Source organism: Candoia aspera, chromosome 1, assembly GCF_035149785.1.
Source record: "Candoia aspera isolate rCanAsp1 chromosome 1, rCanAsp1.hap2, whole genome shotgun sequence".
Lineage (NCBI taxonomy): Eukaryota > Metazoa > Chordata > Lepidosauria > Squamata > Boidae > Candoia > Candoia aspera.
The window spans coordinates 222480263-223056978 of record NC_086153.1 but is presented as its reverse complement, the minus strand read 5'-3'; the positions used below and the strand labels follow the sequence as shown (position 1 = coordinate 223056978).

At 39.8% G+C, this 576716-nt stretch overlaps 1 protein-coding gene across 1 annotated transcript; it reads right to left on the bottom strand.

Annotated features, from left to right (window-relative positions):
• Positions 1-225634: 225634 nt before the first annotated feature.
• CNTNAP5 (contactin associated protein family member 5) lies at positions 225635-542793 on the bottom strand. Its single transcript, XM_063309182.1, has 24 exons — positions 542754-542793; positions 541974-542084; positions 519031-519224; positions 480103-480250; positions 462074-462277; positions 444969-445153; positions 439521-439664; positions 419904-420168; positions 417308-417457; positions 410376-410547; positions 392105-392211; positions 375184-375303; positions 354868-355068; positions 302265-302421; positions 292556-292683; positions 288507-288677; positions 285264-285482; positions 278804-279043; positions 275663-275887; positions 258694-258824; positions 255546-255633; positions 234400-234618; positions 227264-227335; positions 225635-225892 (listed from the first exon to the last, which is right to left on the bottom strand). The coding sequence occupies exons 1-24, from the start codon at positions 542791-542793 to the stop codon at positions 225696-225698; spliced, it is 3888 nt and encodes a 1295-aa protein (XP_063165252.1). The 3' UTR covers positions 225635-225695.
• Positions 542794-576716: the final 33923 nt, after the last annotated feature.

Genomic DNA, 576716 nt, shown 5'->3' with positions numbered 1-576716 from the left:
TGTAGGTTTTTACAAAAAATCTTAACTCACTTATTTACTTAAGAAGTCTGAAAATAGCAGTGACTGACCAAAAAGGAGGATTTCTTATATGATACATATACAGTAGATTACATCCTGCACCAATTATTAAATAATTTATTTTATTTAGGTTCTCTACTTCATATCTGCTATTTCTCTGCTATGCAATTATTTTTGGTCTAACCAGAACAATAATTTGAAGATCATCCTGATCCATGATTTGTTCTGAAACAGGATTTTAAAGGTTTTACTGCTTCAGGGATGCGGTGGCGCTGCGGGTTAAACCGCTGAGCTGTCGATCGGAAGGTCGGCGGTTCGAAACCGCGCGGCGGGGTGAGCTCCCGTTGCTCGTCCCAGCTCCTGCACACCAAGCAGTTCGAAAACATGCAAATGTGAGTAGATTAATTGGTACCGCTTCGGCGGGAAGGTAACGGCGTTCCGTGAGTCATGCTGGCCACATGACCCGGAAGTGTCCTATGGACAACGCCGGCTCCAAGGCTTTGAAACGGAGATGAGCACCGCCCCCTAGAGTCGGACACGATTGGACTTTACGTCAAGGGAAACCTTTACCTTTACCTTTACTGCTTCAGTGGTACATCAAAATGATTTTGTACATCTAAGGCAAGAAGTGATCAACATGTTATATATGTTGTAGTAGTAATCCAGTGGATGTAGTTCCATATGAGGAGGTAAAGCTCTAACTCATTTGATCACCAACAAGAAAGTGCTGGTCTCTGAATCACAGTTCACACATTCACCTATTTGCTAAAGCTGAGACATTGTCTTTTAAAGGAGCAAAACCCTGGATAATTTTTCAACTTTACAGTATGTATAGAAGTGTTCTAGTATTCTATGGATAACTTTTCCTCCTGATCATATGTATGCATCTCTCTCTCTCTCTCTCTCTCTTTCTCTAAAGAAATTTATATTTTCTGAAATAACTCTGAATTCATCAGGCAAATGTTTATCAAACTTCACAGCATCCCCTAGGGAGAGATTGATACAAAAACAAATCCTACATGACAGATGTCTTTCAGCATCATATAATGTTCTTATAAAAATCCAGACATAGTTATGATGAGTAAGAAACAGTAGTATAAAAGTGTTGGGGTCATTAATCAGTTCTGAGTGCAATTAATTCATTAAAAAAAAAGATGAAGAAAATAGTATTCACTGTCAGAACTAAGAAGAATCTTATTTTAAAAGGTGTTGCACCACTTGCATTCATTCCAAAGTTGTCTATTTAAACACCAAATAATTAATAGAATAAAATGTCAGAGAGAAACACTAACAAAATGATTAAATTGTTTGAAAAAGCAGGCATCCTGAAAAACAAAGGCCATGAAAGCTAATGGGAATTATTCTTTTTAAATAAGACCATTAGAACTGCAGTCTTGCTAATATATTCTGTATTTGTTCCATATATTGTAGATCAATTACCTAACTGAATAAAAAAAAGATGGTATATTTTCATGACACATTGACAAGTATGCTGTAAAACAAGGTTTTAGAATAAAGAAGAGACACCGCTTATTTATAACTTTTCGGAACTATTGTAACTACACTAAAATGTATTGCCAACATTCGATTTTTATGTAAAAGACTTATTTTATATTCATGAATATAATTTAAACATTGAGCATAGTTCGACATTAATCAATGGTACTTTAATAACAGACATTCATAATGGCAACTCTTCTATTATATTGGTTCTTTTCTTGGCTTCATAATTCTCTCCCTACTTTGATAGGATCCAACCATAGATTTAAGAAAAATGTCAAGCTGGAGTGGGAAAGTAAATGCAACAAAGAAATTAAGACTGGAGGGGAGATAAATAAAAAGTCAGGCTGAATTTATTTTATAATTTATACAATATTAATTTTATGTTGGTCCTAGTGCAGAATGTCCCGCATAAAGGCAAGGAGTTTTGCTTTTCATTACACCTACAGTAAACTTATATATTCCTCTTTAGAAGCATAGTCTACTCTAAACAAGACAGACAACTGCAATTCTTCTTTGAAGGGCTCTAATGTTGCAATCAGGGCCAGCTCTAGTTTAAGGCCTAGTAGCACGGGCCTAGGGACACCATGACTTGATTGATTATGAGCCATCAAGTTGCTTTTGACTCCTAGTGACCACACAGACAGATTTTCTCAATGATGATCTGTCCCTAACCTATTCTTTCAAGTCTCCCAATGGTGTACTCATTGCCACCATAACTGAGTCCATCCACCTTGCTTCTGGTCATCCTCTTCTTCTCCTTCCCTCCACCTTTCCCATCATTAGAGCCTTTTCCTAAGAGCTGGGTCTTGGCATAATGTGTCCAAAGTAGCCTGCTCATTTGTGCCTCAAGTGAGAACTCTGGATTGACTTGTTCGATGATTCATTGGTTTGTTTTCTTGGCTGTCCATGGTATTCTCAGGAGTCTTCACTAACACCAAAGTTTAAAGGCATCAATACTCCTCCCATCCTGCTTGAGGGGTGCCAAAACTCAAAAGATTTCTGAAAAACACAATAAAAAAGTAAAAAGCAGTAACAGTGCATTCTGTGAACCATCGTGCCTGCTCAAGGGTTAAATATATTTAAGAAACAGGTGGGTACCTTTTTGAAATTCCTGACAAAATCAGAAGATGAGCCAAACCATAGGAAGTGTCAGAATATGACTGTGCCTCGGGTGCCAAAATGTCTAGAACCAGCCCTGATTGCAGTTGCCAAGGAATCCAATGTCCAGCTGATTATAGAAGGTATAGTGTAGGCTGGAAAGTTGTAGTGCACACACTCTGCATACAGAAAGTCTCAGGCAGGCTTAGAGCTACCAGATCTGAGCTACAAAATTCCAAATGACTACTCAGCTGCAACAAAGAGATACAGAATAATCTAGCCCTTTGCTCCCACATATTGATTCTCCAGATTTTTCAGTCCAGATCTGGCATCTGTAGTTCTAGGTTCAATTGCTGGCATCTGCAGGAATAGCTGGAAAAGCTCTTTCCTGTTTTCCTGCACAGCCACTGCCAGTCATTATCACTAGGTCTGTACTAGATGGACTGTTGGCCAGTCTTTTGATAAGGTAGCTTTGATTATCTCATTTTTTAAATTAACATAGTCATTACATTCATTTCATTGTAATCAAGTCACATTCTTCCAAACGTTTAGCTCTTGTTTTTGGAGCTTTTACAGCTTTTTATTAAAAACAACAACAACAAACGATTCCAATAGTTTCATCCCATCTGCAAATTTACATAGTTTTGCATCTGTAACAGATGTATACATGATGAGCATATTACATAAGCTACAGGTATTTCAGAAAACAAGTTTCTGTAGTGCTGGCATATATATAATTTTTGAAAAACTAGTAACCAAGTTACAGCACAGATAAATCTGTTCCATAAAAGCAATATTGTCCATAGAAAATTAAACGAATAAACAAGAGAGGGCTAGAGATTACAGTGTCAATAAACAGAATAACAGGAAGAAAATAAACACCTTTGCTTTTATTGCTGTTCTCCCAGTGTCCTAATGTGTTAAATTTCACATCAATATACAGCTGAAGGAAAGTTTTCTTAAGTTGGAGAATGTGTCAGCTTCCCAGAAAACCCCTCTGCTCACATCAGATTCAGACCTCTGCGGTAGTGGCTGGATCCACCATTTTTATTGCCCATAGTAAACCTGATATGGCTTTGCTACGGAGCCACATGGAATCATAGCATGGAGATGGAGGGTATCCTGCATTTTTATGGGAGAGAATCATCAGTGATGGAGAGGAACCACTAGACACCACTTTTGTGGAAGGTTATAAATAGGCTGACCATACGTCCCATTTTGAATGGGACAGTCCCGTTTCTTTAACGTTTCCAGACCGTCCCGTCATTTTAATATAAATGTCCATTTTGTCCCGTTTTCTTAAAAACCTTACTTAAAAATTTGAAAGTTCCCACAAACCTGTCAGAATGCAGTCCGACTTTGAGTGGAAGGAGGGGGAGCTCAGCAGAAATGGCAGGGAAAATGCTGCAGAGCTCAACCTGGCGGGAAACCTAAAAAGAAAAAAAACAGGATCAGCTGATAGGCGGTGATCAAAGGGTGAGCTGATTGGCTCCTGCCTTGAAAGGGCAGGAAGAAAAGAACGTAAAAGCACAGCCAGAGGAGGAACAGCTTGTTGACAACCATTCACTAGACTCTCCAGCTCAGCCTTGACTCTTGCAAACGAAGGAATCCGAAGATTCCCAGCCTGAGAAACTCTGAGAAGTTCCTGCCTGCCGATCCAGCCCATCACCCAGCCTTGCCCTGTTTTGCCATCCCAACATCCTGTTTTTAACCCCGTTCCATTTTGCCATCCCAATGTCCCATTTTTGTCTCAAAGAAATATGGTCAGCCTAGTTATAAAATTTGGAGCAAGCATCACCTTGAGCATTTGTTTATTAAAGGTATGAAAAGAACTGAAAAGTCTAAGATGTTTCTCTAGTAGTTGAAGTAGTTTTACTAGATGAAAAAGAACTTGATTATTGACTCTTAATATACCTGGTTTATCTTAACCTCCTTACTTTCATCTAGTTCTCAGGCCTGGAGTTAATATGTTAGAGGGCCCCCTGTTTTGCTTGTGTGTATGTGTGTGTGTTTAATTGTTATAGCTGTTATGTTATGTGGTTATGTTTTTAGGTGTTTTAAATTGTATACTGGATGTTGCACATCACCCAGAGTTTTTTGGAGTGGGATGGATATAACAAATCTGATAAATAAATAGTAACAACAACAACAACAACAACAGTTCATTCTTTGTTGCAGCACCTGCCCTCTGGAATAGCATCCCCCCGAGATCTGTATGGCTCCCACCCTGATGAGGTTAAAAAAACAACAACACTGAAAATGTGGCTGTTCTCCCAGGCCCTGAGGTAGGATGGTGCTGAACACCTGTAGGATTATATCTAAGTATCTTCTTACTTCTGGACACACATGATCTTTGATCCCATTATGCTACTGCTTAGCTCTTCTAGAGTTGGGCAGCCTCTAAATTGAATAGATGGGTGGATGAATGGATGGGTAATGAGTAAATCAATCAATAAATTTTGTCTCCTAAGATTGTTAAATCCACTAGTCTAGAAAATATCCATGGATTGAGTCTCCAGAAATGACTGTATTAGAAAGAAAATTAACAAAAGAACATAAGCAGTGCCCTGCTGGATCAGACCTCTGGCCCATCTAGTCCAGTGGTCTGTTCTCATAGTGGCCAACCAGCTGCACAGGTCTCCCAGCAGATGGCTTTCAGAGGCAGTCACATTGCCATTGAGGCTAATAGCGTTGATCTCCATTACTTCCATGAATTAGTCTAATGCTGGGGTTCCTAAACTTTTTGCCATCACACCTCCCTTTAGTGTAATCTTAATGTACACACCTCCTCTAAAAATCCAAACACCAAAATGAACACAAATGAACAATGAAAACAATGTAATGAAACTCTGGGGAAGGTGGATAACTATTATTATATTATATTATATTATATTATATTATATTATATTATATTATATTATATTATATTATATTATATTATATTATATTATATTATATTATATTATAGGGTTATTATAATAGGTACAGCTTACAGTATGCATTTTTTTTGAGCCAAGAAACACTTGCAGGCACACACCACTGCCTCCAATGTACCTGTTGTTATATATTTCTGCAGTGGCTTCTGATTAGTGGCATTATTCCATTGCATTTGGAATTTTTTTTCCATTCATGGATTTTACTATACAACTAATTTCAGTTAATTAAAAATCATAATATATGTGAATGTAACAATGATTCTCAACCCATTTCCAAATTATGATGTTCTCTCATATGGATTGTGATATGAGAGATATTTGTTTCAGCATTTGTTTTTCGTTTGTACATAAAAATGTGTGCATGTGTGTCATTTTTTAAAATGTAAGTCACAAAACAAATCAAAGACCACTGAAGTCCTCAGCTTTGGTAGGAATATTGATCAGAAACTGCATGTTCCTCCCTGCTACCTGATAGCCATGGTGATGGCAATAGTAATACTAATAAGAATACTGTACAAAAATATCATGCCACAGACAAATGGAAACAATTTTATACCTAATGGTACGTAAGTAACAAAGGCTGAAAGGGTGCCTTTCGGAGATTAGGTATGATACACTTTCCTAGATGTAATAAAATACGGTATGTCAAATAAAGCTGAATAACATCTCTTTGTCTATGCCTGTGGTTTTTCTTCCCCCAGCCTCTTCTCTCTCCACAGATCACAGAAATCACAGTTTCATTTGAATGGTTACACACATGACAGTTCAATTAGAGTCAAGTTAGTGAAAGTTATTGTAGGAGATTTTCCTCCTCCTGTTCCGTGGAAGCCAAGGCTTGCATTAGCATTGGGAAGGGATGGGGCAGATAAAAAGGAACTATCAAGCCAGACTGTCTTTAGAGGCTCTAATGGTTTTTAAATAAAGGGGTCTATCCTCAGGGAATATAGATTTGCATTGTCTCATTAAATCTGTGTGGTGAAGGGCTCCAGACAGAGATGCCTAAAACATTTCTGAGACTTTTAGAATATAAAGATTTGTTTCCTCAGTGCAGAATAAGAGATCCAAAAGATACTATTGAGGAGCCAGAGTGCTCGGACAGGACATATTATAGGACCGGTTAGACTTTCTCGTCTGTGGCATCAGGCTGGTTTTTCCTCAACGTGTGGGTTCTGAAGTACTAGAAAAGCTTCCTGTTATTCTGTTTGTTGGGTGTTGAGATTCAGTTGTTTTTCAGATTGACTATTGTTAATAGATATTGGTAGCTGAAACAAGCAGAAATGGTGTCAGTGTAATATGAGTAAAATTCCACTCTCATTACAATAGGGAAAACTGTATAAACCAGTTTGGATGAGAGACAGATAATCTGTCCATATTTTCATATGACTATATTTACTTTTCATCTCCCAAACTTACAAATAAACCAAAATGTGTCTGCATGGTGAAACCTGCACTTTTTAAAGCTGTGGCTCCAAAGGTGTGTACAAAAATGCATGTATGGTATGAAGAAAGGTCAACAGAGTCTTGTGATACCTTAACAAATGTACTGTTGCACACAGTTTCATAGAATTATAGTGTACTTCATCAAATTCATGGAGTATAGGTCTCAGAATTATACTTTATGCAACTGGTGAAATGGAGTGCGATCCATGGAAACCTATGCAATAATACACTTGTTACTCTTTAAGATGCAATATACTTGTTGACTTGTGAGATGCCACAAAAGACTAACATGGCTAGCCTTCTGGAAACTATTTTTAAAATATGTGTAGGTTAAGGGAAAGAACATACCTACAGCTCTGTATTAAGGAAAAATGCTTGCAGAAAGCAGGCAACTTAAAAGTTGTTAATTTATTCAGTCACTTCTGACTCTTTGTGACTTCATGGGCCAGCCCACGCCAGAGCTTCCTGTCAGTCATCGCCACCCCCAACTCTGCCAAAGTCAAGTCCATCACCTCTAGAATATCCATCCATCTTGCCCTTGGTGGGCCCCTCTTCCTTTTGCCTTCCACTCTCCCTAGCATCAACATCTTCTCCAGGGTGTCCTGTCTTCTCATTATGTGGCCAAAGTATTTCAGTTTTGCCTTTAATATCATCCCCTCAAGTGAGCACTCTGGCTTTATTTCCTGGAGGATGGACTGGTCTGATCTTCTTGCAGTCCAAGGCACTCTCAGAATTTTCCTCCAACACCACAGCTCCAAAGCATCTATCTTCCTTCTCTCAGCCTTCCTTATGGTCCAGCTCTCGCAGCCATATGTTACTACGGGGAACACCATTGCTTTAACTATGTGGACCTTTGTTGTCAGTGTGATGTCTCTGCTCTTAACTATTTTATCGAGATTTGTCATTGCTCTTCTCCCAAGGATTAAGCGTCTTCTGATTTCCTGGCTTCAGTCAGCATCTGCAGTAATCTCTGCACCTAGAAATACAAAGTCTGTCACTGCCTCTACATTTTCTCCCTCTATTTGCCAGTTATCAATCAAGCTGGTTGACATAATCTTGGTTTTTCTTTTCCTTTTGAGGTTTAAGTGCAACCCAGCTTTTGCACTTTCTCCTTTCACCTTCATCATAAGGCTCCTCAGTTCCTCTTCACTTTCAGCCATCAAAGTGGTATCATCTGCATATCTGAGATTGTTAATGTTTCTTCCAGCGATTTTAACCCCAGCCTTGGATTCCTCAAGACCAGCACGTCTCATGATGTGTTCTGCATACAAGTTGAATAGGTAGAGTGAGAGTATACAGTCCTGCCGTACTCCTTTCCCAATCTTGAATGAGTCCATTGTTCCATGGTCTGTTCTTACCGTTGCTACTTGGTCGTTATACAGATTCCTCAGGAGGCAGACAAGATGACTTGGTATCCCCATATCACTAAGAACTTGCCACAATTTGTTATGGTCCACACAGTCAAAGGCTTTAGAATAGTCAATAAAACAGAAATAGATGTTTTTCTGAAACTCCCTGGCTTTTTCCATTATCCAGTGGATATTGGCAATTTGGTCCCTAGTTCCTCTGCCTTTTCTAAACCCAGCTTGTACATCTGGCAATTCTTACTCCATGAATTGCTGGAGTCTACCTTGCAGGATCTTGAGCATTACCTTACTGACATGTGAAGTAAGTGCCAATGTTCGATAGTTTGAACATTCTTTAGTGTTTCTCTTTTTTGGTATGGGGATATAAGTTGATTTTTTCCAGTCTTATGGCCATTCTTGTGTTTTCCAAATTTGCTGGCATATAGCATGCATCACCTTGACAGCATCATCTTCCAAGATTTTAAACAGTTCAGCTGGGATACCATCATCTCCTGCTGCCTTTTTATTAGCAATGCTTCTTAAGGCCCAATCAACCTCACTCTTCAGGATGTCTGGCTCTAGCTCACTGACCACACCGTCAAAGCTATCCCCGATATTATTATCCTCCCTATACAGGTCTTCCATATATTCTTGCCACCTTTTCTGGATCTCTTCTTCTTCTGTTAGGTCCTTGCCATCTTTGTTTTTGATCATACCCATTTGACTCCAATGTTTCTAATTTTCTGGAAGAGGTCTCTTGTCCTTCCTATTCTATTGTCTTCTTCCACTTCCATGCATTGCTTGTTTAAAAATAATTCCTTATCTCTTCTGGCTAACCTCTGGAATTTTGCATTTAATTGGGCATATCTCCCCCTATCACTGTTACCTTTTGCTTTCCTTCTTTCTTGGGCTATTTCTAGTGTCTCAGCAGACAGCCATTTTGCCTTCTTGGTCTTCTTTTTCTTTGGGATGTATTTTGTTGCCGCCTCCTGAACAATGTTGTGAACTTCTATCCATAGTTCTTCTGGGACCCTATCTACTAAATCTAGTCCCTTAAATCTATTCTTCACCTCCACTGCATATTCATTAAGAATATTAGTAATCTATTCTTCACCTCCACTGCATATTCATTAAGAATATCTAACTGATCTGTCGGTCTTCCCTAATCTCTTTAGTCTGATCCTTCATTGTGCAATAAGAAGTTCATGATCTGAACTACAGTCCACTCAAGGTCTTGTTTTTGTCGACTGTATAGATGTCCACCACCTTTGGCTGCAAAGGATGTAGTCAATCTGATTTTGGTATTGTCCATCTGGTGAAGTCCATGTATAAAGCCATCTCTTAGGTTGTTGGAAGAGACTCTTTGTTATTCATAGTGAGTTGTCTTGGCAAAATTCTATCAGCCTATGTCCCGCTTCACTTTGTTCTCCCAGGCCATGCTTACCTGTAATTCCAGGTGTCATTTGACTGCCCTCCTTAACATTCCAGTCTCCTGTGATGAAAATAACATCTCTTTTAGGTGTATTGTCCAGTAGATGCTGCAGATCCTCATAGAACTGCTCTACTTCAGCTTCTTCAGCATCTGTGGTTGGGGCATATATTTGGATCACTGTGATGTTAAATGGCTTACCCTGAATTCAAATTGAGATCATTCTATTGTTTTTTGGATTGTATCCAAGCACTGCTTTAGCCACTTTACTATTAATTATGAAGGCTTCTCCATTTCTTCTGTGGTCCTCTTGTCCACAGTAGTAGATCTGGTGGTCATCTGATGTGAAGTGGCCCATTCCAGTCCATTTCAGTTCACTGACACGCAACATGTCTATCTTTAATCTGGACATCTCACCAATAACCTCATCCAGTTTGCCCTGGCTCATAGATCTTACATCCCAGGTTCCAAGGGTTTGTTGATCCTTAGGACATTGGATTCGCCGTTCACCACCAGCACCATCAGCTGCTACCCATCCTTTTGGCTTTGAGCTAGCTGTGTCATCACATCTGGGGCTAGCTGGATGTATCCTCTGTTCCTCCCCAGAAGCATTTTGACCACCTTCCAACCTGGGAGTCTCATCTTCCGATGGTATACCGACATATCTCTGGTTGTACTGATCCATTTAGTTTTAAAAGTAAGCATACAAAAGCATGTCTGTTGGGAAAAATATCCTTTTTTCTTGCTGAATACATAAACAAATGAAGAAATGATGCTAAAATTAATTAATGCTCAAAAATTAGAAACTAAACAAATATAAAATTGATTCAAGCTTGTACTTCACTCTTATTATGTGCTTCACAAATGCACCATCTCCTTTTTTCATAACAATTTTATTAAAAATTATAATTACAATGATAAAAAAACTAATACAAACTAAAAAATAAAAGGATGAAAAGAAAAATAGAAGATGCAGAAAAGAAAAAGAAAATAGAAAAGAAAGAAAAGAAAGAAAAAAGAATATAGTAAAGAAAAAGAAAAGAAATATATAAAGAAATGGCTTCCCCCTTCATCACAACAAGTATAAACAGTTTTAGTAACTTGTCACTTTCTCTTAAAATACAGGTGATCTCTTCTTCCCATATCCCATCTCTATTTATAAACAAATCCTTAAAACTTTGTCATTTCAAGGTTCAGCAAAAATCTATTAAGCGTTACCAGAGATAACAACATATCTATTTTAACCTTGATCAAATAAATCAATTTTATATTCCTTCCTTTTATGTTTAACAATCTTGATCGTAGTCCCTTCAGATAATGTCCTAGAACTTGATCTCTTTTCATTTTTCCTTCTCACAAAATTCTTCAAAACTTTAACAACCCTCTTTTGTAAATCCAGTATAGGAAAATTATCCAGGTCACTCTCTTGGTTTGTTATTTGTATATCCCTTTTAATTATTAAGACATCAGCTGGTTTCTTTTATATGTCCAGTATAGCATCTTTTTCCATATCATTCTTGTAGCCTGCCATTTCTAAATCCACTGTCAGATCAGTTTCAATCTTGTGCAGTAAAACTAGTTCCTCTTCCATATACCTTTTAAACATAGTCTATCTATAAAGGCAGATACCCTTAAAATTAACTTCTGAGTCCATTGTTTAAAAATATGCAACTGGTGAAATTGAGTGCGATCATTAAGTCCAATATTAAAACATTTTGCTCCATTCTGTACTAGTAAGTCAAATTTAAGTGTTCTTCTACTTTAATTGTAATCTTTAGTTCTTTCTAGTTCCCTGTAGTATCCAACTTTCAAAGTCCCATCCTATCTGTTTTTCCTAAAAGAATTCAAAACAAAAGCCTCTTCCAATGGGAAGGATTCTTATAATTATTCCAAAATCTTATTTCAAATCCATCTGAACCCTTAGTCCATTTGTAACTTTCCAAAATCAAAGTTCTAATCACCCTTTTCGCTCTTTATTTAAAAAAATGTATTTTTAAAGTCCTTAAACTTGTATTTAAAACTTCTTTCACTAAGGTTTGAAGTAAAACCTATTGATCCAAGGTTCCTAATAGCTGAAAAGCAGTTAACAAGCAATTTCTGAAAGTGATAAGAAAAGGAAGTATGTGAACCCAGTGTCCTTTTGAAGGTGCCAACTGTGGTTTGAGCAAAATGGCTATTCACTTATCTCCCAGAGCAATAAAAACCCACCAGAGACTCCTGTTATGTGGTCTTCTCATGAGCAGCAACTGTCTGGAGCATCTGTGAGTGATCTCAAGTCCTTTCCTTGTCCAGAGAGGAATTATGAAGAGCTGGTCTACTCACCAGCTTTTCATTCTGCCACAGTCATCAGCTCTGCTTTTGCAGAGTCGTCTTCACCATTTCTTCCCCAACAAATGCCCCATCTCCTGAAGATAGCCACAGTATCCATTCTATAGATTACCTTTCCACATAGGCCAGAGATTTCCAGTCCAGAATGGAGCTCATTCTGTAGCAGGACATGGGTCAGACTCTGTTTTCCATAGTCTTCCATTTAATGCTCAAAACAAACCTGGAAATAGACTAGTCAGAGATAAGAACTTTCCAGATGTCAGCCAGGCTTAATAGAAATTTGATTCTGACTTTTCCTTGCCATACTTCAAAGACCCTTATCCTTCACTCTTCTGAATCTGAGGTTCTTCTGAGGATGGTGCTAGAATGCTTTATGCTGTCATGTTCATCGTTCCAATGGTCTGGATACATCGTAACGTTTTGCATGTCAATTTCCTGATCCGTGTCTGTCATTTGCTGGGAGGAGAATTTCAGCCGTGCCGGGCTGTAATCTCCTTACTGTTACTGGGGAATGTATGTTTGGGTTATTGCATGTGTTCAAGGTTACTTTCCCAGGCTGATGTGTAACGGTTACCAACACCTGGGAGGGGGTGGTTGCTATGGTGGGGTGAGGGGCGGGATCGGATTTGAAGCGAGGGTTTTTAGTTTGTATTTGGCGCGCTTTTGGTCATTCTCAGCTTTTGTTGTATTTGCACACTATTCTTTCAATAAATCAGTTTTCATTAAGAACCTGCTTGTGAGGCTGAGTATGTCAGAATAAGGCAATCATTACATAAAGCTGAGAATCTTAAAACTCTTACCACTAACCTCCTTCCAGTGTTACTGTGAGGAAATAAAGTTAGTGATGACTGAACCTACTTCCCGCTCAGGAGAGAGTGAGGATTCCAGAGTGGGGGAAACGGATTCCATGAAGGCAAAGATAAATGCTGTAGTCACTCAACTGGAGGGGAGGGCAGCTGATTGGTTTGTCCAATTAACCGAGATGGACGCCATGGAGTTGGATGATTTCAGAGACTTTCTGTGGGCGCTAAAAATGCATTTTGCTGACCCGTTAGCAAAGGAGAAAGCTAAGGTGGCTCTGAGAGAACTGTTCCAAGGATCAAAGTCCGTGGCCGATTATGCCCTAGAATTCCAAGCCCTAGCGGCAAAGGTCAACGACTGGTCGCCAACTACTCTGATAGAAATGTTCAAAGATGGACTGAGACCCGACTTACTGAGATGGGCGTTAGGAAGGGCAGATCCGATCACCCTATATGACTGGATTCTACTAGCGGGGAATGTCAAGCAAGCCCAGGCTAAGTTCGCACAAACCAGGAGGGGCCCCAAGCAAATGGCCATGTTGAGGACGGGCAAGCCAACGGGCACCACTGGCAGAGCGGGACGCACGGTCTGGCAGGAGGAAAAGGAGAGCTGGTTTGCGAAAGGGCAATGCCTCCATTGTGGGAAGGAGGGGCACAGAGCAGTGGCATGCCCACAGAGGAAGACCGAGGAGCATCTGGCAAAGCCGTCAGGGAAATCCCCCTCCGTGCCCAGGAAGATGAAGGCAGTGATGGCTGAAACCGAGGCTGAGAATGCCCCTTTCTATGGGGATGAAGGGGAGCTCGAGCTGGCTCAGCCGGCGGGAAATGCCAGCCACCTGCCCTAAGAGGTGCCACTGGGCAGGTGGTAGAGGAGGGGCGCGATCATGCTTCAGTGAGTGGGAACTTCCCTACCCTGACTGTGAAGGTGAAATTGGGGTCCCGGACACAAACTGTGGAAGTGTGGGCAATGGTGGATTCGGGGTGCTTGTGGTGTTTAATGCACCCTGACATGGTGGCTGCGTTAGAGCTACCCACGTTCCCTTTGAAATGGCCCATGATTTTTACCCAATTGGATGGATCTACAGCGGGGGGGAAACCGGTGACTCACTCCACAGGGATGGTGGCATTGCAAATGGGCAGCCACTGGGAGAAACTGCCTTTTGTGGTGGCGCCTGTGGGGGGTCCATTTGTCATTTTGGGGATGCCTTGGTTCATCCAACAGAACCCACAGATAAACTGGGTGCACAGGACTGTGACTTTTGCAGATGGGTTCTACAAAGCCCTGGAGGGGGATGACTTGGACAACGGTGCTGTGGGGAGGGTGGCGGCAGCAACTCCACATTTCCTCACTGGTCTGCTAGACAGGCTGCTGGAACAATACCAGGACTTTGCAGATGTGTTTGGCAAAAAGGAGGCAGATCAGCTGCCGCCGCACCGCAAAACTGACTGTGCCATAGAGTTTATCCCTAATGCACAATTGCCTAAGCCAAAAATTTATGCTATGACCCAGAAGGAGCTGGCAACGCTATGAGAGTTTGTCAACAAAAATCTGGCTAGGGGTTTTATTGAACCTGCCAATTCCCCGGTAGGTGCGCCTGTTCTCTTCAGACCAAAGAAAGATGGAACTTTGAGACTTTGTACAGATTTCTGGGGATTAAATGCAGTCTCAATATTAAATAAATATCCCGTACTGTTAATCAAAGACATGTTAACACATCTGGTGAAGGGGAAAATATTCTCCAAGTTAGATCTGCGGGAGGCATATTTCCGCACTCGCGTACGGGAGGGGGATGAATGGAAAACTGCTTTCAATTGCCCTCTGGGCCCTTTCCAGTATAAAGTGTTACCTTTTGGGTTGGTGGGAGCGCCTGGGGTCTTTATGCAATTGATCAATGAGGTCTTGCATGACCATTTATTCAAAGGGATCTTGGTGTATTTGGATGATGTGTTGATTTATACTGAAACAATGGAGGAACATGAAAAACTGGTGAGGCAAGTGCTCAGCAAACTGAGAAAGGCTGAACTGTATGCTAAACTGTCTAAATGTGCGTTTCATAAATCTCAAATTGACTATCTGGGCTACAGAATTTCAGACAAGGGTATTGAGATGGATCCAGCTAAGATTCAAGCCATCCTGAAGTGGGAGTGGCCACGTACATGTAGGCAGCTCCAGAGTTTCCTGGGGTTCACTAACTATTATCGCCAGTTCATCCAGGGGTTCGCTGAGATAGCATTGCCCCTCACTGAGTTACTCAAAACAAAAGGGTTGGGGGATATCTGAAGGGTAAAGAACCCTGGGGCATTACTTAAATGGACGCCTGCATGCCCGGTGGCTTTTGACAAACTTAAACAGCTATTCACTGCTGAACCCATTCTGCAACATCCCGATCCAACCAAACGTTTTGTGGTTCAAGTGGATGCCTCTGACCTTTCTATTGGAGCACTCCTGCTGCAGGCAGATGAGTCGGGGTGTCTAAAGCCCTGCGCTTACCTATCCCGTAAATTTTCTGAGATGGAAAGGCGGTGGCACATTTGGGAAAAAGAGGCTTTTGCAGTTAAGGCTGCTTTAGACACTTGGTGGCACTTACTGGAGGGGGCTACCTACCCCTTCGAGGTTTGGACTGATCACAAGAACCTTGAAGTGCTCAGTGTGCCTCGGAAGCTCAGCCCAAAGCAAATCAGATGGGCTCAATTCTTCAGCTGTTTTGATTTCAAGTTAAAGTTTATTCCGGGAAAGAACAACTTTCTAGCAGATGCCCTTTCCCGTTTGCCCCAGGATTCAAGCTCTGTTCCTGACCTGGTGGGTACGTTGTGGACTGAACCCCAATTGGGCATGGCAGCTGTGACTCGCAGCCAGATTCGTGCACAGCAGCCCGACGTTTCACTTTCACCCCATGCAGGCAGGTTGCCAATTCCCTCTGACTTGCAACAACAGTTTCTCTCCAAATTGAAATCTGACACTTGGTTGCAAGCGAATATGAACAATGTTACTTGGGACTGGGGCTTTGCTTGGAAGCACAACCATCTCTATGTCCCTGACGATTTGCGCAAAGACATTTTGCTCTGTTCCCATGATGATAAAGTGGCTGGTCACTTTGGCTTTGTAAAAACTCTCCACTTGGTTCGGCGCCAGTTCTGGTGGCCCACGCTGAGGCGTGATGTCAAAAGCTACGTTGCCTCCTGCCCAGTGTGCGCAGGGTCCAAAAGGAAGGTTGGCAAGCCCCAAGGGTTGTTGCAACCAGTGGCCAGTCCCTCTCAACCCTGGGAGGAAATTTCCATGGATTTTATCATGGATTTACCTCCGAGCCAGAGGAAAACTGTGATTTGGGTTGTAAAAGACTATTTCTCGAAACAAGCCCATTTCATTCCGTGCAGTTCTATTCCCTCTGCTCAACAGCTCGCCCGCCTCTTCCTTGTACACGTGTACAGGCTCCATGGGAGCCCTGCCCATTTGGTGACTGACAGAGGCACACAATTTACTTCCCAGTTTTGGTGGGCTTTTATGAAATTGGTGGGCACTAAACAGGCACTATCCACTGTGTCGCATCCTGAGACTGACGGATCTACAGAGGCACTTAATTCCACACTGGAGCAGTATCTGCGTGCTTTTGTGAATTATCAGCAGGACAATTGGGTCGATCTCCTTTCCTTTGCTGAGGTCACCTACAACAACGCAGTGCATCAAAGCACCGGGCAAGTCCCTTTCCATACCGTCTTTGGCCGGGATTTTGTTCCCATTCCTGAGCTACCTCAACCAACATCTCCCCCCTCGTCCCCTACGGATTGGGCAACACATCTGGGGGACTCCTGGCCCAAAATCCAACAGGCTCTTGCAGATGCCCAGGCTGCTTACAAACGCCACGCTGACACCAAGTGAGCACCACAGCCAGCTTTCAAAGTCGGAGATAAAGTCTATCTCTCCACCAAGTTTATCAAATCCCCTCAACCCTCAAAGAAGTTGGCACCCAAGTTGTTACATTTAAGTTGGATTTACCTCATAATCTTAAACGTTTGCACCCTGTTTTTCATTGCAGCCTGCTCAAGCCGTTCCACCAATCGGATCGCTGGCACCCACAGCCTTCACCCCCTGTGCCCATTATGATTGATGGCCAGCAGCACTTTGAAGTGAAGGAGATTCTTGATTCTTGACGACTTCATTCTACCCTACAATACCTTGTCCGTTGGAAACATTTCCCTCATCCTGAGTGGGTTGCTGCCCACGATGTTAACTCCCCTGTTTTAATTACCGGTTTTCATACTGCCTATCCTGATAAGCCTGCTTCTTAGTTTAGTTTCTTTAAGGGGGGTGGTATGTCATGTTCATCGTTCCAATGGTCTGGATACATCGTAATGTTTCGCATGTCAATTTCCTGATCCGTGTCTGTCATTTGCTGGGAGGAGAATTTCAGCCGTGCCAGGCTGTAATCTCCTTACTGTTACTGAGGAATGTATGTTTGGGTTATTGCATGTGTTCAAGGTTACTTTCCCAGGCCGATGTGTAACGGTTACCAACACCTGGGAGGGGGTGGTTGCTATGGTGGGGCGAGGGGCGGGATCAGGTTTGAAGCGAGGGTTTTTAGTTTGTATTTGGCGCACTTTTGGTCATTCTCAGCTTTTGTTGTATTTGCACACTATTCTTTCAATAAATCAGTTTTCATTAAGAACCTGCTTGTGAGGCTGAGTATGTCAGAATAAGGCAACCATTACATATGCCAGCACAGAGCAATTCAAGCACATTTATTCTCTTTTGCTCAGGATTCAGAGTTACAATTCTTTATGTTCATTGTTATCATCATCATCACCACCACCACCACCACCATTACCATCGATAACTCACACTTGAACTGCCCTTCACTCATAGGCATACATTCAAAGGCTGAAATAAATCTATCTTCTTACTACTTTTTCAATATTCTAATCACAAATATGACAAAAGATTGCAAATCCATATTAAGAGAAATGATTGGAACAAAATTATCTTCGGTGTGTTCCTCCATAATGATCTTTCCAATGTTGTATCAACTGTAATGACCTACCATTGATGAGCTTATTCAGAGACTCAAAATCAGTTTCAGTGGTGATTCAAAACCATGTTTTTTTTCTGGCCCACTGGTAGTCAACTTGTGGGTGAGATTAATCTGCAGATGGTAGGTTGCTATAGTAGCATTGTTATACTATACTATGGTTTAAACACTATCAGCAAAAACAAACAAACAATTCTTCAGTAGGTTCTTAAAATGTCTGAGTAAAAACTGAATCCTGAGTACAGAAAAGTTTATCTAGTCCACCTCAAAGCATAGCTGCAATTCTAAAAACTGCTTAATATAAGAAATATTATATTAAATAACTAATAATAACATCTGGAAACATGACTTAGTGTTGTAACCTAAACCCAAACAGCAGTGATCCTTCACATTTAGAGCTCATCATAGCTCTGAGATGCCAACCTCACTCTCATCTGTCACACTCAAGTACATAAGAGGCAGGGTTGTGTTGTGATGTCACAACATGGATATCTTTATTTTGGAATCACTGGGGCTAGCTATGGATGCTTCTATCCTGACCATAAAGTTCTTGTGCAAACTCAGATTGAAGGCAAATGTTTAAGAGGTTGCTGTGGTCATGGGAATCCAAAACTCAACAAACTCATCACTGATACCTATCCTGATAGTGAAAAAAACTTCCAACCAGTCACCACAGCACATCTGGGAGCCAGCATATAACATTCCAAGAAGTACTTCCCAATATAGCATTGCTGTACAACATCCTGGGAAGTTTAAATATCAAGGTGACCAAGGTTCATCTGAAAGTACGCAGCAGACCTGAAGTTAGCCAAGCATTGTTAAGCAGCAAAAGATAATGAAAGAGACACAATAACACAAACTGGTATCCAAGAGAAAGCACACCAATTACTTTAGTCCTCAAGAAATTCCTCACTTGTTTCCCAGCAATCTGGGAAGTTTATATTAGCATAAAAAAGGTGCATAGGCAGAAACCAAGGTCTGAGGACAGGAAATGTTCAAGCTGGTACCAGGTACCAACTTCTATAACTTCAGGCCTGAAGATAAATGTTTCTCCCTTTCTTCAAGTGACGCTCCTGTTCTATAAGGCAGTTCCTTGGCATATGCATTTGGATGTATTTGCTGGCATGGATTACTCATTTATCTGAGATCCAGACATTGTATTAAATATTGAGTAAGAAGAGCAGCCACTGCCACATGTTTCTATCAGCACTTTCTTGCCTTCAGCACATACAGTTTGTAAAAGGAGGCTATTTTTTTCTAAAGAGCAAAATGACTAAATTTAAGCATTAACGCTGAGGGGCTGCTCCAAGGTAGCATGCTGTTGAAAGACACAGACATCAGCCATAAATCAGTGCTTATCGACTGATGCAAATGAGAGCATTACCTGTAGGTAAAAGAGGTTTGCATATTTATTACTTTGGTGCTTTTTCAAAAGGTCCCCATTTGAAGGTTCTTGGAGAAGTATGTATGGTTTTAATAAAACTCAGACACCCTAGATCAATGTTTTCACATCATGAAATGGAATGAATGTAAAACTAGCAAGTATATTGGGATGAGGGTTGAGAAAGTCTTCCTCCAAAATGCAAGAAGAAAGGGACAGACTGTGCTTGGTTTCCTATGAGGTATTAGCAAGGTTGTTGTTGTTTATTCATTTAGTCGCTTCCGACTCTTCGTGACTTCATGGACCAGCCCACGCCAGAGCTTCCTGTCGGTCGTCAACACCCCCAGCTCCCCCAGGGATGAGTCTGTCACCTCTAGAATATCATCCATCCACCTTGCCCTTGGTCGGCCCCTCTTCCTTTTGCCTTCCACTCTCCCCAGCATCAGCATCTTCTCCAGGGTGTCCTGTCTTCTCATTGTGTGGCCAAAGTATTTCAGTTTTGCCTTGAATATCATTCCCTCAAGTGAGCAGTCTGGCTTTATTTCCTGGAGGATGGACTGGTTGGATCTTCTGGCAGTCCAAGGCACTCTCAGAATTTTCCTCCAACACCACAGCTCCAAAGCATCGATCTTCCTTCTCTCAGCCTTCCTTATGGTCCAGCTCTCGCAGCCATATGTTACTACGGGGAACACCATTGCTTTAACTATGCGGACCTTTGTTCTCAGTGTGATGTCTCTGCTCTTAACTATTTTGTCAAGGTTTGTCATTGCTCTCCTCCCAAGAATTAAACGTCTTCTGATTTCCTGACTTCAGTCAGCGTCTGCAGTAATCTCTGCACCTAGAAATACAAAGTCTGTCACTGCCTCTACATTTTCTCCCTCTATTTGCCAGTTATCAATCAAGCTGGTTGACATAATCTTGGTTTTTCTTTTCCTTTTGAGGTTTAAGTGCAACCCAGCTTTTGCGCTTTCTCCTTTCACCTTCATCATAAGGCTCCTCAGTTCCTCTTTGCTTTCAGCCATCAAAGTGGTATCATCTGCGTATCTGAGATCGTTAATGTTTCTTCCAGCAATTTTAACTCCAGCCTTGGATTCCTCAAGACCAGCACGTCTCATGATGTGTTCTGCATACAAGTTGAATAGGTAGAGTGAGAGTATACAGCCCTGCCGTACTCCTTCCCCAATCTTAAACCAGTCCGTTGTTCCATGGTCTGTTCTTACCGTTGCTACTTGGTCGTTATACAGATTCCTCAGGAGGCAGACAAGATGACTTGGTATCCCCATACCACTAAGAACTTGCCACAATTTGTTACGGTCCACACAGTCAAAGGCTTTAGAATAGTCGATAAAACAGAAATAGATGTTTTTCTGAAACTCCCTGGCTTTTTCCATTATCCAGCAGGTATTGGCAATTTGGTCCCTAGTTCCTCTGCCTTTTCTAAACCCAGCTTGTACATCTGGCAATTCTCGCTCCATGAATTGCTGAAGTCTACCTTGCAGGATCTTGAGCATTACCTTACTGGCATGTGAAATGAGTGCCACTGTTCGATAGTTTGAACATTCTTTAGTGTTCCCCTTTTTTGTGGGCAAATCTAATTCAAATCAGTGCACAACATACGACTTGTCCCCCTGTGAGGCCAATGCAATGTTTCCAGGGCTGGTTGTACGGGATTGTAGTTGCCATTATTTTCAATCAAAATAATCCATGACTATGTTAGTGAAAAATATGACTGACATACTGTAATTCAACAAATCAAAATGGCACCACATTGGAGAAGGCTGGGTTAATTTATTAACATCCCTTGTTGTTGTTTTGCAAAAGAATCACCAATACTTTTGAAAGTATTTCTTGATGGCTTGGCAAAAGGATCTCTAAGAATGTTTAAGCTATATTCATAGTGAAAGTTTGTAACAGGGCTACACAATTACAAAGACTGATTCATCTAACACTCTCCAATTTTATTCAGTAGGAATAACTATTCTTAAGCTGTATCACAAGTGTTAATATTTAACCAATCATTTCTGAAGCAAATATTTGTCATTTTGGGGAGTCGGTCTGCTTATCAGGAATTATGAGAAATTTTCAACAATTTCTGGACATATTAACTTGTATGTGTGCTCTTTGTTATTACCATGGCTTCAGACTTTAGAAGTGAAGCCAATCACTTATTTTTAATTTAATTCATACCATTGTTTCGGTTAATTTGATTGCAACCTTTGTTGAAAATTGAAGAGGGTTAAATGTCTTTGTATGTAATGTGCATTTCATCAGAAACGGGCATTCCTAGCCAGTAGATTGGTGGTGGATTTATGAGGAGGAGGATGATTTAATAATCTGTAATTTGTACCTTCATGGATGTTTAGAGGTAAGCCTGGAAGCTGGACTCGAGTCACATTTGTGGGAGGACAGAAGAATAAATAGGAGATCCATAGGCTCAATGAGATTTTTTCCTTCACAAATGGAAAAAAGATTTTTTCAGGAACTATCATTATCTAACTTGGCAGGATTTGCAATGTGGAAGCCCTGCCTTTTAATTTTCCTTTCTTTTTTTCCTCAACAAAACTTCTAAAAAATCTATATATGACAGAGCTTTATGACTCCTCTGCCATCTTTTAAAATGACCTCCATCCATCCTAGAAATATATTAGATTTTAATAAGAAATGAGCAATGAGAGTTTATTGTGGCTTGATGAAAAATGGAACTGAATAGTCTTGATGACCTTGGAAGAATTACTTGGATCCATGGTAGGTCTGTTATATTTACCATGGAAGACTCTTCACTGAAGTATTAAACCTCATCCAGATCATATGGCAATGGCATCATAGTTCTGTCTTCATTACCACCCGCTGTCCCCCCCCCCCCTAAAAAAATCTGAAAGTCCCAGGAAGAACAAAATAAATAATAGTCTGACAAAGAGATAAAATGACAACTGGAAAATACTCAGTATAGGTATCCCATGATTTCTGGGATAAACTACATTTAATCCTTTTTTAAAAAAAGGTAAAGATAAAGTGGTAGGACAAATGACATTTCAGAAGACTGTGTCACAGAGGAGTCACGTTTTCAGTCACGCTTTATTACAGTCATAGACCAATACAATGGTATTATTGCGTAAGATAAACATAGTCATGCTTAAAGTATTAAAAACATACAATAAAAGATATATATTAAATTCAGGTAAAATACACTAATTATCTATCTAACTCTATATGTAAAATCTAATGTGTGATCTATTTTAACTGTTTAAGTGTATAAAATTTTAAGAATATATTAGATATAAAATATAAAACATGCAAACTACATAGCGACTATGTTATATATATAGATAAGATTATAAAAAATTTACAAAGGTATACAAGACTTTACAACAGTTGGCCCTCTTAGTGTGCCGAATCTTCATTGCTGCGGCAGGCAGAGGAGTCAGTTCTGTAATATACACTTCACTGATCCCATTTTCATCTTCCACGTATTCTGTGCAACATTTACAGATGGTAACCTTTGTAAATACAGCAATCTGTCAATGGGTCTGGGGACCCCAAGCTGCTTCGGAGCCAATCAAGTGGCTGGTATGAATGTGTTTGCTGATGTCAGGCCCAGCCCAAGAACAATGAAGGATCAGTCCATTCAAACTCCAGTGCTTTATTTGCTCACACCGTATAGACAGAATCTTGCCAGACTAAAGCTACCCTACCTAACCTAAGGGGAAATAACCTGGGAAGCTCTAGGGCGAGGCCATTCTGAATCTCTTTGTTTTCCCACCAATGCCTACCAGACTGTGCCTCCTGTTATCTCCCCCACCTCCTCAGAACGTGCTCCCTCCTTCCTCAGAACCAGTGGCACTGCTGAAATCCACCACAGCTGCCACCGGGAGGTGTCCATTGAGTTTTTATGGTTTTTAATTCTGTAAGCCACCTGAAGTCACTGTGTGTGAGTTGGGTGGCCTTATGAATCAGTGTAATAAATAATAAATCAATAAATATACGTAGATTGTCCTCTTCAGGCATTATGCTAAATGCAAATGAGTTGAGTAGAGTACTGTACCCTACACTGTGGTCTCTGTACTGAGGTTCTGATTATATAGAGCACCTCTAAACTTGCCACAGTGCCAACCAGGGTCAACCTGCCCAAAGAGGACCTCCTGGCACAACCTGCCACTAGTGCCCCATTTTTGTGAAGTGAGAGGGCTCAGATGAGAACACATTGTTTTTCAGTTATGGCACCTATTCTTTCACACAGGCCTTCCAGAAGCTAGCGAAACCTGAAGTCCTCCAAAGGACTTTCACGTGTGATTCTTTGCCATCATTATTATGCTTTTCATTTTTTATTGTTATTATTTCTGTTGGTTTCAAAGTTTCAGCTGCCTTTAGACCTGGTGTTATGAGGACTATGGAGTTAGTTGTTTATTTACTTATTTATCCTCCCTCTTACCAAGGATGTTTTATTATATCCTTTTTTATTCTGTTGTAAACCACCAGGTTTGAAACGATTCAGCGGCATGCAAATTTAATAAATTATTGTCATCTAGAATTCCCTTTCCAGGCACTCAGAACACAAGTACAGATGGGAGGAGAACATGCAGCAAGTTTAGAGTTCATTTGTAGACAACTTTTTTGAAGAAAAAAAAAGCTAGCGAATAAAAGCAATCCATCATCTAAAGGAAGAGCCTTGAGCACATTAGAAGACATAAGATTAGTGGTGTCATTATGAAGATTTAGTTGTGAGCTGTCAAAGCAAGTCTGTGACTTTCCAGCATTCCCTACCCATTAACCTTTCAGGAGCACTGTTTTCCCATTGTAGCCCTACCAGCTGTAGCTGGTCCCAAGTTGGAGGAGCCGGCTTCCTCAGAGATCTCTCCAAGCAGAGATCCTTCCAACAATTTTGGAATTTATTTCAGACAAGGCTGCTGCCAAATTTTCCACCAGCAGGAGGCCCTAAGATGACAATTCTCACCCCCCTCCCAAAATCTGTGAAGAAAAATATTCTCGTTGTGAACTTTTTATATTGTAACTCTCTATCATTAAGAAACAGCATAGTTTTACAAAGATATGTAAGAAAAACCTGTGAACAGGCTTCTTTAAAGTAAAATATACAAACTAATTTCTTTGCACCCCAAAACACCCCAGCACACATCTTACAGCCAATAGCAAGACACTAATACCTCATGGCATTTGCTTTACTCCAGATTTAAATGCTGGACAGAATGGAAAAGTCAGCCTACAAGTCCTCCTGCTCCCTCTTCCATTCCCAGAGTTCATGGCTTCCCCTTATTCTCTCTAGGATGCTCTCTCATCTACTCTCAGATCCCCTTAGATCTAGGCTGACCGTACATCCTGTTTTGAATGGGACAGTCCCATTTTTTAACATTTCCAGACTGTCCTGTCATTTCAATATAAATGTCCATTTTGTCCCGTTTTCTTAAAAACCTTACTTTAAAATTTGAACATTCCGGCGAACCTGTCAGAATGCAGTCTGACTTTGAGTGGAAGGAGGGGGAGCTTAGCAGAAATGGCAGGAAAAAAGCCACAGAGCTCAACCCTGAGGGAAACCTAAAAAGAAAAAAAACAGGATCAGCTGATAGGCGGTGATCAAAGGGTGAGCTGATTGGCTCCTGCCTTGAAACAGCAGGAAGAAAAGAACATAAAAGCATGGCCAGAGGAGGAACGGCTTGTCTGGGACAACCATTCACTAGGCTCTCCAGCCCAGCCTTGACTCTTGCAAACGAAGGAATCTTCAGATTCCAAGCCTGAGAAAACCAGAGAAGTTCCTGCCTGCCAATCCAGCCCATTGCCCAGCCCTGCCCTGTTTTGCCATCCCAATGTCCTATGTTTAACCCTGTCCCATTTTGCCATCCCAATGTCCCATTTTTGTCTCAAGGGAATATGGTCAGCCTACTTAGATCCAGCTTCTTCACCAATTTTAATTCATTTCCTGCTGGTCCCTCAATTCTTGCCACTCCTCTCCAGCTTTTCCTGCCTGCTATCTTCTCTTCTCCCATAGGACCAGAGATCTGGGACCCTTGCTTCTCCCTCCTGCCCTCTTGTTGCCACAGGATGGAAAATCTCTGCTAGGCTGCCCCTCTGCAAATTGGGTGAAGGTGGGGGAGCTCCCTGCTCCCCTTGGTTCCTTGATGCTCTTTGTTGTTGTTATTTTTCTGTTTTTTTCTCCTGCCTTGCCACAACCTAACCTGTTTTTTTTTTAATGTTCTTGGTTACTCTCTGCCCATTCCCCAAACTAGCTTTTTCCCTTTGTTACTTTCATCCTGAATTATATCCTCCTTTCTAGAAGGTGACCTTTAGAGGGTTACATAAACATTTAGGAGGATAGGATGTCTACCAGCAAGGACAATCCAGTCTCGTGCATTATGTCTGTGAAAAGTCAAAATGATGGCCATGACCATAGGACTGAAGCCGCCAAGTTGATTTTTTTGACCCCATCCATGGACACTCAAAATCTAGCTGTAGTTCATACTTCAGTTATTAATTATGCGTGCTTACTTGCCAACCCACTACATTAATCCTCAATCTTTTTAACTATTGAATTATAAATGCTAAGAATTCCAACTGAGATCCTACTCATAGAACATTTGGGTTTTTCACACTGAGAATTTGTGGTTTAAAAAATACTAGGAGGGACATAGTGTAGTCACATGAAAAGAAGCAGAAGCAGTCTTTGTGGTAATACTATGACTATGTAGAACACATCTGTTGTTAAAAGAAAGGAAAACCTTAGGAGAAGAAATCTCTTTTGCAAAGTGGGCAGTAGAATGCGTCATATTTACAGCCATCTGCACATACTGAATGGACTCATTTGGCATTTGGAATGTATGTTATGGATTCTCTCCCAAAATAACTGTCCTGGTTGGGTGCCTATTCACAAAATCTCTGCCATGGTGGTCATAGCTAGTCTGAAAGTGTCCAGTTCCATCAAAATAAAGAAGCAAAGCAAATATAAAAAATAAACTGAGTGTGCAGATTGGCTCTGATCACATTTAAATCATTATTTCTAACCACACCATTGATTTGGTCTGATACGATCATTTGGATCAGTTTGAAAAACTGATTTGATGTTTTGATTTGAAGAATCAAATTGGGTTGATTTTATCTTCTGAACTGATTTGAAAAAATATCATTCTGAATCGTTGAATAAGCTTGGAGGCATCCTGAAAGAGCTGATGATTTGATTTGACTCTATATTATGTTTGGAATGTCAATTTGATTTGAAGATTTAAGTGAATTGGCTTCGAATCAAATATCCAGATCAAACATTTGCATGACCTAGCAATAAGAAATTAACTGCACATACTCAGCAGAGATAGGTTCTGAGTCCACAAAATCCAAACCAATTTTTTAAACTCATAATTGTCTGCTCCAGCACATATTTCACAGAATTCAAAATGTTGACACTCAGAGACAACTTGACCAGGAAAAAAGAATGCAATGCATTGGCCCACAAATATCAAATGACATAATTTCCCCTTTCCACACAAATATATGCACCAACATGTAAAAATGACCAAATCAATATTTCAAAGAGCAAACTGGTGATGTCCAAAGATAATACCCATATACACTATATATATTCTCATAAGCAAAAGTTACAAAGCATCCGTGTGCCCCATTTATCTCTCTAGACCAAACATATCTTGCACACTCAATATATGCAACCAGGAGAAAATAACATATAATTAAACTAGCAACATTGGCACACATGCACTCACAGAGTACAGACGAAGGTGCTTCTTGTATTCCATAAAGATTCAGGCTGGTCAGGATACCATGCTGCACCTTCAGCTTGCTTTTTTTGTTTGCTTGTTTTTTCAAAGAGGCAGGACATTCTTCAAAGCAAATCATGGGGCTGCAGCCATGTATCAGAACTATGCATTTTCTAATTTTCTCTTTCGGACCCTAAAACACTGTTGGAATAAAGGTTGCACTGGGGACTGCTGCTTAAATTTGCAATGTTGAAATCCTCCATTTTAAAATTAATTCAAAAAGTGATTTTTTTAAAAGAGGGTCAGGGAATCTATCAAGCACTGAAGGAAGTAATTATAGGCACGCAGGTATCCATAGTGGAACTTTATTTGCAAACTAGCAATGTTTAGTCAAAAATGTGCTCTATGACATAGCAAGCAACAAATGAAAGCTTCCATGTGATTTCAAACAAAATACATATGTTACATCACAGTAAGCTGCTATACTGGATTTATAATCAACTAAATGGAGATGGAGAATGGTAACACAGCAGAGGATAGGGAAGGGACATGGTGGCATTGAACACTTAGTGAGGTCTGGCAGAGAGAAGTTCACACAGCCTTATGGATGATGGCCCAATTAGCACAGGGTGACACCATATCATTTCCACTTCTTCATCATGGTGGTCAACATGTAGCCATTGTTACCTGTAACAAGACAATATGCTACAACTGTTGCAGCCACACCACCAAATATTCTTTTTCCAGTGGTAAATGGTCTCTTTCTAGTTTAAATTATTTAGATGCACTTAACCACAGAGCTCAATCATTCTGTAATGAATCTTCACATTTCTTTCAGGGGCTGTTAGAAAGAATCTAGGTAGAAACCATCTGCTGTTTTCACTGGCATCCCAGAACAATTTGTTGCTGAGAATATTGAACATATTCTAGGCTTGTTGTGAAAGATCTTTTCCATAAGTTAGGGTTGCACCAATCCAGGATCACTGGCATGGCCCTGTCTCATCATAGGTTGAACTGATTAACTTTGGCCTAGCTGCTACTACAGAAGAAATATTTTGAAGGATGTTTTGTAAAGTTTCCTAGGAGTTTTGGAGCAAGTGGGAAGTCCCACCTCATACTACCTTCCTAGTTCCTTCTCCTTTCCTGCAGTCAAGGCACCATAATGCCTTGTCACCATGGATTGAAATCAAGGGGGGCTTAAATCCATCTCTTTCACATTTAAAAAAAAATATGCTCCAAACTTAGGATCTCAGAGACAAAGACTGCCCTAAGTCAAGTAGGCAGAATTAGGTTTCATTTCCCCAGTGTCATCTGTCCCTTTTCCCTAGGCGCTCTAGCCTTGCTGCTACTGCTGTACATCACTTCTATAAGATGTCAAACATTTGACTAAATCACTGAGATACTGACAAAAAAGTCAGGGCATATGTGAAAAGCAAAGACAAACAAACTTATTGGAAGAGGGGAATAGGAGCTTCCTGACTGATGCTAAATTAAGATGTCCAAATCCCTGAATAACTAGAAAATTAATTTAGATCCTTTAGGCTTTGAGTTTGAAATGTGTGTTGAGAATAATTAATAGACATCATCAAGGTTGGAAAAAAGTCTTTGAAAGGAGTTTTGAAAGCAGCTACATCATTTTCTAGTTAACTTTCATTTTTCAGTATAATGGCTAATAATTCTCTTCATGATTTTAAGTGCTTTTTATAAATAAATTCTGTACAGGATGAACCCCAAGCAACTGATCCACTCAGAGCATTTTCTGCTGCAGCTCTGGGGCATTTCTTTTTATAACTATCCCTTCTTTCTTATTTAAATCTTTGAACTTCAGACACCTGAAGAGAGCTAAAGGAGGTTCCTAGCAGAAAGGTATCTAGGGAAGAAGGTCCCTTATTGCTTGCAACATACAGCAGAAGGATGAAGACTGAATGGATGGAGGTTAATTCAACTTTGGAGGTTCAGAACCAATCTGTCAGCTCTAATTGGCAGTTCTTTCCAGTCTCTTCTCTGCCTATTGCTAGTTGGTAATACCCAGGAACTAAAGCTGGAAGCATCTCCATGCATGTGCTAGATCCCTAAGTGATTGCCCAACCCCTTTTACTTCATAAATTGCCAATTAACTGAGGCCAGAACTGAACAGTAGCATTATGCTTTAACTCACAGCTACTCAATATTTGTGGATCCACAACTGTCATGACCTCGTTGCAAGGCACAAAGAGCCTCACAACATAGATCATGATCATCAAGGAATAGAGGAAGAAGATAATTAAAACAGGGATTAAAACAAGCACCCAAAGCACCCACACCCATGGGCCCATGTACAGCTGAAAAGAAGGACATCGGATGAGCAGAGATAAGCCGCACCTGGTGCCCTGGAGGACACACCAGAATCGAGAAGACAAGAGAAGACACCGGGAAAACGCCCAGGCAGCAATCAAGGGTCCCATCAAGAGGGATTGGGACAATAGAGGGTGGAGGAGCCCGGGGTCATACAAGAGGGTATAAAATGGGCACCTTCACACCACACCCCCCGTTCCCATTTTTCGTTCTGTCAGCCATCATTCCAATAAACCAGAAATCCTTAATACCCATTAAGTGAGTCTGTGTCTTATTGTGAAGCGAGACTGACCCTGACATAAAAACGGGAACCCCCCAATTTTTTTTTATCTAGCACCTATCCAACAAGCATGTGAGGGACCCAGCTAGGTATGGAAACTCATGGAGCGAGGCAGAGCAACCCCTCGGCACCTGGCAACGAAGCCCCGCTCCCCTTGGGTGGGATGTGGCTGAGGTCCAGGCGGTGTAACGCCCCGGTAAGTATGGGATCCAGCTCGGGGGAAGCAGAGGGGGAGGGAACCACCCTGGCGCCCCGGAGCCTGCGGGCCACCGGGGGTGAGATGAGGGGACCCTCTCCAGGCTCGCAGGCGACCCCGGAGGAAGTGCAAGATGAACTGCCACCCAGGGCGCACGGAGCCGAGGAAGCGCCTGGAACCCCGGAGGGACCAAGGGAAGGTCCGTCCTCCACGACGGCCAACGGCGAGGGCAAGCAGAATGGCGAGCGCACCAGCGGGAGTCCGCAGACGGTGGTGAGGCTCGACGCACTGGAGGAGGGGGTGCAGGCGATACGGCTGATGCTACAACAGCTGACGGCAGCGCAGGGACCCCGCGGCAGCAGCAGCACGGAGGCACACCCGAATGAGAGACAGCGGGGCGAGCGCGGCGGCGGCGACGGGGGAGCCTGGCCCAAGGAGCCCACCCGACGACTGGAGGCGCACCTGGACGAGAGATGGAGCAGATACCCAGCAGACGGTGGCGACTATGGTGGAGCCCGACCCCAGGAGCCCACCCGCCGATCGGAGGTGCATCTGGACGAGAGATGGCAGGACGACCTCGGCAGCAGCGGTGGCGGAACCCGATCCCAGGAGCCCACCCGACGACTGGAGGCGCACCCGGACGAGAGGCGGAGGGACGGCCAGGCGTATGGCGGCAACAACAGCGAGCCTGGCTCCAGGACCCCACCCGATGGAGAACGTCCCGCCCCCCCACCCGGGCGACGGGTCGAATAACTTGCGAGGAGACCCAGAGAGAGACACGGATACCGCAAGAGGACTGGAGATAATCCGACCCGCATCAGCCCCCGTGGAGCACCCTGCACAGCTCAGAGGGGACCAGGAACCAAACCAGAATGGCTGCCAAGGACTTTGGCATAAAGTTTGACGGGGACCCCTCCAAACTCTCATTTTTCCTGACGAACGTGAGGTATTACCTTGAGGAATGGGGTCCCTGCTTCAGAACTGAAAGGGGCAAAGTGAATGCCCTGGCCATAATGCTAAAAGGTCGGGCCGCCGATTGGTACGTCCAACTGTGCCAATCAGGCACCCGGGCACTGCAGGACAGCACAGAATTCCTGCAGGCACTGGAGCTGCACTTCAGGGACCCCCTGGAGCAAGAAAGAGCTAAAAGGGTGCTGAAAACACTCAGACAAAGCCAGCGCTCCATGGCAGAGTATGCCATGGAGTTCCAAGCCCTAGCCGGAAAAGTGGACACCTGGTCTCAATCAACTCTGAGAAATTTAAACAAGGACTTAACTTAAACGTTCTCCGGTGGGCACTCTGCCGCAACAATCCCAACTCCCTGACTGAATGGATCCGGCTGGCGGGGGAAGCAGAGGACGCCCATGACACGTTCCTCCATGCCAAGAAGGAAGCGCAGCAGACGGAGGCAGCGAGACCCCCACACACAGCTGCAAGGCAGGGGAAGTCGAGACCCCAACCATGGAAGGAGGAACGGGACCGGCGCTTCGCCAAAGGGCAGTGCTTCACATGCTGCAAGGAAGACCATAAGGCAGCAGCATGCCCCAAAGCAACACCCAGAGAGAGCACGAGGAGGGCACCAACCACACCAACCCCAGTGCCCAGAAAGCAACCAGCAGCGAAGGGGGAGTACCGAGCCAGACACTTCCCCTACAGCTCAGAGGAGGAGGGAAGCAATCCCGACGAGCCGATGGGAAACGACAACCACCTGGCCTAAGGGGCGCCGAAGGACAGGTGGAGAACAGTGACAGGCGCAACGACAAAGGGGTGAGTGAGGAATGCCCCACCCTCTATGTCCATGCCACCCTCACACATGGGGATAAGACTGAAAAGGTCTGGGCACTAATTGACTCTGGCTGCTCCAAAAACCTAATGCACCCAGACCTGGCAGCCACGCTTAACCTCTGCTGCTATCCACTTCAGCACCATTTGGTATTCATGCAGCTCGACGGATCTGCAGCGGGAGGGGGCCCGGTCACCCAATACACCAGAGAAACCGTGCTAAGGTTCGGCAGCCATGAGGAAAAATTGGCTTTCATCATGGCACTGGTGGGGCAACCCCTACTCATACTAGGGATCCCATGGCTCATGCAGCAAAACCCAGTCATCAACTGGAAAATCAGAGAGATTAAGTTTGCTGACGGGCGTTATCAAGCACCTTTAGGGAACAAGGTCCCTCGAGCGGCCATGGGGAGGGCGACAACGACTGCAGAGCACAGAGAGGTGGCACTACCAGAGGGACTGCCAACCAAATACGTGGACTTCGCCGACGTCTTCGGCGAGAAAGAGGTGGACAAACTCCCCCCCCCACAGGAAAACAGACTGTACCATTGAACTGGTCCCGGGGGTACCCCTACCCAAACCCAAAATATATGCCATGACCCAGCGGGAGCTGGCAGCATTAAGGGACTTTGTGGACAAAAACTTGGCAAGAGGTTTTATCGAGCCTGCAAACTCTCCAGTGGGAGCGCCAGTCCTCTTTCGTGAGAAAAAGGACGGGTCACTGTGACTCTGTACAGATTACCGCGGATTAAACACAGCAAGCATTTCAAATAAATACCCCCTACCCTTAATAAAGGACATCTTGTCCCACCTGGGAAAGGGTAAGGTATTCTCTAAACTGGACATAAGGGAAGCCTATTACCATATACGGATACGGGAGGGGGATGAGTGGAAAACTGCTTTCAACTGCCCATTGGGGGCATTTCAATATAAGGTGCTCCCATTCGGACTGGCAGGAGCACCGGGGGTATTCATGCAGTTAATTAACGAAGTCCTGCATGACCACCTTTTTAAGGGGGTTTTGGTTTACCTCGATGATGTATTAATCTACACAGAAACAGAACGTGAGCACGAACGCTTGGTAAAAGAAGTTCTCAGGAAACTCCGCAAGGCAGAGCTGTTTGCCAAGCTCTCCAAGTGCGAGTTTCACAAGAAACAAATTGACTATCTAGGGTATAGGATTTCAGCTAAAGGAATAGAAATGGACCCAAACAAGGTCCAAGCCATACTGGCGTGGGAGCGCCCACGCATGAGGAGACAACTCCAAAGCCTCCTCGGATTCACCAATTTTTACAGGGGGTTCACCCCAAGGCTGGCAGAGATTATTTTACTGCTAACTAACCTACTTAAGACTAAGGGCTTGGGGGACATGCGCCAATCAAGAAACGCGGGGGCGCTACTAAACTGGACAGCTGATTGTCAAATGGCATTCGAGAGACTAAAAAACCTCTTTACAGCTGAGCCAGTGCTACAACACCCCGACCCCACCAAGCCTTTTGTGGTGCAGGCAGATGCCTCCGACTTTTCCATCGGAGCCATCCTGCTTCAAAAGGACTCCGACAACCACCTAAAACCCTGCGCCTACCTTTCCCGCAAATTCTCCGAAACAGAGCAGAGATGGCACGTATGGGAAAAGGAGGCATTCGCAGTAAAGACAGCTCTGGAAACGTGGAGGCACCTGCTGGAAGGGGCCACCTGCCCCTTCGAGGTCTGGACGGACCACAAGAACCTGGAGGCACTCAGCATGCCAAAACGGCTCAGCCCGAAGCAGGTGCGTTGGGCTCAGTTCTTCAGCCAGTTCAATTTCACCCTGAAATTCATACCGGGCAAGAAGAACTTCCTAGCGGATGCCCTCTCCCGACGGCCACAGGACGACACGCAAGCCTCCAACATCGTGGGAACAGTATGGACCGAGAAACAGCTGGGCTGCCCAGTGATCACGCGCAGCCAGACAAGGAACCAGCGCAAGGCAGCACGAACGACAGGGAACGATCGGAGCCGGCGTTCAATTTCACCGAACTGGCAACAAAGACTCACACAAGGACTACAAACAGATACATGGTTGCAAAACAACCGACACCATGTATCTGTCAAAGACAGCATTGCCTGGAAAGAGAAAGCCCTGTACGTGCCAGAATCACTGCGGGGGGAAATCTTACACAGATCGCACGATGACAAGACTGCGGGACATTTTGGGTTCGTAAAAACCCTTCACCTAATGAGGAGGCAATTTTGGTGGCCAAACCTGAGAAAAGACATGAAAGACTACGTGGCCAACTGCCCCACATGTGCCACCACCAAACGGAAAGGGGGGAAACCCCAAGGGCTGTGACAGCCAGTAGCCAGCCCCTCTCGCCCATGGGAAGAAATTTCCATGGATTTTATTGTGGACCTCCCACCCAGCCAAAGGAAAACAGTGATATGGGTGGTAAAAGACTATTTCTCAAAGCAGGCACACTTCATCCCGTGTGCAACAATCCCCTCCGCACAACAACTGGCACGCTTGTTCCTAACACATATATACAGGATCCACGGCGCCCCCTGCAGGTTGGTGACCGACAGAGGCACACAGTTCACGTCAAAGTTTTGGCGGGAATTTTTAAAACTAATCGGGACTAAGCAAGCACTGTCCACTGCGTGGCATCCACACACGGACGGATCTACAGAGATCCTAAACTCAACACTTGAACAGTTCCTGAGGGCATTCATAAACTACCAACAGGACAACTGGGTAGACCTACTACCTTTTGCAGAGGTAGCCTGTAATAATGCAGTACATCAGAGCACTGGCCACACCCCATTTAAGGTGGTCTACGGAAGGGACTTTGTACCGATACCAGAACTGCCGCAACCAGAGACCCCGCCCTGCTCACCAGACGACTGGGCGGCACAGCTGGCAACAACCTGGCCAATCATCCAAACGGCCCTAGCAGATGCACAAACCACGTACAAAAAATATGCGGACAACCACAGGGCAGAGGCACCGAACTACAAAGTGGGAGATAGGGTCTACCTCTCCACTAAGTTCATAAAAACCTCACAACCCTCGAAGAAACTGGCACCGAAATTCATCGGACCCTTCAAAATCACACAGGTAATCAACCCAGTTACTTTTAAACTGGAACTGTCCCACAACTTGAGACGGGTCCACCCAGTATTTCACTGTGCCCTACTGAAACCAACAAGCACATCCAAATGGCATACGGAAGAACCTCCGCCCCCACCCATAATGATAGACAACCAACAACATTTTGAAGTACAAGAGATACTGGACTCAAGAAAGCAAAGAGGTAAGCTGCAATACCTCGTTAAATGGAAACATTTCCCACACCCAGAGTGGGTCCAGGCACAACATGTCATGGCAAGACAACTAACTAGACAATTCCACGAGGCATACCCAGAGAAACCAGCACCATAAAGACATCTTTGGGGGGCAGCATGTCATGACCTCGTTGCAAGGCACAAAGAGCCTCACAACGTAGATCATGATCATCAAGGAATAGAGGAAGAAGATAATTAAAACAGGGATTAAAACAAGCACTCAAAGCACCCACACCCATGGACCCATGTGCAGCTGAAAAGAAGGACATCGGATGAGCAGAGATAAGCTGCACCTGGTGCCCTGGAGGACACACCAGAATCGAGAAGACAAGAGAAGACACCGGGAAAATGCCCAGGCAGCAATCAAGGGTCCCATCAAGAGGGATTGGGACAATAGAGGGTGGAGGAGCCCGGGGTCATACAAGAGGGTATAAAATGGGCACCTCCACACCACACCCCCCATTCCCGTTTTTCGTTCTGTCAGCCATCATTCCAATAAACCAGAAATCCTTAATACCCATTAAGTGAGTCTGTGTCTTATTGCGAAGCGAGACTGACCCTGACAACAACCCCCTAAAATAATAAATGAATTTGGGTGATCTTCCATGAATAAAACTCTCAGGCCACAGGCTTATACACCCAAAGCTGGATCACTGTCAGAACTTGCTTATGAGCTGGGGCTCTCCTTTGATGGCCTTTGTGCCTACAATAATGGCTTGCAACAGCCCAGCCAATGCTTAAATCTCTCTTTGCCTAGTGTCACCTTCCCCATCTTCCAAGAGTGATTCTTCCTGGGGGAGGCCATATAGGATCCAGGCAGCATGAATTCACTGGCCTCCTCTTGTAAAGCATCATCATCTTGCAGGTAGGAAAAGAACAGTGCTCAGACTACCTGGAGTGGATGCATTGGACTAAGGTAGTAACAAGACTGCTCCAGCCCTTTCCCCCATCTATAGATGGCTTGTGGTATTGTGAGTCTTGACATCAGGGTTCAGAACACATACCTTTGGAAAGGACTTGAGGATTGTAGAATGGCTCATATGGTGCCCTGTTCCATGCCATCCAATTGACTTCTGATGACTTCACAGACAATCCAGGTAGCTTTCTTGGCAAACAATACAGAAGCAGTTTGACACTGCTTTTCAAGTAGTATTTATTTATTTAATTAATTTTTATCTCGCCTTTATTATTCTTATAAATAACTCAAGGTGGTGAACATACCAAATACTCCTTCCTCCTCCTATTTACTGGCTGGCTTTCATGCCTAAGGTAGGACTAGAACTCACAGCCTCCTGGTTTCTAGCCCAGCACCTTAACCTCTAGACCAGACTGGCTCTCTATAGCAGTTAAGCTATTGGACTACAACCAGGAAAGAAGGAAGTCCATCCTCAACCACAGAAACTTTAATACCTTTGGGTCATTCACTCTCTCTTAACCAATTTGTTGAGGGGATAAAATTGGCAGAGGAAATGCTGTGTATATTGCCCTCAGCTCCTGAAGGAAAGGCAATAGATGACAGACAGACAGAGAGATATTCTCAAGAAGGAATTGTTAGTCAGACTATACAAGACTTAAGTCTTTAAGTGAACATATGGAAGGGCAATCTGATAGTTCTGTGCTGGCCTGCTTTGCCTGCAGACTCCTACAGTCATCAATGTTTCTTCAGGCATTCAGTGAACTTGTCAAAATCAGTGAAGCTTACACCTACTATGTGCTAACTGAACAGACAAAAAAGCCACAACAATAATGTCTGAAAATAACTCTTTCTTGGAATTACCTAAATGGCAGATGATCATGGTTAGAAAACAGATGGCTGAGTAAAACAACAGTTAAGATGATGTGGGAGATCCATTATAGGATCAGTTTTTCCTTTTTATCCCAGTAAAAACAGATGTAGTAACAAAATTGTTTAACTCTTCTTATCTGTATATTATTTCAATCTAAAGTAATTTTATTCAGCCATTATAAAGCCTCCACCATGAGGCTTTATAATGGCTCCACATCTCCAGAGATGCTTTTCAGGGGGGTGGGTGGGGTGGAATCCAGAGGTTCGATTGCTGACTTCCCACACTTGAGTCTGTTTCATTGAACATATGAAAAATCACATTTATTTATTTATTTTATTTTATATCCCGCCTTTATTATTTTTATAAGTAACTCAAGGGGGTGAACATGCCTAATACTCCTTCCTCCTCCTGTTTTCCCCACAACAACAACCCTGTGAGGTGAGTTGGGCTGAGAGAGAGTGACTGGCCCAAGGTCACCCAGCCAGCTTTCAGGCCTGAGGCAGGACTAGAACTAGTCCCTCTGGTGGGAGAAGATGGGCAGTGACAAATTTGATAAATAAATAAATAAATTAAATAAATAATAAACTCACAAACTCCTGGTTTCTAGTCTGTTGTCTTAACTACTAGACCAAACTGGCTTTCAGTTTTGTTTTCAGATGAAAACAACCGACATTTGCTGGTCTAACTTGTTGGAAGTTCCTTCCTAGTCTCAAACATTGTCACTAATCAAACTTTGAATTCAGGCCAAAATTAACCCATTTCTCATATCATAGAAATATTATTGAGGGCAACCAATCCTAAGCAAAGCAAGAACATATCAATTAATTATAATGTGAAATAAGTAGACACCTACTGTAGATCCTCCTTCCCCAAACTGGTGCACTCCAGATGTGTTGAAGTGATTTCTCAGTCATAGGCTGTGTGGCTGGAAATTCTCAGGATATATAGTGCCAACACATAAGGGTGGTGGTGAAAGGCAGCCATTGGTAGATGTCTTTAAGAACAAGTAATGCTCTTGCCAAGAACAGTAGTACTCCCTGTTAGTTTGTGTGCATTTCGTTACTGAGACATGTTCCATCTGATTGGAATGATACGTTTTCATGGGCACATCCCTACTTAAAGCCTTTGACTCCAAGATGACTTAAGGATAAGATCAATTTCTAGTTACAAACCTTTTCCAGTTACAAAACTTGAGGGTCATTATCCATGGTGCCTCAGAATGAATTCACTGCAGAACATCTCAAAGGCACAGGTGTACCTGTTCCTCAACCTCCATTCCTTCACTTCATAGGCTCACTTTGTTTCTCTTCTTTGTGGGACTCTTAATGGTTCTACCAAGAGCAACCCCACATTGCCTCCTCACCCAGAACTATCTATTGTCACCCAAGGCAAGAGATAATGCCTTAAAAATATGCTTTGTTCATTGCCATCATGCTGTCTGCAGCACAGTATCTCTTCCAGCACAGAGCAGTACTTGCCATCCGCTCAAGTGTCCTTAGGTACCTGTGGTTTTGAATATTTCTGTTCTTTCTTAATGCTCTGACATGAGCATAACCTCTGACAAGGCTCTTGAATTGTTCCGTGGGCATGGGGAAATCAACCAGAGGATTTCATAATTGAAGATGAAATTTAACATATAAAAAGCTAAAAAGGACCGAGTGAAATTATTCAGGCCAAAGTGAAAAATGGGTATGTGCGGTAGGAGCGATGCGAGAGGACGTTTTAGATAAAGCCCCTGTCAGGAGAGAAATAATTGTGAATGTTCAAGAGTAATATTTTCAAAGGGAACAAAACTTATTTAAAAACCTTCATGTCAATCAAAATGAGAAATTTAAGGCAACGGTGCTTCTGTAACACCAGTTGACACAGCTAAAACAAACTGCACGTTATTACAGATGGGAGTGTTCCCTTTTCTTATCAGGTTTGCTTACTTCTTCTTCCTTCTTGTCCTGATTTTGTCTTGATGAAGGGACCGCCATGCAGAGAGAAAAGAAATAACTGAATGACTATTGCTATACGGGGCATAGGTGCTTAGTAGGGGTATCACAATAAATGCCAATCCCTTTGCTCCAGCAAAAACAGTTCTGGTTTAATACATACACAGCTTGGTTCCAGTAGAGTTGAGGAATAAAGAAAGGATTTAAAATATGGTGCAAACTGGCAAGAGGCTACATGAAAAAGTAAGGAAGTTGGGTGTTAGGGTTCTGGTTGCAAAGGTCTGTAACTGGAAGAAGTCAGAAAGAGAGGGAATAAGATCCTCTGAGGTACTAAGGTAACTGGAGGTAGCTATTAAAGGAAGCACTAACAAGTTGCCTGAAATCAGCTTGAAATTAATATTAGAGTATTAGGTTTACCAGAGGAGGCCAGTGAGGGAGAAGGGTTGTTCCAAAGACTAAATGGACAATAAATGAAAATCAGAATTCGGAAAGTTATAAAAGTGTTATGCTCTGGGTGCGCACATGCATAGGGGTAGAAAGAAGAAGAGGAGGAGAGGAAGTTTAGCCTGGAGGCACAGGAAGGAAAGAGTTAGCCTAGACAGGAGCAGTCTAAGCAGATCAAGGGTATAAGAGACAAAGACAAAAAGTATTCATGAGTAAACAAGAGGTAAAGAGGAGAAAGCAGGAAGCTTTTCTCCCTGTGGAACCTGACCCAGATGGGATTCTACTCCCTATAGCTAACACGGGAGGCAAAGGATTCAGGGATATAGTTTGACAGATTGGCCAAGAGGGAGAGGGAAAGACTAGCAGTTTCACCAAAGAGGAAGTCACCCAGAGATTCAACTGGAGAGGGGAGGTTGGAGGCTTGATGAGCCAAGAGAAGCAGCAGTCTGGAAGAAGGAAGTGAGCAAAGCTGCTACATGTTTACTAAAGAGGTTGCCTTTTCTTCTTTTACCCACTCTGCTATCCATGACAAGCAACTTGCTTTACTTATAAAACAATTTAAAATTTGGAAATGCAAGACCATCTCTGTCTTGAATCTTGCAAAATAACAACAACAGCTCTGGGTCTTTCCCCACTCCATATAAATTTGCTGACAATTTCTTGCTATCCTTGTAAAGTTCTAGAAATCTAATGCTTTGATTCTTGCAAGACGGGCACACTGTTACTTCGTTTCATCCTGTAATAAGGATACAGGATAAATTTCTTTGGCTTAAATTTGTATACAAATGTATCCACGTAGTATCTACCAAACCAAAGGATAGAGCACATGCTTAAATCTCTTGTAAGAATGGAGTAAAGTTCTTTACAATTTTTAAAAAGGTTATCAAAAGATTAACATATTTAAAAAATGTACTGTGATTAGGAAAAAATGTTTCTAAATAATGTGTAAGCCAGGAAAAACTACATTCAAAACTGTATATTTTAGAAGAAACATGTGGAGCCCTTTTGCCATTGGACATTTACAAGTTAATGCAGAAATGGAGATGAAATGAACTGAGGTCAACTTTACCTGGACCTTTTGTAGCAATTTAGAAGCATGGCCAATCTTGCGATGTCGGCTGGTTTTCAGAGCTGAATCAATTTATTTTGCCTCATTCGGTTTTGGTTTTTGCAAACCACCAAGCCAATTTATCCCGCAGGTACTGAAAACCTAGAGGGGAGGCCCTAAGCATTTATTTTATTTTGCTTTTGTGTGGATTTGATAATGAAGAGATTTTTGCTGCTTTAGGACTGATGGCAGCTCATGGTCAAGCACTAATTGAATACAATTCTTTGCTTTCCCCCATTGGTCAGCTGTAGGGAGCATTGATTTGGATCATGTCATTCTCAACATCTCAAGGTCTGTGGTAGTTAAATTGATGGGAGGCTGGCTTCAAACTACTTTGTGAAGATTGGGATTCACTGGTATGGTGTGGAAAATACTGTGTGTGAAACAGAAATTACAATTACCAATCCATAGGGTCCTTCCTTTGGTTTTATATTCCTTCTTGTCTTTGATTTTATATACACACACCTATTACTGGTTTTCTCCCTTTTTTATTGCTGCCTTGGAACTCAACATCTTAATCTATTTTGGATCAGAAATATACTTTTGGATTACTTAGACCCTCCGAGATCTCAACATCTGAGCCATGGCAAAATCAGAGAATACTCAAAATGTAGAATTCAGTATTTAGATATCTTTCTGTGGCCACATGTGATAGAGCATAGTTGAAAACAATTAAACAGCTTAAAAATTGAAAAGAAAATATCTAAATATTCTGTTATTAAAGAAGATAAAAAATATTTACGGATTTCTTTTATATGAAATATGTTGTGTGATATGCAAGACTTTTAAATGACAATTGATAACAGATGGTCTTTAATTTATTGAAGAGCTGGTTCAAGATATGTCATGGATCTACAGAATGCTAAATGCCAGTTTTCTTTCTTTTCTTTTCTTTTCCCTTCCCTTCCCTTCCTTTTCTTCTAAATCAATGTTTCTCAACCTTGGCAACTTGAAGATGTGTGGATTTCGGTTCCCAGAATTCCCCAACACATCTTCAAGCTGCCAAGGTTGAGAAACACTGTTTTAAACCTTTTAGCTATGAGCCAGATACTTTTACATCATATATACCTTCAGAACCCAGTAGGCAATGGGAGTACACCCCAGTTTCCCTACTCAAGAAGCAGGTTTTAAGCAAAGCAAAGCAAAACAAAACAGAGCACATAGCAATGTATTCTGCTTCAAAGAGAAAGCACCATTGTTCCCTTACTTTTTTTAATTTGCTTTTTTCCCCTTTAAAAAAAAGGAAACAAAACACAAGGATACATACATTATCAAAAAAAATTACATAACAAATGCTTTAAAAATAACTGAAAAAAATGCAACAGAAAAAAATTAAAAATTAAATATAAAGTATAATGTGTCATAACAACAGTAAATAATTACAATTCTATATATAATTATCTAATGCAAACATTATGCAAATATGTGTGTATGTGTGTATTTCTAATACACTTATATAACTACCATGCTTTTTTTTTAACCTACTCTATTTTGTATGAATGAGTCCTATATTTCATTATACATGTCCATACAAAGTTTACATCTATAGGCAATCCACTCCTCTGGGGGGAAATGGGTGGTGGCAAAATTTAAATAAATAAATAAATAAATAAGTGTAATCAGGTCTTCAATCCATTGAAAAAATGAGGCCATATATTTATATTTTCAATGCTGCAATATCAGTCTTTTAGCCATAGTAAGGGCACGGAGAATCCATCTACGTTGTCCTGTTGTCAAATTCCATGTACTAGGTATATAATTCAAGAGAATATTATCCTCTGAATATTTTAGCTTTTGTTGCAGTCATATTTATACAGTCCACTACTTTCTCCCCAAACTTAGTTAGTATAGCACATTATAAAAACATGTGTTTTAAAGATCCTTCCTTCCTTCCTTCCTTCCTTCCTTCCTTCCTTCCTTCCTTCCTTCCTTCCTTCCTTCCTTTCTTTTTTTCTTTCTTTCTTTCTTTCTTTCTTTCTTTCTTTCTTTCTTTCTTTCTTTCTTTCTTTCTTTCTTAATTTTCTATCCTGCCTTTATTATTTTTATAAATAACTCAAGGCAGGGAACATATAGTTAGCCCATTTAACCTTTTGAGCATTATATCATTTATTTATTTATTTATTTATTATTTTCTATCCCACCTTTATTATCTTTATAAATAACTCAAGGTGACGAACATACCTAATAGTCCTTCCTCCTCTTATTTTCCCCACAACAACCACCCTGTGAGGTGGGTTGGGCTGAGAAAGAGTGACTGGCCCAAGGTCACCCAGCTGGCTTTCATGCTTAAGGTGGGACTAGAACTCTCAGTCTCCTGATTTCTAGCCCAGCACCTTAACCACTAGATCAAACTGGCTCTCTCCTTATTACATCTCCAGCAAAATGCTGTCTTAGACAGTCCTTTTCTATGCAAATGTAATGGAGTCCAATAAATTCTAAATATTATTTTTTGTTGTATAAGTTGTAGTTTAAGGTCCATTGACACTTGCTATACAAGTTAAGACACCCTCCCATTGTCTAGGCAATATAGGAACCTCTAATTCTTTATTCCACTTATTCTTAGCATCTGCATATCAAACTGATTTATTGATAACAAACATCTTTAAAAACTAATAACAGGTTTTTTTTTTTAAGTTTTAAAGGATTTAACAAGTTGTTCTAGTATCTCAGGTATCTCAGAAGCTGAAAATGCTGCTGGTCCAAAAAATATTGTTAACAAATGTTGTAGTTGTAAATATTGCCATTGGATTACATCTGATAGATGATATTTATCTCTTAATACAGCATACATTAAAATTTTTCATCATCTATCATCATCTATCAATTGCTCCAAAGTCAAAATGTCCACTTCCATCCAATTTTTCCATATCACCATCTTTTTCTCAATTTTTAATGCTTGGTTTCTCCATAAAGTCAATTTTGCATGGGAAAAAAGGATTGAATCTTTTTTTATTAGACATTACATTCCATACCTTTCTAACTGACATAATTGTTTCCAGAGATACTAGAGTTCTACTGAATGTAGATCCTAATACTTTCCATCCAGCCAAAGGTGCGTATGTATATTCCAAAGTTGCCCAAATTGGAAAATTAACACCAGTTGTTGGCTTCCAGTATTTAATACTTGACAATAGATAAGCTTGATGATATAGCTCCAGATTCAGAAAACCAAATCCTCCTTCCTTAACTGGTAATTGCATTATCTGTAGAGATATTCTCAGAATTGAAGAACCCCATAAATTTTTTCTAAACAAAGAGTTTTTTTTCTGGAAAATATTTTCCAGATATTTGAACAAGGAATTCCTCTCAGAATATAAATTAATCTGGTAATATTCATTTTGAGAGAATTCACCTTTCCCCAAAGGATGAGGTTTAAAGACTCCCATCTATCCAAAACTGAAGAAACCTCTTTATATATTTTATTAATATTACATGTTACTAACAGTTACTAATCTTTTGGTATGCACATACCTGACAACCTTGTGTGGTGCAGAGTGGTAGGAGGCAGTACTGCAACTGAAACTCTCCCCATGACCCGAGTTTGATCCCAGTAGAAGCTAGATTCTCAGGCAGCCAGCTCAGGTCGACTCAGCCTTCCATCCTTCCGAGCTCGGTAAAATGAGGACCCAGCTTGCTGGGGAAGGCAATGGCAAACCACACTGCTATAGTCTGCCAAGAAAACATCGTGAAAGTGGTGTCCCCCCAAAGGCTCAGACATGACACAGTGGTTGCACAGAGGACCTTTCACCTTTTTTTTTTTTAATGCACATACCTAAATATTTAATGGATTCGGTACAAATACGGAATTTATACTCCTTAAATGGATGGGTAACCAAATATTTACCTAATATTCATCAGCTCTGATTTGGACCGGTTAATAGAATATCCTGCTATTTTGCTAAAGGCATCTATCATTTGCATCAACACTGAAATAGTAGTGTGAGGTTTAGAAATAAACATAACATTGTCATCTGCAAATAAAGCTTACATTCAACTGAATTATTTACTACTCCGTAAATTTCCCTATGTTGTCTAATAGCACAAGCCAAGGGTTCCACTTGTTGTTCCCTTCCTTAATACATCTGATTGTAACCAATTGTTATTTTTTTCCAGCAGGCAGAGTCTCACCTAATTAAGAAATAAATCCTAGAGAGTAGTTTAAATCCTAAAGAGCAGTTTCTGTGGAACACAGTGGGATTTGCTTCAGAATAAAAATGTAGCAAGTCTGTACCCTTGATTACACCATATTCAATTTTGATTGTTACAAATGGTAGATATTTTCATCTGGCCCAATTATGTCTGGTACCAATACAATTCTTCTGCCAGTTTTTGTTTGGCGTCTCCTTAATGTCCATCAGGTAGAAAAGTTCAGTGAACACAAAAGCTTGCTCATGTTTGATCCTGAGTAAGAAACTGCTGCATTGCCTTTTGATGGTGGCATTGCTTAACCAAGATTGCTTTTTGGGGTGAGTAAACCTTTCAATTGTACAATTCCAGTTTGTGCTTTAAAAATGAAAAGACAAGTGTGGGAAAACACATTTGTTGCTGATATTTTTCATTCTCTCATGCCAAACACTTCACATAATGCCATGGCAAATTGAGTTGGGGTTTTCTGCTAGCCTTCAATCTGCTGTAGTGATATCCCATTTCCTGCAAACTGAGGGAGTTTGTTCTCTGCTCTGTGCTCAAAACTCTTGATCTTGCTTTCTGAAGCTAAAAAAAGAGCAGAAAGGTAACCTAAATGCAAGGGAAGCTTTTGTCTTGAAACGACGAGGCAAGGGCAGGGTTTCTGATTTGGGAGCAGAACATTACTCAACAATTGGACAGATGCCAGTGTTAAATGTGCATTACATGTTGCTCCACTGCCAGGTTCTGAAAAACATGGAGTTGTAAGACAAGACAAGCCTTGCTGGATTAGTCCATAGGCCCATCTAGTACTATATTCTGTGTCACACATTGGCCAACAGGATGCATTTGTGAAACTCACAAACCAGGAATAGGGGGCATTAGCCCCATCTATCACCCTTCTCAGAAACCAGTATTTAAGACATGCTTAAATACCTGTGATTCAGGAAGAAGTTAACAGTCATCAAAATTATGTCTGTGTGCCTTTGAGTCAGCTTTTGACTCCTGGATACTGCCTGGACTAGCCCCTGCAGTTTCCTTGGCAAGGTTTTTGGGAAATGGTTTACCATTGCCTCCTTCCTAGGGTTGAGAGAGAGTGACTGGCCCAAGGTCATCCAGTTGGCTTTGTGCATAAAGTGGGACTCGAACACACAGTTTCCTGGTTTCTAGACTGATGCCTTAATCACTACACCAAACTGACTCCCATCAAACTTAGTAGCCACTAATAGATTGATCCTCTATGACTCTGCCCAGGCTCCTTTTAAAACCATCCAAGAAAGCTGCCATTACTGCAATTGCTGGCAGAGCATTCAATAGTTTAATTAAACATTATATGAAAAAAGTATTTCTTTTGTCACTCATGAATCACTCTGCACTGAGTTTCCATAGATGACCACAAGTTCTAACTCGGTGTAAAAAGGAAAACCTTCTATCCATGTTATCTGTGTTGTACAAGATTTTATATACTCCTATCATGCTTTCCTTCTTTCATTCCAAGCTAAAGAACCACACACTATTACCATTCATTATATCCCCACCAACCCATGTAAAAGAGCAAAGGCATTCTGTTCACATCATCCAGTTTCATGCAGTGTTTAAATGTCAGAATAACATCTGTTAGTACATCTTTCAATTGCCTGCTTAGCCATGCAAACTTTGGGGATTTCTCAGGAAAAAAAATGTAGTCAGCTAGTCTTGAAAAGATCCCCTTTTCACAATTCTTACCTGCTATCATCAGGAAAGTAAAGATATATGGATTTGGGCAAAAGAAATCAAAGTATTTCATGGACATCTGAGTTTTGTCTTTTTTTAAAAAATACGTTTTAAAAATCCATGTATTAAAATGGATATTGATTGTTATTTTGTTAACTGTTCTTTGACGCTATTGCTTTAAGGAGGGTTTCATCCTGCTCTTTAAATTAATTCTGTACCTCAGAATTAGTGTGGGGTCTCCTGTTGGTCTGTTGCAAGGACCCCGCTGGGATTTCAGCAGTCTTCTTGGTTTCATTAAATTAAGATGACATTGTGCATGGAGTAGGACAGTGCGGAGTAGGGGATCGATCTTTTCTAACCAGGCCCTGAGAAAGTGAACAAACAAATAAAGAGAGCCATCTCCGTGCTGTGAACAAAACTGATTTATTACTAATAACATCCTAGCTGTTTTACAAACATCAAACAGATGAAAGAGAAATCCTGGGACAGTTCCCAATAAGCTTGTTTGCAGTTGGACTAACAGCTACATGAAACACCTCTGTAGGCTTCTAAATGCTACCAATAGTTTCACCCATTTTGGGAATCTTCCTTCTCTTCCTGTAATTAAAGACACTTGTGCCCAACCCCATCTCTGTCACCTTTTATAGGCTGGTCATTCAGGGCAGACACTCAAATTCTCTTTAGCCAGCAATCCGAAGTGCTCAGGTTCCAGTAGTGTTGAATTCTCTCCTGAGATCCTAACCCCTGGTTTTCCCTTTGTCCTTTCTCTGACAACTCCTATTTTTCTCCCTCTCTCTTCTCATTTCACCTGACATTCTCATGTATATTCTCTCTCATCCTCTGTCATCTCTTTTGCTATTTCTCTGTTTGTCATCATGTATATGTTTTCTTCTCCTACTGACTGTCCCACACTCTCATCTAATCCTCAGCTGGCTCAGAACTTCCTTTTTTTCATTTCTGCTTCTTGAGAAGGCTCCTCTCTTCCTAAGAACTCCCTTTCCTTCAAGTGGTTTGCAATTGTAAACTGGATGGATGGATAGATAGACAGACTTCATTACAAATAAAAAATATTTTGATGTCAAACTAAATTGTTAGCTCCCTTCCTGGAGTATGGATGATTGGAAGACAAAAGTCAATAGGGAATAACAAGAATAATAAGATAAACTACAATCAACATAGAAAATGAAAACAGGCAAATTGAGGTTGAATCATATTGGCACACAGCAGAATTTTTTAGTTCTGAGATTAAAATGCATGAAACGCAAAACTTTTAAGATTATATACTGTAAGGGTACAGAACCTGTCACCCTTTGTATGTTTTGAATTATAGTTCTGACAATTCCTGTTGTTGTTTATTCATTTAGTTGCTTCCGACTCTTCGTGACTTCATGGACCAGCCCACACCAGAGCTTCCTGTCAGTCGTCAAGATTTGTCATTGCTCTTCTCCCAAGGATTAAGCGTCTTCTGATTTCCTGACTGCAGTCAGCATCTGCAGTAATCTTCGCACCTAGAAATACAAAGTCTTTCACTGCTTCTACATTTTCTCCCTCTATTTGCCAGTTATCAATCAAGCTGGTTGCCATAATCTTGGTTTTTTTGAGGTTTAGCTGCAAGCCAGCTTTTGCACTTTCTTCTTTCACCTTCATCATAAGGCTCCTCAGTTCCTCTTCACTTTCAGCCATCAAAGTGGGATCATCTGCATATCTGAGATTGTTAATGTTTCTTCCAGCAATTTTAACTCCAGCCTTGGATTCCTCAAGCCCAGCTTGTCACATGATGTGTTCTGCATTCAAGTTGAATAGGTAGAGTGAGAGTATACAGCCCTGCCATACTCCTTTCCCAATCTTAAACCAGTCTGTTGTTCCGTGGTCTGTTCTTACTGTTGCTACTTGGTCGTTATACAGATTCTTCAGGAGGCAGACAAGATGACTTGGTATCCCCATACCACTAAGAGCTTGCCACAATTTGTTATGGTCCACACAGTCAAAGGCTTTAGAATAGTCAATAAAACAGAAATAGATGTTTTTCTGAAACTCCCTGGCTTTTTCCATTATCCATGGGATATTGGCAATTTGGTCCCTAGTTCCTCTGCCTTTTCTAAACCCAGCTTGTACATCTGGCAATTCTTACTCCATGAATTGCTGGAGTCTACCTTGCAGGATCTTGAGCATTACCTTACTGACATGTGAAATGAGTGCCACTGTTCGATAGTTTGAACATTCTTTAGTGTTTCCCTTTTTTGGTATGGGGATATAAGTTGATTTTTTCCAGTCTGATGGCCATTCTTGTGTTTTCCAAATTTGCTGGCATATAGCATGCATTACCTTGACAGGATCATCTTGCAAGATTTTGAACAGTTCAGCTGGGATGCCGTTGTCTCCTGCTGCCTTGTTATTAGCAATGCTTCTTAAGGCCCATTCAACCTCACTCTTCAGGATGTCTGGCTCTAGCTCCCTCACCACACCTTCAAAGCTATCCCCGATATTGTTATCCTTTCTATACAGGTCTTCCGTATATTCTTGCCACCTTTTCTTGATCTCTTCTTCTTCTGTTAGGTCCTTGCCATCTTTGTTTTTGATCATACCCATTTTTGCCTGGAATTCACCTCAGATGTTTCTAATTTTCTGGAAGAGGTCTCTTGTCCTTCCTATTCTATTGTCTTCTTCCACTTCCATGCATTGCTTGTTTAAAAATAATTCCTTATCTCTTCTGGCTAACCTCTGGAAGTTTGCATTTAATTGGGCATATCTCCCCCTATCACTGTTGCCTTTGGCTTTCCTTCTTTCTTGGGCTACTTCTAGTATCTCAGCAGGCAGCCATTTTGCCTTCTTGGTTTTCTCTTTCTTTGAGATGTATTTTGTTGCTGCCTCCTGAACAATGTTGCGAACCTCTGTCCATAGTTCTTCCGGGACCCTATCTACTAAGTCCAGTCCCTTAAATCTATTCTTCACCTCCACTGCATATTCCTTAGGAATATTCGTGAGCTCATATCTAGCTGATCTGTGGGTCTTCCCTAATCTCTTTAGTCTGATCCTAAATTGTGCAAGAAGAAGTTCGTGATCGGAACTACAGTCAGCTCCAGGTCTTGTTTTTACCGACTGTATAGATGTCCACCACCTTTGGCTGCAAAGGATGTAGTCAATCTGATTTCGGTGTTGTCCATCTGGTGAAGTCCATGTATAAAGCCGTATCTTAGATTGTTGGAAGAGAGTGTTTGTTATGCAGAGTGAGTTGTCTTGGCAAAATTCTATCGGCCTATGTCCTGCTTCGTTTTGTTCTCCCAGGCCATGCTTACCTGTAATTCCAGGTGTCATTTGACTGCCCACCTTAGCATTCCAGTCTCCCGTGATGAAAATAACATCTCTTTAGGCGTGTTGTCCAGTAGGTGCTGCAGATCCTCATAGAACTGCTCTACTTCAGCTTCCTCAGCATCTGTGGTTGGGGCATATATTTGAATCACTGTGATGTTAGATGGCTTGCCCTGAATTCGAATTGAGATCATTCTATCATTTTTTGGATTGTATCCAAGCACTGCTTTAGCCACTTTACTATTAATTATGAAGGCTACTCCATTTCTTCTGTGGTCCTCTTGTCCACAGTAGTAGATCTGGTGGTCATTTGATGTGAAGTGGCTCATTCCAGTCCATTTCAATTCACTGACGCCCAAAATGTCTATCTTTAATCTTGACATCTCACCAATAACCACATCCAATTTGCCCTGGCTCATGGATCTTACATTCCAGGTTCCAACGGTGTGTTGATCCTTAGAACATTGGATTCGCCATTCACCACCAGCACCGTCGGCTGCTCGCCGTCCTTTTGGCTTTGAGCTAGCTGCGTCATCACGTCTGGGGCTAGTTGAACTCATCCTCTGTTCCTCCCCAGTAGCATTTTGACCATCTTCTGGCCTGGGGGTCTCATCTTCCAATGGTATATCGACATATCTCTGGTTGTACTGATCCATTTAGTTTTTACGGCAAGAATACTGGGGTGGGTTGCCATTACCTTCCCCAGGGATCGCATTTAGTCTGACCTCTCTGTCATGACCTTCCCATCTTGGGTGGCCCTTCACGGTTTAGCTCATGGCATCATTGAGGTACTCAAGCTCCAGCACCACGACAAGGTAATGATCCTTTGCTGAAGGACAATTCCTGAGCATTGGCCAAATTGGTCCTTAACTCTTCTGATGTAACAATATATCCACATCTGAGCCATTAGCATCCAGTGCAGTTGCTGTTTTTAACTAGCATTGTTTGGTTCACCCAGGGTTGGCAGCCTTTTATTAGTCAACTTTCCAGGAAACTTGTGTGAGAGTGTTTCTTCAGAACAGAGGTAGATACGAAGTTTGGAGAAAAAATACATTCTTTTTTGACTGATGTCAATATGTGTGGATATGACATTTGGGAGTAGCCTAATTCTCTTTGGGCCACCTCATGAAGCAATAGCTTGCCTCAAATGAATCCTAAATCATTCCAAAGTAGCTTAGTTTGGTTCCAGATTCACAACTTTTTTGAAGTTATTTTACACCCCTAGTATCAACATGCTTGGGAGAACCAAAGTACAGAAAATATATTTAAAGTATAAAATCCCCAAATAACCCCATGAAGTCAGATCCAGCTCAATAGCTAGAGTATGAAAGTCATAGAAAAGGAACAATAAGATAAATGAAATTAAGCACCCTGGAGGACATGAGTGACAAATTGGCTGTCTGAAAGCGAGCCAGAAGGATATATTGCAACATTTGGTTGAAAATTTTATTTATCACTGCTGCTTAGTTAAAGCAACAGAAACTCATTTTGCTTTCACTAGCAAAGGACTCACTCTGACCCCAAATTCTGTAACCACTTGCTATAAAAAGGGTCACTTTCTAATCTGCCAAAAAAGGAGATACATGAATTCATTCTTTCTAGTTGTTTGAACTTCCAGCTCTCTTGGTGTTAAAGGACTAACAATAAATCTGTTATTTGAGTGGCTGCTTTAATGCCAGCATTTGAATACTAATGTTAGAATCAAATGCCAAACTTAAGGATCAGATGCCAGCTGTGTACCTGGTATTTGAAAACAAAACATATAAATAATATAACAAGCCTCTGAATCCATCCTTCCTTTCCCTAAGACCAATTCTGAAGAAGGTTACTTTTCTGATCTAGCACTTCTTCTAGCAAATTGTATTCATTCCTCATCTGCACTGGAGGAAAGCAGATCACCAATTAAGTTTTGCTAGAAATTTTCATGTTTGTATTTTACATTAAGTTGTACTCAGTTGGACCCTGGGAAAAAAATAAATAAAAAGAATGCTGCTTTAATTATTGATTTATTAATATAATGGGCATTTATTAATTGCTTTGGGAAAAAAATCTAAGAGTCATGAAAGGTTATTTCTTGGTAGGAAACTGGCTTTCAGAATGTATCAGTCTTTGAAATTTTCCACCAAACTGAAAATAGAGAGAAATTGAATTTGCCTTGGTATTAAATCCTCCTTCAGACAAGCTCAACTATCTCTGCCTCTTCCCTTCCCTTCCCTTCCCTTCCCTTCCCTTCCCTTCCCTTCCCTTCCCTTCCCTTCCCTTCCCTTCCCTTCCCTTCTTTCTCTTGTGTTTCAGTGGCCATCTGAATGATAACAACTATGTTAATCCACAAACACAATATGTAATTTACCTGTGACATTTTATCAACCTGCATAAGATTGTTCATATAAATAAACACCTTTTTGTTTCACACTTTTATGAGGAAAAAAAAGGAAAAGAACTCTAATTTGCAGATGCACTTTTGAACTTTACCTGATACTGTTTGAACCATTGCACAGGGACGTGGTGGCGCTGTGGATTAAACCACTGAGCTGCTGAGCTTGCCAATCGGAAGGTCGGCAGTTCGAACCCGTGTGACGGGGTGAGCTCCTGTTGCTAGTCCCAGCTCCTGCCAACCTAGCAGTTCGAAAACATGCAAATGTGAGTAGATTAATAGGTACCGCTTTGGCGGGCAGGTAACAGCATTCTGTTTAGTCATGCTGGCCACATGACCACGGAAGTGTCTATGGACAAACGCCGGCTCTTCGGCTTTGAAACAGAGATGAGCACCACCCCCTAGAGTTGGACACAACTGGACTTTATGTCAAGGGAAACCTTTACCTACCTATTTGAACCATTAGAATAGCATTTTCTAGTCTGCAGTTCTTTAGTTGACTGGCTATTTTTCAATGCTGGTCTGAGGATTTACTCCTGCCAACCTAGCAGTTCGAAAACATGCAAATGTGAGTAGATTAATAGGCACTGCTTCGGCGGGCAGGTAACAGCGTTCTGTAGTCATGCCGGCCACATGACCATGGAACTGTCTATGGACAAATACCGGCTCTTCGGCTTTGAAACGGAGATGAGCACCACCCCCTAGAGTCGGACATGACTGGACTTAATGTCAAGGGAAACCTTTACTGAGGATTTATAAGAGAATAACATTGATCCAGACATGTGTGTGTTTCCAATTAAAGAAGGGATTTTTAAAGAGGAAACCACAAAAACAGAGGTCAATGTAAGGCCAAGGGAAGGCTTACAGCTTTGTGTCCTCTTGGCTTTGCATCCTACAATCTTTTCTGATCTAAGTTTTTGGTGGTGTGTATCAGATCTGCTTCAGCCATTTGCAGGTGCACAAAAGTGGCAAGATATGCTGGCCATGCTTCTCATATCTACCTTGAGAATGTATCTTCCCTCCCATCAGATCTCCAGCTGGATCACATTCAGTGAGGAGGATCTGTCCTTCTGGTCAGAGCTCTCTTAACCAATCCAACTGAATACAGTTATCTAGTTTGCTAGACCTCTTTATCATAACAACTAAGGTATGAAGATGTCCTTGTGAATGTTTGGTGTGAACAACCTTGCCTTTAGGATTGTTTGTTTGCTCATTTATTTATTTACTAGGCTCATATAATGCTGAATCTGGAAGACTAATGGCAATTTACAGAGTAATAGTCAAAAACCTAAATGCAATTCCAAAACCAATAAAATCAAACAGTCAGTGGCACCAATCTGATCTGACTCAGGGAACTAACTTCCAATTTATTTATTTATCAAACTTTGTTCTGCCAAAATGTAGCCACTGCCACAGCTTTGTCATTAGCTTGTTGGAAGTCATTGAGAGTATAAGCCTCCAGCAATAACTGACACACCATCAGATGTGCCAGATCTTGGATTTTTCCACATTCACATAATATATTGCTGTCAGCCAGCAACCCCCACTTAAATAGATTCGTCTTACACTTTGGTACCCTCATCCTATTCATTGTCCTCCAAACTGTATACAGGAGAGTGCTTCCTGCGGGCATTTCTTCCTTCCGTAGAATTCTTAAATCGGTGAGCTCATTCCTCCATTTACTTATTTGATTCTGTTCTTTGGTCCCCTCTAAGGTTTTAGTTCTTGCCATAAAGCTCTTTCTAGATTTAATTTGACAAATTGGAGGAGCATATCCATTTAAAGGGTGATGAGAGTCAGTCTCTTGCTTGGTTCTTTTGGCGTCTGCTTCTACTTCCCTTCTAATCTTAGGTGAAGCAATGTATACAAGGGGATATAATTTATTAACGGGCGTACATTTGAAGCATTCCGTCACTATGCACATTGCCTCATTCACAGCGATATCTACTTGCTTCGCATGTGCCGATGTGTTCCATACTGGTGCCGCATATTCGGCAGTAGAGACACTCAAGGCCAGAGCTGATACTCATAGTGTAGATGGCTGGGCTCCCCATGCATAGTTTGTCAATTGTCAGATGATGTTATTCCTAGCACATACTTTAGCCTTGGTATTTAAGCAGTGTTGCTTAAAAGAAAGCATTCTGTCCAATGTGACACCCAAATATTTAGGTGTTAGGCAGCGCTGTAGTCTGTTCCTCTGCACGTTATATCCAATTCAACCCCTGCATCTTGATTACTAAGATAAAACTAACTTCCAATGTCCATACAAAAGAGTTCTGTCTTGGTACAATCTTGTGAAAGAATTCCATGATGGGTGCAGGTTGGAGCACTAGCACTGATGGTGGGATGTCAAAAAGGCAAGAAGGTGGTCATGGCAGAGTGATCAAAGCCCCTAGCCTTTGTATGTGTGTGCAATGCCAACTTACGTATAAAATGGGCAGGCTTTGATTGCTCTGCTACTACCACCACCTTGCCTTTTGAGACATCCCCTGCCCCCATCCACCCATGGATGTTAATGGGGTGGAGGCTGCCAAGAAAAAGTCTGCCTCCAGTCCCTGACATCTGTCACGTCTTGTCTATGAGGGACAGAAAGCATCCTCAGACATGGGAGGCTGATTCAACTTGGAATAGGTGGTCCTAGAGGGACCTAGGAGCAGAAGACATGTCATGTAGGGTTTTATTGGTCAAAACCAGTGTTTTAAATTATAGCCAGAAACCTACTAGCCACTGGATTTGACCATTCATTTTTGTTTAATTACAAATGTTTGGCCCACAGTTTTCTTAGTTGGATGCATCTGGCTAGGACAGTTTGAGGAAGCACTGGATTTAGGCAAATCTGCCCATGACAAAGTGTGTTTCAATTAGGCCAGATCTGCCCCTGATGTACAGTTAATAAAAGCTTCAATCTTCTGATTTTGAGCAAAACCTCAATCCTTAATAGGAGGAGAGATGAGCAAAATGCTTTACTTATTTGTGATACTTTGGATAGTATTTCTCAACATGCTTATTTAGCTTAAATTTTCATCTGTATCTATGGTCAAGCAATTGCTTGCTTATACATGAAATAAAACAAGAGGGATTTGCAACATTTAAGTCTGTTCTCAGTGTTCATCACAAGATAATATGTGTTCAGCAGCAGGATGTTGTCAGAAACAATGGCTTAAATAGGAATTTGTGTATATATATGTCATAGATCTCCACTGCCTGATTTTCTCTTAGTTTCTTTAATCAACAGTTTGGGGGCAAGGGACTTAATTAGAGATGAGAGGATTAAGGACATACATACGCTGCCAGATTGCCCTGAGTACAGGCCATCAACATTTTCCAAAGGGCGGGAACTAAATATACTGTCTTCTGCTCACCTCTAGCCCACCATAAACATGACCTCTGCCTGTGCTTCCCAGCACCGAGTTGAAAGCTGGTGCTGGCAAGCGTCACTGTCTGATTTTCATGCTGTGCTTTATTTTGTTCTAGACAAACCCCTGCAGTTTGGCTACTATACATAGGCAGGAATGTCCTCTCATCTCATTTTCCCACCTTTACATATGGCATGTTCCCAGTTCATCATGCAGCAGAAATATTGTGTGAAATTACTATTTTGTTTTCTCTGAATTGCTTACTTTTCCACTGGGCATTTTTTTTAATAAGTCCAGTGTGGCACTGTTTCATCATTTTTCCATTTGCTTGAGGTAGAAAATTTCACCCCAGCACCCAAATAGCTCAAATGAAAGTGACTGTAAAAAGAGTGAAATGCTGCACTGGTGGGATGATGATGATGATGATGATGATGATGATGATGATGATAAACCCCAGAAGTTAAATAGATAGCCTAGGGAAAGAAAAATAGTAGTTAGAAAAAAAAATTCTGCTGGGTTTCAAACTAGGGACATTCTATAGGTGAAGCAGAGAAACTGCAGCAGACCTTCTTCAGGAAATACTAGGAAAACACAAGAAAGGAATTTTTATTTTAAAACTGTTGTTTTGCCTGCATATATGCATATTTATTTATTTATTTATCAAATTTCATCACCACCCATCTCCCTCAGGAGAGGGACTCTAGATGGTTTACAGTAAAGCTAAGAAGGGATTAAAATAAATAAAAACAAGATATCTTAAATATAAATATAAATACAAAATACCATCCAAGATGGCAATATTAAAAGTTCTGATTTAAATTCATAAGTATACGGGAACCACTTTAAGGTGCTAGCCACCCCCAGGATTGACTACCCCCTTCCCACCCCAAGCAAGATGGCAGAGCCAGGTCTTTAAGCCTTTCTGGAAGGCCAGGAGAGAGGGGGCCTGCCTCACCTCTGGGGGAAGAGTGTTCAACAGGCGGGGGCCACGGCAGAGAAGGCCCACTTCCTGGACCCCACCAGATGGAATTCTCATGCAGACGGGGTCCATAGCATGTCCTCTCTGCATGACCGGGTGGGATGGGTTGATGTGATGGGGATGAGACAGTCCCTTAGGTAACCAGGCTCCATGCCATGTAGGGCTTTAAAGGTGATAACCAGCACCGTGAATTGGACCTGGAAGCAAACAGGTGCAAACACATTTAGATACTTCAGCTTTGTATATATTAATTTAATTTTATATACATATACTTATATATGAATGTGTGTGTATGTGCGTGTATCTGTGTTCAGATATATCCAGTAAGACAGAAACAAAAGCAACTGGCAACGGCTTTCCCAGAACAAAAATTGTCCCCTAGTAGCCTGAAGTCTGGACGGAGTCAGTTGCAAGCTGCTGCCAAAGCTTCTCAGTCTAGACAAAATTGCCTTAAGCCAGTTTAGAGTTAAGCTGCCCTCAGCAAAGCACAGAAGTAGCTTAAGTATGCAGTGCAAATATGCTCAAAGTCTCCTGAAAGAAAGAAATCTTTTTTCATTATAAATTGCCGAAACAATTCAGTTCAGTTCAGAATGAAGCTGCAGTGAGGATGAAGCGAAATGGTTAAAGAGGTCACAAGTCTGAAAAGCAGCTCTTCAGTCCAAAAGATAATCATGCTCAGTTATCAAAGTAAAGGGAATTATTAGGGAAAAGCAGGCTTTTTTATCCTCCAAATGAGGAAGATAAAAAAGAACATCTGCTTGCACAAAGGATATTTAAGAAGACAATAACAACTGCAGAAAGGATGTACTTTTTCTCTTATTAGGAGTCTCTCTCTCTCTCTCTTTGAACACAGGAGTAGATTAATTCACATGACTATATCAGGATTTTTAGGAAGGGAATACTGTATGAGGAACTAAGGCAAATAGCTGTCCAGTCCAAATCTAGCTTAAGGATAAAAATGGCAAGTACAGAAACCAAAAGAACTAATTTTGAAATATGAAACTATGAGGTTAATTTAACTCATGCAAACTGTGTGCAAAAAAGCATTTTTTGTTTTTCCTTTCTTTCTGGGCAATTAATGGCTGCTCTAATGTTTGTACTGACTTACAGCCTTTCCCCACTGCTGAGCTGAACTGCCCCCCACCGTTCCTTGAATCAGAATAAAACTAGAGTGGCATGAAATTTGATGGTCCTGCTATCCTGCTTTTATTGCTTCTGTTTCAAGTCACTGCAGTCACCTGACTTCCCTTCAAGGTAATGGGTGACAAAGCCTAACAGATTTTCCACACCTTGACGCTGCCCTTGGACAGTGTCAGAATCAAGGGAAATGCTACTACTTTTAACACTAGAGCATTCAAGGATGCCACAAAAACATTTCCTTCATGAGCTGCAACAAGATGAAGACAACATCAAGGGGACACAACTGAAAAAAATTGTGTTGCCAGGGCATATTTGTGCAATGGTTAAGCATAAGAGAGAATACAGCCCTAGGAAATACAAAAGCCATTTTAAAATTTTACTTGCAAGCACTGTCAGTCTCAAATAACTTCAGACTTTTGCTCTAAATTGTAAAGAATTATAACTAGCTCAGATAGTGTAAAATATATTCTTTGCTCAGTAGGCTATAAAATGGATTGAACTTTGTTTGTATATTTTGTTTCTTTATTCACCTGAGAGTTAAGATAGGCAGACAAATGCAAGAGATTTCTCGATGTTGTAACTAACAGTAGATGTACCTACTGAATGGAATTTTACAATGGGAAACTTACTTGTAATTTCCGTAGGGGACCTCTAGAGTTTAAACTGATCTTCAGATTTAATCAAGGTATATTTCAATTTAAATGAGTTGTGAAATGAGATCTTGGGGGCTGAAAAGTGGCTAAGCAATTTCATATTCTTATTTCTAGCACTTAAAAGGGCATCTAATATAGTTATAGTCATATCCTCATTTTGAAACATGACCTGAAGGATAGCCACATCAGACACACAATTGGATCGCTGGATGGGCTTAGGTGTGGAAAATATTATTGAATAATCCTTTTTTTAAAAAATGCATACAACATTTACTAGCACTTCTCATTGCCCATACTTGTCCCCTTTGTAATTGTTTATTCATGTAGCATATATTTATCCTTCATTAACCTTTCCTTGCAGATCAATCCTAATTTAATTGGATCCATGTCTTGTGTGTAAGAAGAAATTAAGCTGTGTACAATACAGCAAATCTCTTTAAGTCACCCAAATCTCCCTTAAAAGAGGTAGTAAACACATGCATTAAAAATGAATGGAGTAATGATATTCACAGAGGCCTACAATTAATTGGATTTCATTTTCTGTGGTGATGGATTCCTCAACTTTGCAGCACTGACCAAAGATACATTTGCTTTCCTCATGCAGGGTAATTGGATTACTAGGTAGATTGAGTCTTTAATCTATCTGATAGAGTAAGACAAATGTCTGCTAATACACTAGGTAGATGCAGTATCTTTAGAAAAGATGCTATCCCAAAAATGGATACCATTGAAAATGATATATCCCATGTCCTTTCCACTGGTATAGCAAGATGTTTTCCTTCATCTAGGCTTAGATGCTAACTCAATAGATGGAAATGGAGCCCTGAAAATGTTATGAGTTTTGGAAAGCTTTGTGAAGTGAGGGATGAGACCATGAACTGAGCAGATTTTCTTTAGGAGGAAGTATGTTAATACCTGATTGGAGAAGAGCATTATCGCATTCAGAGAAGTACTAATATCAAAGTGTAACTGGCCTTTTGCTCACGTATTGGTTTGATTTAGACTGATGGGCAACCTGATTGGCTTCAGTCCTTACAGCATTCTCCAGCTGCATTTCCATAAGAGATACTAAGAAATAAATAGAAAAGAATACATCAGCTTTGACATCCAAAACCGGATCTTGTGCTGAGAATTCCTATCCTATTAGAATAGAATTCTACCTTTGCAAAGAAGCTCTGTACACAGGCATTTGCAGAGGAAACACAAGCCACAATCATCAAGTTTGCAATTTTCTTGAAAAATCTCAGGCTGTTACAGAACTTGACATAGTTAAAAAAAATGTACACCTACTGTTGTACCATTAGTTTTGTGAGGAAAAAACAATATGGGATGTTTGGTTTAATAGTGTGGGTGGTTTTGTTTTGTTTTAACGTTTGTTCTTGTATGTTGTTTATTCATTTAGTCGCTTCCAACTCTTCGTGACTTCATGGACCAGACCACACCAGAGCTTCCTGTTGGTCGTCAACACCCCCAGCTCCCCCAGGGACGAGTCCGTCACCTCTAGAATATCATTGTTCTTGTATGATTTGGAATTATTCTGTGTATTGTCTCATGCTGAATGCCACCCAAAGTATGATGGAGTCAGAGGTCTTATAAATGTAATGAATAAATAAATACTGTCACCTTCGTTTTCAGTCTTTTCTCTGTGGGGCAGACCCTTGCCCTCAAAAACAATGTTTATAATCCTGCCCAAGCAGCATCCCCTTTGATGCTGTTAAAAAGTGCTGCCTTTCCCCCAAAAAGGGCTGTTGCAAAACCAAGGGTTAATATTTTTTATGTTTTAAAACATAGACCATTTTAAGAGAGAGATCAGCTTTTAGCTTTTACCAGTTCCAGGAAGATACAGCAAGGACTGTTCTTTACCTCTTAGTGAAGGCCCTAGAGGTGAAGCAATCTGTCCTGGAGCTTTTCAGAAATTAACGTTTTGACTTTCACAGCTGTTGGACTTTCAGACCCTATTATTCCTAGTCAGTGTGACCAAACAGAAAGTTCTACATTGAAGGAGTAATATATGTATATGTGTGATATATGCTGGGATTCAACTTTGCATACACCATCTTTCTGCACCTATAAACTTATTGACCACTAGGGCCAATGGTTGTAGAGATCATTAATAGAAGGACTCTGTACTTTTACTTCCTATCCGTGTCTAAATGGCTTCTTTTTCATCTTTCTAAGTAACATGCCTCCCATTGGTTAGAGTGAAATTTTCAGGGCTTTTTTTCCCCCCCATTTCCCTCATCTCTTGGTTCAGTTTTCTGATTTTCTGCTCTTGGCTGTTGAAATACTTCCCTGACTTGCTCGTTTTCCATAATGGAGGATAACTCACTACAGGTTTTAAGCTGTAGAGAGACTCTGGTAACTCTAGTTCTCCTATCACCTCAACAATCCTTTATTATAAAAACAACACTCCCAACTTTAGTTTTTCTCTCTCCACATAGTCTTTCCAGTGCATAAAGCTATCTGCTATTCAACACCTATATGCACATTTCTCGTAAGGTTACAGCTGAAAATTGGTGGTGAGCTTCAGTCCTTATTCGCTCACCAATATTTCAGCTGGACCTGGAAATCCAGTAAATGACATTATTTGGTTCCTAACTGTTTCCATTTCAAATGTCTTGTAAAAGCATTGATCAGTTCTGTCACTTCAGGAAGTCCCAAATGATGTTGTGCTTGTCAGCTGCGAGTTACAGGAGTGTCCTAAAATAATAATTTTAAATGCACCAGTACGAGAGCAAAGGATCTTCTCTTTAGCTATTTATCTATATCATCATCATCATCATCATCATCATCATCATCATCATCATCATCATCATCTTGCCTTTGTATATTAGAACTTTTTGTTATAAGCCTGATTTCATGGTGCTTAAAAAGAACCTGAACACATTTAATTTCTTGGAGCAGACTGTTAATTCCATACCTAACCACTTTTATGTTTGATTGAGTGCACTTCCAAATTTAAAGAGATTAAAAAGAGTTTAGATTCTTCAAGTGTATCCCTATCTTCAAGGGAAAAAAAATCCCTAAAAGATATCTTTTTAACCATGCACACATTTGAGACGAAGTAAATCCAACTGAATTCATTAAAACTGTAGTCCTCTGGAGTGTTGGATACATCATCCCCATCCACCACAGTTTCTCTCATGGTGCAGAATAGATAATGGATCACCTGATGTCCTACTTTCCATCTCTATTTTGCTGCTGTTATGTACAATGCTTTTATGTATATAAAAGAAGGCTACCTCGGTTTTTGTCTTAGGTTGGGCAGATTTTAGGGTGGAATCTTCCTTCCTTCCTTCCTTCCTTCCTTCCTTCCTTCCTTCCTTCCTTCCTTCCTTCCTTCCTTCCCTCCTTCCCTCCTTCCCTCCTTCCCTCCTTCCCTCCTTCCCTCCTTCCTAAGCCCCAAATCCAGCACCTGGAGTTGTGTGCAAAATACTTCTCAGAAAGTGAGAGAAGATGTGGCTACAACTGAAGGACCAGCAAGTGGAACCTCTCCAGATAAGAACCCTTCTGGATCTTCTAGAGGATAGCAGTTTCCCACAGGTCTGGGTGTCAGGAGATGAACAGAAGCCAACACACTCTCAACCATCCTGGTGCCTTTTAAAGGAATCTCTCTGGATCTTCTGGAGGATAGCAGTTTCCCAAGCATTTGAGCACCAGGAGACAAAGAGGTTCTTATCTGGAGAGGTTCCAAGGACCGGTCTACACACTGGTCCTTCGGTCATAGACACAACATCATCTCTGCTCATTCAGAAACATGCTCACTCTCTATTCTTCCCCCGGGTGGACTTCTGGGTGAGGAATGTCGTACTTTCTGAGCAGTATTTTGCACACAGCTCTAGTTGCTGGATTTGGGGCTTCAGGAGAAAGAAAGAAAGAGAGAGAGAGAGAGAGAGAGAGAGAGAGAGAGAGAAGGCAGGCAGGCAGGCAGGCAGGCAGGCAGGCAGGCAGGCAGGCAGGAAGGAAAATTCCCTTTGTGGGAATTAAATTGTTTAGTCTACCTTAAGTCATAACAGAAATTTGAGACTTTATGATTTCAGCAATTGGACACTAGAAGGGAATAAAGTTTCCAGGTATAAAAGGGAAAAGAAAAAAGAGAGAGAGGGGCTTGTTTTTTTGTCAACATTAAGACAGAATGACAGAAAATGATATGACATTTGAAATACTTCAGGAGATATTTGAAGAATGGGGCAGAAACTCATAGCTACAATGTCAGCAGTGATGTCTGCTTCTATGGATAGACTATGTCCAGAAGATATTAAAGAGGAAATGACATATGTGAAAGAAAATACTTTGGAAGACCTTCAGGTTAAAAGGTAGAAACAAACCTCATCTCATGAAGAAATTATATTTATTTATTTATTTATTTGACAAATGTATATAGCTGCCCAACTTACAAACAGTGACTCTGGGTGGCTTACAAGATTAAAATCCATAAAACAACCCCCCACCCCCATGGCGGCAACAGACACACTCCAATTAACCACTTGATTGGCTCCGTAGCAATCTGGGGTCCTGAGGCCTACTGACAAAACCATGTCTTCAGGGCCTTCCAGAAAAGGAGCAAGGAGGGGGCCAATCATATCTCTGGGAAATGATGTTCCATAGGGAGGGAGCCACCAGAAAGAAGGTCATTTTCTCAGTCACACTAGAGGTACTTCCCTGATTGATGGGACCCACAGCATACCCTGCCTTCCCGCTTATATTATATTATTAAAATATAAAGAAATTGTTGAAATACTGGAAAAAAAAATTAAAAATGTGGATTATAAAACAGAGATGACAGTTAAAGTGGAAATACAAATGACAAGCCAAGAGAATGACTTGCATAATGACTACATTTTCAAAAGAGGTTTGCTAAAACCTCAAAACAGCCCTTGAAAAGGGAAAAAGAAAAACTGAAGAGAGATCAAATCCTATGAAAACATATAAATGAATTAAAGGAGTACAAAGCTGGTTTGTTTGACCAAGGTTAAACTAAGACATGTTTCTATAAAATTCTGGGAACCCTTGTGGACTTTTTGCTGACACCAGGACTGAAACGTTAATAGTTTATGGATTTATATATAGATAAGAGATGGGCTATGGCAAGAAGAGATACTTGTATGTAACCTTATAGGGGGGTGAAGAATTACTAAGTTTGTTTGTACTTGTTGTGATGAAGATCGGAAGTCACTTCTTTAAATATTACTTTTCTCTTTTTCTTATTTTTCCTCTTTCTGCTTTTTTTTCTTTTCTCTTGCACTTCTTTGTTTCATTTTTCTTTTCCTCTCTAAGTTTAGTTTGTATTGTCTTTTATTATTGTTTTTTTAAAAATCTATAAAAATTATAGAAAGAAAGAAAGGAAAGAAGGAAGGAAGGAAGGAAGGAAGGAAGGAAGGAAGGAAGGAAGGAAGGAGGGAAGGAAGGAAGGAGGAATAGAATTAAGGAAGAAGCCATTCTGAGCCTCTTCAGCCCCAGAAATTTCTTTTCACTTCTAGGGCTTACCCACATCTTTTCTCATACAAATCTGCTCCTGCTTTCCTCTGAGTTTATTTTGGGAGTGGGGAACGGTGTCTGCATTATTCTCAAATTTCTTGAAAGTCCTTGCTGGCATCTCTAGTTCCCGACTGATCTTCCACCCCGATCCTGATGTAAAAGAGGAATTTTTGAAAGGTTCATCTCAATACCCTGACCTTTAAAAAACTTAGTGGAAGTCCTTCAGCTTCATAATTAAAACACAGCTGCTGCTATTGTTTGTTCTCCTTCATTTATATAGCTTCCCATCTTGCAACAGCAACTCTGGGCAGCTAACATGGTTTAAAAAACAACAAATACAAGTGACAAATAACAGCAATAACAGAAAACCACAATGATCATAAAATGGCAACTGTGGAAAACCAATCAACAGTAAATTTGCAAGACTTCACAGGTTCAACCAAACTCCCAACTCCCATGCCCAGGAAAGCAGCTTCTTAAGAGCTTTCAGACAGACCAGCAGGATCAGGGCCAATTTAACCTTACTCAAGTATTCTAAAGGGTAGGTGCTGTGACTGCAAAGTTTTGCTTCCTGGGTCCCACTAGATGACATTCCTTAGTCAATGGGATCTGGAGTATGGCTCTTCTGTTGAACCTGATGGGGCAGGTAGAAACAGTTGAAGATTAGATTCTAGGAACTGAGGATTGTTCTGAGGAACATAAAATGATACATGAGGACTCTCCAAATCTGTTGGGATAATAATTTCAAGTTGCAGTTCCTACAGATCTGGAGGACCCCAGGTCAGCTATTAAATCAGGTTATGTAATGGTATGTTACCTAGGGAGACAGCTGGAAGAGCTGCAGGCTAGACAACAGTCAGCCATATGGCAGCTGAGTACACAGAAGGAATGAAGGCATGGCAAGTGATTCAAAAGGGACCCTCCCTAGTTTCTTGGGCTGTAAAGGGGATGGTGGGGGGGATATATTTTCAGACTTGCAAGATTCTGTTAATGTAACCCTGCAATAAAGTAGAGCTAGTTCTTCTGGGTGTGCTTCTTGTCTGGAATACCTCACAAGGCTGAAAGATTATTAGAACATCAAGCTTCACTAGTGTATATTCAAGCTGGCAGTGATACTCCAAAGTCTCAGGAAGAGGCTTTTTATTTTACTCTGCTTCCATTTCATACTGCTTTGTTTCTTTGAAAAAGCTAGGAACTGACCTTAGGCCCTCTGTATGCAAAGAACCTTTGCATACCACGACTATGCTACAATCCCTTCCCTCTCTAAGTAGCAGATGGTCCATGACAATACTAACATCTCCAAACAGGCTTTTGTTATTGCATTCTTAATCAGCGTTCTTCATTCTGAACTTTCCATTTTTTCACTTGCAGAATCTCTTAGGACTGATTTCTTTATGGTTTTAAAATGAGTTGCTATCAAAATATTCAAGAAAGGCATTCACTGCAATCACATGTATGGTTTTGGGGCAATGGGATAAAGGTTATTAATGTGAATAGAACTGACTTCTCATCAGACTGGAATAGGCTCATGCTGTTAATTGTCAAAGAACCTTTAATGCAGAGACAAAATGGTACCTGCAGCACCTTATTTATTCTGGAAACATGGACAGTTCAAGTTTCTGCACAAGAAGGGCTTCTTCTTAATCTCCTTGTTATAAGTGGTTAATGAACCATGCGCACACACAGACACAGACACAGACACACACACAAACCACTTCAAACTCTGATTTTGTGAGATGGGTAACATTTCTTTGGATGGTTTGTTGCAGTATTAATCTTTCTGCTTTGTCAAATTCATGGGCATATTTTTCTTCCTATTGGTTGTTTTAGTGTATTAAGTTAAAGTGTTTCTATGGGGCACTCACTGGATTAATGACTAATTTCTGTCATATGTGCACTCAAGAGCAACTTGCTGTCCTAATGTTTGCATGGAGATGAATCTTATTAAATGTTGGAATCTGCCTTATGGCATTTATTGCAACCCCCCTCCCCTGCTATGGATTTAAAGGCATAAACAGATGAGAATGTATGCAAAAAAATAAAAAAAAAATATTCTTTGATTGGAGGAGTTTGAAAGCCTGGCCAGGTATTAGATGGTTAGACCAGGCTATAGGTACCGTAGTCCTCGGTTAACCATGGCACCAAATTTATTCTGCAGCAGGACAACGACCCCAAACATACAGCCAATGTCATGAAGAACTATTTTCAGCGTAAAGAAGAACAAGGAGTCCTGCAAGTGATGGTTTGGCCCCCACAGAGCCCTGATCTCAAAATCATCAAGTCTGTCTGGGATTACATGAAGAGACAGAAGGATGTGAGACAGCCAAGATCCACAGGAGATCTGTGGTTAGTTCTCCAAGATGTTTGGAACAACCTACCTGCCGAGTTCCTTCAAAAACTGTGTGTGAGCGTACCTAGAAGAACTGATGCTGTTTTGAAGGCAAAGGGTGGTGACACCAAATATCGATTTGGTTTGGATTTCTCTCCTATTCGCTCACTTTGCATTTTGTAAATTGATAAACATAAACGATTACAATATATATTTTTGAAAGCATTCTTACTTTACAGCTTTTTTTCACACCTTCCTAAAACTTTTGCACAGTACTTTCTTTGTGTGTTTGTGTTTGTGTGTGCGTATGTATGTATTCATCAGTTTAAATGATGGTAGCGTATACTTGTAAGGAATAGTATATAGTTGGTATCTCAGTAGAGTTAATACTGAATTCTCCTGGGAGAAACAGTGGAAAAATCTGCTAGTAACTTTTGTTTGGAACATCTTTCTATATTGGTGAGGATAGGACTAAAGATATTGCACTTGAGAAACAGTTGACCCCAACTGCAGAACTACTCATACAACTTTGGAAGGGCTTTATCTGTTCACAGATGACATCTTATTCATGGATGGATTATGCTGGCAGAAGAGGGGTGGTGGTGATTTCTATTGATTCTACTCTCCTTGTGGAAATATGCTGTATAATCTTGGGGGTCATATGGAATATTGTGGGAAGTGGTGCAGAGAGCTGGGACATGGAATTCTTTCCATGTTTGCCAGCAAAAACATAATAGAATTCTGCTTAGGAAACATTTCTGGTGGTGAAGACCAATTCAGGATCCAGAAAGCAGGTAGTAAAGAATTTGTGTAGCTAAACAGCCATCTTTTCAGCAATTTACCTAGTTGATGGTTTGTACCAAATCTTAGAGGGAAAAAGGACCTTCATTTTCTGAACTATGGTGAAGAAATTGTGATCCTCCATATATGCTGCTGAGCTGCAAATCCAGCATCTTTAACACCATGCTGGCTGGAACAGGTGGGAATTCTGTCCCTCCAGCTGTTGCAGAATTGCAAGTTCTCTGCTCCTAGTCTAGAAAATTTGAGAAAGGATTACATACTTGCAGGGACTCTGATCTGTGTTTGCTAAACCAGAGTCAGTTGTTTATGAGGGAGAGAGAAATGAGGGACCATAGTAATTAGAATCTACCAGATTTAAAATTACATTAAATAAATAAGTATTTGTATACTATTTCCTGAGCATCCAAAGTGTTTCATGTTTAATAATCTTAACACTAAAAAAACTACTTGGCTTTTTAGCACTGATGCTTTGATAACCTGCCTCTAGGGGCCAGTATGGCACAGTAGATAGAAACAAAACATTTGGTTGATAGATCTTTGTTTAAACCAAGGAAAACCTTTAGTTTACCTAAGCATCTTTGCAACGTGTATACACGGGTTTCTTGCAGATGGTGCAGAAGAGACATGTTCACAAATGTTTAAGAAATCGTATGTCTGTGAGTGTGTGTGTGGGGGGAGAAAATATAATATCAAAATTCATTTCATGCAGGCAAAATTGCTTGATTTGTCCAAGAGTAAAGGAAGTAGGGGAAAAAACAGGTTTGATGGATTTTTCTTATGATCAAATAATCATTATCTATTAAACAATAATTTTCCTTTTCTTCCCCTGTAGTTGCCAACATTTTATTTTTAGACCAAACACCTGCGCCATTAATAGATGCATGTGGAACAAAGGTTTAGACATTTTTTTTTCTTTTTTCTTTTCTTTTTTCACCACAAATAGTGTGTGCTTCTGCGTGCTGGGAAAAGCTTTGCCAAGGTCCATCCATAAAACTCATCATGCATTTAAAAATAGTAACACCTTTCATCATGATAAGCAGCTTATTGCAGTTTTCCCCATTTTAACTAATATTCCACCTGCCTTTCGTACAATGTTGCTACTTTTGTCTCAGCTGGTGGCATGGCACATTTTACATATAATCCTTTATTTTGGTTGGTTCTCCAGCCCATCAGCCTTTCCAGGGAAAAGTTGGCCAACTGAAACACAGTGGACTTGGGCGCAGAAATCTAGAGCTCTACTTGCTGGAATAAATAGGAGGGAGCCAAATATAGCAAAGGTATCATACCATGCTTTAAAATAAATGAAGAAATGTGTATTACCATTGAAAGAGGAATTTCCCTGTAATACCATTAAGTCCAAAGTAGTGCCAGGCAGAGAAATTCTCCTGCATTGTTTCCTATCAATTCTCATTCATTTTGACAGACGAGAACTCACTTTAGGTTTTTTTCCCCCAAAGAATGAAATTTTCAGATAAAGTCTCAAGGCTGGAATGTGATGTTATCGTCCCAATTCATTTAGGCGGCCAAGGAGTGTGTGGGAATGTCTGTCTTTCGATAAGCCAACGTCTCTTGCAGCTTCTCTGACTTCCTATATTTCCATTAAATTCCAAGAGAAGATGCTCTGAGAGGACTCTTTGTGTATTGGTGGTAGTGATTGTTGTTGTTTTTAAGTAGTGGTGCCACAATCACAATGAAGGGGGAATTTTCCTGTTGAGAGTTTGCTGGATCCTTTTTCTTTCCCTTGGAAACATCCAGAGACGTCATCCAATTTTTCTGCTCTCAAATTTTTAAGGAAAAATCTGTGCCCAGCTTTAGTGATTAATGAGTTAAAACTATAAAACACAATAGTGTTTGCTTTTTTATAATTAATAGTAAGCCCTTCAGCTTTGCAATAAATGGCAGTGGTTTGAAGGGTTCCTCTCATTCTGATGAGACCCTCAGCTGAAATAATTGTGCCATCTACTCTAAACTTGTATCCTTTCCTCTCCCATTTCCTCTCACGTCAGTGTTAATTGTGTTACACAAAGATGAAAGTATAAGCTTGGCAAACAAAATTAGAATGTACAAAAAAACAAATCCCATATTTTGACCTTATGAAAGCCACTTGGGATTTTCCTGATCATAAAGAACCTTTGGGATTGAATTTCAAAGTTTATCTGAATTACAAACACAATTATAAATATATATGATGAGTTTTAAACACCCAGGGATTTGAGAATGAGTGCACAGCAGCACCCCACCTCTACCTGCAATCCCCAGGCTGGTGACCTGAATGTAGAAGTAGGATATTGAATAATTTAGACAAGAAAATGAACTTGTTCTGCAAAATGTGAACATCAAAAGAGATCATTTAAAATCAAAATCCTTTTTATAAAAGACACTATTATACTGAGCAGAAAAAAGAAAAGAAAAGAAAGGCTTTATTGAAATAGATAAAGTTGACTTTTGTCTGTTTGAAGATACCAGATTTCAATTACACACACACGTGCACAGACACACACACAGAGAGAGAAAGAGAGAGAGAGAGAGAGAGAGAAAATCATAGTTGTTATTTTTCTTAAAAGTTGCTATGCTGTGAAACATATAATGTGAGAGTAGCCCTGTCTGATCAAATCCCAATAGTCTGCCATCCAAAATTTAACAGGTTTCATTCCAGGTAGGACATTAAAAAGTTCAGAAAAGGGCAACAGGGATGATCAAGGGACTGAAAACAAAGTTCTGGAGGAGAGATTGAGGGAATGTGATATGCTTAGCTTTGCACAGAGAAGCCTGATAGCGCTCTTCAAATTCCTGGAGAAAGCTCACAAAGAAGAATTTTAAGGTCAAGACATGTTCTTTCCAAGTGGAAGACATGGGATCATGGGCTTAAGCTTCAGGAAAGCAGATTTTGGTTGAATGTTATGGAAAAAAATCTAACGTAAGAATATTTTGACATGGAACCAATTAGAAAGGCGATGAGCTACTCTTTGTTGGATTGATTCAAAGACAGACTGAGCATGGATGCTTTGATTTGGTTCCTTGGTTCTGTGTGGTTCACTGAAAGCTGATTTAAACCAGAAAGAGAGCTTGGTTCTGCCAGCCTTGTGTTACTGGTTCTGTCACTATTTAGTGCATTACTGGTTTTCTGCTGGTTCTGCCAACAAGGGGCTTTTCTTGGCTTCATATTTCATGGTTTTATGACTATGGAGAAGGGCATGTTGCCTACTTCGATGTTTCATGGGCTGCTTCCAGGTGCTGCTGGCCATGACTGCTCACTGCTAGCCCCGTCATTCTCTTCTCCCACTTGCTATCAGTTGCTCATTCCCGCTTCCCCTGATGCTCTTTCTCCATGCTTATGGGCCCAACTGACAGGTCACAGAGCCCTAATCTTGTGACCAAAGGAGCACTAGAGTCATGGTAAAAAACAACCCATACAACACATCACAGAGCATCTCTGTCCTTGCAGTCTGTTAGGCAACTTGATAGGTGGCACCCACTTATACTCACCCAGCCCTGCCCAGCTGCACATTAAGGAAAGAGATTCACATTAAGGAAGGGGACATTTGGAAGGAGGAGAAATAAGCCAAACTAACAATTTTCCTTAACTTGCCCCACGTAAAACTGTAAGGACACTGCCAGTGACTAGCCTCATTACTGAGACAAATTAGGGTACGCCCATCAGGTAACATAGTTTTATTTTAACTCAGAGATTGATAGATAGCACATTAACATGGATGTGCCCTGAGAAATACTCATAGGTGATTTGTTTATTTAGTTGTGTGTTTTATTTGATTTCTAATACTGGCCAATTGTAAAGCAACTCAAGAAGGCATGGAAAGAGGGTTCATTCAAACACATAACAATAACAAAAGAATAGCTAAATGATAAAGCAATCACTTGGAGCAGAAGACAAAAACTGATGCACCTTCTGGATCTCGTCATTCTTGTTCTGTTATCTTCAAAGCACACAATGCTGTGGATCTCTCTGGTTCTTGGTTAACCGGTTTATAAACATTTTGTTTGTCACCCAGGGATTACTCACTCACAAGGCAGAGTGAATTCTCTGACTCAAGTGGCAGGCTGGGAAAAGTGTTGAATTGATTCCAGGTCCCAACCAGCCATCTCAGATGGCCAGTTGCTCTACAGTAATGCTTGTTATAACAATGAGGTGTGGTTCTTCTACATAGGAGCCATTGATTGCTAGTTGTTCATGGACAAATTCCCCCAAACAGTAAGAGCTGTAGCTTTCTAGTCATCTAAAACTGAAAATTCCATGTCACTGATGCTACCCATTTGATTCTGCTGTTGCCCCATGGAGAAACAGTTCTTTTGCACGTGAAATGAAGACCAAACGACCTAGATCATTGGAAGGTTCAGAATATTTGTCTGACTAAATCAGGTGTATGTAACTGGTGTGCTAGGCATTGCACTACAAAAAAACAGTGGACAGGCCAAGATAAATGTTAAGTATTATTTCATTTCAAAATTAGTTTTCATTTGATTTACTTTTTTACAATTAATTAAGGATATATATAGGTAATATTACTTTCTGTCCATGTACTGTATTTAAAAATGTCCCTTTCTATAACATTAAACCTGACAAGTTGGTTGCAATAGGTAGTTTGAAGTTGGTAAGAACTTTTAGAGGTCTGAGGGTTTCAAAAAGCAGATGAAATCCTGGGGATTAAGTTGTATATCTCTGATCTCCATCCGTCCTATTTACTCTGAACAGCAGTGGTTCTCCAGTGCCTTAAGAAAAAATCCCAACTTTGAGCAGAAATGTTGCAAGATCAAGTTTATGTTCTGTTATTGAGCTATGGTCCCTTCTGTAAGTATGGATGTGAAGCTATCTTAAAATCATTCACTGGGTTTGCAAGTCACACTAAGTCATACTATTATTTGGCTTTTGTTTAGCCTGGTGTGTAAGTCCAGCCACTATGGTTTGTAAATTAATGTTCATGTGTGAATCTAGCCTCCATGACTAGTCCACCAAATGAGAAGAAACCCTGTTGACCTCAGTCAGTGAATCCATTTTCTCTTTCTTCTGCCTGTGCATGCAACTTGAGTTTTCTCTTGGCACTTACATTACCTCTCCACCCAATTTAGAATTAAGCTAAGGGCAGAATGTGCCTAGAAATCATAAAATACCATAGAACTGACAAATCATCCAAACATAAATCTAGATTGCCTATAAAAAAGCATTGATTGGAAACCTTTTACACCTTTGCGTTCTTCCGTTGCCTTTCAGGAAATATACATCACATGCAGCACATACCATTTTATCAGATGGTCATTCCAATAAAATATTCCACCACTTCCAAAATGGGATGAATAGCAACAGCCTTAAATAAATACAACCAACATAAAAGGCAGAGGCAGTGAAAAGCCTGTGAAGATAATCAGCATAAATGTCATCCTGGAACAGAATAAATTTTCTTTATAAATAAACACAGCAAGAATCACATTAATATGTTCAATAGGGAAGGAGAGAGTGGGAGAAGAAGATGCAAGAATGCAGGGAGTGGAAATCACTTTGTGCATTCCTGTTCTTGAAACAGGCATAAAGTGGCAGGGAAAAAAAACAAAACTATGTGGAAATATTTCAGCAAATACTGTTGCTTGATTTGGCTGGAGTTGAGCTGCATCAAAATTGAATCAAATTAATCAATCAATCAACAGATTCAGCTCTTGAAGGGAACTTGTATAGATCCCAAGCAGAGAAAAAGTGATGGATCTTTGTGCAATCTGCCAAGTTCCTCTAGATAAGTCTTCTGGTGAACTACAGCTCCCAGAATTCCAAGCCAATATAATGATTGAGAATTCTGGGTCTTGAAGTCACAATGCAGTTAGTCACCAAGCTGGGAAAGGCTCCTTTGATCTTTCTTTTCCCCATGATACTTAAAGCAATGGAAGTCAAGTCAAGAGAAATGCATGATTTTCAATTTGGAAGACCTCTGCAAAAGACCTCCAAAGTAGTTCAACATAGGAAGCTCTATTGGAGGGAATCTGAGCAGCAGCTTCTCCCTTTTTCATCAATAATTGCTTACTTTCAGTATAATTTTGTTCTTTCAGGATAAAATTGGAATTGACAATGTGCCTTCCACAACTGCCATACCACCCACAATATCTCTCAGTGTTGCCTAACAAAACCCTAGAGTTAAATAAAAAATGAAAACTTAAAAAAAAAGAATCAATTTCTGACTAGACTGTTAACTTTGTCAAGAATTCAGTCTTTTTTTAAAGATTTTTTTATCCCGCCTTTATTATTTTTATAAATAACTCAAGGCAGGGAGCATATGTAATATTGCTTCCTCCTCCTATTTCCCCCAGAACAACCACTCTGTGAGGTGAGTTGGGCTGAGAGAGAAGGACTAGCCTGAAGCTACCCAGCTGGCTTTCAGGCCTAAGGCAGGACTAGAACTCTCAGTCTCCTGGTTTCTAGCCTGGAGCCTTAACCACTACACCAAACTGACTCTTTCAAGTCTTTGCACTTGAATTGTTATATATAAGAATAAATTGGGCCAATTTTATTTCTTAGCTCCTATATCATCACTGGAGGTCACAAGTCACTTAAAAAGAGTTCCAGACCCCATGGTAAAGTAAACTTTAGGAACATGGGACATTTTCTTAATTAACGTCACTGCTTTTTTTAGTTTGAAGATATGGTCAGCAATCTCTTGGAGGAAGACTTCAGATAAAATTGACAGTCCCTTCCTCAAATTACAGTTCAGGTAAAATTCAAAGGAGGGTACTCTAGTTGTTTAATTTGAATTTTCATTGAGCATGGGCTTTTTTTCCTCCTTGCAAAACAATATGGAATGCAAAACTAAAGAATGTAGCATATGTAAGAAGCATTATTATTTATATTCATATAATATTTATTATACACATCTTTATTTTACTCTTCAATCATATCTCTAGGTTAGTTTTGCCAAGAAAAATAGCAGTATTAAAATTTAAATAGAAATAAATTTTATAAAAGACAAGCCAGGATTTTTTTTTTAAAAAAGCAACACAAAATTTCTCAGCAGGACTTAAAGTAATATGTAAGAGGCTTGGAAGTGAGATCAATGTGCTAAACAGACTTCTCCAGGGAAAGTATTTAGCAACTGAGCTACCTTCTCTTTGATCTCCTTCTGGTGTCACAGGAGGCATATATGTATAGATAGCCAGTGGACATCTAAATAAATGTGTAAGCCGGCCTTCTCCAACCAGAGCACCCTCCAGACATGTGGAATTCGGTTCCCAGAATTTTCAGCTAACGTGGTCATTGCTGAGAATTTTGGGAGTTGAAATCCATGCATTTGGAAGGCACCGAGATTAAAGAAAGCTGATGAAGGCCTATGTGGTGGCAGACCATCTGAAAAGGCCGGACACATGCTTTTTAATAAAATAAAACCCATGGGCTTCTCTTCTGATCCTGAAATAAAACAAAGAAGAGGAAATTTTCAAAATCTTAACTACAGTTACAAAAGAGGGGAAATCATTTTTCTGATGGATTTATGTTCCAACCTTCAATTGTTTTGTTTTTTTTAATCCAAGAACAGGAATAAAAAGATAGCGAAATCACTGTTTCTTGAATATTATAGTAGGATGTGATATAGTTCTGAATATATGCTACTGTGGTTTGAAAAAATGATCTAACATACACCTCATTTTCTATTTATATTCTGGACATCAGTTTATGCAAATAATCGAAATCATATATTTGTTTGGATAATAATAAAATTTACTTTTCCTCTCAGTTTCATATATAATGGGTTTCTATTCCCATTCAAACATAAGCTGTTGGGAAAAGAATAATATCCTGTTACTACTGTTCAAGAACCCTATGAAGTGATATGTAGTTACTAATTTATTGAGTGAATAATACTCCTTGAGGAGTTTAAGATCTAAATGGCCAGGATAGAACGAGCAGGGATATTCAGACTATGATGTCTGCTAGAAGAACCTTGCACGTAAGCCTGGGTTTCATCAAAGAACCTTCAGGAATCAAGCAATACTGAATCCCGGCATCTCTGTCAACTAGCCCTCTATGTTCTTGAATGGTGTTGGTCCATGTTTCTAAACAGACTGACTTAATTTGGGCTTCCTGAATTGCTAAGAAGCTTGGAATGAAATGATCCTTCAGATTCCAGATTACAGCCCATTTTGAAATGCAATGTTCACCTCCAAAAATTCTTGTAATATGCATCCATTTGGAAAAATAACCTTTAAAAATGCAGGTATTGTAAAAATGCATTATGCATTCCTGTATTCAAGAAAGCTGCGTATGAATGTAAGTACATTTTCTCCGTATACTTTGCTGCAGTTCTGGGGCAAGTATTGTGAAAAGATTTAATGGAAATCACAGTTGGAGCCCCCTTTCTCTGGAATAGCATTATCTACCAAGATCAAACAAGTTCCCATCCTGTCAAGTCTTAGGAAAGCCATTAAAACAGGTCTTTAAAGAGAGGTCCAGGAGTAGAATTGCCATGAGTAGCAAGTCCCATTACAGGATTTTGTTCAGCATCTGTTCTTCAGATGCCAAAGTTTTCTTATAACAATTTCAGTTGCAATGTTTACGTCTTATATTATACTTTTTAAAAAATCTTCTTACTCTTAGAGTGACATGTAAACTGCTCTGAATCTTTATGGATTGGAGCAGCATATACACCCAACTAAGACTGGTCATATGTCAAAATTAATTCCTGGTTGTAGATTCACCCATTCATTTTCTATTGCAACCAGCACTTTGAACATTCCACTGTGTCAAAATAGAACAGTAGAATTCGATTGTATACCTCAGTGTCTTTCAAACTTGGCACCTTTAAGATGTGTGGACTTCAGCTCCCAGAATTCTGGAAGCATGCTGACTGGGGAATTCTGGGAGTTGAGGTCCATATATCTCAAAGTTGCAAGGTTTGAAAAACAGTGGTATAGCTCCGTTCAAACTATAAGAAACCAATATAATACCCATCCCAACAGTAACTAATTTGGGATATATATTTACAGACATCTTTCTTTCATCACAGGCTGAGTATACCACCACAGCTCATTGTATGGATGAGGTTTAGGTTTGGTTTTTAAACATAATTATTCTATGTTTGTGACTTGGGTTTATGCTGAAGTTCTATAAACCTGGTTGTGGTCTGTATCTGTGATTAAAAGAGCAACAGAAGTCATGTGGGTGACAGCATACCTATTGCTTAGGTTTAATGGTGTTTGGCTCTCCCCAGAATGAGCATTTCACTTGCTCTGTGGTCTTGCAATCCTTACCACCTCAGGAGGATTAGAAATAGCAAACCTGAAATGTCAGATCAAAATATGCATATTGTTAGATCTGCTCTCCCCAGAGTTGTTCTCTCCCTCTTCCCACCTGCCTCCTCCCCCATCTGAATCCGTATTTAAAATCATAATCCTTTCTTTGTGACAAATGAGTCTTTCGCATGCACCAGCACTGCTGTGACAGTAGAAGCAAAACGATTACACTGAGATGCCAGCAACATGGGAGACAGCAGAGGAACAAACTCTCTCAAGAATTTGCTGAATTTCTGTTTCTTGTGCAGACATTTAACAATAATGAATTAGAGAAGGGTCAGACGCACACACATACACACACATACATCTCCTGAAACAAATATGAGGATTAAACTGCAGGGCATGGACTGTTTGCAAATAGAGGCTTCTGGTTTCACACAGAGCTGACATGAATTCTGCAATAAGAGTGCTGTGAAAGTTCACAACAGGAATCTATGGCTGGGCACATAGCTCTTTACAGTAGCCACATTTGGTTTTGCCTATTGCCTTGAAACTCAGCCACAGAATGTTAGCAAGGAGATGAGGAAAAGGGGAGAGAAAAATAAATCTTGTCTTTAAACAACACAGTTTAGGATGGATCCAGAGTGGCCATTTCATGAAGTCAAGGGGACCTTCTGTTTTTGGAAGGCACCAGGATATGGTAGAAGCTCCACACTGGGGAACGGGACATGAACTCACCATTATTCATTTTCCTTATAGCATATGATTCTTATGATTCTCAGGATAGTCTCATTATCTAGTTTTTCAGTAGGCAGCTATGAGGAAAACAAAAAATAGTAAATATTGCTTCCAGATCTTCTTTCCCAGGGCAAGCAAAACTTCTTCAGATACTAAGCTGATTCTAATTCAGTGAGTTGAATCCTGATTTGATCCTAGAATTTTGCTGTTGTTCTGTTTGTGGGAAAAGGGAACAATATGGCATTTTGTTTTCCATTTTCCCCCTCTCCAATCAATCTCATACAGCATGGGTGAAGGGAGAATTGGAATCTGCAAATCAAAGCAATTCTTTCATTCATTCAACATATTTGAATCCAACCCAATGATTCGTGCATAGAATTATCCAAAGAGGAAGGATAGATCATATAACTATGAGGGACCCAAGTAGTTACGAGGGAAGCACGAAGTTGGAAACTTCATATTTCCTTCATAATGGTTTTTTTTAAATTATTCATTCAATCGTGTCCAGTTCTCAGAGACTGCCTGACAAGTCCCTGAAGTTTTCATGACAAGGTTTTTCAGAAGTGGTTTGCCATTGCCTGCTTCCTCACCCAGCTGGCTTTGTGCCTAAGGCAGGACTAGAACTCACAGTCTCCTGGTTTCTAGCCTTAACCACTACACCAAACTGGCGCTCTCATAATGTTTAGTTCTACCCTTTGATAAATAACCAAATTTTATTAAGAATAAACCATCTCGTCATATGCATTTCCTCAAGTGCTAGTTGCTCATTTAATATCTATTCCACTGGCTCTTCATCTTCACTAACACTATTTTGTAAAAGAGGAACTTTTGTATTAAAACACAAATTAGCTAATTCATTATAAATTCAAGTTTGATTTATAAAGCAATATTGCCTCTTAAATAATGCCAGATGGTGCCCATGAGGAATTAATTTCCAACAATTTAATCTCAAATGATTTTTTTAAAAAGTATAATGCAAAAATGGTTAGAGATTTCTTAAGGTGTTGCAATCAGGTTGCACATTTGCACTCCTGCAGATTCCAAAGCATTTTCCGGAGACTGAATCCAAAATGCTGCACAGCCCTAATCTATAGCATTACTTTAGAGATATCATAAATACAGGTAGTTCTTGTTTAGCAACCACAACTGAGACCACAACGCAGTCGTTAAGCGAAGTGGTTATTAAGTGAAACTGCAAGCTTTCCTTTGCTTTACAGACCTGCAAAGGTCATAAATGTGAGGATTGGTCACATAGTTATTTTTTCATCACTGCTGTAACTGTGAACAGTCACTAAACAAGGCAGTTGCTAAATGAGGACTACCTGTATGATCTTTAAAAAAATGAAAGGGGAGATTTAGGAGGTTTATCTTATACCCCCTCCTCTCCTGGTAATTAAATGTTTCCCCTAGGGAAGTTTGGTTGGGTGCCTCACAAATTGCACTAAAAGGGATCCAAAGGTCTTTTGTATTTTTTTTAGAAGTTCCATATCTTAAAATTAAATTGTTGACAAACATGTATATTTAATTTAAAGCATTGGGGGCAGAATTTATAATGCATACTTCTTAGAAATGTAATAGATTTTTAATCAATAAATATGGTCCTAATTCTGAATCCCTCCCTAGGAATTTTCCTCGGCCTATGGAAAACAACCCTCAAAGAATTTTACCTTTGCTAGAATTCATGTCCCATTAGACTGCAGTCACTAGACTCTGTAAGGAGAATGTGTCCAACCTGCATTTCTCTCTTTAAGACCTGTTTTAGTTGCTCACAACTAAAAGAAAACCAAACAACAGGCTAGATCAGAGGCTTCCTGCTCCTCATTTGGTTGGTCACATGGAAAGATGTGTGAGCACTGCATATATTGTCCTTGCCACCACTTCTTTGCACATTTTTGAGAAGATACAACTTGTTTTTAGTTATATTTCTTCACTTTCTCAGCAGATGACAGTACTTGGATAATCTTGTCTGGAATCTAAGCCCTGGTAGCAGTTTAATGGGCAACTACCAGAGAATGCAAGGGCTGAAGGCTAGACTGGCAGTTGAAAATACATCCTGGATGAAGGCAATGACAAATCACTTGTATACTATTGTCAAGAAAACTGCATGGATTATGACCATGTAGCACCAGGAGTTGAGCTCAACTCAAGGAAGACTTTATCTTTATATGCGTGCCACCTCTAACTCCTTTTCCTGCCCCATGTCTTCCTGCATATACTGTCCTCGCCACCACGTCTTTGCACATTTTTGAGAAGGTACAACTTTTTTTTAGTTACACTTACATTTTTTATTTGTAAGCTGCCCAGAGTCACTTTTATAGTGAGATGGACAGTGTATAAATGTAATAAATAAATAAATAAATGTCAGCATTGGCTGTTGGTGAACCCTTCAGTGAATGGAGATGAGGTTGAGAACATTTTGTCTGGGTCTGTGTAATTTGAGCTTGCAATTCAATCAGTGACAGTGCATTGAAAAAAAATAAATGTGTGAATTCTGAGAACAGTAAAATGCTCATGATTTTTTAACCTTTATGGTATCATTTTCCAAACAAAGATTGAAGGTTCTCTATTACAACATATGCATCAAAGATCTCAAAGTATTATCATCTCAGTGTATGTGCATTTACATGCAAATGTAATCTTTTCCCATTGTTATTTGCTTCTTTTTCATGCAACTTTTTAAATTTTAATGTAGGAGATTTTTTTAAACAAACAATGAAGAAAAAAACCCACCACCCTTGACATTCAACTCTCCTGAATTCTTCTCAGCTGCATCTTTTTGGTGGAAAAATCATAAAAACAAAATAGAAGGTGAGGAGGGTGTCTGAATCCATCAAGCTATTTTTGTGAAACAGAGGGTAGCACTGTAAAACTCAGTGCAGTTCAAGTCATTGTAGGAACCAAAGTTGTTTTTTGCAGCCTCACAGCTTTGGAATGAGGTATTTTCATACCTCATACGCTGAGCAGACCCTTGCTTTAGAATGAGATTAATTCAATGAAGGAGAAGGAGGTCTATGGTGATAGGCAGAGCATGTAAGCGGTTTTGAACACATGACAGGCTTCCTATATTTATTTAGTAGGCAGTAGTATATGGCAACCTTAGCAGATATCAAAAAAGGTTAAACAGGGCTGGACTGGATTAGTATTTGGAGGGGGGAATGACCAGTAAAGTCCAGGATGGTTGGGTAGACTGATATGTCCCCTCTGCCACACGCTACCCCACAAAAATCTTACAAGGCAATGGATTGTTCATATTATTGACAAGAAATCACCAGGAGTTGAAATCAATTAGAATTCTATCCCTCAACTATCATTCAGTTACTAATAAATCTTGCACTGGTAGAATTAAATCAAAGATCTACTGACATAGTGGGTTTATGATACTGCTATTCCATTCATATTCATAGTATATAACTTGTAATGTAACATGCAGCCTGATGAGAGATGCTGCCTTAAGAGTGGTGAGTTAGAGCATGAGAGAGAAGTGGGCCCCCTTGGAATTCTACACTGATTTAGCCCCACACCAACAGCATGTTTTTATCACTGGATCACTGCTCTAGTTCTCTTTGTATAAAGGTAGAGTGATATATCCTACTCTGTTGCCTTACTGAAATATTTTCTATACCTATGTTAAAGGAGTCAAGGGGGAAATGAGATCATATTATGGACCCCACCAATTTGACATCTGCAGGGCATCTGCAGTATAGGTGCCTAATGAATCTGCTAACAATTGCTGCCAGTGTCCAAATAGGGCTATTGAGGATCCTGTGGTGCAGCTCTTTGTGCACATATCAACAAAACTAAAACATAGATGCTGGAACTCAGCTCTGATAAAAGGGCAAAGGGATAATTCACAAAAGAAATAAAAACCAAAGGCTGACAACTACTATAGGAAGGACTATATTTACACCGTTTGGCTGCATTTCCCAGCCAAATCAACATTTGTGGTTACCAGATTCATCCTCTTCTCCAGAAGCTGAGATTTGGGCTCTGGCCTCACCCAGGAATCCCCAAACCCAAGATAATTCTCAAAGACAAGCTGGCACTTCCTTTGACTTGTTTTGACAATGTGCTTCTGAGTCCTCTGGTTTTATAAAGTAGAGGGTGGGTACAGGAGTAATGAAGTCTGCTGGAACTATTGGTGCTGTGGCCAGACAGAACCATTGTATATACACTGAGCAGGTACGTTCCTATCTCAAGGCTGGGAAAAGAAAGGCCAGATGTCCTCTGACTTGAAAAGGCAGGAGGAAAACCCCCAAGATTTAAACCCCGCCCCTTTCTCTCTCTCCTATATTCTGCAGTAGGCAGATCTTCTGCAAATATCTAACTTCTTTTTTGTCTGCAATAAAACAAGTTCTCTAAACCATGTTGAGCCTGTAAAGCAGCTACTGTTTAGATAGCTATCATATGCAAGGCTGAATTCCTGGGAGAGTAGAAATGTATTGCCAGGTCATAAGATTGACATTAAGTATGAGTAGGGAACTTGTGGCTAGATGGCATGAAAGCACATGATTTAAATTAGGAAGAGGCCCTGTTTCAGGGCTGGTGAAAGGGTGCACTACAATACTCATAAAATGGTTGCTGTAAAAGAATGGCCTATTTAAAATGGCTGCCAGGGGAGGCACATCCAATCACAAAAATCCATTTACCAGAAAGTGAACCAGTCCCCCAGCATATTTTCTACTATACCATTGGGAACTTTGAGGAGTCCAAAAGCATTGGTGCAAATTATTATGATGTTGCAAGCATCTTGCTTTGCAGCATGCCATTTTTAAATTAAAATAATCTTTTTAACAAGTTAGGCAATAAAGGAAGCCTGGTGGTTACCAAGGGAGATGGTCAGGAACACATCAGTGCCTGAGAGTTCCATATTTTCTATATTTAGCCTAAATGAAAGGCATCTCTGGAAACTGATGGTGGAGGAGCTGCTGCAGAGTTTTTCCTATGTGCTTTGTGGCTGGCTATTTCATAGAATGGATTAAGTGATGTCATGATATTGTGGTGTTGCTTTGTGGTGGGTAGGTTCTTTGAGAATGAATGTTGCAATTGCTGTGATAACTGTGCTTCCTATTGTAATTAATGAGGTTATCTTGTTGTTGTTGGGTGAAAAGAGGATCTTAGTTATTTATAGCTGGGTGAGCTGTGACATTTTGCCAGCCTTCTTCATAAGATTGTCTTGCCCAAAATTTATACCACCCTATTATCAATGGAATGATTGCTGCAATCTCAATTGCAAGGAAGGATTTGTGATAAACCATACATTTGCCGATGCAAAGATCAATATGCAGGTTGGATGAAATGGTGTCATTTGAATGCCCACTCTTACTGCTTCATTAGAAGATGCAATGGGAAGAAGGAATAACTTTGAGAACCAGGAGGAAGAGCTGCAACCAGGAGAACAGTCAGATAAAAGAAATCTAAGTCTAGGCCAGAACTGTAGCCTGAAAAAGCATCTCAGGGAAGACCCTCCTTAGTTCTCATGGAGATCAAGGGGTGGAGTGGGGGAAGCACATTCAGATTTGCAAGATTCTATTACTGTAATAAAAGTATTATTAGCACACATGACTTTGGTTTCCTGGTCTGGTCTACCTTGAAGGGCTCACAGAAAATCCCAAAAATTGCCCATTAAAAAGTGACTATGACACATTTACGCAAGGCTTTTAAGTTCCTGAAATTCTGTTACAATAAAACCATGAATACAGTACAAAAAAGTAAAATTAATAAACCTAATTGTGATCACAGTAAAATGCCATAGGTAACTGCAAAAAATTATTTCATAAAAAATGTAGCTATCAGCTTTTGTTCCCCTATTCATATACGGAGGTACATATGTATGTGACAAAATTCCGTATGATGAATTTAACTTATAAAACAAGGAACAAGTTCAGGAAAAATATGCTTCCTATTATTGTGCTGGAACCCAAGTGAAATTAATTTAAACAATGTTCTTTTGGTCAGGCTCCCTCTCTCACCATAACAAGTTCTGATCTGGATTAATCTTTGCATGGTAATTGGACCCTTGCATGGAGTTACCTAAATAAGCAATTGTGAAAGAGAATTAATCATTGTAGATATCCATTTATCCTTCATAATGCTTAAATAGAAGCCCTGTTTCTGGGAGTCTATGACAAGTACCTGGCATCCATGGTACCAGTACTGTCTTTGTTTTGCCCTTTGTTACTTTTTCTCCCTGCTCTGAGCAGCACCATCTAGCTGCCATTTTAATTTCCCACAAAGCCAGTTGTGTCATGTTGCTCTGGAATTAAAAAATGGAGCATTTGTGGCCCTTCAGAAGGTGCTGTACTACAACTCCCAGCACCTTTTGTTATTAGCAGTTGTCACTCAGAAACATCTGGCGGGACACAGGTTTCTCTTTCTACTCTCAAGCACTATGGGATATTAAGGTGGTGGTACTCAACCATCTGGTGCTACTGCTTTCTTCTACTGCTTGCAAAGCTCACTAGGGGCCCTCTCATAGTACTTTTCCTCAGACCATGAGCTAGTTCTGGTTATCCCTTCCTGGACAGGAAACAGCTGGTGTGAAGGAGGATCTTTGTGTTTGATTCTCATGACACCTGACTATTGCTTGTTGGTTTGACCTGGAAATCATTTAGCACACAATGTAAGAGTGCAATAGAGAACAAGAAGGGTTCAGAATTCCTGAAATCAGCTACATTACAGTGAAGCCCTTCCAAATGTTAGCTGCCAATCTTTTCCTTTTTCTTTTCTTTATTTGTAATTTTTGTATGGGACTTTTGGGAAATTGAGTTATGCATTAACGTTAATAATTATGTAAATATACAGAAATTAATGTATTTTCTTTCTTTTTTTGCTCTTGGAAATCTGGTCAGCAGTATGGCAGGAACCTGTAGAATAATGAATGAGGAAGCATATTCTAAGAGGCAGCATGTGAAAACTAGCTGCCAATTTTGTGCTTTATTGCATTCATTGATTGACAAGTGGGTTGCAGCCAGAGATGGCGCACAAGTCTGTGCGCTCACATATCATGCAGCAATTCTGGAAGGCCAGTTTTCAAGTTGTTAAATGAAAGAGGAAAATGCGAGGACAATCAAGTGTCACTGGTTTGTTGTTTTTGTTTTAATGTGTAATAGCTCCTTAGTTCAGCAAGGGGAATAGAGTATATTTTTCACTGTCATCCATAAAAACGGCAATACATCTTTTGCAGACCTGGGATTTTGGTCAGCGCACTAAAGAAATAGAGGCTTATTGCCTTCTACCTGACTTGCCATTACTACGGGTTTCCATCACATCCCCTTCTTTCTTCCTATAGCACTGCCTCCACAATTTTCCAATTTTCTGATTTTTTGCCATAGTGATCGTTGACCTTTCCTAAAGAGCTTAATGCTGATAAAACACAGTAGATTCATGTCCAAAAAGTAAAACTGAGACCATGAGTGTTTCTCCCACAATGCCAAGGACACTAAGAACAGAAACAGGTTACTGTATCCCCAACAGCTGTGACACAATGCTGATACACACTGTCTGTCAGGTACTGAGCTGCAGCTGATTGTGAAAGAATTTCTTAATAACCACAGTAAAGATTCATCAAACTATGTTGGAGGCCTGCTTCTCTAACTTAGTCTGTTAGGAAACAAGACACCTCCATGCTATATGGGATAAGGATTTCAGTCAATCAATCAATCAAATCTTTATTACAGTCATAGAAGAAAGACCAGAAATGTGACCCAAATGTAATGGTATCGATTCTGGTCACTTATTCTTGAATAGATAAAAACTGGAGGTTTAATGCAGTGGAATCAATATAAGGGCTGGTCTCTCACCATTTGCTCAGCTTTGATTTACAGAATAAGGCATAAAAAGGCCCGGTTCACAGATAGAAACAATAGGTTGTAAACCACAGTGACTAAGTTCAGACAAGACACACCAAAACTAAGCTGCATGTGGTTCAGTCTGAAATACATTTTGCCTTGACCATTTTAAATAAGAATTTACTTGAACTTCTTATACTTGATGGAGCATCCTGAAACATTTCTTGCTATTCTCATGTTATTTGCCTGCTGTTTTGTCCACAAATCATTTGAGATAGATAGAACAGCAGAAGCTCAAGTATCTGGACATGTATTGATGACAAGAGGCAGTACGGACATAGTGGCCCTTCTCTGGGAACTCCATTGTCTCTATATAGATGTTTCTTCGTACCCTACTACACCAAGGAGTCCCAGCCATCTCAAAAGATCTTATAACTATTATAATTACTGTTACTACTGCTAATAATAATTGTAGTAGTAGTACTAAGAGATGGAAACTAGATCGTACCTCAGATAGCCATCCTTGTGAAAAATCAGGTGCTTTTAATATTAACTTTCTCTGACTTGTTTCCTTTTCTTTTGAAAGGAGACCAAAAATAACCCATGTGTGAAATCTGTTGAATTTTAGTTCAGCACTCCTATCAAGGTAGAGTCATTGGCTCTACTGAGGATTATGGACTATCAAAAATCAACATCCAGAGTCAGAACTGAAACTGACATTTTTATGGAACTAAACAGTTCTCTCTAATATTAACCATTCATTTACACTCCATAAATTTGTTAAAGAAGTAAAGTTGATCAAAATCTTGTTAAAATAAGTCCCATGTCCTATTGACTCTAAGGGAAGCATTATGAAAGACAATTTTGGTTATTACTTTCTCTGCATTCCTAAGCTGAACAATCAACTTAGTTTTTTTATGCTGCTAATTAAAATTCAGTGGCGAACCCCTTTAATCACTGACTGCACTGAATATTCTTACTTTGCTTTTGCACATTTATTCTGGTAATAAAATGCTGAAGAGCTCATCAGTTTTAAAAGGAAGACAGCAATTTTTCTCATGTATATCATCATTAAACTGATAAATAGCCAAGGCAGCACATAGTTATCTGCATTAACACTGTAGCCTCTGCCACTATTAAGAACTCTTAGTAGATTAAGCTGTGAAACTCGCATAGGTAAAAGAAAGGAAAGATGTCAGCAACTAGTGGCTTAAGTCAAGCTGTTTTTTCCTCACTCTCTTTTTTGCTTACTTGGCTGTCACTTTAAATCACTTCTCTTCAAATGGCTCTTTCTGTCTCACTTTCCTTTAAAAAAAAAGAGAGATAATTGAGTGTGTTCATTTCTGTAGACAATTAGCTACCTTATTTGCTTTCCTTTTGTTAGATTGTCATGCTAGTTTGAAGCTGCTTTAATTACAAAAAGCAGATGTTCCTTTATCTCTCATGATCATAAGATTTTCAAGTAGGAAGATGAGAAATAAAGTTCTGTACTGCAAGGGATTTGGAGGTACATCAGGAGTCCATTGTTAAATAATCAGTGTGGGAGATGAGACACTGGACTGCTCTTCAAGGATATTATATCCTATCAGTGTGTCAATTTCCTCAGTCATGGAGCATCTGATGTATGGTCCAGCCCATCCTTCTGGTCTATAAGTTTATTACAATGGGCCAGCCTGAGGTATTCCACTCTCTGAGGCAGAAAATGGTATGTCTTGTGAGATGATAAAAATCCATGTAATAATAAATCAAGCTTACAGTTCTAAGACCTTTATTAGGAAATAAAAAGGTTGAGGCAGGTGAGGGAACAAGGAGTTCCCAGGGCAGAACTGATTATTATGTAAACATACAACAGCTACTCATCTTCAAAGCTATGAATAGTCATGCAAGTATCTGTTACTTCAGAAGAATGGGAGGAAGAAGCCACAAGTTTAACCCTCTGTGTGTATGAGTCTTTTTCCATCTTGGCACCAGCTGCAAACACTCAGCTGGTGTGCATGGCTTCCTTCTTGTCTGCAACAATGATTTTAATTTAGCCAAGCCACACCTAGGAGTTTCAGCCAAGTTAAGCTGAGGAACTGGCTGTAGTTGGGAAGTGTCAGAGCTGTGAGATCTCGCAACCCCTGGCACCCAGACATGACTAGTTGCTGACATTTTTTATTTCTTTTACCTATTTGAGCTTAATCTTCACAGCTTAATCTTCTACTAAGGGTTCTTAATAGTGGCAGAGGCTACAGTGTTAATGCAGATAGCTATGATCTAGGTGTGTGGGAAATAACATCAGTTTCTTGTTATGGTCAACTCCTTCTTTGATGCTTGGAGGCCTGAACAGCTTCTCTCTGCCACAGGGAGTTAGACCTGTTTGATCAGTCTGCCCTGAGTGCCTGATGAACCCTGTTGATCTTCAAAGGGAGCTTGTGGGTCTTCCTGAGGCTCAAGTAAGGTCTTAGTCATTGCTTGGAATGAGCCTTGGATCAGATTAAGCCTGTGTGTGGCCTCTGCCTGCTCATGAATTTCATTTTCAAAGAAAGTCCAGGAGATGAAATGACAGAAGAGAAACCTACAGCACTGCTGTAGAATATGAAGAGTGAATCTGATTGAACACAGATAAGAGCCTTTATTAAGGAATAACTTGTGGTGATGAGAGAGGCAAAGCATAATTATTTTTCTTACCATATCCACGTACTGCTGGCTAGCAGAGCTGCTCAAGGTGACCTGGTTTCTTCTGGGGAGGAGGGAGGGAGGGAGGGAGGGAGGGAGGGGGCAGGGGAACACCTGATGGGCCATTGTGATGACTAGTCAAGACATCTGATGAATAAAGTCACTTGGATCTGGTCTAAGATGGACTTCAGCTCAGCAGGTTCTGTAGAGTTGACTGAGGCATGATCTGGCCTGGAAAATGGCTTAAACCTGTTGGTCCCAGGGAAGTAGACAGGGTCCCTGGGGCTGTTAGTGCAGCCATTTATCTGTTAGATTCATACCCTTCATGGTCAGTGAAGGCTTCCCAGGAGAGTCATCCCAGGAGAGCCATCATTGAACCCAATGGTATTAGACAACTTTTGTCTTGTCTCCAATATTCCCTTTTGGGGAAAGGTTGGTAAGGCTACAGCTTCAGAGGGCCCTGAAGAAGCAGATTACCTGAATTCCTTTCTGCCCGGTTTCAGACCTGGGTATAGTATAGAGGAGGCATGATCACACTTGGATTGGTAGCCCTTGCTTATGGTCATTCATATCCTGGCCATCTCTTCTCTGGATTACTGTAATGCACCTTACATGGGGCTACTCTTAAAGACTATTTGGAAGCTGCAGCCAGTCCACCATGTAACACCACTATTTCACAAGCTGTACTTGTTCCCAGTAGACTTCTGGGTGAAATTCAAGGTGCCAGTAATCATCTACAAATTGTTTAATGGCAGAAGGCTGGAATATTTGGTACTGCCTATCTATAAATAGCTGTACCTGTCAAACAAGGTCTGAAAATGTGGGCATGCTCTGGGTCCCATCTATACACAATGTCATTTGACAGGACCCAGGAAGCAGGATTTCTCTGTTGCTGCACATGGCATGTGGGACAGCAAACCCCCTTGAGATCAAGATGGCCCCGATCCTGCTGGTCTTTCAAAAAGATCTGAAGACCTGGTCTGAGCCAGGAGGTCAGGTGAGCCCATTTTCAGCAGGCTTACTTGTGTAGATATGTCAGTGGTTCAGGAGTGATGCGTTTTCAACATTGGGTGTGTATGTGTGTGTTTAACTAGATGTTAAGTGCCCAAAGTCACATAGTGATTGGGAGGCCATACAAATTGAATGCATGCATGCATATATATATAAATAAATTTGCACATTTCTTGAGATTAAAGAAAAAAAGTCTACAGAAGGAAACAAAAGTGACAGTTCATTATTCGGCTGGGGACTTTGATTGCATAATGCTTAAAAATCTCCCTCTGTGGTACTGAATTAAGGTTTCCCTCTTTTTTTGACAAACAAAAAAGACTCCTTATATTTAACAGCCATGACAGACAATTATTGATGACATGCTCCTCTGCACACTGGGAAACACGCTCTGCACTGTTTTTGACATGCACTTACTAAAACTCCTTCATAAACAAGAGTTTGAAATACATTTAAAAAAAAATGAAGAAAGAGAAACTGACAGATTCATTCATCTTGCCTAGGTTATTTCAGCAACAGGGAGGAGGAGTATCTTTATTCCAGTCATCGATCAGCATAAAATAACATTCAATGATAAAATTCGAACCATCCTATTCTGATAGTACTCTGGTCTACATACTTAGAGAAATGACCAAGATTTAAGTTTCTCGAACAAACTGTAACATTGTGATACCAACATTGTTAAGATTGTAAGATTACAATTATGAAGACAAGAACGAATGCAGCACAGTGTAGGTTTATAGATTTATATCATTTGGATGTTACCATATAAAACTATGGAATAATAACTGAACAATATCAAAAACAGCTAACATAAAATATAAAAGCACCATCTCACCAACATCTACAAGGAAAGCTATATTTACTATTGATATTCTAACCATGAGAACTATAATCCTATGGTCTAAAATGAAGTAGCATATGCAAAGAAATGGTGATAACACTGAAAGGATAAAGAACTAAGAATAACCAATAAAACACAAATGTATAGGCATACTGTAACCTTTGCTGGTATGATGGCTATGGGTGGGTGTAAGATTGGCAATAAAGAAGGACACTAGCCTCAGTTTTTACAGCACCGATGCCATGGGAGCAGTGCTGTTTTTCAGAAGGACTTCTTCTGTATTTTCCCTCCAAAACTGCTGTGGGGATCTCACTAAACTGGGCCAGAGGAAGAGTTCTTTATATTTGGGGACTAAAATTGCAAATAAATAAGAAGCAAGGTTAAAATCTAAAACTAAATGTGAATCTATCCCATAGATAAAACATAGAGAGAGATACATGAAGAACTAGGAAATTCTAATTTCTCCAGAGGAAGGGTACAGGGTGGGGTGGGGTGGGGTGGGGTGGGGTGGGGGAAATCCAACAATTTCTCAAGGGCTGGCCTTTCCCCAGCAGTAATAGTAACACCATTGTCAGAAGAGTCCTACAGGAGAGTTCCCTCTGGGATGCTGACATTGAATGGAAGAGTGGGAGGCTGGGAGGCTGCAGATCGCTGGAGAGATGAAGGTATAATAAAAGGCATATACAAAGGCATATTCATATGCATATACACACAACTTGTTCAGCTTCTAATTAAGTAAGTAAGTAAGTTCAAGGACATTACACTTCACATACCTTTGAAAGAAGTTGTAAGGAACATCTTTTCCATCATATTAAAAGAGAACTGGGAGGAAAAATTACACCCTCTTGGATTTTACATTTATTTATTGCATTTTATAATAATTATAATCGGTTTGGTTTTATGAGATTTTAAACATTTCTGATTGGAGTTTGATTTTATTGTAAACCGCCCAGAATCCCTCTTTTGGGGAGATGGGCGGTGATTAAATTTGAATAATAAATACTAATAAAATAAATAAATAAATAAAAATAATGCAGGAAAATTTCTCTGGCTGGCATTCACTGCATGAGAAAGGATGCCTGTGCACCGTAGCAGTCACAAGGTTGGGCTCCCCCTGGGGAGATGCAACTAGAAGTCCCCACTTAACTATGGACTTCAGTGGCTGACTTTGAGCTACTCACTTTCAACCCAGCCTAGGTTGTGCTTGAACAAATAAAATTAGGACAGACACTCACCACCGTAATGAACTCTCAGATGAAAAGCAGGATCTAAATGCAACAAATAAATAAATGACCCACAAAGCTAAATCCTTGTGTCATTCATAAAGAACATGCTCAGATTATTATTATTATTATTATTATTATTATTAATAATAATATTAATATTAATATTATTATGGTTGGTCACACAGTCAGCCAAATGTTTAGACTGGATTTGGCATTTTTTATCCACCTATCAAGACCTTCCCAAGGACCTGGGATAGGCAGATGTTGTTGTTGGATGGTGTTAAAGGTATTGTTGCAGGATTTAAGCTGTTCCAAGTAAACTGCCTTTTGCAATTGACTGATGGTGATTTTGTTAGTGCTGATGGTGTTCCAGTGGTGCTCCAGAGGTTTTGGAATTGCATCCAAGGCGCCTACTGCTATTGGTACTATCTTGGCTTTCTTTTGCCACAGTCGTTCTACTTCTATTTGCGGGTCTTTATATTTTGTGATTTTCTCCAGTTCTTTCTCTTCTCTTCTGCTATCTCCAGGTATTGCAATGTCCACTATCCAGACTTCTTTGTCTTTCTTATCAAGAATTGTTAAGTCTGGTGTGTTATGTGACAGGTGCTTGTCTATTTGAGTTCTGAAGTCCCAGAACACTTTAGCTTCTTCATTTTCTATTACTTTGTCTATTTCATGGTCCCACCAGTTCTTGCTTGCAGTCAAAAGGTATTTCTTGCAGATATTCCAATGAGCATGTTGAGCTCGTGATCCACTAGTGCACCCAAGTCTTTCTCACATATGCTGCTCTTGAGCCAGATTTCCTGCATTCTGATAGAATCTTAGATTTTTTAAAATAAAATTTTATTAAGTTTCAGAACAAAGATAAAACCTATGAAAAAACAAAAAAACTACAAAAAATCCCTAAAAAGGTGAGAAAACACAAGGGAATATTTTTGTCAAAATTACAAAAAGATGTGGCTTCTGACTTTTAACAGCAAGGATATACAAGAATTTCCATAATCAATTTCTTACTCTATATTAAACCAAAATCACATTATTTCTATAAGTCATTCCACTTTAGCACATAACAAAAATCACTAAGTACAGTTAATTCTCTCCCTTATATTAAAAAAAAAATCATACTGAACTCTTAAACAACTTCCCCCCCCCCAAATAGCACATATTTAATTATTCCCTTCCTACTACTATTCTATACATTTCTGTCTACTATAATAAAAATCAAATTGAAAAGCACATACATTGTCTGCCATTATACTTAATAGCTAACATCAGTCAAACCTTTAAAGCAAACCAGACAAACATTATTTAACCCTTATCCCACTTCAAAATAAACCAGAGTATTTACATATCCCCACAATGTGCACAGAGCTTTTCTCTTGGAAGAATCAAAGCCCAACTGCCCCCTCAAAAATTCCAACTTCTCCTCAAAAAACCTCCCATACATAATGACCCCTTCTTTTTCATGGCATTCCACTGGGAAGTCAATTTCACTTATTGCTTTCAGATCTCTCTCTCCCTTAAATTTCTCCAACTCCACTATCCAATCTTCATCCAGCATCTCAATAGAAATCCCAATGTTTGGGGATCCCTATAGAAACATTTCTATAGCTGTTGAATTTCTCAGTTTCATCCACCACATCCCCAACTTGATGGCACATTTTAGACCTCATATTTTCCACACTGTCCTGATATCTTGCATAAAAGCTTGATAGAAGTCAGAAGAAATATGTTTACTTACCTGGCAGGGGAGATACCTTGATCACAAAGAACCATAGATTTTTGATAGTCCATCCTGGAGAAGTGACACCTCACTTTCTATAAGACATGTGGAAATGGAGTATAGCATCAGAATAGGAAACATACTTTGTAACAACTCTTTAGCTTAAATATAGATTGGTTTTGATTCTTCCAAATATTTCTTTAAACACACTCTAACGTTTGTGAGCCAGTGATGTCTATAGCATTCCCAATATAATTTATAAGCAGGGAATTAAAAAGCATTGTTAATCATAGTAATGAACTGTTCTTTCTATTCTCCCAAATGAAATAAAAGTACATAATGAAGACAATGATGCAGCTTTTCAAACTCTTTGTCATTAAAACAAACATCTAATTATAGTGAACCACTATATTTATTTTGTGATTTTGTTGGTGGGCAGGTGTATTCTGCTATCTAGAGTGTTTGTTCACTTTTTTCTTTTTCATTTCCCACATGTTTTAAATGTTTCTCAGGTTTCCTTCTATTCATTCATTTCTGTTCCTTCCATGTCCATCTCCATCTCCAAATCATATACAGGATGATGGCTAGTATGATGGCAAATGGGGAGAACTGTGTATAAAAGCTCTATATACATATGCCTCTGCTTGAACATAAAGGTCCAATGTTCTTTTGAAATCAGATTATGTCTATGGCATTTAGGCAGCTGTTGAGATATGTAGACAGAGAACACATTTAACAATACTGATGGGGAAAGGCACTTATAGAAAGATGGAAGGACCAATTCTTTTGAAATTGAATTTGGTATACTGGTTAAATATACAAAGGGACAAGAAGCATCCTTATTTTGGGTCAAGCTAAAAGCAACAGCTTTTTTGGATTCTGGCTTATTCTATGTAAATGCAGAGTTATTTGATCCAGATTGGAAGGTCAATGTGAAAGAGGGGGAAATCTAATCCTTCTGCAAAGCAAAGTAACAGAATTCTTAACCATGTCTACTTTTAGGTGCATATATACAATACATGTACACACACACACGACTTCATTTTTGCTTCAGTATATTCCTAATAATTAATATTAATATTACTTTAATTCAGGTATGGACATGTCCTTAGAGCGGAACATTCCACTGTCGCCAAAATAGTTTACCATCTTAAAATCGATGGCTGGTGGCCACGTGGGCGACCAAAACAGAGATGGCAAGACACCATCGATAAGGACATGCAAATTGAGGGCCTGCGCCCCAAAGATGTGGGCAATCGGGCAAAGTGGCGTTTCAGGATCCGAAAAGCAGACCCTGCGATAGTGGGAAAATGCTAGGAAGAAGATTACTTTAATTCAGAGCAAGTAATTATTTATAATTAGGGTTGATTCATTTAAATGGTCAGATCTAAAGATCTTGGGCAGCATGGCAAGGCTGTGAGAGTCTTTTGCCTCAAGGTAACATAGCTGTGGGAGGAGCCGCTCATTATCTTGCCAACAAACAACTTTTCTGGTTCTGACACTTTTCTTTCTCTTTCTGACATCCTCATCTGTCTCTTTTCCTCCCTCTGCCACGGGCTGTCAGAAAATGGACAAATTACTCTTGTCAGAGATCCAAATTGATAACCTGCACTGGACTTTTGAAATTAGGCAGAGGGCCGCATATGGTTTTAGAGTTGCAGGTTGCTTGCCCCTGTGCTAGAGAGAAATTGCCTATCAGAGTAGATAATACTGAACTAGATGAACCAATGAATTAATTCAGGGTAACCTGAAAGCCAAAAATACATGCAGCCCCTCCTCCTCCTCCTCTTCTCTCTCTCTCTCTTTTTTTTCAGCCATCAGGGCCTGCTCTGACCCCACTTGCTGAAAAAAGTGGCATAGTTTCCCACCATTTTGAGAGGAGATATAAAAGCTGTAGTGGACAAGCTAAGACAGGGTTAATATAGTTTTTAATAACCAAAAAAAGAAAAAAAAAGACATCCTTCTCCTCCTTATGTACATGACAAAGCTCCATCCATGTTGCATTATCACTCTATATTCTAATCTTTGAACTCTCTGAAAAATGTGAAGTGTGGTCTCTGGCCACCAAAAATCTGTCCGTCCATAATATAAGGTAATTATTCCTTTTCTCGTTCTCCCTTTGCACAAATCTGTGCTGTAGTTTCTCTGCAAGGGAGAACATTTACTTTACTGGCAACAGAGCATCAATGCAGCAGCAGCAACAGCAATGAGGTCCCCATGTGATTATGGACAAATGACATTGATTCATTCAATCTGTCCACACAATAAATAGCCAAGGTTTGACACCCACACTCAATGTATCTCTGTCCCTTGGGATTTCACTTTGTAAGAATAATAACATGTGAGTAGGTGGCATATAAACAAACTATTACTAGGGACTCAACTTCTGAAAGCTGAACAATCCATAGCATGGCAGCATTCTCTTCTATGCAGCCAATGGTGATTTATTGATATGACGCTGGAAATCTGTTCTACCCTTTCACTGAAAAGCCTAAGAAAGCTTTCTCTTTTTTGAAATAGAATACATAAATATTGTGATTACCTTCTTTATTGCATGTTATCAATAGTTATTATTTTATTCACTTTTGCCCCATGAGTTTCTCCTGCACTTCTTAGCAGGAATGAGAAGGAGAAGGGGGAGTGTGGGGGGGAAAGGAACCTGCTCCATTGCACTTTTCTCTCCGTGAACTATTTCTGCTGGTCATTCAAAAGAACACTATTTAACTTGAACAATCAGTGCCTGGGTTTCCTATTTTTACTTCTTCCTTCCTTGCACCTTTTTTTCCCCTTTCAACTGCTTAGATTTCTAAACCTGCAAGCAGGGAGTGCCTTGTTGAATAAGTTGGTATGCATTCTGCTAAGCAGGATTTCTCTATTGAGAATTTGGATAAAAACACTTTAAATAAATCAGTTTGGAAATGACTCTTGGCACTGCTAGCTGACATTTAAAATTTCAGTATGAGAAATGATCACACTGCTGGGAAGCCAGGAGTGTTAAATGGAGATTGGATATGCTGTCCATCAGTGTTTATATGCAACTGGGCACTGAAGTCAGGGCTTTGTGTGCACTGTGAACTGATCCCAATGCTGGCTGCTTGGTGATAGAAGGACCGTCAACACAGACCCATGGCTACTAAAGTCTTACTCTTAACTTTTCTTACAAATGTGCCCAAAATAACTAAGGCTTCTTTTCTACTGTAATTTTGATATGATCCAAAACATCTCTTTCAAAAATAAAACAATTCTACTAGTTTTTTTTTCTCCCACCCATTCTCTACTATTCATTTTCTTTGGGATTTAGGAATGAGCACCATCACATTCAGTGGGTTTATGCAGCAAGAATTTTGTTTATGAAGGATAATGTTTATATTGCACAATTCCAGAGTTTAGTAACTCTTAGATTTTTTAAAACATAAAATAAGGATTGTATTCCTCCATTTAAAGTATAGAGAAAATTATGAACATATTAAAAGCTTTGTGGGCAGTAGACGGGAAATTGGAATTTCAGTAGCTCTGAAAATTATTTTTTTTCCCTTTCTGTTGCAATTTTTAAGTAGTATGTGTGGTAAAAGCAGAAGAGATAGGATCAAGATTGAATGGATGTTGGATGAGTATTGATTGAATAGAAAAGTGGGTGATTGGTACAAAAGAAATATGTTGAGGTGTTTGGTCATATAAAATAAAATAATGAAGAACAATCTGCAAAACAAATATATGAAGGAAGATTGAATAGGTCAAGAGGAAGGGGAAGGATTCATTCTATGAATTCTACATGATACTGGAAAAAGTTATGGCTGCTTTAAGATATTGCAGATAGATATTGTATCTGTACTCTTGCACACTCAAGCCCTTTTTGGAGACAGAGTCCAAGGTGCTACCCAGCCCTGACAGAATAATAAACAGCAAAAAAGAGAAACAAAAACACCACCACTCCCATTTTTCCAGTCTGTAGATTTGTCCCCTTCAATTTTGCCTTCACTGAGATAGTCTGCTATGAAGGTGAATGCAGAGAACTGTAAGAAATGCTTTGTCTGGAGTGGCAGAGAGGGCTGTGCAAAGATCCAGATTTGAAGGGCAAAACAAGATTTAGAACCACACGTTAGAACTTATGGGGAACACCTTAAACGAAAAGTGTCCTTTCCTAAGATTGTACAGCTGAATCCCTGCAGAAGGAATGAAGGCTTTAAGGTGCATACCTGGGTACACTCCAAATCACATTTTGCCCTTCAAATCTGGATCTTCGCATAGCCATAGGGGCCTATCAAAATTGCGGGAAAAGGGTAACTTTCTAGCATGTGTGGAAGGGTTCCACATATCTGCAAGCTGGGTTGAGAGAATGAGGAACTGGGAGATGGGGAAACAGACATCCACTGACACAAGAAAGACCCTTGTTTACTCACAGAGGAAGCAGAAGAGGCACGAAGCTCCTCCCTCATTTTAAAGGGCTCAGGCGAAGCATAGCATGACAGTACATTCCCAGGGCTTTCCATCCAGAGGTGTATAATCAATGGGTGGGCAATTGTTAATGATAGAAGCAGGGAATTTCCCTCATGTGCTAGACTTCACATGCTTCATGGCTTCCTCTAGTGGAAAATGGTATACTTTCAGAGAAAAGAAGAAGGAGAGTTATACTTCTCATCTGTATAGGTAGTCCTTGCTTAATGACCACAACTGGGACCAGAATTTCAGTTGCTAAGAGAAGTGGTCATTATGCGAATCTGACCCGATTTTACGACCTTTTTTGTGGTGGCCATTAAACGAATCACCATGGGCATTAAGCAAACCATGTGGTCATTAAGTGAATCATGTGGTTCCCCATTGACTTTGCTTGCCAGAAGCTGGCTGGCAGGTCCAAAATGGTGATCATGTGACCACAGGATGCTGCAATAGTCATAAATGCGAATTGATTGCCAGCACCCAAATCGTGATCACATGACCACAGGGATGCGGGGATGGTTGTAAGTGTGAGGACCGGTTGCAAGTCGTTTTTTTCAGCACCATTGTAACTCCAAACCATTACTAAACAAATGGTTGTTAAGAGAGGACCACCGGTATAGAATACTCAGGTTTTCGGCCTGCAGTCTTCATTAAGCTTGTCTGAATCACTCTGCCTTTTTGTCCAAGCAGCAGAGTTCCATGTGAATCAGTCTATGTGTGATTAGAAATTGCATTAGGGAATGGCAACATGATTGTCTCTTTTTCACTCATGCTCACTCAGGAATTGAGGCCTCTAATTCTTTGATTTGATCTCTGTGCTTAGTTCTGCGTTTCACATACATCACAGCAGGGTAAATGGAATTTTTTTGCGTTGTTTCCTGTCTTTATTCTTCTGTTGATTAGCAAAAGTGTGCTGATTGCCAGAGCAAAGAAAATCTCCTGTCTGCCATGATTCCCAAATACCAATGTCAGTACCCATTTATCTTGAAATGTTTTAATGTGGAAATAGTTTACAGAATTCTGGGTCTTTGATCTTTTTTGCATGGATTTGTTTTTGCTTGCGTGTGGCAGCATGGTATTAAAAATATTCTTAAGTGAGTTTGAAAATTTATCTTTTATTGATGAATGAGCTTTTACAATTCTATTGTTAACTTTCCCCTTTGGAAAGATTTACCTTCATGTCAAGTGATACAAATATTTAACATTGATTCACTATTTTTTTCCTCTTTACTGTTCATGGCCCTCCCTTTCCCCCATCACCTATAACAGCAATTGGCCTATTTCACTTTCCCCAAACTGATGCAAACGTTTGGGCTTACTGTCATAATTCCTAGCCAATGTAGTACTGCCTAGGGATTATGGGAGTTGAAGCCCAGAATAACAGGACAACACAAGGCTGGAGAAAATGGGGATATTTTGGGATAGCATTAGTTTTATTAGTTCCAAGTAAATACTGGCAATGCATTTCACTCCCACCCATGTCTTCTCAAGGATCTTGAGAGATGGGTTTGTCTGAAAGGTGTTCACTTTCCCAAGTTTTGTGGATCATGGGCATTTCTGCCCCTCAGGTTCCCAATCGTTATGCATTTGGGCTGGGCTCCAGCTTTAATTTGGAAGGGGAGGTCAAGGGGGTGGGCTGATCCCTTTATCTTTAGTGGCAGACTGTGGCCACTAAACCCATGTTTAAGAGGGGATCTGTGATTTGATTAAAAAAAGGATTTGGAGGTGAATCACTTTCTCCCTCCCTTCCTCCCCCAGTTCAAACTGTGATAGCATCCTTTTTGTTGTTGTTGTTTATTCGTTTAGTTGCTTCTGACTCCTCATGACTTCATGGACCAGCCCACGCCAGAGCTTCCTGTCGGTCATCAACACCCCCAGCTCCCCCAGGGACGAGTCCGTCACCTCTAGAATATCATCCATCCACCTTGCCCTTGGTCGGCCCCTCTTCCTTTTGCCCTCCACTCTCCGTAGCATCAGCACCTTCTCCAGGGTGTCTTGTCTTCTCATTATGTGGCCAAAGTATTTCAGTTTTGCCTTTAATATCATTCCCTCAAGTGAGCAGTCTGGCTTTATTTCTTGGAGAATTGACTGGTTTGATCTTCTTGCAGTCCAAGGCACTCTCAGAATTTTCCTCCAACACCACAGTTCAAAAGCATCGATCTTCCTTCTCTCAGCCTTCCTTATGGTCCAGCTCTCGCAGCCATATGTTACTACGGGGAACACCATTGCTTTAACTATGCAGACCTTTGTTGTCAGTGTGATGTCTCTGCTCTTAACTATTTTATCGAGATTTGTCATTGCTCTTCTCCCAAGGATTAAGCGTCTTCTGATTTCCTGACTGCAGTCAGCATCTGCAGTAATCTTCGCACCTAGAAATACAAAGCCTTTCACTGCTTCTACATTTTCTCCCTCTATTTGCCAGTTATCAATCAAGCTGGTTGCCATCATCTTGGTTTTTTTGAGGTTTAGCTGCAAGCCAGCTTTTGCACTTTGTTCTTTCACCTTCATCATAAGGCCTCTTCGCTTTCAGCCATCAAAGTGGTATCATCTGCATATCTGAGATTGTTAATGTTTCCTCCAGCAATTTTAATTCCAGCCTTGGATTCCTCAAGCCCAGCATGTCACATGATGTGTTCTGTGTACAAGTTGAATAGGTAGGGTGAGAGTATACAGCCCTGCCATACGCCTTTCCCAATCTTAAACCAGTCCGTTGTTCTGTGGTCTGTTTTTACTGTTGCTAGTTGATCGTTATACAGATTCTTCAGGAGGCATAGAAGATGACTTGGTATCCCCATACCACTAAGAACTTGCCACAGTTTGTTATGGTCCACACAGTCAAAGGCTTTAGAATAGTCAATAAAACAGAAATAGATGTTTTTCTGAACTCCCTGGCTTTTTCCATTATCCAGCGGATATTGGCAATTTGGTCGCTAGTTCCTCGGCCTTTTCTAAACCCAGCTTGTACATCTGGCAATTCTCGCTCCATGAATTGCTGAAGTCTACCTTGCAGGATCTTGAGCATTACCTTACTGGCATGTGAAATGAGTGCCACTGTTCAATAGTTTGAACATTCTTTAGTGTTTCCCTTTTTTGGTAAGGGGATATAAGTTGATGTTTTCCAGTCTGACGGCCATACTTGTGTTTTCCAAATTTGCTGGCATATAGCGTGCATTACCTTGACAGCATCATCTTGCAAGATTTTGAACAGTTCAGCTGGGATGCCATCATCTCCTGCTGCCTTGTTATCAGCAATGCTTCTTAAGGCCCATTCAACCTCACTCTTCAGGATGTCTGGCTCTAACTCACTGACCACACCGTCAAAGCTATCCCCGATATTCTTATCCTTCCTATACAGGTCTTCTGTATATTCTTGCCACCTTTTCTTGATCTCTTCTTCTTCTGTTAGGTCCTTGCCATCTTTGTTTTTGATCATACACATTTTTGCCTGGAATTCATCTCCAACGTTTCTAATTTTCTGGAAGAGGTCTCTTGTCCTTCCTATTCTATTGTCTTCTTCCACTTCTGTGCATTATTTGTTTAAAAATAATTCCTTATCTCTTCTGGCTAACCTCTGGAATTTTGCATTTAATTGGGCATATCTCCCCCTATCACTGTTGCCTTTTCTTTCCTTCTTTCTTGGGCTACTTCTAGTGTCTCAGCACACAGCCATTTTGCCTTCTTGGTTTTCTCTTTCTTTGGGATGTATTTTGTTGCTGCCTCCTGAACAATGTTGCGAACTTCTGTCCAGAGTTCTTCCGGGACCCTGTCTACTAAGTCCAGTCCCTTAAATCTATTCTTCACCTCCACTGCATATTCCTTAGGAATATTAGTGAGCTCATATCTAGCTGATCTGTGGGTCTTCCCTAATCTCTTTAGTCTGATCCTAAATTGTGCAAGAAGAAGTTTGTGATCGGAACTACAGTCAGCTCCAGGTCTTGTTTTTACCGACTGTATAGATGTTCACCACCTTTGGCTGCAAAGGATGTAGTCAATCTGATTTCGGTGTTGTCCATCTGGTGAAGTCCATGTATAAAGCCGTCTCTTAGGTTGTTGGAAGAGAGTGTTTGTTATGCAGAGTGAATTGTCTTGGCAATATTCTATCGGCCTATGTCCTGCTTCATTTTGTTCTCCCAGGCCATGCTTACCTGTAATTCCAGGTGTCATTTGACTGCCCACCTTAGCATTCCAGTCTCCTGTGATGAAAATAACATCTCTTTTAGGCGTGTCATCCAGTAGGTGCTGCAGATCCTCATAGAACTGCTCTACTTCAGCTTCTTCAGCATCTGTGGTTGGGGCGTATATTTGGATCACTGTGATGTTAGATGGCTTGCCCTGGATTCGAATTGACATTCTATTGTTTTTTGGATTGTATCCAAGCACTGCTTTAGCCACTTTACTATTAATTATGAAGGCTACTCCATTTCTTCTGTGGTCCTCTTGTCCACAGTAGTAGATCTGGTGGTCATTTGATGTGAAGTGGCCCATTCCAGTCCATTGCAGTTCACTGACGCCCAAAATGTCTATCTTTAATCTTGACATCTCACCAATAACCACATCCAATTTGCCCTGGCTCATAGATCTTACATTCCAGGTTCCAATGGTGTGTTGATCCTTAGAACATCGGATTCGCCGTTCACCACCAGCACCGTCGGCCGCTAGCCGTCCTTTCGGCTTTGAGCTAGCTGCGTCATCACGTCTGGGGCTAGTTGAACTCATCTTCTGTTCCTCCCCAGTAGCATTTTGACCATCTTCCGACCTGGGGGTCTCATCTTCCGATGGTATACCGACATATCTCTGGTTGTACTGATCCATTTAGTTTTCACGGCAAGAATACTGGGGTGGGTTGCCATTACCTTCCCCAGGGATCGCATTTAGTCTGACCTCTCTGTCATGACCTTCCCATCTTGGGTGGCCCTTCATGGTTTAGCTCATGGCATCATTAAGGTGCTCAAGCTCTAGCACCACAACAAGGTAACAATCCTTTGCTGAAGTATAGCATCCTTGCTACTGCTACTGCGTATTTCAAATTTTATTGAAATGTTTTGCTCTAAGTGGGAAGGGCTGGAAAAAGTTGGCAGGCTTTATTATGGGACCCCCTTTCTTCTCCCCCTGCCCAAGAGAAGTATTGGCTACAATCTGCGTTTGTCACTTCACTCTGACAATGTAAATGCCTATTCATTGTCATCATCCTCCCAAGCTGTTGGGAAGGCGATGACAACATCATATTCCAACATCATCTGTTGGAAAGCCAATTTTATTTTCTTAATAAGGGTCCAAATATTGATATTTTCTAATGCTGGTAGCAAATATGTCTGTAGATGGCAGCTCAAGAGTGTGTAGGTTTTGTTTATGGCCTTTAAGGAGAGCCCGTGAATGAATCTTTCACGTTCTTTGGCAGAGGAAAAAGAGTTTGCTTTGTGTAACTTTCCACGAAGACCTTTACACCATTCCTGGATATGGCTTTTTATGTACCCAAACAGTATAGACAAAATAGCTATGCCTCTTCTCTTCTCTCTGGACCTCTTTTAACATTATGAAACAAATCTGAAGACTGCTACTGACCAATCACATGAAGGCGCTGTAAGTGGATGGAAGGGGTAAGTTGCCAGCACTGAATACTTAAGGAGCAGAGACTGGAAATATTCAAGTAAGGCTGAGAAATCACTTGCACCATGAATATAGATGAAGTCATATTAAATTGCGCCGAAAACCTATGTCTCCTTGGGGGCAAGGGAAAGAGGAGACACCAGAGGAGAATGTTCCCATCTGGGTGACGAGCACGTCCTCTCTCGCTGCAGAAATGTGTATAGGCATTTGTCTAGGGCACTCCCAAATGTGCCAATACTCAAGAGTAGCCTTGGGGCAAGCAAACCAAATCATTTTTGTCTGTCTGTTTGTTTCCAGAGCCATGAGCTCTACGTTCTCAATCTTTTAAAAAAAATCACATAAGGAACTTTAATAAGTGACGTTTCTATAGGTGTAGTAGCCTCCTGATAAAGGATTTGAGGAATAAATAAAAGGGGGGAAATGCATGTAAGCAGAGTGAATGACAGGGTGGAGGAGGCAGAGTGGGCAGCAGCAGCAGCAGCAGCAGCAGCAACTGCGATATAAAACATCTCTTCCCTTCTGTCCCCGACCTGGCAAGCACATTTACTCTGTCAGGTTTTTCTTTGTGAGATCAAACAATAATTCCCTAAGGCCAGAGAGACAAAAGAGATTCATGCCAACATGAAACAAAAGGCGTTTATTTTATCCCCGTTTCTGTTTTGTGAGACAGAGGCAAAGCCCTCAGCCTTACCTCTGAGAAGAATACAAAGTTCTCCTTACTCGAGGTGTGACTGAGAGACAGTGAAGGCAGGGAAGGAGTGGTGGGCAAGGCATTCTCACAAACAATTCCGCTTCCAAGTTCTTTGGCAAGATCAAGAGGAAAAGGGATTCGCTAGATGGTTGAGTCTCCTCTTCTTTTTGCTCCTCTGACACCTTTTCCCATCTCCTCCCAGGCACCTTCTCTCTATTTGCCCTTAGGTCAGACCAGTGAGAGATGGGTCTGTTCTTTGTGCGAGACAGCCAAATGACAAGCTATTATCCCAGCTGCGTGCTGCATTTCGGCTTTGAAGTGGAGTGGTGTCACCGAGTGTGTTTAAGGGACCTCACTGAAGGAGGCAGGTGGCACAGATTTCCAGCCCCCTCCCCCTTTTTTATTCACTCAAAAGAGAGAAAAGCAATTTTAGCCAAGCTTTATCAGAACTGCCAAGCAGTTTCACTTTCCCACACTAAGTGGGGGAAAACTAAAAGGTTTTGCTTTGTCTTGCAAGCCCTGCCCACTCCTGACTGATAGTCTGATACAGGCTAATGCAACAGTATAAGATGAGCATATTCCGATGTCTTTTAACTTCAGAACAACTATATGTAAGATATACAGTACTGTGCAAAAGTCTTAGGCCACCATTAGATTTGTTGTTTTAGCAATGGTATAATGACCATATATAATTATTTCTCAGAGCCCAATCCTATGCATGTCTACTCAGAAGTAAGTCCCATTATACTCAATGGGTAGAGGTGTTTGTTTCCAGTGAGTAGGATAGTATTACACCTACTTCCTGCTGAATACAATGGGCTTACTTCTGAGTAAGGTAAATAACACCATTTTCAAACACCTCTATCAATGGGGCTTACTCCCAGGTAAGTGTGGACAGGATTGCAGCCTCAGTCTCTTTAGGCTAAGATGTTCTGAAAATTGTGTTTGTTTAAATTTTCACCGAAGGCCGCAAACACTCATTCGTCCATCTCTCTCCAACTCTTCTTCTGACATATTGTCAACAATCGGACCCCAAAATTTCAAACTTGGATTCATCACTCCATAATACTCTTTTCCACTGATCCTCATTCCAATCTTTGTGAGCTTTAGCATATCTTAGCCTTTTCACCTCGTTCCCCTTCCACAAAAGTATATATATATTTCTGCTTTTTTTTCTGTTTTTGAATACTGCATACAAATTTCCTGTATTTTCTGGTTGTATTCTAATAAAGAGACTGAGGCTGCAATCCAATCCAATGATCCTGGGAGGAGAGGATCATTAGAGCAACCTGCAGAAAGAGGAATTGCACCAGAACTGTTTAAGAAAAAGTTTGAGGAATTAGGCAAAAAGTTGACTGAATTAGTTAATATTAAGTTGACAGCTTTTGAAGAGAGAATGGATGAAAGACTTGTAAAGATGAAAGAGGAGATGAAAGAAGTTAAGAAGATGGAAAACTCTGTAAAACAAGTGACTGGAGATGTAAAACAAATTAATGTCAAAGTAGAAATTTTGGAAAGTAAGATATAAATTATAAATAGAGATATGGAAAGAGATTTAGAAAATCTGGCATTATTGAAGAGAAGGAATTTTGCTTGAGATTCAGAGTGATTCCAGTGGATTCTGGTGAAGACTTTAGAGAAGAGGTAATCAAAACTTTATCAATTTTTTTGGAATGGGATGAAAAGGATACAGGGGCAGAAATTGACAAAGTTTGTAGAATAAATACAAGATTTGTGAAATTAAGAAATGTTCCGAAGGATGTGCTAGTGCACTTTGTCAGGGAGAAGACAAGAGACAAGCTCTGCAGCGGCATTTTAATACAAAATTGAAGATTGATAATACAGCTGTAATTGCGCTTAAAGAAATTCTGATTAGAATACTGGGTAAGGGAAGAGTCTGACTGATAGACTTAAATAGAAAAAGATTCCATTTTGATGGGATAAACTGGAAGGAGTGATTTTTTACTTTCAAACAGCAGAGGTTTCAACTGAACTCTATGCAGAAAATGAGAGAAATTCTGGAAAAATTAAAAGAACTGGAGACAATACAAATGGATTTAACGGATGAGACCACACAAAAACCTGCAGGGGTGCAACAGGAAAGTGAAAGGGACGATACTGAATTAGGTGCTACAGGTATTGACTTTTCTAAATTTTTGGCCTGATTAGGGATTACAAATGTTTAACATGGAATATAAATGGAACAAATGTTCCTCAAAAGAGAATGAATGAGTGAATGAATATATATATATATATATATATATATATGAAAAAATTAAAACAAGATATAATTTGCTTACAAGAAAAACATATTAGAAAAAAAGATATAAAATATTTGATTTATAAAAATTTGGGTGAAAAATCTATCTCAGCAGGACCAAAGAATAGAAAAGAAATGGACTTGTTTTTTTATATAAAGATAGGAATGGAGTGATTTCCCCACAAGAAGACAGAACTTCTGAGAAAAATATTACAATTACACAAGGTAAACTACCAAAAGTTTTTCTGATTTGATGGACAATTTAGAGCTTCTTGATTCATGGAGATACAAAAAAGGCAATTCAAGAGAGTATACCTATTTTTCTGAAATCATAGATCTTTTTCGAGAATAGACATGGTTTGGATTTCAAAGAATTCAGCTACTAAAGTTCACAAAGTAGAGATATTACTAAAGACCTTTTCAGATCATAATCCAGTGGGTTTGGCTTTTAAATGGAAACCAAGTTCTTTCAGATGGAGGTTAAAGGAAATGCTGTTACAGAAAAAAGCTATAGCGGAGGATTATAAAAAAGGAATTAAAAGAGTTTCTTGAAAATAATCTTAATAAAGATACAGATGTAAGAATGGTTTGATTTTGTTACCGCCCATCTCTTTTGGGCGGTAACAAAATTTGTATAATAAATAAATAGTAATAAAAAAAGGTCATGGAACTTTGTTTTTATATATGGTAACTGCAGCAAGATTAGCATTCATCCTTTCTTCAGAAATAAATATCCATGGACAAGTGGGTTGCTGTACTTCTGTCTTTTAAATATAAAAAGTGGCCAAGGTATATCTTCTAGCATTATGTAACAAGACAAAAGCCCACCACATTCACTTCTCCCCTTCTTCAGCACCTCCTGAAATGAACATGTGAATCACTCTTTAGGGTTTTCAATAAATTTCTTAGGAAAAAAAGTATCCAACCTGAAGCTTGCCATGCCAAAGTCGACAGTAGAGCAATGGATGTTGGAGGATCCACATACCCACTGCTGACTGACACAGCCAACTAATTCATCATTTCTATTTTTCAGTGAAATTAAATATGCTTTTGTCAGTTGTACCTCAGACTGGGAAGGAGGAAAACCATCCTTCCAGAAGGCAGCAGTTGGAAACCACTTCTGTACCATTACCAGGAAAAACTGCATGGTTGTATCCATATAATCACCAGGTGTCAAGCTGAACTGGAGGGGGACTTGACTTATCAATTGATGCCTGACGCTGAGTCAAACTTACTGTGCTCTAGCTCATGCTACTGTCTGAAATTCATTGAATACGAAATGAAACATGACTTTGAATAGGCGGCTTTATAGGAGCCACTGACTAGCCCCAGTTGGGGAACAATTTCATTTATAACATAGTCAAATATGTCTCCTTCTGTTTTGTTCTTATTCCAGTCTGTATAAACTTCAGTGACTGGAAGCAGAGTATAGGCTCTGAAGGGAGAAATATGGGAATATTTTAACCTGTAATTGAAACCATTACTATAAAAATTCTAGTACTCGGTGGGGTCATCAGAATCCCAATCCACATAAATTTATTGCAAGGTGCTTCTGAGGCATTTCCCCCCAACATCAATTCTTTACTTTTGTTTTGTTTAATTGCTTCCTATGTACTGCTGCACAGCGGGAAAGCCTATAAATGATTCCCAAATAGGCATTAAAGATCCTAATTACTCTCCAACTATTCTCATTCACAATGCATTTTATTTACCATACTTCTTCTTAAATGATGAAATGTTTATTGTTTAACTGTTCGCTAAATATCTGAGGAGCAAAGTTCTGATAAGAGTTCTTTACAGAAGAATATGCGGAGAATGGAAAAATGGCATGATACAGTATTTGTGATGGGGAGGGGCATCCCAGTGCAAATTGAATTAATTCCTTTAGTTCCTGAATTGGGGTGAGGGGAAATAAAATGGTGTCTCACCTGATGGAGATCTCATGCATCATAATCAGTCAAGCTGTTTAAAAAGGGATAGGAACATGAAAAGATACTACAGTGAAGGATTTACATTAAAGCTCTGTGAAAAAATGGGGATGAACCAATTTCCTAGAAAGCAAAAGTACTATTATTATAAGTGATGGACATGAAAAATGAGCAGAGCTTTGATCGTACTTTGTGAACTGTGAGAACTAGTCAATTGTAACTCTGTTGTGGAGAGTGCAGGGGTTCTCATGTAGTATCTGTTGACATCTTTTTAAAGCAGCTACAGGTAGTCCTCGCTTAACAACTACTCTTTCAGTGGCTGTTCAAAGTTATGACAGTGCTGAACAAGGAAACTTATGACCAGTCCTCATAGTTGTGGCCATTGCAGCATCCCCACAGTCAGATTGCCATTTGTGACCTTCATTGGCAGCTTACAACAAGCAAAGTCAATGGGAAAGTTGGCAGGAGCTTGCAAATGGTGATCATGTGATGTCGCACTTAATGATGGCAACAAGAACCGCCACAACTCCTGTCATAAGTTGGCATGGTCGCATGACATCACACTTTACGACTGTTACACTTAGCGATGGAGTTGCCGGTCCCACTTACTGTTGTTAAGCAAGGACTACCTATACATCTTTTCCTAGGCTATAGTTGCAGTGCAGTTTCTGGAAAAGATGTGCTTAATTGAAGGAGTTGCTGACAGATGGTATTTTAAAAAATAATAATAATTATTGCTTTTCTGGAACTACAGATGCAGTTTAAAAAACCAAAATGTGTGAATACAAATTGAACAAAATTTACCAAACAAATATAATTATTACATCTATATAAAATTTACTACCACCCAATTTTTAAATAAGTTAAACTTCAACCAGATATAACCATACTGTCCTCTTTCCTTTTGGCTGATACAGAGCTAATTGAAAGAATGACAAATTTTGTGGAGCTAACTTTTAGTATCTGGTATGCAGCAGTCTTTCTAGGAACATATAATACACATTTTTTTGGCAGCCACCAGGCATGATAGAGCCAACATTCTTCATAAATGGACAAATTCCATTTTTGGAATATAAGTGGTATATGTATGCCCATGAATACTCCAAAGGATCTTTTCCCCTTCAAATCCAAAGCACTACATAGCTCTATTAACCTTTTTCTTAAGTATGTTTTTCTTTCTAAATTGGAACATCTAAATAAGTATATATATATATGTGCAATATTCATGTCTGATGCAGGTGCCATATTCTTCTGAATTTCATCATTGAATTTCATTAGCAGTGGGCAGAAGTAATCTCAATTTCACTGTAAAGAATAATCATGTTTTTTCTATATGCCATAGGGCATTTCTCACACAGAATTGGAGGGATAAGATAAGACTTCAGTATGGCTTGTAAATATTTAAAACCTCTAGAACAGTGTTTCTCAACCTTGGCAACTTTAAGCTGCGTTGACTGCAACTTCCAGAATTCCCCAGCCAGCACATTTTCTCTACCCCAAAACAACTGGAATTGAATTCATTGGTTATGATATGATGTTATACAGTAAACCATTCAGTGGTTTGGTGGTATAGGAAGAAGGAGGAGGAGGAGGAGGAGAAGGAGGAGAAGAAGGAGAGGAAGAGGAGGTGAAGAAGAGGAGGAGGAGGAAGCAAAATTCTGAATGCAAATTCCATTTATCTTTAACATAAATGCAACAAGAATTGAGACCTCAGTATCACCTTATTTATCCAGGTGGTGTAGGAGGAGACAGGATACCATTGGCACAGATACATGGCAGGTAAAGCATGGCGATTAATCATTAAGGGCTGCATAGAAATGCCAAAGTCCATTTGGAGGCAGCTATTTGGAGTAAGAGCTTTGCCTGGATTCCCTTTTTTTCACAGAGGATCCTGGCAGTCCACTGCTAGAAACCAAATACCATGCCTGATCAATAGCAGGCACCCCATTGCCCTTTTGTCTAGCTTCCAGAGTTTAATGAGATTCCGCTGCTGAAATGTAGCTACAAGGTATTTTGCATATTAAAAGAAATTCAAAACAAAACAGTAGCAGAACACATGTGTGAAGTCTTTGATAGGTTTAACGATTCAGTTTTGGTGGAAAAGAGCACAGCCCTCTCCCAAATGCCAAAATAAGCAGCTCAGAAATTCAATCTCTGCTCCTTCTGGTGAGATCCCCTACACCAGTGTGATACCAAGCTATACAATAGTTGTTTGTCCTTGCACCAGATGGACCATTAATCTCATTCTGTAGCAGTCTTATGTCTTGGAGAAAATGCATGAAAGATGCAGACACAGTTTAAACATGGGTGTATTACCCATGTTTACCTCGCAGCAGTGTGTATTCTTGGTATCATGGGAAATGCTGCAATGGGAGCTAACAAACAAAAACAAAACCTAGCAACATTTGTGCTGGGATTGCTTCCAATTTGGTTAATGGTAGCGTGCATTTATAGAATTCCTCCTGAAGTCAAGTACTTGTCCCCTATTTTCTCTACTGTGGAAGTGAGAATGCAGCCTTTGAAGGATGAGTACATTTTTCTGGCCTCTAACACTGTTTATTATGCAATAACTTGACAACTCCTACATCTAGTTCCTGTTAAGCACCTTCAGCACAACTGCAATTGCCGATTCCTTAATTAATCCTTAAATGATAATTATTTCCTTGGCAAAATACCAGGGTAGAATCACAGCAACTGGGAGTGTTTTGCATTAAACTTCTCTCCTGCAGATGTGCTCCTGTTTTCTTATCTGTAGTTTCTCAGGAAACCTGAAAGCGGCACTTCTGATACAAAATACATAATTCTATAAGCAGTTCAGGAATAGGGAAGGAGGCATCAAAAGGATCACAACGTTAAATATATTTTCAAGGAAGCAAAAGGAACATCCAGCATCCTTTAGGAGAGTAGGTACTACAGGCATCTTATTATACCAAGTTCTTCAAAACAAGTCACACCATACATTTAAGAAGGATGAGTGGCAACATTCCCTGGGCAGGCAAGCTGGTATATATAAGCCAACTGATTAATGGAAAAGGAATAAAGGCCTATCCTTTCTGTCTGTCTGATCAGATGCTGGCAGAAGACAGCTCCATGATCTGGTGTTGGACCAATATTTGTTAAGGTTAAAAATCAAAGCTGCACAGGTTGGTCATTTTTAATCATCTTTGTATTCAAGAATAGATGTTTAACCTCACTTAACACAAATATGAGATCCTGGAGGTTAAGCCCTGGTTTAAACATTTAAAACGCCTTGGTGGAACACTTGATTCTAAGGGATAGTGAGAAAGTACCCTTGGCTTTTCTTTGTTTAGGATGGTTACAGGTTACTCTTCATCAAATGCTCTGGCAAGCTTTATGCTGGTGGATGCCTTAGTTGCTGGAATGATGGGGGAAAAAAAGACCCCTCTGAATGTTGTTATTGCCATGTGTGGGAAGGGAGACCACTCCAAATCCTACTTACTTCACAGAGAGCTAATTACTGTGATTGAAAAAGAAGAATTGTGCCTTAGAACTTAAGAACAAGGCAAAGTTGGAGTCTAAATTTTAACATACAGAAACTCATTTCTTCAAATTCACAGTTCTCTTCTTCAAGAGAAGGCCAGGTGAATTGGAACAGCCAGTTATTTGAATAATTTGATTGCAATTCATGTTCCTATGTGCTCAGCCTCATTATGCAATCAGAGCTGCTTAGTTTTCCCATGCATCAGAATGGCCACCTCTGGTTTAGAGCCTCTTCCCATCTAGGTCTTCTCTTTGGAATGTGCCTGCCCTCTGGAATGAAGTTCTCCCTGAGATCTGGGTGTCCCCCACTCTGCTGTTGTTCAGAAGAGCAGTGAAGACCTGGATCTTCATCCAGGCCTTTGGCGAGGAAAAGGGAGATCCCTCGCTTCATTCCACCCGGTCTGTCATGCTTGCCATCTTTCATCGTATTGTTTCATTGGTTTGATTATATTTTCTTTGTCTGATTGTTGTGAGCTGCCCAGAGTCACTGAGAGTTGGGCAGCATATAATTTTAATAAATTATTATTATTAATCAACTCCCTCTTAAATTACTTCAGAATTTGATCTCATGGCATTTAAAAAGGCCTTTACCATTTGTTTGTTTGTTTACTTGTTTCAAGTCCTTCAGGATGCTGGAAGAACGTTTCTTTTTTGTTGCAGAACCCAGTACTGGGTAGTACTGGGATTAGATAATAATTGTTGAATGCACAGATAGACACACAGTGTTACACTTAAATATTAGAGCATACCAAATAAAACTACTACTATTACTATTACTAGAACACTCATTCATCAGAAGGCAAGCCAGTTAATTTGATCTGAAACGAATGCAGTGCCATCAAGCACTTCAGATCAGTTCCTGTTACATTAAGTCTAAATCCATTCTTTTTTCTTTACTGGCCAACTTTCTCCTTAGTGTCATTTCTGTACCCAACCATCATTTAACATCATTTAAGGTTTTGCATGTGTGTGGTATATATAGACTCATCTTTCTCTCCATTCTCTCTTAGTCCCATACTTTTCCTCTAATTTCTTTCTCTTTTTCCCTCATGTCTAAATCACACTTTAGGAGGAGTGTGGATTGCTTGCATTTACTATTGCAATGAGAAGCCCAAAATATATATGAGTATATTCTGCCTTGATCTCTTTAAGAGCATACAGCCTCCCTATTTTCCCAGGATTTACTTGAATTCCAAGGAAAGAATCATAAAGGAGGAAAGGACAGGCAGGCAAGCAAAGATATGTGTGAATGTGGTAGTTGTGGGAATCTTGCTCAAAAATACCAAGAAAGGAATTCCAAAGACATTCTAAAGATCAGAAAAACTTTTTCAAAGTGTTTTCAAGGTTGGGGTGGGGGCACAATATTGATTAGTCCTGTGTGGGCCATACTGCCTTCTTTTCAACCTTGTATCCAGAGGAACTATTCCAAATTCTTGTTCACCAATCATACTAGCAAGCGAGGTGCCTCCTCTCCTCTCCTCTCCTCCCCTCTCCCTGTTCGTTTCATCTTTGTTTTTTAGTGGAGAACTTCACATTTGTCTTGCACAGTGATATTTTTAGCCCATTTTGCTAAATCTATCAAGATAATTTTGAATATTATTTTTGTTATCTGGAGTGTTAGCCATCTCACCCAATTGTGTGTCACCTTCAATTTTGATAAGCATTTCCTTCCTTCATCCACCTTCCTAATACAAATGTTTTATGGTACCCTGCTTGATACCTCTCTCCAGTTTGAAGAGGAATCAGCACTCCTCCAGTACAATTTTTGAGCTAACTCTGTATTTGATAGGTGTCATATCCTCCAAGCCACACTTTGAATATCTTGGGGTACTTTGTGAAATGTCTCTAGTTCTGGAGCAACTATATGTCGACTTCCTTAGTGATCTGTCCCTCTTTTCATCTTCTCTATATATCCTTTTTTTATTATCATCTGTTCTTAGCTAACCTTTTGTGTAGAAACATTGTCTCATATGAACTATAAATCAATTGAGTACTCAGCTCTACCAAAGTATATGCGTATTCATCTTCCCAACAAAAGACCTCTATCATCAGTGGAAGTATTCCTTATAAATCTATCCATGAAGCAACCAAGGTCATTTCATGTGCATTCTTGTCTTACTCCCTGCTCAATGTTTGCTTATTACTAAAAAAACATACAAGAACTCCCACCCCAAGGAAATGGTTGAAAAGGATATTTTGGTCAATAGTATCAACTCTCACCAAGGGCTCAAGCAGATCAAGTTGAATCATTTGTTCTGGGTGAACTCCAGTACAAATTGACCTGATCTCTAATGGTAACTCTGCATGGGCTTTTGTGCTGCTTTGGAACCAGCTCTGGAACCTGTGCAATTGCATGAGGTCTGCTAATTTTGAGAAGCAAGACTTTTTCTTTTCTTTTCTTTTCTTTTCTAGGCTTTGCTGTAGTTTATTTTAAAATGGAAGAAAACTGGTCTTCTTTCTGCAGTGCTGGAGTGCCTGACCCACCACCTCCCGTACAGAGCCACTGGTCTACATGATTTAATTTTCCCCACCCAAGTTGCTGTAGCACAGGGTAGAAAACTGACAATATTCTATCATTTCATTATTGCAGCTCACAGGAGATTTTAAATGTAATAAGAAATGGTAGCCAGGCAGTTTGGATGTTTCTTCTTCTTCAGGACTGAATGATGCTCTTGTACCTTTTGATTGGTCACCTAGAGGGAGTGCTGTCAGATCTTGGTGATCAGTCCACATTCGCTACAAAAGTGAAGACAATTTGGATTGGTTTCAAATGGGAAGTAGGAACAATGGTGATACTGGTTGTGTTATGATTTGATATGGTCATTTGACTAATCAATAAACAAATAAACACTGGTAATACTGAGGTGTACCTAGCCTACCATTTGAATCAGAACTCTAGATCTTTTAGGAGTTTGTGCCCTACAGAACATTTTCCTTATACACCCATTTTTATACAACTTTTCCTGAAAGAAGCCTGCCTGCATGCAACAAATCCTATTATGCCCTATATACGTGCTTTAAGAACCCTGCCTGTTAAATGCAAATATGCATTTAATGTTACTTGAAATTTAGTCAGCTCAGTTCTGTGCAAATTTGCATAGATTTAAATCCAAATTTATTCACTTGAGTTTGCTTCGAAAAAGACCAGCTTTGCAACATGATTATTGCTCTTTTTCCATAAATATCACTATAGTAAAAGAAATAAAAGGTCAACAATCTTATGCATCATGGAGAAACAGAAATGCAGCTAACATTGCCATTTCCTGGAATATTAAGTAGATAAACCTCTTTCAGTATCACAGAAGAAAATCCTATATACTTTAGTTAGGCTGAATTCTATGCTGTTGCTTAGAAAGATAGGGTTATATTAAAACAGGGAGCTCAGAGATAGACATATTAATGGCTGCATCCACATTAAGGAAAATTAATCAAGTGAAACCATGCAGCCTCAGATGTAGGTGCATTTCATCAATACAATAGGTTTGCATCTAGAATGAACAGAACCAGGATGACATACAAACACTTATGATTTGCCATTGTTAGATGAAAAGCCATTAGGAAAAGCATATGCAAAAGTGTATATATTAAGAAAAATGTTATTATTCAAACATCTTTTCAAAATTTCTTGTGGATTTTTTTTTAATTTAAATTTGCAAAGCAATGCAGAAATGGGCTTAAGTGAACTTGTGCAGAAAATGAAAAACTGAATGAAACCATACATGAGTTTTACCTTCCCTTAAAGTATGAGGTTGCTTCTGTTCAGGAGCCCAGCACAGAAAAGGCATATCGCCAGATATGGTTCAATTGATTCCTTGTATCACTTGACTCCTAATGAGTATGTTAGCAAATTATTTCCTTTCAGTTATCTTTTTTTAATGCCTTTGAGTGAGGTTTTGACTCCTGAAGACTACCTGGACAAGTCCCTGTTTTCTTGGCAAGATTTTTTGGGAGTGGTTTGCCCTTGCTTCCTTTCTAGGAGTGAGAGAGAGAGAGGGATTAGCTGAAGGTCACCCAACTGGCTTTGTGCCTAAGGCAGGACTAGAACTCATTGTCTCCTGGTTTCTAGCCTGGTGCCTTCACCACTACACCAAACTGGATCTTTTCATCCAATTACCCCCAGGTTAAAGACAGTAAAGTAACTGAGTCCCATCACCCCATTACCCCAGTTCTAAACCCTGGAAATTTATCCTTTCCTGCAGAGAGATCTGTAGGTTTAAGACTCATACTTTATTCACACACTGAATCAAGGATACAAATCTGAATTGCAAATACCAGCATTCCTCAACAGTAGCTATGCTGACTATAGGTACTATAGGTTCAGCAGCTTCTAGAAGGCCATAGCTCAGTAATGCATGAGTAAATCCTATTCTGGATTTACAAACTAGTAAAAGTAACTATTAAAATAGGTGGCTCAAATAAGTAAGCCATACCATGAATGTATAGACAATGGCAAAATCTCCTAATCAATCCCCTGCCTTCTCTGAGAGGCAGAGATGCAGTTTGCTTTCAGATAAGGTAAGACATATTTTCAGATATTACTCTCTATTGTTTTCCTCCCCTTGCAAGTTTTCTAGCACTTAATCCCCAGTGCAGACTATGACACAGGCTAAAATAAGACTACAATTCAAAAATATCATTAAAAGGTAATCAAACAATAATAAAGCCATTAAAAGCCAAGTGGCACAGTAAAATTAGCTGCAAACAAATCAGAGATTTGGAGGAAGAAAGAGGAGAAGGAGAAGGCAGCAAAATCTGACAAAGTAACAGCATTTTGGCTGCTCCTGTAATCTGTGTCTGATACATTTAATACTCGATTATATCTAAGTATTAAAGGAAGACCAGTTTGGTGAAATCCCACAAAATAATTTCTTTCCTCTTTGCAAATCTGTTTCCAGACTCAGGTTGCAACATTCAAAAGAAGGAGAAAATAACCTGCAAGAAATAACATTATTTTCTGGGAAGCACTGAGTTTACAAAGGGCAACCAAAGACTAACCAACAAAGAATAAAATTGTTCTGGCTTGGCTCAGACCAACTCATAAACAAACAATTTCTTAAGCAAGGGACATGGATGACCAATACAAAAGAGTAGAATGTTATTTAGATGACCATTGCTATAATCTCTTCACAGGAATCCATGTTCTAGTAACCTGATTAGACTACTCAAACACATTCAACATAGAGCTGCCCTTGAAGGCTGCACTTCACAATTGGATTAAGGTATCAACATGAGAGTACAGTCAGTGGTACGAGATCACATAATTCAAGAGCTGCATTGAGTCTAATTCAAGATGTGAGTATAGATGTGTGAAGGCTTAAATAGCTTAGGTTTTGCTGAGGATGTGTGCCTCACTGTTTATTACCCTGTCCCTGACTTGAGATTTTCTGTAAAAACACTTTTACTTATTCCACAAACATGGTCCTGACCTGCAGAATTTGTGACAGGGCATTCACAGAAGCAGCATCTTGCTGCAGAATGCCCTTCTCAGAAGGTTAGACTGTGCTAATAATATCTGGGTTTTAAAGCCCGGAGAAGCTTTTTTCCTTTTCTGCCTGGCCCCATGAGAACTGTGATTAATAGTTGAACCTACATTAGAGAAAAAGATGGCTAAAATGTGGCTTCTTTGATGTTGAATAATCACTATACATTAGACTGAATGTTACATATCAAACCAAACCAAACCATTGTTACAGCCATACAGCCGGCAGTCATATAAAGGAGGTAAAAAAGGGGAAAAATGAAGCAGAAAAAGAAATTATTATTATTATTATTATTATTATTATTATTATTTCAGATGCAAGGACAGGTAGTTGGTGTATAAGAAAGCGCAGAACTGGACAACCCAGCAAAATAGATCTGATCACTGGTCAGACAAGAGATGGGACAAACAGACAAATGCTCTCCACCAAGGAATTTCTTCATTTTGGGGCGGATGAGTCATGCGGGATTCCCTGTACAGACAGCAGAGGAAGAACATATGGCTCAGAGACTCTACTGAACTCTCATATATATGTTGGGAGTCCTTTTGTAATGTCACAACAGAAAGGCAGAAGGCCATGCATCCTGCCCAGCCAAAGGGAAGGCTCAGCAAAATTTCAGAACTGAAATAGGGTAAGAGTCTGCCACATGCCCATTTGAAAAGACCCTGTGTGCCGTAAGGTTGAGAACCAGACCTAGATTGATTTGAAGAGTCCCAATTACGTTGCTTAAGAAATTAAAGTCAAAGTCTAATGAGCAAAGGCTTTCCAACAAAAATCCTAGGGAATAAAGTTTGCTAATAATTTTTTTTTAGCTAGATTGCCATAACCAGTGGGGCCAGACCAACTGGGGAAAAAGTTAAAGTTATTCTGCCGGAATAGAAGGACTTAATGAGAAAAAGCATCCTGTTATCTATTGAGGAGAGAGCCAGCTTGGTTTAGTGGTTAAGCCATCAAGCTAGAAACTGGGAGCCTTGGGCCAGTCACTTTCTCTCAGTCCTAGGAAGGAGGCAGTGGCAAACTACTTCTGAAAAACCTTGCCAAGAAAAGTGCAGGGACTTATCCAAGCAGTCTCTGAGAATCAGACATGATTGAATGGATTAAAAAAAAATTATTGAGGATCCTTTAGTTTTTCCCACAGCCACTCCTTTGGAATGAAATCAAAGGCTGATTTAGAATCAACAAATGTTATAAAAAGGGAGCCTCTCAGCTGAGAATCTGGATATTGTGACCATTCTGGCCTTTTCTGAACAAGAGGAAATAATATGGCTTTATAAATACATCCAAACATAAATGAAATAACATTATGTAACCAATTGTTTTATTTAAGTTCTGTTATGGATTCATGTTGTGTTAAAACAACATGAACAAGATCAAAGGAACTCTAAATTTGGCAAAAGTATTTTAGATATGCAGCATGTAAAGTGGTGAGAAAGAGATGAGTAGATCTTACCCACTTTAATCAGCAACCACATCATTGATAATGGATGCTAAATCATTTCCATAGGCAAAATGTGTTGAGAGAAGAAAACTGTGTTTAAAAATGTGGACAGACAAAACAACTTTAAGCTGCTTCAGCTATGGGCTAGAGATGAGACATAGGCAACATCATGAAAGCATAACATGGAAAAGATAAGCAGGGCATCTTTCTGTTGGAGAACCTGGGGCTGGGTTCTTTGGGGGCATCTAAAGGTAGAAATACCCTTCCTTACTGGGGAAGGTGGAATACTAGAAGAGAACAAGAATTTGCAATTCCCTCTTGCTGTTTCTCAAATCCCCGCCCCCCCTTAATTGGAAGAACCTGCCAGTTTTTGCCCTTTGTACAGTATGAGCCTTCAGACATTTTTCTGCTGATGCCTTTTCTACAGAACTGAAAATACCACAAGCTGCCTCATGGCCATTACCCTGAACAATTTCTTTCTTCCACAACATTATTGTTTTAAATATCTTTCCAAACAGTCGGTGATTCTCAGTGGTGTTGGCCTTCCTTAACCATGCAAGTAAAACACTATCTGACTCTGCACAGAAAAGTCACTCAGTAGCAATTCTCTTAAAGAAAAGTTGAGAATGTGCTCACGTGCACTAACTAATTCTATAGAACTTGAAATATGTCTTATTCCCTTCTCCAGGTAAAATCCAAGTAACATGTTTCACTGTTTAGCCCATACATGTTGTTGTTTATTCGTTTAGTCGCTTCCGACTCTTCGTGACTTCATGGACCAGCCCACGCCAGAGCTTCCTGTCGGTCGTCAACACCCCCAGCTCCCCCAGGGACGAGTCCGTCACCTCTAGAATATCATCCATCCATCTTGCCCTTGGTCGGCCCCTCTTCCTTTTGCCTTCCACTCTCCCTAGCATCAGCATCTTCTCCAGGGTGTCCTGTCTTCTCATTATGTGGCCAAAGTATTTCAGTTTTGCCTTTAATATCATTCCCTCAAGTGAGCAGTCTGGCTTTATTTCCTGGAGGATGGACTGGTTGGATCTTCTTGCAGTCCAAGGCACTCTCAGAATTTTCCTCCAACACCACAGTTCAAAAGCATCGATCTTCCTTCGCTCAGCCTTCCTTATGGTCCAGCTCTCGCAGCCATATGTTACTACAGGGAACACCATTGCTTTAACTATGCGGGCCTTTGTTGTCAGTGTGATGTCTCTGCTCTTAACTATTTTATCGAGATTTGTCATTGCTCTTCTTCCAAGGATTAAGCGTCTTCTGATTTCCTGACTGCAGTCAGCATCTGCAGTAATCTTTGCACCTAGGAATACAAAGTCTTTCACTGCTTCTACATTTTCTCCCTCTATTTGCCAGTTATCAATCAAAGCCCATACATAGTGACAGTTTAAATCATCATTCAGAACCATGATGTCTTGCAGGAGGAGGAAAAGAGAAAAAGAGGAGAAACACCAGATATTTTTTTTATTCTGCACTCTAAAGTTAGATTTGAAGTTATATGCTCAGGTATTTCTTTACCAGGGATGAAATGAACAATGTCTGAATAGAGAATCTGTGCCTTTAGGTGGTGAGATTTGATGTTTTGAAAATGAAACATTGGTGTCGCTGAGGGGAAAAAAAAGCCAATGGTGAGTCATTATTTCATAGCCTTTCAAAATTATGGAAAAGACAAGTGACGGCACTGGCAGCACAACTCCAAAAGGCACATTCAAGTGTGCAAATGACCACCATATTCTCTTTGAGGTTTGCTGTTATTCCTGCAGCATCCTGACCTTCCCAGCTCCTACCAGACAGTCCCTAGTGTGCATTCGAAATGGCAGACTCTAGAAGTGTGCAAATTGGCAAAGAGCTTTGCCCTTCAAATCAAGATTCAAGCCTGTTTCCAAGCACTGTGTTGAAGTATTGAGGTGCCCTGATTGTAACTGATGAAATGGGCATGGTCCTTTCTTTGCTAGGCAAAAGTGGCTTGGTGCTTTACAGTGTCATAGTGCCTTGCTGAGGTGGATCCACCACAAACCACAGACAGCCAATGAACACGCCATGTTGTGTCTATGAGAACATGACTCAGCATAGTCCTATTTCTCCATGTGATTAATCAGAAAGATGGAGAGGATGCCTGAATGACTTGCCAGCTCTGCCCTGCCATTAGCTGGAAGGTGATGATCTGCCGTATGTCTTTAACCCTTGATTAAGACAACTTTGTTGCTTTTCTTCCTGCATCTGAAGAACAAAAATCCCAGTGAAGTCTTCCTTCAAAGGTGCAGATGCTTGTAAACACGTCTTTCCTGGAGGGAGATCCTTCTGTTGTGTAAAGTCCAATTCATATTTAATTCACTCTTTCCCCACTCCTCCAAGTTTCTTGGCAGCTTTGTAGGCTCTCTACTTCATTCCCATCCTAAAGTTAATTCACCCTGCTGTCTGGCAAAGCATATTTTCGCTGTGGCTATCTTACTTCTCTCTGCCCATTCTGCTCTATTGAAAGATCAGCTGTCAAACATCAGACTAGGTTTCGGAGATAAGCTGCTCACTTCTCTTCTCCCACCCAGCCAGGTTGGTTTGACCACAAAGGTTTTATGCTATCCTTACAATAGAGAAACAGAAGGATTTAGGGAAAGGGGGAGGCATTCTTTTTTCCTGTGAAGGCATATGGCTTTGCAGGGGTAAATGGTCTTCTTGCTTGCATCACAACCATCGTCAAAAGGTTTCACACCTTGTAGAAAGCAAGCAGGAATTCTGTTAATTTGCTGTAGCCTAAATTATTTAAATCTAATCCTTGCTCAGAGCAGGAATCCAGATTAAAGCTCCTCTGACAGATGGCTCCCTGATATCTACTTGACTATTACTCTTCCATCTAATAAGACTCTTCCTTCCTATGCCTTATATCCACTATTCCCAGAGTGTAGTCCTCTGGGATGTAGTCCTCTGGGATGATAGACAACAAGTCTTATAAATAAGTATTCCCTGACTGGCCCCTAGCTTTAATCCATCCTTAGCATCCTCTTCTTAACTGCTTGATGGTGCACATGCCATTTTTCAGAGGAGACTGAACACCAATAAGGTCCAGGTAGCTCTGACTTTTCTTTATTGCCATCTTTACTGAGTTGGGTATGCTGTCTCTTTTCTTTTGAAAATATTTGAAGAATTCATTTCATTTGTTCCCTGGATCCTTCTTCAGCTTCAGCTGATGCACAGTTGTAGCCTTTGAGATATAGTCTCTATTGTTCTGGGCTTTTTATGTGTATTATTTCTTGGTGACAGATCTCTCTGCCTCCTTCATGAGCCCTTTTTGTTTTCAGATCTTCATTAAGGGTTTTGTGAAAAAGAAACCCTGGGTTTTTTCAATTACTTCCCTTTTTTTCCCTTCATTAGAATTATCTTTATTGGCACTGTTTGAAATTACATTTCTAGGAACTTTATTAAAATCTGCTTCCTTGAAGTCCCAGATATGCATTTGACTGCACTCAGTTTTACCTTCCCTCACAGTCAAAAACTCCAGTGTTGCATTGTCCTGTTCCCCCAATATTTCTCTACTTCAACTTCCTCAAATAAGAATTTCTTATTGATTAGTATCAATTCCAGGACATCTTATCCTCTTGTGGCTTTTACTAACATCTGAAGGGAAAAAAAAAAACAGCTGTCAGTTTTGATCCAATTAAGATCAAAGAATAGGATCACTGATTGGCTCATAATTTTCCCTACAAGTTATTTGCAGTTTGAGATTAATAGATATGAAGACACTTCCTGGACTGGTTAGTAAGGATGGAAGGGAAAAAAAACTGGTGATCTGGAAGTGTCCCAGTTCTGAAAAAGTCTTGCTGGAACTTCCAGTGCTCTCATTTATCACATCTTCTTTTCTTCTTAATTCTCTGGGAAAATATCACGCATATATTTGCAAGGTAATTTATTCTGCAAGCTTCATTTATTTACATTCCAACAAATTCTGTCTAATCAGTCTGGTTGTTGCATTAGTTCCCATTCCCTGAAAGAGGGCTACATTAACTCATAACAAATGGCATTTCAGCCTCTGACATTCATCACTTCAATTAGGCTTAAGTGGATCTGAGTAAATATGTGATTAAATTAGAGCAAATCCTGGGTAAAAGCTTGTTTTCCGTTCTATATTTTACACTGTAATTAGGTAAGATAGCAAGGCATTCATCATGATGTCTATGAAAATCATTCTTAAGAGCTGCCAGAAACTGCTACAGGATAAGAACAAGGCTCTAGTTAGAAATTATGCTTTCATTTGAAGAAGACTCAAACAACTTACAGATTGAAATGTTAAGGTATGTATATTGCTTGAGAAAAGTAAAATCCATTGAAACTATGTGGACATTTGACACTCTTAAAATGTTCATTCTGCAGCTAATTGATGGAATGGAAATGGAAAACTCACTGTGAAGACTTATGCTAGCTATGTGTGTAAATGTATATGATTTAATGCACAGGGAGAACACTTCCAGTGCAATTTTAGAACATGTATAACTTTCTCAGGAAGAGATGCAAAGGAAATGTGGGTTTTTTATTTTGTTTTGTTTTGTTTCATTCCAAGCAGAAATGAACTGAGCTGGTTGGGAGGACCTTATGTCAGTTGTTTTGCCCACCTCTATGGAGTTGGTTTTATTTTTTTTTTAACATGTAAAAATGTTTAGATTTTTTTAAAGGAAGGTAAAATAAACTTTCAGAAGAAAATGATAAATGATGCTATGAAATGCAGTCAGAATTCACCTTAGAGCAAGGGCAGAGAAACCATAATCCTCTCCACAGCAGAAACATTTCCTTCTGTTTCTATGTCTATAGGAACACTTTAAGGTGCAACATTTTTTTAAAAATAAGTTTTTTTTAACTTAACACTACAGTGTATAAACTGCACTCTGTTTCTGTATCCCACAACTTCCTTAACTGGATCAGTAGAAGGTGTTTATTAGTCTTTTAAGGGTCAATTGACACAGTCAACCCTCAGGGATTAAATGTGGCCCAAAACAGACCCAATTAACTCCATGCAGCATTCCTGTCATGAAAATACCTCAACACTGTCAATTAATTAGGATGTAAAGAACATAGTCTCCCCAAGTTGGAACATGCTGAATTGCTTGAGAGCCTTACCATCCTTTTCTGGACCATTCTGATCTTGCTGTGGTGAGGGTAGTTCAGCCATTTTCAGGTCATTAATTTGCTGAGCTGCAAGCAGTTTGTGACACTCTGGGCATGGTCCAGGCCTCAGACAGCTCTGTTTTATCCAGAATACAATGTGTAAAATACCATAAACCACTTCTGGTTTAGTAGATTAACTGCCAAGGCATTCCCATCACAGTGAAAGTCTGAAGGAGCAGCCTCATGACCTGCTCACTCTCTCTGAATGTGGTGATATTCCTTTTTGTCTTTTTAGATTCTTGGCTATGACTCAGTTATATCATTATGCTGATATAATATAATGAATATGGGCAACCCAAAGGCTGCAGCAATTGCCATTGTATATGTTTAGGGGAGAAACATACTAGATACTTAACCACTAGACCAACCTGGCTAGAAACCAGGAGACTGAGAGTTCTAGTCCTGCCTTAGGCATGAAAGCTGGCTAGGTGACCTTGGGCCAGTCCCTCTCTCTCAGCCCAACTCACCTCACAGGGTGGTTGTTGTGGGGAAAACAGGAGGAGGAAGGAGTATTTGGTATGTTTGCCACCTTGAGTTATTTATAAAAATAATAAAGGTGGGATAAAAAAAAAATCTCCCCCCCCCCAAATCTTTATTACAGAAAAGACCAACATAAGGATAGTGGGGAACAGTCAGTTATGCTAGATATTTAGATACTTACATGCACTAAGTTGAGCATCCATATAAAACAAGAATGTATGTGTGTGCATACATCCTACATGAACATACTGTCCACATGTCCAGCTGGGAAGAAATATATAATTAGCTAGTATATTGCTGTTAGACAGAATCCAAATCTTAATGCATCTGTGCAACCAGTTGCGTATGCTCCTTCATTTTGATATTGATCCAAGAGGCAGGCTGAAGGTCCTACTTATCTTAGAGGAAGACCTTTATATGCCCCTCCTGTGCCACTACTGTTTTGGATGATGTGATGAAAGCTTTTGATCGTTGTTGTATTCTCTTGATTCCTGGGGCAGTGACATGGGAATTTTCCGTCAACACACAGGTTGTTGTAATCATAGCAAAAAATGATGCTGATTCCACAGAGACCTGAATTTTGCTAGATGGCTTTGACATTAGATGTAAAATAAATACTACTAGTTCTACTTCTGAAAATAAGCCTTGTCAGAATCATACCCTGGGGCCAAAGTGTAATACTCCCTTCTGAAAAGCAAGGCCTGCGTTATCAGTGACCACATACAAAAGATGCCATCACAGGGGTGCTACACCAACCAAGCAAAATTATTGAAAGCCTTATAAATTATATTAAGCAATTTCACTAGGGTGAGAAAAAAAAATGTAAATGTTGAGGATAGCCTGCCAGACCAATTCCTGGCCATTTTTCTCATTTTAAGGTCCTTGTTTTCAGGTTCTTCCACTGTCTTGGATTTGATTTCAGATTCCCTAAATAGTAATAGGAGCACATCAACATACTCCTACTTCCAGTTGCACTTTCCTTAAATCATGAGAAATTAGACAAGTTTCAGGATATATATCTATTTCTATGTCTGTCTGTCTGTCTGTCTGTCTGTCTATCTATCTATCTATCTATCTATCTATCTTTGAGACCATTTGACCTAAGCCAATTTAGATGTTCAGAATAGGTATGGTACAGCACCATCAATTTAGTGCCTGCCTGCCTGCCTGCCTGCCTGCCTGCCTGCCTGCCTGCCTGCCTGCCTGCCTGCCTTCCTTCCTTCCTTCCTGCCTTCCTTCCTTCCTTCCAAGTGTCCAGGAATATATTTATATGCACATTTGCAAAAAATACCTTGCAGAATAATCCAAAATAGGTAGAGACCTTCTCTTTTAGCTGCAAAGGAAAAAACATATATTTTGCATGAGATTATTCTCTCTCTCCCCCTCTCTCCTTTAAAAAAAATTCCCAACTATTCCAGCTCCAAGTCTGCTATATTTTTGTAATGGTATGTGGGAATGACCTTGGGAGACAGGTGGAAGAGCTACAGACTAGACAACAGTCAGACACAGGGCAACTGAGCCTGCAGAAGGAATGTGAGTGTGGCTAACATCTCAGAAGGGACCCTCCCTAGTTTCTTGGATTGTAAAGGGAGAGGGGAGAGATTTACTTTCAAACTTGCAAGTTTCTGCTAATGTAACCTTACAATAAAATAGAGCTAGTTCTTCTGGATATGTTTCTCATTTGGACTACTGTACAAGGCTGACAATTTTGTCCCCCATTTCAAAGACTTTCCTCATATGCTCCTTCTCTTCCACTGTCAGAGAAGCTACATTGATGGGCCTTCCCGCCACCACATAGAGGGGAGCTCTGAAGTCAAATCTCCCTCTTTACCTACAAACTCCCTTTCCATATATTGAGTGTTCTGTATTTTCAGACCTTCAGGACATCCTCCAGAGGACTACAGGATTACTGCTTAAAAAAAGATCTACCCAAAACAAGAACAACAAAATACTCTGGAAATAAACAATGCTGTCACAGTGGCATAAACTGGGATTTATTAGAGTTTCCACAAAGTTAGAGGGGCCTGTTCTATAAGTATTATACCACTCTTTAGATACTTCAATCTCTTAGTAATCCCATATTCAAGGAATATTTTTTCTGTTGTTATTTCAGTGAATGAAAACCATGTGTGAGATATTTCTCTGATCTGATAAACATGAAGATGATTCTCTTTTAAGGTGAAAACAATAAAATGCAGCATGCGTTATACTTTAGAAGCCCAGTGTTTTTTCTTTATTAGCTTGCTTGCTTCAAACTAAAAGATGTTGCCCTTGATAAACAGTAGAAACTCAGTAATTCATGTTGTATAAAAAATGCCACCATTCAGGTTCTTATGTCTGCCTTTCTCCAGGACTGCAGAATATAAATATACATAGGAAATTTAGGTGGAAGATGGGAATAAAAAAGTCAGATTGTAACTTCTGTATTTACTACATTAAAAAAGAAAAAAATATATCTAATATGTATGGAAATTTTTATATTAAACTGGAAAGTTTTATGTATTGATTTACTGATAGGATCCATATGATTAGTGCAAGAGCAGGCAAAGAAAAATATAATACTAAGCATAAAACACTCTTTTTGCAGACTTTCAAGGATCCAGTATATAAAACTTCTTCTAGTAGGCCATGAGCTCTCTAATACCTCTAATAAATTCATTCAATTTGTGTCCCATTTTTCCTCCAAAACCTTAAGCCAGAATACATTGCTAGTCCTTCATTTTTTTCTCCATGATATAATACTGGGGCTTAGGCTGGGCTGAGAGAGTGTAACCAGCCCAAAGTTACCACAGGAGCTTCCATGGCTAAGAGTAGATTAGAACTTCAATCATCTCATTCCTAGTCCAATACATTCAGTCACTACACCGCATTGATTTTATACCATACTACAAAGGTACACAACTTGAGGGCAGGGTTGCCTACACCCCTTGCCCAAAGCCTTTGGTGTGGCTTTCAAGGCTCAGCCAGAAGCTGTCAAACAAATGTTATGTTTAATGTGATGGCAGGGGAAATGATTAAACACACAAGAAGTCATCACAATACCTAAATTATTCTAATCTACTTTTTATTATGCCTATGGTTAATGAAGCTGGACCCAATCCATTTTTGTTTTGATCCTGCCCACTTTCGAAGGGAAGCCCCCAGCACTCCATGGAAAAGCTACATGCAATCCTTGCCCCCTACAAAGAGATTCCCCTCCCCATAATGCATCAGAGCCACTGTTAATGGCAGATGTTAACTTAGCCTTTTGAGACTGCTTTTGGAACATCTCCACTGTCTGTTTTCATCCTCCCCAGGGGAACAGGGTTATTACCCACAGGACTAGGGAGGCTCACAGCCAACTGTTGTCCTGTGGAAGCCCCTCCCATTTGCCCTGATTCCCCTCCACCTCTGAAAATAACATAAAATAAAATTCCCATAAATATTTTTTCCATTGTTCCTGTGCCAAGAGCATCCCATCTGCCACTTTGAATTTGCCCACAAAAGATCTAACAGTTGAGGCATTTCAGAATTTAACATTTCAGGGAACAGAATTTTATTTATTTTTTTACATTTTTTAGTGAGGACCATTATATCCACAAATAACCTGATAGGTTTTATGGCAGAGTGTCATGCGCTGCCTGCCTCTGAATAATACTCAGACACTGGTTCGTGGATCAGGCTCTGATTTATTCACAGCGCAGTTACAGCGTCGGAAGAAAAAAGCTGAGAGTGACAGGAGCGCGCCGGTGCGGGGTTTAAATACCCCGCGCCGGTCAGCGCCCCCTCACTCGCGGTCACGTCACCCCCCTTTGTCCAATACGTTGCCCTGCCGGTGGGTGAGGGGTTGTGAGGCCCCGCTGGCGTTCCGGGATCGCCCATCATCGGGTTTTCTATTCATCCGGTGATTGCTGTCAGCTGGGCGATCTCCGTTGTATTGGCGCTGATGGCTTGGGTGTGCTCCGTGATCCGTTTAGTTATTGTTTGTTGGCCGTTAGTCGTTGTGGGTTGATGGCTACTTATCTTGAGCCCCTTCACCTATTTCCTTGCTATTGTCATGTGTGCCATTGCGCTGATGACTTCAGCTCAACGGCACTCATGACACAGAGGGACCTTCATGATGCAAGAGGATGAGAACTGGACTTTGGGATTATCCACCTGTACAGTCTGAGACCTGCTAAATAATGATGCAGCCATTAGCTCTGGCCTAGAAAATGGACCACACTTATTCTGAAGACCTACACTGGTAGCAGAAAGAAATACATTCGGGTATATGATTGGGTGCCATATACAGTTGAACAAGGTGTCATAGAATTGGAGGAAGTACTTTAATCTTATTCCACTGTGTTTAATGAAAAAAAAAAAAGAATTAAAACATCCCCAGGGTACCGTTGTCCAGTCTCTACTTCAACATGAAGAGTTCACCACCTTCCTTAATAATTGGTTCCACTTTCAAACTACTCTTACTCTTAAGATTTTTTTTTTAACCATCTAACTGGAATTTGCCTTTCTGGAACTTAATATCATTATTTTGAGTCTGGCAGTCTGGGATGACAGAGAGCCTGGGATGACAGAGAACTTCACATATTTGTGGATGTTATCAGTTGACTTTCATCAGTGCAAGTAGGGCCTGACCAATGAAGAATATACTGGAATTATTTTCTATTATTTAAAAGCTATATTTCCATGAATGCAATATAAAATTGAAAAGCACTGTCCTTTTCAAGTAGCAAAGTCATACTACTGATTCATATTCAGTTTGTGATCAACTTGTACAAATCCACAAGTATGCTGCATTTCAACTATTGAGCTTATTCTGAAATTTGTTTCTGCCTTCTAGATAGTATTAGTTGTGTAACATCTGTAAATCTGAGAAGCATTCTCTTCACTTTTTTCATCTGAGTTATTAAAGAAGCTGTTGTAGCACCTCATCTGAGACCTCAATACAGTTTAATAGGGACTTATTTATGTTTCAAGCAAGCTGTAGATCCATCTAATAAACAGGTTGTGGAATACTTTGTCAAATGCTCTGCTGAAGTCAAGATATATTATGTCTACAGATTCTCGCTGTCTATCAAGGAAGTTACATGCACAAATGAGATAACATTTGTACTATTCTGTATAAATCTGTACTAATTATTTATTGCAATTATTTCTATCCCACCTTTTTGATCAACAGTCCTCTCAAATTGTAAATCAAACATTTGTACATTAAAATATGATAATGTTTTTTCTGAAAACAAATCAATTTCTAAGGTTTTTCTCATGTGACAACTAGAATTCAGCTACAACAGACTTTTGCCTTAGATCTTCAGTGGATTCCTAGAATAATTAGTTTTATGAATCATAGCACTGTTTTCAAGGTGCTTAGAGATTTATCACTTTGCTCCCAATATCAGTAACACATGGGCTCCATTGGTCCTCTTTTTAACCCAGGAGGACAATTTGCCCTCTTGCAATCATCCGGAACTTCACAAAGATAATGGATTGAGACAGACCATCAGCAAGTTTCTTCAGTATCCCTAGAATGCAATTCATCTGGCTAGGAGATATGAACTCATTCAAGGTCAGTAGATATTCCCTGTGTTTCAGTTTTGGGAAGTTACAGGACATGATGCCTGGTGCAATAAAACAATTCCATGGCTCTAGAAGCCATGTTGGAATCAGGGGTGATTTTGCAAAGGAGAAATATAATGCTTAAACCTATGAAGAATATTTCATTATTCTGCAGTCCTTCTGCAAAAGAGGGGAAGAAGGCCCGGTTTTCAACAATTGACATATTGTTGCTGACAAATGGAAAGATGCCTACCATTCCCTATATCACTTATGAAATATAATTCATCAACCCAATTTCTAATGTGATATTACCATAGCTGGTTATTTCAATGCCAGTTAAAAACAAAATGAATCCTTTGTTTAAAGCTAGGAAGAGGAAAACATTCATATTGAAATTGGAATGTTTCCACAACCAGGAGGAATTATTATTATTATTATTATTATTATTATTATTATTATTATTAACCACTTCCTTCATTGAATTCAGCATTTCCCAAGCAGAAGTGATAACTCAAAAAAGTCAGAATGCCTTTCAAAATGAATTATTTATTTCACACAGTTTGCCAGGAAGAATAATCCTACTCCTTGCTTGGCTTTTCTACCTTCCTCAACACACCTGTCCCCTTGTGTTTCACTGGCAATTATAGTAACTCCTGCAGAAATAGTTTTCTATTGGTTTTCATCTCTCAGTTTTGAAACACACAAATGATTTGAAAGAAAAATGAAGGCATTTTTGGCTTCTTCATGCAAATATCTCTCTTATTGCACAGATTCTCCCTCCACATTTCTTAGAATAAAAGCACACTCAGTATAATGATTTCAAGAAAGCTGAAATAAATTATTCAGTTTCCTTCCTCTTTTTTTTTTCCTTTCTGGCAGTATCCAAAGGAATGACCAGCAGAGATTTAAGAAAACTTCAAGTGCCTCAGGCCAAGAGAGACAAATGAGTCCTGCATTTTGCGTATCTTAATATGTCTGCTAGGAGTCTATGGCAAAATGTCTTTTCAGATGGATTGTTCCATTCAGGAACTTTTATGCTGCAATCTGCAGCTGTATCAAAAGCAGGTGGTAAAGTCCACTGATGGGAGGCAGAATAGAATGGACTGTACCATTATAGTTTCAGGTGAAACTATATGTACATACAAACACACATAGAGAAATACACTTATGTACAAAAGCCACTCCTATTTAAAAAATAATAACATGCTAAATACATTCCCTATTATCCTCATATGAAAAGAGGCTTTTAATAAAAAAAACCAAGATATCAGATTTCCCCCACCCACACTCATAAATCTGTTTCATTCTCCCTCCTGTGAATTTTACCATTCCACTCTACTGCAACTGCACCCTGAACCTTCCAATAGCAGGTTGCATTTCAGTAAATCTGTATTAATACTACTTTGAAAGTAGTACTCCTTCTTTAAAGAAGAAAATGAGGATTAACATTTCTAAGTCAAAAAGTGAGGGGAGAAAAATTGGACTGTGGAGAGCTAACTTTGATTCTGAAGAAGGAAGAGTTTCAGGCACAAAGGGAGAGATACAATTGGCTGTGTTCCTGGAAAACCGAGACCAAGAATCAAGGCTGGCTGCTGATTTTGAGACTTGTAAGGGGAAAGCTTTGTGTGTAATACTGAGATACATAAATGCCTTAGTCTATTTTGAAGTTGGATAATTGTTTAAATGTCTTTATCAGGATGGTCTCTTAAAGGTTTAGACTGATGTTTTTGTTTTGGTGATAATGATTTTACCTTGGGTAAAAGGACATTAACCAAATGTAGATAATTTATCATTTGTTATTTTAATGGGCAGAGAGGAGCAAAATTTTAGTGAAGTAGGATAATATTTGAGTATTTGCTTATTAGGCAAATAATTATCCTAGAAAAGTTTTTTTTAAATTTTTTTAAGAGGGAGAGATTGTTTTAGAGGAGAATGTCATATAGAGATGGAAATGCTTTATAGAAATAATGTTTATCTTAGTTTAAATTAGAATAAGAGATTGATATTGGGTTATATACAGTATGTATCTTTGTTGTAGAAAGTCGGAAGCCACCAAGTAATAATCTTTTCTGTATTTTCACACTTTTTTAGTTTTCTTTTTTTCTTGTAGCATTCTTTGTTTCATTTTTTAGTTTTTATATAGTTTATGTATATGTTGAAAAAAATTAATAAAGCTTTATTTAAAAAAAGATCAGTCCAGAACTGAAGCACAATTCAGAAAGGTTCTTCAACTGGCTAAGAAACATCCTGAAAGTGAAACAATGTATCAGTAGAAAGGTAATATAATTAGGATATAACATTTTGATAAATTTGCAGGAGCAGGGAAACTAAATATATTGCTTTGTCTTCAAATACTGGAGGTATTTCAGGTTGTACTGTATCCTGCCATACAAAGGTCACTCCCTTTGAAGGTATCTTAAGTTTGAAAGACTGTCTGACCTGAATTGAGCTGAAGATAATAGGAATGGCTGGGGGGTAGGGGCAGCTAAAAGTGTTATTTCAGGATTTAGCACTAAACAGATCCTACTGTGAGATACACATTATTTCTTTTAAAATTATATTAATGGTTTTCAAATGTAGATGGATACATCTAAATTTGTATACAGCAACGTTTTTAAAACCTGTGCCTTCTTTTCTCTTTTTTGATGAGTGGCCACCCTAATTCAGTATTTATTACAGAGAGACTGCCATATATCACACTTAACTTGAGATTCTACTCATTAATTTGTTTTAAAACTGCATGCAGTGAATCTTGTTCCTACTAATTAATGGAACATCTTGCATATTATAGCTTCTTTGCTGCTAAAAGGTAACGTATAGATTGCTGAAACTCTTTTGATTACTGTGGAGAAAAATGATCTGGTTTTCAGCTGTTTAGTGCATCTCCTCTATTGTGGATCTATAAATTGTATTTCAAAGTTTGAGTTTCTTTTTAAATTCCTAGAGGGATTCCTATTCAATTTCATGCATGTTATCATTTCAAACTGCAAAACATTATATAAACTCAGATTCATGTATGGAAATAACAGCAAAAGAAAATGGGAAGATATCTTTTGTTTTTAAAGCTATTATCCCCAAATCTAATATCTCGGAAGCTAATAAACTTTTAGAGTTTGCCTGTTAATGTGGGCGCATCTTTAAAGTATAGGTATTATTTTCACTTACCAGAAATGAGTTCCACTTTACTTTTTGTCTGCCTCCCAGTAACATTGATGTTGAGAGTGTATTTGAAATATAGCTTTAATGTAACTTTCTTACAGCTGTAGTCCTCTGCGCCATTACCTGAGAGTAAGTTCTATCGAACTCTATGGAGCTGAATACTTAATAGACAGTAGTAGCAGGGCCGTACTATTAATATGTACACTGTTCTGCAGTCCAAACTAGCACACATAACATAGCTGAAAGTATGACTTCTCCAACTTCAATATATTTCTGTCAGCCTGTAAAGGTAGTCCAGACAAGAAGCTCTAACCATGAGTACTAACATGATCTTTATTGTAAGGTTACATTAACAGAATCTTGCAAGTCTGAAAGTACATCTCTTCCCCCCTCGCCTTTACAGTCCAAGAAACTAGGGAGGGTTCCTTCTGAGACTTTTGCCATGCTCCCATTCCTTCTGTGGGCTCAGCTGCCTCTTACCTGACCGTTGCCTAGTCTGCTGCTGCCGCTCCTCCTCCTGACTCTTAAGGACATTCTCACAGACCATTATAATTTCATATAGCCTGGAACTGCTGAAATCTCAGACAACCATGACTATGCTGATTCATAATAAAGGAAAGAGGATCCACAATAGATTACCACCTTAAAAGCAGATTACTGGAGGCTGTTACAGGCATTAGACCTGATTATGAAATTTAGAAGACTGCTTAGATCAAAACTAAGTCTATGGCTTTGTATCCCCAGTTGGAATAAAGGGATAATGCCCTCTACAGTATTTGAGTAAGCCATGGCCGCAATTTTTATTTTAGCATAACAGTCAGAGGACTTTAGGGATATATATATATATATATATATATATATATATATATATATATATATATATATATATATAAGTAAATAAATAACCAACCAACCAACCAACCAACCAGATCGATCTGCAAAGGACATATCATGTCTAAGCAGATTTTATGCTAGCGTTGATACAAGTTGCAGCCCATCGTGGGCTTCCCCCAGGGCACCCCTACTAACAATGGAGGTAGGACTACCTTCCATCACTATTAGAATACACCTTGCATTCTTGGGCCACTAATAAAAAAACATATATTGGAAAGCCTCCAAGAATCCCATCTTGCCAAACTCTGTTGTCTCCATTAGGTAAAGGTAAAGGTTTCCCTTGACGTAAAGTCCAGTCGTGTCCGACTCTAGGGGGCGGTGCTCATCTCCGTTTCTAAGCCTTGGAGCCAGCGTTGTCATAGACACTTCCGGGTCATGTGGCCAGCATGACGAGTCAGAACGCCGTTACCTTCCCGCTGAAGCGGTACCTATTGATCTACTCACATTTGCATGTTTTCAAACTTCTAGGTGAGCAGGAGCTGGGACGAGCAACGGGAGCTCACCCCGCCGCGCGGTTTTGAACCGCCGACCTTCCGATCAGCAGCTCAGCGGTTTAACCCACAGCGCCACCGTTGTCTCCATTACACAGCTGGAAATCAGTGGACTAAACTTTTGTCACCCATTTTACAAATGTATTCCCTACCATCTTTGGGAGAACTCAGATTTTGGAATAGAGAAAATACTAGAGATTGGCTTTTTGAAAGGGATGCTAATAAAGACTCAATTTCAGTACAATCATCCAAATTTTCATCCCGGGACCATCATTATAAAAAACATAGAAGCCTCTCCCAGTACCTGGTTAACATAACCAGTGTGTCACTGAGAAGGGTTTTAACATCCCTTCACCTGCAGCCCATGCCCTCTGCTATCTCGAAGGGAGGTTTTGTAAGCTCCCTGTCAAACAACGGCTCTGTCCTTGTGGTGTTGGTCAGGTAGAGGATGTTATCCATTATGTCCTCCACTGCCCCATTTACAACAAGATCAGGGCCAAATTATTAACAGCAGATGAACTCAAGGGCTCTGACCTTGAAAAACTGATTTATCTTCTTGTAGACGTGTTTCCAACTGTTAGCAACCAAGTTGCTACTTTTGCTCTGCTCTCACTTAATCTTAGGAAGAAATATTTAAGTTCTTAGTTGTAGCTCTGGATCTTTTTTGTTGTAACCTTTATTTTTATATTTAAGGCTTCTTTTATTATTTTTTTCTTATAATTTCATCATTGTATTGTTTTAATGTTATTATATTTTATTACATTCTTATGTTATGACCTGTGGTTACAACAATAAACTTCACTACAAGTTGCAGCCCATTGAGTTCCTTGCTGGAAAAGATTGTTAGAAAGCATTTATTTATAGCTTTGTTTATTATACAAAAGAATATACAGTATATCTGTGATATTTGGCACATAAAATCAGTCTATATTTGGGAAAGCTTCTTGAAAGCAGTTATTAAGAAAAGTTGGATTCAAAAGTGTAATTTTAGAAAGTTATGGACGTTGTGAGTAAAATAGTGCACCAAGCTTTGTATGAGACATACTATATTTCCAAACTATTATTGACTGTAGTTGCGATTGATTGATTGATTGATTGAAAAAAATGAATGGAACAGACTAAACACGTGACTGTATATGATGCTTGAAGTCATTAGTGGCCTGCTAGGACCACAGAATGGAGCAGAGCTTAACACAGCGGAGAAGCTGTGCACAGAAAAAGAATATTATCTTAAATAGCTTTAATGAGCATGTCAGAGAAACACAGGTTACTGATCTTACACACTTAGCCCTCCCAAGCATAAAGAATTACACACTTAGACAAAGTAGGTTTAAGATAAGTAAAACGATTCTTACTGACTTTATTATTGGTTCAGTTACATCCATCTTCGGTGGAAAAATGATGTTCATTGTCTGGAGTTTACTGATCACAGTCAAAATATTTCAAATTACATAGAAATTTGGCAAGGGCAATTAAAGCCTGCTTCAAGGTAATGTGACTTTGCTGGCTTGTTGTTCAGTTGGCATTGTCTTTTGTCCGTGGTTTTATGACTGTATTATTTTGTTGTGCCATGTGCTTTTATCTGTGAACTGCGCAGAACCACTGGGAGTCGGGTGGTGTCAAATATTAATTAATTAGTTAAGGGCCTAGACATCCATCATTATGACTCTTCCCAAATTATTTCATGTGCTCACCCATCAATCTGCTCAATAAACAAACAAACAAACAAATGCTCCCAGGAGGGCATTCCCCTTTATTTTATTCCTGGGTTAAATATTTGTTCCTGTGCATGGCATCTTCTATACTTTAGATATAGAAGCACAGTGTTGCTACAGTTGAGAAGTTATTCATGAATATTCATAGTTTTCAATCAAATTAAATTTTCTATGTATCTGTGGCATCCCTTGATTGCCTTTTACTTGCCTCTTCCTCTTGCTGAGGTGTTCAGTTTGGTTGGTTGGTTTCCACTTGATTCATGATAAATGCTGAGAAACAACTGGCAATCAGCCTCCCCAACTGTCTTGTCACTCTGGAATAATGCACATCCCAGGGGTCCTAGATTCCCACAGCTTTGGGCTTTCTCTCAGAGTGCCCCCAAAGTATAACTTTTAGAATGACAGAGGGAACACTATTAAATGCATGGAGTAATGACAGTAACAAGCTGGTTTGGTTTGATTTAAATAGAATTATTGCCTTGCCCTGCTCACTGTTGAGAATGTGTACTTCAGCACTGTGGGACGAGCGTTGTTACATTTTGCATCCTTCGCCACTGAAATCTCACCAAGTCTCACAAGGGTTAAAACCTTTTATGACCTGCTGATAAAACCATTTAACATTCAGAATCTACTGCAAAACCCTGGTTCTAATACTGGCTTGGATCCAGGAGTGGTTTGGGGGCCCTTCCCTTTTGCTGTACATGGAAGCTCCTTTGAGCTTTGCGCAGGACATCTTCCTGTCCATTTGGGGAACTGCTGTCCAGCAAACATTGACAAATTCTGTGAGTTGCAACCTTCATCACGTCTTGAGGATACCAGGTAGAAAATGATCTTAATTCCATTGAAAAATACCTTCCATTCACACAAGATAGTATACCCCTGATCAAACTCATGGGTGTAGGAGGTCTTTGTTGTCACATGGAACTTGTACAAAGCTCTGTTGTTATTGTGGGGAAAGGATAAATGGTTGATACTATAATCTGTTGCAGGTTGTCATCATCTTCCCTTTCTGGGAAGTATTAAGTAGTAATATCTTTGGGAAGAAAATATTGATCTCTTTTACTATTCAACTCATTATTTAGATTTTAAAGAAAGATAAATCATATCTAGAAAAATATAATACAAAGCCACAATTTATGTTTAATTGCTTTAGAACAGAACAGTGTGTTCTTGCCAGAAAAAAATTAAGCACATCACATTTACAAAGCTGTTTATGACATGTGTGAATTATTTAGGATATTAATATGCATGGCACAAGCTCACAATGTGAAATTGATTAAGTTTGGGATTGGGTCTCTGTCTTTTTATTGCATAACATATATACCCCCAAATTAAATCTCACTGCATTTTTATGGACTATATTTATGCCTCCCAAAAGCCATCATACCTGTGACCATATAATTTGTATGCACACTGCCCTATACATTCCACTTGATGTGACATTCCTCTGTTTTTGTTATACAGATAATTGGAGCTATTGTGTTCTTTGGGTTCAATATACTGTATGTCTGATAGAAAGAAAAGAGAGGCATGTGTAAAATTGCAGAAGAAAGACACAGAAGCTGAAATGGGTTATATAAATAAAGTTGAATGGTGATGGAATATGAAGAAAGGACATCAGTAGTATGGCCTTCTGGCTGGCTAGAACGTGCCTCTGGGATTCTATTTTTTATCCAGTGGAAAGAGTCTTGGACCAAGGGTGACACTGAATTTTCATTAAGAAAATGTGTTGGCATGAAAGGCAGAGGAGTTTGAGTGGATGTGAATATTTTCATATAGTATTCACTGTTGCCTGTCCCCAGCAGCAACTTCAGGGCAAAAGGATGTCAACATTTTTTCTCTCCTTTATTTTCAGTATTTTCAGTCTTCAAAAAAGCATCAACCCTGAACTACTGTAAGAATGACTCAGCTCTGCTGCTAAATGAAAACAAGGCTTTAGTTACAATTGATGTTTCCAATAAAACCCCACATTGATTAGAATATATATTTGATACAAAATATTATCTTTCCCATTTTGAATGACAGGCAATTAGGGACATGTAGTTTGACTCCAAAAACCTTTAGCAAGATCAGGAATAACTCAGCTGTGGTTCCATTAAAGTTCCAGATTGGCTTTCATAACACAGAATGAATTCTGCAGTGTATTATTTTATCTGAAATAAAAGTGTTATCTAAATACCTTTGGTTGGCATACTGGGACTATCACTGTGTTCTTACTATCATCCACTGATGCACATTTGGAATTATGGGACAAGCCTTCCAGGCAAGCTTTAGTTTTGTTATCAATGTTTAAATTGTTGAACTTAAATAATAAAAAAAAATATGCATATGTATTGTGCACTTAAACACTTGCTACATGTACCTGATAATGCTCTTTGGAAATGGTAAAATAATAATAAATTATCAAGGTTTCCATCTGCAAAAGTAAAACTCAAGCACACACACTGAATGAACTGTCTTGCATTTCTGATTTACTGAAGGTGTCATCTATCAAAGTTTATAAATGACAATGACTCTGAATGAATTAAGTGCTAATAAACATTTGGCAATAATCAAATGGCTGTATGCATGGATCTGTTTGATGTATGATGAGAAGATCACATGAAGCAGTCCTGAGGCTTATCCTTCCTTGAGTGCCTTCATAACAACTGAGCTCAGGAATAAGTTGATGCCTCTAAAATGCGAGTTTCAGCTCAGTCTGTATGTTGGTTGTGAGGTAACTGGAAGACAACTATATTTCATCACAAAGAGTTTACAGTCATATAAAATCCAGTGGCTGTCAAAGTGATAAATGGATTGACTTGTTATCTTCCCATCTGTACTGTTTTCTAGTCAGATTCCTATCATATTCTTAAGACTTTCTGTCAAACCCAACTCACATTGTGAAAACTAGAGTTACAATTGCCATCCTAGTGCTTCCATTTTCTTAAAAACAAACAAAAAAAAGGATGGGGAGTAAAAAGAGATAAGATTTTTCTCCTTAATCTTCAAGATAAATCAGATTCATCTCTGTGTGTACACACAACTAATGAACTTGTCCCCCCTATGGGAAAGAAATTTCATATGACTTCCTTAATAGTTATATTTTGAAAGGCAAGAGGTGTTGGTCTGGAAGTTGTGATCAGAAATTTTTTGCGAGAAAACTTCATCAGTTCCAGCTGAGAGGCTCTATGGCATGAGGTTTCTCCCTGATAACAAGAATACTTCATACATGCTTAGGGACACTCTCTTCCTCAATATTTATAACCTCTGCTATTTTCTTACTCCATATGTTTGACATCCACTTAGTGTGTCTGAGATCACTTATTATGACACTACATTCATCACTCAGCTGTTCCAGTTTTGACAAAGCAATACAATTATACATTGGAAACATTAGGATGCTTAGGCAAAAAAGATGAATAAAGATTACACTTTATAATCTTTTCCATAGGGATAAATTGGGGGATTTTTTCCTTTGATTTTTTTTACCACAGTCCCCAGCCAGATTCAGCCCATTTTCAAATGCAGTATTTCTTTGTCTAGCTTCTCCACCACCACATCTAATTTGATCCTGTTCTATTCAGTTTTTGGAGAATTAGCCTGCTAAAATAGAGACAAAGCGCAAGAGAGAGAGTCCTGAGCCCCTTTACATATTTTTTTTTTCAAGATTCTTTTGGGATGGAAGACAATAGAAAAAATGCCTAGAGGGTTAACTCCTATCCCACCAAGTGTAAGAATAACTGAACGCACTCAGTAGCTACAGATGACTGAGTATTAACTGGAAAACAGATGGTTGTGATAGAATTCTAGCTATTGGGCTGCAGTCTTGAATCTCATGCAGCAGTCATATTATGTTATAAATTCGTTTAAAATTTCTACTCTTGATTGAATAATGATCTAATATTAAGATTAAGATTATTTGGCCTTGAGGACCTATGCTAAGATGCCAAGTGCTAAGGTACTAGAGAATCATGTCGTGGTTGATTAAACTGAACCAGCTACTTTAAATGCCAGCCGCTCAACAGGATTTGGTCACCAAATTCTTCAAAACTCTGTCTCTTTAAATCCAATGGCATTGATCTGAACAAAAAGAAAAGAAAGGAAAAGAAAAGAAAAGGATTAGGAGGAACTTCAACTATGTATTCTAGTGACATTCAAGTTAGCAAAGCATAAAAATATGTGTGAGACTAATAATAATAATTCTGCCCTTCTCAAAGTGGCAAGGATTTGTGTTAATTTTCCATTATACACTTCCCAGCAACATAATGAAACTCTTGCATATTTCAGCAGGGAAGCAAAGGCAGCTGAATTGAATGAATAATAAAGGGAAGTTTGGGAGAAGGACGAAAACCCTCTGCTTTGAAGAAGCTGGTATTTCCTGGTAAGGCAAATGATAGTTTCACATTAGCTCAGATTCTAATCTGTGAATTCGAAGTAGAATGAGGAAGACATGTTCTGTAGAACACAACAAATGTATCTTCTTCTCCATCATGGCATTATATTAAAAAGGCCACCTCGTACACATAAATACTGTAGTGACTGCACTAACACCCCCCTAATTTGGAATAAGTGTTTCAATTCCTCTAAGCCATAAGAGCAGACATTGGATTTACTGGCAAAGTATAAGTATACTGCTTGCCATAGAAATGCAGTTTATTCCAGGATTAGGAAGAGCTACACTGGACAGCAGGAAACATATGACATTATTAAAATGTCCCTGATGCTGTGTTAAAATGTTATATTGGAGCTACTGGATAATTATATATTCCTTCTGTACATGTTTCCTCCTTTATCTCCTTTACCATGTAGTACTACTGTGGAAGAAGGCAAAATAGCACAGGATAAAATGTTTTATTATATAAAATGAGATTCTCCAACCCCCAATTCGTTTCATCCCCATAGATGAAATAAAGCTTGGCAGGAGTAAAATGGGTATTAATTGTATTATTATTAGATGAGGATTGGCTGTTGCAACATACAGCAGGGAAAGGAATGAGAAACACTGTTTTGAATTGTTTGAAAAACCAAACCAAACCACGGCATCTCTCAGTCTACACACACACACACACACACACACACAGGACTGAATGGTGATGTGAGCAGACCTCTCAGAACGCTCTCATAATGCCTGTCTTCTCTTCCATCGTAACTTAAGTTGGGGCTTTCTTGACTTACTTTTTTAACCTCTGTAATTAGCACATCTTGTTCTTCATATAGATGAAGTCAACTGCAATTCCACATGAGTATTGTAAACCCACCAACCCAGCCCATCCCCACCCACAGAGCTGAACTGTTGGCAACGAAATGAAAAGAAAAAGATGCATCATAAATAAGGGAAGTTTGAGATGCTGCACTGAAGAATGAAGATATATAGATACAGAAGGAAGAAGAAAAAGAAGAAGAAGAAGAAGAAGAAGGAGGAGGAGGAGGAGGAGGGGGGAGGGGGAGGGAGGGGGGGAGGGGGAGGGGAGCAGTAACTGATGAAGACATTATTAAAATCAAGTCCACCGGTGCAAAGGTTCTACATGTACCACCAACCCCAGATAGAAGTTCTGCCTCGTTACTACTTTTATTGTCCCTTACATTGACTATGTAGGGATGCGGTGGTGCTGCAGGTTAAACCACTGAGCTGCTGAGCTTGCCGATCAGAAGGTCGGCAGTTCGAATCTGCGTGACGGGGTGAGCTCCTGTTGCTAGTCCCAGCTCCTGCCAACCTAGCAGTTCGAAAACATGCAAATTTGAGTAGATTAATAGGTACCGCTTTGGTGGGCAGCTAATGGCGTTCCATGTAGTCATGCCGGCCACATGACCACGGAAGTGTCTACGGACAAACGCTGGCTCTTCGGCTTTGAAATGGAGATGAACACCGCTCCCTAGAGTCAGACACGACTGGACTTAATGTCAAGGGAAACCTTTACCTTTACCTTACATTAGGTAAAGGTAAAGGTTTCCCTTGACGTAAAGTCCAGTCGTGTCCGACTCTAGGGGGCGGTGCTCATCTCCGTTTCTAAGCCTTGGAGCCGGCGTTGTCCATAGGACACTTCCGGGTCATGTGGCCAGCATGACGACACGGAATGCCGTTACCTTCCCATCGAAGCGGTACCTATTGATCTACTCACATTTGCATGTTTTCGAACTGCTAGGTGAGCAGGAGCTGGGATTAACAACGGGAGCTCACCCCGCCGCGCGGTTTCGAACCGCCAACCTTCCGATCGACAGCTCAGCGGTTTAACCCACAGCGCCACTGCGTCCCTCTTACCTTACATTAACTGTGCATAAAATGATCATCAGGATTCTAGGTTCTTATCAGCTAGATTGTGATGAAGACAAAGAGGGTGTTTTGGTATCAGAGCATGTAGCCCAGAACTCTATGTGTGTGGCTTGTTTGCTTTGTTATCCTTAAAGTTACAAGACAGCTACTTGAAGGTCATGGCAGTAGACTGCAAAGGGAGTCCTCACTGTACGTGGTGAGTACTCTTATTATTTCAGTGAAGGTGAGGGGGGGTTGTTGTATCTTGTTCTGGGTAAACTTAGTGTAATGAACTATAATTACTCACTTAATAAATCTGGAACCTTCCTGTTCCCTTTACAGCCATTTGCAGAATTTGACTCTGCAGCAAAAAACCAATCCGCCCCCCACACACACAACAACTTTATTAGCATAATTTATACAGATTTCAGAACTCATTTTTGCTTGGCTTATAATTAGGTTCACTTTGTGTTTATTTTTATTATAAATTATTCACAGCTTTGTAAACAGAAGCAATTTGCAGTAACTATTAAGGCTTAAATTAATCTCTCAAACTGAGAGTATCAATGAAGACAATTTCAGTACCCTGAGTCTGAGGCTGGAAATAGTAGCATTCAGAGCTACCTGTCCTGTAAAATAAGAAGAGTGAAGATACCTTGTTCAACATCACTTCTGTTCATCTTGTCATTTTTTTTCATCTTTCAGTTCACTTTGGCTTGCCTTGGCAGTAACCTCTGGTTGTTTCTAAAAAAACTCACCCCCAAACTGCATATATTTCCTTCTGGCATATGAAATTCTTTCTAAGGTAGACATTTCTGCAGAGGAAGTATCACTGCCTATTTGTATACTGTTTTTCACTCACACTTATACTAATATACACTTTTACAATTCTGGTTTTAGTGGGTGAAACTGGGGGATTGGTTAGGGCCTCACATTTTAGACGCCCCTAAAATTTTGCACATTTCTTAATGGATGAAGTTTTGAAGTTTTCGCTACAACATGGGCTTGAATTACCCCAAATATAACCAGTTTTCCATTAATAAAAGAATATTCTCTTTTCTGAAACAGAAGGTAAAATATCTTAGCGTTGTTCTACACAAAACGTAGTTTAATGGTTATCCCCTGTCAAGAGAAAACATGTTCCCATGGTGACATGTGTTAATCAGACAGTCAGAGGAATTAACTAATTAACTTTTCAGCTGTCATCCTCTAAACTGTTGGCATGTTAAAATTTTAGAAAAAGAATAAGATATACTCTCTTAAAAACTGACATCCAGTAGAGCCAAGTAAGCCATTCAAAAAGTTGGAGAGGGCCACCGAAAATTAAGAGTGGTAGATTTTACCATTTTAGTTGCTTTCTATTACATTAATGGTAATCTTTAAAGTTATGTATTTGTACAAATAGTGGGGGAGAGAAGGTTTAGGAGGGACAAAAGAGGGTCTATCCCATTTTACCCTCACCCTACCCATCCCAGCTATGAATTTTAATTTGGTTTTACCAGTGGTTTCTTGACTCTTATTTGAGAGTCTTATTTGAGAGGCACAAAGTAGCATCTTCTTCTAAGATGGGTCTCCTGACATGAGAAAGTCCCGGAGTACCTTCTGGTCTAAGTTCATTCTGGTCTTTTTTATGCAATGAAGAATTCAACATTTAGCTGTAGGAAAGGGAACAATATATCAGCCCTTCTAGATAGATCAGACTAGAAATCCAATGTCATGAAGGTCAGTACTCCTTTTATTGTAAAGCTATAATAACAGAATCTTGCAAGTCTGAATGCGCTTCCCCCCTCCCTCCCTCTATCTTTGTGAGAACTAGGGAGGGGCATGTCTGAGATGCTTACTCACATCTGACCATTATCTTGGTAGCGGCTCTTCCTGCTCTGTCTCAATGTCATTCCCTCTGCCCTCTACACAATCTCAAGAAAGTAGGTTCATTGATCAGTGTCATGTTCACTGTTTCAATGTATAGTATACATCGTAATGTTTCACATGCCATGGCGCTGACAAGCATTTCTGTTTGGGAGGGAGCTGCTGTGAATCCTTGTGCCAAGCTCTGTATCTGTGTTCATTACAATGGAACGTGTTTGGGTTATGTTCTCTGTTCAAGGACTTTTCCCGCGGACCATCAGAAGCCGTTAGGAGCACCTGGGATTGTGAACTTGGGAAGATTCTATGGGGGAAGGGATCTCATTTACACCAAGGGTTTTTAGTTTGCATTTGGCATGCTTTTACCATTCTCAGCTTTCTCTGTGATCCTGCATACTATTCTTTAATAAATCAGATATCTTTGAATTCCTGCTCATGAGTCTGATAGTGTTTTAGAATAGGCAACCATTACATAAAGCTGAGAATCACCAAAGTTGTACCATTAGCTCCTACCAAGATTAGTTTCTTGTGAGGGAAAATAGTTAATGATGGCCGAGTCTAAGCTCATGACCGGGGGACTTGAGGAGACAGCTAGTTTGATGCCCGAGTCGACGGTCAAGAGCGGAGAACTGAGCCTCACCCCAGAACCTTCAGATTTCCAGGAGGAATCGAGTTCCAGTCCTGAGGTTGAGGAATCTGACAATGGGGGAGAACCAGAGCAACCAGCACCCAGCGAATCGCCTGCAGAATTGATCACCTGGGATGAAGTGGGAGAACCCCAGCCAGGATGTCCCAGGCGTCCTGGAAGCATCAGTTCCTGCTGACCCCAGATGTGGAATCTACCATGGTATCAACTGAGAGACAGCTTAACATGTGAGGGAGGGAGGAATCTCAAACCCCTGAAAGGCTAAGAGTGATGGAGGCCAAAATGGAATCGATGGAGTATATGCTAAAAAACCTGTCCCTGTCATTGGGGGGGCAGGGGAGGCATGGAGGAGATCCCAGTTTCACACAACCATCCCCCATCCTCCCATCCGGACCACTGGTGGAGCGGGGCTGGAGATGACTCTGGGATGAATCTCCACCCCGCAGGGCTCGACCACCAATGTCCCCACCCTGAAGAGGGAGAGCTACTGTAACCTGGGGCCCAAGCACTCAAGCAGCCGCTGATTCCGCTCCACCAGGAATGGGGGTGAGAGACTTTTCTGTCAAGTTTGATGGGGATCCAACCAAGTTATCTTTCTTTCTAACCAATGCTAAAAGTTACATGAGGCAGTTTGGAGCATACTTCCCTTCTGAAGAGGCTAAGATAACTGTCATTGCCACCAAGTTGAAGGGTCGAGCGGCTGACTGGTATGTTCAATTAAGTGAGGCTGACTCCCCTGAACTTGAGTATTTCGAGGACTTCATGTGGGCGTTAAAGCTGCATTTTGAGGATCCTCTGGCCAAGGCAAGAGCTAAGAAGGCGCTGAAGGATCTTACCCAGGGCCAGCTGTCTGTAGCTGATTATGCCCTGGAGTTTAAGGCTTTAGCTGGGAAAATCCCCGACTGGTCTCAGTCAACCTTAATAGAACGGTTTAAAGAGGGACTCAACAGGGACGTCCTACGGTGGGCGTTGTGCAGGGACAACCCAGAGTCATTGTATGAATGGATCTGTCTGGCAGGCAAGGCTGAGCACGCTCAGCATACCTTCATGCAAACCAGAAGACCTGAAAAACCACCAGCCACCATGAGGGGACCCCGAAGTGCTGCGACTGCTGCCCGGCTGTGAGACATGGCCGCTGTGGCTGCTAAAGTACCAGTCCCTGAACTAGGAAGGTAAAAAACAAAAATTGCAGTGCTGGCTTTGAGTAGTTCATGTCTAAACCAAAAATGTATATATTTGGTCTGGAAATGGAACAAAACAAGACCATTTGGTTCTGGATATAGACTGAAATGTAGTTGTTCCAGACATAAGTCATTTGGTGGCTGGGTTCAGGAAAAGGTCAAGGACATTGACAGATGCTGAGGAAAAGCAGGGGAGGGAGGGAAGACAGGTTAGCACAAGTGAACAGGATGGGGTGGGACATGATAGGGGGAGATATGCCCAATTAAATGCAAAATTCCAGAGGTTAGCCAGAAGAGATAAGGAATTATTTTTAAACAAGTAATGCACGGAAGTGGAAGAAGACAATAGAATAGGAAGGACAAGAGACCTCTTCCAGAAAATTAGAAACATCGGAGGTAAATTCCAGGCAAAAATGGGTATGATCAAAAACAAAGATGGCAAGGACCTAACAGAAGAAGAAGAGATCAAGAAAAGGTGGCAAGAATATACGGAAGACCTGTATAGGAAGGATAACAATATTGGGGATAGCTTTGATGGTGTGGTCAGTGAGCTAGAGCCAGAAATCCTGAAGAGTGAGGTTGAATGGGCCTTAAGAAGCATTGCTAATAACAAGGCAGCAGGAGACAACGGCATCCCAGCTGAACTGTTCAAAATCTTGCAAGATGATGCTGTCAAGGTAATGCATGCTATATGCCAGCAAATTTGGAAAACACAAGAATGGCCGTCAGACTGGAAAACATCAACTTATACCACCATACCAAAAAAGGGAAACACTAAAGAATGTTCAAACTATCGAACAGTGGCACTCATTTCACATGCCAGTAAGGTAATGCTCAAGATCTTGCAAGGTAGACTTCAGCAATTCATGGAGTGAGAATTGCCAGATGTACAAGCTGGGTTTAGAAACGGCAGAGGAACTAGGGACCAAATTGCCAATATCCGCTGGATAATGGAAAAAGCCAGGGAGTTCAGAAAAACATCTATTTCTGTTTTATTGACTATTCTAAAGCCTTTGACTGTGTGGACCATAACAAATTGTGGCAAGTTCTTAGCGGTATGGGGATACCAAGTCATCTTGTCTGCCTCCTGAAGAATCTGTATAACGACCAAGTAGCAACAGTAAGAACAGACCACGGAACAATGGACTGGTTTAAGATTGGGAAAGGAGTACGGCAGGGCTGTATACTCTCACCCTACCTATTCAACCTGTATGCAGAACACATCATGCGACATGCTGGGCTTGAGGAATCCAAGGCTGGAGTTAAAATTGCTGGAAGAAACATTAACAATCTCAGATATGCAGATGATACCACTTTGATGGCTGAAAGCGAAGAGGAACTGAGGAGCCTTATGATGAAAGTGAAAGAAGAAAGTGCAAAAGCTGGCTTACAGCTAAACCTCAAAAAAACCTAGATTATGGCAACCAGCTTGATTGATAACTGGCAAATAGAGGGAGAAAATGTAGAAGAATGAAAGACTTTGTATTTCTAGGTGCAAAGATTACTGCAGATGCTGACTGCAGTCAGGAAATCAGAAGACGCTTAATCCTTGGGAGAAGAGCAATGACAAATCTCAATAAAATAGTTAAGAGCAGAGACATCACATGGACAACAAAGGTCCGCATAGTTAAAGCAATGGTGTTCCCCGTAGTAACATATGGCTGCAAGAGCTTGACCGTAAGGAAGTCTGAGAGAAGGAAGATCAATGCTTTGGAACTGTGGTGTTGGAGGAAAATTCTGAGATTGCCTTGGACTGCAAGAAGATCCAACCAGTCCATCCTCCAGGAAATAAAGCCAGACTGCTCACTTGAGGGAATGATATTAAAGGCAAAACTGAAATACTTTGGCCACATAATGAGAAGACAGGACACTCTGGAGAAGATGCTGATGCTAGGGAGAGTGGAAGGCAAAAGGAAGAGGGGCCGACCAAGGGCAAGGTGGATGGATGATATTCTAGAGGTGACGGACCCGTCCCTGGGGGAGCTGGGGGTGTTGACGACCGACAGGAAGCTCTGGCGTGGGCTGGTCCATGAAGTCACGAAGAGTCGGAAGCGACTAAACAAATCAACAACAACAACCCCAAAACCATTTGTGCTAATGAACTTATTTTTTGGTGTGAGTGTGAGTCAGACTGTCAGTGACAACATCTTAAATGGACAGAATTTTAGAAGAAAAAAGGAATCATTAATGTATAATTTAAGTATTCCAATATACAAGAAATAGTCTCCGAATGGCTGTGAAGATAGAAACTACTTCATATAGGGCAAAAAAAGAGCAGCACTATATAATGAAGAGCTGCTTTAATAGTACGAAAAATCAATATGGGATTTAGGAGCCATCTCCACTGACCTATGATTAAGCCACATGTATTAGTAAATTGGCTATCACCAATTTCCCATATGTCTTATAATGGTATCCTACAGTATTTTCTGAATATTTTGTCAGTTTTATTTAAAAGCATCACATTTGGAGATAAGCAGCATGTTTATTTTTGCACATGATTCACATTCAAGTATTGGCGGTATAGTGTTGATATAATGTACTTTTTTCCACTTCAGTTACACTGAAAATTACAGTAAATGAATCATTATACATTTATCTATATTTTCATTGCAGCTTCATAAAAAAAAAAAAAAAAAAGGCCTGATGTCCTTTCACACCTCAAAGGAGCTCCAAATCACTTGTTTGCCCATGGTTCTCAAATCTCCAGGGCCATTATTGCTTTTTGATTGGTAAAGTCCATTGCAAAATTTAATACAGCTATTTGGTACATAGTTATGTATTAGTTCATATATTGTCTCCTAAAGTATACATTCATCAACTTTACATGAAAATGTGAATCAAATGTATTTTTTCCTCCCTATCTAAAATCCAAAGATTAGCACACCATAGACTTCAGCGTGTCTTCAGCATACAGGGTGGTAAATTCCTGTGTCTGCTGTGTGGAGTTGTGTTTCAGGGGTTGGAATACAACCAGCATGAACCAGGTTCAAGACTTCTCTCAGCCGTGGAAGCTTACTGGGTGACTTTGGGCCAACCTACCTCACAGGGTTTTTATTGCACAGAAATATGTGTTTGTGTGTGTGTGTGTGTACAGTGTGTGTGTGTGTGTGTGTGTGTATGTCCAAAAATAAATAAATATGCACAAAAATATATACAGTATGGACAGAAAAATATTCACACAGAAAAATATATCACCCTGAGTGGGATATGAATGTAACAGCTAAAGAGTACATCTACTTGTCCCATCAGGTCCTGCAGGAAAGGCATGTTATGGGTCCTGTCTACGAAAAAGTGTCATCTAGTGGGATCCAGGAAGAAAGCCTTTTCTGCCATGGCACCTGCCCTGTGGAACATCATTCCGTTGGACCTTAAATTGGCCCTGACCCTCTTGGCCTTTAGGATGGTCCTGAAGACATGGCCCTGCCATCGTGCTTGTGGAGAGCTTCTTACAATGGCTATGTTCAGTGTGACATAGTGATGGACTTTGCTGCTGATTACAGTTATTTTTGTTGTTGTTTTTCTTTTTAATGTGGTTTATTGATGGTTTTTATGTGCCTGTATATTTGTTTTAACCTGTTCCTATTTGGTTGCTGTTTTTTTAACTGTTGTGAGCTGCCCAGAATCACTGAGATGACATGTGTGGCCATACAAATTCAATAAATAAATAAACAAACTAGTTAAATACATAAATACAGTCTTATCTTTGATCTTCTTTCAAGTATCAGAGGTCAGCTAAACACAGACTGTTATTTGGAACATTCCTTCCCTTCCCTCTCCTTTGCATCACCACAGAGTGGCAGAGGGGGCTAATGGTGAAATGTTTCACAACACTGCAGTGCAAACACCTTCCCTTTTGTCTGCGAATCATGACATGTATGATGCACTCAAGGTGGGGTGGGAAGGACTTGCATCATGACATCATGCCCCATGTTTCCTCATTCTGACAAAGCCCCCAGAACCAACAGATATCTCTGTGTATCTCTGTAATGGAAACTTAGAGCCTTGGAAGTTGCTTTTCTTTGCAGCTTTTTTCTTAATGGAATAAAGCTGACCTCCTGCATCAGAAACATTTATTTTCTTTTAACCAGAGCAAACCAGGCAACATTTACATCTCCAGAGCCGTACTGATGAAAATCCTAATCCCCCACCATCTATCAAAAACTATTTTTCCATTTCTCCTAAACCCCTTTGTGTAATTTTAACCATCTGAGCTATTGAAAGTAAAATTAGGCTGAAACTCAGCTACTTTTTCATGTTTTCAATCATTCTAATCACTGCAATTCTCACAGAGGCATTGCATGATATACAAACATCTGAACACAGACAATGCACTAAGATAGTTAACCTTATTGGGTATACAGAAACAAAAGAATTTCCAGATGTTTCATGGGCATGAGAATCCATGTGAATCTTTCTTCCAAACTCAGATGCTCAGTTCACCTATTCAGATCAACAGATACAATTTATAATTCACAGGAACCTGTATTTACTGTAGTCGTTTATTATTGAATGAAAATCAATCTTATGTTATGCTACAGAAGGAATTCAAACTCTCACTTCAATATAATAATAATGATTTCCTCATTCTCCCCTGCCCTGCATGCCTTGGAAATCTCACTACAGCATGGCCCTGGCTGCATGGTTGTTTTTTCCAAGGACTTGGACCTAGAGTGCCTATGAGCAGAAGTCCACTCATGAACACTCTTGCTTGGAAGGAAATATGGACAGCTCGAACTTTGGGGGCCTTTCCTTATTACCTTGGAAAGTGAAGTTCAGGGATTGATTTGCTATGCCTCTACATTTCTATAGGAATGCAGCAGCCTTTTGTACAGTGAAAATGTTGCCTTTCAAGATGAGATGCTACAGCAAACTAGTTACATTATAATGAAGTGGAAACACTGCAGAAAGCAAGGGCTGTACTAATACTGTAGGTTTTGGAGTAGAACACATTCCATGTTATTTTTATTAGACCTGGGTGAAGTGGCTTCAGTTCATTTCAAGATGTCAGTCCAGATCATTGTAGCCTTCTGCTTCAAGGTGGCTCCTTGACAAAGAAGACTAAGTCACTTCTCCTCAACCCCTCAAGTTGAAAGCTATCAGTGTCAGAACCCACAATCAAAGAATTGTTAAATTGTTTGATTGTGTTCTCTGCCATTGAAGCAACGCATGTCAAGCTCCGGACGGGAGGTGGAGAGGTGCTGAAGGTGAGAAAGAATTATGTTTCGTCTAATGGTGGGGTCCAAGGTCGTATCAGGAGGAGATGGCCAGAGCTGGAATGCTGACCTGTTGAGGGAAAGGGGGGATGGAATGTGAAGGGGGTTCTGACGTGTCTGTGTGCTTTTTATTAGGTAGTCTGTGTGAGAATTTTTTTAGTCATGGCTTTTTGCTTTAATCTGTACACATCGTCAATAAATCTGAAATGTGCATTTCACCTGGATGCATGAGTCAGAACTTTATTGAGTCAACTGTGTCAGAACTTTACAATCAGATCAAAGCAGGCTAACTTGATCTGGCTTGCTGCTTTGATGTGATAGAAAGTGCATAGCTTTGATTTGGTGTCCAAATCAAGGTGGGATGTCTATGTTGATCCGCACAACCCAATTCCTAAACCCATTTTCCTAAATTAATGACATGAAAAAACAGTGAAGTTGTTTTTAAAAAAAAACAAATAGTTTTCGAAACTCTCATCTTTCTTACTGTTTGCATTTTAAAGTGAGTGTTGTGGGGGAGGTCCTTTAAGCCTGCTGCTAATGTCTGAGAACATGGTAATAGAAGAATAATGAAAGTTATCAATGAAAGTATGTTTGATGAAATGTCAGGAAACTTGCTTACTTCTCAGCAGCTATTGGCCTCCTGGCAGGGTAGTAGCCATATTGATCTCTAGGAGAATGCTGTTCCAGAGGGGAGGCACAGTGATAGAGAATGGCCACTTCTTGGGTCCATTCCATCTGTGGTCCCATCAGATGACACAGTTTAATCAATGGGACCTGAATATGCCAACTCTGTCTGATCAGACAGGACATGCAGAAATTACTGGAGATGGATGCTCCCTCAGATAGTCAGGCCCTAGGCCATGAAGGGCTTTATGGGTGGAAACCAGCACCTTGGCTTGCACCTGGAACTAACTGGCCACCAGTGCAGCTCACAAAACAGAGGTGTTACATGAGCATAACTGCCCCGCCACCCCATTCTGGTCCAGTTGAAAGTCTGCCTGAGGTCTTCATGGGTAGCCCCATATGGAGAGTACTGAAGTAGTGCATAGACAAGGTGACTAGGGCATGAATGATTGTTTGGAGGTGGAAGATATGAAGGCAGGTAGTCCTAGGAATTGGCTGCATGTCATAGAGGAATCTGTGTAAAGAGGATTTCTGGTGATGCAGAGCATTGCAATTTCATTCAGCCAAGTTGCAGTTTCAGTCTCTCTTCCAGTTAAGTGTAGAAATACCAGAATGGAGGAGCAAGGAATACAGAACATATCATTATCATATCCCCCACCCCCCTGCCTGCCGCCCAGTTACTTTTGCTGAATGATGGAAGAGAAAGTAATCCTCTTATCCCCTGTCAATTAGTGTTCCATCTCTATTTGGAGCTGTATAAAACTTCATTAGATGTTAATTGAATCAAAGCATTTTCATTCCCTTCACAATTCCTACTCATCTAACCCTGTATCTGTATCTGTACCTATACCAATATCTATACCTGCCTGGCAGTTAGTTCCACTGAACTCATTTGTATATAGTTGCATTGTAATTCAAATGCTTGGATTTAATTTCTGGGGAAATTGAGGTAGATGAAATTTGGTATCAACACCAAGGCTTAGGGTGGGATTCAGAAGAATTTAATAATAAACACAAAACTTCAACAAACTTCTTAGAACATCAGTTTTAAGGTAAGTAACTCCATTAACTCTTTAGTAATTAGTGACAAGAAGGAATTCCTTTCTTTCTCCCTTAACTTTTAGTTGATTTTATCCTGTAGCAATGCCCTCTTCCTTTCACAAACTTAGAATTTAGATTTCTTTTCCATCCCTAGTCACACATTTTCTCTTCCAGAACCTGATTGCCAATGGAAGAAGAGACATGAGGGAAGAGGACCAAGAAGAAAAATAGAGGGAACAGAAACAGTTTGTATTTTTTAAAATAATTTTTATTGCAACTTTTAAAAAAGAAATACAGAAAAAAGTTTTAAAAACAAATTAGCATTAATATCCAACAAATTAAGCAATTATGAAACTGTAATACCAAAATGAACAGAGAGAGAGAGAAAAATTAACAAATAAACAGAAACACCCTACATCATTTACTGAATTAATATTAAACATGTCACATATTAACTTAAATATGTAATAACAATGTATCAAATTGTGCATAAAAATTGCCTATTCTTATAAAATGTTATGAAATCTATGTCAAAGGGAAATGTATAAAGTCATTTTTGAATTAGAAGAAAAGAATATCCTTTTTAAAAAATGGATATATTACACATTTCTTGAATCCAGTCTTTGATATCCATGTTAATAGTACTTTTTTCAATCTTTTAATATAATTCTCTTGGCTGCTACAGCCAATGTTCCTCAAAAACAGTCAGATTTCACAATTTTGGAATATAATTCAAAATAACATTAACATCTTTAACTTGAAAGCATTTATCCAGACATCTATTTATATATATTACAATATTCTTCTAAAAAGGAACTAAAACCTGACATGACCAAATCATATGAATTAATATACCTTCAAATATTTTACATCACCGACAAAGAAAATCTGCAGCCCATTCTTTCTGATACATTCTCTGAGGAGTCCAATAGACTCAGAATAAAATCCTTCAGCAGATGAATTTCAATTTACAGTCAAAAGAAACAAACTTAACATGTTTTGAGACTTGGGCTATTAATGCTTAGAATTGATTATTCTAAATCTTTATTCCATAAGTCATAAATATCAGTAACTTTGACTTTTAAAATATTTTAAGTTTCTGATTTAATTTTGAAGTCAGTTTAATTTCAGCAACAGACTGAAAATATCTCAGGCTTTCTGAAACGGCTAAGGTGTCTGGTTCATACTGAAAATTCAGAACATGCTGAAGTTGATAATATTCTCACTGATGTGTACTAGGCAAAGAAAATTCTATATACAGTTGTTGAAAATTCTTAAAATAATCATTACAAGGGAAGTAAGTATTCCAGGCTCTGGCCATACTTTCCAATAGAATGTCTTTCCACCTAGAGTTTTTCCACAAAGTTCATGAAACTCAGCATCAAAACCCAATTGATGCTCCAATAGGGCCCAAATAAGTGTGACTGCACTTAACCAGAAAGATCATTTTTATGGTGGCCCAAGTAATTGCCAGGCTCTTCACAGAGAGATATGATAACTTTTCAATAAAACCCATAGAGGTTGATATTCGGTGAAATTCTCATTCCATATAAATATAAATAATAAAATAAATACCCAGTGGTATTTTTGAAAGTCTGGTAAATTAAAATCTCCTTCTTCAGAGGTAGTCTCAGTCAGTGCAATCCATAGTGGCTTGTCTTGTCATATTAATTTCCTTATAAGTCTATTAACCTGAATAAATGTTACTTATTAGAGTACCTCTTAAAATATACTTCAATCAGGGAATAACAGTAATTTTAATAACATTTATTTCACCCAACCAACTTAATGGAATTTTAATCCATCTATTAATATCCAGAGGAACGTTGTCTAAGATATCTGACATATTAAATTGGAAATATTTTTGGTATATTTAATTCTAAATATTTAACATATCCTATATATATGACAGAACCTAACATCTTACATTCATCTTTTAAAATACCAGATCCCAAAGGAAGTAAATTAGATTTTTCTCAATTAATTTTATAACCTGAGTATTATCCAAATTGTTGGACCACTCTCATCCAGACTGAGATGGGTGAATAATGCATGGTAAGACTCTGCAATTGCCAAGCCATCGAAGTGGTTAAAAATTTAGTATCTACATTAAGTAATAAAATGGCTCTATAACTTGCACAAAATGTAGGATCTTTACCTGGTTCTAAAATCAATCTTATAAAAGCCTCATAAAAAGATAAAGGCAATTTACTAGATTTAAATGATTCATTATAAACCTCTAACAACATTGGATTCAATAAATCTATTTAAAATGTACACTGTTCAGCTGGAAAACCATCCAGCAGGGGCTTTCCCATTTTTCATCAATTGAATTGTCTCCATTCTCTCTTGTAACATCAAAGGTGCTTTCAAGATATTCACACAGTCCTGCAATAATGGTTGAATATCAGTCTTACTCAAAAAATTACCCATTTGCTGTTCATGAGCCATATCATCAAGCATGTATGCAATTGAAAGAATTCTAAATTAATGGATTTACTACCTGTGAGTCTCAATCCTTCATTTGTTGATATTTTGGAGTTTGTATTTTACTGTTACAATTGATCTGCTAATAATTTACCTGCTTTTTCACCAGATTCCCAATATTTTAACTTTAATTTCTTCAAAGAGAATTTCAGCATAGAAATTCCCCATCTGTAACTTAGCTAATATAAATGCATTATAAATCTGCTCTATGGGGTCCTTGCATATGCGAATAAACATTTTTTAACCAAGTTCTTCATAAATTTATAAGTAAGATAAACAGTAATACACTGACATATACAAACCTTATATGCACCCCATACAGTTTGTAAACTGGGAGAATTTCAGATGAGATCAAATCAAACTGCTGTGTATGTCATCTAATACAATCAACAAAATCATCATCCCATATCAATGAGCTATTAAAATACCATTAACTAATGGAGAGTCTTTAAAATGAACTATTAATATAATTGAAGCAAGTTCTGAAATCACAATAAAATTAATTTTGGAATTGGAAACTTTGTTAAGTAAAGTAAGAAAAAAGAAATAAAAAATAATCCAGTCTAAAACAGGTCCTCTAAGCATAGAAAATAAAAGTATACTCTCTGTTTGATGGAGAATGTATCCAACCAATATCCTTCAAGTTAAATTGTTCCATGGAATCTTTCATCATTTTCCAATTTTGATTATACAGTAAATGCATTTTTGGGGAGAAGTATTTCTAGCCTATTGAAAAATAATATCAAGTTTTAGATCTTAACCAACAATTAAGAGATCAAAACACCTAGTAAACAGATTTGAAAAACTTCTATGAAATGTTTCTGGGTTATTTTTTGTAGGGCTATAAAAGTTTACCATCACAATGTGACAATCAAATAGTTTCAGAGAATAATAAAATATCCTTCAAGACTTATTGTTGTTTATTCGTTTAGTCGCTTCCGACTCTTCGTGACTTCATGGACCAGCCCACGCCAAAGCTTCCTGTCGGTCGTCAACACCCCCAGCTCCCCCAGGGACGAGTCCGTCACCTCTAGAATATCATCCATCCACCTTGCCCTTGGTCGGCCCCTCTTCCTTTTGCCTTCCACTCTCAGCATCTTCTCCAGGGTGTCCTGTCTTCTCATTATGTGGCCAAAGTATTTCAGTTTGGCCTTTAATATCATTCCCTCAAGTGAGCAGTCTGGCTTTATTTCCTGGAGGATGGACTGGTTGGATCTTCTTGCAGTCCAAGGCACTCTCAGAATTTTCCTCCAACACCACAGTTCAAAAGCATCGATCTTCCTTCGCTCAGCCTTCCTTATGGTCCAGCTCTCGCAGCCATATGTTACTACAGGGAACACCATTGCTTTAACTATGCGGGCCTTTGTTGTCAGTGTGATGTCTCTGCTCTTAACTATTTTATCGAGATTTGTCATTGCTCTTCTTCCAAGGATTAAGCGTCTTCTGATTTCCTGACTGCAGTCAGCATCTGCAGTAATCTTTGCACCTAGAAATACAAAGTCTTTCACTGCTTCTACATTTTCTCCCTCTATTTGCCAGTTATCAATCAAGCTGGTTGCCATAATCTTGGTTTTTTTGAGGTTTAGCTGCAAACCAGCTTTTGCACTTTCTTCTTTCACCTTCATCATAAGGCTCCTCAGTTCCTCTTCACTTTCAGCCATCAAAGTGGTATCATCTGCATATCTGAGATTGTTAATGTTTCTTCCAGAGATTTTAACTCCAGCCTTGGATTCCTCAAGGCCAGCTTGTCGCATGATGTGTTCTGCATACAAGTTGAATAGGTAGGGTGAGAGTATACAGCCCTGCCGTACTCCTTTCCCAATCTTAAACCAGTCTGTTGTTCCGTGGTCTGTTCTTACTGTTGCTACTTGGTCGTTATACAGATTCTTCAGGAGGCATACAAGATGACTTGGTATCCCCATACCACTAAGAACTTGCCACAATTTGTTATGGTCCACACAGTCAAAGGCTTTAGAATAGTCAATAAAACAGAAATAGATGTTTTTCTGAAACTCCCTGGCTTTTTCCATTATCCAGCGGATATTGGCAATTTGGTCTCTAGTTCCTCTGCCTTTTCTAAACCCAGCTTGTATATCTGGCAATTCTCGCTCCATGAACTACTGAAGTCTACCTTGCAGGATCTTGAGCATTACCTTACTGGCATGTGAAATGAGTGCCACTGTTCGATAGTTTGAACATTCTTTAGTGTTTCCCTTTTTTGGTATGGGGATATAAGTTGATTTTTTCCAGTCTGATGGCCATTCTTGTGTTTTCCAAATTTGCTGGCATATAGCATGCATTACCTTGACAGCATCATCTTGCAAGATTTTGAACAGTTCAGCTGGGATGCCGTCGTCTCCTGTTGCCTTGTTATTAGCAATGCTTCTTAAGGCCCACTCAACCTCACTCTTCAGGATGTCTGGCTCTAGCTCACTGACCACACCGTCAAAGCTATCCCCGATATTGTTATCCTTCCTATACAGGTTTTCTGTATATTCTTGCCACCTTTTCTTGATCTCTTCTTCTTCTGTTAGGTCCTTGCCATCTTTGTTTTTGATCATACCCATTTTTGCCTGGAATTTACCTCCAATGTTTCTAATTTTCTGGAAGAGGTCTCTTGTCCTTCCTATTCTATTGTCTTCTTCCACTTCCGCGCATTGCTTGTTTAAAAATAATTCCTTATCTCTTCTGGCTAACCTCTGGAATTTTGCATTTAATTGGGCATATCTCCCCCTATCACTGTTGCCTTTTGCTTCCCTTCTTTCTTGGGCTACTTCTAGTGTCTCAGCAGACAGCCATTTTGCCTTCTTGGTTTTCTCTTTCTTTGGGATGTATTTTGTTGCCGCCTCCTGAACAATGCTGCCAACTTCTGTCCAGAGTTCTTCCGGGACCCTATCTACTAAGTCCAGTCCCTTAAATCTATTCTTCACCTCCACTGCATATTCCTTAGGAATATTAGTGAGCTCATATCTAGCTGATCTGTGGGTCTTCCCTAATCTCTTTAGTCTGATCCTAAATTGTGCAAGAAGAAGTTCGTGATCTGAACTACAGTCAGCTCCAGGCCTTGTTTTTACCGACTGTACAGATGTCCGCCACCTTTGGCTGCAAAGGATGTAATCAATCTGATTTCGGTGTTGTCCATCTGGTGAAGTCCATGTATAAAGCCGTCTCTTAGGTTGTTGGAAGAGAGTGTTTGTTATGCAGAGTGAATTGTCTTGGCAAAATTCTATCAGCCTGTGTCCTGCTTCGTTTTGTTCTCCTAGGCCATACTTACCTGTAATTCGAGGTGTCATTTGACTGCCCACCTTAGCATTCCAGTCTCCTGTGATGAAAATAACATCCCTTTTAGGCGTGTTGTCCAGTAGGTGCTGCAGATCCTCATAGAACTGCTCTACTTCAGCTTCTTCAGCATTTGTGGTTGGGGCGTATATTTGGATCACTGTGATGTTAGATGGCTTGCCCTGAATTCGAATTGAGATCATTCTGTCATTTTTTGGGTTGTATCCAAGCACTGCTTTAGCCACTTTACTATTAATTATGAAGGCTACTCCATTTCTTCTGTGGTCCTCTTGTCCGCAGTAGTAGATCTGGTGGTCATTTGATGTGAAGTGGCCCATTCCAGTCCATTTCAGTTCACTGACGCCCAGAATGTCTATCTTTAATCTTGACATCTCACCAATAACCACATCCAATTTGCCCTGGCTCATAGATCTTACATTCCAGGTTCCGATGGTGTGTTGATCCTTAGAACATCGGATTCACCGTTCACCACCAGCACCGTCGGCCGCTAGCCGTCCTTTCGGCTTTGAGCTAGCTGCGTCATCACGTCTGGGGCTAGTTGAGCTCATCCTCTGTTCCTCCCCAGTAGCATTTTGACCATCTTCCGACCTGGGGGTCTCATCTTCCGATGGTATACTGACATATCTCTGGTTGTACTGATCCATTTAGTTTTCACGGCAAGAATACTGAGGTGGGTTGCCATTACCTTCCCCAGGGATCGCATTTAGTCTGACCTCTCTGTCATGACCTTCCCGTCTTGGGTGGCCCTTCATGGTTTAGCTCATGGCATCATTGAGGTGCTCAAGCTCCAGCACCACGACAAGGTAACGATCCTTTGCTGAAGTCAAGACTTATAGATTTATTAAATAAAATCATGACTCCAGTGGGATTGGTACTATTACCATTTATATACAATAAACCCAACCAACCAATCTGAGACAAAAGAAATTGCTCATCATGTACAATATGAGTCTCCTGTAAAAACTCATCATCCACATTGTCCCTGTATTTACTCATTCATTCATTCATTCATTCATTCATTCATTCATTTATTCTTCAAATTTCTATCACTGCTCATCTCTCCCAAAAAGGGGACACTGGGTGGTACTGTTTTTGAAACAACTTTCTACACTTAACAATATTACACATACCTTTTAATAGTAATTTTATTAAACATTACAATTAAAAGATAAAAACTAATACAAACTAAAAAAAATAAAAAAAATAAGGAAAATAAAAAGTGCAAAAAGGAAATAAATAAAAAGAAAAATAGAAAAAGAAAAAATAAGAATATAGTAAAGAAATATATATATATATATATATAAAGACATTATCTCTTTTTCCATGTCTCATTTCTTATCCATAAACAAAACCTAAAAACCTCATTGTTCAGCCTTGATTAGCAAAAGTTCACTAAAGGTTACCAGAGATAACAACATATATATTTTAACCTTGATCAAATACACCAACTTTATATTCCTTCCTTTTACTTTTAACAATCTTAATCTTTAGTCCTTCCAAATAATGTCCTAGAACTTTATTTCTTTTCATTTTGTCTTTGTCCCTTCTGACAAAATTCTTCAAAACTACAAATCTCTTTTGTAAATCTAACATAGGAAAGTTATCCAAATCACTCTTTGGGTTTGTTATTTGTATATCCCTTTTAGTTATTAAGGCATCAGCTGATTTCATTTGTATATCCAGTATAGCATCTTTTTCCATATTATTCTTGTAGCCTGTCATTTTTAAATCCACTTTCAGGTAGTCTCAGTCTCGTCCATAACATCTTTTAAACACAGTCCATCTATAATGGCAGACACTCTTAAAATTAACTTCTGGGTCCATTGTTCCCATATATTGTCCAATCTTAAAGTAATTTGCTCCACTGTATATTAGTAAGTCAAATTTAAATATTACACATACTTTAACATTCCAACTTAATAACCTAAGCATTAAAGTGTAATAAAAATAATTCTAAAAAGAAATTATGTCATATTAAAAGTTTCTTTTAATGGCAAAATATAAAATAACCAAAATTCTAACTAACCTAATTACAACTGATATACTTGGATAAATTAAAAATAAACAAATATAAACAATGTAAACAACACTATAGACACAAAATATAAAACATGAACAAAATAAGTGACTTCCAAGGAGACCCCTAAACCCCTAACCCCCCTCCCTCCTTCCTTCATTTCATTAGGCAAATAAGTTCCAAAATTATTTCTAAAATTGGAACAAGGGGGGAAAGGAAGAATCCAAATTTAATATATATATAAAAAATATAAAAGTAAAAGCAATTATATATAAATTCCCAAAAAGAGGCTAAATAAGTTTAACTTAATTTAACTAAACTAAACTGTTTAACTAATACAACTCAGCCAAAATTCAGTCTGATTATTAGCATTCAGCAGAGAAGGTGAAGGTATAAATAGGATTTCCGTGTTATTGAAAACCCCTGGTATGTTTGTAAGTATGGCACATGGTTGGTTCCAGCATATTGGGAAAAGATGGTAAAATGTAAGATGGCTGGTTCTAGCTTATTGCTATATATAATGTGCTGATTATCCTTCCTGGTATCTCTCTTGTTGGCTGTGATGATTCAACCATCTGCCACCCCTCCCCACATGTAATGTCTTGTGCTGGCAACCAATTTAAATAGGCAATTGAACTTACTTCAAACTGGTAATTGGACAGCACTCTGTCTTATCTGAGAATAGCAGGCTAGCCTAGGGAGCACATAAAAGATTACAGCTCTCTTCCATCTCCTCCCAGCTCTTGTCTTTAACACCTGCTGCTTGAGGCCAGCAGCCTCCCAGAAGTTCTCCCCAGTTATTCTTGAGTTCACTAGCTTACCCTAGAGCTATCATGGCTCTCTGTGTTACATGTTTCAGAACTGACGTGTTTCAGGCCTCACCCAAGCTATGAGCATGCTAGCATCTCTCTGTTACTCATCAGAACAGCCAGAGCCTGAAAAAAATGATGCATCTTTGAGGTGTTGACTCACTAAACTCAAACCAGGACCAATTTGTTCTCAGATTTGCATGAACTTTGGAAAAAAGACAGATTGCTTTTCATAAACAGGGAAATGCTGTGTTTACGCTTGTGCAAGGTCTGTTGTACTTTTGAATCATTTTGGAAATATGTGCAACCCTACTACGTATCTATTCCAGAGTAGGATTCTCAAGAATTAATTTAATGTAGAAAGAATTCTAAAGCTGCCTGCAAAGAGAGCCCACTGTTGAATGCAGAAAGACTTCCTTCTCAGAAAACAGGCATAGCCTGTGACTGTGGATTGGGCATGTTCTTTCTCTTGCCACCTGGAAAGAATTTTTCCTTTCTAGTCACTCCCAAGGACTAAGTCTCAAAAGCTCAAGTGACAATCACAGATAACTGCAGCAGGTCAGAGATTCCTTGAAAATTATCATCATCATCATCATCATCATCATCATCTGGCTTAACCATGTATCTGAGGGTTCAGTGGGTCTCAATGGGTAATCTTTTGAGTTCTTCACCTCCTTCTTTTTTTTGCAATAGGGCAAGCTGTAGCACTTCAGATTGGGAGGCATGTGGCTCTCAGCAGGAGAGGCACAGCAGACTACTGGGTTTTATTTATTCTTCTATGACCTGCATGAAAAAGTGGCTTTACGGGAAATGATGATTTAGTGTTTGTAGTTCTTATGAGCTTCTGTAGGAGCACCAGAGTGTGCAAGATTTCAGCCAAAATGAAACAAAAAAGAGGGGAGGGAGGATGAGGGACAGAAAGAATTCAGGGGGGGGAAATTATTTGGCCCACACACTCAGAGCATCTGTGATTACTCTGTGTTCCCTTCTCTGGGAATATTCATGCTAACATTCAATGGGGGTTCATTGATTTTCTCACCATGCTTATTTTCTATTACGTTTTTCAAATTCACATTCATGATCAGTCATGAGCGTGCCATAGCAAAATTTAAGGGGCTTCTATAACAAAGTTTCTAGCAATACCACAATTTCAACTGAGCAGTATCCCAAGTAAAAAAGACACCAATGATAGAGGCTTTGATATTGATCTAGTCATGATGACAGCAGCATTGATAAAATGGGAAACTACTGCAATTTTCTCCATTATGGCTTGATCAGTGGCATGTCAGAAGACTGTTTCTACAAAGGAAATCATCATCACCATCACCATCACCATCATCATGCAGCCAAAGGCAGGTTGGTATCTAAAGGTCTGAATGACCCTCTTCTACCTGCATTCTCCTTGCAGTTAGAAGTCAAAGAGGAATTATGATGAAGGAAAGTTCTGATTGGCTCTGGAGACTGGTCTCCTTGCATATACTTCATTTGGTTCCCCACTTCTTGCAGGCTACAAAAAGCAAGCCATATTAGAAACCTTAAAAATAACAAATGGGGTTGCTTTCATCTCTTTTTTGGAAGAAAACCTATTCACATGGGTGCCTTCTTTTAACCAAATCTATGCCCTTGTCACAATTAATCCTGGACAGTCATGAATTTTAGTAAACCAGGATACATTGCAATAAGGGTCTATCTGCATATCTCCATGTGACAAGCTGCACTGGTCTGTTCTGCCTTTTCTGTCAAAGTGGTAAATGAAATTGCTCCTATGTAATGTTAATACTTCCCAGAAGCCATAGAATACAGAACCCATATATCCATTCAAATCTCTTTCTCTTTTCTTTTTTCTCAGTAGAAAATGAGATAAAGAAAAAGAAACCAAGGAAAGCAAAAAAGGGAGCAATCTTTAACAGTTTGGAACATGTTACTATGCTATAGAGCACATTTCTCAACCTTGGTGACTTTAAGATGTATGGACTTCAACTCCCAGAGTTCCCAGAATTCTGGTGTTGAAGTCCATACATCTTAAAGTCACCAAGGTTGAGAAACACTGCTACAGAAAACAGACAGGCTAGAAAAACTGATACACATACTTGCTTGTTTATTTAACAGATTTCTTTCTTAAAAGTATTGCTTCCCTATTGAATATTTAGCATAGCTTAAAATATTTAGCTTTTTAAAAAAAATAAAAAAAGAAGTGGTGTGGGAGGACATGGGCATGGTATACTTTGAAGCTACTAGCTCCATTGAGCAACAAAACCCTTCATGTTCCACCAGATTGAAAGTTGTGGTCATATAATGCCAGGAAAAAAAAAAATCACTTCCCCCACAGAAAGCAGAAGTGCAGAAGACCCCAGAAACAGACAGGTAGTAGAAGGAAAACAGAACGGTTTTATCTTATTTTTAGGAGTGCAGGAAAAATGAAAAAGGAATCTGAAAGAGATGAAGACTGCAGACTGGGCACAGAATAACAGGTGGTGTACTGATACTGCCAGTTGAAAACTAAGGATGGCAAAGGATAAAACAGGACTATGCAAATCACAAAAGCAAGATGAATCAGACAGCCTCTTTGATCTAGTGGAAAAATGTCTCTCTACATTTTGGCACCTGGATCAACATAGGGCAGCCACTCTCCCCTGGCCTCTTGTTTGTACTCTAACAAGATTTGTGCAAAAATATCCCTTTGAAGCAGCTCTGAAAAACAGTGTTGAGGGGAATGACCACCCTACTTCACTTTGCTGGAAGAAATGGGCTTGTGTGTTTGCCCCGCATAATCATCAGTGCTATTTCTGGCTAAGGAAAACACTGATGGCATTGATGAGCCAAGTGCCTTAGCAAAGAAAACTACACTGCCTCAACAAGGTAGATTGTATCCTTTCCATGGTACAAAACCAAACTGAACCTGCTGCTACACCTGGCGTGCAAGGCTGTGGATAACCACCAAATGACAGTAAAGTGATTCAGAAAGTCTAGCTTTTTGATGCCATCTAGTGGGCATCTGGGTGCTTGCAGTCCATATTTGGTAGCTCTAGATTTGAGAGAAACAGAGGGATCACACAAGGGAGAACAAACCAGATCCAAAAAACAATAGAATAAATCTGAATCTCTCTCCCTTTCCCTTTCCCTTTCTCTGCAAACCTCCCTAAACATTAATTCTAGCAGAAGAGTGAGATACAAATATGAAAGCAACACACCTCATTAAACAATGTTTAAGACTCTGCAAAGCTGGAACGTTCTTTGAATCTCCAAATTGCCTTCAAAACTCTCTGAAGCAATGCAGAGGGACTTGATTTGATCTGACACTTCAAACTGATTTGAAGATTTTATTCTGAGGAGTAATTCAAGTTGAATCTCTTTCAAATCCAATCATCCCTTTGAAAACAAAGACAGAGATACACAGACACACATACCTGTGCAAAGCAAACCTGGTCTGCCTTCAGGCATCAGCTCGTCTGTACCATAACTTGAAGATGAATCAGCCAGCCTCTTTGATCTAATGGAAGGTTGTCTCTGCATTTTGGCACCTGGATCAAAAAAGGGCAGCTACTCTGCCATGGTGTTTTGAAAAGGAGTTCACCTTCAGTGTGGTGTTTCCCATGGAAGGGATCTTTTGCTTCCAGCAAATTTGGACCAAAGCATCTTTTCAAAGCATCCACTAAGAGAAGAGCCTTCTGCATTGTTTATGCAGTGAGGAATGGCCATGCCTCTTCAGTTTGCTTGAAACAGGGAAGGGTTCGGGTTGAAGCCATTTTTGTCAGAGTGTGCTGGAAAGCGTTTGGCCCGAGAGATCAGAAAAAACACACACCAGGAATTTCTATAAAAATAAATGTATTTACAGAAAGCACAAAAACCTATTTACAAGCTTATGCATTCACACACGCTGAGCTGAGTAGGACTGGAAGGAGCAGCTACAGAAAGAAAACAAACTGTGACAAGCCCAGGCAAATTCCTTCCAGGCAATTTTCTTATATGGTCATTCTTTTCACACCCAAAACTGAGGACAATTAAGTTTGACCTGTTCACCCTGTCAGAGTGATTTGTTACCACAGTAACTTAATTCCTCTACAGAAAGTTTCTTTGCAGAAAAAAATAAATAAATACCAACAACTTTTCCTGAAATGAGGCAGCAGGTCAAGGGAGATGGCCCCCCTCTTTGTTGTCTTTAACTGAAACACCGAGGTGGAATTTGGTGGGCCTCCCTGAAACTATGCTTGCCTGAGTTGCCCATCCCAACATACCCATCAGGGCATTTAGAATGGCGGTGACTGATTGCTTTGCCTCTCTAGGAAGGCGGTTGCTAGATAAAGCCAAGAACGAAGAACAACAACAGAGCTTTTGAAAGGGAGAGCAAGATTGCAATCAGTAGTACACATTCTTCCCATTTTGGAGAGCAAAGTAAGCAACAAAGAACAACATAAAGGCAAAGAGGAAGAAACTGAGCTCTGAGCTGGAGCGCTCATCTTATCTTGCAAATGCTGTTTGCAGTTATCTCTCCCGACACGTCTGTTCTGCTTACGCGCCTCTTCTCACCATGGTCTCTGCTTTCTGGCTGTCTTCATTACTGTGGGGAAATATCTTTCCTCATCTGCCTCTGGTCTGAGCTGCTGTGGATGGGGATGTTCTAGGGCTAAATTAGCCCATTTGTTTCTATGGTAAACCCAGCTGCTCAGTCTAATCAGACCTATTTCTTTTGCCAGCTCTTTGCACTTACAGCATGTTGGAGAAACATCTAAGCTGCAGTGATATAATTTGAGTAATAACACTGAAGCAAAAATAATTGTGAAACTTTTCTTTAGCTGAGATTGGTCATGGCTGACTAAAAAAGTTTCTTATCTCATCTTTCCAGTGTTTAAATCTCAGAACATTCAGTACCATTTTTCCCTCCTGTTATTTCAAACCAATAATTTCATAATGGCTCCATTTGATTTTGAGGTATTATAATCTGCAATTAATATCTGACACAGATATAAAATAAACTGGGGACCTGAAAGTGATTGGTAATGAGTAGGTTTTGAGAACTAAAGCAAAAGTTCCCTAACTTTCTGAAGAGTGAGATCTGTAATCAGGACTTGAACTATTTGTGACCTCCATTTTGTCACTCAAACTTCAACTCCCTGTAAGCGTAACATGCAAGACATTCATTTGGCTGGTTAGGTTGCCATAACAGACCATTGTATCTGAATATTATTATTTTTTTTACTATTATGATGAATATTTGGGAAGGAATATGATTGCTCTCCAGGCTGCCTGGTTTCTTATCCCATTTTCTATGCAAACTGAGCAATGGGTATTGTTGGTAAAAGTGATTGCAAGTTGTATAATGTAGGAGGAAGACACAGTGGAAGACACCAGGATGGCTAAAATTAGTAATTTATTCATTAAGTCCAGATACTTACAACCTCAGAGAGCTCCTCCCCCAGTCAGCTGTGGTGAGCACAAGTAGCAGTGAGGAAGGTACACCATGCACACCACTGGCAAAAAGGTTGCCATCATTGGGCAAGTTTTATAGCCCTTCAACTGCTCTCTTCCCTCTTCCCCCAGAGATGCTCAGTTTAGGCATCAGCAAGGGAAGGTTGCATATTAACATGGATTAGCTACATTGTTAAGTGTCTAGCAGGTATGCGGTGCCTAATTAAGGCAAAAGTGGGAAATCATTACCTAACTGGGGTCCGAGTAGGGAGCTTGCACAAAGAAAGGCAGCAGCTTGCTGGTTTGAGAAGCAAATAGGAAGGCTTGTCTAAGCAGCCTTTCTTTCTACTGTTAATTTAATAATGTAGGTCAATCTCAGGACACAGCTATTCCATATATGATTATAAGTCATCTTTGTACCTCCTCTCTCACCTTTATGAATGATCCAGGTCTTAATCAAACAGTGAGGAGCAGATCTTCAAATCTGGTGCCCTCTACTGGTAACCCAATAAAGCTGGTTAATCCTAACCATGTATCTCTCAATAAAATTTAAAGCTATCCCCAAACTATGCCATTTCAGATGTGTTCTGGTTTCTTCAGAGGATGCCTCTTGACAGAGACCCCCCTCAGTAATATGTTTTCTGTCTTGACATTTTTTTAATATAAAGAAAGAAACGATCCAAGAAAAAGAAACATGCTGAAATTGGGGAGAGGAGGAGGAGGAGGAGGAGGAGGAGGAGGAGGAGGAGGAGGAATACAAATAAATAAATAAATAAATAAATAAATAAATAAAATAATTCAGCTCAGTTTCTAAACATCACATTAAAGCTCTGCTTCATGGAATAATATTGATCAATTTTTATGCTTTTCTTTGAATGTATAAGCAGAGAGCAAACATATATCATCAATCCCAGATTGGATTGATTCCAATTCAGGAATCAATTCAGGATAGCACTGTTTCTCATAAAAGAGTTTTGTTTTTGTTTTTACTTCACCTGATGCTTGAGAAAGGCATCACTCTTCATACAATGATAAAATCCAAATATTTTGGATATAATTCAAACTCATGTTCACATCTTTAAACCTTTTTTTTCCCCCAAACCATCTTAACAAACCTATAGCTATTAAACCAAAGTAGGACAATAGTGGAGCTGTCATGTTCACCATTCCAATGTTGCCGGTACATCGTAATGTTTTGCATGTCATTTGGCTGATGCGTGTTTCGTCTGGGGGGGGAGGAGGATTCCATCTCGTGGGACTGTTATATGTTAGTAGCTGGATTGGAATGTGTTTGGGTTATCTCGTGTGTTCAAGGTTCCTTTCCCAGGACATCAGCAGAAACAGTTACCAGCACCTGGGGGGCGGGGGGAGTTTGCAATGGCAGGGCAAGGGGAGGGATTACGTTTGAGCCGAGGGTTTTTAGTTTGTATTTGGTGTGCTTTTGCTCATTCTCAGCTTTCTCTGTATTTTCATACTATTCTTTAATAAATCAGATATCATTAAGTTCCTGCTTGTGAGTCTGAGTCTATTAGGGTAGGCAATCCTTACATAAAGCTGAGAATCTCAAAAAAATTTCCGTTAGCCCCTTTCCAGATTTTTTTTGTGAGGGAGAAGTGCTAGCGATGAGCAAACCAAATCCCCAAACCACGGAAAGCAAGGAATCGAGCGAGGGGGAACCTGACTCCACGGTGATAAGAACAGAGAGGGTCCCTACTCGGGAGTTCTCAGAAATTCGGGAGGTGTCGAGCTCCAGCCTGGGAGAAGAGGAGGTTGGAGGTAAAAGAGCCCCTGAACCGACCAGTGAGTCACCAGGCAAACTGGTCACCTGGGATGAAACACAGGGACCCCTACCAGGGACGTCCAAAACGTCTTGGAAACAGCGGTACCCAAGTTCCCCAACTGTGGTGAGGCAGGAGGGAAAGGAGGATTCCCAAACCCCTGACCATATAAGACTGGTGGAGGCCAAATTGGAGTCACTAGAATTTATGTTTCAGAAAATGTCCATGGACTGGGGTCCCCGGGAGAGGAGGAGAGAGGAGTCTAGTAATAGGCATTCGTCTCCTTCTTTGCCCCCACCTTCTTTGGAGGAAAGGAGTAGGACCCAGTGCAGAGAGGAGGCAAGGGCGCCGAGGGTGAGAATTTCAAGGTCCCCTCCTCAAGAGCGGAGATCCCTGGGAGCTAAAAGAAAGTCCGACTGCCCAGCTGTGGCGAAGGGACCACCCGGAGTGGGGGTTAAGGACCTTACCATTAAATTTGATGGAGATCCAACTAAGCTATCGTTCTTCCTTACCAATGCAAGGAGTTATATGGATGAATGGGAACCGTATTTTCGTTCAGAAAGAGCCAAGATTAATGCCATTGCCACTAAGCTCAAGGGGCGGGCTGCCGATTGGTATGTGCAGTTATGTCAATCGGATGCCCCTGAGCTGGAGGAGTTCGAAGAATTCCTGTGGGCATTGAAGCTACACTTTGAAGACCCGTTAGCTAAAGAAAGGGCAAAACGGGCGCTGAGGGAGCTTAGCCAGGGGCCACGATCAGTAGCAGACTACGCTCTGGAATTTAAGGCTCTGGCTGGGAAGGTTGAGGATTGGTCCCAATCTACCTTAATAGAACTTTTTAAGGACAGTCTGAACACAGAGGTCCTGAGGTGGTCGCTCGGTAGGGACGACCCAGATACCCTGTATGAATGGATACAGTTGGCAGGGAAGGCTGAGCATGCCCATGAAACCTTCGCTCACAGGAAGGTGATGAGATATTCCAGGCTCAGCAAGGGTTCCCACCCTGCTGCGCCTACTGGGAAGTCTGGTCAATGTGCCTGGGAGGAGGAGAGGGAGCGCCGCTATGCGAAAGGGCAGTGCCTCCGATGTGGAAAGGAAGGTCACCGAGCGGCGGAATGCCTGAAGGGCAAGACCGATGATCGTTCGGGGAAGCCGATGGGGAAATCTCCCTCCCTACCCAGGAAAATGAAGGCAGCCATGGCTGAAACTGAAGTGGAGGAGGTCCCTTACTTCGGGGATGAGGGGGAGCCCGATCTACACCAGCCAGCAGGAAATGCCAGCCACCTGCTCTAAAGAGCGCCTGTGGGCAGGTGGTGGAGGATGGGCGCGAACATGTTTCGGTGAGTGTCAACTATCCCACACTGACCGTTAAAGTGAAGTTAGGCTCCCACACAAGAACCGTTGAAGTTTGGGCATTGATCGATTCGGGGTGTTCGCGTTGCTTGATGCAACCTGATGTGGTGGCTGCTTTGGAGTTACCAGCTTTCCACTGCAACGTCCCATGATTTTCACCCAGCTGGATGGTTCTACAGCGGGGGGGAAACCGGTCACCCATTACACAGGCATGGTGGCATTACAAATGGGCAGCCACCGTGAGGGGCTGCCATTTGTGGTGGTGCCTGTGGGGCATCCCTTAGTCATTCTGGGGATTCCTTGGTTGGTCCAACAAAACCCATATATAAATTGGGTACACAGGACTTTGACTTTTGGGGATGGTTTCTATCAAGCCCCTGGGGAGGACAACGCTCCGGAGGCTGCAGTGGGGAGGGCGGTGGCAGCAACCCCACATTTCACTGTCACACCACTGGAGGGTTTGCCGGAGCAATACCAAAGCTTTGCAGATGTGTTTGGTGAGAAAGAAGCGGACCAACTCCCACCCCATTGAAAAACCGACTGTGCGATAGAGTTGGTCCCTGACGCTCAACTGCCCAAACCAAAAATTTATGCCATGACTCAAAAGGAACTGGCGGCGTTGAGGGAGTTTGTGGACAAAAACTTGACCAGGGGTTTTATTGAACCAGCAAATTCGCCAGTGGGCACCCCCATCTTGTTTCGAGCGAAGAAGGATGGGACATTGAGACTTTGTACAGATTACCGCAGATTAAATGCGGTCTCGATATTAAACAAATATCCTCTGCCGTTAATAAAAGACATGTTAGCACATCTGGCTAAGGGGAAAATCTTCTCTAAGCTGGATTTGCAGGAAGCCTATTTCCGCATCCTCATACGGGAGGGGGATGAATGGAAGACTGCTTTCAATTGTCCACTGGGTTCTTTTCAGTATAAAGTTTTGCCTTTTGGGTTGGCGGGGTGTTCATGCAATTGATCAATGAAGTGTTACATGAACATTTGTTCAAGGGTGTACTGGTCTATTTGGATGATGTTTTGATTTATACTGAAACAGAAGAGGAACATGAGCGCTTGGTGAAACAGGTGCTTAGCAAACTGAGAAAGGCTGAGCTCTATGCTAAGCTGTTTAAGTGTGAATTTCATCAGACTCAGCTTGACTACCTGGGGTACAGGATTTCTGACAAGGGCATTGAGATGGATCCTACGAAGATTCAAGCTATTTTTGGGTGGGAGTGCCTGTGCACCCACAGGCAGCTCCAAAGTTTTCTTGGGTTTTCCAACTATTACCGCCAATTCATCCAGGGGTTCGCCGAAATTGCATTGCCTCTCACTGACTTGTTATGTACGAAGGGGTTGGGGAACACACGCAAGGTAAAGAACCTGGGGGCATTGCTGAATTGGACACCTGACTGCCAGTTGGCTTTCGACAAACTCAAAAGCCTGTTCACTGCTGAACCCATTCTTCAACACCCTGATCCCACTAAACCCTTTGTGGTTCAAGTGGATGCTTCAGATTTCTCAATTGGAGCGCTCTTGCTGCAAGCGGATGCTGACAACCACCTGAAGCCGTGTGCATATCTGTCCCGGAAATTTTCCCAGACGGAAAGGTGGTGGCATGTTTGGGAGAAAGAAGCTTTTGCAGTCAAGGCTGCTTTGGAGGCATGGTGCCACCTCTTAGAGGGGGGCTAAATGTCCTTTTGAGGTTTGGACTGACCATAAAAATTTGGAAGCGCTCAGCACGCCCCACAAGCTCAGTCCTAAGCAGATCCACTGGGCTCAATTTTTCAGTCGCTTTGACTTTAAGTTGAAATTCATTCCGGGCAAGAAAAACTTCCTGGCTGATGCGCTTTCCCGCCTGCCCCAGGATTCGGTCCAGGCACCTGACGTTGTGGGTACACTGGACAGAACCCCAATTGGGGTTGCAAGCTGTCACATGCAGTCAGACTCGTGCGCAGCTGCCCCCAGCTTCAGTTTCACCAGCTGGGGGAAGGACGCCAATTCCCTCGCAATTGCAACAACAGTTTCTGCTAGAGGTGAAATCTGATACTTGGTTGCAAGCGAATAGAGACAATGTTACATTTGACAGAGGCTTAGCTTGGAAGCAAAACCACCTCTATGTCCCTGACAGTTTGCGAAGGGAAATTTTGATTAGGTCTCATGATGATAAAGTGGCTGGTCATTTTGGGTTTGTCAAAACCTTGCATCTGGTACGCCGCCAGTTTTGGTGGCCCACATTGAGACGTGATGTAAAAAGTTATGTTGCTTCTTGTCCTGTCTGTGCCATGTCATAACGGAAGGGGAGTAAGCCGCACGGGCTGCTGCAGCCGGTGGCCAGCCCCTCCTGTCTTTGGGAGGAGGTTTCTATGGACTTCATTGTGGATTTGCCTCCTAGTCAGAGAAAGACTGTGATTTGGGTGGTAAAGGACTACTTTTCCAAGCAAGCCCATTTCATTCCATGTGCTTCTATTCCGTCTGCTCAGCAATTGGCCCGCCTTTTTCTAATCCACATCTACCGGATTCACAGTAGCCCCTCCCGCTTGGTCACGGACCATGGGACACAGTTCACTTCCCAATTTTGGAAGGCATTTTTGAAGCTGGTGGGCACCAAGCAGGCGTTGTCCACTGCATCACATCCAGAGACTGACGGATCTACGGAAGTTCTTAATTCCACCCTGGAACAATTTTTGAGGGCATTTGTCAACTATCAGCAGGATAATTGGGTTGATCTGCTACCTTTTGCTGAGGTGGCTTATAACAACGCCGTCCATCAGAGCACATGGCACACCCCTTTCCATACTGTTTTTGGACGGGATTTTGTTCCCATTCCTGAGTTGCCTCAACCCCCCACGCAGCCCTGCTCTGCTTCTGATTGGGCTGCTCAACTGGCAGATTCGTGGCCAGTGATTCAGCAGGTGTTGGCTGATGCCCAGTCTGCCTATAAACTGCACGCTGATAAGCGACGAGCCCTTCAATCTGCTTTTAAAGTTGGTGATAAGATCTACCTTTCCACCAAGTTCATTAAGTCCCCTCAGCCCTCGAAGAAGTTGGCTCCTAGGTTTGTTTGTCCTTTTCCCATTGTGGGAGTTGTGAACCCGGTCACGTTTAAACTGGATTTGCCACACAATCTGAAACGTTTACATCCTGTTTTTCATTGCAGTTTGCTCAAGCCTGTCAACCACTCCGATCATTGGCATCCGCAACCCCCACCTCCTGCTCCGATCATGATTGACGGACAGCAACATTTTGAGGTGAAGGAGGTCCTTGATTCTCGCCAACTTCGTGGCACCCTGCAGTACTTCATTTGGTGGAAACACTTTCCCCACCCTGAATGGGTGTCTGCCCGTGATGTTCACTCTCCTGTTTTAGTTAGACGCTTTCATCTAGCTTATCCTCTGAAGCCTGCTCCTTAGTGTTTTTGGGGGGGCGGTATGTCATGCTCACCATTCCAATGTTACCGTTACATCGTAACATTTCGCATGTCATTTGGCTGATGCGTGTTTCGTCTGGGAGGGGAGGAGGATTCCATCTCGTGGGATTGTTATATGTTAGTATCTGGATTGGAATGTGTTTGGGTTATCTCATGTGTTCAAGGTTCCTTTCCCAGGACATCAGCAGAAATGGTTACCAGCACCTGGGGGGGGGGGGAGTTTGCAACGGCAGGGCGAGGGGAGGGATTATGTTTGAGCCGAGGGTTTTTAGTTTGTATTTGGCGCGCTTTTGCTCATTCTCAGCTTTCTCTGTATTTTCATACTATTCTTTAATAAATCAGATATCATTAAGTTCCTGCTTGTGAGTCTGAGTCTATTAGGGTAGGCAATCCTTACAGGAGCATGCTCATAACATATGCATAAGTATCTCTAGATCATCTTATACTTCCACCTTAATGAAGCTGACAGCTCAACTCTTTTTACACATTCCTGGAGGCGTCCGATGAAAATGAAAAACAAAGCAAGCCTACCCTAACTGAAAACCCACTCCACTGCAATTAGAAATGTATATAAATAAATAAATATAAATGGGCAGACCAAATTATAAAACCAAAAACTGGTTTAATTGAATGTTCTGCTTTCTGCAGTTTTCAACAATCCAAATCCTTATCTGCTCATGAATTCAATTGTCTCTCTGTGTGTGTGTCTGTGTGTGTATTCCTGCTATTTTTGCTCAGGCTAAGTTCATTGTGTGTACAAGGGTCAGAATAATCTCTGTGCCCCAAGTTCTCCCAAATCTGACTTGTAGCCTTTACTATTGAAAATACAATTGAATTTTGGCTAAAAAAAGAAGCCAACTTCTGCCTGGATGCCAAAGGAGTCACATAATAAATTTCTAATAGTGCCCACAAAGGTTTTTGGACCTGATCAGTTGCATTCCATATAGGAACAGAAATAAAATTATATGCCAGGAATAGCTGAAAGGCAGAAAGGTTAAAATCTTCATATGATATCTGCAATTTTGATAAAGATAAATCTACTGGAGTGGCTTTCCTCCAAACAACCTTTCTTAATAACTTTTCAATATGCTTGAAAAATGTTGAAGGTATTAACCTGGGAATTCCTCTAAGTACATGTATCAGTCCTAAAGTAATATTCATTTTGACAACTTACATCAATCCCATTAAGCTCCTTGTTGTTGTTCTTTAAACCATCTAGCTCCATCACTATTAATCCGAAATAAACAGTTTGAAATACGTTCATCTATAAACAAGTATCCCCTCCACCACCACCACCTTGGGATAATTATTCCAAGATATTTAAAATAATTGAAACACCAAATAAAACCCCATTTTTAATGAATTTCCAGAGATAAATTAAAGCCTATAGAAAGTTTGTTTGTTTATGACAAATGCTTTTATGCTATCTCAATCAAACAAATCTAAGCTGCTTATAAATGCTATACAACGTTAATACATTCAAAGAATAAGAAATGCAAACATAATAATATAATATATTAAAGATGCCATTCCATATCAATAATTAATAAAAAGGAGTGCCTATACCCACATCAGATACATACTTCATCACCTCCTTGGGCCATGAATACCCACTTAAGCATCCAGTTCTTAGTAAGCTTTCTAAAAATTAATACTGAATAAATATAAATATAAATATAAATGAACAAATAAATCAGAAGCACTGATTTATTTCTGTGGGTAGGTAGTTCCACAAGAGGGGTAGTTCCACATCTGAACCTTTGCCCACTACTCTTTGCAGGAATGAGGACTTCTAGCATCCACCCTTTACCAATCTACCTCCAGTGGCCAGATTCAGCTTGGAACAAATATCTCACAGATACCCAAGCCTGACACCATGTAGAGCTTCACAAATTATTATCAGCACCTTGAATTGCATCCAGAAATAAACCGGCTATCAATGTATTGGTGCTGATGGTTATCAGGACATGGGCAACTGTGTTTTGTACCAGCTGAAGTTTCTGAATGGTCCTCAATGGTAATTTCATGTACAGCACATTACAAGAGTCAAATCAAGGGGTGACAAAGGCATGAGTGACTGTTGCCAATGCCCTTTTTCCAGGAACAGCTGTAACTGATGAACCAATTGAAGTTAAGCAAAACCTTCCACCTGCTGATCTAACAAGAGCTGTAAGGAAAGGAGAATCTCCAGACTGCAGATCATCTCCTTTTCGGGTAGCACAATCCCATCTAGAGTTAATGCTGGAACAGTCATGGAATCTGACAATTTCTGGCTTAACTGCCACTCTATCTTGTTTGGGATAAGTCCCAGTCTATTCCTTTGCATCCAGACTCTTACAGTCTCCAGACACTGGGGTCAAGACTCCAACCTTATCTCGCATTAGAAATATATGGGAATTATGAGACTTACTCCAATTAATTGAATAATATGATAATTCACAAAGTGTTATATCAATCAGTTTTGCTGTAGAACTTTCATAATGGTCAATACAATATAATGTATTGAGATATAAAAATTTAAAAAAATACAACATAATGTATTGTGAGCATTTAATAAGAATTTGGGTTCAACTCTAAACACGTTTATGCTCAGATGTCCTTTGACTGCCTAATAAGACAGGTTCCAATCAAATTAAATACTGTGTAAGAGGAAATAAAGGACATTCTTGACAAATTTCAAGAGACATCTTTATAGGTGAGGAAATAATCCCATTTGTAATAACCTTGACAAAAGGATTAGAATATCACATTTTAATCCAATTAATGAAGAAAGAATCCAAATATGTATTTTTCAAAAAAAAAAAAACTTGCTCCAAAAATTTCCACTGCTTGTCTTGTCATTTTCTGAGTCACTTTCTCTTGTCATGTCTGGCCAATGGAATCTTTTTGAGTTGGCAAAATAATATAATGTGTTCCATTTGCTTGTGTCAGATACTACTGTGGAAAAAAAGGTCACTGTTTGAATCTATTCTTCAACAATGGAATACACTAAAAATGTTGAAAGCATTCAAACAGACTCATTAGAGACTGAAAGCTAATTTTCATTTATTACTGAGGCACACAAAGTGTCAGAAGCAGGTGGCAAATGTCAATTAGAGAATGTGCATAAAATTGTTTATTACTATTGAAAATCATACAAAAATGGCAAGCTATTTTCTCAGCTGTGTATACTAAGTGCAGTCATGTATGAATGGCTATGCCTGAACCACCTAGAATGGAGTAAAGATAAGAGTTAGAAAGACAGCTTTCTCTGACATCAGGAATGTTGTTATTTTCTGTTGGTAATAGCTATAAAATTTAATATGGGCATATTATACCTATGGGGTAAGATTACAATTAATATTTATTCAGGTCTTCCCAAATGTTGGGAGGTTGGAAAGAAGATATGGATAATTTCACCCTCCCTTTCTGAATTCTGGAAAATATTGGTTTTCCATGAAGGTCCTCTCAACAGTATCGGGATCTCTAACAGAATTTGTATATGGTCCAGAGGATGATGTGCTGTTCCAACAGCTAGTATGGTTTGACTCAGGAATTGGCCACCTTTTCCAGCACTGAGCTGAAATCTTACAGGATCACCATGTGACTAAAATCTTATGAGATCACCTTATGTTCCAAGATTTTGACAATCTGTCCATCCCCAGATCTTGCATGGTCTGACATGAGAATGACCAGATCTCACGCAATCATATGTAACATTTGAACTCTCATGTATGTTCATTGATTTTAAAGGTTTTGGCAATTAAATATAATTTGCATTTTTCTCCAGACATCTTTTAGGATTGTTACAGACACCTTAAAATTCATATGCACCCTGTTTAAGTCATTATGATGTGGCTTAGAAGAACTGAGTTCAGCCTTGCCACAGTCATAATTAGCTCCTTGGCCCAGGGCCCAATTGTCTATCTATAAAATGAGAAACATGGGGACAAATTATAGTTAGGTTTTATCCAGTGAAGTTACTACCACTTCCAGCTTTCCCCAGAAACAATTCCTTTTCTTTGCTTTCCTCCCTCCCTCCCTCCCTCCCGTGCTTTGTTTCATAGCACCCTTCCATTCAATATAACATTCATTTGATCAAGCTGCTGCTTCATAGGAATGCCAAAAATAGGTTCAAAGAACTGGTATAGATTCGGGCAAAATAAATACAACCCTATCCCAGGTCACAATGGAGGAGGTTAAAAACTAAGAAGCAGAGAGAATCATGTCCCCATCCTCCCAAAAAGAAAAAGCAAATCCTCCCCTGATAATTCCTTAAAAAATATTCTTCGAATTCACTGTTCCAAATGACCCCTTCCCATACCACCAGAGAGAAATGACAAACGTATTTTAGGCTGTGATAGATGTAAATTAGCCAACACTTTACTTCAGCACCCTTCTCATAAAGTTTCTTTCAGAGTGTTTTAAACTGCCATTCTCTATATTAAATCCCACTTCTCAGTCAAGTGAAATACAACTTTGTCCATTCTTTTTATTGCAGATTTGTTTATTTCTATGAGGAATGGGGGACTATTTTGCCAAGGTCATTAATTTTATGATGCCTGTGTTTCCAAAGAAATGCAACAAGCTATTTAGGTTGTTGTATTAATGCATAGCTATGCCACAGCTATAAAGCTTTAATTTTAAGTAATATTCTCTTCCAAATACAGTATAATTCATGACTCAGAAGAGATCTTTATGTCTGGTGTACATATATTCTCCTGTGGTTGCATTTCATAGATTATTTCTTTCCACAAGTCCCTTTCAGTATCTGTCACTTGGTTTATTGTTCTATAAAAGTGATACTGAATTCAGTAAAAATGGCTAGATGGAGGACATTTGGTATAGAATAAAGCAAAGGCAATTGACCAGTTCATACACAATGTTCAGCGATTATGTGTTTCTGCCTTATCAGGAAGTACAAGGAAGAACATAGTTTTAAAATCCTGGGTTAGCATTATGTAGGAATTCAACAGTGTCTGAAAAATACCTTGCAAGTCCTTGTTAAAACAAAGAGTCTAGGGAGCACAACTTATAGAGTCCTGCAACAGCATTTGCAGCTTAGAAATGAATTTTTAGATGAGTCTAAAGGATCAGTATGATGTAATCGTCAGGCCAGTGAAGTTATGGAGTCTTAGGTAACTTCCTCTCTCCTTCCCAGACAATGAGACATGTTTCATGGGACCAATCATAATCTCTCAAGTTAACAAGCTGAAACCCAGATAAATGCCTATAATACCCTGAAAGAAAGATGGAATATAAATATGATGTTCAATTCCACATGTTCATGAATACTTATAAAGTCTCATTTGTGCTCTCACATGCCAAAATTTAAGTTAATGTAATTATGGGTTCTTGTCATATGAACCACACCATGCCTGAGCAATAGAGCCCATATTTTTGCAAGGTTGTATATATTTCACATTTTTATGTGATCAGACACATAAAAACATCAGTATAGACCACAGGAGATACAACATTCTAAATGATGAGATTCCTTCAGCAAATTAAAATTTAATTCTGGATGCCCAAGAGAATCCAAAGAAGGCATGATTGGGGGTGAGATTATAATTCAAGATCTGAGAGCAGCCCCATTTGGTTCAAGCCACTTCAAGATCTAGGATTCAGCTTCCAAAATGATTTGTCTATAAGCTATGTTGGAACATTTAAAATACATTTTCCCCTCTTTTGGCAGAATGGAATGAAAATAGCAGGGATGGTGGACCTTTTAGAAGATTTCTAACCCTTCCAGCTTTCATTTGGCTACTTTTACATTTTACCAGAGTATATATTTGAAATGTCTCTCCTGTAACTCTTCTAAGGCCAGAGCTACCAGGGGTGAAGAGAGGCTGACAAACTGTCTAGCCAAACAGCCCATAGAGAAGTTGGCTGGGCCAATACAAACAGCATTTAAAGATGCAAACTTTCACAAACACTTGCTTCTTTCAGCACCAGGCTTGGCATGACACTGAAGAAGATGCTGACTTGCCCTGGTAAGGTAGCACAGATTTACTGCCTCTGATCAATGGGTGCTTCTGGGAGGTCAGGACAGTTGGAAAATCTTGCATGGCATGGTTCTTCCTAGTAAAGATCCTCTCAACAGTGGCAGAACCTGGCTGTATTCGTGTTATTTGCTGGCAATATTCTGTCTCTAGCAGAGACAGGCTGGCACACTGAGATACAATGACACAGAAATGGGCGAGACAGGCTGGCACAAAGAAAGTGCCACCTCCATCCCTTTTTTAAAGCAGTAAATGTCTGGGTCAGCACCTGGAAGTGTTAAGAGATATAAACCTGCCCTAGTCAGGCAGAATTTATAAGCAAGGTCAGGTATGAGCCCATATTCAGTGTGGAGAGATGAACTGAACTCCCAGTTATCTTGGTAAGATAAACACCGAGTGCAACAATCTATTACTACAAGCAGGAGCAAAATGAAAGCTCATGATTAGCCACATTGAAAAAGCTGAGAGCTGAGAAAGTGAATGAGAGCTAAAGCAGTATTAGTTTAAAAGAAATCTTATAGGCACAGAGCTTAATGGGGTGATAAAATTGATTGACTGGTGACTCATGGCATTGTCAGAAAGACCATCGCACCACTCAACCCCACTCAGCAATTTGTCATATATGCAACTGTAAGTTGTAACATTTTATATTGTCTGTCATGACATGTCATGACCCCAGAAGCATCAGAAAAGCTGTTGAATATGTAGTGTGCTGTGAAAGGCTACAAAGCACTCTGAAGCCACCATAGATTTGCAGATCAGCTCCAGTGGAATGATGTGATCAAAGCTTTGTTGAATCGAAGCACTTCCTCAAAGCTTTTTATGGCATTTTATACACACGCACCCCATACACACACTTTGCATGAAATTTTCAGCATTTCCATACTTGAAGGGGACACTCATGTCCAAAACCTTGTAGATTCATATAAAGGAGCATTTTAAGACCTTCTTATCATAATCAAATACAGGATAAGCTAAGCCAAGAAAGACTGATCCTTGTGTCAAATTATAATCTAATTTTGATGGTAGGGGAAAGGCGGTAAAAGAGAAGTGATGGATCATACAAATAATGTTATTTATTTTGAATTTGAATTTTGTTTCTTATGGGATGAAACTTTTGGACTAAGCCTAACATATTTTCTTGTAAGCAATGGATATTGAAGAGAGGTAATAGGCACATACCCCCAACCCCCAAATGTGTGTGTAAATGAAATTCTGCGACAACTTTTTGCCCATTCCTGAGGGGCAGGCTATTATATTGTAATAGATACCCAAATGCAATTACTAGGCTTTTTTCTAAGGTCTCCTTTGAGGTTTCAAACAAATAAAAGATAAAATAACAAAAAAACAAACTAATTTTAGTTATATCAAGTTACACAGTAGAACCCTGGCATGAATGCAGTGCCCCTTCTCCTCTCACCATCATTAATTTGTATCTTCATAGCTGTCAGGAAAAGTGTGATCTCCACTTTTTTCTTGTTTTTTTCTTCACTAACTGTGCATATTATTGTCTTTCAGGAATTGTTTTTCAAATGAAGTTGAGATACTCTTTTTTTCTCCAAAGCATCAAAGAAAGATTGAGGATGGGCTGTGGATGAGCCAGAAACCAATGGATAAGCCAACTAAAGAGCAAATCAGACCAGGAGACAAGCTGAGACGCTGGAGCCAGGATCAGTGATTAAACCAGGAGATACAAAAACATGCCAGAACTGGACATAGGGGAGAAATTAATTAGGCTTGGATTGTAATGCAAATTTACAAAATTGTCACTTTCAGAATCTGAATGCACACAAACATCTATACTTTCCCAAATGTTTCCAATGACATACAGTATGTAATTAAAAATGTACATAAAAATGGGCACACAAGTAAAATGGGAGCAGAAAATCTCACTCTATTGAGAGAAAAGGACTTGCAAAAATATGCATATATGGAAAAAAAAACATACAAAAATGCATCGATCAGGAATTTTGTGTGGGCCTAATTTTCATGCAGCTATTTAAAAAACTTCAGAATGATATGCTAGTTGGAGAGAATGAACTTTGAATTGGATAGTAAACTCAGCTGACTTCCTGATCCCTAGCCACATCTCAGGATAATGTTTTGCTGAATGAAGTTTTAACTATTATACCTTGCGTCTACAATAACTTGGCTTATCTCAAAAAAGCCACAGCTGATATTAATGCTGTATGCTTCAACTAAACTCCTGCCCAATGTTTATATTATACATTTTAAATTTATATAGAGGTTCTTGCATACATGCCAGCTTCTGAGTCGCCTTCCCACCAGAAACTCCGACTGTGTCTGCACATTAAGCCACCTTAACTATTATAAAAATGTTCCTTCGTAGTCCTTCCAGACTTGAGGATATAAACTGTGTTGATGTGCAGGGCAGTGGCTGGCTACCTTGGATGAACAGCATGAAACCTAAAGGTTCCTGATTAAACTATGGTAAGGAAAAGGAAAAGGAAATGGAGAAGCTTATTCTAACTGTATGTATCTACCCAGAAATATACAGAACTGCTATTTAACCAGGGCATAAGCCTTGATTTCCAAGAGGGAGCGCTAAAAGAAAATATTCATTATATTTATGAAGAGAAAGAAAAATAGTGACAAAAGCTTGGGTAAAATAATTACATATGATGCATTTATCTTATTTATTTTCCATGTGTCATTTGTCCAAGAAACTCAAAACTGTATGTACATTCAGGTTTGTACATTCTTTCACATTATTTTTACAGTATATACAGTAGCCGACTGTATTTCTCACTATGAAAAGAACACTTGAAGTATCAAAAGGCACAAACCCACTGTGAGAGGCATAATATGTTTGGAATAAATCTAAAGCCCAATGTTACAATTGGAACTTTCAGAGTGGTATGTTAGTACCTTGGACCGCTCCTCTACCCCAGATGGAATAAATCTTATTAAACTGTCCCTGTTCCACATCTCTGGGAATTGTTCTCACATTGTTCCCTTGACAAAGTAATTGTCAGAATTCTCCTGGCTCTGCTTAATGCTCTTAGAAGCTCCCCAAATCAACTTAACTACTGACATCAGTGAAACAGGTGATAAAAAAGGAGTGTTTTTCATTTTCTATTGAAAGGTCAAGTCCATATAATTATTCATAACTGAGTAAATAATATTTTATTGAACATGAATAGAAGGAGCATAAATAAGAATCTGCATTTTTTAAAATGTCTGGTTCTAAACTCAGAGGCCCAGATTGTGATCCAAATTACTGGTAGTTAAATGACTTTTGCATTTTAAGATGAAGGTATTTTGTTAATTTTACCGCATTCTTTGGATTGGAGCCCAAAACAGTAAGTTGAAACAAGTTTTAAGCAACTGTCTTCTTGTCATCCATGGATCCCAACAACATGGATTTTTTCCCCACTATCTATATCAGTCATGCCATAAGAAAAGAACTTCTGGCCAATTTTTCTGATTAGGAATTCTGTATTCTCCTCCTGATCTTGCCATGACAGGATTGAAGTGGAAACTTAAAGAAGGACTATAATACATGTCTTTGAGATCTTTTGCTGAATGTGTGAAGAAAAGATGGAGAAGAAATTCATGTTACCCAAGTCTGTGCTGTATATAAACATTTCCAGTACGTACTTCCTAAACTTAGCCGTGATCCATTATACACTTTTGAATCAATATTGGAAAACACTGTAAGAATAAAAAGTATATATAAAAGAAAAATGCCACCAATGCCTAAGTCAGAGAAAAATAATATGCATTAAATACATATATTTTTTATTTATCCAGTTTGTCCCCGCCCATCTCTTCCCTTCAGGGGACTCTGGGCGGTTATATATTTAAAGCCCTACATGGCATGGGACCAAGATATCTGAGGGACCATCTCATCCCTATCACATCGACCCGTCCCACCCGGTCATGCAGGGAGGGCATGTTACAGACCCCATCTATAAAAGAATTCCATCTAGCGGGGTCTCGGAAGGGTGCCTTCTCTGCTGTAGCTCCCGCCCTTTGGAACATCCTTCCCCCAGAGGTGAGACAAGCCCCCTCGCTCCTGGACTTTCGCAAAAAGACCTGGTTTTGTCTGCAGGCTTGGAATGGGAGGGGGAATAATTACACCTGGGGATGGCTAGCGCCATAAAGTGATTCTGAGGGGCCTATTACACTCAAGGACTGATTAAGATCTTTTTGCCATGTAGACTTTATTATATTTGTACTTTTACTGTATTTTGTATTATAAGGGTTTTGAATTTTAATCTTGTTTTAATGCAAGCTGCCCAGAATCCCCCCGTAGGGGAGAGATGGGCGGTGAATAAATGTATAAATAAATACATAAATAAATATTAAAATTGCTTGAAAATAGGGCATATACTAGGATTAGGATATGCAAAAGTTCATTTCTCAAACACAGCTGAACCTAGAGTTTTAGATCCCACTGAAGTTGCATGTTGGCTGTATCACTTTTCTGGCATTTAAATAAAAAGACATGCCCTCCATTCTGTTTGTGAAGGCTAGATTTAAGGCTAACTGCCTCCTAAAGAACTTGGTGGCAAAACTGGGGTTTCTAAAATATGGTCTGAGTGAATATTTCTGTAAAGGAATGTTGGCTAACATTTTATACAAATGAGGGGCTGTTCTCAGTGAGCTGGAAAGGCAAAAAGAGATTTATTTTTCACAATGCCTGAAGGTCATTCTACAGAGACTTACAGCCTCCATAAAGATGAGGAAGGACAAATTCTGTTATTTTAATACCCCTTTAGGAACATACAGTGTGTGTGTATATATGTATGTATATACGGCATTGGTCGCACTTATGGATGATCTCTGGCGGGAGCAGGCTGGAGGCAGTGCATCCATTCTGGCTCTCCTTGATCTCTCAGCAGCCTTCAATACCATCGACCATGCTATCCTTTTGGGGCAGCTCAGGGAGTTGGGAGTGGGTGGTGCAGTCTTACGCTGGTTCACCTCCTTCCTCCAGGGCCGGTCCCAGTCGGTGTTGATAGGGGAGGAGAGATCGGCGCCGCGGCCCCTTCTTTGTGGGGTGCCACAGGGATCACTACTCTCCCCTCTCCTTTTAAACATCTACATGAAACCGCTGGGTGAGATCATCCGTCACCACGGGATGAGGTATCATCAGTACGCTGATGATACTCAATTGTATATCTCCATCCCGGGTGAAGTAAGTGATGCCATGACCACCCTCTCCGAGTGTCTGGGGGCTGTGGGGGCCTGGATGGGGAACAACAGGCTTCAACTGAACCCTGGTAAGACCAAGTGGCTGTGGGTTAATGGTTCTTCTGTATCCGGGACATTAACATCTCTGGTTCTGGATGGGGTTGCACTGCCCCAGACAGACCCAGTGTGTAACTTGGGGGTCCTCCTGGACTCACGGCTCCTGCTCAAAGAGCAGGTGGCAGCCGTGGCCAGGAGAGCCTTTGTGCAGCTACGTGCTGTGCACCAGTTACGCCCCTTCCTGGACCAGGAGGCCCTTCGAACAGTCACTCATGCCCTTGTTATCTCTCAGATAGACTATTGCAATGCGCTCTACATGGGGCTACCCTTGAAAAGTATCCGGAAGCTTCAGCTGGTCCAGAATGCAGCTGCACGAGCTGTTTTTGGTGCCCCCCAAAAACATGTAACACCACTGCTGCACGAGATGCATTGGGTACCAGTTTGCTTCCAGGTCCAATTCAAGGTGTTGGTTATCACCTTTAAAGCCCTCCATGGCATGGGGCCAGGTTACCTGAGGGACCGCCTCTTCCCCATTACATCAACCTGTCCCACCCGATCGTGCAGAGAGGGCATGCTACAGACCCCATCTGTAAAAGAATTTCATCTGGCGGGGTCAAGAAAGCGGGCCTTCTCCGCAGTAGCTCTCACCCTGTGGAACATGCTGCCCCCAGAGGTGAGATTGGCCCCATCGCTCCTGGCCTTTCGGCAGAGTCTGATGACCTTGTTCTGCTGCCTCGCTTGGGGTGGAGAGGGGAATAGAGATACATGGGGATGGTTGTTATAGACCACTCCTCCCACACTTGGACTGTTTTAGATGCTTCACCGCTTGGATTTTTTATTTTTTATTCTTTATTTCTATTTATAGTATTTTTTGCTGTATTTTACTTTTTGTATTATTGTGATGGTTTTAATCCATTGTTGTAAACCACCAAGAGGCCTCCAATGGGAGGAGATGGGCAGGGATAAATTAGATAAATAAATGAATGAATGAATGAATGAATAAATAAATAAATAAAATGTATGTATGTACGTATGTATGTGTGTGTGTGTGTGTGTGTCTCCTGTAAATCCCCTTCCCTTTGAACAAAATTAAGATAAACTTTCTCTCTTTCCCCAAGATAGAGTGGTATATACATAGATAAACAGACAGGCAAGTAGATAAATACATGAGCAAAACTCTTCTAGTGACAGATAATGGGGTTCATGTTTAAAGTCTGTGTGCCATTTTGCCATATTAGTATTGCTCCACAGGCTAGTTCTCACAAATGTATTGCTTGCATGCTATGTGATTTAAGGAAGGATATACAGTTGTGAAAGCCAGCTGGGTGACTTCCGGCCAGCAACTCTTTCTCAGCCCAGGGCCTCAGGCTTGGGCGACAAGCCAGTTGGTCAATTCCTGTCACAATGTTCACTTGATCTGAAAAATGGGCCCTTCACCCATGAGAAAAATGCTAGGAAGAAGGGGAAAAAAGAAAATAAAATACAGTAGCGCTTTTGATACAGCCAATTCATGGGTTGCATGGAGGCATTCTAATACTGGCAGATGATATAGATGATGGGATGGATGGATGGATGGATGGATGGAGAGATAGAGATAGAGAGAGAGAGAGAGAGAGAGAGAGATGATAGATATATTGTATATATGCAATGCTATATGAGAATCTTATTTTTCTTCTTTTATGTATCTTACATTTGTTCATACATACATACATACATGATTTGTATGCAACCTCCTTCACAGACACCAGGCAGCCATATTCTGACTTCATAACACTGCAAGGTGGATTTCCACAACTGGATAAGGTTGGCCTGCAACATTTATATTCTCCAGCCAGAACAGCGCTTGGGTCATGATAGCAGAGGACAATGGAACTTGTAGCTATCACATTTGGGGGGCTCCATTTTGGGGAGAAAGGCTGCCATAAAACCATGATCCAAGGAAGGTTAAGATGTTTCTCCCTCACTGATTTCAAAGGGAAAGAGTCTGGTGCAGGTTTATTTTGACTGCCAAAACTTCAAAACCATTTCATTTGCTTCGCTGGTATCCTCCAGATGTCTTTCATTGAATCCATAGTTATACAGTTTGTTGATATTTTAGCATACAGTTTCCTGTGAAATGAACCACTTGTAATTAACTATTCATATAATTTAACCACGTCATATATTTATATTTATATTATTTATATTTATATTGTTGGTTTGTTTTTGGACTCATCCTGATAAAACAAAGCAAGGTATTTATCTGGTTAGCTAATTCCTTGAGGCCCTTTGAATAAAGAGAACACTGACCAGTATTATTTCAGATGGACAGGAACTTTGAAGTACATATGTTGCATTCTATAGTGTTTTATGATGACACGTGCTTCCTCTTTGCAGTTTTGCACCAATTTTCACCAACCTCTCAACAACTGTTCTGAGGGATTGGGTAATTTCCTGCAACTATACAGAATATGGCATTGAAAGCTGCTAAGAATAGGATGGAATCTGCAAATGCTCACCTTAAGGGAGGGGTAGCACTCAGAGTCACACTGATATGACCCATGTATTTAGTAGAATAAATCCCAAAGCATCCTCTGGACTTAGAAATAAGGTAAACAGTAAAACTGATTATAAACTCTACTACCTCACATGATTGAATGCATTTCCAGAGAAAAATGGATCCCATGGAAAGGCTAGGCACTGGGCAGGAAGATTTCAATCTCACCTTCTTATTTTCCCTGTTTAGGTGATACAGTCAGATGTAGAACTGAATAAATGAGGAGGGCTGAGCAGCCATTTTGATGTCAGATGACCATGATTGTCCAGGTAAATGATCTTCAGTGTGGAATGGATAGTTTTGATTTCCACATGAGCTAGAGACAGCTGCACCATGTCTATGCAGACTGCCTCTTCAGTGATTCACCCAGGTAGGGAGCCATGGAGCTGACCTTGGAGAAGCCATCTGGAAGCCATTAAGAAAACAATGGGTGCAGAAGCATGCAATAAGCCCAGGGAGGTGGGAAAATATTAGAAAAAACCCGTCATACTAGAGTATAAGAGGGAGGGATCAGGAAAACACAAGCAGACTTGCAAGATTCTGCAAGTACAGCCATTCTCAATAAAACACAGTCTAGTCTTGAGGTCCAGTTTTGAGGTCTATCTCATAGGGCTAACACCAGGGCCATTTGGAGAGGAAAAGATCTGCTTCTCATTCCAAGTGTTGAGCTCAACATGCAAAGACAGAACTTCCTTTCCTCTAGTTTGCTGTGTTTATCTGTGGTGAGTGTGCGTACGTAATTTTAGGAAGGGAATTGTATCTGGAGATGCGAGTTTGCAGAACCCATCACTTCCATGAAAACTGGGGTTTTCTGTTTTTCCCCTTTCCCATTCTTTACTCTTTTTTTTCTGAAGAAGGCTAACCACTGCACACACATATACTAACAAAGCTTCAGTTCATTTCTATTCTATATAAATAAAGAATTGAGCATGTACCAAAATCTCTCCCAGTGAAATCAATGGGATTTTGAAGTAATTATTGTTGGCTCTGTCTCCATACCTTTCATTTTATTAAACCTGTCTCTGAGTTCTGGCTCCTTTGATAATGCTTCCCTCTTCTCCTTTAGGTATTACTCTACATGCAGTGAATAAAAAATAAGGAAACCCTTAGCAAAAGCAGATCAGAAACAAAAGGAAGCAAAGTCAAGGATCACTGTAATAGCATACTTTAATATAGCATATTTTTCAGTGTAGCTGATCATACAACGACTAAATTAACAGTCCATAGGTGGTATTACCTGTCATGACTGCAGGCAGTTACACAGACTGCACATTCACAACCTTTTTGTGTGAACAGTCTCCTGGAACATGTATTGCAAAACTTAAGTGGCTACCTAGTACCTGCCTTCTAGAATAGTATTCCCCCAGAAATCCATATGGCTCTCACCCTGATGATGTTCCACAAGGCTCTGAAAACCTGGTTATTTTTCCAGCTTTGGCCAGGGTGGTTGGTGAGCCTCTGCAAGATTTTGTTCTGCTCTCTTTGTTTTTTTCTTGATGCTTATCTTATGTTACTTTAGTTCATTGTTCTGGCTTTTTATTATGTAAAGTGTCCAGAGTCAGGTGGAGTCGGTCATTCTTTAAATCAATGCAAATAAGTGAATTACATTAATAACCACCTCTCCTCCAAAATATGATGGAATAATCTCCCTCCTGAGGTCAGGTCAGCACCCATCCTAATGGCTTTCAGGAAACCAGTGTGGAGGTTTAATTAAATAAATAGAGCCTATATTTTTTTCAGATTAAATATTAAGTGCATCAAGCTCAGTACGGTGATCCTGGAAGGGAAATAGATAACTGAAAAAAGACAACTGTCCTTCCTCCTAAGTATTTATGGAACAGTGTGAAAGGATGTGAATGAAACCAATAATGTTGTTTATTGAACCTGCTGATATTACCAGACCCTATTAGTGTGAAAAGTGACATGGAGGTCATCCTGATAGTTTATTATCTAAAGCATTCTGGTGTAAGGGTCGCATTTTGTTTGTAATATTCCTTTGATCTATTCTTTGTAATGTAACAAACCAGATGTATATAATCTGTAGAGTTCTTCCATTTGGGGCTGTCTCATCAGCTGGTAATCACTGTGGTGCATTCCAATAAAAGTATACTTTATTGTATCTGTCTGCAAATGATTTGGTTTCTTATTTAAGGTGAGGAATTTTCTCACAACACCAGTAAAAACCAAGCCTTTCCTGGAGAGTATTTGGAAGAGGATAAATGCATGCCATCTGTGTTAATGTAATGTATTGTTGTCTTCTTTAATATTGTTTTATTGTTATCTGCTCTGGAAGTCCATGAAGATTACAGGTTGTCCTTGTTTAGTGACCACAATTGGGACTGGCAACTTGGTCATTAAGTGAAGCGGTCAATAAGTGAAACCATTATTGTGCTTATGATCTCACTTCAGCTTTCCTTTGCTTTAGAGACCTGTGAAGGTCGTAAATGTAAGGATTGGTTGTAAAGTTACTTTTTCATCACTGCTGGCTGGGTGACCTTGGGCCAGTCACTCTCTCTCAGCCCAACTCACCTCACAGGTTGTTGTTGTGGGGAAAAGGAGGAGGAAGGCATATTAGCTATGTTGGCCGCCTTGAGTTATTTATAAAAATAATAACGATGGGATAGAAAATAAATAAATAAATAAATTGCGGACGGTCACTAAATGAGGCAGTTGCTAAATGAGGACTACCTGTACAGTGGTACATAAATGCAAAAATAAAGAAGGTGCATAAATATCTGTATAATTTTCTCCTTTTTGTCACATTAAGAATTATAACATGGTAGCAACTTTTGGAGTGCCCCTGTGTGTGTGTGTGGCTACAGTCTGGCCTTCTAGGGGCTGCATACATCCCTGATTCTTAGGTGATGTTCCTCTGACCAAATGGCCCAGCTTTTTAAAAAAAAACTATCAAAACAACTAACATACTAGATGAACCTCTTAGGAAAAAGAGAAATCAAATGTGATATGTCCAGGCCATGTGTTCTCTGCGGGAGCTTATACAATCTCCTTCTCTTCCATGCAGGCATCAGTGCTGTGCTCCTTTCTTGGAGGCTGAAGAATCGGTAGGCAATTCACTGGTGTTACAGCTCGGTGGTACTTCAGCTGTTCAAGAAGAGTGTCTCAACTTTGGTGACCATTCCTCCCATCAGGATCTCCATCCATCTAGTTGTTTTTAAGATGGTATTTTATAATGAAGCAGCATTATACAATCTAGCAAGGTTGCTAGTGAAATAGTAGCTGTGGACAAGACATGAGGAATCTTTAAGCGAAAACCAACAGCAAAACATCTCACCAAAGATCAGTTATAAGATTCAGGGTCACTGTTAAATACTTGCCCTACAAACATGAAGCCCACCATTGTGAAAGGTTAATTGCGAGGATCAATGTCCATGCAGAAGGCTGCATCAATAGCCCCATCAGAGAAAGCTTTGCCCTGTGTGCTGTGCTGTATGCTTGAATAAAAATGTTTGAAAGTCTGTTGAAGTGCAGCAAGAATTTCCTCTGTTTCATTAGAGATGAATCTTTTATTTGCACTGTGCTTGCTAACAATGGGTACAGATGTTGAGCAGAGCAGACAAAATGCAGGCTCCTTTTCCATCAATTCCAGAACTTACCAGACAAGTAAAGCCTTGCACAATATGCTTAGTTTATTCATCACAATCACATTCTTCAGAAGGATGCTTATCCTCAAGCAGGCGCACAAGAAAAGAGTAGGGTGATGCAAATCCTTTAGAGAGGTTTTTCGATAGCAGCAACCTCACTCCTCAAACTATTGAGCTGGTTGCATCCTCCCAACAACAGAGCAGCTGCTTCAAGGGTCTTCCCAGGTGATCTGGACTCACACAGAAGACTCTCATCTGAATATGGAGAGAAAAGCTTTCTGCTGGGATTGCTGGCAAATAATTTGTGAAGAAAAAATATATGTACAAAAAGTTGCGTAAAGTAAAATTTTAATAAAAGATACAGACAAGAAATGTATTTTTTTCAAAGACTGCATCAGGGAGAATGTACTTCACAAAGAATGTTCTTCCCTTCCCCCCATTCTTCTTCCTCCTCCTCCTCCTCCTCCTCCTCCTCTTTACATTAAAAGTTATGTATATTAGAAAAAGTTGCATACAGAAGTTTCTACATGCTAAGAACAGTTGTGAGCAAAAACCATTTATGTTTTCCAAATCCACTGGAATAAAGTCCTATTAAACAAAACAATAAAAACAGACCACATTATTACTAATCTACACTTCCTTAAATTATGCCCCAATGTGAGCAATGAATAGATACACTGGATTGGGTAGGAAATCATGTCCCAGTCAACTTAGTGGCCTCAGTAAAGAGAACCATGCAGGAAAAATAATGGGCAGAAATGTAGCTTCTATCAAGATGCTTTCATTTCTGAACTGAAAATTTCACATGAAGGACCGAAGTCATGTGAAACCCCATCCATGGGAACCTGACATAATATGTGTGTCTGTTCTGAGAACGTAAGGGAAGGTGGACTGTACACATAGATAATCAAAGGGACTTTTATACCTCTGGAAACAGCAGCCTTTATCCTCATGGCAACGTATCCAGTGCTATTTAAGACCATTACAGTGTTTGTTCAGTTTACTAAATAAATAAATAAGCAACATTTCATGAATTGCACATCACCAATCGGCTTTCAGTTGCTAGGCATCATGAAGAGCAATGGAAAATAGGTTAAGTTAGTCACTTGGAGAAGCAATCAGCCTATAGTTTGCCGACAAATAACTTTGTGTATGTGTGTTTGTTAGGTTGAATTGTACTCTCACTCGAGACAGAAGACAACCAGTGCATGAATGGTCTTTTGATGAAAAGTTTTGAGGGGTTTCAAAAGCTCATCATTTGAACATATTGTTCACCATTTTTTAGGTTGACTCCCCCATTGCTCAGCTATAAAAAAGTGGACTTGAACAATTCAAACTTGTCATTTATTTGTTTAGTCGCTTCCGACTCTTCGTGACTTCATGGACCAGCCCACACCAGAGCTTCCTATCGGTCGTCAACACCCCCAGCTCCCCCAGGGACGGGTCCGTCACCTCTAGAATATCATCCATCCACCTTGCCCTTGGTCGGCCCCTCTTCCTTTTGCCCTCCACTCTCCCTAGCATCAGTATCTTCTCCAGGGTGTCCTGTCTTCTCATTATGTGGCCAAAGTATTTCAGTTTTGCCTTTAATACCATTCCCTCAAGTGAGCAGTCTGGCTTTATTTCCTGGAGGATGGACTGGTTTGATCTTCTTGCAGTCCAAGGCACTCAGAATTTTCCTCCAACACCACAGTTCCAAAACATCGATCTTCCTTCTCTCAGCCTTCCTTATGGTCCAGCCCTCACAGCCATATGTTACTACGGGGAACACCATTGCTTTAACTATGTGGACCTTTGTTGTCAGTGTGATGTCTCTGCTCTTAACTATTTTATTGAGATTTGTCATTGCTCTTCTCCCAAAGATTAAGTGTCTTCTGATTTCCTGACTGTAGTCAGCATCTGCAGTAATCTTTGCACCTAGAAATACAAAGTCCTTCACTGCTTCTACATTTTCTCCCTCTATTTGCCAGTCAAGCTGGTTGCCATAATCTAGTTTTTTTTGAGGTTTAGCTGCAAGCCAGCTTTTGCACTTTCTTCTTTCACCTTCATCATAAGGCTCCTCAGTTCCTCTTCACTTTCAGCCATCAAAGTGGTATCATCTGCATATCTGAGATTGTTAATGTTTCTTCCAGCAATTTTAACTCCAGCCTTGGATTCTTCAAGCCCAGCATGTCACATGATGTGTTCTGCGTACAAGTTGAATAGGTAGGGTGAGAGTATACAGCCCTGCTGTACTCCTTCCCCAATCTTAAACCAGTCCGTTGTTCCATGGTCTGTTCTTACTGTTGCTACTTGGTCATTATACAGATTCTTCAGCAGGCAGATAAGATGACTTGGTATCCCCATACCACTAAGAACTTGCCACAATTTGTTATGGTCCACACAGTCAAAGGCTTTAGAATAGTCAATAAGACAGAAATAGATGTTTTTCTGAAACTCCCTGTCTTTTTCCATTATCCAGCGGATATTGGCAATTTGGTCCCTAGTTCCTCTGCCTTTTCTAAACCCAGCTTGTACATCTGGCAATTCTCGCTCCATGAATTGCTGAAGTCTACCTTGCAGGATCTTGAGCATTACCTTACTGGCATGTGAAATGAGTGCCACTGTTCGATAGTCTGAACATTCTTTAGTGGTTCCCTTTTTTGGTATGGGGATATAAGTTGATTTTTTCCAGTCTGAGGGCCATTCTTGTGTTTTCCAAATTTGCTGGCATAAGGCATGCATCACCTAGACAGCATCATCTTGCAAGATTTTGAACAGTTCAGCTGGGATACCATTGTCTCCTGTTGCCTTGTTATTAGCAATGCTTCTTAAGGCCCATTCAACCTCACTCTTCAGGATGTCTGGCTCTAGCTCACTGACCACACTGTCAAAGCTATCCCTGATATTGTTATCCTTCCTATACAGGTCTTCTGTATATTCTTGCCACCTTTTCTTGATCTCTTCTTCTGTTAGGTCCTTGCCATCTTTGTTTTTGATCATACCCATTTTTGCCTGGAATTTACCTCCGATGTTTCTAATTTTTTGGAAGAGGTCTCTTGTCATTCCTATTCTATTGTCTTCTTCCACTTCTGTGCATTGCTTGTTTAAAAATAATTCCTTATCTCTTCTGGCTAACCTCTGGAATTTGCATTTAATTGGGCATATCTCCCCCTATCACTGTTGCCTTTTGCTTTTCTTCTTTCTGGGGCTACTTCTAGTGTCTCAGCACACAGCCATGTTGCCTTCTTGGTTTTCTCTTTGGGATGTATTTCGTCGCCGCCTCCTGAACAATGTTGCGAACTTCTGTCCAGAGTTCTTCCGGGACCCGGTCTACTAAGTCCAGTCCCTTAAATCTATTCTTCACCTCCACTGCATATTCCTTACGAATATTAGTGAGCTCATATCTAGCTGATCTGTGGGTCTTCCCTAATCTCTTTAGTCTGATCCTAAATTGTACAAGAAGAAGTTTGTGATCTGAACTACAGTCAGCTCCAGGTCTTGTTTTTACCGACTGTACAGATGTCCGCCACCTTTGGCTGCAAAGGATGTAATCAATCTGATTTCGGTGTTGTCCATCTGGTGAAATCCATGTATAAAGCCGTCTCTTAGGTTGTTGGAAGAGAGTGTTTGTTATGCAGAGTGAATTGTCTTGGCAAAATTCTATCAGCCTGTGTCCTGCTTCGTTTTGTTCTCCCAGGCCATACTTACCTGTAATTCGAGGTGTCATTTGACTGCTCACCTTAGCATTCCAGTCTCCCGTGATGAAAATAACATCTCTTTTAGGCGTGTTGTCCAGTAGGTACTGCAGATCCTCATAGAACTGCTCTACTTCAGCTTCTTCAGCATCTGTGGTTGGGCCGTATATTTGGATCACTGTGATGTTAGATGGCTTGCCCTGGATTCGAATTGAGATCATTCTATCATTTTTTGGATTGTATTCAAGCACTGCTTTAGCCACTTTACTATTAATTATGAAGGCTACTCCATTTCTTCTGTGGTCCTCTTGTCCACAGTAGTAGATCTGGTGGTCATTTGATGTGAAGTGGCCCATTCCAGTCCATTGCAGTTCACTGACACCCAAAATGTCTATCTTTAATCTTGACATCTCACCAATACCCACATCCAATTTGCCCTGGCTCATAGATCTTACATTCCAGGTTCCAATGGTGTGTTGATCCTTAGAACATCGGATTCGCCGTTCACCACCAGCACCGTCGGCCGCTAGCCGTCCTTTCGGCTTTGAGCTAGCTGCGTCATCACGACTGGGGCTAGTTGAACTCATCCTCTGTTCCTCCCCAGTAGCATTTTGACCATCTTCCGACCTAGGGGTCTCATCTTCCGATGGTATACCGACGTATCTCTGGTTGTACTGATCCATTGAGTTTTCACGGCAAGAATACTGGGGTGGGTTGCCATTACCTTCCCCAGGGATCGCATTTAGTCTGACCTCTCTGTCATGACCTTCCTGTCCTAACAGCCAGGAAACACGCTGAGACAAGGAACTGGTCTCTAATATTTATTGCTAGTACTTAACAGGAATCCTAACAAACTGAAGAAGCATGGGAAAACCCAGACATATAAACCCCAAAGGTTAAGGCGGTCCCGATCTGTGTCTCTTTGAATGGCTGACCAATTCCTCAGTGCTACGCATGCGCTTGACAGTCTGGATGGGAGCCCCCTGCTCGCCATCCTTACTCATGACACTTCCTGTCTTGGGTGGCCCTTCACGGTTTAGCTCATGGCATCATTGAGGTGCTCAAGCTCCAGCACCACAACTAGGTAACAGTCCTTTGCTGAAGAATTCAAACTTGCTTTTGTCTTTTCTCATCTGGCATTCAGAGGTTTTTATTTTAATTATTTTAATTTATTTACTATCCCACCTTTATTATTTTTATACATAACTCAAGGTGACCAACATAGCTAATACTCCTTCCTCCTCCTATTTTCTCCACAACAACGACCCTGTAAGGTGGGTTGGGCTGAGAGAGAGTGACTGGCCCAGGGTCACCCACCTGGCTTTCATGCCCAAATCAGGACTAGAATTCTTAGTCTCCTGGTTTCTAGCCCAGCACCTTAACCACTAGACCAAACTGGCTCTCCCAGTTATTAACAAGAGATAATTAAATAGGTTGTCTTCTTGAATAGTTGTTAAAATAATAATGATCTATGGATAAGGCCAAATGAAATGTAGGTCCATTAAGATAAGTGCATTAAACAGAATGAAAATTGCACTAGTCATAGTAACCAGAGTAACCAGAGTAACCAGAGGCAAATTATTCCTTCCTCAACACCAAAAATTAAAATTATTTTTACTTTTCTTATATAAAATACATTTTATTCAAACACATGAACCTCTTAAATGTTCTTTTCTATAACTTTTTCCACTCTACATTGCTCTTTTGCTTATCATGGCAGAGGCCTTTATAGTTTCTTTGATGTCTTGAATTGCTATGGGTTTGAACATTTGTCTATGTTCTCTGAAGAATTCTTTAATGACTGAGTCTTTAATATGTTTTTAAATTGTCCATGTCAATTTTCTGTCTAGAATACAATTGTCAGGCCCAGCCCAAGAATTTCAGAGAATCAGTTCAGTCAAAGCTCAGTTCTTTATTTGCTCATACCATATAGATAGAATCTTGCCAGACTAAAGCAACTCTACCTAACCTCAGGGGAAATAACTTGGGAAAGCTCTAGGATGGGGCTATTTTGAAACTCTTAATTTTCCCACAAAGACTTCCTGGACTGTGTGTCCTCTTATCTTGTCCTCCTCCTTGGAATGTGCTCCTTCCTTCCTGAGAAGCAGCAGCATTACTGAAATCCACCACAAAAATTCCTCAAAACTTTTGCAAGTTCTCCTATTATTTCCAGTCTTCTGTACAACCGTTTGTTCCCTCTCTCTGTCCCAATTATCATCCTTCCCTCCTTTTCTTTTCTTTTCCTGATTTGATACTTGGCCTTTTGCTGCAGTTGGAAGGACCTTTTGCACTTTCTCCTGGGGAGGGCTCTCAAAAGGCAGCTGCAGAGCTCTCAGTGGCAACATAGGAGCCAATGCTGTCTCACCCAGCTCTGTCAATTCTCAGGATGCCCAGATGAACCACTGCAAAGAGAGAGGCAATTAGCCTGTTTTCATTGCGCTGATGTGCTTCTTGCTGACCACTGCTGAGAAGGGCAGCAAAATGAGCACACTTACAGCATTAAAGAGTTATTTTTGTGATCACTAATACACTGGAATAGAGCAAATCCTCCATATTACTGGCTTTAAAAAGAGCTTTGCTAAATTGGATTTGCCTGTGGGTAGTAACAGGATATGTGTCAGAACCTCCAACTAACTTCTTGCATCAATTTGTTCCTTTTGCTGAGCATTTTCTTAAAATTACTGTCATGTTGCTATGCCAGCTAAACTGCTAAAACACTTTTGTCCTGTGTCTCTGTCTCTGACACAGATCGATTCTCTTTCTGTGCCATATGAGTGCTTTGTGTGCTTTAGTAGATTAGGAAAAGAAAGACAGAAAACAATTGGGATTTATTTATTCATTATACTTTGAATCTGCCCAGGAAACAGAGTTATCTCTTGTTATATCTTCTTATCTGAGCAGCAGAATCTTATTGAACTAGGTGGGCCTTAATCCATGTCTTGGTGTCCAGCAACACACAAGATTTGGGGGACAAGGTGCTTCTGCAGAGATGCCGCTGGAGATGGTCTGCATGTTGAGCACTAAATTCTGTGGAGGGTGAGCACATTTGGGCCAAGTGGTTCAGATGTCTCTCTTGCTTATATGGTTTCCTAGACTTGGAAAAAGTGCTTTATCAAGATGCCCAGTAGAAAGGACATTTGAAAGTAGTTGCACACCTTGTAGACTGTAGCATGCATGTGTTCCTACACTTGTCTTGCACTTGCCTTTACAGGTAGTCCTCGCTTAACAACCATTCATTTAGTGATGGTTTGGACTTACGACAGTTCTGGAAAAAAACTACTTACAACTGATCCTCACACTTATGCCCAATGATCATGATTTGGGCACTTGGCACCGGTTCACATTTATGTCCATCACAGTACCCTGTAGTCACGTGGTCGCCATTTTCGACCTTCCTGGCTGGGTTCTGGTAAGCAAAATCAGTGGGGAACCACATGATTTGCTTAATGTCTACCTGGTTCACTTAACACCTGTGATGATTCGCTTAACAACTGTCACAAAAAGGTCATAAAATCAGGCTGATTCACTTAATGAATGCTTCATTTAGCAACCAAAATTCCGGTCCCAGTTGTGGTCGTTATGCGAGGACTACCTACTGTATACTCATGAAGTTATAGATGGGATTCACAAGCCTCAAGAAAAAAAAAAGAGCTTGAATTCAGGGAGAAGACAAGACTAAAAAAATTGTCTCCAATATTCACTCCTTCATTCAGGACTTACAGGTCTCTAATCACAACCAGTTCTGAGTAGCACACAATTCCTCCACTGTAACTTTTTTTTTAATGATTAAAACATTAAAAAAATGTTCATTAAAACATTCATTAAAAAATGAAACAAAATACAAGAAAAATATCACAAAGAAGACCCTGGGAACCATCCATTACCCAATTAAAGCCATTTCTGTTAATAGAGGGACAATTATCTCATCTCATTCAGCCTCCCTGGGTTGATATACTGCAGGAGATCCATTGCAGTCTGCAACTACAGTCTGAAATACAGGACCCAGACATGCATTTACTGTAGCAGTAAGTATAGAGATGAGTGCTTTTTTCTGTTTACATGCAGCATGAAATAACTGAGGTTAAAACTGAACCAAAAACAAGGGCCAAACCAACACCACCCAAGTCTGTACATAGGGGGAAATTTTTACTGTATTGCTCCTACATGTGTTTCCATTTGCCTTACTTAATTTAAATGATGGCAAAAGGGCTCCTGTTTGTTGTTTGTCAACCCCCAGAAAGTCAAGAGAACAAGTAGAATTAGGGCCTTCATTGTTTTATTTTGGTCTGGGTTGGTTTTCTGGAGCAGGACCAGTTCTTCTTGTGGAGTGGCAGTCTCCTGACAAAGCTTCATTCTTTAAGACTCAACACCTTGATGGCACCTGACTCTTGAAGGAGACGGATGTATGAAATTTTACTCTTGGACCCAATTCACTTTCCCACTCCTTGGTCTATGTTTTGGGAAGAAATGGCAGTAATGTTCACACAACCCTTTTGCTGCAAACCTTTGGGATCTGGCCATTTGAAGAAATTCATAGCAGAGATTGGCCATCAGTCACCAACTGTAGGCCAGCAGCTATTTTGGCTATAATGTGAGCTGCTATTCAGCATGAAAAGTCAGCAGCTCATCTTGCCAGAGGTTCTCCAAGATGGTTGTCTGATCCATACAATTTGTGCAAAGCTGGTTCACTTTTCACTCCTGTGTTGTTGTTGTTTTTCATTCTTAAAACAGGCTGTGTGTTGCACAAATAAATCTCTGATGAACATCTGCCACAATATCCAGCTGAATAAGTGAGCTAGCTGATCAGGGAAAAGTTATTATGTACGTGCATGCATGTACCTGTATGTTTAATGTCCTCCTGGGTGAAATTAGGAATGGGAAAAAGTTTTAAGGAAAGTACTAGAGAGGCACTCAGTTTGCTGTCTCTGGAGCCAGGTGGAAATAGTAACAGCAAGTAATTAAGTCAAAGTAAACAAGTTAATAATATAAATACACAGGGAAACTGTAATTTGGTGCTAACTGAGATGTGAAGCAAAAACAACTGATAGGAAACCACTGAGTAACATTTTAAAAACAAGTGAAAGGAAAACAAATAATAAACACTAGCTCCTGGATCTTCCCTTCCACCCTTGGTGTTCTTCATGAAACCATTACATCATCAGTTGATCCAGATGTCACTCATTTTACATATGCCATTAATCAAGTTTTGTGTGGAATCAAAAAATGGATGAATCAACAAATAAGGTGATGGAAGCTGCTAATATAACCTTCCTTTCCATTCTGTGTCCACTTTTGATCTCCTTTCTGTTTTATACAGACAAGATTCTTGACATGTTAAAATTTTATTCCATGAATGCAGCAACAAGATTTTTCCATTGCATTTGACTTGGGCAGAGAGCAAGAAAAGGTAATATTACCATGGAAAGAAATATCAATATTATGACTGCCAATACAGCCATCAATTCAACTGGGACAAGAAGCTAACTAATATCTCCAAGTCTTACTGGTATATATCTATTGACCTTTTGAAGAACTCCAGGAGAAGTTCTTGCTGCTGAGATGTGCAACTAGATGTGCAACAATCAGATAGACAAATTTCACAAAGTACCATCCATTCCTTTTCTACAGCGAGTAAATATAGATTTCACATATCCCTCACCTTTGCAACTATATCCTTTTTGCCACAAAGATCTCTTCAAAGATTTCTGTAGTGGTTCCGCTCAGCCTCTGAAATGGTCCACTGAAGTTAAATGATAGGCAGATTGGGATGTCTTAAGCCTGAGTGGTAGAAGAAAGGCTTGTATTGCCCGTTTTAGGTTCTCCTCTAATAAACTCTTGGCTTTTCAAATAAATAAAGCAATTCAAGACCACTGCAGATGCCAACCATACATAAGGCGTCCTATGGGGAACAGAGACTTTGTTATTCTGAGATTCCCTGAAAATGAATCAGATAACAGAAACTAGGTTCAGTTCTGGATCCCTTGGGACAGCAGTTTTAATAGCAAGTGAGACTTCTGGAGTAAACACCCTCATTGGCATGGTAACCTGCGACACTTTTATTATTTGGTTGAGAAAAATGCAAGCAGCTAATTAACACTTTGGGGATTTGATGATTATGGATGGGAGGAGGGAGTGATTGTCTCTTCCAGATAGCGGTAAAAAAAAAACTCATAATTCGAGATTTAGGAAAACTTTCTTTTAATTTCTTCCAAAGTCAGCTTGGTTTTCCTAACAGGAATAAATGTATATTCTTTCACTCATTCCTGGATGAGTCACATTTCCGTCTGTTAACTGATAAAAATGAGAGCCACAAATATCAGGATTCAGTAAGATTAAATGTCATTGATAGTCTGTTGATGATCAAGGAACTAGAACGCTACCAGATCAAACATTCCCCAACCTGATTGCCTCCAAATGCCTTTGATACTGATTTCCATCACACCTAATCTTTATGCATGTTGGGGATGATGGAAGTTGATAACACAGGCTGAGTTAATATGAAAATCAAGAATGAGCATGCCAGCACTTTCCCTCTTCTGTTATTGCTCAGCCTCTTTTGCCCAGTCTCCCTGGACAGCTTATAATGAGGCTTCTGAATCAGGCAGAAATAACAGTTTGAGGTTTCATTATTTCAGTATGTTTTCGTGCTAGATGACCTGGTGGGTGATGACAGTTCACATTTTACACAGAACATGCAGGGGGAGGAGGACAGCAAGAAGAGCAGGACAATTGTGCTTGCCTTATTCTGCTTTCTCCAGGATAACATTCATTAAACCTGAGCAGGTTTCTGAGCTTAGACTCCAAGAAGGCAGGAGGCTGTAGCTACAGCATAGGTCGAAATCTATAGTGGATCATGGGATAAATGGGGACGACTGTGAAACTCCACAGTGCTGTTTCCAGGCCCTCCATCTCTTTGGGGATTTCATCTGCAAAGCTGGGCAGCCTTTCAAACAGAACATACAATAAAATAAGAACTAAAATAGTGCTATAAGCCAGTGTGGACATAAAAATGCTGCTGGCATAAAAATGTGGACCTAAAAATATTTGCAAAATATGTGTCTGCAGTTAGCAGAAAGCTACATTATGTTTACTATCACACACATGGTATCCAGATAAATTAATTATATAATGCATACATAGCTAAGCAACTATTTGCTTAAATGGACCTTAGTTTCTCTTTATTCCTTGAGGCCTGTGTGAGGCTCTTCTCTTGGCACCTTAGGCTTGAAATATCCCCTCCCTCTCTCAGAGTAGGGTATAGCATATCCTTCTTAGCTTTGGAAATAATAGTATACCTGTTGTTGAATTTACCAGTACAAGAGACTGGAGGGTAAAATACTATATTTAATCCCTGCCCTGAAGGTTACATTCAGTCCTGGTGCCATTTTTTGGTGCCCCCCGGAGCCCTCTGCATCTTGTCATTAAAATTGGTAACAAGCATTCATGTGTGTCATGGGCAGCGGGGTGTCTGTCTTTTGCATTTTTAATTCTTCCCTCTCCTAAAATCCATGTAGTAGACCAGATAGCAGCACCTGGCCAACCTGGGTTGATATTGGACCTTAACCAGGATTGGCCCTGGTTAGTATTTGGATAGGGGACTGCTGGGATTACCAGGGTTATTTGGATAGGCTGGGATTAGTCCCAGAAGAAAATATTACACCAGTAAGACTGTATGGATGCTATCACTAGGAGGCAAGCTAGATCTGAGGATGTCTTCCAACCCTCTCCCAAAGAGTCAAAATATTCTGTCTTATCTTCTTCAGGGACATAACCATGTCATTGCCATGGCCCACAAAAAGCCTCCCTCCCTCCCGCAAGACAATGCCCCAACTCTAGCTTTAGTACACAGCATTCAACACTCTGTGGTTTTTATCTCCTCAGATTAAATGAATCTGATTCCTATCATATGGGCAGTGGCAGCTTAACTTTCTTCCATCCCAAATTACCCTCCACATCGTCCTCCCAATACATCAATGGGTTAGGTGAGGAATCCTCCCCTAGGAAATCAATAGGAGTTTAAAAAACAAAAAACAAAAAACCTCTCCCTGTGCACTGAAAGTGCTAATTTTAGGCAGGAGAGGAAAAAAATAAATAACATTCTTCTCTCTCAGTACTCCAGCCCCATTCTAGATTAGGTCCCTATCCTTACTCTTTGAATGTAAAAACCTATACATTTCTCTATATTATGTATGAAATGTTTATATGGAACCTGTAGTTGAAAAGGTTCAGGGGTTCCTTTGGGGGGAAACAATTATTCTGTTCTTTCTCTTCTTCCATAGGAGGTCCAGGCTGATCATCTCTGTGCTGTAACTGCCTACATCCACGGCCTATTGGCATATGCAAGCTGCTGTGTCTTGGGAACAAGAACAAGGCTGGTATGGTTCCATCACTTCTCCAGGAAGAGAATCTAATGGACCTGCCAAGCTGAAAGAAGAAGAGGAGCTGGAAGTGGCCAAGGCTGATCTCTGAGAATCAAATCAAGAAGCAGAGAGGTAGGGCAGGATGAAGATTGGCATTATTTTATTTTTTCTATCCTGCCTTTATTATTTTTATAAATAACTCAAGGCAGCAAACATATCTCCTTCCTCCTCCTTTTTTCTCCACAACAAAAACCCTGCAAGGTGGGTTGGGCTGAGAGAGAGTGACTGGCCCAAGGTCACCCAGCCGGCTTTCATGCCCAAGGCGGGACTAGAATTCACAGACTCCTGGTTTCTAGCCTGGTGCCTTAACCACCTGACCACACTGGCTCTAGAGTGTCTGGCTAAGGAAGTGAGGGGCAGAAGAAAGAACCTGTATACTGACGTTGACTGCCTTCCCCCCACTTCCCAAAGTAAGAAGGGTTACTAGCCTGGGCTCATCTGTTTCCTTCTTCAGCAGAACTTCCCCTTATAGTGTCTACAAGGGACAGAAGCAACTTGCCCACCAATCACTCTCCTCTCACCCCACATATCCTTGTGCAGGTTCCACCTTAACTCTAATCTTTTAGTTGCAGGACCAGATTCTGAGAGCATCCACAGCCCAAAGCAGAACTCTGTACCAAAGTGACTGGCGAACAGCAAGATCCCCCAAACCAGGATTCATCTCAACTTCTGTTTCTCTGTTTATAAATAGTAGTGTATTTAGTATTAGGGTTAATATTAGGGAATTGGATGTTGTCTAATTTTGATAATACCCCTCAGTGGTTTGTTAATTGGGCAGGGAAACTCAGCCTATAGTAACTCTGCCTCAGTCACCACTGAAATGCTTTTGTATCAAACTGGCATTTAATGGCAAACTTTCAAAATAATCAGATGCATTCTGGCAAAAATGGAATTAGTCTTCTTTTCTAATCAGGTCTGAACAAGGTTTGTATCTTTTCAGTTGTCTGCCTCCAGCCTCTCACTGGAGTTTTGAATGGGAATTTGTTCCAACTGGCATCCAAAGGTAGCTGAAATGTAGGCTATTAATTGGTTTGCTGCTACAGTTTTTGAGAAGTAAAACAAAACATAAATACGAGATTTCTGGAAGACCCAGAAGTAAGACTTCTCAGGTTGGCTATGACAGCTCTCCTTTTCCAAAGTTCAGAAATGTTTCCCATTGAAGGGAGTTCTATTTAAAAAGCTGCAGGCTCTGCATTGCTTGCATGCTGGCTCCCTCGCCATCCCATTTGCTGGGCCCCAGGTCTCCTACTGTGAAATTAACTGCCCTGCAAAAGAAGCCATCTCAGGAGGTTGTACTTTTATGACTTCAGAGAGCTGTTTCTTAAAAAACAAAGTTCACGCAATAAGCTAAGCCACCATGTGGTCGGTAGATTATTGTCTTAGCACAATGTGGGAACTCAACCATGGTGGTTTGCAAAATGTGCTTTGAGCTTTCCTGGTACATAGGAACCCAGACACTATAGTATTCAATAAACTGGGCCATAGCTTGTTGTGACAACCTGGAAATCATGTAGGATCTCAAATTGCCCTCCCACTTTTCCTCTGTCAAAATCTTTTATGTGCCCTGCAAAAAGGTTGGGGGGGGGTGTTAAGGGAGAAAGACCACTGAGTTCAGGGGGATTTACTTCTGAGTAGCCACACTTGGGAGCATGCTATGTGTGTTCTGCCAAGTGCCCAAGCAGTGATCAGGTGCCTCAGACAATTGGTTCTTTTAGATCCAGAGACAATAAGCAGGCCAGTGGATAAAGAAACTTTAAGCTTTATTATAAACTTAAGCAAACAGATTTAAACAGGAAACACAGTTCAAACAGAAACACAGTTTAGGAAGAGTATACAAATACATATAAAAAGCATAGCATAAAGAGAAATCATACAGACCAGGCAAGGTGACACCCTATCTCCCATATGCTGCCAGGAGCCCTTCAATAAGGACAGCGGAGATACCCCCGGGTGCCTCAACGTACACAGCACCCAGCACTCAGGTCTGTGCACAGACTCCCAAAATTCAAAACAATTTCAGGAGTTTTTATCAAGGTCTGGCCCTCAAACCTTGTGACCATATTTCCATGGTTGCAGGCTATGAGACCTGACCCTGACTGGCCATTTCTCAGGCCAAAAACACCTGTCTACAAGAGCCTGGGAAATTTTACAGATTTACAAAAACAATGGGGGGAGAGGGCTTCTCGCATCTCTCCCCTCCTACTTCACACTCTCTGGAGGGCTGTTGGAGGAGTGGGATTATTCTTACAAAAAACACACAATCTTGTGGTTTTCTCTTATCTCTCCCCCCACTCCAAACAAAAATATGTTCTGGAGGGCTGTTGGAGGGGTGGACTTACAAACTTTCAGTCTTGTGGTTTTATCCCCCCTCCATGCCAAACAGAAATAAAAATAAGCCAATTAAACATCAGCATAACTCAAAATAAACTCTAATCTTGTGTGTGTGAGGGAGAAAATCAACATACGTCAACTAACTCCTCGAAATAACAATGGTCTTCCGCATTGCCACTACAATGTGCAGTTAAGAATGCACTTTCTGCTCCTCTCTACCTCTGTTCTGGTTTCTGCTGAATATCATATTTCAGTAGAACTTCCGTCTTCATCCAAATGTGAGCTATGTCCCTTGTGGGAAATGCAGAAAATCACTTTCCTAAGCCGGTCCTCTCTCCTTCGGGATTCATTTTTAGAATTAGGCGACTAGAAGAGATCTTGATAGATTATGACATATACATCTACTTGTTGGCAATGGATTTAAACAGCAGCTGCACAGATTGAGGGCTTTAATACAATGGGCAAAAGAGTCAGTAGGAACAGTTGGGCAATGGAGCAGCTTGCCAAAAGGAATTATTGGAACAGTTTCTTTAGGTTTAAATCAAAGCCATTTCATGCATGCACAAGGCCAATTTAATTGTCAAATCGTTTAATGAACATTCTGATATTTACAATGCTTTGAGATGTCTTATCTTGAGAGAAGTAAAATAAATAACACTGGGAAGTACATAAACTGATTAATAATGAACATCAGTTTCACCATGAAAAGTATTAAGTTTAAGATAGCATCAGAATATAGGGAAATTCTTTGCAAATTCATGCTCTTCAGATTTGCATGTTATCCTCTCAAGCTGACAACACTCTCCTAAAACACATAAACTATGAGCCCCTTCTGTGGTGTTGGAATTGTTGTAAGCAAGTTATTTTTGATACAATGGTGAACATGTGTGCAGGAATGAGACTGATTTTGACAGCTGCTTTATATTTACTGAATGATGACAGTGGTTCTGCAAAGCTGCATACTGTTGGAAGTAGAAGACAAGTAACCTGAAAGCCAGCGCAGTGTAATGTTTAAGGCTGGGACTAGGGAGTTCCAGGTTCAAGTCTCTACTCAGTCATGGAGGTGAATGGATTAATTTGGGCCATGTGCTCTTCCTTAGTCCAGCATTGTTCCTCACATGAGACTAAAATGAAGGCAGTCCCTCCCCTTGTATACTTTCTCAAGTTCTCAGAGTAAAGACAAGATGTTAGTAGAATAAATGAAGTGGGTAAGTAAATAAACATAATAAACAATTTTGTGCTGAGAAGAAGTCGTGGTTAATGAAAGTCATGGATGGATGGAATAGTCAGTCCAGCTGTCAGTATAGGATACCCAAACATATGTCTGTTCCACTCCGTATCTACAGCATTTTTAGATCCACACCCCAAGCTGTAAGATGCTTCACCCTCCCCTCTCCCACTGCTTCTACCTCCAACCATCATGACTCAGAATCCCACAAAGGGTAAGCAGCCAGGGCCAGGTGTTGCAAAAGAAAAGCAGAGAATGGAGAAAGGTGAAGCACTTCTCATTTTTGTCTGGTGCTTCTGTTCAACAAATGCATGCCTCAGCCCCTTACATGTCACTGCTTTCTCACATTGAAAGCTCAGTCCAGCTCAGGATTCCTCCCAACACCGGGTTCTACAATGTAGATACAATGCACTAGTGCGGGCTTGACAGCTCAGAAGGACAATTCTGGCCTGTGGTCTGCCACCAGCTTATTAGCTGTAACTGTTTATTGAGAGAAAATAGCTAGGGTACTTGCTTGCTTTCAGACAGACTGCATCCAAACCATTCAGCATAATGAGCATCATTATTAGGATTATGCTGACCAAGACCATGAAGATGGCACAATGAACTGGGGTTAACTGGCCAATATTGTGAAGGAGGCAGAGAAGACAAGTTTGCTGTTCCCCAGATAAACGTATTGAAGGCAGCTAGCAGCTGAGCCTTAACTCTCAAGCACATTTGGAGCTGTGTAAGAAAAAGAATTGGACAGCTGACCAAATCAAATTCACTAGCAGCCTGGCTAGAAGGAAAGCTCATATTTGCAATAAACTAACAGCCACTAAAAGCTGCAATAAACTAAAAGTTCAGTAGCAACTCCAGAAGTGTTACTGGAAGTCAGCATTTGGGGTCAAAAAAACAAAAAACAAACAAAAGACCCCAATCTGACCTCTCTTTAGTGTTGCAAATATTTTATATGACCGTGGTGAATTATTATATGCAGCTTTCCCAGTGCTGTTTTATTATTGTCCAGCATGTTAGCATGGAGCCTTGCAAGGTCCCTGGGTACTGATCATAAACCCACTGCTTTTAATTTGCTGTGATGCAAGAGAGTGTCAAAGAGACTCAGAGAGGCTTTGGCAGGAACAACAAGGCTGCTTGTGAATTGGGCCAGGTGGTGTCACAATTCATACATGGTGCTCTGTGCAACCATCCAAGTGAAAGAAGAATTCTCTGGATTCAAAACTTCCATGCTGCATAGTAGATGCAGCTGGTAGCTTGAGTTGGGGGATTTTGCCATTTGTTTTTGATTTCTGTGCAATGTATCTTTGTGCATCTAGTGCCGTGCTTGTTAACCAGCACACTGGGAATATTTTGAACCTCAGCATTCTGTTTGTAATCACTGTATTGGCTGAGAGTCTGCATTTCTTTGTTCATTTCTCACCCAAATGAAAGAGACTGTGTAGAGGGAAAAGAATCTGCTGTGGAAGCAGATACTTCTTTCTGAGAGGGGCGGTAGAAAGAATTCAAATTATGTCACAGAATACAGACATATAGATAAGAGAGGGTGGGCTTACCCACGGCTACCTGATCATCCCTCTCAATTAACCAGGTTCCTGTAGAAAAGCACAGAGCTAACCTTGAAGAAGGAATGCAAGAATGGTTAGGTGAACCATTAGCCACTTAGCCCTGGGAAGGAAGAGGGGGTGAGAAAGAAACTCAGGATAACCTTGATTTTCTTCTGTGCAAGAGAAGGCTGAGGAAAAATTGATCAGGCTTTCAGGTTTCTGTTATTGCAGTATTTCTCAACCTTGGCAACTTTAAGATGTGTGGACGTCAACTCCCATAATTCCCCAGCCAGCATGGGGAATTCTGGGAGTTGACGTCCACACATCTTAAAGTTGCCAAGGTTGAGAAACACTGTGTTGTTATATCCTACAGTGACAGAGTTCCAGTAATCCTTGTGGTGTCTAGTTTCTGACCTTACCTACCCTGAAGGGTTTTCAGTTCCAGACAAAGAACAGGATAGAGAAAATGAGACAAGCAAGATTTTCTGGACCATTGTGACTTTTCTTGACCCTCATCCTCTGTTACTAGGCAGCCCCTAAGAAACTGGTAGCATAGCTCTAGGAGCAGAGTTTACTGTGGATTCCACAGGAGATGTCTTGTGAACAGACCCTAAATGGATCTCTAGCCTTGACTTTAATTCAGCAGATAATTTTGTCCTTGTGTATTTCAGAGGCAGGTACTGCAAACCATGATTAGTTATGGGAGTCTAGGATGTTATGCAGCAATCAAATGCCCTCTGACAGCACTTTAAGCAGTGTTTGAAATCAATAAATCTGAGTTGTGGGAGCTTCACATTTTATTACTGTCCGCAGCATTGCCCCTGCTGTAGGAATTAATCACCTGCAAGAACAGAATACAATCACTTTTCAGGATTAGCATTCTCCCATCACCCCCACAGTCAGTTTCTATATTGGAAAGAAGAATTATAGCACAGGGTGCTGGTATTCCACACAAAATCATACAAAAGGCTCTCTTTATTAAATATACATTATTTACAGTTTCGGTCTTTCTCTTATACAACAATAACCATAGAAAACAAAAAGGAAAGCTAAGGCTATTTTTGTTCATTTGTTGGTTTTAATCCCCATACAGTGTATTAAGACATGATACATGGTCTACAAAACTGACTTGGAACTGAGTCTACATCTAGGGGATACTATCCTGAAAAGCAAATTCTAGAAGAAGAATTAGCTGAAACCTTGTTTTGGTTTTTACTGGAACAGAAAGACCATGGTGCAGGTTAAGTTGATTTTTAATGTGCTTTTCAGCATGGATTGGGACATTCAGGGAAATAGAGAAAGTACGAGGCATATTTCTTGCTTCATATGTTTTTCTGTGCCTCATGTCCAATGTGCCAACTACCTCCTAGAAAAGGGCAGCTTGGCAAAATGACAACTTGGCAACTTCATTTCTTGGGCAACATGAATGAGAGTAAAATAGAAAACAAGAGAGATGGTTGAACTTTTTGTTCCCCTAGCTTCTCAGAATGCCCAATGTGAGTGCTGCTGACTTAGATTATGCCTGCTGCTTATTGACAGACATAAGATTTTTAGAAACACTTTTTTTTTTCAAAATTGGAGTCTACATTTGGAATTTGATATCAGTTGTACAATGAACTGAGATGTGGTCTAGATGAAGAAGACACTCCTAAGATGTTCAATACAGCAGAAGCTAGCAAAGTATCACAATATGGCAGGTTTTCAATGTGTCTTAGACATGTCAACAATATATCAGTTTTAGGAACAAGCATGAGTTTTGATTCAAATCCTGGAACATTTTATCTATACTAAAGAAAAATTAGGTCTTGTTAGATATAGACAGATCATATAAAAACAAACAAAAATAAAAGTGAACCAAACAGTTAACTTTGAATGCCACGTTGTATCAGTCGCATAATAGAAGTGTCTGTAAAATATATATTCACTATTTTTTTTTAGCATAAATTCAATTGAGACCAAAAATATTATACCTAAATTAATTAGTAGGTGCTAGTTGTCAAAATATTTGCTAGTTCTCAAACCACACAACTGGCTTCAGCTCCATTTATCTCAGCTACACACACACAAAAAAAGCAGCATTAGGTTTTGTGATATCAGCAGATTTAAACATGAAAATTGGCATCTGATGATGGCCCAAACTTTATCCAATTATATCATTCCAACCATAAGTAAAGAATAAACACACACTACTGTATTTTCACAAACTTTCCCATCTACTCATAATTTGGTGTCACAGAGCCCCCTCAGTTATTTCATACTAAGATATAAAGGTAGGGCAAGCAATTTTTTTTGGTCATTGGGGGTGCATTTATTTATTTATCTATTTATCTATTGTCTCCCAGAGACTTCAGGAGGTGTGGTTCATGATGTCACCAGAATGAGTGAGGTCAAAAATGTCCAGCCCATTTTTGGGAGACTTGGGATTTCAGGGAGATTAAGGCACAAAATAGGTGCTTTAAGTCTGCAAAACTTAAGGCACCATTTTACCCTTTAACTCCTTCCTGGGCCAAAACTTTTGTCCTTCTTCCAGGATGCTTTCAGGGCCACAAAAGAGGTACTGGGGCCATATGTGGCCCATAGACCAGTCGTTTGTTCTAAGGAATTGTTTATGGTCTTATGAAATGGAACTACTCTACTGCAGTTGTATGGTCCCTATATCCATTACACGTAATTCTTGTCTGTCAGTGGCTGGATAATCTGTATCACCTACCATAAATACCTGTGTAGGAAGGTAATACATTTTGATGAACTATACTACCCACAAGTAACATCAGCAAATGTTACTGACTTCAGGTCTCCAAATCTACACCAGTGTTTTGCAACCTTAGCAACCTTAAACTGTGTGGATTTTAACTCCCAGAATTCCCTAGCCAGTATGATCTACAAACAGAACACTGATCTAAACAAAATGATGATTCTTAAACCTTGTTTGTATTTCAGAAAATCGTGGCACCAGACTGCTTTTGGCTGGGTTTAGAAACTAAAGATAGTTGGGTCTGGTCAGTGCTTGAATGGGAAAACACCATAGAATACCAAGTCTATAGGCTAATCCAGGAAGTAAAATCAATCAATCAAAAGACAAAAATAAATGGCGAACTAATTCCATTAGCCTAAACACTATAGGGATATCTGTGCGCTGATCAGGAAACATAAAGGAGAAAATCTTAGCAGGTGGCAGTGCTTAGGTGATCTTGTCTGGGCTTGACAGCTAAACAGGGTTGAGTCTGATTAGAAATGAGATTACCAGGGAATTCCAAGGCTATAGGATAAACTTTGAAGCTATGAATTCCTTAACCAAGGTCTATTTGCCAAGCTACAGTTTATTGTGTTCTTATAGCATCTAAGCCATAACTTCTGTTTGCTAACCCTAGCAGCCAAGACCAACATAAATCATGCTATATGAACCCAGTTTGAATGTGTAACTTTAGCAGCTGTAAGAAGCATTCTTTTTTTTTTAGTAAAGATGGATGAATTTGCATTCATGAAGTCTTTCTGTCATGCACGCACATGCAGGCTCATTACAAAAATTAGAAAGACCCTGTTATGCCAAAGGCTCACCTTTCTAACTTTGTACTTAGTAATCCCACAAACAAGAAACATGAGTGAATTCATACATATTAACAACTGAGTTTTGAGTAGTACTAAGTAATACGAAGGACAATGAACAAGCTTATTTCCACACTGCATTTAAAAATAAATAAATAAAGCCTGTTCAATGATTTCCCCAAGTATGTCCATCTGTCTAAACTTAAAAGAAACAGTAACAAAAAGCAGGCATTGCAAAAGCAGCCCCACCTACTCTGAGTCTTATATAGTAAGCTCAAGAGAGAAGAATTTTCATGTTGGCTTCCTAGATTGCGATCCAGAAGGATCAATATTGCAAAAGAAAGAAGTACTATACCCCCTCCCCACCAAAAAAGAAAAAAAAAATCACAGAAATTATCCCACTCCTAGCAAACACAGCAATAAGAATTATTTGAGAGGGAGAGAGGGAGAAACCTGTGAAGATTGGTGCAGCATTAATGGATATTAACTTGTCATTGTGGACCTGCCGGGGCCGAAAGGATGAAGCATCTCCAAGGGAAGAAAACATTGCCAAGAGCATTTCAACCAATTCCTGTTGGCTTTCATAAACAGGACCAAAGTAATCAACTTTTCCTCCCTAATCTAGAGTATGACCTCTGAGCTCTGACCTTTAGCACTGCCTCTGGACCAACTTAACAAATCGTTCCTGGAGGCTCAGCAGCTAATTTAGGGAAAAGTATGCACACTGTAATGATGGAAATACTTTGAATTCCATATGTAGGACTTTCTGATCCTTTCATGATGCATTTAAAAAAAAAAAAATGGGATTCCCCACACACCCCAGGACTTTGGGAAAGCAGATTAAAAGATGGAAATCCTGAATAAATAGATAAAGGGAAAACAACAACAACAATGGAGTGGGGATTATCAATAAAAGCAAAATGATTGCATAATTTATTTTCTTTAAAAAAAGCAGACACTTGCCATCTAGCTCCTGCCACAATGCCATAAAATAATATTATTCCAGATGCATTTTGTCTGTGCGTGCATACTTGCAGGAAAATAACGGCTCCTGTATTTTGGATGCAAAGTATGCCTTCCTCTTTGTACTGTTGCATGGCTCCCAAAAGTTGCCACAAAATGCCTTTCTATTTTTGTTGTTGGATAAGGCAGGTGGCCATTCTTCATTCACTGAATTTTTTGTGTCCTAAAATATGAGTTTAAATTAAATAATAACTTACAGCATTTTTCCCCCCAGAAAGGCACCAGAATGGTACCAGAAATGCCACTGGTTCTACGAGGATTCACTATCATATAGGAATGCATAGGATTACAAATTATTCATATTACTGCAGGACACAGCCCTTTATCCAACTATCTTATCTATAAAGGAAAAATTAATATATGGTGAAACAACAACCCAAATACATATTCTTGCTTCTAATTTCCTTTTAAAATCAGAACAATTCAAAAGATCCAACAGTTAATATACGAATTACAGCAATTGTCCAACTGGTTCTTTTTTCCTTTGATTTTTTCCCCCTTTGATTCTGCTTTACTAAATTAATTAAGAAAGAATAAATGTATTTGTGAAGAAGTGAAGAAAGTGTTGAAATAATCCAGTGTCAACACTTTGCTCACAATGGACAAAAAGACCGAAGTTTTTCAGCCCTTGTTGCCCTGTTCTGGGTTATAATAAACGTTGCAGTTTTATTTGGATGATGTCATGGAATTAAGGAAAGGAGCTAAAAAAGTGATGGAATTGAAAAAGGAAGTGACAGTTCACTTTCCCTAAATGACTAGATGTTGATGAAGCCTGGTCTCTCAAGGGAATCTGGTGACTCCCTATGCGGTATACCTCTGCATCTCAGCCTAGATTAACATGCTCAAATACAACAATTGATTTCTCATGTCCTGTTAATCGAAGGAGAGAATAATGCACACATTCAGGGCACTTCACTTTAATTAAATAACATTAACATTCTGCATCAACTTTCTCCATCAATATATATTTATGAAACAATTATACAATATATAAGGCTTCAGTGAACATTAGCAAAAGCCAATTTTCAGACATGGAAAGCATGTTTATTTAATTTTTCTGGCATAAAAGTAGTTGACTGATGGTGAAAGGATCTTCGAAGAACTGCATCCATCTCTTATGGGTATGCCCAGATTCAAGGCTAAGCCTTGGAGGACCTGAACGCCATCTTTAAGAACTGATTGGAAGAGATAAGATTTTGGGTAGCTTCACTATTTTGAAATTTCCTCTTTGGATGTCTATGTGTGCCTCTTCCACTGACAATTGCAACTGATTTTTCAGAAAGTGTGTCTTTCTTTTAGCTTTTTCTCTTTTGGTTTTATCCTGACTTGGTATGTGGGTGATTTTGTTTTTAATTTGACTAATAGTCTTACTTGCTTGCTTAATAGTTACCCCGTGTGGATTACCCTATGTGAAATAAGGAACAATACATTATATAAATAAAGAATTACACATACATACAAATACACACAAACACACACACACAGAGATACTGTGTGTGTGTGTGTGTGTGGCTTGACTGTGTGGCTTGACTAAGTTATAATTAGGAATGCCATTATTCAGCTTGCAAGAGAGTTCGGTTTTTTAAAAAAGATAAAACTCAAGGATACACTACATTTTTGCCTTGAATTAATCTGGCTGGGGGGAGAAATCCAATGACTCACTGCTCAATTGAATCATTCATTTGAACTTATTTAAAGGGTCTTCAGACGGTTAAGTTCTTCCAGTCAAGGAGATCTCAAAACTACTTGACTTCTGACAAGGAAAAAAGAGCTGTTGAGAGCTTCACAGAATTTAGAGGACATTCATTTGAGTTTGGTAATAAAGGAATGGACCATTTATGTCATTCTCCAGAAGACACAACTCTGAACAACTCTGACCCCACACAGCTTTAACAAAGCCAACAAAGCACATATTGTGGTTGATTGCTTCTTGATGCTCCCTGGTGAACTGTCATTTTTGTAGCTAGAGTAGCAAAGAAGGTGATCAATCAATATGTGCCTCTTGGACTGCATGTAGTATGATAAATCATGACTTGTACAGGCCTGGAGTGAGAGCTCTTTAGAGTATTTAGGCAACAGTTGACAAAGAACAGCAGCAAAAACAAAGTACCAAGAGATTCAGCTCCAGCCAAAACAAAAGAATTGAGAATAACAACTTGAATCAGAAACCACTTGAATTAATATATGGACAACTATCCCATTAATAATCCAGCTTGAGCCCATTGAAGCCAATGGCCTTGAGTATGGGCAGCTACTTTGGATCACAATTCTTCTTTCTGAATAAGTGTCCTGTTCAGACTATGAGGCGGCCAGACAGAATTAGTATCAAAACTCTTTATTTAAAACAACTATTTACAGTAATGGAGTCCTGGTGAATAATAAGGCAAGATAGTTCTAATCAAGACCACCCCGGCAATGACGGATGAACAGGCACGGCTGCAGGGTCAGACTGTGGCAGAACAGCAAGGCAGAATTCAGCTAACTCTCTGATCGAGGCTGTCAGGCTTGTGAAGCTAGAGTGCATGGCAAGGCAGAAGCTGGAGGCAAGGATCTGTGAGCTGGCACGCAGATAGGACTGGACTGACACATGGAGGCTAGGCAAGACTGAACTGGAACTGCAGGCTTGAAACAAGGCTGGACTGGACTGGAGATCCTGGGCAAGGCTGGAGCTTGGAAGCAGGACTGGACTGGACTGAAGATCCTAGGCAAGGCTGTGGGCTTGAAATGAGACTGGGCTGGACTGGAGATCCTAGGTATGACTGGGACTTGGAAGCAAGACTGGACTGAACTGGAGTTCCCAGGCATGGCTGAGGGCTAGGAGCAGGGCTGGGTGCACACCTGATTTGTGCTAAAATGCAGTGACAAGGTCCTGAGCTAGACGCGAGACTGTGCTCAGCCAGGATGGCAGGAGGAGGATCCTCTGAAGCAGCTTGTGCAGAAGGCAAATCTTTGGAGGGAGAAGACGCTGGCTCTGATTCCACTCTGGCTACAGGCGAGGCTTCTGATGCAGGTAAGGACTCTTCTGCAATGGCTATGAACTTGAAGGATCAGTTGTCTCGAGCAGCTTGCTCTTCACACATCTGCCTTTTATGCTGATCCCTTCCATGCCTTTTCTCTCCAGCAGCCAATCGGGCTGCTTTCTGGTTCACACGCTTCTCAGGTCTCCTGTCTCGCATGCTAATTGGAGAGTTCAAATCCCCCTCCGGAGCTTGTCCAATCTGCGTTTGCCATTTCTCCTGCTCTGCTGAGTCACTTCCTGGTTCTGCTTCTTCAACCCTCTCCTGATCAGTTTCAGTTTCCTCCTCTGACTCTGGATAAGTTTTGTTTTCGGAGTCAGACGCCGGCTGAAACCTCACACTAAGCACCGAATAGACTACAGTATTGTCCTCTACATGGAGATATCCTTGAAGGAGATTTGGAAATAACAGGACTTCCAGCAGCCTGGTTTCTGTTGGGTATTTCCCAGCGGGAGCATCAACCAGCTCTGATAAAGCTTCACTGGTTCCCTATAGACTTCCAGATTAATTCAAGGTGTTTAAATATAAAACCCTTAATGTCTGGGTTCCTGTCTACCTGACTTTTCCTGTACACTGCAAACTGGATTGTCTGATTATTTTCAAAGGCTGGTTATCAAACTGGAGGGAGATTTCTTTGAAAATGTTCCAAGGAAGGGATTTCTCAGTGGTAGCACCTGCTTTATGGGACTCCCTTTAATTAGAAGTTTGGTCTGCTCCTTCCTTGGTGTATTTTAGCATTTTATTTTTATATTCAAGTCTTTCTCCCCTGAGTCTGATTTTAGGACTGTTGCCTGGATATTTTATGACTGTAATTATGAATCATGCTGCCTACTTACTGTTGTTATTTATCATTTGTTATGATATTTAGGTTTTTGACACTATTTTATATGAATACATATTGTTAGGCTAGTTTGACTGGGAGAGAGCAGGATTAAAATACATAAAAGAATAAGCAAGCAAGCCTAACTTTAGCATCATTGTAGTTAAATATGGTGTAAAGATAATTTGGCATTTGTAGAATTATTAAACTACTATTTCTACAAACTATATTGATAAAGGTAAATCAGTGGAATTGCTCAGGACAGAGACATAAGGCAGAAGTGGGCAATCTTGTTCATATCAATGGTTGTGCTGGGAGAGCTGGTGGCATGATGGGAGCTATCGTATGTGAGTTCAAACAAAAAATTATCAGGGCCAAGTTAAAAAAAAACTTAAAAATGCAAAAGTTTCACTGAAGAGCTGATTAATAAAACAGTGAAAACTTATAAAATGGTGCATCCAAGTACTCATCTGGAAAGGCAATGGAGATCAAGCCAAGTAGAACAATGGGACTTGGATAAATGCCATGATTCATATAGTGGCATCTTTACTTTTTTTTTTAATTAAAAAAAATAAAGTGAATAAAGAACCTGTATGATGAACCCATTTCAACATGTTAATGTCTTTTGCTGTACTGAAATAAATAGTTGGATCCAACAATATCTTTCTGTAGATGGAAGAGCATATTCCGGGCTCTTCTGCTGACTAAACTGGGGAGACGAATTCAAAAGGAGGAGGAGGGGTTGGGAAAAGTCAACATGCATCAGCCTATCAGTGTGTCTGTTTTAAGTGGAACTTTACTTGGGGATACTTTTCCTTTGGATAAAGACACATTGAAAAATTCACCTATATAATTGTGGCTAATATTTCAGCTTTATTGGATATAACAGTAAATTACATTAAATAATATTGTCCTCTTTTCCACTGGAATTTGCTTTTTTTTTTTTTTTTTGAAATTGCAAATAACCCATTATATTCCAAATTACAATGGTGTAAATGTAGAATTATTATTCAGGCCCACAAAGGCATAAGGCAGATTTCAGTCTTTTGGTGACACTAGCATTCAAATTCTTCCTGATCGGAGATATTTCATATTAACTATCCAAATCCCTTAGATTGTTTGTGTAAGCTTGTTATGTGCCAATATGATACATAGAGCCTAGAAAACATGTAATGTAATGCCTTTTAATGAGATGAATGATCTAATCTATAATCCTGTTGAATGAAATTCAAGGTCCTAAGATTTATACCAATTTTATTCTGTTGATTTCAATGGGTCTAATTAAACTTAAAGTCCAAGTGCTTCTATTTAACTGCACAGTGTATTATGTAGGACACATAGTGTCTTTCCTATGCAAGAAAGCCTCCAATTAACAGCATACAATGCAACATTGTATAGTCAACAAATTAAGATAAGAAAGTAGGACAGCAAGCTCAGTCAAGTTTAATAGACTCTCTGAACTGGTGAGCACAAGGTCTCTCTTCCTTACAATCTGGAAGAAGGATTGAGTTAGATCTGTGTGTGTAGAGTCTGTAAAGGTAAGTCAGTTAAGGACTCAAAGTTTGGATTAAAAGATTGCTTGCATGCTTATTTGGTCCTTGTAAATTCTCCTTCAGTGGGGCTGCAGTGCAGAGGCAAACTCTGTCCCCAGTGTTTTATCCATTCATTACAATGTCTGCAGTGAGCTTCCAAATATATAATGAATATTACAGAACTTGCTGTTGAGCTGATGCTCCCCCACACCCATTGCTCCCTAGATTTATTATACAGTATACAGATTTCTGCAGAAGAGAACTTGAAACACTTCTATGCTAGAAACTAGAGATTCATACTGAAGTATAAACTCTGTATGACTGATGAAGTGAGATAGTATGTGTGTGTACATGTGTACTGTATATATGTGCCGTGCGTGTGTTTGTGTGATCTATATGTATTTGCCTATCTGCTTGTGTGCATGTATATGGATTCAGAATCCAGCTCTGTTTATTATCCAGACCTTCTCTTTTGATCTCATTAAGAGATTCAGCTTGGGGCTAAATTTGGTACCTTTTAGATGGACTTTTCTATCAAGGGAAGAAAAGAATGTGCAGCAGAGCAAACAGGGTGATTTATAACAGCTGTGTTGAATAAGGGAAAAATATGGCACAATAATTTATAGGAGGAAAAGTTATTGGAATAAAAATGTGAATTCCACTTCTTTCCCCTTCCTCTTTTTAGAATGCAATTAAATAAGCCACGAATGAATGGTTCCCTGTTAGTGAAATCATATAAAATAAAATGACTTGACCAAAGAACTGTCAAGATAATGAGGAAAAATGTGGAGTCCTTAAATAGAGAAAGAACTAATTAATACTTGGATTTCTTTAGGCTTCTCCCTTTTTCTTCTGCCCTTATCTCACTCCACCCCTGCCATCATCCATAATTGAGAACATAACCTGAAGTAATGCCATTTGTTTATCTGTACGGATAAAAGGGGTTGAAAATGGAGATGTACATCCATTGAGAAGCCATTGCCACAAATTATATTAAGAAAGCTCCTAGTTATCAAATATCAAACAAATGGAAGGATGAAGTCTGCTGATTCTTGGGGGTTACATGAGATAGTATAATTAATTCAATGAATTTTATGCATGAAGTGGTTGAGGATGGATGATTCAGTTGAGCTTTGGGTAGAACGCATCTTATCTACATACCCTCTAGAGCAGTGTTTCTCATGCTGGCTGAGGAATTCTGAGAGTCCACATATCCTAAAGTTGCTAAGGTTGAGAAACCCTGCTCTAGAGCAAAAAATGAGTTTTCAGACATACCCTCCTCCTCCTGTTTTCAGTCCTCTTTCCAGAAATTTGCCATGAACTCAATGCAGTCCCCGTCAGCACTCCTTGGAAAGAGGAGAGGCAGTTGGGAGCTGATGAACAAAACTAGCTAACAGAGGAGCACACAGGAACAGGGAAGGTTTGTGAAGGAATTCTACAGGGGAGGACAGCAAGGGCAGGGGCACACTGGCTGTCCATCTCCAGAGACTGATGATCAAGAGGTGCTTAGCTGCCGGGTGATGAAGCCAGGGCTTCAAGCTCTATAGAAGTGTAACATAGGAACCAGCCTTTAAATCCAGCACTTCCTAAAGAAGAATAGTAAACTACAGTAAGTAGTACACAAGTAGAAAGCTAGAAATGGAGGGGGTGCTTTTCCATTTATTGGATGCAGAGTCAAATATCAACCTTATCAACCGCATAAACTGTGGGTTTGTTTTTGGTGCAATGAGTTTCTGGCTCTCAGGAAGCAAGTCCATTCCCTTGAAACCAAGTGGCTAAACTGGAGATGTTTGAACAGGTGGAGAAGCCTACCAGGATAATAGTTGTCTTCTGTGAGGGAAAAAACAGAGGCTTGGGGGAGGAAGATATCATTTCAAGGTTAAGGGAGAAGTCCTCATAGGAGGAATCCAATCATTGGGTGATAGACCTATATCCTCTCCTGCCAAGGCACTCCTCTGGCTGATGGTTTTTAGTTGTGGGCGATTCAACCATTAGAAACACAGGCAAATGGGATTGTGATAGCATGTAAATCACCTGGTAACTTGCTTACCTAGTGTAAAGATGGCAGATGCTACACACTGTCTAGATAAGCTGCTTGATAGTGCTGGTGAGGAGAGGGAGGCAACAGTTGTGCCCATTGTTGCCATCAGTAACATTGGGAAGTGTTATTGGCCTGTCCTGGAAGCCAAATGGAGGCAATCAGAGAGCAGATTGAATCCCAGGACTGCCAAGGTAGTCTTCTCAGAAATGCCACCTGTTCTACCCAGGGCCAGCTAGACAGGCAGAGATCATGGGTTTCAGTGCATGGATGAGAGAGTAGTGTCAGCTAAATCAGTCTAGATTTGTTAGGTTTTGTTAGGCATTAGATTTTGGGAATCCAGTGAAGCTGATTAAAAGATTTAAAACAGTCAAAAGGAAGCACCACTTCTCACAGTACATAATTAACCTGTGGGATTGATTACCACTAGATTTAGTGTTGGCCACTAACTTAGTTGACTTTAAAAGCTCTATACGGTACAGCACCAGGTTATCTTATGATCTGCCTTATCCAGAATGAGTCAGTGTGTCCTTTTAGGTCAAGAGAGGCTCTGTTCAGGATGCTCCTTCCATGTGAAGTGAGGGAGGACAAGAAGACAAATCATTTTGGTTACAGCCTCAGCTGTATGGAATACCTTGGCTATGGAGGTATATTTTGCCCCTTCTATCTTGCCTTTTGGGAAGCTTCTGAAAACTTTCTTTTTAAGTGGGCCATTGATACTGTGGAGGAGCAATGGGGGAGAAATATGACTATCTTTTATTTTTATTTATTTTTATTATATGGCTTTTATAATTTTATATTTTAAGACTGCCATGCAAGTTATGAGATTGGAATTGTAAATAAATTGTGTAAATAAATACATAGGGATTGTATATATTCAGGAGGATAGATTATCAAGGGTGATTGGTAAACTCAGTGTTACCTCTGCATGCCTCCAAATACCCGTTGCAGTGGAACAATAGTGGAGAGGTGGGTACTTCTCTCTCTCCTGCTTACAGGTATTCCAGGGATACCTGGTTGGCCATTCAGATAAACACAATGCTGGACTAAGATGGATTTTGGATTAACCCAGCAGGGCCATCCTCATATTTTTGTCCTCTATAAATTCCATTAATCAGTTTAAAAACGTTCTGGGAAAATATGTAAAAATACAAAAGTTAATTTAATCAGGGCTATATGTGAAAGATCCCTAAACGGTCCATCTGTCCACAATTTGGGATTAGAGACCCAAGTCAGTGCTACAGGAAATAGCTTTTGTCAATACAACAAAATTCTCATGCACAGAATAGTTATGCATTTGTATCGCATTGCTTAGGGCTGCTATTGAGCACCATGATATTGATTATAGTTTTGCGTAAGGAAAGATCATGGAGGATTTGAACACTGGTACAAGCTTTACAGAGGCTTGAAAATACAGAGTCTTGAAATCCATAACTGTATAACTTTTACTTATTATCCATTTATGACATAGTTCAAAATATCCAAATAAGAAGGTTGGTTGTATAACTTGCTGTGAAGTGAATGGCATAGTTTAAATTGATCGAATGTGGGCTAGAGGAAATGAGTTATAATTTTGATTGGAATTGTTTTTAAAGATTGTTCACCGCTCAGAGTCACCTGTTGAGGTTTGGGTGGCTTATTGGGATGGACCAAGCAGTAGTCCTGGAAAATTCCAAGAGACCCTGAGGTGGGTTGAAGAGAACTGACCAATCAGAAAAGTTGATCTTGGGTAATAGGTTATGTAACTTAGCCATCAGACCTATAATCAGCCAGGTAGACTGAATCTACCAGGGCCTTGAAAAAAATATAAGTCATATGATACAGTTAAAAATCAGAGGGATTGTCACCAACAACCTGCAGAGCCTGGGTTTTACCTTTATATCACTTTTTGAGATCTTCAAGTTTCTAGTTGGGTTGTTAATCTAACTACAGCCTACAACATCTGATTAACAATCTTTGTATACAGAAATATAAGACCCATTTCTGCACTCAGGAAATTAACTAATTTTTTTGCCTAGCTGTTTATAATAAAAGCATTAGCAATTATTGCAGAGTTTTGGGTTTCACATTCTATGAATCCCCAAAAGCCACAATGAATGTGCTGTTCAAAGAGGACTACCTCAGAAAGAAGCACATTAGTGAAGTAACAAGAGTGTTTTTCTACTGATAAGCCTATTGCCTAGTTACGCTGGTAGGCACTAGAAAAAAAGTCCTAGTTCTGCCTAGATGCACTCTATGTAGGTCCTAAAGTCAAAAGCAAGGAATTTCTATACTAGGAAAAAGGTATAATTCACTCAAGGCTTTCTCAGGGCCTTGAATATCTGGCCACATAATGTCATGATAGTAGATATGTGGAGTCAGCTGATGAGTGGCCTATCCTAGGGGCTGTGTCTGAAAGTGATACACATTTGCATCTTATCACTGTTTGCTATCCTCCACTTAGAAAATACATTTAATATAGTTAGGTTGGGGAACTTCCTGCAGTACATAACAAAACCTGCATTATGATACCATAATACAAGTTCCACCCCTAACATGTGAAAAGTGAAAGGTGAAAGGTCCCCTGTGCAAGCACCAAGTCATGTCTGACCCTCTGAGGGGAAGCCACTTTCTCAATGTTTTCTTGGCAGACTATAGAGAAGGGTGGTTTGCCATTGCCTTCCCCAGTCGTCACCTTCCCCAGCAAGCTGGGTGTTCATTTTACCAACCTTGGAAGGATGGAAGGCTGAGTCGACCTGAGCCGGCTACCCAATAATCCAACTTCTGCTGGGATTGAACTCAGGTTGTGGGGAGAGTTTCGGTTGCAGTACTGCCGCCTACCACTCTGCGCCACACGAGGCTGTGTGTGCCCTAACATTCTTGTATGCAATTTACAATGCAAGTACAAAAAGGGTGAAATTTGTGTTGAGATGTGTACATAATTTGTCCTACTTGCCATCCCCACCACTACCACCGCTGCAAATGTCCATGGCAAGTAGGAAATACATTGTTTAACTTCTGGAATTAAAAAAAACAACAACAACCCTTGCTGCTTACCCCTTAGATAGAAGCAGTAGAATGGTTGGACTGAGACTAGACAAAACTGCTGTTTTGAAGGATAGCTTTAGGAGACAGAGTAAGATGTTTGGAAAAATGAGACAAATGGGCAAAGAGGTATAATGTTGGACTACTACTCATAGAATTCCTCGCTCTTAACCAGGGTTAATTATAATTTAGTCACACTTGGAGGCCACAGGTTCTGCACTCATGGTCTAGAGTCCCTACAAGTAGAACTCAGCAAAAGGCAGAACTAAGTTCCTAAAGGCAATAAAAAAGGAGGCAGTATTCATCTGGGTTATTCAGATAACGATCATTCAGCTGGGTTACTCAAGTAAGGATAGTAAGTTCTAGGCTGATGTGCTGCTGATGTGGTCCAAAATGAATTGACAACCTGGAAGGAGAAAGATTTCTTCATCCTGAAGCATCGAATTGCAGCTGAGAGCTGGATGAGGGATCCCATTTCTAGGTAGGGAGACTCAGTAATAGTTGTGAGCAACTTCACCAGCAAGACAACAGACTCAAAGACTATGAGTCTATCTTCAGAGAAGAGATTCTGCATATCATCCTGGACCACATGTTAAGCGTCTCAGGCAAATATTAAGGTGGGATGGGAAATGTCTTAAATTCCAAGTTCTACACCAGATCTTCACCTACACAGTACATCATATTAGCCATGATTTCTCTACCCCTTGACTTATGATGCATCCCATTTGCAACTGAATGAAATACAGTTGTCTCTCCCTACCCTGAGCTAAGGTCATTTAACACTGGGAGATAGATGAAGCACTTTTTTCCTTCTATCACATATTTTCCCATTGCTCTGCAGCCTCTCTGGCTGCTTGCATTTCCTAACTTCAGCTGGCCCAATGGAAGAATGGAACTCAGGGAAGTTAGAAATCAGGGAAATTACAGAGTGTACTGACTGTAAAGAAAACAGATGCTCACACAAAAACAGATGCCATCTCAAAAGTAAAATAAAAGCAAGAATAAAAGCAGGAGAATTTCATAGAAGCCTGAAATTATTATTTTTTCCTTGGGGGGGGGAGGGATGGAGGGAGATACCTTTTCTCTAAAAATGATCAAGAGTGGCTAGAGAAACACATACAACATTTTTGCTATTTTCGTCATTACAGCCCACTACATTACAGAATTTCTGAGGTTGCGGAGAACATTCTTATAAGATTGACCTGAAAGTCTACTTTCTGCTTCATACCCTGTCTTGGGTGGAGGTGGGGGTGGGAAGCAGGCACACAAACAAACAAAAAGCAAAAACAACAGAAGTAAACAAAACAATATATCCAGCCATATAGAATCTTAGTACAAGTCCTGTATCATGCCGTACTATGATACAAGTATTGGACAGATGAGTGAGACTGGGAACTATAATGTGATATAGAGAATATACAGTACTTATCTTTCTTTACCATACCAGACAATCAGCACAGACACATACAGTGCAACACACAAAGTCTGATAGCATACTCAGCTTAAATTGGGGATGTACAACCTGAAAATCCAGGGCTGATGTAGCTTTCCACAGCCCTCAGCCAGGCCCCGCAAACCCTCCAAAGTTGGGGTCCAGTAGTAATTTCTAATATGCTATGGAAAACCATTGAATATATTGGAAAGAATTGTACTAAGACTCTCACTTGAAATCAACATTACAATTAAATCAAATTTAGTATTTGGCCTGGACCTATTCATTCTCAGGCCAAGGGTGATTCTTGGCTGGAAAAGAATTGGAAATCTCTGGCATCAGGAATCACAAGCCCTTGGTAGAATACTCAAAATGAAATAGATACAAATATGAACCAAAGAGGAACCTAGATGGTGATCGAGATCAGTATTTCTCAACTTTGGCAACTTTAAGATGCATGGACCTAATTTTGGAAATTAAGCTATGTGTTATTAAAAAGAGACAAGATGTTTTTAATAATAAAGTGTTCTTTAGGAAATTCACATTTTCCTCATAGCATATTTGCAGGGGGAAGCCTTGGCATTTAAATTGTTGGAATTTTGTTTACATTTATATGTCTAGTGCTTGGTCCCACTACTTTTAATGTTTGCACCCAAATTATGTTCAGGTGTCAATTCTTAGCAGCATCACTAAGCCATTTATTCATGTGAGAGATTACAAAATGCCCTAATACTGAAGAAGCTGCTAAAGCGCCTGAAAACTGAAGGTACTAGTGCCTGTGCCTCTGCTATTGCTTTTTGATCCAGTAAAGGTTATTGATGGCATCCAACCTGGTGAGATGGACTTTTGATTGAATTATCTGTTTTCTGTAATGCATGGGGTGGGGGGTGGGACCCTCCTTTCCATAGAACCATGTTTTCATCCATAAAAGGGGAGGGTGTTGTTGGAGGGTTTTGATGGGGGGACATTTTTTTTTTTAAATGGGTGATTTACCATAATAGAGACGTGATAACAAAGGCTTTAAACTGGGATGGGAAATCCATAGCCTGCACAAGCCAGAATCCCTACCACAATCTCTGCTGAAAGTAGTGGAGACCTTTGGATAAGCAACATTCATTATTGCAAGACTAAGTGAATCAGTCGAAACACTGCTACATCATAATATGGGCATTCTTCTATCTGTGTGTGCGTAATCATTCCCGTTAGTCATTCTCGTTGAAATGGAAAAGCTGCCAGGTTGCTACTTATGTAAATGTCACGAAACTGAAACCCTGCCCCCCAACTGCAATATGTTTTGGTCCTCTCTCTCATGGGAAGCTACCACTTCTGAAGAAATGTTGATTTCACCCATCTATAAAAATCACAAAAAAATGTGGTGGAACTGTTTCTCTAGACTGAATACCTTATTTGGAGGACTCTTCATCTAAGATGCTACATTAAAAAAAAAAAGGAGGGGGGAGGAAAATTTTCAAATCAAAAAGTTCCAGATAAAAGTTAATAGGAAAGAAAAAAAAATGTGATCACTTACAAGCAGGGCGGGGGCATTTTCGTTGCCTCCCCCAGGAACGAGAGAAGGGCTGGGCTTCTGTGTCCCTGAAGTCCCTTAAGGCCTGCTTAAATGTGGCTTCCTGAGGGGCCCGCAGGTGGGTCGCACAACTCCTGAGCCACATGCACTGAAGGTGGTGCAAACAGCTTGAGCCCCCTTTCAAGGCCCTTTGGAGGATTCTGCCCAAGAGGGAGAGCAGAGCAGCCCGGCCAGGAGGAAGAAGGCACCACTCCCTGAGGAGCAGTGGGGAAGGCAGTGCTGAGGGGCCAAAGGGGGCAAGCATCCCCTGGGCAGGCTGGACCTCTCCAGATTTGCTGAGGCCCCAAGCACCCAGCATGTCTCCTGCCCCCTCAGCTCTCAGGCCCTCTCCACAGGGCTCTTCTGCCCCAGCCACCAAGGACAGGAACTGGGTGGCCCTCAGATGAAGAGCACTTGAAAATCGTTTTGGAAAGCCAGGGCATTGCTGGCGTGCAAGCCCAATGGAAATCTTTCCACTCTTCTCCATCTTTAGGCCAACTCTACTGCGGGCTTGTAAGCTCTCTTCTACCCAGGAAGACATGAGTGGTTGAGGGTATTTGCAGGAGGCCTCCTGCAAAGCCAAGCTATGTCTCAGAGTATCACAAGCTCACCTTGAGTGCCCTGTGATTCTTGAGCATTGACACAGAATTTAAAGAGGCCGTGCCAGGAGGGCAAGTACTGTACTTGACAGAGTTATCCCACTGGCTTCAGCTCTCTTCAGCCTCTGAAAGGAAGGAACCATGCTATTCTTGCAAACCATGACCCTGTGTTGGACAAGTTTTTCAGTTTGAAGGAAAAAAGGTGATCAAAAGGAACATACAAGGAAAAGGTTGTTCCAGATCCTTAGCTTGCAAATTCAGCAAAGCACCACAGACACAAAACAGAATTATTATGCCAATTTGCAGAACAAAGGATTTGGCTCATCTTAAATACATTTTTAGCGAGATAATTTGGTCTTACTCTTTCACACTACCTTGTTGCAATAGCCGTAATGCTACATAGTTAGCTTGCACACTTTACCTCTAGTATCTATCACTCAGGTCTGACATGAAATGGTCCAGAAAGCAACATTTCAGGAATCCAGAAACTAAATAGTCAACCATGCATGTAATGAGGAACTTATTTAGGATACACAGTTGCTTGAGCAGTTAGGTGTTAGCTATGGTGACCTTGGATGGAGAACACTGCAAATTCTGCCTGTTTCTTCAGTAACTATTAGTTCTTTCCAGGGAGTGGGGAAATTCCAAAGTAATAGATGGATTAAAAACACCATCACCACCACCACCACCACCACCACCATCATGGAAATGCCAAAGTGTAACAAGGAGTGAGGGAGTCTTTTAGATAAAGTATTCTCGTTTGCACTCGCTCACTGGGTTCTGTAAGTCAACCTCAGTCTTAAAAGAATGATCAGTGTGCTCTGGATACTCTTTTTCCTTTGCCTGGCTGCTCCGATGAGTCTGTCTGTGCTGATAGAGGACTCTGCTCATAATGGCCACAATGCAAAAGATGATGAAGATCACAACTGCAATAACACCTGTGGAACAAAAGACAAGGCATAAAGATAAAGAGAAGATCAGAGTGAGGTAGTTGTGAAGTTCGCTGTTGCTGCAGAATTGAATTTTGCCTATAATTACACAGATTTGTTACAGTTAACATCAGCTGTTCTTGAGCCTTCTTCCTGATCTCATTAGAGAACCAGCCAATCCTGACTGCACTATGCTACATGTCAAATTACTTCAGCAAACACTGTTGATGCATAGTTATTATGCAAGATTTCACTATTTCACCAGAAAGGGTCTATTGGTTAGTAAAATGGTCAGATAGTCTGCAGTCCCTCATACTGCTTCTAAATATATTTTTGAGATTTTGAGGTCCACAGCAGATTGTGAGACAACTGGAGGAGAGGGAGGTACTCTTGCAGGAGGAAGGAGAGGAGATCCATTGTGGAAATCTGCTCACATGATGTTGGGAATAGCCAGTCCCCTCCTCCCAAATGAAGGCTAAGTAAATAAACTTTGTTATCAAGTTTCCAGTGACATCTAAGCACCAACCTGCTCACAGAATAGAAGCTGAAATTATCCAGTGGTAAGAACTCTCAATTATCATACTTACTGTTGGGGGGATTTAAAACATTCATGATTTCAAGTCAATCTAGCTGAAACTGGATATTCATTCAGTTGGACTGGGATGGTCAACCCTTAACGGATATAGTTCTAATTGAATTACTTTCTCTTTGGTGCTGTAATCCATGTTACTTAATTATGAAGTCCAATGGGTCATAAAGTTTGAAAATACTTCACTAAACTGCACAACGAGGCAAAGAAACTTGTGGTCATCTTCCAAAATGCCTTTTTGGATCTATTCTGTAGAGCACATAACAGAACTAAGACATATTCTAAGGCTTTGGGCACAGTAGCAATGGATACATTACAGGACAACTACATTAGCTGGTGTTTAGTTACAATCCCTTTTCAAATACATTTCCTTCTTAATAGTTCTGAATTCCAAGCTGCCATCCTCAGGAAAAGCAACCCAAGATAAACAGGACAGATCCTGCCAATAATGTTTTGTTTCTCCATGGTTCTGATGTTGCTAGAGATAAATTGTGGATGGATAAAGAAATCACAGGGGGTGGCATATGTAATTACATTCTCCATGGCTCCCAGCAGGATGAAAATAGCAACATACAAAAGAAAAAAAAAACCATAAACAACTCAGAAGTATTCTTCTTCCTCTACCCTGCCTACACATAATTTCAAATCAGAAATATTGGACACCTGAAAGTGTAAGAGAAAGTTCTTTTAGCAGTTATACCCACTAGAAGAAAATGAGGATGGAAGCACCACTAAGACATATGACCCAACCCCACAAGCGGCATTGGAAAAGCATGATTTGCCCAGCTTACCTCCAATGAAGGCTGAATCGCTTCTGACAGTGTTGCTGAGTGGCTCTTTATCATCTGTCTTCCCAAATGGATCTGAAATTCATAAAGCAAACCAAGGTAATGCGATACAGCTAAGGTGCTGATCCTTTTTTCTGGCTGAGACTCACTCTTGACCTTTGAGAGATATGCCAGCAGCCGTCCTCCAAAACCTTGATGCAGCCAAGGTAATAAACTCAATTTCATTTCATTTCATTGACACTGACACTGAATGGAAATTAAATTTAGTTAATACAATTACTCTCAAGCCATATATGTACTAATTTTACCCTTCTGTTTCATTAAACATTACAATTTGAGGACAACGTTTGGAGATTTCTGAGGGCCACGTGCAACTGTCTATCTCTAATATATATATAGTGAATTTCTACAAATCTGTTACTAAATTCACACCATTTATTACCCCAAAACAATTGACAGGAAACTCACCAACAGTTTGCTCTTCTTAGCTCTGGTACCACTCCAAGGGCCAAAGTTTGTGTCATTTTAATCCAAAAGAAAGAGGATCCTGAATTTAAGATGCCTTCCATGTAAGATAAAGATTAACCCCCCCAAAAAAAATACCCCCACCCAAATCTGCCTCTACTATCATATGCCTATAGAATTTAAGACAACTTTCCCATTTTAAAATTAAATGATCAGGTAAAAAATTAGTCATATACATAGTACATGACTTTCCTTCCTTGTTTTGTTTGTATTTTTATTTATGAATATCACACTAGTGGAGTGTGATGCTTTTTTTTTTTGTCTATGTGTCAGCGTTCAAAATCACCTCCACTGCTCGTCTCTCTAAAGGATAAAGACATTTTTTTCCTTTATGGGGAGAAATGTTGTTAAGCAAGGGATTTGATTGGACAAAAAGTAGGAGGGAAAAGGGCTAGAGTTTTCCCAGGTTGGTGTTTCAATAGAGGCTTCAACCATCCATGGATAATATTTATTAAAACATTTGTAAAACTTGCATAGAAGCCAATGCAACATGCAGGTTTAATTGCCAAGTATCTGCTTACTGTTCCATAACTCTGAAGAAGAGTCCAGATTTGTAGCAAAGATCAAGATCTACTCCTGAGGGTAGAAATACCTCAGAAGTTTGCTGGGCTCAGAGTTGTTCAAAAGATAAATCAGCATTAGAAGCTCCAAAAGCTAGAGTGGCCATTGTGGTACCAGGGAGCCATACCCACTAGACCAGGGTTTCTAAACCAGGGTTCTGTGGAACCCTAGGGTTTCGTGATAGGCCACTAGAGGTTCCCTGGGAGATCACGATTTATTTTAAAAAAACTATTTCAACTTTGGGCAACTTCACATTAAAAGGTAAGTTTCATTCTTTATTTTTAGTTTAAGAAATGTCAGGTCGTCAGGGATAGAAACCATGCTGAGCCGTTATTCCAACTCTAGTTCTTTATGGCTCTGAACCTACAGACAGAATCTTGCCAAACTGAGGCTACTGCACCAAGCTGAAGATGATAACCCAAAAGGGCTCTGAGGAGGGGCTGCCTTGAACTTCTTAGCCTTCCCAGCCACCGGGTCTGGGCTGTGACGTTGTTTATCAGCCTGGAATGCTCTCCCCCCCGGGAACCAGCCCCCTCGCTGGAATCCGCCACAAGAACACTGTCAATGCATATATACAGGCCTGAACATGAAAGGGATGTAATGATTTTGTAATTTCTGGCCTATATTTGAGCCTGAATGTGCAGGGGTTCCCTGAGGCCTGAAAAATATTTCAAGGGTTCCTCCAGGGACAGAAGTTTGAGAAAGGCTGCAGTAGACCTTCTGTCCTAGTTGGCTATAATATTGCTTTTGAAGTTTTGATTTTTTAAAGCAAGCTGGCATGCTACAAAATAAACCATCACCTTCTAGCGTCATATTTCCAAGCATTCATTCTCTGTATATGACTATACCTCAATGTACTTCTATTATACTCACTACTCATTTTTATATTCAGTCCACGTTCCTTCATTTGTCCTTGGCCCTATCTCATTCATCACACATGATTCTTAAGTACCCCATTCCCATTTCATTCAACTTACTTTTATGCTTCTCCTGATATACCCAACTGTCATTTGTATATAAAAAAGTGAGCAGAAGCCTACTCTTATACACAGCTGTTTTCACTTCATTCAAGACATTTATTCCTTGCAATATACCACCTACTATATTTTTACCATCATTTGTACATCTTAAAAGATCTCCATCCATTTTGCCATCTTTACTGAACATTCTACCAAGGTACACAAATTCATCGACTTGCTCTAGTTCCTCTCTATTTATGGGTAACTTCCAATCATTTATTCTGTTTTCCCTGTCAGATACAGTTACTTTGATCTGTGATGCAATTTTCAGATCCATACTCTCATTGCATCACACCAACGTTCAGTACAAATAATTTGATTTCTTAGCCGACAAGACAGCATCTCCTTGCCCACATCCTAACTAACATAGCTGTACCTGTTTATTTATTTATCCATTACATTTATTAACTTATTTATTAAATTTATTAAATTTATATGGCTGCCCATCTCAAGCATATGACTCTAGCTAAAAATAATTAAAAGCAGAATAGAAACATATATCAAAATTATAAATAATATAAATAGCAGCCAAGAAAAATAGCCACCAACACCACAAGTGATTATTCATAAGTTAATATAACCAAGAAATGGGCTCACCCACACCATCAGCATCCCAGTGCTACCCATCGATTTATGTCACTTAATAGAATAGAATCACTTTTTGTTCCAAACCACATTTATTCAGAATGTTGTATGTTCTTTACCCAACTAATTCCTGATTCTTCCATTATCACCATTTACTGCATTGTAACATGAAGTTATCAAAAATTTATGGATTCCTAATTTCATATGCATTTCATAAGTTACAATCTTCCATAAGCCATGACGATCCCCAAATGAGCTGGGAATATTGACATTCTCTGCCCATCATGGCTTTGGACAGTCAAAGCTTTCACAGTATTTTAGTAAGTTATGGAAGGTGTGGTGAAGGGTACCACTCTTAGTTATACCTAGTACACATGTATTATTCCCTGCTAACAGTAAGGACAGTTTGAACAAATTTTGGCAAGTATGTCACAAGCACAACCAAAGCCTGTTTTACCCCAACCATTCTCACATTATTGTAAGCTAGGATCTCTGATCTAAACTGTAGCTTACAAGCCAATATACTGTTGCATACATCCCACTAACTAGAAGGCATATACAGTGTAAATGTAGATTGTGGCTACTTTGATATCTGTATACCTTCCATGTGCTTTCAGAAATAAATACCATAACTTAAATCAGGGATCTACAAAATTTTGGAGGAGCAAGGGCCATATGTAGCCTTTGAGTGGGATGCCAATAGCTATTCTCTGGAAAGCATATATTCTGGCTTGGAGAAAACCTGCAATTTAATTTTATTTAAAACTAAATAAAATAAATTATAGTTGATATGATTACATTTAGATTTAAATAAAATAAATTTTAGTTGATTGCTCCCCATTTTTAACTTTTAAAAAAAATTTCTATCACATAAAAACTTACAGTTGGTGGCAATTCTTGTAAAGGGTCCTGGGGGCCACCATACGCCCTGAGGCCTCTGATGGTATAGTCTTGAATTAATAAAAAAATATTAGAACTATTGCCCTCTGGTTATTTTTAATTATTTATTTTTCAATGCTATGGTGACATTAAATTTCACATTTTATATTAGAAAGTGTGTGTGTGTGTGTTTTAGGTTAGGAAATAACAACATTAAAAATGGAAGAAAAACGATGTGTCTCCAATGAGATATACGCATGAAGAGATTGAGCATCTTTTTACCCACAGGCATGAGTGGTAAATAGAACTCATTTCAAATTGATGGATGAAAACCCATTGGCAGGAAATTCCCCTTTGAGTCTCTCCTGCACTCTGCAGAATCAGGAGATGGAAAAATGTTGACCAGTGCACATTTTCCACTGCACCGACTCCCCCACCCCAACTCAGTTGTATTTTGCGGAGAAATGAATAAAAAGCCTAACTCTTCTATACATATATCTTTGGTGCTTTAGTCCTGAACTTGTCTTATGAGTCAAATGAATTGCACAGAAATAATGATGGTAATGAATTTCAAAATATCCTCAAATGTAATCAGTGCATCCAATGCAGGCTTGAGACCATCAGAAAGTACAAGTTGAAAGCACCCAATTTTTGATCTTTCTCTACAATCTTTTGCATTTTTCCACACAGTGCCTCTATTGATCTGGAAGGCTCCTCAATCAACAGTGTAACTTTTGTGGGTTAGCGTCTGCCACAGCCTTTTCTAGGGGAAGTCTATCAGTTTCATTGCAACTTGCCCAGAATGAAAACTAAGATTCTGAGTCTCAGGAGAAAACGATGCCTTTGAAATCCAGTGACCAATGAATAATAAGCCAGACGTTTAATAAATTTCATGCCGAAAGAAACACCTCAGTTAAATACACATCTGAGAGCAAAAAGTATTTGCCAAATTAATAATGGAATATAGCTAAGAAATCAACACAAAATGTTAAGTATTAATTGCATTCAAATAGCATGTTAGTTACACAAAAGATGAACATTTTTCTCTCTCTCACACACACAGCAAAGAGAGAGAAAGAAAAAAAAAAAAGAGATGAAACAAAAGAACTCCAAAATATGCATACCCTATTTTTAGGTTAGTTGGTTTATTTATACATCTTATTTGCTGGCAGGTCACTAAAAACTTCATGGGCCCTCGATTGACAGTAGTTGCTCACTTCTGTTCTAGAGCACTAGCAAATAAGAACAAGTTTGGATGGAAAAAGAGCATACACACATCTTTTTTTGGAAAAAGAGCATACACACATCTTTTTTTGGAAAAAGAGCATACACACATCTTTTTTTACACATGCCTAGAAAAACCACTTAAAGTGGTACCAATCTACATCAGTAATAATTGCTTTCTCTGTAAGTAACAGCTATGACAAGACCATCTAGTGAACAGAACACAGAGAGAAAGCACATGTAAACTGGAACTCATTCAACATGAGGCGCTTATAATGATTTATTTCTATTTTGTGTTAAAGCATCTAGTTTTCTCTTCATAATATCTCAAATATAATGAATGAAATGAAATGGTGATTTGGCAGAAATCCAAACAGTATTAGAACAACAACAACAACAACAAAAACAAGGCAATAATACTGAATTGCAATTAAGTAGGAGAGAAAAACAAAATCAGGATCTGTATATGTCCATTTCAGGACATATCCTTCTAGTATATTGGAAGCAAAATGAGTTTGCTGAGATATATAATTCACTCTTCTTTACGCTGAGGTAGGTTTTATAATATAGTACTTTAGAATGTATTTTTGGGGTGGGAGATGAACATATTATCATTATTATTATTATTATTATTATTATTTATTTATTAAATTTATTAACTTTATTATGACTGCTCACTCCAGAAGACTCTGGGTGGCTTACAGTATCCAAGAAATAATTAAAACCAGTAAAAAACATAAAACAAGGTGACATGGACAAAAACAGCCACACCAATAAAAATACAAAAGATATGATAGACTTCCACAGGCCCACTACTCCCAGGCCTGGGAAATCAAGATCCTTCTGGGAAAATAATGACCTGAAAGCCTGTGTGTGTGTGTGAGTGTGTTGCGTGCTTCCAACTTATGGTAATACTCACCCTAGCTTTACAATGTGTTCTCCTTTCCAACATACAAAACACTTAAGATGCCCAAGGGAGTATTTAATTATCACAAGCGGGAAATGAACTGCTTGGATCATCATCAGGGTGTAATATGTCTCTCATTAAAACCAGAGAGGACAGGAGGCAAACATAAAACAACAGCTTCTGCCAGCCTACGCATTTCCACTATTATTTTTGACAAAAGTTCAAAAAACAAATTCATTATGCCAAGTTAAAAAAAAGATTTTAAAATGTTAAAAAACTCTCTTTCTAGATAACTAGTCAGAACCCATCAGATGATGAAATATGGTCCAGACGCAGGTGAGTCTTTGTATGAACCAGTTTCCTGTAGTTCAAAGCCCCCAATTATTAACTCCCCATTCTTCTGCACTTCCATGGAATACCATTCACTCTTTGATCTGGTAAGCTGGTTTATGAAAAAACAGATTCTAAATAGCCTGGGAATTCAGTTAAATATGTTTAATAAATCTTCTACTTGTTCATCGAAAATATCTTTTTTGTTTTCCTCATCTAAATTCTTATGAAAGTACAATGTTACCAGGCAAATATCCTTTGTGGCAATGTCAGCCTCTTCATTTTGTGTTTAAAACTCCATTTGTGTAGCTTTACAAGTGAAAAGTACTGATTTTCTGGCATGCTTATATTAGCAAAGGAAGAACTACAAATAACACCTGAGCCACTGGTATTATTATTGTTATTTTGTGTGATTGTATGTATACATTGTTAGAAAATTATTATGGGTAATATCCAGTTTACTTTGCACACAGCACACTCCCAGTCAATCCGTATATCCAGATCAGAGCAATCGTATCCACCGCTCAGCTCAGCTCAGCTCAGCTAGCAAAAATACGGCCTGATATTTTTTAATTAAATATCTGCAGATGTCAAAAGAGTTAACTGCCAAAAATGGGACAAAGGCAGACAATAAAAAGAGAAAGAGAGAGAAAAATGAACAGCAGCAAGAGCTAAAAGGACTGATCACATAATAACAACAATCTACATTCTCAATATCTACAGTATATATCAAAAGTTGCAGCCACTGGAAACAATGCTGTGGGTAATCAACATGGCTGGTTGGTTATTCCAGCTTTAACCCTTTTATGTATATCATGGCAGTGGAACAGAAATAGAAACTAGGATACCAGGTGAGCCCTCCTCTATTTGGTACCATGAAAGAAACAAGGAGGTGGATGGGGATGATGTATTCAGCATAATTAAGATACCCTATTACATCTTATTTGCATACTACCTAGAATCTTTGGAATGAGGCAGTTTATAAATCTATAAAAATAAAGAAATAATCCATTTTTTCTATAAGCCATAGTTTCATGATCTAATGTCAAACTAAGCAACAAATAAGAAATATTACTAAACAAGTTATCTGTAAGATGTGCTGAACGTACCCGAGGAAGAGTAAACTGAAGTTGCTGTATTCACATCCATTTCAACCAGAGATCTGCAGTTTGATTCAGACAACGATCCCAGGACTGTCACTGGTGCTAGGCTGGGATGTCTTAAGGCAGCTTTCAGTGGAGCAATATGGTTGTACTGCACAGATGACATGCATCCAATGAACCCGAAGGAGTTTGCCTTGGAGATTTCCAGATCCAGATCCTGACTATCTATAAAACACAAAGCAAATGGAAGTTCCTTCACTTGTACTTCCATATGGACATTAAAGAACATTTGATATTAGTTTCTATTTAACCATGGGGATGATGTTTCCACTTATTAACCAAGGGGAAGATGTATTCAACGTAATTAAGACACCATATTGCATCTTATTTGCCTACCGCCTAGAATCTCTGGAATGAGACAGTTTATAAATCTATAAAAATAAAGAAATAACCTATTTAATTGTTTTTGATCAATTCATTTAATATAATCTCCAGTCCATTGCCTGAACTTGCTATATGCTTATTTGCCTATTTGTCTCCACCCACTCGTACGGTATGATGCAAAAGTAACTTTAATAAATTCCAACAGAAAGCTAGATTAAGGTTTAAGGCTTTGGGAACATGCTTACTCCAAATCTGTGCAATGACTTGTTTAGTAGGTTTGAGGTGCTGCAAACACAACATAGATTGAACAATAATCTGCATATATTACAAATAATATGTTAAAAACACTGATATTGACACATATGTAATAAGTAATGTGGAGGCGGGGAGCACTTCAAAGAGAACCTCAGAGTTCTGCCTCTAAAGGACTTTTATGTACATCATGGCAGTTATTAGTTTAAGTTTAGTTAATAAACCTAAACACATTATTAAGTATCATGGACTCTAGACGTTAAGTTTTCCTTGGTGCCTCTTGACTCTGAACTAAAGACATTAGAGTTACTACTCTGGCTTTTGCTCAATTTATCTGATGACTTCAGCACCGCATCTGGGGTTGTTCATGGCTATGCTCCTGCTTGAGCAATTATGTCTGTCCATGCAGTTTGAGACAAAAAGAAGAGGGGAGGGGGGAAAAAGAAAACCTACATTTCTATGAAAACTATTGGAAAAGACAATATGGTTTAGAAGTCATGCAGCAAAGCTCAAAATACATTGGACCATTTTCAAAATAAATCTACTGTTCCACAGCTTTATAAACCTTTGGCAAGATAATGCAATTATCACTCTAAAGCTACTGATCGTTCCCTTCACAATCAGGGTTCTTAATAATAAGTTTCCAGTGGGTTATATTTTACATATTCATTCAGGTTCAGCAGCTCTAAGATCATGGTGCTATAAAAGGATACCACTAACAAAGTGGGAAAGGTCCCACCTCCTAGATGTCAAGTTTGTTTTCTATTATTCCTAGTTGTGGGAGGTGAGGAGAGGGGGTTAGAGAAGCATTCATCATTTGTATCCAGTTCTTATTATTCACCCACAGACTTGCTGACTTCATTGTGCTTAGGAAAACAAGGTACATCCCTGTTGGGGACTGAAGTGCTGGAAGCCCAAAATACCCTGTCTGAGACACAAACAAAAAGTCAATGGCACCCTCAGGTCCTTAAGTATCAGTTTTATGTTGTGCTGCTTTTTAAGATAATATCCCATAATATCTAATTCTCTCTCTCTCCCCCTCCCCCTCTCCCTGCATTATAGTGCAGGATTTCTCTGAAATGCAGTAAAAATAACCAGAGAGAACTGTCCTATAGTAAAGTGTTTACTTGACCCAGAGGTCAAAAATAGCTCCTACATCAGATGGAGCATTAAGAACATGGGAAATGGCTTTTCCATTTATAGCCTATGCAATCTCTTTCCTCCTTGCTTACATCATTAGTCATGGGCATAAACCTAGTCATGTGCAGAGGACTTGTCGTGTTCAGATTTTGAGTGTGCCCAGTAGTGATTTGATTTCCTTATATGGCAGTTGGGGGGATGGCTTTAGACATGCCAGTTTGGGGAAATCATGAAAACAGAAGTCAACATTATCACACATGTGCAGTTCACTCAAGAACATCTTTATCAGATACCCTTTTATATATTGTTAGTGACCTGACAATATCTGTATTTATCTTTATTTGAAACAAACATGGTATCTACCACAACCCCTGTCTTCCTGTCTGGAAAAGGAGACCATAAAGCTAGTTTGCTTACTTTGCAGGCAACCTTTGTGTCTTACAGACAAAGAATTGCCCCCTCTATGAGCACAGAAGCTTTTGCGTAGCAAAGGCAGTTGACTATAATGGCTCTTATACAGAAAGAGTATTATGAATGTTATATAAAAAAAATTATGAGGAAAATTTTTCTCAACAATCAGATTAACATGGCTGAAATTTCTCATATATTTTGATGGAACCTCCTTGTCAGCTCAGCAATACTGGCTGCTAATGCATGCTTACAGATGGAAGTAAAAGTCTATTGCATTTGATATACACACTTTAAAATAAGCTGTGATCATGGTATCTGCCTTGCCAGCAAAGATGTCTTCTTACTCTTTAATAGCAGATAGGAAAGCTCTGACCTTAACACTAACCTAGCTATCCAGCTGACCTGAAAAGCTAGAAAACAAGTAACTTTTCTGTGTGCAAATATTTATTTTTTTTAGGAAAAAAAATATAGAAAAATAATTGCCCGCCTACCTGCCCCAGGTTAGGTATCTGCCTGTGTACCAGGCAAAAAACATAAAAACATTGGAGTTGGGAGGCTTATAAATTTAAATAAACAAATAAATAATAATAAAAAAACCTTAAAATAAAAGTATTGATGGCGAGCTGCCATTTTGTGTCCATTTATTCCACCACTAAGACTATGTGTTGGATTCCTGAGGTATGCAAGGTTAGAAGGCTGGAGGTTCCAAGCCTTCTTTTGACAGAAGCTGTCTGGGCCTTCACGTGGCATAGGGCCAGGCTGTATGTGGGACCACCTTTATCTCATTGTTTCTGCTTGACTTATCAGATCTAGCACAGAAGGTATGTTCCAGGTCCCCTCTATTAAAGAATGTCATCTTGTTGTACCCAGGAGTTGTGCCTTCTATGTGGCAGTGCCTGCCTTGTGGAACAGCATCCCCCCAGAGATCCCTATGGACCTTTGGACTACAGGCTTAGGCTTGCCCTATTGTTGATGTGATTTTTATGATTGGAAGGTGTCATTTGGCCAGGGCACCATGGGTTATTGTTTTAAATTATTGGGTTTTAATCTTCGTATGCTGCCCAGAGTCACTCTTGTGAGATGGGCGACCATCTACATTACTTAAGTAAGTAACTAAGTAAGTAAGTAAGTGTGTGTATGTGTGTGTGTGTGTATGCATGTATGTGTGTGTACGTGTGTATGTGTCAGGCTCTGCCTGCTACCCAGTAAAAACGCAGACGCTAGTGTAGGCTTAGGTTCTGGTTTTATTTGAGTAACAGTATGCGTGCCCTTTAAGAAAAGCTGAGAGTGAGTGGAGCGTGCCGGAACGGGATTTAAATAGCCCGCGCCGGTCAGCGCTCGACCCCTTCTTACTTCGGGTGTGCCCCGAGCCCCGTCGGTTCCGTTGCCGGTAGGTGAGGGGTCGTGGAGCCCCTCCTGTGCTCCGGGCATTTCCTTAATTGCTTCCCTGGCCGGTGATGGTTCATTGCCAGGCGATCAGGTTCGTAATCTCTTTGACATCTCAGGTGCGCCTCGTGGTCTGGTCTTGTCAATTACCTTCTTTGCAACATTGTATCTCTCTCTTCCGCGCCTCCGGCTAGAGTTGATACTTTGTTGCCAGCACCTGTTGGTCTCTTTTGTTAGCTAGTTGCCTTTTCCCTTAATCTGCCCGGTACCCATTTCCCTGCATTGTCATGAGAGCCGTTGCGATGTCACAAGCATCGCAACGGTGATCATGACATACTGCCCCCCTTTGAGAAGGTTAGGATGCGGGTTTGGAGGGGTAGGCGGTATGGAAGGTGCGGATCAGGTTGGGGGCCTGGACGTCACGCGCAGCGACCCACTCAGGGTGTGGAAAGTGTTTCCACTTTACGAGGTATCGGAGGGAGCCCCGCTGCTTGCGGGAGTCAAATACCTCCTTCACTTCGAAGTGTCGCTGCCCATCTATCATCACTGGTGGAGGGGGGGGGGCGTGCGTGTGTGCCACCAGGAGGGATCACTTGCCGGCTTGAGTAAGCTGCAGTGAAATACCGGGTGCAGTCTCTTTAAATTATGGGGCAGGTCCAAGTGCACCGTGACTGGGTTCACGATTTGTGTCACCTGGAATGGACCAATAAACTTGGGGGCCAGCTTCTTCAACGGTTGTGGCGATTTTATGAATCTGGTGGATAGATAGACCATGTCCCCCACCTGAAATGTTGGTTGCTGGCGCCGGTGTTTGTCCGCTTGTAATTTGTATGCCGTTTGTGCCTCTTTAAGTGCATCCTTGATGACCGGCCAGGAATCTGCAAGTTTCTCACCCCAATCACAGGCGGCCACTGTTGGGGACGGAGGCTGAGGTAGTTCAGGGATGGGGACGAACTCCCGACCCGACACTAACCCAAAGGGGTTTTTTCCCATGCTTTGGTGTATCGTGTTGTTGTATGCGACCTATGCAAACGGGAGGAGGTCCACCCAGTCATCTTGGTGATAGTTTATGTAGGAGCGGAGGAATTGCTCCAGTGTGGCATTAAGGATCTCTGTGGATCCGTCCGTCTGGGGATGCCAGGAGGTTGACAGGGCTTGCTGGGTACCTATCAGTTTCAAAAAAGCCCGCCAAAACCTCGAGGTAAATTGTGTGCCCCTATCGGTCACCAAGCGGGAGGGGCATCTGTGTAGGCGGTACACGTGGACTAGGAACAGTTTCGCCAGCTGTTGTGCTGATGGGATCGAGGCGCAGGGGATAAAATGCGCTTGTTTTGAAAAGTAGTCTTTTACCACCCAAATGACCGTTTTCTTTTGGCTGGGTGGTAAGTCGACTATGAAGTCCATTGAAATTTCATCCCAAGGGTGGGAGGGTTCAGCCATGGGTGCAGCAGCCCCTGGGGTTTGCCAGCCGGTCGCTTGGCCATAGCGCACACTGGGCAGGACGCCACATATGTCTTGACATCCTTCCTCAGCGAGGGCCACCAAAACTGTCTCCGAGTCAGGTGTAGGGTTTTCAAGAACCCGAAGTGACCAGCCTGTTTGCTGTCATGCGATCTGTTGAGGATCGCCTGCCCTTGTGAGTCGGGTACATATAACCTTCCCTCCGCCCATGCGAGGTCCTGGTCCATAGTGACCTTGTTGGGGTTGGCGAGGAGCCAGGGGTCAGATTTTAATGCCATTGTAAAATCTGCCCATAGCCCACCTGGCATTTGAGGTTGCCTGCGTCTAGGGGCGGGTTGCATCGTAGTTGTTTGCGAGGGGGGGCAGGCTGTCTCTGAGCGTGACCCCGGGTGACCGCCGCCATACCCAGCTGGGAATCGGAAAGCACCATCCCTATGATGTCGGAGATAGGCTCCGCATCCTGAGGCAGTCGGGAGAGTGCGTCTGCCCAGAAATTCTTTTTGCCTGGTATGAACTTCAGCTGGAAGTTGAACCAGCTGAAGAACTGAGCCCAGCGTATTTGCTTGGGACTGAGGCGCCGGGACGTACAGAGCGCCTCGAGGTTGCGGTGGTCTGTCCAGACCTCAAACGGGCAAGTCGTCCCTTCCAAAAGGTGACGTCAAGCCTCCAGCGCTGCTTTAACCGCAAATGCTTCCTTTTCCCACACGTGCCGGCGCCTCTCTGTCTCCGAGAATTTCCTCGAGAGATAGGCGCATGGCTTCAGGATTCCAGCGGAATCCTTTTGCAGCAGGATGGTGCCTATTGAGAAGTCAGAGGCATCCACCTGCACCACAAAAGGCCGTTCGGGGTCCGGGTGAGCTAGAATTGGCTCCGCTGTGTACAGTCCTTTTAGCCTGTCAAACACGGTTTGACAGGCAGGAGTCCAATTAAGTACGGCCCCCGGGTTTTTTTACCTTGCGCGTCTCCCCGACGCCTTTGGTCTTGAGCAAATTGGTTAAGGGTAGGGCGATTTCCGTGAACCCCCTCGCAAAGGACCTATAGAAATTCGCGGACCTGAGGAAGCTTTGAAGCTGGCGCCTGGTGCATGGGCGTTCCCAGCTCAAGACTGCCTGAACCTTCACGGGGTCCGTCTCTACGCCTTTGTCAGAGATTCTGTACCCTAGGTAGTCCAAGCACGACTTGTGGAATTCGCACTTGGACAGCTTAGCGTAGAGGTTGGCTTTCCGGAGCTTAGCGAGGATTTGCCTCACTAACCTCTCCTGTTCCCTCTGCATCCTCGTGTAGATGAGGACATCATCCAGATAAATCAGTATGCCCTTGAATAGGTGTTCATGCAGTACCTCGTTGATGAGTTGCATGAAGACCCCTGGGGGCCCCGCAAGACCGAATGGCAGTACCTTGTATTGGAAGGAGCCCAAGGGGCAGTTGAATGCCGTTTTCCACTCGTCCCCCTCCCTGATGCGGATTCTGTAATACGCCTCACGGAGGTCGAGTTTGGAAAACACCCTTCCCTTTGACAGGTGAGCTAGCATGTCCTTTACGAGGGGTAGGGGGTATTTGTTGGATAGGGAAGCGGAATTTAATCCACGGTAATCGGTGCATAGTCTCAGGGTGCCGTCCTTCTTTTCCCGAAAGAGGATGGGTGCTCCAACCGGTGAGTTCACTGGTTCTATGAAGCCCCTGGAGAGGTTTTTGTCCAAGAATTCCCGCAGCGCTAATTCTCTCTGGGTCATGGGGTAGATCTTGGGCTTGGGTAATGGGACTTCTGGGAGCAGTTCAATTGTGCAGTCCATCTTGCGGTGGGGGGGTAATCGGTCCGCCTTCTCTTCTCCGAAGACATCTGCAAAGTCTGCATATTGCTCCGGCAGTCCTTCTGGGGGGGGGGTGTCGTGGGTATGGTCGACGACTTCTGCCCTCCCCACCGTCGGAGCAGATGGTTTGTCCAGTGTCGGTGCCTGGTAGGCCCCGTCTTTGAACTTGATGGAGTGTGTCCTCCAGTCTATGTGTGGGTTGTTGCATGCTAGCCAGGGGATCCCCAGCACTACTATGGGTTTCCCTATCTGGGTTTCCACAAAGTCTATGGATTCCTTGTGGGTGCTCATTGTCAGGGTGACCATTCTGGTCCTCTGGGTGGCTGGTCCGTCCCCCCCCCCCGCTGTAGAGCCATCTAGTTGTTGGAACACCAGCGGTTTAGGGAGGGGGGAACAGGGCAGTTTTAGTGTGGCGACAATGTCTGTGTGGATCAGATTTCTGGAGCACCCAGAATCCACCAGAGCTTTGACCGTAATGGCTCTAGGGCCATAAGAGAGTTTAATTGTCCCTGCCAGGATGGAGCAATCGTCACTCACCCTGGGATTGTTGCACCCCTTCTTCACCACCTGCCCAGCGGCACTGCTTAGAGCAGGTAGGGAGCATTTTCCACCGGCTGTTCTTGGGCGTCGATCGTGTCCCCTGCAAGGTAGGTGTCCTTGTCCTCGTCTGGGGTTGCTAACACTCCTGTCAGGTGTCTGGCGGGGTTGGATGGCTTGTGCGGCGTCTTTGGTGTGGGTCTGGGCGGGTGATCTGTTGTCCTGTTTTTGTAACAGTCCGCCGCTCGGTGGCCCCTCTTCCCACACCTGGTACACTGCCCGCAGTCAAGCCTCCATTGTTGGTCCACGTGCCAGGTCGGGTCCGACTGTGGGACTGGTCCTCTGGTGCTGGGAGGGATTTTGTCCTCTGCAGTTGCGAGCAGGAACGTGCGCTGAGCGTGCTCCACTTTTCCGGCTAGGCAAATCCACCCGTGAAGGGAGGCTGGGTCGTCCCTGTAGAGTGCCCATTGTAGCACCTCCCGGTTGAGGCCACGCTTGAACATGTCAATCAGGGTGGCCTCAGACCATTCCGTGATTTTGCCTGCGAGGACCCTGAACTCGAGGGCGTAGTCGGCCACCGTTTTTCTTCCCTGGCGCAGCAGTTGAAGTGTGCACTTGGCCCTTTCCTTCGCCAGGGGGTCCTCAAAGTAATGCTTCAGCTCGGCTAGGAAGTCCTGGAAAATGGCCAAGGCTGGGGCTCCAGACTCGTACATCTGTACGTACCAGTCCGCGGCCCTATCTTGGAGCTTGGTGGCCACTGCCGAGATTTTTGCGGCTTCTGTGCTGAAGCAATGGCCATATTGGGTCATGTAGTCCCTCGAATTTGTTAGGAAGAAGGACAGTTTCATAGGGTTCCCATCAAATTGTACGGGGAAGTCTTTGGCGAACCTCCCAATTTGCAGGACCCCTACCTGTGGGTGGTGAGGGATGGCTCCCACTGGCCTGGGGCCACGAAGCCCTGCGACAGAGTCTTGTGCTTGGCCCCTTCCACTCGGGGTTGTTGGCGGGGTGGGTATGGTGCCTCGATCCCCTCTTGCCCCCTGTGCCGCCTCAGTCTTGGAGCGCTCGCCTACGATCATTGCCAGGGACTGGAGCATATGTTCCAGGTCTCATACCTTGGCTTCCAGGGCCGTGTCCTTGTGTGGCGTGCTCCGATCTGCCAGTGTCAGGGACAGGAGCAGGTGTTCAAGGTATTGTACCCTGGCTTCCAGGGCCGTGACCCTGTCTGGCATGCCCTGGTTGTCCGACGTCGGTGCTGCCAGATGCTGTCCGGTCTGTAGTCTTGCGCCTTCCTGCTCGGGTGTTTGGGGGTAGCGGAGCCTCCAGGTGGAGTAGGGTGTTCCCGTCCAGGGTCCTGCTCCGCCGGCCCATGTGAGGAGTTGCTGGTCCCCAACTTCATCTTCCGTCGGGCTCTCCCGTCTGGGTTGGAGCTCCAGGTCTGGAACTGGGGTACAGTGTGGGCAGGGAGGGTGTCCGTGTCCCATTCCAGGTGTGCTGCCTCCAGCAGCTGTCGGGTTGCCTCTGCCTCTCACGGGCCATCCTTCACGCCTCTGGTGCGAAGTACTGGCTCCATTGCTGTTTCCGGTTCTGTTTTCACAGAAAATTTTCGTCCGGTGGAGCTTGGCGACTTTGGTTTGGTGACTCTCAGCTTTATGTCAGGCTCTGCCTGCTACCAAGTAAAAACGCAGATGCTAGTGTAGGCTTTGGTTCTGGTTTTATTTGAGTAACAGTATGCGTGCCCTTTAAGAAAAGCTGAGAGTGAGTGGAGCGCACTGGAATGGGATTAAAATAGCCCGCGCTGGTCAGCGCTCCACCCCTTCTTACTTCGGGTGCGCCCCGAGCCCCGTCAGTTCCATTGCCGGTAGGTGAGGGGTCGTGGAGCCCCTCCTGTGATCCAGGCGTTTCCTTAATTGCTTCCCTGGCCGGTGATGGTTCATTGCTGGGCGATCAGGTTCGTAATCTCTTTGACAGCTCGGGCGCGCCTCGTGGTCTGGTCTTGTCAATTACCTTCTTTGCAACATTGTATCTCTCTCTTCCGTGCCTCCGGCTAGAGTTGATACTTTGTTGCCAGCACCTGTTGCTCTCTTTTATTAGCTAGTTGCCTTTTCCCTTAATCCGCCCGGTACCCATTTCCCTGCATTGTCATGAGAGCCGTTGCGATGTCACAAGCATCGCAACGGTGATCATGACAGTATGTATGTATATGTATATGTGTGTGTGTGTGTGTGTGTATGTATGTATGTATTTATTTGTGTCTGTGTGTGTGTGTGTGTGTATATCTCCCAACTCCACCTGATTGGGGTTAGTGGCTTGATAGCTCTTGCTGCCACCACCTGTCTTTCAGATAGTGACTTCTCCTAACTCTAACACGCATACAAGATAGGACTCTCATACCCAATGTTGCCTTTCTGGTGATTAAAAGATAAAAATACAAAAAGTAAAATATTTTAACAGTGCTGTCTCTGGGCTATGTAGTGTAGAGACATGAGAGCTAGGGGTTATAGATGTTCTTTTCCCTTTAGGGAAATTTATTTATTTTAATAAATAAAACTTTATTAAAGGAAGGAACCCCCTTTTAATCTTTATTAAAATATTATTTTTTATTATATTTATTAAAATATATGCATTCAGCATTGAAAGAGATAAATTACAGTCCTGCCTGGATGATGTCCAAATCAGTCACAAAACAAAACAAAAATCCTAAAGAAAACAGAATACTCTGGACTAACCACAAGATTGCACTGGTTTGCTACACATTGATTGCTCTTTACCAGAATCTCTGGGAAGATACTAGAGAAACATCAAATTATTACAGATTAAAAAATGCCATATATACCTTCAACATGGCCTGAAATTCATATAGGCTGAGTTTACACACTATTCCTTAATTTTTTCAGGGAAATAAGAACCTGAGACAAAAGAGTTTAGGACAACACAGAAAACCAATAATTGTGTAAATTCCTGCCTGGACATTTTGCCTATTTCTACAGAAACATCCATTTTCTGAAGCAAAAGTTCTCCTGCCTCATTTATCCAGACTTCCCCCAGATTCTTGGAAACATATCAGAGGCTATGGGGAACAGTGGCAGGCCTGTGCTTTCCTCAGCCTCATTCCACAGACTTCAAACATGTTCTGCACAGGGACTGGTTATCTGTGTGTGACACTGAACATCTCTTCCTGATGGAGATATATGACAACCGTTTGGTATGCAAGGCTGGCAGGCAGGCTGTATTCACCATAACCATGGTAGTATTTTCCTCTGCAAACCTACAGATGCTTTGACCCTAACCCTAAGGGAAGCCAAAAAAGAAAGAAAAGGGGAAATATATTTCCTCCTGGCACAGTCTGAAGTAGTATAGTTCAGGAAAGATTTGTAGCATTTCTTATTTCTCTGCATTGGAATCAACTCTAAATATATTTAAACTGAAGATTAAATATGATTTGGTATTGTAGAGCAATATTAAAACCTCCAGGAATACTAATCCTATTCAGGTGTTATATTATTTGGAGCTCTTTCCATGTAAACACAGAAAAGCAGCATCTCCACTGATGTCACTCAAAGAATGACAACCTCCTGCAGACATCAATGCATTAGTGCAGATGTCTGTAAGCAGAAAAACCTCTGTGTATACAGTTGTTGGTTCCCAAATGAGCCACAATCCCGAAAATGAAATGTCCTGGCTTGTAAGGAAGCCAAAACATGTACAACTATATACAAGAAGACTTTCTTTCTACAGATATACATGCAGGATGCATTGAGGAGTATTGAGTAAAACCAACATCCTAAATTGGGCTCAGAAGTGAACTGATAACCTGAAGTTCTTTCAGAACTGATGGAATATACTCCCTCAGCATATAACTCAAAATCCACAGATCTGAAGCTTTGAAAGAACTTCAACAAAAGCTAGGTGTAAAATACATTATACAAATCCAATTTTAAGGCAATCAGCACATGGATAACCAAGGTTTCCTATCCAGAGGTAATCAAATGAACTGCAATTTATCAATTTTTTTAAGCCACCTAGACCACTTTTGGAGTATGTCATTTCAAAATGAGTTATACGCAATTTTCCTGGATGAGGGAAATGCCTTCATCTTGTTATGATTCAACTTCAGTTTACAGGCACATATTCAACCCATTTTCTAATCCAGGAGAGGTTTTAACACCTCCGCTACTTTAACTGATAAATGAGAAACCAATACTAATATTTCACTCTAAAATCTTTGCTCATAGTATCCAGCAGTTTCATAGTAGTTAAAGAACATATGGGATAAAAAGGGAATTTTGAACCACCATATAATCATGTTCTCCAACTCTCCAAGCCAGCTTAATAAGATTACTTGGATGGAAACTCTGTGGTCACTTTTAGATGTGACAGCATATGCACTTGAGGATCAAGATGAACCCCCTGACAATTATATGGTGTTCTCACCAGACACAACTGTATTCTGGTAAGACCTGAAGATTCCCTGTTTCCAAAGCAACAGTATTACTGCAGATACAGCATCATTTTGTTGAGGTGTGTTTCATGGAACAGTCTGTGTAGTCATTGGAGGGGATATCTGGTGGGCCCTGGCCCAAGGTCCCTACATCATGGCTGGAGCATCAGAACTGTTAAGGGTCAAATAACTACAGTATTAATGGAAAGAGCTCAGTATCTAGCTGCAGGTTTTTGTTTTGTTTTTTTCCTTTTCCCCAGTGTGAAATTATGGGAGTATGTACTGATCAGCAGATGAGCTGGCTAAGATATCTCTGTGTGTTCATCTTTTGGCTAGGCAGGGCAAGTTCTGACTGGCTATTGATTCTCTGTGAATGCTACAGGCTCACAACCAAGCAAACATGACAGTTTTCTGGTAACCTTTAAATAACTCAGTAGTAAAACACTTGTTTGAATATGGAAAGGGAGGTGATTCTTCAGATAATTTGTAACTGATTTATTTATTTGTTTGTCAAATTTTGCCACCGCCCATCTTACTGCAGAAGAGGGACTGATGGAGACTGGGTATCCTTCCAGCCTTGCAGTCTCAATTTTTTTTTTTTTTTATGAACTATCTATGAAAGTTTGTAATATCCATTTCCAATGTCCTACAGTTAGTTTCCAAACCATTGGTATATGATTCAGAAGACCACTAGCGTTTTCAAAAGCTGATGCATCTTTTAAAACAAAGTTTATATGTGAAATAACTTTTGTTCAAAAGGAAACTACTATGGAACACATCATATGAAACAATGTTGCTTTTTTGTGTCACATCTCTATCAATTAGCTGAGTCTGTCAATAATGAATCTTTTAATTATTTTCTATTCATAATTATCTCTCTCATCAATTTTGAATCCATGTAATAATGGTCATGGACTATGTTTGTTGAATTATCAGAATTTTAAATCTATAAGAATGTGACATATAGACACCAAAACTGAAATTCAGATACTGGACTTTCCCATTTTTCATACCATGCTTCTCTGTACTCTTGAACATTCAGTTTGGGGTAGTCTAATAATCATCTATAAATTACTATTGAAGTCATTATTTTGCAAAGAGCATGTCAAATTCTCCAGTTCCAGTGGGGTTTTAGAAACTCCTAGGGCTGCTAGCCCCTTATCTGCATCAAAAGATGTTGCTACTCTGTAGTTTTCAGCAAATTATACTTATGTTTCAATAACTATCACTCCTATTAATTGGTCTAAAATAGATAGATAGATAGATAGATAGATAGATAGATAGATAGATAGATAGATAGATAGATAGATATTGCACATTTCCACCTATGTCCTCCAACGAAGAGACTCCCTTACTTGTAGTATCCTTACAGATCCAGAAATAGTCAGCCTGGTGAAACCCTACTTCATTTTAATGGTGAAATCAGAGGAACTGGGCAATGGAAAGGCTAGTCATCTGGAATGAATGACAATATTCCCTCCAATAGAAATTAATTTTATAATAACAAGATTTACTTTCACGTTGTTGTTTCAATTTGATAACTGCAATTGCTGCCTGGCATGGTCACAAATTAGACAGAATAGAGCGGCACAGTAATTAGCAATGAATTTCTGCACTGTAGCACACTAGCCATGCAGAAAATCACCCTACGGTATACTTGTTTCGGAGCATTGCCACTAAACATAAAAATTGTGTCCTTGGGGCACTTTTGAAAATGAGTTCTTCAGTTTGAAAACACTGGCCCTATTTTCAGCATGGCTCTGTGGAAGAAAATTTCAGATTATCTGGTGTTAATTCCTCTTTTTATAAAGGTGTGTCCAGACTACACAAAGGATTATTGAAGATATCTGTGTCAGGAAGAAGCATTATCTGCACTATATTTCATGATCAATCAGTTTGGGTTCTGCTCCTTTTTTCAAGTGAAAGTTCAGGCTTCCACAGATGCTTAGTTTTCATAATTCTGGTACCCTTTGTCAGGGTCATTATGAAAGCTGTACCTTTCTTATGTAAAAGACATTCAAGTTATAACAGTTACTGGAGAGCAAGAAAACATTTGACAAATTATCTGATCAAAACTCTTAAAACAGAAGTGGAAAAATATTTTGCTGATATCCTAGCAGTGAGAGAAGAAAGGAAAGATAACAAAATTTCAAGGATGAGATATATTCAGTATACACATACATTCCTTCATTACACTGGAGAATAGATAGCACATGAACTTGTGCCACAGAAAGATCAAGGCCACTTTTGTAGGAATTATTTCATCAGAGTGTATGTCTGAATATTTACAGTGTGATCTTGAAATCTACAAATATGAACTTTATTAACCATGACCTCAGACATCTGAAGATGTGTTGGCACAACTGGATGTCCTAGTTAACACCACCAAACAACACAAAAAAGTCTGGCACAGATTATGAGAGGATACATAAACCTTTGTGCTAATTTGTACTATTTTATGCCACAAAATCTAGGTTTTCTGTTACTACCTCTTAGTGTGTATTGACATAACAAGGTTATGGCTCTTACAGTGCCACTGTTAGGAACCCCTGTGCTCTCTCAGAAATGCACAAAAATGTCATACTTGTGTTGTATTGGAATTGTGCCACAAGAGTTACCTTCTTGACCATTAATATTTTTCTTAGCCTGTCAAACTGCTCTACTTCAGATTATGTAATCAAAATCATGCTTTATGAACCCATTGTGGCTCTGGGAAGCCATAGCTTAGGATAATTCAAATGACCCCCCTACTGTTGTATGTTGGGTATTGCCCTCTCTCCCTTATGGGTTTATCAATACTACCTTGATGAGTTATATGGATTTGGACATCAGGAAAGTGATTTTCAGATATTTTCCTATGATAACCAAACTTTGGTCCATAGAACTGAGATTTGAGGCAACCACAAATGAATATATCATAACACACTAAGACAATAATAATTATTAAACTGTGGTTCATAAAGGTCCACCAGAGAATCCACTGTAGCTTCCCTGCATTCCCTGGCCAGATCCTATTTGCCATCTCAGCTCCACCTTCACCATGTTCACAGCTAATCAGTTGACCAGTCTCAAAACCCACTCTCCACCTTTGTTCCCATCACATTGTACCGTATTTTGGTACAAAATGTAGTTTTAAAGGTCTTGAGAAGGCATCTTCAAATGCTCTTATCATCATTATCTTATTTGCTGAATAAATGTAACCTCACATGCTCTTAGAAACAAAAACATTTGTTTAATTGGAATGCTGTGATAAGAGATGTTACTAGGTTTAGGATATTTAGTAATGTCCTGTAGTGGGTATGTCAGTTACATACTTACTGCAACAGCATAAACTTAGTGCTGCAGAAAACAATAAAATACTAGCCCACAATTTTGACAAAGGTTTTTGAGGAAATACCAACTTTGGGGTTAATAACTAACAGAGTGGAGCCTATACATAATCCAGAAGTAAAACCTACTGAAATAAATGAGCAAGCAAGCAAGCAAGCAAGCAAGCACAGGGTTGTAATCTTAGTATATTTGTGAGCCAATATTTTAACTATGAAGATATATGTTGGGAGAGACTACAGTGAAGAAGGCAAGTACATTTACAGAAAAAAAAATGGCTGGCTTCTATAATAGAAACAATTTCTTTTGCTCCAAGCTAAGCATAATTTTTCCTTTGGGCAAATTCAATGGTTATTTCCCCTTTTAGGCACAAGCACTCTGGCACTTATTTGCAGCAGGTGGCTGTACACATCATGATCATTTTATAAGGAAGCTTATTCTGAGTATAAATCAGATATGCCACCACAATTTTTCTTACATATGGAAGACTGTGTTTTAAAGTCTACATCAGACAATGTTACTAAGATAATTTGTTTTGTTCATATATATTTTTTTTTTGTTCACTCTCTTAAACCTTCCATTTAAGCAATGCAAAATGTTGTGTCAAAACACAACTGCTCCCATTTTGTTCATAATGAGGAATAGTGATTTTTTTTAAAAAACTGGCTTGATGGATGTAACTTAATGGAGAGCTAAAAATGCCAAACAAAGATGCTTTTGAGAGCAGACAGCTGCAGTCAATTGAGAGAGCAACAGTTCATTCTAAATATAAAGTTCCAAGAGAAAGATCTCATGAGGACGAGGGTGGAGATTTTGCAACCCTCTATTTTGGCAACTCTTCCCAAAGGGATCCTATAGATACTCCCTGAAGTATAGCATAAGGCACAGCAATTAAGTAATATTACCCTCCAAACTCTATTTTTGAAAATAATAGCAGCCTCTAGAGATGGAAGTAGAATGTTTTTCTCTCACTGTGAAATGACTTCCCCCACCCTCCAGTTACTGCACAGTGAGATCCTGGTAGAATTAGACTATGTTAAAAAAAAAAAAAAGCAACACTAATTGTTCTAAGGGATGGCCAATATCAACTGACAGTTCTTAGGATGAAGATCTATTAAAGTTTCCCAAGTTTCAGACAGATTCCACTGTTACACTATAAGTAGTCAAACAGTTTCCTAATACATCTGGAAAGATACCTTCTCGTGGACCATTTCCATGCCAAAACGCAGAACAATGGAGTGGGTAGTGAGAAGGGAGGATCTTGATTCTCCTGATCTTTCACATTCCATTGCTGGTGGTGCTACATTTTTTTTTAAGACATGCAAGTGTCTCTACACATATATAAGAAGGTATTGAGGCCCAATAATTCAAAATCTTTAAATCTCAAAATATGATGTCAGGTTTACCAACTGTGCATATATGTTTATGGTGTGTATGTATGTATATATATGTATGCATGTATACATATATGCATGTATGTATATACGCACATACAGAGAGAGATAAAGAGAAACAGACAAACTCCGGAAGAGTGCCTTGCTATAATTCAGTACAGATCTGTTGAAAACCTTAATTTCAGTCCGTTTATAAGGGACGCGGTGGCGCTGCGGGTTAAACCGCTGAGCTGTTGATCGGAAGGTCGGCGGTTCGAAACCGCGCGGCGGGGTGAGCTCCCGTTGCTCGTCCCAGCTCCTGCACACCAAGCAGTTCGAAAACATGCAAATGTGAGTAGATTAATTGGTACCGCTTCGGCGGGAAGGTAACGGCGTTCCGTGAGTCATGCTGGCCACATGACCCGGAAGTGTCCTATGGACAACGCCGGCTCTTTGGCTTTGAAACGGAGATGAGCACCGCCCCCTAGAGTCGGACACGACTGGACTTTACGTCAAGGGAAACCTTTACCTTTACCTATCTGCTCTTCATTGACCTTCTGTGAAGCTATATATTGTTGGGAAGTGAGAACCAATGTAGTTTAGCGTTGAATGAGGACTGGTGAGATCCAGATCAGTTGGTTGGTTTATTTAATATTAGATAGGAAGACCACCCAATTCCCAAAAGACTCTGGGTGGCTTACAATTCACTCAGACAAAAAACAGCCAAAAGATGTGGGGCCAGGAGAGTTAAACAACCAAACACACTCAAAACCACCACCACCACCAACAACAAAAACCTAACAAAGACTCAGCATATACCCTGACCCCAGGCTTTGGAGCAGAGCCACATTTTAATGACTTCTGGAACAACTCTAGAGTGAGAATATATGAATCTCGACTGTGTGGGGGGCATTGTTCAATTGAAGGCACCTGGAGCATGCACACTCTGTCAATCTCACTGGGTGGGCAGATAACTACGCTCTATGCCATGTACAGTTTTATAGCTGATAGCCAGTACCTTGAATTGCATCCAGAAGCCAGCTGGTAACCAGTGCATCTCATGAATCAAGGATGACACATGGTTCAACTTGATGTTGAAGTCCACATTCAGTTATGGAAGCTTAAGAGGTAATTTTGGGTCAGTACTGTCTTTCAATACAATCTACTTCCCAAGATTGAAGCCAAACAATGTTGGTTTGATTGCAAAGATTTAAGGACAGATACTGTATGTTGGTTACTAAAATCTAACATTCCCCACCTCCCTCTCCTCTCCCTAGTCTGATATTTTATGTAAACAATATAGGCTTTCCTCCTTTTGTTACACACGGTCCTTTGTACAGCTCTGAAACTGTGAAGAAGCAGACTGAAACTGAATTTTGTGAAATCCAGAATTGGAACAGAGCAGGTTGTTGTAGACTCATCTGCTCTACCCCAAGGAAATTGAAACCTTGTCCAGTTTGATGATGTCTCCAATTCATTCCATAACATAAGAGTTATGGCCTTCCAGATATTGGATTCTAGCTCCAGTCAGTCACATCCAGCTTAGTCATTAATGAGAGAGACAGGGAACTGTAGTAGGCAGCCATGGATTCTTTCACTAACAGATCATACTCTGCCATCAGCAGATGCCCTGTCTGAAGCTAGCGATCAGGAATTCCAATGCTTAGTCCATTTTTCTGCAACCTAAAGACCTTAAGAAATTTTGAAATTATAATGTTCATAATTCCCCATCAACACAGCTGATGATCATGCTATCTTGGCACAAAGAAAGATGTAAATCCATCAGCATATTTGAAAAGCACCCATGTGGGGAAGGCTGACTTATAATATTGTCCAGATAAGCATTTGAGGTTGGGGGGGGTTTGAATGTAAACTGTTCCATGAAATTAGAAATAGCTAGATAAAACCTGAAATAATGCAATAATACAAGCTTTTATCTTACCAATGTAATACAAGAATGAATAAAAAAAAGCAACATGAATGATAATGATAAATTCATATTTGGAATTGTATTTATATTTCTTTATCCATGTAATAAAAGTCTAGAGATGGGAGATCAAAATCAAGGGTGCTTACCAGACAACTTTCTTCTGGAGTTTTAATTTTAAAATCTGTTATTTTATCACAACTGTTATTTCAGAAAGTTTTTTTTTTTAATCCATTCAGCCATGTCCGATTCTTGAAGACTGCCTGGACAAGTCCCTGCAGTTTTCTTGGCAAGGCTTTTCAGAAGTGGTTTGCCATTGCCTGCTTCCTAGGGCCAAGACAGAGGGACTGGCCTAAGATCACCCAGCTGGCTTTGTGCCCAAGGCAGGACTAGAACTCATGGTCTCCCAGTTTCTAGTCTGTTGCCTTAACCACTACACCAAGCTGGCTCTCTCTCAAATCAGCGCTGACTCCTTGTGACTCCCTGGAAAAATCCCTGCAATTTTCTTGGCAAGATTTCAGAAGTGGTTTGCCATTGCCTCCTTCCTAGGGCAGAGAGAGAGTGACTGGCACAAGGTCACCCAGCTGGCTTTGTACCTAAGGTGGGACTAGAACTCACAGCCTCCCGGTTTCTAGCCTCATGCCTTAACCATGACACCAAGCTGTCTGTCTGTTGGAGAGTTTAGGTTATGTTTAAAAAGCTATTTGAAAATAATGACTAATTTCACATATTTTCTCTGAGAGAGAGAGAGGGAGAGGGGGAGGGGAGGGAGAGGGAGAGGGAGAGAGAGAGATTCATTCTCTACTTAATTTCAGAACTGGCTTGTGTGCAGTCTTTTCAATTCATTCAGTTAATCTTTCCCCTGAATATAAGATATGGGCATGCATGAGTGACTATGCACATAAAAAGCATCCCCCTTAATTTAATGGAAAACACAGTCATTTAATTTCAGCTCCTTTACTGTCCCTAAGAATTCCCAGATGAGAAATGCACACCGAGGGAAAACAGATTGCCTGGAAGCAAGGTAATTAATTTCAGGAGTAGTCTGGGCCAGTTTCATAGCCTCACTTTGATGAAGATAAGGAGATTCACATCTGGACTGTGTATCCATTGGTGCCTTTAAATTTTGAAGCACTGAACAATGTCCACCTGTTAGTATCCATTAAACGGAGCCTCCAGCTAGACTATGAAGTGCTTTTAACTAAAAGAAATAGCAGTAGATTTTGTACAGAATTGCTTGATTAAATAAAGGGAGGGGGACAAGGGGTGTGGGAATATTATCACTTGTGCACATGCAGGGGCTATTTTTTGAAGTGTATGGACAGGCATGCAAATCAAACTCAATTGCTTTGTGTGCTTTCCTGGAGCAGAGGGGTCACTTTCCTATAACTATTCTTGGATATCCACTAATCACCTATTTCAGTCTCTGGTTCAGAGGCAATTCCAGTCTAGTCTTTTTGCCATGATTTTTACTGCCAGTTAGGTGATCAATTTTGTCCAACATATACGTATCAGTTCTGAATGTTCAGGGACAAAGGGTGGAAAACCTTTTACTGTCAAATGCTGCTCTTTTAACCTAAAAAAAACCCCCAGTGTTTTAATACCTTGGATGCATGTCTTAACTGCAATTGAAAATACTTTGTTTATTTAAAACATTTATATCCCACTTTTATCTCAGACAATCTAAGGTGGCTAACACTAAAACTCTTGCCACCTCCTTTATCATTTTACACTGAAATCATAGACACATTTTCCTGGAATAAGTGTCACTGAGAGAGAGGAAATATAAGGATTTTGAGGAAGTGTTAATAGTTTCAGTTCAATCAGAGGGCATTCAGGGGTTGCATTTTCCTCATTTTTCCAAAAGGCAAGACTTTCTATATAGTCTTCCCTCATGATTCTTATCACCCCAGCCAGCATGTTTCTTTACCTATGCATACAAAGAAAGATGCTGGATGGGGATAATGAGAATTCTGGAAAGGAAGGAGAGAGAGAAGATTTATAAATTATCCCAATCAAAAGGTTCTGGGCTCTGGTATTCCAGAAGTCAACCAGGCATAAGATGGTTAGCATCCTAATAGGTCCATCAACAATGTGCAATCTGAGTAGAAAGTGATCTGACCATGACAAAGGCCAGATGTTAATGTTCTCCAGAGTCAGATCACATCTCATCTGCTCCGTGTAAAGAACAAATCAAGCATGTGCCCATCTATGTGTGTTAGAGCCACTATTACCCGTGACATGTTTGTCATGGTTGCCACAATCTCACAAGCCACTCTGGAATCCCTCCCCGCCAGAGTGTGAGGGTTCACGCCTCCCAGGACCAAAAGCTTTGGGGACTCCAATACCAGCCCTTAGATGGCATCCAACTGCATATGGACAGTTAGTACACTAGTAACAGTCCAGACTGTCACTATGGCCCAGATTAACAGACACATGCAATGTTCATCTCCAGGCCAGTGCTATTAGTGATTGCACAAAAATGATCTTGTAGTCATCATTATCACGCATGTCTGGCTGAGAAAAAAGAATGCATCATCTCTTGCAAAGAGTTTCATATTAGCACTTGTTGTTAGACATAGCAGAGATATAAACAATAACTTATTGAAAATAAAAGTGTGACAATATGTATCCAAACAATACACTTCATGGATGATCATCATATAATCATCTCAAATTAGAAAGCCATCACAAATGCCTACCTGTCACTTTCCCTAGGGTCAGTGATTTGATGGCCCTGAACTCAACCTCAGAAGAAAAGTTGTGCTTGACTTTGAGAACCTGGTCAATCTGGAAAGGAAGCAAAAGGTGGAGAATGTCAATAAAAGCAATTGCATTATTACAGCCTGCAGTGAGACCCTGGATGAATCTATAACACATCATGTAACTGGAATACTTATACTTTTTTTTTCCTGCTCCATATATTAGTTTTCAAAGGGTGCAAAATAAATGTGCCTCAATTTTTCAATTTTTATGTTTGAAAAAAAGCTGGTGCATTCAGTGCATGGTATTAACAATATTTACACAAGCAAGTGCCTATATATTGGTATACTGTTGTGCTTAAATGCTTTTTTTTTTCACATTTATAATTCACTCCAACATGAGGCTGCTCTCAGGCAAATCTTCCCCATGTTTGCACAACACTGAGATGTTGAGAGCAGCTCAGTAATTCTCCAAGCTTGTAGCTGTCAGTTTTATCATTCCTGTATCTGTGCAGGTCAGACATTGTTGGGAAGCTGCCCAGTTTGTTTTACTACAGTAGAACTGAATTTAGTCTGGACTCTCAATCAACTTGATGTTGACTTTTTTTTTTAGCTTGTTATGTTGCAATTATGTATATTCCTATGCCAAGTACCACACAATAGCAGAACAAGAGTTGAGAAATGGAGGAATGTAAATCAACAGGTGTTTAGAATTCATTGATCTTCTTTGTGTCAAAGCAAAGAATTATTAGAATAACTGACAATCAGTCTTCTGACCAAAGATGCCTTATATTGTAATTAGCAAAACTGAGATACAACCATGTTGTTTTGGGAAATTAGTTTTGAAGTCATTAGCACACACCTACTGAGCTGTATTCTCTTGAATACAGGATGAGCCAAATGCAAGCCATATCTTCATGAATAATTCCCTAAAGAAGGCACAAGCTCCTTTTGACAATGTAATCCTTAGCTTTAATTTAAATGTATCATGAAGCTCATTATATATTTTTATTGCATTCTAGACCTGTAATCAACTTGTGTTGATCAGTGGTATCAGAAGCCAATCGTTTTTCTTTTCTTTTTTATTATTTGTTGGCATTTTCCTAGTATTCTTCCTTTAGGTTTCTTCCATATCTGTAACCATGGTATGTACCAACACAGCATTTTAAACTCCTTTTCTTGTTGATCTTTCACACTCCAAATATAGATAAGAGCAAGTTCTATTCTCTATTTGGCTTTCTTCTGCCTTAGTAATGCATCAAAGTATGTGTTTCGAGTCTTCTCTGATCCTTGGCATGAGGAATTTAAAGAACACCTTTATTACAAAACTTGCTAGGATCCCATCAGTTCTGATAAGGGAAAGAGATGAAAAGTCAGACTTTTTCTTCTCTATGTGTTTTCATTCTCCAATATCTGCAGCCTATTATTTTAGGTATGTGGATGATATCATTCTAGTAGCAGAACGTGAGCAAGGCTTACAAATTTTATTTAAGCAAGTATACCAATTGAGTTAATCTTATAGGCTAATTATAAATCAGAAGAAAACAAAAATAACAATCATTAGTATATATTAATTCCCTATCTGAATATTATGCCTACATAAAGAAATGGAGTTCTTGGTGCTCTCTGAGCTTGGTGGTTTGCTTGGAGACATTTCAAACTTCTTTGAAATGTACATTTACAGAAGATTACTTAAAATAGCAGGTCTTGAATGTTTACTACATGAGACAGTCCTCCTAAGAATGGGCAAAGATAGGGAAATTGTGAATAAATGTAAAAGAATGAAAGGGCATCTGATTTACTAAACCATACTGAGACTGGCATAGTCCCTACTACATTAGTACAATGGCACAGTTAGTGAGCAAGAGATTGATTGTGGGAGCAAGGAACAGGAACTGTAAATGATGACAGTCTAGATAGTGTGGGGCATGCTACATATTGTAAAAGAGAGAATATTAAAGAGTCAAACAGAAGAATCCCTACAGTAACAGCGACTTTGTGTATTGCCCTTAGGGGACAGTAGGTTGAGAATGTGCAATGAGGCAGCACATACAGACATTCATCTTCCAGAAGGAACAAAATAAAAATTGCTTCTCATCTCCATTCCTGGTGATTCAAGATCAAGAAGAATCAAGAAAACCAAGAAGGGAGGATCTATTGCTGATTGGAAACCCCTTCTGGACTTTTTGTGTAAAACAGAAAAAAAATGAATCTAATTGTGCAACCCTATAGATTTCCATTCAAATATAAGTCCCAAACTGAGTTCAGTAGGGCTTGCTCCCAAGTTAGCAAATAAGATTATAGCTTCAGTGCAATTCATATTTATCAAGGAATGAAAGGATCCTTGGTGGATCCTTCTGGAGGACAACAATCACTGTGGCTACTAGTAAAGCTTTTTGATTCTGACTCCAGTCTCACCTCAGTCTTGCCATCTAGTTGAGTAATTAGGGCATGGTTACTTTTGACAAATCATATGTGCCTTCTCATTAGCAGCAAGCAAATGGAAAGACTGTTGGCTTCTCTGCCCCCCAAACTGAAGCAATGGCAGTAGTAACTCACTTGGTGACTTCTTCCTAACCAACTACTTTGGCTGTCCTTCACAAGCTAAGAAGGCTTGTTTGCTCTGGGTCATCCCTCTTTCTCCTCTTGAATTTCTCCTCCTTCTTTCCAGTCCTAATGTAGTTGCTGCAGCTAAAAGACAGGACCCTCGCTTGGCTGGGCAAGCACTCATCTGACCATGCCACTGCTGTAGCTACTTATAGACCCAACAGCAACTGTCCTAACAGCCAGGAACCACACTGAGGCAAGGAATAGGCCTCTAGTACTTTATTACTGCTATATTAGACAGAAAATCCTAACAAACTGAAGAAGTGTAGAAAAAACCCAGACAGATAAACCCCAAAGGTTAAGGCGGGTCTGATCTGTGTCTCTTTGAATGGCAGCTTAACTCCTCAGTACTACACATGCGTTTTCCCCCCTGGATAGAGGCCCCCTCCTGCTCACCATCAGTACTCATGACAGCAACAATAACAAACATGGGAATGTAGTTTTTAGAACAGGTATCAAATTTCCCTTTTCATTTGCACACTAAGGGCAGTAAAAGTTCAGGAAGGTGTGGGCCACAATAAATGGTTGGTAAATTAGATACCTGAATAGTCAGCTCTCTTCCATTTCTATTTATCTTCACATTATGTAGTTCTCTGTTAGCAAAGTTTCCAGAATCAATTGTGAAAATAAGAGATCTGTCTTTGCTCAGTCTGTATCGGACTTGCAAGCTTCCTTAAAAAGAAGACAGAAAGATTTTTGATCATACAAAGCACCCATTCCTAAATCATTAAATTGCTCTGAAGAAACAGAGAATAAATGTAGGCAGAAAAAGCTCCAGTGGGAGAGAGAGAGAAAAAAAAAAAAGATTATCAATTTCAGCTGAAGAAGCAAAGTACTTTACCCATCAGATCCACTAAATCATAGATCGGTGGGTCTTCAAATCAACTGGTGGAACTGGTCCGTATTTTTCCATTAACAGAGTCATATTGTTTGCGAGTTTCCTTGCTCCCGGCCTTCTGGAAGAAACTGAAGACCTAGTTCTGCCACCTTGCATGGGATGGGGGGTGGTAATAGCTCCACCTGGGGGTGGTTGGTGCCGTAGCATCCCCTATTGATTGTGATTCCATCTCCTCTCAGATTTTATATTTATATTTTTTATCTTATTTATGTTTTTAAAGCATGATTGAAGCTTAGATGTTTTTATTATTGTTTTCATTGTAAACCTCCCAGAGACCCCATCAGGGGAGATGGGCAGTAATATAAATTTAATAAATAAATAAATAAAATAAAATAAAATAAACAGTCATATAGCATTTAGCCTATTTGTGTGAGAGGTAAAAGTGGAAAAGGGATAAGAACTGCTGTACCTCAGCTTCCCCATCCCTTCAATCTTGGACCTCTCCAAGAGTCTGCCTTAGAGCATACAAGTCAACGAAGCAACAAGAGACTGCACATCAAGGAAAAAAATCATGTAGGCAATTAAAGTAAGTTGTATCATAAAGAACTGATGTAATCTAAAAGTCCCCATAACATAAGCCACCAAAAGAAAAAGTTGGTTTCCGGCCAGTTCGGAATGCTGTGTACTCTCCAACTGGCAAAGTGCTTGTGTGACATATTTTTGCAAATGATTATTGTGTCACTTGCAAAAATCATGACATGTTCTGACAAAAGAAAGGAAAACTGATTCGGAATATTATATAGGTTGTTCTAGCTGTTTATATACACTAAAGCAATTTGACTCACACATAAACACAGACATCTTGAGGGTAAAAGAATGATAGAAGAAATGTAAATGTATTACAGCTTCTGCAACTGTATTTGTTTTTTTTTTTAAATGTAAGAGAACATGCAATTTCCTACTTGTAAAACAGTAATAAAACCATTAGCATGGGGTGATACAACTACAAATCAAGAGTAGAAAACCTGCAGTGTGCCAAATATAGTTGAACTGTAGTTCAAACAGGTTGACTGTAGTTGGAAGGACCTGGAATCCAACAACATCAGGAAGGCTAGAGGTGCCCTATGACCAAAATATAAAGAAGTTGTAACTTTACCACAGCTTGGTAAAGTTATGGCATGGTAAACAGAGACTGTATTGTGCATCATCCTTAAAGTTGAGTCATCATGTTTGTACCTTAAAAATCACAGAAAGCTCATTCTGACAAGTTTGGTTTTTGCAACTGTATCAATTCATGAAGTAAATGTAGGAAAATAAAAAAGTATAACGCTCTCAACTATTTCTTTAAAAACATAAAAATAAAACTTCTGTTTTATTGAATAAACTGAAAAATATATTCATGTAATCAAAGCATCAAGCCAAGTCCAATTTATTTGTTTAACCATAAGCCATAATAATCAGAAAAAAAAGAAAAGGAAAAAAAAAGATTAATAGGTTATCATATATACAAAATTCCATAAAAACTCTAAAAATATCATTTATACTGACCATGTATAAACCCCAAGACTGCAGGATAAAATTACAAATTTCCAAGTTTATTAAAACATAATCATGCAAACCCTTATTACACAGAAGTTAAACAAAATTGTGCATAACACTAATCAAAACGTCCATATACCTACAACTAATAGACTTACAAATAACTTTTTGAGATCAAATATGTAAAAATATATTAATTTTTAATAAAGTTAAGTAAATGAACACCACCTTACATTATTGAGAGGAAAGGTGAATGCTTTGTTTCCTAATATAGTCTTACTTCAGAAACCAAACAGTTTGAAAAATGTGTGCTCTTAACCTGAAACTGCTTTTAACCATACTAGTTCTGGCATGTAAGAACAAGTAAGCAAGCAAGCAAGAAAAAGTAAAAATCACCCATTAAATATAGCCTCCACCAATTTGTCAATACACAATTTCCTTACTAAGCTCTTAAAAAGCAGTAGGATTTTCTTTTGAATAAATATGCAAAGGATTGTACTCAATTGATGGTTAAATTGACTCCTGAAACAGCTGACTCCTTCAAAACCAATGATGTCTGGAAACCTAGTGAAATGTGATTCGCAGTTTCTCAAAGGCTTTCCTGAACTACGAAACAAGTTTCTGCTTCTCTGTTTTATTCTCATGGTGCTCAAGAATTTATGCTGTCTGTCTGTTGGTGATATTTTTTTTTCCTTTTTTTATTAATTAGCAATTGTTCAAGACATAATCAAGACACATAATGTAGAATATAAGACCAACAGAATACAAGTCTAAAAAAGAAACAGGAAAAGCTAAACCAGTGCAGGAATAAGCAAACAAGCATATCCAACCAGTGGCTTCTGACCTTTTCCAGCACAGGTATAAAAGTACTTGAAAGTTAACCCATTTTTTGTGCTTCTGTTATTGTTGGAGGTGGCAAGGGGTGCCATTGCTGGTGTGCTGTTTTCTATTCCACTCTGGATCTTCCCTGGTTGTCTATACTTCCTTCTCAAAACAAAACAAAATGAAACGGGTTCGTTTCTAATGTCTTCACTTGGGATTTATGGAAACCTGGCTGCTGAACAGCACTGGTGAATTAACTGTACAATGAAATTCAGGACATTCATGTACACCACTTGCCCATCTCATAGTTAAATAAATAAACAAACAAACAAACAAACAAATCCACATTCCATCCTTGGGAATTTCACTGAAGCTGCCTTCTTAGAAAGGAATGTTGCAAGCAAGCTCAATCTCTTTCATCAAAATGAATAGAAAAAATGTACAGCACTATTCCAAGCTACAATAAGCAAAGTCACCCTTAACCAGATTAACTCCTGGAAACCTTGTTATACAAAATAACAATCACATTTAGGTTATCATGATCAATAATCGTCTTTCATCTCCCCGAAAACAGCAAAGAATTTATAACAATATTCTTGCAAAGCCTAATTGTTCCATTTAAATACATTACAGAACAAGTACCAAATGACTTTTTTTGTGCATTCATGAATTCAGATTTTCTAACTGATTAGAGTTCTATATGACTTTATGCCTCTAATAAGAGTATGTGTACAATTTATTTTAATTTTTGGATCTTTTCTATCCCGTTGTGCAATTAAAGCAATTTTCAAATTATGGGTTTGGGAGTTTTCTTCCAGTCATTGGTTGGTTGGTTTGTCAACCTGCCTTTGGCACCATATCTTTCAGCACATTACAATACATGGAATATGTACTGCTGCCAAGTTATTAGACAGATAATTTCTGAGAATCATTACCAGTTTATTTTGTAGCTTTTCTAATTAAATATGAAACCAATAAGTGTATTCCAAGATTGTCGACCTAGGGTTGGTCAACTGGCAGGTGAATGAAACCCGCAAAGCTGTTTCATCCAGCTGCTGTGTATTTGATCAAAGACAAGGTAAATATTTTGCCCATAGCTCCATGCATAAGGGAGAAAATGTTTGCAAAGGTGTGAATTGTAAATCTCTATTGTGTAATATTTCATCTTTGTTTGGGTTTTGTACCAAAACAAACTAACAGCTGTTCATAGAATAACTGAATATGAATGAGCAAATCTGTTAAATTTCTCTTTCACTCAGTTTCTCATCTTGTTACCCCTAAATTCATTCAGTCCTGTTTTTACAGCACTTTACAATCAAAGGAGGATGTGGGTCATACAAAAACAACAAAAACAAAAACAAAAAAATCCAGCACCAACCACCTCCTCCCTCAAAAATCACATATACTTGTGCACATTTGCCCTAATGCATGCATAATAGTATACTGGCATGGACATATTTCTAGTGTTTATTTCTCCTTTTAAGTATTGCATCTTATACATATTTTTCATAATGCATAATTTGTGCTTATTGTTGTTTAATGCAGCACTTTTTGTGTGTTTGCATTCTAGTTGTAAGCACTTATCTGGGTTGCTAATGAACTGGGGTGGTACGGATTGGCTATATTTACACTTTTTAAACCCATTCCTAGAAATGTGAATGGGTTTTAGATTTTACTGCAGTGTTTTCATGTGTGCATTCTAGAAAAAAAAAGAAGTCAATAATTTGTCTTCTCATCCTCTAATAACTGTGTCACAAATCAGTCCAGTGCTTTTAGATCACAGTTGTCCATGTCCCTGTTGTCAAAATGATGAAAACAATATTACTGTGAGTTCTAACCGTTTCTTGCAGGTATGCAATGCCACAACTTACTACAAAAGGGTGGAGCTTGTGTTACACTGATGCAGCAGTTTTTGTCATTTGTCTCCCCCTTTCCCTGCTCCCCATAAATGCTGCTGATATACTTTGTAAAAATGTAATTCCAACAAATAAAGTCTGTGCATTTCTGTTTTATTTCTGTATAACTATATCAAGATTCTAACACAAAGGTCATGCAATATGTAATATCTAATCTACATTTTCCTCCCATCTCTCATACATTCTTTTTTCTCACAGAAGTCTTTCTTGCTTTTTGACAACCTTAACCTGGGAACTAAAGAAGCTATATAAAAGTAACTGTAGGGCCAGGAAAAGAAATGAGTGAGGCTGAAATTAACTATATTTTGTTTAATTGAAGTTAACTTAGAAACAATGTACTTAAATCCAGTTAATGTGATTAACCGCCTTCAATAATTTCCCATTCCGTCACAATAAAAATCGTAAGTGATAGCAAGGGAGGGCCACACCTCAACATAGATGGTCCAACATGACAATATAATTTATGTCTACCTGATGGTAGGACCTAATAAGTTCAAGGAAACTGAACCCTAGGTATATTGTAGCTCAAATCTCCCTTTGGAGCATGAAATAAGTACTCAGCTGCTCAAATTCTCTGCAAGAAGTCTCTCAAAACATACAAAACAGATAGACATGATAAACAGAATCAGTACTTACATTACTATAGTGTGAATGGTTCTTTGGCATCCTTTGGCTCTCCAGATGTTTCTGAATGTCAACTCCCAGTACTCAAATACACCATGGTGAATGGGAAACAATATAGGAATCAGGGCACACCATCTTTTCTACAGTGTTGCTCCTTTCCAAATGAGATAATACGAGCAGCCTGATGCTGAGATAATATGAGCAGCCTGAAACCATGTGAGTCGAGCACATGCTCCTTCTTCAGCCAGCTTCAGTCCTCTATTAAAGCAGATTCTTTCTCTGTGGTGCCATCTTTTGCCTTATATACTTCAGAAGCGTTGAAAGGAGGTGCACTGCTTCAATAACTGGCTCTTGGTTATTAATAATGGAGACCACCAAAGAGTTCCCAAGTGACCACCAAATGTGAGGGAGGACTATAAGTAAATTTACTATAAGTAAATTTGAATTCAGGAATTAGTGAGGATTTTTAATGATATCCTCACTAATCCCTGAATTCAAATTTACTTTTTGAGAGATCAGATGAGTTTCTGTCAGGCTGGATTGGGGGTTGTTTTTAATGTTACCATTGCTTGATAGGATACTGGAGCTCATCACATCAGCACATCAGTGTATAATATTGGAATGAAGAGCCCTGTGCTCAAATTCCAGGCCACTGTAGGGGACTTCAGGGAGGATCTTAGCATGTAGCTTCATATCTATCTTTATCTGTATCTGTATCTACACACACACACACACACACTTACATACATATACAGTATAAGCTGAATAGGAATAAAGCAATCAGTACTTGGCAATTTTCCTGTGCAATGAATTCAACAAAATTCATTTTAGAATACATATCCCCATACTTGGTAGATTCTTCTAGCTTGATCAGCTATCTTCGACATTTGATCTGCCTGGCAGCATCCATGTATTGCATTTGATTGTTTGCTTAATGTCAGAATGGTAGAGTCGATTACCTGTGGAGTCTGACTTCTTATGAAACAGTCAAATACAGTACATACTTATGAAAATTTCTCAGTACAAACTATGAAGCAAGCCTCCTCTTTGTCTAATGCAAAGTGTTCTGTGGAATTGCAATGGAGTTGGGTATGTAAATCTTTAAAAATAACTGGTCAATTCTTTCCTGCAAAAATGGCTTATACAGAACTGTCTTTCAGGGTCAGCACAGTCTATAAGGGATTTTCATGTCTTTCATCATCTATAATATAAGTAGATTAAATGTCTATAAATCTAAATATCTCCCTTTCTAGTGTTGCAGCTGATTTTAAAAAGTAAGGTTAAAGTGGATAAGCATGCTTTCACTTATGACGACTAATAATCTTGTCTACGTCATGTGCAACAGTTCTAAGAGATATATGTAAGGTTTTAAACACTAGCTTTACTTTCTAATGCAGTTGGTCTCTATTTAATACTTCCACATTATTGCCAAGCCCACCTTCCCATTCTGTTGGACAGACTAAAGGTAATTCAATAATCATAAGGTGTCCAAGCTATAGACAATGGGGATGTAATAGTTTTATATGTTCCAATATTGTTGCTTGTATGGCAAAACATAATTTAATAGTTTCCAGTGACTATTTTGGCAGGCACTTTTTTATTATTATTTTGCTTTTCAAGGTAAGTTATTTTATCTCAAACTGAAGTGAGATATCAAGTGGGGTGCCACAAGGTTCAGTTCTGAGCCCTGTGGTCTTCAACATTTTTATTAATAAGTTGGAAGAAGAAATGCATGGAATACTTATCAAATTTGCAGATGTCATAGCATTTGCTGGGGTAACTAATATCCAAGAAGACAGAAAGTTCAGAATGATCCTGAAATATTAGAGAAATGTGCTGAGATTAATGGAATTAAATTTAACAAAGACAATAGTAAAAAAGCAGAAATCAAATGCACCAGTACAGAATGGAGGATACCTAGTTTTGCAATTAAAAAAGCATTGTAATAGCAGTTGATTACAAACTGAGCATGAATTCTTAGTATGATATGATTGCAAAAAAAGGGAAAATGCAATATTAGTCTGCATCAATAGTAAAATTATAGGAAGTGATTGTTCCACTTTAGCCTGTGTTGGACTACTCAAGTTCTCTACCAAGTTCTAGGCATCACACCTTAAAAAGGATCCATGACAACCTGGAACAGGTTTAGAGAATAGCAACAAAGATAATTAGGGGATTAGAAACTAAATTCTATGCATTAAAGTTAATGCTTAGCTTTGAGAGGGGGAATATGATAACATTTTTCAAACACTTTCTGTCACAGTTTTAAAACACCTAAAAGGTGTCTGAGTTAGGTTCTCAAGTTCCAGTCAGAGAAACTCCAGGATGCAGAAGCCATCTTGTGAACTTTGTTCATGACATAAATCAAAGATAAAAAGCATTGGTTTCTCTTTCCAAGGCTAGTTATATAAGCTGCAGCTGGCTTAAGTGGATAAATGGTTCTCCTCACTCCTACCCTGCCTGCAAAAACTTCAGAAGAGGTTAGAATGTGACAACTTGATTTACAATTTTATTGTTACACTTTCTAGCTTTGCTTTTCTCTACCTTTAAAGGTAGTACTTCCGCTACTACTGTATGTCAGTGTGTTTATTCCAGAATGTTCCTACGTGTGTAACTATGCCCAAATTCCTCCCTTAGAGTTAATCAAGGACATTAATTACCTTAGCTGGCAATTTTTTTGTGGCTAGTAGAATGCTGGTCTTCTTGGGACTTCTTCTGATCCTCTTCTTCCCTCTGCTCATATATACATGATTGCTTGAAGTATAGTCCTCTCCCACATTTGGTGGTCACTCTGGAACTCTTTGATGGTCTTCAGTCCACCATGAAACCTGAAGATCTTCAGCAGCTGAAACTGCCTAAATCCAACTTAGTTTGCTAGCCATGATCTTCTCCAGCTCCAAAACTTTGCAACACCAGCTCTCCTCCTCCTGCCAACATCTTAGCCCATTTCAACTTTTCCCTTCCAGTGTGAGAAACTCTGGGTACATGGAAATCTTATCAGTTTTACTCCCAACTATTTTTTTCAGAGAATGCTTATCATCTCAAGGGATAGCAGACAGTGCTTAGCACTACCATTGACCCACAGCATCATAGAGAAGGTCAAGATCTGTTCTCTGTCATCTCAGAGTGAAAGACACAGAATTTAAGTTGCATTACATAAAGGCAGATTCTGGATGAATGTTAGAGAAAAACTTCCTAACACGAGCAACAACTTGAAAATATGACCTGGAAAACACTTGTTGAATTCATTATCCAAGATGATGGGCTTCATGTCATTGGATGTATTGATGCCAATGTTTCAGTTCGGACACTTGCATGGAGCAGGAACAAGAACCTAAATGTCCCTTTCCAATGCTAGGATCCCATGATTCTTTTTAAGGGTGAACGAGATCTATATCACTGTCAGGGACCCCTTTGCCAACTCCTGATATTGAAATCTATTTTCTTTTTGTAGGCCATATTAGCTAAGGGAAAGGAAAACCATCTGGTATGCCATCTTAGCATAACAATACACAACATTCAAGTGTTTTAGTAGCTTATTTAAAAGGGTGACCACGCTTCCTCATTGCATCATCACACATGCATGAGTGATTGCTAAAGAGGACAAAATAATTAGTGAAGGTGTTGAGTGAAGAAGGAAGGATAACATTAGTGAAGTGATTAGTAACATGGTGTATTCTGTATGTGTTATTAAAATTTGCATGGAAAGCTTTTTGCAGTGATTTATTGCTGGTAGGAATACAGAAAGAAGAACTGTGGAGCATTAACACTAAATCATCTCCTGCTGGATGTGGCCGGTTATTATCAATGCCACTCAATGTGAATTATGTTCCTGGAATACCACTGAGTCTTGATGTTACAGAGCAGTGCAATGCCTTTACCATTTGCTCTTCTTTTAAACAAACTATCTCTTTCATGGAAATGCTGGCTGGGAAAAGTGCTCTTTAATTAGCAGACCCTTCTTTGGATTCTCCTGATATTTTACCCCCCCCCTTTTTTTTTTCTCTTATTCTTTTTACTCCTCAGACTGAATAGCAGTTACTCTTGTGGAAAAACAGAACCCTTCTTCCAAGCTTTAATCACTTCCATTAAGATCAGGATCAGGATCACCACAAATCTATAAAGCAGTATGCTTTCCTCCCCCTCCACCATTCTTTCAAAAGTAGTATGTTGTGTGTTTCATAAAACAAAGCACCTTAGAGAGATGTTCTCTATGGGGCTTTCAGCAAGGTGCTCACAGCCAGGCCAAAGCAGGCCTTTTGAGAAACAGTAGTATCATGAAGACAAATGGCCTGTCATATCCAATATATTGCTTGGGATGCATATACTGTATAAAAAGAGGGGAGGGAGGCTTATTCCAGTTGCCCTCCGCTGCCTACTGTTAATAAGGTGGGAGACATTTTCCAGCTGTCCTCTGCTGCCTATAGCTGAAGATCACTGTTAAATGGGTTTTATACCAAACAGCATACACGAACATGTGGGGCTACCAGAATGCAATGTGCAGATTACCTGCAGACTGCTTGAATTGCTTTTTCCTCTCTTTTTCTAATCCAATTACAGTCTCTTGGCTGCTGTGTTTGAATCTTCTGTACATCTCCTGGCCCTTCACTAACCTGCAGTGCTATAAGTAGGAAAAAAGTCTCTATGAATTCAGCTTTACATGCCATGCATTCTAAAATGTCTACCAAGCAGAGCGTTTGACTAAGAGGTGGCCTTTTGACATTTATCTTGCATACTCAGGGATTCAGAATGCTAATTATTAAGATTAGAAAAGTTCAAAAAGTGTGGTGCACATTTTGGGAGCTCTTGATTTGCACATTTTTCACAGCTTCACACTTAAATCTTCTGCTGTTGTCAGCATTAGAAGCACCACCTAAATATTCTAAGCAACTTGTTCACGGTGTTGATAATAATAAACACAGTTCACTCATAGCCGTTTTTCAATCCCTAACACTAAGACCCAATGCCAGCATAAGACTTAACTGTGCTCAGCCATGAGCTTCCTTTCCCATCATTTCCTTCTACACTATATAATATACCCCCATCCCAAATTATCCCAAATGTGGCAGGAAGCCTCACTGAGCCAAAGGGACTTTACTATGTTTGAGCATAGGATTATCCTACACATACTATATTTACAGAATAACTATCTTACAAGTTAATAAGTGTTTCTTTTTAGCAAACCAGGATCTGGAGCTGATCTCAGATGGTGATCAAATAGGAAGCTCACTTTAGCAGGAGTTAACAAACTGATACAAACCAAGGCCAACTACAAAAGAATAAAGGAGCTTCATATTGTGCAAGAGAAGGTGACACTGGGGCACATGGAACTGATTCGTCAGGGCAGTTATCTCATTGATAGATTTCTGCCTACAGTTCTAGACATTAAGCAGATAATCTGACTCATGTTCTTCATCATGTACCTACCCAGTATCCCACTTGAGAGCAAAATAAATGGCTATCGTATCTGTACCATATTATTCTTATTCCATATTACCCTTTCAGTCACTCTATGATGTGAGAATGCACTATTGCAGGATGGATATTGGTGACATCAGTATCATTTGAACAGAAAGTAGTATTACTTTCACGTGAAGAAATTCTCCAACAACGGAAAGGCCTTTATGAAAGGGGAGTAGTCTCTTCAGTTTCTGAACAATGATGCAGAATGCCTTTTTGTGACAAAATCTGCACTCTTCTGAATTTCTGGATCCTGCCATGCATTTGGCAGCTCAAAAATGTGTACTGAAAGGTTCATTTTAGGGACAAGTTTGCACAAAAAACAAATTAGTAACACTGTTTTCAAAAAATGCTATACTAAGGAAAGATTCACAGAACAATATGTGCATATTAGGTGGTATGCAGAAAAAGCCACATTCATTTTAGTGTTTGTCTTCTTTTTCCACATGGCAATCTTTTGAAAATACTATGGAAGAGTAAGTGATATCTTTCATTATTACCTTTTCAGCAGATTGTGTGCTTTGTGAACAAATTGACGGCATAAGAAGAATAAGGTGGTGCAGATCTTTAAAGGGGTGCTTCCAATTATTTTGGGAAGACGATACAGGTAGTTTGCACTTACCAACCACAATTGGGACCAGCAACTCTGTCGCCAAGCCATGCAGTCGCAAAGTGAAACATCACACGATTGTGCCAGACTTACAATGTCAGTTTGTCAGTTCTGGCTGTAGTCGTTAAGTGAATCACCCATGGTTGTTAAGCACAATGTCATGTGACCATGACTTGCAACTTTCTGCCAGCTTCACCATTGACTTGTCAGAAGTTGGCTTTGAAGGTTGCAAATGGCAATCATGTGACCATAGGATGCTGCAGCCACCATAAATGCATGTCAGTTGCCAAGCACCCAAATCACGATTGTGTGACCATGGGGATGCTGCAATGCTGCAGCTTCAAGGGCCGGTCATAAATCTCCTCATTCATTGCTGTTGTAACTTCAAACTGTTGCTGAATGAGTGGTCGGTAAGTGAGGATTACCTATAATGGCTTATAAAACTAGGAAGCAGCCTTCTTCTTCTCTTCCTACTGCACAAACTTACACAAACTCCCCATCCCCAGCCTTAGCTTCTGGACAGGTTGTTACAGAATTAGGATGTAAAGCTTCAAGGAAGAAATTATTTACTCCACCTCACCAGATGGGAACTCAAGTGGGCCCCCTGATTGTGATGTGAGATATACAGACAGCTATGTTTACACCAAAAATTCTAACTGATGCTATTCTTCACAAAATAAACACTTTGTGATTCTTATATATTAAATTCACTACATTGGCAATTTGCAGAATTTGCTGAGAAGGCTGAGCAGAGATACAGCAAGATCAAGAAGCAGTTAAAAGATCAAAAAGCTAAGTTGGAAACAAATGAGAAATTAATTGCAGCTTTAACTGCTTGAGACATAACAATAACTAAAGAGCTGGTCTTTAGGCAAGAAGGCTGAGATTGCATCCAAGGCCAAAAAAAGCAGGAAAAAGGGTGTTTACTTGCATTCTCCTATTTTCAGAATGAAGAGAATTTAATAGAAGCTATTAAAATATTTCTGGGAATTATTTCAGAAAGACTGTGCTGTAACTTCAGAGGAAGCCTATTTAGTGCCACCTAGAAACAAGTTTTCACAATCTACAGCTCCTTTTCTCACTGAACTTCTTTGGAGATCTGATCAAGACAAAATATTACAAGCCGCTGGAATAGTAACAAATTTGGAACATGAGGGAAAGAAACTTATGTTGCTTTTTGATCTACCTTTCAGAGTAATTCAGAAGCAGAGAGAATTCTACAGAACTCATCTAATGACCAGAGAGAATTCTGCAATATTTCTTTTATCCTTGGAAATTGGTGTGAAGAAATTTTATCAGCCTGAAAAATCTGTTTATCATTTCAAACAACAGAAGGCTATAAAAGTAGATGCAGACATTCCACACCAGTCTGCTCAGAAATTATTCATTTGGAGGGTCAATGGGCCTCTCAGAAACAGAGAATTTTGTTTTTATCTTCCTTTGGTCTTGTCATTTTTCCTTATCTAGCAGAAGCTTCAGAGGGAGAGAGGAGTTGGGTTTTTTTGGTATGCTTTGATTTTATTTTCCAATATTTTCATTTTTTTAATTAATAGCTAGCCATTTGGAGTCCTCTCCATTTTTTAATTCTTGCTTTTTTATGACACATTTTTCTAACTTACATATTGATAAGATAGGTGGGCTTTTGTTGTTATTGTTGCAACAATACATTACATACTGTTTACATACTTTGAATTTTGGTTATTTGTAAATTAGACTTATTTGTAATTCAATGTGGTCGCTACACTAATACATTTAAAACATAAAAATCACATGTCGTCATGAGACATTATAGGTCGGGAAAATAGTTAAAAGAAGTAAGATTTTTTTTTTAATTGAAGTTGATGGAGTCAGTTTTTTTTAAAAAAGCAATAAACAAATATTATTGCAAATGAGACAAATCTTCTACTGCAAAAATGGATTCAGTAAATGTCTATAAGTAAAAATTTCAAATCTGCCAGAAGAGTGGCATTTTTGGTGACATATTTAATTTTATATTTGAACAACAACAACAACAAAATTAGATTTTGAAGGTCATTGTATAATTTTAGTGCCAAATATAGAAATTATTGGGTTGAGTGGATACATTTTTATAGTCCAACCACAGATAAAGCTAATATTTTACATAATTGTTTTGCTAATCAGTTTGGGTTACAGGTAGATCAGAGCCAGAGTCTTTCACTTAGTCTTGGATCCATTATTAGACCAGAATAAGATTTCAGAAAAGAAAATCAGCCCCCAAACTTGCAATGTTCTCTATAGATACATCCAGGAATTTCATTTAGTGGACACATGGGGAATGCTGACTTCCAACAGGCAAAAGTACGCTTTTTAAATCTACCCCACATAGCACATGCTCAAGACTGCATTATTTTTAATATCACACCTGATGCTTACTTTGGTTGAGATGTGCAACACTGGTTAAATTTTAATTTCTGATCATACACCCACAGTAATGCCACTGACTTTGGATAAAAATATCACAGTTAGTGGCCTTTTAATACATCCTTGCTGGAAGATTTGAAGTTTGTGAACAACAATATAAATAGTCTTTTTTTCCCCAGATAAATAGAGGTTCAACTAATTTGGGGAGTATTTGGGATACATTTAAAGCATTTTACCCAATGTGTTCTGGCAGAAAAAGATATATGAATCACAATGTAGGATACTTGACTTAGAAATTAATTAAGCACCAAATGGATATACCATAAAGCACACTCAGGAAACATATCATGCTTTGAGTTCTATTAAATTGGAATTGGACTAATTATATGATTTAGACATGGAACATCTTTTAAACCAAGTCAAACAAATTTATTGTGAATAGGAAGCAAAACCTGGAAATTGTTGGGTTATTGTTGGAAACATTTTTAGCAGAGTAAAGCAGCATGTTTAATAAGAGATTTTGGGGGAACAAATTACCCCAATTATAATTAATTCTGATTTTTAAAAAAATCTATAATTTATATCCTATGTATGTAAATATAGCTAATAATCAGATACATGCTTTTTTCAGCATAATAAATCTTCCAGAAACTTTGGATGTACAGCCAGGTCTGTTGGGTTGCACCCATAATATTGCAGGAAATCTATGATATTATTGATATAATAAAATAAAGAAAGGCTTCCAGATTAGATAGAATAGCCATAGAATGGTATAAACAATTCAAGGAGAAAGTATCTTCTGGAGATATTATGCAAATGAAAAGAAAGCCCTATCAGCTTCATACTATATAACAGTGTAATTTTGAAGGCTAGCAAGGATCCTTTGCAGTGAATGAATTATTGTCTGAAATCTCTGTTAAATTTTGATGCTAAGATTTTAATAGCTACTTTGGCAAGAAAATTACAGAAGATACTACCTGCAATCATTCATCCTGCAGAAGCTGTTTTCATGAAAGGCATCAAGAGTCAGATAATATAAGACTTCTAATTGATATATAAGACTTATACACTGATACAGTAAGAATCTGTGTTGTTAGCTTTGTTGCATATGGAAAAATATTTTGATATGGTTTAAGTCAACTTTTTGGTTCAAAGTGTTGCAGAAGTTTAGATTTCCTAGATAATATATTATCTTAATATTTTTCATTTCATTTCAGGGAATGTTAAAAGACAAGGTCCAGAAAATTGGAAGGCATCTGATGAGCAACTTAATAACAAGTTAAAATGCTATGATCTTCAAGGCAAAAATCATCACCAGTTTTGCCTGTCATGTTAGATAGAGGGACAGATATCTAAGCCTGGCATTCAGAACCTCCATACTGGTAACTCTTAATTACGCATTTGAAATAACATTTTTTCTGATCTAAGAATTACTGGAAAGCATGTTTCAGGAAATAGATGAAAGTCAGTGATGATAAAACCAAGCACTGCCTGTAAGAAAGACTGTGTTATATATTTGCAATTCCACCACTGAGGGTAAATATTCTGGACCTACTCAGAAGTCTGATTCAAGTTTTGTTAGGGAAAAATATTGGAGTCTCAATACACAAATCTGAGAAGCTGAAGAGCTGCCAAGAAAGTAATGAAATGGAGCAACTTTCTCTGTGGTGGTGAAATTTATTAGGAGCTTGCATCTCATTCTACACTGAAGGGGGGTCCTTTTGATTCAGATTTGCAGACAATAATTGAAGATAAGATAACATGGATTATATGCATATTATTTGTGTTTAAAACTGCAAATAGCTGTCATGAATCTGCCTTCCCCCATCCCACCTCTGAAGCAAGGCCCCTGCAATGAATGCAATTTCTTCAAACTCAGTGTAAAGGCAGAAAGAAAGCTTATTAGTTTCTCACTGCTCTTTGCACCTGAGATGCAACCAATACTGAACTTTTAAGATTAATAGTTGGATAAGTAATTAGCTGCAAAAAAAAACATGGGACAAATCAGTTCATGAGTGTGGAGATTAGGCTTTTTATATATCTCATATACAAGAAGTTTTCAAACATTTGTAGATATTTTGTGGATTTGTCTATGGCTACCTAATACACATGGAAGAGAACAATAGAAAACTCCATGGAAGTGTGGGGGGTTGGAATAAAACAGGTTGAACTACTGTATTTTGTATGTTTACGGATATAAAGGTAGTATTGCTACATGTTTCTTAAAATTCACAGATGTCCTTCTCTCTAACTCTCATGTAACAGCCTGAAGAATGGATTTTTCATTATTACATCAATCTGTGCCTATTGCTGACTAATTGGTCACAGGGTTCATGCCTTCAGAGGTGGTAGAACTCAAGGATACGTGTAGCCTCACCTCCTTATCTCTTCCTGCGGTAAATGAAGGATCAGCTTGTTACTGTAGAGTTAGGATCTTGGCTCAAGTTACATATCAAAACTACTATGCTGCATTTCTAGGAATGCTCTATAATGTTTGTATATTATGAAAGATACACTGTGCTTGTGGTTCTTGTTTCCTTATCAGTGGCAAAGAAATTATTGCTTTATTTGGGCTCTTTTGCTAGTGTGTGGGCATGCACAATCTGTCTTTTATCAACTTACTATATCAGGTCTATGTAACTCTGTGGTTCTTGCTCTGGTCTCTTCTGGTTGCAAGAGATAAGAAATTTACTGTAACCTGCCAGTTTTGGATTAATAAAATGACCATGTTTCTCCAGATCAGTGATTTTATCATGACAGAAATAAAAGAACAAGATCAAACCATCACCAATCAAAGTAAAACAGAACAACAACAACAACAACAAAAACGATAAAGCAAATAAAGAACAAAGTAACTAAGACAAAATTAATACCAGAGAAATGTGAAAAGTAGAAATATAGAAATATGATGCTGTGTCAAGGAATCAAAGGGTCAATCTTTCTATGAACACTCTTGTACACTTAAGTATACTCACCTGGAAATATATTTTCATAGGATGAGCATGTCTGCATGCTCATGAAAGTTATGTGAAGCAAATGGATTTCTTCCAAATGCAAATAATATTATACATTGTCTGCAACTGCAAATCAGGGTACTATTCACCTTCAGCCATACGGCTCTCCAGGAAAGTACATTCTGTTATGGTTTTGAATGGAAGTTCAAGAGTAAAAACTAAATTTGATCAGTCAAGTAATTAAAATTCATAATAACAGATGAAGGTATTCATACAACCAGGATCCAAACCTTCCCTTCCCTTCTTAGTAGGTTCTGGTGAACCTATACTGTCATTGAATTGTAAAGCTTTGCATTCACACTTACCATTCTTGGACAAAATAACAGCCAGATAGTCATGAGAAGAGGCATTGATGTAAAACAGAAGGCTTGGAGCATGTGCTGTCAGGAAAGTAAAAGCAATGTTTTCCATGGAAGTGGATGTATCCACATAAATGGCAGAAGATGTAGAACTTGCATTTTTAGTTACAGGATAAGGTTCCTGGAATGTGTAGGTAATGGAAGTGCCTCCTTCAAAAACTGCAGAGACTTCTAAAAACACAAAGAAAAGGCACACATCAGGAAAAAAATCAGACTCAGAAGAGTAGATTAAAAATTACTGGAGTTGTAGAAGTTGGATTTTTAGAATCAACAAAAAAATCATTTGTGTGAATGCTTTGTGTTTTAGGTAAAGGTAAAGGTTTCCCTTGACATTAAGTCCAGTCGTGTCCGACTCTAGGGGGCAGCGCTCATCTCCGTTTCAAAGCCGAAGAGCCGGCGTTTGTCCGTAGACACTTCCTCCGTGATCATGTGGCCGGCATGACTACACAGAACGCCGTTACCTGCCCGCCGAAGCGGTACCTATTAATCTACTCACATTGGCATGTTTTCGAACTGCTAGGTTGGCAGGAGCTGGGACTAGCAACGGGAGCTCACCCCATCACACGGATTCGAACCGCCGGCCTTCCGATCGGCAAGCTCACCAGCTCAGTGGTTTAACCCGCAGTGCCACCGCATCCCCTTTAAAACCCTGTGTTTTACTTATGTAAAAAACACTGTAGTTAGAAAGTATGAATATCATATGAACAAAGGATGTCCAAACCTTTCCACATATGAATATTCCCCTTATTTGCAATTTGGATGCAAAATCAGATGATCTAAATATATTCCTTTCCAGAGGGTTAGGGTTGGTATTGAACCAGACAACCTTTTGGGAGCCTGAAGCATTATACTAAACATACAGTGTAGCATTGTTTCTCTGTTGCCGCCCCACTGGCTGTATAGACAGGCAGGGGGCCAAACGAGGTTGAAACTTGTGAAGGATGATGGACTTCGGACTCGTTGAAGGAAATGACTCAGTACAAAGTTGAGAGGTGACTTCTGAGATGAGGACATACTCCCAGCATGTTGTGGTTTTCAGTGAAGGCATATGGATAAATTGCCTAGAGGGTTTCATTGTTTGGAATACTGAGAAGTAGCTGCAACATTTTCAAATATTTAAAAGTTGTATAAAATATTCATTGGCAACAGTCAAGGAAATAATAGAATTGATCTTGGCATGCTGTTTGCTTTTCAGAAGACCCTATCCTGATTCATGCTTTCTTGACTTCTCAATGACAATCACTGTGAAAAGTCAAGAAAATATTTGTCAGTATGACTTATTTTAGTTAAAAAAAAAAGTAAATAAGCCATGTTGGCAAGAAGAAAAATGCAAAACCTGACTTTAGAAGATCACAAAAATATGCAAGCTTTTGAAATCTTCACTTCAAGCAAGACAATTATCTCTCCCCAAAAGGAAAGTAAGTTTGGGGGAGATTGAGAAAGGAAGGGTGGCTGGGGTCTGCCTGGTCAGAGAAGCGGCCTTTCAAATCGAACTCCATGCTGTAATGTTCAGTTTGTGACCAGGACTAAGCTGTTACTATAAAGAAGAAAGCAATGATCATTCCTGATTCCTGAAAATAGGAAACCCCGTTATGCTCATCTATATGAATGAAGGCCATTATATTATTAACCAGGGCCTTTCTTCAAATAGGATTTGCACATTTTATGTGATGTTGTTCCAACCACTTTAAGTAGCTAAAAATAACTTGTTTTCAGTGGGGCACTGCCAGTTTGCAAGAGGTAGTAACAATTAGAACTGAAATGCTCAAACAGATCCTGGCTACAATTTTAAAAAAGAGATGGATTATGAAGGATCATTAGGATTTCCCACCCCACCTAAAATGCCATCTAAAGCCCCAGTTCTTTTCTCTTACTCTATGCAAAGCAATATCTATAGAGGCATGACTAGTGCACGTTGTCTTCATTCCTATGAACACCATTTTCCTTTTTTCCCCTCAGATGATGATCTCAGTGCATGAGCATATAATTACAGGGATAAATACTCCAAGAAATAATTAATTCCCAAGCCATGGAAAGTTTAAAGATAAGCTCCATAGGAAGTATACAAATATAACTCATCAGGGACTTCCACTAGTTTTTTGTTTGTTTGTTCTCTGAGTTTCCAAAAGAGAAACAGTTTTGACAATTAAAAAATGTTTCATATTCTGGAGGAGATGACCCCATTCCAGGTTTCAGATTATTTCTTTACATCTAGATTACTAATCTCCACACATGCATCTCTGAAATCAGGTGCACTGTTATTATGGGACCTCTGGGCAGAATCCTGTGGGCTTCTGAAAAAAAGGCACAGAGAATGAGCACTAATGATACACTAGCTAAAGAGGCCCTTAATCTGAAACCAGTATGAAGCTTTGCACCACTAGCACTGAAAGTGCCCTCTGCATGTGAAAAGCAGTAAGACTAAGACCAGTGACTATAAGACTTCATAGTGGCATCTTCAATTAGTCCTCTGGAGATGGGAAGCAGATTGTTGATCCAGTGTCCTTATGGGCATGACACCCAAAATTTGCTTCAGCTGAAAGGATGGATGGTTGCAGCCTCAGTACCTACTGGCACAGAGCTACAATTTTATAGACATCAGCAGCCCTGCCAGCCAGCCAATATGCCAGCCTGCCAGAAAAAAAATAAAATAGAATTCCCAAATTCCTAATGGGAGTAGAGAAATAAAGAGGGAGAAAAGCTGGCACACCTTCTCACCCAAAAGGTAGTATCAGCAAAACATGGAGAGAGACCCAGAACAGGTGAGGTGGGGGGGAGGTGGAGGTGGAGCACACCTAACCTATTCCCCTGAAAAACCATTTCTGTTAAAAACAATAAAAATAAATGAAGCTATAAATTTTGGACAATTGAAGATTCTATTCAACCAATCCCAGACTTAATAGTTATACTGAATGTTTAATTATATAAAATTTGAGAATCTAGATATTTTAAATGATCAAAAAGTGACATTAAAAATCAACACAATAATAGCTTCCATCTAATTACTTTGTATAAGTACAAGTACATTTTGGTCAAGGTGCATTGAATGAGTGAAAAGAAATTTAGGAATCCATTCAGCTATCCTACCTTCTCTGCAGAATGGTCCCTCATATGGAGAATTGGTGCAATCACACAAGTAGCCACTGAGTTTCTCCACACATTTCCCTCCATTGTGGCAAAGGCTACCATAACTGCTGCAATGCCCTGGACATCCTGGTTTGACTCCAGGCGTCACTCTGGCTCGCTCTTCAAGGTCAAGTTTCTGTCCATTTAGATGAAGAGAGCGAATACATCCCATAAAACCTTTCTGTTTGGATGCAGTTGCCCCTGTTTAAGGCAGAAATAAGATAAAGTTTATTTTAATCACTGACCCTTTAGCAAATGAAATTCTTACTAAAGATTTATTGTACAATACTGTACAATATATTTCCCATTGATTCCATATTAATGTACTAGGCGGATTGCTAACTGAACATGTAATCTTGGCCTCATTTATCAAACTGGTTGTCATTTCTGCAATCTAGTGAGAGTCTAACGTAAATGATAGTGTAAGTGAAGGTAACAACTTGAATGAAGTTAATGACTTAAAATATAATACAGATATGGGCTTTGGAGAATTGTACTCAGACTTACATTCTCGAAAACTTTTCCTACTTTCACTGAATGTACCTACCACCCCCCACCCCACCCCCCTCCAAAAATTTGATAGTACACTATTGTATATTTCCAAATATTATCATTACTTTTTGAGATTTCCATTTTCATTAGCAACAGCATGTAGCAGTCATCTAGCAATAAAGCCTAAGTTTTAGGGCTGTGCAAAGCTTCAAACGGCTATTTCAGTTCAACAAATTTTTAGACAAATCACCCCATCAAAACAGATTTGCAAATTTAAGCAGGGATCTGATCTGAAAGAATATATTGAATCAAGTACTTTGCCAATTCAGTGGATTTTCTGCAGCTTCTGTGGTTGTTACAGACATGAAACCATGTTGCGACTTCATATCCAACATTAACTACAATAATAATAACTTAGGAGACTAAGTTATCTTGGGGATTTACATTTTTTATCAATTGCTTCACAGATGCTCATTATCATCTGCTTTTCATTCTGAGCAAAGAACTAATAATGAATTTACTTTGTGTATTTTTATCTGTTTTAAAAAATCCTTTATTCAATAACTATGTGGTAGTCCACACTTACTCTGGATGCAAGACTCATTCAGAAACAGTGGAAGGAACATTCATCATCTTTACCACATTCAACCCAAGAAGATGCAAAAGGCCTTAAGAATAGTTAATGTATGGCACTTTCAGCTCAACTCATAACAATTAGCTGTAGCATATTCAGGAAAGGTAAAAGGTTTCCCTTGACATTAAGTCCAGTCGTGTCCGACTCTAGGGGGCGGTGCTCATCTCCGTTTCAAGCCAAAGAGCCGGCGTTTGTCCATAGACCCTTCCGTGGTCATGTGGCTGGCATGACTACACGGAACGCCGTTACCTGCCTGTCGAAGGGGTACCTATTAATCTACTCACATTTGAATGTTTTCGAACTGCTAGGTTGACAGGAGCTGGGACTAGCAATGGGAGCTCACCCCGTCACGTGGATTTGAACCGCCGACCTTCCTATCAGCAAGCTCAGCAGCTCAGCGGTTTAACCCACAGCACCACCGCATCCCATATTCAGGAAAGGGCACTATTATTCCTTAAAATCTTATTTTCCCTTTATGTAAACTCTTAACCTGGCTGATCCTTATAGAAGGAGCCATTACCACCACAAATTAATCATAATTTGTTCTAAAACAGCTGCAGGTATTCTTTTAAGAAATCAGATTTTAAGAATATAGCTCAAAGCCTGCACTGCTCTCTATAAAGCTTGTCATGCTTTGTTCCTACTTAAAGATCTAACTTGCCTGCAAATTTAATTACAGTAGAAACTGTCCTAAAACAACATGTTGGTAAATGTTTTTTAAAAAAATCTGATTTAGAAACAATGTAGCTCAAAACTTCCTGCACTGGTTTCTATACAACTTGATATGCTTTGTCCACAAGTACTTTTTTAACTGTCATCCCGTTCAGCTGAAAACAAAGTAAAAAATTTACAGCTATTTGTATTTCTTCTGCTTTCAAAATCAATTTCATTTTTCTGAAACTTGCTCAGGATATGGACATGGAGTTAGATCAAATTACTTCCAGATTGGTCTTTTCTGAAACTCTAGACTGGTTCCCAGAACCAGACAGGGAAACCTCTGCATATCCACATTCTGTATCAGATGTTAAACTTTAACCTACTGCAGAAGTATTTTAACAATCTTTGTGTAATAAATCATTGAAAAGAAGTGGAGAATTTCAATACCCCCTCCCCCTTCGGATGATTTGATCACATGTAAATAATTTGTTTTCTTATTTTGCAGATGACAGAGAAACAAACAAAAACAAGAGCCGGAATAAAACATGTCCAATAACAAGATAGTAGGTAGATATTTTTTTTGGGGGGGGGGAAGAGAGAGGGAGGAGTGAAGATATGTTACGATAGATTTGTTGTCTTGATGATAATTGTAAACATCCATATTAAATATCTCTGTCCAAAACATCTCTGTTAATAAGAGATAATCTATTAGGAAAAATGTTAACAGCATAGCTAATTAATTTGTTCTTCACTATGAACTTTTTCAGAGCTCCTTGTTGTCATGCTAACTTTTCAGATAAAGCAATTTTCAACACACTTAAATAGCACAGATGCAAAGAAAAATGAAACATTGCTTTCCAGTGTTTTGTAGTATGCTAATAATAAATACAGAATCTTTTTTTCTACGTTAATTTATATGCACTAGGAAATAATAAGAATAATAATGATAATGATAATGATAATCTAATATCAGGATTTATGGTGACATTTTGAACATTTTGTTGATTGAATTCCCCACTTTCTTGAAAACATTTTGATAAAAAGCATTGACTAATTGGACATTGCCACCAAAATGATAATGCATACCAATTTGTTTATACTCCTGCCAACACAATCTAAAGAGTTTCAATTTATAGAGCATAATTTTAGCAGAGTGTAATACCACCAATAGATTATTTTTATGGTCTGTTCTTGATCACTTGCTGAAATAGATTTAAAAGGAATTCCAATTACAGTCTTCACAATCAGTGCTCAGATTAGCTCTCTGACCTTTTTTAAGATTGTTAAGAGAACCTGTTGTGTTTAATATAAGAATTTTATATAAAACTGATGAGGTTCTCTTACTATTAATTGAAGTACATATATATCATTTTTCAAACACTGTTAATAGTCTTGACTGACACGTTATACATTTTATGAAGGAATAATCAAAACAGATTTATTTGAAACTATGTTGCTCCTTGGATTTATTATCTTTGCCAAATATATTTAGAAATCATGGGATTAGCATCAGTTAAGTCTCCAATTCTATCATTTCTGTTGGCTTCATCTTCATTTGATAATTTTATGCTTAGAAAAATAAATACATCTAGAATATTGGGTGTAGAAAATTGAAACACTATATCGCAATACTTGGAGCTCAAAACAGAAAAATCAGACATGAGAAATAACAAAAAAATTACATCTGTGACAGTGTAGCATTTTTTAGTTCTAAAACACAAGAGAATGAAAATCACCCGACAAAGACTTGAATTTCAATTTTATGTTAAATATTCTGTACTGGTAAGAAACTTTGAGAATTGCAATAAAACACTTGTTGAATATTCGTATGAGAGTATTTGAAAATGGTGACTAAATATCCTTTGGGACCTCTGTTGTCCCATTGAACCCGGCACTCACTGTGATTTACAGAGGAGTTGAGGGTTCTGAAGAGGATTAAGAGACTTCTAGAGCGCCGCTGGAGGAAAACAAGGACTGAACCCAACAGAACACAAGCTAGAGCCACTACTAAGGTCTATCTTGTGGCTGTAAGAGCGGCAAAATGTCAATATTTCTCCGCTCTTATTGCATCCACAGAATGCTGTTCAGCCACCCTGTTTAAGGTCACTCAATCCCTTTTGGGAAAGGTGGGCCCAGTGACTTCAGGGCCACGCAGAGGAGTTTTCTGAGCATCTGCAGGATAAAATTGTTTGGATCCGTTCCAAGTTGGACTCCAAGCATGAGGCATGGTCTGTGGAGATGCCAAGGGAACATACTTACCCAGTTATCTGGGAATAGTTTGATCCTGCTGGGCCCAAGGAAGTGGACAGGATCCTCCGGACTGTAAATGCCACCACTTGTCAACTAGGTCCATGCCCCCCTGGCTGGTGAAGGCAGCTCAGGAGGTGATGTGTGGTTAGGTCCAGATGATGATAAATACAACCTTGAGAGAGGGGGTGTTTCCGGCTGCCTTTAAGAAGGCACTGGTGCGCCCCCTCCTCAAGAAACTGTTGCTGGACCCTACTGTACTGGACAATTTTCATCCAGTCTCCCACCTCTCCTTTTTGGGGAAGGTGGTTGAGAAAGTGGTGGTGTTGCAGCTCCAGAGGATTCTGGATGAAACAGATTATCTAGATCCCTTCCAGTCAGGTTTCAAGTGCAGATATGGGATGGAAACAGCATTGGACACACTTATGGATGATCTCTGGTGGGAACGGGATGGGGGCAGTGCATCCATCCTTGCTCTTCTTGACCTCTCAGTGGCTTTCGATACCATCGACTATGGTATCCTTTTGGGGCAACTAAGGGAGTTGGGGTTTTACACTGGTTTGCCTCCTCCTCCAGGGCTGGTCCCAATCAGTGGTGATAGGGAGCAAGAGATCTGACCCATGGCCCCTCCTTTGTGGGGTGCCACAGGGTTTGGTACTCTCTCTGCTCCTCTTCAACATCTACATGAAACCACTGGGTGAGATCATCCATCACCATGGGATGAGGTATCATCAATATGCTGATGATAGCCAATTATGTATCTTCATCCCAGGTGAAGTAAGTGATGCTGTGACCACCCTCTCTTGGTGCCTGGGGGCTGTGGGGGTCTGGATGGGGAACAACAGGCTTCAACTGAACTCTGGTAAGACAGAGTGGCTGTGGGTTAATGGCTCCACTGTATCTGGGAATTTACCATCTTTAGTTCTGGATGGGGTTGCACTGCCCCAGACAGACCTGGTGCGGAATATGGGGGTCCTTCTGGACTCATGACTCCTGCTCAAAGAGCAGGTTGCAGTCATGGCCAGGAGGGCCTTTGCTCAGCTTTGTGTTGTGCACAAGTTACGCCCTTTCCTGGATTGGGAAGCCCTTCAAACAGTCACTCATGCCCTGGTCATCTCCCACATAGACGATTGCAATGTGCTCTACATGGGGCTACCCTTGAAGAGTATCTGGAAGCTACAACTGGTCCGGAATGCAGCCGCATGGGTAATTCTAGGTGCCCCAAGATTGGCACATGTAACACCTTTGCTGCGAAGCTGCACTGGGTGCCAGTTTGCTCCTGGGTCCAATTCAAGGTGTTGGTTACCTAAAGCCCTACATGGCATGGGTCCAGGTTGAGGGACCATCTCATCCCCATTACGTTGACCCATCCCACCTGGTCATGCAGAGAGGGCATGTTATGGACCCCGTCTGTAAGAGAATTCCATCTGGCAGGGTCCAGGAAGCAGGCCTTCTCTGCAGTGGCTCCCGCCTTTTGGAACATTCTTCCCCCGGAGGTGAGGCAAGCCCCCTCTCTCTTGACCTTCCAAAAAAAGCTGAAGACCTGGCTCTGCCATCTCACTTGGGGTGGGAAGGGGAGTAGTCATTCTTGGGGATGGCTGGCACCCTAAAATGGCCTTCATATACACATGAACTGAATTAGAACGTTCATTGCTATCTGGATTTTATTTTATATTTATATCTTGTATTTATATTTATATTTTATGTATTATTTATGGTTTTATTGTATTTTAAATCTTTTACCTTTATTGTAAACTGCCCAGAGTCCCTCCTTTGGGGGGAGATAGGCAGTGGCAAAATTTGACAATAAATAAACAAACAAACAAACAAACAAATAAATATCAAAAGGAATGCATTGCTTATATCAAAGTAATATCTTTTGGCACGCAAACAAAACATTTTCTATCTTTTATGATATCACTATATGTTGTCCCACATTGAGACAAAATACTGTGGTAGCCCAAAGAGCTAGGATTGTGGATTTGCTGATGATCTATTCCTGTTCTCTACTCATTGAGCAATAAACTATAGTAATCTATCTGCATCTTTGAAAATGGAAAACATTTTCTGCTATTTTTTCTTCTGTAAATCTTACCACCAAAGTGAAACAGGAACACATTACTCTGAGTTTTTCTATGGCTTAGTCTTCGGTTCTGTTATTCATTGGTGGGAAAACTTAGCTACACAGCAATTTATATCAGTGTACAAATTCAAGAAAAACAAGTCACTAAGTTTCTCTTCAAATATTAGAAATGTCTGATCTTTCCACAGAAATTCAATAAGTAATCAGTGACATCAAACATCCAATAATTAAAAGTATATTCATTTACCTTAAGAGAATAGCACTTGTAAAAAACAAAGGGAGGGAGAGTATCAAATGATTGTCCCTACCTACAAATAATTGACTGTTTAGCTGCAATCGGAAATGCCCTTCAGCTGGTGCTTCCAAAGTCTTCTTCAGAAAGTTGTCCACCTGAAGAGAGGTTTCCCTAAGATTCCTTTCAGCATGCACAAAATGCCACTGGTTGTCATTCAGTGGCACAGGGGACTGGACAGTAGCCTCTACAGGGCCATTTCCAACATCAATTGTGAAGGTGATGTCTTTAGGAGCTGGAATGAATAAGGTGAAGCTTAGTATGTCACACTGATAGCAACAATGAATATATAACTATGGAACTAGTATTTAAAGTTTTGAAAATAGTCAACCTTATGGTATGGTGAATCAACTATGTATTATGGTACATGTGTACAGACACAAAATCTATGTAAAATCTAATTCCTGGTCAAATATTCTCACTTTCTCTATGTCCACACATTAGGCTGCTATAGCATGTGAGTGTGATGAAACAGGAGGTATGTATTTGCCTTGTGACAGATCAGCGAGGTAGAACATTTTCTCAAAATACTGTACTATTTATTTAATATTTACTTTAAAACATTTCTAAGCCGATTATCATTAAAACAGACCTTGAATTGTGTAGAAAATACCTAGGAGGAAATGTAAGACATAAAAAGTGGTTTTAATAAAACAACACTGATAGAAATATCTAGATCGTATTAGGGACAGGGAAGAGATGTAAAAAACAATGCCAAAGTGCTTCTCATATGAAAATTCTCAACCCTAAAATTTGGTAGTTGAACATTTAAAGGATAATCTCCAACTACATTTGCTATATTCAGATGTATAACTTGTTGATATATTATAGACAATATTCAACACATTTCAAACATTGGAAGAGTCTTGCCTTTGTTCAAATTGTATTATTAAAATTAACCACACATGCTGTTAAAACTGCCCTTTAAACCCTCCTCCCTTAAAATACCACTTTTTATTCTGACTAAAGTCAGAGTAACATTAGTAAGGTTCTATCCCTAATGATTTAAAGGAAAATGGAGTCAAGCTATGATAATTGTTTAAGTGTGAACATCTTAAAGATTATTCTGCTATTTAAAACACTGACATGTTGGGTTATGTTACATATTGAACTTGCATAGTTCAGCATTCCAAAAACTGAATAAACAGAAGAAGGTTTCAGACACTGGCCTTTAGAACCAAATAAATTGGAAAAACAAACAAACAAATATGAAAAAAGATTTTTTTTTCTATTCTAAGAGAGAAATGTATAATTCAAGAACTAATCAACCCTGCTGTGCCACTTCTATTTTAATACAGTATATTAAAAAGCTCACTTTGATTGGATTTGTTCTGAGATTTTATTTCATCCTCATCCCATGTAATCCACCATATTTTTTCTGGGGATTAGTTAGAGCATAGACCATGATTGTGGATTGGAAATCTAAGGGAGACCTGAGAATTGACAGTGTGACATTTAGGGAAAAATCAATTCCAAGATTAAGAGAGGTTCATCTCCAAGAGGACAAGAGCAGAAGCTGGCATCTGGTACAGTGGCAACACTAGACCAATAATAACAATGGACATACAAGTAGGACAGAAAAATACCTTCGGACAGAAGTTGTAACCACTGTTTTATCAACCTTTTCCAGTTTCTTGGAAAGTGTTAGGCCATGGAAGCAAAATCACTTTCATCAGAATTTCCCTACACTAACAAAATAAGGCTGAAACATGGCTATAACCATTCATTTGGATCCTAATTTGATTCTCTAGCTCCCTTCTCTAGCAAGGGAAAAGGTAGATTGCTGATAAATGTGTACGCCTTTGGTGTACATACGTAACTCCCAATAAACTTGCAATCCATAGGAATGAATTTTCTTAGGCAGAGGGGGCTGTGAACTCTGTTCTATTCATGGGATGAAATCAGTGACATTGATCTCACTATAGTTAGACTCTGTGCCAGTACCCACATCACCGGATCCATGGACTGTACTCAAAATATGGTCATTTAGCTCCAAACATAATTTGACCTAAGACAAAATAATAATGCAAAACTGACTAAGTGATGTATCAGGCATTTCTTTTATTTCTATCAGAGTACATGCTAACCCATCATCTTGACAGATTGCATTATTCTGATGTAATTTCATGTCAATGTCTTGCCTTTATTGTATACTTCAAAAAAAATGCCCCTGAGAATGAAATACAGCACACTGAAGGATCAACCAAATAGGAGGTTGATGCGTAATTAACACTAAACCATATCTCATTACCTAGTGATAATGTGCTATGGCTTTTACCATGGGTTTAATGAATCAAAGGGCCTTGGGGGCCTTATTTTATTAAATTTTATGTTGAAGTTATTATAACCATATTATGAAATGATGGTACTTCATTCCATGTTTGTTCAGCCTGATGGAATGTGGAACAGAAAGGCCTTATATTTATTTCATTCCAAATCCACAACACAACACCCTTCCATTAATAGACTAAAACAGCAGACAAAAAGATGAGTTAAATTAGTTTTTCCTTTAATAGCTTGGGCAGTAATTGCAATTTAATCTGAGAGAGAGGTAGGCTGATTGATAGGACATTATGACACTCTGAGCATTCTGGAATGTTCCCCTTTACTCATTGTTATGCCAGCTCCTTTCCAAAAGGATATTATATAAATACTATTTATCATCATCCAGGAAGACAGGGAGAGGCAAGCTACTGATAACTCACATACTATCTGTGAAAAGTAGTAATTTTGTGTGCTGCTTCAGATAAGACAACTACACAGCAGAATTGATACTTGGCTCAATAATACTATCTTCACTTGACTATAAAATTTGAAGAAGAATGTGTATGCATGTATGCAGTTACACACACCCTCACATATATGAATGAGAGCCAGTTTGGGGTAGTGGTTCAAGGGACTGGACTAGAAGCCAAGAGAACGTAAGTTGTAGTCCTTCCTTAGGCATGTAAACCAGTTGAGTGACTTTGGACCAATCGCTCTTCTCTTAACCCAGACTGGAAAATAGAAAAACATTTATCTACAAACCTGCATTGGGCCAGGTGTTAGATTATGGTCCATAACTTCTTATTCCACCCAGTGATAGCTACAGAATATTCTAAATGGTCCTAACCCCTCAACCTTTGACATATTAACCCCACTTTGAAGACTTAAAACACACACACAAACCCCACAAATATTAAATACTCAGGTAGGTACATGACTTGATCAGATCTGCAGGAATATAACAATACACTACCATTTCAGCTGATAAACTTACAGCTTATTTCCACCCTGATGAAATCTTTCATTCCCAAATTTTCCAAAAAGACCCCAGACATCACAGTTGTTTTGAAGAAGAAAGAAATGTCTGCAGTGAACTCAGCATGAAAAGTGGGGAAGAGAAGGTATGAGGCTTCAGTGCTGAAAGAAGCTGCATTCCAGAACTGTCCTGCAAATGACAACAAGCTTCTTTATAGTTAATTATATGAGGGAGATAAATGAAGAAGCAAAGACATATCCTTTAGCCAGACAACAGTTCATTAAAACAGCAAAACGAAACCTAGGAAGAAAAATGTTAGTGCTTCTGCATTGCATACACAGGTTTCTTTCTTTCTTTCTTTCTTTCTTTCTTTCTTTCTTTCTTTCTTTCTTTCTTTCTTTCTTTCTTTTTCTTTCTTTCTTTCATTCATTCATTCATTCATTCTACTACTTGTCATGAAAAGGCATCCAAATGACTGAATAAAATCATGCAAACAATAAACAGTAAAGCACTAACGAAAATATAGAATTTAGATGTATAACATCCAAATTACTTCTATGAAACACAAAAGTCAAACCTGCATTGGACCTTTAGAGTCATTCTGTGCCAGGTTCAAAGTTTAGTTTATAAACACTTGAGAGAAGAAGTATGCCTTGTGCTGCTTTCAAAAACCAGACAGTAGTGGCCATCCATGTTTTGCTAGGCTGAGAATGTCATAATTAGGATGCTGTCGCTGAGAGGACCCTATTCGGAGTCACCACAACCACATTGTGGACTACACTCAACCCAGCCAATTTTGTGCACAGGTCAGCTGATAGTTGAGGAAGCACTCCTTCTACACACACACAGCATTTACCCTGTGCAAAAGGTAAGCCTCCCCATATATATACACAGCTGATGAAGCACCTCAGCTCCAGTGATAATCTTGGAATCAAGAAGTTAAGACAATTTGTTAAGTACCCATGGAAGTTTTGCAAAGGACAGGTAAGTCAAGAGAGTCTAACGTTCCTTACATTTGACACAGAATCATTTAGAATTCTAGGTTAAAGACAGAGAAAAATAACATCGGTAGTGAAAAGCCAGTGAAACTTGTGAAGCCTTCCAGATACATCTATCTGGCTGATATATATAAATATAGAATTAATCTATATTTCTTGGAGAAAATGTGTGTTGAGGCTAAAGTAGCTGAATTAGTGGCTTTGTAGAGTACTAGGTTGCTGACCAAAAGAATGGTGGACTTCAGGAATATGATAAAGAAGAAATAAACCATAGTTCTTCCAATTGGGTGAGGCAATTGGCAAGGTCCTCCATAGACCTTAATTAGGACCAATCCTTTCTGTGATAAATTTTAAAGTTCATATATGTAAAGCTATTTTGTTTAACCCAATGTATTTCACTATGATGTATTTTCCATATTAATTCCTATTCATTTTGTTAAAAGGTTGTTTGCTTCTTTGTTGTAATCACCCAAAATAATGTGATGTTATCAGCAAACTTGACCATCTCACTGCTTTTTATTTTGGGTGATTAAAACAAAGCAGCAAATAACCTTTTAACAAAATGAATAGGAATTAATATGGAAAATACATCATAGTGAAATACATTGGGTTAAACAAAATAGCTTTACATATATGAACTTTAAAATTTATCACAGAAAGGTTATGTTGGATTAATTGACCAATGGCTGGATTTGCACAAAACACAGACCTAGTGAAAAATAGAGCAGGGTAGTGTTTTGTCCAGTGTGTTGTAGGAACCTAGACACTGTCTTAGTTTATTACATGAATCAAACCATCAGGTTAAGCTATAGCCTCTTAGGGGAAATCATGTTATGTGAACCCAGTGATTGCATTGTGTTAAGCTAGATATAAGGATTAGTATTTTATGTGAGCCCAGGAAATGTATAACTGTTGTGAAAAGGCAAATCCCATGCTGAGCATCTTTCAGAAATGATTTTTAAAAAGGTGATGGGGTACTTTTTAACTTGACAAAAGCGGAACTGAGGGAAGGCAGACAGAAGGAGATAATTGCATATATTTACAGTGGAAATGCAAAACAAGAGCTTTTCTCCTCTCACAAAAGTTTTCTCATAAAAGTTTTCATACAACGAACAATGAGTTGTTGGGAGAATCAGGACATACAAAAGGAAGTCCTTCACATTGTACAAAGTTGAGATTTCCACAGTGAAAGAGGTAACCACCAACTTTAACCACCACCAGCAGCTTTAAAAGGGAATTAGAACAATTTATAGTCAATAATAATTTCAACTGCTAATGGGCAAGATGGCTGCATATTACTTCCAATTAATGAAGGGAACAGGTTCTCAATGTCAGTTGTTAGGGAATATGAATGAGGAAGTCCTACTGTGCTCATGTAATGCATTTCTCATATGCATCTTCATTACCCCACTGTGAAGAATAGAAGTCTGGACCAGACAAGCCTTTAGTATGATCCTCCAGCACTCAAACCCTAATCAAAAATATTTAGAAATATGTGAAACATATGCTTCTTTAGAAACTGCGAAATTCATTTCAGGAAACAAATCAAACTCTGGCCAGAGTGGGATGGAGGCAGTGCATCCATCCTGGCTCTGCTTGACCTCTCAGTGGCTTTCAATACCATCAACCATGGTATCCTTTTGGGACGACTCAGGGAGTTGTGGGTGGGCAGTGTAGTTTTGCACTGGTTCACCTCTTTTCTCCAGGGCTGGCCCCAGTTGGTGTTGATAGGGGAGGAGAGATTGGGCCCATGGCCCCTCCTTTGTGGGGTGCCGCAGGGTTCAGTACTCTCTCCCCTCCTTTTTAACATCTACATGAAACTGCTGGGTGAGATCATCTGTCTCCACAGGATGAGGTATCATCAATATGCTGATGATACTCAGCTATACATCTCCATCCTGGAGAAAATAAGTGATGCTGTGGCTGCCCTTTCCAGGTGCCTGGGGGCTGTTGGGGTCTGGATGGGGAACAACAGGCTTCAGCTGAACCTTGGTAAGACGGAGTGGCTGCGGGTTAATGGCCCCTCCGCTCCCAGGAATTTGCCATCTTTAGTTCTGGATGGGGTCACACTGCCCCAGACAGACCTGGTGCATAACTTGGGGGTCTTCTTGGGCTCACGACTCCTGCTCAAAGAGCAGGTGGCAGTCGTGGCCAGGAGGGCCTTTGCGCAACTTCGTGTTGTGCGCCAGTTATGCCCCTTCCTGCAGCAAGAGGCCCTTCGAACGGTCACTCATGCCCTGGTCATCTCCCATATAAACTACTATAACACGCTCTACATGGGGCTACCCTTGAAGAGTATCCAGAAGCTTCAGCTGGTCCAAAATTCAGCCGCACAGGTGATTTTAAGTGCTTTAAGATCAGCACATATAACTCCTTTGCTCCGTGAGCCGCATTGTGTGCCAGTTTGCTTCCAGGTCCAATTCAAGGTGTTGGTTATCACCTTTAAAGCCCTACATGGCATGGGTCCAGGTTACCTAAGGGACTTTCTCATTCCCGTTATATCAACCCGTCCCACCCATTCATGCAGAGAGGGCAAACTACAGACCCCGTCTGTAAGCGAATTCCATCTGGTGGGGTCCAGGAGGTGGGCCTTCTCTGCAGCAGCTCCCACCCTTTGGAACATTCTTCCCTCAGAAGTGAGGTTAGCCCCCTCCCTCCTGGACTTCAGAAAACAATTGAAGACCTGGTTTTGCCACCATGCTTGGTGTGGGGAGAGGAAGAGCCATTCTTGGGGCTGGTTGATTCCCTAGTCCTGCCTGGGACCGGTCTTATCGCCTTATGGGCTGAATTAGACTTGCCGTTACTTGGATTTGACTGTATTTTATATATTTATTGATTTATGATCTATGATTTTATTGAATTTTAAATTGTTTTTATTGTGAACCACCCAGGGTACCCTGTGCAGGGGAGATGGATTGCAATAAAAATATGATAAATAAATAAATTAAATAAATAATTATTAGAAGGTATCTGTTCTCAGTAGTACAAACAGAACTGTCCCTCACACACACACACTCCAGCTTCTTGTACAGCTTGTGCATATGGATGCTGAAAAGAGCTGATACTCACTGTCTCCATAGCAACGTAGAGGGCCAATTCTCCAGGCAGCTTCAGAATTAGGTCTGTTCGTATCAGAGATGACTATCTGGTTCACAGGTAAATGTTCTTTGAAGGAAAGGAAGCCAGTATCATTGGTCCTACATATTGATAAATGTATAAAATGTGTATCAGGGTTGAAATCTTAAATAGCTTTGCATAAGAAATTATATACATACACACACATGCACGCACGCACATACACACAGAGTGAGAGACATACATATTTAGAGGGGGAGAGATATTATTTGGATCCAGAAATTGTGTTTAAAGTGTATTTTGATAACAAGAAAGTTGCTATTGGTTGATTTAACACATTTTATACCATTTTTCATTCTGTTTCTCCCCACCCTTAAGTTGCTGTATTGTGGTATAATATATTCAATCACAGCACTAATGCAATAAAGTCATATCTAAAACCCTTCAGTTTTAAAAGCACAGACAGGTTCAAATGCCTAAGGCAGGCAGGCAGGCAGGCAGGCAGGCAGGCTGGCTGGCTTCTGCTGGTCTTTAACTGGCCTACTTGAGGGTATTGTCTGAATATAGCCATTGTATACAGTAAGCTGTTGCTAAGAATTCCTCAGAACTGATCTGTAGGGTATTTGGGGTCAGCCATGCTGCTTTGGCTATAACATCTTGAAGTATGCATTATATATGGAGGAATAGAACAGCTGCTGAAATTAATGTAAAGTTCACAACCCAGCTTTTAACATGCTGTACCAGCTAAAACTTTTCAGTGGTTTTCAAGGGTAGCCAAAGAGATTAATTCAGTTTTGAAAACTGCTGATACAGGAGATTTCTGTGGAATCCATTAAATCTTCAAAAACGTTTTAGGTTTTGGAAATTGGAATGAGTTTTTTTCTTCTTTTTTTCTTTTTCAGCGACAATGAAAATGTCAATGAAACATATACATAATATGGCATTATGTGCATATAACAAGTGGCAACTGGAAAATAAATACAGGGGATATTCTGTGCTATGGCATGAAAGATGTATCTGTTTACTTGGGCACTTTTAAAAATCAGTATCACTGCCAAGCATTCCTAGGGATAGTGGCCTCCTGCCATTAGAGAGATTTTGTGTTATTTTTTTTTAACTTGGATGTTATTGTGATCTCACTGCAAACTGATTTGAAACTTCCTATGAAAATTGGATAATAAATCCTTTAATTCACAATTATATTTGCTATTAGAAATATCTGTATTAACTGTATGCTGGATAGATAATACAGGGACCTGGATTGTTTATTACAGAGCAGGAAATATGGGAGTGCTCAACTGTTTCATTTTTTAAAAAAATAGCATAGCACAATGTAAATAAAACTTCAGCCAAGAATAGAATGTTGAATATCAAATCTTTCTGAGGAAAATGGTAATAGATCTCCTTTCCAGATATTATTACACTTACATATGGCTGCCATTTTGATGATGCACTAACCCTCCATCTAATGTGTTAATAAATTAAAATGTCATGCACAAAATCTATGTGAATTACAAATTCAAAATCTATCTGGATTACAGATCAATCATAAAATTAAGGTCCACAGCATAGACCACAGAACTTAAGTAACCCATTTTTTCCTGTCTCTCTCTCAAATATTATAATAATAATAATAATAATCTATTTATTTATTTATTTATATGTGTATATGTATATGTATGAGGAAAGGTACTTAGAAGACTTTATACTCCTTAAAGCAAGCAGAAACTCAGCATGTCTATCATCTGGAGTTCAGATTTGAACATGTGAATTTTAAAACTCTGCATAAAACCCTGCAAAAGGCTCAGGAGGACAAACTCTAATTTTGATTTAATAAAGAACAACAAATTTTTTATGCATCCAGGAATTCAGGAAAAAAAAAATGTCATTATACTGTACAAGACATTTGCATAGGAATAATTAGATATGAATTAGAAAGAGGCAGACAGAAGAAATAAAGCAAACAGGTTTAGAATGCAGATCTTTGAGAAATTGTGTTCTATCTTTGAGCTCCACAATATCTGATTAAGTTTTCAGAAAAATACTAATAATTAATTTTATTTAACAATATTAATACATAATATAAATAATATTTTCATGATGGAATTCCAGGTAATATCTCTTATCCAACTATTAACTAGAACCAGGCGGTCTTGGAATTAGCTAGGCGGCTGTATCATGTCTTCATATCCTTCTTAATCTGTACCCATAAGATACATGTGAACAAGAGTCACTGGTCTGAGATGGGCAGCTATATAAATCAAATAAATAAATAAATAAGGAAATGAGTTGACTTTCCTACATATTACTTATGTTTCAAGTATAGCCCAACAGTTCAGAATTTCATTACATCTATGGAGGAATAAGCAAGTTGCAAGTTGGGCAGCGGTTTTGTAGGACCACTTTTAATATTTCTGTATAGTAATATATCAATAATATTGAAAAAAAATCCTCACTCTCTTGTATTTCAAGATTCTGCTTTACTACAAACTGGAGTTTTCACAATCTCCCCCCTCACTTGAACCATAATAGTTGGCAGGACAGTAGTGTTATTAAATTTAATTTCAACTCTTATGGTACCCTTCGGGTATATTGTCTAGTTTTAAGTTAATGAATCCTCACTTGAATAGGTAACAGCAATAGCATTTAATGAAATTTGTGATATATTATATTAGGAGAAATGTACTATCAGCATATGTCTGCTGCTATGAACTTGGAAACAAGCCAATAAAGATATCTTCAAAATTTTTGAGTTTGCAAGTAATGGAATGCAGATTATAAACATTTAATTAGTTTTCCTATGTTGCTATGCAAATTTTAAAAAGTTAAACCAGCATTACAACAAGCAAGGTACTGCAGCTAATTATATAACAGGGACACTGGAAGATAATAACATTAGATCAGCCTAAATAAGTCAACTCAACTCAATAACTATTCTAGGGTTTGTTGTTTATGACAGAGGACAAGGTTAGTGTTGTGTATATATGTGTGTGTGTGTGTGTGTGTATGTATGTGTGTGTGTATATATATATATATATGTGTCTGTGTGTGTGCGTGTATAAATAATAGCAGTGGCTGGATAGCATAGTGGTTAGAACACTGCCTTTGGAGCTGGAGACTGGGGTTCAAATCCCAGCTGTACCTACCTTACCAGTAGGGGTCCTTGGGCAAAGACCCCCTAACGCTTCACCCACCTACCTCAAAAATATGAAAGTGACATGAACTAAGAGAGTCATGCTGGCTTGGACGTCGCCTGGATTAACAAGGTCCATGTCAGATGTTGGGGAACCAGGACAACCTGATGATAAGCGGGCTACTGGAAAAAATCATACATGCACGAGACAAGAGAACCTGGAATTGATGGAGTGCTACTACAGCAGCAGACCTAAGGAGAGGGGATATATGAAACACATGAGGGAACTATGGATGGACAGAAGACCTGCATCCATACTAACTGAGAAACAGCTAGTTACCCAATGCTTCAACATAGTGAAGAGGAAGCTGCTCTCACAACTTGAGATAGACCAACTACACATTATATCCCAGTTTCAAGAAGACCCGGAAGAACAACTGGAGGTGCAGCCAACACCTGAAGATGGAACATCACAAGCTGGAACATCACTGCCACCCCCTCCATTACAGAGCACAGCAGCTGTTATGAGGCAAAAGACCATGGATAAACTAGCTACAATCAACTCTCGAGACTGATTACCAAGGCTCAGTGGAAAAGTACCATCAGATAGTATGCCAGTAGAGCCCTCGCAACAATCCCTACTACCAGTATAACTCAAACCAATGAACTAGCATACACTACAGCCACTGTAATCCTGGAGATGCTTGGCTACATGATCAAGAAGAACAGGAGTACATACCTGTTTTGATTCTTTATTTTTATTTATAATATTTTTATAGTATTTTATTTGTTGTATTATTCTGATGGTTTTAATCACTTGTTGTAAACCGCCCAGAGGCCTCTGATGGGAGGAGATGGGTGGGGATAAATTAGATAAATTAGATAAATTAATAATTACCCCCCGCCCCCCCTGGGAAATGAGGTTGGAGGCTAAGATCAAGGCAAATCAGAGAGAAGTTAGTCAGCTGGTGGAACTACAGAAGGGTGTGGAGATTAAGGATAAGACTTGGCTACTGAAAAAATACAAGGACCTGACTCCATCTGAAGCTCTAGAGACTGCTAAACAAAGGCTCATAGCACTGGCTACCAGGCTAAGGAGATACACTAGAGAAGCAGAGGCCAAGAAGATAAATGCCCTGTTCTCCAAAGAACCATCCAAGGTGTACTCTCAACTGCAGTGCAACAACACAGTAACAGCAGAGCCACCAACAGCAGAAACTGAACAGTACTGGAAGAACATATGGGAGAAAGAGAATACACATAACACCAGTGCAAAGTGGCTGCAGGACCTGAGAGCAGACCACAGAAATCTCCCAGAGCAGGAACCGGTCACCATCACAGTAGCAGACATCCAACAGTGGGTCAAGAACATGAAGAGCAGGACAGCACCTGGCCCAGACATGATCCACACCTACTCGCTAAAGAAACTGACAGCAGTGCATGAACACCTAGCAACACAGATGAACCAGCTCATAGCAGCAGGCTCCCACCCAGACTGGCTAACACAAGTAGGACAGTGCTGATCATGAAAGACCCCAACAAGGGAACAACACCATCCAACTACTGGCCAATAACCTGCCTCCCCACAACATGGAAAGTCCTATCAGGCATCACAGCCGCCAAGCTGCAGGACCACAGAGGCCAGTACATGAGCACAGCTCAGAAGGGCATTGGGAACAACACCAGAGGCTCCAAACACCAGCTGCTCATAGATAGAACAGTTGCCTGACACTCAAAGTCTAGACAGAACAATCTGAGCAGAGCCTGGACTGACTACAGGAAAGCCTATGATTCAATGCCACATACATGGATCTGTGAATGCCTGGCACTATACAAAGTCAACAGGATGCTCAGGACCTTACTCAAGAACTCAATGGAACTATGGAAGCCAACACTGCAAGTCAACTCAAGGCAGCTTGCACAAGTTGCCATCAAGTGCAGCATATACCAAGGTGATGCACTGGCCCCACTGCTGTTCTGCATGGGCTTGAACCCCCTCAGCCAGATTATCATGAGAAGTGGATATGGATACAAGTTCAAGAGTGGAACTACCATCAGCCACCTCCTCTACATGGATGACATCAAGCTGTATGCTAAGAGTGAACGAGACATCGACTCACTGATCCACCTGACATGGATCTACAGCGAGGACATTGGGATGTCATTTGGACTGGAGAAGTGTGGCTGGATGGTAGTACAGAGAGGGGAGGTAGTTAAGACTGATGGGGTGGAACTACCAGTAGGCCACATAACAGACATACAGACCAGCTACAAGTACCTTGGTATCCCACAGACTCATGGGAACCACAATGAGGAAGCAAGGAAGACAGCAACAACCAAGTACCACCAAAGGATAAGACAGGTCCTGAAGAGCCAGCTCAATGGGAAAAACAAGATCCATACCATCAACATGCATGCCCTGCCAGTCATCCGATACACTGCCAGTATAGTGAGCTGGTCAAAGGAGGACATGGAGGCTGCCAATGTGAAGACCTGGAAGCTCTTCACAATGTACAGAGGCTTCCACCCCAAGTCCAACACCCAGAGACTGTATACTAGGCGGAAAGAGGGAGGGCGGGGTCTGGTGAGCATCCAAGCCACTGTCCTGGATGAGACCCAGAGCATCCAGGAGTACATCAGTAAGATGGCCCCTAAAGATGAGCTGTTGAGAGAATGCCTGAAGCAGCAGCAGACATGGAAGGAAGATCAAGCAGAGGAAGTGCCGTGGAAAGACAAGATCCTGCATGGGATGTACCATCGACAGATAGTGGAGGTGGCTGACCTTCAGAGATCCTACCAGTAGCTGGAAAGGGCTGGACTAAAAGACAGCACTGAGGCACTGATCATAGCAGCACAAGGACACTAAGCACCAGATCCATAGAAGCAGGGGTCTGCCACACTAGACAGGACCCAAGGTGCAGCTGTGCAGAGAGGCCTCAGAGACAGTCCAACACATAGTGGCAGGGTGTAAGATGCAGGCAGAAACAGCATACACTGAATGGCACAACCAAGTATCTGGCATTGTGTACAGGAACATCTGCACAGTGTACGGGCTAGACCCCCCCCCCCCAAGTCGAGATGGGAGATTCCACAGAAGGTTGTGGAGAATGACAGGGCTAAGATCCTGTGGGACTTCCAGATCCAGACAGACAGACAGGTACTGGCCAATCAACCAGACATCGTGGTAATAGACAAGGACCAGAAGACAGCAGTGGTGATAGATGTAGCAGTGCCAAGTGACAGCAACATCAGGAAGGAGTATGAGCAGCTGGAGAAGTACCAGGGCCTGAAGGAGGAACTAGAAAGGATGTGGAAAGTAAAGGCCAAAGTGGTTCCAGTGTTGGTAGGGCACTCAGGGCTGTGACTCCCAAACTGGGAGAGTGGCTCCAACCGATCCCAGGAACAACATCAGAGCTCTCTGTCCAGAAGAGTGCAGTGCTAGGAACAGTTAAGATACTGCACAGAACCCTCAAACTCCCAGGCCTCTGGTAGAGGACGCGAGGTTGAAGAAGACACATACCACCCTTATGGGTGAGAAGGGAATTTATTATTATTTATCTTTGACAGAGAAGAAACATATTTTTGTCAATAGAAAAGTGCTTTTCTATGAAATTCTCATGGGAGCACTGCAGGGTTCTTCTTGCTCTTGCCTAAAGTATGAGATGCCAAGTGTGTTTATATGAGTATCCTGCTTCTCTGTACATTCATCTCTTTCGTGATCTACAGACTCCTTTGCTTCCCATCCTCCAAATAAACATTTGCTATGGGTCTTTTTTTTCAGAAGCATGAGCAGCCATGGAGTCTGCAGTGTGATGGACAAGATGTAATGGGAAGAACACCGCCAACATATTCTACCATCTTGCAACTATAAAGTAAGGGCAGAACACCACTACAAGAAATCCAGGAGAACTCAGAAAACTTTTTAAATGAATCATAGAAGCCCATTGTGAAGAAATCTTTTAGGAAGACACATTTTGGCATAGTATTAAGCAAGAGGAAAAAGCCAAATATTGTGACAAATTATAGGCTAGGCTTCCGCAACCTGGTAACCTTCAGAAGTATGAGCTATAACATTAAAATTCAAGACTGGTAGTCCTACCACTACACTGAATGCAACAGGCTGGTTTAAAACTACAGAAAACTCTTAAGAAAGAGAATGGTGAATTGGCTCAGGCACAACTACAGCAATTCCATCACTGTCTCTCTTAACAGGAAAGGCCATAGTCCCCCCTTTTTCTCTGCTTTCAGAAATGACACAAAGCTGCATTTTTTTTAAAAAAATGTTTCATTATACTTATAAACACAATGCACTCATTAATGTAATAAGTGTTATGTTTGCAACTACTGTATTATATCATTTATGCTTTATTTGTAATTAATTTTAACAAATTGTTACCTATCTTATTTATTTTATTTTATTAGTTAAATTTATATTACCGCCCATCTCCCCCAATCTTGATGGCTATTTCTCAGTGGAAGATTGTCTATAAAACCAATTAAAAAGTACTAGCAATGAGACAACCATTTTCTGCTTGCCTTTCATATGGTTGTGAAAGATTAACATATCAAAGGGGGAAAAAGTGGCAAATCTAATTCAGTAGCACAAACTTGGCTGAAAACATAGAGATTAAAATGTATTCTCTGAAAAGCTCAATACTCAAAGCCTTCTCTCTCGATGAATGGAAGGATGTGTCAGTTTTGCTCTCTTTCATGTTCTAATGTTTTAAATCTTGGGGGGGGGTGTTATGAAAAATTTGGATGAATTTTGGCAAGTTGTTCCTTAAAAAAATATGAGCAATGTTTTCCTCACCCATAGCCATGAATTCATCCAGATGGGTGTCAACAATCAGTTATTTACTATACAAGAAAGAAAATATTATGTCCCATTTAAAATCCTTTCTCTGGGTCAATTTCATCAAATAATCAAGAGACTATTTGGAAATAAATGCATCGTGATCTTCAAGCTTTCTTTCTAGCAAATGAGCCATCATGGAGGAAATGAAGATGGAAGTTTTTCTATATACATTTCTGTAATTGTCTTAGGTTCCTTTTCCTGCCCTAAAATATTCAGAATGTTATATGCCTTTTATTACAGCAGGGCTGAGCCATTTCCTTTCTAAATTGAAAATGCCAAATTGCTTTAGCCTATGAAAGCAACTCTATGCTCAGATAATTTTAACTACAGTTTTTTGTTCATTTTCCAATTCTAACATAACCATTTTTCTTACTTCACCACTGATTTACATTGCATTGGTATAATTTTTCTGTAATATAGGTCAGGTGTAGTGTGAAAAGAAAAGACGAATTCTTATTCTCCAAAGTGCAACTGTTTGAGCACAAATTTTAGAGTTTCTATCCTTTACTTTTTCTTTAGCCTTCTTCACCTCACTAATCCCAAATTAAAAGTTGTGTAACTGATTAACATTAAGCAAGTGTTAAATTAATATAGAATTTGTGTAACTGTTTTATTAAGAGTATAGAAACCTATTGTAGAAACCAGTTGTAGATATGTGCGTTAATCAGAGATCCTCAGGCACTATAATGAACAAAAGGATGCTTACTAAGTATGAAAATCTTCAAAGCAGAGGCCAATCTAGATTTTAGCTTGGAGAACTGGCAAAAGAAAGTGTTTATATATAGTTTTTTCCCAAAGGAGGTTTATTCCCAACACAGCAGTTTATATCTGCGAAGATATATGGTATATCTACTATATATAGTAGAGCGGGGTTGATAGAGAATTAGTTGACTTTGCAATCCTAATTTATGAAGGAGAAAGCCAAAAGGGCATATTAGTCAATGTTATAGATTTGAAATTTTCTTGAGATTATGCACTTCTCAAGAGTACTATCCTGAGTCACAAAAATAAAGGATGGTTTACTTCTCTACTTCAAGTTCTCCTGAGTTGGAATTCAAATTGGAAACACAATTTGAAGGCAGGCATAAATCTTCTTTAGACATTAAACTTACTGAATGCCTCATTGAGGCATCTATGTTTTATATATATAGTGTGAGGTTTGGAGCTGTGCATTCCTCAGTTTACATGTTAAGCTTATGACTAAAAAGCAAGATACACACAATAAACTTTATATCCATCCCATTATATGCCATTAAACTTGCACTGAACTTTTCTCTTTTTTTAATAAGAACATTTAGTTTACCTATTGCCTTTCATTAGCGATGCACTAATTCAGCCCCTCATAAAGGAACTCTCAGGGAAAGACAACCACTCTCTATATTCAACTATATTCTGGCAGATTATAAGGCAACTATTACCTATAACGTAGCCAAATTTTGCCTTGCTACCATGAGAGTGAGGCACCAAATACTGGCCCATAAAATTACATTTCTTTGATACCTTCAAAATTTTATCCTCTTCCTCTCTTTTCTTTCTCTTTTTTATACTTTTAACTTCCTGTAATTTTTTTAATGATGTATGTAGAACTTCTTGTATATATGTGCATATGTACACACACGGGTCAAAGACTGCAGTACAGTTTATCTATCTTCCTTTCATTAACATTCATAATATATTCTTGTATGAACAACAAAATAATACATTTCCACAGTTACCATTCTTCTTTGTCTGCATCACAGTTACAAAAGTATCTCAGATCCATGCAGCTTTCTTCTAGACCACATGCACACTGTTGGATTCCTGGAAGAGATCCTCCCCAGTATCGATGTTTTTCGTTGGCACGACCAACCCACCAAACAAATGGAATTCCATCTGGAGAAACAAAGAGAGGAGATGTGCTGTAGGAAATGTGAAATAAGGAGACAAACCAAGGAAAATAAGTGGCGAAACTTTGTTCTTTCATCCTCTATGTCTTACTGCTAGTAAAATTATAGGAAAGCAAATGGTGACCTTGGATTTATCCCAAAAAGTTTCTGTAGTGTAGCACTGGTGAGCATATGTAACTTGCAAATAATAACTAGGGACTTAGGGACTATCATTTCTTGTAACAGCATATGAAATGTCCCACAATTAGACAGGTAAGGTGTAAGCATGGTATTCATAAAATGGTATTTACAGGCATCTGTACTTCTTGCTATATGGGACTGGTGTCTGTTCTCTGGTTTTTTTTCCTTTCTCTCTCTTCTTTCTCCCCCCCCCCCCAATTTATGTGTACCAATGAATAAATAAGTAAGATACCCAAGGAGACAGGAAAATCAGCTATAAATAAAACACACATACCCAAGTTGAAGGCAGGGGAGGAGAGATTTCTGTAGTTTAATGTTTAATTAGCTTTCCAATATAGTAGCTTGTTGAGTTTCTCTGCATGACACATCAAAAACGTTTTGGACATTTTATAAAATTTACCAAAGACTCAAAGGATGGAAGGTACATAAAGACAATGGATAAAAATTTCCAAAGGTGAACATGGTCTTGGGTTCTTGGTGCTCTCTGAACCTGGTTTTTATATTGAAGTCATTTCATTGCCATGCAAGCTAACATCATCAGTGTGTTGATATAAAGTGAGGTTCGGTGGCTGTTTATGCATAGTTGCTTGTCCTACAAGCATTCTTTTGTATGGGTATTGCTTCTTCTTGCTTGTTCTGACTTTGCTGTTGGTTCCTGCTTATCTGGGTGTTGGTCAGGGCATGTGATATGGTAGAATGTGCTCAGGACTCTTTCTTTTGGCCTTTAGTTGTTCCTTTCTGAATGGTTTATAAATGCCAATAATTTTTATATATCTGCTGATGGCCAATTTGTCAGAGTGCCAAGCTTCTAGGGATTGTCTTGCATTCTTAGACCTGACTTGATCTAAAATAGCTACAGTTTCCAAGTTGAAATTGTGGCTGAACTTGTCTATGTGCTGTGAAATGAAAGAATGTTCATCAAGCGTTCTGACTGCCAGTTTGATCTTTGTGCATGCATTCCTTTTTGTGCATATCCTGCTTGTGAATTGTGACACTTGCACTGTGATAGGTTAGGTTGATAAATACTTTTTAAAGAAATGTTATATTGATAGTCCATTTCTGTCAAAACCACAATGCAGTAACCTAGAACTCCAGAAAGCAGAAATAGCAAAGTACAATTTAGCTTTACATTTTTGAATTTGGGGAATGTAGTCAAATGTTATACAAAGTAATTTATATTTTGTGCATGCTAGACTATTTTCTCCTTAAAAATTATGTATGGGTATGGTGCAAATAAAAAACCTTGAAATATAAAAATAGGTTAATTATGAAGTACAGAGAACTAATTAAGAAAAGCTTTTAGAGAACTGTTCAAAGTCAGTTTATGTTGCCCTACTGGTTTCCTTCTAATCTTAGACTTACAATGCGAATTCTTGTAAAAAACAAAAACAATGAAACTTCTTATTAATGCTTACTCAGAAATAAATTTCATTACTGTTGTGGACTTAGAGACAAGCAAATTTAGGAGGAACAGCTCCATTTTGGGGGCATAATAAATTGAAAGATACTGGTTTTATTCAAAGCCCAGTTGTGATCATTATAAAAACAAAAAGTACACTTTGATTTCCCCAGGGATGTAGCCTCTGGGTTTGCATTTTTTTTTTTTCTGATTTGTGACACATATTGGAATGTCCAGGCATATTATTAAGAACATATTACCAACATTATTATTTTTAGCTGAAACGCTGAAATAGTGCTTTTTTGTACAGTACGATAAGTTGCAGACGTGAATAAGTTTTCCTTTCATGATACGGACAAGATGGCTTCTCCGTTTTGGCTTTATTTTTGTAAAATAAATAATGGCACGGTGTAATATGTCATGTGTTGTTGTTCATCTGAGGTTGTCTTTACCTAATTTTAAGACCGGCTCAGGACCAGATGATTTTTATTATGTCCTGATATGTAACACCATAGAACTCAAAGGGGGTGTACTTTCTTTTTACCATGACTGTAGACATCACTAGGTTCTTAAGAACAAATAGTTTTAGAACATCTTCTGTGAGTTTGACTATATCTATTTTATTGTACTACTCTAACCAAAAGATTTATGAAAGTCTCTCAAAGTAGCACACTTGCCAAAGCCTGAGTCATTTAAAACTAGACTAAATAGAGAATTTGCTAATACACTGGAGGGGACAATCTGACAAGAGACAGGGAATAGATTTCTATTGTCTAATGTATCTTTTTTAGTATCTCTTGGAGCATCTGATTCTGCCACTAAGAAATGAAATAGTAGCTCACTTGAACGGCAGTGAGCAGAGGAATGAGGGTCATGTAGACTGTCATGTAAGTTCAACAAAGAACTTTAACACATGCTTGGGAAAGGATTTAATTATGCTAATATCAGTGTGCATTTGCTTAACATTCTGTTTCAAAGCAATATAATTAAGTTGCAAGACTTTAAAAAACCATTATACGATGCACATGCATCTATGCAGGCTTAACAAGGACATCTGAAGCTGAACCAAAATGAAATAAATTAAAGCAAAACTAAGAAAAATAACAGTATTCATACATGGATGAAGTTATTACATATACCACTATCTTTCATATACAACAGTGTAAGTATAAAGTACAGCCACAATTGTTTACAGATTTAATCATTCAGAGTACTGACTATGAACAATACCTTTAAGTCTTACTGATTTTAATGAAAGTAATTCTGGATGTGACTCAATGTGGCTTAAGATGATTGCCAAATACGTATTTATTTGGTTAAAACTGTTGCAGATCTAGTTTAAATTTATCTTGAGATTTTCCTCAGATTTTAACAGGGATTCTTAACTTCCTTATTACAATACAGCATTATGCCAGTAACTGGAAATGGGTTTCCCTTGACATTAAGTCCAGTCGTGTCCGACTCTAGGGGGCGGTGCTCATCTCCGTTTCAAAGCCGAAGAGCCGGCGTTTGTCCGTAGACACTTCCGTGGTCATGTGGCTGGCATGACTACACGGAATGCCGTTACCTGCCTGCCGAAGCAGTACCTATTCATCTACTCACATTTGCATGTTTTTGAACTGCTAGGTTGGCAGGAGCTGGGACTAGCAACGGGAGCTCACCCCGTCACGCGGATTCGAACCGCCGACCTTCCGATCAGCAAGCTCAGCAGCTCAGCGGTTCAACCTGCAGCACCACCAGTATCTGGAAATATTACCTATTAAATCGGGACATAAGAAAAGCTGCCAGAAACCAATATAATTATTTAATTTTTTAAATTTATTTCTTATTTCTGAAACATGTTCCCTATCCTTTACTTACAGGCACATGCCTCTTTCTCCCCACTTATTCTTTCCCTTAATTTCCCTTAAGATCTCCCTGCAGATCTTAAAAACAGAAAAAAAGATACCTTTTCATATCCTTCTTATATCATCTATATATCCAGATACCTTAAGAAATAAGAAGACCCTTGACAAACCAGTGACCTACAGAGTCCCTCTTTTGAGGGAGATGGGTGGTGATGAAATTTGATTGATAAATAAATAAATAAATAAAAATAGGGTGATTTTTCCAGAGTCATCCAAAGACTTTGTGTCTATGTTGATGCTTGGTATTCCTAATCCACTATTTTAACCACTGCACCCTATTATACAGTGGCTTTTATAAATGCTTATGGGAAGATAGCCAGCACAGCCTGAAGGCTATACAGCTAGTCCTCACTTAATGACCATTCATTTAATTCAGACTTACAACAGTACTGAGAAACCGAATTACAATCAGTGCTCACAGTTATGACCATCGCAGCATCCCCATGGTCACATGATCACAATTTGGGTGCTTGGCAACCAGTTCACTCTTTAAAAAATATCTATCTATCTATCTATCTATCTATCTATCTATCTATCTATCTATCTATCTATCTATCTATCTATCTATCTAGCAAATTTATATGGCCACCGAACTCACACACAGTGACTCCGGGTGGCTTATGACCATTGCAGAATCCCATGGTCATGTGATTGCCATTTTCAACCTTCTTGGCCTGCTTCTGGCAAGCAAAATCAGTGGGGAACCGCATGATTCACTAAACAACCATGTGGTTCATTTAACAACCATGGTGACTCACTTAATGAGTGCCACAAAAAAGGTCGTAAAATTGGATTGGATTTGCTTAATGATCACTTCGCTTAGCAACCAATATTCTGGTCTCAGGGTGCTTGCTACAATTTCTGGGATGGAGGAACAATAATTGAACAATGATTAATCCCCATTTTTGAAAATGTAAAACCTAGTAATTATTAAGAATAATCTCTATTTTTGATTTGATTGGTAGAAAAGAGAATTAGAAATGAGAGTTTTATATTGTTTTTTTTTTTAATCCATTCAATCATGTCTGATTCTCAGTGACTGCCTGGACTAGTCCCTCCAATTTTCTTGGCAAGATTTTTCAGAAGTGGTTTGCCATTGCCTCCTTCCTAGGGCTGAGAGAGAATGACTGGCTCAAGGTCCCCCAGCCCAAGGCAGGTATATTGGTATAACAGATAATATTTTCACATAGTATCCTAGATGAAAAATAAAAGTCCATAGAAATCAAATTAGGTACTAGGTGAAATGGGTTCAGCCTCAGATTATAAAGATGCAAAGATTCATATGATATAAAATCCTGTTCCTTCAACATAGTGCCTGCTACTGAAGAGTTAAATTCTTTATTCTTCAAATTATATAAAAAAGCAAATGTAGTTGTGTTGGCCAGAAGGGAAAAAGTCAAATCCATATTAAAATGGTCCATATGTTAGGCAAACTCAGTCGTTATAAATAATATGTAAGTTTTCAAGTTCTCCAGAACTTGCAGCAGGAATATTTTGTATGCAATTCTCCGTGGCATTGCAAGATGCAATCATGCATCACATGCATTATAATCAATATAGAGAAACTGGATGCAATAACCTTTATTTATCTAATTGCCTAGACAGAGGCAAAGAGTATCTTCCTATGCCATTGCAAGGATGGCCCTTCCTTCCTTCCTTCCTTCCTTCCTTCCTTCCTTCCTTCCTTCCTTCCTTCCTTCCTTCCTTCCTTCCTTCCTTCCTTCCTTCCTCTTAAATATAATGTTATTGAAGATTTTAAGAAAGAAGATAAAAACTAAAAGAATCTAATATAGAATGAGAAGAAGAAAAGAAAAAAGAAATCAAAGAAAGAGCTAAAAATGCAAGAAAGAAAAAAGTAAAAAGATTAAAAAAGAAAGAAAAAAGATACAAAGAAGTAGCTTCCAATTTTCTTTACAGCAGTTATAAGTACAATTATAAATTTATCTCTTGCTCTATGGTTACAATTTAACTCTCTTTTTTCTATAATCTATTCTGCTTAATCATCAAAACCATAAATCTTAAGTTCATTTTTTTTCTGTTTCATACAAAAAGTCTATCAGTGGTTACAAATACCATCCTTTCCTGTCACATAATGTAATAACAACAACAGCAATTCAGACATCCGTTTGTTGCACAGTGGTAAGTTGAGTTTTTTATTCTATTAGATGAGAATACTGTTCAACTTACTGCAGGTAACAGTGGAAGTACATCATTATTATTGCTATAGCCTGGTGCTCAGGACAAGTAGCAGAGTGCTTCCACCAGAACACAATTAATTCTTAGTGAGGGGGCCAATATCCAGTCTTGGCATGAGAGGACACAGGTTTCTCCCAACCACGTTCCAGGAACAGACAGGATTAGAACTGCAAATATTGGTTGTTATTGGGATGACAAAATTCCTGGACTGTTGAAAGGAAAGTAAAATAAAGCCTCCTTTGAGTCAAGCTTGATGGGTGACTTCATGGATATGTCCATGTAGCTTTTTTGGAAATAGTACAGAACTGCCTTCCTCTGGGATATGTTTCAACTAACCAATCTAGTCTACAGCCCTGATATTTTTTGGTGGTCTCCCTAACTGGACCCTGTTTAGCTTCTGAGTCCAGACAAGATGATCCAGAGCTACTCCATGATGAGATATTTTTGCATAAATGTCATCAAGAACATCTGGCGTCATTCATCCTGTGGTCAGCCTTACAGCCCAGTTGTACGAAAGAGCCGAGGTGACATATATCAATTAAGAAGAGCAGTGAACAGGATAGAATAATGCCATGGATAAGGGTCTAGATGGCTTTATCCACCATTTGTAGTTTGGATATAAGACAGAAGGGTTATTGACAGTAGGACACATTTCTGAACAGGGCAACAATAGTCTTCATCAAGGCCTATAGAGTATAGCAAGCTATTCTCACAGATTCTGACATATGGAACATAGGGAGGGATGGGGAGCCATTAGTTGGTTTTCCTCAACTCAGAGAAATTACCAATGGCTTCTTAGAACAAAAAAAGAAAAATGGAAACTTCTGCCTTTATTCATAGTAAAGGCTGCCTCAGCTTTATACACAGGTGAAAAGAAAGAAGCAAAACTTTCCCATCTTACCACATTCCTGCACAGATCTCACTGCAGACCAGAACTGTGTAAATTCAATTCAATTGAATTCTAATTCACTTATTATCTGTATCTCATCCTGATCCATCCACTATCTACAACTCTTGTCTTTCTTCTAGGTGAGTGGTACAATGATACAGTCTCCTGTTATAACAAGAAGCAGATAATTTCAACCCTTTTAATAAGATGAACACCATTATTGCTAAAAGAAGAATGTGACTGTTTACTTAGAATAGAACATCAATCAGACTTCAAGTCTCTCCTTGAAAAAAGCCTTTTAAATCAAATTTCTTGCCACTTTAGAGACTCTATCTCCCAACTGCCTCCACTAGGTAACAACATTTACCTACAAAAGCACAACACGTTATTTCTTTTTTGTTGATTTTGGGTGAAAGCACCCACCTGGTATGGTTCTAAGAACTCATCTGGGAAAAATAACATTATCTCCAATTAACCACTCAGAGTCCCTCCTTGGGGGGAGATGGGCGGTATCAGGCTCTGCCTGCTACCCAGTAAAAGCACAGAGGCTAGTGTAGGCTTAGGTTCTGGTTTTATTTGAGTATAGGATGCATGCCCTTAGAAAAGCTGAGAGTGAGTGGAGCGCGCCGGAACGGGATTTAAATAGCCTGCGCTGGTCAGCGCTCCACTCCTTCTTACTCCAGGTGCGCCCCGAGCCCCGTTGGTTCCGTCGCCGGTAGGTGAGGGGTCATGGAGCCCCTCCTGTGCCTCGGGCATTTCCTTGACTGTTTTCCCGGCCGGTGATGGTTTATTGCCGGGCAATCAGGTTCGTAATCTTTTGACAGCTCGGGCGTGCCTCGTGGTCTGGGCTTGTCAATTACCTTCTTTGCAACATTGTATCTCTCTCTTCCGCGCCTCCGGCTAGAGTCGATACTTTGTTGCCAGCACCTGTTGCTCTCTTTTGTTAGCTAGTTGCCTTTTCTCTTAATCCGCCCGGTACCCATTTCCCTGTATTGTTATGCGAGCCGTTGCGATGTCACAAGCATTGCAACGGTGATCATGACATACTGCCCCCCTTCGGGAAGGTTAAGCCGCGGGTTTGGAGGGGTAGGCGGTGTGGAAGGTGTGGATCAGGTCGGGAGCCTGGACGTCACGGGCAGCGACCCACTCAGGGTGTGGAAAGTGTTTCCACTTTACGAGGTATTGGAGGGAGCCCCGCCGCTTGCGGGAGTCAAGCACCTCCTTTACTTCAAAGTGTTGCTGCCTGTCTATCATCACTGGTGAGGGGGGTCGTGCGTGGGTGCCTCTGGGAGGGATCACTTGCTGGCTTGAGTAAGCTGCAGTGAAATACTGGGTGCAGTCTCTATAGACTATGGGGCAGGTCCAAGCGCACCGTGACTGGGTTCACTATTTGTGTCACCTGGAATGGTCCAATAAACTTGGGGGCCAGCTTCTTCGACGGTTGCGGCGATTTTATGAATCTGGTGGATAGATAGACCATGTCCCCCACCTGAAATGTTGGTTGCTGCTGCCGGTGTTTGTCCGCTTGTGATTTGTATGCTGTTTGTGCCTCTTTAAGCGCGTCCTTGATGACCGACCAGGAATCTGCGATTTTCTCACCCCAATCACAGGCGGCCACTGTTGGGGACAGAGGCTGAGGTAGTTCAGGGATGGGGACGAACTCTCGACCTGACACCACCCCAAAGGGGGGTTTTCCGGTGCTTTGGTGTATCATGTTGTTGTATGCGACCTCTGCAAATGGGAGGAGGTCCACCCAGTCGTCTTGGTGATAGTTTATGTAGGAGCGGAGGAATTGCTCCAGTGTGGCATTAAGAATCTCTGTGGATCCGTCCATCTGGGGATGCCAGGAGGTTGACAGGGCTTGCTGGGTACCTATCAGTTTCAAAAAAGCCCGCCAAAAGCTTGAGGTAAATTGTGTGCCCCTATCGGTCACCAAGCGGGAGGGGCATCTGTGTAGGCGGTACACGTGGACTAGGAACAGTTTCGCCAGCTGTTGGGCTGATGGGATCGAGGTGCAGGAGATGAAATGCACTTGTTTTGAAAAGTAGTCTTTTACCACCCAAATGACCATTTTCTTTTGGCTGGGCAGTAAGTCGACTATGAAGTCCATTGAGATTTCATCCCAAGGGCGGGAGGGTTCAGCTACGGGTTGCAGTAGCCCCTGGGGTTTGCCAGCTGGTCGCTTGGCCATAGCGACACTGGGCAGGACGCCACATACGTCTTGACGTCCTTCCTCAGTGAGGGCCACCAAAACTGTCTCTGAGTCAGGTGTAGGGCTTTCAGGAACCCGAAGTGACCGGCCCGTTTGCTGTCATGAGATCTGTTGAGGATCGCCTGCCGTTGTGAGTCGGGTACATATAGCCTTCCCTCCGCCCATGTGAGGTCCTGGTCCATGGTGACCTTGTTGGGGATGGTGAGGAGCCAGGGGTCAGATTTCAATGCTGTTATGAAATCTGCCCGTAGCCCCCCTGGTATTAGAGGTTGCCTGCGTCTAGGGGCGGGTTGCATCATAGTTGTTTGTGAGGGGAAGCAGGATGTCCCCGAGTGCGACCCCGGGTGACTGCTGCCATACCCAGGTGGGAATCGGAAAGCACTGTCCCTACAATGTCGGAGATAGGCTCCGCATCCTGGGGTAGTCGGGAGAGTGCATCTGCCAGGAAGTTCTTTTTGCCTGGTATGAACTTCAGCTGGAAGTTGAACCGGTTGAAGAACTGAGCCCAGCGTATTTGCTTGGGACTGAGGCGCCGGGGCGTACGGAGCGCCTCGAGGTTGCGGTGGTCTGTCCAGACCTCAAACGGGCAAGTCGTCCCTTCCAAAAGGTGACGCCAAGCCTCCAGCACTGCTTTAACTGCAAACACCTCCTTTTCCCATACGTGCCAGCCCCTCTCTGTCTCCGATAATTTCCTCGAGAGGTAGGCGCATGGCTTCAGGATTCCTGCGGAATCCTTTTGCAGCAGGATGGCGCCTATTGAGAAGTCAGAGGCGTCCACCTGCACCACAAAAGGTCGTTCGGGGTCCGGGTGAGCTAGGATTGGCTCCGCTATGAACAGCGCTTTTAGCCTGTCAAACACGGTTTGACAGGCAGGAGTCCAATTAAGTACGGCCCCCGGGTTTTTTACCTTGCGTGTCTCCCCGACGCCCTTGGTCTTGAGCAAATCGGTTAAGGGTAGGGCGATTTCCACAAACCCCCTCGCGAAGGACCTATAGAAATTCCCGAACCCGAGGAAGCTTTGAAGCTGGCACCTGGTGCGTGGGCGTTCCCAGCTCAAAACTGCCTGGATCTTCACGGGGTCCATTTCTATGCCTTTGTCAGAGATTCTGTACCCTAGGTAGTCCAAGCGCGACTTGTGGAATTCGCACTTGGACAGCTTAGCGTAGAGGTTGGCTTTCCGTAGCTTAGTGAGGACTTGCCTCACCAACCTTTCGTGTTCCCTCTGCGTCCTCGTGTAGATAAGGATATCATCCAGGTAAACCAGTACGCCCTTGAATAGGTGTTCATGCAGTACCTCGTTGATGAGTTGCATGAAGACCCCCGGGGGCCCTGCAAGACCGAATGGCAGTACCTTGTATTGGAAGGAGCCCAAGGGGCAGTTGAATGCCGTTTTCCACTCGTCCCCCTCCCTGATGCGGATTCTGTAATACGCCTCACGGAGGTCGAGTTTGGAAAACACCCTTCCCTTTGACAGGTGAGCTAGCATGTCCTTTACGAGGGGTAGGGGGTATTTGTTGGATAGGGAAGCGGAATTTAAGCCGCGGTAATCGGTGCATAGTCTCAGGGTGCCGTCCTTCTTTTCCCGAAAGAGGACGGGTGCTCCAACCGGTGAGTTTGCTGGTTCTATGAAGCCCCTGGAGAGGTTTTTATCCAAGAATTCCCGCAGCACCACTAATTCTCTCTGGGTCATGGGGTAGATCTTGGGCTTGGGTAATGGGACGTCTGGGAGCAGTTCAATTGTGCAGTCCATCTTGCGGTGGGGGGGTAATTGGTCCACCTCCTCTTCTCCGAAGACATCTGCAAAGTCTGCATATTGCTCCGGCAGTCCTTCGGGGGGGGGGGGTCATGGGTGTGGTCGACGACTTCTGCCCTCCCCACCGTTGGAGCAGATGGTTTGTCCGGTGTCGGTGCCTGGTAGACCCCGTCTTTGAACTTGATGGAGCGTGTCCTCCAGTCTATGTGTGGGTTGTTGTGTGCTAGCCAGGGGATCCCCAGCACTATTATGGGTTTCCCTATCTGTGTCACCACAAAGTTTATTGATTCCTTGTGGGTGCCCATTGTCAGGGTGACCATTCCAGTCCTCTGGGTGGCCGGTCTCCCCCCCGCTGTAGAACCGTCTAGTTGATGGAATGCCAGCGGTTTAGGGAGGGGGAAACAAGGCAGTTTTAGTGCGGCGACAATGTCCAGGTGGATCAGATTTCTGGAGCACCCAGAATCCACCATAGCTTCGGCCGCAATGGCTCTAGGGCCATAAGAGAGTTCAATTGTCCCTGCCAGGATGGAGCAATCGTCACTCACCCTGGGGTTGTTGCGCCCCTTCTTCACCACCTGCCCAGCGGCGCTGCTTAGAGCAGGTGGGGAGCATTTTCCGCCGGCTGTTCTTGGGCGTCGATCGCGTCCCCTGCGAGATAGGTGTCCGCGTCCTTGTCCGGGGTTGCTAATGCTCCTGTCAGCCATCTGGGGGGGGGGGGGTTGGATGGCTTGTGCGGCGTCTTTGGTGTGGGTCTGGGTGGGTGATCCGTTGTTCTGTTTGTGAAACAGTCTGCCGCTTGGTGGCCCGTTTTCCCACACCTGGTACACTGCCCACGGGCAAGCCTCCGTTGTTGGTCTGTGTGCCAGATTGGGCCCGACTGTGGGACTGGTCCTCTTGTGCTGGGAGGGATTTTGTCATCTGTGGTTGCGAGCAGGAACGTGCGCTGAGCGTGCTCTGCTTTTCCGGCTAGGCGAATCCACCCGTGAAGGGAGGCTGGGTCATCCCTGTAGAGTGCTCATTGAAGCACCTCCTGGTTGAGGCCACGCTTGAACATGTCGATCAGGGTGGCCTCAGACCATTCTGTGATTTTGCCTGTGAGGACCTTGAACTCGAGGGCGTAGTCGGCCACTGGTTTTTTTCCCTGGCGTAGCTCTTGAAGTGTGCACTTGGCCCTTTCTTTCGCCAGGGGGTCCTCAAAGTAATGCTTCAACTCAGCGAGGAAGTCATGGAAATTGGCCAAGGCTGGGGCTCCGGACTCGGACATCTGTACGTACCAGTCCGCAGCCCTTCTTGGAGCTTGGTGGCCACCGCCGAGATTTTAGCGGCATCTGTGTTGAAGCAATGGACGTATTGGGCCATGTAGTCCCTCGCATTTGTTAGAAAGAAGGACAGTTTCGTAGGGTTCCCGTCAAATTGTATGGGGAAGTCTTTGGTGAACCTCCCAGTTTGCGGGTCCCCTACCTGTGGGTGGTGAGGGATGGCTCCCACTGGCCTGGGGCTGCGAATCCCTGCAACAGAGTCTCATGCTTGGCCCCTTCTTCTCGGGGTTGTTGGCAGGGTGGGTATGTTGCCCCGATCCCCTCTTACCCCCTGTGCCGCCTCAGTCTTGGAGCGCTCACTGACGATTGTTGCTAGGGACTGGAGCATATGTTCCAGGTCTCGTACCTTGGCTTTCAGGGTCATGTCCTCGTCTGCCGATGTCGGGGACAGGAGCAGGTGTTCAAGATATCGTACCCTGGCTTCCAGGGCTGTGACCCTGTCTGGCGTGCCCTGGTCATCCAACGTCGGTGCTGCCAGATGCTGTCCAGTACGTAGTCTTGCGCCTTCCTGCTTGGGCGTTTGGGGGTAGCGGAGCCTCCAGGTAGAGTAGGGTGTTCCCATCCAGGGTCCTGCTCCTCTGGCCCAAGCGAGGAGTTGCTGGTCCCCGGCTTCGTCTTCCGTCGGGGTTCTCCCGTCTGGGTTGGAGCTCCAGGTCTGCAACTGGGGTGCAGTGTGGGCAGGGAGGGTGTCCGTGTCCCCTTTCAGGTACGCTGCCTCCAGCCACTGTGGGGTTGCCTCTGCCTCTTGTGGGCCGTCCTTCACGCCTCTGGTGCGAAGTGCTGGCTCCATCGCTGTCCCTGGTTCCGGTTTTCGCCAGTTGGTCTCTCCCGTGGAAAAAAATTCGTTTGGTGGAGCTTGGCGATTTTGGTTTGGTGACTCTCAGCTTTATGTCAGGCTCTGCCTGCTACCCAGTAAAAACACAGACACTAGTGTAGGCTTAGGTTTTGATTTTATTTGAGTATAGGATGCATGCCCTTAGAAAAGCTGAGAGTGAGTGGAGCGTGCCGGAACGGGATTTAAATAGCCCGCGCCGGTCAGCGCTCCACCCCTTCTTGCTCCGGGTGTGCCCTGAGCCCCGTTGGTTCCGTCGCCAGTAGGTGAGGGGTCGTGGAGCCCCTCCTGTGCCTCGGGCATTTCCTTGACTGTTTTCCCGGCTGGTGATGGTTCATTGCCGGGCGATCAGGTTCGTAATCTTTTGACAGCTCAGGCGCGCCTCGTGGTCTGGTCTTGTCAATTACCTTCTTTGCAACATTGTATCTCTCTCTTCCGTGCCTCCGGCTAGAGTCGATGCTTTGTTGCCAGCACCTGTTGCTCTCTTTTGTTAGCTAGTTGCCTTTTCCCTTAATCCGCCCGGTACCCATTTCCCTGTATTGTTATGTGAGCCGTTGCGATGCCACAAGCATCGCAACGGTGATCATGACAGGCGGTAGTACAAATCTGAGAAATAAATAAATAAATCAAAGTCACTCATGTTCCAGAAACAGAGTTAGTGTCAGCTTTTTGAGGTAGACCAAACCAGGAAACAAACACCATAAGTAATAGTAGAACTCAAATTAATTGATGAAGACTACAATAACAGAATCTTGAAAGACTGACAGAGTTCCTCTCACCTTCTCTCTCCTACCTAAGAGTCAAGGCAAACCAGTCTTGAGTTTTTTCTTTACTCCTTCCTGTCTTCTCTGGCTTAGTTGATGTTTTTGTAATGGTTATTGCAAATTTTGTTCAAGATAATCTCTATACTTCTCTACAGTTAGGATCCTGTCTCTTGCAGAATAACCAGTATAAGAACCAAAGGCCAAAATATGGCCTTATTACCAAATATTTATCCCATTTTTCTTACTCTCTTATTATTCATTTTATAGCATAGAAATAATATTTTAAAAACAGCAAGTATTGCTCTTTCCTGCAAAAACTCTGGACTGCAGGGTTGTTTTGAATCTCCTATTAACCTGTGGCCTTGCACAGCATGAATTTTTACATATCTATCAATGAAAATCTTTTAAAAGCAAAGCACTTCAGAGCTTTGGTTCAATATTCATTTTTAATTCCTCTTTGTATTTAGTCATATTTATTAGGCAGACAAAAATGTATTATACAAATATAATATATTTTGTTATACAAATAAGTGCATTAGGGTTCTTTCATTTCCTGAATGATAAGACAGAAAATTCACTCATAATAAAAACATTAGTATTTTTATAACGGAACTATCAAAAAGAGGTCTGGACTGTTAAAGCCAGTATAAAAAGGTGAAAACAGAAACAGGTTTTCTATAGACAATTTGTTTCTAAAAATACAGTTCAGGACAACATATGAAACTATCAAATTCTATATCACCAATATTGTTTGAGGCAGATACATAGTGTTCATCCCTTTATTTCCTTAATGAAGTAATCAGGGCAGGAAAAAGGAGGAAGAGGAGGAGGAAATGAATAATGTAATGATTTAATATTATTTTTAAGCTATTTATACTATTTATTTTCAATTTAAGAGAAAATAAATTAAAAGCAGAGCAAGGCTTTAGAAATTCTTTCTAACCCCTTAAAATAGTTCTGTTCTGGATCATAGGACCAGAAAAGAAGAGAGAGGGTGCTTCAGATGGAGCAGTCAGCTGCATTCTGAGCTATTGGTCAATGGCCTTTCCCAGATGGAAGCCCTGGTGGGTTTTTGTCTCTGTAGTTCCTGACTGGATCCAGTCCATTTTCAAACTCTCTTTTACCACCTCTCCTGCAATGTCAAATTGGACCCTGTTTTTGTTCTGTTGACACCGAGTCACCTTGCTAATGGGCAATGACCTTAACTTCTTTATATAGTTTATTTCCAGTGTTCCATTAGGATGGAAAGGCTTAGGTCTTATCCTGTTCTTATTATTAGGCTAATAAACACCATACAACACCAATGTTCCTATTTCTAGGGACACAGTTATTAAAAGAGTAGTGGGACACAATCCATTTAACCTAGAACATGTTCATTGGATCCATCCTGGCATTTTTGAGATGGATTAAATTGCTCAGGTGATGAGAAGAATGGAGATGAATGCACTCCCTTCATCCTCTTCCACCACATCCTCCTTTCCTCCTATGAGTTGGTAGATTTCTGGGAGTGAGAAGACTTTTCCAATATGAAGGCCTCCCATACAATTCTATATCTATTTCCAGGGTTTTACAGGCATCTATTTCTACACATCTGTAAAAATGGAGTCTGAGGACTCCGAAGACAGACTGGAGGAGGAGAACTGGATGACAGTTGGTGAAGGGGTGAAAACCAAAGAGCCTTCAGAGCCACTGATTGGTGGAGTCTGATGAAGAGACTCAGCAACCAATCAGCGCTTGACAGTGGAGAGTGGCAGAGAGCTCAAGAGCTTGAAAGGCGATTGGCTCCCCGCCGAAAATGGTGGGAAAGTCAAGCACTTAAAAGGTGCCCACACAGAGAATGGGTTGTCGGTGACAACCGTTCTCTTCTCCCAGCCGCGCTCCCAGATCACGCCACCTCAGCTGACCTCCCTACCTTCTGTGACTACTTTTCTTCTCAGAATCCTGGCTCTGCTGCACCTCCTGCTTCCTGCCTTGCTGCCAAGCCACCGATTCCCCTGGAATCTCTCTCAGCTGCATCTCCTGCTTCCCGCTTTGCTGCTGCACTGCGGCTGGTCCTGGATCCGTTCTCCTCAGTTGGGTAGAGCAACTTCATCTCCTGCTCTGCTGCTTTGTTGCTACTGCCTCTGGAGTTGCTGGCTGTCATTGAGCTGCTGCTATCTCTGGAGCTGCTTGCTGCCAACGATCTGATTTGTCTCTGCTCCTTGCCTGGCTGCTGATTGAGTTCAATCCTCCAGTCTGGTTATACTCCTGCCTTGCTGTTGGTGATTCCAGCCAACCAGTTCAATCTTGCTATTGCCTTGTCACTGTGCAAGCCAGTTGCAATCCAGCTGTTTCAGCCACCATCCTGCCACTGGTGACTCGGTTTGTCAGTCTGGCCTAGCTCCCTGTCTGGTCTCAAACAATGCCAGTCCTTGACTCCAGCCACACTGACTGAATTCCTGCCCACACACTTCAGCCATTGCAGTTGCCCATTAATTTGTAATAAATAAAACCCATTAATACCTCTTCCGTATTCAGTCTAGTTGGTCAGAACACCATCCCTCAACCTCCCTCCCCCACCTCCCACTACAAAACATTGTCTCTAACTTGTGAAGAGAGGTAAGATAGTTGATAGAGAACAAGCAGCCCTGGTGAACTTGTCCTCCCTCCTCTCATCACAAGAGTAATTTCAATGGCAGGGTATGACTCTGGCCTGTTCTAATGGCAAGCAGATACTGTAAGTACTCAGATGTCAGCTTTTTAAGCCAACTGAAACTTAGGATGTAGAAATTCCACACACACACACACACACACACAGAGTATGTATGTATGTATGTATGTATATCTCCCCATCCATCTCCCCACCACACCTCTTCAGGATGGCATAGATGTAAAACTCAGCAATGTAATTGCTAGGCATACCCATGTCACATATTATCCATTAATGCTGAATAATATATTTAGGGCTTTGAAATATGATAGGCTTATTATTTACAAATGCAGCTCTGTGCTTGGTATAATTAGTGTTCTTTTTGAGGCCATTTGCAGCAACTTCTTGATTTCACTTTTTATACTGAGAACAGATATTTGGCAGGGCTTACACAGATTCATGTTGAAATTAGAGAGTGATAAGCAAAAATGTAATTCTGCTGTCACTGCAGCTTTTAATACTGCTTTGTTAGATTAAAAATGGAAATCCATACTTTTAGTAGTGCTATATTCAGAATGTTTGTTAAGATTTCTTCATGTGTTGCTGTTTCAGACATAGCCCAGTAAAGTAAATATGAGAAAATTTGAATCTAGTTTTAAATTCACACTCCCTTCAGTAATTGGAGATCATAACACAGGCAGACACCTAAGAATTCTTGGTCAATAGGTCCAAGTAAATGAAGCTTTTTTCATTGATGCAGAAAATTAATGCACTGTAAGTTATATAGCAGAAATATACTGATTCAACTTCTTTTGGGAAATTCTGAGGAGGAGGAGGAGGAGGAGCAGGAGGAGGAGCAGGAGGATGATTCAGACATATTAATCATGAGAAAATGGATGGTTGGGAAAAGAGAAGGCTCCAATTGCATAATTGTTGAATACTTAATTACCATTGTTATTATTACTGTAATTGCTATTCAGTAACGTGGAATGTTTCTGAGATGGTCTTGGAGAGTCCATGCCATGACTCTTTCTTGGTACCTCCATTACTTCAGCTTCTGGCTTTAGCATGGAAAGAAGCTATGTAATGGACTTATATTTTTATGGAAACATTATAGATGTCACATCAGCTTCTTTTTTCATTCAAGATAATGATAGGTAGAAATAAGTGTTGGTTCTATTTTTTTTTTAATGTATATCTGATACAGAATAATTAAGTCAAATTTAAACAGTACCAGCACAAAAATCTACAGTATGCAGTATAATGGCAGAGATAATATGCATACATAAACACAGACATGTACACACTAATTTCTCCAGGAAATCGGCTTGTCTTACATGGGGATCATCCTTTGTTTTACCCCTATAACAATTCTGTGGGATTGGGCTCAAAAACAGGCATTACCAAAAGTCACCCTGTGAATTTCCAAGGCTGAGGCTGGATTTGAACCTGCATTTTTCCAGTTCTAGTCTAACACCTTAACTGCTATACCATACCTTCTAATGGTCCTTATACTTGGTAGAAAAGATAATCATATCATCATACACACAATTTATTTTAAAGCTCAAGCCACCCTTTATGCTGAAAAAATTAAATGTTCACACTCCCACAAACAACATTTCATTTTCAGGATAGACAATTAATGCAATTTGAAACTGCTATTCATCCAGTTTTCTCACCAAATCCTACAGTCATTGCCAAAGGTTCCCTTCATCGCCCAATGTATGCACAATCAAATTTACAGGCCCCATTGTTTACACCTGATATGTCTCTCAATTCAGTGGTTCCTAATATACGTATAGCATTTTCAGAATCAAATTCAGTATTACTTAAATACCAGTTGCTAGGAAACAGTGGAGAAAATGGGACATCACTCCCTGCTTGTGAAATTCCTGTAAGCATCTGCATAGTCTCTGAGTGACATAGAATCCTAGACTAGATGAGTTTTTGTGTTCAAATGTTTTTCTTGTGTTCTTATGTTCAGTGTCTCAAGCATTTCCCCTTACAGTTATTTCAGAATCTATTTAGATGATTATTCCTAATTACAGAGGAATTCATCTTCTGTTTTAATGTTGTTACACAGAGAAAGAGAGAAAGAGAGAGAGACCTTCCAATTTCTGGCCTGACACTGTGCACCAAGCTTGCTAAGGATTAGCCCATGATCTCAGGCAGTAGGTCTAGGTGGAGTTTCAAAGGTGCACTTTGAATCAATGAAACTGCAGTTGAGCTGCCCCTTTGATGTGAAGTGTCAAAGCAAATCACCACTTCCATTTCAAAGTGTCAGATAGGAGTGACCATGCCACTCTGATACTGGCATAGGGAAATACCTTTTCCCACCCAATCAACATGACTGACCAGACTGAGCTGGATTTTAATTTGAGGTGAAGAGATATAGCAACTCAGTCTTCCAAGTCAAAGTGCTGCTTCAATCCATGTGACTGCAATGGTCAAAGTGAGGCTCAAGGCAAAAGAGAGTCCCTGAGAAGTGGAATGGATAACAGTTATCAAAACAATGAATAGATGCAGACTGCTAATTTTCATAAAAGAGGCAAACTTCCTCCCCTTTGCATCAAAAACTGATGGATCAAAAATGTGAGAAAATGAACAAGTTTTGCCCCCTTAGGTTGCCTATTTAAAAGTTTCTAATTTGAAAAAAGAAAACTCACTGGAATTCTTGTGGTGTAACTTTAACCTTCCTTCTAATGATTACTGTTAATTAGAGCTCTTTCTTGTTCCAGGGATCAACTCTTTCCAGTCAAAACTGTAAGGAGAGAAGTCTTAGACCACTTTGCTGTCTTTTACCCCATGTCATGCACCACACACACTCTCTGTTAAAGTCTGTTACAGATTTTTAAAAGAAATTTGTGAAGAATTTCAGTACTGTTCCACTAACACAGAGACAATTAAATATTTTGGGTTTATGTTGATGCAGAAGCTCCTCAATTTTTATATGCCCAACATTGCATGCTGGGTACAAATGTGCTATACAAATTTGTATAAGAACTAGCAAACATTAGGCAAGATACTGGTGCTGTTTTAAACATTTGTGAGGCAGAAAAAATTTTGAAATACCAGGAAAAATCACTAGGCAATATTTTGAATTTTACCATAGAAGAATGAATAGCGCCAAACCCATATTCCTCAGAAGCAACACTGACATTCAATTTTCAGTCATATGCTATGTCTGAAGCACAAGAGACACCAGTCTTGTATTTTTACCAAAACAAAGTGTCCAGAAATCTCAAGTCTCCAGAAACCCACAAGCATTATCTCAGGAATAAATGACTGCTGAAAGTCTCCTTCACTCTTCACCTTGATACTTCTCAAGACCTATTTTCCCAAGATGCAGCTACATGAAACACATGTACTACTGATACCTACATCAGTAGGATGGTAGCATACATATTTTCTCTTGACCTTCTTTCTACTATAACATGGGAGGGGGCTTTCTGCTTGATTAATTGCTACAAAATGAAAATAGCAATTCAAGACATTTTACTTGCAAGCATCAATGAACTCAGTGGGTGCACTCCTCCCTTAAAATACACATTTTTAAAGTCTCAATATATAATTAGAAACACATGTTAGAAGAGGAATAGAAACCTTCTAGGTCATGAACTTCTGAACAAGTTGTACCACTAGAATTTACTTGAGTAATATCCCACAAATAACCAAACCAATGCTTTAAACAATTGATCCTCTTCAACATCTACTTCCTGTTTAAAACCTGTCATTGAAAATACTCAGAGGGAGAACATTTATTGAGCCGACATGGTGTAGTAGTTAAGGGTTTAGGTTTAGATTAAGATCAGGAAAAAACAGCCCACCTTCAGCTGTGGAAACACACTGGGCTACTCTGGAGTAGTCACTCTCTCTCAGCCTAGGTTACCTCACAGGGCAATATGAAGCACTGAATAAAATACGACATATAAGAAGTACATACATTGTGCAAGAGAATGCAAATGAGAGCAATTCAGATCCTCCTTCTCCCACAGCCTGCCCCCTCCCACAATCCTGAGGCCCTCTTCTGGCTTCTCTTCTTCTAAACTTGTCTGGTAATAGGGCAGTAGCATCACTGGAGACAGCAAAAATAGCTTTGTCTTTGCTTTCTTCTCTCCCACTTTCAAGCAGTCTAGTAAGAACAGAAAGGCAAAACACCAAAAAACCTTTGAAGTGACATGAGAAAAAAGGCAGAGAAAGACTATTTGCTGCCACCTTTTCCTGCCTTTCACAGCATAACTTTGGGAGGAGGAAAGGAAGATGATGAAGTTCATATATTAGAAAAACTGGGACACAAACACAAGTATGCAAGAGTTTATGTTGCAATGCAGTAGAACATTTAGAATTAAGGATGTATCATATAATAGAAATGAAAAGACTTCTCTTTTGTTAAATGTTCTTGGGCCAGATTAAAAAGTACAACAGAGTAACACTAGGGTGTTATGCGTATTAGTGACTGATGCATATATACCATTTCTTCTGCTACTTCCCTATTTGTTCTACTGACAGAAATAGAGAGAAGATAGCGAGATTAAGAGATGTAGATCAAGACATAGTCAATTAGATGTCATGAGTGCCGTTGAGCTGAAGACATCAGCACAATGGCACACATGACAATACCGAGGAAGCAGAGGAAGGGACTTAAGATAAGCATAGCATGCACAACAACAGGCACAGACCCCGGCCGGATGATTCAGCCATCAGGACACAAAAGAGGAAGAAGGAAAGGCAAAGACAGGGCAGATCACGAGGCACACCTAAGCTGTCAGCAAAGCGCAACGGAGATCGCCCAGCTGACAGCAATCACCGGCTGAAGGAAGAAACAGATTATGGGCAATCCCGGGGCACCAGCAAGGGCCCCGCAGCCCTTCACCTACCGGCACAAAAGCATGCAGGACAAAGGGGGGATGACGCAACCCAAGGTGATGGGGCGCTGACCGGCGCGGGGTATTTAAACCCCGCACCGGCGCGCTCCCTTCACTCTCAGCTTTTTTCGCGTCTGACACTACATTTGAATAAACCTGAACCTGCTCTTCTCCGAATCAGCGTCTGTGTTTTACTCAATGGTAGGCAGCACATGACATAAAGCTGAGAGTCACAAACTCAGCCTCGCCGAGCCCCACCGGACAACAACGAGCCGCGGGAGGAATAGACGGCGAGAAGAACATGAGCGATGGGGCCGACGTGTCGTGGCCAAGGTGGGCGAACCGCACAGCAAGAAGCGGAGGAGGACCGATCGAGGCCAGAGGCACCGCGGACCCCAGGAACCACGGACACCCTCCCGGCCCACCCTGAGCCTCAGCTCCAACCCCAGAGGGAGGCGGAGGCAGAGGCGACCCGGCCACGGGAGGGAGCAACATACCTCCCGAGACCCGCGGAGACCCCCCCGCCCCACATCGCACCCCAGCCACAGGCGTGGAGCGTCAGCCCAACTGCGGCAAGCACGGTGGAGGACGGAGAGGCAACCCAGCCGATTCACTTCCAAATGGAGGAAGCTGACCAGCGGACGGGAACGCCTGAACCCCACCGGCGGCTCAACCCTGCGGAAACACCGACAGATCCGACCCCAGCTGCAGCGCAGATCTTGGACGGGGAAACACAAGCCAGACTCGCGGCCATGGAGGCCCAGCTAAGGGACCTCAGGACCATGCTGCAATCGCTGATGTCCCCCACGCCTCACAACTACGTTCCCGCGCAGGTACACACCCCGATCCACACCCCGAACGGGTCGTCGCACCCCCATAGGCCAAATGCTAACCAACAAGCGTCCCAGGCGGACGAAGCCATGGGTCGGGAAGCGAGAAGAGGGGACTCACCGAACGCCCGGGCCCCAAAGGACTTCTCCATTTTCTTCGACGGGAACCCCGCAAAATTGTCGTTCTTCATCACGAACGCCAGGGAGTTCATGGGGCGGCACGGACACTCCTTTAACTCAGAAGCGGACAAGATCGCAGCCGTGGCGATCAAACTACAAGACAGGGCGGCGGACTGGTACGTCCAAATGTACGAGTCCAACTCCCCCGCCCTCTCTGACTTCCATGCCTTCATCACCGAGATGAAGCGCTACTTTGAGGACCCACTAGCCAAAGAGAGGGCTAAAAGCGCACTCCAAAGCCTCAAACAGGGCGCATGAACTGTCCCGGACTACGCCCTCGAATTTAAAGCCCTTGCAGGGAAGATCAACAACTGGTCTGAGACCACCCTGCTAGAAATGTTCAAAAGGGGCCTCAACCGCGAGGTACTCCAATGGGCTCTCTACTGGGACGACCCGGAGACTCTGCAAGGATGGATCCACCTCGCGGGGAGAGCGGAACATGCGCACCGCACCTTCCTAAGGCGACGACAGGAGACAAAACCAACACCAGCCCAAAGGTACCCGTGCCACACTTGGGGCCGGCCAGTCCCACATATCAAAGGAAGAAATTTACTCACGGGCCCTGCGGGAGGTGCGGAAAAATGGGGCACAACACGGCAGATTGCTTCTCCAACCGAACACTAGCTAGCGCTCCCAAACCCGCACTGAAACCTAGCCTCAAACCAACGAACCCACCGCTGCCCCCCCACCGCCGAATGACCGGAGCCACAGCAACACCGGACGAAGGCTGGGACGCTTACTTGGGGGGAGAGGACGCCGAAGACCCAGACCAGCCAGCGGGAAACGCTCCCCGCCTGCCCTAAAACGCGCCGCGAGGCAGGTGGTCGGACAGAGGCGTGAATCACTTCAACAGAGCGACGAAAGCTCCATAATAATGGTGACAATCAAGCTCTCCGTGGGCAACAGAGCCACCACGGCCGCGGCACTAGTGGACTCGGGGTGCTCAAAAAACCTGATCCACCCCAACATAGTCGCCAAGCTCGACCTACACTGCCTCCCCCTCCCCACGCTGCTGGCATTCCACCAGCTGGACGGCTCAACAGCGGGAGGGAAACCAGTCACGATGCAGACCGAGCCGGTCACCCTACAAATGGGCACCCACACCGAACGAACATCGTTCGTGGTAACCCACATAGGGCGGCCCATCGTAGTCTTGGGAATACCATGGCTCGCGACAAACAACCCGAGCATCCACTGGAAGTTCCGCACCTTCCAATTCAACGACGGCGCGTACCGGGCGCCAGTTCCGGCGGGCAGGACCAACCCCACTGTGGGACGGGCAGAGGCGGCAACCCAAGACAACATAGCTACCCCAGAAGACCTACCTGAGCAATACGCTGACTTCTCAGAGGTCTTCGGAGAGGCGGAAGCTGATCAACTACCCCCCCACCGCAAGACGGACTGTAGGATTGACCTGCTGCCCAATGTCCCCTTACCTAGGCCGAAGATTTACTCGATGACCCTGAAGGAGATGACAACCCTCCGGGAGTTCATCGACAAAAACCTGGAGAGGGGCTTCATAGAGCCGGCATGCTCACCGGTCGGAGCGCCCGTCTTATTCTGGGAGAAAAAAGACGGCACCCTACAGCTCTGCACCGACTACCGGGGCCTCAACGCAGCTTCCCTATCCAATAAATACCCCTTACCCCTCGTGAAAGACATGCTCGCCCACCTGTCCACGGGCAGAGTATTCTCCAAGCTGGACCTTCACGAGGCGTACTACCGAATCCGAATCAGGGAGGGGGACGAATGGAAAACTGCGTTCAACTGCCCCCTAGGCGCCTTTCAGTACAAAGTGCTGCCATTCGGACTAGCAGGGGCCCCGGGGGTGTTCATGCAGCTCATCAATGAGGTTCTGCATGAACACCTGTTCAAAGGGGTCCTGGTCTACATAGAGGACGTCCTCATCTACTCCAAGACGCACGAGGAACACGTGACCCTAGTCAGACAAGTCCTCGAGAAGCTAAAAAGGGCAAAACTCTATGTCAAACCCTCAAAGTGCGAATTCCATAAAGCACGCCTAGACTACCTGGGGTACCGAATCTCCGGGGAAGGCATAGAGATGGACCCCGCAAAAGTCGAGGCGGTGGTGAATTGGGAACGCCCCCGTAACAGGCGCCAACTCCAGAGCTTCCTCGGCTTCGCGAATTTCTACAGGTCATTCGCACGGGGCTTCGCGGAGATAGCCCTCCCCCTAACAGACCTCCTCAAAACTAAAGGGGTGGGGGACACACGACGTGCCAAGAACCCAGGGACAGTACTAAATTGGACTCCCGCGTGCCAAACCGCATTCAACAGGCTGAAAGCGCTGTTCACCACGGAGCCAATCCTCGCGCACCCGGACCCAGAACGGCCGTTCGTGGTCCAAGCCGACGCCTCAGACTTCTCCCTGGGGGCCATCCTACTCCAAAAGGACCCCACAGGAGTCCTGAAACCATGCGCCTACCTGTCGAGGAAATTCTCAGAGACAGAAAGGCGTTGGCACGTGTGGGAGAAGGAAGCCTTCGCAGTAAAATCGGCACTAGAAACATGGAGGCACCTACTGGAAGGAGCCACCCAACCATTCGAGGTCTGGACAGACCACCGGAACCTCGAGGCCCTCCGGACGCCCAGACGCCTCAGCCCAAAACAGGTCAGATGGGCCCAATTCTTCAGCCGCTTTAACTTTCAGCTGAAGTTCATGCCGGGCAAAAAGAACTTCCTGGCTGACGCCCTCTCCCGACTGCCCCAAGACGAAGAGCCCGCCCCAGATATGATCAGGACGGTCCTATCCGCTTCCCAGCTGGGGATGGCTGTGACCACCCGGAGCGGCGCTTGGAGGCAGCCCAACCCCACGGCGCAACCGACGGTGGGGCAACCAGTGACCAGACGGCGCCACCCGCAACTGCCAGGGGGGATACGCGCGGACCTCACCGCCGCCCTCAAAACCGACCCCTGGCTACTAGCAAACCCCGACAAGGTGACGATGGCACAGGACCTGGCATGGGGGGAAGGCAGAATATATGTCCTGGACTCGCAACGCCAGGCGATCTTGCGCAGATCCCACGACACCAAGCAAGCGGGACACTTCGGGTTCCTAAAGACCCTGCATCTAACACGACGTCAATTCTGGTGGCCCGCGCTGAGACGGGACGTGAAAGCCTATGTAGCGTCCTGCCCGACATGCGCCAGGGCCAAACGGGCACCAGGTAAGCCCCCGGGACTTTTACAAATGGTGGCGGAGCCCTCCCGCCCATGGGAGGAAATCTCCATGGATTTCATAGTAGATCTCCCACCTAGCCAGAAGAAAAGGCCATTTGGGTGGTGAAAGACTACTTTTCGAAACAGGCCCACTTCATCCCCTGCTCATCGGTCCCGTCCGCCCAGCAACTAGCCAAACTCTTCCTTATACACGTGTATAGGTTACACGGATGTCCCGCATGCGTGGTGACCGACAGGGGCACACAATTCACCTCAAAATTCTGGCGGGCCTTCCTAAAGCTGACGGGGACCCAACAAGCCCTATCCACGGCCTGGCACCCCCAGACGGACGGAGCCACAGAGGTCCTCAATGCCACCCTGGAACAATTCATACGCTCATACACCAACTACCACCAAGACGACTGGGTCGAACTGCTCCCGTTCGCAGAAGTCACATACAATAACGCCGTCCACATGAGCACGGGGAAAACCCCGTTCGAAGTAGTCTCTGGGCGCGACTTCGTACCCATACCGGAGCTACCGCAACCCACGGGACCCCAAGTGGACGCTAGTGACTGGGGACGGAAGATAGCGGAATCGTGGCCAATAATCACGGCAGCGCTGAAAGAAGCACAGGCGGCCTACAAAGAGCAGGCCGACAAGCACCGGCGCCAGCAACCGACGTTCCAGGCAGGGGATATGGTCTACCTATCCACCAAATTCCTGAAGTCACCGCAACCCTCGAAAAAACTGGGGCCTAAGTATATCGGACCGCTTCGAGTGACACAGATAGTGAACCCGGTGGCAATACGCCTGGACCTGCCGCACAATCTATGGAGACTCCACCCGGTATTTCACACCAGCCTCCTGAAACCTGCAACCACCTCTCGATGGCACCCAAGCACGGCATCGCCCTCCCCAGTGATGATCAACGGCCAACAACATTTCGAAGTACGAGACATACTCGACTCTCGCCGTCAACGGGGAACACTACACTACCTAGTAAGGTAGAAACACTTCCCCCACCCAGAATGGGTGGCGGCGCAACACGTCAAGGTGCCAGACCTGACCCGGGCATTCCACAGGACGTACCCCGACAAGCCAAAGGGCCACCAAGCCGAACCGGCCCCTGAACACCCTTTTCCCCGCGGGCCTCCCCCCCCACCCGCCGTGCCCCCAGGGGAAAGGGCCCAAGCCCACGACTTGAGTAGACCTCCTCCCCTCCGGGACTCACCCTCCCCCCGCCCCGAGCCCACGAGGGAGTGACGATTGGTCACCAGTGCATGCCTGGGGGCAACGCCCAGGATGCACACATACAATGGCGATCGCACAATGCAAAAAGATAAGGTTCCTACCTGGAGCTGAAAAGCACCCGACCAGCCACGCCTCTTCCCTCGACGAACTGAGCCAAGCAAGCAGGGTGTGGCTGGGGCATGCGCACGCCCAGGGTGTGGTCGGGGCATGTGCACTCGGAACACACCCTAAATATGGACACGAGGTAGAGGGCGGAACAGAGGGAGGGGTGAAAACACTCCGGCGGGAAATAAAAAAAAAAAAAAATTTTTTTGACAGCTCTCCTGGAGAAAACTGGAAGGCCGGGGGGGGGGGCACTATTCGGACGGGGGGCAGTATGTCATGAGTGCCGTTGAGCTGAAGACATCAGCACAACGGCACACATGACAATACCGAGGAAGCAGAGGAAGGGACTTAAGATAAGCATAGCACGCACAACAACAGGCACAGACCCCAGCCGGATGATTCAGCCATCAGGACACAAAAGAGGAAGAAGGAAAGACAAAGACAGGGCGGATCACGAGGCACACCTAAGCTGTCAGCAAAGCGCAACGGAGATCGCCCAGCTGACAGCAATCACCGGCTGAAGGAAGAAACAGATTATGGGCAATCCCGGGGCCCCAGCAGGGGCCCCGCAGCCCTTCACCTACCGGCACGAAAGCATGCAGGACAAAGGGGGGATGACGCAACCCAAGGTGAGGGGGCGCTGACCGGCGCGGGGTATTTAAACCCCGCACCGGCCCGCTCCCTTCACTCTCAGCTTTTTTCGCATCTGACACTACGTTTGAATAAACCTGAACCTGCTCTTCTCCGAATCAGCGTCTGTGTTTTACTCAGCGGTAGGCAGCGCATGACATTAGATATAGATACTATCTTCTATCTCTGTCTGTCTGCCTTTCTATCTAGTTTATATCTGTATCACCTAGATGTTCCAAATCTTTTTGCTGCGTCTCCCCAGCCACAGCAAAATTGCATCTGAGGAGTACAACAATGAGCCATTACCCTAAACCTACCTCTCACTTAGAGAATCTAGTGTACTGGCAATCCTTTGCTCTACTTTTTGGTATGCTGTAATTGGCCACCGTATCAAACAGGCAGCAAAAGAAATGAGGCTGTTTTGTTTTCTGCTTCATGTGTATTTATAAAGGGTTTTGTTCTTCTCCCACACTTACTTGAGCTCTAAATCACTTATACAACAGATTAAAAAAAAGGTATATCCTTGAAAAAGTATCACTGCATTTTAAAAGGAAAATTTCCCCTATGATATAATAAAGCAATAACATCATCTATATCCTACCCCCTTTTCCTTGGGTTAAAAAATAAAGCTCCACCTATCAGTTGTTTTAGCATGGAAAGTTCTTCAGACCCTCTACTGCCTTAGTAAGAACCATCCATGGGACCTCACTCATGTATCCACCAATGGAACTCAGGGCAGTCAACTCTCTTAAGGAAAGGCCAGTGCCAGCCACAGAGAAAGGAACCGTTACCCTTGTTTGTGTCCTAACAAAGGAACCACATCACACACTTAATGAGTCACCAACTGCATTAATACTCCTCATTAAACTGCTTTAAGCCTAATGTTTTGAAATACATTAAAGAACAGCTGTAAATAAACCATTGCTGATTCAACAAAACTGTCAGTCTCTAAATAATTCCAGAACAGGAAAAGTTGTAATTAATGTCAGTAGTTAATGTTCTAAGTGTTGGAGGAGAGAGTTGTACTGCAGTAAACAAATGCAGTCAATTACAATTTAAGGGCATATCTAAATTCGTGCACTGCTGCGGCTCAGCTGTCCTGTCTGCAACCTGCAATTAGGCCTCTGTTGGTCAAAACAGCACGGATATCATTTTTTTTTTTCCCAGAGAGTGCTCAAGAGTTATGAGATTGTGCAGACTGGAAAAATGCAGCTTTAGCAGAACATATGTATAAGCAGCACCATAAAATGAACTGGATGGAAGCCAGCATGTTTGGGTGAACAAATGTCAAGAGAAATGAGAAAATGCATTGACAATTGTCCTCAACAGACACTTACCAATACATCCTGAACAATTGTAAAGGTTAACCTGACAACAGCCTGCTTTTGTTATGGAGCATCTTAATCAGCTGTGCAATATTTTTCTTGTTTAGCAGCTAAGGAATGCTCTAGCTCTTAAATCTATTGTTTATTGTGCTTTGATGTCTACACATTTTACAAATTAAGTAATAATAATATTCCATATAATATAGTATCCATACATGAATGCATGTAGGTCTACAGAATCTTAGATGGAAGTTGAAGGTTGTCTTTGCTTTTTATTTACATGTTTCATGAGTTCAGATGATCCTAGCCTCAGAAAATTTTCAGTTCTTAACTCCACTTATCACAGCTTATATTTCTTTCAAAATATTTGATTGTGATTTCTTTCCAAAATCTGGCTGCTTCATATATAACAATGCTCAAAAAAGCAGATAGTAATTCCATTTTCAAACAAAGAGCTACATTGGCTTTTGAATTATGTTAGCAGGGTCAGTGGCACCCATTAGGGTGGGGGAGTCAAAACAGGCAAGATGGCAGCTGCAGCAGTGCAGTAAAGGCCCCACCTCTTTGTACATGCACACCCAATTTGACTTCCTCTGTGGATACTGCTGAAATCATGACAAATAAATGGTTTGATGATTTGGCTAGCACCAAATCTGAATGGTGATGATTTGGCCAGCACCAAATCTAAATTATAATTGATAGGTATTGTTCACATACATTTCATCATTTTCCATTCTGTCCCATTAAAAATTAAAATTCAGTGACAACATTTGAAGAAGCCCCAGGGGTTACATCCAAAGGTTAGGTGCTACATTTGCCTCTGAATTAGCTGTCATGCTCTAGTTTGAAATGCTGTGATATAGGTTTCTCCCAGCATCCTCTGGGCCCCTTCTCTGTTTCTATCATGTAAGTGATTCATTGACAAATATCCCCAATTATCTGATCTTTGTTCTCATTGTTTATTGTTTTATTGCCTTTAATACTGTAAGTTGCCCAGAGTCTTGTGGAGTTGGGCCTCCTCTCAGTTGAATCCATATATCCATCCCATGGCAGGAATTTAGAGCTAAATGAGCATTCTGAATGGTTTCAAAATAAAATTCATTTTCCCCACAGTAAGCACGCTGTCATGTTTCTTAGAAAGTGAGACAGTAATGGAAATCCTCGGAGGGGCATAAGGACTTGATCTACCATCTGTATGCTATGAAGGCCAAAAGTATTCTCCAGGTTTATGTTGTGTTTTAACAGAACCAAAAATAATAGCTGCATGCAAACAGTTTTAAAGCAAAGTATGCTGTAGTTGAAGAAATACACTGGGGAGAAAAATGTTTTTGAACTTTATTTTCTTCCCAGCTAAGTACTGGTGACTACCAGGGTTGGTCAGCTGCAGCTCTGTGCTACAACACAGTTCTAGAAGAGGGGCAGACAAGCAGTTTCTATGTTGTCATGGTTTTTCTGACGAGAGCTAAGTGGCCTTATGTATAGAGTGCTGCATTTAAGAACAAATGTCAATGGGCCTCAAACAGCTGGTCTACTAAACATTCCCATGTAAACATCTGCTCATATTCATGAATACAGATAAGATTCTCAGCTGGAACTCTCACTGAGCTGCTTTGGACATTACAGTTTGTCCTAAAAATGTGAAAACAAATGACACAGTGTTTCACACATGTAAACTTGTGGCTATTGTTCTCTAAATATAGGCAGTTCACCATTTTACAGGGCCGCAACTGGGGGGTGGGGGTGGCAAGCAGGGCATGTGCCCTGGGTGCTGTGCTGGGGGTGTGTGCCAAAATGAGCACTGGGGGGGTGCAAAAACGGGCATGGGATCCATGTTTGCCCTGGGTGACACAGACCCTAGTTGCGGCTCTGCCATTTTATTATTTGTTTTAAAGTGTTCATGCCCCCCTATTGAAAAAAAATCCACCTATCCAGCTATTTATGTTTGTCTTTTGAATTAGGAATCTTTTTATGCAATCCTAGAGCAAAGTCAGTCCACATCATCCATCAATACCAGCAGACTAGCAGTAGATTTAAAAAAAAAAATATTGTAACAATCCCTCACCCTTACTCACTTACTCTAGTTCATACATACCAATGAAACCTTTCTTGTCATTGGCCAAGCATGGGGAGGTCTCCTTGGAGGGCTCACTGAGATGATCTTCAATAAAATGGAAGTTGGGCCTTAAACATTCTCTTCCCTCCAATTCTCTGTTTATAGGCAATGCTGGATTACCTCAGATGAATTGCTTTGATTCTCAGCATCATTCATCCATTTTTAGTGGTTGTTCATCTAATAATCTGATTAGGTGCAAGATTTCCTTTGGCTTGACCGTACCCTGATGGTTCAGAGCACAAGAATATGTTCAAAAATTATCTATCACTTTTCACCTTGGCTTGGAACATCTTCAGTATGTTCTTGCACAGTCATTATTTTTACATTCCAGATCTCTTTTCCAACAAGCGCAACTGTTCAACCCTTCAGTGTCTGGCTATTAACTCATCCTATAACATCTGTATGCATTTCTGGTAATACAAATAAACAGAATACAATAAAAAATAATCCCCCCCCAATAATAATCAGTAACAAATATATCAGCATTGGGAATCTGAGAGGTAAATGGATCAAGGGGGTATGAAATAATGCCAGTAGCTTTGAAGGAGACAGTGGTATACCTCCTTCCTCAAAAAACTATCCAAGGGCTGAGCTGGTTTACATAACTATCAACCAGTCTCCAACCTACCATTCCTTGTAAAAGTTGTTAAGAAGATTCAACAACAGAGGGCTTCAACAATAGAGGACACTGGTATAGGATGGAAACTGTATTAGTTAACCTTGTGGGTGACCTGTGATGGGATTTTGAGGGGAGTAGTATGCCCCTTCTTGTCTTGCTAGTTCTTCCAGGAGTGTCCAATACCAACAATCATGGTATTCTTTTGGCCCACCTGTGAAGGCTGGATATTGGAGGCATTGTTTTACAGGGATTTTACCCCTTCCTAACTGGGCAGTTCCAAAAGGTATTGCTGGGGTAAGAAAGATAAAGTCTTTGGGCATTTCAAGGAAGGAAGGAAGGAAGGAAGGAAGGAAGGAAGGAAGGAAGGAAAGAAGGAAGGAAGGAAGGAAGGAAGGAAGGAAGGAAGGAAGGAAGGAAGGAAGGAAGGAAGGAGTACTGCTAGAGTTCTGTGCTCATGCCTTTAATTATAAAAGTCTTGAAAGTGTATGGGTTAGCAATAGGAGGTAATAGAGTTTGTTGACCCAGTGCTGCATTATGTATACAACAGTTAAATTTAGGCTTTGCCCATTGAAATTACAATGACTTCAAGGGTACAACTACCAATCAGAACATTTTCCAATGCATCAACAAAGTAACTGACATATAACATTGAACATTTTTTTTTTTGGTAAATGGGGTAATACATTTTGAGATTAGAATAATAATGCATGAAGCAGATTATTTGAGGATGTTTGGGGAAAAAAATTTCCCAATCCTTCCCAGGGTTTTCTTGGAAAAGCTATATTTTGGAAGGGATTGGACATGAAGGAAAACCACGGAGTTCTAGAAAAAAAGTACTTTACAGAAAGTTTAATCAAGACTTTCAGCAGGTTATTCTGTACAAAGTACTATTTTTTAAGATTTTTTTTTTATCCTGCCTTTATTATTTTTTTAAGTAACTCAAGGTGGTGAACATACCTAATACTCCTTCCTTCTCCTACTTTCCCCACAACTACAACCCTGTGAGGTGAGTTGGGCTGAGAGAGTGTGTCTGGCCCAAAATCACCTAGCCAGCTTTCATGCCTAAGGTGGGACTAGAACTCCCAGTCTCCTGGTTTTTGTTCCATTCTTTCACATACCTTGGATTAGCATGTTTACTCTCAAGTTTTGATTGTGAGCTTTGATTTTGACTGCAGTAGAAGGAAGACTGAGGTTGGCCTATCCCTCATTACATAAACACACAGTCCACCTGCACGTTCTCAAATTCTGCTGAATCTTCCCTTTTAGACCAATAAAACAGGTAAAATCAAAATCTGCAAAACGTCAACTCTTTAAATGCAGACAATTAAATAAAGGCATCTAATGAAATAACTGTTGTTCTCTAAAACTTCCTATAAAATGTACCCCAAAGTGAGAGTTGATTAAAGTTTATTATGAAGTCTAAGAGTGAACACAGGGTTGATCTCTCTCTCTCTCTGAAGTTGCAATAAGCTAAAAGAACATGTTATTTCTCAGACTTGCAGCTTTACAGTAGTTTTAATAGTCCATTGAGAAAACTGTATGTTAGGAGACCTGAGTCTCCAGTAACATCAATTTAGCTTTCATTCAAAAATGCCTTAAGCATTTTTTTCTAAACCAATAGAGAGTTAAACAAAACAAAGCAAAAAAACCCAGTCCCAATAAAAAACCACTTTTAAAAGTGTTCTAGGTACTGCTTTATGTACATATGCACATAAATTTATCTAAGATGAATTCTGTACATCCTCATTTTTGCAAAGATAAATATCTGTACCTGGCAAACTTGTAGATACTTCAAGGATAATGATTTTCATGTAACAAAGCTTGCTCTCTTATGTATCTAATGAGGAGTTTTATAAGTCAGTCATAGGATGCATTTATGACAGTGGTTTGTAACAATTTAGTAGGCAGCTAAGCAACTTCTCACTGAGGATTAATAGCTGCGGTATTTCAAGGTTCTGTGGCTACCATTTTAATTAATGACTCTGGGTGATAATAGTTTAGATATGTCTTCATATATATAATTCCTTGCCAATATATCACTGTCCATGCTTTTAAAGTATTTTCTTCCAAAAAGTGTCCTTTCCTTACTTTTTCAAGGGAAAATACAACTTTTTTGCTTTATTTTATGCCAATCCTAGCAAAACACTCACTGAATTGTAAAAAGTCTAGGGATATCAAAGGAATTAAATCTCAGTAAATTCCAGTATGAATAATCTAATCCATGTCTTTTGCTTTTTCAGCCTCTTGAACAGTCTATCACAGTTCTCAGTTTAAAAAAAAAGTCAAAATATGTTTTAACCAAATATAGAGGGAAAATATTTTAGATGCACTTGTTATGAAAGACACACTGAGGACAGCAAAGTGACAAGAGCTAGAAATAAATCCATTTGTACTTGTTCTCCAAAACGTATCGGGTAATACAGATAAATTAATTGAACTAGGGCCGCATTTATTGACAAACTTCAAAAGCATACCTGAAACAATAAAAATGCTATGCCTGTTACCATGGAGCTGGCTGCTGATTGGATCTTCAAGCTACTGAGTAAGCTCAAGACTGCTATGGCTAAGGTCCTAATTTTCATAAATTCTCTCTAAACCACATTTCTTCATCTGTGTAATGAAACATTACTAAGCCATTAGAGTTCTGAGTAGGTAAGAAGGCTTGACTATAAAAGCAGTCTATAATTTGCCAACAAGTTTCAGAGACTTCAGCATTAACTCTTTGGAGCCACCATTCATCCATAAAGATGCCTCAGGTTGACCACCTCTTTTCTGGACAACTTTTCCAAATTTCCTTGCCAGACATGGTCAAATTAACTTATTTACTGGCCTCACATTAACAGTAGTAGCTCCACAAAGTGGGATAAAAACAGGTAAACAAGCAAAATAAAAACAAAATATTTTTGGTCCTCCAGTTTCTCCTGAACTGGGACTAGTTGCTGGATACTGAAAGAAGCTGATCTAAGAGCAGAGCAGTTTAAATAGTTTCTTAAGTTATAGACATAATACCGTCTCTGCCTTGCTGTCTCTCTACACTGAATGCAACTTTGTCCCATACAGTTAGTTGGCAGCACCTAGGCAATCTTGGCTGATCTGGAAAACCTAAACAGGGTCAGGCCCTGCCAGTATTTGAAAGTCCCAATGATGTAGGCTAGATGGAAAGATTAAAACAAAAGCAAAACTGGATGACAATGACACACTATTTCCACACTGCTGCCAGAAAACTAAGTTCATGGACATGCCATGAAGTCACCAGGAGTCTTGCTTGATTTGAAGGATATTTTACTTACTTCCTAAAAATGTCTGTGATTTCTATCCCCAGTGGATGCAAAGTATTGAACAAAGCCCCAGAAATTATTAAACTGACTATACATTGTCATACTCCATCTGCAACCTAAAACCTATATAAACCCATACTTTGATCATCACTTGCTTAGATTACTGTAATGTGCTCTACATTGGGTAGCCTTTGGAGATGACCCAGAAGTTGTATCTGGTCCGCAATGCAGCAGCTAGATTGTCGATCAGATAGTTCTGTCATAGTGGAGTAATACTGCTGGAATATTTTCTTTATTTGTTTACAATAAAATCTAAAGTAGCATAAAAACTGGTGAGAAGCTAGGAGGTTGTAATGAAAAACAGTGATGCCATTTTGCAGGGGTGGGCTAGCTATGTCATTATGGGTAAGTGAGCATGTCACAAGAGTTGTGTATGGGGAAGATTAATGGCTTAGCCATTGTAGTTAACTGTAGGTGCTGCCTCCATGTGGATTTCTTAGCTTCTAACAACAACAACACTAAACTCACTGCACTGTAGTCTTCTAGGCCTAATTCAAAGTGCCGAGACCTACAAGGCCACACATGGCATAACACCAGGTTACTTCAGGCACCACCTTGCCAGGATTGAAACTGTCCATCTAGTATGAACATTACAAGAACATCTGCTTAGAGTCCCTCCCTCTATCTGAGGTCAGATGGACATGGACCAGGTGGCCAGCCTTCTCTGTATGTCAGAACTCCTTGACTCTGGAGGTTCAAGCAGTCCCTTGAACTGCTTGGCAGTAACTGTAATCCACCATGCTTTTAACCAAGATTGAGTGTTTCTGGTTGCCATCTGAGGGATTTCTATTAACTGTATGTCATTTGGTCTTTCTTTTGTACTTTTACTGTCTTGTACTTCTCCCAGAGTCTATGGATTGGGGTGGATTACAAAAAAATATGAAAAACACTTTTAAAAATAAAACAAATTCACATTTAGAATTGTGAATTTACATGAAGATTATGAATTTACTTTAAGTGAATTATTTGTCTCTGGACATGTTCCAGTTTTACAAGATCTCTGAGATCAAACCTAAAGAACATATGTTTTTTTTCCCATTGTCTGAGGGCAAATATGTCAAAATGCCAAGCTAAGTATTATTAAAATGCTGATAACAATAAAGTGGCCATTTCTAATATCTTAAAATCCAGTGACATTACACAAGTTAACATTTGACTTATTCTGCCTGAAAGAAGAGTTTAAAACTATGATGTCATGTTTGAATTAACAGAACAAGAAGATAATGGTTGGGAAAATAATAAAATCAGTTTGTCCTTTTGTATTAAACTAGTACAAAAGGATATAAAACATTTTAATATGGCTTTGAATGTACAAATGTCATCTCTGTCACCTAAGTAGTGTTGTTGTTAAAGAACCATAATTGTCCTTTGGCTATTATCTTAAAAACATGAGGAATGAATTTAAATGTTTTCACCACATTATATCTGGAACATTTTTTATAGCTAATTTCTGGGTCTGTGAATTATTCATAACACACTTCAAACTGGCTCTCTTGGATAAGGTAATTGACCTTGTCTGTATGAAGCACCAACTGCCTTGCTCTGTGATAATTAAATCTGTGATGTGGTCCATTACTTAATGAGAATGTCTTTTCATTAGGTTAGGTGATATATTATGGGTTTAAACTTGCTATCTAATTCTGCAATTAGGGCTTGCACATTTTCACAATTTTCCAAAGGTCTACATTAACTATAGGAGCATCCATACCAGAAGAGATACTGGTGTGGAACAACCTTCTGAAAAGTGCACACGCCAACTAGATGAATCACCATCTAGAAGTAGCCTTGATTATTAGCTGCTCAGAGAAAACTATCGGTTAAAATTCAGGCTCTTGGGCTTGGCATCTCCTTTAATCCTCTTGTAACCAGCCTGTTAGTTTACTCCAGGCTGCCATTATCAATCTAGGAGAAAGATCTTTCAAACAAAGAACCTACAACCACTGCAGGGAATTAGATCTGAGATGAAGTCATTGTTCTAGTTTTCCTTGTCCCTCATCAATTCTATGGATGAATTTTGGACTGGATGATTGGATAGTGAACAAAGAGGGAAAACATTGCCCTCTAGAGTTTCCCAAGTGGCATGGACCACAGTGGCAGATCCTGGGAGCTTGTAATTCAACAATTTCCAGAAGGCATTAGGTACCCCATCCTTGGCATAAATTCCAGGCAGACTGTTTTTCTGATCTTCCTTCTTCAGGTAGAATACTTGGAAAAAAAAAAAAAAAAAACCTATGAACCGCATATTGAATATGTGGTCAAATTTTATCTGACAGGATATTTTTATATTTGGATAATGGTACATAATAAAAATGCAAAGGATCTGCAAGCCTTAGTACTAAAAGTCAAAGAGCACAATGAAAAAAATGGGACTAAAACTAAATATAAAGAAAACCAAACTAATGACAAGGAGGTAGAACAACTAGCCATCGAATTGACAGTGAAGATATCAAAGTGGCAGATAGCTTCTGCCTTTTAGGAGAACCATCAACAGTAATGTAAAATCCTTTTAGGATAACCATCAACAGTAAAGGAACAAGCAGTCAAGAAATACACTGCAGACTAGGTAGAGCAGCCGTGAAGGCCTTGGAAAAGATATTCAAATGCCGTGATATGGCTATACCTACAAAGAACCGGATAGTACAGGCCATGGTATTCCCTGTGACACTGTATGGAAGCAAACGTTTGACTCTAAAGAAGTAGGATAGGAAGAGTATTGATGCCTATGAACTTTGGTGTTGGAGAAGACTCCTGAGAATACTGTGGACAGCCAAGAAAACAAACCAATGGGTCATTGTACAAATCAATCCAGAGTTCTCACATAAGGCACAAATGACCAGGCTCAAATTATGACCCAGCTCTCTGGAAAAGACTCTAATGCTAGGAGAGGTGGAGGGAAGGAGAAGAAGAGGATGACCAACAGTAAGGTGGATGGACTCAGTTACAGTGGTGATGAGTACACCACTGGGAGACATGAAGGAGCAGGCTGGGGGTAGATTGTCATGGAAGAAGTCTGCTTATGTGGTTGCTAGAAGGCAAAAGAACTTGATGGTACATAATCAATCAGTCTATCGTATGACTATATCCCCATCAAACTTTAAATGACATAGATCTATGTTCACTAAACTGTGTTTTCCATCAGCTTTTATCCAGCAAAATGAAATATAGCACAAGGATTCTTAAAACTATCTTGTAAGCATGAACCCTACTTACCATAGCTTAATTAATGTATTAGCATTTTATTTAAATGTATTCATTCATTCATTGTCATTTCTTCAGCACTTTGGATTTTATTATACCTATTAAAACCTTATTGGCAGCAATGAATTGTTAGCAGAAAATGTTTTCTGACATTTGCATTGTTCCTTTTCTCACACAACCGGAAAGAAAGAGGACTTATGAGCCTTTTGGACAATTTCGGGGGGTTGTTTTCCTTATGATAAGGGATGCAGTGGCGCTGCGGGTTAAACCGCTGAGCTGCTGAGCTTGCCGATCGGAAGGTCAGCGGTTTGAATCCGCGTGACGGGGTGAGCTCCTGTTGCTAGTCCCAGCTCCTGCCAACCTAGCAGTTCGAAAACATGCAAATGTGAGTAGATTAATAGGTACCACTTCGGTGGGCAGGTAACGGCGTTCCGTGTAGTCATGCCAGCCACATGACCACGGAAGTGTCTATGGACAAACGCCGGCTCTTCAGCTTTGAAACGGAGATGAGCACCGCCCCCTAGAGTCGGACATGACTGGACTTAATGTCAAGGGAAACCTTTACCTTTACCTTTACTTTCCTTATGATAAATAATATTCTAATATTTTTCTTTTTTCCTTTTTCCTTTTAAAAATCATAATGTGGTATCATTCTGTTAATACAGCTATGTGTATACAAGTCTTGCTGCTAATTTAACATTATAAAAATAATTTTAATAAAATAATTGGGATTTTACATTAAACCTTCACTAAAGTCCTATTCATGTTTACTCAGCAATAAGCCTTCTTGAGTTCAGTTAGGGTTTATTTTCAGGAAAGTGTATGAAGGATAACAGCATTAGCATCGAGTAAAAATAACAACCATTTTATATTGTTTATATATTTATTAATGAAATGTTGCAATATGTTATATTCTGATTTCAGTTTGGTTTCCTCGTTATTTTGTTGTATATCCAAGAAACTAAAAGTAATAAAACTGGGCTATAAAATACACTGCTTTCAAGTCCTAGTACATAAAAATAATGTGACCTTATGAACCACCATTTTAGAATATTGATCTGCTTTGCTTAAGGAAACAAGAAACAAACAACATTATGGTGGCTCATGTTATAGTAGGACCACTGGATTTATTCTGTTACTTCTGGTTTGACTCCACTATACTGTCTCTATGGTAATTCAGTGCATCTGAACTATTTTTAACAATTAATGCCTGAAAAGGTAGAAGTTACATGGAGAATACCACAACATCCTTCTCCATGATATGGCTTAGAACCTCTTTGTGTCTTGTAAAAAAATGAAATAAATGACTAAGGTTCATTTTTAGGAAGCAGAGGAAAGGAGAATGAAATCACTTTTACCTTAGAAAATATGAATCACAAATGAGATTTTAAAAAAGTGCTTTGGGGAATGACTGTGAGCCATATGCAACTATATCTTAATGTTGCTTTTTTTAAATTGTGTATTATAATTTCTGATTTTGGTTAGGCTTATGAAAGTACATTGTCTTATGTTAGTATTGGAGTAAGGATTATTCTTTATCTTGGAAAACTTAACTGTATTTTAATTCATATTGTTTTAGATTTTGAATTAGCACATTGTTGCTACCTAGTTCATATGGTATTTTCATTTTGCATTTAATTTGATTTTATTATGTTTTTATTCAAATTGTACTTTTCAGTGTGCTTTTGTTCTAAACCATCCAGAAAGCTTCAGTTATTCAGTGGCTTAAATATTTCAATAAATAAATAAATTGTTGCAAGCCACTGTGAGTATAAAATATTAATTTTTACATTGAATGCAAATTTAATAAACAACCTACACACAATGCCAGGGAATTCTTATGTTCTGGATGGAAATCCAAACTATAAAAATGCATAAAACAAACTAGACTTATGGCCTGAAAATTGTTTGTTCTTCTCTGATTTACCAGAAACAACAACAAATAATAATAATACCCAGTAAATATTTATTTATTATTTATTTTTATCCTGCCTTTATTATTTTTATAAATAACTCAAGGCAGTGAACATACCTAATACTCCTTTCTCCTCCTATTTTCCCCACAATAACAACCCTGTGAGGTGAGTTGGGCTGAGAGTGAGTGACTGGCCAGGGTCACCCAGCTGGCTTTCATGCCTAAGGCAGGACTGGAACTCACAGACTCCTGGTTTCTAGCCCAGCATCTTAACCACTAGACCAGACTGAGAAATATGGCAACAAGAGGCCTTTTACTGATATTGCTTAGCCAGTTTTGCCACCTGAGATAATTCATACTTGTGTGTTAAAAACAGAATATGCAGAAGAGAAAGAAATACATGTTGTGGCATCAACCCCCCCACCCTTTCAACTCTTCATGTTGATGGGGAGAATTGGTAGGTATGGTGGCTGTACAGTCTGTACTGGTGTAGAAAATTGGAACCATTCTTGGTTTGTAATGGACAATCTGACTTTATAAAATGCTTTACCTCACAGAAGCACCATTTGTGCACCTTGACATGGTAAAGCATCTATTATAGCCCTGCTGGATGCATCTCTGGATGATGAGGAGGAGGAAGTAGAGCCAGGGGCTTCTAGGGATAATAGTCCTGGAGGGGATGGTCCCAGCTGGGCTGAAGCCTGTGACTCCACTCTGGTTGAGGCAGATCCTGCACACACCCCAGACGCCTGCCTGCCCCCCAACAGCCCCTCCCACTCTGAGGCTCACCCAGCCAGTCCCAAGCAGCGGCAGGCCGTAAAGGGCCAAGGGCAGTGAGCTGAGCCCCCCAGGCCAGATAGGCTGGCCAAGCAGCAGGCTGGCGGGGGAGCAGACTCTGATGTATAGCATGCTCTGGACGGAGGCTCGGCGTGGCTGATTTATTGGCCCCGCTCCCCGGAAGGAAGCGCTGGGAACAACTTTTCAAGCCCAGCTCTGCTGGGTTTACCTTGTCCTGCTGCACTTTGAACTCTGGATTCCACTTCACCGCGTCTCCTGTCTTTTCCCTTGGATTTGTCAGTTTATTGGATTCCTGGTCTCTATCTCTGCCAAGCCTTTCACTATGTTAACAGTTGCTCTTTTAAGATAGCGGTAAAAAGGACTCTTTGCTTCTAAAAGTCCTGCCTGAATTTGCATATCGCTGGAGTCTGGCAGGCAGCCAGCTTGCTGTCTTGTGGGCTGGCAGCCAGCCGTGCCAGCACTGAAAAGCATCTCAGGGAGATGAGTTGCTCCATCTCCACAAAGTGCTAAGACAGGGCTGGCTGAACAGAAATGGCTTCTGATCATGCACAAAAGCCACCTTTAAAGAGAAAAGCAAAGTGTTTTGGCCAGTTAGAAACAAAGTGCCATGGCATTTCAAAAGACTACCTCACTCAAAGTTTCAGCAAAGCAAATTCCTTTCCTGCAGATGTGCTCAATCCACATATATGTCAAACAGGTTGCAATAAATGAGTCTTCACTGGCCTTGTTGCACCAAAAAAACTGAGGGCCAGAAGAACACAAATCTGAAAGCAATGTCTTTTTTTGTTTTGTTTTGTTTTGTTTTGTTTCAACTTGGCACTGCTGTTACATCAGATGAGACTGCTGGCCTCGCTGCCACTTGCTGCAGCAATATCTTTCCAGAAGCTTTCTGCCTGTTCCTCACACTTTCCTAATTGCCTATTTCCTTGTCCCACTCTCTGTACTTGATCCTTGCATTACAGCTGTCTTTCTAAGCAGAAAATCTCCACAGCACCCAGGAAGCCCTAATTTGTCAGCGTGAAAGAGTGTAGACCCAGCCTTGGGAATGGAGAAGGAATGAGCAAGCAGTTAAGGGACAACTTTCAGAAAAGCTGACTCAGTCAAAAACAAAACAAAACAACTAACCCCACTGTGGGGTTGTACGGTATAAGATGGGGAAGGGGCTTTCAAGATTATATTATTCTACCCTATAACAATAAAATGTATTCCTGGAATCCATGCCATGCCCTGTTTCTTGACCTCGTCTACCTCAAAGGGCTGATAGTCAATAAATAATATTTGCCAGATGAACATTAAACTTAGTATTAGAAAATGGAAGAGTGGAGAGGAAATATTGTACAGTCCAGGGACTTTTATCACATTTGCTTTCCCATCAGTAAATTGCCACCACTAAAATTATTGCTTTATTAGCTGACAGAAGCTGAATTAAAAAAAAAAAAAAGATGGGGAGGAGAGAGGAGAAATACTTCCTACTGTAGACAAAATCATTGAGAGGCCTTTTTTATGAAACATGTGATCCTTAACTTTCAAGTAAAGTGTTGATTTTGGAGAAGAGAATTTAGATGTATCAACTGGGGGGCATGTGGGATGGGGACTCCAAAGCACTTCTTTGTTTTTATCCTCCAATCTGCCATGGCTTGTATATATTAACACAAATCTCTAAGGATTTTTTCCCCCCAAAGCCTCTCTTACTTCAGACTACCAACTTTTTGGATCCTTGGGAGAATTCAATCAGATCATACAAAATCAATTTGAAAAACAAACAAACAAACAGTGTTTTTTTCTATTATGTTTTTATATACTTCATAAAAGTCAATCAAGTCTTTCCACAAAGTGTTGTAGCACATTAAATATGCACTAGATCCCTTTTCCTTCAGTCTCTCAAACTTTTAAAATAAGATTTTAAAAAAGGGAGATAAAAGGGCCTTAAAAGAATAGTGTGTGTATGTATGTATGCACATGGAGGACATGGAGGCTGCCGATTGGAAGCTCCTCACAATGTACAGAGGTTTCCACCTCAAGTTCAGCACCAAGAGACTGTACACAGCCAGAAAGAGGGTAGGCGGGTCTGGTGGGTGTCAAAGCCACTATCCAGGATGAAACACAGAACATCCAGGAGTACATCAGTGAGATGATACCCAAAGATGAGCTGCTGAGAGAATGCCTGAGGCAGCAGCAGACATGAGAGGAAGATCAAGCAAAGGAAGTGCCATGGCAAGACAGCAGCAGACATGGGAGGAAGATCAAGCAAAGGAAGTGCCATGGCAAGACAAGACTCTGCATAGATGTACCATCAACAGACAGCTGAGGTTGCTGACATTGGGAAATCCTACCAGTGGCTGGAAAGGGCTGGACCAAAAGATAGCACTGTGGCACTGATCATCACAGCACCATATCCATAGAAGCAGTGGTCTATCACACTAGACAGGACCCAAGGTGCAGACTGTGCAGAGAGGCCTCAGAGACATAGTGGCAGGGTGTAAGATGGAGGCAGGTACAGTATACACTGAATGGCACAACCAAGTAGTTGGCCTTGTGTACAGTGTATGGGCTAGACCACCCCCCAAGTCCAGATGGGAGATTCCACAGAAGGTTGTGGAGAATAACAGGGCTAAGATCCTATGGGACTTCTAGATCTAGACAGACAGGCAGGTACTGGCCAATCAACCAGACATCGTGGTAGTAGACGAGGACCAGAAGACAGTGGTGGTGATAGATGTAGTGGTGCCAAGTGACAGCAACACCAGGAAGAATAGTATGAGAAGCTGGAGAAGTACCAGGCCTGAAGAAGAACTAGAGAGGATGTGGAAAGTAAAGGCCAAAATGGTCCCAGTGATTATAGGAGCACTTGAGGCTGTGACTCCTAGGCTGGGAGAGTGGCTCCAACAGATCCCAGGAACAACATCAGAGCTCTCTGTCCAGAAGAGTGAAGTGCTAGGAACAGCTAAGATACTGCGCAGAACTCTCAAACTCCCAGGCCTCTGGTAGAGGAGCCGAGGTTGAGGAAGACACATACCACCCTTATGGGTGAGAAGGAAATTTAGGCACCAGGCTAGAAACCTGGAGACTATGAGTTCTAGTCCTGCCTTAGGCATGAAAGCCAGCTGGGTGACCTTGGGCCAGTCACTTTCTCTCAGCCCAACTTACCTCACAGGGTTGTTGTGGGGAAAATAGGAGGAGGAAGGAGTATGAGATATGTTCCCTGCCTTGAGTTATTTATAAAAATAATATAGGCGGGATAGAAAATAAATAGACAAAGACGTCTCCGAGTCAAAAAGTGTGTTAACCCACAAAAGAACTGATAAATATGAATACTTGACCAACCATTATTTGAGCCATGAAATAAAATAATATTTTGCCATGGCAGTTATTAACATATTGAACTACTTTAACTCAATAAAAGTGATTGTATTTCATGGGCAATTTGTCAAAGGCAGACCTGAATTCTGTAGGTAAGTTCCCATCTTTTAATTCTGTAACAAGAATGTTTTCTTTATTTAAATTTCAAGGATAAATTACCTATCAGGCCTTATTAAATATTTTATAACAACATATTTTGGAGTTACCCATGACATCCTGTGAACTTTGTGTCTGTGGCACAGTAGGTATGAAATGTTATCCAAGGCAGAAATGCATTAAATGCATTTTTTGAAGTACTTATTAAAATGATTACAGTAACATGCAGAAATGTGATACTTAGTTCTGAATTCTTAAACAGACTCTCCTCGTGTTGATGCTTCTAAATATACTTAAGAGCTAGTTTTTAAAGTTTAGAGTCCCTAAATTTCAAAGGTTTCCCAGAATGAGCCAAAACAGACATTCACATTCAATTAGAACCATCCAACAATCATGGTGGTATCATGGTTAAACAAGGAGAATTAAACAAACATTGCAGTTAAATGGCTAGTTTGGTCTACATACAGTCTCCAGTCTTAACCTTTCCTCCTGTTTGGTTCTAAGCTCAAAGTTTCCAAACCGCTTTAGTTTAAAAAAAAAAAAAAAGTTTGTAAATATGTGCTGATAAATGTGTAACAACCAGCTCTGCTGATGGCATGCTGTACGGTATGTCTCGGTTCAGCTCTGCTCTCAACCAGCTCACAAAATTCCAGAAAATTAAACAATTGGCTCTCGTGAGCCAGTACAAACTGGCTTCAGTACACCACTGCATACAGTCAACTTTCTTAACGTGTACTCCCTATGTAAATAAATCTGAGAAAGCTGCAGTACATTTTCCTTTTCTTCAATTTTTAGAATCACCTTACAGGAACTCACTTCTGCTCTAAACCATCTTCTTTTCAGTAAAAGTTATGGGTAAAGAGCCACCTGAGCTAGAATAATTTAATTTTAAATCTGTGTTCTTCTGCTTCATCTGACAAGCCAGCTGGGGGCTACAAGTTGAAAGGTTCCTTGGTTTATGATGCCCTTTCAAGGTACAAAATGACTTTCTATGGAAGTACTTCATTGGCAACTTTTGACTTGGAAAGCTATAAAAGATGGGTCTTTGTCTGAACAACAGCCAGACCCAATTATGTATGTCTGTTTGCTAGTTTATTCTACTTGTAAAGATTTGCTCTGTCTCCTTCCATCTGCCTGGTCAAGCTGGATTCCTCCTTATATGTCAGGATTAAAATTCTCAGAATATTGGAAGGCACCAAGCTGGGAAAGTCTGTTCTAGTACAATATGAAACTAGCATCTTCATTAGCATTTCAACTATGCTAAAATATGCTGTGAAGATGTCTTCTCTGTTGGATTGTTTCTGGAGGGTTCATACTCAATGGCAGCTTTTCCTTTATGGAGACTATTGCATTTGAGGACCACCATATAAGCAAAAATTGACAATGCATAACTTGCAGGCACCACAACATGCATGGTTCCTTCAAAACTTGCCTGTAAAATGGCCAAACTCAATTAAAAACATTTTATATTAAAACAAAATCACATAATTTAAAACAAATCACATGGGGTTTGGCAATCAAATGTAAAAACTTTCAGAAAGAATAGCTTGAGTTAGCATTTTAATCAATAGAGTGATAAAAAAATGATGGATGGATTGATGGGCATGCAGGCAGAGAGACAGGCACTTGCACCAAAGAATATAATCAGTGGAGCATTAGTACCACAGGTTTGGAATCCATTATATTAGTATCACAGGTTTGGAATCCACAGGTTAACCACATACTTCCCATTTGTTTGCTACAGAGAGTTTCTGTCCTGTCAATAATTATCAAGATGCTCTTTCAAGGTTTTTTTTTTTAATATACTTTTATTTTATATGTATAAAAACACAAAAGAGAGATAAAGAAAAAAAAAACCTACAGTCCTACAGTTCTCTTATTTTAATCAAAATTTCCTTAAAAATAGGAAATTAAATTAAATAGGAAATTAAATTAAATATATGAACTAGTATGAACTAATGTACAGAAAGAGACACTTGTTCTTCAGACTGCTGCATAATTAATGGAAAACGGCTATCATTCCGTAATGATATGCATTTTTGTTGTCCTATTAATTTCTATGTCCTGTTGATACATACTTCAAAAGAACATGAGCATCTACAAAAACCATCAGGTCATTAACTTAAATACAAGACTACACCACATGGACCAATACTGCATTTGAGCATTGTTATTCCAACAATTAGCTAAACCCATCCATTTCATCCTGAAAAGCTTCAAAGATATCCACAGACCAGATTAAAATGTCACCCAAGCATAAACAAATGAGATACTTACAGCAGAACATTTAGCCACTGCAAGACAGTGAAATATATTTTTTCAAGCATCTTTCTCCAAATCACCTTGTTGCTAAGTTACATCTTGCAAGCTGTTAATCAGTTTAAGAAGTGGTAACATGTTTCTTAGCCGCTGCTGTTGCAAATGGATAATGTTGACACTAAATTTGCTTGAGGGAGTTACCTCTGTGAATTACAGTGCAGCCTAACTTCATTGGTATTTGTATGTGGATTGGGACTTAATTACTGACTTTTAGGTTTGTGTTCTGTTGGGTTTCTGGCTTAAAAATCACTCACTAAACAGGGTATATTTTGAGATTAAACTGTATTTAGAGAATAGTGTTTTGGGAAGCATTAAATAGGCATATTTGAAGGAAGAAAATACAGTGAAAATAGTTGCCAAGAAAATGTAGTGGATATGTCCATGAAGTCACAGGAGTCAAATTTGATTTGAGGAAGACTTCACTTTCTGACTTTTTCAATCATGTATTTAAATGTAATTTTTTTCTATAGATATATACAGAAAGGAAAGTACTGATTTGAATTATATATCATAAGAATTCATCCTTTGACCAAAACACTTGTGAAAAAATATGTCCACCTTCAGTACCCTATTGATGGTCAAAAACATTCAATCCTCAGTGAAAAACAATGTCCCCAACAGTTTTCAATATGGAAGAAGGAGTCCATACTGGAGTCCATACTCCGTATAGGAGTCCATACTCCTCCTATTTTAATTTGGTCTAGTTTCTTATTTATCTAATATTTACTGTATCTTCACATAGGTTTGTGATCTTTAAAGGAAAAAAAAAACAAGTTACCACAAAAAATGACATGGATTATTTTAATAGGTTCATTTTTGTCTATCCTCTTCTCTAATTCAAACTTTCTTTCTTTTATATCTTTCCATATAATCTTCAACAAAACATATTATCAGAGCTACTTTGGATAACATGCATTTAAATCTCTTTTTCATGAAGAGCAAATTTACAGTATAACTCCCATCAACTAACAGAATAAAGAACAGATCTCTTTTTTTAAATCATTCCATGCTGGCTACTACTATTTGTGGGGGGAAAAAAGATTTTGGTTTGAATGTCAAAATTCTTACAGTGTCAATAACATGTGTCCTTTGCATGGTCAGGCAAATACCTAGAAAGCCCACTAGGCTTGATTTAAAAGTCTTTCCTTTCCTTTCCTTTTTCTGAAAAGAAGGATATCAACAGCAACCACCTTTCCCCGCCAAACCCTCTGTTGTCCAAAAAAGTTGGAGGGAGAGAAGATATTCCTACATGGAATTCTGCTTAAAGCCCTCAAACACACTCTTTTTAGTACACAGATGAAAAAAAAAATCAATGTTCTGAGCCGTGTATCTGCCATGTGAGCTCATGTCCTAATAAGTTCACAAGGGAAGGGCAAGGGAAAATTGCTCAGAGCTGGGCAGATGAGAAGTAGCAAACGAACACCTACGGCGACAAGCTTTTCAGAATTTGTTTTGGGGACCCATGTTGATAGCAGCAAGGCAGACCAAAGCAGAAGTGAGCAAGCTTGGGTAAAGAATTGAAGAATTAAGAAATGCACATGCAGCACCAATAAGTGGTAAACAATGAAGGTACAGCAAAGGAAAAGACTGAAAGCAACAAGAAGGCACAGATTAGAGCAGTTTTCCTTATCTTGGTTTTCTGTTGGTAGCCTCTGTTACCTAACAAGATGAAGAAGGCATCAAATTAGGGGGAAATGAAATCAGAGCAAGACTAAGAGCAAAGAGTAGCTATTACCTACTAAGTAAAACAACCAAGGAGAGGAATAAAAGAAAGGATATATAATAAACAGCATGTTTTAAATGATGGCTCAAGTTCCTCTCCCAACATAGCTTGTTTATGGCATACCTCAAACTAAACAGTCTGGGCATCTTGTTGCAGTATAAGCTATATAGGGTTTTGATTGCATAAATAAAGGCTAGTGAGGTGGATATTAATCCATCCCTTTGAACTTTGAAAATATCAGTCCCATTTTCTGAAGAGCCACTTAGGTATATCAGTTCAAGCATTTTCTGGTAATTCCATACTGAAAACCATTTAACAGTCTTCCTTGATGACAATTATATTTTCATTACACATTTCTTGATTCCTTCAGTATATAATGACTTTTAAAAAAAAATCAAAAAAGTGTCAGAGTTGCCAGGATGGATGCTGGAAGAAATAAGGTAGTATCATGAATAGATCCTAGGCAATCATTCTCAAAATGAAAAAATTAATTAGTCAGGTGATAATTACATTGTAGAAGATGCATCTGACAACCATTAAATATTCCCAGAAAACAGGAGGCCATGTTTCTATTGTTTCATATGACAATGCCTGATATAGACAATTGATGTATACTATTTGGGATGATAACATGAAAATTATCATTTGAAGTACAGTACATATAAAAGCACTTTTGACAAATCATTATTTGTTTGTTATTCATTCTGACATCACTTCATGTTGGTTTTGTGATTAAGCTGGAGAGCATAGCTCTGATTTCACTTTCTTCTTTAAGTTATAGAACTAAATTAATGGGCCAGGAAAGGAAGAGGAAAAGGTTGCTTTAGTTAAACCAATATCAAATCCATTTGTGAAGTATCCTTAATATTTCAGTCAAAACCATCAAAAAAGTTCCTGATTTCAGCTGCCAGTTATTAAAGCATTAGATTACAAATGTATAATATAGCATTTTTTCATAAACATGTCTAGCTTCATCTTGAAGAAATCATTATCTCTTTATTATCTCTCCCAAACACTAAATATGTGCTAATTAGTTGTAAGTATGATGAGTGCTTATAACTAGAGAACTTCTCCATTAATTATTGAAGTTCTGTTACTCCCCACAATTACTAGCTATTCTGCCCTACTGATTACTTAGAAAGAGCTTTAATTCTATCTACTACCAATATTGAGAAGACTGTATTTACTTAAATGAAGAACATGACTAGGCATCAAAGAACTAGAGTTTCTGTATCACTTCTCTGCCTTCAAGTGGGTCACCTGGAGTTTTCAGTGCAGATGTGTTATCCCTATATAAGGATAGTTTTGATTTATATGTGAATTTCAAGTTTCTATGTTTTTTCTTTTCTCTTTTTTTACCTTAAAGAGACAGAACAAACTGACCATACAGAAGTTGCTTTTAAAAGATCACACTATTTTCTTGTAACAACTTCCTGTGGTCCCACATACACAGGTATGTATCTACTAGTGCCTTCCTTCCCGGCCCTCCCTGCACTTGCATACATGCATGTACCCTGAGCAATCCTTCCCAGCTCTCCCTGTGCTTGCACATATGCACACATTGTCATTTACAATGCTCCCTGCCAGCTTCCCACAAGGAAAATCAATGAAGTCAGAAGTCATTCCCGCTCCCACTGCTTTTTTGCCCTTGGTCATTCTGTTTCTCTGTTTAGATAAGGAAATAGCTCTGAAACGATGACCTAATGGGTCATGGGTTGTCTAGTGTCTTACTAAATTCCACTGGCTTGGGTTCAGAATGAGAAATGTCAAATATAATTAAAAACAAAAGGAGAGAAGATAAGAAAAAATGGATTGGGGATGTCAGAATGGTCACATCTAGAATGTGTTGCTCCTATTATTCCAAGTATAATAATTTATCTGGTTCACCAAACTATATGTAAACTATAGATATAAACTATTTACAGATGTTCATGAAACTTCAAAGACACACAAGATATTAAACTGAAAATATATCTAAATTCTTTACCGCCAATTGCTATACATTTCCCTGTCTGCAAATAAAGTTAAATGCACACAGTGCATACATTGCTTGCACAAAAGTAGGCTGTTTCCCATGTGATTGGGAGCCAGATGATACTCAGAGTTCCCAGTTCTATGAACAAGGAGTTCTGAGTTCCAAAATAACTTCTCAAGTAATTCCAACCCCAACTACTCATATTCTCTGAACAGCTGAAAATAAATATTTTTAAATTGAAATCCATATTTTGGCTCCCTCCTCTCCAGGCTAACCACTCCCCTTAAGAAAAGTAGTATTCTTAAAACAAAGAGAAATGTTAAAAACTCTAGTTTTAGTTTTCTCAAATTATGTCCGACCAAACAGTCCACAAGCCTATCCACAATCTTATTGGGTCAGCAAGACAACAATTGTGAGAAAGGCAAGAAAAGGCAGACTGAGTTTGGAGAATTTGTGTACTTCCAGAGTACAGCTTTTAAACTGCAGTGTTCTATTGTTCAGGAGATGGCAGTAAAATGTTGGGTTTAATCAGTTTCCAGGTAAAAGACAAGAGAAGCTGGTAAATCAATCTCTTTCCGAACTTTGTTTGTTTGTTTTACTAGACTTACATGCTGCTCCACATGGTCAACTGACTCTGAACAGTTTACAATCCTCCCAAACATTAACTAATTAAAACACACAAACTAACATCCCCAAGCAAATAAATATTACCTAATAAAATATTTTCTAATTTCACACTTAGAAAATTGAAATGCCGGAGATGAAGTTTTAAAATGGCCAACTGAGCCTAACTAATGGTGCTGTGCACAACAATAACCTCACATTTTCCCTCCTTGTTCTCATGCAATTTGATGAAAGAGAATTTGCTTCTGATGAAAAACTCAATGACTGAAGTGTGTTCTTGCCTTTGATGAGTTATGATGCCCCCAAGGGTTAAATAAATGTCCTGACTTGCCCTGTATAATCACAGTTTCAGCAGCCTGCAACCTCCCTGGCTTCTCTCACTTCAGTTAAATCAAAAGGGAAGCCATAATGAGGGAACTCCTTCTATTGGGCTTTCTTAGATCAAGAGGTGTGGGCTGCCAGGAAGGTTGCTGATGATGTATAATGGTAAACAGCCCCAACAGTAACACAATAAGATAAAAAAAATAACACCATTAAAAACTCAAACAAATTCTCAAGTGTTCAAATACTTATGAGATTAAGGAAGAAAAACTGAATCCTCTTTTGCAGGGGAAGAAAACTTTGGGAAACTGGAAGGCATTACTAACATTATTTCTAAATTACAATAGACTGCATCAAGACATTACTGAAATGAATGAAAAATATACTTGGTCTGATTAAAGACTAGGGAGAAATACATACCCTAATCCACTTACTGTGCAGAATGTGATAAAACTGGATCCAACTCCTCTTGATATAAATTTTCAACATGTAGTATTTATTTATTTATTTGATTTCTATAGCCACCCATCTCAGCAAGTGACTGGGCAGCTTACAACAATAAAACCATAAAACAATTAAAACAATTACAATTAAAACAGTTAAATATAAAATAAATACAAAATAAGTATACATGGCTGCCAAGTGAGTAATGTATGGATGTTAGTACAGCCAAGAGACGGGACCATCCACACACTCAAGGTCCCAGGCCCAGGCACAAAGCCAGGTCTTCACGGCCTTACGAAAGGCCAACAGGGTCGGGGACATCCTAATTTCTGGAGGGAGGATGTTCCAGAGGGCAGGCGCTACAGAAGAGAAGGCACACCTTCTAGTTCCCGCCAACCGACACTCCCTGGCTGACGGGACCCGCAGAATACCCAACCTACTAGATCGAATTGGACAGGCAGAAACAACTGGGTACTAGTACTAATAATAATGCTAATAGTGATACCAATATTAATAGTAATGTGTTGTTTTTGGCTGACTATATTTACTGTGAAATAATACAATATTTTCAGCCATTTTTGATTGGTCCTTGGGACTCTGCATAAACCAGACCAGGAATTTAAGATTTAACAGAGGAAATAAATTCACTAGAAGATCAGATGTTTATCCTAGAAATTATAAGTAGGGCAAAAATGAGTTCACAGGAAGCTCAAAGTTTTAATTTAGGAATCTCCCAGTTAAAAAGAAATAAAGTTAGACCTTTGGAATGGACTGAAAGTGCTGTATACAAATAATTCTGAAAAAGAGAGTTGGGAAAAAGAGCAGATTGTGGCATGAAAGACAGAATCTGAGTGAGAACATTGTTGGAGAAAAAAGTCAGAAAGGAAATGGCTGTTTAGCTGAGTCAGCTAGGAACATAAACTTCTACTCTGAAGCAGTGGTGAGGACAGAGTGATTGGGTCAAGTGGCTTTAGCCTCCTTCACTTTTGACCCTGCAGGGTACACCTTGTGACATCAAATTCAGCTATGCTCTCATTTCAATTATTTGCTCTTTTTAAAGTATATGTGTATTACTGCATTACAGGCACTAAAATAAAATAAAACCAAAAAAACACGAAGATTTCACTTGATGGCACTTACTTGGGGAATTCAGCAGACGTGACTTTTTGCAGTGGTATGTTGCCTCCTGTTCACAGTATTCAGAATTATTTATTATTGCCTCCAGCTGCTCCCCACTGCTGTTGTAACTGAAGTTCATGGAGTATGGCTTCGTAGGATCAGACCCATGGACACGAGTAAGTTCAGTGTTGTTGTGCTCCACCACAGTCCAGATCTTGTCTGCTGTTAGGTGAAATGAAAGGGAAGAGAAATAAGCAAGCTAGTGGGTTTTTATTTATCCGTTAGTCAGTTTTTTTGTTTAATCTGAAGCTTGATATTTCCCCGTTAGCTATATTGGGGCACAGGATATGGAAACAGGTAACTTTGACAACATGTTAATTCAAAAGCAGGAAGAATTGTATGTTGCCATTTTTAAACCAAGATATCCAACAAACTGGAACATGCTGCAATCAGAAGAGATTTACAAGTAACGTCTAGTTGTTTTACCGAGCTGAATCAGGCAGGAAAACAATTTTCATGAACGTGTAGACTGGGAGTCTCACAAGTAATTTTAGCAGTCTATCACTTCATGATTTTACATTTTATATTGCATTTTTTCTATTTTCTAGGTAAATACGGATCAACAAAGTATATGGAAGAAAGAGAAGAAAGAGAAATCCATGGATTTCTGTAGGAGTGGATTTTCAAGAGTCAACAAAAGTGATGCTGTGATAGCAGAAACATTATTAGTGACCAGGGTTTGCTAGCATCTATTTTGGCAATTAAAAAAAAAACATTAAAAACAGGCCATTTGTTCCCAAAAACTATGTACAACAAAGATCTGGATGAAGAATAACTCCTGGTGGTTTGGTATAGTGGGTAGCTAGAGGAAGGAGCAGCGATGCAGCAGAACCAGGATATGGTAGATGGGACATATAGGACTAGAAGAAGGACCAGGAAAAACTAAGGCAAATTGCCCCTGGGTTACCACCACACTTTTAAAAAAAAATCAGCCATAACTGTCAGAGGTGGATGTAAAGGAGGATCAGCATGCCCAACATGGAGCTTACAAAACCTATGTTACAGTGTATATCTTCCCACTTCTCCAAAAATAGTAAACAAATATTGTCTCACTCACTGTGTTCTTTGGTCTGCAGGAACAATGTTGGGAGCTACACAGGGCTTGTAATTTGCCCTCCCCACTTTATGCCTCACCCTACCATACTAGCCTTTCTTTTCCTCATATTAATGGTCAAAAGAATGTAAGAAAGGCTTGAGTTTAAAAAGCGGAGGGGGTTGAGGAATTTATGCAAACAATTCCATACATAAGCAAACTCTCCGCAGTAAAGTCCACTAGTAGAAAATGAAAATATGTCTGTCATAGAGCTGATAGATAGATAGATAGATAGATAGATAGATAGATAGATAGATAGATAGTTGATAAATAATTTTACTGTGCCACACTCCTAAAATAAAGATTGTGCAGTGAAATAACTGAGAACCCTGAGTCGGGACTGTTGTTCTGGCTGTCTTTCAGATGGAAACAGAAGGTTTTGCCAACCTATGCTATTAAGTGATGACCTCAAGGACCCTTGGCTGATGGCAAGGCAGCACTGTACTTGAGCTTTAGTGCAGTGGAAAATATATTCTGTTCTTTCACTTTAGAAGGAAAACAGAGTTGATTTTCTCTTTCTGTTATTGGCTTCTTTACCATAATTAAGAGGGAGGGAGGGAGGGGTCTCCAATATAGCAAAAAGGAAGATAAGAACTGTGGAGTCCTTGATGCTGTCTGACCTTGGTTGTTTTCTTGCAGACGTTTCATTGCCCAACTAGGCAACATCTTCAGTGCTAGAAGGGAGTGGGGTTTGTTCTCTGTTTATATACAGTAGTTTGCCCTGACAGTGTTGGTGGGTGTGTTGTTGTCCCCTTGGTAGTTCCTTGATTAGGCTCTTGTTTACTGCTTGTTTGACTGAGTTGGTAGTTCACTGATTAGGGTATCATATACTGCATGATTGTTCATCTGGTGCTAATCCTGGTGTTAACCTTTGCTTGATGTTCTGGTCTTTTTGTTTCCTTTTTAGCTTTTTTATTGTCTCTTTTGAATGGTATGCAAATGTTGTTTACCTCTATGTGCCTGTTGATGGCTGATTTGTCTGAGTGCCAGGCTTCCAGGAATTCCCTAGCATTTTTGGATTTGGCTTGGTCTAGGATGCTCACAGTTTCCCAGTTGAAAGTATGTCCATGTGTTGTGAGATTCAGAAGACACAATGAAAACTCCTTAATCTCACAACAAATGGACAAACTCAACCATACTTTCAACTGGGAAAAAGGCTTGGCTTCAGTCATACATGTATATCTGATATCTCAAATAGACTACTACAGTGTGTTATTTTGGAACCGCCAAATACTGTAACTTGGGAACTTCAAATTCCCAAAATAACTTGGGAATACTGCTATTTGAATTTTGATGGTTTTTGTATTTATCAGTACTTTTTGTTTGCTGAAACGTGTTTCAAAGATTGGTTAGTTGCATTTTTTCCAATATTGGTAAGCAGATGTGAGCTCTTTTGAGGGAAGAGAAAACTTAGGATGAAAATCCTCTAGATAAAGTCTTTCATGTCCTCCCTCAACTTCTTAAAAGCGTCTAAGTCTTCTTGAAGTCCTCATCACATCTTGTATCAATACAAAACAAAACAACCTGAAGTGGGGAATAAGATAAAGTAGCTTATTTAAGGTTTCATTGGTTATGAAAGGTATAAGGGATGTGGCTAGAAACATGAAATTTGTTCAGGTGAAGTCCTGAGCAATAGTGGTGGCAGCACTGGGGTTGAAGAGAGAGGCTGGTAGAAACCACTGAGCTGGAGCTGGTAGCCTGTTGCCAGACAAGAGCAGGGCCTACCAGTGACCACTAAGTTGACTAATAAATTAAGCAAATAAATGAAGAAGCCCAATATCATTGCATAAAACTTTGCATTGGTCTGGGGACAGGGACCATGAGTTAGGTTATCAGATCTTCAGAATCCAATCTGAAATCTGCAGCTGTTATGGAACGTATTTGGCCTTCCTATTCCTTTAGATATGTAGTTTTGCATGCAACTAAAATAAAGGCACTACTTCTCTGCATATTTATCTTTTTGTATGCTCTTTGTTTTCTATGAATTTCCTTAAATATATGTCCTTTTAATATAATTTTCCTAAATAGACCTTAATATTCGTGGCAGCTTTTCCAACTATATGCTAGTTTTCATGATCAATAACTTCCTGCACTTACTGCTGTCATCCATGACATATGGACATTTCATTTGGTAGATTATACCATTTTGAGGCAAAAGAAATCCATCACAGATTTCCTTTACATATCTACTGCTGGAACAACTCTCAAATCTCTCATATAGAAATGGAAGTAAATCTGTTTGATTTACATTTTAATGTGAACACTTTCCTAATCAATATGCAGATGAATATGTAGTTATGTTTCAATGTTTATACTTTTCAAAAGGCTGTAATACAAATTCTCTGATCCAGAAATGGATATATTAGGGGAACATATACATACATATGTATACTGTGGTGCAAACAACATTCCAAAATGCATTCAGAAAATTGATTTTAAAATATGCATTATAGGCCACAAATCTGTGCCTCTTAGGAGAAAGGAACATGAAATTATGAACTGATAGAGGGTAATAAGGACTTCAACCTATGACCCCACCCCTCTCCCTGCCCTGTTTCCAGATTTTATCATGTTCAGGAGCGAGAGAAGAAACAGGGGGAAAAAGTGCCAGGTAGAAAAAAGCTAGAAGAATATACCTATCGTCATACAACCTTTTGTTCTCCACACTGTGCTTTTCTTAGCTACTGTCATGTTCATCGTTCCAATGTTCTGAATACATTGTAAGGTTTCGCATGTAACTTTCCTGATACGTGTTTGCAGAGTGGGGATTTCCAGCCGTGCCAGACTGTAATCTCCTTACTGTAACTGTGGAATGTATGTTTGGGTTATGGAATGTCTTCAAGGTTACTTTCTCAGGCCGATGTGGGCAACCGTTGCTAACACCTGGGAGGGGGTGGTTGCTAAGCGGGAGCGAGGGTGGAACCGGGTTTGAGGCGAGGGTTTTTAGTTTGTATTTGGCGCACTTTTGCTCATTCTCAGCTTTCTTTGTATTTGCACACTATTCTTTCAATAAATCAGTTTTCATTAAGAACCCACTTGTGAGGCTGAGTATGTCAGAATAGGCAACCATTACAGCTACCAAAGTTAGCAAAATGCCGTGGTTACGTCCTCTCCTCACCCATGTTGCAGAACTGATGTAACAGCCTATCTTCCAGATAATCTTTCCATTATCAAAAGCTTCCAGCTAGGAAGTTAAATCAACCATATTTTTGGATTCATTGAAAGATGTGTTTGATGAAATACACATACATTAAAGAATATAGCTACCAATATTTTCCTGGATTGTGAGAATAAGTAACTTGAACAGTTATTTGGTATATGGGGGTGAGGAATCCACCCCCATATCCCTTTATTTCATGCTGCCTATGACAAAGAAGCCTCCAGACTGCGATTCAGTAATCCTGTCATTAAAAATGTTTTGTTGTTGTTGTTGTTGTTGTTGTTGTTATTATTATTATTATTATTATTATTATTTTGCAACAGTATCGTGATCCCTAATTTCACAATTTTTTCCTACAGCTGTAATTAAACTTGTATCAGGCTTTCTATCTATGAGATTGGGAATTCCCCCAGTCTCCAATCTAACCTTCTGCTTCCTGAGCCCAATTAGATATTTCACTATGGCAAATAAAGTCATGTAGCACAGTACAGTTATTTTGAAACCTGTATGCTTGCCACTATGTTTCTAATTTTGGATTTTGTATTGATTCAAGGAGGACGGGGCAAAAATAAAGCAAATATATCCCATACTTTTAAAAAGAGCTTGCAAATCCATTAATGTGCCGCCGATAACATCCCACAATCTATCTGTGGAAGATGTGGCTTGTTTAATCACTTTAAAAGTGTTCCCTCTAATTTAAGTTACAGATATTTTCCACTCCGTATATCACTAAAACTGTTCGTTATATCACCCTCTTAAGGAAAACAAAACCATTCGTATGAGTAAAATATAAATCAAATGGGTCTACTGATGGGGACAAATGATTGTGTTTTTTCACTGACAGCAGATATGTCCTTTTCATTTGGTTCATGTGCTTTACATTTAGAAACACATTTAGACGAGACTGCGCCCTAAGTTTATGTGATCACCTGGCATAAAGGCAGCCTTGCTGTAAAAACATTTGAAGGAAAGAAGTGTGGGTAGGGATGGAAATACTGCTTTTCAAATTGATAGGTTTTACAGAAATTTGAAGAAAAGGACCCAGATAAAAATATATCTATTATAACACTTTTTTTTTTACAGAAACTGATCTATCTGTACATTTATATTAACTCTCACTAAACAAAATTAGTTCCATGCAAACTGCATTGAAAAAGTTCAGTAACAGTCACGTGGTGAGTGGACAGTTATATAAATTGAGTAGATAAATAAATCAGAGGAAATGTTAGGTACTGTTACTCAGAACTAAGAATTATGATATACAATCAGGAGTTGTTCCAGGTAAACATATAGCAGAGATAGACAAACAGATGTCCTTCAGAAGTTTAAGTTCAGCCCAGCCAACAAAGGCAAAAGGCAATGGGAATTATAGCCCAAAATGTCTGGAAGACATTAGGTTTTAATGTTTGGCTTATGTAGGCAACAGCCAAATCAATCTGAGCTAAAATGTCAAAACAAAAAAATCTGGGTTCCATGTATTATGTAAATTATGTAGGAAAGTAAATGAATGTTATGTTTTTTTATCTTGTAATCTTTATGATTGTCTTTAGATTTTTTTTAAAAAAGCTGATATGCTAGATTGATCTATAAACCTTGTTCTTGGGGACTTCAGGTGGGAACATGGCCGACTGAACAGCTGCATCCACAAGCTCTGCAGACAGAACTGACAGCAGCGGGTTTTTTGGGGGCATGGGCAAGCTTTTTCCCAAAGCCCAAGAGCACTTTCATGGCCCAAGAAAATGCTTGGAATCACCTCTTCTGCCTTCTGGAATGGCAACTTGCAGCCTGAGAATCGCAAACAGCATTTGCACCAACTGGGTAAAAGTCACTGGGAGGCTAGGACGTCACCATTTCCAAGTCGCAGTGTAGCCTTAAAGGGACACTAAGTCGAGCCACCCCATTTCTAAATCACCGTATATATATATTTACTGTATATATGTATACATACACACAAACACGTACACACACACACAAAGTTATGTACCGTAAGGGACTTTCTGCAGCAAGGAGAAGTGATCTCTCTTGGTGCTTGTTGTTATTTTTGGGATTAATTTTCAAAAATCTTTTAAAACTTTGGCTTATTTTCCCATTTGGATATTGATGAGGACTGAGAATAAATAATTGTTTCCCTGTTATTATTTTTGTATTAAATTTGAAGGATTTCCTACATGCTGAATCTGCTGTATTGAATTTTTAGCCTTTTGTTCACTTTCCCTGGAGCTGCTTGTTGGTATACTTTCTCTTATGTCAATAACTTCCAGAGATCTTCCATTAACTGATTAACTCCTATGTTCGCAAGTCAAGTATCTAGTGGGCACCTGAAACATGGAGGATTTCAAGGAGACTTTCTCAGAGTTCCATTGTGAGCTTCACTGTGAGTTTAATGAGATCTTTTATGATACCTATCAAGCTATTTTGCAAGATATTTGGGATACTGCAGAAAATATCAGCTTTAAAATGTGTCATCTGGCTGAGGATGTTGTGGAAAAAGATGAAAATTTTAACAAAGATAGAGATGTTTCCACTGACAGTGAGATTGAAGCTTTTGTTGAAATGCCAGGTATATATCACATTATTACATATATAAATTTATATATATATTATATATATATATATATACACACATACATACATACACACACACACATACATACACACATACATACACATATACATACATACACACACACATACACATACTTTGTTCTTATCCCATAGAATTCTTATCCCTGTTTTTTGGCTTGTGAGATATCCCACATTTAGGTAATCATTGTGGATAAATGGTTATCTGAAGATACAAGATTAAATGGGGATGCTAAGTTGAATTAAAAAAAAAGAACACCTACCAACCTTACCATGTTGTGCAAATGCATCTGGTAACCTGATTAAATGTGCTGTGTAAAGTAAATTCACTAGCCAATCGGAAACAAAATAGAAGAATTAATAAAACCCTGTACATTTTTAATGAAGAAGTGGGAAATAGAGAAATTAATGAAATACAAGTAACAAATGGGAAGAAACAACCTCAGGACAAGGTAAAATCACTAGGAAAAAAAAGAAGACTTATAAAAATAGTAAAAAAAAACTCTAGCTGTTTGAATAAAATAACCAGAATCAGACCAGATTTCACAGGTGATTTCATGAAATCTGGGATGAGATTTTTAACATTATTTGAGAAGATAGTACATTTTTTTTTCAAGGGGAAGTCCACAAAAATCTCACTGATGAAGTTGCAAGAAACACAGGAGCTAGATTTTTAATAATCCTCTTCACTTTTGCCAGTCATTTCTGCCACCTCCTGGGATGTTTGTTTCCTATTATGGATGTCAGCTTTTTTTGAAAACCCAGGAGAAAGGGGAAAGAGCAACACAAGAATGATAAACACTAACCAAAGAATCCTATAAATAACTACCTCAATAATGAATTGAGAGTTGCTGTAGTCTACCCATGCACTCTTAGTCATGCCTACTCAGAAGTAAAACCTTCAGAGTTCAGTAGCTTTGATTCTTAGGTATGTCAGAACTGTAATTATTTTAGGGAGCAGAGAAGGCTGTTCACAGAAAGAATAAGATGTTTTTATATGCACCATTAGTGCAAAGGCAATGAGACAGGAAAGGCAACAGGACATTCTGGTTATCAGAGGGAGTTCTGAACCCTGAAAGTTTTATTTCTGTGCAAGGACTCATCAAAACTGTTTGACAAAAGCAATGAGTGGTCTTGAAAGTTTATTGCCACCATTATGTCCTCATTTGTTTGAGAAACAATTCCAAACTTCAACAACTACTATTTATTTCCGACTGACTAATAGGACTTCATATGCTGACTGAGTTCACAGGGTGCTGCTTTTTATTTTCTTAGATTTTTTATCCTGCCTTTATTATTTTTATAAATAACTCAAGGCAGGGAACATATCTAATATTCTTTCCTCCTCCTGTTTTCCCCATAACAACCACCTTTGAGGTGGGTTGGCCTGAGAGAGAGGGACTGGCCCAAAGTCACCCAGCCAGCTTTCATGCCTCAGGCAGGACTAGAACTCTCAGTCTCCTGGTTTCTAGCCTGGTGCCTTCACCACTAGGCCAAACCAAACTTTTTTTGAACTGCATACCTTTTTCAGAAACAGGAGTGGAAAGAGGACAGCCAAACATGCTGCAGTTCACAGACTATGTCAACAAGACTTGCTTGCTTTCCTCATTTCAATAAACACAGAAGAACATTATCACATGTATGTCCTATTTTTATTCTCTCCATTGACTTAAATTAATTAGGTCTTCCTGCATTTGCATGTGTGTGGACAGAACGGAGAAGCAGCTCTTCCCATCTCCTCTCTCTCAACATGCTTGCTTTATTATTTCATTACACTCTTGGATAAATTTCAAATGAGGTTCAGGTAAAGTAGCTGAAGGACAACTAATGCTCTTTGCATGACATTAACCTGGAAACGTTAAATTAAGCTAGCAAAAGCCAAATATCATAAGTGCTTGTTAAACCATTTTGTAATGCACACACAGGTCACAATACAAATTCTAAGCTAACACTTTAGCTTTATGTTTTAGCAGCTATGTAATGACCCAATTATTAAAGGGTGTTGGTGTGTGCAGAAGCCCAGAGGCTTCCAGAAAAATGGTGTATTGGGTAATTTTTACATTTTCCAAGTCTATTTTTTTCATTACTTGTTGCTGGGATGAAATGGGATCACAGTAATCTTCATATTTTCTTTGCCTGTCCCAGTGTACTGTTCCCAGTCTAGGCTGATGGAGCTTCCCTTTGTTATTACAGTCTCAGCTGACATGCCACATTTCCCCCCAAATTAGAGGCTTGCTGCATTCCAGGCACATATGATATACAAACAACTGCTATCCTTTAGAAATAAGAATACCACTCTTATGAGTAAACTTACATAGCACTAGGACTAAATACGGATGCAAACTATTAAATAACAAATTGGTGGTATAGTACTGTCACTGACTTTTTTGGGTTCTTTAACCAGTCCACATTTTCAGAAGCAATGTAAAGGTCTACAATTCCAGCTTGGATCCACTTTGCTTCAGGATACTTACAATTCTCCATTGTTTGTGGTTCCTAACTCCTCAAAAGCAGATTGAAATCAGTCTATGATTTATTTATTTAATTTATATCACTGCCCATTTCCCCCAATGATCATCTTCGCTTCCATTAACTTTGAAAATATGACAGAGAACACAGAGACATTTAATTCCGTACAGGTCCCATCCCAAGCTACTTTGGTCCTGGGGGAACAAAAATCCCTCACCCTAGTGTCATGTTCACCGTTTCAATGTGCATTGTACATCGTAACGTTTCACATGCCAGGGCGCTGACGCGCGTTTCTGGTTGGGGGGGGAGCTGCTGAGGGACCTTGTACCAAGCTCTCTATCTGTGTTTGTTAAGATGGAATGTGTTTGGGTTATCTTCTCTGTTCAAGGTCTTTTCCCGCTGATCAGCAGAACTCGTTAGGAGCACCTGGGATTGTGAATTTGAGACGATTGCAGGGGAGGGGTGGGACTTCATTTGTATCGGGGGTTATTTAGTTTGATTTTAGGCGCGCTTTTCCCATTCTCAGCTTTCTTTGTATTTGCATTCTATTCTATAATAAACCAGATTTTATTAAGCTTTACCTTATGAGTCTGAGAATATTTGTGGAATAGGCATTCATTACACCTAGCTCCATACAAAAGCAAAAGAAAATTAATTGCTAGCACCCTCCAGCATGCTGTCTTGTTATATATCAACAAATCACAATGATTACTATAGGGACAGCTGCCAAGCTATTTTATCTGTTAAAAGTCCTGCGAAATAATATTTGGTGAATGTCAGGAATCTGAGGATGGAGTAAGGTGAGAGTTCCCACTAATAGGGGAACAAATCACGAATGAACTCTGCTGAGTTCCTGTATTGCAAAAGAAATTACCAGCTTTCGTTCTATTTCACATAAACTGTCATGGAAATGGAGGTCGGGGGGTAGGGGAAGAACCCTCAAACAGTTGACTCATGGGATCACCCAGGCCCAGAGCTGTTTCTGAATAACTGCAATGACCCTGTAGAGATGACATTGGTGAACAGAAAGCCCTTTCAACTTGAAACTAAGAAGTAAGACCAACGCTACAGAATTGTATTTTAAACATACTGCATTAGATAATCAAGGCATTACAAGCAACTGTAGGGCTACAAGGTCAGTTACAGTTCCCTGTGTGTCTTTGCTGTCATCTAGTGGTCATCCAGATTTATGCATCCCATATCTAAGAGCAATAAGTAATTCTATCAAGTTTAGCATATGACTGCCAAATTTGGATGGTATGCTATGGATGGTATGTTTGCAATGATGAGTCTATTTTGGATTAAGTGCTATATTAAAGGTCCATCAACTCCATAGTTACTCTACTCTTCAAGACGTGGGACAGCTACTAATAGTCCTGTTAAAAGTCAGGGAAGGTGAAGACAAGGACAAAGCAAAGAAGAAAAAAAACAAGGTCAAATGTGGTTTCAGTTTACAAATCATTTTTAAAATATTGAAGAATTATGCCCTACCTATAAAAATGAAATTATCTGGAAAGCAAACTCAGTCTAGGGACTTTTGGAGGAAAAAATGGTGGACTGAAGACTGCTTTGTGAAAATCAGAGCCAATTACCACAGGGAAGGACGAAGAGCTGTTGAGCAGACCAGCTCTTTGAATCTCTCTGGACAAAGAAAGGACAGGAGATTGCTCACAAGTGCTCCAGACAGTTGCTCCTTGTGAGGAGACCACAAGACAGAGGTCTACAATGGTTTTGAGCACTGGGAGACAAGGGAATAGCCATCTTGCTCAAATCACGGTCGGTGCCTTTGAAAGGACACTAGATTTGCATACTCCCTTTTGTAATCACATTTGGAAATTACTTATTAACTATTTTTCAGTTATTAGAAACCTTTGCCTCCACAAGTCTGAAAGCACCGGTCAAATGAAAGAAAAAATTAACTACAAGCTTAAGAACTTAAATTTTCCTTTAAAGCAAACAAACAGCAAAAGGTTGATTAAAACTTTGATTTTAGAAAGCTACAAATGGACTAAGGGTCCAGATAAATTTGAAATAAGATTCTGGAATTAATTATAAAGAATCCTTCCCATGGGAAAATGCTTTTGTTTTGAATGAAAAAACAACAACATAATATTTCAAAAATTGGATACTACATGGAACTAGAGATTTCAGTTAAAGGAGAAGAAATGGGACATCACCTAGAAATAATAATAATAATAATAATAATAATAATAATAATAATAATAATAATAATGTCCATTAGACACCTGGGGTGGCCCAATCAAATTGGCTCCACCTCCCTGCTACAGGAATTCAGCAAGAATTCATAAAGTATTGCTACAGGAATTCAGCAACTGATGATTCAAAGGAAAACAGAAATCTATTTGGTACTTGGCAACAGACTTTATGCACAGAATGCCAGATTCCTCAAGGAACACATGAACATTACAGATGTGCTCTCCCAAACTGGGGATACAAGAAATAGAAGGGAAAATACCAGAATAATCTCAGCCTAGATGGACCCTAAAACAGGTAATTCTTTCTATAGTTCCATTTAGTTATGAACCAAATATTAGTTAATTGGGGGAAGGGAACCTACCCCAGAAATTCTCTTCATTTGCATTTGTTTGTTTGTTTGTTTTGGGGGGGAAATGCTGAAAATAATTCTCTCCTGAAAATTGTTTTAAATAATGCTTTAATGATTTAGGGTGTTGGTCCTTGAATACAGTTATCTAGATCAATTGAATCTTAATCATGTCAAAGAAATGAGGAGAAAGGTCTGTAGCAGGTAACAGCATCTCAGTGACTTTGGTTGATCTTGAAAAAGCCAAGCAGGTTTGGACATGATTAGCATAGGGAGACTGCCAGGAAATCCCACGGTGGAATGCTAGGCTGAGGAGCTGGAAATGTAAATACATAGTGATGGGAGGGTTAATTCTCCCAGTGTTCAATTATAGCAGTAGGCTGATGTTTTGACCTTTAGTGCTTCCTTGGAATTCAAGTGACTTTAAAAAATCATCATGGATTACCTTGCCTCCTTAATATCTTGGCAGAGTCTTGGCCCTGGGTTTTAATCATAATTCCCCCTTTCCCCCCTGCATTAAAATATATAAGGCACATTTGGATATGCTGGGAAGAAGATTTACGTTTGACACAAAACTTCACAAGAAATTAGCATTATGGGGTAATCTAAACCTTAAGACTGCTGGGAAATCATTTTCCAGAGTTCATGAGGGGAAAAAGAAAAAAAAGAGAATAGTTTAGATCAGCTTACTGCTAATTAGTTTTTCAAAACATCTCATGTTTTGCAAAACAATTTGGATTACTAAGACTGCTCAGTAGCAATATATGTAATTAAAGCTGCTCTGGACTGTACAATTTTGGCATTATATAAAAGCTGTGTATGAACTCCTACACTATTTCTATCATTAGAGAAAGTTTCTGGAGCTCCTAAACTCACCGTTAATTTTTATTTACAGTTCAAAAATTATATCAAGATGGATATGGGTAATTTGCAGATAATTTTGAATAATGAGTCAGAATATTAGCCCAAATGAATGGGTTAGATTCTTCAAAAATGTTAAATGAGTATCCATCGCCTTAAATGAGATTAATTGAACAAACGATTCCTTTTTGAGTATACTGGACACCCGAGGAGTATAGCAGGGGTTGGGTTTTAATACTGGTATGTTGGAAATGAAATACAGGTAATCCTCAATTTATAATCACAATTGGGGCAGGAATTTTTGTCGCTAAGTGATGCAGTCGTAAAGCGAGACATCATGTGACTGCATCGCTTAGTGAAGGCAATCCCGGCAATTCCCTTGTAGTCGTTAAGCAAATTTCACCAGTTGTTAGCCAAGGACCCACCCCACTCCAATCCAAGCCATTCCAGGTTTGGTCCCTCCTAGCCCTGAGCCTCAGTAAGGTAAGGCACTGCCTCCAACCCCGCCCCCCGTCTCCCCACCATCTCTACCCTTTAGGCCATCCTGCAACCTGCCTTGAAGGGTGACAAGCAGTCCCAGAACCACGCAGCCTTATGAATATAAAAACCATTTAATTTCTCTGTATTTCCATTTTCCCAAGAAACCTGTGTTTTACCTATGGACAAAGATAAATGTAAGGCAGTGATTTGATTTTATATTAACATAAATGAGGGCTAAATCATTGTTTGTTTCTTCATCCAAACAATCTAAATGATAGTCTGAGGCACAATCAGAAAGTCTCCAGTGGAGGCTAATTCTAGAATGTCTGTAAACTCCACCCTCATTTTATTTTAAAAAGAATGCAGATTAAATGGCTTCAAGATCAACCACCCCTCTTTCCCTACTTCTTGAAAATTTTGGAGAAATCAACAACTTGCAGACTTCCACTTGGCTTAATACAAAATTTGAAATTTGATATTGTTGTTTTAAGCACATATTACTGCACAGTCATCTCTCTGAGCAGCACTTATATTTAAACATGATAAAATTATGTGCATAATTTCCATCCTTGGGAATTAAGCAAAAAGAGTTGCCATTTGCACTATGGTCCAGTGAATAGAAAGATCAAGCTTCACAGTGTTAAAGTAAGGATACTTGGCTAGGAATCAGTTCTTATTTTTTATGGCATTCTCCTTAGCCCCCCCCCCCCCTTTTTTTTTTTTGGCACTACCATTGGCTGTTTCAAGAAAAGGACCTCAAGACAATAACTTTTTTTCACTAATGGATAAATACCTGGCCAAGTTAAAATTAAGCATTGATCTTGTCATACCAAGTTCTAAGTGTTATTGATTTCTTGGCCCAGGCTCTTAGTATAACAAAACTGCAACATTGGGAAAAATATAGCAATACAATGACTTTGGGTTTTGTAACCAAAAATAGTTCAGATACTGGGATGAAAGCATAGTCCACTTGTGGGCATGGAGAGTTCGTTTTTTACATTCTTTGGGATATAGTTGTAATTCAGTAACCAATACAGGGTATTATGTGACTGGATGTAGTTTATGGGCTGAATTTTCTTGTAATAATCCTGAAGCCCTTATAACAGGGCTACTTTAAATATTAATTAAGGGCACATGCCTTCCATTGCATTTGTTCTAATTGTTCCTATATGCCTTTGTTGGCTTTCAAAAGTTTATTAGATACCTAGGTTATACATGGAGCACTTGATCTAGGTTTTTATAGAAGGAGAATCTGCACATGAGGCGATCTCCACAGGACATGATGCAATTTCTTAAAGTACGTTTGCCAGGGCCACTACCAGGAAGAAAAGGCTTGTATTCACTTCTCATTCACACTTCTCTTGAGCTTGAAGGAGAAAACCCGACCTTGGAGCTAGCTTGGCTTAATAAAATGACTTCAGCTTCCTAAAAGGCATGGACCTGATGCAAAGAAGCACAAATATAGGAATAGCTTATGCAGCTTGATAAAGCAGAAGTGAAACCTCAAGGAAGAATTGCAAGAACAAGGAAGTAGGCCCTAGAAGTGCTAACATTTGCTGACACTGCATCTGCTACTAGTAGACAATGCAAAGGGGACTTTGAGTTGCCAAGGGAGGGATGCTGTTGCTATGGGACATTATTATCTGACCAAGCTTGTGGTATTACTATGTAAGTTGCTTCTCCACCCTTGCCAAATGAGCGTAACCTTGTACTCTCCCCCTGCACAGTTACAATAAACTTGGCTCAAACCAGAGAGTGTGGTTTCCACTCACTAAAAAGGGTAATGGACTTGTTTTTTCCCCCTTCAGGCTCCATCAAGGACACTAGCTGAGTAAACCAGAAAGGACTAGAAGACAATATGGATGTGTCCATGGAGGTGGACATATACACATCATTACAGCATATGCTTATGTACATATAGTGTAGACTTAGGTGAGGAAATTAGGATTTTCTTCTACCCTATGGGAATACCTCTGTATTCATAGTGAATTGGGTAACCCCCAACATACAGTGTCTTACTGGAGGTAGGAATAGAAAGAATAAGTATCCTATCACTTCTCACCCACAATTTTAAGCTCTAAAAAACCCTGAACATTTCAAAGTCTGGTATTTTAGATAATGGATGAGGAAGCACTTGCACAGGGGAGATAATTTATTTTGCTCTTTATTTTTCTCAGGATTCCTTACAACTTAGATTGTATTCTAATTTCAATGCTTTCCTTTGCAAATACTAAAATGAAAAGCCTTGCAGGCAGTGATTTTTGATATATAAATCTACTGCAAGAGCTAGGAAGCTGTTAAGAAAAAAAAAATCAGCAATTATCATAAATAAGATACAAACCTTATTTTAATCATAGAAGCAAAGTCCAATTTTTGCACCATTTTCATATCCACACAGAATAATGGGCTGAAGATTTCATGCTGTTGGGTAGTAGAAATGGTTGCTACCCATCCCTTGTTATTGTAATAGACTAGTCTGGTCTCTGGATGTTTGCTTCTGACCTTCTCAGAAACAGTTCTCACACTACCTTACCCTTCATTTCATTATTTTCCCCCTCTAGCTTTCATGGAAGAGATTCTTGGTGCTTCTCCCTTCTTTTTCCTTCCCTTTTCTTCCCTTTATCTCTCCAGATGTGCACCCCTGGAAGGATAGGTGACTCTTCCACTGCTTCTATTTGAAGAAATCTTCCCTGGAAGAAGAAAAACTCAATTTCTTCATTTCCCTCTTCTGTTGAGATGGAAACATGTGAATCCAATAAAATGACCTCCTGTTCAGCTGCTCTCTTTAGTTCAGAGTCCTCCCCACTAACTGGTAGGATCCAAAGTGTCCATTAAGTCCTGGCACCCAACAACCAGCATGGGGAAAATGTTCACTTAAGGTCTCTTGACCCCCTTGGCTATTCAAAGTCCGGAACTCATGCCCCAGGAGGGAGAGTATCCATCTTCTCCTGAAAGGCAAAAACAGGAAGGGGGAAATATTCATTCCTATTACAGCTTTTTCTAGTTTCCTGCCCAGAATATTTTCCCACAATTGAATTGGGGTGCAATTCCTCTGTTGGTAGAAATCCAACCTCCACCTCATCACTTTTCAGTCTGACACCTTCCTCCTCTGAGTTCAAATAATTGCTAGTATAAAAGCCAGTTAGAAGATTTGGACTTATATGGGTAGTATAAATAGAATTGTTATAGAAGCATCAGTTGTACACATCCTCTGCTGTTTTCTGGATCTCTCTGGGCCTGGGTAGCCTTTCCAATAAAGCAGGTGTTACAGTCTGCCTCTCCTGCCTTTGCAGACAAAATACACTCCACCTTGAATTCCTCCATCAACACCAAGTTGGAAGGCAAGCAGAGAAATATAAGTGGTGGGGGGAGTGGATTGGGGGAAAATGGTGGAAAACCAGTTGTATTTCATTATAGTGGAAATTACAGAGGCAATGTGGTTGACCTATACAACTATGGGAAAAGATCCAAACAATTTAATGTCCAGATTCTTAGATGGTCATGTAAACAGGAGGAATCTGGTAGAAAGCCAGAGGTGGACTTCAACAACAATGGGAAGGGGGCTTCCTGATGATGTTGGTCATCACATCTTTTGTAAGAAGCCATGGCAAGATCCAGTTGTTTCTTGAGGAATTGCTAAACTACTTGAAGTTCAGGCATGGCTGGTATCTGTCAGAACTAAAATAGATGACATGAGAATAAAAGAATGAGCTGATTTATTGTATGCAAACTCAGCCACAGGTAAAAGATCAGGCCAGTTGTCTTCTTGATAGTTTACGTAGTAATGACGTATTGCTCAAAGCATTCATTCTCTCTGTTTTTCCATTGGATTGGGCATGATTGGCAAGGACAAATAACATCCAAGAATTAAGAAAGTTCTCCCAAAATGGGTCAAGAATTTAACACTCTTGCTTGAGATCAGATGGGAAGGCATGCCTTGATGTCTAAAAAAGGTGGTGAATGAATAGACAGGCCATCTTAAAAAAAGAGAAGCCTGCATCAGGGAATAAAATGTGTCATTTTCAAAAACAGGGTAACCACAGCCAGGCTTGAAGTTAGACCATTGATGTCCAATATGCCAGTAATAAAATCCAAGAAAATTGTATCCCAAAGTCTGTGCAGGAAGGTGTCATGGCCAGCTCTGACTCAGAGGAGGAGGAGGTTACTTTAAAGGACCTCTGGAACAGCAGCCTGCCTCAGAGAGCAGCAAGTAGACACCTGGGGCTAATTTGGCTGCAGAGCCTATGGAGCAGCTGGAAGCAGCAGGAGATGAGGTGTCTGATCGAGAACCTCCTCCTAAGGCACATAGGGCTGAGTGAAGGGCAGAACAGAAGAGGTCTGCAGGGCTCCTTGTGAGGCAAGGCCATTCCCACCAGTGATTGTTTACACCTGGTGGGGCTCTATTTTAGAGTCACCACTAGCAAGCAATCCTTCATTGGGAACAACCACTCTGTTTACCAGGACCTCTGCCTGTTACACCTTGAACTCTGCCTGTGGAAACTCTGTGCTTTTGGACCTAGACTAGCTGATGACCTAAGTAAGTTTCCAAGGGTTTTGGGACTGTTGGAGACTGTGCATGCATCTGCATACATGCCCTGCCTACTGCTGCTATAACTGTTCAACCAAAGTAAAGCCTTGAACTGTACTCCTTTGTGTGTGTATGTGTGTGACAGGCCTGGGATAGGACAGAAAGAGTGAGGATATAACAGGATGGCTGGCTTGGTGGTTAGTGATTTGTCATGGCAGCAGGTGTGACAAAAAACATAAGCTTTGATGGCTGCTCAGACACAAGGCTACCAAAAGTCATGAAGTAAATATTCCAAAATATCTACCTGGCTAGTTGTCATGGCAGAGCTGCCGAATGTCCTCTCTCAGAGAAAGAGGGAGGAATATATAATTCGATATATAATTAAAATATATAATTAAATATATATAATTATATTTATATATTATTACATAATTACTAAAATTTAATTAAAAATAATTATATAAAAATATATAATTAAAAATAGTTTTCCCCATTCTCAAATAAAGGTTGAACTAGAAGGGTGAGCTAGAGAGGCCTACCTTCCTGAAGATCATCTAACATGTAAAGGATTAGTCTTGTCTCAGATTGTTTGTTTCTGACCTTGTCAGAACTAGTCCTCCCAGAGGCTATGAAAACAGTGTGACATTTCTGGAATAGTTTTAGCAACATCTTCCATCAACATATTATGCTCACCACTCTGAAGCTGTTCTTCATCCTCTTTCATTAACACAATAATTTTTGAAAATTGTGTTTCTTTAATCTTACTTTTTATGTTGTTTCTTTAATTATACCTTGTTTCTTTAAATTAGTTCATCCTAATATATCACTTAATTGTTTCTTCCACAACATTTTCCTAACATCCTTCCTGTACTGCAGGATCTACAAATGATCAACAGTCAAACCCATTCTGTTGTAAGAATGTACTCGGTCAACACACAAGATAAACTTTTTGAGTTTTCTTTTAACATCTCGAGCTGGATGGAACAGGCTTATGTGTGAACACGTGCACAAATGATACAGTTCAGAAATAGACCAATGTATCAGTCCCTACATTTTTTCCACAATGGATCTTCTTATGAATTATCAGGCTCTACACTATCATTGCTGCAATGTAGTGATTAGAATTTCCTAATTATGAAGCACATAAGAGCAGACATTTTGTACATAGCATACACAATCCAAAGGAAGCTAGACTAAACTCATACGGATTGCCTTTTACAATTATCTTAGAAATCTAACAGTTTGATTAATCATTTCTGCTCTGAAATATAGATAATTGTTAGCCACCCAGAGTCACTGGTCTGAGATTGGTGGCTATATCGACCGAATAAATAAATAAATAAATGTTCAAGAAAACAGACTTTAAGCAATATTACAAATGTGTGCTCTACCACAATTCCTCAGACTCATGCAAATCCATCAACGGCCACCACAAATACGCAAATGTTTCTTTAAAATGAGACATCTAAGAGATCCTCCAAACATGTTTTGAGTCAAACATGACAACATCTTGATGAAAACAAAACATGGTAAGATTTAAGATATCTATCTGTCTCTCTGAGGAAGGGAAAACACAAGACATACTGGAATTTAATTTCTTGGTCGAATGCTTGCAGCCCAAAACCACCAAATGCATATAAGGAAGAAATCATATGTGAATATTAGGCATGAGTATATTGCCTAAAATATAACATCTAAAGCAGCTCTGATTACCTCTACAATAGCTACCCCTGTAGAAATTAGTTATTTTATTTTACTTTATTAATTTTTATATTTTAAATAAAAATAATTCACAATTATTTCTAGAAAAGCAAGTTGTGTACAATAAATTTAGTACTGTACATCAAGGAGCTTTAAAATGGAAAAAATACAGTCCATCGTTTTAAAATGACAATTAGCTTCTTAATGATTATTTAACAAACATGTATGTTTTGCCATATGATGTAGCAGCGTATATATAGCCCATGAAACTGATGCATTATGTTATGCTTATCACTGAACCTATAAATACTGTAACCCTTTTAGCTGTGTCATCTGTCTTATGGGGCAGATCCTATGATAAAATAGCTGATATTTGTTTTCTCTTTAATGATTAGCCTCCTCTATTCATTGGGGATGGAATCGTTATTCCACAATATCATGCATCAGTTCTCCTGGGTATCTCATATCTATTACACATGTAACATAAGAGTAGAACACATAGAAGCAATAAACCATGGATTAGCTGTGGTTCTGTTTGCATTTCTGAAATCTGGTATGAACCATGTGTCTCAGAAGACTTCAAGAGTTCTGGTTTTCAGGAAAGGAGAGATCTCTGGTTATACTTTGCTTACCATAACTGAAGTTCAATTATTTCACTTTTATGTAACATAGGAAAGTTCCCTGAAATAAGTTGATAATAGATACCATCACCACAGACCTATATACCCTGATTTTCTTCTATCACCTCATTTCCACCTGCATACAACAACGAGAAAGATTTCAGGCCACGCAATAAACAATAAACAATTTGTGATAAATACAGAAGTGAGACTTTTTACCTGTTATATTGCAGTACACCAAAACTGGTGGAAGTGGACCACTTGCATCCGAATCGATGTGGAAGAAACCAGATGTTTTCCCTTGGTGTCGATAAGTTTCACATGATTGTTCATAAATAGCTGAAAGGAAAATAAATAGTTTCTTAAGGCAGATATCAAAATAGGAGTTTGGGGTAGGTGAGATAAATTAGTCCTGTTTAGTATATGTCCATCTTATTGCCAGTTGGCTGGATCTATCTGTGGGACGGTTTTCTGCAGTGGATAGCTAAGGTCCAAAAAATGACTCTATCATAACTACTTCTTCCACATTACCGACATTAAGCTGGAAAGGACATGATAACTGCATTGTGAGTCAGCAGAATAAACTGCCTCCTGACAGAGGTGTCACACAACCAAAAAACACTGCTGTGTCATCTTAAAACACTCATACATTATATTTTCTTTAAGCAAAAACAAACAGGCCTTTGTTTATAGACACCATGGATGGAAATGAATCCCTATCTCATAGGCATAGATTTTCTGCCCCCCACCCCATTACTTCATTATGGAGATTTTAGTTTAACATAGGCTTGATTGAGTTAATGCAAATTTTCCTGTAGGGATTATTTTTCTCTAGATATTTTGAAAGGTAAGGGTCTGCCGCAATAAGGCTACCATGTTTGATGAAAGGGTTCAGCAATGAAGGGTTGAGCAGAGTACATAGACTATTCTAGCTGAATGGTTTTTCCTTTTATTTCTATAGGCAATTTTTTGAACTGAGATTTGTCTCTTGGTGGTTTTAAAGGGGAATGGAATGACCAAACTATAATCTATTTAAACAGCTGAGTCCCAAAATGTTGCCTCCAATCAGCTGAGAGCTGGCTGGATGGGAGCTGGAAGATCATAGCAAACAGATTATTAGAAATAGGGAAGAAAAAAAGGATCCCTGAGGCACAAAGAACAAATCCTAAAGGAAAAGGAACTGAAAACAGTATCAGGAGGTCAGTGGGAAGTAGCATATCTAGGAATGGGTGAAATCCCAACCTAGCAAACTAGGAAAGACAATTGAGGGGAAAAAACAGAGCGACCTTTAGTGTAACAGTATAGCATATAATGGTCATCTTTAAGATTTATGCTAGTGTTCTTGTGAGGAATATTTGTGAGAAGCATTTCACTCTATCAAGGCATCTGCAGGAACCCAATCAACATTCAATATGTATGGGTGAATATAAGCAGGGTAAAGAGCAGGGGTTAAAAGGGAAGAACTTGCATTGGAAAATTCCAGTGAGTTAAGGGAAATCTGGTCTGAACTTCAGGTAAGGGCTGAGCAGCTCTCCTATCTATGGTGTTTGTGACAGAAAGTAACCAAGTATATAGAAATTTTATTTGAATTGATTGATTTTAAATCAATTTATTTGATTTAATAAATATAGCTGCCTACTCCAGAAGACTCTGGATTTTATTTGTTACCATTACAGGATCCTTTGCATTCTATTTTTGATTCTTTCTCCCATATTCTCTCATAAGTCCCAATTACTTATTCTTTTTCTGAGATAGTTTGGATATAGAGCTGGGATCCCTCTCTCCAGAAATAATAGTGGTGGGATCCTCTGACCAGCAACCATGTCCTTGGTAGAAGTAGTAAAAGAAATGAGCACCTTCCTTACTTATCATACTGCAACAATCACGATGCTGTATTGCTGTCATGTACTATACAAAAAGGTTGGGGAAAAAACAGGAATAATATATTAAAATATATATAGGGGCCAATGAGATATGGGTCATCAAGAGAACTAAACATTGAAGGTTTTGATGTTCTATTGCCACCTAAATTGCATATTCCCTAAATAGACTTGGGAATAATTTGTTCTCATTGCCTCATATATTTAAATGTGAATTGCAATGGCCTGCCAAAAGCATTTGATGTGATAAGGACATGTTCCAAGCATTATACAACATTCTCTGCCTAAGTGATTCCTTAATTCTATGTGCTGCCTCTTTTCTAGTTCTGAATTCCAATTTTTGCCTAGGTCCCAGATTTGATCCAACTTTCAAGCATGAGGAAATAGATTTCCATTATGCTGGGGTGGAATAAAAGCTGAGTTTGAGGAGGATTTTCTATATTTAAATAGAAAGGAAGAAGAAACAGATTTCTGTGAAAGGTGTTATGTTTCATTTTTCCTTATATGTAAATTTCTTCTGAAAAACAATAACAAAGTACAGCCATTTCTGGTTTTCCTGTTCTAATCTGTGGGAGAATGAAACTCCCATTTTCCAGCTCTTGCTCTGAAACCAGGTACTGAGTTAGACTGAACTATTTTTCAAATGACACATATTGGATTCAGGCTTTTCTGAAGCTCAGTATTCAGAAACCAGATCAGGTGGATTCTGCATAATCAAAATATATACAACATGCAGAAGCGTGCGCACACACACACTTTCTCTCTCTCTCTGTCTCTCTCTTCTTGCAAAAAAGAATATTTATTATTAAATAAACATTCATTTTAGTTCATTAGTCATAACAGCTTGCTTAATGTTGTTGGTTTTGCTTTTGTTTTGTTTTTTCTTTAGCTGTTGAGTTGCCTACACAGACACATACAAGTTAATTGATAGGATATTTTCCCTCCATAGGAGGCAGGGATATTTTGGAAATATTATGCAAATGTTCAAGAGAGCATAGGAGTTTGTCCCTTGTAATAAATGAGTAAATGTTACTGGCACTAGAGAGGAAATATAAACATGAGATGAAAATAGGAATCATTATTGGTTGATCCAATGTAAAATCTGTATTTTTGTTGCCCTGAAATCATCTGAGCCCAGAATATTTTGTAGAAGAGCAGGGCCAACGAATGGACAAACACATAGGACAACTTTTAAACTCTTTTATTTTTCTTCTGGGACTCTCAAGTAGATTCCATCAGCTGTCAGTACTGTATATTTAATTGATTAGCTACTTTATAACAGTGTTATAAGAAAAAGAAATAAAGGTTTGCTATATTAGTGATCTTGATTTGGAAATATAACACAATTTTTAATGCATGAATTCCCAGGGTTAAGACATTTTGCAGAACAAAAACCCCTTTGGGAAAAATAATGTTACTTTTCTTAATAGTTCATTGAAATGAATTGTTATTTTTCGTACCTGTGGATAAATCTAAATAATACAATCAGCTGAATAAAGACTGGTAATGAACAGTTCTGGTTTTTCACAAAACAATTACTGTAACATTTTAGTGCTTTCCTATATGTGAAGACTCCTGATATTTTGATTTTGATCTAACAAAGAAAATGATTCTTATTTCATCCAATAGTTGAGGATCACATGTTTCATCCAAAACATGTGATCCTCAAGCATTGTGTGGATCACTTTTCTTTAAACCTCTCTCTCTGAGTGCAACCATTGAAATTACAAAATGACAATTCCTGCTGGGTGATCCAGCTATGGCTGACTTACACTTACTGCTATGTTAAGTAACCAAGGTTATTCTATAAATAGTAAAAGTAATAAAAGTGGTTATTTTCAATTTCTAAATTGTTTATCTATTGCCTAGGGAATACAAAACCATCCTGAGGAACCCATTAAATACTCTGGAAACATATTCTCCAAGTTAGAAGCTCAAAAAAAAACCCTTAATGATTTTAAAGATAGACAGTTAATAGGCCTCTGGAAAGTGACTTAGATTTGTTTTAATTAAGCAGTTCATGCTGTGGAGGCAACACAATATACCCCAATGAAATACTTCAGATGGTCTCAAACTGCTTTGGGCCAGTGCTACAGAAAAAGTCTCTTCTCTTTTTTTCCCTCCAATATTGGCTTAAGTTCTTCCAGACTAGGTGGTTTGGAGATTGCCCACATCATGAGCTGGGCCTACTCAGCCTGGAAGATATTTGGTGCATGAAGCAAGCAGCAATTCCTGTACAGGACTCACTAAAGCATTTGAAATAGTCCAAAAGAGATTCCTGATAGTTTGTTTAGGTGAATGCCAAAATGCTTGCTATAGTCACCAAATCTGGAAATCCTTCAGTACATGCCAAGGATGCTCCAGGCAAGCCATACTGCTACAGTATAAGCTGCCCATCCTAGAAGTATCTGGGCCGATACTACAGAAGGAAATACCTCTCAGCCTGTTGCCATATCTCAAGCTCTATGGGAGAAAGCCAAGAGAGCTCTGAAGCAGGATGGGGCAAAATACCACAGTCCCTTCAATCTTACAAGTGAGGGGAGCACAGCAGTTTTGAAGGTGTGTGTCCTTGAAGCTGTGCATGGCCTGAACAGAAAATCCACAGATATAACAGTACTTCAGACATTATGCACAGGACACAGGGAGCTACCTCAGTCATATCTCTGATTCAACTATTTTACAATGTGAATATCAACTGCCAATGGGTCTTTAGGAGTTCAGCCCAGAGCCTTCCCCAACATTATCTGGAAATGCCAGAGACTGAATTCAGTATATTTTTCACACAAAGTATTTGCTGTATATGGCCTCCACAAGAACGAAAGGAGTATATCAGGCTGACAATGGTTGGAAAGTCATTGTAATGACATTTTTCATCTATATAGTTCATGTACAGAATTTGCTAATTTCTTAAAAGTACATTTCTGTGTTGACATTTTGCCAATCATGAATCTTATACTTTGCTTTAAAGAAAATACAGAACAGTAAAAGGATGAAATAAATGCAATATGTTGGGTTGGATGTCTAGTATTTCTAAAAACTACTCTCTACCACCAGCCTTTAACGATCTTTTCAAATCCTTCTTTGTTGGAGCAATCATATATTCTGAACAAACAAGGAGAGATGTGAAGTTCCATTCATTAGTAATGAAGAGGATGGTTTTACAGAGTACCTACGCCAACAAAATGGGTTATTACAGGTTATCCCACAAACTGATAAAAGAAAAATGTATATCCTGAAAACCAAGTGTACTGTTGTATTAAAATGAAATAGTATATTCTCAGGGTATACACAATTGTTTCCAGGGAGGGAGGGAGGGAGGCAGGGAGGGAGAAATACATACTGTATATGTGTACACACACACACACGTTTTATATTAGGAATATAATAGACATCCTTTGCTCTGATTTCTGTTGCTTCTCTTTCCTTAATTATTTTTCCTGCACTGTGGAACATGATATTCTGCAACTATGTGGAAGCTGCAAGAAATACATGTGAACATTTTGCTAGGCTGCATTCCGAAATATTTGAAAAGAGTACGTGGCATTGTTCTCGCATGGCAATATCCTCTCAATATGTATATAGGGAATTCCCAGGTACAAAACTATCCCTGTAGAAAGCAAGTTGAAGTGTATTTGCACTCACAGGTAATAACACATTGTGAGTACAATACCATATAATCTTTCCAAATGTTTGAAATCTTCTTTTTTCTCTCTTTGGTCTAGTTTATTGTTTGTATATTTTCCTTTATTCTAGATAACATATGGTGCTATAATCCAAACTGCAATCCAGGTCAAACAGCTGGCTGATGACTTTAAATTTGATATGGCCAGTCAGCTTTCTGTTGCATTTTGTACAATCTTTAGTTTAATCCTCATTAATTTCACCAGATGAAACTGTTCGTTTATCTTTGCTACTTATGATGCACTTTTTCATCAATTCTTATAGGGATTGTTTGGAATAGGAAACATTCTCCCTTGCATCTAACCACAACACAAACATCCTACAGCACAACTTTTTTTCTACCATGTCACTATAATGTTACCTGTAAAATTTGTTAGGCATCATCACCCATTACTTGAACGGAAATTAGGTGACTTCAGTAACTTAGTACAAAGGCAATAAAAGCAGCAGGAGAGGGATTGGCAATTGAGGCAGCAAATTTCATGCCAGTATAGTTTTCTGTTGACTCAAGGATGGACGGATGGATGGAGAGCAGTTGAACTCAGTGGTGGGAGAATGGCACTCTAGCTAAGGAAGGGTGGTCCAAGGCTGTGGACGGCCTGATGATAAAGCAGCTACCAGCTCCCTGGCAAACTTTATCTTTCCATCCTTTTAAGAAATCTCATTTTTCACAAGAGAAACAGAGGGAGAAAGAGAGACCCCTCTACCACCATAAGAATCAGACAAGTTTAAGCACCCACCAAAACTATTTCCATTATTTCTGAAGATTTTATTTCTCTCACAACAAGCTGAAATTGCCACACCTTTTCTTGCACCGGTTGGCAAGAAGGGGAGGTCCATTTCAGTTTAGTCTTATACGGATGGCAGGTAGAAACATATACAAAGATGAGGAATGAAAATTCACTTGCACTGTGACTTCCACTGTCGTGCTTTTGCCCAAAAAGCTCTCTTCAAAAGACTACACTATGGAAGGTTGGAAGGCACTCTTCTTTGATAATGTAGCAGCTCCCAATAAAATTGTGTATTTCAGCAGCTGGGCCTAGAAACCAGAACAAAGTACTGCCTTGCAAAAGCATAATACTTTGGTTCTAAATTTCCTCCTGATTCTGAGAAAGATGCTGGAGGTGTAAAGCTGGTTTCCAACAGATCAAAACTGCAGACATAGTTATACCAAAGTTTACTAGTAATGATGGCTAACTTGCCCAGATGGAAAACTCACCACTCAGATGGTGCTGACAATTTTTAGCCGTCTGATCTGATAGGCAAAATCAGGGTGTTTTTTGTTTAATCAGTAATGTTATCAAAACATTATTTTTAGTAACAAAAAATAAGACAATAGACAATGCAGGAAGGAACTGTACTTCTCTCAAAAGCTTTAATAGCAGAAACATTAAGAGCCAGGCAGTAAAGTCAAAATGCTCACCCTTATAATACAATTGTCATGTTAAATGGCAAAAAGAAATCAAATCTGTGCTATTTTTTTTAAAAAAATGACTTTGACAGGCCTGACTGTTGACAGACTAATGAAGTCCCTGCTACAGTGTTCTAGGATGACAGATGGCTGGTTTTGTCCTTATAAAAGCTACATATTTTCTCATACAGTGCCAAAAGAAGTGTATGTGTGTGCAAATATAGCTTTTAATGATCCTAAATTTTTGAATCTAAAGTGGAGTGTTCATAAGAAGTTATTTCAGTGACATTATATCCTTCCAAAGGGAAAACAATGTCAGTCTGACAAACAAAACAAAATACAACAAACATTTTTTTTCTCTCCAAACATACACACAAGGAGGACTCATAGAACTTCCTTTTTCACCAGCAGCTTTCTTAAGATAAAATCCTTGATGGGTAATGCCAGAAAGTAATCAATTTCATAAGTACATTTAGAATGCCACTGAACAACAACAATGACAAAAACTCTGTATACTACAGTTTGCTAGGACAGATGGCTAGGAGAGATTCCTTTCTCCCTGTGGTTTATTCTCCAAGAAAAATGCAAAAATAGGCAGTTTTCGAGTATTTTATTTTGTGTCTATGTCCAGGAAGTGTGAATCAAATAAATCTAGATAATTTTGTTTTTTTATTAAGCAACCCACAGAAATTTTGTTACTAGAAAGCATGTAAACATTGCAAATAAAATATAAACATCTTATCTTCAATGGTAATTTGAAGTGTATTTGTGAGATGTTCTGGTCAGACTGCTCAAGCACTGGAGCACTTCAACACATCTGATCACATGGCTGCCTTTAGCCTGGCAGGATGGAATAAAGAGAGATGTTTTAAGTTCCTCCTTCGTGAAGAATCTCATTCTGAGGTAATCCCTCACATGCTGCTTTTAGTGGCTTTCCGTAACTGGAAATTTCTGACCTCAGAAAACCTTGGCTGCTGGAATTTTCTGAGAAAGTAAGATTTCATCCTAACATTTGCCCAGCAGAACAACAAATAACAGTATAAATATCAACATACAAATGCTGAAATATTGTAGCCCCTTTAAGCAGTGTTTTCCAGTCAATCAAGGAGGGAGGGATATAAAATAACACACACACACACAATATTAAACATTCATTCATTCGATTTATATAGCTACACATCTCACTTTTACATGATTCTAGGCAGCTTACAATAAAACAAACAAACAAATCCCACGCAACACACAATGTAAAAACAAATAAAAACATAGAAAAACATAGCAGCCAGGTATAAACTAACTTATCACCACCACAACTGGGAGACGGGCTCTAACCCATGCTCAGGGCCCCAGTTTTCAAGGCCTTATGAAAGGCCAACAGGGACAGGGCTAATCTAATCTCAAGGGGAATGATGTTCCAAAGGGGGGCTGCCACAGCAGAAAAGGCTCTCCTTCTGGTCCCCACCAGCCAATGGTATCCAGAGCATGCCTTTCTGCCAGATCCGGTAGGATGGGTAGAAACAACTGGGGAGAGATGGTCCTGTAAGTAATCCAGTCCTAAGCCATGAAGGGCTTTAAAGGTGACAACCAGCACCTTGAATTGCACCCAGAAGTACACCAGAAGCCAATGTGGCTCACAGAGCAGTGGTGCCACATGTGCCAAGTAACTGGCACCAGTAACTGCCTGCACCTTAGGAGACACCCAATTGTTTTAGTCACCTACCACGAATTAGATCCTGCTTAACTGCCTCTGAACTAATCTACTCACTGTCACTCATGCCCTCGTGACCTCCTGTCTGGATTACTGCAATGCACTCTACATGGGGCTGCCCTTGAAGAGCATTTGGAAACTTCAGCTGGTGCAGAATGCAGCTGCATGGGTAGTAAGTAGAGTCGGATATTTGACACATGTAATACTGCTGCTGCGGGAGCTGCATTGGTTGCTGGTGTGCTTCCGGGTGCAATTAAAGGTGCTGGTTGCCACCTTTAAAGCCCTTCATGGCTTGGGACCGGCTTACCTAAGGGACCGCCTTCTTCCAGTTGTTTCTACCCGTCCAATTCAATCTGGTAGATTGGGCATGCTACGGATCCTGTCAGCCAAGGAATGTCGGTTGGCGGGGACTAGAAGGCGTGCCTTTTCAGCCATAGCACCTGCTCTCTGGAATATTCTCCCCTCAGAGATTAGGATGTCCCCAACCCTGTTGGCCTTTCGTAAGGCCATGAAGACCTGGTTATGTGCCTGGGCCTGGGGCCCCGAGTGTGGTAATGGTCCCGTTTCTTGGTTGTATTGACATTTTACATTGTTTACTTGGGAGCCATGTATGTTTATTTTTTATTGTAATTGTTTTTATTGTAATTGTTTTATTGTTTTATGGTTTTTATTGTTGTGAGCCGCCCAGAGTCACTGGTTGAGATGGGCAGCTATAGAAATTGAATGAATGAATGAATGAATGAATGAATGAATGAATGAATGAATGAATGAATAAATCTTCAATTACTCCCCAGATCTCTCTTAATCCCATGGATTTCAAACTCTAACAATTTTTTTAATCATACACAGACACAATAGAGCAGCACAGAAATCTTGTAAATATGCCTCAGGCACAAATCTTCTATAAAGGATATAATAATCCCTTTAGGAACCCTTTGAACATTCCCTTTGCAACTTATCTGTCCTTAATGGCTACTGCAGGAAGAGATCTAGAATCCCCTGTGATATTTCTGCCTACAGTGGTGGTCCTAAAAGCCACAAGTCCTGAGTCAAATGAGTCTTATACTTCAGAAATATAACCTTGCATACACCTGGACAGCCATATTCACCTCGGTTGGCCCCATGAAGGTATCAAAATGGCAGTGGCAGTTTGGAGTTAAGCCCCAGTTCACTCTGTCACATCACAGCCCTGAGGGCAGACATTTGGGGGACTAAGGTCATTCAGCCCCAGGGAGGACCCAGAGTGCAGGTGCTGTGACTACTTCGAAAATTGACCAGAACAACAAATAACAGTATAAATATCAATGTACAAATTTTGAAATATTGTAGCCCCTTTAAGCAGTGTTTTCCAGTCAACCAAGGAGGGAAGGAGAGAGAATACACACACACACACACATACAACATTAAATATGTAATATTTAAACATCTTGGGTTGACTTCACATTCAATTTTCAAAAATGTATTATGCTAGAAATTGCTCAACTCTGATATACTGTGTGATAAAATTTCATCCCAGTTTTTGACAATACACTAAACCTATATCCAAGTCACTCAAGGAATATCACCTGTCTTAACTAGCTGCCCAGGTCCTTTTATTGCCTTTAGAAACCTTCCTGCAGGTATCCTACAAAATAAAGCAAAAGGAGGTGGAATTTTTCAGTAGTGTGTGTGGCACAATTAAAGGGACATCTTCCCCACAAAGGCATGTCTGGAACTCAGTTTGAAGACATTCCCCTTCTCTCAAGCATGAATACAGTTCTGTGCTTTGTTTAATTTTACTTTATCCTGTTCTGCCAGTGGACTATGGCTTTAATTATTGTATTTATATTACACGATTTTTTTAAGTAACCTTGTAATCTGCCCAGAGAAGTTTAGCTATTGATGATGATGATGATGATGATGATGATGATGATGGTAGAAGTATTGATGATGATGATAGTGATAACAACTGTAACAGTTTTCCAATTCATAGTAGAGAAAACTCAATCAAAAGGAAGATGAAAAAGTTGTAGATCCTTAAAAAAGTGTTTCAGGTTATTAAAGACTTGCACATTTTGGCAGTATAATATTAGGTATTTTCAGAGGCTGCCACTTTCTTCCTCTCTCCTTTTCAGAGCATGGAACATATTCACCAGTTATCCATTCAGGATGGCTGCTCACTGATTTTTATATAAGTAAGACCATAGCTTTGTGCTTCAAGCTGGGCTTCAAAATTCCACATGTGCTGTATTGATTGTGAATAAAAGGTGATGGGGAACAAAACTAGCAAAGTACAGCTGGCTCAGCAGCAGTTGTCAGTGTGAGAAATTTAAAAATTATTCAAGGGAAAAAGTAATAGAAGAATACAAAAAAAAAAAAGCTTAGTTGGTGAAAATGTTATTAAGACTGCAAAACAAATCACAAACATGGGAAGACTTACAAACTCAACAGGACTTATTTGTAATGTACAAAAAAATAACATTACATATATCAGGAGTCAATAACACAGGACTCATTGATTTCAGGGTAGTGCCAAAACAGTGCCCCAGCTCACCAAATTAAATTAAAATGTTTGTTTAAAAGAATGCCTCAATCATCAAACTCTACATAAGAATGCTGAAACCCTGAGGTATCTGAAAAGGTTGTCTGAATAAGTTGTTGATCTTGGACAAAATAATTATTTGGCATTTTATAGTAACCTGGGCAGGTAGTTCCAAATTCAACCCCTGGTTCAGACCCAGGAAACAAAATTAAAACTAACACTGAAAATGCTACACTTTGGTGACATCAAAATAAATTAATAGCCATTCTGAAGAAATAGATTGGACTTAGTTCAAAACTTACAATTAATGTTTTAGGCCCAGTTTGTTCTGTTGGGAAGGAAGGGTCACTCCTCAATGTTGGTTTAAGATTATATGCAGGTCCCAGAAGTTTACATTAGGCAGAAATTCACACAGACAAAAATGTAGATGTGGACATTGTTTTTTTGCTGTTTCCAAGTTGGATTTCTGATATTGATTGATTGATTGATTGATTGATTGAAACACTAGGGATTCAAAACTTTTCTCAAGGATTGCAAGGTCAGATGAACCTCAGGAAGATGATATTCTAGAGGACAGAGGCAGCAGCAGAGAAGGCACATTTCTGGCATCCCATGAGATGCCACAGTTTAATCAGTTGGACCCAGAGCACACCCACCCTGCCTTATCTAATAGGATGGGCAGAGATAAGTGGAGAAAGACTGTATTATAGATTAGTAGGCCCCAAGCTCTGTAGAGATTTATAGCTGACAACCAACATCTTGAATTGCACCTGGAAGCCCACTGATAACCACTGCAGCTCACGGAATGGAAGTGTAACACAGGTGTACTGCTTACACAGCAACATTCTGGACCAGCTCTAGCTTCCAAGGGGTCATCAAGGGCAGTGCCATGTAGAATGCATTATAATAATTGAGACAAGAGGTCACTAACTATAAGTGATACAAGGCAAAGCAAATCAGGAAACTTACTCCACAAGAAGACTAGATCTATACTTTACTGAGATAGACTATAGTAACAAGCTTTAAGACTTTCCTGCCCCATGGACTTAATGCATGCTTCTTCTGCACCTGTTGTTCTCCTAATAGCTTCTGCATGCCTTCTCCAAGATCATCCCCATGGATCCCTATGCTAAGACATGAGTGACTGGGAACAGTATTTGCTGGTCCAGGAAGGGATTCAACTGGCATCTAAGATGGATTTGAGCAAAAGCCCTCCTGGTCACAGCTGCCACTTGCTCTTCCAGTTGCACACTGGTTCTGTTTGTGGAAGTGTGACTATCAAGAACTACAGGTGACAAATATATACAGGTAGTCCTTGACTTACAACCACAATTGGGACTAGAACTTCCGTTGCTAAGCAAGGCGGTTGTTAAGTGAGTCATGCTTGATTTTATGGCCTTTTGTGCCACAGCTGTTAAGCGAATCACTGGGGTTGTTAAGTGAATCATGTGGTCATTAAGTGAATCTGGCTTCCCCGCACTCACTTTGCTTGTCAGAAGTCAGCTGCAAAGGTTGCAAATGGCGATCACATGACCCTGGGACACTGCAACTGTCATAAATACATTCCGGTTGCCAAGTGCCTGAAATTTGATCATGTGACCATAGGGACTCTGCAAACAGTCATACCTGTGAGGACTGGCCATAAGTCATTTTTTTCAGCACAGTCATAACTTTGACTGGTTGCTAACTGAATGGTCGTAAGTTGAGGACTACCTGTGTGTGTGTGTGTGTGTGTGTGTGTGTGTGTGTCCCAATTTATTTTTAAAAAGACTTGAGCAGGAAGAAACTATTACCTGGTACAACTATATGTCTCCAGCAATAGCATCAGCTGTATGATGGGTGCCTTAATTCACTGTATGAACAGATCTGAGCCCCCATCTGGAAGTATCCATGTACTCTTAGAAGAAACACGTTCTAGAATGCAATGTGGATAGCAGGAATTTTATTAAAGCCTGCTAGAGAAAAAATCTGTACTTTCTGGGTATTTATTTCTTACACTTGTACACTACTGCCTATTCCATAGACTCAAGGTAGATTACAACAGTTAAGCAACAAAATCCATAAAATCAGTCAACCCTATAAACTAGCTACAACTAAAACACAAAACAAAACAAAAATGGCTGTTCAACTGCCTTGTCACTGACCAAATGCATATCTAAATAGAATAATTTGCACAGCCTTCTGCAAGATCAATACAGCAGGGGATATTTTATCTCAGGAGGATCTGCAGGGTCTTGCAAAACACTGGGGCAGCAATAGGAAAGGTCTGCCTTCTGATTCCCAACTTTTTTACTTATCATAAGGTTGAGGCCTTAAGCATACTTTGCTCAAAGACTGCAGCTGGCAATTTGAGGAGAAGCTTCCAAACATTCCAGGAACAAGCCATGAAGGCTTTTTAGGTCAGAACCCATATTTTGAATTAGACTTACAAATCAATTGGCAAACAGTGTGGTGACCATAATGCTATAATTACGCTGCTAAAAGAGTTCACACCTCTTAAAAGCTGTGTTGTTATATTTTGGACCAAATGTAGTTTCCAGGTAAACTTTGAAGACAGCCCCAGATAGACTGTGGGTTACATTACTCTAAATGTACAGTAATGAAAGAATGAGCTACTGTTGCCAGTATATCCTGATTCAGAAAGGAGCACAACTAATACATCAGCAAAAGCTGCACTAATGTTCCAGTTGCCATGGCTTCACTTGCTGCTCAAGCATAAAATGTGACTCCCGGAGAACTCCGTAGTCATGGACCTGCTCCTTCAGGAGAAATACAATCCCATCTAGAACTAACACTAGAATTAGAGAGTTCAGAAGGATGCCTTTTGGTATTGAATACCTATGAGGAGTCTAACAAGACCAGGGATGGCTCATTCCCTCCGTTCAGACTGAGCAACTAATACAATTTTAATCCCATGTCCAGGCCTGAATCCTGACTGGAAAGGATCTAGGTGATCCATTTCCTCTAGGATGTTGCCTAAATTGGCTGTAACAAGTGATGGCTTCTTCAACAGAACTGCACCACCACTGTTTTCAAGATGAATGGCACCTTGCTCTCTCTTGAAGACCCAGTGATCACCTCCTGAATCCAGCCACACATATACCCCTATCTGCTAGAAGGAGCCAAATGACACATGGAACCTACAGTACTTATAGGTGGCAGAACCCATAGAGCAAAAAAGTTGTCCACTTCTTTCGACTCCACAAGTCAGACAAATAGCAGGTGATCCCAGGTAATAAGAGGATAACAAATGAACTCTGCACTTTAATTTTTTCACCCCCTTTTCAAATTGGTACATCACAAGCGACTAATAGGTGTAAGCACTTCAACAACCTAAGATAATATAACTTTAATATAACAAATTATAATTTTAGTTGTTAAAATTAAATAATTGTAAAGGCATCATATAACCTTTAAAAAGATAATTCAAGAAAATGATGGTTGTCTGTCTATTCTTCTAGGCTGCCTTTTTTCATAGTTATCAGGTGCCTCATTAGAATGAAATGGATTCATGAAATTATGGTTAGGAAAAAAAAAAAGATTGTTTCCACTGTTATATTGCTAAACAGCCCAATAGTTACTAAGTAACACATATTATTAAATAAAACACATTAAAGGTTGCTCTTTTGGAGATAGTTTAATTTTAATAATCAGAATGTTTAGGGGTGTAGTCAGTGTAATTCTTTCTCTTTCAACAAATTTACATTTCTGTTGCATGGAAACGTTAAAAGTATCTTTATTTTATTCAAGTTTAGAAATGCAGTTATAGGGTAGAAATATATGGCAACCTTCAGTATTTAAAAAAATCCAAAGCATTTTAATCTTTTAAAGGACATTTAGCAAAGCAGAAAGTTCAGTCTACCTGAATATTGCTACATTTAAGTATTTCATTTCAACATGAGGCCAAAATGGATGATGAAATTTTGACATTTCCTGTGGGATGAAGTTTCCATTTATGGAACAACTTTAATATTCTGCATATGTTTTATTGGAAATCGCCTGACATTTCTTTCTAAAAAGGAACTTCTCTCTGGAACCACAGAAAGCTTGTAAAGAAATATTTCTTGTATATACACCATTTAGCATGTATCTAAGTCAGATATCAAAATTGTTATAATTTTTTATTAAATATCTCCTGGCTACATATTTGTATATGCGGGTAACATTTAGAATGTAAGGGCAAGGATACTTCTGTTACAACATTAAAATAGCAGGACAAGAAAGCATATCTATCGATGGTAGAAAAAAACTGAGAAACAAACAAACATTATGGACATTGATTAAAGGAGATCAGGACTGGACAACGTATAGGCTACAAGAAGTCGCCAGTCCCTTTCTCTGTATACACTGAATGCCTCAGTTGTCAAAAATGAACAGTCATTTCCTATATTTAACATACTTATAAAATATGTGCTTCCATATTTAACACACAGTGGAAAATGTGCCAAAAATTCTAGCCTTGCCATCCTCCAGTGATGTCATTACTGCAATGCTTTACCTTTTGCAGACTTTGACTATTAAGAAAAAGTATGACTTCCCCAATCAGAAAAGACAACTCAGGTGATGGCCTTCTGTATGCAGACCAACAGGTTTCTGAAAGAGCTTCTCCTGTATCTCTTCTTTGTAGATCTTAACAACTGGGCAGGTTCCTATCTACAGTCCCTCAGCTATTCAGTTACTAAGTTATTTAGGATTTTTAACATTAATACCAACACCTTGAATTGCATATGGTAAGCATATGGTGCACATATTTCAGCCAAGGCATCATGTGTTCTCAATACCTTGCACCAGTTAACAGCCTAGCTATCACATTTTGCATCAGATGTATCTTCCAGATATTTTCAAGGGCAGGCCTATATAAAATGTACTGCTGTAGCCAAGATAGGATGCAACCAAGGTGCAGACAACTGTTGCCAATCTGACTACTTCAGAAAAACAGTGCCAAATATACTAGTGAAGATATGTGAAACTGCTCTTCACCACAGTCACAACCTGAAAACCCAGTGACAGCTGAAGATCAAAGAGAATACCCAGACTATATACCTGATCTTTCAGGGTGAGTATTGCCTCATTAAAAATATTCAAATATGATTTCTGTCATATTTGGATTTCATGTCAGCCCATTTCTGAAAGTAGATAATGTGGAAGAGTAGAATTTTGTGTCATCAGCATACCAATAGCAGTTCACTGCAAAACTCTGAGTGACCTTTTCCACTGTCTTCATATAAATGTTCAACAACATGTGATAGAAGATGGAATCCTAGGACATTGTAGGTCAATGGCCTAGATGTTGAACAAGAGTCCCCAGCATCAGATTCTGGACATGGCTTAACAGGAAAGTGTGGAATCAAGACCAATTCAACCAGCCAATTCAAGAGGGTACTATGTCAGTGTTATAGAATATCACTGATAAGTCTAAGAGAATTGCCAGGCTATATTCCCCCTATTCAGTTTCTTGTATAGTTCATTCATAAAGGCAACCAAAGCAGTCACAGTATCCCAGGTGAAAGCACAATTAAAATGGGTTCAGATGATCAACATCATCCAGATGTATGTATGGTTGCAAGACTATCACTGTCTTGCTCAACTTTCCGAGAATTACCTATGTGTGGAAATTGATTTACTTTGACACCAGATAATTGTCAAATGAATCCAAATTGCTGAACATTTTCAGAGTTTACTTGTTTCCATTGTGAGAAACATCAATTTATACATTTCTTCCCTTGTTCTTTTGCTAATTATAAAGCCATCAGAGGAAGTCTGCCTGTTTCAGTTTCTATGTACTGTATTTAGTTTTTTTTAATTAAACTGAAGTTTGTTCCATCCCATGTATGTACCAATTTATAAATAAGTTTAAAAACAGTACAAGAAATCTGTATTTCTCACATTTGTAAATGTTCCCAAATATTCATATGCACCCAACAATGCAATCTACTTACAGTTATGGCAGGTTGTTCCAGTGTAACCAGCTTCACTACAATCACAGAAGAATGTAATCCAAGATTGGGAGCATTTTCCTCCATGTTCACAGTAGTTTGGTAAACATCTAATTGGGAAGATACCAATAAAACAGGCAACTTTATTTTAACCGGATTACAGATAGGGTAAAACAAATAACTTTTTGCATTTCACCTCTCTTCTCTAAACCTCTATATCTGGAACAGGAATGGAAAAAAAAAATCTTCTTAAATCTGTTCTTGGCTTAAAACAAATACTTTCAGAAAAACAGCTTGCAGTGAACAGACACAATTCGGACGGGAGCCTAAATTGATACTAAAATACAGGGCAGTGGTATGGGAGTGGGGAACCTCTTTTCTTCAGTATCCAAGCAACAACAATGAGTATTTTATTCTACTCTCAGATAAGGAGAATGAATACCAGGTGAAAAGCAGCATACAACCTTTTAAGAAGGCCTTTCTTTTCTCTTTAATATCACCTTTTTCAGTTCTCTCTGTAATTTCAGGTGCTAATATGAGTATCTAGCTGTGTTTACTTGCTCTGTGCAAACATAATTGGTCCATGAATAAAATGGAAAAATATATATTTTTTAAAGAATCATATTATAAATAGAATACTTCCCTCATCCTTTTGCCCTCATTGTATTTTCACAATGAAAGCAATAGAAACAGCATGAACAAAGGATAGGAAGCTATCAAAAATCAAAGCACTGGGTAGTGGCCCTCAAGTCCCTAAGAGCTCAATTCAGCTATGTCAACATGGTCACAAATTCTCCCCTCTGTTTTTTGTTTTACTGCTGAAGCTTAAAACTGGATTTCCCTAGTTAATTTAAACCTAATAACAAATGTTCCTGAAATATAAGTGTAAGGATTAGAGAGAATTTTGCTTGGTTTATTTTCTGGTAAGAATTTATCACAGTAGGCAGTAGGCAGTTTCTTCAGGAACCAGATAGAAATACTAAGGGCACATCCAGATAGCCAGTTTAATGTGGTCTGATCCAGCTAGTGAGGCAGTAAAAAGTACACTATGCTAAATGTGTTCTGTCTACGTAGCCAGTCCCTACTCTGCCTCAGTAACAAGACCGGTGACTGGGGCTGTCCCAATAGTTTACTCTAAGATGCATGACTGGTGGATTTCCCAGCTGGCAGGAAAAACATCCACCAATCATTCCCCGTAATGTAGGTGAGGACTGTGGAAGGAGGGAAATCTTTGCAATTGCCTTCTATCAGAACCTTTCCAGTTTGCTGTAGAGAGGTCCCCTGGGCCCTCTTATACCAAACAGACTCAGTCAGGTTATTTTTGAGTTTCTTTTTCATGCCTTCCCTTTCCCAGGACTGAATTGTCTTTTACCTTTCTTTACCTGCTTCTTTATACAATCATAGTGGGGACTTGTTAGGTTTGTCTAGTACACCTCGGTGAAAATTTTAGTTTACCTTTTAAGAAGAAAATGACTGTTAACAAACAGCTACCACTCTCTTTGGTATCAAATTTGTATGGAGAAATTATGTAGCCTTAGCCTTTCTCCTGAATATAGGCCAATTAACCCTTATGGAAGCCACATCAGTGGTAACGGAACAAATTAGGGACAGTGATTGTCAGAATGGTCTCACCAGTGTTCCTGAATTGTACTGCCAAATGTTAGACAGTGCAAGGCCTCCACTAAAGGGTCTATACACAATCTAATCCTGAGTAGGCTTCTAGACCTCTTCCTTCAGCACTGTTGGTAGATAGAAGTGATCAGGCCTGACTTTACCCTTGTGGCTGTAGGGAGATAGAAGGGACTGTGATAGTCTGAGACCAGCTTTGCTCTCTTGAATTAATTTCAAATTTGAGGGTCATAAAGGTCAACTTTATGTTCCTTATTTTTAAGGGATGTTAACTCTTCATTTACATTTCAGCTTGCAAAATACCTTTACCAAGCTATACAATTGTGCAAAGCTTTGGCTTAGATGTGTTGTTTATTGTTTTATGACTTTTTTTTTTTGGTAATGGGTTTTTTGTAGCAATCTATTTTTCTTATCTATACTGTTGGTTAAAGACCATAATAAAGAAGTACTACTGACAACAACTGAAATTCGTAAGTTTCTTCATAAATAGGACAAAAAATGGATGGTGGATAAAGCTACAACCACAAAAAGTCCATTCCTATTTGTAGGTATAAAGGAAAAGCCCCCCCCCCATTATGGATCTCAACCCCCCTTGACACCCATTTCTAACAAAAATTGTGAAGACGCACTATTTGTCAGAGTCAAGAACAATGGGCTAGATGAAACAATGGTTGGGGCTACAGCCTGTTCTTGGAGTGAGATCTTTAAATGAGCAGCTGCCTCTTCACTCTGAACTGGACTTCTCTTCCTGTCTAGTAGTTATGGTCCACAATCACACAGTACAATTGACCAACTGCCTATTCAAATTTACATGAGATTTGACATTATGGGGTAGAGCCAAGCACACATGAAGATGTAGTGACTATGGCTAGCATGCACAATGCTACCCTACATCTTTTCAGTCTTCATGCATTGAGAAGAACTGCCAGAATTCAAAAGAATTGAAATTTAATCTTTCTCCCAATATGCAAAGGGTGCCACTGTCCCCAATGAACTATTTGAGTAAAACATGAAAGGCTGAGAGTTTGGTGCCTGAAGCCACCCACAGACTTCATACAATTAGGACCCAGATAACACTGCACATATATTGCCTGCTACCTTCTGAATATGCAATAACTGAGAGTGATGCCAAAAATGATAAAATTATTATGCAAATTGCTGTGCTGTGAAGTATTATTTTTTCCTTCTAATCTTTTTAGATTCCATTTAGGGCAAAGACTTTCCCAAGGCAGGTTCTACATATAAAATCACAATAATTTTTTTAAAGAATAATAAAACATTAATGAAACCAATAATGGCTAAAACCAGAAGTTAAAACACTTATTCCCAATACAAAAATCAGGCCCAATTTCAGAGCAACAAAATAGGACGCATGAGCAATAAAACCAATTCAGGATATGGCTTCAGTAAATAAATAGCCCTGCAGGGTTTTCTTTAAAGCTAGCAATGATGTGAAAGAAACAAAAATGCTGGCAAAAAAGTATTTCTTCAAATGTACTTTCTCTTGAATTTTCCTCTCTTGAAGTTCTCTTGTAAAGGTATAAATACAGAATAGATGCTGCCTTACTCTGCTATTTCTTCATTTTGCTTTGCTTTGTTTTAGTTATAGGATCCAGTTGGATTTTATGACAATTTGGAAGGCTTTCTGCCAGTCATTCTGCTAATGCCCTGGTTAGGACCTAGAATATGGAGCTTCATAGCGTCGCTGATATAAAGAAATTCAAAGATGATCTTGAGGAAAGTATGAAAGAGGGAGGGAGGGAGGGAGGGAGGGAGAGAGGGAGAAAGGAAGGAGCTATTAAGAAGGGACTTGGAGAAGTGATTTCACAGTCCAGAGATTGAAGCAAGGATGAGAAAAAAAAAATCTCAAAATAACCCTGTCTTCATTTTGTTTAATGTAAGATGGAAGAGATAGAAACTTGCAATGGCTCTCAGAATTCATGTCAGCCCTTTGGAGTAGGTCAGGTCGAGAAACAGATACTGCAGAGATTCCAGGAATGCTACTTTATTGTTGTAGGATACAATACAATACAACACAATACAACACAATACAACACAACACAATACAACACAACACAACACAACACAACAGAATTCTATAATAGAGAGCCAGTTTGGTGTAGTGGTGAAGGCGCTGGCCTAGAAACCAGGAGATAGTCCTGTCTTAGGCACAAAGCCAGCTAGGTGACTTTGGGTCAGTTGCTCTCTCTCAGCCCAACCCACATCAGAGGGTTGTTTTTGCAGGGAAAATAGGAGGCAGGAGTATTAGGTATGTTTGCCACCTTGAGTTTTATATATATAAAAAAGGTGGGATAAAACATCTAACAACAACAACAACACATAATCTTGAAAGCCTGTCCAATTTTTTTCTTATGCGTGTGTGATTTTGAGTCATTGTTGACTCCTGGTGGCTGTCTGGATCAGTCCCTGCAGTTTTCTTGGCAAGATTTTGGAAGTGGTTTGCCCTTGTCTCCTTCCTAGGCCTGAGAGAGAGACTGGCCCAAGGTCACCCATCTGGCTTTGTACATAAGGCAGGACTAGAACTCACAGTCTCCCAGTATCTAGGCCAGCACCCTAACAACTGTACCAAACTGGCTCATCCCAATTTATACCTAATAATAAATTAATTTGTACTGAATACAAATCCTGCAGAGTTAAGTGACCTGGTATTTCCATTAGCTTTTGAAAAGCCTCTTAAAACTCCATAACCACAAGGGAAAAATATATGGGCACTTTGTGGAATCTGCCTTCAAGGTACTCTGAGGTTATAATTTTAAAACGTATGCTGGTGGATTGGCAGGGTTGTAAAGTTGAATAGGTACTGCAAAAAGAATATAATTTTCTTAAAATGAGGGTAGAAAGAGAGAACCTTGAGTGATAGAATAGGTTTACATTTAGGCTCCAATCCTACTCCAGAAAAACAAGTCACACGTATTTCTGGAAAGGGAAGTGTTGGATAATATATTCCTGAGATAATACAAAATAGCATAGTAAGTTGTAAGTTGCAAAATCATATATATACAGTGTGTGTGTGTGTGTGTGTGTGCATGCACGCGCATGTATGTGTGTGTGTGAGAGAGAGGGGGAGAGAGGGAGGGAGGGAGTGGAGGGGGGATTTTAGGTAGGTTCTAACAGAGATTGATGGCAATCCATTACTCCTGAGTTATACAGCAGAGAGGAGGGTATGGAAGACCCAGTGTGCATCTTAAAAAGTTGTCTTGGACTATATCCAGCTGGCCGCACCATTCCTATTCCTCTAGGCTGAACATAGAGGCTGGATTCAACCAACCTGCTAGTTGGTTGATGTATTTAGCTTGTTTATAGTTCAAGGTGTCAAGCGAACATGCTTTATGTGAAACTAAGAGAATAGCTGCAATGTGCACAATATTCTTTGGCAAATTACTTTAATTCATTATGGCATCCTGTAATTATGAAATCCTACAACAGCAGCCAAATAAAACATTTTGGAGGAGATATATAAATATAGACATCCCAATGGACTGGTTGGGAGTTGTTTTATGAGATCTGTCAAAATCCATCTGCAGCATGGATAGCAACATTAAATGAAGTCCATTAGCATTGCTATATCTCTGGGCCAAACTATGTACAAAGGAAGAGAATATGTGTAGTTCAGGGTTGAACTGTGGAGTCCTTGGTGCTCTCTGAGCTTGGTTGTTTGATTGCAGACATTTCATTGCTCAACTAGGTACGTCATCAGTGCTAGTGAGTGTGGGATTTGCTCTCTGTTTATATACAGTAGCTTGCCCTGCCAGTGTTGGTGGGGGTGTTGTTTCCTCCTTGATAGTTCCTTGATTAGTGTATTGTTGTCTGCTTGATTGTTTGTCTGCCTGATCGTTTATCTCCTTGGTGGTTCCTGGATTAGAGTATTATTTTCTGCTTGTTTGCCTGGTGTTAATCCCTGCTTATCTGGATGTAGGCTGCTGGAGAGGATGTGTTCTGGACTTTTGGTTTCCTTCTTAGCTTTTTTATTGTCTCTTTTAAATGGTGTTTAAATATGATTCATCTCTATGTATCTATTGATGTCTGATGTGTCTGGGTGCCAAACTTCCAGGAATTCTGTAGCATTTTTGGATTTAGCTTGGTTTAAGATGCTCACAGTTTCCCAGTTGAAACTGTGATTGAGTCTGTCCATGTGAGATTAAGGAATTTTCATCATGTCTTCTAAGTCCTAGTTGGTGTTCATGGATGCGCTCTGCTAGTCTTCTGCCTGTCTGTCCTACAGTGGCTGTTGCAGTCCTTGCACTTGTATGTTGTAGAGGACTCCTGTTTTTTCTTCTTGGGCTACTGGGTCCTTTGGTTTGCTTAAGATGCTTTGGAGGGCTTTAGTTGGTTTGTGTGCTAGGGTGATGCCATGTGGTTGTAATAGTCTGTTGGTTGTTTCTGATGTATGGTAATGTTATCATTTTCATAGCTTGTGTTGGTTGAGCTGTAGTGGGTTGAGCAGTCAGGCACTTTTTGATAACGTTGGGTGGGCATCCATTTTGTTGGAAAATGTTGTATAGGCGGTCTGTTTCCTTCTTGTGTTCTGGGTTGCTGCAGTGCGTCTGTGCTCATCTGACTAATGTTCTTACAAAGCTCGCCCTGTGGGAGGTTGGGTTACTTTGGCAATAGAGCAAAAGGACTAACCCCAGACAAACAATCAAGCAGAAAACAGTACCCCGGTCAAGGGACTACCAAGGAGACAAACAATCAAGTGGACAATCAAACGGGAAGCGATGCCCTATTCAAGCAACTACTAAGGAGAAAACCATACCCCCACCAGGACTGGCAGAGCAAGCTACTGTATGTCAACAGGGAGCAAACCCCACACTCACTAGCACAGATTATGTTACCTAGTCAGGTAAAGAATGAGGTTGTCTCCTTCCAATTTCTCATTCTAACAATCCTGAGGGAGAGTAACTGATCCAGGCACCCGGTGAGCTCCCTGACCAAGTAGGGAATTGATCCTGGATCTTATGAGCCCCAGTCCTTTACCTTATATGCACTATATTGTTTCTCCCAAATTGCCTGATCTTTTGTTTAATTAGTTAGCAAAATTTATAATGGAACCTTCAATGTGATTTTTAGAACACATGTGCTTACTTTGTTTTTTGTGAAAAACAACAACAAAACCGTATGGACTTAGGAGTTTGCTAAGACAGACCTACCTCTGATTTAAATACAACTCCCTGCTTTGCAATTCTTCTGATGGCTATAATTTAATTGCCATCAGGACAGTAATATAGTTCATATTGTAAATTAATTATCAACAATAACCTCACAATTATTCAACTAATTACCTCATAATTGAATGTTCATACCCTTGTGCACATTAGAAGATGAACCCAAGCTCTACCGAATTTCAGTCATGATTCATAACAAGCTTGCCCTGTGCCATCAATATTGTGCTCTGAGAGCTACCTTCTTAGCTTGCTTCAAAAACTACAAGATGGTTGACTCAGGGTAAAAAAGAAAAGGACATGATCTGTAACAAGCACTGCCTATTCAGGCTTTCGTAAAGAGAATGCATGGAAACAGAGATAGAGGCAGAAATGGGGATGGGGATGGGGATGGGGATGGTACTGTTCCTTTATCTTGAGAATCTTGTATTGAGGGAGAAGGTCTGAAGAAGGGTTTTAATTACATTCATTGACACTCTGATATGGGAAATAGTCTTCCACAGAATTAGAATGGAAGCCAATTCAGGATAGACGAATCTATATTCACCTGAATATGGTTACATTTTTTATTCAGATCTTCTCTATCAAAACCAGGTTATTGGAGGGGGGAGGGGAGGCTGGAGCATGTCTCCTCATCTTTCTTCCATGCATTTGGTTTTGGAATACCTGAACAAAACTAACATGCAGCAACATTTGTGGCCAAAGTTGCTTTGGGGATTCCAGGACACCAGATACTCCTACTTGCATGGTATGGCATCTTGGAAAATGTATATCCCAAGTTTGAGGAAACAGAAGAGGTCACACAGAGGCTGCACGGAAGTATTTTGTCCTATCATATATACAATAATGTCACTGGGATTGTTATGAAGCTCAAACTTTAGAATGGGCTTTATTCCATGGCAGGGGTTCCTAAACTTTTTGCCATCACACCTCCCTTTAGTGTAATCTTAATGTACACACCTCCCCTAAAAATCCAAACACCAAAATGAACACAAAAGAACACTGAAAACAATACAATGAAACTTTGGGAAAAGGTGGATTTATTGTAACAATGTAACTAAAAGGTTCTTCATACCTCCCCTGGACTCTATCTGTACTTCCCCAAGGGAGGTACACCTCACAGTTTGGGAAAACCTGGTCTATGGGAAGAATTGTTTCCTATTACTAACCATAATAGCATTTTCTCAAAGTTTAAGGTGCTTAGCACCTAAGATAGTTTAGGAAGCCAGTAAGGATGTGGATCACTCAGATGATTGTCAAATGAAGGACAGGTCTCCCAACTATATCAAAACTAAGGAAAGTGCAAGAATCCCATGTTCTCACCCTCAATAATATTTTTGCTTTGAAAGAGAAAAAAAAATAGAAAGCAATTTATTTTCCATCAAATAAAATGAGAACTGCCCCAAACATGTTTTGCATAACTTATATAAAATATTTGGATTTTCATCCTGCTGCAAGAGCTATACAAGAAGAAAGCAGAGTATCTCATTGCCATTTTCAACTGTACTACTTTATGGCTGAGGGCCTCAGTGTAATTGCCTCTGACTCAAATTACTTCCGCCTTAGATTCTGAATATATACATCCTGCTTTCAAGCAGGAATTAGCTGCTGCATCATCACCTCCGAGGCATAGAAGCATGGGCTATGCCCAAGGGCAGCTTAAAGAGACAAATATAGCTATAATGCTGTAGTTTAGAGTCCTATATTCTTAAATTAGTTCCCAGTTTCTCATGGGAAGGTCTCTGGATGCTCTGAATGTGTCACACAACATATTCCTTCTTTGGTAACCTTCTGGCAGGAGAGAGAGAGAGAGAAAGACAGAGAGGAAGTGTGCAAAGGGAAGAATCCAAGTCTTTCCTTTCCATGGGATTATTACAACTAGTGGCTTCTGTCACCATTCTTTCTCCCAGCTTGTTCTAGCTTGGTTGATTCATTTTCAGTGTTCTTCTTTTTGACAAATAATAAAATCTTACCAGATAATTATCACAGAAGGAGTTCTCAGCTCTCTGAATGCTAGCAATGCCTGTTTCTCCCTATCAAGCACACTCTAGGAACAGTCAGAGAGAAAAAAACTAAGGGCATGAGCAAAATCTGTTTAATAATAAAAATAATAATAATACAGAAGGCAGTCAACAATATAGTAAGTTAAATAAACAAACAAAAGGTCCATTGTACAATGCAACAATCTGATCTAAGGATTCCTGTTGGGTGCCTAATATATTTATTGCTGCTGCTGCTGCTGCTGATGATGATGATTTCTACTGAGATAAGAATCTGACATTATTATCTTCTATGCTATCATGTTTGTCAGGGTTTCTGGGAATGGAAAGGGGAGAATTCCATTGAATATTAAGTCTGTGAGAGGGTGGTGGGGGCAGAATTCTCCCATAGTTAAAAAAAATTAAACCATTTTCTGAATTAATAATAATGATGATGATAATGATAATGATAATGATAATGATGAAATTGCATTGTTAGTTTTTGCTAGACTTATAAAGGAAGCAATAGGCTAAGAGAAAAGGACTGGAAGAAATAGGAGGCAAGAATATTTCTTTCTTGTCTTAGATCCACAGTTGAACTTACAGATTAACACTCTATTTGCATTTAATTAAACTAGGGGAAGGAGATCTTTCACCAAACATTATTTACCACCTCTTCAAAATTCTTAATTTTGGGAAGCAAAACCATTCACATATAGTTTTTCAGTGATATCTTTTACTCTAGAGCAGTGTTTTTCAACCTTGGCAACTTGAAGATGTGTGGACTTCAACTCTCAGAATTCCCCTGCTAGCATGGCTGGCTGGGGAATTCTGGGAGTTGAAGTCCACACATCTTCAAGTTGCCAACATTGAGAAACACTGAAGTAGAGTTTCATCCATGATAGTATGCTGTAGTGGTTAAAGTACTGGACAATGACAAGGAAGGTCCTGAGTCAAGTCTACCCTCAGCCATAGAAGTTCACTAAGTGGCTTTGAGCCATAACTCTCTCTCAGCCCACATATGCCACAGGGCTCTTCTTGTAAAGATAAAAAATGTAGGAGGGAGTTCTATATACACTGTGCTTTGTCAAGATGACATATAAATCGAATGAATGAATTAATAAGTAATGTCTCAGGTAATTGGGTTTGCAAAAAATGTTTATTGAATAATCAGATGTAAAATGTGCCATTCAAAACAGACTCGCTTTCAACTTTGTACCCTCCAGATATAGATGTTCACAGAAGGGGTAAGGGAGGGCACATGATGAAAATGTGACACAATATGGGGAAGGGGAAATGCTATCAGGCTTTCCAGATTCTGTTATTATAGCCAATATTAATAAAAGTAGACTTCCAGAGTTTCTTGTAGAGTCCATTTCCTGACTTGGCCCACCTCAAAGTGCTGACCTCAGTTTTGAAAGCCTGATAGCATTTCTCCTTCCTTCCCTCTTATATCTAAAAGAGTCAAAGTGGGACAAATTTAAGTTTCTTTCTTATGTTATCTTTTTTTCCCAAGCTGGATTCTGTTTTGCTAATGGTATTCACATACCTTCTCCATGGTCAGCTCTGTAGTTCTCTGTATCTATGTGCCCTCAAGTCAGTCCTGACTCCTGGCAACTGCCCGGACAAGTCCATATGGCTTTCTTGGCAAAATATTTGGAGCATTGCCTTCTTCTTTAGGGCTGAGTATGACTGGCCCAAAGCTACCCAGTTGGTTTTCATGCCTAAGGCAGGACTAGAATTCACAGTCTTCTGGTTTCTAGCCTGATGCCTTAAACCACTACACCAAACTGGCTATTATGATTCTCTATGTCCTAACTACCAGGAAACACACTGAGACAATGACTTGGTCTCTAATATTTATTACTAGTACTTAACAAGAATCCTAACAAACTGAGGAAGCGTGGGAAAAACCCAGCCATATAAACCCCAAAGGTTAAGGCGGTCCCGATCTGTGTCTCTTTGAATGGCTGAACAGTTCCTCAGTGCTACGCATGCGCTTGACAGTCTGGGTGGGAGCCCCCTGCTCGCCATCCTTACTCATGACACTCTACATATATATACAAAAATACAGGATCCCTAGATGTTGGATAGAAAACATGTATGCATGGAATCCTATTTCTCTGTAATAAATCTACTTATCTAACCTTCTTGAGTTTGCATAGGTATGTAGGAGGGAGACAATTTATTCATCATTCCTGATATGAAGCCCATGACCCCTTGACAATTGAGGGTCATGAGACCTTGTTCAGCTGCTTGCATTTCACTGGATGCCAATCCAGTTCATGCACACAGGTTGCTCAAGAGAAGCAATGCATCAGAATGAAGCTCCTTTTAGGTCTTCTATGAAGCTGAGGAGCAGCAATAATACAAGTTCCATGATCATGGCCCTGACCATGACCCATGAACATGGCATGTTTAGGTACCATGATTTGTAGTGTAGAAAAGAAAAGGATGAATGCAGAATAAATATTGCAGTTCTCAAGGAAATAATGTCAACATAACCACAGATAAGGAAGGATGACAAAGAAGTGTCCTTAGAAAGCTTTTCCTAGCTTACTGCAAGCAAATTATTTCAGGGGACAGAAAATTATTAAATATTTGCTTCCTAACCCCAAGCAAAAGGATTTGATTTTGGTATAAAATAAATGAAATTGAAACACATGGGGCATAATTAGAGAGTAAAGTCTCTCATTTCTATGGCCAATCTCATTTAAGGAAAATACTTTAATAATCTGAGCTACATTCTACAAATTAAGTGTAAGAGAAGAGCTGAAATGTGCAAGAATAACACTTTTTTCCATTTTTTATTCTTTCCTGATTCCCTTTTTCTTTCTTAGCTTTCAGTAGGATCTAATTTCCCTCTGGTCTATTTTCTGTAATAAAACACACAAGCAAATAGTATGAGTGTGTGAAAGAGTAGTAAGGAGAGGAAAAAAAAAGTTAAGTCTGAAATTACACTTCAGAGCAAACAACAGGAAGGCAGGCAGCAAGGAGGTCCAGGAATGATTAAAGCTACACCATAGATTTTAGAGTCTGTAACTAATATGTTTAAAAAAAATATTTTAAAGCATGTATCATGGGGCTGTTACAGAACCATGAGTAGATCAATGATTGAAAATAGAAACCAGCATAGAATAATAGGTCATATTAGTATCATTTGGGAAAGTCAACTAGCCGGTAGAATCAGATGCAATTGGAGAGTTTAAAGACGTGAAGTTAGGATGGAAAAAGACAATTGGTTCCTCTATAGACATTTGCCTGCAGATGATGTTTTAACAGGATGCACATCCAAATTCTAATCCTGCATGACCCCATATGTGTGGATGCCTCTGAAATCTTTATGTACTGAGTGGAAAGTTATACAAGCTGATTGGCTGAACACGCTTACAAGCTATGTGTCCATGCAAATTCTGAATGATCATGGACTCCAGCCATAGAAAATAGTTACAATTTCACCAACTCCCCACACCACAGCTACATTCCTTCTGTCTTCCCCCACTGCAGACCTTGGTACTTAACACAAAAGATCCATAGAGAAGCCAAGTCTGCAGAAAGGTGTGGCAATACAGCTTCATCAGACATCTAATGTCACAGTGCATGTAAGTCCTTGACACAACATAATATCCCAAAGCCCAACATTCAAGATTTGGGATTGAACTGGGTCCAAATCTGTTGCCAACTATTGAAAGTTTAAAAAAAAAAAAATCCCTTATGGACTTTTTGCTGAAAAAATAAATAAACTGATGGTTTATGGATTTGATTATTAGAAAGGGTAAGAAGGAAAAATTGACGTAACCTTAGAGAGAGAGGGTAAAATATAAATGTACTTATAACTGCTGTTAAGAAGAGTGGAAGCCACTTACTATTCTTTCTTTCTTTTTTCCTTCTTTTCTATCTCTTTTGCTTTATTTCTTTTTCACTTTTCTATTACCTTTCTCTATTTCTCTTATCTTTAACTTAAAATTCGTATTGTTTTACTCTGTGAAAAAAAAAAAAAACTTATTTAATAAAAATTATATACTGTATATGAAAGTAAAAAATGAATATATAAATAAAATAAAAATCCAGCTTGTGAAATAAAGATCCAGTGATCAAAAGGAGAAGCCCACCATGGAGGCCAAGAATAGGAACTCAGGAAAACAGTATATTTGATCGAGTTTCCCAGAATATTACTTGACTACAAAGAACTGTAGTAATGGGGGAGAAGAGAACGGGACTGTTGTACTTTCTTTAATGCACTCCTACAAGTTCTTTTTATTCTTTTATTCTCCAGAAATTATCAGGTGACCATAGCAAGTTTCACAAAGGAGGAAAAGAAACCTGTAAGTGAGTGTGTAGAGACCAATCTAAGTGTTAAATAAAGAAACAGCAGTAGTCACCTTCTCTCGTAGAAGGCAGTCACTTTTATTTCTCTCATTCTCCAGTTCTTAGAAAAGAACCCACCACAACATGCCTCTCTGAGTTAGCCTGCAGAGCCCAATTTAAACGTTGAAGGAAGAGTTCAACAACAGTGGTTGCCTTCTCTGCAGGAGGTGACTACTGCTGTTTCTCCCTTTCTTCAGAAAAGATCCAGAGCAACAAGAAGTAACAGATGCAGCCAACTGCTGAGTGTGAGTGCATGGAGGGCTCTTACCCCCATCCCACAAATTAAAGAACAGACCTTGGTCACTCCCTGCAAGGAAAAGCAACTGCTTCTACCTTTCCCTTCACAATCGTAACCACAGATGTTGCTTAAAACAGCTTTCTTATACCGCAGTCCATGAAAGCTTTCAATGAGAAGATAGTGACCCATTTAAAGGGGGAAAAAAATGGGAACCGTTGGCTACATTACAGGTCAATACATAAAACTGAGATCCCTGGGATTCACTTTTTAATGCTGCTTCAGTTTTTAATGCTACTGGAAAAGTTGGATTATATTTCATCATGATACTGAAATCTGAACCATCTTCTATTTTTTTTAATGTGCAAGCCATAATCTTTACATTTGATAATAATGATGCAAGGTAATAAAAAAGCACTGAACTTTCTCTGAGACATTGCTCTACTCTCATCCTCCCCTCCACACACACACACAAAGACAATTTTGTTCCTGTGTTTCCGTTTATTTGACCTGGATGTGTCCCACCTAGTTTTCTACAGAGACAGTAACAGTAGTGATCCTCAAAGTCTCCTTTGAACTGAAAGAACTCCTAGGATTAGTTTTATACTGTAAATGCTAACACTAGCCTCTAAATACTAGCCTTTCTCAAAATACTCTGCTATTTAAAGTATATAAAGTATGCCTCAAAGGCATTCACATTCACATTCATTGGATATACCATTGAGCTAAATAGAAAATTCATTAAAAGACATACAAATTGTCTTCACTGAAAACCTGAAATGGCTCAGTTTGTCTTTTTAAATCATCCACACAGTGATGAAGCCAAAATTTACAGCAGATGTTCAGAATATACAGGAGAAGAAATTCCAGTTTAAACAATGGAAATGCTTCACAAAGATTAGTTCTGTGATTGTGAAATACACACACACACATGCCAAAAAAGGACACGTTCTTGAGATGAATGCTGTTATGTCTAAAAGATAATAAATTTCAATTACTCAGGCGAAACTTTCTGAAACTGCATCTAAATTAAGATGAACCATAACAGGGTCAGTGAAAGTCTCCTGAGAGATAAAAACAATACTGTTATTTTTGTTTGTTCATTTCCATATTTACTTTTTCTTATTTCTTTCCCATTGTTAACTGTGAGAGATACTAGATGGATGGATACATAGATGGAAGATAGTGGGCCTGTATGAATCAGCCCCAATTTGATTAACATGGGAAATTCAAGATTTGAACATGCCATGATTCAGTTATTTTTTTGATTCAAGGCAAACTGATTCAATCTGAGTTCTTCAAGGTTTTAAGCTGGGTTAAAAAAATGTCCATAGGCTATAGTGGAGCAACCTCCAAATGCCTTTAGCTGCTCTGTTTTTTGGCAGAATGGGATGAAAATAGCAGGGATGGTAAAACCTTTGAAGATATTAACTCGGCCTAGTTTCAGCTGTACTTTTTAAAGGTTTCATTGCAATACATTTTTTGAAATATTCCCCTGCACCCTTTTAAAGGCAGAGATAAAAAGGTAAGATGAAATGACAACACAGCAGCCTCTAAATTATCCAGAAGACAGCCTTAGTTGTGCTGAACCAATACAGCACAGATGTAATACCAATTTAAACACTCTCAAAAACTTTTCAAAAAATAAGTGACTTTGTCACTTGCTTTTCTGGTATGTCACTGAACATGACCATTAACTTGCCCTTGTGAGTTGATGTGCTTTGCTGCATCTGGTCACTTTTTGGGTGGGGGGGAGGGCTGGCAGGAAAGCTGGCATAGCTGTCATGTTTAGCCCTTTTAACTAAATATAGTGGTTGGATTAGCAGAAGGACAAGAAGGCTGGTTCAGTTAGATACAATGCCACACAGAGATAGGCCACAGAGATGAGACTAGCAGAGAACAGTCTCCATAGCTTTGCTGTTTCTTATTGTTAAAAACAATAAACTCTACACTTGTTAGCCTGGCATCATTCACTCATTGCTGAGAGATGTAATCATACCCTAAGTAAAGGTAAAGGTTTCCCTTGATGTTAAGTCCAGTCGTGTCCGACTCTAGGGGGCAGTGCTCATCTCTGTTTCAAAGCTGAAGAGCCAGCGTTTGTCTGTAGACACTTCCATGGTCATGTGACCGGCATGACTAAACGGAACACCGTTACCTGCCTGCCGAAGCGGTACCTATTGATCTAGTCACATTTGCATGTTTTTGAACTGCTAGGTTGGCAGGAGCTGGGACTAGCAAGGGGAGCTCACCCCGTCACACGGATTTGAACCGCTGATCTTCCGATCGGCAAACTCAGCAGCTCATCAGTTTAATCCACAGTGCCACCGCATCCCTATAATCATACCCTAATCATGGATAATTTAAAAGATTTGACCAAAAATGCATACTTGATTTGAGCCCCTATTCAGGTTATTATTATTTTTTTAATCTGTTCAATTGTGTCAAATTCTCAGAGACTGCCAGAACAAGTCCCTGCAGTTTTCCTGGCAAGCTTTTTCAGAAGTGGTTTGCACTGCCTCCTTCCTAGGGCTAAGAGAGAGTGACTGGCCCAAGGTCACCCACCTGGCTTTGTGCCTAAGGCAGGAAGACAACTCATAGTCTCCTGGTTTCTAGCCTGATCCCTTAACCACTACACCAAACTGGCTGTCCTATTTGGGATACTAAAAGCTTAACTGAACTCCCAGTTGTGTTTTCCATTACAAGAGACAGCAAAGCTGTTAAAGAAGTGCTAAAGATGTTGAGAGCCAATGAACTGCATGAAGCCCAAGCCAACCTAAGCCTTGCCACCCAAAAAGAGCTTGAAAGGAAGAGAGTTTAATGCAGGGATAAAATTCATAGACCACTACAGGGATGTGCAGTACTTTTGGTCCAAAGCTGAAAAGCTGCCTTGGAACAGACATGGGTAAACACACATCTGTCAATACCTCCTTAAAGAAGCCACATGTACTCCTGGGCTCACATAGGAGCCATGTAATCCCAGGAAAATACACAGTTGAGTTAAGGATGAGCAACCAGCACACCCAAGCCAATTCCAAAACATATTTCAGTGCAGCACCTCCCTTTGTCAGCATCAAAGAGCCCAACACATCACTCACACCTCCAGTGGCACCTATACCTGGAAGTGAAGATGCCACACTGTATACCTTCTCCAGCAAACTTAGAAGCAGCAGGAAAACCTTTGGATCTGCAAAGCGCTTTGAAAGTCTGTGAAGGGCTTTGAAGCCATCTGTTTCATTCTGCTGTTTTGCAACTGCTCTGACTGAGATGATTTGATCGAAGCTTCATTGAGTCAAAGTATACAGTTGATACTTTCAGTTGCAGACAGACAGACAGACAGACAGATGATAGAGCAACATTACGTTTGTTTCGAGAGGTTTACATTAGCATGATTCTCTTTGATGATGAGGATGCGCCTTTTTATCAAAGTGTAGCAACAATGATGCTAATGTTCCTATTCCAGGGTAGGCTGAAGTGCTTCCAGGCAGGATTGCCTGACGCATGCACTGCAGATGACCAGCCTTAAAGATTTTCAGTGCATGGTAAGGACACTCCAGACTGGGTGCAAAGAACCAGTCCTGCAAGCAGCACTGAACATTTCTTTCCTCGAAGACCTTCAGTATACATATCTAAAAGTACTACAGTAGCTGCTTTTATGAATCTTTTCTTTATGCAGGTTTTAGTATCAGGACTGTTCCTAAACCAATGCAGCCTGAAAAAGTGAAACATGGGGCATGAAGCTCAGGCTAATAAAAATCACAAATCTCTCTAGTATGACACTGTATAGGAAAAAAAGGAAAGGTGTACCAACAAAGCTTCTAAAAGTAAACCAAGTGACATTCCCCCTGAGGAATATAAGGCTTGCAAGACTGATATTCAATAGGAGAGGACAGTTTTCATACCTTGTATATTAATGCTGCTTCTGCCAGATTCCAGTCACCCACCAAAGTATTCCTAACACTTTATTTTTGGATTGTTTTTCAAAGGGCACACTACTAACCAAAGCACCAGGCCACAGTGATTAGCCTTTTTAATTTCAAAGAATGGCAATAGAGTCTATAAGGTCCAGAGGAATTCTTGGGAACAAAGTTTATACTGGTACCTGGCACTTTGCTTTCCAGGATGCTAGTTTCTCATTTCATATTTTTAATTAAAATGTATTTTTACATTAAGCCTGGTGGTTATTGGACACAACAATAGAAGCTTCAAGCAAACTGATAAATAAGTAGTAGCTCACAATTCTAGACTAATTGCTATAGATCAATATCTTTGTCATTTATGAGCTAAAAGTAAATAACCGAGTTTCCTAAAGCTTCTCCATCTTGTCATGTGAAGGCAGTTCCTCTTTGCTACTAACAATAATCCTAGAGCAGTGAATTAAGGATGGATCTTTGTTTTCATGTTTCAGCCTGGTTCTCAGGATGATTCCTAAAATAATTTGATTTCTAGCAAGATCAATATTACTTTATTTTGCCTCTATTCTAAAAATATACAGTGTTCACTATAGCATGCAATCCAGAATTCATTCAAATAAAACAAGTTGAGAAGGAAGCATATTTAGATGATTCAAACAATGGCTTTCCTATTTATTTAAACTTTAAAGCTGTCAAACGTGCTTTGGGTACATAATTTAATCCTTGCACAAATCTACAGCATGGTTTAATTTGCATACTCCATCTTTCACAAACTGCCAAAGAAAGCGAGGTAGCACGTATTTCACACAATTTATCATTGCTTTGAAGTGATGCTTTGTGGTAGCAACTGTGTTAAACCTAATATTAATAATGATAGCATATTAACATTTCCAGTTAGAGCAAAACTGTACTTATAAACCACTTGGCTGAAAGAAAACAGCAAGACAAAAGAAAAGAAGGGAGAATAATTACCTGTCTTTGATGCCACAGATATCAATGTGCAAATCACTGTAATTCCCCAGGGAGCCTTGCTGAACTAAAATGAGGTCCTTGGGCTGGTTATCAATAAAGATGAGCCTCATGCAACCTTGAAAAGCCATAATGGGATTTAAACATTTCAAATTGGTAAAATTGTCAGGGCACCCTGTGGGACAGAGAAGGTAGAAAACAGTGAGATGAAGAATACTTAAATGATAATTTATTTGCTTGGGGATTCATAGAAGGAAAGTATAATTATTTCTAGTGCTTTCATTGCTTGCTCAATGTGAGCATTTAAGTTACAAATTCTGTAGTAATAAATTGAAACATCCCCCAAAGTAAACAGGTAATAATAGTGATAGATGACAGGTGTTGGGGCAAGTTCAAACTTTATTCTTTTTTTTAAGATAAAAAATCATGATCCAGAACTAAAAAAAAAAAGGTCTTTGTTGTCTTCAGTTGGATCCTATGGATTGGCGCTGCATGACTCAACCTACTTAGAATATCTGTTCACAAATGCCATTAAAAAGTTGCTTCATATCAAGACAAAACTTTCACCTTCTACCCCAATACGATCTACTGTGATTGGCAGTTTTCAGGATTTTATGCAGATAACTCTCTTCATTGACATTTTTTCTCTTAGGTTCCAGAGATCAAACCTTAGATATTTTCTGATTACAAAACATGTCTTTACCAATAAGCTACTGAAATGCATGGAAGTGACATGTACCCCTTATTAAGAGCGTCTTTATCTTAAGGAGATCTTGGGTTTCCTTTTTCCTTCCTTTCTGTAGGATGAACATTAATCTTAAGACCCAGTTTGTTTACTAAAGTTATCCAAAGTCCCCATTAAAATACTCTCTTGCTCATTTTACATTCTCTATAATTATAGAAGCAGTGTAAGCACAGCAATTATCACACTATAATTAGTTTTACTTTATAATGAGAGCAGATATGCTGATTATTAACAAAAATAAACACTAGATTAATGGACATGAAAAGATTCAATGTACTGTTGGGCATTAATATAGGGATTGAAGAAAACCAGCCTTTAAAGTCTGATGCAGTTTCTGCTATTGGGGGCCTGTTTTGTAATCATGCCGGGAACTTTTGGGGATCATGGCAGCTTGCTGCTTCCTATTGCCTCTTTCCTCTGATCATCTCTTTATCTTATTTCACTTACTTCTCCTTTATTTCTCCATTGCCTTCCTTTCTCATTTTCCTTTTTCTAGTATAATCCACTCCAACCTGGCACTTTCTAGTTGTGGTTCTCTCAGTATGTTTAGATGGCACAAAGCTGTCCCCTCCTATTGAATATAAGTCTTGCAAGCCTTATATGGACTTATGAATTTAGATTCTATCTCTTCTCTTTCCAACTTCTCCTTTTTTTCACAGTAGCCACTCATTACTGTTGATAAAACAGTGTAACTTCATAACTGATTTTCAAAATGGCTCACCTAGGGGTTCAGAGTGAAAGGGCAGAGAGGTTAAAACCACAGCTTGGGGAGACTGGAATGATGTAGTACAAGAACAGTGACATGTGTTACTCACAGCTAAACTAACAGATGCGAAGAGTGCCAGTCAAGACAGCAGCAACAGTAGAATAATAATAATAACAATAACAATAACAATAACAATCTAAATTAGAGCATCATGGATGAGATAAAGACAAGTTATGATGCAATAGCCTTTGCTGAAAATATTTTAAAATACCAAGTTATACCTTATTTTACAACTAGTGACCAGTTTAGCTGAATGTTAATCTGCTAATCTACTATAGGCCTACTATAATCAAAAACCACCTATTCTTGATGCAACCTAAGGTTGCTGCAAAGTCAGGGAGACATAATATATGACTTGGTGAGCTGAACTGAGTGGGTCACAAGCAAATCCACTTTATCCCATGACACTCAACTAGCAAGCTATATCAGTAACAGATGTATGCTTGGCTGAACCCCCCCCCCCAAAAAAAACCCCTCAATTACTTAATAGCAGCAATAAAGTAACAATTACTACATGTTCTGGTATCAGCTTCATGCCACCTTCTGACAAGTTATGCCTTTAGATGCCCTGTGCCATCTTTTTCAAGATGGTGTTTGAATTGCACTGAGCTTTATGACAGCTTGTTGAAGCCATATCAGCATCTGGACTAAAACTACCATTATGCTTAGGGAGAGAAGCATAGAGGGAAAATGAAAATGTCATCCAATAGCATCGTGCACCCTGGATATAATCAGGGAGCACAGAGTAAACTCTATGAAATATCAGAAGTGCAAAGATCAGACTGAAATGAAATCTCTAATGCTACCACATCCTGCAAGAGGGTTCCAAAAGAAATAACTTCACATATATAAGCAATCCTTTGAGCAAACAGGGTTAAACAGTGGCAAACTTTTTTCTGCCCTTTTTAGTATAGTACCAAAAGTGAGGTTAAAGGGACACCAGTAGAATGATTTTTACAACAAAAACAAACAAAAAAATGCACTCAGTGATTGCCAATGCTGTGATCTTTGTTACATGCTTATTGAGAAATACAACAGGTCTGTTTTTGAAAGCCATAATTCCAAACCTTAAGGACTCCACAGAAATCAGCAGAGATTGCTGTGCATATCATTTTCTTCTATAGCTGGTTTTTGCATTTGAGGATGGGGTAGGACTTCTGACTTTGCAAAACTAAATATGGGCCTAAACCGAGCCCAAATGCAAAATGCTTGTTAACTATGTTTTCATTATGACATTACTATTGCTATCTTTTCTGATTATAATCACAGAAACTTCCATATAAACCTACAAACATAGACGCAACACTGAAAACTGGAAATCAAGCGTTCATAAAGGCAAACTTTAAAAGCAAAAGTATACAAAGCAAACTTGAAACCTCTAGCTCAAATATTAGCAAAGGAACTCTAATGGACATCTACCTGGGGATAGGGGGGAGGAGGGAGGAATACTTTTTATTTTTATTTATTTAAATTTATTATAGCCATCCAAGTCCACTCCCAACAAATATATTTACAGCCACAGACCAAAATCCTCAAATTAAATATTTTATATTTAATGTTATATTGGCAATATAATAATGCAGGAGAAAGGCACTTCGTGTTTTAAAATTGCCTCACCTTAGACAAAGACATTTGTTTGAAAATAAACAGTAGCATGGCTTGAATTTAAACAAACAAACAAAAACACCTCTGCCTTGTGAGGGATTAAGGTTTGGCTGTCCAAGCCTACTCACTCTTCTCCAAAATTTGCTTTGAGCCAAAGATTTAAGAGGATAGTGACTGGAATATCTAGATTTTGCCTCCTGTATCTGCCAGTGCTGAAGGTTGAAGTCCTTTCTAAGTCATGGGAAGTCACTGGGTGACTTTGGGCCAGAGACTTTTAGCCCCAAACTAAATTTAAGTAACTGAATTTAAGTAACCCAATGCTGGCTCTTTGGCATTATCAAGATCCACTGATTAAAAAAAAAACAGTATTTAAAAGCCAATGATCATGCACAGAGTTGCTGAAGAAGTGAATGAGAAATGATAAATATGTCTGAATATATGCTGTAATGTCAGTTCCAAAATCTGAAGGCTAGGCACCATTATAATGCTTCCATTCTAGAAACTTCAGAGAAAAACTCAATTAATGCTACCATTCCCAATTGTGATGTGGGATCTGGCAGCCTAAAAGATTAGTCAAAACATGAAAGAAAGGTTAACAGCTAAAAAATGTATCTTGAAGCATGGCATCTTTGTAGGGTACTGTCTGTGTTATCAATCTATGAAGCAGTCTGGAGAACAGAAGGCAATGGAAATGGAAAATAAGACTATAGTGCTACAGAGTGCCACTTGAAGACTCTTCACTGCTCTGCTGCAGCAGACTAAAGACCATTAGCAGATAGATGCAAGGTTCTTTCTTTGTGAAAAATAGTAACTGTGGAGTATGTTTCTGCTGTTGATCAGAATGGATATAAGTGATCAGAATGGATGTAAGTGGCAGAATGGAAAGAGGATTTAACCATTTCCTGCATCATGGGCCTGTAGTGGGCAGAGGGAATGGCTTTGAGGGACAGGAGGAAGAGCCACTACCAAGACAATGGTCAGATAAAAGAAACCTGAGGGCAGGGCAGAAATGTAATTTGAGAAAGTGTCTCAGGTTTGCCCCTCCCTAGTTCTCATGAAAACAAATGGAGTGGGGAAGCTCATTCAGACTTGCAAGATTCTGTTACTATAACCTTATAATAAAAGTAGCATTAGCCAGTCTGGTGTAGCTTGAAGGGCTGACACCTCCCAGTCCAGACCTCCAGTCTATGACTATTTCTTTCCGGGGGGGGGGGGGGGGGGGAAACTGTTATATTGGTCTCAATTCCCTGTCCTCTTAATGCATGCATTTTTTTTTAATCCTTGAGTGGGTGCTAATATAAAGACAACATGTAATAAGTAATTGGATGGTACATGCATTTAAAAGCACAAGGTAGGTTTATAAAATGTTTCAGGGGAGAGGGTTGACTGAGAAATACCAGTGAAGACCTTATCAGAATCTTTATGAAGAAGGAAGACTTAAAGTCAAGAGAAAAGTGATTTCTTATTGATGTTTTAAAAAATCCTTTCCTGTACAGATCCAAAGGGTCTTTCAATGATTGTCTCAATAAAGCTCTTAAGATGAAATTGGCTAAGGGGACATAACCTTATTTTTTCTCAGCCAAGAACATTCCTTTTTGGTCAGTACTGGCCTCAAGGATTGGGGAACACATGGTGGGTAGAAAGGACAGTACATTTGGGAGCTGTTGAGATGAAATTTCAAGAACAGAAATAATGGTATGTCCCACATTAACTTGAAGGTGTCCATAAACGGGGAAGTATGAGAAGCAAAATACTTCATGCCTTCTCTGAAAACAAAGTTGATGCTTGTGCACTTCATCTCTTGCCAAAGATATTCCCTGAGACAACATGAGAAATAGTGATGGGCACACACAGTATGTCAATTTCACATTAATTTTCCCTCCCTCCCTCCCTCCCTCCCTCCTTCCTTCCTTCCTGTGTGTTCATCAGCCCATTTTTCTCCCACATTTCTTCAGTTTTAGGACTCTATCACATTTATTTCATCAGATTTAAGAACTCTCTGTAAGCTGACTGGTAGACATTTGATGTACATTTCCCCAGGCATGCATTTTGCTTTGTAATTTTGCCTAATACAAGTTTTTGTAAACAATTTCCCTAACATAATGCATTTTCCACATTATCTTCAAGAAAACATACATTTTCCCTAAGGTTTCCCTATTTTTTTTTAATTAGAAAAACACATTTCTAATTAATAGTAAAGTTTGAATCATAACTATTTGTAAGTTTGATGACACAAAATGACACATGACAATTATTCATGGGTTTGAAAATACAAAATTAAATATGCTTTCATTGAAGCATTAACAAAACTTTTCTCCCATTACAAACCTACTAAAACCTGAAGATCTGCAGGAGAGATGGATCCACAACATTCATTTTAACTACCTCTAGCTATATGTAAAGCTAACACATTTTCATAGGGAGGTGATATATTTTGGTTTCTCTTTATATTGCAACTGTTTTAACACCTGAAGCCCCAAAACATTTATAAGTGATAACCAGCCATACATGATCTACTTACTTAAAGGACTGCCTCTCTCCTGTAGTGTCTACCCATCCTATACACTCTAAGTCTCATCAATTAAACAATATAATCCAGTGAGACCCAGGAGGCAGGCTTTTCTGTTGTAGCACCTGCCCTTTAGAATCGCGTTCCCTCCCCCAGAGAAAGATCCACATGGCCCCCACCTTGCTTGCCTTCCAATGTTCTTTGAAAACTTGATTGTGACCTTAGGCCTGAGAATACATGGGTATTAAGGCTTTGCTGGATGCGTCTCTGGATGAGGAGGAGGAGGAAGTAGAGCCAGGGGCTTCTAGGGATAATAGTCCTGGAGGGGATGGTCCCAGCTGGGCTGAAGCCTGTGACTCCACTCTGGCTGAGGCAGATCCTGCACGCCCCCCAGACGCCTGCCTGCCCCCCAACAGCCCCTCACACTCTGAGGCTCACCCAGCCAGCCCCAAGCAGGGGCGGGCCGTAAAGGGCCAAGAGCAGTGGGCTGAGCTCCCCAGGCCAGATAGGCCGGCCAAGTAGCGGGCTGGCGGGGGAGCAGACTCTGATGCATAGCATGCTCTGGACGGAGGCTCGGCGTGGCTGATTTATTGGCCCCGCTCCCCGGGAGGAAGCGCTGGGAACAACTTTTCAAGCCCAGCTCTGCTGGGTTTACCTTGTCCTGCTGCACTTTGAACTCTGGATTCCACTTCACCGTGTCTCCTGTCTTTTCCCTTGGATTTGTTAGTTTATTGGATTCCTGGTCTCTACCTCTGCCAAGCCTTTCACTATGTTAACAGTTGCTCTTTTAAGATAGCAGTAAAAAGGACTCTTTGCTTCTAAAAGTCCTGCCTGAATTTGCATATCGCTGGAGTCTGGCAGGCAGCCAGCTTGCTGTCTTGTGGGCTGGCAGCCAGCCGTGCCAGCATAAATATTGAGTGGGGGTGGGGGCTCCACTTTTTGTGGTGGGTGCAATGGAGTTACCTTTTGGTAACTTCCCTCTATATGCTGGTTATGTTTTAGGCTTTGTCTTGTATTTTTTTTTAAAAAAAAATAATTGTTTTTAGCTTGTGAACCCACCCAGAGTTGAACAGCCTAGAAATAAGATAGATAGATAGATAGATAGATAGATAGATAGATAGATAGATAGATAGATAGATAGATGATAGACATTTTTCTTCAACCTTTCAGGAAGCAATATAATATCTTAGTAACAAAAAAAAAACTTAAAGCATGATAGCTCTTAAAAGAGAGTAAAGTAATAGAAGAGTAAAGTAAAAGAGTAAAGTAAAAGCAAAATTGCATTGCAGTTGCAGGGGAAGCCAGCTTACCTCCAAAATAATAGCTGTGACCTGAATAAATCTGTGAAATGGTGGTAGCATGAACAGCTGATGCTACATCGTTATCAAGAGTTAAGGTGATGCGATGTCTTCTAGCATTGATGTTAACCGAGTGCCATAGGCCGTCATATAGATTGTTGCCTAAGAAACAAAGAAGTATAAACATTCACATGGGGACCAGAAGGAAGAGATAATGTTTGTGAATAATTCTGGTCCTTCAAGGAAACAACAAAGCCATTCAGTAGGCAATACCAATGGCGGAGTGGTTGGCATAAATGCAGCATGGCCCCAATACCACAGGCACTCATGGAGTTGCTATGCATGCCAGCTTGCCTAATCAACCCAACTGAGAGGATATAAGCAACCTCATACCCATATCCCCCAAAGCCCTTGTTGCGGATGTTTAATGTGAACAAGGACTTGCCATGTTTCTTAGCCTGTAATTAAGAGCCATCCTGTACAGATATTTTTTCTACAGGATAATTGTGTATATCTTGTTCATCTGGTTATATGCATTCTCACTGATGACAGAAATCTGATGTTACATGGAACTGTCCAATTATGTGGATCTCTTCGAGATTTTAAAGGTTCAGAGTGGGTGTATTTTGCCTTCAATCATGATTATCATGAACTTTCATAGCATCTGTTCTCAAGAAGCCATCTGATTTATTTTTTAGCTGTATCATGTTGGCCTTGAAATATTCCTGCACATTTCCATGGGAATCTGATTATTTTCAGTTAAGCTTATTTCCCAGTAAATGTTTTATGAACAAAACTGAGGTGCATTTGTATGAGTTTCAAGTGCTGCTGGATACTCAGCAATAAAGTAACCGGAACCCTTGGTGAAGCCCACAGGATGTACCCCAGAGAGTGCTTGCTGAGTAGGTGTTATGTGCGGACTTGTAGTCATTCAATTTCAGCAAAGACAAACACAGATTTCTTCATTTGGGTAGGAAAAATCAAAGGCGTAAGTATAGGAAACGGGCACCATGCTGGGTAACAGAACTTGAGAAAAGGATCTGGATGTCTTAGTGATGAGCCAACAGTGTGATGTACCTCCCCTCCCCTCCCCAAAAAATGCAATCCTAGGCTGTGTGTGTATGTGTGTAATGAGAAGCCATCACTACAGCATACTGTGCATGTGGTTAGATTGCACCAAAAATATTGTATCTAGTTCTGAGCACTGTAGTTGAGAAAGAAAAGACTAATGAGGGATATTTGGAGCTGTTAGGTACATTTAGTTTAGAGAGGAAAAGACTGTGAGAAGATACGATAGCAGTCTTCAAGTGTCTGAACAAGTGTTATATAAAATTGTGGAGTTCTTCCAGACTTTTTTTTTGGGGGGGGAGGCAACAATGGGTTTAAATTACAAGGAGGTAGATATTAGTTGGTCATCAGAAAAAAAAAAAATCCTAACTGTAGGAGCTGTTCAACAGTTGAACAGACAGCTTTGAGAAGTGTAGAATTGCCTTCACTGGAGGCCATCAGAGGCTGGATGGCCATTGACTGAATATGCTGTAGTATTGGATTCCAGGGCTAGATGATCTCCAAAGTAACTTCCAACCCCACATTCTATGATTTTATCATACACTTAATTTATATCCAGTTGCTCATATGCTGAATTACTTAATGGAGCATTTTACTACCTGTTTTACGCAATTTAATACCTCCAGGCCCATGGCAGGCTATTGGATCCTCTGGATCAGAAAGAAGGTTGCTTATTCCTGCTCAACTTTGCCTGAATAAAGACTTCCTGAGTTCTGGTATTAACCTGTTGCTTTTGGTTTGTCTGCTCCTCAGTTCTACCTCATAGTTTGGACGTGACTTCTACTCTGGCCATAATGTATAGCTTATCCATGATTCCTTGCTGTTGTCCCTCACCTGGCCCTGACAGGAACAGGGAAACAACAACAGCAACATGGAACTACTTGGGATTCCAGCCAAAGTTTTGTAGTAAAGAATAAATTTATTGTAGAAATGTATTTGATGCAGCTGAGCCCTTCCATAAAGAACTTGTTCTATAATGGGATATGTATTTCAGATGTCACAGGACTCTCTTGCACTTATGTATGTTTACGTGCACGCTTACGCTTCTGCAATAGAATGATAGGCTTTTCCTCTAGAATTCAACAATTAAGCACTGAGCATATCAGGAGGGTTTGCTTCAGGGTGTTTTTTAAAATGTCATCTTGGCATCCCAGTAATCTTCAGAATAATGTCAAACCAAGGATTTGTTGTGATATCAACCACAAAGCAGCAAATTGTTTTTTAAAAATGGATAAAATTCCATCCATGGGAAAGGATAGAAACAAAAAGGGACAGGCAGCGTCTGGCCATCCAGATACTGGACTTTAACTTCCATCACCCTTCTACATTGGCTCTGCAGGTCAGACTGATGGAAACCGGAGTTTTATAATATACGGCAGACCATATTCTGTGTATGCTTGGATTAACAGACTGCAGTTTGGGGGCTGGATTCCCCACTTAAAACAAAGGAACCCATTTCTATGTTATGGACTAGGATCCTTTTTTAACAACAACAAGAATAAAAGTGAGAAGGAAATGTGCATCCGGTAAGCACTGATACCTGCACTGAGGCCCACGTATTTCTCTGTTCCTTTCTGGATGGTGAGTATCATTCTGCCATGCTGGAGATACAACAAGAGTGAGCCAGAATTTTCTGACAGTTCAGTAGACAGGAGCAAACCATCTTTGTTCCATGTTCTAAACTGGAAGCTGACAGACAAGCCATCAATCTGGGGAGTGCCGGGTAACAGCAAGTAACTGCTGTTGGAGTTCTCAAAAGTGATGGGAGTGATTGGCGGTTCTGAACAGGAAAATGTCACATTCCCCTGGAAAGTAATAAAAACAAAAAGGAGGAAACACAACAGATAATGTTGAACTGTTTTCCCATTCAGCTGCTTGGTAAAATTTCCCATTATTACACCTGAAAGATAGTAATGAAAAGGTTCTTTAGGATTATAACTGTGTATTTATTAGGCATATACAAATCAGCTAAAATTCAGATTTATGCAGATTTATTTGAAGATACCTGATTCAATCAGAATGGTTTGGTAATTCAGTTGGAAGATTTGATTCAAATAAAATGATTTAATAGAGTCCCTTTGAATTGAAGCTTCATATGACGCTAATATATCTATATATCTATGTCTGTGTCTACATCTATGTTTGTATGAATGCACACACGTATACACACACAGGCTGACATGTACAGAATATCAAACCAGAAGTTTTCTCTGTTTAGTGAATTTTAGCTTATTGCTTAAATACTAACTTACTTTCCAATAATCACCAGAATATGTGCTTGGGGTCATTTTGAACATGAACAGAATAGTTTTTCCCATGCTGGTGCTTTGAATCACAGAAATGCATGAACTGTGCTGCCTGAAAATAGACTCCAGACTTCTGAAGAAGGGAGTCTTGACAGGGTAGTCAGCCATACATCAGTAGCACAACCTTGTTTGTTTGTCTGTTTGTTTATTTCCAGTGACCAGCAAAGAAACTGCAACACTAAAACAACACATAAAAGCAGGCTCAATACAGTAAGAGCAATGAAACCACCACCTAGACCTCCAATTAAAATTTACACATGTAAGAAGGAAACAAAACAGAACAAAATAAAACAGAATAGATAAAATAAAAGCAAAATCTGGATAAATGAATAAAAGAACTTCTTGTGACATCATTCTAAGGTCTGGACACCTTAAACCTTCTTATTGGCAATAGCTGCTGATAAGAACTTGGCAACTTTGTTCTCAATACCAGGGTTCTGGTCTCAAGAGTAGAAAACAGACCACTTCTCCCTTATTGAAAGCTTGATCTCTACTAGAAGATGGTACAGTATACCAGCACATAAGTTCTTACAGAAGGGACAGTGAAGAAATACGTGCTCTAAGGTCTCCGGTTCATGCTGGCCACTGAAACATTTTTTCTCATTAAATCAGATTTTATGAAACCTCCCTTCCAATACTACTGAAGGTAGAACATTAAAGAAGGCCAAAAAGAAGGCTCCACAGTATGTGAGCAAATCAGATTGAAATTCAGATCTAAAAGGTTTTCAGGAAGGAACCCACCCTTGCAGGTTGTACTCAAGTCTACATAATTTGCATGCAGAAAATCTGAGGTCCAACCACAATAGGCAGACTATTTCTAGTAAAAAGAGAATGTGAACAGACACAGCTAAATCATCCATTGCCTAAATAACTGATTCCCTAAAAAAAGAAAAGAAAAGAAAAAGAAAAAGAAAAAAAGAAAAGAAAAGAAACAACTGGCAGTCTAAGTCTGAGAACATGTCTCCAATGCAATGTGCAGTCTACTCCCACCCCAAAATTTTGCTTGGATGTCTTACATGGCAAGATAATTCACTGAATGTGATCTTTGCTTTATGAAAAGCCTGCCTTTTCTTTCAATATGCCCAGCCTCATAGAACCTAAGTCTTTAACACTGCTCATTGATAGTATGAGGTATTGCACCACAATCCCATCTGCAACCTTAGATTGATCTCTATCAAATCCAGTGGAGTAGGGTTTATGTAAGAACTGGACTAAGACAAACATGTTCTTTGCTTGTGCTACTTTTCTTCCACTTCCACTCCAACAATATACTTCTCAAGGCCACTGGTTTCTAAAGGCTTTAACTAAGCAGGTCCAAGTCAGACATTTCTTTTCAAACTAAATAATTTCCAGGGCAGTTATATTAAAGACACTGGGAACACTTTGAGAATGTTCAAACAATTTTTTTGATAACTTCAATTCAGACCTAAATGCATTATTGTTGCTGGAATCCCAGTTGCTTTGTTCTCAACAGTTCTGCTGCTGTTTATTCACCAAAATCAGATAACCAGCACTTAACAATATAGGATGGAACACATACACACATCTCTTCCAAAGAAAATAAAGGGCATTATGGGAGGACTGAAGGCTTGCTTTTAATCCAAGGCACTTTGCAAAACATCAACTGAAACCAATTCAAATAAAATACTTTCTGTGAGAATAGTCTCTTATTAGAAGTGACACCTCACTCTAACAGGATCATTGGAAGTAACAAAAATATGACTAATGCGTGGGAAGTTATATGATGCTTGGGGATTTCCTTGCTGAAAGGACAGAACAAAATGATGGAATTGTTGACAATTGGAAAATGACAATTCTTACTGACATTGGAAAATAAGTTCTGTAAGAGTTTTAACTTGCAGCAAGATGAAAACAAAATCTTCAGGAACTTTCTTTTACATGACAAAGAATATTGGAACAAAGAAAAGGAGAGCAATGAATTTGCTACTTATAATAAATAGCCCATTCTCCAGAATTTGGGAGGGAGAATTTTGATCCATCATGTCAAGAAGTACAGCCAATGACAAATCAAAATGAGCTGGACAGCAATAGATAATAGGAATTGATAATAGGAATAAGTGAATCATCCTAAATATGGAAAACATGTATTTTCTTATTCTTTTTTTTTAACTGCTGAAAATTCAGATTTTGTTCTTTTTTGGAACTTTCCCTAAAATATGCAAGTTTTAAGTAACTTTCCTTAATTCTCTTTTAAAACCACTATACCTAATATATACTCTTTGGGGGAATATTTTCCTAAATAAAAGCTTCTTTGTAAACTTTTTTGAGCAGATAATAACGGGTAATTCTGTTCTGCTTGTTCACTGGCATAGTCCCTCATTTCATATCCACTGAAATACAGCTGATATCAGACACTGAATCAGACACTGGCGCCAGCTCTTTTATTTGTCAGTTTGTCTGCTGTGTACTTATAAATTGTGGCATATCTGTTATAAATTGTGGCATGTTACTGATAATGCTTTGCACACCCATACCTCACAAATTGACTTTTAGAAACTGGAGCGCATCTTGCTATCTTCTCGTCCTCAAAAAGGAGTATGATAGTCTTCAGAGGTTTTGAATTGCAACTGTCATCTATTTCTGACCATAGTTCATGTCAGCTAGAGTTGATGAGGGTTACAAATAAATCTCTGGAGTTCTATCCACCTGTGCTATAGCCATTAACAGACTGTAGGCCTAGAAACAAGCAGCACATCTGGATCACATTGGCTGGCACATATTTCTAAAAACTTCCTTCTTTATGTGGATGACCACGCTGTTTGGAGGCATCTGTCCCCCAACTTGATCCCCACCTTGTACATGGACAGAGAACAATATGAAGTCAAGTGGTTCTACTTTATTGTGCCTTGGAACCTGCTATAAAAGCCTTAGGGCACATGTTCACTTTCATTTAAGCTGCTCCTGTCCTGTGCTCATGCTGTGTTGACTCTGAACTGCCTGAAGAAAACCCTGTCCAGACTAAGAACTTCTGCAACAGCTGGCATGGTATTCAGCTGAGACTGCAGGCTACCATATTTTCCCATTTGACAATTCCCCTGCTGCTTGGCCCTCCCATTTTTCTCTACCAAGAAAATAATTGTCAACTGTTTTCTTTCTTGTGGGTGAGTCTTCCTGGAATATGTGTGTGTGTGTGTGCATGTATGTGTGTATATACAGTTAAATTCAAATTATATGTACAAAGCATAAACAGCATATAAATGTAGGCACAAACAGCTTAAAAACCTCTTCTTCCATTCTATCTCCCTTTAGCAGCATTACAGGTAGTCCTCACTTATTGACTGCCTCATTTAGCAACTGTTTGCAGTTTTGACGGTGATGAAAAAGTAATGTTGTGGCCAATTCCCGCAGTTACGACCTTCGCAAGTCTGTAAAGCAAAGGAAAGCTGAAGTAAGATCATAACACAGTAGCATTTTCACTTAGCAACCACTTCACTTGACGACTTGAATCGCAGGTCCCAATTGTGGTCTCTAAACAAGGACTACCTGTACTTAACTAGAACAGTGGTTAAAATCTTCACGTAACATAGGGATGGGTGCTGTTTTGAAGTCTGGCAAATTTTGTTGTTGATGTTGCTTGAATTATTATTTTTCTTTTTTAAACAGCTTGTTTTTCCCCTTGTTTCCCCCCCTCCTCAATAAGCTCAGGGGTTTACCATTTTACTGTTTTTCCAGTCACCTGAAGATAGAAAAAGTATATATCAAAAGTAGAACAGAGAGACACATTGTGAGGTCACCTTGAAGGTGAGTGACGGATTAATAGAGGTTGATGCCATCCGTTTCTGCCCTCCAGAAAGAGCTACTTGCCTTGTCTGATGACAAGATAATTGGGCAGTACAGGTAAAGCTTTAGTAAGTTCCTAGGGAAAAAAAGTAAGTTCTTAGGGAAACTGCTGAAATCCTTTTGTCTTTAGCTGCTGTGCTTACTCCTGATTTTATGTTTGATACACTGCTGAGTACACTGACATAACTATATCGAAGGCAAGTGACTGAAAACATATAATAACATTGGCTGAACATACTGTATATACTTTAGATGGTCCTCTTGCAGAAACTTAATTAATCTGGACTGGACACATCCTCCAATTCACCAGTTTTCTCACTGATTCAAGAGATCAGCTTTGTAGGATTGAAGATCAAGATTATTTTTAAAAAATGTATCAGGTCTCAGCTTATCCCTAGTGCCTCCTCTGAAATAGTTGATATAGTAATGTAAACCCACTAAATTGAAAACCAAACTTTTCCCTGGCTGCAATATAGGATAAGAAGTTTCTAGCCTCCAGGGAGAAAGCAGAAGATCAGATACGTCTAGCTTCAAAAAAATTTATCTAGTGCATTCATCTGGCATTTGAGAACTCCATCGAGTCCAGTGTTTTCAGTCTGATTAATGATCCCTTTAACAGGTACTGAAATCTACTCCAAAGGGGCTTCTCTGCTTTTATAACAATTTTAGCTTACTAAATTGAGACATTTAAAGGAAGATATTTAATATTTCCTTGGTAGATCCTGTCTTGACCCTCATCCAGTCAGACAAGAGTTCTGCCACTACCCATTTTCAGAAGAAGACAAATTTCAAGTGGGTCAGTGCTTGGTTTCAAGTGGATCTTTTCAGAAGCTTTGAAAGAAAAAAATAAATTGTTTAGTTAAAAACCATGGGAAGAGAATCAGTTGGAATAGGTTAATGCACAGGATATTGTTCATGAACAAATGACTGCGCATTTATCTAAAGCAGAGCTTTCCAAACTTTTCATGTTGGTGACACACTAACACACTACAGGTGTGGCCGTGTCACCAGAAGTCACACGGAATCAGCTGTTTCGACGCAATTGTGCATACCGCGCAAGTGCAGTACCTGTATGCTCCCTCGACTGCGCGACACACCTACACACTGCAGCCGACATACTAACGTGTCGTGACACACAGTTTGGAAAGCTCTGATCTAAAGGATGCCAAACATTTTTTTTTTTTGCGTCAACTTCTCAACAGGATTTGGGCCTGCCCTTGTCACAAACAGACATTATCAGATATAGACTCAATTAGTACATTTGAAGGCTTTTTCTAGTCCCTCCAAGCATATAAGCTTAATACATGGCTTCAAAATCAGCTACATTTTCCTCCTTCCCTTGTTTTTCCTAACTAACTTACATGGTTAAGAGTTCCTAAAACTCAAAAACTTGCAGCAATTTTGGAAAACATCAAATGACCTAATAAAAGCATTGCCTCTATGGATTACTGAGCATCTGTTATAAGCCTATTTACTCAATTAGTACACTCTGAGGAACTGGGAATCTTGGCATCCTATTGAGATAGGAGGATGGACCACATGAATGAACAAAATAAATTCCTCAATTTCTTGACTACTTTGCTAATGCCATAAATTGTAGACAAGTGATTTATATGAAGGAAATTAAGGGTTTGAAAGTACAAGTGCTGGACTACAACTAACATCATAGGTATGAACCCAAATAACAGAAAACCTATTTGGGTATTGTGTAAGGTGTAAGCTAATGTACATGAGGAGGAAAAGCAGGAGAGGGCATGTTACCTGTGCCTATCTACTGACCTTTATAGGCAAAAGACAACTCTAGGTTGAGGAGAATCTGTTCTCTGTCTACAAAAGTTCTCAGAGTAATTTGGAATGGCAGGAAATCAAGGTTCTCAGTTGTGGAGAATTGACACACATACTGCAAAGGAAATTTTCTGCAGCACCGAGACTCCCTTTATATATGGACAATAAGGACAATAATAGGGAGATGGGACAGAGTTAGCATGTTCTGATTGCTATGCCTCTACTTTGCATGTGAGTTTGACAATGTTCTAACTTAGCTTCAGGATCATTTCCTTCCTACTTTTGATGGGACAACACTGAAAAGAAGAAAATAAATAATTTCTGAAGGGAATTTTTGCCTTATTTAGCCAGGCACACTTAAGGTTTTTTGTTCCTGAAAATGACAGATATTAACACATTCCTATTCTTGAAGCATTAATTCAAAAGGTCTATATAGAACTTCTTTTTTGATAGGGGAAGTTATTTCTAGTACTTGAAGAACCATGATGTTCCTACTTGAGTTCATGTCTTTGAAAACTTACAGCCCTGCTTAAAAAAAAAAATCAGATAACAAAAAGAAAAATGCTCAGTCAGTGAAATTTCAGCCCTCTAAGAGACATGAAGGATCATACGCTTGGCTAGGCAATTCTGAATGTTCTTTATCGAAGTTTCTCAAGCTTTAAGATCACTGGCCAACTTTTCAACAAAAGATCTCACAACCTTTCTGCTGGCAGAAAATGAGTGTTATCACTTAACTACCTGGTCCAGTGCTTGAGACATGAGTCCAGGGGACACTGTCAGCCAATTTTAAAAATCATTGATCATTCAGATAAAAAGCAAAGGTCAACAAAGCAAAACAAAACAAAACAAAACAAAGAGGGGATAACTTGATAACTTCTTCTTTTGAATATAAGAGAGAAAAGGGGGTAAAAAAGTCTAATCTTGCAAGCTCACCTTACCCAGGAAAGAACAAGACAGGACAACCAAAAGTGGTGAGTTTGCACAAATGTATACAGTATACCAAATCAGGAGTTTAATTTTTGAGGCTTATCAAGCCATTTAAAAGGTTACATTAAAACCTCAAAGTTTCCATTTTAAACTATTTGCACTAGAATCCTAATAGCTTTTCATAGTTTCTAATTTCTTGCTTTGAAAGTCAAAGTATATTTTCAGGTATCACCAAATTTCCTGCTCCATCCATTTTAAGTAAAAAAAAAAATTCTCACCAAATAGCACAGCAATTCAATCAGCACGAACTGTAAATCAAAACAAAGAAGAAAAAGAATAAAATTGCCTTAAATATGTGCAACCAGTCAGTACCCACTTGGTATTAACCCAACTGCATTTTCTGAAAGCATACACCTGGTTTTAATGAGCTTCACCTTTTAATAAGCAAGAAACTACCTCAACTTTATTCTCCTCATTTGGAACTATATTCTTAGAATAGCCATAGTACACTATTTGGTTTTCAGAAATTATTCAATAAGACAAAAACCAAATTCGACCGAACACAAGCTAGAGCCGCGATTAAGGCCTACCTTGTGGCGGTAAGAGCGGTGAAGCGCCAGTACTTCTCCGCTCTTATTGTGTCCGCAGAATGCCACCTGGTGGCCCTGTTTAAGATTACCCGATCCCTTTTAGGGAAAGGGGAGTCAGAAATCCATCTACAGGGCCATGCAGAGGAATTTTTGGGGCACCTGCAGGATAAAATCGCTCGGATCCAGACCGAGTTGGACTCCAAGTGTGAGACAGTCGGAGGAGATACATGGGGAATGTACTTACCAGGTTATCTGGAACCAGTTCGATCCTGTTGAACCTGAGGAAGTGGACAGGATCCTTCAGACTGTAAATACTACCACGTGCCAATTAGACCCATGCCCCTGCTGGCTGGTGAAAGCAGCACGGGAGGTGACATGTGGCTGGGTCCAGGTGATGGTAAACACATCCTTGAGAGAGGGGGTGTTCCCAGCAGCCTTTAAGGAAGCACTGGTGTGCCCCCTCCTCATCGCTGGACCCTTCTATACTGGACAATTTTCACCAGTCTCCCACCTCCCCTTTTTGGGGAAGGTGGTTGAGAAAGTGGTGGCTTTACAGCTCCAGAGGATTCTGGATGAAACAGATTATCTAGACACCTTTCAGTCAGGTTTCAGACCCGGTTATGGGATGGAAATGGCATTGGTCACACTTATGGATGACCTCTGGCAGGAGCGAGATGGAGGCAGTGCATCCATCCTTGCTCTTCTTGACATCTCAGAGGCTTTCGATACCATTGACCATGGTATCCTTCTGGACCGACTTAGGGAGTTGGGGGTGAGTGGTGTGGTTCTGCGCTGGTTCAGCTCCTTCCTCCAGGGTCAGTCCCAGTCAGTGTTGATAGGGAGCGAGAGAGATCTGGCCCGCGGGCCCTACTTTGCAGGGTGCCGCAGGTTTCAGCACTCCCTCTGCTCCTTTTTAACATCTACATGAAACCACTGGGCAAGATCATCCATCACTATGGGGTGAGGTATCATCAATACGCAGATGATACCCAATTATACATCTCCATCCCGGGTAAAGTAAGTGATGCTCTGGCCACCCTTTCTGAGTGCCTGGGGGCTGTGGGGGCCTGGATGGGGGACAACAGGTTGCGGCTGAACCCGGGGAAGATGGAGTGGCTGTGGATTAATGGCTCCTCGTTTTCTGGGAAATTGTCATCTTTAGTTCTGGATGGGGTTGCACTGCCCCAGACAGATCCAGTGCGTAACTTGGGGTTCCTCCTGGACTCACGGCTCCTGCTTGAAGAGCAGGTGGCAGCCGTGACTAGGAGGGCCTTTGTGCAACTTTGTGTTGTGCGCCAGTTACGCCCCTTCCTGGAGCGAGAGGCCCTTTGAATGATCACTTATGCCCTGGTTATCTCCCATATAGACTACTGCAATGCACTCTACATGGGGCTACCCTTGAAGAGTATCCAGAAGCTACACCTGGTGCAAAATGCAGCCGCACAGGCGATCTTGGGTTTCCCAAGATCAGCACATGTTACCCCTTTGCTCCATGAGCTGCATTGGTTGCCAGTATGTTTCTGGGTCCAATTCAAGGTGTCGGTTTTCACCTTTAAAGCCCTATATGGCACGGGTCCAGGTTACCTAAGGGACCGTCTCCTCCCCATCACATCAACCCGTCCCACCTGGTCGTGCAGAGAGGGCATGCTACGGACCCTGTCTGCAAGAGAATTCCATCTGGTGGGGTCCAGGAGGTGGGCCTTCTCTGCAATAGCCCCTACCCTTTGGAATATCCTTCCCCCGGAAGTGAGATTGGCTCCCTCCCTCCTGGACTTTAGGAAACAGCTAAAGACCTGATTCTGTAATTATGCCTGGGGCGGGAGAGAGAGTAGCCATTCCTGCAGATGGTTAGTTTCTTAGAAGGACCCTGCTCTGCTTGCAAATCATAAAGAATTTCCACCATTGAGGTTTTTATTATATTTATTTTATTGTGTATTATAGTGTTTTACAGTTTTACATTTTTATTTAACTTTTATTGTAAACTGCCCAGAGTCCCTTTTGGGAGATGGGCGGTGATAAATTTGATTAATAAATAAATAAAATATGTAAGTTGTCTATATTTTTGTGAAAGACTATGGGGGCTGTGAGAAGGAAACATTTCAAATAGACTTCACCTTAATTGAATTACTGTAAGTCTGCCTAAGAATTTTAGTTTTCAAGATTATATTTTTTATTCCAACTAGCATTAAGGTTGTCCTTCTGAAATCTATGTGTTTCTTGCTTCTTGGGGTTGCCAGCTTCGTGGTGTTGACAATTAATTAAGGAGCAGCTCCTTTTGTTTTTTTGTAGTAAATTTTATTAAGTTTGAAGAAAAGAATAAAAACTACAAAAAAGCCTACAAAGAAAGAAAAAAACTTTAAAAAGTGCAAAAACACAAAATATTTTTTTTTTCAAATTTATAAAAAGATGTGGCTTCCGACTTTAAACAGCAAGGATATATAAAAATGTCCATAATCAATCTCTTACTCTATATTAAACCAAAACACCACATTATTTCTATAAGTCATTCCACTTTAACACATAATAAAAATTACTAAGTACCGTTACTCCTCCCCCTTATAATAAAATAAAGAAAAAAAACTTCATATAAACCTCCTAAACACCTTTCTCCCCTCCAAAAGATAAAACATATTTAATTATTCCCTTCCTACCACTATTCTACGCATTTCTGTCTACTATAATATGAATCAAATTAAAAAGCACATATGTCGTCTGCTATTATACTTAATAATTTATTTGTTTATTTATTTTTCAGATTTGTCAGCTAAGTTAAAGATGCACATTAAATGTTACAGTGGTATGTGGAATGGGAAGATGAATATGAATAATATTGTATTTTGATTGCAGTGAAGCACTGGAGGGGTCGAAACATTGTGTTCAGTCATGTTTTATGGAATAAATGACAACTGGCTGGGATCACAGATCAGACTAAGTCACAAACAATGTTTTCTAATCCACAGTGATTTATAATTCATAGTAACTGCATAACATGCTAAGTCACAACCATGCTGTGGCCTAGCATGATATCTAAACTCTACCAGTATAATATGGTATGGTGAGGAAAGATCAGTGAGTGATAAATATGATAAAGAAACATTTTGTACAGCTAAACATATGGAAGGAGTCAGAATTAAGAGAGAAAAAAGTGTGTATGCTGATCCTTATCTTTTCTCTCCTGACATCCACAGAGAATTGTACTAATGTTTTAATGAATGAGAATATAGCTGTCCACACAGTCTGAGACTTTTCTGTATCCATATCTCAGCTTCAAGCAAACACAAGTAAAACTCTTTTTCTGCAAAGGCAGGGGTAGCATGAATAAGTGGGTATATAATTGTTTTAAAAATTGAACTCAAAAAGTGATAACAAGTGTTTCCTCATCAAATTGAAATAAGGTATTCAGTGAGGTGCCACAATATTCTGTTCTGGGCTACATACTCTTCAACTTCTTTATTAATGGCTTGATAAGAAATAGAACAAATGTTCATCAAATTTGCAGGTGATACAAAATTGAATGGGATAGCTAACATCCTCTATGACAGAGATAAAATTTATAATTATTTTGATAGGTTAGAGAACTGGGCTGAAAATAACAGAATGAGATTTAATAGACAAGTGCACAGTTATTCACTATAGAAATAGAAATGAAACACTCAGATTTATAATGGGGAGAGCAGCCTTGGTGACAGTATTTGTGAAAAAGTTATGGGAATGATAGTTGATTACCAGCTGAATATGATCAACAGTGTAAGGAGGTTGCAGAAAAGGCAGGTGCAATTTTACACTGCAGTAATAAAAGTAGTTTCCAAATCACCACACTTTTAAGTTTCTCATTCTGATAATATGGAACAGGGGTCAAAGAAGAGTACATGAATGATCAGGGGACTAGAAACTAAGTGATACAAAAAAATATTGAAGTTGCTGGGAATGTTTAGTCTTGAGAAGGAAGATCTGAGGTGGGATATGATAGCAACCTCAACTATCAAAGAGAAGAAAGCAAAGGCTTGTTCTCTGTCCTTCCAAGGGGCAGGGTATGGAAGAATTTAAATTACAATAAGGTACATTCTGATTGATTGATTGAATGAAAGGAAACACTTCCTAACAGCTGGAGCAATTTGAGAGTAAAAACCAAATGGCCAGAGAAATGGTGGGTTGTATTCAATGTATTCAAGCAGAAGCTTGACAGCTCTCTTTTGTGGATTCTTTAATTTAGTTTCCTGTACAGAGTAGGGGATTAGAACTGACGGCCTATACGACCCCTTTGAAACCTATGATATATGCAGCCTTGTTCTGTATCCAGTTTCAAGTGCCTGAACAGAGCTTATGACAAAAGTAGACAATCAGTAAGGTATTAATGAGAAATTGAGAATGCTGAGAAAAATCTTGGCAAGCATTCTATGTTTTTTTTTCAAGGTGCACAAGAGGTAAAAAAGCATTACATACGGTATACAGTAATCAATGGGCCAGTGTACACAACCCCCTCAAATGGGCCACAGTAAAGGGTAAACATGTTGTGCAAACTCTCCAACCTGCACAAAGGACACAACTAACACAGAGGGCTCAGATTTAGCTACAAAGAGACCTGGTTTTATTTGGGGTTAAACTAATTTTCTCCATGTTATGCTAATTTTTTAGCATAGCAAAAAAATTAGCAAAGAGTTTGACTGTCCTCACTTCCCTGACTAAGACAGATCTTAGAGGGGCTCCATCTTCATATCCTTGGCCCTTTTTAAACTCATATTGTAGGCAGAGATTATTGAAAAGGGGGCTAAAAGGGGCAAAGGGTTGGTAAGGGCCCCTCAGCAACCCCAATCAAGACATCTGTAAAGAGTAAAGAGGATGACCTTGATGGAGAGAGGGAAGATCCGTTACCAAGGAAATGTGCAGATAAATATTACAGAAGTCCAGTTGAGAGGGGAGAGGTCCAAAAGTGTCTCAGATAGATACACCCCCTCCCAATTCACATGAAGATAAAAGAGGGAGGAGGGGAAGCACATTCAGACTTGCAGGATTCTGTTACAACAACCAATCTTAATAAAAGTAATTTTAGGCCTTTGTGGAGTCTATGTCTTGGTCTGGCCAACCCATAGGGCTGACAACATCATGGATTATTATATTTATGCTTCCCCAAGAGCAGGGGAAAAGGGCAGAAAATTGGCAGGCAAGTGACAGCTTCCCAGCATCCTGTGCAGCTTGCTTCCCAGCTTGAAGGATTAAGTAGTTGCCACATGACACACTCAGCTATATTGTGTTGTGTGTTGATAGCACAATAGTTTCAAATGCAACTAAGGAAGCATTTGGTTGATTCTTTAAACATGCATGCCTATCTATCTCATGACTATCATTTTTTTTTTAACTGAAGGGATACAATCTGACATTGAAGTATAATATTCAAATCCACACAAGATTCTTAAGCCCATGGATACAAATGAAATAGCTTTTAGGATCATGGCCATTGACAGCTGTCTATGATACAATAGAACATTACTGGAACATACAATAAAACATTAGTTGAATTTTAAGTATAAGATGTCATTTTTTAATGAGCATGTAGTTTGCCTTTAAAAAAAGAAACGTTCATATAATAAGCTAGCATATCAAAGATATAAAGCCACTTCTTTCTGTATAGTTTTCTTGTTGTACACAATTTTTATTATACATGACATTTAAAAGCCTGATTCCTCTCTTGCAGTTTGAAGTTATGTGGGCTATTTTACCAATTTAGAAGTTTACCACCTGATTTTCAACTAATTCTGTTAACGTATAGAATAAGCCAATGATAATTTAATGGCCCAGCTGTTTGCCCTGTTTTCTAAAAATAAAACATAAAAAATATTCTGGGTATGGGACACTTCTTAATTATCCAGGTGAATGACCAATAATGAAACTGTCTTCTAAGACAGCAATGTATTCAGAACCATCTCAATACATAGCTAATGTTATGCATTATATTTTGATACTATTTCCTAATGAATCTGGAATAAGTTTGTATGTATATAAGAAACGTTAAAAAGGTATTTTTGTTTTTCTAGCCCGAATCCCCTTCTTCCTGCCACCCATCATGCAAGGTTTACACATCACCATATATTCATCTGATTTACTCTGGGAATAATGAGAGTATTAAAATAAAAAGTGCTCAATAGCATCTTAAAATTGTGAGTAGAACCAAACAAGATTTGAGGTTCGACACTCTTTACTGATGTAACATGTTAAGAATTCCCATCCAAGAGAATAACTGACTTGGCTATATTCAGCTGTTATGTCAAATGCTTGTTCCTTCTTTTGATACCACTGTTTTGATTTATTTCTCAATATCACCCTTTTTGTTGCCCGTATGACCCCTGTTATTGCAGGTGGTCACTTCCACATTCTGCCCAGCCATCTGACATTGAAAACTCAAATCACATGAGATAGGAAAATAATGCAGGTAGACTCATAAAGAAAAACAAAAGACCCTTCATTATGCTTTTTGATTTTATCAGCAGCTGAGGCTCTCCATGACATTTTAACAGTCAATCCAAAGTAACAGATAAACATGTTTCCAGCTAAACAAAATGCTATTTAAAAAACAAAAATGAAGCAAACTTCAAGAACCAGGCATCTTAGATATCTGTTAAATATATCTGTTCAGACCACTTTTGTTATAGGTTAGATTAAAAGACACACACACACACATACACACACACACATGCACACACACATACATATACAGTACATATACATTTCCTCAAACTTAGGTGTGTCAATAGTGCTCTGTTGTACTGGTATGTGGAAGTGACCTTGGGAGACAGGAGGAAGAGCCACAGACTAGACAACCATCATGCAAAAGGTATCCAGCCCACAGAGGGAAAAGAGGTGTGCGAAGCATCTCAGAAGGGACCCCCCCTAGTTCTCTGGAATGTAAAGGCATGGGCTTACAGACTTGCAAGATTCTCTTACTGTAACCTTACAATAAAGGTAGTGTTAGTAGTCATGGTTTTGATTTCCTGCCTGGACTACCTTGAAGGGCTGATACCTGTCAAACAGCCTCCCTAAGCATTGGACTGGGTGAAGCTGGAGCTCAGTAGATATATAAGGGGAATATTGTTTTGGGCCTTCCTCCGGTATACGTTTTTGTTGTTGTTGTTAGTATAGTATTTCTTTTATGTTTCATTGCTATGAGTCAACCAGAGTTACTGCGTATAAGATGAGCATCCATATGTCTCTTAAATAAATAACTAATGGTGGCATCTTATTTAAATTATGCTGCTGGTTCAAACTAAATTTAACTGTAATTCAACAGTAATTTATGTTAAAAACCAAAAGTTCTCCTGCAATTTGTTCTACTTTCAACTTGATGAAAGATATATCTATCTTCTGTCTGTCTGACTGTCTGTCTATCTCTATGACATTTATTGTGTTATGAGTTATCCAAGAGACATATTTGAATACCCTGCCTTTCACTGAACATCTCTCCAATATTCCATAGGTTCCATGGCTTTCTATGCTTCAATTCAACCCCAACAGAAGATATCAAAATACCCAAGAGAAATTCAGAGAAAATGTCCACCTCATATTTATGCCCACAATTTGATGGGAAATTCCAAAAGGCCATTTATTCCCAGTTATCTTAAAGACATCTTCAAAAAATAATACAAATATATAACAGTGTTAAGAAACAAACTAAAACAATAGTTAATACAAAATGGCAGCAATACCTAAGGCTAGCAAGCAAGGCAGAAAATAAAAAGCACACTATTAATCTATTTTCAAAAGCTTTTTGAAAAACTGCATGACCTTTAGAAGGACAGCAAAAATGCTGTTTATGAACCTCTTGCCAAATGCTCTAATGTAAGCTGAATGCTAATCTAGTCCCTCCATAAAATGGAATATTGGAGCCTTTGATGCCTAATTCCAAGTCAAACACTCCCTGAAGTTAGGAGATTTTAGACTTTTTCAGAAAGTCTGTGAAACCTCTGTTACCTCTGTTCCAATTATAATTGTCAAATCATTCCAATTCAAAATGGTGCTCTGACCATTAGATTGAAATTATTCTATCTCTGATATTGATTTCAATCATCCATGCTGATTATTCTGGTTATTGCTTGTTCTCCCTCTCCCTTTCTCTTTTGCAAGTGTATATATGCTGGGAAACCTTTCTGTCATTTCAGCAGCAAATACTGAACCCATTTCCTGCAGGAATAATTAGTTATACTGTCATGATTATTAATACATGTTTCCACAACTGTGGTTTGTCTGTTTCTCTAAAAATGCATCCCTCAGGACTAAAGAAAGATGCAATTCAAATTAACAATTCTGCTATGCTCAAAAGTACTTAAATTGTCAAATCAGTTTGATTCACTTTGTCCCATTGATTGGAACTGAAAAATCAAATGAACAATTTGATTGAATTGCCTTTGATATGTTTTTTAGATTTTTTTAAAATCCTGCCTCTATTATTTTTATAAATAATTCAAGGTGGGGAACATACCTCATACTCCTTCCTCCTCCTATTTTCCCCACAACAACAACCCTGTGAGGTGAGTTGGGCTGAGTGAGAGTGACTGGCCCAAAGTCATCCAGCCTGCTTTCATGCCTAAGGCATCAGAGTCCCCTTTTCAGGAGAGATGGACGGTGATGGAAATTTGAATGAATGAATGAATGAATGAATGAATGAATACATACATACATACATACATACATACATACATACATACATACATCAGGCTAGAAACCAGGAGACCATGAATTCTGGTCCCACCTTAGGCATGAAGCCAGGTGGCCTTGGGCTGGTCCCTCTCTCTCAGCCCTAGGAATCAGGCAAGGACAAACCACTTCCTAGAAACTTCCTAGAGCCAAGGAAAGTGCAGGGACTTGGACACAAAAAAAAAAAAAAAAGGAGAGAGGAGAGAGAGGAGGGAGAGGAGAGGATGTTTCAAAGGAAGTAGCAAAACAGTTAACTTGAAGGTCAATCAATGTGCAGAATAACCACACCAGCAACTTATAAGATTGTACAGCTCCCCATTATGATGTCCTACCTTGAGGGGACTCAAGATCAGATACTTTCTCCTACCTTCCTAATTTCAAAAAGCCCTGATAGGACCCAGTCCTGGGAGATACTTAAATAGCTGATCTAAAGGACCTGCCTTCTACTGCAAGCAACAAGAGGCAAGATCACGTATAAAAATTAAGGAATAGAGAGACAGAATCCATCTTCATGCTTTGGAGCTTCCAACAAATGAAGCCTCAAACATAATGTCCCACTGAACAAGCTAGAATTGTTCTGCTGATGCAAAAATAGTGCTCAGAGTGACAGAACTCCCTTTGACTAGTGTCCAGTCATTATCGATCACTACCCATCTAGTTTCAGCCCAGCATTTCCTGATATATGCAATTTGGAAAGCACTATATAAATGGCTTGTATATTTATTAAGGTAGCTGGACCTGGAGCCCTATGGGGACATGCAAAAATAGTGCTGTGTGAGCTTACCAGAAATCTCAAACTGTGATATAGGATGTTATTTATCAAAGTGTACTTGCCTTTTCTGGCCCAATCAACAATATGGTATAGAGAAAATTATAATAAATGGGGAAACTTTGGGACAATGACATACAATTGCCTTGCCTTCAGGGAATATAAAATGAAAGATTGGAAGCAGATTAGATAGACAGGGAGTGATAGCTTAACACACAGCATCCAATGCACCTGACGGACATTTCATTTATTCTCCTTTCCAAAAAAGTTTATTGCAAGAAAAAAGAAAAGGGAAGGGAAGAAGGGAGAAATATAAAAGCTTTACTTCACCTGAAATGACTAAAGAAATGGCAGTAAATAACCTTCTATTCCAAGTACTTAAAAATACCTCCAGGTATACAGTCCAGACTTTTCCTTCCATAAAAACTATCGTGATGTGTGGCAGTTATTCTTCCAAAACCATGATAGGTGACTTTGCATTGAACACACTGAAGACTGAGGAGGGCAAGAAGCAAAGCACTGACTTGTATTTTAACTATATTTTGAAAAATTAATAAAGTTCTACATTTAAAAAAAAAAACAGTAGCAAAGCACTGACAGCTGTTTGTGCTGGTCAGAGTGCCCTTGCGCTCATGACCTGCATATGTGTTTTCATTTCGCATGTGCTTGACCACTGCAGGAAAACAGTTCTGGACAAGATAGGCTTCGGATCTTATCCAGGATTTTGTCTTTAGTTTTGAGGGATGCATTTTTAGAAAAAAACAGACAAACCAGAGTCGTGGAAAGATGTATTGATAATCATGACAGTAGAACTAATTATTCCTGCAGGAAATGGGTTCTGTGTGTGCTGCTGAAGTGACAGAAAGGTTTCCCAGCATAGAAACGTTTGCAAAAGAGAGAGGGAGAGGGAGGACAAGCAGTAACCAGAATAATCAGCATGGAGAAGAGTGGACTGAAGGGAGGCATGATAGCTATGTTCAGGTACATACAGGGAAGATGACCAAGAACAGCTTTTCATGACCACAGAAACTAGGACCAGAAATAATGAACAGCTTACAGCTATCTGAATTTCGTTTAAATATATGGAAACATTTCTTGATGGTACAATAGAAGCAACAGTGGAACAGTTTCAATAAAAGAGAGTATCTGCACCTCAGGGTTGAACTGTGGAGTTCTTGGTGCTCTCTGAGCTTGGCTGTTGCTTGCAGATGTTTCATTACCCAACATGAACAGTGCGAAGGAGTGTGGGGTTTGCTGCTTGTTTATATGTAGCAGCTTGTCCTGCCAGTGTTGGTGGTCGAGTGGGTTCCTCCTTGATGGTTCCTTGATTAGCATATTGTTTTCTGCCTGATTGTTTGTCTGGTGTTAATACCTGCTTATCTGAAGGTAAGCTGCTGGAGGGGATGTGTTCTTCTCGTTTTGTTTCCTTTTTAGCTTTTTTATTGTCTCTTTTGAATGGTGTGTAAATGTGATTTATCTCTATGTGTCTGAATTTGTCTGAATGCCAAGCTTTCAGGAATTCCCAACCACTTTTGGATTTAGCTTGGTCTAAGATGCTAATAGTTTCCCAGCTGAAAGTGTGGTTGAGTCTGACTATGTATTGTGAGATGAAGGAGTTTTCATCATGTCTTCTGACTGCTAGTTAGTGATTGGGGATACACTCTGCCAGTCTTCTGCCTGTCTGTACTACATAGTGGTGGTTGTTATAGTCCTTGCACTGTACGTTATAGATGTGTTCTGTTTTTTCTTTTCTTTTTGGGCTACTGGGTCTTTTGTGTTTGGTGAAGAATTTGGACCTTTTATATGTCCACTTGATGATACATGTACAAAAGGAGCAGGACTTTGATTGCACAGTCACAATCACCATCTTGATTTTTCTGATTGCCTCCCCCTTGCAGTTGTTTCTAGTTCCACAGGATGTGGGCCTGGCTTAGGAAAGAAAAACTGAATATTCATTTTCAAAAAGTGTTTCAGATTCTCACCTTTTTATATTTAATGCACTGCCAGTGATGACAACCCTTCTTATATTTATTTCCTTCAGCTGCCAGCTCTTTTACAACTGCTTTCAAGAGGCATACTTAAACCCAGATGGCTGAAACTTTCAAATGCACCCTTGTGTTCTTTCTTAACTCTCTGCTTGGCCTGTCCCTGTCTTTAAGAACCTTTTTTTGAAGAAGCAAATCACTTCCTTAACCTAAGAGACCCTTGCTTCATAGGGTGAGCAAATCTGTCAACAGGAACAATTTCAGGAAAACAAAAAGTCAACCAAAAAAAGAAGTGCTTTAAGTTCTTACCACTGTGTGGATCTGTGGCTTCCGTCTTTTGGCTAGATCAATGATATTGACTCCATTGTAATATAGGTTCTCAATACAGCCGTGGAAATTTTTCTTCAGAAAAGTTCCTGGTTTTCCTGGGACTGGGATTCCTCCAAAACTGAGCTTTGAGACAAGAACAAATTCAATAGTTTTTAAATATCCCAATAGCTGTATGTTTTTGGGAAAGATACATATCAAATGAAATAAGCAGCTGTTACTCATAGCTACATAGGAAAAAAAAAACTAGATACCAAGGCAAACAAAATGAAAGGGCCCATTGATTTATATGGCCTTTGCTTTCAACATTGGGAAATTCCATAGAGAAAGGCCTTGTATGTTGACCACAGTTTGTGTATGTGTTTTGTGGCTAGACTGAAAAAAAATTCAGTTTTAGACATAGGTTTGGGCTGATCAACAATATGCCTGCTAGTAAGGGCAAGGGCTAAGACTTTTCATTCTTCGGGAGTTAAGATAACATAAACTCAAACATACTGTAGGTTCCCCAACATCACCTTCTAGGTCTTAATGAAAGAGATGCTTAGCAGGCAGACAATCCATAGAGAACAAAATAATAATTCTTTTTTTACTCCTTCTACCTGTCTCTTGCCATAGGTTATCCATTGGGGTGACTAAGATAGTTCCAGGGTCAAAAGCTGAAATTATCTCAAATTGAAATTAAATCCAACTTCATATGGAAAAGAACGATCAAAACTTTGTTCCAAATAGCACTGCAGTGCAATAATAGGTTTTTATATTCCAATATAATTTTAGGTTCCAAATTACTGTCAGGAGGAATTATATTTAAAGATCCATTCTCTTTCTGGAACTCATTATTTTTTGCTTTCTCTGCTCTTTCTCATTTTGTCCTCCAGTCTGGAGTTACAGAAAACAAAATAAAAAGTGGACAGTCAATATCAATTACGCTGCTTCATTATTGGGGGGGGGACTTCCTTTGGTGATCAGTATAACTTTTAATTACCTTTTTTAAAAAATTTCCTTAGCAGTGCCTTTGATCCCTTAAGTATACGAAGATAAACTTCCAACGGACAATAATATTGCTGAAGTATAGTGGGCCCATTGAAGTCTCTGGACTAAAGTAGGGAATCGTTAGACATAAACTGGCCAAACAGAATTGTGGGATTCCTGTATTTTATATTAGACTCAATGTTTAAATTGTTAAAATTGATAAGAGTTGTTTTATTACAACTCTTCAGAAGGCTGTGATCATAAGACATTTAACTGAGTCATGGGGATGGGGCAGGCAGTGTGTTATACACATTCCACAACTCAGCTAATTAACCAAGGTGATTAACCTTAATGGGGGCAATAATTTTAGCCTTAGGCAGGCCTGTATTATTTGAGGCTCCACAAACATCCTTGTCTACTAACTCCCTCCATGTTGTGCAAACTCCTTGCTGGACAGCTAACTGTCCCTTCTTCCACCATAATCAAGATGGTCTTCTGAAAAAGCCTCTGTAAGCCCTCCACCTCTGGCTGCTTCAGCTTTCAACTTCCACAGCCACAGAAGGATGGAAAAGGGGCAAGTAAGTTCCTTACCTTTTCTCCCCCAAAACACCAGGAGGTAGGAACTACAACTCTCTCAGCCTCCTTTGCAGCAGTTAGGAGGCGTGGGGAAAAAAAACAAAGGCTACTGCTTAACTGCCTGGAGGAGAGGATTGCTGGGTCAGCTGTGATGCGTCATATCCTACCACAACCCAGCCAACATATTATGCTGGGGAAGTTAGAAGTTACAGTCCAATACATCTAGTACTGCACTGAGAATATTGGTTCTTCTTTGTACCATTTTCATATTTGCTCACCCATAAATCTCTTCTGTCCTATGTTTAGATTATTCAATCCATGTTTATTCAGCAGCTATTTGTTCTTGACCCGATGTTTGCTTGCATTACCACCCACACTTCCAAGTATCCCATTCCCACTGCATTCAATTTATGTTTCTTCAACATACCCAGTCTCATTTCCATGTAACTAAGTGAGCAGAAGCATACCTTAATATTCAGTCATTTTCAGTTCTTTGATATCCATTCCTTGGAAAAGATCACACACTATCCACTATCTTTCTACCAGTCTTTGAAAATCTTAAAAATTCTCCATCCATTTTGCCACCTTTAGTAAACATTTTCCAGTGGTAAACAAACAATCTGTTCATGCTAGTTTTTTGCCATTTATGTACAGTTTGCAACTGTTCACTTCATTTTCCCAATCAAACACAACTACCATGGTCTGATACATTCATATTCAAATCAATATTTCTTGTTGCGTCAAACAGTGTACCTAACATTCATGGCAAATAACTTGGGTTCTCAGACATCAGCATGGCATCATCTGCACACAAAATTACAATTTCATTCACTTCCATCACCAATACATCTTTAAGGTCACTAAAAGCATTCGAGATAGATAAATACATTCGACAAACAAAGGGGACATCCCACATTTTTCTTTTATTCTGTCATTAAATGTTCCAGTTATTCTTGTATAATTTTACTTCTATTGTACACCTCTATCATATTCCACAATTGACCTTCAACTCCATATGCACAAAACAATTCATAATTCAAGCCTTTTCAATTTTATTATTTTCTCTAAATCATACATTAACTTCCTTTCTCACATTTCTTAGTGTCCTGCTGAAGAGAAAAACTCTGGTCCACCCTCCCCCTGCCTGGCATGAAACTGCACTGCACTTCCCAAATTTTGTTCACTGACACCTCTTCTACTCTTTCAATCAAAATTCTGCAAAACATCTGTCTAAGTACACTTAACAATCTAAAACTACCCCCCCTGCAGTTTTCGCATTCACTCATGCTATCTTTCCTTTGTACAACAGAACAATAAAAGCATTCTTCCAATTGTCAGACACAGATGCTGCCTTCACACACCCACTAAACAAGTCACACAACCACTCCATAAGCAAACTGCATCCATATTTTAACATTTGCAGTTGATACCATCAGCCCCTGAAGCCTCACCATTATTCAACATTCTTATAGCATTTATCCCTTCCTTTTCATCATTTTTTTTCTTGCAGACTAACATCTGTAGCATTCATCTCAGTTCCATTCTCTGCCACATTACTATTAACCCATAAAAATCTCTAGAATACTTCTTCCAGCATTCTCTCAACTCAGTTTCATCCCAAATCACTTTGGGACTAGATTGTAACATTAAGATCATAACACTAATGAATTATATGACTGATGGCTCATTCAATTTAATATGTTGCCAGTAACAAAGCAGATATAACTAAGTATTCTTCTCCCATTGATTGTACATGCTACTCTGAAAATTTAAAGGTATGAGAGAAAGGCTGCACAAATCTTTGAAAGAGCGCTTCACTCCGATGAAGCATCCCCTACATTCTGTTTAGCAAAGTAAGGCATTTCTTTTGCTCTGAAGGTTATTGCTCTGCTTTGCACCTCCTCGTAGACCCCCACCTAGAATTCACCTTGCAGGAGAAGACTTTGAGATGCACTGTTGGCCAAAGTGTTTCCAGTTATTGTTTTCTGGAAATTGTGCGGGTACTTGCAGTGTGTGCCCAAGTCACTGAAGCCCTCTTGGAGCACATCAAAATTCTTCCATGCTGGGCAGCTTCAATGCACACTGCTCCAGAGCCACCCAGGCTCAACCACTGAAACATGCACTGAAGTTGCACAGCCTCAAAAACATTAATAGCCAGTGCTTGGAGAGAAGGATGTCCCCAAACAGTTCAAGGCAATGCAGATTTGTTTTGTGGACGCAAAATACATTTACCTCTTTGCTTCAGTGAAGAGAAACCTATTATTTCTATGGTATAAATATCTTCCTCCAAAATACCTGTGAGAGACTTCTTACTTCTCAAGCATCAATAGACAAGGATGGCCTTATAAGCATAAAGATAACATCCAATGCACATTTAAATTGGGGTGTAAGTTCCAGCACATTCAAATAAGTGTGCATGGGGTGGCAGTGCCAAAGAATTTTTTTATCTCATTTTTAAATACTCAAATTAGCTCTTCTTTCTACTGCCTACATACTTGGACACTAGAGTTTTAAGGAGTTATTTTAGGTCTTCAAATTTATGCCACAGAAATATCCTGCCTTGGAAATTTCTATCCACAGCAGTGCATTTACCTTTTGAAACTAAAAGTAAATATTCTACCCTGTTGAACATACCTTCCCACAGTCACACAGGAGGCGGCAAGGGACATAGGAGAACAAATACAATAACTAGAATACAGCTTGGAGAAAATAAGGTGGAATAGGCAAAGACAAGTTAAGGAAAACAAGGCCCCCTTTGGGACCATGCTATGATGCATGAAATGACTGGGTTAGGGAAACAATTACATAAATGAGATAAAAAAATATATCAGAAATAACCTCATATCTACCATCTAAACCAGCTTTTCTCAACCATTAAATGTGTGACTTCAGTTTGCAGAATTCCTCAAGTCCGTGATATGCTCACAAACATTTGGCCATGTTCTTGCTAGCTATATTTAAAACATTTTTATATGGCTTCTTCCTACTTGCACTATTCTTTTCACTTACACTGAAACATAAAAGTTACAACACAGCTATTTATAACATGCCACTTTGCACTGAACGAAGTGATTACATTAATAATTGTAATTTTTAGGGCAGAATAAGGAAATCTGAGACCTCTCACTTGTAGCTAAACTACAGCTTCCAGCAACTCCACCCAGCATGATGCTGGGAGTTCCAGCACTGAAACCTTTGCAAAGTGACTAATTCTCCATCCTTGCTTTAGTCAGAGTTGAACAATCACTGTCCTCAGGGTTTCATGAATCTCTTCCTGTGGCCCAACATTTTGTACTATTGAATTTTGGTGATGGGACTGTTAAAAACTGATGGGTTCTTGCTAGTTTGTAGTGGGAAACACACAAAAATATGCCACTAGGAGTAAATAGGGATTTGATTGCATAGAAACTGAATAAATATATAAATGTATAATGAAAGACCTAAAATTGCCTCAATAGAGTTGCTAAAATAAAAATAAAAAAGATACCCAACATCAAAAAAAATGTGAGGATAACAACAACAACAACAACAACAACCATCTAGTCCCATCCACACATGCAATATGGTCACTCCCACTGCCTCCTTGGCCTTTGCTCCCCACTTCCTCCTCTGTTAAGAGCAACTTGCAGCCACCAAATGTTTTTCCACCCCTGGTCTATACCTCAGAGTTTGCTGTAATCGATATTATGACTTCTGTACATATTTTTTTTTTCTTTTTTAAAATGGTTAAACCAAAAACATTTATTTAATTCATGAACCTTGCAAGAATGGCATTGAGGACAATATAAATATTTCCGTTATCATTCATAAAGCCAAGTGGACCATAATGTCTAGTTCTCTGCAGTCCCAATGAGTGCCTTCATCAACACAAAATGCCCAACACACCTCATAATCAATATTCAAGTCATCAGAATCTCCCTTGGTCCGGAAATGTTGCATGTGCTTGTCCACTGTGAAATTCACTTGCTTATTGAATCGCTCAATGAGAACTGAGTGCCAATGCTGGTCATCCAGGAGGCTGCCCAAGGTGACTGAGGTATGGCTGTTGCCGAAACGAAGCTTGGCATCTCCTGCAGAGACAGTAAGAATATATACTTAAGATCTACAGATTTTTCGTTTGTAACACCAAATTCCTAAGATGAATGATGGGTAATGTGCCTCTCCAGGCTTCTTCCCTGCTATTCTTGTAACGTTATTTCTTAGCCTAAGGAGTCCTTCGCATTTGATCTTTTTCCATTGGTTAATTTCTCTTAATGCACAACCTTGGTGAAGCACAAGGACCTGGCTGTGAATCCCAACATCCAAAGTATAAGATACACAACATTGAACGTACTTCTACACAGGGACAATTTCCCCCTTATTTAGTACTCCTATCTTTAACTGCTTCAGCAAAGGATCGTTACCTTCTCATGGTGCTGGAGCTTGAGCACCTCAGTGATGCCATGAGCTAAACCGTGAAGGGCCACCCAAGACGGGAAGGTCATGACAGAGAGGTCAGACTAAATGCGATCCCTGGGGAAGGTAATGGCAACCCACCCCAGTATTCTTGCCGTGAAAACTAAATGGATAAGTACAACCAGAGATATGTCGGTATGCCATCGGAAGATGAGACCCCCAGGTCGGAAGATGGTCAAAATGCTACTGGGGAGGAACAGAGGATGAGCTCAACTAGCCCCAGACGTGATGACGCAGCTAGCTCAAAGCCGAAAGGACAGCTAGCGGCCGACGGTGCTGGTGGTGAACGGCGAATCCGATGTTCTAAGGATCAACACACCATTGGAACCTGGAATGTAAGATCTATGAGCCAGGGCAAATTGGATGTGGTTATTGGTGAGATGTCAAGACTAAAGATAGACATTCTGGGCGTCAGTGAACTGAAATGGACTGGAATGGGCCACTTCACATCAAATGACCACCAGATCTACTACTGTGGACAAGAGGACCACAGAAGAAATGGAGTAGCCTTCATAATTAATAGTAAAGTGGCTAAAGCAGTGCTTGGATACAACCCAAAAAACGACAGAATGATCTCAGTTCGAATTCAGGGCAAGCCATCTAACATCACAGTGATCCAAATATACGCCCCAACCACAAATGCTGAAGAAGCTGAAGTAGAGCAGTTCTATGAGGATCTGCAGCACCTACTGGACAACACGCCTAAAAGAGATGTCATTTTCATCACAGGAGACTGGAATGCTAAGGTGGGCAGTCAAATGACACCTGGAATTACAGGTAAGCATGGCCTGGGAGAACAAAATGAAGCAGGACATAGGCTGATAGAATTTTGCCAAGACAACTCACTCTGCATAACAAACACTCTCTTCCAACAACCTAAGAGACGGCTTTATACATGGACTTCACCAGATGGACAACACCGAAATCAGATTGATTACATCCTTTGCAGCCAAAGGTGGCGGACATCTGTACAGTCGGTAAAAACAAGGCCTGGAGCTGACTGTAGTTCAGATCACGAACTTCTTCTTGCACAATTTAGGATCAGACTAAAGAGATTAGGGAAGACCCACAGATCAGCTAGATATGAGCTCACTAATATCTCTAAGGAATATGCAGTGGAGGTGAAGAATAGATTTAAGGGACTGGACTTAGTAGATAGGGTCCCGGAAGAACTCTGGACAGAAGTTGGCAGCATTGTTCAGGAGGCGGCAACAAAATACATCCCAAAGAAAGAGAAAAGCAAGAAGGCAAAATGGTTGTCTGCTGAGACACTAGAAGTAGCCCAAGAAAGAAGGAAAGCAAAAGGCAACAGTGATAGGGGGAGATATGCCCAATTAAATGCAAAATTCCAGAGGTTAGCCAGAAGAGATAAGGAATTATTTTTAAACAAGCAATGTGCGGAAGTGGAAGAAGACAATAGAATAGGAAGGACAAGAGACCTCTTCCAGAAAATTAGAAACATTGGAGGTAAATTCCAGGCAAAAATGGGTATGATCAAAAACAAAGATGGCAAGGACCTAACAGAAGCAGAAGAGATCAAGAAAAGGTGGCAAGAATATACAGAAGACCTGTATAGGAAGGATAACAATATCAGGGATAGCTTTGACGGTGTGGTCAGTGAGCTAGAGCCAGACATCCTGAAGAGTGAGGTTGAGTGGGCCTTAAGAAGCATTGCTAATAACAAGGCAGCAGGAGACGACGGCATCCCAGCTGAACTGTTCAAAATCTTGCAAGATGATGCTGTCAAGGTAATGCATGCTATATGCCAGCAAATTTGGAAAACACAAGAATGGCCATCAGATTGGAAAAAATCAACTTATATCCCCATACCAAAAAAGGGAAACACTAAAGAATGTTCAAACTATCGAACAGTGGCACTCATTTCACATGCCAGTAAGGTAATGCTCAAGATCCTGCAAGGTAGACTTCAGCAGTTCATGGAGCGAGAATTGCCAGATGTACAAGCTGGGTTTAGAAAAGGCAGAGGAACTAGAGACCAAATTGCCAATATCCACTGGATAATGGAAAAAGCCAGGGAGTTTCAGAAAAACATCTATTTCTGTTTTATTGACTATTCTAAAGCCTTTGACTGTGTGGACCATAACAAATTGTGGCAAGTTCTTAGTGGTATGGGGATACCAAGTCATCTTGTATGCCTCCTGAAGAATCTGTATAATGACCAAGTAGCAACAGTAAGAACAGACCACGGAACAACGGACTGGTTTAAGATTGGGAAAGGAGTACGGCAGGGCTGTATACTCTCACCCTACCTATTCAACTTGTATGCAGAACACATCATGCGACAAGCTGGGCTTGAGGAATCCAAGGCTGGAGTTAAAATCTCTGGAAGAAACATTAACAATCTCAGATATGCAGATGATACCACTTTGATGGCCGAAAGCGAAGAGGAACTGAGGAGCCTTATGATGAAGGTGAAAGAAGAAAGTGCAAAAGCTGGTTTGCAGCTAAACCTCAAAAAAACCAAGATTATGGCAACCAGCTTGATTGATAACTGGCAAATAGAGGGAGAAAATGTAGAAGCAGTGAAAGACTATGTATTTCTAGGTGCGAAGATTACTGCAGATGCTGACTGCAGTCAGGAAATCAGAAGACGCTTAATCCTTGGGAGAAGAGCAATGACAAATCTCGATAAAATAGTTAAGAGCAGAGACATCACACTGACAACAAAGGCCCACATAGTTAAAGCAAAGGTGTTCCCTGTAGTAACATATGGCTGCGAGAGCTGGACCATAAGGAAGGCTGAGCGAAGGAAGATCGATGCTTTTGAACTGTGGTGTTGGAGGAAAATTCTGAGAGTGCCTTGGACTGCCAGAAGATCAAACCAGTCCATCCTCCAGGAAATAAAGCCAGACTGCTCACTTGAGGGAATGATATTAAAGGCAAAACTGAAATACTTTGGCCACATAATGAGAAGACAGGGCACCCTGGAGAAGATGCTGATGCTAGGGAGAGTGGAAGGCAAAAGGAAGAGGGGCCGACCAAGGGCAAGATGGATGGATGGTATTCTAGAGGTGACGGACTCGTCCGTGGGAGAACTGGGGGTGTTGACGACCGACAGGAAACTCTGGCGTGGGCTGGTCCATGAAGTCACGAAGAGTTGGAAGCGACTAAACGAATAAACAACAACATCTTTAACTGGGTGTCATGTTCATCGTTTCAATGTGTTTGTACATCGTAATGGTTCGCATGCCAGAGCACTGACGCGCATTCCTGGCTGGGAGGGAGCTGCTGATAAACCTTGTACTGAAAGCTGTATCTCACTCTGCCAAGCAAGGATGTGTTTGGGTTATCTTTTTAATGTCAAGGTCTTTTTACCCGTTGATCAGCAGAACTCGTTAGGAGCACCTGGGAATGTAGATTTGTACTGATTGAAGGGGGGGTGGGACTCTGTTTGTAACGGGGCTATTTAGTTTGACTTTAGGCGTGCTTTTCTCATTCTCAGCTCTCTTTCCGTTTGCACCTGGTTCTTAATAAAATCAGAACTTAAACTTTGATTTTGAGTCTGAGTACTTTATTGAGAAAAGGCATTCGTTACACTGGGTCTCTGCTCCAGATAAAACACATCTAAGAAGTATTCTGCTAGTTTTATCTTGAATCTGCCACAATATAGCCTATGGCAAGAAATCCAAAATCTAGTCCAGCAGATTGATTTCTGTGTAGTGCTGAAATATTAAGGCACTTCATATCTCATAAGTATATTAGGAAAATTGTTACATTGCCTGATCTAAAGAGCAGTTGAGTCTGCAATGCTGAAATGCCCCATCTGGATTAATTGAAAACTTGCAGCATATAAATATATCAAATGTATTATAACTGGGGGGTAATGTGATCTAATTACTCCCGCTTTTTCAAACCATTTCATACAGTGAGTTTTATTTTAATTTTAAATGAGACTGTTGTAATCCAGGCAACTTCAGAGTGAACCATGCAAACAAAAATGATAACATTTGGGAAAATCATGTACGAAATCTGAAAAGAAAACCAAAGTTACATCACATCCAATTTTCACTTTTAATACAATGGAAGAATAGAATATACAGTTCACTAGAGTTGTGCAAAACATTTTGAGATTAAAATATTCTGCTCCTGAAACACCCTGCCTTGAATTCAGAATGGAAACATTCCACATTTGAATGAACTGCTTTATAGGAAATAGCCAAATCAGGCTATTCTGACTTCAGTTCTGTAATTACGAGACCCTGTTTCAAAGATGAATCACTTTCCAGCCAAGGCAGAAAAATCAACTTCAAAGTTGCATCACTTCTGGTGAGATATGAATGGGACATTTTGGGGTCAAGAATGAGCAGCTGAGTTTGTAATGGCATATTTTGGGGCCAAAATATTTTACCCTCCTACTTTCCATCTATTCCAGTTTAATACAAATGTATACTTAGGGTGTTTCTATCCTACCTTTCCCTTAACACAATAATCAAGAAGCCCTACAAAATGTAATTAAAATTACTATATTGAATAAATAAACCATTGGCAAACAAACAAAAACCACAAAAGGCTGTTGATGCTGGGCAAGCTCAGCCTGCCATTGCTGGGGTTGAGATCAGAGGCAGCTCAGGAATTCATGGCTGCCGTAACCATCACGGGCCTGTCCCAGGTCATAATGGGTCCGATGCAAACGTGGGGCAACACATTAGATCTGGTGTTTACATTGGAACCGATGATATGTGATCTGTTGTAGGGGGCATTTCCATCAACCCTTTGTTATAGACTCGTCCTTCAGGGAGGATGGATCAATTAGAATGGTCAACCACAGCATCTGATGGTAGAGGGAAGCACAGATAATTTTTGTGAAGGACTGCAAGACCTCTTAATTCAGAGGCTGTAAAACAAAATCTCAGCCCTAAGTACCAAGAGTAAGAAAGAGACTTAAAATAATACTGCCTTGATTGTATAGGACATAAAAGAGGACAGAGGGAAATTCTGCCAGGCTTTCAAGATTCTGTTAACACTAGAGTTCCGGTAGTCCTTCTTCAGTCTGTTTCATGACCTGGCCTACCTTGAAGGGCTGACAGAGAGATCCAATGGGCTTTCAAAGGGCATGTGGAGAGTTTCTCAATGATTTGTGGAGCAGTGTAATGGTATACGGAAATGACCTTGGGAGACAGGAGGAAAAGTCGCAGCCTAAGGTGTGATAAATGAAATTTGAGCCTGAAGGAGGAGGGGTGGTGAAAGTGTCTCAGAAGGAACCCTCCCTAGTTTTCAGGAAAGAAAAAATGAAGGAAGGGAGGGGTACTTTCAGACTTGCAAGATCCTGTTAATACAACCTTACGTAAAGAAAGAGCTACTAATTTAGTTGTGCTTCTTGTCTGGGCTACCTTGAAATGCTAACATGCAGTTTTATCAGGTACCTAGTCAACCTCTGGAATACTGAGGTGAAAAAAGTACTTGATACAATTATTCCTGAGTGGCCTCTTCCTGTTTGTCAATCCTGAGGGGCTCCATAGCATATTACAGATCTCTGGGGGACTGAATAACAGGAGAGATTCTTGGGGGAAAACAAAACATCAGGGGTAAACAAAAAGCAAACATGACTAGCACCATGGTAGTAAAGATGGCAAGGCACTGACAATTCTCTGCTTTTATTGCATCCACAGATTCCCATCTAGAGGCACATTTTAGAATGATCCAGCCCCCATTAGTAAGGCTAGACCAGAAGAATCAATAACAGGCCACTGGGACAAGTTAGCAGGCATTTTGTATACAACATTTCTTACATTCAGAGTTGGTCCTAATGCCAGCCAATTCCAAGATGGTTTCAAGTCTGGGTCTAGATAGGGTTGACCTTCCGCTGGGGCTAATCTTGGAGTCACAGATCTTACTAGAAGAGCAGATGGCAGCCATGGCCAGAAGAACTTTGCCCAGCTTTAGCTAATATATTAGTTATAGCTTTTTCTGGAACAGGGAGTGCTGGTGACAATAACTCATATCACTCACCTCTCAGCTGGATAACTGCAACTCATTCTACCTGGCCTTGAAGAGACCATCCAGAAAGTTTAATGGTGCAAAAATGAGGCGGCCCATTTATTAGCAAGTTAAATCTGTTACTGCCATATAACACTAGTACTGTGGAAGCTTCCTATGTTGTTCCCTTCCCAGTGACATTTAGGAGGCTTATAAAGACATGGCTGTTCCCATGATCCTTCTGATCATATTAATGTCCTGTCCTGAGAGTAAGAGATGGTGTTGGGATTGTTGAAAAAATGTCTATGGTGATGGTTTCTTGCATCTTTACAGTATTCTAGGTTTTTACAAGCCACTCAGAATCAGCCCCACTGAAGCATCATAGAATTGTAAATATATGAACAACGGGCATTTAAAAATAAGCAAAAAATACAGAAGAAATAGATTTCAGACTATACCATTCTATTTCCCATATATGAATCCTGATGTTGAATGGCTGAGTACAGCTTTCACACATAATGAAGTTCTAAATGGTTGAATGTAATTCACAACACTCTCAGCCAATGTGGTGAGGATTTCCATGACATGCCTATTTATGACTACTTTTAAGCTCAAAGCAGATGTTACCTTACAGGATGAAGAAAGTGAGGAACACAAAAGGCCAAGTTTAAACCATGTAATGCTAAGCTATAGTTTAGTGTGTATCTCCTCTTGTCCAGTATGTGAAAGAGTGAAGCAAACAGAGAAAGCACTTACAATAATTCAACATTTGCTACATAGAACAGAAGGTCAGTTTTTTAAGCTGCTCCACCACAAAATCTCAACACATGGTGAAGGTGGCCCTTTCCCTAATTTTTATCATGTGGGAGTGCAGTCTTCTCTTTATTCTCTTAAGCCCCAGGGAGAGGCATGCTCTAGAAATGGACTGAATAATGCATCAGTTAACCAAACTGCCTTTGGATATGAGAAAACATGTCATAGCATGAGACCAGCCCTAAGCATGTTTGTGTTATGAGTACGGATGGTGAGGAAGTGAGGGCCCCTCTCCAGGGGGGAAAACGCATAGGTAGTTTAGAGGCTTTGAACTATCCTTCAAAGAGACTCAGAGCAGACCCACCTTGAGTTTCGGGTTATATCTGTCTGGGTTTCCCATGCTCCTTGAGTTTGGTAGGATTGCTGTCCTGACTTAAGCAAAAGACCACGTTGAGATGAAGAGATTGTCTCTAGTGTTTATTAACTGCTATAGTAGACAGAAAATCCTACCAAACTGAAGGAGCGTGGGAAACCCAGATAGATAAACCCCAAAACTCAAGGCGGGTCTGCTCTGAGTCTCTTTGAAGGACAGTTCAAAGCCTCTAAACTACGCATGCATTCTCCCCCCTGGAGAGGGGCCCCCACCTCCGCACCATCCGTACTCATAACATTTGTCCCTTGCCATTCCAGGTTATTAAAGGCAACTAGGGACACAAGTATGTAACTAGGGACAACATATGGTAAAACATGACTGCTAAGATGTGACCAGTAATGCTCTGTTAAATGTGAACATACGTTAGACAACAGATGCAGTATACTGCCCCTTAATTCTCTCTTTAAATAGGAGTGTGTGTTAGTTAATAGCTGTAGTATTCTTTCCTTCAATTTTTTTCTGTCTTGATTGTCTAGTTTTCATAAATAACATTATTATTTTACTATTGTTTATTTTTGATGTTATTTAAATATATTAAGAGCTCTTCCACCAAAGTCAGATTCCTTGTATGTCTAATCATACCTGGGCAATAAAGTCTTCTATTGTAGCACAGAGGAGGCAGGAGAGGGTGTTTGTAACCAACACCCATACCCTCTTCCCCGTGATTTCCAGGAGCACAGGGAAAGACTAGAAAAATCCAAAAAAGGAGAAAAAAACTGGGAACAATCAAGCTCCCACACCCTTCTGGCCCCACCTACTATTGGCTTTAGTTTCATGCTCCCAAATAGACTTTTCCCAAGGTTTTCATGAGATGATAAAACTTTTTCATCTCTGCTTTTGGAAGAAATCCCACGGACCTCCTTCTAGGCTTGTGCGCCCAGTGTTAGCTGCATTGTTCAAAATTACTGGTGCCTGAAAGCACAGTCGCTCATGCTTCTCATGTGTGTGGAGAGCCTGGAGCTGTCAGCTGGGCAGTGCCTTAACAAAGGATGATCCCAGCCTCTTTTAGAAAAGGTTCATCTGGAAAGGATTTTTCCATCCTCACTTGTGACAGGGGCCACTTGGGAGCAGCGCTGGAGTGATCCCTTGCCTCTTTCATGTGTTCCTCTAATATTCTAAAGCATAATGCCTGCACAGAGGTTAATGTTATCACTGCTTAAAGTTTCATTTCTCTATGGATATTTTTAATGCAAATGCATTGATTTTCTTTAAGTATTTCTGATTTAAAAATCTTGAGAAAGAAAGATTGGCTGCGAAAAAAACTAGTTAATGGGTTTATGTAGCAACAAGGGAAACTCTGGAAAACTGTCCCTTGCATTATAAGCAAATATAATAAATCGGAGAGGGAGAAATGATAACGAGAAATTAGTAACAAGTTCTCCCTTTAATGCTTTCAGTTTAGTTTCCTTGGATGAAAATAAAATCTAGTTAAATTTGGCACATATAAATTAAACAAAATTAGCAGGCATCTCATTTCAAAAATGGGCCATTGCCGTACATTGCCTGCTGGTTTCTGAAATTGTAGTGAATGATATTCTTAAGCAATAATGTATGTTGAGGATATTCAGACTGCAGACCTATAATCAAGAATAAATCTCTCACTCCAAGGTCAGAGAAAGTGCTCCAGTATCAGAGCAGAGGGTTGGATAAATCTTTTCAACGTTCCTCTGCATCAGCCTCTGAAAGTGATTCTCAACACTGGGAATTTAACATTAAGGTAAGGGAAAATTAAATATGGCAGCAGGTTGGGATCTGACATTGGGGTTCCACCTAGAAGAAATTGCATTGTACTCAGAACACATTTTAGAACATTCACTGCTCAAAATGAAAGGGAAAACAAAACAATACCACCAGGATGGGGTGGAGAGACATTTGTGTTTCTCTACCATGCTACATCAACAGGACACAGGAAATCTTCAAGGCTCTAACACCTGAATCTTTTGAGATGAAGGATTTAGCTGCTCTCCTGAAGAGGCAAGCGATCTAATTTGTATGTTTGTAATCTGTGCCTGAATCAAAATGCTTTTTTTTTTAATCCACACTTTTCCAAATTTTATGATGCAGCTCTACAGCCAAAATGTGTGATCAAGCTACATATATCTGGATGAATATGCACAAAAAATACAATTATATTAGGGGAAACTGGCAGTTTCTGTTGTAACAAATGTGCCTACAAACTGCACTTGAATTTTCATGTGATCTTCAAAAAGCTGGAAATGGGACAGAGAAATAAGAAACAAAGTCAATTAAAGCTTAAATGATTCATCCAGCCTTACTCTTACATGGTATAGGTATGCTTCAGCGTAAAAAGGATGTCAGCATTTTTATTATATACTTAAGCGTAATCAATAGATTATAGTGATAATTGTAGTAGAAAATAGTAAGGATGGATAACAAGTGACTAAAAGGTTCACATGCTAGTTAACCATGGACTGCGTAAGGTGCAAGAAGAATTATTGCTAGTTTATCAATTATTATCTCTTTATTACTCAAGAGCTAAAGGCTGAAGACTTGCTGCCCCACAGCTTGCAACTTTTACAAATAAACAGGTATTAGAAGGTTATCCCATTGATTTGCTCCATGGACATTTTGACAGTAAGGGCCAGATATTGGGAGATTACGAAAGACATAATCCTTTCAAATGTTCATCCTTGGGCATGACTGAACTTTCAAAATATTGGCAGAAACAAGTTGAGGGACTCTGCTGAAAAGAAGAGGGGTGAGCACTGCTTCCTCTTTTTTTGAAATTCGAGCAGTAGAGGCCATTAAGAGTTTGGGAGCTGCAAATACCATAAGTATTCCATTAGCTCTTCTCTACATCTGACCATCATCTTTTCTTCACCAGATCACTAGAGTGATGATTCATTGCAATATACTGTAATATAATTCTACGATCATGGGGGTGAGGGGAATAGTGGTCAAGCAACTGGTATTAAACTGGACTGAAAATTGTAAGTAAAGATGGCAGCTAGGATGCAATGAAGAACCTGTTGTTGTTGTTTTTTCTCTACCCTTAAAATTCACACTCTCTCCCAAATAATTGAAATGCCATTCCCTGCCTCCATTATTGTGAATTAATGGGATGGTGGCACTGAGACTTTATAATATAATCTTGGCCTATCAGGATTTGATGCCTCCTGCTTTTATTGCCTATTAATTTGCAAATTTATAAAGGGGGATTGAAGCACATGGCTAGTAGGCCATACATATGACCAGTGAATTGCACTTAGTTATGAATCACCTAAGGTCCATATAACAATACAGGAAGTGCAATATGTTTTATATCTTGCACAGATTTTCACCATAGTAGTTATGTCTGCTGAAAAACAGATTGTCATAAAAGATGATACTCTTTTGTAGAAGAAAAAGCTGACAAAATTATTTTAATAGCTAAAATTATCACTATAAAAAGAGCACTAACTTTGTCTATGCCTTATATCACCAGTAAACTTTTTTTTTGCCACCCACAGCCTTCCTCCTATGTACCAGCTGTCTTGTGTTAAGTTTTGGAAGTCCTTCATTCTCTCTGCTTAAATGGATATAAATATAATCTGTGTGTAAGTATCATATCACTGTGCAGTGGGGGGGGGAGAGGGGGTGTCCAGGCCCTAAGTAGGAATTGATGAAAAATGTATTCCATCAGAGTTTTAATGCAAATTGCAGATCTCTCCCACCCCCTGCATTATCTATCTATCTATCTATCTATCTATCTATCTATCTATCTATCTATCTATCTATCTATCCATCCTTCCTTCCTTCCTTCCTTCCATCCATCCATCCATCCATCCCGAGAAGGGATTTGCATGCCAAAATCTGTACTATTCAGAAATTTACATTAAGGAGCAGAACAAAACTTCTGGTTGATAAGTTCTAACTGTTCAATAATAGCTTCTAATTACTAATTCAGAATAAGAAAGTTCTGATAACACCAGACACCTGAGGTCATTCATTTATTTTGAAGGAAAAAGAATTACCATGTGATTCTAAATTATGTTTTTAGTTACCAGAGACAACCTCTCTTCTATTTGATGCTGATCAGCAGTTGCACAGAAGTTTCAAAAGGAGGAGTTAAAAATGCAAAATAAGTGCGATTGGAAAAAAAAATCCTACCCCTTTTCCTACTTGGAAAGTGCTATATTTTTACTTTATGGGATTTCTTATTTCAATTTACTAACACATATGTATTTTAGATTTCTTTTTCTTTTTCTTTTTCTTTTTTATTTCCTTGCATTGCCAACCAACAGCTCAATGCAACATGTAGATAATGTACCTTGGGCAAAACAAGGGTTTAGTTTCAAGAAACTAAAAAAAACCAAAAACAGTTTCAGCAGGGACTGAGATGATCCATCATGGAGGAGAACAGCAAAACCTGTAAAATGAATATTTGAAATATACAGAAGAGCTGGGGCACACCACAAAAATTTATCTTAAAAAAGGCTATATGCAGGAAGATTCCCTAAGGTGGCAATGTCAATGTCCTCATCTGAACTGGTCAACCTGTGTGTTCCTGTCCTGTAGGGCTATGTGATATGGATATGATTTGTCTTGGCAGGACCTTTGCAGCACTGAGATGGTGACACATTCTGCTTTATCAAGGCACAGGAGCAAGGCACTTCTGTTTGAAAGGGCAGTTGGCGCACCACAAAGCACTTTGTCCAACACTTCCTTTATCTGGAAGAGGATTCTACACAGTGTCATCTATATGCAGAAGTCCTTTTTACCTAGAACAGTAAATTATTGCAGCTGTTCCTCACTACATAGAGGCAGGGAGCCATGCCATTAAAGGTGACAGGAAGACAGACTTTATCAGTGGTGTCATGCTGAAAGCCCTGCCCCTTTCCTGCTTTTATTACATTGTCCCATGCATACCCCAAAGAGCAGAGCTTGTGGTTCAATGTTGCTATCATCATTTTGACAAGAGCAGCAAGTTTCTGTGGATGCCACTCTCTCTGAAAAATAATCTACTGTTACTCCATGTTTTTCTGCATCCAGAGGGGCAGACCCTTTCTCCCTACACAAAGAAGCAGTGAAGTTTAGGGAAGATGAAAGGTCTTTGGCAGGACATTCTTTTGGAGAGAAGATGCCTCTTGAGTTAATCCAGCTCCTAGCAGCACATCTGAAAAAAAATGGTCTTTAAGCTAGTGAAGTTTCTACTTCCTCTTCTTAATGAGCCCACTGCAATCATTACAGTGCTTAGCCCCCAACTATCAAATATGGCCTCATAATCTTCATTTCACTTCCTTCTTCAACTTCAAAACTAGCATGAGTCTAATACACCAAGGTCATCTGAGGCAGAGGAAATTAGATACTAGAATCTTGCCAGCCAAATGGGTTTTGCACAGCTTTTTTTTTTTTTTTAGAAAAATTGAAAAGCAAGGTCAGATTGGGGTGAAATGATCCAAATCCATGTAAACCACAAACCTCATTAGTTTGCACAAACTGTATTAGTTGTATTAGTGAGAAGTCTAGCTGCCCTGCTATTCTGGAGGTAGCCTTTAAGTATTATGACTTTAACCTTTCCTTTTACCTGCAACAAAGGTAAGGATTTAGTATTAGCCAGAGCATGAAAACTTATATTTGTTATTGCTGACCTCCAGCCCAATTAAAATAATAAAGAAGAATCTGCTGCTATGCAAAGAATGGGGACCCTGGAACTCAAAATAGATGTATAGTAGTGTATATATGAATAGATACGTATAGATAGGTAAAGATATAGATTAGAGCTGTGGAATGCTTTGGATTCAGTTCAGAAGTGGTGTTTTGGAATGAGGGTGAATGCAACATCTGTTTACAACTCAGTTAAGCAGCCACATCTGTTTCCAGAATCGTGCAATTGAAGTAGTAGCCCACAGGATCTACACAGTCCTGGAAAACGTTGCATCTGCTGTAACAAATCCCAAACAGGTGCACAGATACTGGGTTTATGCTCCCATGCATTACAAAGTCCAGATTGGATCCCAACCACAGCACAGTCCTCATATAGAGATACTTCAGGTTACCATTCCTATGCTCAGGGCATGAGGTTTTCTTTTCATTTTGCCTAGAGATAATCCCCCTTCCTTCCCAGCTAAAGTTTGTTTCTGCCTAAGCAGTATGAAGGGTAGGCAGCCTTGGTCTTTCTACCTTTGAAAACAAACTGTAGGGTGTCTTGCTACTTACTCTCTCGGGCCCCTGAAACAATACATCACCCTATAGCTCCCTATAGCTCGCCCACAAAACTCTCCAAATGTGCAAACCTTACGAGAGCCCTTTCACCCCAACCTAGATTTGCAGACAGGAAGCAGCCTGAAGGAATCTGAGATATTTTCAAGCACCATTCATTTATTTTCCTTTCTGAAATAAGGTAATTCTGGCTCTTTCTCTCCCCTTCCATACCTGTCTTTGTGATTTGCTGCTCAGTTCTACAAGGGACTTCATGTCATTAGATGTCTTGCCACAGTACTTATCCTTCACCCCACCTGCTAATTCCCTAACAACTTCCTGCTTCCTTCCTCATACAGTGGCAGCAGTAGTCCCCACCCCACCCCTTTACATTTATGACTTCAAAAAATTGAGTTTTAATTGGATTAACGTTACCACTTAGTATCTGAGTTGCACGCAAGCTGGTTCATTGTGATGAAGTGCAAATCCTTTGCTTAAATTTTGTCCTGAATTTAATAAGTGAAATTCACCAGTTGAAGCACAGCCTCCTTATACCACTGTGTGGCAATACTCTCTCTCTCATACACACCCACACCCATAGACCCACCCACCCACACACAAGTTCCACTGCCATTCTGCTGTATTTGAAAGGAAGTGAAATTAACAAAGCCTATATAAAAATCACTATTTCATGACAAACTGACAGCCTAACAAGCTTATTTTTATTTAATCAGCACAAACCGACGCAGACAAGGCATAAATGCAGCCAAGGAGATCGCAAATAATACACATTTCTAAGTATATTAACCCACATTATAGGCAAAGCGCACTGCTTCTGGCTTGAAAAGCAAGGAGCAGGTAAGGAATCAGCCATCTACTTGTGGAGAAGGCATGGGTAAATGGAGTTAAGTGCAATCAATCCATTTTTGTGAATTAATGTCATTCAGGCAGCATGGATAGTAAAGCACCCACACGTACCTCCTTGAAGCTAGAATCTTATACACACTTCTGCAAGCACACATCACTGCAATGAAGAGAATTTTCTTTTGGACAGACATGTATTGCACTGTGTAGTAAATAGGCAATTCGACAAACTTTTCAAAATATTTAGTACCACAGATGTAATCACTCATATCAGTCTCAAAAGTAAATCAAACATACTCACTCTTGAGTAAATATATTTAGGATTGGACTGAATGGCAGGTGATCTGAGAATGAAAGTTTGATCATCACACTTGTGTTTTCAAGCTTATGCACATCTACTTGCAATAAACCCCATGGAGACAATAATGTTTTAATTATTAATACTCAAAGAATTAAAGCATAGACCTCACTGGTTTCAGTAGTGACTTGGGCAGCCCACAGATAGAACAGAATACAAGATTATATAATTTTGTTTATGTGTGTGTCTGTCTTTGTGTTTGTGTGGGAAACAGGCAGAGGAAGAAAAAAACAATAAGTGAAAGATGCAATGTATCTCACTTAAGACACAGGGTCATGTCAGAAATAACTTTCTGGTTATAAATTTCCAACTTTGCAAGCATTCTGTGCAGTTAATGTAACATGCACCCTATATTTGTTATAAAAGGTGGTTCAGAGCTAGAGTATGTTTTTCACACTCTATACAATGCTTGGTGACTTTTATGCGGTGGGGGGCAGGTTGGAAGGCCTTAGCAAAGATACTACATTTAAAGGTATAAGTAATACAATATGTACTGATAGAACCAAGGTTTCGTTTTCAGATTAATTTATGCAGATCCAGAGATATAGTCAGTTGATATGCTCCATGTCATGACTAACTAAGGATGTGCAGATCATTAGAAATTCAATTATTCCATTGTCAATATTGACAGGGCAGCTTTGGATCCAGCACTTTTCAAGTTAAAAATAGAAGCATCTGTAAGGCAGGTTTTACTTATTTCTGTTTAACACATGTCAGCTAAGGGATATCTATCTCTCTATCTATCTACCTATCTATTGAATTTATGTAGCCGCCCATCTCATGACAAGTGACTCTGGGTGGCATACAACAAAGCTAAAAACAGGGAGTTAATAAATACTAAACAATCATTATTATAATTATTATTAAAAACATTAAAAACTATAAAACACAAAACTAAAAATGAAAGAATATTAGGTGGAGAGATGTTAATAACAGTGTAGCCACCTTAATCATTCACCAGTCCCCTGGGGTCCCCAGGCCTGATGGCACAACGAGGTTTTGAGGGACCTTCAGAAAGTCAAAAAGTGATGAAGCCAGCCTCACTTCAGGGGGGAGCATATTCCATAGAGTGGGCAACAGAAAAGGTTCTATTTTGCTTTACACACACACAACACACCCCAAATGCTAAAAAACCTGATATGCTAACAGGCTGTCCAAGCTGCAGGAGGAAGCCCTCTTTCTTTTTCTCTCTCTAGTGCTTCCTGGAATTACTATGGGATTCAGAGTCATTTTAGGAAGGGGGAAGGAGGAGGAGGAGATTTCCTCAAGCAGCTCAGGGATGCTGTTAGAATGTCAGGTTTTTTTTAAAAAAAATGTCATTGTTTTAAAAACAAAGTTGTGATAGATTTCTTAATCACATTATGCATTAAACAAAGGTACAGCCCATAAACCTAGCTGGGGGATTTGGGGAGAGGGAGATATTGAACACCAGCAAGATTTCATTTGCAGCTAATATTTGTTTTGCCTAGGTTTTCTTTTGGGTAGAAATCCAAAATCTGCTCTAGAAAATTAAGAGGTAAGTATTTTACATCTGTACTACATACATCTATTGATTGTACGTAGATTTGTAATCCATACATGTACTGGGTTAAAGCCACAATCCTTCAGATTTGTGGGTAAAATTGAACTTAAAAAATGCACACAATATTTATTTATCATCTATCTCTCTATCTCCACCTATTGTCATAGCAGCACATTGTTCTCTTCCCCCAGAATCTCAATTGGCTGCTTGACTTTGTTAACTGCAGACTAATAGCCTTTCCCTGCTAATATGTAACCTCAAGCCAAAATAGGCTCTGCAACATCTTTTCCTGCCATGTCCCCAAGACACTGCCCAACCTCTTAAACAGCCTTAACTGCTCTGATGGTAAAATCATACTTTTTGCCTTATTCTTCCAGCTAAGGTGGGAAAAGCAAATATCATGCCTGTATAATTTTCTGCTGGCTCACCGATGGGCGGACAGCACTTCAACTCCATAGTGGGGAAAGGTCATAAAAGAACTAAGAGCAGGAACTTTATGCAAGATAGGTTGAAATGTCTGGACGTACCCAGGTTGATGTGTAAGGAAAGCTTCCCATTTTGCAGCTCCAGGGTAATGTAATCTCCATGCTGCCCTTCGCCATGAAATAGGACCCCATCTCCCTGCATGCTCTTGAACTTCAGAGAAACAACATCTTTGAAGGTACTCATCAGTTTTTGATTGAATCTGTAGAGGAGGGAGCTCCTTCCATCAAAATCTGCAGTATCAGATTCTGTGAGGAAAGAAAGCAAGTATTAAAATGAGGAACCTCTCTCTCTCTCTCTCTCTTATGCATGGACACACACAGACACACAGCCATAAACTTCAAGAGAGAATACAACCTTAACTGGTGCTGTGATTTTACTGAGCCTCAATTTGGTTCCTTAGGGTTTAACAGAATGCATTATTTCTTTGTTCACCTTCCACAGTTTCCTTGGATAAAGGAGTGGCCATATACATGGGATTAATAAATAAATAAATCTCAGCAATCCAGAGTACATATTTGCAGACTTCTTTTAAAGAATTACACAAAATCACACCTCTATGATTATTCTTTTGAGTAGGCTAAAGCAGTGTCTGTGCATCTTCCTTATATTATAATTCTCAAGAGAAAAGCAAAGAGGAATGGATGCTTTTAGAGCAGAACTCAGTTTGTGGAAGTGACAGATTCTAAGGAAATATATTCCTGGGCATTCTTGCAAGCATTACTTTTCTTTTAAAGCAAGCGGACAAGTTTTGAGGGCTCAGGGCTGCCCTCCACTCTTCTGTGGCATGCTATGGGCCCCACTGAAAAACCAGCAGAAAGAAGTGGGTGGAGTCAAACTGAAATTAAATTGGCTTTAATTGGCTTTTACTAGGATATACACTTAATTAAATATAAACAACATTATTGCCCAGCTAAGTGGTGACATTTGGCTGAAGATGGCTGATCTGAACACAAGAAGAAATTCCTGGGCTGAAAGATAGATTGGAAAGTTAAAAAAAAAAAATCCCAGAAGAAAGCAGTGGCAAACCACTTATCTAATGTACAAAATATACCAGAGCTGAAGGCAAGGGCAAACTACCTTTATATTATTGCCAGTAAAACAGCATGGAATAAGTTTGACTCGAGGGTGATTTTACCTTCAATATGATTACTCCCCATAAACTTAATAATTTCTCCCTTCTGTCACATGAAAAATGGCTACTACCTAGTAGTATCTCCATGGGATACATCCAAGGCTTTGGATGCCATGAGTGACCCTGCAGCATCAGGATATACACTTCTATGTTTTTTAAAAAAATGTAAATAGCTACATAGAAAGATGATTTGGCTCAGAGAAGCCATCTGGGATCTGTATGGGTTGCTGCCTACTCAGTACCATATTAAGATAAACCTTTCCTTAGAGGTTTCTGAACACCTGTGCACCATCCTTTTAAAACACATTTGAGCTAGAATTTCAGGGTCTCGTACTAAATCCAGCATTCAGCATCACTTGCTTGGTCCTTTCATAATATTGGTAATCCTGTGTTTTCTAACAATGGCAGGAAGTGTTATACACACAAAATTTCTTTTAAAGGATGGGGATTTTAGTAACAGATTCTTCTGGCCACCATTCTTGGAAAAATAACACAGCAGACTGCATTAAAAAAAAAAAAAAACCCAAATGAGGAGACAGACTCTTCCTGCCTCTATCAGAAGTTGCTGGGCAGATTTCATTTTGGAAAAGGAGCCTGGAAGAAGCCCAGGAATCTTTGAGAGGACAAATATTCTGATTTGTGGTCAGGGGCACTGAGCTGGTAATAGGACACAGTCATGAGTAAAATGTAATGCACAAAAACACATTATATAGGAAATATTTTTTGTTATATTTTTTTAAAAAAACAACAAGAACCTAATGCAACCAGTTGGATGCCTACTGAAAGCCAGAAGCAGGATATGACAACAGGAGTACTCTCCCCAACAATGTCCTTACGATTAGTAGCAATTTATAACCTTGGTCTCTATGAAGTCATCTAAATCCCTCCTTTGATGCCAACCAAACTGGTAGACAACATACAGCTCACCATAGATAATGCCCTTATTTAACTCTGTACTGTATGAAGTACTATTTTTTGCATGTCCTAAACATCTCAACCACTTGAAAGTACTCTGAAAGGAAAACAAAACCAAAAAAATTCTATCTTCTTGCTCCATGTCATCTCTTATTGACTGTTTTTCTAAACCAGTGCATGTAGACACACAACCTCAGTATTACTAATTTTCCTCCTTGGGGAGTTACTTGAGCTCTTTGATCATCTTGGCTACCTTCTCCTAGACTGATATCATGGATTTCACACATGGTGACAATGGCAAGTTTCTTTTCAGTTCCTTCCCTATGGATCCTTAGCATGAACTTTTGCTACTTCATACCAGCAGCAACCAAGCCAATTTTCCATGGCTCAGACCCAATTCTAATTTTTTTTCAATAACATCTCCAGCCTATTGCCCTCCAGATGTTATTATTTCCCATCCCGGCTGGAGTTTGGGGGCTGAAGTGTAGAATGAGGAACATTTCCTTTGGGACTTATTGTGCTCATAATATATTACGTAGCTGAACTATATATGGACAGCTGAATTAGAAGTATAAGTGCTAGTAAAGGGCAAGAAGGCATTTGGGGATGTTGAGGGAAATCTCAGGTATACCATCGTATTTCATTCTGGATAGGAATTTAGTTCTTCCTCCTCAGAATGAACCTTCTTCCCTTTATCAACAAGCCATAACAGCTAATGGCATTGGGACTTCAGGCTGAAAAGTGTACATGATTCAAGGGAAGAACTTTTGAGTCTTGGACCAAACATCCCATGGGCTATGAAAAGTACATTGTCTTTAGTAATTCAGGGTGAGGGAGAGAGTTCATAACTCCTGTCCAGAACTAAATGTGATCTCATACTTTCCTTTTGCATACATGCAAAAGATTATGGATTTTTACTGAAGTCAAAATAATAAGAACTTGTATTATGGTCACAGACCAGAATTACAGATAAAAGCATATTAAAATAAAAACAAAAACAAAACAGGATAAAAATATATATTACACTTGGTGGTAGGTTCAAAATAACATTTATTTGTAAAGAACTTTTTGGAATATTTATTTTAAGAAGTTTCAAAATAAGATTTTTAATAACTTTTTAAAATAAATATTCAAAAAAAAGGTTTTCTTTAAAAAAATCTTATTCTGACTTTTAAGAAAAATATAGTATTCTGTATATAAGCACTCATGTCAGTTAAATAAAGTCTTCCAACTGTCAGTAGTAAAAATCAATTACCTCCAGCACAATCAACCTGTTACCCAACTCTACACTTTACTTTCTGGTTGACTATGACTGCCGTATTCTGCCCCTTCCCTTGATATTCTAAACATTTGTGAAACTTAGCACTGTAAATTCAGTGCTAAGCTAAGACATTTTACTGCCTGAAGCAGAGTTTAAATGTCCCTCTCTGTTACCAAAGTCAACACTTTGAACAACCTTCCAAACATTCAGAAATTAATTCTTGCCTCCATCTGCACCCATGGTGCAGCCTAAAGAAGATTGTTTCACCCTTATGTGTAACACTGCCTGCTCTGCTTCTGAAATGATCTTTGTTTGTTTTGGTTGTTGTGTGTGTGCGCGTGCATGTGTGTGTGTGTGCAGGGGGGAGGGTCTGTTAGTCTTTGTGACAATCTAGTCATGATATTAACCAACAACATCCTTGTGCTTATAATGTTATAATAAACCATCTGGTGCTTTTTCCCAATCACTTTTCTTTTTGCATCCGACTTTCGTCCACCCCATGCTTCATACCAGCAAAAGCAAAGTGATTAATTGGTAGGTAGCTAATGCCAAGCAAGAGGTCCAGACAAGGTGGAAATAATTCTGCTGATCTGGCAGGGAATAATTTGTTCATTTTTGCATCCCACTCACAGGTACTGGTGGGGGTTGTCAATTCTATTTAGGCATCTCATTTAAGACCAAAAAAGGGTTTTAATGAACAGATTTAAGTTCAAATAAGGTTAATGCCAGCAATCTATCACACTGGGTAGCCTACTCAAAGGTAATAGTTAGACAATTGCAAATGACACATATTTGCACAGAAAATTCTCAGACAGATGATTCCTGCTTAATAACAAGGCAGAGAAAAGCTGTTCTGAGTGGGAAAAAAAATCTCTATGTAGAATGTAGTATAAAAAACTTAAGTGTTCTCTGTTACTTGGCAACAACCTATTTTTAATGTTCTAGTCATTCTATATGCAAGACATTTGCCGAATAACATTATTAGAGAGTTGGTTGGGGGACACCATTATGTGACATCCACTCTGTCAAAGATACGGGATCTGTGGATGAATGAAGCACCTTGATATTTATATATCAAGTGGCAGTGATATGTAAATCCAACATATCACTGCCAAAGCTGGCATTCTAACATCTAAGAGTCATCAGTGACAGTTGGCATGGCAATAAATAAGTGGCGTTAATTTAAGCATAATAAAGAGCCCTTATATGTCAAAAATTGTACACTTTTCAGAACCCAAGAAAGAAAACAAAGCCTAGCAAGATGACATCTTCCACAAGGCCCAGCATCACTTCCCATTAAGAGGCCTGACAGCAGAAACATTTTGAAGGCAGAGGAGAAAAACAGGGGAAGTCCTTTGAACCATTCAGAACTATGAAGAGGCAAGGGGGTCCCGTAGGCAGGCTGTTTGATCAATGTTACTTCCAGCCACACATAACTTCCTTTAGAATATGATAAACCATTAGAATACAGATGGGAATAAAGGAGGATTTGGAGGGGAGTGGTGCAGACAGGACAAAGCATATTCCATTCTTCTGAATCAGAACTGCAAGTCCCAGCTGACATTGCAAATGATAAGGGGTCCTGGGAGTTGTGAACTAAAAGCAGACCCCTGCCCTTAGAAAACTGGCATTAAAGGTATCCTGGAAAAGCTAAATGTGAGTACTTACAAAATTCATAAATGTGGATGGATTTACTTCAACTACAACATATATAGCACAACCCTTTATACAGGACAAACCTATAGTCTGACATAAGGACATAGTCAGTTTGGTCTAGTGGTTAAGGCACCGTGCTAGAAATCAGGAGACTGAGAGTTCTAGTCCCACCTGAGGCCTGAAAGCCGGCTGGGTGACCTTGGGCCAGTCCCTCTCTCTCAGCCCAACTCACTTCACAGGGTGGTTGTTGTGGGGAAAATAGGAGGAGGAAGGAGTATTAGGCATGTTCGCCACCTTGACTTATTTATAAAAAAATAATAAAGGCAGGATAGAATATAAATAAATGAATGAATGAATGAATGCATGAATGCATGAATGGCAAAAGACTAATGCATATCTAGCAGCCTTATAGTCACTTAAAAAGTCCAATACATACAAATAAGTTGATGTAACTTATTTCTGAGTAGTACACACGTGGCTGCACTGTTTTTTTGCTAGTCATAAAAAGGGCATTAAAAACCCTAATCCCTTCTTCAAGATTCAGCTCCAGGCCCAGCCTGTGATGTTTTAAATCTACACAAGTTTCTTATGTCCATCTTTGCACCTTACAAGCTAGACATTTGATTTTATAAAAATAACCAAATATTTCAAGTTGCACAATGCTTTACTGAAGACTACCATGTTCACAGAGCCCAAATAGCTCTGTTTAAGAACCTTCTCCAATACAGGTATTATTTCAATGGTCCCCTTGACAAAAATGTAAGTGGAACATCTGCAATGATGCTGTGGCAGAACTGAAAATGTTTATTGATTACGTCCAATAAAAATCTAGTATCCCTGATTTTTGTTTTTTTTTAAATATGCACAGGTTTTCTACTTGACCCTAAACAGTAGAATCCCTCCCTGGAGATTAATAGGCTTTTTGTGTCTTTTTTTCTTTCAAACTTTATTTGATCCTGTTCCAGTTGCAACCAAGTTTAAGTACAGGTAATCCTTGGTTAATGAACACTCATTCAGCAACCATTGAAGTTACAATGGCACTGAATGAGTAGTGGTTATGACCAATCCTCAAAGTTCTGGCCATCCCAGAATTTCTGTGGTCACATGATTGAGATCTGGATGCTTGGAAACCAGCTTGCACTTTGACAGTTGCAGTGTCCCGCAAGCAAAGTCAATGGGGAAGCCAGCAAGGAAGGTCACAAGTCTTCCCCACCCGTGCACCCTTCCCCAGCCTGTCTGTGCTTGTGCCTTGCCAGCCACCCGCACACCCTTGTGCACCTTCCCCCACCCACCAGCAGCCACCCCAAGCCCTGCCACACTGATGCCATGCCTCCCCACCACCCCTGGCCACTTGCATACCCTTCCTGGCCACACACACCCCCTCACACCCCCTCTCCCACCTGGCAGCAGCAACTCCAAGCCCTGCCACACTCACACCATGCCGCCCCGCCATCCGTGCACCATTGCACACCCTCCCCCACACAGCAGCAGCCACCCCACACTGCACCGCATCTCCCTGGCCACCCACGCACCCTTTACTCCCTCTCCTACCTAGCAGCAGCCACTTACCTGCCTGCTGGCCACCTAGAACTTGCAACTTCCTGCAAGTCCTAGGTGGGGACTGCAGGGATTGCCATAGATAAGTGATATGGTCACGTGACATTGCACTTTACGACCTCATCACTTAGCAACGAAAATTCCAGTCCCAATTGCCATAGTAACTTGAGGACTACCTGTATTCATTATTGTATTTACCCACTTTAATTCCTCCTCCTCTTGGTCTCTTCTTCTCTCTTTTGGTTATTGATGAATGCAAGCTTCTTTTTTTGCTTATGAAAACCTAGAAGTCACCATGTGTACTACTGCTGTAATCAAGTTACATTTTTGTGCTAACCAGGAATATACTGCTAGGACAACATGATCCATCAATATTTGGCAGATTTTATTTATTTTTCATGCTGTCTTTGGACCTTCCCAAGAGCTCACACAGCAGATTACAACTGTGAAAACTTCAATACTCTTAAAATAGAAAGAAAAAAAGCAAGCTGTTAAGCCATCGGCAATATTGAAATACACAAAAAACCTGGAAGAAGAAAAAAGACATTTCCAGTGCCCATCCTAAGGAACAATAGAGCAATAAAAAATCAACAAAAATTCATGTCCCATATCCCTATTGATTACATCTCTCTTGGACAGAATACCAGAACTTCCTAGGATGATACAGCTGATAGGCAGGTAACTTGTATAAATCTGCCCATGACTTGTATTATTCCACACACACAGATACACACACACACACACACACACAGAATAAGTTCATTCTTAATTAGTTAATTTGAACTGATTTTATATCCCGACTAGCATTCGCAGCAGGTAAAATTCAAAAATGGAAACAGAACATAAAAAGCTAGAAATACAATTAGAATTAATGAGAAAGTAAACACTAAAATTGTCAGCAGTTAACAGCCTGAGAGGTGTCCTAAGCACTGTGAGAGCGGTAGAACTTTCAAGGGCAACACCGTCAACTAAATCTATGCCCAGAAACAAGTGGCAATCCATAGAGATCTTTAAGTCCAGGCATCCTATGATCCCCATATCTTCCACTGATTAGTCACCTAGTTGCCACATTTTAAACTTGCTACCATCTTTGGACACTTTTCAGGGACAGCTTCACATAAAGCACATTGTAGTAGTGTAGAGGGATGTAATCAAGAAGTGGATTGCCATCAACAAATCTGACCAGCTCAGGAAGAGACACAGCTACATCAAATTTTGCAAAAGTGTTCTTAACTCCCATTGCCGTTTGGCTATTCAGTGTCTGTTGTAGATCAAGGCACACTCCCAGACTGTGAACCTGCTCTTTCAGAGGAAGTGTAACAGGATAAACCTTAATCTGTGAGTCTATTTTCCTATTTACCAACAGCACCTCCCTCTTGTCTGGATTTAATTTTACCTTGTTCTCTCTTATCCAGCCCATTTTCAAAAGTGGACAACATTCAATGGTATTGATTGTTTCCTTGGATTTAGATGGTAAGGGACAATGCAGTGGGTATCATCTACAGCAGAGGTCCCCAACCCCTGGGCTGTGGACCGGTACCGGGGGTTGGGGACCCCTGCTGTAGATGATACCCACTGTATCATCTGTATCAGGGAGTGCCTGAGCTCCGCCTCCTGCCAGAGAAAGCAAGCCCATTGGTTGTTATCTCCAAACGGTGCGAAGAAAAAAGAATAAAAGGTCGGGAAAAAGAGGAAGCGCTTGAATCATCCCGAAACCATCCCCCCACCCCCGGTCCGTGGAAAAATTGTCTTCCATGAAACTGGTCCCTGGCGCCAAAAAGGTCGGAAATCGCTGATCTACAGTACATATTGACGATACCCCACTCCAAAACACTCAATGACTTCAATCCAAAATAGCAGGAAAAGCAGTTTCTAAGTTTACATAACTACAATCTGCCCATTCTAAAACCAAGCTGAAATCAACATTGCCAACAATGAACTGTTGTAACACCAACTGTATCAGTTTAGCATTTTTGTCATTGTGACTACTATTTCCATCAATTATATTCATAACATGCAGCATTTCTGAATATTACTTGGTATGTTGAGGATCTTATTTATAATTAACTAGCAGCTCAGTTCTTCTAACTGAAAGTTCCTTATTTTTATACCATCTATTTGATGGTTCATTGATAAAAGAAAACTGCTTATGTGTTATTGTTTTATTCCATTCTTCAGGGCAGCTAGCAGCACAAGCACAATAAACATCGGAACGTTCAAGCAAGATACATACTAAAAACAACAAGAATCAAAAAGCTATACATTAGCCATGTTTAAAATGTCTTAAAAGGAGTAGGGAGGAGGAGAAAGGGAGAGGGGGATGAGGAGGATATAGCATCTTTAAAAAATTCAAATGGGCATCAGAATAGCTTTTCTAGAAGAGCTATAAGTAAATAGAAAGCCATACCTGAGGAGACATCACTAACCTTTGGCCATTCTCATGCTTTCAGATATTGGTGGAACCAGAAGAAGACCTCTAAAGATCATCTTCAAGTACAAGCAGGTTTACGTGGGGTAGTCCTAGATCCCATGCTGCATAGGCCAAGGGCAGTAACTTATTCAACTTTAAGCTTCAGAAATCCTTCCCCAAACTCATGCCCTCTTACCTGCATTGGACTTTGACTGGGAATTATGGAACCTTGAAATTCAACTTAGCTGGAGGAGGCCAGGCTGAAGAAAGCTATTGTAGAATATTCCCAATTCTTAGACAAGAACCAGCATGTTGGCAGTAATCTATCAGAACCTCCATGCTGTTGATACATGGCCTCTTCACTCTCCCTTCCTCTTTTTGGTCCCCCCTACCAGCAGCAGCCTGCTCTTTGCAAACATACAGACGGATTGCCAAAAAGGACTTCTAAATACTGTATAAGGTGAGAACTGCACACAGCTTGAGAAATACAGATTGTCTAATTCACATTTTACTGCCCTCCTCCAAAGAGGCTGCATCTCATGACCTGCAAGGCATCCCTGCAATGTCACTGAGCTCAGCATCTAAGACTCCTATTATGCCAAGGAGCTACTTAAGATGCTTGTGCAGTTAGCTTGATCTTGGTAGCTATTTTATTCATTTTTCTTTTAACCCGTGTTCTGAAGACTTAACGTGTCGGTTCATAAGCATTTATCCCCAGTACGTTAATTTTTCCTCCTGGCATGAAAGACAAAGCCAGTGAGGGGGAAGAGAGAGAGAAGGTATAAGGGAGGCTGGCAGAATTGTTTTGCCCAAAAATGCAAGATCATTTTTTTTATCCTCTGCAGTTCAGCATTCTCCTCCCCACCAGTCTCCAAGGGGAAGTGAGGCTTCTTCATCTCAAAGGATGGCCAAGCTGTCATTGGATTACAGGGTTTCTTTTCCCCCCTCTGTCCCCTTCACCTACTTCCCCCTAGTCAGTTAGCAGAATTTATGCTGGATTGTACCGATCCCTTTTAGACCATTACTTATTTGGAGAGTACAATCAGCATTTGAAGATTGGCCATAAATCTCATTCTATTTAAACAGAAAACAAGAAAACTACCTTTGGTCAGCAGGATTTGCTGGTGATAAGCTAACAAGACCTTTTTGAAATATATGATAAACTGTTTTCCTTCCTGGCATCCTGAACAATCAACTTTCCATTTGTCTGCAGATGTCATCTGATATAACTCTGGTTGTTTGTCTTGTCATCATGCTCAGAGTGCTGTACAGAACTAGGTAGTAAGTGGTTTATGCATCTTTACTATGCATAACCTTATTGACCAAGCTTTTTCCCCTTTTCGTTTTAAAACTGAAAAAAGAGAGATTGTTCTATGAAAAGATGTAGCACATGGTGGTGATGGTGCCTCTACGCACACATAGATAACCCCATACATAAATATTTTGCCCTAATGGAGAAATTTTATTTATTTATTTATTCAAATTTAATTACCACCCATCTTCCCCAAAAGCGGGACTCTGGGCGGTTTACAATAAAATCAAACTACAGCCATAAATGTTAAAATCCCATAAAAATAAAGCACATTACAAATATAAAATGCAATAAATAAATATAGAATCCAAGTGGCTATAAAATTCCAATCTGGTGGGAGGGGCTCTAAGGCGACAGCCACCCCCAAGAATGGTTACCCACCTTCCCGCCCCAAGCAAGACAGGAGAACCAAGTCTTCAGGGCCTTCCAGAAGGCCAGGAGTGAAAGGGCCTGCCTCACCTCTGGGGGCAAGATGTTCCAAAGGGCAGGGGCCACTGCAGAGAAGGCCCATTTCCTGGACCCCGCCAGATGAAATTCAATTGATACTTATTTAGCTTTTTACTGCATTATATAATTTTAAATGTAGATCTGCTTTGATTAAGCAACTTAGACCATGGAGTCAATAAGACTCACATTAGCAAAGCAAAGTGGCTACTCACTGAAACAATTTTGGTGGCCTTGAATTTCTTTGGGCCAGTGCTACTAGAAAAGGATCCTCTCAGCCTTCAACCCCAATATTGACCAAAGTGCTTGCAGGATGGGCAGCTTCTTCAGCATATTTGGAGAGACTTCCAAGACATGTCCACTGGAATCACTCAGCCTATAAAACCCTTGTGCCTCCTCCACAGCACTAGCCATGTCCTTTAGCTTAAAACATAACCTTTGCCTCCTCCCCATCAGTTTCCAAAGGAACCTAGGGGGCCAAGCTGGTTCCTTCAGAGTTACATAGCCAGAATAAACTTGGTTTTGTGCCAAAGGGTCTCCAGGCCGGCTGCCTCTGCTGCAGCAGTGGAGGAGGATCTCCTCAGCCTTCTCCCACAGCCCTCACTGAAGAAGCCTCCTCTCACCTTTTTCCCACAGCCCAATTTCTGTGAAGACAAGAAGGGTTCCAAAGCAGAGCAAGGCAATGCAACATGGCCTCTTAGCTTCATCTTAGAAATGAGGAGGCCATACTGCTTTGTGAAGAACTTTGAGAGGGTGCTTTATTTGAAGCTTCATCAAAGCAAAACAGCACTTCAAAGCTTTATGTGGGCTTATGCAGTGTTTAGAAAGTGTATTTTCTTCAGAGGAAGAACTGCTTACTTGATTCTTAGGTAGGAATATCTCAAATCCATATTCATGATAGAGATAAGTCATAACCTCTCTGCTTTGGAGTCTGCTTGAATATATCTGAATAGATGGAATTGTTGCAACTTTAGGATCATGGTTTATTCAAAGTTAATTTACACTTGTTCATTTATCAATGATAACAACATGATGGCCACCTACACATCCTGTTTTTGCAAGTTAATTAAAAAAAGACAAACCTCAGACCTTAGATAACCTCTTTTCCAAAATATAAAATAATGACATCCCTTCATCACCTTTGTCGAGAAAGCCTGTGACTCAGACTCCACATCACCAGTTTCACACGTATCCTTTGCAAAACAGTCTCCTTTGGTGAAAGAGCAAAGTGGTAAACAATTCCTGCTTTAACAGCAGCATCTGGCCTGAGTGGTGTGGCTATGGACTACACTCCAAAAAGTGATGGGTCATGAAGTGGTAGGACAAAATCTAAATTTGATTTCATTCCCATCTGATTGAAATTGAATTAAAAATAAATGTCATTACTATTAACACACTCCAGTCATACATAATATTTTGCCTCTTCTGTCATATTGAAAACTAGAACTTGGATATTTATTTTGGAGAATTATTCTGGGGCTGCAGACAAAGGTTTTTTGGGTTACAGACAGCCCAGGACTCTCGGGATATGCATCTCTGTGGGAGAATTGCAAAGGAAGGGCAAAACAGAAGTCTGAACTTTTACTTCTTCAGTTTTGCTATTCCCATGCAGTGTTCATAGTGAGTGGGCTTTAGTAGCAAGAGAAGAGATTTGGAGTCACAGATAAATAAAAGGTAACATTCATGGTTCTTAGCTTCTCTGCCAAGGGTGAGGGAAGATGTGTGTATCTTGGCTTCTTGGCTAGTATGCATGTCCTGCTTTCTGTCTTTGCAGTCTTAACTGTCTGAATGAAGGGCATCTTTAGAGGGCCCTTTTCACCAATCTCCATGCTTAGCTATGAAGATGGTGATCAAGATGGTGTCAGCATCTATACAGTTTAGGGCTTTGCACCTTGAATTATGCCTGAAAAGCATCTGGATAGGTACTCCAAATGATCCTGGCATTATGCACTGGTTGCCTTCTTTTGTATTAGTTGAAGCTTCTGTATATTGAGGATTGTGCCGTGTAGAGCATTCTGCAGTAGTTTCCTTGAGATCTAACCCATTGTCATCACACTATCTCTGTTATTTTACAAATAACAGATTTTCAGGCAACATATTTTCTTCTTACTGCTTTTCAGCTAGCCCAATGATTTTTCTACACTATTTTTTTCCTGCTTTGCCATTTAGATTACAGCTCTCCCACTTCCCTTTCCTTTTGTTACACACTTGCCAAGATTCATTATTTGGTGTGCATCAGGTAATTCATTAACTAATTTAAACATTATGCATTTGCAAATTATCAAAGGCAAAAAAGGTGCTTCAGAGTGTGCATGGGAGTACCTGTAGCACCTGTCTGTAACTCTTTGAACCAAAATGTGCACTTTCCTAGGATTTTGCTGCAATTATGGAAGGCAACGATGGAATTTTAGGAAAAGATGCAACTGTTCTGTATTCCAGAGCACATTTTTGTCTTTGAATCCAAACCATTGCCCAGTCCTAACATCTCCACTAAAAGAGTCGCCTTCGTTGTCCGATGTTTTCTGGGAAGAATTGAAGGTGATACAAAGAGATGACAGGAACAGAGCAAGAATGCCTGAGTAGACACGAAATGTCTGTATACATGGCATCTGGTAAAGAGAGCCAGTGCTCAGCTGGGCACCATTCTGACATTTCCACATTGAGGTTAGGTTCATACACTGAGCCTAGCCATAGATAATTGAATAATCCATTATTCTTGTTCACCCAACCCATTAAAGTATCCTTTGTTCACATGTTACAATGGCTGGGGATACACAACAAGCTAAGCCAAAGCCAAACAATATTATGATAGTGTATTGTATGAGTCTGGCCTGGATGTCTGTTGTTGAATTGTGTAGTTGCATTAAAGTACTCTGAAAATATCTGAATCCAACTAGCTCCACCGATACAATAGGTACTGTCCTGTTCAGACTAAGCACCAGACCAGTTCTCAAAGAATGTCTTTATTAAATAACTATTTACAATAAGTAAGTCCTTGTTATGCGAAGACTTGGTTAGCAAGCCCAAATGGGCCAACTGGATTCAACTGGAACATAAGGGCTGGAGGCAATGGTTCTCGAACTGGAACAGTACTGGAACGACACTGACGTGGAATCTCTGACGCACTGGACCTGGAAACAGGACTACGAACAACAGACAGGGATGAACTGAAGACTTGGATCAGGACTCGAACTTGGAAAAAGGCTAGACCCAGCTGAGGGTTCTGGACTAGGCTGAGTACTCTGAACGAAAGGCTTAAAGACAAGGCTTGAAAGATCAAGGCTGGATTTGACTGCAAGCCCCTGATTGGGCTGATTCGGCTGGAAGCCTCTGATTGGGCTGGTTTCTCAAGACTGGAGACCTGGAGCAAGGCTTGGAACTTGGGATCTGGCTGTACTCGGCTGGAAGCCCTGAACTAGGCTGGATTCTCTGGACTAGAGATTTGGAGCAAGGTTGGAAACTGGGAATGAGACTGGAACTGACTGGAAGCCCTGGACTAGGCTGGAAGACAGATCCAGGACAAGATAGGGTTGCAGTACTTGAACACGACTGAGCACACAAAGCGCGGTTGGACTGGAGCAAGGACACAAGGTGGCACCAGAGTTTCAAGGCATGAAGAAGCTGCTTGATCAAGGCTGGAAGCAAGACTGAGACTGATGGGCTAAGTGAGCAAAGGATCCTCAATGGCAGCAGAAGCAGGATGCAAGTCCTCTTCGGAGCGAAGCAAAAGCACTGGTTCCTCTTCAGCAACAGACACTGTCTCCGATGCTGGTAGGGACTCTTCTGAGGACGCTGCAGGCTCGTAGGATCAGTTGTCTCCGGCAGCTTGCTCTCAGAGCGGCTGCCTTTTATCCCGATCCTTGGTGCACTTGGATTCTCCCATAGCCAATTGGGATGCCTTCTCCTTCGCACGTTTTTCAGCCTGTCTCTGGCGCGTGCTGATTGGGGTATTCAATTCCTCCTCCAGATCTTGCCCAATCAGCGTTGTAAGTCCTTCCCACTATGCTGAGTCATGCTGGAGTTTCGTTTCTCCGATTCCAGCCAGGTAAGTTTCCAATTCCTCCTCTGACTCAGAAAGTGAAACTAATTCTGAGTCAAAGGCAACCTTGGTTCTGACAAGAATTTCAGGTGGCATCAGGACAATAATCAGAGACATTTGCATAAAGAATCATTCATGTGTAGGTCTAAGCATATAATTGATTTAGAAATGCCTAAAGCTGCAGAGAAACAGTTTTTTTTTCTGCAATCCTCAAACAAGACTTCATTGTGTCCCATGTGATCATATAATAATGCATTTTTAAAACTTCCTAAAATTGCAGTGTTTCCATTTTTAGCTACCAAAACATTGTTCCTGGTAATTTATTTCCCAACTAATTATGTAGCACTTTAAAAAAAAAAATATGAAACTGGTATTAGTTGGAGAGGTGCACCCAATGAAACACATGTTTTGATTTTACACTGGGTGTGCTAATGAGACACTTAACTCCTAGGCCTCTTTTCCTGGCTTTGATCCTAAACAAATGGTAACTTCTTGGCCATCACCCAACTGCACTTCTAATTAATTCACAATCAGGTTTTCATTTTATTCCCTTGTCCAGCTCATCACTTTTCATTTGTGCTAATGCAGTAGAGATGAAAAGCCCACAAATGGCAGCAGGTTCTCCCAAAATGTTAAGGGTGACAGGGAAGAGGTTCATGTCCAGAAATGTTCAATGGAAATAATTTCACCTAGACAAAGGAAGGTGCTGCCATATTAGAGAGTCGTAATTATTTATCATTCAGAACATATTGCACCTTTTAGTGTAACTCCACATACATAGGGAACAATGACAAACTAGCACATTAGAAGACAGTTATTCTAGAATTTATGAACTGTTCTACTTCTAATTATAGTAGTTGGTTACTAAAGCTCCACAAAAGGGCTAGGCTTTGGACTCAGAATGGTTTAGAAAGTCACAGAAGCCCCAAATCCAGCCTCTTTTCCATTAAAGTCTCTTTTCAATAAGACTGAACTTTTTTTTTCAGGCATTATATAAATTGACCTATAGTATGAGACCATTACAGTACATTAAATATTGACTGGATTATTTCAATGAACACTATTTACTTCATCTTTGGTAACTATGAATAGTGAGCAAATGAAGATGAAAGTAGATGTATGCACAGCTAATTCAACCCCCTTAATGGTGTATATATGCCATTCCCAATTACCAGCCAACAACAGACTGGCATATATGGCAGTCTGAACTGGAATTCCTTACAAGAGCTTTGAGTTTCTAAGATAGAGATAGCAATCTGAACCAACCAGAATTCGGATTCCGTTAGATATATTGAAGGCAGCTCAAGACCGGACTGAGCCTTAATGAACTAGGGAGATAACCTACCAGTACAATAGACACTTTTATGTCTTTTATACAGATAAAGTGATTACCCAGGGTGGCTTTGGTGGATTCTCATTACTTGAAGGGGATTTGACGTCTACATATCCTGTCTATTTAAGGCTTTAGGTTTCCAAGGTCAACATTAAAGTAGCCATTCAAAACAGGTTTCCAGGAAATTCTAAGTGGGTCCTGTTGTTGGAGCTATGGAAAGATATTGGTTTGGGAGGGATCAGCTTGTTTTCTTCCTATTCTTAAGGAACCAAATGTGTTTCTCTTACCCCAACAAGAAGCACAACAATGAATCCTAGCTCGATCATTATTGTAAGGTTACATTAACAGAATCTTGCAATACTGAAAATATTTCTCCCCTCCTCTCCTTTTACTCTGTGGAAAACTAGGGAGGGTCCCTTCCGAAATACTCCCCATGCCCCCTCTCCTTCTGCAGACTGAGATATTTTTTACATGCCAGTTGTTCAGTCTGCGGCTCTTCCTCCATTCTCCCAAGGTCATTCCCACAGACATTACGGTTTCTTAAAGGACCTTTCCTGAATACTACCAGGTGGGGGTGGGGGAGGGACACTATATGAAGTTTACAAGGAGAAGGGCTGCTGAGGACTCATCTTTGATAGACATCTGCAAGGCAAGGGAGTATCTAAGAAAATACTAAAAGTCTTCCCTGGAGAAAATACCCAAGTAGCCTAAACTTCATATAAGTCAAACTCAAAACATTATAGGTTATGGGAGATAGACAGACAGATGCACACACACACACACATTCACATTTATGTATATGTATATGTATAAAAAAATAGCCAAATAAATTCCACTGAAAGATGAAGGCCTCTTCACTGAAACTTAGGTACCATAATCTCCCACACCGATCCAGTGGAGGCTGATAAATAGATGTCTTTGGCCTTCCCAGAGAGAGAGTGCATGACGCCAAGTCAGCTTCTGTGGCTAACAAAGAATTAGAACTTGGGTTTCCTTGTTCCTAGTCCAGCACTACAACCATTATACCACACTTGCCCTCAACAGCAATCCACTAATTTACCGTTTTGGTAATGACATGGGTGGAAACATCCTGAAAGAAAGTAATAGCAAACCACTTGTGTATTCTTGCCAAAAAACCCAAGCAGATGTGTCTATACTGTACTGAGAAACTGAGTTCAATGCAGACGTGTCTTTAAGGTAATGAGAAACTGAATTCAATTTTTCAATTCATGTATGTATATACAGTATGTATGTGTATATACACACATATCATGTGTGTGTATATGTACTGTATGTGTATTTGTGTGTGTGTGTGTGTGTGAAACCCTTTTGCTTATACATAGATTTGTTCCAATTTGTTTTATAAAAGGGCATTTCTGAAAAAATGGCATTGTTTTTACTTTAGACCCTCACGGTTTAGTGTTTATTCTCCATATTATTTTATTTCTTTTTCTTAGATCTTTCCTCTAAGATATATGTACATTTGTATGCACATGCACAGACTTCCAGTTGTTTGGTTGTTGAAGAAAAAAACCCAGACTTTGTGGAATAAACGTATTTCTAAATAAACTAATTTTTGGTCTGTTTTCACACTGCCTGATTGACTTCTGCTTAAAATAAATTGTGGCAGATATTTCTTAAGTATTAGTTTCATATCGCTTTTCTGTCTGTGGTGAAAGAAAATAATTTTTAAAAATAGTTGCTCATAAAAAAGCTATCGGCCACATTGCATGGAATATCTTTTAATAAATGCATATAAGAAAAAGTGAAAATCGACCAGAAAGATGCTTGAGGAAAAATGTATACAGACAACTCAGTGAAGGTAGGTATTGACCACAACTTGATACTGAGACTAAAATTAGTGGTGAGACCAACTGGTAAGCCTGTGATGTGCTCCGCAAACTTGCAACAGTGGTGTCTTCCTGACAACTTTAATGTACAAAATTGTACCTGAACCTTCAGCAGAACGAAGACTTTTCTAGTGTATGCTAAAATACGTTTCAATACTTACTATATGAGCATCCAAAAGCTTCAACCCGCAGGCCAATATTTCCATTTGGATTCCACGTCAGAGGCACAAAGCGCACAAAGCGAGCTTTAACGGAGTGCAGAAATTTGTGCTGCACCACACTGTCAGCATTGGCATTCCCTTGGAAGACCTGCAAAGAACAAGAAGCTTGAGGTAGCATACCTTTTTTTTTTTGTTTTCGGCAAACAGAGTCCATACGGTGATTCATTTCATCTCAGCAGATGTAGCTCATGCCAGAATAGTAGCCTATAGATATGTAATGCGGGATGCAACTATAGCTTCTCTGATAGGTAACTGTCCAGCCTCTACTTACATGCCTTTAGGTTTCAGCCTCTTCCAAGGTAGTTTGTTCCAACTATCAAACAGCTCATAATGCAAGGAAATTTCTTTTTATGCTTAGCTAAAACCTGCTTCCCTGCCATTTCTATTCCTCAGGGTTAGCCTTGTTCTCTGAAGCAATAGAGAATAGAGATTTGAAAACCACTGGCATATCCATTCTTAAGCTTTTATTCTCCAAGCTAAAAAGCATCAGCTTCTTCAACTGTTCCTTCTAGGACATGGTTCTGAAACTCCAATTTCTCAATGTCCTTCTTGAGATAAACATAGACATATTGATTTATGTATATATATATGGAATTCAGCATTAATATGAAGATAGATTAATGCAAAATAGCTTTCTCTCAATCTGGACACTATACTTTTGCAACCATAGCCCAAAACTATATTAGCTTTTTAAATACCACAGAGTATACTGCTAGTACATGTAGGATGACCAAAGGTGGCATGTAGCTCCCTAATGCCTGGATGCAATCTCCAGAAGCCCTTCTAAAGCTGCTAAAATGTAGTTTTTAATATTACAGAATGAGAAAAAAATTACATATATGGGTACTGATCATACTCATTGCATTTAAATTCACTGTAGGATTTGCATTGGTGCTACCCACTTATATTTCCTAGACTTGCCTACTTGAATTATAGATTCCAACCTGCCAGGTGAAAGGGCAAATATAACCCTTGACCAGAAAAGACTGTGTGTTCCAGCTCTGGTATCTTCTCTTGGAATCATACCAGAGTTTCCTCTAGACAAATGTATTCCTTTACCTGACCAAGACCATCCCTACCTACTAATGCAGCGTTTCTCAACCTCGGCAGCTTTAAGAGGTGTGGACTTCAACTCCCAGAGTTCCCCAGCCAGCCATGCTGGCTGGGTAATTCTGGGAGTTGAAGTCCACACCTCTTAAAGTTGATGAGGTTGAGAAACACTGTATTAGTGTAATCTGCTTTATTTAAAATAAAATAAAATATTTTTTTATTGTTGTGAAATGGTATCATGATAAAAATACTTGAGATCTTCAATTGTCTCTTTAAAACAAAGAGTGTAAACATAGGATTGTGTTGACCCAACTAAAGTCTACCAGGCTATTAATTTTTGGCATGGTCTAAAACTTCACCTTTCGGTTCAGAACTTAACTCCAACCATTCAAAGAGACTATATTGTTGTTATAGAAAACAACAAGAATTTCTCTCTTGTGCTGATCTTTTGTGAAGCTGCTGTTATTTACATCACCTGGGAACTAGAGTGGAAAAAAGGTAAATGGGGGACAAAGATTAATATTTTAAGCATCAACCTTTGGCTTAAAGCTGTAAAAAGCAAACAGAAAAGATGTAAGTTGGCAGTGACATTCAGGGACAGGGAAAAGCAAAAGTCTCCTTTAGAAAAGACAGTCTGCTCCACAAGGCATAATAAATTAAATGGCTTGGGCTGATGTGCAACTTGCAATCTCACTTGACAGAACAAGCCTCAGGATAGTAAGCCCCAGCATATTTAGAGACCTATGTAAGCTGGCTACCATAATGGCTGTGGCGATTATCTTCTCTCCCATTTTATTAGGCAGGTAATGGGGTAAGGTTTGAACTCTACATGGAAGGAGGCAGTGTTGGCACACACACTTGAAGGATGAGATGATGGACTGGAGGCTAAATACTTTTCAAGGGAGGTTTTTTTTGTTGTTGTTGTTCAGAGGTAGATGAGGGGTTCTTATCTGTCAAAGCTACACAGGTTACTGAAACAAAAGAAAAAAAATAGAGATGTTTGGGGGTTGCATCACAGAAGTTTTCTATTTGCACTATTGCACTCCCAAACTAAAAAGGTCCAAATGTAAGCTTCTACCCACCACTGTCTATCCATAACTGCTAACTGAACTAAATCCAATGCCAAACCGCACACTTGAAAAGATCTCGAGGGGATTTGGTTCATACGCAACATTTATGACTTTTGGGAAAACAAACTGTCATGATGTCTCCTTGAAGAAGTGACTCTGAGAACCAGGTCCATCAAATGTTTTTGATGCCAAACTTTGTTTCAACAAGTTTTGACCAGTTCCAAAAAGATTCAGATCTTAGGATGAATCTTAAGGATGGACATACATTACATTATATAGTTAAAGAATATATGATAGAACAGCAGAGAAGAGATTGATATATTTTTTAACGATTCATAATGGAACTTTATATATCTCTTTGGGTTCTAATCAAGGGAAGCCATCTTCCAGAAGTTTTGACTACAATGACACAGTCCCTTAGTCATTAGCCATTCTTGCAAGGGTTTGACAGCAATAGGAAGTCCAAAACATCCAGAGGACATTTGGGTGACTATCCTGATTCTGATACTTTGGACTCAACCGATTTAATATGGAGGGATTTATAACATGTGTCCTAAAAACGCATCTTGAAGATTAGCAAAGCTTAGGCTGACCACAAGCAGACAGAAATAGATGGCTGAATCTTTAATATATGTTTATATATTACTTGTGTGGCATACTATACCAGTTTTTACATATATATTTTTATTGATAGGATCTGGTCATCATTGATAAAACCATCCCTTTGTGTGTGTGTGTGTGTGTGTGTGCGCACACACGTGTGTGCATAGGTGGGAAAAAGGGAAAAAAAACATATTAAGTATTCCACATGCTTCCTTTTCTCTTCTCTCTTGGGGTTAGGAAACTGTATTTTGTGGAGGTGGAATGTCTTTTTGACAAGAATGTTTCGTGACATTTTGAATATATTATTATACCACCAGGAGAAAATATTTGTCAAATTATCCAGTCTGGAAAGATGAGAATGCTCTCACCTCCTATCTCAATTCTGTGAAAATATTATAGAAAAGTAATGCCAAGTTGGAAGCAACCAATCAAAGTGATCACTGAGGAAAAGCTAAATCTGGGGTACTATTTCTGAAACTTGCTTTTATTCATTGTTAGGAAAATAAGCAAGATATATTCAACTTTGGTGTTAGTTGAGTGGTTTTTAATTTTTTCAGCCTAACCTAAGGAACTGGCTACTCTTCACATATAAGCAGAGAAGGTGGCCTAGTCTACTGGGGAAAATAGTATATGATAAGACACTGCCTTCCACATGAGTGCATTTTAATTGCAAGATTCATTCAAACAGAAATACACCCAGCAAGAGCAGCTAAATTGCCTACCTTCCCTGTTTAACATTTCAAATAAAATACGGCAAAAATATAATTAAGTACTTTCCTGCTGAAATATTTTAGGAGTACCAAACTGTGTAAGAGCTCCAGTATGCTACAGTGGTTAAAAGGTTAGACTGGGACCAGAGAAACCGAGCTTCTATTCTAGCATGGAGTTCATTAGGTAGCTTTTAGTTATGCATTATCTACTCCAACTGTCTTCACAGGGTAGTTATTGCAGGAAAAAAATGAGGAGAGATCTCTATATGCCTTGCCCTGAGCTCCTAGAAGAAAGCAGGGACGTAATTTCGATAAATACATAAAATATATTGTCTGCAGTGACTGGTTTCTTATTTGAGATGATACGTTTCCTTGAAATTGGATTGCACTGGAGTCAGAGCTGGCTTCAAGTGGCCTTTACATTTAGAACAGGCCAACAATTTCTCTAAGGCAGGATTTTCTCTCAGTAGTGACAGTAGTATCATTGCTAGAAAAGAAAAGAAATTAGAAGAAAAGAAAAGATTTTGAGGTCTTCCCTTAGGATCCAGTTGGAGGCTGGGAGGCTGCAGATGGCTACAGAGTAATTGTACAAAAAAAGGTGATTATACAAACCATCCCTGGCCATTTTGTAACAAAATAGGTGCAAGAATACCACTCTACAAGATGACTATTCTGCCAATGAGAGCTCCAATGGAATCTGACTTATTATTTGAAATAATTTTCAAAAGCAAATTCCCTTTCATCAGACTGAATGAGAAGAGGTAGAAAAATGCAGAACTTCTCTGGCCAGAATTACTTTCAAGTATCAATAATTATGAGCATGTGGCCTGATAGTAACTCAATAACTGGTTGTATTGTCCAGTGCCAACTTGTATTAATATTCCTACTTGGAGTTTGAAAACTAGAAGCATAAGTTAACATACAGATATCTATGTTTATTTTTACCTTTGGCAGAAATGCTGATGCTATCATTGCTTAAAAAATACTCTCTAATCTGGTGTCCTCAGATACCCTGAGAACTCTAGGAGTTATAGACCCAATACATTTGGAAGGCAGTAAGGCTGGCTGATTTCACCTACTAATTAACTGAAGAAGCAATGATGAGAGGGCAAAAATTCATGCTGGGCATATCACTACTCACTCCCAATGAGTGTAGACATCAAGCACCTCCTATCCTGGAGAACATGTGAAGCTGTCCTGAATTCAGATGGGTATAGATGGAAGTTTCTCCAAACAATGAAGGATCCTAACTGGTCCAGCATTTCTACCTTCCTATCTCTATGCACAAAAAGCCCATCACTGAACATGCACATAGCAGGTAGTGGGGCCAGCATGCTGGACTGGACTCCATTATGTCTCATTTTTAAAAAAATAACATCTGCAAAGTATCTGCTTTTACCTCTGATAACAGCTGTCTATCCCTTTCTTACAGCTTGTTGCTAGGAGAAGGAGGAGGAGGAGGAGAAGGAGGAGGTATCAGGGAGGAATTAGATATGTCATCCATTTTTGTCTTTGCTTGCTTCAGCCCTAACAGACTCCTACCCACAATCTGCCATCCACCAAATCTGAATGTAGTTTTCAGGGGGAAAAAAGTTTCTCATTTTTGCCCCAACAAGCAGTTTCAATCTATCAGGGTTCAAGTAATCTCTACTGTTGCACTGTCAGGTCTCAGAAAGTCAATACCTGGATGGTAGTCCAAATATGTCTGAATAAAAAATACTTATTGGAATTAAGACCCACTGAACCTGATGAAACTTTGTCCTGAGTATTTGCCTATACAATCCAACAGTTTATCACTTCTCTCCCTTTTTGAATTGAGAGAAGCAAAACAAAAAACAAAAAAAACCCACTGCTTAAGACTCACATTTTCTATGCTCCTCTGAGAGAAGCAAAAAACACTGCCTAAGAAAAAAAGACTGCCCGGTTATATCTCCGCCTCTATGTCTCTTGTCTAATCGACAACCTAATCTAATTCTATAACTCTTAAAACATCAAATTTAAATGTTAGGATTTCGCAACTACCACAAGTATTTACACTTTCCCCCCTACAGGTTAAAACAAAGAAGTTCTTTGACAACAACCTCCCTTTCTGTCGGTTCTTAAACTTGAACAGCTTGAGGATTATGTCCATAATTAGCTGTGATTTCAAACTGCAAGAAACAATTACACAGTATATGCTATGCAAAAACCTTGAAAAATATGGGGACAAGAGAAATTGACTCATTCATTATCGGAACTTCTGTGGATTGAAAAGACCATTCTTTTCCATCTTTCTGAACATGTTTTGTTGTCTTAATTGTAAGCTTTGTTGCTATTATATTGCTCTTAGAAATAACAAAAAAACTTGTGTTCAAACTGCAACCTATCTAAATCCTGACAGAAGTATCGAATTACTAGAGTGTTAAAAGAAGCTGATTTTAATGGCTATGTAGTGTTGCCTTGTTGTCAAAGCAACTGGTTGCTTTATTAAATTCTGTGGCTGCTTTAAATAGTGAGTATAAATCCTTCAGTATAACTTCTTATAACATTAGTACAGAATGGCCATACTGAGATGGCATAAAAATATATTGTTAGCATTAATGTTATCAAGAACATTATAAAAATGTTCCCCACCTACGAAAATAGTAGCAGGGAACCCTCCCCCCCCCCACACACATACAATGATAGCTTTTGCCATATGTGATCTTCAGTTAAATGTTTCTTGGTCTTGTTACATTTTCAAATTTAGGTACATCGAAAATGTTAGTCTTGAGGTAAGACAGGACTCCCACTAGCATCTACTGCAACTGACGATATTCCTCAATTTCATTAAGGAAATTGTCACATGTTCAACAGTGACCATATGTTTTATGTTTAAAAGTTGCATAACAGAATTTAGCATGCAATAAATAAAAATTATATGATTAACTATGTACGGAATAATGGTGGGAAGTAATGCTCAGAGCTTTTGTATATTTATCATCACTGATAATGTTTAATAAGCTAGCACAATATTTTCTGTTCTTGCCCATTTGGACTTATAAGGTTACACTGGAAAAGAGTTTTTGTTATTCCATGCTACAGAGATCTCAAAATTCAGATTTTGTTGTTTTGTTTCATTTTACACATAACTATTTGACATTTTGTCATGTAATAGGATGACTATTACATCCTATTCAGAGTTGCAGGTTTTTGTTGTTTTGTGCCTTCAAGTCAGTGTTGACTCCTGGTGACTGTCTGGACTGATCCCTGCAGTTTTGTCAGTAAGATTTCAGAGGTGGTTTTCCAATGCCTCCTTCTTAGGGCTGAGAGAGAGTGACTGGCCCAAAGTCACCCAGCTGGGTTCATGGCTAAGGCAGGACTAGAATTCAGGGTCTCCTGGTTTCTAGACTGATGTCTTAACCACCACACCAAATTGGCTCTCAGCAGAATAATTCTGCAGCTTAAATAAAGGAAGGACATTTTTGATTGCCCCCCCCCCATGTTCTTAAAAAAGAAGGAAAAAATGTGGACAGAATCCATCATTGCTTAATGATATAGAAGACTGGAAATTGTGCTCTCATATTGAGAATTCCACAGTGAATTGTTCATGAGATAATTTAACTTTCCAATGTTTATTGGGAAAAATTAGAAGATAAGCTTTTATGGACAGCTATTATTAACAATAGGAAATGGAACAATGATACTCTGTCAGGTCGAAGTCCAGGAAGAATTTACTAATATTGCACTAAATAATACGACCAGGATAAAATCCCACCTTAAGCATACAGAGTATAATATTTAAAACTGAAATACCACTCTATTAAGGTGGCTGGATAGGAACATTTTATTCTCCAGATTGTTTTTTCCTATCATTATTTTCAACTTCCTTCCTTCCTTCAAGGTGTACAATTTAATTTATACAGCAAGCATCAAAATGCAACCCTATGAGATGCACCTCCTTGTACCTATCAATACGCATGGTTTTTCAGCATAGGAAGCAAGTAGAAGAAGGTTTCAGAAAATCAGTAATACCTCCCCCCGCCCTCTCTCTCTTGCAAACTCATTCGCATACACACACACATGTACACCATCCTTTCAGTTGTAATTTTAACTCTAAGAAACCTATCACTCATTTCACATTATGGTGCCAAACATAAATGAGAGCAAGGCTGTACAATTTGGGAAGAGAACTATACAGTCAATATTTGGTTTACAGAGGAAAAAGATGTAGATAGAACACAAAACCTTTATGAGTGTTAGAAACTATTACCTTTAACATTTTGGCAGGCAGAAATCTAATAAAAGGACCTTCTGAAGATTGATGTCCAGAAAACATAATTTTAAGAGGGTTGGACTTTTACGTGTGGCCCTAGAAATGTGTGTGTCCTATTTTATGCAATTAAAATAAGATCTGGATTTTTTAGCCATAGTTTAGGGAATACATTACAGTTGGATGGGCTTACCTAACATTTTTACTAAATAAAAAAAACCAGGTAGATGATAGAATATTATCATCTCCAACAATAACTGCTAGAGAAAAATGGAACCAGTAGCAAAATAGTGAAATTTCTTTTCATCGTATGTTTACAGTTCCACTCAAGTCATGATTTCTAGGGCTATTCAATATTTAAGATTCAATTCCAGAAAAGTGTTGTGGAGCCCACGGGAATATACATGAATGTAGCCCCTGCCTGCCACTCTTTAATGCAGGAGGCACTTTAAAGTACTGCCAACTGATACGACATTCAGTTCCCTGTGGGCTCCAAAGCACCTTTTTGGAATTAAATCCAAAACTACACAGCCCTAATGATTTTCTCTAGGCGCCTGTTAAAAAGTCTTTATTAAAAAGGTACTGTTTATTTTAGTTATAAACCAGAGGTATGGTGACAGGTTGACATTGTTTGAATAGGGCTGGAAAATCTCCAGCTCAAGTCTGCATTTATCAATAATATTGGACAAGCCTTCCAAGCTGCATTTTGGTAATCTCAGACTTTGGGCTTAATGGTTTTATTAGCCCTTAGTTGAGATATCATGTCCACTACTAGTAATAGAAATTTGAATAATAAATAAATAAATGTCCATTATTTCAATTGTGAAGTACCCAATTAACACTCCCTTCCTCCTACACAACCCACCATTCCATGCTTTACAACTGCTTCTACATGCCTAATAAATTACCACATGCATACACAGACAAAATGTCCAATTGAGTCCGGCCAAACACATGGTGCCTGCATGGATAAGTGATCACCATCTCAACATTTCCGAGTAACAATCCATAATTCTTCATAGATGTGTTGTTCCCTTAATCCTATCTACCCACCTTAGCCATTGTCTTCCCCTTTGCCTTCCCCCAACGATGTCAGTACAATATTGCCATAGTATATTTTCTATTCATCACCTGCTTGCATCAACTGCCCAAAATATGAGTTTCTGCTTCCTAATCAGTACCTCATGGGAATATTCAGTAATTATTTAGTCTAAGATCAATTGATTGGTTCTACTTGCAATTATTCTTAGTAATAGACTCCAGATTCATAATTTAGTCATCTGTCTTCTTTCTTTCACTTCTTGTCAATATCCAGCTTTCACAGCTGTACATTATCACCAGAAAAACATTTCCTTTTGACAGTTGTTGTCACAGAAACATCCTTATCCTTCATGAACTTATATAACTTTGTCACTGTTTTCTTCCACATCACAACAGAGTTTTTATATAGCCACTTTGATCTTTTCCTCTTTGAAAATTTAGGAATTTCCCTCTACTTTTGCCTATACAGTGTTTCTTACCTATTTTCACTGCTTCTCACCTTTTCTTTGTATATATAAATATTCAGAATATGTTCTTTACATTGATCTAATATCCTGACTTTCTTACTTTCACTCTTTTTGACCTCATCAGCACTGATAGCCCTTCCAGGAGCTCATACTCCTGCAAGTATCATTCTCAGGGTTACTGAAGTTATTAAGCCCTCCCACCAATTCAAGCTTGTAATTTCCAGGGAGGGTTGTCAATCTTCCACCGGGGAGCGGGGGGAGAATTGGGGGTATGTGCAGTTTTGTATTTTAAATTCACTCAAATCATGGTATAGGCAGTGCATTGCCTACCAGAATAAAATAGACTGTCCTTCTCTTGCTCTGATGCTAAACACATCTACTTGGGAATAAGCACCATTTTCTTGTAGAAAAGGGTAATGGATTAAGAAACAATAAAATAAGAATCTGCAAGCTTGTACATGCCAGCTGTCCACTGACCGTGAAATGTTTTATTAGGAATAAGATGAATGAAAACATTATGTGTTAGCCTAGATAAATCCCAGCATATGTCTATTAAGGCAGATGTTCACACCAAGCCTACTCACGGCTGATCCAAATTCTGTTACTCTTTTTGTGACACTGGGGACCTGAGGTCCTCCAGCAGCCATTCCATCACACAGTCTAACGTATTTCACAGAACAGCTTGAGGGAAAAAAAACATGACAACCCTGTTTATTCTGCCTCGAGCACCTGTATGGAAACCATTAAGGCCTGATATGAATGCTTCATTTAAATTCACCGAAAGCTAAGAAAATGAGAGTAGTGACCAAAACAATGAAATAATTAATATTAAGTTGAACCAACTTAATTTCTGATATCATTTACAATAAAATCTTAAAACATTATTGTAATGAAATCTGTAGCAGAGCAGATATCCTTTAAATATGAATGTCTGCTAAATTTGAATGTATATCATTTTTGTCAATTGACATTATTTGCATAATTACATACATGACATAAATACCATCATTTGTAATAAAACCTCAGCTTCATGGACACACTGTTGATTTAACAGAATTCGTTCATTAAATAAGGATCTATCTAAAGTCTGCTAATCTTGGACCCATTAAATGTAGGGTTTAACAGGAATGCAATAAAGAGCCAGAGATGTTTTGATACTTCCTCATGGAGTAAGTTTAACTGCAAGGAACAAAAAGTAAATACTGTTTCCCAAATTGCAGGTCAGAGGAACTGCAACTGTTACATCTATTTAACAGTTTATAACTGAATTAAAAACAGTTCTGAGGTGATATACAAATCTCAAAGTACACCTTGAGAGAAGCCAAATTCACACAGAACACAGAAAGATAGGGAGCAGAAACAAAACACAACAAAATTCTTATTACTATTCATCTCAGGATGTGAATGTTTCAGTTCTAGATGAGAATGGAATAAATATTAATGGATCTTCAGTATGATTGTATTGTGATTCCAGCAAGCTGCTGTCATAATTGTGACTCTACCTGAAATGTTGCTAGCACAAAGGTGACATCAAAGTGGAAGGGCAGACTTCTACTTGTCTGGCAAGTGTTTCACAAAATAACATGCAACATTATGACAGCCAGTCTGGCCTAGTGGTTAAGGCAATGGGCTAGAAACCAGGAGACGGTGAGTTCTGGTCCCGCCTTAGGCCTGAAAGCCAGCTGGGTGACCTTGGGCCAGTCACTCTCTCTCAGCCCAACTCACCTCACAGGGTTGCTGTTGTGTGGAAAACAGGAGGAGGAAGGAGTATTAGATATGTTCACTGTCTTGAGTTATTTATAAAAATAATAAAGGTGGGACAAACTTTAAATTAAAAATTAAAAAAAATAAACATTGCTGTTGCGACAGATAATCCCTTGTTTGCATTCTGCAAGGAAACATTCTTAACAAGCCCTGCACCCTGAGCTAAATAGAGGTTGGTGACATACACGTAAGTATGCCGTTCTGGATCAGAAGAGAGATCATATCAGTGACACATAAATTCACTTATCTCTCTTTATTCAGAACTGGTGAGATCACATCTGGAATGCTATATACAGTTTGGAGCATCACATTCTCAGAAGGATATTGACAGGTTAGAGAAGATTCAGAGGAAAGAAACATAGATGCCAAGGAATTTGAGGCCATGCAATATGAGAATAGGCTGAAGGAACTTGTGATGCTTTGTCTGAAGAAAAAACTTAGGAGAAACATGATAGCCATGTTCAGGGAAGCTACAGGGAAGAAGGACAAGAAATATTTTCCATGGCACAGAACCTAGGACCAGACATAAGGGATATTAACTGCAGTTTACTTGATGTTCATTTAAATATAACGAAAAAACTTCATGACAATAAGATCTGTATAAAAGTGGAACAGTGAAACTATGGAGGTTTTGGGGTCTCCATTTCTGGAAGATTTTAAGAAAAGAATGATTTCTAAAAAGGTGTGTGGCATGTATTAAAAAGTAGGTATGCCTTGCATAAAGACACTATGTTGGAGATCCTGTTAGAATATTCCATTTATTCTCCATTCTTATTTCTTAAGTATGCCATGTTTATGTTTCCCATTTATTTTATTTTATGTTTCTCATTTTTTACCACTAGTTTCTGCAGCATCTAGGGCATCTCTATGCTGTCTCTGTAAAATGTTCAGACTAATTATTGCTAATACACAGGGGTGACATTTACAAATGGATCAGTGACACTGAAACTGCAACTCACCTGCTATGAAGACAGTGACTAAGGGTTGTGGGGGGAAAAAAACATGTAAAAAGAATAAGTTTTCCTGTAGCTTCAAGATTTTCCACTGACATGGAGACCAAGTGCAGGAAATACTTGTCAAGATAAATCAGCTGCTTCTTATCTAAACCTCTGTTTTAACTATGGCTGACATTTAGCAAGCCTATGCACAGTTATCCTATAATGCATCTGCATGCAGATAGATGACGTTAATCAACCAAGATACACTTTGTAGCAAGAATAATGATAAGCAGAATCTGCTGCCACTATTAGACAATTGCCTGATGTGATAAGAGCCAATGATCTGTGGTGTGATTACAGACTACTGTGAAAACAATAGGAAATTCCACACCTCTCCAAAATTAATCAAGATAAACATTTAGACTGCAGACAGACAAATATTTCTGAGGGACTAAAGTTCCCACTATGTACTTACTAACAACAAAAATTGCTTATTAATTCATTGCCCCCTGTGAGTCTTGCAAGTTTTTAAGATCTGTGAAGTACTACATAAGCTTGAGTGTGTGAGAGGACTGAACATATTTGAACATAAATGATGGCAAGATAGCAATCTGTTCCACACAAGCAACTCACGATGCTGCCAAAGTTCAATATTTGGTTCCCTAGATTGGAACTTCTAGGTTATTCGGAACTGAGCTCAATATGGATCTTGAGTTTATCTTGGTTCAAGTCCTTCCTAACTGCCCTTTTAAATTAAAATGATTCAAATTAAAATGATAGCAATAAAAGCAACCATTGCAGCCTTTGTAAGGTCTGGAATAAGTACAGGAATTGTGCACTAAGGAACTAGAAGCCGTAAGAAATAAATAGAAGCCTGCTAGATTCTGGAACCTATGAAAGGCTTCAACCATTCCTTCTCACTGCTTTGCAAAAAGACAGTAAAGGGAAGCAGGCAAAAAGATGGACCTGTCAGGCCTTAATATACACTGAGCATCTTCATGAGAAGCATCCTAAAACCAGGAGCTTGGAATTGGCCTGATTTTAAAACTAGCTAATTTTATCCCACCCAGACATCCTAGGAAAGTACATTCATCTGCACGGGCCACATTACTGTCACAACCCTTCCCTTTAAATAAAAGCTGCCACATTTCCAATCAGTGTTTTAAGCATGTAGGCCATGCATATACTATACCTTTAAGAAGCTGGATGGAGCATACATGGCTATATCACACATTTCCTCAGAAAGGAAGTATTGAGAGAGCAGATGTGTGCTTTGTTCATAGTTCTTTCTGGAAAGTTTCTTTTGAAACTTTGGAAAGCAGACAGGATAACATCAGGTGACACCTTGGTTGCATGAGCACAGTGTGCCTGGTAGGATCAACTATGAGAGCAAATAGAAAGCTTTGTCTATTAGCTGGGCTCTCAAGTCAGTCAATTCCTCCTAATATGATCCTGGTTCCACAGTTTGCCCTAACAAGGTCAAAATTTGGTGATGATAATCCTACAGCTGCCCCCACTCTGATTTGCAACCAACTGATTGGTAGCATCAGTACTGATAAAATTAAGACGCTGGACTGCCTAATGTGGTATTTTCAGAACTCTTCATTTTCAGTCAAATTACTTAACTTTCAGAATGCAACTCTCCTGGCAACTTTCAGCAGGTTTTTATATTATTGAACTGGTTCATTCAACTAGTTAGGTGTGTGCTGTTACTTAGGAAGGAAATGGGTGTCAAATTATTTTTTTTACTTATGAAAGCATTAGTAGGGTTACTTGAACGTGACCTCCTTACATGGTACCTATTCATGCATATAGAATCTATAGAAACCATACACTGATAAAAGAAAAAGCCTTCTTCAAGTCTAGCTCAACTTCATAGGCATGTCCATGTATTTTTCTTGGTAACAATGCACACATGATTTGAAGAATCCCATCCAAGTACTAACCGCATCCAAACCTACTTAGCCCCCAGGCTGATGCAAGGTCCGCCATGTGATCAGATTTATTCTTCTCCCTCTTGTTCTCTCTTGCTTCTCTCTCACTTATCCAGGATAGATATTCTAGCCATTACAAGGAGATTTGGCTGTTGACCAAAAAATGTATTCTCTTCTAAGTAGGGACAGAGATTTTTTGAGACATGTGTCCTGGCAGTAATAGCTAGAAGTGAGAGTCCTTATATCCAGTACAGCTTATTCTTAATATGACAAAGCTATTACCATTTAGCTCTTTAAATGAAAGATCCTAATATTGCAACTGTGATAGCAACTTCTTCAATTTCTTTTCTTTTTTTTTCTTTTTTCTTTTTTTGAATGAATGGAGCATACAATTTATTTTTCCAGCTGCTAGCTACATTGACCACATTTTGGCATCAACTACATATATGGAAAGAAACCTTGCAGTTACAGATCAGAGTATTGAATGACAAGGTGGACACAAACTGATGTCAGTGAAGGTTCAACAACAATGCTAAGTGAGGAAGAAAAAAACAAAAAAAGTTTAACATGTTGCGGAGAGACCAAGGCCTGCATATTCAAAACACAGAGTGCTTTTCACTACTCTGAACTTGTCTTCCAGATAGTTTCAGGAGTGTCTGCAGGATATGACTTTTAAAAAGTCAAGATGCTGGCAATGATGGTGTGATTGAAGTTCCAAGTGTGCGATGCTCATAAAATTGGCCAGAGTTTTGATTGGATTGTTGCAGCCCCCATCTTGACTTTTTTTTTTACCATACCCTGCAGACACCCCTGGACATTTTCAATATGGCTACAGTATGATTGCACTCACACTGAGCATGGAATAACATATTACAAACTGATCAAGCAAATGGAAAATGAGGTAAATTTTACTCACCTTAAACTGTTTATTTACTGAAAAGTCTATTGCTTCTTTTCAGGAACACAATCTGACATGACCTTACAGTAAGCATTGTTATTGGGTTTTTTTATTATTATTGTAAACTGCCCAGATTCCCTCTTTGGGGGAGATGGGCAGTAATAAAATTTGAATAATAATAATAATAATTGTAAGTTTTCCCCCCCACCTTTTATTCTCCATTCATATTCACAAAGAATAAATCAGACTGGGTATTTCTCATCATAACATTGTGCTTTATATTCATCCATCAATGTGGGCAGTAAACTTTGGTTATAGTTATTATTTTTATTATTTCTCTCGGATACATGTGTTGTTACAGATGCATCCCATCAAAGAAATGGCATCACAACTAAATAACTACCAACCAGCACCACTCCTTTGTTAATACAAAGGGATGCTGGGCATGCTTTTGGTTTCCATTTTAATAAGACTAGAAAAGCTGCCAGTTAACAACGAAATCAACAGGTACATTACAAGCTGACAGATAAATATTGGGTGACATATAACAAAATTTACAACCCGGCTGAGTCTAATGAATGTGCTAAAGGCAGGCATCTAATATGCTTTGTCTCATCAATTTCATCTGAAAGGCTGTGCAAGGAATTCAGATTAATTTACAGGTTTTGTTTTCCGTCTGCCCCCTCACCGCCATGAAAGAGCAGACTTGGAGGTGTAATTCACCTCTTACTGAAGCAAATTGTAATAGAGTTCTCTGCAGCTTTTGATCTGTTGAACTCAAATGAGATGTAGTTAGCACATATCTGCATAATTACAGATTGCACTTATATTTCTCAATATAATTCACAATTAAGAGGTGCTGGGCATATGGGAGTGATCTATGGGAGGAGGCACAAACTTGCTAACTTGTTAGCATGAAACATAATGGGCCAGCTGAAAGTGGAATAGGCAACTAATGTATTTGTCTTCTCTGTTTTCTTTCCATTTTTCACAGTCATATAAATATAACTTTCTCTTAGAGATATGTAAAATACTCATGGTTGGAGACTGTTGCTTGAATGGCCAAACTGAATCATTTTTTTTTTCCAAATCAAATCAGTAAGACTCCTTGGTTCATTAAGCTAAATTGGATGCCTCTGAATTAACGGCCATGCTTCAATGTACATTCAGAAATGATGTTTTCCAGATCAGTGAGAGTATATAATTATACCCAAGCCAGACTGATTTTGTCAGTGAATTCAAATTGAATGGGACTGATTTGTCCAACTGAATAAACTATCTGAATTCAATTTCGCCTGAAATACACCATTTTGCTTTTCTCCAACTGCTTCACCAAGAATGATGATGACAGCTTACAAGGTTGGAGCCCTTTTGCACTTCTGTATTACTTCTGTGGTATTTTGCAACAGTATTTTAGGGGTGAGGCTTTATTTTAATCTGATTTTTAAAAAAACTGTTTACTTATATACTGTAATGATTTTGCTTATCAGCTGCTTTTAAATAGAGGGATATTGTTCTTTTTAATAAATAGATACAATAGACTCTCTAATCAGGAAATCCCCTCCTCACACATCAGAGTCCAGTTTCGTTAAGGGCATTTATAGTCTCATCCTATCTTAAAGGTCTGAGTGTGAATTTCTCCTCTATTGTCATTCAGCTCCTAAAAAAAACCTTTCTGTGAACGGGAACTTGAAGCCATTCTTAACTCAATTCTGATTTGTTTTGTTTTGTTTTTTTGAGCCAACATGATTTGTCAGCTTATGAGAAGTTACCTATGTTTTATGTTCCATCCCCTTGTCCAAAACAAGAAGCTATATCCCTGTCATGATATATTATTGGTTTACTTTGATATGGACTGGTTAAATATTGTTTCAGGGTCTGGTTCACACAGTGAAAAAAAGTTCAGAGAAGAGCTGTAGCAGAGTCCTCCATAGCCATTCATTCTTCTCTTTCCCCTTTTTTGGTCTTGGTGGTTCTCAAGTTTATTTACCACCAGTTTCCCTCTGTATACTCCTGTTTCTTCTTCTAGCTCCCCAATAGACCTAGCTTCTTGGAAAAGTGTCCCTGAAACTTTTATAAGGCGTTAACCCCCCTTTTGCTTGGGTGGGTAAGCAGACCTCATACCCATCTTGCATGAGCCCACTACTTCTGGATCTTCTTATAGGCCTTCTGATGTCATAGCGCAATCTGTGGAAATTTAACAGCATTCCAATGCTGAGCAATAAAACACTAGCTATAATAGAATCTTCTGATTACATTAGGCTCTGTGCTATTTTAGTACAACAGTTAATAGAACTCTTTCAAATCCTTAACCATTCTGGCTGTAAAATACAACTCCACTGGGTTTGTCTTTCACATTAGTCATCACAAGTGTAATCAATAAGACTTGTTAACCTATGATGTGAAAAGGGCTAGAGGACTCCTTTGGCTCCCAGTGTGTACAGCGTGAAAGGGCAGTGACAATGTACCATGGCACTCTACAAGACAGTAATCTCCATCGGCATTTTCATATACTCGAAGCTTTAAATATTGTAATGATTTGTCTGTCTTCCCAGTAGAACACTTGTCTTCACAAAGAGAAGAATTGTACTGCTCATTTAAAACTGACTTAGACACCTGAAAAATGCTTCATTAAGATCCTTTTGTTATTGTTTTATCACCTATCCATATTTTCTCACAGATAATTCCTGTAACAAGTTGGGACAAGCTGCACAACCTAAACATGTCCAAGCATGTCTCCTGAACCAATTGTTCTGAGTCCCTTCACCTTTTCTCTATCTGATTTCACAATCCTATCTACTCATCCCACTACCACATTTTCCTGTGGTACCCTACACAACTTCATGTCAAATGTTGAACAGCATAGCACTGTTACTTCCCATGCACTTGCAAGGTATTAGTCTATGCAATTATGTACAGAGCCCAATGGAAATCAAGGCAAAGAATATTTTCTCAGATGAAACAGAAGATGAAGCAAATGCATGCCAAGGTTAAAATATGACAAATGAAAATAGAAAAATTCTCAAAGGATCCAAATTTAACTGTTTCTTAAAATAAGTGTTCCTTTTCTTTGTTTGCACATCAAAAAAGCCATTTTTCTTTCATATGATACTTATGGAGGAAAGATTTTAAAAAGTATTGGTGTGTGGTTATTTTATAGAGATAATTAATCTGCTTGAAAGTTCATAAGGCTAGATTCTTAGCCCTAGGGATATTTAGCTGTCCCCTTTATTAATCTATAAGACTTTATCCTCTTATCATTATGCTGATAGGTTTTCTGTCTCCAGAGGTCTGTAATATATACAAGTATTATCTAAAATCCAAAAGCTAAAACTGATGGAATTTTGTAGCATTATGTTACACACTAAGGAAGAGAAAACAGCTCATAAAAACTGCAGTGAGACTTGGGACAAAATTCCCATTGCTAATCTTCTAATGCATTGTTTTTCAGAGTTAATGTGGAGGTAAATGCACTGCTATATGTAACAGAGAAGCGCTTCACACAATAGCATCAGGTACTGAATGGACGGACATAATATCTAATTAAATGACTTAAGAATGAAAGTGATTGTTGCAGAAATAAACCTGCATGCCCTCACTTGAGTTCTGAAGGATTACTCGTAGGCGAACTAAAATGATGGCCATGAGTTCACACATTCACAGAGAGAGACGTGTAATGTTTTACCTTCTATCCTTTCCACATATTATAAAACAAGTAAAAATCAGGTGTTTATTCAAAAGAAAAGTTTAACAGTTATTGGTCATGAAATCAAAATGGAAAGGCTATATGAAAAAGCAGTAGAGTTTTCAGTCCCAGCCTGAATTACACAGCAGGGGGACCCTCATCACATACATGCCTTGTGTGTGCTAGTTTTCAAAAGTCCTCTGGCTAACTAGTTAAAAACAGATTGCTGATCAGATCCTGGACTCAGTTCGAAGTACTGGTTATACATGATGTATGTGACTTTGGACCAGCCTATTTGAGAAACCATGTTCATTCTTACCAGCCTTTACAATATTTTCTGAGAGGCCTTTCCCTCAGTCCTACTATTGTCAGAAACTGGATTGGACTGGAGAAGAATCATCTCATTTGAGGCATGAGGAGGGGTAATCAATCCTGGGGGTGGTCAGCACCTTGAAGAGGTTCCCATGAATTAGATGAATTTAACTTAACAACTTTTTAACATCTCTATCTTGGATTTTATATCTATATTTTTATTAAAGAATATTGTTTTTATTGTATTTTAATCTTTATTCCAGTTTTATTGTAAACCACCCAGAGTTGCTCTTTGAGTCAGATGGGTGGTGAAATATAAATAAAATAAATAAATAAGCAACAATTCTCTCTGAACTCAGGTTGATAATAATAATTAAAAAGAAAATAATAAGGTTGTAGAGATAATACCAGAATTCTGGAAAGTAGATTTATTTAACATGTGGAATCTATTTAATAAGCAATTCAAAGCTGTTGGATTTTGGCTTTTTTCCTCCCTTTCAGAGTAATATGGAGGATATCAAACTCTTCTGAGTAAGTGGGCCAGTTTGCCTTTGGGTTTTGTTTATAGGACAGTTTTTACCCCATTATTTCAAGAGTCCTCTGTTATGAAGAAGCTGTTTCTAAGTTTTAGAATTCCCTGACAAATGAAGATAATCCAACAAGCAGTGATGTGCTTTGGGGCTGAATGGCTGTGGTCTAGCTTTCTGGTATCCTGACATTTTACCACCCACTGTGGCTGACATCTTCAGAGGCAGAGTATACTTCTCAGCAACTCACAGGGACTGACTGGGCTTTTGTGTTTGTACCTGGCAAGCTGATCTCTGATTGGTCCATATTATGGGAGTCCAAGAAAGCTGGTTCATGATTGGTTCCTTATCTAAGTAGACTTCTGATTGGTCTATTTTGAAGATATTGAAGGAATGCCAAGTTCCTGATTGTCTTGTTGTTCAGTCAGGGTGCTGCTGATCCTTTTTGTTGTTGATTAGCTAAGGTTATTTAGTCTTGGTGGGATCCATGCTTTGAGGATTTTCAAACTCTCCTGTTGAAGTTATTGGAATGTTTATGGATCTTGATAGCCTCTCTATGTAGTTGCACATGGTAGTTTGATGTAGTTGCCAGTATTTGTGTGTCTTTGAAATGGACCTTGTGTCCAATATGAAGCAGCATATGTTTCACTACTGCTGATTTTTCAAGTTGTCCTAGATAGCAATGCCTTTCATGTTCTTTTTATCAAGTATTAATACTGCATTTTATGGTTCCAATATGCAGGGGGTGCAGTAGACCTCTGATGATGAGAGTGGACTTCTGCCAACCATGGGTGATTGAAAAATGTCTTGAATCTCCTTGGTTGGATTGTAGACTGTTTTTAAGTTGTGTTTCTCTAATAGTTTTCCAGTACGGTCATGAAATATTCTACTAATTATTATCACAGTAAGATGGGACATAAAATAGATAGATAAATGATTCTCCCACTTCTCCACACACTGCATTATTTACTCTACTACTTGGTTACTTTCTGCCCCAATGGACTGACATTGGTCAATTGCTGGGGAACCGATCAAGTAGTAGCAAATGTGTGTTTCATCACTGAGTAATGAGACAGGGAGTAAGTAGCTTATATTCTTGCAGTTCAATTGCAGGAGAGCATATTTAAACAGAACATGAAGTGCACTGACTGAAAAGAGGTATACCTTTTGTGAAGCAAAATTGCTTACATGCATTTTAACATTCCACAGTCAACTGGCTGAATTATTATTTTTTTTTAAAAAAGGTCTGGACTAAGTCCAAGGGATGAGACCAATTATGATAAATAGCTAAATCTGTGAATAGCTAAGAATCACCTCACTAGAGCATAATTATTTATAAAGTGCCCCTGAGGCTACTGTAAAGCATAGCAGCAGAATTCTCATTACTTTCATCATGGTAATTATAAATCATCTTCTTCCTCTTCTTCTTCCCAGTCTGTCTGAAGAAAATAGCCAGAAATTCTTTTCATTTTGCCATGCTTAGCTTTGTTCCCACCCAGAATGTATTAATATAGAGCTCTAAGTTCCTGGCTAAACTTTCCAGCAAGTCATTTCTGTGCATGTACAGCTCAGTCTTGCATTTAAGTAACGCTATTTGGATTTAAATTGTTTTATACTGATTTGAATGGGACCATTTTGATATAAATTTGTGGCATGTGCATGTGCATGTCTGAAAAACAAAACCATGGATGACTCTACAATAGTTCATCAAATTTCAAATGGAATTTATATGAATGTTCTTTAGAATTATGATATTCCATGAATATCAGTGAGGTACCTATACCGTTTATTCTAGGGAGTAATATATATATTTTTATAATTGTTTATCATAGATGCTATTTACAATCAGACTGTTATAATTCCTGCAACTTTATGACTCCTTCCTAATCACAACCCACCTGGGCTGAGGCTTATAACTCAACACTACTGTGCAGCTTCAAGAATAGTTATAGAGAAACTAATCAATTTCAAGTATAAAGATTTCTTTAGAAATCCAACAGAGGCTTGGACAGATATGAGGTTGACCACATTTGCGGAATCCATGCTTCCTTTTATAAGAGTAATTATAACAGTTACTAAAAGTTGGTAATTCACAAAGGATATTATGATAAAAAATGTCTGTCTCATTTGTGCCTGTGAAAGTTATTGTTTAGATAACCTTCTTACTCAGGGATGGTTGTTCAGTTCCACTAATTTCAATACAAAATTAATTTGTTATCTAAATGTACTACTAAGTCTTATTCCCATAATCAGTGCTGGAATTGATAAGCTGGTCACATAAAAACAGAGGCAAGTCACATAAAACTCTTTTGAGATATTTCCTTTTGCTGGGACTTCTTGGAGTTGCAGATCCAATGCATATAGTGGCTCCCAAGTTAGAAGAAAGTGGTACAGGATGAGCATACCTACCTACATTTTGTATTCAAACAAAAAATAGGATGAACAGTTACACATAAGGGAGGAAGCCAGAAGATACATGCTTCTCTTCCACATGTTAATTTTTGATACATTTGTTTTCAAAGAAAGCTTGGGGTAAGCATACATAAGCTGCTCATGCCATGCATGTAGAATTTGACTCTTTGCATATTCGGTGTGCAAAGAAAAAGACGTGAAACAAGAAATATATTTTGTTTTACATCCACCAAACTAAAGAATCTTCAATTAAAATAAGAATCCTCAAACCTGTCACTCATTGCAGCTGCTTGAATTTGTTCCACTGAATTTAATAACCCTGCATTCTGATTTTTGTTTCCCTTCTCCCCAATTCCTTATCTATTTGCAAGGTGGCTTTGCTTTCACTTCTTTTTGATAGTTTTCATGGTTAATCTCTTTTACTGATACTAGGTCATGAAACATTCTGCATTCTGCTCTATCAAAGTGAGGCAGATACACTCCATTCACACTTGGTCGATGCATTGTTTTCAAGGATAACGCAAGTGATGGCATTGGAAATAGGTGTTATACTTAGGTTAGGTCAGTTAACCTCTGTCTTTGCTATTCACTCTTCAGTAGGTAAGTAATGGATCTGTTTGTCAAACTTCTGCCTTAAGATATAGCAACCTTTCTATCCTCTGGCAGAGAGATATCAATATTCAGAGCATAGAGCATGGTTTCTCAGTGTTGGCAGCTTGAAGATGTGTGGACCTCAACTCCCAGAATTCTGGGAGTTGAAGTCCACACATCTTGAAGTTGCCATGGTTGAGAAACACTGGCATAGAGTATTCAGTGACATCAATATTCACTGCATAGAAATGCTGTCTTGTCATAAAGGCTAGCATTTACATTTAGATTCCTAGTTTGGGGAGCGGAGGGCTGTTGTCAGCCTACCAACTGCTGTGTTTTGACCCTGTCTTAAACAATGCCAGACCTGAGAATTGCATAAACCGGTGATTAAAGAAGTTTAACATTTAAGTAATTTCCATTTTAAATGAGCCAGAAAGCAAAAGTGCTGATGTCAGGGACGACTTCATTAGGAAATGTAACTCCAAGACAGGGTTTCTAATTTTTCTGATTTTTATTATGTCTATGCGAAAAAATGACTACTTATGATAGGCATTTAAAAAGATTACTCTATCAAGACAGGGCAATATCTTTAAGTTTTAAAGAAGAAAAAAAATCGATAAAGCAAATCTTAGAAACACCTTCTACAAAATGCTGTGTATGTTTGGATTTGTAGGAACTCAATGTACACTACCAATAAAGAAAGCTACTAAAATTAAATCATCTATGGAACACTAAAAAAATCTCCATAAACTTATACTAGCTGCTTCACAAATTTTACACTTAATTCATTCCAGTGAATCCTATACAGGTCTACGAAGAAGTCTCATGGGTTATATTTAATCTGGTTACAGAGCCAGTCCATTTTCTAGATTCACACCATATGTGGAACCACAAAGTAGCCAAACAGGCTGGCTTCATATAATACACTAAAGGGCACCTATATAAACCAAGTTGTAGATCACCAGGCTTCCCAAAGGTTCTTTCATCTAGTTTGCTCTGCTGGGCGACTGTAGCCATAAAGTTCAACAGAGCTTAATGTTAGGGAAACCTCTTACTTACTGATGCCAATTTTCTTTAGGCATTGCACTACAGCCCTAGGTATGCTTCCCATTAAGTTTAAAGCTGATTAATGCCACTAAGAGTTTAGGATCTATTCTGTTGCCAAGCATGTCAGTTTCTTGGCAACAAAACCATCAAGTTACCAGGAATCAGGCTTGACTCAGGGAAGTCTTTACCATTTGCTTGCAAGACTGATGTCCTCCGTACTGCTACGTTCTGTCTTTTTATATATATATATATTTCAGAAAAAAGGCTCAGACTGATAGAAAAGTTACACTGTGGAGAAGCAATGACAAGTGTATTAATTCTGCAGCTGCCTCTAATAATTTCTTTCTGTCATCAGGGGTCACTTGTAGCCTGCTTTTGCCAACAAGAAAGGCAAAAATGGAATTAAAATGATCAGTAATGACCCTCAAGGTGAATAAATGAACTTTTATTTTACATTTTTCATACTGCATAAATTTGGATGCTATTAAGTGAGAATAATTTTGCTTTATAAGGGTGAATTTTTAAAAAAGCACTGCCCTTGTATGAAGCATATTTGCATGGATGTAAAGGTTACCGTCATCTTCAGCTTTTTTTTTTTTTGCATAGGCAAGAAAACATATATTAAAGAGTTCTCCTATCACTATTTTTGTCTTCTCTAAGCAATATGGAACTGTAATATGAAAAATGAAATGTCAATACCAAGTTTTGACAGTTCTAAAATGGGGAAATCAGATAAAACATGCTTCTGAGTGATAACTGCAGTTCTAAATTTAAAACTTTAAAATTTATGTCATATTTGGGCTGCAAAAATCCATACAACTAGATAATGGCAGCAAGGAGTTATATTTTACCTGTTTGCTGCTATCAACAACTGGCCTTAGAATTGATAATAAGGATATTGAAGTGGCAGACAGCTTCTGACTTTTAGGATCAACCTTTAACAGTAAAGGAACCAGCAGTCAAGAAATGCCCTGAAGACTAGTACCTGGTAGAGCAGCCATGAAGGCCTTGGAAAAGATAATCAAATGCTGTAATGTGTCTGTACCTACAAAGATCAGAATAGTGCAAGCCATAGTATTCCCTGTGGCACCCTTTGGAAGCGAAAGTTGAACTTTGAAGAAGCAAGATAGGAAATGTATCAACACTTTTGAACCTAGGTGTTGGAGAAGATTCCTGGGAATACCATGGTCAGCCAGGAAAACAAACCAATGGATCACTGAATGAATCAACCCAGAGTTCTTACTCGAGGCACAAATGACCAGGCTCAAATTATCCTACTTTGGACACATTATACAAAGACCTAACTCTCTAGGAAAGGCTCTGATGCTGGGCAAGGTGAAAGGAAAGAGAAGAAGAGGACAACCAGAAGCAAAAGGTGGTTACAGTGCCTACGGGTACACCTGAAAGAACATGTTAGGAACAATTCATAATGGACAAAATCTTTATGGTTGCTAAAGGTAGACACCAACTCGATGGCACATGGCCAATCAAAAATGGCCACCCAGTTTTTGTTGTTGTTCTGATATGGCAACCTCACTCTTTCCACATTGGGAAAAAAAATCCTCAGAATAAATCCATATTATACCAAACGTTGTAGGGAGGAGGCAGGGAAGAAAATAAACACATATGTATAAATATATTTTGTGAGACTGCATTTTTCTTGGTCTGACCAAAAATATGGCTCTCTTTGGCATTCCTGTCTTAGTAACAGAGAGTGTCTTGTTGCTTGTTGCTGTATGATTCAAATGGGAAATAAGCTTGGAGTTTTCACTTTTTTTATTCTCTTTATATCTTGGTGAGTATAATGCAGAGGTAAATTCAGGCCTACTCACAGCTACCAAAGCTCAGTGGGAGACTCAAAGGATGGTTGTTCTGGAGAAAAATGGAAGGAGGCGCTGTTTTGTATGTTACCTTGAGCATCTTAAGCAAAGATAAAATAGAATAATTGTGTGGATTATATTAGTTCTAGCATTATTTATTGGACTGATTTTGATTATCAGGTTGTTTTGTTGTTTGTTTTCTACATATAATTCTAATGTTAATATTACACTAATATAATATTAAAATGTAACAATCAAACAGATAAATGGAATGGTGAAAGTTTTTTTCCCCACTCTCCCCATGAAGCTGAAATAATGCCAGAAGCATCAGATCATGTGGGAGGCACCTAACGATGTCCAGGTAAGCTTAGATCCAGGAAAAACATTTTCTGCAGGTTTACGCAGAAAGAAAGATGTGAGATCTTAGACATGAAGCAGTGTACATCTATTCTGCTTTACTCTGCAGTTTAAAAAGGGGTCTTCCAGTCCAGCTGATTTCTGGTTTAAAGGGTGGGGGTGGCAGATATGAACTTTCTATAGTCAATTACATTCTTAACATCTCCTAATACATGAAGCTTTTCCATGCAACTTCCTTAATATAATTGTTAATATAAATTCTCCAATGCCTTTTTCTCTAATGCAATACACTTTTATTCCTAGAAATGTACAATTTTGTAATGCAGGTTTAACATAAACTTTAAAAACAGCCTGCATCACAGAAATTTAAGTACTGTTTATACATAATTTTCAACATTGTAACTTTTTAATGCCTTTTGGTTTTCTTCAATTGGGAAAACACTAATGAAAATGGGACTTTGTTTTATCTTTGTGGAGTTTTGAAGGCTGGTCTTAACATAAAGTATCTTCTCAACAGACTGCATAGATCATTATAGTACATTTCTTATAAATAATCAGTGCACACAGGATTACAGCCAAATAGAACATTTTCACCTCTGTTGATCTGAGCATCACTATTGGGATAATTTGAAAATTTATGAAAATTTAAAATTACCTCATTCTTCTCCAAAGCCCGGTACATTAAACATGTTCTAGATTGCAGCTCCCATCAGCCCCAGTTCATATTGCTATTAGACCCAGACGACAGAGACTGATAAATCTAGTGGGCACCAGACTGAATCAGGTTTAGTTATGCTTTGCCACATCATATAACAACACTCAAGCCAGAAGATCATTTTGCATGCATACACACTAATCTGTCATGTTATTCCATTTCAGGACAAGCAATGTTAGCAGAGTAAAGAAAAGGAGTAAGATATAGTAAACCAAAAGAATGGAAGACATGAAATAAGAAAAAGAAAAGGAAACATAGCAAAAACTAGTTTATACCAATGCTAGTCCCTATACCTTTTCAAACCTTTCTATCAGTGTAAACTGAGCTCTTGATAGAAAAGGCAGGAAAACCTGTGGAGGGCACAAAATTCAAACCGGAGGATGAGATGCCAATTGGAGACAGTCAGGGGACAGGCTCACCGCCACCCATCAACATGTGTGAAAGAAGGTTGGAGAGGTGGGCCGAGCACAGAGAGGTGCAATTGGCTCCCACTTAAAAATGGTGGGAAGATCGAGAACTTAAAGGGTGCCAGAAGTGGGAACAGGTTGCCAGAGACAATTGTTGATGCAACCCGACCCTGACGCCTCTTGCCGCCATGAATCATGACTCCACACCAGACCTCACCCTGGAGCCTCAACTTTGTTGTCGTGCCAGACCTCGCAGCCGAGCCTTGCCTTGCCACCACACCAGACTCTGATTCCAAGCCTTGCCTTGCTGCCGCGCCGGACCTTGAATTTAAGCCTTGCCTCTCTTCGGCATTCCTATCTTAGTAACAGAGAGTGTCTTGTTGCTTGTTGCTGTATGATTCAAATGGGAAATAAGCTTGGAGTTTTCACTTTTTTATTCTCTATACCTATATCTTGGGGAGTATAATGCAGAGGTAGATTCAGGCCTACCCACAGCTACCAAAGTTCACAACCTAGCACATTAAGAAAAATCCAGAGATTATTTTCGTAATGTTATTTTTCATTAAGTAAAGGATGGTGGTTCTCACAATACCGGGCACTGTGTGGGAAAAACCCACACCGTGACTGAACCACGTACTTACGGGCCACTTGCCTTTTGACTTATTGTGTAGCTTGCTATTATTAAAGAGAGTTCTGCACCGCTTCCTGTGTTGAGTCTTAGTCAATGAAACAGGAACAGGACAATGTAGTCTGGGTTATTTGCTCTCATGCCATATGCAGCATTTCCTGCTAATTGTAAGGACAGTCCTAATCAGTTTGGGCACATTTTGGCTAATATATGCCATCAGTATGACCAAAGTTTAGTTCTACCCCAAACATGCTAACTCCAGAGAAGCTAGGCTCTCTAACCAAAAACTACCCTGTTGCCCACATCCCACCAACTAGAAGCTCATACAATGTATCATCACAACCTAGCACATTAAGAGAAATTCAGAGATTCTTTTCGTAATGTTATTTTTCATTAAGTAAAGAACAATTTGGTATAGAACTTTAGAATTAGAACCAAGCTGCACATTACATAGAAGCACCATGTATTGCATGATTTACTTGCAGATAAATGGCCCTAAAATATTATAGCACTTGGTTTTTTTAAAATATTTCCAGTTTTAATTTTACTGTATTTTAAAAAGTCTGTACTAAGTTATAATAGCATATTTAAGCAATATAGTAAGGCCATAAAATAAAATGTAGATTATAAATAAAACCAATGAAATCCTTTAACTGAGTTCCCATCCATTTAAATAGCCTTCATTATAGCTCCTCAAACACCAGAATAATTTTTTAAAAAGTGTTCCACATGAGCCTACACTGCAGGAAAGTTAATACATATTTTGTGTCTGGGTCAGGAGTTCCAGAATGTCTATACCACAGTAAGAAAAGGTCTTCCCTAGTTCACTTCAGAGGAAAATCCATAGGATGTGACACAACCAGGATGATGATCCAAGCTTTTAGATAAAGATATACAAAGAAACACCCTCTCTTGGTATCCAGGTCCCAGGCTGCTCAGAGCCTTGAAAATTAATATTGAACCAGATCAGCAGTTTGAGTTTGCCTTGCCTCATGATAGCTCTGAAATCTCCAGCTATAGAATGTTGGCATCTTTACCACTATTATGGTAGGTTGTTCAGTACATTGATCAAAAGGGGTAGACCTGGTAAATAAATTATGTGCAAAACTAATGAGCAACTTTTTGAAACTTAAAGGGAAAGAATACATTAATAAACTACTACTGAAAAGAAATTAAAATCTCAAGTACAGAATCCTGTGCAACAGCACAAAGTCAAGTCATCAACTTGAGTTTCATACCTGATGACTTCATGGACCTTATGGACACATCTAGTTGAGCTGGACTCCTTGTGACTTCCTGAATACATCCATGTAGTTTTCTTGCCAATACTGCTTAAGTAATTTGCCACTGCTTCTTCCAGGATGTTTTCTTAGTGTCGAATAAAGTGGCAGATATACTGGGAGCCTGAGTTTTTTAGTGCAGAAATGCTGGTTGTGTCAATAACCAATATTCATCAAGCTCCAAGGCTCTGATATCCATTGGCCATGGGAAAGAGGAAAAGCTGAATTGACTATTACTCAATAAACAATGATTAATAAAATTGGGCCTTATTGTAATTTATAAAAAAGCTGAAACTTATTGAGGCATATTGAGAAGCTGTAGAAAACAAAAATAAAAATGTATAGTGTTCTTTCAGCTCCATCAGAGGAGCATATGAAAAAGAAGGCATATGAAGCAAACCTATATCTACTGATTCATTCTTTCAGGAGATTGTAAGGTCTCACTATTAACACTATATTCAGTCTAAATTAAAATGGTGTCACAGAAATTAACTTGGGGAAAAGAGACCGAGCGAGAAGCTTTTGCGGCTGCCTTTAGATGACCTATATACTGTTGGAAAGTAATTATTAAAAAGTTAAAGTAACATTATTTTAGAAGGGAAGTTAGTGTTTCACCATTACAGAGAAGCGAGAGAGTCACATAAAAAGATAAAGAGAAAATGAGTTCCTTACGCTTCTGGCAAAATGCTTTTGCTTCCGGCAAAAGGTAAGGTGTACCAATTAGAAAGTGGGAAATCAAACTAAACCTTATCAGGAAAGTCAAACATGAGAAATTTAGGGTTAGAGATGCACACATTAGTTGTTTGTACCTATCTATAAAAGGGTGTTGCACCCAATGCTTTTGCCTCGTGTGTCTAATAAATCGTTTGGACTCTGAGCTGTGGCATTGGGCTTTTGACCTGGGCAAGAAACAAACCACATGGAAGAAATTCTTCCAACAATTCTTAAGGAGCAGTCTGAATCCATTTAAAAAGCCAACATCTGTGTGTATCTGTTTCAACATGACTTTACTGTAAAGCAGGGAGGAGGTCAACAAAGTCAAGACAGCAGCCACAACCATGTGATTGCAAGCCTTGCTTCTTTTTTAGTATGTGCCTTATTTTTTTTTGACCCCCTTCTTGTGGACACCCTGCTTAAAATTGGGAATGTAACTACTTTATCCCTATTATGCCTTTATTGGCTTGATTATTGTACCATGTTTGTACAAGTATGAATTAGTGATGCTTCCATGTTCTGATTCTATCCCTGTAAAGATTACTATGTACACTCTGTAGTATCATTTCCATTTAATTCATTTGTAAATGGTCATTTGCTCCACAAAACCTAAAGCAACACTGTCACTGAAGAAAAAAGGACGCTATTGTATTACTAAGTATGAACTCACTCCATTTAATCCAATCTTCAGTAAGGTTACTCAAAATTATATTTAAATTGTTGTGAACTACTAAGCTTATCTAAAACTTCTGTTCAGTCATGAAGTTGCTGGTGTCCTTCAACAACTTTCTTTCTCAACTTAACTGGTTGTGCATGGTTACTGTGAAGGTAAAATAGAGTAAGTTCTCAGCAGCACAGCTCCAGAGGATTCCAAATATATAGGCAAAGCCAGATAACGTGGAAGATTTCAACCTAAATTGAAAAAGAAGTGGGCAGGCTGTTCTCCTTTCAGATTGAACTCAATTCATATACACTCAGTTCATATATACGATTTCTGGCTAAGATGAAAAAGAAAGTGGCAATCTCAAGCACCGGGAATATCCGGAAGAAGATAAATATCTGGATCTATTCCAGTTAAAATTTTGGCCACGTTTTGGGACTGAGACAACTTTGAACATTTTGATGGAAGGTAAGAACTAGAGGAAGAGCTGAAAGCCCTGCTAACAATATTTCAGTACATTGACCATGGTATTCTCTTGGATCTGACAGGTCTGGATCGAGAGGAACTACTAGTCTTCATCCTTTGTCCTATGAAGTTCCATTACCTCATTAATAACTTCATAAAGTCAAAAGCTTCCGTTTAAGTCACGCTTTTTTGTTAGTTGATGTTTTTAAATTGTATTCATCTTTTGTGAACTGCATACACTGGGAATTGTTTTGCCTTTCAGTGACTTTATGCACAGTGGAGGAAGGAAGGAAGGAAGGAAGGAAGGAAGGAAGGAAGGAAGGAAGGAAGGAAGGAAGGAAGGAAGGAAGGAAGGAAGGGATTGGAATTGAAGTTGAAGTTGAAATTGAAATTGAAATTGAAATTGAAATTGAAATTGAAATTGAAATTGAAATTGAAATTGAAATAAAGAAGGAACATGTGATTAGTATATATGATAAACCAATAAAACTGTCTGACTGACTTGTGATCATTGACCATGTATTAAAAGGTTGATAAATAATTTAACTAAGTTGTCAGAAATTATGTTTGATTTGCGTATATAGTGTATAATTTCTGTGTTCTTTTTTTTATTATTTATATGTCTTGAGAGTTTTACATAAAGTAAAAGACAAATCTAAAAAAGAAAAGAAAAAAGAAGAAAGAAAAAGGTGCAAGAAAAAAAAACTTAAGTTATGAAATATAATGATTTTTGATCTTCTCTTCAACCGATAGTTACAATATTATAATCCTCCCTCCCTCTTGTATGCTATACAAATCCCTTCAACCCTTCACTTAACCCACATCTTTTTTAGTCCTCAAACCCATAGATCATATCATTTTTAATTCTTTCAGCAAAAAGTCCATATAAGGTTTCCACTCTTTCAGAAAAGTTTTTTTTTTTTTTTCTCTGACCAAACAGGTCAGCTTTTCCATCTCAGCAAATTCTGACATTTTCACAATCAATTCCTTCACTGAGGGAATTTAATTGTTCTTCCATCATTGAGCATACAATGATCTTGCCGCAGTTACCATATACAAAATCAATCTTTCATGAGTCTTTTCTAATTCATTATCCACAAGTTTCAGTAAAAAGCCCTGGTTTCGTCACAATATTTATCTTTAAAATCCTTTGCATCATCATATGAATTTGTATCCAAAATTTCTTAGCTTTCTCACAAGTTCGCCATGCACGATAAAATGTCCCTCCATGTTTTTCACATTTCCAACACTGGTTTGAAATACCTTTGTACATTTTTGATAATTTCTCTGGTGCCATATACCAACAATACATCATTTTATAATTTTTTTGTCTTAAGCTATGACTTTACACTTAACTGGAAATTTAATATCAGTTACCCACATTCTCTCCCAAGTGTCCATCTGTATATTATATCCAAAATCAATAGCCCATTTTATCATGCAATCTCTAACCTGTTCTTCCTCTGCCTCAAATCTAAACAAAAGTTTATATATTTTTGCTATTGCATGTTCATTGCTTGTACATAGTTCAATTTCAAATTCTGTTTTTCAATTCCAATTACCTTTTTATCCATATTAAACCTTTCTTTAACTGAGCATATGTAAAACATTGAAAATTATATCCTTCTGCAGTCAGTTGTTTGCTTGACTTTATCTTAAATTCTCCATCCTCCTGTAATAATAAGTCTTGATACATTAGCCATTTCTCCCTATCTGCTGTTTCTCTTCTATAAAATGCTTCTTGTGCTGAGGTCAATAAAGGTATCTTTGGACACAACCCGAGCTTCCAAAACCAAAATAACAATGGTGACAGTGGGCAACTTTGTCTTGCCCTTTCTGTATTTCACAGGGTTTAATCAATTCACCATTAACAGTCGCTTCCGACTCTTCGAGACTTCATGGACCAGCCCACGCCAGAGCTTCCTGTCAGTCGTCAGCTCCCCTAGGGATGAGTCCGTCACCTCTAGAATATCATCCATCCATCTTGGATGGATATTATCCATCCATAAAATCCATATATATCGATTTTACCTATTTAATAAATATTTTTCTCCAAAATCCATTTCTTTCCAAAATTTTGAACAAAAAGGTCCAATTCAAATTGTAACATGCTTTCTCTGTGTCAAGAAAGATTAGTGCAGTTTGTTTTTCATTATGTTGTTCCAAATATTCTAATGTACCAAGAATATTTCTTATATTGTCTCTCAACCATCTTTTAGACAAAAAGCCACATTGGTCTTCATGTACAAAATACTGCAAAAAACTGCCCCTACCGTTCTAAAGAGCTAAGTCTTATCTGGAATGTTTAAACACAATCACTTTAAGCCACTCTCATCTAGGGTCAGAAAGAGCAGTCCACTTCTAGTCTGCATGATCCTATTTCCTGATTTATTCAAGTTAAAATGATGCACTAAAATCACATACATTTTTCTCTATGGCAAGAGATAAAATATTTTCTCTCTTGCCAGTATTTCAGCCGGTAGATACATTTTGAATTTTGAGACAATGTTCTGGGTGCTCTCAAAATGCATCTCTCTTGGAAGGATTGGCCTCTTGCCAAAATGTCTGCCATGCTGTGTCCCATCCACCACCAAACCAAAAAGGAACTTTAGAGTTTCAGACAGCAATCTCACTTTTAGGACTCTACCCCTAAAATGCCATCTTTCACATTAGCTGACCTTCTTTTGGGAGGACAGGGAAGGGTAAGTCCAAGTAAAACATTGGGCTGTAGCCACCCATTATTTGTATTTCCTAAGAATACCCATGGGACTTACATGGGCTGAAGCTTTTTGCTTTTCAATATGACAACTTGCCATTTTGTCAGACCTTCCAGGTGGGCCAAGTCAAGAAACAGAAGCAGCAGGAACTCCAGGGAGGCTCTTCATTTTTGTGGGGCCAGATAATAGAACCGTGTGATCCTGGCAGAGTTTCCTCTGCCCCATTTCATACCAAATCAAATCAAGGCCGGGTTATTTTGAAGTCTCTTTTCTCAGGACTCTTATGTTTCTCAGGACTGAGTAGTCTTTTCTGAAATTTCTCCTTAAAACTTCAATCATTCTTCCCCATTCCCAAGGCAATGAAAATGTGGCAGGTAGCTTTAAGAAATATGTATATGTATATGTATACGTATACATATATGTACTGTATATAGATAAAAAATAAAAGCTTCTTTTAAAAAAAAATAAATCAGGGGAAAGGAACCTGGTGAGTGCTAAGTAAGGTATTTGTGAGCATAGGGATGCTGATTGGTACCATACTGCCTACCCCTGTATTACCTATGCCACTTACTGAAGGAACTAATGCCATCTAGTTTGTCTCTATGTCAGCCTGTTTCTAAACTGCAAGCCTCCCAGTTGTACATCTGGCCCATTATTTTAAATGTGTCCCCTGCAGCTCTTGCCTTTGCACCATTTAACTTAATGAAGAATTCTACAAAACTTGAGATGTTGCTACTTCTATTGTGTGCTTTTTCTTTGGTTTCAATAAATACATTGTCTTTTAGTTTAAAAGGATTCTTTTTTCCCCCATAGGTGAATATCGCTATTTTGCTTTTTCTCCCCTACATTCCATGTTTTTGTCCTCCTGTATAATTTGTACTCTGACAATTAAAAATGGCTCTGCATACAAACAAATGCCTTCATCTGAAACAGAACTTTGCACAAGCAGGAGATCTGCACCTACATTTTAATGTTTACGACTGCTACAATTCCATAAATATACAGTAAAAGCTGTGGAACATAGATTGCTAACTCTACATTTCTTTATACAGTCAGATGCTCTGGGAATCACTGCCAAGAATGGGTTGCTGTTTGTCTGCCTTGGCCAATTAGCTAAATGGTGACAGATAATAGTTAACGATAGGTGTGTGCAATGATATAGAAAATAAGAATTACAATAGCTCATGGTTTCCTTGAAGCAATGTAACATTTTAAATTCTGGGGCACATTCTTAAATATAGAAGTATTGACACAAACCACATGCTTTAGCAGTTCTGAAAAATGGGTGACAGAAGGTCTTTTATACATGTCTACGTAACATGCACATCAAAGAGATGTTCCTGCTGAGAAAATGCAGGTAAGGGACCTTCTGATTTTAGTTAACAAGTGAAACACAAAATAAAATAATTTACTGATTGAAACAGTAAGACTGTTGCTGATCCCAAGTCAGTACTCAGCAAATTCATGCACAGTTGACACCCATATTGAAAAAAATAATTATAAGCCTGGAGTGCTGTAAACTTGACATCCTTTTTGTAACAGACTTTTAACTACAAATAGGTTTGGAAAATGAGTTTAAATGGCTAAACTATTTCATCTTGCAACCCAGCTGCAGAATTTACCAACAATATAAATGCAAGCTGAATAAATATACAAAGATTTATTTGATTTCAGCTTGTGAAAAACCAGCCTGGTTTTCTCATTACTGTTTTCTATTATTGTAGGGTCAGTAATACAGACCAGATTGTAGTGCACACATTACAATAAGTTACCTCCTCATTGATATATACAGGCATCACCCTCCAGAAATGGCTATGTAGGTAGGGGCAGCAAACAGCCCCACTACTTGTTGCCAAACTGACATGGGCTTCCTGCAGTTCATATTGGTTGATACTTTTCCTCCCTGTGGCAAAACTGTGAAGTGACATAATTTTATTTGGGGGATAAAATTATTAGAAATGAAACCGCCATTAACATAGCTGTCTTTAAGGAGGACAACTCAGTTACTGAACAATTCCCTTTCCTCAGCTAAACCAACAGGAGGGGAAAACAGTGGTAATTTAAGAAGTTCACACAGGAATAACTCTAAATCACACACATACACACATCATATGCTCTTAATATGCAGCTCCTGATATATAAACAAAGAGGTTGAGGACATTAAATGAGGAATGGATACAATTTTCTTTGCTTAAAAAAAAAAGTCTGGGCTGAAAGATTCCAAATGAAACTGTGAAGAAGAAAAGGGGTGAACCCCATAATCCCTAGACATTCATTAGGGAGTTGGCCCTGTCAAATATATCTTTAACAACAATCTAAAATGCCATTTTGCCTAAAGAAAAAGCCCTCTCAGAGCAGCCAGCTCTTGTCTCACTTCTTTGGCACTTAATGCTCTGTATCCTGATTGTGAAAAAAGAAAGATGGGTAGGGGTATATGGTTTCCCAGGGTTTGGTAGGATGGTCCCTGGTGGGGCCAACATATATTCATTTATTTGTAAGAATTATTATTATTATTATTATTATTATTATTATTATTATTATTATAAATTTTAATTTGTCCCACCTTTTAAAATATTTTTTGGTCAACTCAAGGTGGTAAACAAACTAATACTCCTCCTACTGTCAATTACAGTAATCTTGAAATATCACCAAACTGCAAAATTTTGATATTCTCACTTGATAATCACATAAGATATAATAATCTCACAAGGTTTTAAATTTAATAAATATAAATGTCCCTCTGTAGTGTGTGTGTGTCTATGTGTGTGTGTGTGTGTGTCTGTCTCTCTCTCATGGACACCATCTGGAGAGGGCCACAGAGCTCACAGGCAACACAACCAACTCCTGGCTTCTGGGGTGGTCCACAGAAGCTTTCAGTGATGAGGTTAAGCAGGACATCATGTAAAGGAAGAAGTTAGAACCAAAAGTATTATCACAGCCTGTGTATGAGGCATGGTATATCAAGCTGATCTGGACTTTGCTGTAGTGGTGTGTATATAGTATATCATAACACTTGGAAAATGTTTTGTTTTCCTTTTTAATCTCCCTCTCTACATTGTTTCTAACATATGGTCCCGTGATAGCTCCTGGAGTGATCTGGGCACATTTCACTTAAAAAATGTATATATCCTGGGATAAACCTGGCATTCCTTTCCTCTTTCTCTTTCTGCCACAGTATTACCATTTAGGGGAACATGTGCTGTGTTCTCTTTTACACTGGCATCATCTGTTCATACTAAATAAGACACTAAATAAAAATGGAGGGGGAGCATTATGACCTTCATCACTTTGTCAGTGTTTGTATTCTATAACTGTGTTTCCCATAAGAATTTTTTTCTACTTTTGTCAGCATCAGGAGAAACTGCAGTTATCTGTAGGCCATCTATTCCCATGGTGAACAGTAATAGATATAAGGAATCACACAGTGTTGCAGAATCACCTGAAGGTTTAATTTTGCTTGGATTTTTTTACTGTTATTTAAAATGTACTGTATCATATTTTATTATCTCCTCCCCCTCCTCCCAATAGCAGTTCATTGTTTGCCTCACAGCATTTAATCTGCTTATATCTGCCAGCAATTACAAATGTAACTAGATATCTTGGGAATGTTGACAAGGGCAAGAAACATTCAAAGTCTCAGCATAGAGCCAATGACAGTATCCAAGAACTGTGAATGTGGTACAGTGGTTTTAAGTTACCTAGAGTCTGTTCTGTGATATTGAGGTGGTTGTTTTCAGCCTGATTATGAACATAGAGCAAGAGCAACAAGGTTACTTAAAGTCTTAAACGAATACAACACAGTTATACAAGCAATTGTTTAAAATGTCTCAGCAAAAGAGAGTCTACCACCTTCTGAACTGGGGCATGCCATCTTTCCCTCTCCAAAGAGGACATGGCAGGAAGTGGTGAATGAACCAACAGCTTCTCAGCCTCCTTTGCAGTGGCTGGAAAGACTAAAACAAAAGCTATCATCTCACAGACTCAGCCAACGTATGTCATGTGCTGCTGCTACTACATAAGGTGAGGCAATTGATATGAGAAGTGAAGGCTGGGTCAGTTGGGGTTTTGCAAATTCAGCCAATATGTTAAGCATCTGCCAATCTATACTTTTAAAAATGCAAAAAACCTAATAAGGATAGGAATTAGATTTGAGGTTCCTGAATTCTGTGGAAGTCAGAGTTCATGTATATTTAATAACTGGCACTCTTGCCCAGAAATAGAGTGATAATATCCACATTTTAAAACTGAGTATGTATATTATATACAACTGTTCTGCTTAAAGTGTTCAGCTATCCTTGGATTTTGAGATAAGCACCAAAATGAACCCTTAGATCATGAGGCTTTGGAAGGCAATCCATTCAAGACAAGGCTGATGTTTTATCGTCGTTATTTGAATAAGCTGAAAGAGCCAGTTGCACCTTGGAATTTATAACTTGGATAATTGCCTCTCATCCCTGTAGAAGCTAGATGGGAATATTGCTTGGTGAATGCTGCTGGTTCATTCAGATGAAAATGCTGGCTGATTCATCTGCATGAACCAGTCACCCTTCACTGGAGATCTTTCTCTGCAATGAGGTAGATTATAGAGATAGGAAAAACTTTGTTTGATCTACATATCTATGACACTGACCAAATTAATACTTCCTGGATTAAAATGTGGATTCAAACAATTATCTTTTTGGACCATGCACTTCTCTAACAATTTGAAATGCAGATTCCTAAGCAGATACGAATGAAGCTCCCACCCCTTTATTTAGCATTAGGTAAAGGTAAAGCTTTCCCTTGACATTAAGTCCAGTCGTGTCTGACTCTAGGGGGCGGTGCTCATCTCCATTTCAAAGCCGAAGAGCTGGCATTTGTCCGTAGACACTTCCGTGGTCATGTGGCTGGCATGACTACACAGAACGCCGTTACCTGCCTGCCGAAGCTGTACCTATTAATCTACTCACATTTGCATGTTTTCAAACTGTTAGGTTGGCAGGAGCTGGGACTAGCAACGGGAGCTCACCCCGTCACGCATATTCAAACCACTGACCTTCCGATTGGCAAGCTCAGCAGCTCAGAGGTTTAACTCCAAAAATATTACTGCCCACATTATACAACAAAAAATGAGTTATGGCGATGCAATTTCCATATTCTGAAGTTAAACTATTTACTAAAATGTATGTACTAAGTTGCTGGTAAGCTAACTACAGTTGCTTTAGTTAAAGAAAAATACTTACCCTGTAAAACAAAAAGGAGAGCCAGTTTGGTCTAGTGGTTAAGGCACCAGTCTAGAAACCGGGAGACCAGGAGTTCTAGTCCTGCCTTAGGCCAGCTGGGTGACCTTGGGCCAGTCCCCCTCTCTCAGCCCTAGGAAGTAGGCAAGGGCAAACCACTTCCCAAAAACCTTGCCAAGAAAACTGCAGGGACTAGTCAAGGCAGTTGCCAGGAGTCAAAAACTGACTTGAAGGCACGAAAATTGACTTGAAGCCCAGCTCCTTCCACTGTATCTGGTCACATTTTGCAACGTTCGAAAGTTGGAAAAAAATGTGGAAAAGCCTGCTCCCTACCTTTAAAAAGATTGTTCTCTCATGCCTTGGAAACATCTGCCTACCAAATGTGTACTTCGCAGGAAAAAAAGTTGAAATTGTATGGATCTTTTTCTTTCCCTTTTCATTTGAAGCCTGGTGCAGAAATTGGCATGAACTGGTTTATGAGACACACACTGCATGTTTACAGAAAGACTGGTTTGTTCATCCTTCACAGATTGCAAACCAGCCTGGGATGGTCTTTGATATGAAAACTTATAATAATTTTAATTATCCAAAAGATCTAGACTTACCCAGATGATGTCTTCCTGTCTATACTGCTTCCAGTTGCGACCTGTATCACTGAACATTAGACTGTAGCTTGTGGTCCAATCTGAGCTTCCATACCTTCCCTGAGTAGCAATGCCTGTAATCTCTACTCTGTCTCCCAAATCAACCTGGAGCCATTGTTCCTCACTAGACTCCATTGGGGACCAGCCACCAGCTCCTAGAAGAAAAGACAACCCAGAATGATTCTTGTATTCATGCACCTCCATTTTATGTATGCTGTGTCTCCAATAAAGTGTTATAAAGAATTTAATGTTAGCCAGAAAGTTCTTCCCTTCAGGATTGCATATTTTTCCTGCCTTCTAATACTCAGAGATTTATCCTCATATAGGCCATGGACCCTTGCCATAAAATGCCTACTCTAGCAGGAAATTCATCATCACTTCTCACCCTGTTGTCATAACTTTCAGCTGAGTGGCAAGCTTGAAGAAGCAGATTGTCATGTTCACCGTTCCAATGTTGCCGATACATTGTAACGTTTCGCATGTCATTTGGCTGATGCGTGTTTCGTCTGGGAGGGGAGGAGGATTCCATCTCGTGGGACTGTTATATGTTAGTAGCTGGATTGGAATGTGTTTGGGTTATCTCGTGTGTTCAAGGTTCCTTTCCCAGGACATCAGCAGAAACAGTTACCAGCACCTGGGGGGCGGGGGGAGTTTGCAATGGCAGGGCAAGGGGAGGGATTACGTTTGAGCCGAGGGTTTTTAGTTTGTATTTGGCGTGCTTTTGCTCATTCTCAGCTTTCTCTGTATTTGCATACTATTCTTTAATAAATCAGATATCATTAAGTTCCTGTTTGTGAGTCTGAGTCTATTAGAGTAGGCAATCATTACATAAAGCTGAGAATCTCAAAAAATTTTCCTTTAGCCCCTTTCCAGATTTATCTTGTGAGGGAAAAGTGCTAGCGATGAGCGAAACAAATCCCCAAACCGCAGAAAGCAAGGAATAGAATGAAGGGGAACCCGACTCCACGGTGATAAGAACAGAGAGGGTCCCTACTCAGGAGCTCTCGGAGATTCGGGAGATGTCAAGCTCCAGCCTGGGAGAAGACGAGGTTGGAGGTAAAAGAGCCCCTGAACCGAAAGGTGAGTCGCCAGGTGAGCTGATCACCTGGGATGAAACACAGGGATCCCTACAAGGGACATCCAAAACGTCTTGGAAGCAGCGATACCCGATGTCCCCAACCGTGGTGAGGCAGGAGGGAAAGGAGGATTCCCAAACCCCTGACCGTATAAAACTGGCGGAGGCCAAATTGGAGTCACTAGAATTTATGTTCCAGAAAATGTCCATGGACTGGGGTCCCTGGGAGAGGAGGAGAGAGGAGTCTAGTCATAGGCATTTGACTCCTTCTTTGCCCCCACCTTCCCCGGAGGAAAGGAGTAGGACCCGGTGCAGAGAGGAAGCAAGGGTGCCGAGGGTGAGAATTTCAAGGTCCCCTCCTCAAGAGCAGAGATCCCTGGGAGCTAAAAGGAAGCCCGACCTCCCAGCTGTGGCGATGGGACCACCCAGAGTGGGGGTTAAGGACTTTACCGTTAAATTTGATGGAGATCCAACTAAGCTATCGTTCTTCCTTACCAATGCAAGGAGTTATATGGATGAATGGGAACTGTATTTTCGTTCAGAAAGAGCCAAGATTAATGCCATTGCCACTAAGCTCAAGGGGCGGGCTGCCGATTGGTATGTGCAGTTATGTCAATCGGATGCCCCTGAGCTGGAGGAGTTCGAAGAATTCCTGTGGGCATTGAAACTACACTTCGAAGACCCATTAGCTAAAGAAAGAGCAAAATGGGCGCTGAGGGAGCTTTGCCAGGGGCCACGATCGGTGGCAGACTACGCTCTGGAATTTAAGGCTCTGGCTGGGAAGGTTGAGGATTGGTCTCAATCCACATTAATAGAACTTTTTAAGGATGGTCTGAATACGGAGCTCCTGAGGTGGTTGCTCAGCAGGGACAACCCAGATACCCTGTATGAATGGATACAGTTGGCAGGGAAGGCTGAGCATGCCCATGAAACCTTCGCTCACAGGAAGGTGATGAGATATTCCGGGCTCAGCAAGCGTTCCCACACTGCTGCGCCCACTGGAAAGTCCGGTCAACGTGCCTGGGAGGAGGAGAAGGAGCGCCACTATGTGAAAGGGCAATGCCTCCAATGTGGGAAGGAAGGTCACCGAGCAGCGGCGGGCCCGAAGGGCAAGACCGATGATTGTTTGGGGAAGCCGTCGGGGAAATCTCCCTCCCTACCCAGGAAAATGAAGGCAGCCATGGCTGAAACTGAAGTGGAGGAGGTTCCTTACTTCAGGGGCGAGGGGAGCCCGATCTACACCAGCCGGCGGGAAACGCCAGCCACCTGCTCTAAAGAGCGCCTGTGGGCAGGTGGTGGAGGATGGGCACAAACATATTTCGGTGAGTGCCAACTATCCCACACTGACCGTTAAAGTGAAGTTAGGCTCCCGCACAAGAACCGTTGAAGTTTGGGTATTGATCGATTCAGGGTGTTCGCGTTGCTTGATGCAACCTGACGTGGTGGCTGCTTTGCAGTTACCCAGCTTTCCACTGCAACGTCCCATGATTTTCACCCAGCTGGATGGTTCTACAGCGGGGGGGGGGAAACCAGTCACCCATTTCACGGGCATGGTGGTGTTGCAAATGGGAAGCCACCATGAGGGGCTGCCATTTGTGGTGGTGCCTGTGGGGCATCCCTTAGTCATTCTGGGGATTCCTTGGTTGGTCCAACAAAACCCATATATAAATTGGGTGCACAGGACTTTGACTTTTGGGGATGGTTTCTGTCAAGCCCCTGGGGAGGATGAGGCTCTGGAGGCTGCAGTGGGGAGGGCGGCGGCAGCAACCCCACATTTCACCGTCACACCACTGGAGGGCTTGCCGGAGCAATACCAAAGCTTTGCAGATGTGTTTGGTGAGAAAGAAGCGGACCAACTTCCACCCCATCGAAAAACTGACTGTGCAATAGAGTTGGTCCCCGATGCTCAACTGCCCAAACCAAAAATCTATGCCGTGACACAAAAGGAACTGGTGGCGTTGAGGGAGTTTGTGGACAAAAACTTGGCCAGGGGTTTTATTGAACCAGCAAATTCACCAGTGGGCGCCCCAGTCTTGTTTCGAGCGAAGAAGGATGGGACATTGAGACTTTGTACAGATTACCACGGATTAAATGCGGTCTGGATATTAAACAGATATTCTCTGCCATTAATAAAAGACATGTTAGCACATCTGGCTAAGGGGAAAATCTTCTCTAAGCTGGATTTGCGGGAAGCCTATTTCCGTATCCGCATACAGGAGGGGGATGAATGGAAGACTGCTTTCAATTGTCCACTGGGTTCTTTTCAGTTTAAAGTTTTGCCTTTTGGGTTGGCGGGGGCACCAGGGGTGTTCATGCAATTGACCAATGAAGTGTTACATGAACATTTGTTCAAGGGTGTACAGGTCTATTTGGATGATGTGTTGATTTATACTGAAACGGAGGAGGAACATGAGCGCTTGGTGAAACAGGTGCTTAGCAAACTGAGAAAGGCTGAGGTTTATGCTAAGCTTTCTAAGTGTGAATTTCATCAGACTCAGCTTGACTACCTGGGGTACAGGATCTCTGACAAGGGCATTGAAATGGATCCTGTGAAGATTTGAGCTATTTTGGGGTGGGAGCGCCCGTGTACCCACAGGCAGCTCCAAAGTTTTCTTGGGTTTTCCAACTATTACCACCAATTCATCCAGGGGTTCGCAGAAATTGTGTTGCCTCTCACTGACTTGTTACATATGAAGGGGTTGGGGGACACACGTAAGGTAAAGAACCCGGGGGCATTGCTCAATTGGACACCTGAATGCCAGTTGGCTTTCGACAAATTTAAAAGCCTGTTCACTGCTGAACCCATTCTTCAACACCCTGATACCACTAAACCCTTTGTGGTTCAAGTGGATGCTTCCGATTTCTCAATTGGAGTGCTCTTGCTGCAAGTGGATGCTGATGACCGCCTGAAGCCCTGTGCGTACCTGTCCTGAAAATTTTCCAAGAGAGAAAGGCGATGGCATGTTTGGGAGAAAGAAGCTTTTGCAGTCAAGGCTGCTTTGGAGGCATGGCGCCACCTCTTAGAGGGGGCTAAATGTCCTTTTGAGGTTTGGACTGACCATAAAAATTTGGAAGCCCTCAGCACTCCCCGTAAGCTCAGTCCTAAGCAGATCCGCTGGGCTCAATTTTTCAGTCGCTTTGACTTTAAGTTGAAATTCATTCCAGGCAAGAAAAGCTTCCTGGCTGATGCGCTTTCCCGCCTGCCCCAGGATTCGGTCCAGGCACCTGACGTTGTGGGTACACTGTGGACAGAACCCCAATTGGGGTTGCAAGCTGTCACATGCAGTCAGACTTGTGCACAGCTGCCCCCAGCTTTGGTTTCACCGGCTGGGGGAAGGACGCCAATTCCATCACAATTGCAACAACAGTTCCTGCTAGAGCTGAAATCTGACACTTGGTTGCAAGCGAATAGGGACAATGTTACATTTGACAGAGGCTTAGCTTGGAAGCAAAACCACCTCTATGTCCCTGACAGTTTGCGAAGGGAAATTTTGATTAGGTCTCATGATGATAAAGTGGCTGGTCATTTTGGGTTTGTCAAAACCTTGCATCTGGTACGCCGCCAATTTTGGTGGCCCACATTGAGACGTGATGTAAAAAGTTATGTTGCTTCTTGTCCTGTCTGTGCCATGTCAAAACGGAAGGGGAGTAAACTGCACAGGCTGCTGCAGCCGGTGGCCAGCCCCTCCCATCCTTGGGAGGAGGTTTCCATGGATTTCATTGTGGATTTGCCTCCTAGTCAGAGAAAGACTGTGATTTCGGTGGTAAAGGACTACTTTTCAAGCCCATTTCATTCCATGTGCTTCTACTCCGTCTGCACAGCAATTGGCCCGCCTTTTTCTAATCCACATCTACCGGATTCACAGCAGCCCCTCCCGCTTGATCACGGACCGCAGGACACAGTTCACTTCTCACTTTTGGAAGGCATTTTTGAAGCTGGTGGGCACCAAGCAGGCGTTGTCCACTGCGTTGCATCCGGAGACTGACAGATCTACGGAGGCTCTTAATTCAACTCTGGAGCAATTTTTGAGGGCATTTGTCAACTATCAGCAGGATAATTGGGTTGATCTGCTACCTTTTGCTGAGGTGGCTTATAACAACGCCATCCATCAGAGCACAGGGCACACCCCTTTCCATACTGTTTTTGGCCGGGATTTTGTTCCCATTCCTGAGTTGCCTCAACCCCCCACACAGCCCTGCTCTGCTTCTGATTGGGCTGCTCAACTGGCTGATTCGTGGCCAGTGATTCAGCAGGCGTTGGCTGATGCCCAGTCTGCCTATAAACTGCACGCTGATAAGCGACGAGCCCTTCAATCTGCTTTTAAAGTTGGTGAAAAGATCTACCTTTCCACCAAGTTCATTAAGTCCCCTCAGCCCTCGAAGAAGTTGGCTCCTAGGTTTGTTGGTCCTTTTCCCATTGTGGGAGTTGTGAACCCGGTCACGTTTAAACTGGATTTGCCACACAATCCGAAATGTTTACATCCTGTTTTTCATTGCAGCTTACTCAAGCCTGCCAACCACTCAGATCATTGGCATCCACAACCCCCACCTCCTGCTCCGATCATGATTGACGGACAGCAGCATTTTGAGATGAAGGAGGTCTTTGATTCTCGCTGACTACGTGGCACTCTGCAGTACTTCATTCAGTGGAAACACTTTCCCCACCCTGAGTGGGTGTCTGCCTGTGATGTACAATCTCCTCTTTTAGTTCAACGCTTTCATCTCACTTATCCTCTCAAACCTGCTCCTTAATGTTTTTTTTGGGGGGGGCGGTATGTCATGTTCACCGTTCCAATGTTACCGTTACATTGTAACATTTCGCATGTCATTTGGCTGATGAGTGTTTCGTCTGGGAGGGGAGGAGGATTCCATCTCGTGGGATTGTTATATGTTAGTAGCTGGATTGGAATGTGTTTGGGTTATCTCGTGTGTTCAAGGTTCCTTTCCCAGGACATCAGCAGAAACGGTTACCAGCACCTGGGGGGGGGGGGAGTTTGCAATGGCAGGGTGATGTCATGAGTAAGGATGGCGAGCAGGGGGCTCCCATCCAGACTGTTAAGCGCATGCGTAGTACTGAGGAATTAGGTAGCCATTCAAAGAGACACAGATCGGGACCGCCTTAACCTTTGGGGTTTATATGTCTGGGTTTTTCCCACGCTTCTTCAGTTTGTTCGGATTCCTGTTATGTACAAGCAATAAAACATTAGAGACCAGTTCCTTGTCTCAGCGTGTTTCCTGGAAGTTAGGACAGGCGAGGGGAGGGATTATGTTTGAGCCGAGGGTTTTTAGTTTGTATTTGGCGCGCTTTTGCTCATTCTCAGCTTTCTCTGTATTTGCATACTATTCTTTAATAAATCAGATATCATTAAGTTCCTGCTTGTGAGTCTATTAGAGTAGGCAATCATTACACAGATTCAGTTTGCACAGATATGTCCAGTCCCATGTAGTCATTTATGACTGATGTTTGTGTGTGTACAGTATGTGTATCTTAACTCTCGTAATGCCTTTTTCTAGCTGTCTCCATAAGTGCTGAGGAATCTTGTTTACCAGATGTCTTATGGACAGCTAGATGCTCCTCAGAATCTAGATCAGGCATGAGGAAGAAATTTGTTTGGCTTGCATTGAAATGTTAATCAACCTAAATTATTACATACATACATATGTGTGTGTGTGCATGTTTATGAATGCAGTGGGTGCAGAAATGCATATATTTATGAAAATAACATAAAACTCTGCTTTATGCAGGCGCACACACACACACATGCATGCGGATATATCTCCTCATGAAATATATACATATACAGTACTGTGTAAAAGTTTTAGGCAGGTGTGTGTTTTTTTCACATCTGCCTAAAACTTTTGCATGGTACTGTGTTTTGTATGAACTTGTTCTTTAAAAAACTTTCTCAAAATATCACTGAGATGGAATGAACTAAATTTAAGATTGGAAACTGAGAGAACTTACTATTTTTTCTACGTCTCTATAAAATTTCCACAATTTGGATTTGGGACTTCAGTTTAGGCTATATATATTTTTATTAAAACACCGCCTCCAGTATGGTAAGATTACCTGCTCCAGTTACGTGAATTAACTAGGAGAAGGAAGTATAGTTTTATATTGATGGCTACCAATACCAAAAAGACGGTTTCACTGGTGGAAATATTATTACAATGCCAAGAGTATATAATCCCAGCAGAGTCACCCAAAGCATGAAGGTCAGCCCACTGCACACCTAAAGCAAGCAGGTACCTATAATAGGAAGCAGTGATGCAGGAAGCTAATGGGAGATGATGCTAGTGGAAGATGATTGTCATGAGTAAGGATGGCGGGCAGGGGGCTCCCACCCAGACTGTCAAGCGCATGCGTAGCACTGAGGAACTGTTCAGCCATTCAAAGAGACACAGATCGGGACCACCTTAACTCTTGGGGGTTATATGGCGGGGTTTTCCCCACGCTTCTTCAGTTTGTTAGGATTCCTGTTAAGTACTAGCAATAAATATTAGAGACCAGTTCCTTGTCTCAGTGTGTTTCCTGGTTGTTAGGACAATGATCACATTAGCGAAAAAGGCAAAGTTATCATTCCATACTTCGCAGGAGAAGGCAATGGTAAGCCATTCCTGGATTCTACCAAGAAAGCCACATGGATAGACATGATTGTTATACAGTACAGGATGATGGACCTCTCAGGTCAGATGGCACTTAACATGCTATTGAGGAAGTGCTGAGGATATTTTGGAGTATTAAAGGTGCTTATGAAGTGCTAGATTAAAGACTTTGGGACATCATGTTACTGATGTTGTCATGTGGGAAAAGAAAATCAAAAGCTGCAAAGACTGAATTACAGTGGGAATGCGGAATGTAAGAACTATGAACGTGGGAAAGCTCAACACAGTAAAAGATGGAATTAACAGACTACACATTGACATTTTAGGCATCAGCAAACTGAAATGGTCTGGAATTGGACACTTTCAGTCAGGATATTATACTTCTTACTACTTTCATGGTCAGGAAGGATATATTAGGGTACTTGGATATAATGTAATCAGGGACCAAATAATATAAATTAGACACCATTGTCAACCCTTTGTTTGTTTATTCGTTTAGTCGCTTCCGACTCTTCGTGACTTCATGGACCAGCCCACGCCAGAGCTTCCTGTCGGTCGTCAACACCCCCAGCTCCCCCAGGGACGAATCCGTCACCTCTAGAATATCATCCATCCATCTTGCCCTTGGTCGGCCCCTCTTCCTTTTGCCTTCCACTCTCCCTAGCATCAGCATCTTCTCCAGGGTGTCCTGTCTTCTCATTATGTGGCCAAAGTATTTCATTTTTGCCTTTAATACCATTCCCTCAAGTGAGCAGTCTGGCTTTATTTCCTGGAGGATGGACTGGTTGGATCTTCTTGCAGTCCAAGGCACTCTCAGAATTTTCCTCCAACACCACAGTTCAAAAGCATCGATCTTCCTTCGCTCAGCCTTCCTTATGGTCCAGCTCTCGCAGCCATATGTTACTACAGGGAACACCATTGCTTTAACTATGCGGGCCTTTGTTGTCAGTGTGATGTCTCTGCTCTTAACTATTTTATCAAGATTTGTCATTGCTCTTCTTCCAAGGATTAAGTGTCTTCTGATTTCCTGACTGCAGTCAGCATCTGCAGTAATCTTCGCACCTAGGAATACAAAGTCTTTCACTGCTTCTACATTTTCTCCCTCTATTTGCCAGTTATCAATCAAGCTGGTTGCCATAATCTTGGTTTTTTTGAGGTTTAGCTGCAAACCAGCTTTTGCACTTTCTTCTTTCACCTTCATCATAAGGCTCCTCAGTTCCTCTTCGCTTTCAGCCATCAAAGTGGTATCATCTGCATATCTGAGATTGTTAATGTTTCTTCCAGAGATTTTAACTCCAGCCTTGGATTCCTCAAGGCCAGCTTGTCGCATGATGTGTTCTGCATACAAGTTGAATAGGTAGGGTGAGAGTATACAGCCCTGCCGTACTCCTTTCCCAATCTTAAACCAGTCTGTTGTTCCGTGGTCTGTTCTTACTGTTGCTACTTGGTCGTTATACAGATTCTTCAGGAGGCATACAAGATGACTTGGTATCCCCATACCACTAAGAACGTGCCACAATTTGTTATGGTCCACACAGTCAAAGGCTTTAGAATAGTCAATAAAACAGAAATAGATGTTTTTCTGAAACTCCCTGGCTTTTTCCATTATCCAGCGGATATTGGCAATTTGGTCTCTAGTTCCTCTGCCTTTTCTAAACCCAGCTTGTACATCTGGCAATTCTCGCTCCATGAACTGCTGAAGTCTACCTTGCAGGATCTTGAGCATTACCTTACTGGCATGTGAAATGAGTGCCACTGTTCGATAGTTTGAACATTCTTTAGTGTTTCCCTTTTTTGGTATGGGGATATAAGTTGACTTTTTCCAGTCTGATGGCCATTCTTGTGTTTTCCAAATTTGCTGGCATATAGCATGCATTACCTTGACAGCATCATCTTGCAAGATTTTGAACAGTTCAGCTGGGATGCCATCGTCTCCTGTTGCCTTGTTATTAGCAATGCTTCTTAAGGCCCACTCAACCTCACTCTTCAGGATGTCTGGCTCTAGCTCACCGACCACACTGTCAAAGCTATCCCCGATATTGTTATCCTTCCTATACAGGTCTTCTGTATATTCTTGCCACCTTTTCTTGATCTCTTCTTCTTCTGTTAGGTCCTTGCCATCTTTGTTTTTGATCATACTCATTTTGGCCTGGAATTTACCTCCAATGTTTCTAATTTTCTGGAAGAGGTCTCTTGTCCTTCCTATTCTATTGTCTTCTTCCACTTCCACGCATTGCTTGTTTAAAAATAATTCCTTATCTCTTCTGGCTAACCTCTGGAATTTTGCATTTAATTGGGCATATCTCCCCCTATCACTGTTGCCTTTTGCTTTCCTTCTTTCTTGGGCTACTTCTAGTGTCTCAGCAGACAGCCATTTTGCCTTCTTGGTTTTCTCTTTCTTTGGGATGTATTTTGTTGCCGCCTCCTGAACAATGCTGCCAACTTCTGTCCAGAGTTCTTCCGGGACCCTATCTACTAAGTCCAGTCCCTTAAATCTATTCTTCACCTCCACTGCATATTCCTTAGGAATATTAGTGAGCTCATATCTAGCTGATCTGTGGGTCTTCCCTAATCTCTTTAGTCTGATCCTAAATTGTGCAAGAAGAAGTTCGTGATCTGAACTACAGTCAGCTCCAGGCCTTGTTTTTACCGACTGTACAGATGTCCGCCACCTTTGGCTGCAAAGGATGTAATCAATCTGATTTCGGTGTTGTCCATCTGGTGAAGTCCATGTATAAAGCCGTCTCTTAGGTTGTTGGAAGAGAGTGTTTGTTATGCAGAGTGAATTGTCTTGGCAAAATTCTATCAGCCTGTGTCCTGCTTCGTTTTGTTCTCCCAGGCCATACTTACCTGTAATTCGAGGTGTCATTTGACTGCCCACCTTAGCATTCCAGTCTCCTGTGATGAAAATAACATCTCTTTTAGGCGTGTTGTCCAGTAGGTGCTGCAGATCCTCATAGAACTGCTCTACTTCAGCTTCTTCAGCATTTGTGGTTGGGGCGTATATTTGGATCACTGTGATATTAGATGGCTTGCCCTGAATTCAAATTGAGATCATTCTGTCGTTTTTTGGGTTGTATCCAAGCACTGCTTTAGCCACTTTACTATTAATTATGAAGGCTACTCCATTTCTTCTGTGGTCCTCTTGTCCACAGTAGTAGATCTGGTGGTCATTTGATGTGAAGTGGCCCATTCCAGTCCATTTCAGTTCACTGACGCCCAGAATGTCTATCTTTAATCTTGACATCTCACCAATAACCACATCCAATTTGCCCTGGCTCATAGATCTTACATTCCAGGTTCCAATGGTGTGTTGATCCTTAGAACATCGGATTCGCCGTTCACCACCAGCACCGTCGGCCGCTAGCCGTCCTTTCGGCTTTGAGCTAGCTGCGTCATCACGTCTGGGGCTAGTTGAGCTCATCCTCTGTTCCTCCCCAGTAGCATTTTGACCATCTTCCGACCTGGGGGTCTCATCTTCCGATGGTATACCGACATATCTCTGGTTGTACTGATCCATTTAGTTTTCACGGCAAGAATACTGAGGTGGGTTGCCATTACCTTCCCCAGGGATCGCATTTAGTCTGACCTCTCTGTCATGACCTTCCCGTCTTGGGTGGCCCTTCACGGTTTAGCTCATGGCATCATTGAGGTGCTCAAGCTCCAGCACCACGACAAGGTAACGATCCTTTGCATGACAGGTCAACCCTTTAATAGGTTGATTATCCAAATTTATGCTTCAACTGGTGATGCAGATGAAGCATAGTTTTCTGAGTTTTATCATCAGTTTGGAATTGACAGAACAAGGTGGTTAAGGGAACAGGCTAGAAACCAGGAGATGGTGAGTCCCAGTCCCGCCTTAGGCCTGAAAGCCGGCTGGGTGACCTTGGGCCAGTCCCTCTCTCTTAGCTCAACTCACCTCACAGGGCTGTTGTTGTGCGGAAGAGAGGAGGAGGAAGGAGTACTAGGTATGTTCTCTGCCTTGAGTTATTTATAACAATAATAAAGGCAGGATAGAAAATAAATAAAAATAATAATACTGCTTGTGGTTGGAGACTGCAATGGCAAAGTGGGAAATGTTAAGGAGGAAAATGTGGTTGGACTGAATGGCCTAGGAAACCAAAGTGAAGGAGAAGAATAACTTATCAATTTTTGCCAATCCAGTGTTTCCTTTGTTGCTAACATAGTTTTCAGTCAATCAAAATGATGCCTATATACGTGGACATCATCAAATGGAGTACATAGAAATCAAACTGACTATATTACTGGTAGAAGAAGGTACAAGATTTCAGCTATAAGAGCCAAGATGTGGCAAAGGGCTGACTGTGGAAGAGATCGCAAACTGCTCACGCACAAGTTTCAAATTAAGCTGAAGTGGAAGAAAAAAGCCAACTAGTTTCCACAATATGATCTTGATCATATACCAACATTTTCAGAGAGCACAACAGGAATCATTTTGAAGTCCTGAAACTCATTGATAGGGAATCAGAGGAAGGGTGGAATTAATCTAAAGAAGCTATTAAGGATGAATGTGAAAACAGACTACCAAAGATCAAGAAACAGAAGAAAGCTAACTGGATGTCAAAACAAACAGTGGAAGTTGTCAAGAAGAAAAGAGGCATCAAGGCCAAGACTGATAAAGGTCTCAGGAAGTAACTGAATTTCAGAGAATTGCTAAAAGAGACAAAAAGCAGCATTAAAACAACTGTAAAGACATCAAAGATAAAAACAGATATGGAAAAATAATAGAAGTCTTGCAAATGATCTTTGAACTCAGGAGATTCCAATCTTTAATTGGTATGCTAAAGTATGCCAATGGACAGATGTTGTAGGAGGAGAGCTATGTTAGTCTATAGTGGCCAAAACAAAAACAAAAACAGGAGGAGTCTGGTAGCATCTTTTCTGACTAACACATTTTATTAAAAGACATAAGCTTTTGTGAGCTGAAGCTCACTTCACCAGAGGGACAGATAGCAACTGATCCAAAGAAGATTAAACAGGGAAGGAGTATACTGAAATTCTATACAATAAAGATTTTAACATTCAAAATACCTTAGAAGATATTCTGTACTTAAAAGAATCCCTAGTAATAGAAGCTGAAATTGGGTCTACACTCTAGTCATTATCAAGTCAGAAGACTACAGGAATTGATGGAATATCTCCAGAATCATGGCAAGCAACAGAAAAAGATTCAGTCAAGATTCTAACCAAGCTATGCTAGTAAATCTGGAGCATGACATAGTGGCCAACAGATTGTAAGTCACCCTACATACCAACATCAAAAAGAGGAGACTTAACAGAGTGTCAAGCTATCATACGATATCTTTAATTTCACACATAAGCAAAATAATGTTTAGGAAGGTCCAGTGCAGATTAGACCTGAGCCTTAAAAGTGACAATGACAGTATGGAAGTGGTGGATAACTTCTACCTTTCAGGATTAACTATCAACAGAAAAGGAATCAGCAGTCAAGAAATATGCCACAGACAAGCACTTGGTAGAGAAGTCACAAAGGCCTTTGAAAAGAGATATTCAGATGCTGGGAGTGTTGATTCCTACAAATATCAGAACTGTGAAGGCAATGACTTTCCTTGTGATACACTATGGAAGCAAAAGTTGGACTTTGAAGAAGCAGGACAGAAAGACTATTGATGCCTTTGAAATTTGGTGTTGAAGAAGACTCCTGACAATATTATGGATAGCCAAGAAAGCAAACACATGCAGTATCGAACAAATCAACTCAAAGGTTTTACTTGAGCCCAAACAACCAGGCTCAAATTCTCATACATCAGACACATTATGCAAAGACCTACAGTAGCTTTCTGGAGATATCTGTAATGCTGAGAAAGGTGGAAGGAAAGAGAAGAGGACAACCAGCTCAATTATAGCAGCAATGAGTTCACCATTGGAAGATCCGAAGGACCAGGTCAGGGATGGTTCTACCTGGAGAAAATCTAGCTATGTGGTTGTTAAGAGTTGACATCAACTTAATGGCACATAATTAATCAATCAATTTGTAATTGTTTACAAAGTTACAAATAACTTTTAAAAAAAATAGATATAAGAGAAGGGGGAGATCAAGGTTTTAATATACTTTATGCTGTCGAAAGCCATATAGATATGCTATAAACTGCTTAATTTGCAGAAATGCCAGATGTCGCAAGAGTTTCCAAAGTAAATATTTTTGCTTTTCTCCAAACAGAATTGTTTTGTTGATTTGCGCAATTAATGTAGAAAGAACTGAAGGCAGGTTTCTATTTTCCTTCTCCTCACAAGTATTTCACTGAATTTTCTCTCCCTGGGAGAGGCGGGGAATCTCTCACAAAATATTTTCTGAATATTTTGGCTTGTTCATAGAATGCAATTCTTTCTTTCTTGCCATGTTTCACTGGATATCCCCTTGTGATACATAAACTCTGGAGAGCACATGCCAGTTGTTGAGGCCCAGGAAAATGAAAAATTATTACTACAGCCTCAGCCATAGCATGTAGAGGCAATAAGAGAGGGACAGGTTCAAAGCCCAGACAGAAGATTATACCGCAGGCATATTTCAATTACTTGATTCCCTTATTAATAGCTGCTCAGCCAATTGTTTGTTTTTATTGTTCTGCCTAGATTCCCTACTGCCATTGTCTGCAATATTCTAGAATCTCCTGTAAAATTACAGTGCTTATTTACAATATAAGCTCTGCATGCCAACATCTTTTCCCTTCCCTTAGGAAAGTAGAGATAAGGCACAAAGAAAGGCAAATTCTGCCAGAGATCCATTCATTGCTCACCACAATTTGGATGCTTCATGTGGTCTGAGAAATGTCTTTTTTTAATGATATGCTTCTTATTTGACATATGGCCATAAAAACCCACTCTAGCATGTGTAAGACAAAGAGACAGTCTTTCTGGTTTTTAGGACTCAGCAACATGACACACAAAGAGATGCAAATTACACTCGCAGAGACAGAGGTAGGTGTTAACAATCATTTTAGAAGAAATCAGTGTGATGGAACTGGTAAAAGTATAAATGAATATATATTTTTCTGTAATATTTTAATGTTATGAATCTTTATTCTAAGTTGTAAATGTAATCCATATCTGAATTAATGTTCCTCTCTAATAACATTGTTCTGGAGCCATCTATTGCAATTTTAGTATCCCCAACTAATGATGATAATTTAGGAGACAAGTATGTGCACTGGAGTGAGATATAGCTTTTCTGATTTAGATTCAAATATTGTTCAACTTCGGTCCATGTCAAAGTTCAGGTGTATTTGAAGAATTAGTGAAAACCTCTGAGGAAATTTTGGAGAACTTAAATGAATTTCATTGAGATTAGGAAAATTTCATCAAGGAATTTCATATATTCCTAGATGCAGTTATGTTCCAATAACCCATTGGAATTAGAAATTATATTTTAATTAAAATACTGAACAATATTTGAAATGTCTTCTTGAGATATTGTTCACTACATTCTGCTAATTTTTTAATATCTTGGAGCCATGTTGTCTAGTGCTTTCCTATTACATTCAGGATTCATCAAATCTGAATAGGGAAAAAGGGACTGAGTTTAAAATATATCTGCATTTCACTGGAGGCTGAGAGAGAAGGAAACAGCAGAAGATAATACAGAAAATAGTACAGATTTTATGTTAAATGCATTTCTCATTAAATAACCATACTAAAAGTAAGGGTTAGCTAGGATCTCTCTTCAGTGCTGCTCAGAGTAGGGCTACCAGATCTCAACTGCAAAAATCTGGAATTCTATCACCACTGCTGTTTTCTGGTCCTTGTCCACTACCACAATGTTTGGTTGATTGGCCAGTACCTGCCTGTCTATCTGGATCTGGAAGTCCCACAGGATCTTAGCCCTGTCATTCTCCACAACCTTCTGTGGAATCTCCCATCTGGCTTTGGGAGGGTCTAGCCCAAACACTGTGCAGATGTTCCTGTACAAAATGCCAGGTACTTGGTTGTGCCATTCAGTGTATGCTGTTCCTGCCTGCATCTTACACCCTGCCACTATGTGTTGGACTGTCTCTGAGGCCTCTCTGTACAGTCTGCACCTTGGGTCCTGTCTAGTGTGGTAGACCCCTGCTTCTATGGATCTGGTGCTTAGTGCCTGTCCTTGTGCTGCTATGATCAGTGCCTCAGTCTTTTAGTCCAGCCCTTTCCAGCCACTGGTAGGATTTCCCAAGGTCAGCCACCTCAGCTATCTGTCGAGGGTACATCCCATGCAGGGTCTTGTCTTGCCATGGCACCTCCTCTGCTTGATCTTCCTTCCATGTCTGCTGCTGCCTCAGGCATTCTCTCAACAACTCATCTTTGGGTGCCATCTTACTGATGTACTCCTGGATGCTCTGGGCCTCATCCAGGACAGTGGCTTTGACACTCTCCAGACCCCACCTGCCCTGTTTCCATCTGGTGTACAGTCTCTGGGTGTTGGACTTGGGGTGGAAGCCTCTGTACATTGTGAGGAGCTTCCGGGTCATCACATCAGCAGCCTCCATGTCTTCCTTTAGCGAGCTCACTATACTGGCAATGTATCTGATGACTGGCAGGACATACATGTTGATGGTATGGACCTTGTTCTTCCCACTGAGCTGTCTCTTCAGGACCTGTCTTATCCTTTGGTGGTACTTGGTTGTTGCTGTCTTCCTTGCCTCCTCATTGTGGTTCCCATGTGACTGGGATACCAAGGTACTTGTAGCTGGTCTGTATGTCTGCTATGTGGCCTACTGGTAGTTCCACCCCATCAGTCTTAACTACCTTCCCTCTCTTTACTACCATCCGGCCACACTTCTCTAGTCTGAATGACATCCCAGTGTCCTCACTGTACATCCATGTCAGGTGGATCAATGAATCAGTGTCTCGTTCACTCTTAGCATACAGCTTGATGTCATCCATGTAGAGGAGGTGGCTGATGGTAGTTCCACTCTTGAACTTGTATACATATCCACTTCTTGTGATAATCTGGCTGAGGGGGTTCAAGCCCACGCAGAACAGCAGTGGGGACAGTGCATCATCTTGGTATATGCTGCACTTGATGGCAACTTGTGCAAGCTGCCTTGAGTTGACTTGCAGTGTTGGCTTCCATAGTTCCATTGAGTTCTTGAGTAAGGTCCTGAGCATCCTGTTGACTTTGTATAGTGCCAGGCATTCACAGATCCACGTATGTGGCACTGAGTCATAGGCTTTCCTGTAGTCAGTCCAGGCTCTGCTCAGATTGTTCTGTCTAGACCTTGAGTGTCAGGCAACTGTTCTATGTATGAGCAGCTGGTGTTTGGAGCCTCTGGTGTTGTTCCCAGTGCCCTTCTGAGCTGTGCTCATGTACTGGCCTCTGTGGTCCTGCAGCTTGGCAGCTGTGATGCCTGATAGGACTTTCCATGTTGTGGGGAGGCAGGTTATTGGCCAGTAGTTAGATGGTGTTGTTCCCTTGCTGGGGGTCACAAGTCAAACCTCTGACGTGTGTGTGTGCATGTGTGTGTGTATAGTTTATTCCATCAATGGCCACCAAAAAAAATTAAAAAAACAACAACACTAAAGTAAAATGAAATAGATGAGATAAAATACTAGCATAACAAAGATAAAATAACATATAAAAATGTGACATATACTGCTATAATAGTGCATTAGTTATCTGTGTAAGTGTAAATCTAAAATATTACAGACTATGAAGTAAAATATATATCACCTAAAAACAAGATAGCTAGTATGTGTTAATAAAACAGAAGCAATTATTTCTATAACTAGTTATGCCTTATTTTCATTGCGCCAACACAGAATTTGGCTACTGCACAGGTGATAAGGGGTTTGGGGTCAAAATAATAGTTTGGAATATTATGTCTGTGCTTATTTTAATAGTCATTTTCTATAATTCATATAGGCAGATTAAATGTTCTTCTGAGCTATCGAAGTTGCCTTTTATAAATGATCTTTAATTGTAAATCACCAACATTAACTATATTACCTGAAGCAAATAACCATTGTTTCAAGATATTTGGAATATTCAATTTTAAAATGTAACATTTCTAATTTTCAATGTCCAACTCTTAAAAAAAAAAAGCAGGGAGAAATTGGATGCCTGCAGATTCAGATTCTGCTCCAGAGATGTTCACAGTAATACTGTAGATGCAACAGAGCTACTAAAATTGTTCTTTTTTTCCCCTTTATTCCACAGAAACCCTCCTAGGCCGCATGGGAGGCCCAGGAGACATACTCTGTTCCTAAGAAATTAAAGGCCCACCTGTGTGAAGTGCTAGTAAAGTGTTTGTACAAACATCTGTTTTTATGCTTTCCTGACTGTACTTATTCTCCAGACTACTACTGGAAAAAAATGCATCGAATCAAACAATATAGTATCAGCTGTTGTTTTCATTTTCAGTATTGTTCAAACCTTCTTTGCCCCCAAGGAATCCTGCAGATGCCTGCAGATTCAGATTCTGCTCCAGAGATGTTCATAGTAATATTGTAGATGCAACAGAGCTACTAAAACTGTTCTTTTTTCCCCCTTATTCCACAGAAACTCCCCTAGGCATGTTGAACTCCTACAAGATACTCATTTGCTAGAGTTGAAATCTGCTGCTTTAAAGTAAAAGGACAATGTCCAACTTCACTATTTCTACTCCAACAGCATTTTCTTTCCTCAGGACCAAGAGAAGCAATTAGTCATATTTTTGAACAAGGGATGCTATGACAACTTGGGAATCCAGAACTGAACATTTTTGGTCTAATTCAAAATAGGAGAAAAAATGCAATCTTGCTGCGGATCTTTCCATAATTATCTATTAAGGAAGTGCATCTGTAGAAGAAGTAATGTGTAATTGTATAAAACATACAGGAATATGTAGAAGGAAAATACCAAATGCAAGATTTGAACATGTACAATTCTGGTGCACAGGTTTCCATTTCCAAGACCAGCTGAAGTTTTTTGAAGGTGCTAGGAAGGTGCTGAGAAGGTGCTGTGACACCTTACCACAATAATTGGTTTAAGGTACTTAATCCAGATTTACTTCCTAAATGTGTGTTGGAAGGAGCATCATGATGCTGGGGAAGTGACTTCTTTGGTTCTCACTCAACTCCTGGTGCCTACATGGAAATTTTCATGACAACCTGATCATGGCAACAAGCTAGAATAAAGGCTCAGAATACCAATAGAAGCAAACTTTTTTCAAATACAAATCTAAAAAGCTTGAACAAAGGTGTATGAACTTCACTTTTATACTTTGTTAGCTGATTCTTGCAAGTCAAAACTTGTTTTTGCTCTGCAACTGAATTTAGCTTTGAAAACAGTGACGTATGAGATGGAAGGAGAGACGGGCCATTGTAGCAACTGCTAACATACAGTATATGGGTTGTCTTTTGTGGCTATAGAGAAAGGACATTTGTGGGATAACAAAGGTTTATTTAACAGGGAACTACATTAGAACATGAACTTACTTAGTGTAACCCATATAGCTGTGGTTCCCTCAGGGCACCATAGTGAACTCACAGGGGCACTGCGGGATTTTTTAAATTTTTGAGGGAAACAGCAGTACTTGATATGTGTCACACCCTGGCCAAACTACTAACCTGAGATAGTTTGCAGTTTTGGCTTAGGGGTGCCATGAGAGCATTACTGAGACACTAAGGGCATCTTGACCCAAGAAAGTTTGGTAACCTCTGCTATATAGTATGGTCTTAAACAGGAAATGGGTTTTCTACATCTGACCCAAATCTTCATCATCTCAATGACTTGGGAATGCAGAAATTCTTGACCTTATTTTGTTCTTCTGTTCATATATTAAGAGTTAACCATTTAGGATCTTATCTTTTAGAAATACTCCTTCATAGCTTGCTGCTCATTCAGTTCCTTGTTAAGTGAAGCTTAACATCTTTATCTCTACCCTACGTGGAGGGCTTACATTTAGACAGCTTTCATAAAGCATGCCATAATAAATTATTTCCCCTCAAAAGCAAACTGTTTCGTATCACAGAATCCTCTCAAAAGTGAGAGCTACACATAGTTTCTTCCACTCTCTGAGCCTTGGCAGAAGGAAGTAGGAAGACCCAAAAATATATTGCTGACTTATTTTGCCAAGTTAATGCTGAAACTTGGTGTGAAAAAAATACTAGAGGCTTTTGCTGTACATTAGGGCTTCTACCTGTCACAGAATTGGTTTCATCAGATTCCTTTCTCAGCTATTTGGAAACACTACACTGAGTCACCAAAATCTTTATTCTAAGCACAGCATTAAAACCTAAGAGAGACTTACATTCATATTTCAACTATGTTACAAAATTATAGTATAATTGTATTTTAATATTTTAATATAAACCACCCAATCTTGCCAATGCATGACAAAGAATAACAGTTTTTTAAAAGATTTTTTTTTACCCCACCTTTATTACTTTTATAAATAACTCAAGGTGGGGAACATACCTCATACTCCTTCCTCCTCCTATTTTCCTCACAACAGCAACCCTGTGAGGTGAGTTGGGCTGAGAGAGAGCGACTGGCCCAAGGTCACCCAGCCGGCTTTCATGCCTAAGGCAGGACTAGAACTCTCAGTCTCCTGGATTCTAGCCCAGCACCTTAACCACTAGACCAAACTGGCCATAACAGTTAATAACTAAATAATAAAAACATGATTGTATTACAGTTGGGAGTTGCAGTTGAGAGGCACTAGATACAGCTGCCAAAGACTATAAGAAATTTCCTTCTCAACTGTTCCCATCCATAACATCATGTAGCCTGTTAGCTTCTGCCTATTGCCACCCAGACCACTCCAAGAAGACTGTAAGAATTTCATTAAGGTGATTGATCTATTCACTGAATCTGCTAGGTGGTAGATATTTAAAGCATAAGGAGAATGCATAGTTTTGAATTCATGAGAAACTTTGGATTGGAACCATTTATGCCTAAGACTTTACACTGCATTTAAAAACTTACAACTAAACAAAAAGCTATTTTGTCTTACAGTCTTTTTGTTCTGTCCTAAACTAAACTGGATTGAAAATCTTTACCATCTGATCTCTTCAGATCAATGTAGCAGGAAAGTTGTTAATCATGGAAGCCATCATCTCTCAGCTCTGATAAGCCATTTCTTCATAGTTAAAAGCAGCAAAAAGGATCTCAGTTGGTTCTGATTGCAATTATTGTTTTTTTTTTCTAGTATGATAAACCATCTGTATTTGCTGCCTCCAACTAAATATAGAGATATTCTGGACTGTCGTTATGATGTCTGAAAGGCTTTGGCTCCTAATACATCTGAAATGTCTACACCAAATATTTTGGGCATCATTAAAAACAACTGAGCTTCCAACCTGGCTCCAGTTTGAGACTAGGTATTGCATATTCACTCAACAGAGATGGCAACTGAGCAAGTATGGTGATCGTTCCACATTCTGGATCATTGTTTTTGCACATGGGCCAGCTGGGAAGTGAATACATGGAGTACAACATGAGTCTTGAAGCAGCCTGATTTTGCAGTAATTGCAGCTGATGTTGGCTGAGAGAAGCTGCCTGGTGTACAACTGGATAGGCATACAGCCAACACTCAAGTTACTTCCCTTGAGCTCAAGTTGTCCTTCCAGTTGCCAGACTCCACCAAATGATTCCTCTGAGTTAATCAGGACATTAATGCATTTTGATAATCACCAAAGTAATGCCTGTAGCCAACCTGTGATAAATTCCTGGTGCATGGAGGCCCATGGGTTTGCTCCCATTCATATTATTCACACTATTTGAGCATTTTATATAGATAGGTATTTTAGGATGTTTTTTTTCATTAATTTTTATTGAAGAAGTTTTTACAAAGTAAAAACAATACAAATTTAAAGGAAGAAGAAAGTAAAAGAAAAGTGGTAAGTAAATAGGAAAAAAAGAAAAAAGGCAAAGAAGAAAGGTGGGGAGATATAAAGGAGTGGCTTCCAATCTTCTTTACAGCACTTCTAAATGTATTTATATTTTGTCCTCTCTCTCTCTCTGAGATTACAGTGTGGCTCCCTTCTTTCCATATTTTATCCTTTCTAATCATCAGACCCATAAATCACAAGTTTTGCTGATTTGTTTTCAGCAAAAAGTCCATAAAGGGTTTCCAGTCACTGATAAATGTAGTTACTGTCTTTTCCCTAATCAAACAAAGCAATTTTGCCATCTTTGTTAATTCTTTCATCTTTTAAATATGTATTCCAGGATATTGTAGTGCTCTGAATAGAAGGCCCGTTCTCTACAACTCTAGACAGAGGGACAGGGACACAGACAGCAACGTAGTGGTTAAGGCCCTTAGGCACAGAAGCCAGCTGGATGAGCTTGGACCAGTCACTCTATCTCAGTTCTAAACTGGAATATTGGAAAAGATCTATCTACCAACTTGCACTAGACAAGCATGGTAGATTACATCCTATAACCTTCAATTAAGAGGCTTTCATTTTTTTTGTGGACTGATTTGGTCTGATACTATAATACATGTACAGCCATACACATACAGTAATTGGGACAAATAAGCAGTAGACACAGAACAGGAGAGAGTCAGATAGTTATCGATGCATAAGTGAGACACTGATTGTGTGGTTTACAGGAAAAGCTGTGCAGAAGATCTGTTCTTTTACTGATAGAGTTACTGGACTAATAAATGAGGGCACATCCTAAAAACAGAAGCCTGCAGAAATCTAGGTAAGATATCCAGGAGAGAGGTGAAATGTTGAGCTGTGGTATGGTTGATGGAAAACCTCCTTTGATTTGAGACGGTAATATTTATTCCTTAATCAATTGTGAATTGATTGATTTTAATGTTTTTTTTTTAAAAAAATAAGGGATCTGTCTCCTTCTCAACACAATTCTGGTCATATCAGAAATCAGAAAGCCTATTAGTTGTTCCTTTTCCTCATCAGCATTATCAAAGCTCCTAGGATTAGGAAGCTATGAGGAGTGGGAAATAGTTGTTGCTAATCCAGGGCAGTTTGGAACAAAAACATGTTGGCTTGCTTCCATACTAGTAACAGAATGCAAGAAAAAGATTTAGGAAACCAGAGATCTTTCAAAGTAGTGCAACTGAATGTTATGATCAGTTTCACAATTGTTAGATCCCATTGTTCTTCAGTTTCTCTCCTTTTCCATCAATACTTCCAAAGTTGAGTTACCACTACCTTTGGGAACTGCTAAGAGAACTTTGGTTGACTCAAGGATGTATATAAAAATGCACCAAAGAATTATGCATCGTGGCAACATTATAACAGTCTGTGACCTTACCGTCCCGTCTGATGAGCTTTGCAAAGCTGGGGCTGTGGCTATTGGAGAGTTTGGACGAACTGTCAAAAGCTGTTGCAGGTAATGAGAGTACCAGTGGCTCTTCACAATTATCTACAAAACAAAACAAAAAAGAACAGAAAGCATGAAGTATAATAGAAAAACACTTTTGGCCTATCAGGATAGTTCCCCCACCAAGCTATTTGATTTCTGTACAGGTTCCTTGCTAGTTAAGGAGTTACCTTAGAAGAAACAAGCTTGATAATAACATTCTCTGCAAAAATATGCATAATACTATATATATATATATTTTATATATATATATATATATATATATATATAATATTTTCGTCAACAGTTGTCAACAGATTTGGTGTGAAATATCCCACTTTACCTCTAAGAGAATATAGTCTTGTAAGTTTAGCCTCCTAAGACGATGTTGCAAAAGGAGGACTCAAATTTGTGAGACCAGAAAAGTATGTGTTAGACAAGTCTCTGCAGCTCTACCATGAGGATGACCACTAATGCTTTCCAAAGTGCTCATCCACATGATTCCACATATATATCAGTTCCTACCCACAGGTGAGACAGCCCAGGGCTTGCTTCAGGTGCTACGCTCTAAAAGTAGTGTTTCCTCTAATATCCTGCCTCAAGATGCAGCGTGTAGGCAATGTAGGACATGGTGATGTGCATCAGGGAGGTGGCCTGAATTGCTCCATGCCAGCAACCTTCACGTTGTTCTGCCAGTTCCGTGGAACCACCCCCTTCACTCTGCTCTCTGACATCTGTCCCCATCAATGGCAATTGGTACTGGAATTTCCATCGCTAAGCAATGCAGTTGTAAAGCGTGATGTCACATGACAACATCTCTTAGTGATGGTTATCCCAGCAATCCCCATTGCTGTCATTAAGCAAGGACCACACTGATCATTTATCAAGGACCTCACATGACTGCAAACAGGCCGGCAGGTGAGAGCTACAGGCGAGTGGGCAAGAGTTATGGGCAGGTTGGCAAGTCCCATGGGTGGGCACTATGGAGTGCAGGTGGGCAGGCACCGTGGGCTGGTGCTACAGAGTGTGGATGGGCAGGTGGGCACTATGAGTGGGCACCACAGAGTGTGGGTGGGTCCTGTTGATCGGCACTACTGAGTGCAGGTGGGTGCCATGGGCGGGTGGGCAGGCGCTATGGAGTGCAGGCAGGCAAGTGCTATGGAGTACAAGATCCCCATGCTGCCTAGGGGGTCCTTGGGAGAAAAAGCAGTAGGAGTGGGAGCAACTTGCAGGAGTAGCTTGTAACCTCCTGCCAACTTCCTCATTGATTTTGCTTGTGGGAAAACAGCAGGGAAGGTTGCAAATGGTGATAATGTGACCGTGGGATGATGCAACCATTGTAATTGCAAGCCAGTTGCCAAGCACCCGAATTGCAATCATGTGACTGCAGGGACCCTGCAACAGCCACAACTGTGAGGATCAGTTATAAGACCCACTTGTTTGCTGCCATTGTAATATTTAATGGTCAGTGAATGAGTGATCATAACCTGAGGACTATCTCTCAATCCCCTGAGTCTCTCCAGAAGAATAGGATGATTGATGGTATGGAAAGCAGTAACACCACAGTTAACTGGCCCACTCCCACTGCCATTTGCTGCTGCTGCCTGGGTGACCACGTTGTCCAAAAAGCCAGAGTCAGATGTCACCTAGACACCTGCACTGTCATTCTCCAGCCAAATCCAGGTTGGGAAGCTAGTACTACAAAGCATCTGTGTTCACATGGCCCTTATTTGCCCACTGCACCAAGCCAAAACTGTCGTTAGTCTGATTTTGGCCTATTGCATGAACATAATCACACTGTATGGAACCATGATTTATATCGTAAGCATTGCAAAAACCCAGCCAATGATGGTCTAGTGGTTAAGCCTCCAGGATAGAAACCAGGACACTGTGAGTTCTAGTCCTGCCTTAGGCATGAAAGCCGGCTGGGTGACCTTGGGCCAGTCACTCTTTCTCAGCCCAACTCACCTCACAGGGTGGTTGTTGTGGGGAAAACAGGAGGAGGAAGGAGTATTAGGTATGTTTGCCACCTTGAGTTATTTATAAAAATAATAAAGGCGGGATAAAAAAATCTTAAAAAACAAAAAAAATGTTAAACAAACCATAGTTTAGCACAGTCTGTGAAATGAATCAATGTTAAGTAACAGCTTGTTATTCCAGGCCCCTGGACTTTCCGCAAGCACAAAGCCAACTAGTATTTCCTCAACTATACTTCTGAAGAAGAATATAGACAATTGTCTCACCATCTTATAGAATGACATGGATGGTAGCACGCATTAAAAAAAAAATCCCTTTTCACCCATAAGGGTGGTATGTGTTTTCCTCAACCTCGGGACCTCTAGCAGAGGCCTGGGAGTTTGAGGGTTCTGCACAGTAACTTAGCTGTTCCTAGCACTTCACTCTTCTGGACAGAGAGCTCTGATGTTGTTCCTGGGATCTGCTGGAGCCACTCTCCCAGCTTAGGAGTCACAGCCCTGAGTGCTCCTACCACTCCTGGGACCACTAAGTAGTTGGATAGCATACTGGTTAGAGCATCACCCTTTGATGTGGGAGACCAGAGTTCGAATCTCGTCTGGTGCCTACCTCGGATATGTCAGTGACATTAACTGAGAGTCAGGTCGGCTCGGATGTCACAAGTTCTGTGACAGATGTTGGGGAACCAGGACAATCTGATGATAAGTGGGCTACTGGAACGAACCACACATGGACGAGACAAGAGAACCTAAAACTGATGGAATGCTACAACAACAGACCTAATGAGAGGGGATATATGAAACGCATGAGGGAACTATGGATGGAATATATACATAAATAGGCCCATTTAATGAATTTATATGCAAGATTTTGAGTTAGGACAAAAATGGGCTATGATACTAAGCCTTTGTTTGCCAATTGTTGTAAAGCTTAAAGTCACTGTGCTTAATTGAGCATTAGACTATATTCACTTGTGTCCTTTTACCAGAACAAAGGACTCTGCTGACAGATTCCATCCCCGCCACCCCCAGCAAATGCTATACTCTTGCCAACATTTGTTCCAAAGAATTGAACAGATTTGGGATCTCTGCAGGAAGAAATAGGAAGTCAGTACTGCATCAGCAGAAGTCTGCTCACACAATGTCTTTGTCTCTGTGTTAAAATAATAGATTACCTGGATAAAACCTAAGGTGAAATTGTCTCCATTCTGCCATGATATTATTGACAGATGTCATTCTGTGCAACTCAGCTGGGGATAGAAGGAAGGCAGAAAGAGGCAAAGAGCAGAAACTGAAATATCTACCACATGGAAATCCAGTGACTGTAACCACATGCACTGATTATACAATTCAGCCTACGGTTTTATAACCATCAAATAATTATATTTATTCATATAGCAACTGTAAGAATCACTTACATCCCCTATAACTATTGCCCAAATAAGGACTCATACTTGTTCTATTTTGAGAAAGGATGGGGTGGTTTTAAAAAATATGCATTTCATATCCTCAGCTATGGCCAAGTGCTCTCCTTCGGTTAGTCTCCCATGCAGGTCTGTGATGGGGGTGGGGGGTATATTTTGCCTTGAGCATCTTAAGGGATGGGCAGGATGTGTCTCTTTGGAGCTGTCTGTGGCACAGTAGGCAGGCAACTTTACCTGAAGGGATTAATTTCTGCATTATCTGGAACTGCAAAAAAATTAAAAAAAATAAAAGTTGCTGGGTAGCAGTTGACTGTTTCACAAAATGTGCAAGTTTCCTGTCTCTTTTGAACCATTTTGTTTCAAAGTACAAATGAAGCTACATAGACCAAACCAGGTTTGTTCATTTTCTTGTCTATTACCTGCCTGCAGCCTTAGCGGATATATACATAGTAAGAAATTTCACTCAGGTGTAAACCCACTGATTTTTGTCAGATCTCCCTTGGAGGAAAATGTGAGTTTATAATTAAATGGAGAAGTCCTGCAGGTTAGCTAATTCTCAGACTCCACAAGCATCTTCCAACTCATAGAAACATGGCTAAATATCTGTCTCTATGTGTGTGCTAAGGCCCCATTAAGGTTATAAAAGTCAAGGCATGCAATGCTTCATGCTATCTTAACTACATTATTCCATGGCATATTTTGAATTAGGCTACAGAACCAATTCATGGGGTTTCTCTGGAGCAGAGATCCATTGAGTTAATCCAAGCAACATTCCAGGAGGTATTATCGTAGCAGACTTTAACTCAGCAGCATGGTAATCCCCTAGGCCTTTTCAGGTCTATTCCTGTGTAATCTGGCAAAACCGGTGTCACTGACTTTTCCAATCTACTCAGTTACCATTTCGGCCTTTAGACAAATTAATGGTATATTAGCAGTTTTTCAGAGCAAGATGGTTCACCAAAAGAAACACAGAAATAATGTCCAAATTTATTTTATTCATCATTTACAGTGGCAAGATAGTTTATAGAAATATACAGTCTACTGTAATGCAATTAAAAGTTAGTTAAAAGTCCAGCTGGGAACAAGACAAATTATACAGATTTAGGACAGCCAGAACTGAATTTTTTTTTACTTCACCCTACAGATTTCCACTGCATTAAGCTGTTAGTCCTTAGCAGTTAAACTGGGGAGAGAAGCTATTACCAGTTACAAAGACAGGAAAATAATTATACATAAAAGTGACCCAGGTTATGCAAAAATAAATGACTTTTATTTCTGACTTGCTCAACTCATTATATTAGTTACTATATGTATATGTATAAATATGTAAGAATTTTTCAATATAGTAAAATATACAAAACTAACAAGAACATAGAAAATAAGATATAGAGATAAAAGAAATTGAAAAAGAAAAAAAAAATACCATTGTGCCTACCACCCTTCTTTCTATCAAGTAATTATCATCTTAAACTTCTTTCCAGCCTCTTTGTCTCATTTTAATCCCCAAATCATCAATTCATTTTTCTCTTCTTTCAGCAAAAGTCCATGTAAGGTTTCCAATCTTTATTCTTTTTTCTCTGACCAAACTGATCAGCTTCGCCATTTCTGCAAGCTCAGTTAATTTAATAATCCAGTCTTCCAGTGTAGGCATTTCATAGCTTTTTCCAAGTTTTTGCATATAATATATGTACAATATTCTTTTCTAATTCCTTGTCCATAAAGCCCAATAATTCTGTTTTCAACATTTATTTTATTAGTTACTGACCTCCTGGTAAATACTGTGATCAAACAGCAAACAAAGTTTTGATTGAATCTGCAAATTGTGTCCATACTGGTGAAAATCATAATTTACTTATTATTTTATATTTATCTATTTTTTAGATAAAATCCCTTTTAGGAATGCATGCTTAATGTCCAACTAAGTTCTAAAGGCATAAGTGGAGCATATTCATACAATGCCTTTAGCGCTATATAGGAGTGCAGTAACTCCCATTTTTAGCACTATTGGCTTTCCACTTCTGCTGCTAGTAACTCACTTTTGCAACAACAGAAACAAGACTTTCTTGCTGGAAACAGGTATTTTTGGTTAGTGCAATCGGAAAAAAGAGAAATAAGTTCAGATTTAATAATGTACAAGTTAAAAAATGAATATTAAATCATTCTAATGTCTCCATCAAGAAAGATGGTGAACAAGTCCTATATTTATTCTAACCATTCTACAGATTTTCTCCAAGTTTTTTTTTTCTTTTTTCCTCATTTTCCTGGGGGATGGTGACTGATTTTGCATGGTTTTATGTGGTTGTTTTCACTAATTTCATATGGAGATATGGTAAACTGCCAGGAGTCCTTGTGAACTTGGCAATAACATAATATTATGATAAAATAAAATATTCATTCAGTCTCTAACGTGATTGGCAAGGCCATTCCTACCATTAGGCATAGGGACGTGGTTTCCTTAACCAGCAGGTTTTGGGTTTTTGGTGACTTTTTCACGTCAGCAAACGGCAAAGAGAGATGCTGATAAGACCTTCTCTTTCATGTACCATCATAACTTGTTGGTTTGGGGAACAGCATTTCATGTTTTTATTTGGTCTGAACTTATATGTAAGTGTGAAACAAGACCTATTTTTTCCACAGCAGCAAGTCTGTGGAAGGTCGCTTGGACAGAAAGAGAGTAGCTGGCCCAAAGCCACCTCGTCACTTTTGGTGGCTGAGGCTGGACTTGAACTCTAGTTTCCCTTCTCACAGTCCAGCACCTTAACCAGTACACTATATTGGCTCTCCTGTAAATGGGGAACAGTAAACCTTGACTTGACACCATTTGTTACAGCAAAATGTCTTCCTGTGGCCCTAGTGATTGGAAAAAGGGAGTTTTATTTTACAATAATGAAAACCTGTTCTTTTATTTATTCCCAGAGACTGCCTTCCTGTGTGAAAGTTGTTAGTGCAGAGACATTGTCTGTTTTTCAGGAAGGAACACACTTAGGTGGTATCTATTGAAAAATGGCACTGCATTTTCTTCCCCTTACAGGAATCCTTCCATGAAACCAACAGTCTAATTGGGGACATTTATCTCAAGTAGATGAAATTTCTTGATTATGTTTCCCTATTGTACATTTGGGGTATTACAGAAATCAAGTAACTATGATTTGAAAACCAAAGTTTATGCCTTAGTGGCAGTTGTGATTGATTAGAGAAACCATCCTTAAACCATGATTTGTCACAATATGTGAACAAAGACATACTGTATGGTGGTGGTACAGCGGTATGGTTTATCCTTTGCATGTGAACGGATCTAGCTTCAGTCACTGACATTTCAAGGTAAGACTGGAGGCACTCATACTTGAAACATTGGAGAAACGGCTGTCCATCAGTAGCATAGGCGACCATTTCCAGATGGATTAACAGTCTGACATAATATAAGGCAGCTTCCAGTATTTGAAGGCTTACAGATATAACTTGTCTTGTGCAATTATTCATATAAGATCTTTTGCATTTTTTTTTGTCGATGTCTGTATTCTTACTGCACACAAGCAATGCCTTCCAGAAAGATGTCCAATTCATATATGCGAGCAAGGGTAGTGGAGCTCAGAAAAATATTGTTCAAGGGTAGTGGAGCTCAAGAAAATACAGGGTAGTTTCCACATGGAATATAATCATTCAAAATTCATGGAATGAAAATAAAAAGAACTTTGGATAAAAGTAAGTCGTAATAAATATTCCCCAAAAAAGGATTCAGTTTTAATGTTTGCATGGAATAACTCTCATCCACTGAAGATCATTTAAATCTTGATTATGAATGATAGAACAATAATTCAATAATGGCTTAGGAGGTATTTTACCCATCCCTGAGGTGTGTGTGATATTATTGCAATTCTTTTATTTTCCCTTTAAAACTCTTACACTTTCTCTCTCTGCTTAAATAGTATATTCTTAACATTCTCCAAACATTACATGTGTCAAAACTTTATTGATGTTATCAAGCCATTACTAACATCAAGCCATATACTAACATACTGTATATGCTGAATATATACCATTAGGGGCCCAATTAGGGTATGTAAAGATGCATTTAACTGTTTCTTTGGTTTATCCCCATTTCAGTCCATTACTATTGTTAATGATAATAATAAAAATTAAAAATGGTAATACAGGTACAAAAACAGAACACAATCAATTGCAACAATAACAATAATTAATCCCTAAACGCACACTGGAAAAGCCAGGTAGCAGCTTCCTGAAAACCATAAGAGTGGGGGCCCTCCTTGTCTCATGGAAGAGAAAAATGCCCACCATTGCCGCCCCTCAATCCCCACCTTCTAGTAAGTGGGGACCCTTAGTAGGTATTCCAGAGTTATCCAGGTCAGGCAGGCGGAAACTCTCTGGGAAATTATCTCAGATTTCAGATTCTGTATTTTTTCTTCACTTCCTTTCAATGTTTAAGATACCTTAGCTCTCAGTTCAGCAGTAATTCCAATTCTTCATGAAAGAAAGAAAGAAAGAAAGAAAGAAAGAAAGAAAGAAAGAAAAGAAAAGAAAAGAAAAGAAAAGAATATTCATACTGAGTAACCAGAATGAAATATATACTGAATTTGCAACCAAATCCTATTAATGTTTGCTGAGTAATAAACACTGCTCAGTCCAACAGCTTTACTACTTTAAGTAAGTGCTCTCATAGGGTTTCAGCTTTGGTCTATTGTAGACTTAACAAAATTAATGTCAGTTCATCTAATGTTCCTAGCTTATTCCTTTTATGAAATTTTGTTTGTCTGCTGGCTGGATTATGCCCTATTTCTTGTTTCTGCCTAGAAAGTATGAAGTACGTCTATTTTTATCTCATTCCAGCTCTGCCATTTCATCCGGGGCCTCCCCTGCTTCCGCAGCGGTTCATGCAGAGTGTGAGAAAAGTAACAACGTTTACTTGAGGGAGAATTCATCAGCAGACATAAAGTACAGAACTCATTTGTATGACTCAAAAAGAAAGGTATTTGGAAGTTGGCCCAGAGTGTGCCTTTCTTCATGCCATCTGCATAGAACCTCTCTTGGAAGAAACTGTGATCTAGGAGCACATTAGCCAGCTGTCATCTTTACAGAGAACCCACACCATCTATGCATCAGAAATAGATTGTATTACCTCCTGCCAGCATTTGGATCTCAGAGAACAGCAACAGACTGCAACTGGCAAGAGAACTAAGTGACTCACTCTTAAGAGATCCATGATAGCACTCGTCAATGGAAAACAGACAAAAATCCCCAAAGCAAGCTCAGATTTGGGTTCTCCCTGTGTGTGTATGGGTGCATGCGCATGCACACTGAAATTATCGCAGATTTTTCACATTCTCCAAAAAATTAAGTTGTACACTCACCATAGCCTACAAACAAGGAAAGCACCATCTCCTCTGGAACCCTTCAAAGTCATCTAACCAAAGGAAAGGCATACATGCACTTTTCTTCCAGCAAATATTTTGTTTATTCATCTACAAATCTATCCCACTTACTTATAACAAGTTACCCAGAATGGTTAAGAAAATATGATTGAAAAAAGCCAAGAGTCAAAAGTCATCAAATATATACATACAATATACATATACATATACATGAGCCCGTTTGGTATACAGGTAGTCCTCAACTTATGACAATTGGGTCCAGAATTTCCATTGCTAAGCGATGCAGTTCTAAAGCATGACATCATGTGACTGCATCACTTAACAACAGCAATCCTGGCACTCCCCGTTGCCATCGTTAAGCAAATTCCACTGGTCGTTAGCTGAGGACCCACACCAATCTGAGCCATTCCAGGCTTGGTCCCTCCCAGCCCAGAGCCTCAGTAAGGTAAGGGACTCCCTCCAAGTCTCTCCACCAGCCTATTTCCACCCTCCCTCCATCTCTGCCCTTTTGGCTGTCCTGCACTCTGCCGTATGGAGCAGCAAGCAGCCACAGAACCACGCAGCAGGAGGAAGGAGGAAGTCTCATGAATGGCCAGCAGCTTTCAACATGAGCTGCAGAGTGCACATCGGAAAGGGCGCACACACGCACAGACACATCGCCAGCAATTATTCTGCTTTCCTCTAGATGGAATCTATGTTATAAATTAAATTGCCAATAGTATTGAAACACAGCCCCTATTTGTTACAATTTAGAGAGACATTTTTTTTTTCACCCAGCCCTTTTAGAGTCTCACATCTTTTATGCTGCTGGATTTTATGGCTGTATTCACTGCCCGGGGTCATATTATTAACAGAATGAATGAATCAACTAAAATATGGAAGACAAGATGACATATAATATACATATGCTCCACTGACCTGGTATCTGAGCTTAGTTCCAGCAAAGCTGTTGCATCACATGCCTTTCTAAGCGGGCGTTTGGGGACTGAGGAGGTTATGAAGTATGTACCTGGTATAGGTAATAGTGCTGTTTCTTTTGCTTTACAGTTATTGTTGTTGGATTGATTACATATGTATGCATTAAATTGTTTGTATTTATTGTTACATAGCTTTTTAAAGCCACTTAAACTCACTTGCCTGAAGTGGCAAAAAAGCCCTTGTAATAAATGCATACATTAAACTAATAAAAGCAGGAAGTAGGAGTGTCAAACACATCCTGTTTTGGAGAAGGACCATATCTGTGTGATAGAGAATATGTGTTGCTTTAAGAACTTCAGTCTCTTGCAATTGGCATCGCCAGGTAGGATGACAGAAATCTCCTGTCTGAAATTCTGTATAGCAGAGCAGAGCAGAGCAGAGCATAGGCAATGCTGAGCCAAATAGTTTGGTTCAGGAGAAGGTGTCTTTCTATGGTCTTGCTTCTATGGTCATTTGCTGGTTTTCACAATTTCCCAGGGGCATTAAGAGTTTTGAGGTCCAATTTATCTGAAAGGCACTGGTTGGAGAAGGTCTGCTCTCTGGTATAATAGCTAAAACAAGACATATATTCCCCGAATTGAGAATACGCATTTAAATTATTAGAATCCACCCTCATGTCATTGTTGTCTGTCTTGCCTGAAGAGAAAGTCTCTATTGAAGTTAGGAGCATCAGAGAAAGAATCAGCTCTTAGCTGCCAGTAATCAGTCTGGAATCAGGTGATCTCAACAAAGAGGTAGACAAAATCCAGATCCAATTTCCAAATCATGGAAGGAAACCAGTGTTAAAGAATCAAGAGCTTGAATATCAGGGCAAAACATCAATCCCGAGTTAAGTGAATTGAAGAGCAACCTGATGTTCCAAGAGCCAAAAACAAGATTGGGGGATGTTTTGCCACAGTGGATTGTGGGTGAAGTGTTGGGATTTCAATGAATCAGAATTCTACTTCAGAAGGTGTATTGCTTAAAATTACTTATCAGCTGCTATGTTTCTAAAGAATGCCAAACTCTGCCCTATCCCAGGTGGCTAGCCTTGAAATCTGGCCAAAGCACATTTTCAAAACTAGTAACATGCCTAATCTGAACTATAGAAGGAGAGAGAAAGTTTCCATGACCTTGAAAGATAATGGAGAACATACACTAAAGCTACTTTAAGACTCTCAGTTTTAAAAGATTGTATTAGGACACAGAGGGAAATGGGTGAACACCCTTAAACCTCCTTGCCATGAAAAGTATCTTTGGCACTACAGGGGAGTTTCAGATTCCTCTTTTGGCTCCAATATGGGCAGTCTCTTCCCTGAGCCCATTCCCCCTTTTCTGAAGCCAAGAAATCTGACTCATTCAAGACAATACTGAAAATCTAGTAAATTGGTACTCAGATGGACCAACCAGATCCAACTATAAGTTTCTCGACCAGCTTTCCTTCCACAATCAAGCTTCATAGTTCTGACTTCTATACTACATGTCTTCGCTGTGGTGAAGTTTTCCTGTATATCTATAATTGCCAAGTAGACTGAAATCTAAGAAGCCCACCCATATCATTTTTTCATTCTTTCCTTGCTAGGTGTATTACTTGCATAGAACCGTAGCCCTTGGGTCTAAAGCAAGCGCTGGCACTAGTGATAAAGCCATAAAGTGCCATAATGTATTCCACAGACATCTCCATGGGTTATAAGGAGAATTTTTAAAACATCAATAAAATTTGGACTGCATGCTGAATTTTCAAATTCATCATGGTAGGGATGAGTCCTGTTTTCATCTTTCTCTGCTGCTTTGCTCAATCCTTTAAATTATGACTGTAGCTGATTAAAAAAGAGAAGAGTCAGACACCAAATGGTATGTTTGTGTTCTCTCTTTCTCTCTCTTCACACACACATATATTATTTGGACGGGAATCTTTTCAAATCAAATAACATGCAGAAAGGCAGACGCTGAAAAGCAATTATAATTTGGATGGCGTTTGAGTGCTTTCCATAGTGCTCTTTTTGAGACAGCAGATTAGCAGAGATGAAGGCCATCATAAGTGTCCACATACCATTGCTATTTAAAATGTAATATCATTTCACGGGATGATAAGTAATCATTTCATGTCTCAGTAACCTTGAACAAAAAATAAAGTGTATTTCTTAATCCATTTTCTTTTTCTTTAAAAAGAAAACTGCTCTGTGCAAGGGAATCCTTTAGATAAAATGATGATCTGGAATTTAAGAGCTCCATTGTTAAACAAGGTTAATGCTGTTTTGATATAGTTTAAATACACATTTTTAAAATAGGCACTGAGTTACATCATTAAAGTGCTGCTTTTCTTTTTATCAGTCACAGGGCCACTTTTTAGATGTGGCTTTGGAAGCCATTATAAAGGACTGCTGGTGTTTGTCAACAATTTAATGATAATTTTGAAGAGCAAGAGAACCAGCACTAACTTCATCCACCCATCATGGTTTTGAAGTTTCCTATGGGAATGTAAGTTTAATAATAAGTATTATTAATACATTAATACATTGATAATACACATTAATGTATTATTCTTAGCTTCTAAGTTTCACAGCTATGCCATCCAACCTAAAAGTTTGTGAAATATAGGCTATAATCCTACCTAGCCATTTTTTTCTAGCTTCTAGAAGGTGGGACTCTATGTATGCCAATGTTCAGTGCTTCTACTAGGAATGCTGAGACATTCAGCAAGATAAACACACTCTGGTACAGAAGAATGCTTGATCTGACTGTCTTTGATGATCTGAACTAGCATTTCTAAGAGCAGAATTCTACCTTTAGCTGTGCAAAAACACTCCACCACAGAAACCTAGGAATCCAGATTAAGGACTGAATCCAGGAGCACAGCCAAATGGCATGCCAAACTGGAATCTTCAATAGGAATGCACCATTTTTTTATTATTATTGTTAGCTCTCCAGACTCATGTATATGAGATGAGTGGCCATATATATTCATTAAACAAACAAACAAACAGCACTCAAGAAAAGCTGGAGTTTAGTTCTCTGATCTGTCTTTCTGTAGTCTGGGAATATCTCTGTCTAGATTAGGTTTCAAACTGTGTGTCCTCATCCAAACTATGCCAACCTTGAGTGTTGTAGAGAAACATTCAGGCCCTGGGGATGAGAGGGAATGAGCCTGTAGGACAAATTAATATTGTCCCAACAGCATTCTGCCATCTGCTGGAGAGGAGAATAATCCTAGTTTTAAACAGTAAGTAAACCTGTTTGGAAAATGGGTAAATCAGTTCTCTCATAAGACTTATCTAGATCAACTTAGGTCCGAGAAAGCTGTTTTTAAAACTTAATACATAAAAAGTTTTTTAATACTTATACAGTACTGTGCAAAAGTACTGTATACAGTACCCCAAAATGCTTCTTGGCAGTTTATTCAACTGAAACATTTATTATTTCGTCTAAATGGTCCAAATATTACTGATACTTCGGAAGTTCCACAGTAGTTGGAAGCTCATACCAAAGAACTCTGGCTGTTAAGTGAGTTAACATTAAAAAAAAAAAAACACCAAGAAGTTGAAAGAAGTCAGTGAAATTGTTATTATCTACTTACACGTATCTGGAATAATGAACTTAAATGACTCCTAAAACTTTAAATAATGTGAAAATAGTTTCTATGTACCTAAATTGAAGTTAATTTAAAGACAATAACAATAAATATTTTCTGTATATTGGGCATCTTAGAAAACACTTACAGATAGTCCTTGTTTAACAACCACAATTGGGACTGGAATTTGGGTCACTAAACGAAGAAGTTGCTAAGTGAATTATATGGTTGTTAAGCAAATCACATGGTTCCCTATTGATTTTGCTTATTGGAAGCCAGCTGGAAAGGTTGAAAATGGGGATCACGTAACCACAGGATGCTGAAATTGTCATAAATGTGTGACAGTTGCCAAGTGCCCGAGTTGTGATTCCATGACTGCAGGGACGCTGCAATGGTTGTAAGTGCGAGGAACAGCCATAAGGAGCTGTTCGGAGCCATAACCCCAAACAGTCACTACATGAACAGTCACTAAGTGAGGACTACCTGTAGTAAAATCGATTGCAATTTATTTATTTATTTATATTTATTTATTTATTAAATTTCTCTGCTGCCTATCTTCTCATACACGACTCTGGGCGGCTTACAAGGAATAAAAATAATATAAAAACATATAAATACAATATAAATATAAAATATAAAATTCAAAATGGGCAATAAGCTCTTATCCTGGCACCCTCACAGGACCAACCACCCCCATGAAGAGCTGTCTCCCCTCCCCTCCCAGGCCAGGTAGCATAGCCAAGTTTTTACTCCCTTTCGAAACGCTGGGAGAGTGGGGGCCTGTAGCTTGTTCCAGAGGGCAGGTGCCATGGCAGAGAAGGCTCTCCTCCTGGACCCTGCCAATCAGCAATCCCTCATGGGCAGGGTCCATAACGTGCCTTCTCTGCCTGACAGGGTGGGATGGGTTTACTCTTGGAAATGCAGCTCTGGAGTTGAAACTTTAACTTATATGGTTTAGACTTGTCCTATTATTGCCACATTTGAGGCTGAAAGCAAGAAGATTGTTTATATGACTTTGGATCATAGGTGCCCAGTACAAACCACACTTACAAAACAATGATGAACTGTGTGTCGCGATATCCTAATGCCAAGCCCAGCCCTTCATATTTGCACCCTAACATTCAATGAAAGTCAAGAAATCACATGGTTTGCACTGCAACGTGACAATGCGCATTTTGTCATTTGTGCACCTCTTTGCCTCCCTTCACAGATAGCTCTGCTCTGGTTTGTTCACTGCATGTAAAGATACACTGTATATGTTCTTCTTGGCCGTAACTCCCATCTATCTTGAAATAAAGAATTGTGGATTTTTCAGGAGCGGAGGCTGACTAAAAGAATAATACATTACTGAAAGGAGAAATCTAGGCTTGATTTGCAGCAATAGACTGTTAGTAAGTGTTGCCTGTCAGTATTTAAATTAGTTCCTCCACCCCCCAACAACAAAAAAAGCAGTGAAGAAGACTCATAAGCAACATGGTCAAATTTTGGGGAGTTGTTCTACTTTTCACATATTTTTCCAGGTCTTCCCCCCTTTTTTTAATTACAATTATTAATTTTGAGATTGCATTGTATTGTTAATTCTACTATATGTTATTTATTTATTTATTAAATTTATATCACCGCCCATCTTCCCCGATGGGGGACTCTGGGCGGTTTACAATAAAATAACACTAAAAACATAACCACCTAAAATTAGCATTAAAATATACATAAAAACAAATGTAAGATCCAAGTGGAGATGTAACACAATCACTAAAAGGTGCTATGGCACCAGCCATCCCCAGGTGGAGCTATCTCTCTCCCCCTCCCAAGCAAGGCGGCAGAACCAGGTCTTCAGTTTCTTCCAGAAGTTTGAGAACAAGGAAACCCGTCTCAACTCCTGGGGCAAGATTCTTCTGTTAAATCATCATCATCATTATCATCATCATCATCATCATCATCATCATCATCATCAACATCATCATCATCTTCCAAATGCCTTTAACTCCAAAATTCTCCATCCATTGGTCATTACTTGAGAATTCAAGACATCGCATCTGAAGGATGTTCAGATTGAGGAAGAATGGTTTACAGCATGTTGCCAAGAAATCTATCATGAATAATAATACTACTGGCAGCATACCACATAGATAACCACCATCTCACGAACACTAGGGAGGGTGCCAGTTACTGCAGCTGTTCAGAGATAAATTTAACATATGCACCAAAAATGGACTACAAAAATCTAGTACAATGCTATTGAGCATGTAATTTCATGACGTTTCATTATAAGTTTTGATATTTGGATTTTTAATTAATAGTATATTCTATGTTAAACTACCATATGGGCTATCTACAGAAATATAAATCACTGTTATAGCAATCAGGGCTGTGCCCATAGTGGAAAGTTCGGGGCTATCAAACCTGCTATCCCAGAAGCCCTCTGAGTATACACCCCCTGCTTCTGCTTTCCTGCCCTGCTGTAACTGTTTGATAGTTACTACTATTACTACCAATTTTCCAGGAGGATGTCTTTACTTGGAATCCTCCCCCTTGATTCCAGCATGTGAGAGAGATTGTATCCCACAGCCCATGCACACTTGTACTGAGAAGTATAGAGAAAAGATGATCATAAAAATGAAATATACTGTATATTACTACTTTGTAGGCCTATAGGGTGAGATCAGCCCCATCCCCGTTGGAGATTTCAGAGGTGATAACCAAATTTATTTTATTCTTTTTTAAAAAAAGAAGGTTAACATTCCTTTTTGTATTTAAGTAGTCACATATAAAAAATTCAATGGCAAAGGAGAATTTTCATATCATATACTGTGACTTCAAAGGAAAACTAAAAAGGCAATGTAAGATTCTGGGCACAAACAAGATAATGTTGGTTGGTCCCTAATTTCTGCTATAAAAGGTTTCCATAAAAGTACAGCATATAATTTACTGATCATGTACAAAGCACATAAATATCAGACATTAGACATAAACATAAAGTTATTTTTTTTTAAAAAACTGATCATGTGCACTATTTCTAGCTAAACTTGTTCCCAACTCTGCAGCATGGCCTGACACCCAATGCAAAGTCCTCTTGCTTGCTTTGGTAGACTTCTTCCCAGCTCCTTGTAGATCTTCTTCCTTTGATCAGAAGCTGAAGACGCCTTCCTAATCTCAACATATACTTTCTTCCTGGAGTTCAGATTTCCATCTTTATTAAAAGACAAAGGCATTTTTTTTCCCTATGGAAGCAGAAGGATGGGGGGAATCTGCTTTGGTTGTATGCAGAAGTTATGTACTTAGGAGATGGAGTGGATGTGGGGGTTGCTCCAGAGAGATGAGTAAGGGTTAATGTTGGGATGGGGGCTTGACTGCCCATACTCTTTAAAATAAATGAGAAGTGTGTGTTTTGGTGTGCGTGTGTCTGTGCACATGCATGCATGCGTGCATATATGCACACATGCATAAATAGAGTCAAAAGCAGCAACATTTTCCTAGGAATATTCAAAGGGTGTGCATTAATATGTGATGATGTGTAAGGGTGATTTTCCTTGGGAACCTTTGCTGGAGATCCAGCACCACCATCACTGACTCTTTTCACCTTTTATCCTATTATGCATTATAAGCAAAGGCCTCCCTTTTGGTTCTTCTTTCTGTCTCTGCTCTGCTTTCCCCTGATTGGAGGCTGATACTTTCTGGCTCTTCCCTTCAACCTGCTACTTATAGTAAGTATAAAATATGTCCTTTCTTCTTTTCCCCACATGAAGATGGAAAGGGCAGAGATGCAGGCTTTCTAATGGAGCATGTAACTTACATAAAAAATGTTACTTGTCCTTTCGGACTTTAAGCATCTGACTCTGAATACTCTCAATGAGCATAGTTCTAGTCACACTCCTATGCTCTGGATATAAATATAAATAGGATTTACACACAAATAATTGTGAATCAAATTGTTGTAAACCGCCCAGAGTCCCCCGACGGGAGATGGGTGGGGTCCTAACAGTCAGAAATCACGCTGAGACGAGGAGTAGGTCTCTAGTGTTTATTACTGCTACATTAAACAGAATCCTAACAAACTGAAGAAGCGTGGGAAAAACCCAGACAGATAAACCCCAAAGGTTAAGGCGGGTCTGATCTGTGTCTCTTTGAACGGCTGCTTAATTCCTCAGTACTACACATGCGTTTTCCCCCTGGATAGAGACCCCCTCCTGCTCACCATCAGTATTCATGACAGGTGGGAATAAATTAGATAGATAGATAGATAGATAGATAGATAAAATAAATGTAGTTTCAGGTGATCTTAGGTGTATATGTGCCGAGAAAGCATTAATTGTCACATATGGGAATTTGAAACTGATAGCAGGGACTATCTAATGGGGAAAAAATAAGCAAGAACAATGATGGTCTATTTGCTTTGGAATAATACAGTGTGTGGGCTGGTCCATGAAGTCACGAAGAGTAAACGAATAAACAACAAAATCAGCCATGTGACCAAGACAACAAAGTAACAATGTAACAATGTTAACAATGTAACAACAAATGCTAAGCAAATATCACAAAGAATATTTGCAAACATTTGTTCAGAGCTGGCTTGGGCATTCTCGCTTTATGTTCATGATGATGGAAGTGGTACACTTTGAAATTTATAAGAAGTGAAAATAATTTGTGGTAAAGCTTCTCACAGTAGGATAAAACAAGGTAAAATAATATATTGAAAAGAAGTAGGCAGTGTGGGAACTTCCAGAATTTCTGGTCTGCAAATCCCATAAGTACTGAGGCAGCATAGACAGAGTGTATAGTAGTTATAGTCCAAAACAATGCTTGCCCCAATTTCCAAAAATAAAAACCCAACTGAGCAAGTTATGACCTTCCAACTCATGCATTCTGTTATAAAGAAGCCATCTTAAAATCAATGAGTGTCACTAAATGTACATTCATGATTTATTACTTTGATAATCTGCTTCTCCATCAGAATATTTCTCAAGTTACCTAAAAGTAAAATACAAATACTACAATTCAACTTGTATGACAATACACTATTTATATTAGGACCAATCAAAACAACTCCAAAGAATGTGCAAGCTTCACATTTTCCAGATTTTTTTAAAAATCAGACACTAAAGCTCATAAAAATATGTTGCACATATACTATTTAAGAAACCTGTTCATTCTAAACACAGAGTGAACATTTTTTTTTCCTTTCAAAATGCTGATGTGATGAGGTAGGTAAGATTTAAAAATAATTCAAAACTGAGCAAAGCCTTGTTTGCTAATATTCTGCTTTCTATTAAAAAAAAAACCCCACAGGGTTTGTTGATTTCTTGATCATTATTATGCACACATATGCTCATACAGCTTTGTAGAAAATCATATGCATTCAGTGTAATGTGGGAGCTGATATAATTTACAAGACAGGAGTTAAATTTAGAATAAGATTAGGACTAATTTGATTAATTTATTTGCAAAGATGTCTTAGCTTCCCTAATTGCTTGTGATTCTGTATAGACATATTAGACAGATGTTTTCCATCTTCTATCCATAGTGAATGACTACAATGTCACATATAGACTTATAATACTATAGGCTTTTCAGTGACAATTAAGTTAAAATAACAAGAACAGAATTCACTCTTAGCATCCTATCAGTTCAGGAAGCAACTACTATGTATCCATTTCAACCTGTTTTCTCTCATTCCCCAAGGTTTACTATTAGCTTACATCCCATTTCAAAACAATGCTTCACTGAGGATTCCTTTCATTGGTTAAGCAATTAACAAAGCCAGGCCTGAGTCATTATCTTTTAGTTCATGCTCTCTCAAATCTCTGGAGATACACCAAAAGCTGGCATTTACTTTGAGCTCCCTGAAATGTGAGATGTGAGATATTCCTGCAAACTCTGAAGCCCTGAGACTCAAAATCTAATTACCTGTAGATGTTTGTACGAATACCTATATGTTTCTAACATACTCCCCTACTTTGACAAAAGCTTTTAAAGGTCAAAAGACTATTCCCTCTTCCCTTGAAATTGTCCTGGGAAACGTGCATTAACTTTCAGTAAAGTCACATAGTCAAAGCTATGCACAGCATTCTGAAGGATTTTTTTCCCCTTTTTATACTGGAGATGGTCCCTATCAAAGATGGCATTATCTGATCAAGGGGATCCAAAGAAAATTCTAATACGACCCATTGTAGAGCTCTATAGTCCCTTTCTTATTATGCCTCATAGACATACAAGAAAGTAATACATTGGGCTACATCTAAAAACCATGCACTTCGAAATTCACAGAGCTCTACAATTCCTCACATGGGAAACAATTGTTTACAATGATTTACCTTGTTAAAGAAAATCTGTATGGGATTATTAAATGGGCTGAAGACACGGCCATCTTCTCCAGCAGGCCTAACCAACTGTCTCAGCCATACAAGGCAGTGCTAGACCAAATGGATCCCATAAGGAAATGCAAATCCAGATCCAAAAACCTGAACTCAGCCATGTTAGTTCAGAGCAAGGACAGTAGTGGCACTAATCCTTTATAGCTCAAGGTTCAAATGGTTATGCATGCCGAACATCAAGAAAGAAAAGATACATAAACTCCAACCTGCTGACAGATACTTGTTTTATTTAAAAGAGAAACTGCAGATTCTCTGTTTCAGGCCAGAAGAAAAAGAGAGTAATTTCAGCTCCACACCAGATTCCACTGCTTGGTTGCTTTTCACTATTGGGCCTTCAAAACTGAGTAGTATGTTGTTATATATAAGGTTAGTAACAAGCACACCATTGAATTCCATTTATTTTTCCCACACTCTCCTCTAAACCCACTTTGGATTAAATATCCTAATAAGCAGAGGGCAGCGTTTATTTTATATTTATACCGAAATTTATGTTTCAATTAATACTCTCCTAGTAGTGGTTCATCCACTCAGAGTAATCGATCAATTAAAACTAAGATATCATGCAAAGCTGTGAATTAATGAATACAGTAGAATGACACTAACAATAAAAATAGACATGTAACCATAGTAAGGCATAGTCCCAGGATGAAACAAAGACCAAACAAGAAAAAGCCTGTCTCCCCTGCCCCCCCCACACACAAATGTCTAAACTGGTACTGGTCATTTCAAGCTTTATTTAGCATAATTTCAGAACTTTTAAACAAGGTGTAAGTTCAGTGGATGTCTCCCTTGTGAAGTCTGTTGCTTGGGATTGAGAGAGGAGAGAACAGAAGAGGGGATAAACAGAGGGAGAGGAAGGGCATTTCAGAGGTAAAGTGGATGTTCTCATTGCCCTGCGACTGTAGCCCCATCCACAGCTTGCAATAGCTCCACATGCCATGCAGTTCCAAAGACACTGTCCTTTACCTTAACACTGATGCATAACCCTGGTCCAAACCAATCTGCAACTCTGGTCCAATTAATTATACCATTAATTAAAATTAATTAGACCACCCTGGTCTAAACCAATCTGCAAATGATACCAGAACAGAGGACCACCCATATGTTACGGGGGAAACTGTTGTACGCTATTGCTGCAGCCACTGAGAAGACTCCATCTTTCATCAACATTGTCATGCTTTCAGCCCATGGAGGACATAAAGGAAAACATGGTTCTAAAGATCAGGCAGATCCTTATAGGATATACGATTTTAGGCAACCTAGACTCTGTTCATTTATTAAATGTTTGCCAACACTTTGAATTGTCCCTGAAAGAAACATATAGATAGATGTTTCAGGAAGAGAGCATGTTAGGTGCAAAAAATCTGAAGTAGTCTAGCAGCACCTTTCCCAACTAACAAATTTTATTAAATTTTATTAAAAGGTATAAGCTTTGGTGAACTTATGATGAACTGATAGATAGCTTACCAAAGCTTAATAAAATTTATTGGTCAGAAGAGGTGCTACTAGACTCCTTCGGATTTTTTTATTTTTTATTTTTTTGGAAGAAACCAGGAATAATTGTTGACATTGGATGAGAAGTATAGCATGATCCCCAGGTTTGCCCTTATAAAGATGTTTGTTGGGATATTGTGAAGAAACTGCTTGTTTAAAACATTGTTCAAAGGCAGCATCATGGAAAACTTATTATAGGACTGTAATCCAAACTTGACGCAATCAAGACAGACAGAAGCGACTCATGATCGCCAGCGTGCCCCTAGATATCGTCCAGGAAAATTATGAGGGTTCTTCCCCGCACCTCCAATATTTGTATTTTTAAATATAAATATAAATACACAAACCCTCCATAATCACACACACACACCCCTCCATAACGCAAAGCAAAATATCAGCCCCATTTATTTTTAAGAATTACTTTCAGCACCCCAGAATGGATACCTGTAGCCACAGTTTTGTCTGCAAGCAACATATATATTCTTTCAAATAGTAATTAAAATAATTATATACTTTGTTGTTGTTTATTCGTTCAGTTGCTTCCAACTCTTCCTGACTTTATGGACCACCCCACTCCAGAGCTTCCTGTCAGTCGTCAACACCCCCAGCTCCCCCAGGGATGAGTCCGTCACCTCTAGAATGTCATCCATCCATCTTGCCCTTGGTCGGCGCCTCTTCCTTTTGCCTTCCACTTTCCCTAGCATCAGCATCTTCTCCAGGATGTCCTGTCTTCTCATTATGTGGCCAAAGTATTTCAGTTTGGCCTTTAATATCATTCCCTCAAGTGAGTAGTCTGGCTTGATTTCCTGGAGGATGGACTGGTTGGATCTTCTTGCAGTCCAAGGCACTCTCAGAATTTTCCTCCAACACCATAGTTCAAAAGAATCAATCTTCCTTCTCTCAGCCTTCCTTATGGTTCAGCTCTCGCAGCCATATGTTACTACGGGGAACACCATTGCTTTAACTATGCGGACCTTTGTTGTCAGTGTGATGTCTCTGCTCTTAACTATTTTATCAAGATTTGTCATTGCTCTTCTCCCAAGGATTAAGCGTCTTCTGATTTCCTGACTGCAGTCAGCATCTGCAGTAATCTTTGCACCTAGAAAGACAAAGTCTGCCTCTACGTTTTCTCCCTCTATTTGCCAGTTATCAATCAAGCTGGTTGCCATAATCTAGGTTTTTTTGAGGTTTAGCTGCAAGCCAGATTTTGCACTTTCTTCTTTCACCTTCATCGTAAGGCTCCTCAGTTCCTCTTCGCTTTCAGCCATCAAAGTGGTATCATCTGCATATCTGAGATTGTTAATGTTTCTTCCAGCAATTTTAACTCCAGCCTTGGATTCCTCAAGACCAGCACGTCTCATGATGTGTTCTGCATACAAGTTGAATAGGTAGGGTGAGAGTATACAGCCCTGCCGTAATCCTTTCCCAATCTTAAATCAGTCCGTTGTTCCGTGGTCTGTTCTTACTGTTGCTACTTGGTCGTTATACAGATTCTTCAGGAGGCAGACAAGATGACTTGGTATCCCCACACTGCTAAAAACTTGCCACAATTTGATATGGTCCACACAGTCAAAGGCTTTACAATAGTCAATAAAACAGAAATAGATGTTTTTCTGAAACTCCCTGGCTTTTTTCCATTATCCAGCGGATATTGGCAATTTGGTCCCTAGTTCCTCTGCCTTTTCTATACCCAGCTTGTACATATGGCAATTCTCGCTCCATGAATTGCTGAAGTCTACCTTGCAGGATCTTGAGCATTACCTTACTGGCATGTGAAATGAGTGCCACTGTTCTATAGTTTGAACATTCTTTAGTGTTTCCCTTTTTTGGTATGGGGATATAAGGTGATTTTTTCCAATCTGATGGCCATTCTTGTGTTTTCCAGATTTGCTGGCATATAGCATGCATTACTTTGACACCATCATCTCGCAAGATTTTGAACAGTTCAGCTGGGATGCCATCATCTCCTGCTGCCTTGTTATTAGCAATGCTTCTTAAGGCCCATTCAACCTCACTCTTCAGGATGTCTGGCTCTAGCTCACTGACCACACTGTCAAAGCTATCCCGATATTGTTATCCTTCCTATACAGGTCTTCTGTATATTCTTGCCACCTTTTCTTGATCTCTTCTTCTTCTGTTAGGTCCTTGCCATCTTTGTTTTTGATCATACCCATTTTGGCCTGGAATTTACCTCCAATGTTTCTAATTTTCTGGAAGGTCTCTTGTCCTTCCTATTCTATTGTCTTCTTCCACTTCCGCGCATTGCTTGTTTAAAAATAATTTCTTATCTCTTCTGGCTAGCCTCTGGAATTTTGCATTTAACTGGGCATATCTCCCCCTATCACTGTTGCCTTTTGCTTTCCTTCTTTCTTGGGCTACTTCTAGTGTCTCAGCAGACAGCCACTTTGCCTTCTTGGTTTTCTCTTTCTTTGGGATGTATTTTGTTGCCGCCTCCTGAACAATGTTGCGAACTTCTGTCCATAGTCCTTCCGGGACCCTATCTACTAAGTCCAGTCCCTTAAATCTATTCTTCACCTCCACTGCATATTCCTTAGGAATATTAGTAAGCTCATATCTAGCTGATCTGTGGGTCTTCCCTAATCTCTTTAGTCTGATCCTAAATTGTGCAATAAGAAGTTTGTGATCGGAACTACAGTCAGCTCCAGGTCTTGTTTTTACTGACTGTATAGATGTTCACCACCTTTGGCTGCAAAGGATGTAGTCAATCTGATTTCGGTGTTGTCCATCTGGTGAAGTCCATGTATAAAGCCGTCTCTTAGGTTGCTGGAAGAGAGTGTTTCTTATGCAGAGTGAGTTGTCTTGGCAAAATTCTATCAGCCTATGTCCTGCTTCATTTTGTTCTCCCAGGCCATGCTTACCTGTAATTCCAGGTTTCATTTGACTGCTCACCTTAGCATTCCAGTCTCCCATAATGAACATAACATCTCTTTTAGGCATGTTGTCCAGTAGGCGCTGCAGATCCTTATAGAACTGATCTACTTCAGCTTCTTCAGCATCTGTGGTTGGGGCATATATCTGGATAATTATATACTTAGTTCTCTCCAATTTGCACGTTAATCCAAGAAACTGAGACCAGCCTTTTTTCCAAGCATCACTTTCTCTCTTCTTGTAAAGGGAGCACACAATTATAATACTATTAGTATCCAAGGATACAACTGTAAAAACCACTTCAATGAGATCTTCACATGCACAAAAACACTTCCATCTGCTCCTGTAGAGGTGTTCTCACACTATTGTTTACAATCTGGCACTGCTGCATTGAAAGGAGGGGAAAAAAACCTGGTTACACAGCAAATATGACAACAAGGTTTTTGAGTCCTGTTGTGTGGGTGTATTTTGGAAGAAATGTGTTGTTGAGTGCTTGTCTCTTAATCTTTCTTTTCCAGCTAAAAAGGCTGACTCCCTGCTGGGCCCCCTACCTCTCAACCCAGATGGCAAAATGCAGAAGTTTGAGTAGTGTGGAGGATCAGCAGACCAGACTTGCTTTCCATTGGGTAAGGCTTCTTTTCCCAGTAGACTGAAGTGTTGCAGACTCAGATCCTTAAATCTGCAGGTATTCTGCTGATGTGAGAATTGAACTGCATGTCCAGTGAAGCTCTCATTCAATGGCAGGGAGAGTAAACCTTTAATCCAGGGCTGAATCTGGATCCTGGATCCTTTTTCTGTGGCCTATGAAACTCTGATAACCAACCTTCAATAGAACAGTTACCTATTGTTTTTGAGAAATAAAATGCATACCATGTCTAAAAAGAGCCTTAAAACAAGGAAAAGCCAAAAGAACAATCCTATTCTGCTCATCTTGCTCATGCATGATAGAAACCAGGAGCCTGAGAGTTCTAGTCCCACCTGAGGCATGAAAGCCGTATGAGTGACCTTGAGCCAGTCACTCTCTCTCATCCCAACTCACCTGACAGGGTGGTTGTTGTGGGGAAAACAGGAAGAGGAAGGAGTATTAGGTATGTTCGCCGCCTTGAGCTGTTTATAAAAATAATAATGGAGGGATAATAACTAACTAAATAAATAAATATTTCCGACTCCCTCTGCATTGAGGTCATTCCTCCTTACTGACCCCTCAAAAGAACTTAACTGTGTTGTAGTTGCAGTAGCCAGTTTGGTGCAGTGGTTATGGCACCAGGCTAAAAATCAGGAGACTGTGAGTTCTAGTCCCACCTTAGAAAGCCAGCTGGGTGACCTCGGGCCAGTCCCTCTCTCTCAGCCCTAGGAAGAAGGCAATGGCAAACCACTTCTGAAATCTTGCCAAGAAAACTGCAAGGACTTGTCCAGGCAGTCACCAGGATTGGGGGGGCGGGGGGGGGGGACTGACTTGGCAAACATGCATACAAGTTGCAAGTAAAACATTATGGTATTTCCATCCAGTCACAAGGAAATGGTGTTAGTTAATAGAAAGATGAGGATTTAAAGGGTAGAAAGAATAAGAAAGAAATGAGATGGGAGAAAACTGAAACAGCTGCCTTCTGAAACCCATAAAGGGACTTGAGGTTCTTCAGTTCTGTATTTAGATGAAGCTGTATGGCAACTTTCAAACTCTAGCTTAGGTATATTAAGCATGAGGCTCAGGTTGATGAGGTCATTTACTGCCTAAGGGTTTCAACAATAATATAGCCAGCTCCAAACTGTTCCCGCAGCTTGTCTTGCTTTTGGTAACTTGATTAAATGTATTCCTGGCCCCAAACTCAGCAAGCTTTCTCCTCCTGCTGAGGGGGAAAAAAGCCTTTCATTTTCCAGCCATCTGCTAAAGATTGAACCATTCCAAAAATCTGGAAAGGATGACAGAGATTAAACAGTGAACCTGTACTTTTAAATATTATTAGCAGACTGAACAAAGGAAGAAAGAAATGGTTTATCTGTTGAAGAGAGAGTTGTGGTCTGAATGGCAGGGCACTTCACTGTGTTTTACTGCAATAAAAGAAAAGCAATGATGAATCTAACGAGTCCAGAGTGCCCTACATATGAAGGTGGAAGAGGAGCAGCAGCTGAAGAAGCTGATTTTAGTCACTAGTGAAACACTCCTTGCCACACTGAACTTGTTAGAAAATTGATTTTCCTAGCTGCTGCTCCTTCCACACATCTCTGTTGTTTGAGGACTGGCACTGGAGCATTTCACACAGATCTGGACTTCGTCACCAGGCATTCAATCACTGATCCCAACTCTAAATGAACATAATATCGCAGTCAGGGAAAAAGTTTTATGTTACCCTTCATTCACACAGGCTTATTCGATAAAAGGCAACCCCTTGAATATGGCTTCTTCAGTTGAAATTTCAGCCTCAGATAATGCCCTGTTCTTTCCAGGATGATGTTTAATAGAGTGCAGAAAAGAGAAAGAACTCATAAATATCTATGAATTGATAGCTGCTTCTACACTATTTTGTTTCCTCTACAATTTCCGTTCTTCAAACAATGCCAGCATGCATATATACATGTATACATGTATGTGTGTGTGTGTGTATATATGTATATGTGTCTGTGTGTGTGTGTGTGTGTGTGTGTATACATATACATATGCATGTTCATTCTCCTGCAGGTGTCAGTGTCTTTTAATACCACCTATTTGTATTCATCAGATCATAATAGGGAGACCTGGAGAACCCACAGAGGTTGTAGACCTATAGTCTTCCTGAAAGGAATAGCTACTACATTTAGTGTGGCGTGTTGCAAGACAAGCAAGCATGCAGAATCGAGCTGAAATGACCTTCTGGCTCCTCTCGTATGATTGTTTGTCACTGAAAAGGCCAAGGAGACAGGTCTAAGAAGACACAGAGCACTTCCATCCTGAAGAAGAGTTTGCTATGTAGAGGCTGTTGTTGCAATTTTCTGTATTGCTGTAATCGAAGCATCGTTGTCCCTTCTGCACAGTTCTTGGAGCAACATGGACAACATCCATCTCTCCAAGAGCCATCTGATGGAGAATTGGTTGAGCAAAGAAGAAAGGAACCCACTTCAGTGGGCTCCTTTCTTTTTTGTGCTTTTGTGTCTTGGGACAATTGGAGGAGCCACTTTTGCATGAAATAAGAATCTTAGAAAAAGATTCTGTCAGATTTGGGAGTGTTTCAGTATGCAGATGAAGCAGTGATGAGTTCTCTCCTAAAAAGACAATGCCGAGAAAACAGCTTCTGATGGTACCCAGTATTTAGATGGTTCACCAAAAAAAAAAAAAAGCAAACACCAAAGATTTAGAACAGATGCATTCTGAAAGTCTTAACTCAGGTTCATTCCCTAAAGAAGGGGTCACATTTGTAAGTATGTGGCCTTCCACAGGCTATTTATTATCAAATGAGGGAGATCCAGTCATACTGGACATCTCATTTCATACTGAAATTACTTTTCATTTACTATTTTATACATTTTGATGAAATACTGCTCACAGTTCCTTTTTTGCAAACCAAGACATTTGCATCCACACTAAGAAAATTGTATAAATAGTATGACCACAATGGGCTTACGACCCCACTTTCCCTTTGGTCATTAAGTGAAACACCATGTGAGCATGACATACGATTTTACTTCTGCCTTGTCTATTAACTCTGCTTGTCTCAAGCCAGTTGCAAAGTGCACAAATGGCAATCACATGACCGCGGGACACTGCAATGGTTGTAAATGTGAACCAGTTGCAAAGCACCCAAATGGTGATCACGTGATGGTGACGTGATAGTTGTAAATGTGAGGACTGCTCACAAAGCTTTTTTTTTACACCATCATAACTTTGAAAGGTCACTAAACGAGGCAGTTGGCAAGTGAGGACTATCTGTAGATCAACATTTGTTTCTCCCTTAGGTAGCTGTACCTGAAAGAGAAATGGCAGCCTGGTCTGAAAAATATCTAAGATGGCCTTCATCCTCTCAACAAACAAGCAAAAGAAAGAGAAAGAGAAAAAGGAAAAGTTTGATGTTTTCCATCAGTGTCATCTTAAGATTCACAGCTCAAGAACACTATTTATTTACTTACTTACTTACCAACCCAGTGAAAAAACTGTTGACTCCAACATAGACATCACTGTCAACTTCACAACAGAAAATAGCCCAATTGTTGGCTAAATCTATAAGGAAACCATTGCATCCCTGAGCTTTAAACTTTATTGGCAATTTGAAAAACAAGAGACACTAACCAATAAATACTTCATGATGAAGTGCCGTCTAAAATGTCCAGCAGAAATAACAAAAGCGAGACCAGACTCGTGGAGTTCCTGCAACTTCCTCTGATGGAGGATGCACTAAAGATGGTTGTGCCTGTTGTAAGTGGAAGGAACAATGTCCATGCTTGCTTTCCAGGCTTCAGCAACATGGCCAACGGCAAACCATTGTAAGATCTGCCACCGGAAACATATGGAAGTCACTAAGTTGCTTACCTTTGCTCTAAGCCCATGATTTAATAAACAGGACCATGGAAAGCATTTGGAAGAGAGATTCACAAAGTACATGAAGCATCTCTTTTGGAAACATTAAAGCAGCAGCAATCTTTACAAAGCTCAGACTTTGCAGCTGTTCCCATCTGTCCATACAGGTATGCATGCACAGGCAACATGTATATTGGGATTACAGCTATGCTTTAAGGCCTAGTAATAAATGTGGTGGCATTATTAAGCAGATGGATATTCAGTAGAAGTTTGGTACACAATTAAGGGCATGGGCCAAGTTTCTAGTCAGGAAAGTCAAGAACCTTTAGCACTCATTTCAAAATAGGTTTTTGTGTTTTGTTTTGTTTTTGGCATAGATTTGTTTCTAAGATTTGTTAGTGGGTCCACAACCAAAGCTCTCAGGGTGAAGTGCACTGAAAACAAAAATAAAATCAAGACAAAAATGTGGTAAGGCCACAATTAAAACAGCAATTAAGCACTACAGAAACAAATAGCTTCAAAACACTGGAGAGTAGCAAATTGCAAGGACACTGAAAGCACTGGGAGGATTTGTCTGACCCTTCAGTCACTCTCAGGAGAGTATTCCATCACTGAAAATGCCTATTTCTAAGTAGTGATGCCCCACAGGTCATCAAGTGAGGGAACTTCAAGAAGTGCTTCTGATAATGCCCTCATGGTCAGATAGTCATAAATGAGAAGATGTTCCTTCAAATACCATTGCCTTATAAGCTAAGAACTGTGGTACTTTACAACCTCCCAGGTAGGATCTTTCTTCTGAAGGTTACCCAGACAGGCTGAACTGCCAGACACATTCTAATCTGTCCAAATGGTAAGAACTTTTCCCTTCAGCTCAGTGCTAAGAAAAACAGAAAGGATCTTCCTGCTTAAAACCTACTACTATAGAACTTAAGCTTTTTTGTCAGTCCACAAACACAACAGAAGGTATGCAACCATACAGTCTAATATGTAGGGAAGTTTTTAATATGAATTAAAATGAAGCTAAATCTCTAGAAATAAAAAGTATTATTGGAAACAACGGATGCAATTATTGCATCTCCAGTATGCCCAGGAAAATAAATATTGACATGTCTAGCTAATCAAATTACTTACTACCTGGTTTGTAACATGGTGGGTTTCAGCAAATACACAGAGTTTGTAGAGGAAAGGACAGTTGTAGAAATCATTTGGGCTTTTGACTTAGCATTGCTAGGCAAGTGCTTCTTCCTCCCTCTTCATCTTTTTTAAATACTTCCTAAGTTTTACTGAAAGTGGCAGATAGTTGAGATTCAACCTTTGGGGGGATTTTGTCCAATCAAGCAGAACATTTTATCTCTGAAATCTTGGTTCTAACCAACAAATTTGACAATTCTTGAATGGCTGCAGCTATCTTTCTAACAGACATTTTGACTGAACGTCAACTGGTTTCTACCAGCTTTAAAAATGAATATATGGGAGTTGCTTGGGGGGAGGGGGGCTAACTATTGAGATCTATTCAGAATAGGATAAACTTACTAAATGGTTTAGCGACATTGTGCCATACCAAAAAGGGTTTTGCAACACATGGCCTCAAGCATGAAGAACCTTAAAAGTTACCAGAATTTAACTGAGGCCTGGAAAAGTGAATATGATGCAGTGCTGGCTTAATATTGTTACAATTTCCAATTCTCTTAGCCACGATATTTTATATTTATTTTATATATCTGATAACAAACACCCTCTTCCCCAAACTGTAAAGTCTTTTCAGAACAGACAGAACATCAATCATCAGGCAGATGAACTATTCTCCAACAGTCTATCCAATCGTACTTTATCTGGACTTGTCAGCCTTGCAAGGTAGTCCAGACAAGAAGCACACCCAGAAGTAACAGTCTCTAACTTTATTGTAAGGTTACATAGCAGAATCTTGCAAGTATGAAAGCAGCTCTCTCCCCCTCACCTTTACAGTCCCTTGTGAGAACTAGAAAGCATCCTGTCATGTTCACTGTTTCAATGTGCACTGTACATCGTAACGTTTCACATGCCATGGCGCTGACACGCGTTTCTGTTTGGGAGGGAGCTGCTGTGAGACCTTATGCCAAGCTCTGTATCTATGTTCATTTCAATGGAATGTGTTTGGCTTGTGTGCTCTGCTCAAGGACTTTTCCCGCAGACCATCAGAAGCCGTTAGGAGCACCTGGGATTGTGAGCCTGGGAAGATTCTACGGGAGGAGGGATCTCATTTGTACTGGGGGTCTTTAGTTTGCATTTGGCGTGCTTTTATTATTCTCAGCTTTCTCTGTGATCCTGCATACTACTCTTTAATAAATCAGATATCTTTGCATTCCTGCTCATGAGTCTGAGAGTGTTTTAGAATAGGCATTTATTAGGCATCCCTTGTGAGACCATGCCCCCATTGCTTCTGCGGGCTAAGCTACCTCTTATCCGACCATTGTCTAGTCTGCAGTTCTTCCTTCTGTCTCCCAAGGTCATTCCCATATACCATTAAAGGACTGAACTACAGTTTGCTGGCCATAATTCAGTCCAAAACCACAATCAGGCTGTGTGTTTATGTGTATGATTTCTATTAATATTTTTTTTAAATAAAAACCATACAAATTTTGAAAGAAAAAAGTAAGGAAAATAAAAGAATAAGTAAGTGAAAAAATAGTGCAAAGAAAGAAATAGAGAAGAGTAAAAAAGAAAATTAAAGGAAAGGAAAAGTTATAAAGAAGCGGCTTCCTATCTTAACAGTATTTACAAGTACATTGATATTTTACCCTCTCTCTCTAAGGTTACAACATAATTTCCTTCTTTCTATAGTCTACCCTTTCTAATCATCAAACCCATAAATCACAAGTTCATTTTTTTTCTTTTTTCAGCAAAAAGTCCATAAGGGATTTCCAGTCACTAATAAATGTAGTTATTGTCCTTTCTCTAATCAAACAAGTCAGTTTTGCCATCTCTGCTAATTCTGTCATCTTCACCAGCAATTCTTCCACTGTGGGTATTTCAGAGTCTTTCTATTTTTGTGCAAAGAATAATCTCACAATGGTTATCATATGTAAAAATAATATTCCATAACTCTTTTCTAGTTGTCTTTCCATTAGTCCAACAAGAAAAGTTATGTTTGCAATTGAATATTAATCTTTAAAATTCTCTGTATCACTATGTGTATCTGAACCCAAAATGTTCTGGCTGTTCTGCAAGTCTACCAGGCATGATAAAATCACCCTTCATATTTTCCACATTTCTAAAATAAATGTATTTATTTATTTATCATTTATATATCAAATTTCATCGCCGCCCATCTCCCTCAGAAGAGGGACTCTGGGTGGTTTACAGTAAAGCTGAAAAGGGATTAAAATGAATAAAAACAAGATATCTTAAATATAAATATAAATTAGCATCCAAGATGGCAATATTAAAAGTTCTTATTTAAATTCATAAATATACGAGAACCACTTTAAGGTGCTAGCCACCCCCAGGATTGACTACCCCCCTTCCTGCCCCACATGAGATGGCAGAGCCAGGTCTTTAAGCCTTTCTGGAAGGCCAGGAGAGAGGGGGCCTGCCTCACCTCTGGGGGAAGAAAGTTCCACAGGGCGGGAGCTACTGCGGAGAAGGCCCGCTTCCTGGACCCCGCCAGATGAAATTCTTTTACAGACGGGGTCCGTAGCATGCCCTCTCTGCACGACTGGGTGGGATGGGCTGATGTAATGGGGAAGAGGCGGTCCCTCAGGTAACCTGGCCCCATGCCATGTAGGGCTTTAAAGGTGATAACCAGCACCTTGAATTGGACCCGGAAGCAAACTGGCACCAATGCAGCTCCCGCAGCAAAGGTGTTACATGTGCCATCCTTGGGGCACCCAAGACTGCTAGCACAGCCACATTCTGAATCAGCTGTAGCTTCTGGATACTCTTCAAGGGTATTTGAAATTTGAAGTACCTTTATACATTCTAGGTAATTTTTCTGCAGTCATGTACCAACGGTACATCATTTCATAAAAGTTCTCTTTTAAATTATAGCATAATGTAAATTTCAGTCCTTTCAGCCATGTATTTTCCCATTGTTCCATCAGTATATTATCTCCAAAGTTCTTAGCCCATGTACGGACACTCTTTCACTTGTTCTTCTTCCATGTCAAATTTCAACAAAAGTTTATACATTTTAGCAATTGCACGATCATCATTTGTGCACAGTTCCATTTCAAATTCTGTCTTGTGCTGCTCAGTTCCAAATGTCCTCTTACCTACCTTAAATCTTTCTCTTAACTGTTCGTATGAAAACCATTGAAAACTAAATCCATCTTCAGTCAATTCAAATTTTGATTTCATCTCATATTCTCCATGCTTTTCTTGTAACAGCTCTCTATAGGTTCACCATCTCTCTTTGCCTGATGTATCTTTGCTATAAAATGCTTCTTCTGCTGAGACCCATAAAGGCATTTTCAGGCACAGTCTGGGTTTATATCTATTCCATATTCTCAGTACGGCACTTCTAATATAATTATTCTTAAAATCTACATTAACTTTATCATACCATAGAAAGCCATGCCATTCAAACCTCAGATGGTGCTCTTCTAGTTCCCAAATTCTCTTATTTCTCAGCAGAACCCACTCTTTCATCCAACCAAGCAGCAGGCAGCAAAATACAGTTTCAGATCAGGCAGTCCTAATTTTCCTTGTTCCTTTGCATCTTAGAGGAATTTATATTTAACCCTTGGCTTTTTCCCTTGACGTACAAACCTAGATATATCTTTTTGCCATTGCTTCCATAGTTGTCAAATTAGGTATTGCTCAAAACAAAACCATCATTCTAAGCAATACGTTCATTTTTATCGCAAAGTTGCTCCCCAACAATGACAATTGTAATTTCTGCCATCTTAATATGTACTTCTTAATTTCATTCCATGTCTTAACATAATTGTAATGAAGTAATATACAATAACCAAGTATTTTACTTCTTTTCTCAATCTTAAAACCAGTTTTTTCCATCAAGTCTTTTTGCTCGTCCATCCTCATGTTTTTTGTTAACATCTTCATTTTCTCATTATTAATTTTAAACCCAGCTAACACATCAAAATCCTTTAATTCTTCCATTAATGTTTCTATTCCTTCCAAATCATCAGCAAACACCCACAATTTATATGTTTCCCTTTCAATCCTCACTCCAGCAATTATTTCATCTTGTCTTATGTCTCTGTTCAATACTTCCAAAGCATGATGAATAGCAATGGTGACAAGGGGCATCCCAGTCTTGCCCCCCTCTGTATCTCACAAGGTTTTGTTAATTCTCCATTTACAATTATCTGGGCCTTTTGTGAAATATAAATTGATTTCACTCATTCAATAAAATTCTCACCAAAGTCCTATCTTTCAAATTTTTAAACAAGAAAAAAAAAGTTCAAATTGTCAAAGACCTTTTCTGCATCTAGAAAGATCAATGCAGCTTGTTTTTCATTATGTTGTTCTAAGTATCCTAAAATTTCCAATACATTTCTAACATTACCTCTCAACTGTCTTTTGGGTAAAAAAACCACATTGATCTTCATGAATAAAGTCCTGTAAAACAATTGTCATCCTCTCAGCTAAAAGCATCATAAATAACTTATAGTCATTCAATAATGATATAGGGTGGTAATTTTTGGGTAAAGTCAAATCTTGGCCTTCTTTAGGTATTAATTAGGCTATACAGTATTAACCTCTATCCAGCTATCTGGTATCTTTCTACTCTGCAAAATAGAGTTCATCATTTTTTGCAAAGGTTGTAGTAATTCATCCTCTAAGGCTGGCAAGGTCTTATTTTAACCTTTTTTATGGCTTCACAAACTTCCCTTACTTTTATAGGTCCATTCATTATTTCTTTCTGTTTTTCCATAATCTTTGGCAAGTTTTGTTTCTTTAAATATTCATCAACTTTTGCCAGGGGAATTTCTTCTCCTTTATATAGTTTAGAATAATATTGATGAAATATGTTTTGCATATTTACATTGTTATTATAGTGTTTAAATGTAAAAAATCACTCCTTCCAGTTTGTCCCATTGAAATGGTATCTTATTCTGTTTTAGCTTGTCAGTCAAAAAGAAATATCCTCTTCTCTTATAAAATATTCTGACTGGGATTTCTTTAAGTATAATCACATC

Excerpts from the sequence above, each read along its gene's own strand:
- CNTNAP5 (XM_063309182.1), bottom strand. The coding sequence starts at position 542,793 with ATGGAAATTCCAGTACCAATTGCCATTGATGGGGACAGAT. Across the intron at positions 542,085-542,753 it reads TGCCATTGATGGGGACAGAT|ATAATTGTGAAGAGCCACTG; the intron begins GTCAGAGAGCAG and ends TTTGTTTTGTAG. Across the intron at positions 255,634-258,693 it reads GAAGAGAGCTGACTATTCAG|ATTGACCAGGTTCTCAAAGT; the intron begins GTATCTAATTTA and ends CTTCCTTTCCAG.